General features: G+C 40.3%; 20 protein-coding genes and 1 long non-coding RNA gene across 43 annotated transcripts; 15 read left to right on the top strand and 6 right to left on the bottom strand.

Moving 5' to 3' along the window:
* The first annotated feature begins 13,289 nt into the window (after positions 1–13,289).
* On the top strand, positions 13,290–64,060 carry LOC126872340 (mucin-17-like). Of its 6 annotated transcripts, none has more exons than XM_050632177.1 (12): positions 13,291–13,541; positions 15,374–15,736; positions 43,813–43,966; positions 46,241–46,317; positions 49,279–52,381; positions 52,793–52,994; positions 53,295–53,408; positions 55,756–55,923; positions 56,994–57,236; positions 58,612–58,878; positions 59,151–59,465; positions 59,754–64,060. In XM_050632177.1, exons 4-12 carry the CDS (start codon positions 46,272–46,274, stop codon positions 59,805–59,807), a joined length of 4,512 nt encoding a protein of 1,503 aa, XP_050488134.1. In that variant the 5' UTR covers positions 13,291–13,541; positions 15,374–15,736; positions 43,813–43,966; positions 46,241–46,271; the 3' UTR covers positions 59,808–64,060. The 6 variants fall into 6 exon arrangements, with proteins under 6 accessions (XP_050488136.1, XP_050488134.1, XP_050488132.1 ...); XM_050632175.1 differs by having other exon boundaries at positions 43,813–43,971; XM_050632174.1 differs by lacking the exon at positions 43,813–43,966 and adding an exon at positions 13,639–13,698.
* Positions 64,061–76,828: 12,768 nt separating this feature from the next.
* On the top strand, positions 76,829–93,037 carry LOC126872342 (bumetanide-sensitive sodium-(potassium)-chloride cotransporter). The gene is made up of 19 exons (XM_050632189.1): positions 76,829–77,038; positions 82,579–82,717; positions 83,964–84,024; positions 86,026–86,281; positions 86,865–87,118; positions 87,283–87,397; positions 87,491–87,822; positions 88,116–88,347; positions 88,434–88,555; positions 88,654–88,853; positions 89,058–89,205; positions 89,431–89,672; positions 89,743–89,951; positions 90,112–90,223; positions 90,323–90,426; positions 90,794–90,908; positions 91,100–91,245; positions 91,391–91,502; positions 91,589–93,037. Exons 2-19 carry the CDS (start codon positions 82,614–82,616, stop codon positions 91,722–91,724), a joined length of 3,000 nt encoding a protein of 999 aa, XP_050488146.1. The 5' UTR covers positions 76,829–77,038; positions 82,579–82,613; the 3' UTR covers positions 91,725–93,037.
* Positions 92,940–95,160, bottom strand: LOC126872351 (ATP-dependent (S)-NAD(P)H-hydrate dehydratase). Of its 3 annotated transcripts, none has more exons than XM_050632204.1 (3): positions 94,782–95,160; positions 93,359–94,341; positions 92,940–93,200 (listed from the first exon to the last, which is right to left on the bottom strand). In XM_050632204.1, the coding sequence occupies exons 2-3, from the start codon at positions 94,297–94,299 to the stop codon at positions 93,152–93,154; spliced, it is 990 nt and encodes a 329-aa protein (XP_050488161.1). In that variant the 5' UTR covers positions 94,300–94,341; positions 94,782–95,160; the 3' UTR covers positions 92,940–93,151. The 3 variants fall into 3 exon arrangements, with proteins under 3 accessions (XP_050488161.1, XP_050488160.1, XP_050488162.1); XM_050632203.1 differs by lacking the exon at positions 94,782–95,160 and adding an exon at positions 94,436–94,775; XM_050632205.1 differs by lacking the exon at positions 94,782–95,160 and adding an exon at positions 94,574–94,775.
* A 2,461-nt stretch (positions 95,161–97,621) lies between these two features.
* Positions 97,622–105,967, top strand: LOC126872591 (cytochrome P450 6a2-like). Its single transcript, XM_050632700.1, has 11 exons — positions 97,622–97,711; positions 98,147–98,534; positions 98,986–99,508; positions 99,738–99,959; positions 100,095–100,346; positions 100,497–100,661; positions 103,023–103,367; positions 103,520–104,041; positions 104,177–104,398; positions 104,586–104,837; positions 105,253–105,967. Exons 2-11 carry the CDS (start codon positions 98,202–98,204, stop codon positions 105,420–105,422), a joined length of 3,006 nt encoding a protein of 1,001 aa, XP_050488657.1. The 5' UTR covers positions 97,622–97,711; positions 98,147–98,201; the 3' UTR covers positions 105,423–105,967.
* Positions 105,968–106,118: 151 nt separating this feature from the next.
* LOC126872350 (probable cytochrome P450 6a14) lies at positions 106,119–113,006 on the top strand. The gene is made up of 6 exons (XM_050632202.1): positions 106,119–106,997; positions 109,757–110,132; positions 110,447–110,972; positions 111,702–111,923; positions 112,127–112,378; positions 112,472–113,006. The coding sequence occupies exons 2-6, from the start codon at positions 109,803–109,805 to the stop codon at positions 112,639–112,641; spliced, it is 1,500 nt and encodes a 499-aa protein (XP_050488159.1). The 5' UTR covers positions 106,119–106,997; positions 109,757–109,802; the 3' UTR covers positions 112,642–113,006.
* A 451-nt stretch (positions 113,007–113,457) lies between these two features.
* Positions 113,458–118,410, top strand: LOC126872347 (probable cytochrome P450 6a14). Of its 2 annotated transcripts, none has more exons than XM_050632196.1 (6): positions 113,458–113,610; positions 116,164–116,511; positions 116,659–117,184; positions 117,421–117,642; positions 117,754–118,005; positions 118,134–118,410. In XM_050632196.1, the coding sequence occupies exons 2-6, from the start codon at positions 116,179–116,181 to the stop codon at positions 118,301–118,303; spliced, it is 1,503 nt and encodes a 500-aa protein (XP_050488153.1). In that variant the 5' UTR covers positions 113,458–113,610; positions 116,164–116,178; the 3' UTR covers positions 118,304–118,410. The 2 variants fall into 2 exon arrangements, with proteins under 2 accessions (XP_050488153.1, XP_050488154.1); XM_050632197.1 differs by lacking the exon at positions 113,458–113,610 and adding an exon at positions 115,914–116,055.
* Positions 118,411–119,371: 961 nt separating this feature from the next.
* Positions 119,372–127,408, top strand: LOC126872590 (uncharacterized). Its single transcript, XM_050632699.1, has 13 exons — positions 119,372–119,535; positions 119,687–119,887; positions 120,162–120,505; positions 120,728–121,256; positions 121,351–121,572; positions 121,771–122,022; positions 122,168–122,332; positions 125,060–125,083; positions 125,165–125,514; positions 125,591–126,116; positions 126,257–126,478; positions 126,576–126,827; positions 127,098–127,408. Exons 3-13 carry the CDS (start codon positions 120,173–120,175, stop codon positions 127,259–127,261), a joined length of 3,039 nt encoding a protein of 1,012 aa, XP_050488656.1. The 5' UTR covers positions 119,372–119,535; positions 119,687–119,887; positions 120,162–120,172; the 3' UTR covers positions 127,262–127,408.
* Positions 127,409–128,915: 1,507 nt separating this feature from the next.
* LOC126872349 (probable cytochrome P450 6a14) lies at positions 128,916–132,416 on the top strand. Of its 3 annotated transcripts, none has more exons than XM_050632200.1 (7): positions 128,916–129,129; positions 129,249–129,423; positions 130,094–130,439; positions 130,747–131,272; positions 131,446–131,667; positions 131,751–132,002; positions 132,092–132,416. In XM_050632200.1, the coding sequence occupies exons 3-7, from the start codon at positions 130,107–130,109 to the stop codon at positions 132,259–132,261; spliced, it is 1,503 nt and encodes a 500-aa protein (XP_050488157.1). In that variant the 5' UTR covers positions 128,916–129,129; positions 129,249–129,423; positions 130,094–130,106; the 3' UTR covers positions 132,262–132,416. The 3 variants fall into 3 exon arrangements, with proteins under 3 accessions (XP_050488157.1, XP_050488156.1, XP_050488155.1); XM_050632199.1 differs by having other exon boundaries at positions 128,917–129,129; positions 129,249–129,373; XM_050632198.1 differs by lacking the exon at positions 129,249–129,423 and having other exon boundaries at positions 128,920–129,129.
* Positions 132,417–133,442: 1,026 nt separating this feature from the next.
* Positions 133,443–142,944, top strand: LOC126872589 (uncharacterized). Its single transcript, XM_050632698.1, has 10 exons — positions 133,443–134,190; positions 134,452–134,974; positions 135,078–135,299; positions 135,376–135,627; positions 135,734–135,891; positions 138,852–139,220; positions 139,343–139,868; positions 139,984–140,205; positions 141,299–141,550; positions 141,751–142,944. The coding sequence occupies exons 1-10, from the start codon at positions 133,861–133,863 to the stop codon at positions 141,924–141,926; spliced, it is 3,030 nt and encodes a 1,009-aa protein (XP_050488655.1). The 5' UTR covers positions 133,443–133,860; the 3' UTR covers positions 141,927–142,944.
* Positions 142,945–145,882: 2,938 nt separating this feature from the next.
* Positions 145,883–152,393, top strand: LOC126872588 (uncharacterized). Its single transcript, XM_050632697.1, has 10 exons — positions 145,883–146,319; positions 146,461–146,986; positions 147,220–147,441; positions 147,615–147,866; positions 147,949–148,113; positions 149,912–150,321; positions 150,453–150,978; positions 151,079–151,300; positions 151,395–151,646; positions 151,760–152,393. The coding sequence occupies exons 1-10, from the start codon at positions 145,984–145,986 to the stop codon at positions 151,927–151,929; spliced, it is 3,081 nt and encodes a 1,026-aa protein (XP_050488654.1). The 5' UTR covers positions 145,883–145,983; the 3' UTR covers positions 151,930–152,393.
* A 154-nt stretch (positions 152,394–152,547) lies between these two features.
* On the top strand, positions 152,548–155,786 carry LOC126872352 (PI-PLC X domain-containing protein 3). Its single transcript, XM_050632206.1, has 2 exons — positions 152,548–154,440; positions 154,744–155,786. Exons 1-2 carry the CDS (start codon positions 154,296–154,298, stop codon positions 155,607–155,609), a joined length of 1,011 nt encoding a protein of 336 aa, XP_050488163.1. The 5' UTR covers positions 152,548–154,295; the 3' UTR covers positions 155,610–155,786.
* Positions 154,629–305,933, bottom strand: LOC126872341 (PAT complex subunit CCDC47-like). Of its 9 annotated transcripts, none has more exons than XR_007691952.1 (6): positions 158,727–159,016; positions 157,475–158,471; positions 157,226–157,397; positions 156,900–157,124; positions 154,933–155,192; positions 154,629–154,851 (listed from the first exon to the last, which is right to left on the bottom strand). XR_007691952.1 is itself a non-coding variant. In XM_050632180.1 (6 exons), the coding sequence occupies exons 2-6, from the start codon at positions 168,540–168,542 to the stop codon at positions 164,057–164,059; spliced, it is 3,744 nt and encodes a 1,247-aa protein (XP_050488137.1). In that variant the 5' UTR covers positions 168,543–168,579; positions 170,009–170,172; the 3' UTR covers positions 163,566–164,056. The 9 variants fall into 9 exon arrangements, 8 of the variants coding, with proteins under 8 accessions (XP_050488140.1, XP_050488141.1, XP_050488143.1 ...); XM_050632180.1 differs by lacking the exons at positions 154,629–154,851; positions 154,933–155,192; positions 156,900–157,124; ... (1 more) ...; positions 157,475–158,471; positions 158,727–159,016 and adding exons at positions 163,566–166,793; positions 167,030–167,138; positions 167,222–167,325; ... (1 more) ...; positions 168,471–168,579; positions 170,009–170,172; XM_050632181.1 differs by lacking the exons at positions 154,629–154,851; positions 154,933–155,192; positions 156,900–157,124; ... (1 more) ...; positions 157,475–158,471; positions 158,727–159,016 and adding exons at positions 163,566–166,793; positions 167,030–167,138; positions 167,222–167,325; ... (1 more) ...; positions 168,471–168,579; positions 168,961–170,002.
* LOC126872343 (kinesin-like protein KIF3B) lies at positions 160,455–163,052 on the top strand. Its single transcript, XM_050632190.1, has one exon. It carries the CDS (start codon positions 160,455–160,457, stop codon positions 162,630–162,632), a length of 2,178 nt encoding a protein of 725 aa, XP_050488147.1. The 3' UTR covers positions 162,633–163,052.
* LOC126872354 (uncharacterized) lies at positions 182,370–190,696 on the top strand. Its single transcript, XR_007691953.1, has 3 exons — positions 182,370–182,594; positions 183,338–183,912; positions 185,410–190,696. It is a non-coding gene; the product is annotated as an uncharacterized LOC126872354 (long non-coding RNA).
* Positions 189,889–233,777, bottom strand: LOC126872346 (potassium voltage-gated channel protein Shaw-like). Its single transcript, XM_050632195.1, has 5 exons — positions 233,291–233,777; positions 214,559–214,937; positions 206,246–206,440; positions 202,419–203,460; positions 189,889–201,307 (listed from the first exon to the last, which is right to left on the bottom strand). Exons 2-5 carry the CDS (start codon positions 214,883–214,885, stop codon positions 201,243–201,245), a joined length of 1,629 nt encoding a protein of 542 aa, XP_050488152.1. The 5' UTR covers positions 214,886–214,937; positions 233,291–233,777; the 3' UTR covers positions 189,889–201,242.
* On the bottom strand, positions 245,457–254,611 carry LOC126872344 (potassium voltage-gated channel protein Shaw-like). The gene is made up of 7 exons (XM_050632191.1): positions 254,328–254,611; positions 252,374–252,768; positions 250,928–251,380; positions 248,494–248,781; positions 247,663–247,872; positions 246,278–246,460; positions 245,457–245,703 (listed from the first exon to the last, which is right to left on the bottom strand). The coding sequence occupies exons 2-7, from the start codon at positions 252,668–252,670 to the stop codon at positions 245,464–245,466; spliced, it is 1,671 nt and encodes a 556-aa protein (XP_050488148.1). The 5' UTR covers positions 252,671–252,768; positions 254,328–254,611; the 3' UTR covers positions 245,457–245,463.
* Positions 259,898–318,379, top strand: LOC126872339 (uncharacterized). Of its 2 annotated transcripts, XM_050632171.1 has the most exons (18): positions 259,898–260,729; positions 273,518–273,960; positions 276,703–276,995; positions 281,208–281,593; positions 286,412–286,753; positions 288,757–288,901; positions 289,682–290,075; positions 290,320–290,704; positions 291,144–291,359; positions 291,984–292,505; positions 292,840–292,851; positions 293,350–293,643; positions 294,300–294,603; positions 296,497–296,769; positions 311,094–311,518; positions 312,124–312,309; positions 313,106–313,452; positions 313,946–318,379. In XM_050632171.1, exons 1-18 carry the CDS (start codon positions 260,562–260,564, stop codon positions 313,995–313,997), a joined length of 5,187 nt encoding a protein of 1,728 aa, XP_050488128.1. In that variant the 5' UTR covers positions 259,898–260,561; the 3' UTR covers positions 313,998–318,379. The 2 variants fall into 2 exon arrangements, with proteins under 2 accessions (XP_050488128.1, XP_050488129.1); XM_050632172.1 differs by lacking the exon at positions 292,840–292,851.
* Positions 318,380–318,514: 135 nt separating this feature from the next.
* On the top strand, positions 318,515–336,843 carry LOC126872345 (protein bowel-like). 3 transcript variants are annotated; one of them, XM_050632193.1, is made up of 5 exons: positions 318,515–326,711; positions 326,907–327,494; positions 329,283–329,550; positions 332,005–332,797; positions 332,965–336,843. In XM_050632193.1, the coding sequence occupies exons 4-5, from the start codon at positions 332,016–332,018 to the stop codon at positions 333,815–333,817; spliced, it is 1,635 nt and encodes a 544-aa protein (XP_050488150.1). In that variant the 5' UTR covers positions 318,515–326,711; positions 326,907–327,494; positions 329,283–329,550; positions 332,005–332,015; the 3' UTR covers positions 333,818–336,843. The 3 variants fall into 3 exon arrangements, with proteins under 3 accessions (XP_050488150.1, XP_050488149.1, XP_050488151.1); XM_050632192.1 differs by lacking the exons at positions 318,515–326,711; positions 326,907–327,494; positions 329,283–329,550 and adding an exon at positions 329,561–330,254; XM_050632194.1 differs by lacking the exons at positions 318,515–326,711; positions 326,907–327,494; positions 329,283–329,550 and adding an exon at positions 329,563–329,700.
* A 15,623-nt stretch (positions 336,844–352,466) lies between these two features.
* On the top strand, positions 352,467–358,143 carry LOC126872353 (protein drumstick). 2 transcript variants are annotated; one of them, XM_050632208.1, is made up of 2 exons: positions 352,467–353,062; positions 357,299–358,143. In XM_050632208.1, exons 1-2 carry the CDS (start codon positions 352,833–352,835, stop codon positions 357,372–357,374), a joined length of 306 nt encoding a protein of 101 aa, XP_050488165.1. In that variant the 5' UTR covers positions 352,467–352,832; the 3' UTR covers positions 357,375–358,143. The 2 variants fall into 2 exon arrangements, with proteins under 2 accessions (XP_050488165.1, XP_050488164.1); XM_050632207.1 differs by having other exon boundaries at positions 356,650–358,143.
* Positions 358,144–417,126: 58,983 nt separating this feature from the next.
* LOC126872587 (protein sister of odd and bowel) lies at positions 417,127–420,274 on the bottom strand. The gene is made up of 2 exons (XM_050632696.1): positions 419,289–420,274; positions 417,127–417,730 (listed from the first exon to the last, which is right to left on the bottom strand). The coding sequence occupies exons 1-2, from the start codon at positions 420,272–420,274 to the stop codon at positions 417,385–417,387; spliced, it is 1,332 nt and encodes a 443-aa protein (XP_050488653.1). The 3' UTR covers positions 417,127–417,384.
* A 42,572-nt stretch (positions 420,275–462,846) lies between these two features.
* LOC126872240 (protein odd-skipped) lies at positions 462,847–468,247 on the bottom strand. Its single transcript, XM_050631930.1, has 2 exons — positions 465,998–468,247; positions 462,847–465,261 (listed from the first exon to the last, which is right to left on the bottom strand). The coding sequence occupies exons 1-2, from the start codon at positions 466,489–466,491 to the stop codon at positions 464,907–464,909; spliced, it is 849 nt and encodes a 282-aa protein (XP_050487887.1). The 5' UTR covers positions 466,492–468,247; the 3' UTR covers positions 462,847–464,906.
* Between the last annotated feature and the right edge of the window lie 14,658 nt (positions 468,248–482,905).

Below are 482,905 nucleotides of genomic sequence, written 5' to 3'. Positions count from 1 at the left end.
CGTTTCTTTTCGATACGTACTGTCATAAATCTGCGTCCGACTTTGGTGCTTTTCCTCCGCGTATCGATCACTATCTATGATGCCACTGAAAATTTACGATGGTCGAGAAAAAAGTTCCTTTCAACGAAATTTACGATTTATGGATTTTACGAATTATTATCCATCGATTTTTTTAATGGTTGAAAGCAAACGTGCTATAGAATGCACGGTATCGATCGATGCTTCCCGAAAGCTCGACTCGTTTCCTCCTTCTTCCCATAATACCATAAATTCTATAATACCTGCGATACTATAAATTCTGGCAAATCTATGATATACCACAAATTCTCAAATAAATCCATCCAGCGGTAGCCAGTGTGCACGAAACAATGTTGCGAACAATGAAATTTTGATATTCAGCGTGTTTCTGTTATTCGTTCAAATATCGTAAGATGGAATTTGCCAGCTTTGCCAAATAAAATCTGTTTTCACGTTTGCAAACTCTTTTCTCTCTCTCTTCGGGTGTACCGTAGCTTAAAAGTTTAGTCTAATTTCATAGAATCGTTTAATACGAAATTCTAGGAAATACTAGAAAGTGTTAAGTAACGTATCTGATTGGGTTACGTGGCGATTTTCATCGCTTTCTATTCGTTCTCGTCGAAAATCGCAGTCACTCCCCATGCATTATTTATTTTTCGGCTAGATGCCAGATAGAATCCAGAGAAACTGACTCGCTCCAATAAACTCGAACCGTACGGAATGTTGGTAAAAAAAAAAGGAAGAATAAAAAAGCCCCCTAAAAAAAAAAAAAAAAAAAAAGGAGAGAAAAAAGAACGAAACTTCTGAAAACGTTTGCAAACACGAATCTGCTTTGTTACAGATATTTTTTTCTCCTGTTTCTGGCACCGTTGTACGCGTCATTGGTGAAACAAAAGCGAGAAATTATAGCGTTCTGTTCCTACGAGAATTCTCATTTTCGTTCGTTTCGCGAATCTGAAAATATGTTGACGCGTTTTTCGTAGAAATATTGCGGAATGACGTTGAAAGGATCCATACAGAAGAAAATTACAATTTATTAGATTATTACGAAATACGTTGGAGAAATGAGTAACGTAACGCAGATCGAAAGAATACGAAGCGTTCAAGCGACTGTTTCGTATGTTACGATCTAATATAATCAGCCAGGCACCTCTTACAGGAAATAGAATTACGTATTGTCCTATAACAAGACGCTTTCTCTTCGCGTTGCAACGCGTGTGCAATATTTTGCTGCATTCCGGTCTCCTTTTGCCGTGAAAAACGAAATTGTGAAAATCGACCGCGAACCACCGCCGCTTTATCTTGCAATCTGATTAATGTCAGAGGCTTGGGCAAGCGAAACGCGCGTTGGAACCATCCTATCTGCATTTTGTCCAATTTGCATATTGTCGCGCCTACAACGTGCTGCGGCTTTGTGTTAATTTATTTCATAAATGTCACACGGATAGCGGAAGGAAAACGTTGGAACAAAAACGTTGAGAAACGTGAAAATTATAACGTATAAAAGGTCGAACAATTCCGATTCACGAAATAATTTTCCTAAGAAAGCTTCAACGGGAGAAGGTAACTTTTGGGTCACAGACTTTCGGTTCTAAAAAGACGTGCACGGGTTTGGAAGTATAATATAAAGGGCGCGGCAAGCGTTCCCTTCGCAGCGTCTGATCCTTTAAACGCAAGAAGCTGACTTTTACCACAAAGAAAGCCTATTTGTTCCGTGCCAAGTAAGTACGCTGTGCCGGAAGGTTATCATAAATTGTAGACAATTTTCTTCTAGTCTGCAATCGGTTCTCTTATTACGGCCTCGGGTAACAGAAATAAACGAAGGGGAAGGAAAAAGACATGGCTGGAAAGTGAGAGCGTTGGGAGATTGGACGGAAAGAAGAAAAACAGAGGAAATCAGAGCAGATTGGGAGAAAACGGGGCGGAAGAAGAAATCGAGAACGGGGCGTTAAAGGAAAATTGTCTGTAAATTGCGCTACCATCCAGTACACGCATTTCCATAATATCGTACGCGTGTTTGTTGTAGAAAATTACTTAGATTCAGGCTGATTCATCTACCAATATTACGAAACGGTATAATTTATCTCCATCTTATTTTTACGAAAGAAGTTAAACATCAACCAAGTGAATCGGCGGCGTTGTTTCAAAATTTATTCAACGTTACGTTCTTCGTTTCATTTATGAATTCACGCGAAATAAATAAATAGGTAATTTTCTCGGTGCTACTGTTTCGACAGATCACGCGAATGAAAGTTACGTGCATACGACGTATCTGCTTGCGCTGTTCGCTGGTAACAGCGTGTTCCCTTTACACGGAATTAAGATAATATAATAGAATACAGCACGTAATAGAGGTAACGATACAACAAGCCGAAGCCGTAGCTAATAATCTGTGTTTAACGACTTCATTAGCGAATACAATGGATTGTAATTAATAACGCTAATGAAATGTTCGCAGTAATTCATTGCAATCACCGTTTGATTTCGTCTTATTATCGTGCCGCTCCAAATTAACGGCGAACACACAGATTCGTTCTCTATGGCGCAAATTGCAGTTGGAGCACACGATTCATTAAAACGCGTCATGCTGCCGTGCGGAACTTTTCCTTTCATCGGTGCAGGTATGTCGCCGCAGTTATTCACACGTAATAATCACACCGTTTGTGATTTAACACGCGCAAATACTCTAGAAATTACAGAACTAACAAAATGATCGTGTAACAGATTTTTTAACTCGCAAAGTTGTCACGATCACGTATAATCGTGCTTTCGTTCCAATGATAATCGAAATTAAAATCGACAGAGACATTTGCGGTTCGTGTTAAACCATCTCGTATTTCCACGATCGAGGGATTAAGCTAGAGATGCAAATCGATGAAGGTTGTTGACCCTTTCCGTAAGTTACGCTATTGTGTAGCGTAGACTATCCGATTAAATATTTTATTCGTAGCAAAACCGTCTGGAAAGTGCATGTGTACTGACCGATCGATGTTACCGCAGAATGTCGACGTCGCTCTCTCGAGCACGTTGTTCGCAAACATTGTAATTTCGGCGTGTCATTCGCAGAACACCGATCGATTATCGCGTTTGTTAAATTTCAGTTTTCCTATTTACTGACGGCCGTATCTCGATCATAAAACAATTAATTAATATGTACGTGATCGACGTCTCTGCGATATTTTCTTTTATCGTGAACCCACGTGGAACTTTAAAAGCACTCCGGCCGTACGACCAGCCGTAGACGATTTTATTTCGGTCAGAATGAAAAACCAGATGATACGCCCACCGTCATAAATTATGGACTTCGTGCGAGGGAAAACCACGTGTACGTTCGATCGTGACAATTTCCAGCGTTTGTGATTTATGATCGAACTTGATAACCAAACGCGAAACGCTATCCCAACTATTATAGACAGCTCGTTGTCAGTTACGATGTCATTTTTCAATTTTTTAATTTTACGAGGGGAATTTTTTAATTTTACCAGAAAAGGATACTTATATATTAAACTGATTTAAAATTATACTGAAATTCTCAGGTATTTTTCTCAACTATTTCTCACGTATAATACAAATATCCCCTTTTATCTACAAAATAGCGCTTGAACTTTTCAACTTTATCCATTCGTTACGAAGCTATCTTATCATTTGAAGTTCAAGACTATCAGTTTTTCGCTCTGTTCGCTTCATACTTTGGCCGCTTTTTTTTACAAACTTTTTCGTTTTCAACTTTCTCCTTATACGACCGGTAAAAAGATCGCGCTTTTATAATTTCCTCGAACAATTTTTTCGAATATTTTCAGTGTCCGATCCACCACACAAATCGATCATTTTCTATCATCCTCCCTTTCCAATTAAAAGTCGTATTTTGCCTGGACAACTCCTGTTCGGCGAATTCGGTATCTCGCCTAATCGATTCAATAATTTTTGAAAAATCGTTTAAGGGTAGCCCATGTAATCCCACGTTACCTTTTCCGCTCTAGTCCATTTTTGCCAACGGCATTCGACGTTGGTCTCGAGTCTTACATCCATTAACCTTATCGGCGTCGAACTCGCCGTTCGGCTTTAACCTTGTAATTCCATAATCCTATCGACTGTAACTCGATTGGAAGCGGCGGTGCCCTCGGTCCGGAATTAATCGGGACCATCGACGACGATGTTGCTCGGATCTTAAGGGTCAGTTCAGCACCGAAACAGGAAAGTAATTTACGTGCTCGCGACTCCGCGTTGCTCGACGCGCGAAACAACGTCCCCTCGCGTTTCTCGCCACCGATTGTGTCAAGGATATCCTGTTGCTTTTCAACCTTCTCTCTAATCTCGCTGCTTAGCGTCGTATGCTCGAAGCTGACACCTTGATCTCGTTCGTTCCGATCTTTGACAGCGTTAAGCGGCACGCGAATCTTTCTTCAACGCGATTACCTGCCTAGTTAATTTGCGAAAAGAGACCAATGCGTCGATTGCTACGAAGAATTATTGACGATCGATGTGAAATTTATTTTACGAGGTGCAATGAAAACAGCTGAAACGTAGAGTATATGCGCTTTGTGCTTTACGTTTCTCGGAATCGAAATAAATTTCACGTCTTTCACGAAACTCGTAATAAAAAAGTTATGGAACAGCAGCGATCTTGATCTTTGGTCAATTTTAACGTTTATATTCGTATTTACACGAATAATCAATGACTCGTTCAATTTATAGAACGAGATATACGATAGTCATAAAAGAAGCGAATACGAATAATATTTATACTTCGCGTGGATCAATAAATTTTCATCCATGCTCGTGCATACCAATGCCAGTGAATCATGCAAAATTCAACGTGCAAGCGTTAATTTTACATTATCAGAAAAACGCTTATCTATCGCGTGTGTTGATAACTTACGAGGGGCGTGCAGCTGATTACATTTACTGGGAATTCTTACTCCGACAAATTGAACCGGTTGGTCCAACTCGTTTCGGAATAAATTATGATATTCCATAAGGTATTTAAAAAGATACTCAACAAACATATTAAATTCCCTACGAGATATTAATATTCCATTTGCAATTTTATTAAGAGTAAAAATATACGGATCATTGTGTGAAATCACTCGAGATTGGTCAATTGTCGACAAAGTTCGATAAATTCTAGTTTCGTGGGGAAACCGTGGAACTACGTACATGTTCGTATTTTAACCTGATTAAAAGTTGTGGCATCAAACCGGTATTATAATCTTCCTATTTATTAGGTTAGGAGTAACGTTGTTAGAGATAATCCTCTATTTGTAAATACAGGTAATTAATTATCTTCTTCTTATCTCATTCATAGTAATAACGCCGATCCATTACGATTTTATCGTAGTTCCGCTAAATACAAGGAAAAACATCGCCTCGTGATAAATATTTCCGTAAACGACGGAGAATTATCAGAAGAATTTGATGTATTTTTCAAAGTGTAAATAGGGTTTGCTTAAATGTTTTAACAATTGTTAACGCGTCAAGCAGTAACGAATATCCTTCTTTTGTCGGTTAACACGTCGATAAAAAGAGAGCGTATCTACAGCAAACGATAAAGCCAGAAATTCATCCTTCTAACTAATGGAATTTCTTCTCGGTCACTTCATCTTCTCGGATGATTCATTTACCTTTCAGACAACTTAGGAGAGAATTATTAAGCGCAAGTTATCAGCGAATGCAAACGCTATTTTTAACACTATGAGAAGAAGTTTAGCGATCCGTTCGATTTTTCAAGATTCCTTAAATAGACGCAACCCTCTCTCGACCCTTAATTGCTAAAGTTCTGGAATAGAACTCTAGTTCTAGAATAATAAAATATTAGATTGCCCTTGGAAACTCTAAAAGCAGAACTACGTGGAAATTATTTTAATCGAGTAGATGCTGGTTTAAAGTGTCTACATGATTAAAGTTTTGCTCAAAGGGAAAGGGAAGGCAGGTGGTACTTCGGTACTTTATATCAATATTAACGCGACAAGAACTTCTCGCATAATCTCCCTTTCAATACGGTGTACCGGTCTTCGAAGATTACGATTAAATAACGAAGTGAAACCGTTAAATAGCTGAGCGAAATAATTAATGGAGCGAAACGAGTGGCGCGATAAACGGCTGCAAGGTATTGTCGAGGCTGCCAACAAAAATCCCACGGGGCTCGAAATGTATTCATCCGATAGGAAATCCGTCCAAGTTTGCAGCGAAATCGATCGAACGGATTCTTTTTCCAACGTAACGGTGGTTGCACTGTCTGACTGTGGAAGATTGGATTTACAAGATTTATCAACACGTTCTCTTCGTCGAACATCCTTCGCGAGAAAGTTGTACAGTAAAGTACGCGTCTCTATCGTAATCCCGATAACATAGCAACGCTAACAATGAACGTCAATCCTTCCGTATCATTGTACTATCGGTTATTAATCTATATATTTGTGTATTTAATTAACCTTCGACAGATTACTAATTTATCGTCTAGAGGCTTACGCATACATGTACAAACAGGTTTTTCTGGTCTTACATCGAGACTTTATACATCGAAAGCCATTCTTCTGTAAATATTAGTGGCAAACTAAACCGGCAACGAAACCCTACTTCAATAAATCGGTCAGTAGTATGTTAATGATCGTTCGTTTAGAATAATTAGGTTTGATTTACACGAATGCAGTAATCGAGAGTGATGCGGCAAATATAAGCTTGCGTGTCGTTTTGCTTGCGTGAATACGATGATTGTAAAGGATAAAGGAAATACGAGGAGCGAGCGTAGCTGAGCAAATCTGCGTTATAATAACTTGCAGTAGAATTCTAGCTTTATCGTGGATAAAGCTTTTTCCTGCAGATTCTTCTTACAAATTTAATAATCCTACTTCAAGAATAGGAAGAAAAAGAATTAAAATTTACTAGCAAGTTGGACGAACGAGGATAGTTAGGGAGACGAAGAAATGGAAATTTAAGCGGCTATCGAATAAAATTATTATAGCTGATGTATTTATGACGATCTTTTATTAATTAAAACAACAAGCAGATAGCATGTGCGGACGATTTAATGGCCTTTCAATATTATTCGGCTGAAATAATATTTTATTTTATCCTCTTGATTCAAGCAGTTGAAATAAATATCGAAATAAAAATATGTATATAAAAGTGCCGCAAAAATGAGAAAACATGCGATAAAGAACGTTATTGTCGACGGATTATGGAAAATATTCCAGTTCCAACGACTTCTTGAAATGTCGTTTTCAATGTTCAACAAATATTTATCATGGTGCTAAATTATTGTTTATTCATTTTCTGTAAATGAGCGAATAATTTATCATTGTTTTAAAAGACTAATTTTGTCAACAAGTTTCAAGGTTTATGACTCATTTGCTCGACCAGTGCTTTTAAGAAGGTTTATATAATTCAATCGAACAATCTCAAGAAAATGTCAAAGGAATTTGAAAAATATTTCCATGTAATTCCTGTGTAATACCTGTATACGTATTTATTAAAATATTCCAGTTTATTATCTATTAGCATGTACGAGAATATATTTCGTAGCACTTTTAAATCCAATTTAATTATCAACGTGCAAATTATTTGATTATTCTATTAAAGTAAAGTTAATGAATGAATTATGATAATGGGGCAACAAAGAGTCAATTTAAAGAGAGATTGCCTTCATGTACACATAATTACTCGATGAATTACATTAAAAGTGTAATATCCAAGCGTGTAAAAAACCATAATGTTCCACGATAATTGTGTATGAAAACAGCATTTTATAAATTTCTACAAGTTTATTTTATCCATCACTCTTGGTTTAACCGGAGTTAATAAATTAAGCGAATTTTGTGTTATTCGAGAAACAAAGATATTTATGAAATCGGTGGTGCGTGTCGTAACATACCGTGGAATAATTTGAAAATCCTAACGAGGATTACGACTCTATCGTTCTTAACATCGTATCTTGTATTATGCAGAATTAACTGCTATCAAACTTCACTTTACCACAAACTATGTGTAATATCTACTTCTATATCGAATAAAACCACAAAACCCGTTTCGATACGAATAGAAATCCGTTTTTTCGCTACATTGATTCGATATGTATCAAAGAAACTTCTCTGGTACGTGTATTGCAACCCGTCTGTGTAAAAAAAGAAAAAAAAAAGAAAAAATACAAAACAAAAATATCATCGCAGCGCGGTTACAATCGACACTGATATTTCGTATTTAATAACGCCAATATGACACCGTGAAAGCGTGAAATCTACTTCAGATTGCGGAGTACAGTGTGGCAATAGAGTGGTTACATAAACGGGTATTGAATAAAATCTTGAAATGCATAAATAGAAATTTCAAATGACATTGAAAGTAAGATAACGTAGATTATTTATCAGTTAAGTTTTAATAATGGTAAAAGGAAACGAGAATAAAACTTGAGATTCCATCAATCTCAAAATAACAAAATAGATAGCTATTTGAGCGTTCGTTATTTCTTCGAAGACTCGTTGTAAGTTTTGAAAGACGAAGACGAGGATTGATTATTCAAAACGACGAACTTTATCTTCTATTGGCAATCAACGGAATGTTCAGCGTATTGGATTTATAAATTGGAAATTCGTAGATTTCAATTCACCATTCACTTTTAAAGATATTCTTATTAGTTTTCGATTAAAAATATTCTCTATATAAATATAACGCTTCTCGAGTATGCATCGTTTACATTGGAAAGATCGAAAATATTTGCTCGTCTAGAATTTGTTTTTTTAAAAATAATTTTTATTACAAAAACATGCGATCGCGTTGAAAGATACTGGGTACTGTCAAAGAGCATTACCAGATACAATTTTCTGTTCATTATATTGCTTTATCTGACAGCGACTTTCATGCAAAATTGGATAACAGAACTGCTTTCCATTATTTTCCTTTCATATTCAAGAACAGCAGTATCTTATATCCACGACAATAATTTATTACGATAATGGTAAAGTTCACGGCAGACCAGACATTTCGCAAATATTAAAAAGAAACGAAAAAATATGCTTTTTTAAAAAGATATCGTTGGTAGCACAAGAATATTATACGTATTATGCTTTGGTACAGAAGCGCATATTGTTACGGCACACACGAAACGGAAAACAAAAAATGATTCTTTTACACCGGTCATTCTTATTCTTATTCTTTAATTGTCATTAAAGTTGCACGCATAGGGACGGCATTTATGCAAGTAATTCACGTTTTCAGCAACAATAAAATGCACCGGTACATAGAGAGCACCGTGGAATACGAAACAAGGGGCACAGTACAAAGCAACGTGGCTTTTGTTTCCATCGTTCGAAATTTACGTGGTGTATCATGGCCAGAGAACAGCCTACATTATAAGTTATAATACAGCCGGCTAGATCTCGTTTCATGGAACCCTTACACGTATGGAAGCCTTTTTCTCGTGCATTCACAGGGGTCTCTGGTTTGAAAACGACTTCAAGCCACTTTATGTGAATCAACGCGGAATCGTTTTTTAAGCGTCACAATGGCCACAGCCGCTTCACCGTCGTTAAACACGGTGGCTTCGCGTGAAACCATTTTTTAAGGATATTTTAAACAAACATTGTTCTTTCGAATTCATTTCTAGCTTTTAATGAAAGGCGGAATTTAACAACAGATTAATCTACTTTTAGCAGAAGAGTTGGATAAAGTTTGTTTTTCAAATAAACGCAAGGTTTTAAAAAAAAAAACCGGAAAATTGTGGAATCCAACCGATGATTCCGGTCGAGTTGCTAGTATATCGTTATAGTAGTTGTTACGTTATGGATGGAACGATAAATACGTCTGGACGGCCAATTAAGAGAAAACAAGGTAGAGACCTTAAAACATGAAAAAAAAAAGTAGAAAATACTAAAGAAAGAGAGGAAAAACATCGTATCTAAATTAGGTAAAATACACCGCGACATTCGCCCAGCAATGTTTTCCCCTGTGACGATACGCTCCGTTCCGTATACATATTTCTAGATCCTAGTTCCACGCCTGTAATTTTACGCGAGCGACATTGTGTCGTGAACTTTCGTTCACGTCAATTTTCCGCTGCGGAAAAGCAGAGTCGAGGCATGAAATATGCATCGCGACGGCAACATTTCTTTATGAGAACGTACCATCGATCTGTACGTATAAGTTCGGTTTGCACGTATGACGATGTCGTTTGTTGTGCAACAGCTACGGCATTATGAAAGCCATAGCGAACTAAGGGTCTCTTGCACAAATAAATCAATATTATCGACGAATGTTATTTCAGGAGGCTGTAATTCCATAAGAATATAGAACCTCGTAATTTTTCTTAAACTCAGCCACGCGTTTTTTAAGAAATTCCACGAGGACGAGGCAAGTTAACGCAATTCCGTTTCGTTTCCTCAATTTTTCAGCTATTTGGAGCAAATAAAAACTCGCAATAATTGTTGTCTCTAGAAGTTGGGTCTAAAGATATGAAATAATCTAGCAAACGGAATAAAAGAATTATTAGAAGCACGAAGCAACGCGTTAACAGCCAAAACATGGCTGTCGTTCTAATTTCTCTGATGTTGGCCACTCTTCGTCTAACAGCAACGAAAAATTGTACGATGTCTGAACCAATTTTTTCTTATAAAATACAGAAGAACGGCGAAAAGCAAACAACCGACTGTTTATCGTAATCAAATCAAATCGAGGCGAAGAGTGCGCGATCCATGCTGCTCGAGCTTGCAGAGAAAGGATTTTATGTAAGTTAATAAGCGCTGATTATTACGGTAATTAGTTCATTGCTACGGAAACACAATTTTCGGGCTCATCCTTCGTAACGAGGCGAATCGTGTATACCGTAGTGAACCGTGGTGCAGAGATTTTCCTGTTTCGTTAGATACACGTGCGTGCACATCCGGAAAAGCGCATCCTCCTACGTACTTTCGCGTCGAAGCACCAAACCGTGGCATAACGTCGATTCGCATCGGTAATTTGTTTCGTTCATTAACCCTTAATTCGTGATTTATCCAAATACGGATGATCGCGTAACTATTAAAATACAGCTACGATGTTCTTTCACCTATTTCGTTGTTATTCTCATTATGTGTTTTTAAGGTCATATGCACCTTGTAAGGTTACTAGCGACCGTGGTGAGAACGCTAATCGTAAGTAGGACAGAACGTATCTATAATGAGTAGTAACCAATATCTTTAAAAAATCCTTCGGAAAGTATCCTTCGGAAAATCTAGAGCTGTTATGTTGTTTCTATTTTAAGAAAATAAGTATCGACTATAGCATTTGTACAAAGAAAGAAGTAATTTCAGTTAAACAGTTTGCCTTCAATCACTGTAATTATCGAAACGATTTTTAGCTCCTAGTTATAAACATCCTCCGAGTACTCGTGACTGATAATAAAAAAAAAAAAGATTAAATATCATTAAAGGATAGTAGTACTTTCAATACCTTTAACAGGTTAAGAGAGGTAAAAAGTCATCGTTGTAATTCTATCACACCTGTAATTCTAATTTTTCCCTGTTAATAATAAATCACGGCAAGTATAGTCAACGAAAATGTTTAATTTGTTTTGCAAATTACTCGAATTGCTATTCCTTTATAGCTTGCGGGTCAGAATCAATTTCTCACTGGCAGAGGATTGCAATCTCTTTAATCAAATACAATCTATCCGATTTGCTCCAATTCGATTTAAGGACAAATCAAACGTACGTTTATATTTTTGTCGCCACTTGCAATATTTCAACGAATGATTTTGATGATCGCTCCTCGATTTTCTAGGAATATCTTTGCATTTGTATCTGATAAATTTGTCACGATATAACTTTTGGAACGGTTACAGTGTTTTTTTCCACGCTGTTCCAGAGAGTTTCTGGTTCCACTATTTTTATAACTTTGTTTGCGCTGTAATCTGTACCTGCGCCCGTCCTCTATACTCGTTTCAAAAACCTGTATGTCAAGCGCACGTGAAATATGTTCGTCGATAATTCTTTCTTCGTCGATTATTTACATTTTTCAAGGATGTAAAATAATTTCTTTTTTTCTCTCTCTGTCACCTTTGTCATCAATCATCAAAGAACGACGCGATGATAACACGGTGAATCGTACGCGTGTTTCAAAATTACACGTTAAGAGTACCGTGAGCAAAAGAAAGTTTGGTCATGAAAGAATACATTTAGTGTGTGAAAATTTATTTCCTTATAATGAAAATTGCACGACAGAGAGTGATTAAATTACGTCCGTGACGTGGCACGTAATTAATAAACGGGACGCATAAAAATATGCTTTTACTTTATTTAAGTAGCTGTCCCTAGCAGAAGGTGGGACTCATTAATTTTTTGTTGCACCTCCCTTTATCTTTTGTTACTTCTAAAAACTAATTTCCGCGATTATTTGAATTTTTCAAAAGTCAAGCAGAAAGAATGTATTATAAAATGTATATATATAATATATTTCATAATAATTAATATAGCATACATGTATATTGTGTATATTATAAGTTTGGTGATTAAACTTACCAAGAAGGCTTAAGAGAACACTCTCCAGAGATTTACTCATGCTCGCACACCAAGGCACTACACATCACACATACAGCAGCAATAGAACATTCCAGTGATTGCCGATAATTATATCGGAATCCATACGGTTCACTGTAAACTTTTAGAAAAGAATGCACTGTGGAGTTTTGGTTATCCGAGCACTGTTTAATCGAAGTTCCGTATTATTCGAGTCGCTTTGAACTTTACCATGACTCCATTTTTTCCGAAAGTAACATAAATTAATATAAGGAATACGAAAGTTTATGTAGCGAGGTATTGTCAAGGCAATCAAACGTTCAATCAATCAAATAGTTAATCAAACTTAAATACATATATAAACGACCAGAATGTTTTTTACAATTTTGTTGCACGATTTATTAACAGCCATGGATCCTTCCGTACTATTCGAGTTTTCGATTATTCGAGATATGTTCGGCCCATATCAATCGTTCGATAATTGAGACACCGCTGTAATCGATTGTATTCGAGAATTAGGAACATTTAACAAAGGAGATAAACAAGAAAGAAAAACTTTGGTAATAATCGATATGGAAGTTTCTATTTAGTATATTGGATCTTATACGGCCTATTAAATTACGATCTATTAATCGCAATATGTATACATAATTCAGAAAGTACTATTATCCTTAACAGTGGCATCACGGGCTCGCGATCGGCAAGCGACCGCTCGACGCGTCGTTGCGCATGCGCGAACGCATACCTACGCAGGAATCCGTGGCACTGATTGGTAGACGGCGCGACACTCCGAAACAGCAAGGGTACATGCACGACTCGCGTAGTCAGTCTCGCGCCGAGCGTCTTGTAGTGCGCATTGTCGAACTTTAATATCGTCCGCGCTTCGAACCAGTGAATTTGAAAACTTCCGCCAACTACGAAACCAACTACGATACTAACGTGTGCACATGACAGACGACCAGTGACGGTTCTTGCGTGGAGCAGACGAAAGTCAACAGATCGTTAATTCGTTTGCATCCAACAAGCACAGACGTTTCGAAGGTTAGCTTATTATCTGTTTTTACGAAGGAATTGTGACAAAAGCCTCATTGTGCAACCTAACCCAAATCGCGGGCATTGTTTTTTTTTCGGTCAGCAGCGTGTTGATTATCGATGTCTCGGTTTTCACGTTGCGTCGACCTCTGTCTATGGATTTCGGGTATGCGTCACGATTGTTTCTTATTATTTCAGGAATGTTTACTATGATCTTTCTCTCTCTCTGATATACCGAGAATTTTCGAAAAGTGTTTCTTTCGATTATTTCCGAATTCTTTACCGATGACGACTTTTATTCGGTTCATAGAATCGTAGAAACATTTTAAAGATGTACTTTCTTTAATTTTCATCTATTGCACTTGTTTGAGAATAGTTTGGTGGTTGCCACAAGTATATTGCCACAAGTATATTGCCATAGTATATCGGCTAGTTCAGAAACTTACTATTATGTTTACAGAAGTAACGAAGGTAGTGATGTTATGATTGCCATAGCGTAATTACCACTATATGTCAATAATAATATTGCCGTACCGATGTATGCGATAGTGTATCACAATATTGTAGTAACAAGTCATATTCTGTGTATCATGTTGTAATAGTAGTAATTATTATATATATACATAAATATCTACTGGTTACATATAATTCTTGTGCACGAAAATAAAGTAATATTACAATGATATAATAGCCTTTTTAGAACATTTTAAGTGTCGTATCGATATCGAAGTTTACATAGCAAGTTTTTAACAATTCTTTTCAATTTTCTCTTTCTAATGAAAAAAATTCTTCGCGCTATTAGTCACTATTTTCTCATCAACGAGACTTTTTCTCTTTTTTAGCTACTTATATCTGTACTTGTTAGTCTGAAATCCAACGTTTGGCTATGTACTCGAACAAGTGTATGATTAACAATCAGCCGTGCAATTCTGTTTCATTCAGTCGATAATTACGATGAATTTCGATATTTAAACCGCTTGTCCGTCGATCTGTTATCGACGTTTTCCTGCTTGTGAATCTAGGCGTAAGAGTATCGATTTCTATATGATCTCGTTCGATGAACACGCGTATCGAGGAAAGAAACGCTTGCCTCGATACCATGCTGTAGTTATCGAAGTAAGAAATTCACAGATTTAAATGATCGAGCAACAAGTTCCCTCGACAGAAAACTTTCCTCCTCGACAAGCGTTCACTCGGTAATCGCTGACTAATAATGTTGAACAAAGAAAGAAACTGCTATGACAATGGCGTGCGAAGGATATATACTATCGGTTAAGTATTCGATATCGATCACGATCGATTCTCGCCAGTCGTAAGAAATAATCGATCGATCGGATTGAAAATTTCGACCGATTAATGGTTGAGGTTGTTTGGTATATTAGAAAGGATTCGGTAAACCGATAAGCAACCTTGACCAATATCAGTATACGTAATAAACTGCTTCAGCTAATTACCAAATAGCTCTAAATGTTTCTTGGAAGCAGAATTTTTCGGTAAATAAGTAACGTTTGTTATGGTTTGTAACGATGCAAAGAAATATTTTTCTGTAAACTTTCCTGTATTTCATTGTAATTGAAAAAGTTCGCGGTTAGGTGTAATTACGTGTCAGTAAAACAGATATATCGTCTTTTTATTAACATAGTTCGTTAAAAAATATGAATGTTCTCTTGCACGATTTTCCTCGCTATAATTATTTTCTCCATAATTTTCATATTCCGCATCGGTTCACGCTTAACCTTGCGAGTATTATACCTTCTTTGTCTTCTGTAACTACGTTGGTCGTCGGTTGTGTGCCATACCGTTGAATGCAAATGAATTAAAGAGACGGGACGATTTCGTAGATCGGGAGCGGAAGAACATTAGGAGGAGAGACAACGTAAATGGCGAGAGAACGCGTCGCCATGGGTACCGTGTGTTGTGGCTCGCGGGTGTAGTGCGAACCCCGTAATCGAAGGGAAGAGACAAAACTGAGGGACAGAGATCACGTGATAGAGGAAGAAAGGCGAAAGAGTGAAAGGCACGGGAGAAAAAGAAGGAAGATATAGAACGCGTGGACAAGCGTGACCGGCCAAGACTTCGAAAGGCTACTCTCTCGTGGCCGTCACGTCGAGGAGAGGGCAGCGAGAGCCGGGCAGAGAAAGAGGGAGAATAATGCGGACTCGTTGCTTCCGCCTTCATCAGCAGCACGTTCAGATCTGCTCGTAGTAAGTACAGAAAAATCAGTATCCTTCGCGTATCTGACAATGCGTCCTTGAGGCTACCGATCTTTATGCAAATTCAAATTTTTATGACCATGATCAAACAAATGACACGACCAGACTGTAGATGGCTATTTTACAATGGCTACAAAAAGTATTAGGTCGTCCGGAAAGTTTCTTTCGTTTTGTAAGGTAATGATGGATGCACAACATTTTCCATTTTATATTATTTTATCGAATCACTTATGATTCATTTCGCTCTATCAAAATAAAGATCACAACGTTCGACGGATTAGGTTTCATGTTTGTATACAGATGCGTCGTTGTGAAAGAAGGGTCAGTGAAAGGACGACACTTTTCGGACAACCTAACACTCGCACACCATTGTACTTACTGTAATATTTTCATACAGTCAGTCTCACTAATACTCGGACGCTTTCTTAAACTATAGAATAACGTTTTCTAGAATTGCATCGAACAACGAGTCTTTTTTTGAGAAATTAGGAGAATTAATCTATCAGATGACGCGTAAAGAAACTTTGGAAACGTTGCAATTGGTCGGAATGACGAAAAATGAAATTTTATTTCTTCTAACTGCTCTTCGATCCAAATCTACTAAAGAGAAAATTGCGAAAAGTAAATTTCAACGACATTGCAAATTCCTCTCGAATACTCGATTCACAGTTTATTATACGCATGCAAACAACGTGAATACAGTATCGGTAAACAGAGTGATTTAAGTTTAAGGGTCTCGTTAGACTCGCTTCGCCGAGTTCCGACCAGGTATCTAAGAAACCGTTCGACTTGGTCTCTGTATATATCGAGTCAAAATGCTTCCTTGGACGAAATAAAAGTTAAAAAATAAAGGTGCGAACCACGAGAGCAATTAACCACAAAGTTAACCGCGAGTATCTGTGGTGAAAAGAGAACTGGATGCATGTAAATGATCCCGATATATTCAAGGATGTTTCCAGTTGGTTCTAGTCGGTCAATAGAAAGTACAATACAGGCCGTGACAATTTGCTATAAACCGTTACGACACGAGTCTTTCTATCTGCATATCTTCTTTGTGATCGATAGGTCGTATTAATGCTAGAGCTCGTAGAACTCCATAGTGTCTCAAGAGTGTCTTTTCGCATTTCATTTTTTATTTCTTTGGTACAAGTTTATACTTTAGTAGTTGGTAGTTGTAGCGTTGAAATATGCGAGGTGTTCAACTTGTAGCAGTACTTTAATCGAGAATAGTACGAAGGTACGATAGTATTCTCTGCATAATTTCTAGCGTCTTAGCCTGAGTAGTGAATTTATGTGAGCAACGAAAGAGATCAAAGTTCCCCTATATTTTTTTTTTATTTTATACACAATTCTCGATGCATTATTTTTGTTAGTCTGGGTATTCCGACGGAATTTAAAGTGAATCTGTGGCGTTGTCACGGAATAATGTCCAATTTTCAGATTTAAAGGACTGTGAAAAGGCAGCTAAAAGGCGAAGAATCCTCTTTATTGAAATTCTGTATGAAGAGAGTCGTCAAATTAACGTAATTGGATTATTTCAAGTTCATGCCTTGAATGGCGCGTTAGGAAAACGTGAAAAACGAGGCTTTATCAAAGCAGCAATTTTCTTTGATGAAACTCGACCTGCTCCGCTCGAGTGCCACGTACGAGAGGAAAAGAAAATATAAAAAGTCTTTTATAGAGTTGCTACTTCTAAAGAAGAATTTTGATTCTAAATTACTTCGTCTCTAAACGTCTCGTTTATTTAATTAATATAGGGGCACAAAATATAGAAAGAAACGTTTAAATTACTTGTAACGTCTGTATTACGACGAGCGTGTTTATTTTAATCGTACGATTTTTTTTTTAAATTAATTTACATTCTAAAAATTATTTCAAGATACTTCGAAACTCGGAATTAAAGCGATCGTTACTGGTTCTGCCACGGGCATTTCGTGAAACGTTTTGTAGCGTTTTCTCTCAGTTCGCATTCAAGGGTAATGTGATTAAGGCGATCCAGGACTTTAGCGACCTTTTAATTTTTCAAGAAATGAAACTCCCGCGAATCCTTAGGATATAATTGAAATTTTAGAGTCACAAATTTCATTATGAAACGTTAATCTGAAGGCGAGTTGGCTTAATTAAACCAGTAGCATTCTACGGATAGCGAGCCACAAGTTTCCGACACTTTGTCACGATATTTTATTCGAGAGACCTTTGTCTCATTCCATCTATTTTCGAAAAATTGTCGCAACGCGCGCGTAAAATTCTTAGTTTTATAAAACATTGCAACAAGATGACTTTACATTTGTGTCGAACTTTATTCGAATATTACGCCGATATTCGGAGGATATTCGGAGAAATGGATTTGGAATATTTGTTTCGATTCCAATCACGTGTACCTGAACTTCAATTCTCGTGCAACGAAAACATGGAATACATGGAATTATCGAAGGATCGCGTTCGTTTTGCATAGATAGTCTGTGTTCATCGTGGAGTTGCATGTGAACGATCGGACATGGATTGGCGAGCGTGTAAATGACGTTAGAAAGTTGCGAAAGAAGCAGCTGACTCATCCGCTTTTTCTCATCGTTGCGGAACGATTCCGTGGCCGTACACGTATGTATACATTATATATGCAACACTCAATGAGAAAATATAGGGGAAGTTTATCGTGTTAGCAACTGCATCGAAAGCGATAGCGTGGTCAAAAGTTTCGACCGTGTTTTAAACTCTTAGCGATCGTCGTAAACGCGGAGATTAATAGTATGGCGATTAAACGTCGTTAACATGTGATGATCTTATCGTGGGTGGGTTGTTTCAGCTAGAAGCTTTATGCAGGGTGTTGTTTCGTGATGGATTGAGTAGAAATACTTGCAAAAAAGTGCGAGCTTACGTGTGAGCGTATTACGAGCGAAGAATGAATTTATAATATTTTAATGGAATTTTAATGGAATTTTAATGGAATTAAAATATTATAAATTGCGGAGTTTCCTGAAATTTCTAGGAATATTCCTTCGAGGTTTCGATATTATACTAATGGAGATTTTGTTGGACTATATTTATTGTTAAATCATAAATAATTGGACTTGCCCCTCGCGAATAATGTAAATATTATATAATAATATAAAATATCCTTCTCCAAAATCTGCATTTACATCGATAATATTTTCGAAAAGTAGCATTATGCGAATGTTGTAACTGTTAAGTAGTTAAACGTAGATTTGCATATTTAAACCAAAGAATTTCCAGCAGAAATTTTAATATAATCCAATAGATTCGTATTTATCTTTCCGATTTTTTCTTAATATTTGTTGAATATTTCCAAGCTTTTGAAGTTCTGTATCTTCGTCATCGTCGAAATCCTTCTTCTAACCTTCGTTTATCGTTATCAGATAGAATGGTTTTATCACTGATACAAAAGTGTCAGCTGTTTAATCCATGAAATTATTCTCTCCTCGCTTTCTGCACAAATGTCGCGAAAATCGAACTCGAATAATTTACGCTTCTGTTTATTATATTATATGAATCGTATCTGATAGGCAAAAACTGTTTTTACGCCTTTTATTATCCTCGTTATAATTCCTATTACTTACTTCCTTAATTCTAAACCTAATAGCATCGTAAAATCGAATCTTTACGTTTACTTGTAACGCCTTTACGAGTGATATTAGCAGCTAAGCATTTGTCGGAATGTTTTATTAACTGGTATTGCCTGTACAAACAATCAATCGCGATAACGACAAGGAAGAAAAGGAATACCTGTTTGATAAGCTCTGTTCGATTCTGATTCATACGCACGTGGTAGCATATAAATTGCTCGATAATAAACGACATATCGAGTTAAGATAAATTATTGCACTATAAAATATAGATTGCGAACTGTAAATTACAATCCTAAATTACCCTCTCTCTCTCGTTTATAAACATTTTTGAACGTGTACCATCAAAGGTATTAATCGTTTTAATTCTATAACTATGAGGGTACGAATATGTATTATAGAATACAGATAATAATGCAGTAATATAATTTAATATTTTTTGTGTTATAAATAGCGTAGTATAGTATTTTGTATTGCTTGCAATATACTCGAATATTGTTCGTACGAGGACCATTCGAGATTTAAGTCGTAGAGATTGTCATATTAATTCTTGTCTCGGATGCTGCTCGTGGTATTCGTCGACCGGACCGAAAAGTTACGGTATCTGGATATGTGTTGGTGCATATACATAGCAGGAAAGTTAAATTTATGCAGTTACACACGGAAAGTCCCGTTTTAATCTCTGCTGATAAATATCTTCGGCTTAGTCCAGCGAATACAAGATTTTGACTCGCCAGCAACGTTTACTTCTTTCTCCTGCTTGGTCCTCTACGATCCTTCAGTATGTGTGTGCATATATTCCAGCGTATGGATCTAAAAGCAAAATGGTATTTGTAGGAAGTGCATGAAAAATGCAGTTGGTAGTTGGAATATTGGATTCCTATAATTCGTAGTTTTCGAGCAACTGTGTTTGTCATAGCGCGGATGTTTACTCATTTATCGGAAATTTAAAATTTTTATTCAGGCAAGCATAGTGCAACGTATTTTCTATTTTTTGAAAACCATGATCTTCAAGTAACATCAAGCTTTTACGTTATTTTTAGAAATACTTCTTAGCGTAGGCGCAATGACCGATTAAAGATTCATTAAGTCGATGTGTTTGAGAAAATCCTGTGGTTATAAAAGAAGCAGGGACGCGTCATTTCGAAGCAATGTATGGAATGCATTCTTCGTCGTCCTTCGCGATCCTTTTGTTCAATTTCTCTATTATATCCTAGCCATAAAATTATTCTATAACGAACATAACTACCACTGCACATTGCACCTTGTAGTAAATAAAAAGACAATTCAGAAAACTAGCGATAAACGTACAAAGTATTTTGTAGATTTGAAAAAAGTATATACATTCCACGAATCGTTCGTTTTATCGATTACCTTATCTCTATTCCATTTATTAGTTAATATCGCTTGATCGTTATTCCAATAATAACGACTCTTTTAATAGCAAACAGCATATAAATCCAAGTATCAACATCATACAATAAAATAATATTTTCCTGTTCTAATGTGATATAAACGTAGTATATTCTCAGTGGGTTTCTAGTAGCAGACTCTCCCATGCCATAATTCAACTTGTCTGGGGATAACAACAAATTAGAAAAATTACCGTCTGGCTTGTACGTGGTCTTCTTTTCTCCTCGACGATGTCCCTTCTCTTTCATTCTTTTCCCTCGCTGGTGCCGCCGGCTGGTGCGTGTTTCCGCCGTATTTTCTCTGACATACCTCTGCGTACACACGCTCCCACGTCACGCGTGACACTCTCAATGACCCACGCAACGCACGAGGCCCGTACTATCATAATGTTTCATTTCTGATCCTGTAAGTTACTCGGTTCTCTCCTGATCGTTGATTCGCCACGATAGTCGAAAGTCGTCGCATCGAACGAAACCCGTTAACCCATTAAACCGTGCAACACGCACCAGTTAACCAGTCGCTTAGATTACTTATCTCTGGAAGATAATTTTTTGAAAAGCTTCTTTACATAGGAATCCACTTTATTTCTTATTTTTAAAGAAAGATTATTTGCCAGAACTTGGAAAAGATTCCACGGTTGAAAGAAGCCTCACCTACTGGTCGTATAATTAAATATTTTGAGAACGGTCTCGCTGCTGAGCGGCAGTTAAAGATAGTCGACGCACTCTGAATCATCGTACCATTAATTCTCATGTTTTTCTTCCGTATCGCGAAGAAACACAGGTTAAAATTGTCTCTTTTCATTCTCCAGTTATTCGATTTCCTTTATCAGCCAGTGCCGTGATATCGGCACCGCTATACTTAATTTGTTTACTACATAGTAATTCGTTTCACTTAACTCCAATTAAACCTTGTACAACGTATAGATACGTCTACAAGACATCGTCGCGCACATTCTGTTCCGGTCAAACTCGATTTCGAATCTATCAAAGTTAGCAAGTGTTTCGGATTTGTACTTGATAGTAAGCACCGGACGTGTGCCACCGCAAGTCAAATGATTTAATCAATTTCAGAATTGGAATCCCCGACGAACACGACTTGCTAGTGCGAACAATCCATCGTTGTAACCGGCGAGGTTTCCCATATCTGCTCGCCGTGCCTCTAGAACCGTGGAAATCTCAATTTCACGGTGGAACTCGCACGTGTCTGATTATACAGGGTGTTTATTGCACGCGTATTCGATGAATTCTCATATCCGATTCAGGACTATGCTAATAATGATAATAACGATCACTAGTCGTATTCGCAAAAGTCTGTTCCAACAAATCTCCGCCGACAAGACAATACCAACGTCGATTTCGCAACTGATATGGTACATATACCGTGGAAAATAGCAAATTGCGGTGCGTCGAGCACATTCAAACGCGACACGATAAAATCATTGGCCCGTCCCTCCCTTTGGCCTACTCGTATCGTTTCGATGAATAGCACCATCTTGGCGGACAAAGAGCAACGGGTAGTTGCGACTTGTGTAAGAGCATTAAATGTCAGGTCAAGAGACTGGCTCGCTTGGCCGGATTACGGTTTCAGTCCTTCTACGTATACTTTATTTCACCGCAGACGCTTTAGCGCACCTAGATCTTTGCCATTCTCTGCCGTAGTGCCGTTGCTTGCGCCCAACAATTCCGTACTGTCTCCCATTTAATTGAATTCTGTAGCCGTAGACTGATACACGTCGGTATTTTCGTACAATCCAGCTTCGAAATGGTTTCAACTTCTCCGTAGAGTTTGTCAACTCGGATTGAAACGCGAGTTTCCAACCATCGAATTTGCCTTTAGCGTTTAGCAACTATACGAACGGCAAGTTTGAAGAGACGTTGAAACAATCGAAGAGTCGATTATTGTTTCCTTTGTTGCATTCGAAAATCTCCATACACATCGATACGCACTGTCGTCGATTGCTTTAGACGAGATGTCTTGACAGTCTCTGCGAGATCTCTCTCAATCTCCGAAGATCTCGTGGAAGATCTGCAGTATAATTAGTGGTAGATAATAGCAGAGTAGAAGACCAACTTTGCCAGTGTTCCGAGATTCGCTAAAATATTTCTCCGTTTTCACGGATTCGCTGTGCTTCTAATTATTCCCAGGGGAGCGCTTATTCGCGAAATCTCGTGATTACCAAGGTTCTAGAACAAACAATCGCCCGGGGATTGTCTCTTTGGTTCGCATTTAACATTGCACGGCGTTACAATAGCGCGCAAACAAACACATAACAAACCACGGCGCACCCAGCTCTGACATTTTCCATCGAACACCCGCCGTGTAATCTCGCGCGTGTATTCCTTACTGTTTCTCAGGATCGTAGGTTCCGTTGCTTAACATTTTCATCCATTAAATGTTATCCGTGCGATTTTACGACCGGCGAACACAGTTGCGCAAATAGCAGCGAAATAAAGTTATAATCTCGCGATTCCAGTGAATGAACGTGTACTACCATTGCGATTTTCATTGGTATCCGCTTCATCGTTCTATTTTTCGCTGTTTCAACGAGAAAAAAGATACGATCGGTGTGAAAAATATTTGTATAGCGCTTAACTGTATCAAAACTATCGTAGTACATAGTTTGGTAACGAAATTTTAACAAATAAAGTTTGCAAGTCTCCGGAATAACGTTCAAAAAAAGAAAAACGCGATATCTATTCCTGTCGTGGAAATATCAATAAATATCTAGCAAATGGTAAAAATATATGCGTAATAAGTATAATAAGTACAGTTACCGCTTCATTGGATAAAATGACACAGATATTTTCTAAACAGAGATTTTCTCTCTTAGATATTAGGTAAGTTTTATTAATTTTTTACACAGCATTTAGATTACCATGACAATATCAGAATTTCGAGTTTACAGACCATTGGAATCATTTTTTCATATTGTTTAAATCAGTGTCTTTCGCGTTACGTAACGTTCACAGTTTATACGACAGAGAATTAAGAATTAAGAGAACCATTATCCTCTTTATATTTAAGAGTCTATGTTCCATATATAGTATAGTCATTGTTATATCAAAAGCAATCAACGAAGTTGATTTCACCCTTCTTGCACTGGATTCACTTCCGAGAAGCGAGTCGCGATTTCTCGATACGTAATGCCCGGATGCTCGATTCATCGGTGTCTTGAAGCTTACGAGATTCAACAACGAACTGAGGTGCAAACGTCACAACGGCCATGATGATAAGATAAGACCAACCGCGTCACAAAGCTGTTCAACACGTTCGCAGCTGATAGGATTTTTATCGTATGTTAACAAGTAATTCTTTCAAATTTTCTCAATGCTAATATGAAAGCATTCTGCATTTGCAATTTTCCAATTGTCAACTCGTCGATACGCGTATCCGATTTTTCATTTGCACCAATCTCTGCTTACCTTGATACGACAAATGGAATTAGCAAGTTTGCTCAACGTGACTTTCGTTCGAACAGTCCGCTGTACTATATCCATGTTATTTCAAGGACTGTTTCATTTTCATCTTAATGGCAGGTAAAACCATAGGTAAATGTAATGACGATTCAGATTTAGAATGACAAGGATTGTTTTTTAACTGATATAAGACATCTTTCACACGTATGTGTTCAAACTTTGCAAAAACAGACGGGAGATAAAATTAATTGAAACTTTTTTTCGTATCATTCCTATATGTATTTTTTCTCTCGCGTCTATCTTTGTGATAATTTTATCGATATTATTTGATAGTAAATATCTTGAGGTCGATATCGTCAAAAAACAGCATCAAGATCGTGGAACGACATGATAAATCCATAAAAGAAATTGAAACAATTGTATACGATAATTATATATAATTACATATAATTATTCCCACAAACAGCAACACGATTATTATACAAACAACGCAGCAATACGAATGGAAATGGCTCATTATGCCAAGAATCTGGGTAAAAAGTTTATTCGAGTATTTCACTCTCTCTCTCTCTCTCTGCCTCTCTCTGTAGAATCTTTCAGAAAGGTAATTGCGAAACTGCATCGAGCTCGGGAACAATTCCAAGATCGCTTCGTTTCGCTTTCCAATCCTAATAGAGGAAATGAACGTCACTTATTAACAATAGAGTCGAGAGACGAGAGGCGTTGAAAACGAATTCGTAATCGGTGCCGGTTACTCGCAGCTGCAAATCGCGCGAAGAACGCCAACGGCTGTTCAATTGAACTCTCGCTTTGTGAGGTTCGGTCAAGTTCCGTGGCACACATTACGTGCCTTGAATCCTGTGCACGTGTCCAGGAGAAACCGGAAGCGTCTATTTTCAATCGCGCGCGTCAACCACGTCCGGCAATTCGCTGTACCAGAGGCGCACAATTCGAAAACAGACTCCATCGTCGATTTACCGTGTGAATATCTATCAGCCTTTAACGCGATCACTTGTTCTCAATTCATCGAGTGACTCGAACGACTGCTACACCTTAAATCATCGAGATAGCGTAACCAGGTCGATCGTATCTCCTTGCTTATCGGATCCATCGATCTATTTTGATGTCTACATAGTAGGTCGTGATAAAGATCAGGTTTGACTATTTCTTATATATTAGGATCTTGTTTAAAATTATCTTTGGAGGATTGACATTTTTATGAAAATTTTCCTATGTTGCTTCTAGAATAAAAGGAATACATTTTCGACGATTTATTTATTGAAATAACGAATTACTTCGATTAGTTTCTTATTTTTATTTTTGAAGCACCGTGGAGGAAATAATGTTACGTTTTATGAGGAAAAGACAAGTGGGTAGATAGTTTAAGCAACTTTGTAATTTATGGTAAACCGCCGTAAACGATTTTCTGCAAGTTTTCTTCGCCGTTTAGTCGATATTTTATGAGTCATGACATAAACTTTTTTTCATTCCCCCTTTTTTTACCCGACAAGCAATTTCTATCAAGCGTCGAATTACCTACTTTTCTTCTTGCTTCGTCCGTTTCTCAATATCCGCTACTTTTAAACGGCATAAACTCTATCGACTAGCACTGGCAAAGATTAACTGCGAGTGAGATTCGAATATTTATGCAGAAACAACCGCAAAATACACAACTGCTAAAATACTCATCGAAATTGTATAGAGGCATATTTCTATTTCGTTACGGAAGTAATTACACTTGAGTAATTTCTCGAAGAAAATTTGTAAGCGTATCTCCGAGCAAAATATTTTTGATATTCGCGATAAAGTTAATGCACTATCGATATTATTACTATCCTGTTTCGCATATAAAACGTAATTCGGATTTCGTATCAACGAAACCATAACGTATCGTATTCCATCATTTATTCAGTAGGAACATGATATCGCGTTATCCAGGTTTTCCCAATGCATCATAAAAATGACCATTGCGTAACTCGCTGTACCGCAACTTCGCTAGTTTTCGAAAAGAGGAAAAATTGAAGGAAAAAGATTATGTAAAATGAAGCGGAGTGTTCAACGATAAAATGGTGAAAATTAATCGCATGCATGTAAATAGGAAGATTAACAATTTCAACTCTGCATGATAAATTGAGCGACGATAAATGCAAATATGTAAATGACCAGAATGAAGTGGGACGATCCGTTAAAAGCTTCTCTCTACTGCGTGCGACGGATAATAAGCTGAATGAAATGGAACTATAGTTTCTTTCTATTTCGTCTAGTTATTTCATTCTATATTCTGGAACTCGGGATAATGGTAAATCCAAAATAACAGTTCAGTGTGTTCTACTGTGATTCGAACCCGGACCTTTCACTTCGTAGCTAGCTCACGCTATTACTTTGCACAATTAACCTATTTTGGCTGGAAGAATTATACTCTTCGTGACTAACTTTTGAAACCTGATTGCTTTCTACAATTCCTAGACCACCTGATATCACGGTTATTCATCCGGGAAACTTGCAATTTCGAAGTACAAAAATGAGACGCTAATACGAAAGTTTATGAAGAATATTATAAAAACTTTGACTATCAGCCATTTGCAGATTTCTATTCGCAGATAAATTATTAAACGAAACGTTTCGAATAAGGCTTTGCTAGTAACTTTTATAGTTCTAGCTCTGGATGTAATAACAATAGTAGCTACCAGCGTTAAGAGAAATTACTATATTTATATAATTCTGCGAATCGACTCGTTTACCGCGTGTAAATTTTCGAACAGAATACACGTGGTTTCAGATCGACGATATGTCTATACTTTGCAATAAAATACACGCTCTACACTCGTCTACGCGTTCATTTCGATCGATTCGTTCAACATTGGGATTAATTTTCCAAAGTCACGCAGATTGGCCGCATCATGCAGACTTTATCGCGACAACTCCGTGACTGGATATCGAATTGCCAATCGTCATTCTGTTACTTCTTACCACGATTAAACCAGATAATCGTAATAACAAATAATAACGATACTCGTGATGCAATTGTTACGATAATGTGTTGATGTTCGCGTCTAATCGATCTTCTTATCAGTCTTTCTTTCTTCAGATATAACAGAGTCATCGCGAAATCGTTATTGCGGTACGAAATGTTAAAGGCTTTTCTATTTCGCTAAGATCCTCTGTTTAATTACATAAACGTGACTTTTTTCAAGTTCTACGACGTTACGCTTTACATTTCGCAACTTTGTAAATTTCCAGTTTTTAAATTCTGAAGATTAATGTAAATAGCAACTTGGTTGTTGAACGGTTGGTCGACACATCAACTAGATACTGTGGATCATCCAGAGCCGAGAACTACGCTCTCAAGTACGATGACTGACTCAAGTTTGCATAAAAGGGGTTGATTTTTTCGATCCTTCTTATGGTGTCCCGTGGTATTTAGTTTGCGTAATATATCTCCTATTCGAGTTTTCGAGTATTTACTAGCAAGGCTGTAACGCAAAATATGATATAAATTATATTTTATCACCGTTCCATTGCTCTATCGCGTCTTATTATTTTATAATCCAATATATATAAATTATTTATTTCGTCATATAATATAATATCAATGATACGACGATATAAAGCGATTTGCTTATCTATCGATCGTATTTTCTTATTCTGCGATCAGATACTTTCTTTATTATTCAAGTAATTTGTGTCTTTATGAAGATATTATTTCGCATTATCAAACAAGTTACTGTGTGAATAGATTTTTATAGAAGGATGTAAATTTCAATGGTAAAAAAGTTGTTTGCTCACAAAAGAAGGAAGATCGTTTAAAACCATTTGAAAATTTATTGCGACACAATACGTACGACGTCGATCCATGTTTGACTATAACAACACGCTTGTCTTTTTTATCACCAACAATGTGGAAATCTTATTCCGCATTGTTAATGTGTTACGAACGACTAATGTACACATTTGTTTGACGCTGTTCTTGCAGCTGCTTGACAAGTTGCCGTATAACGCGATTCTTCGCGTTAGCTTTTAATCTGCGCAGAGATTTTTACATATTGTAACAATTGAATTGCAGCTTCCGTGTTTTCGAACGTGTCAACATCTCCAATGCTTGCATTATTCTCCTTTGGCTCGTTTTGTTAAACGCTCGTTATGTAAAGCATAAATCATTCACGATCAAACTCTGATTACGTGATAAACACGTGACGCAATCAGTTACCGAGTTCGGATAAAACTACTCTGCCACTAGGACAAAAAATTGAACGAAAGATACGAATCGTGGGCAGATACCTTACCTTTGCGCTTTTACTTTAAATTAACGCGTTTGTAAAAAAAAAAAAAAAATAAATGTAAAAATGTTAGGTTCCGTGTAGGCCGTAACTGATAAATAAAATTAAAATCCGGCAGCAAGTTAAAGCAGACACTTCGCATTGTCTACATAATGGATGTGCTGCTTCACATAATGCATGATTCATGCCTTTCAATCTTGTGTCAGTGACTGTGTAAAGAAGAAAATGAACCAATCACGTCCTAATAATATTCAAATGTCATTTTTTCATTCGTTGTATTTATCAGCATCTTTTGGCGCATGAAAAATATCAAATATAAAATATTAGTTGGAAAGTTATTGAGCAAGAGAGCTGCAGTATCCGCACGCTGTGTTCATACGGGGTTCATTTCCCCTTTGGGTCTAGTCTCTACGTTGACCTACACCGCTACTTTGTCAACTTTAAGTGGCAAAGACGTTCAAAACCCCAAAAGTACTATCCACGTTCTGAGACACGTTTGTCGATACAATAGTCACCGGGGATATAAATGCGAGTTATAAACTCTTGATCGTATAATGTATACTATATATCGATTGTATAGAGTATAGTGATATCAACTTGTGAGTTCTTCTCTTAACATAATGTCATTAATTCTCTATCCGACGTAATTACGGATGGACGCGAGCGTCACTAAATCACTTGCATCAACCCTTTCGTGACCCAACCAAATCGTTGCAAGCTGAATCGGCAGGTTACACTAGCGGTCCGATCGATTATAATTTCCACGTAATTAGCTCGTTCCGCTAATTAGCGCACCGGTCGAAAACAGTCGGAACAGTTTCTTGCCAGAGGTTAGCTGGCGCGAAACGCGCCGGCCTGTAATTAGCAAGATTTATCAGCCGTGACAAATCTGCGGGACGATTACGCGTTGCGATTAATCAGACGATTCTGGTAGCCGTGGAAATATTCGCGGAACGATTTCCACGGACTCGCGCCTCGTTACCTGGCCCTCTCCCAGACAACAATAACCACACGACCACCGTATGAATAATTCTCGGCGAGCGGATCGCGCCGTTTTGCAATTGGCCCCGCGCGACGTAATCTCACAGGCTTCTTCTGACACAATGCGTTCCCGGACCCTCGAACGGTATAACGTAACGTTTGCGAGTGTACGTGCGTTCAAGAAGGAGCGAAAGTGACGAGATTACGAATCGCGAGGGAAGAAGCCTTAGCAAAACGGCCGTGAATGATTTTCGTACGTTGGGAACGTTGGGATCGATCGAAACGTAAGAGAAGTTGGTTTCCAAGGTATAGCAGATGGCACGGTTCGCGTTTTATAGTAAGTCGATGAACAGACTGCGGAATTTTATGCCGCGAGAAGTTTGTAAGTACAAAATTGTCGAAACTGGGATATATAATTCGTTATAGTATCTAGCAGATGAGATAGATCAATCTGTATTTTATTCCCCTTCTGAATTTATGAAAGTGGCAAGTCCCGAGTAAGTCGTCTCTTAACAAAAGTACGTCTTTTGGTTCAATTGGAAATCTTTGCTCCTATCGCTTACATCGTTTACAGGTATTAGTCCAATGTGAATTTCTTGCGAATTTTCGTACCAGGGACTCGCGGTTTTCGATCGTTGGCGACTTTGACAGGGAGTGAGCAAACGGGCGGGGCAAAACGAAACGTCGTCGTTCGACGACAAACAAACTAAAACAGCGTAATAGGCGTCATTGTTCGAAAAGGCGCGACAAGGCCGTGGTTCGTCATTGGATAATTGGACAGTGACAGTTGCACCCGCGGCAGATATTCGTATTCATAGCCACACATGTTTCTCTGATGCAACGCTCTTCATGGAATAATGGCTCGAAACGATTTCGAACTGGAGCCACCAGCGCAACACTCACAACAACGCACTGCTTAGCTTTAAATAACGGGACAATTCGAAGATGAGCACGGATTTGTTCGCGGCAACGTCGATTCTGATCCGATATACATTCACAGATTGGCTTCAAATTTTATCAACTTGATCACGATAGCCGTCTTAATTGATGCAAATATTCGAGGCATCTGAAAGCGAGTGAAAAATGGACCGTTTGTTGAAACGTTTGCGTTTCCATCGATTGAAACATCCTGACGTGGGTGTCTACTTATATTTTTCGCCTGTAATTGATCTAAAATTCGTATAGAAAAAAGTTAACGCGATGTTTTCAAATATTGGGAACAAATTTTTCGTCTCGCTCGACCGGTTGACGATAAATATAGAATTTTATATTCCCTCTCCTCCGTCGACGTTTTATACGAAATTGTATATGGAGCATTTCTGCATAATCTCATGCAGCATATACTCAGCCAGTTTACATGCCCTGCGTTAGTACCTTTCTTCTTTTTGCAACCGCACTTTCTAAAGACTCTGCTGAAATAAAATGTTCGGATTTCATTTCGTACGAAGAAGTGTACTGTCTCTTAGACGTTGTTTTATAATATCGTAATAATCCTGGGCAATATATGTGATAGTAATATATGTGAATACACGAATATACGTATACGAAATTTATTTTTCTTCTTAAGCTTCTGTAGCTTCTGTAAGTCCGAAGTCTGCGTTGTTAGGCGGATAAAAATGTATACAGGGATTATCAACGACGACATCTTGCCATATTCATTCTTCGTTATTTATTATCTTACTACATTGTACATATGTATATCGTAACAAAATATTAACAAAATATATCGTAACATAAATATCGTAACAAAAGCTATCGGCCAATGAAAATGTCAAGCAATGTATTTAGGGCAGGTTTTAGAAGCGAATTTCGTCCTCGCGCCCTATTTCGTTTTAATTTCACCTGCTCGTTTGTCAACGATTCTCTTTGCGCACGATAAAGTCGATTTATTAATATTGTTGTTATTATTATCATGCAGTAGGGAAGCTTCGATGCTTCTGAGGAAAATTTGATCAGTTTGATGAGAATTTGATGGAAGTCGATGTCCTCGCTAAATGTAGGGCATCGAGTATCTGGGAAAATGCCGCTTCATTTAATTAAGAGCTTGACGCGTGTCATCTTTCTGCATTTTTAATAATTAATTTGCTTTTGTCGTTTCGTGATAACATGTTTAATGGTTAATTGCTGTGGCGCGTTTTAAACACGGGGAATTGAATTTCGTATAATGATCGCCCGGTATCGTTATTTGCTCACACGCGAATCTACCAAAGCACATAAATTAAACAGTTAATTACACTTTGCCCCGTAAATTATTGGATATTATCTGAAATCGAACGTATAATTACAATTTATAATTACAGCTTTTTGTTTTTTATTATTTAAGATAATGATTCCCTTCGCGGGATATTTCTTCTTATTATTCTATTCTTTTGTTCGTTTATTTTCTCCTTCCCCTCATTATCTTTGTTTTTAACGTCCAGTTTGATCCATCTACTCTTCCTCATATTACTTCTTCGTCTTTACCTAGTCTTCCCGTTACTTTGCATTCTTTCGTCAAATGTGCCATGTTTCTTCATTTTCTTCACAAATTTTACATATCTTTTTGTTACTCTCTTCCCAATATCTATTGCCTTCTCCGTTCATCGCAGCATCTACATGTTCCTATCGAACAACTTTTTTTCGTTCGCTTTTAGAAATTATTCCTTCCAAAAAAAAAAAAAGATTTTTAATTTTAATTGGAAAGAATTAAAACAATTTCAAACATAATTTAATAAGTGCTCTCCATCAAAGCCTCTTTTTCGAAAGACCGGTCCACTTTCCAAGCAAAAAAGGGCAAATGCTCGAGCATTAAATGGCTGCATTCACCAAGTCAAATGGACCAATCGTTTAATACATCGATAACCCTAACCAGTTCTTGCCGTTTCGGTCGATACCTTTGATTGCAATTGATACCGAGAATCGATAGAGAAAAAGTATGGAATTTTTCGTGCAATTGGAAGAGCCCACTGATGGGTAAATAGAAAGAGATCAAGTTGGACGTTTCAGCGAATAAAGCCGCCGCTACATCGGTTCTTCGGTGATGTAACTAACTGCACGATCGCCGGGCCAAACTATCGAGAAAATAGCGCGTAGTTTTCCACCATCGGGGAACGTGTTTCCAGTGAAAGGAGCAAACATAATGGAAAATCGATGGGTATTCCTTTGGTCGAACGATCGTTGCTTTTCCAGCCACTTTTCGAACTTCTTCCATGAAACAGCGTCAATTACACGCGTTCGAAAAGAGAACTTGTCGAGGAGAACTTCCCCTTCGCGTTCCAGACCGGAATAAGGGAGGTGAAATATCCTTTTTCCACGAAATATCTACGTCATCTCGTGAAAAAGGAGGTTTGAGTGATTTCTTCATTGACGTTTTTCTGCAAATATTGGAAGCTCCCTTAAATCCATATGATGTTAACGATGTTTGTTCTTATTAATCTTTTAGATAAAAAGATTAAACCAGCAAGCTTTCATCTGTCCGGTGATATTTTCCGTAAAGAAGATTTAATTTTATATAATAATTCTGCGAAAAGGAAGATGGAACGTAGAAGTATTATATAGGAATGTTAGATGGATAAGCTTTCATATCGGGTTTTAATCTTTCATTGATGTATAGTTACTACTTAGTAGTAGATGAGTGTACATTTCAATATAATAATTACACGCACTGCTAACACACATCCATTCACTGACGAGTTAGAGTAATTTATAGGCTACATTAACGATAAATCTGTAGATGCAAATTTCAATCTCTGGGGGAATTCTCAATAAATGAAAACAATTTTGTCGACGATACTGTGATACTTGAATCACATTTATAATATTATAATAGGTAATTGTATATATTCAAACTTCAAAAATTAGTTATTTAAATTCCGGTACTTAAAAGAATTTTATTTAAGAATTTTATTACAGATTGTACAGAATTTCTAAAATTCTTCAAACGTTCCTTTATGTCCCGCAATCGATAAATTCTTTTGCAATCTTACGATTCTGTCTTACTCCTTAACGTGACGTATTTCAGTTAATTTTAGACGAGTGTGAGCAAAGAAGCTTTAACATTTGAGCTGCCATAGAGAGTCGATGTATGGTCGATAAAGCCGCACTAATCGTATTAAGACAATTCGATTTAATCAAATTATAATAAACGCTTTCTCTTACATCGCGAGTACACGTTATTATAACAAGTTACATAATAGATACGCGAGGAAGAAAATCCATGCCCAAATGATGTGTATAGTCGGTTTTCCATCGCGATGACGCGACCAATTACATCACAACGAATCCATGTAACAAGAATCCATTAATCAACTATTTTTGTCGGTCGCCTAGTTCGGCTTTTATTTCGAAGCATTGTGAAGCCTGCTCTTGTAGTAACAAGGACAATCGATTACACGCGACTTAAGCTGCGATCGATCAAATCTTTTATTCCCTAATTGTACAATCATAGACGAACAAGCATTTTTTTCACGTTACGGATTTCCCATTCATCGTCCTTGAATTTTTCAAGCTGATTCATTTTCGTTTTCATCGTTGATGTACTTACGACGATGATTTAATTGCTTTTTTCTTCGCGATTTCGATCACCCGCAACTTTTCCAAAATTCTTTTCACCCGCATCACATAGTAAACTAATCTTCCTAATTTCTCAAAATCATTCGCGTCTTTCGGCCGAATTAAAAAAGAGAATTTATTCCGTCCTAAAGATCGTACAAATATTTTCCACACCCACTGCATTTGCATGCTATTTGCAGTTCGATCGTAGACCTGAACTTTGCCAAAATCGTTCGATCTATACACCGGACGAAAATTCACGTGTACGGCGAATTGTAAACGTGAAAACGGAATCAAAGTAAGGCGATCTCGAGCTCAGAGATTCCGTTGAAAGCGAGGGCCTTTAGAAGCGCTCTCACGATAATTTATATAGGAAGTGGAAGTCGGAAGTCGGAGCTGGTAGGGCTGTGCACTCGATTGCCTTCGTTTCGCTGGCCCAGTAGCTATGGTTTCCCTGAACTTTACCGCTGTTCGGCTTCTTCGCGGATCGCCCTTCACAATAACGTATTGTGCCAGCCAGTAGACCCGCAGCTCTTGCAATTTTTAAACGGTAGCCTTTGTCGATTCTTCCGGTCTGTCTCACCGGACGAGAAGGATACAGGAACGCATCAAAATTTCAGACCAATTTCTTAGCCTATTGTTTCGCGTCGTAATTGGATCGCGTCTCGAGGCTCGAGCAACCCTTTTTGTCGGCGTTCGGCTAGAATTGTGTCGCGGCAGGATTGCCTTTTCCTCTTCGAATATCATTATCTCGAGAAAGCGGACTTTCGTATGAGAAAGATGGTAGCTGCTACCGATAGTGCGGAAGCGAATAGGTCTGGAAGACGGCTGGGATAACAACTGGTAGAAATTCATCTTTCAGCAGGTTATATAACGTAATTATATACCGCTATATTTTAATATATGGCATAATTATGTGTTATTAGAGTCCTTATGGGAATAGCTAATATTTACAATAAGGAAATTTAGTCTGTTTCTTATAAATTACGTAAAAAGAATTTTTGTTAGCTTAGCAGATATTAAAACAGCAACTTTCAGCAAAGCTTGATAAAACGCTTGTTCGCGTTCATTGTAACAGAGTAACGTCGACACATCGCGCGTCTAGCAGATATTTTCGAAACGATATACGTAGGCTCGCTTCTCTTAGCGATCCATCTCTGTCGGATTTACACGACCGATCAAATATTCCAATGTCGATCTATCGGTATTATTATTTTTCAAAATAATTAACGTCGATCTATTCTTCTTCTCTTTAATTGCTTTCGATTAGCACGTAACGCTTTCCAGTTGACTAGCTATCTAATTAATATTCATCGAATTTAATACCCATCTCGCACAAAATCAATTAATTAAATTTTCATAAAGATTCCATTACCGCTTTCATCCGGTCTGTTATAATTAATATCGAATCAAGGTTTTACTCGCGCAAGATCGGTTTATTCAACTTTTGTTACGAACTCCGACACGTGAATCACGTTGATAACGCGATTATATTTATTCGGTTAAAAAACTATCATCGTCGTATCCTTCGTTTGTACGATATATATATATATACACTGTTAGAAAAAGTTAAAGGAAACTGGGACGACGTACAAAGATCCTTAACGAAATTATACGACGAAATCGAATTATCTATATGGCCATAAAATGTAACGCCATGTTACAATAATCGTATACCACGGTAAGTCATGGGAATATCCAAAACAACGCTTATGGTTTTTATCTCCGTGTAAGTAGCCCTTGGGTCAGTATCGGTATTTGAAAAAGCCGCGATAGTAAAAGACGTCGGAAAAGTTAGTGGAGCATGTAGCCGCATCCCGTATCCGGCGAAACACCATACCAGCCAACAACTGCGACTTCTGGCCTGCCACGAACACAACAATGGAACACCATTGTGGAACAGGTGGTCACGAGCCGTTGATCTTCCATCAGGCACCTTTAGCGACTAGGCTAAGGTAGCGCAAGGTGTCTTCTGAATTTACGATCTCCGATATTTTTTATCGTCTCGTTCGAGTACTCGGCTATTACCGCGACAAAGTTGTAAAAAGTTGTAAAAGAATAAACTAACCGACGATCAATGCTTTTATGACACGGACTGGGTACATAGGAAGGAGGGAAAATAACTCGGCTGGATGAGAGAAAAGAAGGAAAGTTTTCTTCCTTTTTACTCTTTATGTGCTAGGGAGGAAAAGTTCGTATTAGCAAGCTGTGCATGTAGTGTTTTACGTAACTGGATACGCGGTATTGGACACAACGAGATAACTTCGTCGGAGCAAACAGTAAAATTTCTTCCCTTTTTCTCCACATTTTTCCATTTTATAGAGGATAAAGAGTCGTTGGTTTTTACGTCCTGGGTCCGTGCAAGTACGTACTGCTGCTCCAGGCTTCCGGAGTGTTAAAGCCATGGCCATTAAGAATTTTATCTCGACGTTTTATCAGCATTGCAGGTAGCTTCAGTAGGCATAGCGTGATACAACGATGCCGATTTCTACAAGCTGATTTTTTTATGTAACACGCACGTTGTATTTGACCGAGCCAGCTACGCGATATACGAAAGATACATCGGTCGTCTTCTCCCACGTATTTCGTATTGTTATTAACAATCAAATCGTTAATGAGACGCGCGCGAGTGATTCGACGTCGATCGAAAGAATCATGGAATATCTACGAACGTCGGATGGTTTGGCGATGGCGAGGGATTAGGGCGAAAGTGTGCTGACGGAATGCAGGAAAATTTACACGGTTGCGCGAGCTTGCTCCGCGACATGCAACAATGGGCCTTTAATTATCCGCGATTCGCCTGCGCCTCTATTAGCATGCAAATTGAGGAAGTCGAGTAACGCGACTCTATACCGCGTGCAAGCAAATATAAGAGAGAGACAGACACAGAGAGAGAGAGTAGAAAGATGACGGAGCACGACAGGACGAACAGAGCAAGCTGCAACTCGAAAGAGAAGAAAACGAAGAAGGAGAGTACGAAGAAGAAAGAGGAAGTAGAGTGGAATAACGAGGAACATGAGGAAGTGGAGGAGTAACAACGGGGAAGGGAGAATCGTGGTGAGAAGAGAAGATAGCGAAAGTGAAGGTAGAAGAATGGAAGTGAAATTTTAGAGATTCGGGGAGAATGTGATACCACGCCCTTAGCACACCGTGACTCTGCGGCTAAGAATTTCACATTCACCGAGCTGTGACGTTACGGGTCACTTCACAAACCAACCCTTCCAACTATGTATACCGAGAATTTCAGTCGCTGGCTAGACAAAGCTACCTGGAAAATTAAATATGCATACGTCTATTGCATATCGACGTTCGTCAGCTATCTCTGATTTAAAATAGAAAATGAAATTGTATCATGAAATTATAATAAAATCGATTTATTATCTAAAGAACGTCGTGTAAACGTAATCGGAGTGTTACGTACCGTAGTAAAATTGTGTCTCTTATTTCGGCGCGATCCATTCGAGCAATTTATCCTGGAATATAGTAACTTCGACAGGAAACGACAGCGTTGAAGAAGAAAGTTTAAAAGGTCGGTCCGAGTGTCCGTGCCGGAGCTAAAGTTTATTCCTAAAGGTGCTTATTAGCTACTCACGTAACTAACTTTAGATTTTACATAGTTAGGTTTAAAGTTCGACTTAGAGTCAGACTCGGATCGCAATTAGATTTACGCTGGAGCATGTAGATTCGAGAGCGCGTTCCTTTCGAAGCAAATTTTCCTCCCTCGTACTCGGATTCATGGAAATGTGGAAAAGAGAAACCGACGAAGATGCCGGCCGTCTCCAGGACATTTTGCATACGTTATCGCGTGCCTGACCAAATCTAGACCTCTAGAATCGCCTTCCCAGTGACGTCGGCATTGGAAACGTAAGCTAGGCGCGACATTTGGACGCCAAAAAATGGTCGAGAGTCGGATTCCCGAGATTTCGTGCATTTTCGAGCGACGCGTCTGCTTCGTAGACGATTTATTGCGCTAGAAAAGGGGCGACCTGCGTTACAATGGTTGGAAAATACCTGCACAAGTCTGCATGACTAATGTCTATAGTGTAGCTATCGTATCTCGTCGATCACGTAACAAAGAAAACGGGAGAAAGAAGAGTTTAAATATCGGAGACATAAATATTAATGATTCGTACGTACATGAAACACTGTTACAATAAACGATAAAAAAGAAACGGGGCATGAAGCTGGAAGGTGAAAAAGAAGGAACGGAGGGGAACAAAAGATGGGGCTAAAGGTGGATAGAATGGGACAGAAAATATTTACCGCGCAAAAGGCAAAGGAGGGGCGCGTTTCTTTGAAAAAGCTGAACTTTTGGAAGATATAAAAGTTGCTTACAAAGATGAGTGAGCGGTCATAGAGGAAGCTGAAGCAACAGACGCGAATGAATAATTAAACGACGCGAGTACTTGTGAAAAACATTGAAAAACGAGACGAATAATAATAGACGTAAAAAAAAGATGTCGCGAAGATGTTATACAACGAAACTTGAATACATTGAATTAAAAATATAACGAAATACGTCTAACCGTGAATGAGATTTGCCAAGAAAAAGTAGAAAAAGAAGGAGGAGAAACGCGTGTAAAGTAATTATCACGCGAAGTGGATACTGCGAGCGATATCGACACCAGCAAGAAAGTAGAGTTCGACAAGAAAGTGGAATTATAAAAATCGCGAGAAAATAATGAAAAACAGCGAAATAAATAGAACGGGGAAAGATAAAAACGAAGGTGCAGAGAGCGAAGAAGGAAGGTCGTAAACAGAACGGAAAGAATGGCGAAACTCGAGTCGAAGGGAAAAAGATTAGCGATACAGGCGTGTAAAAGTTGAATGAGATAAGGAAAAATGTAAGGTATACAATGTTTTCGACGAGAAACCATCGATCGACGTGTCGTACATATCGACACGCCATCTTGGCTATGAATGTGCTTTGCCTCGTGCATCATGGATGCATTTCAGAGAGAGAGTACCGCGTTTCTCTCGCCTCGGAATATCCGTGACAAAATGCGATCGTTTCAGGCTATTCCATACCTGTCGATACACGGAATGAAAGAAATACGTGTTGTACGTGTTACGTTGAAACCGTGGTTCAGGCTTTTCAAGGGATTCGTCACGGGTTTGAAAAGAGCTGAAATGGCTGAGAATATTCGAATTTGTTTCTCTCTTGCTTCCTATAGTCTATGACTAAGTTTATTGTCTATTAAAACTGAATGAACAGAGTGTATCGGAGAGAGTTCTGCATATTCAAAGGAGATCGAAGTAAACCGGTTTATTAGAACGAGAAACTTTCTGCGGAAAAGTACGGATCAAAAAAATAGCATCACGGCCATTAATTCGCTGGCTGGTGCTAGAATCACGCGAGCTACTAATTTCGTTCTGATTTTATAACAATTTTTTTTACGATGGTCTTGGCGATCGTCTGGCTCCGCGTTCCGAAATTTCCGCACATCGAATCGATGATATGAAATAGAACGGCGAATAAAACAGATATCTCTGACGCGTTCGTATGGTTTGTCGAGGCAACGAAAATGCAATTGGCACGTTATTTTCCTTTTTTTTTTAAGGCGGCAGCGATGGATAAATTTAATTAAGTGAAAACGCGGGAACGTGTTCCGCAGGGAGAATAAAGCGCGATAAAATGGCCACGCACTTTACCATAAGTACTAAAAAACAAATTTATCAGCGACAAATTGGAAACGTTTCACGGCAAATAAAGCTCGCGTCGCTTTGTAACGAATTGAATTGCACTCCGTTCTACCGTGCACTTCTTTCTCGTAAACCTGTAGAGAACGAACTCGTAACTGTTGTTCATCCTTATTCGTGCTAGCGTGGTCATCGTCCGTCGTTTGTTATTTAATTGCCTTCTATTTTATCGTACACCGTTTCAGATTCGCCAAGCGTTGCGATATTCTTGAAACGTGTAACTGAAATTAATTAACATTATCTTGTACCTAGATTGCTTTATTTATGGAAATATTCGGAATTAAAAGTAAAACTATAAGATTCATTTTGAATTGATTGGATTTCATAAAAATTATTTAATCGCGCTATCAAAGTTTCACACGCAGACTATTATGAGTTTCTTCTGCGCGTTTCGAACAACGAACACCATTATTTGTAAAACATGGCAGCTGAAATTTGTTTATTCGATAAATTCTCGTGGAAGAATGATTAGAAAATAGTGGCTCAACGTTACAGTATTATCTTGTATCGCGACAGTAAGAGAGGCGTATAATTAAGTAGAGATAAAAGAGGGACGAGATGCGATCACGGTGACACGCGTTTCACGAGACCTCGTTGTACACGTTGTGATTCGTTGTTTCGAATAACTGTACTGATTTTTATACCCGTGTGCAACAATTATACCGCGACCTGATCGTTAGACGAAGTATACCTAATAATGATAATAATATTGTTGTTGATATATTCATATGGTTCGTGCATGCTATTCCTTATTTCCTTCGATAGACCATACGTTTCGCGTAGAGAATTCTTTTGTTCGTTCGCTATTAATTTCTGTGGATCGTGATCAGTATCTCGGTTAATAAGCCCCCTTGATCACATCGCGATTTAATTATCATCGTCGAATTCATTCGAAGGAACGGCGCCCTGTTTCACTTCCATCGAATTCCATTTCTGCGTGATGCGACACGATACACTCGTCAGAGTCGAATTCATATCGATCGGAAATTCTCCATTTGTTTATTATTCGATGTCTACTCAAAATGCATTCGGTTAATTTATCGGTTCGAGCTGCTGAATTTTGTGATCTGGCGATGAAATTCAGTCCGACCGTGGAAAAATTCTATTCGCCGCGTGGATATCCCGTTCGATGTAGAATGAAGAAAAACAGACACGCTGTGCGTATTACGAACAATATTTTTCGAGCTAATTGAAAACCGATATATTTCTCTCTTTTAATCACGCGAACCACTTGCTTCGTATCTGCTGCGTTGCAGTTTCACGGATATAAATAGAAACGTTTTGTATAAATGGAAAACGAATGGCTGCGAACAAATTGGGAAAAATAATTGAAAGAGAAAAATGAATGTTAAACAGACATTGCAATTCCTTGCAAAACATTTTCAACGTCGCTGTATCTTAATTCAATACGGTCACTGGTATTCCAGAATAAATAACATATAGAATTTATTAATAACAGATATCGCGTTTCGTATATAATTACCAAGCTTCTTCGTAAATAAAACGAGTTGTAAAATAAGAGAAATAAGTTTCGTTAGATTTAAAATTCGAGAGCAAGAGACACACGAAACTAGGCTCGCGTTTCTCGTAAAGATGCTGCGAAATAAATGGCACTATGGCCCAATTCTCCGACAGCGAATGGCACGCTCAGAATGCAATGGTTTTTTCTATCATCGTGAGAAGAGCAATCCAATCGGCGAGGACAAAGAGCGCGAAAGTGAAAGGGTGGAGGCGGAAAAGGCAGCTTTTAATGCGCTGCTTCTAAGTCGAGAGTTCTCACAAGCACGCCGATTGAACAGTTATCCGATACAACGACGACTGTTGTGCAACTACAGCTGGCCGAAATGAAAAAAGTTGGCCAGAAACACCGAATGCTATATCTTCGTCAAAAATATGAGTCGTGTTACAAACAAACGCACTTTCTAAACTTCCACGAAAAACGCAGTCGTTCGACTAAAATAAGAGACGATACGAGAACGTTATTTTCTCTCTAGCTTTTGTTTCTACATTTCCATAATGCGAGCAATATTTTCATTAACGATGATGCTTATCGATATATCTTTATTAATAACTATTCTCGAAGGGCTTGTAACATCCATCTACGAAGGAAAACACCGTTAAGAGGAAAATTAAAAGATACCGAATCAGAGGATACTTGCTGAGACATAAAATACGAAGAGCGTTTTTAATTTACATAATGAAGTGTTCCATATAGCGAGAAGATTTTATCTGTTAACGTAGCAAGTGTGCAACCAATGTATAATAAAAATTTAATTATGAAGATATAATATAATAACGTAATAACGTAACGAGAGTTTGAATTTCAAACGAAAACGATAAAAAGATATACCGTAGCAGGTAGCGAGTATTTTCAATGCATCGAAAGAAAAGGAATAAAAGATAATCGTGCTTTATTAGCAGTCCTGCTGCTTTCATTTCGTTTTATACCCGTATCATAAATTACTCGGGCCTGGCTTTCGTATGTTCTTCGAATGAAATGAAATGAGATGAGCATAAAATAACAAATAAATTTGGCGTCTGCGTTACTTAGGCGTAGCATAATCAACCAATTTAAGAGTGAAACGAGCGCCGAGATACACGGGTCACAAATTGTGAAATATACGTCGCGTAGCGTAATGAAGAAATGTGTCCAAATGAAAAGTGATCTTGTTTGTCAGATCAAGAAGGCAAATAAAATTCTTCGTACGAGAGAACGTCGCACGAAATGAGAGCTCGTTCCCCGGCCGGTCTAACTTGTATTAATTTAATTGACATATCTCGAGGTCGACCTCCTTTGAACGACCGTCTAAATGATTCCTACGAGGTACATTGAGGATGTAGCTTGTGTGCGTATGAATCATTCCCTGCTACAAAATATGGTAGAAAACACCAGCAACTTTTATTTTGCTGTAATTTTGGAAACGAAAGGATCCAAGGATTAACGCTATATATCTAGACACATTGAAAAGATGGAAATCTTACGAAGTTAAATCTTATAAGAACCTCTCGATGTCAGTGAAAACGTTCAAATATCAGGAATTCGTAGCATTCCTGACACTTGGTAAAACTCGATTGTCCCCACAGAGCGACAAAAGAAACGCAGAATCCAACGAAATAAGGAAAAGGGAAAAGAAAAAGAAGAGCGTGACAAATGTGGAATGACGAAACGTCGAATGGTTCACATTCCATTTAGTATCGTGTCATCAAGTATAAACGATACGGACGACGGTGCGAAAGCTTTCAACACATACACCGTATCGACGTATACACGTGCTCCCATTGCGTTCACTGTCTGTAAATGTACTCTATAATTAACCGACTCTTAATTGCATTCCATCGTGTACTCGCTGTTTAAATATTTGCATCGAGAATCATTCATTGCCCCAGGAAATGTTCAAAATCGTTTAGTTTGAAAATAATTCATATTTTAGACGATCGTTGTTCGTCTCGAGGAAAGATCTGCGTATGAAACGTCGTTTCTTCCATGTCCGAACTCGACGGGCCGATACTATTTGCTAAATTTTCTATTACCAACCAATCGCTATCCACGCTAAAGAACAAATCTACCAGAAATGAACGATTCGCGTTTGACTAGGTTCTTACGGAACGACTGAAAATTTAGTAAGATGGTAGCACAAATGAATGGAGTGACTAGGTCGAAGGAGAAACGACTTTAGTGTTTGCGAACTGGTGCGCGGTTTCAAGGGTTTATGACACGTGCATCGTTACCGAGGGTTCAAACGCCAAGACCAGCCCAGTCGTTCGTATAGTACCCAGAAATGCTGACACTCTGCGACCATAAAGCCGTTTCTAGGCCCTGACATCTGGCTCGAACAGTCTTCTGTAAAGTATCGATTAACGTTTTCCTAGAAAATAGCCTAGTTTGGCGTCCGTGTCATAAACCCTATGATCTCGATAGCCAACTTTATCTATCACAATTCAGCGGAATGTCGTGTCAGGTGCAAACTATAGGTGTAAAATATCGAGATTAAAGTACTATACCTATATTTCAAGAAACGACATTTTGCAATTGCATATGTGTATGCGTAGTCGTATTTGATGGGATATTTATTTGCGACAAAATCGTCCATAGCCTTAAGTAGCTGACGACCATCGAATGTAATTAGCTTTTTAGACTGACATCATTTTTTCTTTTAAATTCACAGTGTCCTTATTGTCGGTCGTCGTGGCATGGCTGAATTCACGAATTCTTAATTAGTAACAATCTCGTGCGTGGGAGGACAGATACGGGTCGGCGAGGGCAAAGAAACTGGATTGTTCGTGTATAGTACACGTCCACGTGTGTGCCGCTTCATTCACGTACGGTAGTATGCATGTGTCTTGTAATGTCAATTAACCGTACTTCAGGCAGGCGTTTTTCATACGACGTTACAAAAATGAAGCTGGAAATTTACGTTTACGTAGTCTTATCGCATATATCGTTCGCTTGTGATCGAAAAATTTTGCTTAATATTTACAGTAAACAGAGCAGCGTATACTGCATCCCAACGAAAATACGAGAAAGTCATCGAGCATAAAAGTCTTAGGACTAAAAGTAGGAAAATAATGAGGGGAAAAAACGAAGGAAAGTCAAAATGTCCGCGTTCAGAATTAAAACAAGCTCCGGTGTTGAGACGAGTACCTAGTGTCAAGTGCTAGAACGAACTAGGAAGAAAAAGAAAGTCAAGGCTTATGACGCGAACGGTCTTGCTGCCTTCGAAACATACGGCGAATAAATAAAATCAAACGTAGGAAGCGGACAATTTTCACGACGTTTCTCCGCATGATTCCGCATTTCCTGCCTAATCAGCGTCGCTTCGAAACTTTACCTCCGTTCGAGCTACCACGAAATACTCTCAGATCTGTTCGAGTTCAATCTCTAATCCACTAACGTTGCCAAGTATAAGCCTTTAACTAAAATTTCTTTTAGCAAGGTTTATGCGCCGGAATGTAAAGCCGAAATCGGGCGGAAACTCGTCGCACGATCGCCAGATGCTTCTATAAAACATTCCAGCTGGTTCTTCAACTGTATATAGATTAAAGCCAGCGAGGTGAATCGTGTCGCGAACCAGGTCACACGTATCCGCGTTCCTTCTCTTTTTCCTCCCACATTTCGCTCGAGCTTTATCTTCAAAGAGACAATAGATTGCCGAAGTCGTACGAACATTCTCGTCTCTGAGGTATGTTCCTAAGCTATAACTATAACTGTCATTTAACTTATCTTGTTTCGTAGAAAAGATACCGAGGCAAAGGAACAGCGCAGATTTCTTTGCACGCAAAGCGAGGCGGTTATCGTAGCACGATCAGGCAGGGATTTCGTTTTCGAGGAAATCGACTTTGAATATTTGACAAGTATACTGAGATTTTGTCAATCCAGTTTTAAACTACGTTTGAGAATAAATCGAAAACGTAGAGTAACATTTTTTCGTAAAATGCTTCATTATCGTTTTTTCTCACCTAACCGGCATCTAGCCAAGTTGAAGTATACTTGACAAATTTTCAAGCCGGACTTTTTCAGAAACGAAGCGTCGTTGAAAAATTGTATTCCATATTTTCGACTTATTTTTTTAGGTGAAATCAGTCGCTGTCCGGTTGTATTACGATTACCCCCTCGCCATGTGCAGCGCTTAAAAATGAATCTTTGCAAACGAAAATGCAGTACGAGCGTCAGAAACGATAGCGTGCAAGTAGAAAGTGACGGCGTGATCAGCCCGGAGCGGCCGCACGCGCCGTCGGTAGGAGGGTCTGGCAATCATTTGGTCAATGACAATAAGTGGCAGTGACACGGACACGACGATTTATAAATCGATAGTCGGAGGGACATCGGATTTATGTAACGAATACAACGACGTCTGGTTATTCTAATTCCGACGTCAAATTAGAGAAGGTTCGACCATAGAAGCTTTGGAACTTCAATGAACGAGACACGGTCGATGCGAAACACGAGATAAAAGTTCCGCTCGAATTTTACTTCCGACATTGCATTCCACTGCGACTATTCTCTTTTTTCCCCCGACGATTTTCATGGAAATCGTGAGGAAAATTTGCATCGCTGCTGATTTTGGGTCTGTCGAATATTTTATTTCACGCTTTATCTCGCGAATCGCTCTTATCGATCGTTACCTCTAGAGCACGCATTCGCTAGTCATTCACACGAATCTTTTTATTTCTGTAGAACGTTCGGAATTCAATTTGTTGCAGTAAGCATTCTGCGAGATTGAAATCGCGCCACTTTTGCCGGAAACCACGGAGCTACCGATACGAGAAACCACAAAGCGTTCATCTTCGTTACCATTGATTGGATAGCTATCGACTAAACTATAAACTGCGAGGCATTTTGAGCAGAAGCGAACGAAGAATTTAATCGTTCTTCGCGATATAATGTTTCCACTTGGATCGTTTACTATCATTAAGTAACATTCAGTAAAATTTCGATGTAGGATTTTAAACGCTTCTCAGCTTCTTACTCGACGCGTTATCGAAAATGAGTATGTAACGGGTAGCACGCTATCCTCTAATTGCTAGAATAAATAATACAGAAGGTAAAACGTCGTTTGCGAGTAGGTGTAAATCGAATTGTAATTTTCGTTGCAGATTCCGCGAGGAGGTCTAACGAACGGTGGAGATGACTGGAAGAAGAAGAGTGCCACTCGTGTTAAGAGTATGCACAGGTAAGGATACGTAACAAAGCTGAATCGATCGGTCGATTTGCGCAATTCATTAACCGGTAAACGCATAACGTGTACTTGCATTACGTACTTTTCCCATTACCTGCCATTTTAATATCTTTTATTTTAAGTTTTACGCTACAGTTGTCGATAGTTCTGATACCAAAAATCATCGACACGCTGTACGAAATCTAATTCGCGTGGAGTGCGATAGAATATAAGCGAACAGAAACGTACACAGACTACACAGGTAATTCATCTGTATTATCGATTTGAGATTATTATTTCTATGCGATCGAACCACAGCTAAGCACGCACGCGTTCTATCCGAAACGATTCTCCTGCAATATCAAGATTTCATTAACCTCGGTGATTTTTCTTAATCTAGCGCTTTCTACGGAGCTCCGCGAGAGCGTATCTGTCACGATTGAGAAATAAATGGTCGCGCAGCAAGGATTTCGTCATAACTTTCACGCGCGCGTAACTGCACGATCCGCGTTTCCGTTGGACCGAGAATCGAATCGCTCGAATGCATCCTGTTGCATCGCGTAAAGGCTGGCAATCGAGGGCGACTACACGAACCACGCTGCTCGGCCATCAAGTACTGTTAGAATCGCCATGCCGTGCCGGACTGCAGGCTGAAACCGTAACACTTGCCTTGACAATACGAATTTACCGTTGCGCTCGAACCAAGCCACGTCGTTCAACTTTCCTCCGGGTCTCCGGTGAGTTCATTTCGCGTTCTCAAAGATCGAAACGAACAATTTTTGGAAACGTGGCTGGCTATCAGTTACAGGAACGTTACAGGAACGTAATCACCGATTAATAAGTTGACCGCGGGATCGATGTGAAAAAGAAATAATGGCGTCGAAATCGAAAGTCTCCTATATCCGTTCATTGTGTACAAATCGAAATCGAAAGTTTCCTTTCGGCGTTTCCAGCCGAATCCGTATTATTACCGGATGATCCGTTCCGAACTGATGACTCTGCGAAGAATGCAAAACGAGAATCGAATCGGTTAAAGAATTAGAAAGCGCGTGGTTCGATGCTTACGTTAGAACGATTTTTGGACCGTTTCAAAGAACGTTCACCGACAAAGGCAACATTTCTAATTCCCAAATATTCTAGTTTCTAATTGCCAAAAGCGATTTAATCCAATCGCGAGATAACTAATTCACCAGTGTTGTACGTATAATTGGAATACAATTATCTCTGTGCGAGTAATCTCTAATTTACTTTACTTTATTCCGTCTCATTGCTTGTTAATCACCAGTTTCCAAAGCATCGAACTAGCCAACTACCGTAGAATATGCGTCAACATTTTCTAGTTTCATTGCTATTTCACACTTCATTCGTTATTCGCTCCTCTGTTAGAAGCAAGTTTCAAGCCGGAATTCGCAGAAGCGATAGAATTACTTCTACGACTGTAACTGCGCAACACTCGATCGTCTTGCTGAAAGGGATGCTGAAAGAACGTCGTCGAACACGATCGAAACCCGCGACAGAAACCTCGTAATCGTACCCGCCCATGTACACATTTTCACGTAACCTGTCCACATCGGTAGAGGTCAGGTGCGCATACTTAAATCTTCTGCATAATCCCGTGGTCTGTTTAACATTCAGAGGCACGCGAACATACACACCGCGTTGCATACACATTTTTCCATCCGCCGTAGCGTAGAATGCGCGGCAAACTACATCATAGAGGTTCATGAATCGTTTCTCGATGGCTGGCTGAGCAATTCCCGGCCAACCGGTTTTTAGATCCATTAAGAGCTTCGTCCACGCTCTCCACGGTCATTTTTATTTCAACTCACTGTGAGAACCAGTCACCGTTGTCAATATCCATCGCCTGGCTCGGCGTTTGCACGTGTTCATCGCTGATACGTCGATCGTCCGCGACACTGTTCACGGTTCACCGATTCAACGATCAGCCCCTCGTTTACTGGATTCAAGATAAAGTAGCGATTAACCCTTAACGGTCGATAATTTCATAGCAATTAACTCGACGTATACTTAACTAGAATTATCGGTTGTAGAATCCAGTCGCTTTTGAAACGGACTCGTGGCAATGCCTTCGTTTATAAAATTCTCTTCTCTTTAAAAAATAATTTATCCGTTAAACGTCTGACTGCGTGGAACGTAGAGTTTGTGTTTTTTTTCCAGCAATTTTCCAAATGTTCGTAAATCTAAAAATAAGGTAATAGCAACATCGTGAATAACTCCGAGGAAGCTAAAAATACGCATTCTCATTCTGTTCCTGATATTGTTATTAAAACATCTGGTCTTTATCGTAACAAACGGTATTTCGTTTAAGAAAGAAGATAATATAATCTACGTACAATGTTGGCGTAAATTTCGATATACCTTGCAGACACGTTCGAACCACTTAACAGAGAAACACGTTTTGTTGAAGAATACTTAGCGACGTTACTAATCGCTTAAATATGTCTGCTGCGAACATTTAAGACAGTTTAAGCGAAGGTTTACACGAAATATACGCGCAAGCTCTTATCTTCCAGTTCCATTCAGTTTGTTATTATTTTACTGTAATTCCTGTTTATCCCGTCTAATTCAACTACAGTAACCATAAGCGTGATTGTAATCACAGTCACACATGTGCGTACATATACACTGCAGCACGCTACTAGTTTGATTTACGTAATTGCTGTAGATAACACAAATATGAAAATCAAATACCACTGGCGTTGTTTAATAACAAAATAGTCCGGTTTACGAGAATATTTGGAAATCTCGATAGACGATGCAGTAGCAGAATATTTGATCTGGTGTAATTCTTTTTTTATTTTGGTATTATTTCGTCTGTAACCTCGATACCTAACGCTGTCTAAATCGATGGCTTCAATTTTAAAGCGCGATCTACATATTTTAAAGTTACAAACATTCTCGACAATTTCCGAACAATTTAAAACTGATCGTCCGGTATTAACCGATATGTTTCAGGTGTTTTCGTGCTGCTCTTCAGCACGGTCGCCGTGGACGCGACGAAAGACCCATCGTCGAGTTCGGAGAAGCTGCTCACCCCCGACGTATCGGAAACATCGATATTCGAACAGAACAAGACGATCTTAAACAAAATACCATCGAGAGACGAGTCGGAGTTTCCCTTAGCAGAGTCGAAAAACGAAGCCGTCGGACCGTACAACTCGACTAAAAGAGGTTTCGAAACGGTAGACGATAAGCTCGTAAAAGATGCCAAAACGGTGGACAAGGAGAAAGTGCCAATGCCGATCGACGAGGATACCGAGTTGCAAGGAATCAGGTCGCGCGATCAAGTCGACAGATTATCGACCGTAGATTCAGCCAACAGCGGATCCAAGCTCGAGGAAATCGTCTATGGAACTTCTGGGAAGAGTTCTAGCACGAAAACGATATCCGCGGACGCTTACAGGCTATCCGGAACCAACGGTTTGACCACGGTAACCGCGAAACCGGCGCTGGAGGAATCAAAAGTCGACGAGACGAAGAACAAAACCGGGTTCGTCGAACGCTCCAACGATACCTCGAGGCAGGAACCAAGAGAAGCTAAGAAATCGTCGGAAGATGGCTTGGAGGTGAAAGAGGAACGCGCGACAGACACGAAGGAAGAAGCGGCGAGTTCCTCGAAAGAGGCGAGCACGGATTCCGGGTTAAAATCAGAAACGTTTAACCCTGAGAACGAGTCAGCTCCGGAAAAAGTTCGTTTCCTCGGAGAGTTTCAGCAAAGGAAGAAAAAGGCGGAGGGTCCGGTGAAGAACTCGGAAGTTCCGGACTTAAAGGAGGCCGACGAGAGAAAAGAGGAGGACGTGTCCGTCTCGTTGATCAATGACACGTACGTCAACTACAGCCACCGTTCGAAAATCTCGACGGAGAAGAGCGTGGAGACCGACTCGGCTGACAAATGGACGCCTCTCGAAAACGCGACAAATTTTATCACCGAGGAGATTCCGGTGACTCACGAGTCGCGCCATCCGAAGGAGGAGGTGGAGGTCGTCGGGAACGTGACTCAGCCCGTGATCCAGCGGTTTATCGATCGACAGTCCCAAAACTCGACGTCAAAGGACGCTGGCCTTGCCAACGAATTAAATCGCACGTCGAATCGGGACAAGGACTTTTTGCGCGATTCTGCGAACGCTAACGAGACCAGTCACGAGAAACAGCAGGAAATAGAGGAAAAAAATGAGGAGAAATTGGCGCGGCTTACCACCGAAAGGACGAGCGAAGAATCTTCCACGATTCAAGGAATTTCCAGTCCGGTTCCCAGAGGAAGAACTATAGCGTTCGAGTCTGCAAGCTCGAAGAGAACGATCGTCGCGAAGAAGAACGCCACAGACAGATTCGCGGACCAGAAACCCTATCCTTACACGAAATTGCCTAAGGAGTCGCCAGTTCGTAACGCCAGTAACCAGCTGGACGTCACCACGGAAGAAGCTTCTGCTTTGGAGAACACGATCGGCAAGGGACAGTCGGAAGAAAAGTTCGTCGTAACCGAAGGTTCGGACGTGTTGGAGAATAGCATCCAGCAGTTTAAGCCGACCTATTACGAGAAAGTAAGCAACGAATCATCGACTATCTCGAGCACCGAGGTACGCCCGTCCGTTCAAATAACGACCGCGCCTTTGCTTAGATTAGAGGAAACTAGACCGACGAATCAGACCGTGGTCGAGAAATCAAGCGAACAGAAGGGCATCGACGAGAGCGGAGAAAAATCGACGAGCGCGGGAAATGACGTTTCTCGGTGGGCTGAGAGCCGCGAGACCTCTGGGATGGGGAACGTCGATGTGACTGGAAACGGGATAACGGAAGTCAGCGCGAAGCCCGAGAGTGGCGATAAACGAACCTACGAGGCCTCCTTGCAGGAGATTACGGTTCGGACAACGCCCACACCTTTAACAACGGAACCCGTCGAACCGCAAACGGACCTCGGAATGCTCTCGAACGCGGACGTGCAGACGAACGTAGCTGGTTCTCTGCTGATACGATCAACGCTCAACGCCACCGAGCTCTCCACCGAGTATCCACTGATCAAAGGGAATTTTTCCGACGAGAAGTTGCCGATATTCCCCACTACACCCACGGACACGAGCACCGTCAAAGTAGCAACGGACAGTGCCACCGTCTTGCCCACGACCACCATCGAAGAAACCTCCGTAGGGAACGTCACCGAACCACCAACTGTCTCGGACGCTAACGGAACCAACGAAATCCCTTCCGGTGTAAGTGGCACTCTCAGCCCCGAGGAAACTTTCGTACCTACCACTACCAACGTCGAGTTCGAGTTCGTTGGCCTGTCCGATTCGACCACTTTTCCCTGGCGGAACGCTACCGAGGAACCACCCAAGGGACGCGATTTGCCAAACGAAACTTCCGTCGTGCCTACGGTTAAGGATTTACTCGCAAAAAATACGCCCAACGAAGGCACCACGACAGCGAGCAACGAATCGACCACGGAGAATACGTCGTCGATCAGCGAGACCGAAATTCCTGCCACGAGTAATCCAATGACGGACCGGACGATCGTTCCTACGTCGATACCGAGCCAAACGATACAGTCCAAGGACGAGTTTACGACTCGGCCGAGTTTCGTCGACGAGGAAACCGACAGCAGCTCGACCAGCCTGGATGAAGTTGAGAAAACGATAGACGTGACGGATTCTTGGAGCACCACGAGCGAAGAGAATGTCGCGACGACCACGATTAGAACGGAACAGACGATTTCAAAGGATTCCAAGGATTCCTATTTCATGGCGAACGTTACCGAGTCCCCCGTGGAATTCACGTCGATACCGAACGTTTACACGACAGATGCCACGCGAGTGGCTACTTCCAGCCCCTTTGTCCCGATCGGTCTCGAGCCAAGGACCCCGGTTTCGAGTAGCACGAGCCCGGCAATGCCCGTTTCCGACATACCGTCGGTCACGGCGCACGACGCGACGGTGTTACCCGACCAGGAGGAGATTACGTCGCTAGTTCGAATCGACGTGGAAGGCACCTCGCTCGACGTGTGCCCACAAATGGACAAATTGAGGCACACCCTGGCGAACATTTTGACGTCCGGGATGGACAAGTGAGTGTCGCAATTTCTTCCTCCTTAGTTATTCCATAAGTAAAGAACTCTCCCACTGTCGAATAAATTTGTCAATTTTTTATTATCGCAAGGAAAAATAACGCACGAAACTGTCACGAAGCAACGAATCGAGTGCACGCGGAGTAAATAAATTTGTGGAATAGGGAGACTCGAAGCTTAGAAAGTACCTGACCTAGTCGATTTTCATCTCGATATAGAATAAATTTATTTATAAAGAAACTGGCAGTATCGTGGGTCTAAAGCAAATCTCGCGATAACCAGCGGCACGTAGCCGAGAGTTTCCGGAACCGTGCGTTGCTTTGAGGTTAATACACGTTATAATTTCCTCTCGACGTCGCTGGTATATGTTTAACGTTTAACAGATAGTATCTTCGTCGTCTCCCGTTACAGGCCGGTATCCGACAAACAAATTATTTTCCATCAAAATCCGTGTCAGGAGCCACCGAATACTACGCCATCGTCGTCCGACATGCCCATGATGACCATCTTGATTTACGTCGTCGACGAAGTTGGCAAGTTCGACAGCACTATGACGAAAATGTTGCCCAGTTTGTACGAGGATTCGCGGGACCACGTCAAGTTCCCGATTACCGTAAGTTTATCGTAATTTATAGCCATAAGAGATCTGTCGACGAAATTTTACAACGTGTATTTGCATATATATCTGTCGTTGATAATTTATACAGAGTCAAAATCTTAATATTTTCTCACAAAAACGATTCTGAGCTTTGTGATGCTATATTTGAACGCCGTAATTTTATTTCTACTTGTCTTCTTGGTCGAAAGCGAACAAAACTTGAGTTCAGTGTCGAGCATCACATTGCAGATAATTAACCGATGTCCATAATACAATTTAGTTAACGTGTTCCGCCGATTGACCCACTCTTTTCAGATACACAGATTTCTTCTGGTACAGGAAAAGGGTCCAGATTCCGGAAACGCGATAGCGGTCGTCGTGGTCTCCTCGGTTGCCTTGATTTGCCTGGTTCTTCTCACCGGTCTTCTGGTAACGATTTCTTTTTTATCAATCAATACTTTTTACTTTCGTCCAAGATAAATAAAACGCACTCTGCTTTTCATTTGAACATTCGATAATATTATATATTCGAATTCTATGGAGATATTCACGCCTTGTCGATCACGATACGGTCAAATCTCATTTGTTTCTTAAATTTTTTCTAACTCGAGATAATTAACGATAATTAACGAACAAGTGGCTTTTTTCATTTTGCTTGTTAAACACTCTCGTTCGTACCGTACGATCTGCCGTCACTTTCGGACGGATGAATATCCTGTTCACCCAAAATCAACTCATTCCTTTACATTCACGTCGAATCGATGATTATCTCGTCGATACGTTCGCGAGTCAAAGAACGCGAAACTATGTTATCATTCGTCGCACGCTTATCGGCTGGCACCACTCGCACGAAAAAGTATCATTCAAGACTAATGAAACGAGATTCCCAGTTACGCAGGTCAGCAAAGATCTATACTCTCTGAAAAAGGCCTCCTCCTGCTTGCATTAAGCTCATTTCGCATCGTGTTACGTATTCATCCGTCCATACTTGTGATTTACTTCCAGTGTACGTAACATCTAATGATAAATACATGTGCGTGTGCGTGTGAGTGTTTGCACTTTTACGTCCGTGTTCGTCCCGTTTTTTCACGCAAAGATACAGCGTTTTTTTAATTGTTTAAAAAGGTCATGTGGCAATGTACGTAGATCCGTATCGGCGAATCGGCATCAAAATTAATTTGCATCGATGCAGACGTCAGAATATCGAACAGAATTTGTTGGGAAATAAATTTCCTCGATAAATCAGTTTCTCTCCATTAATCACCTTTTCGCCCATTTCTCTCTAGTCTTTGATCTTTTGCTCTTTATAATTCCTCTGATAACGATAATAATAGCGGAGTTGGAAACATCGGACATTTTGAAACACGCGTTTCGACGTTGGTATCGATGCAAATTTCGCGAATCTTACACGTCGATGCATCCACTGCAACGCATTTCAAGTTTGAACGTGTAGACCGAACTGGATGACTATAGATACGTGAAGTTTGTTAGAAATCTTTGCCATCGAAGACAGAGATATATTCCTTTCTACAGCGAATTACATTTGTGCATCGTCTGTCAGTTAGTAGCATCGTCATTAGTATTAGAATTATGTGTACGAAAGATGGAATCACGATTTTGAGATAAATTGCAATAAATCATTTTTCACAATGAAATTATCGGGAAAGTAAAAATACAAAAAGCAATGAGAGCGTAACGAAGACGAGGATAATTTATCTTGTCTTGGCAAATAAGGCTAACTGTGCTACTTTCGTTAATAGTACAAGAAAATTGCATATCAATCTAACTCTGCCACTGATCGGTTACGATGTAACGATCGCTCAAGATCAAAGGAAGGGGAAAGAAATCGCGAAAACGCGTTTCAATTTCCTATTTAAAAGACTCGTTTCCGGTCGGGCGTGAAATTCTTTCTTAAAAAAAAAAAAAAAAAAAAAAAAAAATGGACAAAATCATTTGCGGTTCCAACCGCGAGAAAAACACGATGCACCTCGTCGTTTGTTCGCTACAAAAGACACGATGCTCGTCCTTGAATCGGCTATTAGACCGAGCAACCATCAACGCTTCATTGGTTTTCGCCTCGTGTATTTCATTCACGCGTGTTTCCATGTCGAAACTGATCGTCGGAACGTGTTTCGACAGAAGAAACACACAGCTTGCTGCACGATGTTTCAAGATTGTTTGCTTCTCATTGTGAAGAACAATGCGAATTAACATTAGAAAGGTCCATCGAGGAATCGGCAGATATTATTCCTCAGTTTTCTATGTCTCGTTCAAAATAAGGACAATTTAAAACAGCAGATTGTTCTTCTCGATGATTGTTTTTGAGATATGACAGGATTGTGTCTAATGTTAAGACGAAGCACGATCCTTGCCGATATCCTTGATGAACGTTGAAATTACGAGACTAGCGGCACTCGCCACTGCAACGAAAACGAGACTCGTTAATAAACGGAGATATTTCTTTGTTGCACTTTCTATGAATTTCCCTGGAAACTGTTTCGATGATATTCGTTCGAAGTGTGCATAATATTCGTTGGTAGAGAACAACGGCTACTGTAAACTCCGTGACCGCGAGCTTACAATCGGAGAATACAAATTTTCATATTCTAACGCTAGAAACTTGCGAGAAATTTCGAGTGCATTTCATACTGCCGCTAAAATCACCTTCTTTCGAACGCTTTGTTCCACGAGTGGTTAGTTTGCAAAATGATAGAATCATGTTTCTCAGGAAAGTTCAGAGAGCAGATGTGCTAATTCGGTGGAAAATTATTTGCAGTTTATCATGAGGAAGAGGCAAACGAGGTTTAACTATGGCGAACGATGTCGTCCCGTGTCTTTAGACGCTTACAGCCTTGACAGTGTTTCCGCTTACAACAGCGTCAGACGCAAAGGCGTGACGAGATCTTCGAAAAGAAGCTATGGGAATCCAACTTTCGAGGATTCGGTAAGTTTCATTTTTTTTTCTTTTTTTTTTTTACGATTTTTTGCTAAAGAGTGGAACGTGTTTCCTAAGAAATAGAGTACATATCGCACGAAACGGCAAACGGATAAAAATATCGATGCGAATGGTTCCGTTTAAAACGTTTTGTTTTCCTTTCATAAAAGAGCAAATACAGGAAACCAATGGTACAATTACTTACCCACGCTAAAGTGGTAAAAAACGAACTGGTTTGTTTTCTTACAACTCAACTTTCTATTAGGTAGATCAACCAGAACGAAGACAGACTTATGCTCGTGTCGTAACTCGAAATGTAGGACAGGAACAAATTGAGAATATTTTACTCGCGCGTGCTTTTTCCGCCATTTTTTTCCTTAAAAAACTTCCGGATAAATGGAATTTCATCGTTCAAAATCGTCAAAACGAAACAATTTAGTCATTTTTATCCAAGCAAAATAAATTGATTATCTAATCTTGTATCGTCTTACGCACAAAAGCATTTTGCTTTCTAACGTGTCCTGGCCAAACGTGTCTTCCTTTCTTCGTAGCATACGTTTAACACGTTCTTGTAAATAGAAATTAACTCTTCGGGTACCACGTAGAAAATTGTCTCCCCGTAGTACTTTCCCACCGAATTATCATAAAATAACGTGGCATTATTTTAGACGTTGCAATTAGAAAACTGTAAGGGAAAAGTAATGCACTGTACGTTATCCCAGGTAATCTTTGACAAACGTTTAAACCTTTCGAAGGATAAAAGTCTATGTAGTAGCGTTGTGAGAGATAAAATAAGTCTGGTCAAGCATTTAACGTTAATCGAGTTGAAGGGAGAGTGTCTCTTAAATCGTTAGTTTCCGATTACTAAATTTTCTTCCGCATATTCGTCTTTTAATGGGACGAAACGATTAAACCAACGAAGGGAATTAATTTCGCTGGAATTGACGAGGAGATGGGGCATGAAAACGAATGGTAGTTAGAAGATCCGAAAGCTCGGACGAAACTCCGCTGAACTCGGTTAACGTTGCAGTGAAATACAGGAAAATCATGTTTCTACAAAACGCGTGTCCTCGTTGCAGAGCGCCATTCCGTCTCACCCGTTGAACTTCGCGGCCCTTTCATCCTTCTGTAACGACGTTAACGCAATCAACGAGGAATTCTCCGGTATTCCACAAGTTTCAGCGAAGATAGACGAATTGCCTGCTGGGGCGGAAGTGAAGAACAGATACGCGAACGTGATACCGCTTCCGGAGACCAGAGTGCTCCTACAAAAAATCAACAACGATCCTCTTACGGAGTACATCAACGCCAGTTACGTTCGGGTAAGCTGCCTTAACACAAGTTCCGATATTACTTCGATTCCCAAGTAGATTTTAATGCTTACGATCGAAAGGGACCGATTGCCCACGAGACTCTATGGTATATCGAGTAAAGGTGAGAAGGAAATAATGTAATCTCGTTGCAACGAAACGTTTCTTTTCATTCTACTCTTACGTTTCATTCGAGCGAGTACTCGACGCGCCCGGTTCATTCATTCTCGTTCCAGCGAACAAATCATCCGCGCGATCTCGGAAAATCAGCTTAATAAAAACACTTGGTTGCGTATCTCGAGCGATCTGATCGTACGTGAGTAAGGGTTAAAGCAGCGTTTTGTCTGCGTGAGAAAAAGGATGTTGCATAATGCATTACAAAGAACACGAATGACTATTGCGTAAGCTGGAAGCACGGCAATACGCGGAAGCAGGACGAACGTCAACACCTGTTTCCATCGAACTACCAGAGCATTTAAATAAATGCACTGTACCGACAAAAGAAATGGTTAATCGTTGCTCTGAGAATAAGTAGGCGATTTTTCTAAATGTAATATTGCTAATTAAATCAATTAGTCCACTGGTTCTCGAAAGATGAAATGAAAACACAATGAGATTTCATATTGCCAGACACATGTACTCGCATACGTATGTTGTCCGCGCTCTTGCCTATGATTATTTCACCTATTGCTCATTGTGTTGCTTATTTATCATTTTCCAGAAGTTATTACTGTTACATAACAGTACAGACACTGTGTTCATCGGCTATTCCAACGTTTCACGTTTAAACAGCCGATTTCCATTTATAAGCAACTTAAAATCTCACCGTCGTCTCGTCATCCTACCCCATAACGTCCCGTTCAAAGACCGTTTACGGTCCTTCGAGAAATAACAAGCAGTTGATTAGAATTGCTTTAACCAACGGATGCAGACGATCCGACGTTTTCAACGTTTCCACTTTGCGCGTGTTGCAATTACACAGCATGCTGCCATTGACGAACATCGAACGTACCGAGGGCAACGTTCTCGGACTTGCAATTAGCGCCGGACTGTTCCTTCCCCATCGATAATATCGATCGATATCGTATCCTAGGCGCAACGCAATTATTGCGCCCGTTAATTGATTCTAACTGCGATCGATTCGCCTCGAAATAAGCGAATTCTATCCCAGAACTAATTTCAAACTAACGTTGATCAACATCTCGCTAATTAATCCCAATCCTATGTAATTATTCTGCGTTACAGTTACGAGTTTCCTTTTCAGACGAACGACGCTAAAGTAGACACGAAACGATAAAGATCGAAACGGATATAAATATTGTAATTTCTTTGTCAGCCAGCAGAGCATAACTGTTCGTTGTAACCAAGTCACGATAATGATTTTCAGGGACCGAAGAACGCAACGAAATATTACGTCGCTTGCCAAGCACCGATGGAGTCGACCGTTACCGACTTCTGGAGAATGATCTGGGAGCAACAGTGCAAAGTGATCATCATGCTGACCGATCTCGTGGAGAACGGGGTGGAAAAATGCACCGAGTACATCCCACCCTCCGAAGTTACCGACTGTCGCCGGCTATACGGTGACTTCCAAGTTACTCTGAAAAAGAGAGAAACCAAAGAGAAATATGCCATTTCCACGCTTCATTTAAACGTAAGGAACATCAAGGACCGTTACGAACTTATAAAAATTATGCTTTCCCACGTTCTTCTCCTTTTGATTTTCTTCTTACAAGATTTATGCTTTGGTCGTTGACAGTTCTCGAATGTAACGCTTTGTAGCACTTTTTCGCTCAACTATTCTAACGTAGTGTATGCACTCGTCAATCGGTGGATCCATCGTTGTCGCCAAGTCGTCCATTTAAAGATGCAACTGCTACAAGTAAAAATTAGAGGCGAAGCTAATACGAAACGTGACTTTTACAGAATTTGGAGAAGAACACGTTCCGAGAAGTGTATCATATTTGGTATCTGTGGCCGGTGAACGGGGTGCAGTCGGACGGTGCCGGGTTAATAGCTGTGCTTCTCGAGGCGAGGGCACTCCAAAGAGGTGGCCCTGGACCCATTGTGGTCCACTGTAGTCCTGGCACTGGACGTACGGGAACGTTAATAGCTCTTGACCTAGGAATTAGACAATATGAGATTACGAGGACTGTGGACGTGCCAAGGGTCGTTTACACTATCAGACGGGACCGTGCTGGAGCTGTCAAGACGAAAGAACAATACGCTTTTATTTACAAGGTAATTTGTTTTTTAAACTCCCTTGCCTGTACCTTGCCTTCGAGTTTGCTTACTCCGAGAAAATGTGTCGTTTCGTGTATTTGATCGCGCGTAAGGGATCATAAGGATACTCGATTTTTCATTAAGAAACCCTGTGACAACTGCGCGCGAAAGATATTTACGTACGATTCGTTTGTTTAATGAGATATATTTAAAAACGAATCATCTATCAAGATGATTATTCTGTACTGTTCGGAGATAGGTGGGAGGAGGTATTTTGTCAGATAAATGCGAATCTTACTTTTTCAGGCATTAAATTTGTACGCGACCAAACTTGCCGGCGGTGTGCTGGAATCTACGTGAACCGCTCGAGATTTCGAAGAAACGTCTGTTCAGACGTCGAGTCTAAGTCGTAGCAGAAAACTGCTTTATCTGTGAACGATAAACATCACCGAAGACGATAAGAAACCGCGAGATTGTACGACGTACGATATGCCAGTTTTATCTGGACAGGAAGCTAATGAAAATCGAACGGAGGAAGTTAACTTGTGATACGTGGACCATAGCGACGGTTGTATCTCGCTCGAGACCTTTGTTTCGTCCTCTCGACGTCCGACAATCTCGCCAAGAAAATTCAAAGCATTTCTTACCATCCGTTCGTCTACCCCTCTCGATCGACGTTTCGGTATTTCTTAAGAGAACGTTGCCATCAAATACTAAGTTATCAAACAGATCTACGTCAATTTGTAACGAAATTTTGCGTGGTATTTCGTCCACGTATGAAAGCAGAATTTTTCAAAGTGTGCAAACAATGATAGAACTTAATTACAAGTAGGAAATTCTTAATTCGAGTAACTCAATCGGAATGAGACGCGAAGCAATCACCGATGATCCAACGCTACCAGTCGAGTATTACTAAAATCGATATTTTATTCTAAATACGTCTTGACTGAGAAGAGGAGACAAATTGGATGGTAACGTGTTCAAGCGAAGGACGAAGAGGCGAAAATTAATTTGTGATATCCGGACCATCCGTCAACGGTATTCAACTTCGTATTTCTTAGGCCTATTCAATTTCGTAAAGCTTTTTTTACCGTGGATTTCGTCTCTTTTTGTCAATATTTTAATATACATATGTATATATATTACACGTATTGCGTACATATATTTATAAATAAGATGACGATTAGGTATAGTTGAATATTTAATGTTGATGCGTCATACTTCGTAGTCAATAGCGTTATCCCGGAATATGGCAATCGCGGAAGAATTATTTCTTACGATAAAATATTCCGCAACCGGCATTGTATGGCCAAACGAGAGTAAAAAAGGAAAACAAGCGAGAGATACCTTTCTCGGAGAATTCTGTGTGTGTATTTAGTGTCGTCTTAACGATGTAAAAAGAAATATATGTATGTATACAAAATATGTTAATTATTATTTAGTATTGCAATCGTTTACGACGTTACATTTGTAAGAATTCAGAGAAATCGCACGATCGACTTCTTCTTTTTTCTCTCTTCTTTTCCCAGCTATAGATATGTGTATACATAATATATATATATACATATATATTACCGTATTATTGTTGTTATTGTTATTGTTGTTGTTGTCATTGTACAGATACTTTGATTCGTAGCAGGTTGCTCTCTATAATTGTACATAGAAACCAACCCGAATAATACACGGAGAAATTAATTGTATCGTTAGATTCCGTTAGATTTTTCGTTCGTTTCGTACGCGGAAGTGTCGTGAATTCTCGTGGAATTACACGAGCGTGTTCGTAGTCGCACGCCATTTTTCTCAGAGACTTCGAACACGTTTCAGGAGCGCATCGAATTGTCCCATAAATTTTGTCGGTTTCGTTAAACCCTGTTAAAGTTAGCTTCTGTGAACCATCAGGCATTTTCGTTTCAGCATTTGAAAACAATCAGATGATGCGACGAACGTAAACAATCGTATTAATGATTCATTTCGACCGGTTATTTTTGACCGACGATCTTTCTCTGAGTGTGCCTTAAGAAATAGGTTCTTTCGTCAAGGATTAATTTACTTTTGCGAAACACGCGAATTATACATTTTCCGTCATCCCGTGTATCTTTTAAACCAATTTGTATGGCAATTATACATGTACAGGAGTAACTGCGGCTTTTGTTGAAATTAAATGTTTCGTCTTTTATTTGTATAGAATATCCTCTAACGTCAGCGAATTGTTAACCAAAATAATTATTTATTTCTATTCTACTTTTCCAATTTTTCGTATTAATATTATGTAAATGTACGCAATGTACCGTTTGTTATGTTTACCATCTCTCTAAACGTAAAGGCTAATAAACTTGTAAAATGATCAAATAATTTCAAGATCAAATCAAAGAGAATCAAAACCAGACGTCTATACTGGCTTTTTATTCGTTAGAAATCATCGCGAGATGAGTGTTAAATCGACAAAATTTTTGGTATAATACTATCAGTGTCATGAACCGTATGAAAGAATATTTTATACGAAAATTGCCCCCCTACTCCCCCAACCGACAGTCGAGATTGAGCGATTTCGCCAACTTGTATGAAACGTCACGTAAAGAACTGGAACGAAGAGCTGAAATTAAGCTGCGCGTGAGAAAACAAAACCAGGAATACAGGGTTATTTCGTAGCTTCTATCGAGCCCGCTATTTAAGCACATACGTATAGTACATCCATAATAACTAACTTTGTAATAGTACTGTAATATGGTAAACGAGTCGACGTATAGTCGAGGCTACAAAGTACGTAACTCATGGTACATCATCTTTCCAGAATATCATCGAACAGAGACGATAGAAATTTTTCAAATTGTAAATCTAATACGCTTCAGCGAGGAACGCGACGAACATCGAACATACACATTTATGGAATTAAACGACAATGACAATTTACACGTCTAAGAGCACAGAGATGCCCGTCAATATAAAAAAAAAAAAAAAAAATAAAAAGAAAAATTTCGTACAGTTTCGTGCGAAAGATTCGTGCCACCTTTGATTTTTAGTCGACTGTCTCCGAAGCATTCGCCTCCTCCTCTGGAAATTTCGAAGCAACGCCGCTTAATCAATTTTAGTTGTCGTCTCTGCGAAATGAAAAGCGAAATACAATTTTTTCACAGAAACAGCCTGAGCCTCTCGCACGATACTGTACGTCGGTGTAACAATGCATAAACATTTGCCATAGGATAAAAGATTAGAAACGTTCGGATTAATTACATTTAGAGGACCTTTACAAAGGATTAAGACGGTTAGGTGTCTAGAGATTAAAAATTCGACATAGTCGAAGAGAAAGTAGGAATATTAAGCGCAATGATCTCATTTGCCGATGCTTGGAACGAAGTGAATTCTCGATTGATAGTTCTTCGATGCGAGCGAAGGAGAAATTTCATGCGCCACGCCATTATTAATTACGAGAATGGTTCTTATCAAAGTTATTTCCCGCGTGAACGATGCGATTGTATTCGAGCGTTGGAAAGACGTGGGTCCCTGTTTCCTGAATAGTATTATATAATGGAGCAAAATATATATCACGTAATCGATATACGTTAGGATTTCTGTCATACTTAATGTTATAACCGCTAACTAATAACTCGCATTCGTCGTAATCGTATAGAAGACTCTGTGTGTGATATCGTTTTATGTAATATCGAATTGTGAAAGCCGAAGGAAGTGTCCACTTGAAAATTCCAACAGATTAAGATATATCCGACTTACACAAAACCAGTTAACGCGCCAAATATACATCTTATTTAATTATATCAATGGTTGGATATATCAAGGTTTCGTATCGAATTCTTCTTTACAAGTATATCGTCCACTTCTTCTTTCGATTTAACGACGACAACCTCGTTGGAAGTTTCGATTCCTGAAATTCAAAGAACTGCTTTTTAAAGTTTGCAAAGTTTACGGAAGATGGAAGGATTTTATAACGTTTAAAACGTAGTCGATCACGGTTAAAATATTTTCTTTTTCCCTCAATATCGTATATCTTATCGGTTACGAATGACGTACATATCCCCAACACACTTACCTTACGCGTTATAAGGGGATTTCGTCCAGAAATATTTTAAGCTAACTCTATTACGAATATCTCTTTGCCAAAGTTTAATCGTTACTTCAATTAATATAATATAATAGAAAAGTATTAGAGAGAGATAATATCTCGAATAAGTTAATACAGTTATTTAAGAAACTAAGTGGACAAGATTTACAGCACAATGCAATGCGTGAAACCAACGTACCAAAAAAAAAAAAAAAAAAAAAAAAGAATTTAAATGTTCGATTATAATATAAATGTTCAGTATCGATGCTATAAGAGGAATATGTATGTTTAGACCGTTTGGAGGAAGTTAGAGAAAAATGTGGCCGCGTAACGATACCTTCGAGAATGACGAATGAGCGTGTAGAATTAATAGAAAAACCAATGAAAACCGAACGTGCATGTGTCGATATAAAACTATACGTGTAATAATATCACAGAGATCGAAAGCTGATGAACGAAACACGATAAATAATGGTGTTCGGTCGCGTAGTTATCGCGACAGCTGTGTCGATTGCACCTGCATAGCTGGACCAACAAAATAAATGTAATTGTTCGACGCTCGTTTTGTTCTTTCAACTGCCTTATTTCACGTAAAAACGAAGAATCAGCGTACAATATTCGTGTACGACAGATTCTTTTCATTGCTGATACGCGTACATGAACTTACGAAACTTCGTTCGTGTACGACTTCTAAGGAAATAAAATAAATCTCACGTTCTTTTTCACGTTCGAACGAAACGCCTAACTCTAATGGGGAATTCGCGTACTATTTTCTTTTTTCTATACGATAAAAATAGACCTCTAATGAAAATTAATCTATATACAATCTCCTTTTTCGTTTACGCTACAAATATACGAACTTCCGGCGAGCTTCGTGTATATACAATTTCTAGCCAGAAAATACATTTTAAGCTTCGTGTGCCAATCACATTCTAAGGAGAAACTGATAAATAATTTCGTTTTTCTATACGATAAAAGCAGATCTATAATGAAAATCAATTCGTATACATATAAATTCCACAGATAAGATAAACCTTTCATATTTTATCCGCAATTTGGTGAAAAATCGTTGGCCTCGCCGGGTTAAAGCGGAAAATATAGAATGTTTAACGCAAGAAGAAAGATCCTCGTGTTGTAACTTTTTCCCTTCTCGCAGTACACACACCCTCCGAGTTTGCTATGCGGAACGAACAACCATGTAAGGGACTTCGAAGGGTTACGTGTCTATCGAGATTGCTGAGTACAAGATCTCACGAATTTATGGTACATCAATCGTTGTCGAGGGCGAGAAGAAAGACGTTAAAAGCACAAATAGTCAGCAAAAATGTGTAAATTACGTCGATTTCGTACACAGGGTGTTTCTAGTAAATGGGTCAGGCTACAGCGAAAGCAGCGAAAAAGCGCAGAGATAAATTCTGCGTTGTTTCGCACGCTCTATCGCGTCATCGTACTAGTTTCCTCGCAAGTTCATCGGTGCGATTGCAAAGCTCGATCGCACTGTTTCCTTTCAAATGGATGTTTTAATCCTCCGCGGGAGAAACGGTAAGACACTGGGGTCAGAAAGCGCTTAGTTTAAAAGATATTTCAATTTTAATTTCGCTAAGTTTAGCGCACGAAAGACAGGCAAACTTTTCCTTCTTTGTCAAATTTTGCAAAACTGCGACGTACGAAACGTCTTTTAAATCAATCATTTCTCGACTCGACTATCTCGAGACATTTTTGCAGAGAACGAAAAAATGCATCAGGCGGTTTATGAAAAAAAATATAGAGTTACAGTAAAAAAAAAAAAGAAAGAGCGCGTTTGCGCTTTGTAGCCGAACCGCTGCATCCGCGAAGGAAGCTGTAGAAGAAACAGTACAAATGGTTTTTCTCCAACTTCGCTTGGAACGAATTCATAGCTTGTCCCGGCTACTAGAGACGCTCTTGTATAGTTCTATCTTGTCCTAGGTAACGTAGAAATCTAGATGATGTCTCAAATCTCGGAAACAGCAGAAACGTTCTTTCGCGTATCAACTGAACTGGAAAAACAGGCGAATGTTTGCAAAAATCTCGGTGCAGTTGTTCTTTCCAAGAAGACTCGCAAAACTAACAAAAAGTCGAGCAGTAAATATACCGAAAATCCGTTAATCGATACAAGAAAGTTCGGGGCTGTAACTAGAAGTACTGTTTACAGTACGTTGAAAGCTGCGCTTTTTTACGCGTTATTTTTAACCAAAACAGACTATGCCCCAAATACGACGTTTATCAGACACCGAAAAGTATCCACAACATGAAAAAGTTAACGATTATGCCTGAAATACATTTGCAATCTATTTTTTCATAGTCGTTCTCGTTCTTCTCGATCCGATCCAAAGCTTTATCGTAGGATGAAAGAGATCACAATGGAATTCACGATTTATCGAAGTAAATGAATGCTACGTTGAAATGGAAGAACACGAAGATAGAGCAGAGTTTGGGTAAGTGCTTTGTCGGTTAATTGACCAGTCGAAGCTTTCGTTGTAGCGGATTTACTATGCAAATATTGTTTGAAGATGTTGGTACGATAAAAGTCGCTGGTACGTAAGCATTAATTATATAATACGCTATTCGTAAACACTTGCAGCTAAAAGGATGACCCTGTAGACATAAATTAACACAAAGGTATAAAATATACGTGAAATTGTTTAGAATAAGCGATTGTAAATACTTCTTACGAAACTCGTGGAAGTCTTTGAATCTGCAACCTTCGTTCTCGTCGAGACATTATTCTCGCCGTGACACAATTTTCTTGTAGTTACATAATATTCAAATTAGATATCTTAAATGTTGGGTTTACATTTGACCATGTAAACGTCGGCTGTGTTCTTTAACTTGCAACAGTTTTTTTTTTTTTAATTTAACTTTCATCGCTCATCCGTCTCCGCTACCCGCACCGATACGACGACAATTATTCTTAACGAATACGTAAAAAGAAATACGATAAGAAGTTAAGAGAATTTATGGTTCTTCCATCGTTCTACGTGTTAGTTTATTTAAGCATTCGTTGACCTTTGAATGCCAAATAGCTTATTTGAAAGTACGTAGGACTTCCACCTTTCGATAGAGAACTATCTGCGAATAAAAATCTCGCGAGATACAAGTTTAAGAAACGAGGAAATATATGTTTAATATTGCCAAATATAATTTTCTAATAATCGTATTCAAAGTTTGATTAGAGAGATTAGTAAGTTATCTCTTAGATCGTACGAATCGAATAAGTCGCGAGTAAAGCAACAGATACGATGCGACAAACGTTGGAAAAAATTATTTACGATTTGTATAATACGCTACAAAGTTAGCGAGTAACGTCAAACGAACTATCGAACGCGCTTCGCGCAATTTCATCTTCTCTGAACAATATCCAGTAAAAAGCGTTACGAAATTCTTAAATTACACGCTACTTGCACATTCGACCTTGCGATATCTTGTATCGCGAAATTATAACACGCGTGTCATTTTCAAAGAAATAAAATCGACTTCGTAATGTGAACTGGCTGAAAATCTGTCATAAACGCGGAGCAATAATCTAAATCTCTAAGCCAATACGTTGTCTGTAACAAAGCTTTTCCGCTTGAAATTTTCCTCCTACCGTCACATATAACGTAATATGTAAAATATCGCAATATCATTCGTATAACCGTTCCCATTGTAACACGTCCACGCATACGGTATATCATGGTTGAATAATACGACCGAAAATAAATGAACCGATTTAAATCTATCGTTCGAACGATCAACCAAAATTCTAATTTTCCCGCGTGTACCGTGAATACAAGTACGCTAAAGAAATTTCTTAATTCTCCTCTATATTTATTTCTCGTCTCGCCTACGACGAAAGTATCCCAAGTGCGTGTCTCTTTCCTTTCATTTCTTTCGCCATCTTTCTCGCTCTTTCCATCGTGCTATATCGACTGCCTATCGTACAACGATCAACGATGTACGATATCGTATTGTTGGCATCGTGTCGCATCGTCGTAGTGCTCCACTAGTTCCGCTTGTTATAGTCACGCGTTTGATTTATCAGAGAAGAGTCCATCGAAGTTTTATCGTAGCCGGAGCCCTCTCTTATCCAGGTGGTCTACAAGATCGTTTGCTGGATCGGACTGGCTCGAACTGGATTGGGGCTGTTGGATCTCGAGATGTCCGGGTTACTTTGCTCGGTCGTAGAAGGAAATATATACTCGCAAATTGATCCGCGCGTATTCGCGAAATAATCGTTTACGCAGAAGCTACGGCTCGGACGTCGGTTGCTGCCAATTCTTTTCATCAAATTGTAAATGTTAAACTTCTGACGCATTTTTATGCCAACCGATGCCTGTGTTTCTGCAATTATTAGTATCGTTTATACGCGCAACCATGACCCAAGCGGTATCTGCTTGTACGTTACGCGATGCAAATCTTTTTTCAGCATTCTTTAAATAGATCGAGATTCGATACTTATCCATGCGGATTACAACCCTTCGTACTACATAGCGTGAAAATTCTGCGGAAATTCTATCGAAACTGAAACGTTACTTTACGAATACCGAGCGGATAACGTAACGCGTTACTCAAAATCGGTCGATTAATTAACATCTTTACGCTAACTGTTCACTTTTCCATGAACCAAATACGTAATTCCATTTCTCGTAGTATTGAAAAAACTGATTAATTATCGATAGAAACGAAGAGGAATATGGTAACTTTAAGCATATGCCACCTACGTATTGAGAACGTTGCTTGATTCAAGTAGATTTCCAACGTTTCGGAATATTTCGCACGATATTTTGTAAAATAAATAAGAAAACTGGCAATCGTGATTGACATCTGGTACGAAAGCAAAGACGGTCGATCCTCGCGACACGTGTTATTTTATACTGACGCTTTTATAGCAAGGCAAACTCAAACTTTAATCCTTTCTTCCTCCACGGATCTTCGCAACGCTATAACGCGTCTTATGTGCTACGGGACGTCACGTTGTAACTCAGTTTTCTTCAGTTTTGCTCAAAGTGATCGTTTCTCGAGAACTATCGTTGCCAATATGGGCCAGTTTCGACTAATTCTGAAACCAGTCCCGACAGGTGAGATTTAATATCGAACCGTTTCTCAAGTGACCGCTACACTAAACATTATTTATAAACGTAGCCGAGGACTGTGTCGATGCAACGCTCGTTGCGATACGAATTTAAACTATCCGTAATATGAAAACACGAATCTATTAAACCTTCTAACAATATCGTTGAAACAGTTTCATCGTACAAAATGTGTCGAGCCGAGGCGAGAAAATGCGTTTTATTATATTTTACTGGCATCCACGACGCAGTTAAATACGGTTTCATTACGGAGCATCAAGTTCCAGATGAAACTCGAATCAGTTCTAGATCGAGTAGGTTTCTGCCAGTTCCAAATTGAGTTTAATTTAAACGCGCGTTAAGATGCTCAAAATGCGTGCCATTATCTCATCTATTTGTGAAACCGTTTGTTAAATCGATCGTATTGTCACGCGTACGAGCAAATACGTTCTTAGGTTACAACAGCCGTTTTCTTATCTCTATAAATTATCGTTTTACAAACGCTTGAACAAATTCGAGCCTGTCGATTCACACGACCGTTCTCTGTTTTCAACGTTGCTTTTCTGAAATTTTCAAAACAGATTTTCCTACCTTCTCGTAAATACGCACACGCACACATATGTACATATGTTTGTTCTATATGATAAAAGGTCCGATCGAGTAACAAATTCCGAATCGAAAATATAGAGCAACGTAATGTTACGTTTAAGGCTTCGTCTTCGAGAAAATCCCGGTTGAAGACGTTTAGTCGAGTCTAGTATACGCGTATGATAAATTTCCAAATTGTCTCTCTCGGAAACAAAGCGCCTTGCGAAATACGTTATTCCACGTTCTCGACTTATTTTCACGCGTAGTGTGACCTCCTGCCGTCTACTTTGTCCTGTCCAGTCTGGAATTATATACGTTCACGTAAAGTATATATTTTATAAACTTTCTAACTTTCTTTCGACTCGGCCGATTGATTTAAAAGTCATATCTAAAAACTTGCAAAAGCTCGTGTTTTCACGTAATCAGGATTAGCATTATAAAGAAATTATCATCTTTTGTTCGCGAATATATTCGCCTATGAAATTAGTATGTACGTACAGTGACTAAATGCACACGTTTACGAAATTAATACGTTAATTAAAGCAACAAGCGTAACGAGATATCGTAAAAATGATCGACGTTTCCACGGAAAAATTTTCCATCGAGAGGTTTTTCCCGGATATGACAAATGCCTGACTGTGATGTAGCAATACTTTCAAGCGGATCAAGACGCGCGCTGGTAAACACGACGAACGCCGCGTGTCCGTCTTTTATGAAAGAACAACCTAAACTCGCTATACCAAATTCCTTCTGCTTTATTTAGAATCCCCTCGAAAACGCATAAAACGAGCATAGCGCTTGGCCATGTGTACATAGAAACTTTAAACGCGTAACCAAGCATAAAGTTGAAGAGGCTTAAACATTTATCTGCAAGCTTGTCGCGTTGCAATCGCTCGTCGAGCGCGTCCCTCCGAACGAAAATATTTGCGACAGAAATTTCTCGTCCGATTATTATTAATTAATCTGGAATACGTATCCGCAACGAGTTCTTCCATCCACGCGATTAACACTTCTTCGACGTTGAACAAACGTTAACCGGCGATCTCGAAGCGTTTAAGTGAACCATCTCTTTTATTCGGTTTGTTTTTTCTACGCGAACAGGTCTTTGCCTTCTAATCGAACCTTCGCATTCCGACGGATTCAACGACTGTAACTACGCAAGATCGTTGAAAGAGGCAAAGAAAAGATAATAGAAGAAACTCTAGCTACCATTTAAAACGTAAGAAGGACATAGCGAAGAAAAAAGGCTAATTGCGAAACGTACGTGAAACGAAGGACGAGATCCGAATCGTTTTCTCGGCTATTGAACCGATAGAACTGTGTTCCCATCAACCAGCACCTTCGTTGGCCTCTTACAACCATAAATATTAAATTCGTAGTCAATTAAATTTATAGACTCGCATTTACATTCACGAATCCCATTTACGAAAGACGTTAACGATTTCAAAATACTACAATACTTTCCTCTGTAAATGTGTAAAAGATTAGATTAACGAGAAAGTTGTTCCATCGAAATACGAATTTCAACTTTGCCTTATTAACATTCTCTGACATAACAAAAAATAACCAGTCGTCTCGCTTTACGTATGCGTCTATCTTTTTCTGTATATTCGTCAAAGCTGTCGATTACCGTTCGTCCGATAAAATTACCACGCAGAAAAGACCCTATTCGAAGGATTTTCGAAAATGTGTCAGCTTCGACGAGAGGATTGTCCGAACTCGAAAATCTCCTCCTCTCGATATCGCCCCACCTGAAACATCTCGAATGCGAAGAACCGAAGCAAATATGGAGCGCGTCGAAGGGAAACGGACATCTATCTGTCTATCTATCGTTTCCTAAGGCACGAGCGCCAGAGAGGCAAATTTTTGGCATAGTGACCTCGCGTGCGTTATGAATCATTGACGAAACTACTCGGTGACAAAGAACGCGACCAGTGGACTTCCTATTTCCGGAGCAGCTAATTTTAATGAGCACTCGCATATCCTAAGGATTCCTCCAGCGGGCAATTTCGCGTTACTGGCAACGCGTCAAACTTCCGCATATCCGGCCTTCGCGTTACCTACCCTCCGCGCGCTTAACATTTTCCGGATATTACCACTCGGCCTGATCGAACGAGTATTTCTGGCTTGTCTACAAACGTGTGCTCATGATCTCCATTATATGACCAGGGTTGGAGGTTTCTAGGAAATTTAATCTCGATTAAATCGCGTCATCGAACAAAACTTGGACTCTAATGTCCAGATTAACCGACGACACGAGAACGAGAATGTCACTCGTAATAGACGCGGTTATTTTTGCACGCTGTTATTATTATGTCAGAGTTACTTTATCGAATAACCTGTACGAAGAAGCGGAGAGAAACAACGCTGTGTTTTATTAACATCGATTTAAAGGATAACGAATCGTTAGATAGAAACGACGATTCTACTTTATCGAGAAAGGAACAGTCGATCGTCGATATTCGTTTCATCCGATCGTTGCATAGAAATCTTGCCTGTAACGCGGAATTTCCTATATCGACGTCGACTTGCGTAACGTTAGCCTCTTTGGTCGTACGATATACATACTCTTTCGCGTTATTTACCGCATAACAAGCCAGTAATTATTATCTCGGACGAAAAGAAGGTGCGAGATCTTACGCTGTAACCTAATTGCCGTTCATGTTTCCAAGTAAACAGTGCAATGATCAAATAATTTTCCATTACGCAACCCACGATCGAGTCTGTTCGTTGTAAGTAACGTAATAGTTACCGAACGAATCCATCGGCCTGGGCGGCAATTTCTTGCATGCGCGATGTTAGCGTTAAATAATTATACTCTGAATTGCGTTACCGCGGATTAATTACGTGCAATTGCAACGATGAATAAGTTTAATGAGCGAGATCGCAACCGACCGGAGACACGCCACCAAAGATACGTATCGTCAACTCGTGAGAAACGAACATAAAGGATTAACGAGGATCGTATGACAAAGACAAAGAGGAATTGACCGGAGAACTTGTGTTAAAAAAAAAAAAAAAAAAAGAACAGTTATCGTCGAGTACGATCGAGGACAATACTTTTGACTTTCAAACGATAATGGACTAGTACGTATCAGTTTTAACCGGTAAAACAATCGACCGTTCTAACTTACGACATCTCTCGTTGTCCGGTAAATGTATTCGTGGCGACCGATGGAATCAGACAACTGGTTTTTAATTGGTGACGCGCGTAGCGACGATTGAACTCTACGAGGTTTGAAATGAGTCTACCCATTGACAAATACGATAATTTACGGCTGACTATTTGGCAGCAGTTGAATCGACGGTGATTATCAACGGATCGGTGTTCGTTTCAGGTGAATTTTCCACTTAATTTCTGTGTGAACAGATGTTGCTTCGAAACGATTTTTGTTAATTTTCTAAATGCAACGTTCTTTTAAGATAAAGACGAAACAGTTTGAATTATCGTATCGTTTATAGCAATAGAATTTCATCGGATTTTCCTTTCACTTTGCACTCGGCTAATTAAATTCGAACGCAGCACGTAGTAACGCGCAAGTAGCAATTTGTAAATATTCAAATTCGTTGAACTATAGCGACGGCGCACGGATGTTATTAAAAGTTTATGAATGAACGACGGAATAAATTAGCGACCAAACGCAACACTTGTCACTTTCTTGCGCAGACGATAGACTATAAATCTCAATTGTTTACTAAAAGGCTTAGACTGTCTTTCGTATACCCGATGTTCTTATCGTTTCTCGCATCTAACAACGATAATCTCTTTATCGATTTAGGATAATCTGTCCTATCTCATTTATGACGTACGAATTAAATAATCACGGAAGGAAGATTTGTTCAAAGAACGACATTACGTATGGCGGACTAGCATTTTTTGTAACGACGTTATTTTTACATTATTTTATACAAAAATAGCAGTGACCTGTCATAAACCATAATATTCCTCACAGCCACGTTTCCATGGCCGTCTGTTCGTCTCTCTATCCGTAATTTTTTAATGGAATTATTCCGTTCTTTCAAAAAAGATTGTAAACGTCTATGTTTATCGAAATGACTCGTGTACGTTTGTATAACCGCATTAGCTCGGATGACAAGGGGTCGGCAAAAGTTCAATAAATCGCGGCGCCGAGTAAAATTTCATCTCAACGAGTGTTTTGCTTTACCGCGATTCTATCGTCGCTTCGTCGTCGCGTGAATAATTCTTCGTACGCGACTATGTTTAATCACTCGAAGCAACGGTCTAGCATTCTCGCAATTTATTCTCATTTCTGGCAATAGTTTTAAGCAAGGCAACGAATGGAGACGTCATAAATATCGTCGTTAACGACTTAAGTGATGAAGTCACGGCTAGTATATGCGAATCGCTTTGCTAATAAAAAAAAAAAGTTACTGGCATGTGCATCTTTGTGCAGAAATCGGTTCTGACCGGAAATATTCGGTTATTTTCTTTCTGCTTCGAGCCACGCTCTAACGTTCTCGTCCATCTTCCATCGTGTTAGTTGTACGGCTGTACGTACTTGAAACGTATCGTGCGAACGCGTCTATATCGATGCTTGCACGAATTTTACTTGATCTCTGTAGCTAAAACATCCTTTACGACGGTACGTTACGTTTTCAGGAAAAAGGGAACGTGGCCAAAAGTATCAAAAATATGCCAATTAGTGGCATTCGTTCTCCGTACGCAGTTAATCGTATCCTCTGAAGTAACTGTGCGATACTTGCAAGAGGCGAGGATCGTCGTGAAACGCAACGATCGTTGAAATAAAATTCTATGTTTAACTGCAACGATCGATAGACCGTTGATTTCTTACCGTCGATTTTTATCGATTCGAACTTAATTCGTTTATAAGCGAAAACTTTGTAATACGAGTATAACAAACGTAGATGACAAATAACTGCAATTTGAAGGACCGACAGGCTGTGCAACTAAAAATCGGAAGAAGACAGAAATTTAATCAGCTAAGTGGTCGATGTGCGGTTAATTTTGATTATTTTATAGTCACGTGGTAAGATCGACGCGCATGCAATTTCCATAAAGAATTCTTTAATTCTATTAGCAACCGTTGCTGGAAGATCACCACTTTTATAGTAAAAAATCATTCGATTCTTTATTCGTTTCTTTTGTGTAAGAATATCGGAGTACGAGGAAGATGATGGCCGCCGAAGACTTCGCAAATTCTGCGTCAGGCAATCAATTTGCGTTTTATTAGTCAATGAATTTCCTAAGACGATAGACAATTGGGATTCCCATCGTTGAGAAATGAAAGCAATGAAACGGTTACATAAAAGTAGTCGTTACGTAGAATCAAAGATGAAAAAAACAGCTTATTAAGAAAATCATCGATCGAACACTACACGATTGGTTAGTTTTGACAGACTTTCTGTCTATCAGTTTCAAAGAAAACCGAGACGTTGCGTAATTGATTGGAAGAGTAACATTCCAACGTTATGGCCATGTTCGAAACGGTTAAACGGTCGTAAAATATTAAACACTAGCTTCTATACTTGAAACATTGCCCGCGGAAAATTCATTCTCGTGGAGGGCGATTTTGTCAAGAATCGTTCGACGTTCCTGAAAATTTCGCAGACGGAACCTATAGGAACCTGAGATTTAAAGAGACACCAGATATACAGAATTACATTTCATACCGACCACTTAATAAAAAATTCTTTCATTTGTAAACATACATTGGAATAAACGATAACAAAGCGTGACATACGAGACTATGTATTGTCATAGAAGAAAGTAAATCGACGCTATCAAACGATTAGCATATGAAAACAAAATAAGGCGTTATCGAACGAAAACGAATTGCATCGCTATCAGTCAGACATATCACGAAACACATTGCGATAAGTCTAGTTTAGTAGACGTTTAACGCTCCCGAAATTCGCGAGATTGCCCTCCGCTAGGCCGGATGTGTTGCCCAAACAACGGTTTCCGTTCGAGTAGCTCGAACAATTTAGAAATCTAAAGCGGGGAAACTGTGCGCCAGGATAAACTAAAAAACTCGTGGAAAGATGATCAACGATCGGTCTTCTCCCATGATAAATAATTCTATTACGTTCGTGTTTCTACTATGGTTCGATAACGTATCGCTTCAAGGTCTGCTTAGAAGCGTGGGTGTGTCTCCTGTTAAGGCGCTACGTCACAATTTGCGTTCATAATGCTCCATCCTCCGTCTAGGATGTGTAGAAATTTATCGATCGAAAGTAGAACCAGGTGTTTTATGGGTAAACATCTTTATTCGACAAATAAATTCCGTGTCCTGCTGCTTTGTATCAAAATATTGTTCAAAACGAACAGGGGATGAAAGATACGCGTTTTAGATACGTCATCCTTTCCATCGTTCGCGCCTCGAATATCATTCACGGTACACGTAGAAAACCGATAGATGTAAACTATAAAAGGTTTATTCGAAAATGTTTAAGACGTTTACTCTGTTTTAAGTTATGCCACTATCAACGCCAACACGCGATAACCTCGAAAGTTTGAAATGTCGTTTTTACGTTCAAATAACATCGTACGATATTTGAAAATGAACCTCCATAAATTTCACAAACAATATTACTTTCATCGCGTATCTCACCTACGTTCGAAACACGTATCACGAAACGATGCACGTATTTTAAACAACGCGCCGACAACAACGTGTTTATCGAACTTTCGTCTCCTGCTTCTCCGTTGATATCCAATTAATATCCAAAATTTTTTTACGCAGTCCAATCGATATATTTTATATTGCTAGTGGAGGTTTGCAGAACACAGTTTACTAGCTAGCTAATAATTTCTCTAGCATGATAATAAAATAAAATGGATAACGTTCCGCGAATACGACAACATTCGAAGCAAACAAAAACATATTCGACAACTATACTTTTATGTAATTTAATATCTTTATTAGCATAAATAAAAGATTTATTTCGCCCAATAAAGTGTTGAAACAGGTACTTTGCCCTGAATATTTTCTTTATATCTCTGTATGTAACTCTGTATATGTTTTAATTAAGCTTAAACGCATAAAAATCCGCACCTCACCGATAACTGGTCTCCTGCGTCCTAAAACGAACTTCAAATATAAAACTGACGATCTTTCTCTGACCTTAATAAATCCGAACCTACGATAGTACCGTATATAAGGAACAACCCTAGAAAAAAGGAGCGGGGTGAAAGGGTCGGATCGACGAAGACATTCGGCTCACGAAGAAGTACTTCAGTAGCACCCTCGAAAAATGTCAATCACTCCGCAATGCCCAAACAACCCTAAGCTGCCAGGGAAAAAAGAACCCTCTACGCGGTAAATCGAATCCCGACTCTCCACTTCCATCCCCTTCTGCTTTATCCTTGATCGGATGTGACACGAGCCTCGTCCTTCCTGTCTTCATCTCGAGATCCTAGGAAAGTTGGGCGACGCCGATACAACGTTACTAATTGATACGGAATCGATTTCCAGGTATCGGGTCTTTGACTCGTTCGCCAATAAACCAAGTTTCTCCTTCTTCTTTCTGCGGGCGCGTTATTCTTTCGCGCGTTTGCGAAGCCGAAGCCCCCGCGTGCGGACACGCGTATGACGTGTGTTACACAGCGTTGTGGTGGCGGTGATATACGCGCGCGCGCATACAACCGCGTGTGTATTTAAGTAGATGTGCACGCGTGTGTTTGAAAGAGTTTTATGGGGAAAGGGAAGCACGACGCATGCTTCCTTCCTTAATGTCGGCCGGCTCGAGGGATTCGAGTGTTGCACGGTGTGTTCAGTGGCTCGCGTTGGATCTCCGCTGATCGGTCTTACCGTCGCCGAGTGGATCGCGTGCGATCCGTGAATCGGTCGATCGTGTTCCCAGGCTCCCGTTTCGATTGCCAGCCTCGGCATCCCGTGAGTGACAATTCCGTTTTGCGATCCGTTTTCGAAAGGATGTCCTTTCTCTCTTTTTTTTTTTTTCTTCTCGCGTTCTGCTCTCTTTTTCTTCTTTTTCCACGCGTTTCTGCCATAGATCTTGTGCACTGTGCTTTTGCATGATCGGATAGATCGACGAGTGTGCTGTGTTCTTTTGTTCGTTTCGTAAACCGTTTGGAACGTGTACGTTCAATTTTTTCATAGTGCATGGAAGAATGGTGGAAGTTTGAACGCCGAAATGCTTCGTTTTTTTCTCTCTCGCGAATTGCGGCTTGATAGAACATCGTCGAGTGAAAAGGATATCGCAGTTTTTTTCTAATTTTGACATAATCCATCGTAGATCTAACGTTATTAAGATATTTGAGAGATACCCGATATAGTGCCTCGCAACAGGGTGAAAATTGGGTGGAAAGTATGTAAGAGATACGCGTTGTTCTTTATTCGTTTTTTGTACACGTGCAAATCTCTTATGGCTACGTGGATAGGTGTATGGTGCTTTTCTATCGCGACAGTTTGACGTAATTTATCGATAAGTAAAATGGCGTTGTTCGTCTGAGAGCGTGTCTCGAGGTTTACGTTTGAAACAAGAATCGTCTACGTAATTAGACTTTTAGAATTAATCCAAACGTGCGTAATGTCTTTTTAGGATCGTAAGAGATAAGAGGATCGTTAGAGAAAAGTTACGTTATTTTGAAAAACATAGAAAAGAAACTTACGTATGATATTTGGGTTAATGCCATTTTACAAGTTAGTTTGCGATTCCTAATAAATATTGAAATCTTTTTTACGTTGATTGATTTATCAACTCAGCCTAAATCTTATCTCTTGTTACGATCAAACGATGCTACACATTGCGTAAAGTGTAATTACTTTCACAACGAAGAGGTTTACATATTAGATGTTCATACTGTGGGACAAGGTAACTTTGTGATGCTAATTTGAGCCATTTATGTACGCGGATTGATTCTCAATAACTGTACACTGTAACAACGTGAATATGTTCTAAATGAAAGTCTTGCCTCTGTTTGTCGCGAATATTTTTAAACTCGCTATCACACGTTATTATATTTGATTTCATTTGAAATATTATAGCGAGAAGAATCGTCACGTTCGTTGAAATACAATTCTTCATTATCAAATCGTAACTCTACTTACCTTATATTCTAATTATTATTCTATAAAATTGATAATAGCAATTTATAATTAATATTCTAGTAAAAACAATGAAAATGTAATAAAATGAGCAACGCTGCTAAAACGAATATACTAGTTCATCCGAATTTACACGGGGTTAGTTCGAACAGAATCCTTATACGCCCACGCGATCAACGATACCGAAGTCGAACGAAAATTATGGCGGAAACGAAAATAGAACGATTTACCAAAGAAAAATAAGTCCATGTTACAGTGTTAATTCTTATTTCACGACGTTTCGTATACAACTTTGAAGTTGAGTTGCAGGCGTACGCACTTAAACCGAGACTCGAAACTAGTTGAGTCCACTATAAACCCTCCAACGTGTCTGTATACAATGTATACAAGGTCGTACATACATAGAGAACGTAACGTAATCAAGAATTTTTTAGCGTAAACTGTTATCTGCGTGTTGCTAAACGCAGAGTTATGCTTTCGAATAAGAAATCTCGCGAACTTTTTCCTTGCCACGGTATCCGTGAATTTTAACCCACATTTTAACTCCAGCTTCTTCAAATTTTAATTCCAGTCGTTCGTGTCTTTATGTTACCGTAATTATATCCCTTTTATATTATTACTGTTTCCACGTTCTCTTCGATTTCTTCTATACTTTTAAATTCTTATCTCTGTAACTATATTCCGATGAAATTCGAAGAATACCAGACAAATTTTAAGAATACCACGATTTTCTATCAGTTCCATCTACCCGAATCAGCCAAATTTCCGATCGGTTTTGGTTCAGACTCGCTTATTTCTATTCGACTCGATGCTTGACATTCGGAAGCCAAGAAACTCCAGCATTTGTATTCATCGAAACAAACGTCTTCGTACGTAAATTTGAAACTTGAAAATTTTGATAGATTAGAATATCGACGAAAATAATAACGCGGATAGAAGATCGAGTTTAGATATTTTTCAGTGAGAAACTTCCCGGCATTTTCACGTAGAAATATGCAGCAAACCGTAAATGATATCGTTGCTACAGCCGAAGTTTGCCTTGAATTTCTGACTTGTTAAATAATGCTTTTGAACAGTACAACGCTATTTTTATCTGTCGTGCTAGTAATCACCAACAGTTTACGAGACAAAACGATATGGTAAATTACAATTTCTTCGAGAAGACCTTGCACTCTTTTTCCAATATTATTTTCACGTATGATCGATCATATCGATGATTAATTATCGATGTTACGTCGCCGAGCTTTTCTCTTTTTCATTCTTTTTCATTCTTTTTCAAATTTCATTAAGGAGCCGATCGAATCATTAGATTGGCGCATAAGAAAACTTGTTTCTTCTAAGTTCGAATTGATCGCATCAATGTCGTCCATTAGAAATTTCCTATAAATGACACACTTATTAAAAATCCTAAAAAATAGTCATTGCACTATTATTTCGATTGATTAGATCGCATTCCTTTCCAGACGTTCGAGCTCAGCATTCCATTGTTTTGATAAGGATTGTGAAAACATCATAGAAAGGGATGATAAAGTCTCTTCGGTCAACATCATTTAACGTTACGTTATTTTCGTTCACGCTTACTGATTTTATTCGATTATTCAGTTCGACTGCTGCGAATGAATTTGAATCGATCAGTCGATGCTATCGTTCCATCAAACTTGTAACAATTATTAATATTTATGGTACAGAAGATGTACGAAGGGAAGATCGTACAAAGAAAGTGAATTACGACGCGACGATACCGATTGTTCTCGTGTTTCATTTGCAGTACAAAGAGAAGCACAATTGAAAAGTTGAAACGATAAGCAACGTCGAGTTGTCGATCGAAAAAATTTTGTAAAGTACAAAAACAATAGCGTAACAGTGTGTTGGAAGATTAATCAAATAATAATCCTTAGAGATTAGGTTTCAAGATAATTCGCTATTATCTGTTGCATTTCATAAACATTGAATTGAACTTTAATTACGTTGGAGTAGTATAGAGATATATTTTATGGAACATAAAGGAACAACGGCACTCAAATATAAATTTAACGCAACTGGCCAAAGATACATACAAATTATCCTTATTTTGAAATATGTTCTATTTCTCTATTTATATTTGACGTTCGCGTTCACGATCACGGTCATGGGCATGAGCTGTTTGGCAAAATTCTAGATACCAAGCTAGAAACCGGTAGGAAAAATGTGTCGAAAATTTATTTGCTTTGGCATCGCACCGCAACGCATCACACGATTCAAGGTAGATGTAAAAGAAGCTTACCGAATATACGGAGATACAGAAACCATATGATATCGTGCAGTTATAACTAAGCGAAGTAACAAAATTAATAGATGTTTTTAAATGGAAGATCAACTCGATATTAAGGATATAGCGTTCTTAAAAATTTCTCACGGACGAAACCTGCGTGATAAATATCTCGTATCGAGACGAGTAACTGGCACTCGATACGGTAATTCTTCCAGTATTATCCAATTCAAAAATTATCCATGGTAATTTCAAATGACTCACCGTATGCGTCATCATATTTTGAGTTCGCTATCGTAATGAATAAAAATGTGCAAATGACGCGCAAAGATATGCGTTAAAAGTTGCGATAATGTTGCTTAATTATTCGCCTGCGACACTTGCGTTTCAATATATACAACAGGCTGCATGCCGTTTCAAATAACTGAACTAATTACGGACGCTCTTTGAGCATTAACTTTTCAAAAACTCGAGTACCGTGTCGTTTGATAGCGGTTAATTATTTTCCAATGTCGATTTTACCTCGATCCTTCAGTTCGCGCGACTAACTTGCATTCGAACGTGGTAATCGATTTTCATCCCCTTGCTTCTATATCGAAAATCGCTTAAAACTTTGAATGAAGCTTGGAAATATTGAAATAAAGGAACATTGTCCTATTTATAATAATTTTTGTACGCGTTAATAAATTATTATAAAAGATTATCAGATTAGATTTTAACGATTCGACCACACCTCGTCTAAAGAGGACTTAGAAACGCGTGCTGGCGTTTATTGGCGCCAGCCTTCTGTTCTCAGGACAGTTTTCTGAAAACGTAGTGTCAATATTCTCGGTAGGGTCAGGATGAATGAAACTCGAGTTTAGCCATTCGCCAGGCGTTACGAATTCCGGGATCATGGCCAAATAGTTTCGAGAGAATTTCTCGCGACGACGCAACGACGAACGGAAGAGGCGAAGTATTTCGCGAGGGCTCGAACGCTTTCGCTCGAACTTGCAGGCAACGGATGCGGCTTTCTTCGAAAATCTATTTTTCCGTCGACCTCCGCGCACACGCGACTCCACTTTCTGCCTTTCTGACTTGACGATCTTCAAAAATACGCGAAGGCTACAAGGATGAGCGGGTAAACAGGCGGTGGAATCAGCTCGAGTATGCGCGCACCGTCCTGTTTCTGTTTTTTCATCTCTCTCATTATCTTAGGAGAGAAGTCAGCTGGCAGATTTGAATAATCGAACGAGGAAGGACGGTGAATCATGAGTTCTTCGACTCTGACTGATACGTTTTTCTGGTTGATCGATGGCGACGCCTGGAACGCGCGGAACGCTGTTCTTCGACCCTTTCACGTTTTTCTCCTTCAGAAAGATAAAAATGACCGTGATATATAACGTTGAAACGATTGTTCTTCGTTTGATATAGATACGTAGATTTTCACAGAGCTATAATCTTGCAAATTTTCGCGTTAATACTCGTCGAATGTTAAACAGGAAGTACGATAATGCCAGGATTTTCTCAAAGAGTGTTGCTAATTAGAGAATATTTTACACGGTATTCGTATTACATGAATTTGCACGTAGCGAGTCTACGCCGTAGAATAAAAGACTCGTTTGATTTTTCACGCGTCCTGGATACTCGATTGATACGTTCACGGCGGCGAGTAAGGGTTAAATTTGGCGATTCGACGAAACGCGAATTCCTTTCAAACGATTAAGTCGATTCGCTAAGTGCACGCGCTACGCGGCATTACAGGAACATTTCGATTTTACTAATTTCCTATTTCCGGGAATGATAATAAACTTATCGTCGCACGCTCACACTTTGGCACATTTATCGCGACAGTTTGCCAAATATTTTAGATTTCACAGGTGATCATATTTTCGTCACTCGAACGACACGCACTCGGTTACAATTCTACTGGCATTGTCCCAGCAATCTGACAAATCTTTTATTAGATTTCTACAGAATGTACATCAACGGCGTAAATTACGTAACGTAAAATGATCACGATCTCGGTCAATTTGTCAAACATCTTTCTCGCCTTTATCTGCGTTTATTGTGTAATACAAGTATCTCGTTGTAAAGGCTTATAATTGAAACTAAAAGCGCTTTTTCCTTATCATTGCAGATTCAACGAGACGCTGTTGATTTGTACTTAAAACTATGGATGATGAGGTGATTAGTGGAGGCCAAAATAACAAGAGATCACCAATGACCCTAAACGTTAGCGGTTTGTGGGACGTGGTGCCACGATTAGATCATTATAGGTATGTGTATGTGTATGTGTGTGTGTGGGGGGGGGGCGTGCGAAATTATACCGTAAAAATAATACCTGTATGCGTTTATTCGAAGGTTATAACATCGAATATAAAAATAAATCCTCAAAAATTCCGAAAAGATGCACAGTGACTCGTTGAAAATAACGCTACGCGTTTAGAATCGACTTTAAATTAAAGGATACAGCGCGAGCGTTCTTCGTCCGACAGACGACGATTTATTGTAATTTTACCATTATTATTGTCCCAGCGAGAAAAGCTATTTTTATGTTTCACAATAACGTGTACGTATTTTTTCTGTTTTACGTTTAAGAGATTAATGATTTTCCGATACTTTGTTGACGAAACGAAACAGTTAATTTCTCAATATCGGTCGAAGGGACGAATCTCCTACCTAATTAGCTATTTTTTGCAACGTTATTTAAAAACCCGTTTCCTCTAAACGAGGAAATAATTTGCTTTTTTTTCTTTTGGCGACACAATAAAATTACTTGGTTATACATCGATCGTTAAATTGTTTCTTTCACAGTTAATAAAAATCTCGTTCGAACAAAGATTCTATAATTGAGATTATTTCTGTAACAAATTAAAGTATGTCGTTCTTCCTATCAAATGTTCATCTTCAAAAATTAAACAATAATATGCTTTCAACAAGGTTGAAACTCTCGACGTCTATTTCAGTATCACTTACTACGTACTTGCCTCCTACGTGCTTTCCTTCTCAGTTGCGACAAATTTTTTCCCTGAGATCGATTTTCTCGCGTAGCATTTGTCCTTAATGTCTTTGAAAGTTGACAGAAAGTATACGACCACCGAGTAGTGGATATCTCGGATGTTCTGTAATTTCTTTCTGTGTAACTGCGACTATGTAACTACAGTCTTGTCACTAGAACTACAATTTGTAACTCTTATTAAATTAAATCTTAAACGCTTGCGATAAAGCAATGGATATGCTTCTGGAAATAAATCATCTCGTTTGAACTATTATTTGAACCATTGGTATTATAATAAAACGCAAGAGATAAAAGTACATTTCACATCTAACGTTACATGGAAGATCTTGTTAATTATTCCATGATTTTAGGGATACTGTTCCCAATTTCGTGAAAAATTCTCCTGCCGAACATTATCTAATTGTCCATTCCTCAAATCGTTCGACAGTTTATCCTAACTTAATTAGCCGCTGTAGGCTCACTAATACCATTACCGAAATTCACAGGCACGTTTCTGTTTGTAGATTGAGTCGTCGTGCTAAGAGGCCATCGCTGAGCACCCTGCACGAAGGAAATCTTATAAAGGTAAGATTGCCACACCCTGTAGACATTTGTCGTACTACCCCTTGTTTCTAATATCATCGAATGCATCGAAAAATATCTCGTAATCGTCGAGGTTCTCGCATCCGTGCGTTAATTATTTTTCATTCGTTGAATAGAATACGTTCGATGATAATGTGTCTCATCGATCGCGCGAGAATTCCGTGGCAAAAAAAATCTGCAGTTTCCAAAGTATTATAACGGGTAGACGGGGTCACCGTTAAACGTGAACATAAAATTCTATAAATTTGATCTCGCGACAGATTCGCCAATTTCTCCCTTTCTCTTTTACGTCATAATTATCCTTTGTGATATATTTCCATCGTGTTTGTCTCCAAGTAACGTAAAACGCTACATTATTAAATCGCATACACGTCATAGTTATTAACGACGGTTGCTTCAAATATTATAACAGAAAACGCTTTAGCGCAATGTGAATAAAGGGGATGAAATAGTATGGTCGGCTTCGTGTTTCGACATAATCGGAAATACGTAAATTTATACACGTCGGTGAAGTGTTAACAACGCGTGTAGGAATATAGGTCACGTATCCCATTTGCAAATGTGCGAATGAAACGCGCGACAGAGAAGGGATTAGAAATGCAAATGCAACAACATTCATTAGATATATATATATACGTGCAATTGTTCGTAGAAACCGAGTATTTTTCATCGATGACTCACAATCGGTTTAAAGAATCGTCGCGTTCCTTAAAAGACTCGAACAGGTGAACTATTTTCTCCGCTTCTCATTTGCATTTCCATTGTACATTTAAGATAAAATTCCTGTCGATTGCTCTCTAACGAACAGGATAAAGGTATTTTCAACACGAAAAGAGTTAATTGCCAAATATTATACGAGATACTCCAAATTCTTTGATTGACGTACTGTTTTCGAGGAAATGAAGTGAACGTTGCATAACGCGTGCATTAGAAGTGATAAAGCTAATCTCGACTCGTCTCGTCGTAGAGTCAAATAACACCCGGAGGAGCTGCCTCCCTCGGCAAGGACGATCGAACTTATAACGAGAGACGTGAGGGAGACGGTATATTAAGTTTACACAGCAGTAAATACCAGCTGCGAGAGAAATTAGAAAAGATATCAATTTTGAAATCCCCGTCGTTCTCGAAGGTCATTGTAATAGGTTCGATAATGAAACGCGACATAATGCGTTTATCCGATTATTATTTATCCATATTTTTCTTCGGTAAATTATTCACGTTAAGAGATTATCATTTTTCGGGTACAAAGATACATTCATAGACTAACAAAATTTGTCTTATTTATCTCTTTTAAATGTTATATCGAATTGTACGCAATTGTTGGTATCCTCTTCGTCCATGTAAAACTACTCTCAACTCTCTGAACTCTCTGAACTCTCGAAACAATACGAAGATCGGACTCTGTATCTCCAAATCCTCTGGCGAAAACTATCGCATACGTTGCAATCTTCAAAGATAAACAACGATCACATACGTACGGATTATCACATTGTCCATCCATCTCAATATTGCATTGCACGAACATCGCGGGCATATTATTGTGTTACTAAAGCCGAATTTACACCGTTCCTCCAAAGTGAAACGACGTAAATTCGACTTGTGTAAACAAGGTGTCAACCACGTTTATTTATTCGTAATTCTTCGAATTCGACTGCAACATTTTAGGAACATATTTTCCAAGTGTTGTATCATTGATTTATCAAAAAAGAAAAAAAATCGATTTTTCAGTCTTGTTGCACGAGAATCCCTCTTTAACTGAAGCTTCTGTGAAAGATATTAAATTTGAGAGAAATAACATGGAAGTCCTAAAATGTTCCAATTATAAATTAGTTAATTAGTTAATATTTGGAAAAATTCATCGAATTTCGTTGAATACGAAATCTCGATGAAACTATGCGCGATTAGAATTTTATAGAAAAGAACGACACCTCGTATACACCGATTTAACAGAGGGCAATAGAGAGATAAATTTGGAAATTTCAGGACCCAAATATAGAGGCTGGTCAGATCGGAGTAACTCAGCAAGGACACACGGGAATAAAACTAGGATGGATCCAGGGTGTCCTCATACCATGTCTGCTCAATATATGGGGTGTAATGCTTTTCCTGCGGCTGTCATGGGTAGTAGCACAGGCGGGCATACTGCAGAGCATCATCATAATCGGAATATCGGCAGCTGTCTGCGTCATCACAACGCTTAGCCTGAGCGCAATTAGTACTAATGGGGAAGTAAAGGGAGGTGTGTTACGGGTCCCCCGTTCTTTCTCGTCCTCTTTTTTCCTTTTTCCAAGGAGTGGTGCCATGTACTTTGTAGTCGTTACATTCGCCTCGCCAGAGTCGAACATTGACAATTGGTTTTTCCACGAAGTGGAAAGTCGTCCTTGAAAAATAACCGCGCGATATCCCAGTTGCAACGATTTGCCTATAAAAAAAATGCAAATATGTACATTATGAGAAATTTCCCACTGATAGATCTCTTTCTGTTCTAATATTTGTCTTATCCACTTTTATGGAATATCGTTTCGATCTTATTAAAACTGACAGAATTCTAATACGAGCCATCATTTTCAAACTATATGTTCAAAGAGACTGGATTTTGAATATTTCAATTAATGTCGAAATTTTTCGTATGTAACACGCTGTAAATCTTAATTCGATGATCTTCTCGTAAAAACTCTCGGGAGAAACTTCTTTCCTCCTCACGAATTTCATTTCCCCCCCCCCCCCCCCTATTTACTTCCATAGAAACGAAAGAAAATCGTATTACTAAATTTCTAAATAAATCGTTAAGTCCGATGACGTATAAGTTGAAATTTCTATAGGTGGTATATATTTCATCATATCACGGACTCTGGGAGCGGAATTTGGAGCCTCGGTAGGGATCGTTTTTGCATTTGCAAATGCAGTTTCGGCATCGATGAATACCATTGGTTTCTGCGACTCCCTGAACGATTTGTTACGAGAGCATAACATGCAAATCATTGACAATGGGGTAAACGACGTTCGAATCGTCGGAATAATCGCGTTGATCGTTATGATCATGATTTGCGCGATTGGAATGGAATGGGAGTCAAAGGTATTTATTTTATGTATTTCGATAGAAAAATTAATCGTTTTCGTGTGTCGTACAAGTCCGTGTTTTGCTCTGCTGTATATGTAAATAATTTAATGCTTCTAACTTCCAAATATTTTCTTTTTTTTTTTTTTTTTTAAGATGTTTGATAAAACGAGTTCTTTCAGGCTCAAAACTTCCTTATAGCCATCATCGTCGCAGCTATTTTCGATTTTCTGATTGGTACTATCATAGGACCTAAGAATACGACGCAAGAAGCATATGGATTTCTTGGATTTTCCTGTACGTCAAATACGATTACTTTATAGGAGTGTATTACACAAAAACCTATTTATACGCTATTATCTCTGAACGAATCGTTTCTTAAATTCTCAGCTGAAGTATTCATGAACAACCTGGGCCCGGATTATCGTTTTTCCGAGAACAGCAACCAAACGTTTTTCTCCGTGTTCGCCATTTTCTTTCCATCTGTAACGGGAATTCAAGCTGGCGCCAATATCTCCGGCGATTTAAAGGATCCAGCGAGCAGCATACCGATCGGAACACTTCTTGCGTTGCTAATCTCGATGCTGAGTTATGTCACTTTTGTCTTCTTCGCTGGTGGAGCGGCCCTAAGGGATGCCAGTGGGCTTGTCGGTGCAAATGATACGATCGTAAGCTGCATTCCGAACGTCAACTGCACTTACGGATTACACAACAGTTACTCGGTACGGAATTCCTGTGACACTATTTAAAACACATTAACATTAAAACGTTATCGAATATTAAAATCAAAACTATACGGAGAAAGAAATTACAATGAAGAAAATAAAATGAAATTAAAGCGAAAGTTGGAAAAATTGCTATCGTCTATCTATTTAAGTTACGAACTTATCACTCGGCTGACTTTAGTTTCAAGTTTCGTATTTCTTAAATAGATCGCAGGGCGAGCCGATTATTATTTTTCTAAAAACTACCAGCGAACAGATTTACAGTGTGGTTTTATATTCTTTGCTCGTAGGTGATGCAACTTATGTCGGTATGGGGTCCGTTGATCTACGCCGGCTGTTTCGCGGCAACCCTCTCTACAGCGTTGACAAACTTGCTATCGGTACCACGATTGATACAGGCGCTGGGACAAGACAGAATTTATCCCGGTTTGATTTACTTCAGCAAAAGTTACGGGAAACACGGTGAACCTTATCGTGGTTACGTGCTCACGTTCTTCGTAGCAGCGTTGTTCCTCTTGATAGGTATCGAGAAATTTGCAACTGCCGATATTAGACTTCTAGCTTTTAAATTAAAGTAGCGAAATAATACAAATCATCTCACTTTTCAGCAAACTTGAACGTGGTCGCGCCTCTAATCTCAAACTTTTATCTGGCATCGTACGCGTTAATTAATTTTTGCACCTTTCACGCGGCGCTTATTCGGCCGCTTGGATGGCGACCCACATTCAGAGTGAGTAACCAAAGTAAAAAGATATTTTAAGAGCACATCTTGAATAATCAGTGGCTATCAAACAAGGAGGGAAATTCAGTGAAGCTTCTTTTTTACAGTATTACAACACCTGGTTGTCTTTGTTCGGTTTTATTACGTGCGTGTCCATAATGTTCCTCATTGATTGGGTGACTTCGCTGGTCACGTTCGTCATCATCTTCGCATTGTATCTGATAGTGGTGTATCGGAAACCAGACGTGAATTGGGGTAGCAGTACGCAAGCACAAACCTACAAGACAGCACTTTCTATCGTTTATCGGTAAGAATATTATTATAATTCCATTATTTTTCTTAAGTTGGTCAAATTCAAATATGTACCATGTACGCGATGTTACCATTTCGTATAGACACGTTTAAAGCGCGCTATTTACCAATTTATTTTATCTGACGTCGTACTTTCTATTTTCAACTGACTCGCGATATAACATAATTCTCAAATGTATGTTCAAATTAAATGTTGCAGATTGAATTCTATCGACGAACATGTCAAAAATTATGCTCCACAAATTTTGGCACTGAGCGGAGCTCCTGGCGCCAGACCAGCGTTACTGCATCTGGCAAATCTCATCACGAAAAACCATTCGCTACTGATTTCCGGTGAAATACACCCAGTACGTGGTTTAGATAAGTGGATTTAGACACTTTAACTTTTAAACATTCCTAAAATACTGCGTTTCCGATTAGTCGCTGTAACCACATTTTTTCAACCAGTTATTTTCTGATGATATTTTTATCTTCCACTGTCATACTAGTGTCGTGAATCCTCTCGTATCGAGAATCTAAATTGGATTTTCAAACACCCAAGATTAACAAAAACGATTTTCGTCTCTTTCCAGACTCGTTTGTCGTACCGTTTACGATCGATGCGACTGAGAAACGGTTATGCATGGTTACATCAACAACGTATAAAGTCGTTCTACCATGTAGTGGAGGATTTAAGCTTCGAACGTGGTGCATCAGCTTTGATGCAAGCAACAGGTGTCGGCAAGTTGGCACCGAACGTTGTTTTAATGGGTTACAAAACACACTGGTCAACGTGTAACCACAAGGATCTGCAAGAATATTTCAATGTTCTTCAGTAAGTCAATTAGCGTTTATCACGGTGTCCGCGATAATGAGAATATAACGAAACTTTGTACCGTTTCTAGTAACGCATTCGATCAGAAGTTAGCGGTAGCGATGTTACGAATCGCGGAGGGCTTAGATTGTTCGGAAGTTGCAACCGCCAATGGGGATGACGAACATGGTGTTTTAGCGCAAAGTAGCTACGATTTGACTGGAAGCACTTTGATGCACGTGGATAGCAATTTGTCAATGTCCAGCCAAATTCCAAGGGTGCAAAGCGTGCCAACAATAGGTATCTATGAGTTCGATCGATCAGGTTATGATTAGATTCGTTAAAAAATCTCTTTTCCTTTACCTTAGCTACTTTTATCGTGATGTTTAGCAGCGTTCGAACTCCACCTGGAATTCTTCATTTGAAATTCATTATACCGATCGATATAATTTTGTTTCAGGAACGCAATTCGTGCCGGTAGACGCTCCACAAATTGTTAGAGATTCGCCTACTCACGGAAGTGCTCGTGACCATTTGAAGAACAAACGAAAACACGCGATAGAAAAATTAATGTAGGTGAAGATTAATTTCAATGAGCATCTACAGACGTTAAGCGTTACATCTGTATTTTTGGTAATTGTGTTATTTTATATTTTAAATTATCTCTACAGGGAGAAACGGCATGCGATGACACCGGTTCCTGAACGCTTAGCGATTTTCCAAAGAAAGCACAAGAATGGTACAATCGACGTGTGGTGGTTGTACGACGATGGAGGTAATTCATAAAATGTTTACAGGTGTCTACAATCAATATCACTAATCGATATATTTATCTGGTCGTATTCAATTAATCTATATTTAATTAATCTATATGATATAGATGTCTTTCTACTTCATCTAAATGATTTAATCAACAATGTACCTTTGACTTATTCCAGCAGATAACCGAATGAGATTAATATTAATTTTCGAAGAATAATCTTTCAATAATTTCAATAGTTTCGTATTAAAAACGTGTCGCTTTTGTATCCGATGCATTTAACAAAAATCTTCAATGAACCACGTTACTTATTCTAAAATATTTACTTAATTTCTCAATTAGGTGTACTCATTTTTAAGCGGTAGACATTTTTATTCAACAGGTTTGACGATTCTTCTTCCTTATATAATCAGCACACGCTCGAATTGGGAGCATTGTAAAATGCGAATTTTCGCTTTGGCCAATCACAAACAAGATATAGTGGCCCAGGAGAAGGAGTAAGTTAAATGTCCAAAAAAAGTATGATTCGATTTAGATTTTATATACTTATAAATAATCGTATAATCGAGTAGATTAAATACAAGTGATTTTTTGTTCGTATCTTCGACAAAAGAATTCCTTAATTAAAAATAGCTTTAATTGGAAATAATCCATGTGATCATCGATCATGTATATTAATAATTTACAGAATGGCCGAGATAATGGCAAAATTCAGGATAAGATATACCAGTTTGAAAATGGTAGACGACATAAGCGTTCAACCAAAGCAAGAAACGCTAGATTTCTTCGATAAACTTATATCTGACTTCCGAAAAAACGAGCCTGACAACACAGGTATTTTACCAGATTACATATACATATCTATCCTATTTGAAAAAAGATCATTTATTTATTACAAAGGAAATATATCAGTATGATCATTTCAAACGTCAATAATTATCAGGCTACTTGAAATGATAATTTCAATATCTCGTTGCAGAATGTTGTGTAACAGAAATTGAACTTCAGTCTTTAAAAGATAAGACGTACCGGCAACTCAGACTGCGAGAATTATTATTGGAGAATTCCAGTCAATCCACGTTGGTTGTAATGTAAGTGCATATTTTACTAGACGACTTACGAAATTAATAAACGAACAAACAAGCAGTTATTTACAAATGATTTTGTTAAATTGCAGGTCGTTGCCAATGCCAAGGAAAGGAGCGGTTTCAGCGCCACTGTACATGGCATGGCTGGAAGCTTTAACTAAAGATATGCCACCAACACTCTTGATACGCGGAAATCATACTTCTGTCTTAACGTTTTACTCGTAGTTCACCGACATTATTCTTAAACAATAATATAATTTTAGTATCTAGATGAATTTACGTTGAATAACATCACGAAAACGTCTACGCAATTAGCAAAGACATCTTCTGATGTGGACAGACAGTATTCGGTATATTCATGCCAAAAGTTATATAGATACTATGATTTGTTTTCGTTTTTATACAGTATTCATTAAACGTCAAGCCCGGTGGTACTTGCTGACGAGATTATTTTAACGTAGAAATGAAAGACAACAATATATGGGACTATCAATAAATAATAGCCTCATAACTTTGATACTTATAGGACTCTAGGACGCGCTAATGAAGAAATATACACTACAACTATTCTTAGAATGTATTGTACTTTGAAGCGTGGAGATGTTTTATTTAGTTAGCGATCAATGACTTTTATATGATAATACACACGATTATCTTTAACATATACTATTAATACGACATATAGTACAGTAGACAGATAAAGTAGAATTTAAATTTTCATTAAATACGATGGACTTCCTAAATACGCATTGAAGTTAATGACGTATAACTAAATAATTTAATAATAGTATGACGAACTTCATATGTTAACGTCTTTTTAACTGATCTAAATGTATAGTATTATACTTAAGCAACGAAGGACGAGATATTTCTTACTTCCCATCAGTAATATATTTTTTCATTATAGAGCTGTGTACCTACTTAAGAAAATTCTTGTTACTGAAATTCCGATTGCATAAAAAACTTATATAAATGCTTAAAGATATGATTCACTTATTTTTACAAAAGTATTTTCTATTTTAAATAATACGATAGTTAATAATACAGTACTTAATTATTATTGATCATTAATTATTATCGTTATTACTGATGCTCGAATAGGAAATATTCTTTTTGTTTTCATATAACTTTTAGTTACGTATAAACAAAGTACAGAACAAAGCTTAATTGTGAATTGTTTTAAATCACGCCTCATAGATTATTTAATTAACACTAAAATAACGTAAACAATTTTCAGTACTGAACAAGTTATTATTATACTTCATTCTTTAATATTTAAATTAATTAATTTCTAAATTAAATCAACGATTCATTTTGTAAAATTCGATAATCTTTCTGTATAAACTTGTAAATGAAAATTTTTTCACAGTAAGATATTACTGAAATGCACCATTTGTAAATATGAAGATAACTAAAAAAAGAACAATTAGTAGAAGTAAGTCTATGAAAGCTTATAAAATGTTTTATTTATTTTGTAATGCATTTAATGACATTAAAAAGATCTATCATTAGTTATAATAAATTCATTGTGATTTTTACATTCCTGAATTTATATAATTTTCCTTTCTAACGATATCACTTCATGATTTAATGATCCAAAAATATACTAAATTTTTATGTACTATAAAAAATTAAGGAATTATAGGTATAATTCAGGAATCAGTGCTTCGTGTTCGACTTCTCCCATTGAATGAAGATGTTCTATAATCAATATCAATATTATTATCAATTATTATTAACCGATCTGTACAACATATACATAAAGATTTTATATTTAAAACTTTTATAGAAAAAACAATTTTGTTTCATACAAAAATATTTTACATCAGAATTATAGTCATTTTAGCTAAGTAGCTCACTTGTTACAATGAGTTTCAAAAATTCTAGCAAAAACTGGCTGTATTTGTTCCAATATATCACATGTTAGCATTCCCCTTTGCTTTATCTTATATGCAGATGCATTACATTCTCTTACTAATCTAGATGCAGCGTAACTTGCAGCTATTGGAGGTGACAAAGCACTTTCACTACTTCCAGCGCAAATAGCCCACCACCAAAATACAGCCAATGCGCCAGATAGTAAGTCTCCTTGACCTCCGCATCTTCTTCCAGAACCTGCTAATCCACATGACACAGCTTCTGTACCTTTATGTCCATCTGCAATTACATCCTTTGCTCCTTTGTGCAAAATTACTACATTTTTGCCAAATGCATCTGCCAAATGTTTAACATCGTTAGCTTTAATCATTGGTGTAGGTTGAACATTTTTGTCCAGTACTCCTTTAACAAGACGACTGAATTCCATTGCATTAGGAGTAAGAACTACACCTGGATACTCTTTTATAATATCAGGCTTTTGGCTAATTAGAAATAATCCATCCGCGTCAATTACTAGTGGCTTTTTCATATCACGACAAATTGAAATTAATTCAACAATTGTTTTAAATATTTTATCATCTCTACCAAGACCTGGTCCGATAACGATTACATGCAAACGATCAAGCCATGGTCTTACTTGTTTAATCGCATCATATTGATCTAAAACTGGATGAACAATAGGTTCTGGGCTAAATGATTTCAAAGGAATGCTTGCGTCTTTCGCACAAAATATGTGCACTAAGTCACATCCAGTGCGAAGTGCACTCATTGCTGCATAATACGGGGCACCAGTGTATTCGATACTACCACCAAATATTCCAATTCTACCATCTTGTCCTTTATATTTGGTATTATTCAAATTTGGAATTATTTTTCTTATTCCTTTTAACATACGCTCATCAACTGACACGGATGTTGCCATAGTGGAAACTAATGGGCACTTGACTAAATTCCTGTAGGCAAACTGCAAAATACCAAGAGCCATTCCTCAATTTAATAGGTTAATCTTAATAGTTACTTTCCTCTTACAGATGATATATATAATGATTGATGCGAACCTTTCCTAACATATATATCTTATCATTTGTTGTAAAATACATATTTTTCAGCAACATTTACATATATAATAGATACAATATATATATGATAACAATGGTGTATATAAATAAATACATTAAGATAAAATACAATAATACCTGCGATGTTCTTAATATCTAATTGACAATATATACTGTTTTTTTTGTAGCAATTATTAATTGATTAGAAATGGAGCAATAATACAGAAACACAAGATATGATAAAAAGTAACGATAACCTAAAAAAGTAGATTGTTAGACTTTATTCGTATGAAACTGCGCATGTTTTTTATGTTTTTATGCCTAAAATACTGATTTAATAATTTACCTAAACACCTTTTGAGTTTGTTTTGTTACATAGAAAAAGCAGGATAAAAAAAACTGAAAATTTTTAAACAAGACAGTACGAAAGTATTAACAAGTGTACGATTGAAAACTTTAAAAAACAATTGTCACTTCGATATCGGCCATTAACTATTTGAAACATTATGAAGATTCGTATGTTCATTTATAAATAGGGATCAAAGATTTCGAGAATGAATAAAATTGATAAATTACGTCTATATATAAAATAATACACATACATATGTATATATGTAGCTATATTAGATGTTTGCCGAAAATTATTATTCCATACGAATATTTTAAGTATATTGTCTATTCGTCACTCGTTTTCCTTTAAACATTCAAATGCCTAAATCATACTTCGGCAACTTTCATTTTATAATAGATTTTAATATACAATTCCTTGAATATACCATCAATTTGTTAGCGCAGTCCCTTTTGTAAAATACAAAAATGTGTTTATTTATGATATACATACAAATAATAAATATTTTATAAGCTAACAAGATATAGTTCCTAATATTTACAATATTATGAAATTTTAGTTAATTTTATCTACAGAAAGAACGAAAAATACACATAACCTCTATTTTCATACTACAAACATAAATTGTGTTATGCAAAAAATATATATATGTATGTATATAAGGAATCATATTAATGAAACATTTGAATTCATACTGTACGATAGTAACCTTGGAACACACAATTAATACGTCACCAAATAGTAGTAGTCACTATACGAGTAGTGTATTCTAAAATTCACATGGTCTCCGTCCATTCATGGTTTTGCACTGTCAATGAATGACTCTGTTCAAATCGTTATTCGTATTTTTAAAGGTTCGAGCAATAGTAGGATAATAAGTTTATTCGAAAAAAGACTATTCTTTTGAATAAATATTTATAATGAAACTAGCTACTCTCGATTACTCTTTCCCTTTCAAACTTAATTATAATACTTCAATAATTCACACTTTGTTAATAACTATTAATGATGTTTAGATCGCAATAATTTTGAAGGAACCATTAATAACTGAATTGATTATATCAATAAGAAGAGAAAAAAGATAAGTTAACCTAAGAAGTTACTTTTAAGTCAATTTTATCTGAAAATGTCGTAATATTGGCGGAATAAGCTAAATCGTAATCTAAATTTCAATCAAAGTAAAGCTAGTCAAGTACATTGTTTATTAATAAAATTAAATTGTTAAGTACTGGTCGCTCATACGTTGTTGTTTTTTCATATGATATATCAAGGTGAAAAACTATACACTTTGAAAGAATGCATATGTTGATAATAAAGGGAGACAGTGTTGATTAGATAATATATTTTATTAAATACATGTAATAACTTTAAGAGAAAAGTTAGTTTTACATTTCTACCATCCATTTTATGCATTTAACGCTTAAGTTTCTATACATTAATTTTTAAAAACGTTGAGACGTTCTGAACTTTTAATCACTCAATAATAAAAGGAACATTAAAATCTGCGTGAAGTAAATTCCGACTAATTTAATATTATTTACTAACATCTTCTTCAATTAAGTATAATTTTAATGAGAATTAACGTGATTTTACTATTCTTGTGCAGAATCTTGCATATCATGAGCAAATGTCAAAATGTCATATTCGCTCGAACGTGCGTAGATAGACATCATAATTAAACAATTTATAGATTATATTTTATATCATATAACTCTAATCTAATATTACCAATATTATGCATTTTATGCACAAAAAGCACGTCGATATCACAGACTCTATATACATAAATAAGAAACAAGTCAGTCATACGTGAAAACTACAACTTACATGAGATAATAAAAAGATGATATGGAAATATTGATGAGGATTGTTCATATGCTTTGTTAATGAACTACGATCAGGAACGGTTTGGGTCATAAATTTTGACTGGCCTTCCATTTTCAGTTCATTGATTAAACTTTACATCGAGTAGCCCCAATACGGAGATATCTAGTATACATGTTTTTTCGTTATTTCTGCGACAGTTAGAAATAATTTACAACTGTAATTTTATTCATATCTGTTTTCGTAGGAAAATTAAATTCTACGAGCCCAAGTCCCTAGTGAGACTTTTCCCAAACTCCCGATGGCCAATCCAATCGCTCCTGACAAAGACGAGAATTAGAAATAACCCATTCTTTTATTTTTGATTAAACGAACAAGTTATTTAAGCTGTATTTGCTAAATGTAAATGTGGCTTTAGGGAATTATTAATTTATCGTGCAGGTATGAGAAAATGGGAAGTTCGAACGGGGACTGTAGAAAGAGAAAGCGTCAACGCTTAAGGATACCATTGGGATTGATTGCGACCTGCAAACGCACATAGCGATTGCCTGAGTTCCATCATCTCTGGTTCTAGAAAAAGATAGCAGTCATTTAAGGGTACCGTATATTATGCCCTCTCCCTTGCTAGCGTACAGGTTAGCAAGCTTCAACGGTTTCGCGACTGCGACGTCGAATGTACTCGGTTATTCTTTATACAATCGTCAACAAACGTCAAAGTGAAACTACCCGAATTCAACATTTCCAAATGTACAGAACATACTGTAAACGCGACTGTTTCTAACTCGTTCGATTACATTTTTAAATAAATTAGAGATAGACACACAAAAAAACCGTTCAAATCACGTATATAATTTCTATCAAATAGCATTTTTTTATCTTATCGTACGGCTTCAACAATCATATTGATTGATTTGTATATTATCTTTATCGAAGGAAGAACGATAGACATCGTCGGTGTGTTGTGACGCAATTGTATCTGATAGTTTTATTATATATGGGGAAATATATAATTTCATGTAGACAATGGTAGGAGATTAGTTCTGTTCGAATCGTCGTAGTGATTCCATTCGGCAATCCAAGAACCCAATTTTACAGTGTTCCATGTATGTACATACTTTTAGAACTTCACTCTTTGAGCTTTTGAAAGAAATTGTCGCCCTCTCCTAACTTTCTGTTCATCATTTACGTGTTTGCTGCGTAATTCAATATTGCTCTTTTTCATCCACATTTTAAGTGTCTCGTTTATTTCCTTTATACAAGGTATAATTGTTCGCGAAAAATTCGGTGAAATTATTCATAATACGTGGATGAATCTAACGATCTAGAGGGATAGAATGCCAGCTCTACAAATCTGTCATTGCTACGAATCGTCCATATTTTTGTCACACTATTAGTTAGATTGTTAGTGTTTTATATTCTTTGTAATTTTCCAAAGTGAGTGATTTTAAAGATCAGAGAACGTTTTTCACACTTTTTGGTTAGTAAAAATGAAAGTTGTAATAACGATGGTCGTAGATCACATTCTGTATCTTTTACAGTTTCTCGTCAGTGGATTTTTGATTGCTGCGAGAATTTGGCGAAAATTTAAAGAAAATGGCTGCCTTCGAAATCCTTTGCGGATTTATCGTGCTTTTCCTTGCTTTTTACTATTACCTAGTAAAGCCCTATGAGTATTGGGAGAAGCGCGGAATACCTGGACCCAAGCCACAACTGTTGTTTGGAAATTTTTTTCCCGTAATATTTGGGAGGATATCCATAGGTGATCGACTGATGTCTTTTTACAAACAATACAAACATGAGCCTGTGTTTGGATTGTTCGTACGAACGCAACGTATTCTTGCTATAAATGATCCTGATTTGATCAAGACTGTTCTTATCAAGGATTTTTCCAAATTCTCTAATCGTGGCCTTGCTGTGAACGAAGTGGTAAGTACGCGAAGGAGTAATTTTATGTAAGAATTAAATAAGTTCGAAGTAAGGTTGCACGAATAAAGTTAGCGTGAATTCAGTGAAAGTTACTATTGCACTCTGCACTCTATCTATAATTCGTATAATCGCTAATGTGTAATTTCAAGTTCATAGATAGTGTTATATACTGATATTAAACGATAAGCTTCGATATTAATCATAATATAATGTTTTGATCAATTTGTTTCATATCATAAAATTAGAAATGCACTTAACAGATACGTTTGATCATTAAGAATAGATATCGAATGTAGATATGGATATAGAATTCTAGAAATTCAATAATATATGTTACAATATGTAATATAACACAATAATATATTTAAATATATATTAATTATATATTATATATATATATTTTTTAAGTTCTATATTATTTATTTTCGATTATTCGAATTTTTCAATATAGGCAGAACCACTTTCTCAACATTTGTTTTCCTTGGAACCAGAAAGATGGCGACCACTAAGAACAAGACTATCGCCAACCTTCACATCGGGCAAGCTAAAAGACATGTTTTCTCTGATCGATGAATGTTCTAACACTCTGGAGAAATATTTGGAATCATTGATATCGACAAAAAGCTACATCGAAGTACGAGAACTGGCTGCCAGATTCACCACCGACGTAATTGGCAGTTGCGCCTTCGGAGTCGACATGAATGCCATGTCAGACGTGCAATGTAAATTCCGCGATATAGGAAGGGAATTCTTCGGTCCTGGTTTAAAGCAGACATTAAAAAACAGACTTCGTGAGAATTTGCCAACATTGTACACTCTTCTGGGTTATATACTGCCACAAGACGAAACCACTATTTTCTTCACAAACGCTGTTTTGGATATGATAAAGCACAGAAGGAAGAACAAGATCGTTAGACCGGACTTCATTAACACTCTTATGGATCTGCAGGATCACCCTGAGAAGTTGAGCATAAGTACGTGTGTATGCTTTTCGACGTTGTAGAAATTTGGTGTGATCGTTTGTCGTGAGTAATTGGTAAGAAAAGTCGAGGAAAATTAGGGAACAGTTGCGCGCAATTGGAATGGTTCGTTCCTACGCGAATCGAGACCGGTGACAAAACGTTACCGTTCAGGATGTCTTAAGAACGATTTTCTCTACTTTAAGGTGGTGATATAATGAAAATGTCGTTTCTCTCGTTTTAGAATTAACCGAGCCTTTGCTAGTTGCACAAGCATTCCTTTTCTTCGTGGCTGGTTTTGAAACTTCTTCGTCAACGATAGCCAATGCCCTTTACGAATTGGCGCAAAATCAAGATGTACAGGATAAATTACGAGCCGAGATCAAGGAACATCACGAGTTGAACGATGGGAAATGGCAATATGAAAATATTAAGAAAATGCCAATCTTGGATGCCGTGTTTAAAGGTTTGTTGGATATTTTATATATGAATGTTTACATTTCTTATAAATGCTCGTAGACTAAAATGATGCGTTAATAATAAAATAAGCTAATAGAATTGCAGAAAATTGCAAGTTTTAACAGAGGTTCTTTATCTTTAGAAACGTTAAGAAAATACCCACCGGTGACCGTCATAATGAGAAAAAATACGGAGAAGTATACCTTTGAAGATATAAAGCTCACAATTCCAAAGGACACTAGGATCTTTATTTCTGCATACGGTATCCACCGCGATCCAGAGATTTATCCGAATCCTGACGTGTTCGACATCGATCGGTTTAAGGAGGATGCAGTAGCTGCAAGGCATCCGATGCATTATCTACCTTTTGGCGATGGCCCAAGGAATTGTGTTGGTATGTAGTATCACCTTGTTAAGCAGTTGTTCGTGCGAAAGCAAATTATTTACAAATCGATAAACCTACTATATAAGGCATATTATTGAAATTGGTTATCAATTGTAAGATACTACGATATATTAATATTGTATCATGTTTTTTTCGTAGGTGCACGTTTTGCAATCTTCCAGACTAAAATTGGACTGATAAAAATCCTCCGTACTTATAAGGTTGATGTTTGTGAACGAACACAAATTCCATATATAAATGAACCACGTACGTTCACGCTAGCACCCAAACACGGACTCGATCTAAAAATTACGAAAGTTGAAAGTTAATAAAATACTTTATAACCCTTTCGATATTCAAGTTAGCTGTTGTAAACATAAGACTATATCTCTCCGATAAAATCCACGAAAATCACGCAATCTGTACGCAATAGCAATTTTCCTTCGCTTAAAGCTTCATTTTTATGATTGATTTTTAAAGAAATCAATTATGAAGAATCAGTTATTAATGGCAGTAAAATAGCGGAAAGCCAAAAGAAGATATTTAATGATATTCTCATAATTTATTTGTAATTATTATCACATTCAACGTAATATATCATTTTGTTTCCTTTGGAAATTATTACCAGGCTAGATAAACTTATTGTAAATATTTTCTAATGATGTACTAGGGGAAAAGAGGAATGTATTTTTGTTATAAGATTATTTTATGAAATAAATAATTTTTTATACGTATGTTTAATGTATTAATCGAATTAAATTAATTATTAATTTATTTCTAGTCTAACGAAGGCCATAAAGTAAAGTAAAGTAATATCAATGAAATATTAAAAGTAACATCTCACTTTTTTTCTTATATTTTACGTGGAGGAAATCCGCACGGACGCCAGGCCGCTTCTGGGGAAAGCGGCGAGGTAGTGTCGGACTCCAACCGACTAAAACATCCACGATAACCGTCCCGGCTGCGATCGAGAGAGGCCCGGGAACCGCTGTGAGCGTCGCAACGGGGTCTCCCCCGCGCGCCTAATACCACCGCTGATGGAGCGGTGTGTCACCATTGTCATACACCAGGGTCGTGCCCGGTTCCCCTACCGGACTGCTTGGCGGCCCCGAGGAGCTGAGCCGCCAAGCGCCCAAAGCCCGAACCTCACCACGGAAGCGGGGGGGGGGGGCGGGCCCAGCGCGCTTCGCCAACGCCACACGGAGTCCCAGGCGATCACCCATCTAAGTATTATCCGTGCCCGACGCTGTTTAACTTTCGTCGTGATCTGACGGGAACGAGTTTACTCAGCGTGGCCAGGGCGTTGGCAAGTAACATCTCACTACGTTCTTTTCAACGAATTTTAACTGTGAGACCGGTTTGAGAGGTGTAGGAAAAGGAGGGGAAAGGAATCTGAATCTACTAACTTGTATATAAACAGCTTTACAGTTTCACACGTATCGAATAGCGTTCGTTTCGTAATTGAATCAGTACCGAGATTTTCATCTGTTTTCCTTTCTTATTCAAAATTTGTCAACGAATATTTTCGGGAAACAATTACGATTGTTTATTGCGCGAACGTCTTTTCTCGATATATCACATCACTAAAGAATAATACTTTATAACAGACTAAACAGTCGAAGAAAAGTTGAAACTTTGGAAAATCTAAAGGAATGATGAAGTGTTATAAATCACGTTATAAGTCAGCGTTCACATCGTTTATCGTTGCTATATGAATCGTTTACAGTTTACGGACGAAGGTGAAGTTTTTAATCCACGGAAAGTTCAATTTTAGCACGTTATGATCTGTATCTTGAGTATACTTAAACGTGGCTAATTTCAGACTGGACAAGACTAAATAATCGATCGACAGGGTATCATTCTACGCATGAAAATAAGCTGAAAACGTACAATACATTTTTCTATTTAAGACTCTATTTTCAAGAAAATAGGGTTTGAACACAATTTAGTTAAGAATCGGTCTAGTACGTGTGTATGATAAATTTCATGCTATTACACGCTATTAAATTTATCATATCAAATATTAAATTACGTGCTATTCGTTCGGGTCATGCATATTTAAACGAAAAAAGAAAAGAGAGAAACAAAGACTGTGGTGAGCTCGCAGAAATGATATCATGTAAATCTAAGGAATTATTATTTGCCAACATGACTCAGTAGATCATGCGCACTGCGATTAAATGTATATCTTTTAGTAAACAAAAGACTGGAACAGTACCTACTAGATCGCTGATAGTGATACAGGAGAATTTTCAACTTCAAACTTTAAACTGTGAATGTTCGTTATTCTTCAGCCAGATTTTATTTTTTAATTAAAGTTAAGGGGAGAATTTATCTTCTTTTTTTTACATAAATAATATCGCCTTTTTGGAAATTTTTAATTAGAGGAATTACGATATTAATTAATCTGGGACTTTTTATATGTTTGTATTGAACTTTTTATAGATTTTTTCAGTTCTATCAAGTTCGATTCCATTTCAGTTTGAAAAATATTTGAGCTGTTCGTGAACTAGAACGCCCCGCGAAATCCGGTTGGTATATCAGCTGCCCGGTTTATCTGAAGTCAAAAATTTCAGTATGTATAAATTCTATTTTCTGTATATTTTATGAAGTTTGATTCCTATTTCGCGCCTCGTTAAAAGTTATTTATATTCTGTAGCAAATAACTTCTTATCAACGTATAATATACAATGTTTATCACCTTGGAAATACTGTGCGGGCTCGCATTAGCGCTCATTGTGCTCTACTGCTATTTAACGATACGTTACAATTTTTGGACGAGCCGTGGAGTACCCGGACCAAAGCCCACGCTCCTCTTCGGCAATACTATGAAGTCAATGTTTGGAAAGGAATCGCTTCCACAATTGCTAACGAGAAACTACAATGATTTTAAGAACGAACCAATGGTTGGAATATTTTTAAGAACAGTACCCGTCTTAATAGTCAAAGATCCTGATCTCATCAAAGACATCCTGATTAAAGACTTTTCCAAATTCGCGAATCGAGGATTCATAAAAAGCGAACCGGTAAGTATGCGTAAATATAAAAGAATGCGAGTAATTTAAATCGAAAGAAATAGAATCATAGAGAGAGAAACAAATGAATTTTAGTCTTGTGTAATCTATGAATCACTTTTAAGTAACCGTGACGTATCGTATCATGTTTTTAACGAACACAGGCAGTTCCATTATCTAATCACCTATTTTCCCTGGAAGCCAAGAGATGGCGACCTTTGAGGACTCAACTCTCTCCGGTGTTTACCTCTGGCAAGCTTAGAGGAACTTTTTCCTTAATTTTAGAATGTTCTAATCACCTTGAAAGTTATTTGAACACGATGATAGAGAAAGGAGATCCTATCGATGTGCGAGAACTTGCCGCCAGATTCACCACTGACGTAATCGGCAGCTGCGCCTTTGGCATCGAGATGAATTCGCTTTCGGAAAACGAGAGCGACTTCCGTCGAATCGGTAAACAAATTTTTTCTACCGATTTCTGGAAAATATTGCGTATAAGAATACGGCAGATCCTGCCACCGTTGCACGTTTTTCTCGCTCGTGTACTGCCGTATAACGAGGAAACGAAAATGATTATGGGAATCACTAGAGAGACGATCGAATACAGAGAGAAGAATAAAATCGTCAGGCCTGATTTTATGAATATACTCATGGAACTGAAAAGGCATCCTGAAAGAGTCGCCGATATTAGTTAGTACACTAGCGTAAATAATTTGCAAGAAAGCTTCGGTGCGATAAGGATATCTCTAAGAATTTATCCTTATATCGCTGCTGAGTGAAATACACGCTTCAAATATCGTAATATGTATATCTTTTCGCTTGTAGAATTGACGGACGATTTGTTAGCCGCACAAACATTTATTTTCTTCGCGGCTGGTTTCGAGACCTCATCGACTACGATCAGCAATGCTCTCTACGAATTGGCTTTGAATCATGACATTCAGGACAAATTGCGCGAAGAAATCAAACAGTTCGCGGCGAAAAATGACGGAGAGTGGAAGTACGAAACTATAAAGCAAATGCAATACTTGGACAAAGTGTTTCAAGGTAAATATTATAATCGCTTGCATCTAAGATCGAACTTGATCGTTTATTCATATGTGTAGATTAGATGCATTAGTTCAGAGTTACTGTATAGCATGATCATACTATTAATTCTCATTATTGCTGTTACCCGTTTGTCTTCTACTTCCTACATTTATATCAGTAATTATCATTCTTATTTCATATACAGAGACACTAAGGAAGTATCCAGCTTTGCCATTTTTAAGCAGAGAGTCAGTCGAAGACTATACGTTCGAAAATACGAAAGTAACAATTCCCAAAGAAACGTTGATATGGGTGCCAGTTTTTCCCATTCACAGGGACCCGGAGATTTATCCAGATCCAGAAAAATTTGACCCCGAAAGATTTTCCGAGGATGAGATGAAAGAAAGGAATCCTATGTATTATTTACCTTTTGGACATGGACCGAGAAATTGTGTCGGTACGTATTTAGCAAAATATCGATCGGTTATTTCTTGATAACTATCAAATAATTGATCGACATTGGCGATATGAAACGAAATATATCTTTAAATAATTTTATCCTTCGAACGAGGATGGGTAAAAACATATATTTCTGGAAATGAAAATTCTAAGAATTATTACGAATTGCGGAGTTTTAAACGTCGAGTATGCAAGCGGAAAGATCGTGCGATTAAGATCGAGATGTAGAAAAAAAAGTAGGTGTGACTTTAGACGAACATAACGCAAGAAATCTGCCATCGGAGAATTAGACTTAGAATTGATAGAATTACGATTAGTAAAGTTGCGTGTAGTATATATAGTATCATAATACATATATTAAAAAATACAACTAATGAACTTACTTACATCTGACATTCGATAATTTATTTCAGGTGCACGTTTTGCAGTCTACCAAACGAAAATTGGATTAATAAAAATCCTGCATAAAAACAAGGTTGGCGTTTGTTCCAAAACTCCAATTCCTTATAAATATAATCCACTTTCATTCGTTCTGACACCTACAACCGGTTTGTATTTGACGATAACCAGGGTAGAGGACTAACACAATTTTAACATTCATTTGACACAAATAAAATTTTTTATTAACGTATACTTCGGCATTTATAAAATTGTTTAATTTATAGACGTATTATTTAATGCGACGAACGTTTGTCGGAGTGTGACAAATGAAATTCAATATAATATCGAGGTGCGGTACACGTTCTGTTGAATATTGTTTTTATGTATTTTACTAGTAGTTCAAATATTTTACTCATAGAAACAAGTAGTTCATGTTTTCATTACATATATCAATATAGTCAAATTAAAACATTGTTGATGTTTATATAACTTGTTATCGTAGCGTTGCCGGTTGTCTCCGGACTGCCGAATTAAAAGGACTACCTATATCAAATAGATAGTTCTTGTATCTTCGCGTATACACGCACGGGGCTTGTAAACTCATGTAATCCTTGTTATCGGTAGTATCGGTAGTCCATCCCTTGTATATAGGAAAAAATTGTACAAAATGTTAAGTAGTTAAGAATATAACATTAAGAAAAATGGGATTGTTATTTTATTAATAAATAATACATGGAAGATAATAGATATCTAATGTTGAATTTGTTCTTTTTCGAGGCTTGCGTGACTGATTCAGATGGAATATCCTAGCTCAGCGCCGTTCAATCATTGCCCATACGGAAAGATATTAGGCTTTCTGAACATAAAGAAATCGGTGTGCAACGGTGCGTTTATGAAGTAATAATTGCGCATCTTAAGGAAGGAGAAGTTTCGGAACTGAACAATTAACTATAAGCACTAAATAACATGTATGATTCTGTAGTTTACAAGGAGGCTAAACTCCTATTACAAGCGTCCTTTCCCCGCTTCATTTTAATTAATATGTTTCTTGAATAGCACGCGACTTCGGATTTCAACTTTGTTCCCTCGTATCACCAGAATTTTTTGCCCGTCTGAAACTGTACCGACTGGCGTTGAAACTGCACTGGACTAGACGTTCCAGTTGCAAAATTGTTGCATCCGCTAACGCACGACTCAGTATACGCGGCAGAGAGCTTAATTTACTCTCAAGTGTCTTTGTTTCTAGTTTTTAAGATAAAAGATGACGGAAGCTAGATTCTCGCGAGATTGTAGTTACCGTATTACTGCTTCTTCTCTAGATGAATAAGGAAACAGTTACAGTTTAAGTGGCCTGTATAGCGTGTCGATATCTTTTTGTCACATTTTTTGTAGAGTTTTAACGTTTTAAAGCCCTAATTTGTCAATATCAATGGAGTTATCAGCTTTGGTACGAAGCGACGCGCTGATAAAAATCCAAGCATCCCAATATTTCTTTTTATAGTTTAGAACTTGTCAAGGCCATTAAATAAGCCTATAAGCTTATAGTAGAACTGCAGTGCCTCGCGAATAGCATGCAAGTACGTTTCTAATCTTCGCGACAAATAGATGCTAACAAAATCAGTGAAGAGAAACAGATTTAAAGGAAATTGCTGTATCGCAGAGTAAAAGTAATGTTTCGCATACATTAGTGTAACATTCAAAGAGACTAGAATTAATTTGCGACTGTACGAAAAAGAGGAAGGTGTTAAGGAAGAGGAAGAGGAATAACTAATTAAATGTAAGTATGATTTTTCATATTTTACTTACCTCTTATTCAATAGACTAAACTCCAAATCCCCTCTCTAAACTCTAAACTCTAAATTCCCTCAAAATGATATTTTTGTAATTGACAGTCGCCATATAGTAGAGTTTTATTTATCCGTTTTCTGTATTTTAGGCCCGAATACTCATTATCCGTATCTTAATACGCAAATCTTAATATCCGAATGTTCTATTATCGGAACATAGTTTTTTTCCAATAACAGATACCCTTTTCTGTTTATTTGTTATTTCCTTTAATCGATCGAGCGAATAATGATCGTAAGAGCTTAATATGAACCTAATAGCGTTCCAACTATCAAAAGAAAATACGACATGATTAGAGAAGTCGAAGATGATATCGATTTTGATGAACTTGAAAAATCTCAATTGTCAGTATGTTGTATGATCTTTTCTTAAACGTGTTATCGCCGCTCGGCCATAGTTTCCCAGATATTTTCAGAGTTCACTTCGATTTATATCATCTATGTACCAGAGTGAAGTGTAATAGAAACTAAATTTAATTGATGATTTTTACGAATATCTCGTAAAAGAAAGCCGAGCGACGATTACGTGTATTGGAAAGATTTGTTCAGAATGTTAACCATGATAACATATTTCAAACTCGTTCAAGAAATTTGTCTAATTACCGCAAAAAAAGACGTGCTATTAGAAAAATGACAATCGCAGACATTGTACGTAAACATAGTAAGTAAAAAGCATGATGAGAATTATGTAAATCGCGTAGATTATTCTGAGAATAGCGACGATAGAAAAGCACTTATCACATTAACGTTATAAAATGCTTCTATTGCGACAAAGATACGATGATAATGGCGTTTTTACAAAAATGGAAACTGCAAAGGAAAATTGTAACTTGTAACAAATTGTAACAACATTCGTGGCAGCTTCGATGGTTTGATATACAAAAAGAATGTAACTCCGTGCAGTTATTTTTATTAAAAGAATTACAACTTAACAGTCAAAAAGATACGGCATCCATAAATATTTCAAGAAATTGTCGATTAATTGATATTTGAATAAGTGAAATTTCATGTCAGAAAAATTATTTTATTATCTGGAAATACCACTATTCGAACAGTTTCGTTTCCGTATTAGCCGCGACAAGGAGAACCCCACTGTATGTTGGAAACTATTTGACAGAGCAACTTGAAGCTCTGTGGGCATATTCGGAAGATGAGCATAATTCTCGTCCGGAGTATCAAGTTAATATCTGCAAACTTCAATGACTCATCAACATCATACGTATTGGATATACGAGAAGAGACAAAGGGATGCTTAAGGGAGAAAGACGAATTATGCGGCAGTCGTTAACTGAGAGTCGAAGTTGCGAGGAATCGTTAATTGAGAGTCGAGTTGCGAGGAGATAATTACTTGCGAGCCGAAAGAAAGTTACCGAATTGTTACGAGTTGTAAACTATTAGTTGTGGGCTCTGAGTTGTCAATTTATTTGTCTTAGTTATATCACATTACCGTATTTAGTTCACGTTATATGACCATCGTTACCTGTTTAATCCACTGTAAATAGATCCATCTATCAATAAATTTATCATATAGGATAGAAATCATTGGAAATCCTAATTTCTAATACTTCTGAATAAATAATCCTATATCATTCATTATTATTATGATTATATATATATATGTCGGAGATGAAAGAACACCGGAGCCTTTGGAATTTTGGATAATCCCGCAACATTGTAATCTAGAGTCTACTATAGCTGTAATTAAACAATTGTAGTTATTTAATCTAATTGTAATTGTTCGCGAGTTGTGATAATGAGCTTGGGCTCGAGGCGACAGCCAGTCGTCGAACGTAGCCGCGGTCACGGGATCAACGCTTTATCTAACAAAAGTAATGGATTAATTCTATAGCTCTCCTTAAAAGAAATATTTGTGGCGGCACGCGACAGTAAACATTCCAACGGTTTGGAATGTTTCCCGTGGCTCGTCACACGCAGACCTTATTCTTCGAGCAAGATAATTGCCAGATGTCGATGCGTCTCCGCAGTACATGTTCAGCTAGCCTGAGGGCCCGTCATAAATCGTACGATTAGTTGAGTAACAGTAATTTCAGTTATTAGACTATTAGTCAGACTATTAGTTGACTAAAGTCCTTCAAACAGTCTTTGTCCCAGCTACGGGAAGATAGGAGAGACCTATTTTTTAACGAACGGCGTCTCCCACTAGCAACTTTCCCTCGAGGGCGGCTAGCATTTTTTTTAACCACCGATATGGAGATTGACCAATTAGCATCAACGCCAAATTCCCTCAGCTTCTGAACGAAGGCTATCCTCGACGAATCCGATGATCTCGTGTCCTCAGACACACCCCATCGTAGCTTTCCTCCGCAGCATCATCGCGACGGAGAGTCATTCTCTCGTGAGGTCGTATTAGCGAGTTACTTAGTGCCTGTACGCTCGGTGGATATTCCACGTTTTCGCAAAGAGTTCGATTTAGATTTTTGTGAACACGTACATCTATCATCCCGTTGACCGCGGATTCGTTATTGAACCTAAGACCAACATTACTAGTATCGCGAGTGTCCAACCGCTGCGGTTGATTGTCGAGTCGATAGTATCCATACCCGTATTAATAGACCGTACCTTCGTTATAACACGACGATGGCAAATTCCAATGAAGATTTATCGAACGCCCACAATCTTATTCCTGACCCTTCTCCGACATATATAATACATACATTTGTATGTTTTGCAGATTGCGGAACTTTGACCTCTATCGTCGAGAGATTGAATAAGTCAAAATGGCATTTGAATTTTTATGCTACGTGACAGTGGTGTTCATTGCGCTGTATTATTATTTTACGGCAAAATTCAACTTTTGGAAGGATCGTTCAGTTCGAGGTCCAAAACCTATACCAGTGTTTGGCAATGTCTTCTGGCCGATGATTGGCAAGATATCGATTGCAGAATACTTGCAGAAGCTACATAACGAATATAAAGACGAACCTATGATCGGATTATTCGTACGAAGAACGCCTCATCTTGTTATACAGGACCCTGAGATTATTAAAGATGTTCTTATTAAAGATTTTTCCAAATTCGCGAATCGCGGATTCTTGAAGCAAGAAATAGTAAGTGAACGCATGGAAACGCATGTTTATATTTCAACGTGTTAAATTGAAGTCTCTACTAACAGTAGGAATTATTATACACAGCAAGAAACTATTAGAACAGGCTAACAAACAAAATAAAAAATAAGTTGATACATCCAGCGAATGAAAGTTTATGTATCTTCATGTTCTTTTATTTAATATCTCTTTCTTAGATAGTTATTCTTTTGGTAAGCGATAAAAGATATAACAAATAACGATAAATAATATAATAAGTTCCAAATATTTCAAATATATAACATTCCGAATATAATGAATTCGTTCAATGGCTATAGGCGGAACCACTCTCTCAGCACCTCTTCTCTTTAGAAGTAGAAAGATGGAGGCCATTAAGAATGCAACTTTCCCCGGTATTTACGTCTGGCAAACTCAAAGGAATCTTCTCCCTGATTTTCGAATGTGCCAAACGTATCGAGAGCTATTTAGATATATTGATAGCGAAAGGAGAGCCCATCGAGGTGCGAGAACTTGCGGCCAGGTATACTACCGACGTAATAGGCAGCTGTGCCTTTGGGATTGAGGTGAATTCGTTGTCGGACGAGGAAAACGAATTTCGCCGAATGGGCAAAGAAATCTTTGCTACACACTGGAAGGCGATTATAAAATTCAGGATGAAGGAGTGCATGGGAGAGTTGTACGATTTACTTGGTTATATCCTTCCGCCAGACAAGGTGAACGTATTCATTGAGAGGATCACCATCGAAACGTTGAACTACAGGAAAGAGCACAACATCGTTAGGCACGATTTCATGAATACGTTGTTGGAACTTCGGAATAACCCCGAAAAAGTAAAGGATATTAGTAAGTTTTTAGCAAAGACTATTATTCGTCCTATAAATTATTGCACGTACGCCTACTGACAAAAATTAAGAAACATTACGAGCGCTTGGAAAGTGCTGTATATCTTTTATCTTCCGAAATGCATCGGATGAAGTTAAAAATAGCGTAAAGAGACAACAGACCACGTATGAAGTTGCAACATGTTATTTTTTTCCAATTATGCCCGTGTAAGATCTACGATTAATAACGAATCGGATGAACAAATCGAAACTTTGTAACAAAAGTTGAGATATACTTTGCTTCAATTACATAATTACTTGAGATAATTCTTGGGATGTTGGATAATTCTTTGGTTTGATAACTGCATACTCTCTGTGTGTCATTGATTCAATTAATCGAATACAACACGCAATTGATATTTCACGCCATGTATGTGTAATTTTTTGCATTAGCTCCCCTTCATATGTAAAGTATTCAACTTCCCAATTGACGTGTAACGTAATCCCACGAATGTTCAATTGGGTTCGAATCAGCAGATTGATTTGGTCGTTTAATTATATTAACATTTTCTTTCGAAAGAAAGGAAAGTCTTAACTAATTTAGAGGAATGTTTCGGGTCATTATCGCGTCGAAATTATCATTTTGTTGGCATTTTCTCGTTTGCAAATGGCAACACGTGGCTTTGTAAAATATCCTTATATACGAATCTATCCATAGTTTCCATTATTGTACCAGGATCATTTCTTTCAGAATTAACGGACACTTTGCTTGCTGCACAAGCATTCGTATTTTTCGCGGCAGGTTTTGAAACTTCATCGATGACGATCAGCAACGCTCTGTACGAGTTGGCTCTGAATCAAGAGATACAGAAGAAGCTACGAGAAGAAATAAAAGAATTCGATGCGAAAAATGCCGGGGATTGGAAATACGAGACTATAAAGCAGATGTCATATTTGGACAAAGTATTTAAAGGTTGAGACGTAACAGGATCGATTCCTTTAATACGCGGGAGGTTTACTACGATACGAGGGCAGAGCGAAAAGTTTCCGGAATGACAACAACAATCACAAATACCAACTATTGTACTAGCGGCGATTCCGGAGACTCACCAATCTGCTTTCGTAATTTATTCATTATATCAATACTTTTATCTTCTCCTTTTATTCCGTTTATAGAGACATTAAGGAAATATCCACCTTTGGCATTCGTATCCAGAGAAACGACGGACAATTATACTTTCTCGAACACGAAAGTATCACTACAAAAAGGCATGAGAGTCTGGATACCGGTATTTTCTATTCACAGGGATCCAAATATCTATTCAGACCCAGATAAGTTTGATCCCGAGAGATTTTCCAAGGAAGCAGTAGATGCAAGGCATCCTATGCACTATTTGCCCTTTGGTCATGGTCCAAGGAATTGTATTGGCACGTTTATAACACGATTATACTTTATTTCCATAGAATTATTATTTTATCAAATGGCATTGACATTGTCTTCTTTCATTTATTTGATTTCAGGCGCACGTTTCGCAATTTACCAAACGAAGATTGGATTAATTAAGATTCTGCAGAATTATGAGGTGCACGTTTGTGAGAAGACACCGATTCCATACGAGTTAAACCCATATGCGTTTATAATATGCCCGAAAGGAGGATTATATTTAAACATAATTAAAAGTAAAAATTAATTTACTAATTCTCGAAATAATTTTCTATCTGTATAAGAGAGCAATACAGAATGTTCATGTGTTGCATGTACCTGGTATAGAAATATGTATATGATATTCTTTCTAGCAGTTCGTTTATGTAATGTCATAGAAGTATATACGTATATAATAAGCATATATAAACAGCGAATATTATTATCTACTAATACTAATTTACTAATTCTTCAATATCCATCTGCTATTAGTATTCTTATTCACTGGCTACATCAGCAAGTGTTGCACAACAATGTTACATGTGTGTTTACTTCCACAGCAGCTTCAGCATTTTTCGCAGTGTTTAGCATTGTTTAGAATTCTTGAAGAATAAATGAAATACCTAGCTTGTACATATAGCTTTTTATATACCTTTCATTTTAATTTCTTCGGTAAAAGCTTTATCGTACAATCGTTGCTTGTAGAGTCAAAGGAATCGTATTCTTATGATCCTGACATGAAATTCTTGTCAAATAGCAGAAGAGATAAAGCGAAAAATTTTATATTCACAGTCTGTGTCTACGGAAGGAGCAAGTTAATTAGCCTTATTTAATGGTTCACTATGGGGTTTCGTGACTTCTAATTTCTACCCTATCTTCTCTCTCTCTCTTTCTCTCTAGAGCAAGTTAATTGCACGAGTTAAACTGAAGTAATTGCTTTTACAAGAATAATAATAATTTCAGTAATTACTTGTAAGTTATGTAATACACAGTAATGTACGACATACGATACACAGTAAAGATAAGTAAATATTTTGTTTGATATCAGCAGTGTAATAATTGGAAGAACTTACGTATAATCTCTGTTACTATACATTCATGTATGATTTTATTTCAATTGCGTCACGATTTAAAAGGAGACGTAAGTAATGATCGCTGGCAGTATCAGTTGACATCTTTCCACGATACACAACAAACGTAGACCCGGAACAAACATTCGTAGGATCGTGATTACTACGTAAGTAATAGCAATATGTAAAGATTTCGTATCAAGGAAGCTTCATCGCGTAAATGTGAAGAACTGTTCTAATTCAACAATTACTTTTCAACATACAAGTCAATTAATCCTACGTGATTCATCAAAAAGTTCGGAGAAAATTCTTACTTTTTATTTTATTTATTTTTAGAAACAACCTAATTTTTTTTTAAAGTTTATAATATGGAATCCGTTTACAATGTATATAATTAGTAAATTTAGACTTTCTATGACGATAATCATGTTGATTATTTTTTATTTCTAATATTACACAATTCAATTTCACTGTTACATTCATTCAAGATTGTCTCGTATCGATTGTTTGAGCTCATTGTCTAAGGGAACGAACGTAAACATTCTGTTCAATGTAATCTCAACATTTTTGTGTTATACCACGGTACAATGTCATTGCAAAATATAGTGAAATTACTATTATTTGTATACCTTGTAAAGATACATTTGTGAAAAAAGTAGCGCACTTACAGCTGGGAAAACAATAGTTGTTTACAACCAGGCTATTGTTTTGAATCGTTACACAAATATTGCTATCTCTGCAATCTTATCTGTTTACAAATGAGACATTCCATGAGCTTTGTAAATATATTTAAAGTGCATCTAAAAGATACGCATGTAATCATAAAAAATCTATCAAACCTATCTATTTAAAATTATTTATAACTAAAATAAAGATAGACAAAGAAATGGAAAATAAATGTTGTAACATTTGTTTGCTGCAAAAACATTTTACGTTTTTTGAGAGAGCTACGTATCAAAATTTTACCAAAATGAACAGAAATAACTTTTGGTTGCAACGCGTTTCCCTGGGCTTCAAAACAATGTGCATAATTATTTCTACATTTCTACAATACTCACACCAGTCTATGTACTTATTTATTTAAAATGCGGGAAAGAACGGCCATCTTCATTAGTGTTGTATTCAACGTAGCAGACAAAATAATCAATTCACATTGTGTATAATGAGATAACAGTTTTACGTGCTTTATCGATTGATGAAGTTGGTTGAGCAAAACAACTATTCATCGAGGAAATTTTTTGCGTCTGTTGAATTCGACCAATGGAACAAATACAAATAATCAAATATCAGAAACCGGCGTGAACCAAAAGAAGCAGAGAGCAGCCTTTTCTTAATTAATAGTCAGTTGTGACTTTACTGTATAGTTGTTAGAATCGTTACGTTCAATAAAGCAAAGCTATTACGTTACATTAAAGTTCACGGCTGTTCAAAGTCATTGGAGATTAGCTTCATCATTCGTTTTGACAATTTGATTACCTTAGTTTTTCTTTTCGCGATCGTTTCGATCTTGGCTGTCTTACGGATGAAATTAAAATGTATTTCCTTGTGGGGTCATGTTTATATAATAAACAAAATAAAGATAGACGAGGAAGCGAAGGTGAATATCGTAAAATATTGTATACTTGTTGCACTGCTTGTTGCTGAGAACTAGCTATCAAAGTTTTACCAAAACGAATGATTTATTTTTATCTTACGGATGAAATTAAAATGTATTTCCTTGTGGGGTCATGTTTATATAATAAATAAAATAAAGATAGACGAGGAAGCGAAGGTGAATACCGTAAAGTATTGTATACTTGCTGCACTGCTTGTTTGTATTAAATTTTAATCTCGCGTAATATGGAATAAAAGATACGTATTTTTCAAATGAATGACAATATCGATATAGAGATTTAAGAATACGTTAAAGTGGCTCTGATTATTATTTCTATATCACAATTGTTTAACATTATGGCGTATGCCCCGAAATACTTGTATCTTGTATTTAAGTCGAAATTTAGAAGGACAATTTCAGTCAACTCAATAAAGAGGTTCGCATTAGATAAATGATATCTATAAATTGATTAAAACAATTCCTCGGTGGTGTATGTCGACCTTAGAATGACCGAGAAAACAAATAAGTGTGACACATGTGGAGAAGAAACGATCGTATCAGTTGAATGTATAGCTACTTAAATTGGATGACGACTGTAACAAGAAAAGTATGCATGGAGATTGTTCTAGGGCGACGACAAAAGTAAGCATCGGTACGAACGACAGAAGGAACACGGCAGTATCGTCATAGAAATTATTGAGCTACATATTCGAGCAACTTGACAAGCAAATTGACGAAAACTCGATAAGATGATAAGAGGCTATTATTTTGTTAAACAGCGCAAATCCTTATTACAAAGAAAGAAATATCGACAAAGAAGACTGGGATTAAGTTTCAGTTTTTAAGATCTTTTCGAGTAGATATCCAATTGTTCTTCGATATGGAATAAAAATGAATAATCGATAAAAAGTTTAAATTTATTTGATTAACGCTTGCGATAAAAGAAAATTAATCGTTAGAGTCGATAATTAATCGAGGAGTCGACATATCGCAGATATCAATCTGCTAGTTATTAATTGTTAGCTTGTTTTCCTGCGTTTAGCGTGTGGCTTTAGTCATCCACTTTATAAGAAGCAGAAGTTACTGTAACCAGTCAATTCTGATCAGTGAAATTTGATTTTTACAGAAAGCGTGATACAACATGGATTATTTTCAACTTGTCTGCGCCATTGGCGTGGTGCTTTTAGCGATCTACTATTATTATACCTCAACATTTGACTACTGGAAGATTCGTGGCATACCCGGACCGCAACCTACTGTCTTCATTGGTAATTTCAAAGATATTTTACTTAGAAGAGTGTCGCTAGCCGATAAGCTGAGAGAATTTTACGATGAATATAAGAAAGAGCCAATGTTTGGAATATTCGAGGGAACGACGCCTGTCCTCGTTATTAAAGATCTGGAATTGATCAAAGACGTTCTCATCAAGGACTTTCCTCTATTCGTTAACCGAGGTTTCCGCCTGTTTCCAAAGGTACTTGAAAATTATAATTAATTTACGAATTTCTGTTTCTATGTTCGTTGATTGCCCGATACTTTTACGCCACTTGGCGCGTAAAAGGAAATATATTAATAACCACTTCTTGAAAGAAAGAAAAATTCAAAAAAAGATTTTATTCAGGCAGAACCACTGGGAGAACATCTGTTCGCTCTGGAGGAGCAAAGATGGCGACCAATGAGAGCAAAACTCTCCCCAGTATTCACGTCAGGCAAGCTGAGAGAAATGTTCCCTCTCGTAATAGAATGCTCGAAGAATCTGGAGGAATACTTAGACAGCGTGGTCGAAACGGGTAAACCAGTGGAATGTCGCGATTTGGCTGGGAAATTCACAACCGACGTAATCGGTAGTTGCGCTTTTGGAATCAACATGAACGCTCTCTCGGATGAGAACAGCGAATTTCGCGAAGTAGGCAAAAAAATGTTCACGCAGACCACGCGAATGCAAATCAGAGATATCTGTCGGCAATTTCTGCCAAACATCTATGAAATATTTGGCCATCTACTGCAAATTCCAGGAGTCGACCAATTCTTAATAGACGTGGTCAGAGACACGATAAAATACAGAAGAGAGAATAAGATAGTCAGACCAGATTTCATCAACACGCTGATGGAACTTCGAGACCATCCAGAGAAATTAGAAAATATAGGTATACAGCTTAAAATAAACCGTCTGTGACTTTCTTTAGGTGGATTACAAATATTTGTCCATTTCTGATAAATCTTAAAGTGCAGAAGAGTAAAAAGAGAGCCATGAATTTTTGCTTCGAAATTTGAATTCCGTTATCGAAAAATTTCCTCTTAGAAGAAATTTACCAATTTTAGTTGATAATAACTCTAATCGGATGAGATCATTATAAAAGGTCGGTGATATTGTCCTTTACAGAACTAACAGATTCGTTGCTCACCTCGCAAGCCTTTGTCTTTTTCGCGGCTGGGTTCGAGACTTCCTCAACGACGATATCTCACGCTCTTTACGAACTAGCGCTAAACCAACATATACAGGACAGATTACGTAAGGAAATCAGAGAGGTTTACGACAAACATCAAGGAGTTTTAACGTACGATGCAGTTAAAGAGATGAAATATCTGGACAAGTTTTTCAAAGGTGCGTTACAATGTTAAAACGAAACTTTGATTTCTGAAGAAAATTATTCGAGCAGTTGTTCCAACATTTGAAACGATGATTTACATAAATTATTTACTCTCCTCTATGTAGAGGTGCTGAGAATGTACCCGCTAATACCGTTTATAATGAGAGAGGTATCGGAAAATTACACGTTCAAAGGCACCAAGGTCAGCATAGAAAAGGGCACGAAAGTGTGGGTGCCAGCTTATGGAATCCAAAGAGACGCAGATGTCTACCCGGAACCTGAGAAATTCGATCCTGAAAGATTCAACGACGATGCTGTTGCTGCTAGACACCCTATGGCTTATTTGCCTTTTGGCGATGGTCCAAGAAATTGCATTGGTAAGTTAATAAAAATAAGCAAAAGAAAAGAAAACCTACGCTGTAAAGTATCTTTTACCTCTAAAAAAAAAAAAAAAAAAAAAAAAAAAAAAGCATGAATGACGTAGCTTCTTAATCGTTATTTTCAGGATCTCGTTTTGCACAGTATCAAAGCAGGGTTGGCATTATAGCGGTCATTCGCAATCACAAAGTCGACGTTTGTGAGAAAACTAGGATTCCCTACGAAACTGATCCCCTTTCATTTATGCTGACGTTAAAAGGAGGTGTGCATTTGAAAATAACCAAAGTAGAGAATTAATATACTAAAGAATTGTATTGTTATACGCAATAATGTACATATCTAGCTAATTTTAATCCGACCATTTATGGTGACTCTTGAAATTGATAATAAAATTACAGCATCGATTACAAGTTTGCGTTAATCAAAATACTTACTATTGGTTACTACCAATGGTAACTTGTTACTCACTCTTCTCGTTTTCTGTGGCTGGTCGGTTTGAACATTTTTCATGCCTTTAACACGTCAAAATTCTTGAACAGTTTTCTTAGAGCGAAATAGTTTCTATCATTAGATCAGCGGCAAAAGAAGACTGTTCTATTTACAGTAATTTTTTACTACTGTTACTTAATTCACAAGTAAATATATTCATTCATATAAATTAATTCATAAATCAGATAAACATTGTTTTTTATATTCGTGACACGTTACATTGTCAGAATGAGTTAGCAAAAGATTGAATCAAGGATGTTGATGATTTATATATTGATCCAATATGTATCAGTAAATTCGTGATTATATTCGCAAGCCATACGGTGACGTTACACAATGACAAATGGTTTACGTAAACGATACGAGTAAATCTTTGTCAAGGACTTCGTTGCAATCTATCAGAATGACTCTCGACAAATACTGTTTACTCGACAAATATATATATATATATATATATATATACACAGTTTCCCTACATTATTTCTATTATATCTTTAAACTGATTTTGTCACCCGTGATATTTCATATTTTTTATATGTTTTATAAATATATTTAATGGTCATACGGGTCATATTTCTATAAATCAAATAAATATTATATAATGAAATGGACTAACGCTGTGTCACTGTTTGTTATCAAATTCCTCTCAAGAAAAAACTGATGAAATAATACGATATCCAAACTACTTATTGCCATATATATACATATATATACGTATTCTCTAGATAAGCGAAGGAAAATATTCACTGTGATGAAACAAAGTTGAAACTTTTCGTGAAAACAATATCGAAAACTTGATTCGTTTCAAAATCTAAATTAGTTTCCGTTAGTCTGCCTTTTGATCCCTGCCTTCGTATAAATAGTGTGTGTTGCATGACGCCAAGCAGCAAAATACCGACAGTAGCTAAAATGACTCTGTTGCTATCGCTCAGCTGGCTCAACTTGAAGCATCATCGTTAATATCATTCAACATTCTGTGTGAGATACGGACAGACACGTTTCTTCCTACTTAGTAGAAGCTTTATTTAAAGAACAACCATGTAAGTATGACAACAATTTGAAATTTAATTTGTACATTTAAATGTCACGTATTTTTTATTCAACCGACTAATTACCTTAAGTGTTCATTTACAATTTAAAAGTAAAATTTAAATGTTCTTATCGATCAAGCAAAACTTATTGATTTTTTAGCGGCTTTCTGATATTGGTAACGTGATAAGAATAATTACGATTTTTACACTACATTGGGAGTTCGTCACAGTGCACGTAGATGATAAAAACAACACGAAGTATATTTTGTAATCTAGGTATATCACGGGAAATTATTACTTGACTAACGTTATTACATCGGAAGTACATTTTCCTCGCATATCCATAGACTATCGTTCAAAGGTATGTAAACACTTGCTTCCGCTTGACAGAGAGCAATTAAAAAAAAAAATCGACCGAAGGACTCCAGTTATTTGTTATTAGGAATTCCAGTTATTTGTTATTAATACGATCGTATGGAATACGATTACTCGAGAAAAATATTTCTGAAACACCGATCCGTCGTAATAAACTGAAGATTGATAATTTTGAAACGAAGCGTAAAACCATTTAGAAATAAGTAAAATAGAGAAACGACAGCAGTCATTGATTGTGATTTTTAATTATTGGAATTTAGTACCTTACAACATGGACTACTTTCAACTTCTCCTCGGCATTGCTGCAATACTTCTCGCGATCTATTTTTACTATAGCTCGGTTTATGACACCTGGAAGAATCGTGGCGTACCTGGACCAAAACCGTCAATATTTGTTGGCAATTTTGTGGATATTCTCCTTAAAAGACAGGCCGTAGCCACAATTGTGAAAAATTTGTACAACGAGTACAAAAGTGAACCGGTCTTTGGTATATACGAAGGAACATCGCCGATTCTTGTTATTAACGACTTAGACTTGATCAAGGATGTTCTCATCAGAGACTTCTCTTTATTCGTGGACAGAGGATTCAAAGTACTTGAAAAGGTATTTCCTTCATTGATTGCTCCGCGCAACAACATTATTGAAAACAGATTTATTCAGTTGATTTGATGTAAAAAGCATCTTGAGTTCAAAGATAAACGAGATGTTTTGGAAATAATAAAATAATCGTACAAACATTTTTCGGAAATTATTATTAGCAACAATTGCAAGACTTCCCGAAATCAAAGTGTTTGTAAATTTATCGATATATCATTTCATGCGTAGATAGAGCCATTGTCGCAGCATCTCTTCCTTTTGGAAGCCAAGAGGTGGCGACCACTGAGAGCGAAGTTATCACCAATATTCACCTCCGGTAAACTGAAAGAGATGTTCCCACTTATAACAGAGTGCGCGGGAAATTTAGAAAAATATTTAGACAACATAGTAGCAAAGGATGTGCCAGTAGTAGAGTGTCGTGATTTGGCTGCAAAATTCACGACCGACGTGATCGGGAGCTGTGCATTCGGGATCAGCATGAATGCTCTTGAAGATGAGAACAGCGAATTCCGAAGAATGGGCAAACAAATTTTCGCTCCCAATATAAAACAGACTATTCGAGAATCTTGCAGACGACTTACACCATTTCTGTTTAGTGTAGTTGGTTACTTTTTACGGATGACGGAGATAAACAACTTTTTCGTAAATCTGGTTCGTGACACAATGGAATATAGGAAGACGAATAATATAGCAAGACCAGATTTTATTTACCAGCTGATGCAACTGAAAGAACATCCGGAAAAGATGGAAAATGTTGGTGAGTAGGGAATTTGAAAGTATATCTCAAATGAAATCGCGAAAAATATATATATCACTAACAGAGTTATAACAAAAAATTGTGTGTTTTACAGAACTAACCGACTCCCTAATTGCCGCGCAAGCGTTTGTCTTTTTCATTGCTGGATTCGAAACGTCTTCGTCGACGATAGCGCATGCTCTCTATGAATTAGCACAAAATCAGGAAATACAAGATAAATTACGGCAAGAAATTAGAGATGCGTATGACAAAGATGGTGGAACTCTGACGTACGAAGGTATCAAAGGAATGAAATATTTGGACAAAGTGTTTAAAGGTGTGTGCCAAAGAATATTAAAGCACGTCTACCTAATGAAATCTGTAATGACAATTTATAACAAAATGAAAGAAACACTTGATTATTCAAAAGATAGTAAAATGATCATTTACTTATAAATGAGAGAATAGATCCGATTCTCGCGAATAAAACCTGTGCTTTATTTTTATGGAAGAAATATTTTTTGTTACTCCATAGAGACACTAAGGAAGTATCCAGTACTGACGGTATTAAACAGGCAAGCAATGGAGAATTATACGTTTAAAGGCACAAAAATCACCATACCAAAAGGAACAATAGTATGGGTACCAGTATATGGTATCCAACACGATTCAAATATTTATTCAGATCCTGAGAAATTCGATCCGGAAAGATTTAACGAGGATGCTGTTGCTGCCAGACATCCTATGAGCTATCTATCCTTTGGCGATGGCCCGCGAAACTGCATTGGTATTTAAATAAAATAAATAAAATATACTCGCAACATAGTATCTTGTACCCTTATTCTTATATAATGCTATTAGTTAATACTATGATAATTATACGATTAATTATACGATATCGGATCGATGTAATTTTTAAAAATTGCTTTCAGGTGCCCGATTCGCCAATTATCAAAGCAAGGTCGGTCTTGCAACGATTCTGCACAATCACAAAGTCGATGTTTGCGAGAAAACCAAAATTCCATACGAACCGGACAAAGAGGCATTTTTGTTATCGCTCGCCGGCGGGGTAAATTTAAAGATAACTAAAGCACAATGTTAATGTAAATAATTATTTAAATGTATTTTTTATCTAATTATACTATTACATCGTGTACCTTGCAATAACCGTAAATTAAGTTGTATTATTGTGTACAAATTCTTTAGAAACGATCGTATCAGAGAACGAAAATATTTCATTGATAACGCTTGAAACTTTTGAAACGTAGATGTAACAAAATTTCGGTGGAAGTATCATTATAGAATTCGGTTATCGTGAATTTTCATTCACACAGTATTATAAAGATAACGACAAACGGACCAACTTTGTTAGCACATAAAAACGAATCGTTATTGTAATTAAAAAATTACTCCGAATAAATTTGATACAATCGACAATTTTCCACACAATTTTCGACTGCTCGAAGATAAGAAAGTGTAAGAAAAAATAAGCCGTGTAAGCGGCGTACGAAGAAGGCGTTAACCAATTGCTACTCATCAACTGCGCCATATGGAGAGTGGGTAGAAGCAAATTTACAGTCATACTATTTCTGGCTGAAACGACTTCAGTCAGTACAGTTTGGCATTGATCGTAGATACAATCCAAACAGTTTCTTTCTTGCAGGAAGCTTTCATCTTCATATAATTACCCATCTTAACAAGTAAGTGTACAATATCTTACGGTCACATTACTGCAATACGTTGGCTATATAGCGTGTAGTTGATTATCAGTACACATGGTGCAATTGCGTAGCAGCAAAAATACGTCGAAAAGTTAAAATGTTAGATAACATATATTATAGGTTATATTCTATAGGTTAACATCATCCTTCTTGCTTTTATCATCAAACCATACACAGACTTATGCGATAGTTATTTTGTTTCAAATGAACGTAGTAATAATTTTGTTTGTTACAAGCAACGGTGTTATCTGTCGCGCTGAATTATCAGCAAACGAGATTAATTATCAGAAAATATCTGTATATAATCACACAAGCATCATTTACTTTATTTTATACTCTACGTGATGACAATTATTATCAAACGATGAGTTAGAATTTAATGGAGCGTAGTTTTATGGCAAAATCTGATTTACGTGTCATCTATAACTGAATATAATGCAAAAAGACGCAAAATGATTAATTTGTCCTTTCAGATATTAGCTACTTATAGATTGTTATTAAATCTTTATCAGTCGGTATCGGTGTTCCTAAACTTTTCTTTTCGTGGTTTATCTGCTGCAAGATATCTGCCATAACAGTATCAGTTTGGTGACAAGTCACTATAGTCACTTGACTGAAGACACCAGAAAGAGTTTCTTAGTTTATGTTTCTATGATACCTCTGTTTACGTGCGCCATTTTAATAGCGTCTGATTAAATGAACTTTAGGTAAGCTCCTATAATCCGAACTATCGCTGCGCGTTAATTCAGTTGTGTATACAATGTCTAATTATAATATGTAAATAATAGGTGCGCTCCTTGTGTGATACGCTCTCATGCGTCGCAATTAATAAAGGCTTGCAACGTTATTGCGTATTTAAAAGCAAATGTATTCTTATTGACTGAACCAAAAATCGTTAGCGATAGAGAGAAATATACAGGGTGGTTGGTAACTGGTGGTACAAGCGGAAAGAGGGTGATTCTACGCGAAAAAAGAAGTCGAAAATATAGAATAAAAAATTAAAAAAATTTTTTTTTTTTAATTTTTCTATCGAGACAACGATCTACAGTGAGATCCGTTATAACGAGACGCGATAAAGTGCACGCGTACCGAGCGAAAATTCAAAGTCGATTTTCTCGAAAACAAAGCCTCAAACGAAAAATTTTTATTCTATATTTTCGACTTATTTTTTCGCGTAGAATCACCTCCTTTCCGCTTGTACCACCAGTTACCAGCCACCCTGTATATAGATGGACTTTTATTATATAAACGACCTGGTCGTATGAACCAAATCGTCCCTCAATGGGGTTTGTATAAACAGAATCTCACTGTATGTGCAATTTTCTAATTCGTACAATTAATTTTAAAACGTGCGGATAGTGCTCTTAGTTTAACCCCTTCCTGTACTTTAGCGAGTCAGACTCGCGATGAAGATTTTGGCCCAAACATGAATATCGCGAGTCTGATTCGCGACCAGATACTTGGACCAAACGTAAACATAACAAACCGAGCTCGCGGACTGTTTTTTTTCCCGTTACGATCGTGACTGAATGTAAGTTCCTGTTTACGAGCATCAGTGTGATCTGTTTCGTCGAACTAAATGGCACGGGAAGGGGTTAATAGCAAATTACTTGTCCGAAACTCGACTAAATGCCACGAACATTCTAAAGTTATGCTATACATTTGACAAATTTTTGAAAATTTATACCATAAATATTTTTATTTCATTAAAAGTTTTATAGAGTATAAGTAGAAAAAACAACATCAAGAAAGTACGTTCCATGATTCATCGCTAGTACTAATGATCATCCGAGCGCGATCATCGTTATCTACTTCGAAGTAGTCGTTGCCATCGTGACGCGTCGTGTCGTCACTAATCGTAAGCGCCTGTCTTTCATTTTCCTATTGATAGTATTATTATGTGAACTCCACGCTGTTGCGGTTCATTTATCACAATTGTATAGAGACAACATGTTACACCATAATAATATCTCATCCTGAGCCCAAAGTGAGGTAAGTTTTTAAAAATCAAACAAAATTCATTAGTCGTATTCAGCTTGCCCGTTAACGATTTATTTATGTTTTTATCCTTCTGAATGTTCATCCTGTTACAATATCATATAGATACAAAATTTTCGACCATTAATAGTTAAGAATACGTTTTTAATTGCACACTCTATATTTAAAAACTATCCTACAAACACTGATATTTATTCGTTGAAATTAAAGAAATCTCGTTCGACATGGACTATTTTCAACTACTGTGTGGCATTTCCATACTACTTCTTGCGATCTATTATCATTACTCTTCATGCTACAACTTCTGGAAAAGTCGCAATATACCTGGACCAAAACCGATAATCTTCTTTGGCAACTTTCTGGGCGTTCTTCTTAAAAGAGAATCGATGGCCGATTGGATGAAGAGATTGTACGACCAATATAAGAATGAACCAGCTTTTGGAATATACATAGGAACATCACCACTTCTGATGCCCAACAACCTAGATATGATTAAAGATATTCTCATCAAGGACTTCTCTTTATTCGCTGACCGAGGATTTAAAATATATGATGAAAAAGTAATTAACAACTTCATTGTTTCTGCGTTACATACACTTTTCAAGTAACTAATTATTATTGCTATTTCTTGCGTAGATAGAACCAATACAGCAAAATCTCATCATGTTAGAAGCTGAAAGATGGAGGCCGTTGAGAGCTAAACTTTCGCCGGTATTCACATCCGGCAAGCTCAAAGAAATGTTCCCACTTATAGCAGAATGCGCGGAAAAGTTGGAGAAACACTTGGAAAAATTAGCACAGAAGGATGAACCAGTGGAGTGCCGTGAGTTTACTGCAAAATTCGGGATCGATTCGATCGGTAGCTGTGTTTTTGGACTAAACATGAATGCTCTCGAGGATAAGAACTCTGAATTTCTTCGAATGAGCAAACAAATTTTTGCAGTTAACGCGAAACAGATAATTCGAGATTTTTGTAGAGAATTTACACCATTCTTGTATAAAATAATTGGTTCTTACCTGCAACCAAAAGAAGTCAATGACTTTTTTGTAAATTTATTTATCGATACGGTGAAGTACAGGATGGATAATAACATAATCAGACCAGATTTTGTGCACTTGCTGATGGAACTGAAGAAACACCCGGATAGAGTTAACAATATTGGTGAGGATGAGAATACAGTTTAATATTATGCTTCGAATAAAATTATCATTATAAATATATCATATTATAAATTATCATAATAAAATTATTATTGCAATAACATAATAATGCATAGTAACGAATCTTGTTGTATTTTGCAGAACTCACAGACGCGTTGCTTGCCTCGCAAACTTTCGCATTTTTCGTCGGTGGATTCGAAACATCTTCCTCAACGATGTCACATGCTCTTTACGAGTTAGCACAAAATCTCGAAATACAAGACAAACTAAGAGAAGAAATTAGAGACGTCTACGATAAAAGTAATGGAGTTTTGACATACGCAGATATCAAAAGAATGAAATACTTGGACAAAGTACTTAAAGGTGCGTAGTAGAGGGTAAACTCGCAAAATTATTGAAATATGCAAAAAATAATTTTATTAATACGAATGGTAATATTTTCTATGCCTTTTCTCCGCAGAAACACTAAGAAAGTACCCGCCATTACCTATGCTAAACAGGCAAGCGATGGAAAATTATACGTTTAGAGACACGAACATTTCCATACCAAAAGGAACAGATATATTTATACCAATATATGCCATTCAAAATGATTCAAATGTATATCCGGATCCTGAGAAATTCGACCCTGAAAGATTTAACGAGGACGCTGTCGCCGCTAGGCATCCTATGAGTTATCTGTCTTTTGGCGATGGACCAAGAAACTGCATTGGTATGCTAATAAAATAATAAGATAAGAAAATATCAAATCTTTGGCATGTGCTTAGATCGTCGGTTTCAATCAGCATGACATTATGGAAAAGATAAATCGTCAACATCTTTTTCTCACCTTCTATCATCTTCTCCCATTTAGAAAGCATTTCTTCTATCTTTAACATATAAAATCTTCATGAGTTGGAATTTGTTCAAAATTTTCTGTAAGAAGTTTCCTTCCCAAACCTTCAAGCCAAATAAATATATAATTTTTTATAATTATTTGTAGGTGCCCGTTTCGCGCAATATCAAAGCAAAGTTGGACTTGCAACGATTCTCCGTAACCACAGAGTCGATGTCTGCGAGAAAACCAAGATACCTTTTGAAAATGACATTCATGCCTTTATATCGACGCTGAAAGGAGGAGTGTATTTGAAAATAGCTAAGGCATAAAAAAAAAAATTATTTTTATACTTATATTGTTATAATAAGTCATTATGTTATAATATATTATTTTATTTTATATTATTATATTATACTAAAAAGAATTTTAAGACACAGAAACAAGACGTCAATAAAATAAATATGACAGAAATTTGATACATTTTGTTGCGGTATTTGAAAGTGATCGGCACAGACGACTAATCGAGATCGATTAAAAGGTTAGATGGCTAACCAAAACCCTAATCGGTACATCTCTACTACTTGAACTGACATAAAAACTTGCACTAGTTGAATCCTTTATGGAGATCTTTAACTTTGACCAATTGGTTGCATTGCTGACATTCTCTCTCAGCTCTCTTAGTACATTCCTTCTTGGAAAGGATGCGACGATTACAGTGTGGAATTTCCGCCAGAACTGAGAAAATCTAACTACTTTCACCTGGTATTGACATACTCTTCTGAGCTTTTATGAATGAACACCGGATGTATCGAATTTTCAATGAGAGAATTAATATATATCCGTACTTTTTATTACGCTGATCGTTTGTCATTGTTGTCAATTTGTTACCATCGAATAACGTAAATTAAGAAAAGTCAGAGTCGAATAAGGGTTGAATAAATTGCTTTAGTAAATTGTACATGACTAGAATCCCCCATTACTAGAATCTTCGTTATTTTATACGCGTTCCATATTTGTCTCGTTGACTGTACTTTTAAGCCCATCCTATAAGTATCTTTCAAAATGACAGTTATGAAATCACTTTCTGTTTGACCGTTCTCGGAGTGACGCGATCGCGGAGAAGGCGCGTCAACGGGAGTCGCAAATTCTCGTTACGATTGGATTATCGACGCCACGAACTGATCGATCCCTTATTTCGGTTAGGGTAATAGAGGTGGTTGAATTAGTATAACACTGAGTTTAACAGGTTATAATATATATTTTATTCCAACAACTTATTTCACGGAGAGTATAAATGAACAGAGATACGTATTGTAATATCGTTTACAATAAAGTTAGAAGTGTTCGACTCTTATAGTTATTATTAAGATCACGATGTTAGTCGTAATAGGAGTGACTTGCAAATAGTGAGTTATGGTGTCGCGAGAGGTATAAATCGTAAATAAAATATGAATCGAGAAATGGGTTCAGCGATTTAGCGACTAGGCGACTAGTAGAGAGTTGTTGACTGATCAAAGGATGGAAAGTCAATGAAGTTCGGTGACGATGCCGTGCGGAGGAAAGCCAGTGAGGGGTGTGTCTAGCGCACACACCCCTCCATTTGACCATTGGATTTGTTAATGACAATTTTGGCTAGGAAAGTGAGACCAATAGTCGTTGCTTCTGATTGAATAAGAAGAAAGTTGGTGAGCAAAGAAAGGTCCCAGCCACCCCCGAGAGAAAGTTGCCAGCGGGAGATACCGAACGTGGGAAAAACCAAATTTCCGTATCTTCCCGTAGTAGAGAATAAATTTAATGAACACTCGAACTAAAAGATATTTGTTTAGTCTAAAGGACCTTAACTATGAAAATGCCAAGATTTATGCTGGATCCTTAAGCCTATTGAGGGTACACAGTAAAGGTGTGTGACATCTGGTTGTCATCTTGCCTGCAACGTGGGGCCTGATTTGTATAAAATCATCGGACGTAACATTTTCGTTATCTGCAAGTCATCATGAGTATGTCTCCGATAATCGTCAGAGTATGCGTTTAAAGATCGAAAGCGCCAGTAGATTAACATTAGTCTATTCTACATCATGTTAGGGACAACATCATTTTTCGCGACTCAGGAATATATCGTCTAGCACTAATAAGACATCTATATACATACGTACTTATGTGCGTGTGGAAAATAATGAAAAGCGATATCAGTTGATTCGTAAGTACTATATCGAACCTTATATAACGCTTTTAACTACGTTATAAACCTGCTTTTATCTGAATAAACCTACTTGTAATTCTATTGCCTTATATTGTGTATGTATATACATATTTCAGGATAATACTTCAAACAGTTTCATTCAAGTGGTGAATGTTAGTTTTATTATTCGATGCCATGCTACTCGTTTTGCAAACATAAAACGTCGAAAATTATGCAACACAACAGTGATAACGATTTCAACGTAATTATACACAGACAACACTAATCTAACAACAGAAATCTACTACATAAGTACATATACGTAATTTTACTAATTTTGAATAGCACAGCTCGTTAATAATAACACGAATAGCGTTGACATGCATATATTTCTCATTTTTTACGCGCAAAGAATATTATATCAATTATATCGATATCGCCAAAGTAGAGTAATGCAGCAGATAGCTTTACGCGTCTGATAATCTGGTTGATATGAATATTGCTTGATTCACGTCGCATTTAAATACTTTTTAAAACAACAATGTTTTAAAATACAAAAATAGAACACTTTCATACAATATGCATGTAATGATAACAGATGTATATAAGAATTTATAGTTTCAAAGTTTTCTATGTAATCATCGAATATATTCAATAACGCTGCAATTAGCATTAACAAACAAGTCAGATACTGTTCATATATTATGTATGCGTTATATTAACAACGCAAATAAGACAATATATTTCATTCATAATTCGACGTACGTTGCTCAACAAGGACATGCCCCTAAACTCGCGAAGAGGCTAAGCAGATTTGTACGCGCGTTTATTCAGAATAAAGATCATCAAAAATATCACCGTGTTCGCGTGTATCTACCAACACCGCTTTAACGATATAATTTAACCCCTCTTCTTTTATTCTACGGCGAAAAGAAATGTCCTGCAGAATTTTTATAGCACAACATTATAAATTCTTTTTCAGAAGAGAAATTATAATGAGTGGCTTTGAAATTTTGTGCGGGTTAGCCGCATTACTTCTGGCTTTCTATTATTATTCCACGTCAACCTTCGATTTTTGGAAGAGTCGTGGAGTTCAAGGACCAAAGCCTGTATTCTTATTTGGAAACACCATAGACCTGATGCTTGCAAGAATATCAATGGTGGCTTACCAGCAGAATCTTTATAAAGTATACAAAAACGAGCCGATGGTTGGGTTGTACATGAGAAGATCACCGGTTCTTATTCTAAAAGATCCGGAACTGATAAAAGATGTCATGATTAGAGATTTCTCGAAATTCGCCGATCGAGGATTTGCTGTTCATGAAAGGGTATGTTGTAAGTGACATTTGTAAGTGAAAAAATGAGCGATAAAGTTTATTAATAGCCACTAATTAAAGTTAAATTAATAGCCACTCCGTGTTCCATATCCATATTTCTTATTCGTACTTATGATTTATTAATGGTGCTATCACGAAGTAAACAAATATTTTTATCGTAAACAGAGACATAAAAATAGATCTTCCAACGAAGAAATTTCTAATCTTCTATTCTTCAGCGATAACGTTGTATTTGTCCTGTTTGCTTAAAAGAAAATATTTTGTCGGCTTTTAAACTAATATCGCGAACTGTTCACAGACAGAACCATTGTCTATGCATCTCTTCAATTTGGAACCAAAAAGATGGCGTCCGTTAAGATCGAAGCTCACTCCAATGTTCACATCCGGCAAACTGAAAGACATGTTTGGTCTCATCCTCGAATGTGCAGACCATTTCGAAAAATACTTGGATAAACTGACCGCGAAGGAAGAGCCCATAGATTTTCGCGAGGTTACAGCGAAATTCACGACCGACGTGATTGGTTCCTGCGCCTTTGGAATCGAGATGAGCTCGTTATCGGACGAAGACAGTGAGTTTCGTGAAATCGGCAGACAAATCTTCGCCTTGAACTTCGAGAACGTAATACGATTAAAACTCAGACTGTACATGCCGAAACTGTACGATTTGTTGGGTTACATCGTACCCGATAAAAGACATGCTCCGTTTTTTACCAAGCTCGTGACAGACACTATGAAGTACAGGAAAGAGCATAACATATACAGGCCTGACTTTATACATATGCTTATGGAATTGAAAGAACATCCAGAGAAATTGGGCGACATTAGTAAGTTTATAGTAACAACTTAATTTTAATGTCGCATCGCAATTTATGCTAAGAAAATACAATCACATTGTATCGTGTCGGCGAATAATAAGAAAGAAAATAACACGACTCACTTCTTAGTACAATACAATTTAATAACAATTTAATTAACACAAGTGAACGGTATTTTGCAGAATTAACGGATAGCTTATTAACTGCGCAAGCTTTCGTTTTCTTTGCTGCCGGCTTTGAAACTTCGTCGTCGGCAATGAGCAACGCTCTTTACGAACTCGCCCTAAATCAAGAAATTCAAGACAAATTACGTCAAGAGATCAGGGAACACCTTGCGAAACATAACGGAGAGTTGCAATACGAACATGTTAAAGACATGGAATACTTGGAGAAAGTGTTTAAAGGTATGCGTAGCTTTACTTCGAATAGAAGGTTAAAGCTTTACAAAGAAATATAATAAAAGATCTTTCTTAATTTATCTTCACAGAGACATTAAGGAAGTATCCACCAGGATCTCTATTGCCAAGAAGATCTACTTCCGCCTATACTTTCAAGAACACAAAAGTCAGTATACCGAAGGGTTTAATGATATGGATTCCCATATACTCGTTGCATCATGATGCTGACATTTATCCAAATCCTGACGTGTTCAATCCAGAGAACTTCAACGAAGACGCCATTGAGGCTCGTCATCCGATGACCTATTTACCATTTGGCGATGGACCAAGAAATTGCATTGGTATGTTCAATTATACGAGCGTTTCTGTTGAAGTTGTTCGTTTCTGTTTAAATTACCAATTTATTAACTTGCTTCATTTTTATTCTTAGGTGCACGTTTCGCTATTTATCAAACCAAAGTGGGTCTAATCACGATTCTTCGTAATTATAAAGTGGACGTTTGTGACAAAACCATGATTCCATACGAGTTTACTAAGACGTCGTTTCTACTGACGCCGAAGGGGGGCATATATTTGAAGTTAACGAAACTAGAAACATAATTTCAAAGCGAGACGTCCTTTAAAATGACTAATTTTAATCGTATTAACGCCGAATAACAAATTTTTCTATGCTTGTGTTGTAAAGTAAATTTTGTAGTTGTGACATGACAATTTTCGTTCTCTGCCATGCAAATATAATGGAGTGTTAACTCATATATTTTCATTTTCCCATAAATAATCGCACACGCATAAACGGTCCATATGCAACATGATATTCGGTTTCCGTCAAAATATTATTGTTCTGCGATAGCATATCTTCGTGCGCTTCACTCGGGAATTCCCCTGGAATCCCCCAAAGTTCCTCTTCGATAAAATAGGGCATCGCGGAAATTTTACGCGATACATCCCCTCCTTAAAGATATCCACCACATACGGACTATGCCTAAATATAAATATGCTGTAAATATTTTTGTGCGTTTACAATTTTTAGTATACGCATATACACATGAGGTGAATATGTGTGTCCGTGATGATTGTGGCTGGTGGCTGTGTAGATATCGCTGCTGGGGATACTGCTAATATTTACTTCCTACTTTAGGATCGTGGAAGAAAAATCGGACTTCGGTCGCCGGGATTCGATCCCGCGTTCCGAACGTTCGTAACTTAATGCGCCAATAATGATAATAATACTAATAAATATGATAATATTTCGAGGAAATTGACGCATGATGCTTAATGAATTTTACGAAGACAAGTTTTTTGCGTCATCTAGGGCGTATATAATGATGCCGTAATTAAGGTTTCACTGAAGTACAAATTCAGTCGTCGCGAGAGAATCATTACAAAGTTAAGCGGAATCACATCAATAAAGGAGGAGTACAAAAGAGATCAAAGTATTTGAATTAATAAATATAAATTCATGTATCTATGAATATCAACATACTTATAAAGTAGATGCATAGAAAGTAGAATTATTCAGTGCTTAAGTGAACAAATAAGTAAATAAATATGTTGGAATACAACGATATCAATCGCATGCAGATAAGGTGATTGATCGTACGGATTCTTCCGTTCGTTGCCCAGCGCCATCCCTACTAGCGTGCGTTCGTGAGATGCACCACGGCAGTTAGCACGTGCATGCTTTTTCAAAAAACGCCGGAAGAAACGTGAGGATATGGATGGAACATTCTAGATGGGCACGTCGAGAAGCTACTAGAAGGTTCTGTGCCACATGTAACACCGACACAGGTCACACTCATTACTCTCTAAAACTTTTCAAGGGCCATGGGTCACTAAACCAGTTAATCTGTGAATAACTAGCCAACTGTCTACATTCCAGAACGCACATTTATAATTCGTGGAACAATTGTTTAATAAATATCACATTATATTATTTCAAACACAAACATTGTGTTTTCCACAGATTATTAATCTTAATCCCAAGATTAAATTCTAACAAAATAGATAAATAAAAATTGTATAATTCTATTTTTCCAATTTTTATTGAGGCAAGTTTCTATGATATTCATAATCGAATCGACTCCGGTTTGGAAAGTGTTGAGCGAAAGGAGAATATCGACTGTACCAAATTATCATTGCACGTTTCTTTTTTCAGAAAATCATTCTTTTCGTCTGAATCAGTAACTGAAACAGAGAACCATGGTATATTATTTGATAATAATATGCGCTGTCGTTGCAGTACTTCTAGTTTATTATTATTATATATTAGTATTTAATTTCTGGAGGAAGCGCAACATCTCGGGACCAAAACCAGTATTCTTCTTTGGAAACTTTATAGACATCATGTTTTCAGGAATAGCTTTGCCACAATATATTAAAAACCTTTACGAAACCTATACAGGTAGAATGATTGGGTTATACATGAGATCGACGCCCGTACTAGTTTTAAAAGATCCGGAGTTAATCAAGGATGTTCTCATCAGAGACTTTTCGAAATTCGCTGATCGCGGATTTAATGTCCATGAAAGAGTACGTATACATACGTATAACTTATGCAACTTGTTTTTAGAACTTTTGGATACGTTTCGAGTCATTACGGCGAGCAAAGTAATATACACAATTACCTTTTAATCTTTATATAATATTTATCTATATTTATATTTATTTACAAATCACTATCCATTGTAATATATTATCATATATTATCATCATTATACTTTATATTGTTACATAAGATTATAGCTAGTCGAATAGTCAAAATTTTCAAATTGCGTTATAAACTGTTTTTAGGTCGAACCATTATCGCAGCATCTGTTCAACTTGGAAGCAAAACGATGGCGTCTATTGAGATCGAAGCTCACTGTGTACACATCTGGCAAATTGAAAAATATGTTCGATCTGATCATCGAATGCGCAAACTATTTCGAAGAATATCTGGATAAAATGGTTGCGCAGGGAGAACCTGTCGATTTTCGTGAGATAACAGCAAAATTTACAACGGACGTGATAGGATCATGTGCCTTTGGGATCAACATGGGTGCACTGTCAGACGAAGAGAGCGAATTTCGTAAAATCGGTAAACAAATTTTTGAACCATCTTTGGAGGCGATAATACGAATGAAATTCAAACTGATGATGCCGAAACTGTACGATTTGTTGGGTTACATTGTGCCGGACAGAAGACTTGCTCCGTTTCTAACCAAGGTCGTCACAGATACTATGAAATGCAGAAAAGAGAACAACGTGTATAGACCTGACTTTATACATACGCTAATGCAACTTAAGGAAGACTCAAAAAAGTTACACGATCTTGGTACGTTTAATAGCGTAGTATACAAAAAATTTGCTAAAATACATCCATTAGATATTTGTTAGATAGGTAAAATTACGAAACAATGTTAAATCGTATTTTACAGAATTAACAGACTCTTTCATAACCGCACAAGCTTACGTTTTCTTTGCCGCTGGTTTTGAAACTGGCTCGACGACAATGAGCAATGCACTTTACGAACTCGCGCTGAATCCCAAAATTCAAGAGAAGTTACGCGAAGAAATTAACGAACACTATAAGAAACACAACGGAGAGTTAAATTACGACCATATTAAAGATATGGAATACTTGGACAAAGTATTTAAAGGTATGCGTATAACTTTGCTTTGAGAAGAAAAATGAAAAATGAATAAAGTGGCATTTTTTTCAATTTATTCCTATAGAAACATTAAGGATGTATCCACCAGGAACTCTGATACCAAGAAAATCAAATTCTGAATATATCTTCCGAGATCCACAAATCAGTATACCGAAGGGTGTGATGATTTGGATTCCCGTATACGCGATTCATCGTGATCCCGAAATTTATCCGAATCCTGATGTTTTTAATCCCGAAAATTTCACTCGAGATGCCATTGATGCTCGACATCCGATGCATTATTTACCATTCGGCACTGGACCAAGAAATTGTATTGGTACGTTAGATCGATGATATTTACTCGATGACTACCAGAAGTATTAAGAGAAAAGAATGTCGACTTTGTACAAATTTCAAACACGCACATAAAACTTTTCTTTTAGGTGCACGTTTTGCTGTTTATCAAACCAAAGTGGGTATAATCACAATTCTTCGCAAGTATAAAGTGGACGTTTGCGAGAAAACTATGATCCCTTATCAATTTGACCCAAATGCATTTCTGCTAGCTCCAAAAGGAGGGATCTGTTTGAAGATAACGAAAATATAAACGTAATTCAAAATTACGATGGCTTTTTAAATTAATCTAATTAAAATTAATTAATTAGTCTAATTAAAATCGGTATCCAGTGTTTTTTCTAACAAAGCAGTTTATAATACATTATATATTAATTTATACTTTATATTTATATTTTATATTTATATTTATATTTTGTTACATTTTATTTATTTCACTTATTTATATTTTTGAACAATAAATAGGCGATACATATATCCGTAGTATAGTAATCCTTAAACCTATCACGTTTTGCATGCATCGCGATATGGCACAGGGACAAGAATGATAATGCTCTTTATCGCTCATAGTTACACGATGATGTTTCCACCGATACATGTGCTTAACTCTACAATTGCGTCGAGTCTGTTAAAAACAACCAATCGAGCCCTTGTTCCTTCCACAGGATCTTTTTCCATCTCTGCACACTTACGTGCCTTCCAACAGTATAAGGTATAACTGACTATAATTTACCATATCATCATAATTAAAATCAATGAAGAGGTTCGAATCTGACAGATTTCAAAAAAAGGAAGTTTCGAAGCTATCTCATAAGTAACGAATTTCCCTCTCTCTCTCTCTCTCTCTCCGCCTTATACAGATAAAATATTCATATTATTCATAATATAAATATTCGAAATATTATTCATAATATAAATATTCGAAATATTATTCATAATATAAATATTCGAAATATTATTTATAAACATTCTACGCGAAAAAGTAGAATTTTTTTAATTATATAATATAATTCATATTTCCAAGAGTCGTAAAATACACAGATCTGACTTTTACGTTTCTCAGATCCTCATACTCAGATCTTAGTTTTGCATTCCTCAGATTTCTCAATGTAAAAGTTTATTTTTATATTCAACTAAGTTATACATTTAATAATTTAGTTGGTGATGTATCAAATCGTTATAATTGCAACGTAATCACATATGAACACAATCGACAAAAAAATACGTTTTCCTTAATGCATATCACAGTAATGAGGATATAAGCAACAATAAGAGATTTAGCGTGCTAACGTACCGTTAGCCGCGATCATTTCCAGAAACTACCGGGAGGGAAACAAATTACGGCGGACAGCTCCAAGTCACCATGAACGATAACTGCAAGGACGGTGTAGGTATAAGACTACGAGACTTTCTACTGTAGAAGCCAGTTACATGTAAAAACGTGTTCAAGAAGCACCTTCGTAACTTTCTCCTTTACTACCGAATAACATAAATAGCAAGACCGTGTATTTATCGTAAGTTGACTTATATTTCTGCTTAGTTGTAAATTTATTATGCGATATGTCTGGCAAATAACATAAGATTTCCCTCATTCTCAAGTAATTTGTTAAATTTCCAGTTACATTTCTCTTTGGTTTACATTTATGGTTTACTTTTCGAATCATCAAGCTTAACATCTCTCATATTTAAAATTTAGGCTTAAAACTTACTCACTCAAACTCTCTTGTATTCCTCTTAAACCTCAATAACATACAAATCCAAATAGAAATATAAAATAAGAAACTCTAAGAATATAAAATGTAAGAGATATAATATAAAACTTAAATTAACGACATATAACGATTAACATATCAACGAGGAATTCATTTATCAACTTGCTTCTGTTTCACTTTCGTTTGCCAAAAAATTTGCTAATAAATATATATTTGTCGGAGATGGAAGGACAGCGGGGGTTCCCGTCCGGAATGTGGGGAAAACCCCCAATACCCTAGTCCAGACTTTGCTATAGCTGCACTTAAGTAATAACAATAAGGAATAGTTTTAATGTTCCAATCTGACTTTATGACGATGGGTTCGGGCTCGAAGTGACAACGCGTCACGGAAGGGACGTGTACCTGACAGAGGTATGAAATGATTATATGGCTCTCCTTAAAAACAAAGATTGACACGAGAAGTGGGGACAGGAGTATATAAGGACAGTTTCTTTTGCATTAAGAGAGAGTTAGTTTGTTAGTTAATCGTTGAACGAATTGCTGATTGAGTTATCGAGAAGTTACCCGAATCGAGTATTACGTTGATACTTGTCCTCCCGTGGACCGTGGATTCGTTATCGAACCTGAATTCGTTGTTACCATCATCTCGACCATCCTCTCGCCATTACTCATAGCCTCTTGTAGTGCCCACATTTGTACCGATAAATATTAGCTACATCCACGACGGTAAAGTAAGTAAAGGTTCATCGATACCATCATCGTCATAAAATCGATATTCATCAAGTTTAATCATAGGTCTTTATCGCAATCTAAATTCTACACGCAGTACTTCAAACGATTACCATTATTATCACACAAACATTATCTCCTAAAAACTAAGTACTCTAACTATAAAAGTACTTATCACCCTAACTTGTCAAGTTTTCTTTCTAGACGGCTGTAACTGCACAAGATATTTTTAGAATAATGTGATATCTATCTGCCTATTTTTAGAATAATTTTAATTACTATGTACATTACTCGATCTCACACAGAAATATTTATTACATTATTTTCAAAATTCATGACTCGTAGTAATTTTTTGTTATTTGTAAATTGTTATCGTCAAATTTAGCATCATTTGCTTAAAACATTTTCTTTTATTCTCTATAAACTAGAGAGTTAAAATGATTTAATTTGCTCGATATGATATGGGTAATACCTCAATTATTCAAACATTTTTCGCGCCTGTCGATGTTTTACTTATTCTACTATCTGTCTGATCTCATTTTCTCAAACGTAAATACTCTTCACTTCGCGCTTATCTTAAAGAGCTATTTATCTACTTGACTACGAAAAAGAAAAAGTAATTTTTCATACAAGTAAATGTTACTTATTATATTAAGTCTAATAACAGTTATCTACTTTACAAAAGTTAATACACCGTACCATACATATTCTATATAAAATAATATAATAATCGTTAGAAATCTTCAACGTAACATCGTTAAAATAGTTTGCAACTACTGATTTCAGATCATCGAGCAAAATGACGAACTATTTCGAGATTTTATGCGGCATGGCAGCACTGCTTCTTGCTCTCTACTACTATGCCACATTGACTTTTAATTTCTGGAAAAATCGCGGAGTAGTTGGACCACAACCTCTACCATTCCTTGGTAACACCAATGAACTTATGTTCGCGAGGAAATCAATGCCTCATTATCTCAAGGAAATTTACAATACCTATAAAAACGAACCAATGGTTGGTTTGTACATGAGAAGATCGCCTCTGCTTGTTGTGCAAGATGCAGAATTTATCAAGGATATTTTAATCAGAGACTTCCCCAAATTTGCGGATCGAGGATTCCATGTTTATGAAAGGGTAAGCGAAATTATAAGTTCGATTTTCAGAAATAAATCAATGTAATCCTTCGTGCAATAAACAGGTCCAATTTTAGCTCGATATACTGTATAACTTAATTTTTCAAATCAATTAATCCATAGACGGAACCGCTATCTCAAAGTATCTTGAACTTGGAATCTGAGAGATGGCGACCATTGAGAACTATGTTCACGCCGATATTCACATCCGGCAAGTTGCGAGAAATGTTTTACCTTATAATCGAGTGCTCGCAGCACTTGGAGAAGTATTTGGACAAGTGTGTGGAGAAAGGAGAGCCCATCGAATGTTGCGAAGTAATGGCAAAATTCACCACTGACGTAATTGGCACTTGCGCCTTTGGTATCGAGATGAGCGCAATGGCGGACGAAGACAGCGAATTCCGTAAAATGGGCAGGGAAGTATTCGCTGTGAATCTGGAAAACGTCATACGACAGAAGATGAAATTATTCATGCCAAAGTTGTACCATTTGCTCGGTTATGTAATACCCGATCGAAAGTTAGCACCATTCTTTACAAAAATTGTGACTGATACTATAAAGTACAGGAAGGAGAACAACATCGTTAGGCCAGACTTCATGAACATGCTGATGGAGGTAAAGAAACATCCGGAGAAGTTTGGAAACATCGGTACGTCTCACAGACATTTGATTCTATAACAATGATTCATTTGCCAAATAGATTTAAAACGGATGAAAATTTGTTAATCGATGTAAATTGATCGCGTGATCGCAATTCTTTCCAGAACTGACAGATTCGCTACTCACCGCGCAAGCATTCATATTCTTCGCAGCCGGTTTTGAAACTTCCTCTACGACTATGAGCAACGCACTTTACGAATTAGCTTTGAATCAAGACATACAAGACAAGCTTCGAGAAGAAATCAGAGAGCATTGTTGCAAGAGTAGTGAAGGGTTAAGATTCGAAGATATCAAAGGAATGCAATATTTAGAGAAAATATTCAAAGGTATCTTTAATTCTCCTTTAATTCTCACTTTATCTAATCGAATCTATTTCCAATTAATACGATATATCTAATGAACTTGATATGTCTAATTGTTACGACCGTTCGCGGAGAGACGCGGTCGCGAGGAAAACGCGTCAGCGAGAGGCGTAAATTCTCTACGATTCGGTGAATCGACGCCGCGAAGTAGTCGTTCCCCTGTTTCGGTTAAGATAACAGAGGTGGTTGAATGAATATGACACAGTATAGTAAGTTATATTTCACCGTTTATTCCACAACTTATAACGAGGATAGTTACACTGGTGCGTATGTACGAGATGAGTGAGTGACTGATCTACGGGTGTGTATACCCGCTCGAAGGATGTTGACCGTTCGAAGGATGTAAAATCAGTACTGTCTTGGGAGACGATGCTGTCTCGGAGGAGAGCTAAGGATGGGTGTGTCTAGCGCACGGGACCATCGGATTTGTTCGTGACGATTTGAGTTAGGAGAGTGAGGGAGTAGGCTTCGTCGTTAATTGGTTAGACGAAGGGTCTTAACCGCCCTCGAGAGAAAGTGGTTAGTGGGAGGAAAGTTGCAGCGTACGTGACAAAGACTAACTTTCCCTTTTTAGCCGTGGTAGACAATAGTCTTTAGAAATTCTTCCGAACCAGATGTTTGTTTTGTTTGAAGGACCTTTTCTAGGAAATCTATTAGATTTATGGAAGGTACTTGAAACTATGGAGGATACGCTGCGAATATCCGAAGACATCTGGTTGCCATATTGCCCGCAGTGTGTGGCCTGGGCTAGGTAGAGTGTTACGCGACGTAACACTAATGAATTTTTATATTTATACAAGCAACATTGATATTATTAGATGACCATAATTTGGGTACACAACACAAACGCATACAAATATGACGCGTTTTCGTCTATTAATCGAATATTACTTTTGATTTTATTAATTATATCGTTGCTATTAATACCATACATTTCTAATCTAATCTGTAATTCTTTCGACTTAAACTATATTTTTAATTCGATCGACAGCTTTGACATACTTTCGACAGTTTTTAACAAACGTACGAATTCTAATGATTTATCCTTTTTTTACAGAAACGTTGAGAATGTATCCGCCAGGAGCATTCATACCGCGGAGAACGAAATCGAGCTACACCTTCAACAATACTAAAGTTACGATACCACAGGGAACACTGGTATGGATACCAGTGTTTGCGATTCATCGTGACCCGGATATTTATCCGAACCCTGATTCATTTGATCCCGAAAAGTTCAACGAAGACGCCGTGGCTGCCCGACACCCCATGCATTATTTACCATTTGGCGATGGTCCAAGGAATTGCATTGGTATGTAAATTACATGACCATTTTTATTTTTGCATGATTTAGAAAGTTTAGAATTGATTAGGAAAAGAAAATGAAAAATATTTAATATTAAGAATCTATCGTTCCTTTCTACTTCCATCTGTAACTTGTTAAATTCACTCCTCAATGAATTACAAATGTTCACAACTATTAATCAATTTTTCGTACTGTATTATCTCTAGGTGCACGTTTCGCAAATTATGTAACCAAAGTTGGACTAATTACGATTCTTCGTAACTACAAGGTAGAAGTCTGCGATAAGACGATAATTCCCTACGAATTTGAGCCAGGTGCATTTGTGACAGCACCAAAAGGAGGAATATACCTGAAGATAACGAAAATACGAAACGAGTGCTGAAAAATTCTGTTGGATAATTTTTAAATCTGCTCAAGCAATATATATTTATGTAAATTTCGCAAAAATTTAGTTCGTATTACGGACATGTAAATGGTCGTTTCTAGTCAAAAATAATAAATATGGGTACTCTTGTTATTTAGATTACAATCATCGTTCTAATAATCTGTTTATTCGAGTAACGTATAAATTTTCATTTCTTTATTGTAAATTTAAACATCTATTTATATATCTATATTTTTTCCACTTAATTATCCATTGTTTCGCACTTAATTATAAAGTAGGATTAGGATTAAATAACTTATATCGTTATTAATGTAAATGAAAATTGTAATGTGAAAGATTTGCAAGTGCCTTCAATAAACAAAATAAGTGTTTTGCCTATTTTAGAGAATTCCTACAAATTTGAAACATGTAAATCAATAATTGATCTTGCAAATTATTTGATAAATATCGATATCTCATCCATCTCAGCTATTTCGATGATCTTTGAGCGTGTTGAAGAAATCAACATCTGAAACATGCCGATAATTGTGCATCCGTGGCAATTTATTAAAAAGTTGAGAATCAAAAATATAAAATACGAGAAGGTGGAAAACTGACTCATAGCTGCTATCGTTATTATCATTATTTAAGAGAATTATATTTACTTATTACATATTATTTAAGCGAAGATTAGGTTGACGTAAATAACGCCGATAACAAAATTGTTAATGATTGTAGTAAAAATGAACTTCTTGTTCTATGAAATTCAGTCCAATGTCCTACCACAACGAATCATCAATTCCCTTTATTGAATGACTCGCTTCTTCTTATCAACTCGCAAGATGTGTTAATTCGATACGCACACTTTCCCGTCAAAAATTTTCTATAGATAAGATCAGTGGCATGAACTCAATTGCAGAGCCTCGATATCGTTCCATTAATATTCAACTTTTTTCTCAATGTTTGTTAATAAATATTCAAATCTATGCGTTTATATAACATTGTTTCCTGATTTATGTACATACTACAGGTGTTACGACCGTTCGCGGAGAGACGCGGTCGCGAGGAAAACGCGTCAGCGAGAGGCGTAAATTCTCGCTACGATTCGGTGAATCGACGCCGCGAAGTAGTCGTTCCCCTGTTTCGGTTAAGATAACAGAGGTGATGGTATGAATATGACACAGTAGTAAGTTATATTTCACCGTTTATTCCACAACTTATAACGAGGATACTTACGCTGGTGCGTATGTACGAGATGAGTGAGTGACTGATCTACGGGTGTGTATACCCGCTCGAAGGATGTTGACCGTTCGAAGGATGTAAAATCAGTACTGTCTTGGGAGACGATGCTGTCTCGGAGGAGAGCTAAGGATGGGAGTGTCTAGCGCACGGGACCATCGGATTTGTTCGTGACGATTTGAGTTAGAAGAGTGAGGGAGTAGGCTTCGTCGTTAATTGGTTAGACGAAGGGTCTTAACCGCCCTCGAGAGAAAGTGGTTAGTGGGAGGAAAGTTGCAGCGTACGTGACAAAAACTAACTTCCCCTTTTTCGCCGTGGTAGACAATTTTTTTTTTTTTTTTATTTATTTGTTGAAATTACAATCAATTCTCGCGTTGAGAATTTTCAGTAATTTTTCTGGCGTGGCGCAGTGACATGGCTGTTTATTTACAATAAGTTAATACTTATTATAGATAGGTATAATTTATGAGTATTATAAGTAAGTGCATATGCTTAATTTGGATAATTAAATGAATCTAACGTTTAGGTCTAGCGGGTAGTGCCTCTTCAGCCTGCGAATCTGGTCCGTCGTATCGAGTAGTCCAGTGATTAGGGGGTTTCGGTGTTTGTTGATTCTTTTGCTATATCTGTCGCTATATTTTGCTATTTCCTCTTTGACGGTGGGTATCTTGAGGTCGCGGTGTATTGTTTCATTGGTTACATACCAAGGTGCGTCAATTAGGGATCTTAGCGTTTTCGATTGAAAGCGTTGGAGTATTTCAATGTTGGAGTTACTTGCTGTTCCCCATAGTTGGATTCCGTAGGTCCAGACAGGTTTTATTACGGTCTTGTAGAGGGTAATTTTATTCTGTATATTTAGTTTGGAGCGTCGGCCCGTGAGCCAATAGAGTTTTTTTAGTTTGTCCTTTAGTTGCTTCCTTTTATCTGAGATGTGTGTCTTCCACGTTAATCTCCTGTCCAGGGTCATGCCCAGGTATCGGACTGTGTCCCTGCTAGGAACTGTTGCATTGTTGATGGTGACCTGGGGGCAGGTTTGTGGTAGACAATAGCCTTTAGAAATTCTTCCGAACCAGATGTTTGTTTTGTTTGAAGGACCTTTTCTAGGAAATCTATGAAATTTATGGAAGGTCCTTAAAACTATTGAGGATACGCTGGGAGTATCCAAAGACATCTGGTTGCCATATTGCCTGCGGTACATTCCCAATAGAAGCCGGCATACCCCAAGGTAGTGTCCTCGGACCTCTACTGTACTCCATCTACACTGCCGACCTACCTATATCAAACGATATAACAATAGCGACATTTGCAGACGACACAGCGCTATTAGCTACCCACGCAGACCCGGTAATAGCCTCATCCACTCTCCAGCGAAGTCTCGACTCCATGGAAAAGTGGTTTCACAAATGGGGCTTCAAAGTCAACGAAAAGAAATCCTCACATGTAACCTTCACGCTCCGAAAACAAACCTGCCCCCAGGTCACCATCAACAATGCAACAATTCCTAGCAGGGACACAGTCCGATACCTGGGCATGACCCTGGACAGGAGATTAACGTGGAAGACACACATCTCAGATAAAAGGAAGCAACTAAAGGACAAACTAAAAAAACTCTATTGGCTCACGGGCCGACGCTCCAAACTAAATATACAGAATAAAATTACCCTCTACAAGACCGTAATAAAACCTGTCTGGACCTACGGAATCCAACTATGGGGAACAGCAAGTAACTCCAACATCGAAATACTCCAACGCTTTCAATCGAAAACGCTAAGATCCCTAATTGACGCACCTTGGTATGTAACCAATGAAACAATACACCGCGACCTCAAGATACCCACCGTCAAAGAGGAAATAGCAAAATATAGCGACAGATATAGCAAAAGAATCAACAAACACCGAAACCCCCTAATCACTGGACTACTCGATACGACGGACCAGATTCGCAGGCTGAAGAGGCACTACCCGCTAGACCTAAACGTTAGATTCATTTAATTATCCAAATTAAACGTTTGCACTTACTTATAATACTTATAAATTATACCTATCTATAATAAGTATTAACTTATTGTAAATAAACAGCCATGTCACTGCGCCACGCCAGAAAAATTACTGAAAATTCTCAACGCGAGAATTGATTGTAATTTCAACAAATAAATAAAAAAAAAAAAATTTGTAAGCGTGCAAAATTTCCATATTTTTCATGGAAAGAATTAACTTTAAGGCTTACATTAATTATATTGATTTTTTTCTATAACACCCTGTATATTTAGAAGGAAAATCACACAACGGAGCATTGACATCGTAAACGCAAGTCATTACAATTCGTTTAACGACCGTCTCTGGAGAATAGAATTGTCACTATAAACACACGAGAGACAAACATTTGTTAAAACTCGTAGAAAGATAGCTTCTATATTAACTAACAAGATAACGAGCGGAGAGATACGTGATTGTTTATAAAATTAACTTTCCATATTGAGTTCCATTTCCTTGAGTAATGAATAAATAAAACTATCGTCATGTTCGTAGAACTTTATGTAGATACAAGTCATATCAAAATATGTTGCGTGAAATGATTCAGCCTGATTAACTCTATTTACTTAACATACTCAACAGCAAGAAAACGCAAGTTCATGCTTTTTTAGTGGAAGATATGTGGACTGTAAGCATTAAGAGCTAAAAATCTAGTCTGTACACATTTGATACGAATGTTCGTGTGCCAGCATTATAAATTCCAACAGTGATGTGTTCTCGGAAGGGAATTGCACAGCAGTTCGTTTAACGACGTCAGTCTACGACGAACCTTCGTCCGAACAGAAGTGGACGGCACATCGACATGGCTGACTATTTTCAAATACTAAGTGTGATCGTCGCAGTTTTTCTTGCTGTGTATTATTACTTAACATCTACGTTCGATTTTTGGAAAGATCGTGGCGTTGTTGGTCCTCGACCTATACCAGGTTTTGGAAATATCAAAGATGTTATGCTGAGAAAAATCAGTATAGGTGACTATATAGCACGCCTGTACGAGAAATACAAAAACGAACCAATGATTGGAATATTCGTGAGAGGATCGCCTTCGCTTATTCTGTGCGATTTAGATCTCATCAAGGACGTTTTAATCAAAAACTTCTCTACGTTCGACAATCGAGGACTGAATGTTCTTGAACGGGTATGTACAATGTATACTATCGTTCAAAGGTATATGGACATTAATATTTTTTTTAACATAGTATAATTTAATTGCAAAATTCCGATACTCTTTTATCAAGATTCTACGAGATTAATCGTTTCAACTTAATCTTAATCGCAGACTGATGCATTGGCTACGAATCTCTTTAACGTAGAAGCGAGAAGATGGAGACCTTTGCGAACGAAACTCTCGCCAGTATTTACTTCCGGCAAACTAAGGGAAATGTTTCCCCTGATATTAGAGTGTGCGGAAAATTTGGAACAATGCTTGGAGAAGATTATAGAAAAAGGAGGCTTCATGGATTGCCGCGAAATAACAGCGAGATTCTCTACTGACGTTATTGGAAGCTGTGTTTTTGGTATCAACATGAACGCACTGTCAGACGAAGAGAGTGAATTTCGAAGAATAGGAAGAAAAATCTTTGATCGAAATTTGAAAACGATCCTCAGGATAACCTTTCGAGATACTTTTCCACGGTTGTATAACTTTCTTTGGTTCTTGATACCACAATCGGAAGTAAGTACATTTATTACAAAACTGGTCGCGGATACGATGAAATATAGAGAAGAAAATAACATCGTTAGGCCGGATTTTATAAACATGCTGATGGAACTGAAGAAGCACCCGGAAAAATTAGCAGATATTGGTAAGCCAATTAATTGTATCTTTAAATAGGTTTTTAATTACTCAGCCATCGTTATGCATCAATTAATGATAAATTGAGATTAGACAATTGCTTAATTACGCAAACTACTACGTTTGATATAGATAACACTGTAGCGCAGAATACTGATAAATTATTAATTAGAGTAGTACAATATAATTCATTCATTATAATATATATTTCATGTTCTATCGTAATTTTACGAAATTTTATAGAGTTAACGGACACAATTCTCGCTGCGCAAGCTTTTGTCTTCTTCGCGGCTGGATTCGAAACGTCTTCGACGACAATATCGCACGCACTTTACGAAATGGCCCTGAACCCTGATATACAAGATAAACTTCGGAGAGAAATAATAGAATTCCATGTCAAAACTAATGGAAACCTGAAATACGAACAAGTCAAAGAAATGAAATACTTGGACAAAATATTCAAGGGTACGTTGTTGTTAAACGTTTTACTAATAATTTAACTGCGAATGTTCATGCATTTAATCCCAAATTAGCGCGTGAAATCAATCACTAAATATTAAAATTACGCCATAAAAATTGTAGAAATAAAAATATCTATCCACGTATTAAAATTACGCGTATCTGCTTTTGTTAAACAGAAACGCTTAGAAAGTATTCAGCAGGAACGCTTCTAAGGCGACAAAGCAACGCTAATTATACCTTTAGTGGTACAAAGGTAACGATTCCTAAGGGTACCGGAGTATTTATTCCCGTGTATGCGATTCAAAGGGATTCCAATATCTATCCGGATCCTGAGAAATTCGATCCGGAAAGATTTAACAAAGACGCAGTAGCTGCCAGACATCCGATGTCCTATCTACCGTTTGGCGATGGACCAAGAAATTGCATTGGTAAAGCAAGGACAGATATTGAATTGAATAATTGTTCTTAATTTGTTTTGTATCCACGTAACGAATTTAATTATTGTTTCAGGAGCACGTTTTGCGATTTATCAAACTAAAATGGGACTGATAAAAATATTACACAAGTTCAAAGTTGATGTTTGCGAAAAGACAATAACTACTTATGTACATAACCCGAATTCCCTTACATTGTCTCCCAAGGGTGGAATTCACTTGAAAATAAGCAAAGTAGAAAGTTGAATTTATTACTTGAACTATTCATAGATTTCAACTTCAAACATAACGTAACATATTTTTTATTTGTTGCTTCAAGATTTTGTATTTTGCACTTTTTGACTATCCTATAATAAAAAGAATTATAAAAGCGTATTAAATCTTCTAATCATTCATCTGCGAAGAAATTGATAAAAACACTGTTTATTATTATTCTAATTATTGCTATCATATTTGTAAATACGAAGTAATATTTTTTAATAAATTCAAATAATTACTATAATTTGTAGTAAATGTGCTTCTACAAACTTATTATCTATAACAGATCTATTTCCACAATGTAATGAAATATTAAAAAAATGTTTTCTCCAAAAATCACATTATAGTACTAGAGAAATTAATGGAAATAGAAAGACTGGGCATTTCCAACTATGGAAATGTTTTTTCCCCGAGAGAATGACATTTTCTTTTTGCACGATATGCACTTAGATAAACGCTATGGAATCTGGGTTTAGTAGGAAAAATGTCGACATCCTGGAGTCTGATCTACTAACGGATTTTGTAACGCTACTGTAGGCCGCAGTTTAGCTATTATTCAAAATAAATATCTGAATTACCATTCTTTGCTTTGTAGTTGTTTATTACTACGTATTCTAGTCATTTTTAATTGCCTTGCAATAGTGTTTTATTTAATCAGTAAGTATCCAATACTGACGGCGACACCTACAGAGCTGCGCATCACTCTGCATCGATCAGATCCCTCAGTTAAATCCAGTACTCTGGGGATAATATTCTTCCTAGATAGTTAGTCGGTAGAACCGTGCAAGCGAGCATAGCCGCAGACAAAATAGATACATATTACGTTTCATTAATCGACTTATCTTTCCCGTATTAAATACTATTCAAATAAAATGCCGATCTGCTAGCTATATGTGACCTGTGTGACTGTTTTATTAGTCATTAACGTTGCGTTTATGCAACTCATTTTGATTGCGCATTCCGTTATTTCATCGAATCATGCACACTTCATTCCACTGAGAAGATTCCGCTGCGGTAGTGCCTCCGAAATAGTGTCAAACAGTGAATTTCTACGTCGTGTCAAGCGTCGTAAGCATTTTGTTTATCGCACGTTACATACAACCATTTTGTTATACAATATATGCAAAGTAATAGTATAATATATACAATGAATCACTATTATTAACTGTTCCGTGCTTCTGCTGTGCTTCTTGTCGACCTTGAAGCACAACTTCAAGTTGCTAATGATCGAGTAGTACGAGTTTGTCTACAAACGCATTCGCACGCATGATATAATAATGATATACATATGTCTATCGTTGTTTTTTAATTTTGCACGAGTTTTTATTTGATAAATCGATATAACTCCAATATCGTGTACTAAAGATATTTAAAAAAAAGATAATTTAATGATTCGTTAAAATTGTGTACTTAATTTTTACATTATAATAAATACATCACATATCAATTTTGTTAACTAACGTACGAAAAACAAACGACAACTTTAAACAAGGAATATCAATTAAAAAATTCGTGATATTATTTTCCTCGTTTCAAATAAGTTTTGATTCTATCGATACATGTCACGACAGACATAGACTTGTTCTACATCCGAACAGATTAAAAACGATAATTATTTAATACTTAAACTCATTACGAAACTAAAAATAATTTAATCTTACTCTTTTCATTCAATTATGTCTAAATTTAATTGAGAACTGATTTTCATCCCAAAATACTGGCAAATACATTGCTAACATATAATTTTTACGATTTTGAATTAACTATGGAAATATAAGTAGTAACGATATCTTGCAGAAAATTTACTTTTATGAATCATCGTTTGTCCATCAGATTAGAAGCAACGAGTAGCGCAATGGCAACCTACTTCGAAATTATTTGCGGAATTATCGCGCTACTTTTCGCGTTCTATTTCTACTTTACTTCGACTTTCGATTTTTGGAAAGTCCGAGGAGTACCTGGACCAAAGCCTGTACCAGTGTTCGGTAACATCAAAGATGTAATGTTGCTAAGGACATCGATGTGCGCGTATTTGAAGAAACTCTGGGATGAGTACAAAGACGAGCCAATGGTTGGAATATTTACAAGAAAAACGCCTATACTAATTCTTCAAGATCCGGAGCTCATAAAAGATGTCCTAATAAGAGATTTCTCTATATTTGCTGATCGAGGGATTCCTGTTCACGAAAAGGTAAATGAGCTAACTGGTAAGCCGCGAATCTTAAGCATGCCATGGCACACTGCTTCTTTAAACTATTTAATGACACACCGCGATCTTTTTACTTTTGTCGAATATCGAACCAGTTTCAAAAATGATCATAGGCGGAACCACTATCTCCACATCTCTTCAATTTGGAGTCACAGAGATGGCGTCCATTAAGAACAAGGCTCTCGCCAGTATTTACATCTGGCAAGCTCAAAGAGATGTTTCCTCTGATATTAGAATGTTCGAAACACTTGGAACAGTACCTCGATAACCTAGTAGCGAAAGGCGAGCCCATAGAATGTCGCGAATTAACAGCCAAATATACGACGGATGTAATAGGTAGCTGTGCCTTTGGTATAGAAATGAACGCGTTATCCGACGAAGATAGTGAATTTCGTCGAATGGGCAAACAAGTGTTTGCCACTTCCTTTAGGCAAATTTTGAGATTTAGACTTAGACAAATATTTCCTCACCTTTACAATTTACTCGGTTCCATAATGGCACCACTGGAAATTACTACGTTCCTCACGAAGATAATCGTTGATACGATGAAATACAGGGATGACAACAACATCGTGAGACCTGACTTTGTGAATATGCTTATGGAACTTAAGAAACATCCAGATAAATTGGAAAATATTAGTAAGTACCTTAAATTTTTCTTATTAGCAATTTTTAAGCAATTCCCACGATAGCTATCTCTGATAAGCAGTTCACGTTATCCTTTAATCGTCTTGTACAGAGCTTACGGACACTCTATTAACGGCTCAAGCGTTCGTTTTCTTCGTTGCTGGATTTGAGACTTCTTCGTCAGCTATAAGCAATGCCCTTTATGAATTAGCTTTAAACCCCGAGATACAAGATAAATTGCGGCAAGAAATTAAAGAACACTTTGAGAAAAACGACGGTGAATTGAAATATGACCAAATAAAAGATTTGACATACCTGGATCTAGTATTTCGAGGTGCGTAACTTGCGTTATCCGTTTTTTACCATAACTTTGACTCACATTCGTTTAATAACCATAAACTAATTTTTATTGCTTAAATTTATTGCAGAAACGTTAAGAAAGTACCCTGCTGGACCGCTTATACTAAGAAAGTCAGTGAGCAGTTATACTTTTAACAACACTAAAGTTTCCATACCGGAAAAGACATTCGTATGGATACCATTGTACGCGATTCATCATAACCCTGATATTTATCCAAATCCTGATGCTTTTATTCCTGAAAGATTTAACGATGACGCCGTTGCATCACGAGATTCCATGCACTATTTGCCTTTTGGTGACGGGCCAAGAAATTGTATTGGTACGTGTTTAACTATTTTATCTTATAGTTATCTTGTTTTAATGCTGCAAAGATACTACATTAATTTTAAGAAGTACTGCGATATATTCAACGACATACTTAATATATTTCAGGCGCTCGATTTGCAGTTTATCAATCCAAAGTTGGTTTGATAACAATACTTCGCAATCATAAAGTTGAAGTTTGCGAGAAAACTATGATTCCGTATGTAATTGATCCAGCTGCTTTCTTATTAGCGCCGAAAGGAGGAATATATCTAAAATTAATTAAAGTAGAAAGTTAGTACCAAATCTTATAATATTTTCGATACGTAATTTCACGATTTTGAACTAGGACTTGAACCTTTGATTAGTTTTACTTTCTTAAATTATTATATACATAAATTTAATTATAAATTATCAAAGATTACAAAAATAAAATATTACATGTATAATAATTTAAGGAAGTAAAACTAATGTAACAAATAAAAGTTCAAAATCGTGAAATACATACATATCTAAATAAATAAATACATATATATATCCCATTGTTAAATCGAAAGTACTCTGTATGAGGCGGTATCAAACTATTAATTACTAACACAAAAATTAATATCTTCCAAGTATCATAGTTCCGTTATTTATTACAAATTATTAAACTGGACAGTACACCGAACTTAAAAGAGCCCAACTTAATTATTTGTAAATGATATTATATTTTTGTAATAATTATATGTAATTAATAAAAATATAAACAGACGTTAATTAAGTACCGAGTAAATTTTCTAGTTACACAAAAACGTAATAACGATTGCAGCCGATCAAGTCATATATTATTCGCTATAAAATTCATAATTGTATCTCGCAGTGATGTAATTAGTATTTGTATATCAAATAATACTAATTGGCTAGGTGAAAGTTGTTGTACGTGGAGATTCCTTCACCCTCCTTTTACGCATGTACATTCAAGATCTATCATCTGAAATATCAATTTACAAGTAAGTAGGCCTTTTATCGTGCGCTTGCAAAACGTAAAATACTATAATTTATTTTTAAAATAAAATTAGTGGGAATATAACGTGTAATAATACTTACATTTCTGGCTTTTGAAGCATCGGTATATCCTTTCCAGAAGATAGGGAAAAGTAGAAATTGTGATTGACCTTTATCAAAATACGAAATATTGTATCAGTATTTCCATATCAATTACATATATTAAAATGAAACAATAACCGAATTAAAATTCTGTCTTAAAAGTTCATAATGTAAGATACCGGCACATCTAATTATCAAATGAGCGAAAGAATTCAAATAATTGTCAAATAATTGTGGGTAGTCACAAATTGTGAATGTGAAATTTTAAATAAATAAAAAAAAAAAAGAACAAAAAAAAAATTCGAGATACTCGAATTTTCAATAAATTCTTAAACAAACACGTATCAATTAACGAAACTAATAATAATGTAAAAACGGTAATAAAATAGCAATGGAATATTGTTTAATTAATAGATTAAATTGTGCATATTACCTGTTACACCGTATAGAAAACAAAAGTGATACATTTAACCGCTACAACTTTCAACATTTGACTAACGTTTCGTGGCATGGCGTCATCTAGCGAATATCCTATTGGTGGAAATTTCTATTGATTGAGATTTCCTATTGGTGGAGATATTTAACTTAGCAAGCGGGAAACATAGAAAATCGATCCGCCAAATTCGAATCGACAAATCCTTAGAAAAGCCAGTTGCACATATCATATTACATTGCATAAAGTTAATATTGAGTTTGAAACATAGATGTCTTAGAAAATAAGGTATCCATTCTCTAATTTCATTTGTCGAATGAAATTTATCAATGAATATTGAATATAGTATGTATAACCTGACTGTCTTACCATTTTTATGTCATATGCGACTTTATTGACTCAATATATCACAAAATTACATTAATATTGTATACCATTGCCTAGTACCACGTCCGTGATGTTATTATGCAATTGTAAATTACTCTTGTAGAGGATATATAGAATTCCATATTTCTACCATTCTGTATTTCAGAACACGTGACATGATACCATGCTCCTAGGCCAATAATTAATAATCGTTTGTAGTTTCGTAAAATAAAATACTGTTCTCGTTAAATTTCAATGAAAAATAAAATTTCACATGCACTATGTAGACTTTTGTATTAATTCTCTAAATTTTATCTTCAAAATTATTTAATATAATCGTACTATTTGTGTCAAACACCTCTTTCTAAATCGTACATATTGAAAATATTATAATAATTCATAAAAAAGAACATTCAGATTTTTTTATATAAATAAATATCATGACAGCATATCGTTAACAGTATCTTTTTTTCTAATGAACTCATTCCCGCAGTTAACTTCTCGGTTGTAGAAAAGAGGGACGCTAAATAACCGAATGACCATGAGGTTAGGTTCTATGAATCTGTACCGTCCAGTTGTGTGTCGGAAGAAGGTGCGAGGTGATTAATGCACCATCACCGTGGGAACGTTAATTTGAAAAAGCGATATAAAGCATGGAGAACATCTACTGACGAGTCATTTGACGAGTAGGTGTACGTCACCTACATCATTCCGTTCTTTCGTTATAATAATTCATCAGGAAATTTTCTACAACATCGATACTAAATATATAATAAAATGGAATATGAAATTAAAGGTGTCAGTAATTTTTCACACAGATCAAAACGAAAGAACTCCGCCGTAAACGAGGAACTAGAATACTGGATGACTCGGCTACCAGAAGCTTTGAAAAGCCTTCCCATAATACGTTTGGCGATACCCGGTAAGTTTCAAAATATTTTCTCGTCTTATGAAAATCTATATTAGAAGCTAGAAAACTAATATTTATATTTCGAAGTTTTAAAGAGATCATTTAATTTTATTAGATCCAGAAGAATTAATTAATATTAAATTTAGAATTTCTTTCGACGTACACAAAATTTTACATAAAATGAAAATTTTTAAATCACATTGTCAGTTATATATTTCGATATATTTAAAAACTAATGATGCCGTTTCATACAATTATATTGACCTCAAAATTATAAAATTAGTACATGTAATATAAATTGATAACTTCTAATAGGTTCTCATGATACGATGACTTATACCATAAATCGGCACAGTGACGTGGGACCCGACGAACCAAGATACATCAGAGCTCTTGGTCGTTATTGTTCGTTTGTTTCAAAACCTGTTATTTTTAATTGGTCCATTACACAACATGAAAGCATCAAGGATCAGCTCGATGGTGGAATTCGATATTTAGACTTACGCGTAGCGACGAAGCCAACGGATGGGAATATCTATTTTGTTCATGGCTTGTACGGATCGAAAATATATCAACCACTCCATGAAATAGCAGAATGGCTGTCTTATCACAATAACGAGATCGTAATCCTAGATTTTCAACATTTTTATTCATTCTCAGAAATGGATCATCACCATCTCGTTGAAACGATTTTCCGAATATTTCAAACAAAATTATGCCCCATAGCATCTACGTTTAATCACATCACATTACATTGGCTTAATCTGGAAAAGTACCAAGTCATCGTTATTTACAGAAACGAATATGCACAAAATTATACAAATTTATGGCCAAGTGGACTGTGGCGCACTCCATGGCCTAACACCGTTAACGTTAACGAGCTTATAAACTTCTTAGATATCGAATTGAAGACGCGACCATTACAAATCGGTTTCGTATCACAATGCCTCTTAACACCTGATATTCCTTATGTATTGAAACATCTATGCGGTACATTGCAGAGAGATTTAGTACCATCGTGTCAAAAAGCAATTCTTCCGTGGATAAATAAAAAACGACCTGGCCGTGGTGGTTTAAATATCGTTATTGCTGATTTTATATCTGATCACAATTTTTTATTTTGTAAGACAGTCATCAATACTAATAAAAAATTGTATTTCAATGTACAATATTCCGTGTGAAATATTTTGTACTCGAATGCACATATGTATATACAAATTGAATATGAAATTTACGGTTTCAATGCAATCTGTTTGTGAAAAATTATTGTAAAGATATTCTTCTATCATACATTTTCAATGGAAAATTTATTTTACTTCTAAAGAAGTATCTGTATATATAATAAATAGTATAATAGATTCATGTTTATGTTACTTTATTAAAAATTTAAATATTTCATTTTTATTCTAAACCCTGGCATAACTTCTAAAGTTTAATAACATCATAATATCAATGGCTGCAGTACGTTCCTTACTTATAATTTTTAATCTATATAAATATAATACTATGAAATAACAATGATTTGCTTGAAAAGTGTTGATGAAAAAATGTTTTAAGAATAACATTTATGACATTTAACTAATTGATTAAAAAATATTGAATAAAGTTTCACGTTTAAATGTTCAGTTCATGCACACTGAAATAGTATTTAACATCATATCATTATTATTAAATATTTACTTTCTATAAATCAATATAAATTTCATACTAATATTTTATTCTTATATCCTATATTCTTAATATTTTTGTTCCATTTTTCACTTATATTTTACTCTATTTAATTTTAACTACTTTGATTAATATATATATATATATCATTATTTAAGTAATCAAAAGAATATGCTTTAAGTATTTCAATATGATTTACGAGCAGCATATATCAATATGATTGAAAGGATACATGCGTGAAGAATTTTTTATAGTTATGGTCTACTATTATGATATAAATATTTAGTAAGAATATTTATAACATAAAAGGGTGGATTTCAACAAAAATTGTGCAATAAGTAATATTAATATCAGTTCAAAACAACAATTATATATATTGTCTCCATAATATGTTGCTGCACTTTTATCAAGTCAAAGATCTTTATAACATATTATGTTGAGTTTATGGCTTATTTGATAAGTTATAATAATTATGCGCAAAATAAATATGTAACAGTAATGAGATATATTTTCAACAGGAAAACAAGATGGAGGTATATATCACAAATAAAAAATATAAAAGTATTTTTATCTCACAGAGGTCGATTTTAAGTATGTGATATGTACTTACTATACCTCTGTGACAATTTAAAGCTATTTAATGAAATTTTGATAGTTGTAAGAAATACGTAAATATGGTTGAAATGATACAGCTTTGCTATATGAGCTAAATTAAGTAGGCAGTTCAATTGAGCAACTTATAGCTCTTCAAAAGTTTTAACAAATTCTCTATAATTAGTTTTATTTGGTCATAATGCTTTCACCTTAAGCTGCTTCATTTTAGGTGCTCGTTTTTTAGCCAGTCTTCGTTGTTCTTTCTCTTCCCACTTTCTTTGTTTATCAGGATCTTCTTCTTGTAATATACGTTCCTTTTCAGCTCTACGACGTTCTTCTCTTCGCTGTGCAGCTGCTTCAGCTCTTGCTGCATGAGTTGTTTTTAAAAATGCTTCCTCTACTCTTAATCTATTTTTATCCGCTTTGCTTTTACCCTAAAAATAGGATGAAATTTCAATGAATAAAACAACAGTTCAAATTAGAATAGTAATATAATTTTAAAAGAATACATATATATATATATATATATTCAAACCTCTTTGGATAATTTAAAACGACGTAATTTATCTAATAAATAGAAGGTTAATTGTAAAAGGAGTTTTAATTTTTCTTGACCTTCTGCATTAGTGGTACGTCCTTTAATACTTATATTTAATCCAACAAGTAAAACTCTTTTTACTTCAGGCATTGTTAGCTGAGTTGTATCTCTAAAGTGAAATTAAAGGTATGGCAACATGAAGCAAGAAAAACATTATTCTTAAAACAAAACGTATTTAATACTTACTCTTGTTGTTTTGGACCACTAAATTGATCACTAATATGTATGTAATCTATATATGGTGCAAACTTTGAAAATGCTTGTAAAACTCTTGTATCTAAAATAGCTGATGCTGCTTCAGCAATTTCAGACATTACATAAAAACCTGATGGAAGACCAAATTTTTCCCCTGGTCTCTTTTCTGGACAATAAACACTAATATCAGCCATATCACGTACTAAATGCATTGCAGTCCTTTTTGTAGCTATTGCTAATACAAAACTATCTGTTTCATCTTTTGCTAATTCTACACGTATATGGGCCTGATCATTTTGAGGCCTCACAAGCTGTGCTAGTACCGCAACCAAATCTTGCCTCTTAATTAATTTCAATTCAATTAACATGGAATCGCACCCTACTCTCCCTGAACAATACAAGCTATAATGAGACTGACTTTCTTTTACCAAACCACTTTCAGATATATCTTTGCTTGATTTTCCTGTATCTCCAACAAGAGAGAAATTATCCAACAAAAGCTGCTTATGCTCCATGAGCCACACCTCTGCTATATGGGCATTTTTAAAACGTCCTGCTACATAATTGATAAAATATACTAATAGCCCAATAATCATTAGTATCTCTAAGTAAAAGCTATCCCATCTTGCACGCAGATGAAGTGGTATTTTTGTGATCGTTAAAGTAGAAGGTTCATCACTTTTTGGCCCTGCACTTCCTCCAGCTGCATCTAATCCCTCAAATTCTTCTTCATCTTGGAAGTGATCAAATTCACTATCACCATCCACAATTAAAACATCTTCCTCGTCGAAATCTTGATTATTATTTGATTCTTTAAGGTGTTCTATATTATGATCATTGATTGTTTGAGCTGGTTTCTCTTCTTCGAAATCTTCAAACTCGGCAAATTCATTGTCTTCGGGAAGCTCTTCATGAAAATGTGCTGTGACCCATATGTTGGTTGCAACCAAGATGATGTGAACTACAACTAACCACAATTTCATTTTGTCTGAAACAGAGAAAGCAGCAAAGAGTTAGGACATTAAAACAATAAACTAAAAAAAAAAATTATGCATATAATCCTATAATTATTCTGCTTGAAACGGGTAACTTCGAGTAATCTGCTATTAAAATAATTATATAAAAGTAATTCCCAAAAATGATATTTTCAGGCTAAAATACGAAGTGCTTGAAAAAGCTTTTAGTGGAATGATTTTATGTAACAAGAATGTTTACTCCTATCAATTTAATAAATAACACTAACTTCACTGTAAATTTATATAAAACTCTTCTAACTTTTCAACATTGATTCCAGTTACTAATTAAATGTAATAATGTTTGTAATAACACTGTCACAGCACCCTTTCGAGGTGACTTGCACGCCACGAAGCTAACTACAAACTAAAACGTCATTTCCTTGATTAAAAGATCGTAGTTATAGATAAGAATAATATTTTAATTGCCTTTTAAATTATGAAATATTTACGTTTGGGAAATTTACTTAATATTTCCCAAACGTGAAATATTTGTTATACATAACGTAATAATTCTCGAATACAACAGTTATATATATATATATATGTATACATGTGCATATATATGCGACCACATTCACATATTTTAATTAAAAAAACACAAAATTATATAAAAATAGTTATTATTTTACTATCATAGTATTCTGCAGATAATATTATATCGATTAACTTTTCCAACGTCATTAAATAACTTATATCAACATTATTGTTTCCTTCAAGGTTTTAAAAAAATGAAAATGCGATTCGTCGATAAAGTAAATTTCTTTCTACAAACTTTCGTATACCAACATCGACACGACTATCTTGAGAAATATATCCAGTGATTAAACGAGAGATCGATTCAGTAAGTCCGTGGAAACGAGTGAGGGAAGTTGAGTGCGCACGCTTGATTGTAATACGTTTTTCCTGTCAAAATACGATGCGGTTGTTTCTGCGTTTTATCGCAATGCATCGTCAACCGTTCTAATGATTCGTTCGAGCATCGTGCTCTGATTAAAGGAGGAACTCAGACCAACCCACGAATTAGAAGTGTTCGAACAAGTGGAAATAAAAAGAGCGCGCGTTAGTGTAAATCCTAGAAAGCAAATAATGGATCAATACTTTGCGGATAAGGGTAACATGCGGATACGACGAAAAATCGTCGTACCTTTATAGTAACGTGTCTTGTACGTGCGTACGCTTGTTGCTTGAGAAACTTCAGAAGGTAAGTGTGTATTGTTGGAAAAATATACAGTCCCGACATTTATGTAGAACGTGTCACGCGATGTTTGGTTAAGGTGTACTACGTGTACGTACTTTCGTTTCTTTTTTTCCCGTTAAAAATAACAGAGCATCTAGTCAAAGAATGCTTCGAAAAATCAAGAAAGTTTCTCGCTAAACGTTAACAAAGTCGCGGCCGCATTCCAACGCAATTTTTACGATTTCTCTGCTTAATTCTAATTCGTAATTAAAAAGAAATCGGAATATGCGTGAATTACGAGATGCTTACGAGTATTCTCGCTCCTTGTCGTTAACGAAGAAACGGATACTTAATTTTCGTCGGCGGAATAAAACAATTGTGTTTCGATTAATCAACGACCATGCAGCGGATCCTACACACTACTCCTACACACTAAAGATCACGCAAGTACAAACAGTTACGTCAACCGGCGCCTTGTTCGTCACTTTTCCATTAACGGCAACAATTGCTAAGAAGTACACGTACAATCGTAAAATTAAACAAACGAGACGTCACGTTGCTTCCATAAAACCTTTATTAATTCATAAAACACGATATTATCCGTTTTCTTTACAAGATCAACTATCACTTTTTACGATACGGTTATTTCACAATTTCACCGATTTTGCAATGGGTCGAATGGGATTAAGTATTGATTTTGCAAAGTAGTTGCATGCGTGCTCGAGTCCAGAGTCTCACCGTTGCGTTTTTCTCAGGTGAAGTCGTATCAGCCGTCAACATGGATAAGTCGGACAACCAGCTGAAAACCTGGAAAAAGAAGAGCATGAAGACGAGCGGCTCGGCGGACGTCGTGACCCAGCGCGTCCAGGTGGTCGTGCGTTGCAGACCGATGGACGAGAAGGAGTTAGCCCGTGGTTATACGCGTGTGGTCGACGTATTCCCTTCGAGGGGAGTGGTCGAGATTCGTCATCCGCGGGACGATCCTTCCACCGACAATGTGAAAGTTTTCACGTTCGATGCGGTCTATGACTGGAATTCCAGCCAACAAGACCTCTACGAGGAAACGGTCAGGCCACTGGTATCCTCGGTTCTTGACGGTTTCAACGGTACCATCTTCGCTTACGGTCAAACCGGAACAGGCAAAACGTACACCATGGAGGGCCTGAAGAGCGATCACGAGAGACGCGGTGTAATTCCACGATCGTTCGAGCATATTTTTAATCACATAGGCAGATCAGAGAACATGCAATATCTGGTGAGAGCTAGTTACCTTGAAATATATCAGGAAGAGATTCGCGACCTTTTGCAGCCCGATCAGAGTCTCCGATTCGAGTTGAAGGAGAAACCAGACACTGGTGTATTCGTTAAAGACCTATCCACGTCGGTGTGCAAGAGCGCCGTTGAAATTCAGCAGTTGATGAACACCGGAAATCAGAATAGAACCATTGGCGCGACGAATATGAACGAACATAGTTCCAGGTCGCACGCGATATTTTTGATCACTATTGAAATGGGATCGATTGATGATAGCAGTGGGATTAGGGTCGGTCGTTTGAACCTGGTAGATCTCGCGGGCAGTGAAAGGCAAAGCAAGACTGGAGCCTCTGGCGAGAGACTCAAGGAAGCCAGTAAAATCAATTTGAGCTTATCGGCACTAGGAAATGTAATTTCGGCTCTGGTAGACGGAAAGACAACGCACGTGCCGTATAGAGATTCCAAGTTAACGCGGCTGCTGCAGGACTCTTTAGGTGGTAACTCGAAGACCATCATGGTTGCAAACATTGGGCCCGCTAGTTACAATTACGACGAGTCTTTGACAACGTTACGGTACGCGAATCGGGCGAAGAACATTAAGAACAAACCAAAAATAAACGAAGATCCGAAGGACGCGCTATTGAGACAGTATCAGGAAGAGATCGGCCGATTGAAGGAGAAGCTGGCGCAAAAGGGCACTGTGCAGAGACGAAAGAAGAAATCGAAGAGAAAGAAGGGAGACGAAGCCATGGACTCAGAGTCGGAAGCGGAAGACAGTCGGGGAGAGGATAATAAAATAGAGACGGATAAGAAATTAATTGCGGAACAATTGAAAGCTGAGAAGCAAGAGACGGAGGCACTCATAATGAGAATAAAGGATTTGGAAAGTAAGATGCTTTGCGGTGGTAAGAATATCATTGACCATACTAACGAACAACAGAGAACACTGGAACAGAAAGCCGCGGAAATTGCCGAGAGAAAGAAAAGAGAGGTCGAAATGCAACAGAAACTGGAGGACGAAGAGCTAACTATGCTAGGCGTGAAAGAAACTTATTCGAACTTGCAACAAGAAGTGGATGTGAAGTCGAGGAAGCTCAGGAAATGTTTCAATAAGTTACAAGTTCTCAAGCAGGAACTCGAAGACGTCACTAACGACTTCAACAGAGACAGAAGAGACTTAGAACAAACTCAACACGAGCTAATGAAGGAACTAAAACTAAAGTATCTTATAATCGAGAATTTCATTCCCGACGAAGAGAAGAATAAGATCCTATCGAGAATTCACCTCGACGAAGAAGAAGACGGTTGGGTAGTAAAGGAAACAGAACCATCCAGCGTAGACTTGATAAGGAGACCCACGTCGATTCCTGGTGCCCGTAGGCCAGTCTCCGAATATGCCCGAATTGCTCTAGCCATGGGAGGAGGTAGTCGTTATGCGGGTGAAAATATATTGAATCTAGACCTAGATATGCCAGCTAGAACAACGCTAGACTATCAAGGACCCGCTATCGCACCTACGATTCAAGCTGTTCTCGAAGAAGCGTTGCGAGACGAAGGAGACATTGACGTCGATGCGTCTAGTGCGAAACTTAGATCGAAACCGCGTTTACAATCCGCGAAAATACGACCTAAAAGCGTTGGAAAGATCCCTCAAATCCCAGCGCCGGTTTATCCAAAGATGAGAGGTCTCGTACCGAAGTAGACAATTTTTTAATACGTTCCGATAAAGTCTGTAAAGAAACGTGTAAATATTGTACGAACCGCATTGTGAGCTTTGATTAATATATATATATATATATGTATGTATATAATTATATGTATTAATATAATTATATATATACATATATATATATAATTATACGATTCGTTGTGATACGACACATGGTACTCTGTGTGCATCGATAGGCACGAAATAGCCGAAATCTTTGTAACTCTCTAGTCAGTGTGCACTGTGCAGCCACATGGTATTAATATATCGATTATTTCTGTGTCCAAGTCAGATTCCTATTCGTTTATGAAGACTGGAATGCGTAATTTTTGTTTGCCTTTTTTGTAGTATTTGTTAGAATAGAAATGCGAAACATAAGAAGAAATATAACTCGTTTATGTGTTTTTTTCCTTCTTTATACAATTAAACTTATGTGCTTTAATCTCACTAGTACCACTACCGAGTTTAAGGATTTTTTGTATCTTTGTAGTTTTGCGGATACATGGAGAACTTACACGCTTAAAAGTATTTACAAATGAAGATTATAGTTTACTCATTTAATCTAATGCTTTTTACAATTCTTCTTTTTTACTGTAAAATTACATATAGTTACCCTTGATATTATATATATATATATTTTTTTTTTTAAACATTAAAAGTGCTTGTAAAAATAACATCATTACTTTCGACTCCTTTGATATTTTATCACACGTATCTGAAACTGCTAAATTATAAAACGATGAACAATTGATCGAATTAAAATTAGCATAACAAAATTGTAGTATAAAGTAGTCGTTTTTTCGTTTCAAGTTCTTTTTTTCTTTACTTACTTTCGTCCCGTTGACATCGATCGTTTTTTTAAAAACACTCCATCTTTAGAAACACTCACTCCACGCCTGTACGCGATACACTTTAAGAAAGATTTCATTGTATTTTTTTTTCTTTTGTATTTAATTTTCTCGTTACCGACGAGGGCGAGATGCGCGATTATAAACGTATAAAAAACGACGGGGAAATAAATTTTTCTGCACGAAGAGAAACGACAAATGTAAATGTGAAATATATCGGGAAGTCCTGTGACAATGAAATAAGCGTATTATTAACCTTTTTTCTTTCTTGTAGAAATGATCAGGGTACTTCTGATTGGCATAGTAGTGAAAAAGTTACTCTACTAACGTAGTAGTGAAAAAGAGCGCTACATTAAAACGTATTTACATCAATTCTGTTAAATTATAAACTCAACAGGATCCTGATCATCTCTAAATCTTGATTAGGGTTCTTGAACTAGTAACATTTAAACATTCACATTAGACACTGTAATAGTGTCTAAGGTAAAAATCCCTTAACAATTGTAAATAGCTTTACAATTATGTAAAATTTCTGTATATTCTCGATTAGCCTGTAAATCGAATGTCACGTTAATAGAAACGCTGTTGTTGCACGTAATTTCCGTATGGTTGTTGTTGTTGTTGCTGTGAATAACTGGAAGAATGAGCCGTGGCCGATCCAACGTAAGCTGATGTATCGTAATTTTGTTGAGTCGGATATTGATTCGATGTCATGGACGGTCCACTGTATTGACCCTGATTCCCTAGACCACCGTATCCTTGATAATTATAACTATTGTCCATGTAACCTTGATTACCACTATAAACTTGTTGAGGATAATTTTGGAATTGTTGATTGGACATGTTTGGATAACTTAAAGAAGGTCCTTGTGGACGGGAGCAAGATTGTTGATTATTTTGAACATATTCTTGATTATAAAAACTCTGCATTGCAGCTGTTGATGTGTTAGACATTGAATCTACCGGTTTCGCCATATTTTTCTCAGAATTATCGTTTCCGAGTGGTAGATGCGATTTTGGCACGTATTTGTTTGGAAGATCACCCATTATGTTAGCTATCAGTCGCTTCGTCTCGTTTAAAATCGCATTTGGGTCGTTAGTTTTCGTTAATTCCTTTGATCTTACGGGAGAACGTGACCTCGAACGTGAGTGAGAGCGCGTCCATGATCGCGGCGAATTCGACAATGATTTCGAAAACGCTCGTGACTTTTTCTTTGCTTTTTCATTCTCACTAACATTTTTATCCGCTGCTTTATATATATCTTCAAACGTGTAATCATCATCATCATCTGACAAATCTAACTTCGTCTTTTGTTTATCGTCATTGTCATTTTTAATCTGTTGTTCTTCCTCGTCATCATTCGCGAACATATCTATCTTAGGTTTCCATTTATCTTCCTCCTCTACGAGATTTTGATTTGCCTTACGTCCGGAGAATGGAGAAATACTCCTATTCAACTTAGACGTAATCTCCACTTTTTCTGGCGTTGGAGATTTTATTTTTGGTACTGCTGACGCTACCGACGTCATGCCCAAATTAACAAACGCTCTTAACTTTTCTACTCGAACTGGGTCGGTTACTTCTAACTTCTTTAAAAAATTAATAAGTCCGTGTTGTTCCTGAGTGGTTAGGTCTTTAAAATTCTGTAAAAGCGATTTCAAGTCCGAATCCGATAAACTCTCCATTCTGGAAGTTTGGCGTTCAACTGTATCCACCGTTGTTGAAACAGTAGGTGCAGCATGCGTTGTAGTCTCAGGTAGAGTATTATTTCCACTTGATAGTCCTTTAACGAAATCTGCGGTAGTTACTGGTTTATCAGAATTTTTAGATGCCTCAGCCATTCCTACAACTGCGTTAATGAGAGTTTCTAATTCTTCTTGCGATACGTTAGATCTACCTTGAGCTACCAAAGCAGCTGCTATCTGTTGAGCTATAGCTACCTTATCTACAGTTCCGACACCAGGTACGCTAACGGGTTCGGACTTAATGGCGGGTGTAATTATTTCAACCGGCCTTTGGTAGATAGCTGTTCTAGGCATATAGCTCGTCGATCTGGCAGCTTCTAGTTCGTGTTTCTTCTTTTTCTCCTCCTCCATTTTCTTTTTGCTTTCTGTTGCCTTATGCAGCAATTGAGCAATATTTTGTATCGCGGTTTTTGTTGGCGTTATGGCCATTTTTTCTATCATTCCCGCAAATAATTGGCCTTTTAATTTTTCTTTAACTGTTTCAAACAATACACACACTTCTTCGTCATACAGTAATTCCTCGGCAGAATTAGGTTTCGCTTTTTCCGCTGCTAACGCTTTCGAAAGAAGGGATACTATCTTTGGTCCAAGAGAACCTAACTGACCCTCTAGTGCAGTAAGTAATCGCAATAAACCGACAACTTCTAAATCCTCGGTCAATACCTCGTCTGGTATAGGGCTCGGAGACTTGTCTGTTACCGGATATGGTGTCGCGTAATGTATCGGTCTGGTACGTGGTGGAATTCCCCGAGGATAATAAGTGCTTCTATACATGCTTCCTCTTCCACGTATGTATGAAGAGTAAGCGTAATCACGTTCTCTAATGTCATGACGATCATAATAATCCGTCTTTATTGTTTTCGTACCGACATACTCCACTTCGTCATCGCTCTCCACACGATGGCGACTTCTTTTAGGCGATCTGTCGCGCCTGCTCGATGGAATCCATTTTTCCGGTGGCTTATCTTCCGGCAATTCTAATCGTTTCCTGATCTCTTCCTTCCGCTGTTGCAGCTGTTCATTATGAATTTCCCGCATTCGTTTATTCCAAAACTCGATCCACTCCGGTTTAAAGTCATGTTTGCTTGGATCTTTACCTTCGGCTTGTAATTCTTTATATCGCCTATTCCAAAACTTTTTCCATTCGTCGGGATAAGATGGATGCTTTTCTGGGTTTTTCTCGTGGAACTTCAACGCGCGATCAAGAGTTTCTTCGGCACGTCTGATTTGTTCTCGATATTTGTCCCACTTATCTCGCTCCCTAAGAGGTTCTGGGGAACGCGAACGTGAACGAGTGTGAGAACGCGTACGATCTCGCGAATATCGCGATTTACTACGATATTTCCCACTTTTATCTACTGAACTGGCTTTACGATTACGAATAGGTGTTCGTGATCTCGAACGCGATGGCGATGGGCTACTTGATATGCTCGAAAGCGACGAGAGAGATTTCGTCTCGTCGGAGGGGCGTTTGGGGGACTTTTTCACGTTCTCTTCGTCTTTATCTAGGGGTTTACGAATACTTAATTTATCCCTTGTGAGAATACGGATCTTGAAACCCCTAAAAAAAGACAAAACATTAATTCAACACTTGATTTTGAGTGGCTTTATTAACGAAGGAAGGCATATGATCATATTCCATATATTTATATTGTTTCTGGATTATCATATTACTCGTCAAATTTATTTAAACGAAGAAAATGTCAAAAATTAAATATTGACAAAAACATTAAACGAATCCTGTTAAATCAAAATATTATATACACAATTCATAATCAAAGGTAAGCATTAACTTACGATTTAGTAGTATCTGACTTCGAGTCTGTTTTCTTCGGCGATGATTTTTCATTTTTCTTATCTTCACTTTTATGTTTATTGTCTTGCTTCTCATTGGCAGGTTGAGAATCTTAATACAAGATTATTGAACGATTCAATACTTGTAAATACACAAACGATGTACATTGAAGATATAGATTGTCATATACTCACCTTTCTTTGAACTACTATTACCAGTCATTTCTGCCATCTTCTCTTCAAAGTTCGTTACCCATCGCACATCGTAAACATCCATAAATGTTAATTCTGGCGTTTCCCTGCACGTAGGAAACAGCCATTGATTTAAAGGAAAAGTAAATTAAATTACGAAGATCATTAACGCGCACCTTGTTGAATCACGTTCATAAACATTCGTAAAATCACGCGAACCGATGTTCGTATAATGTTCGACCGTATAGAAAGCCGAAAATGTGGAAAGATAAATATCATGACTTACCTAAAATGATAGTCCTGATAGACCCTCTTGATGTATTGCATTTTACTCTTTTCGAATTGATTCTTGTCGACCAACTGCGGTTGTAATCTTCCAAATCGTTCTTCGATCTTCTTTGCCACTAACACAGATATTTCATTAGCTCCACGCTTATAATTAGGAGTACGCGGTAATTCCGTAATTGCTCGCGATATTGTTGGAAAATGTCTATTTAGATAAGTTATTCTGTGATTATAGCTGGTAATGTGAGCCATAACAGTGCGAGGATCACCTCGTTTATCACACAAAACACATGTATAACTGGGTTCACAAGAGTCATTGTCAACCAGTTCAAGCAGATATTCAAGACCAACAAGCGGTGAACTTCTATGTCGATCCAGACTCATCTGAATCGTAGTTGTTCTAGTTATTTGATCTTCCATGCCAGGCGGTATTGGTTCACCAGGTGCCAAGCCATCACCAATAGCCGTCGATTGAACAGGTGGGGCTGTTTTCACAATATCTGACCGTTTGGACCATAACAATACTGGGTATGGCCATTCGTTTAATTTCATTTTGTGACGACTACACATATTATGATTTAGTAATTTATGAGCTCCAAATAGAGCAATATTACAGATATGACACCATATATCACCATCTTCTGTCTCAGAATATACAGGTCTGAGAGTGCCATCTTCGGCAGTGACACTGCTCCTCATTAAACGTTTTCGATCATATTCTTCCTGTGAAATATAAACACTTTATAGAATGGGCAAATAACATATCACAGAATATAAATATATAACATTAATTTGGATATGAAAGTAGTAGAAGATTTTTTATTATAGAAACACAGATTTCCTTTGCGAATTCCGCTTTGGATTAGATATGTTGTATGTATCTAACTTTAGCAAATGTGTATTACAATATATCTAAGGTTCTAATAAATAACAATATCTTTTACAAACAATTCCTATTACGCATTACCTTTTCTTTATCTGCTTCAGATAAATGAGAGGGATTGCGTCCCTCTATATCCAGATCATCAAAGTTTTGCATGGTTAACCACGTCTATGAAAAATTGTTGCTGAGTTTTCTGAAAATATAAAAGTGCTATCATGTTTGAGAACGATAACAATGCAGCATTAGGGCTGGCATAAAAGTATAAGAATTAGTTAATTGCACTACAATTACTATAAAGTACATAAAGTTAATAGTATAGAAAAATACATTCTTGATTAATTATAAATAATAAATTGGAAACAAATATATAGTTACTCTAAAGAAAACTTGAAATTATAAAAGTAATATACATATAGTCAATGCTCGCTAATATCTGTAGAAACGATATATTCACAGAATAATAATGTTATTTTATAAGCCAACCCTGCAGCAGCAATTTCATTTAATCATTTGTGATTTATTTTTTTCAAAGTTTTTTATAATAAAGCTACAGATGTAAAAAAACTATACTTACCCATTTAATGTTGTATATACTATAATACTTAAACAATTTATATACACATATACTATTATTTAAATGTGAAGTTTCCATCGAGTAAATTTTATGTTAAATAGGTTTATTATAACTTTATATTTGAAAGCAAATAGCTTAATGCTAACTGCTTATAAGTGCTGTAAAATATTGCTGAATAGATAATTTCAGCAACAGAAAATACAACACAAATACTTAAATACATTTTAAACAAGTTCTTATAACACACTTCATAATATAATCAATTTTTATATATGTACTTACATATTTAGGCTAACAACTCTAAAAAGTAATTGGGCTCCTAAAGGAATTCATATTAAAAGAGATTTGTTTTTTTTAAATAAGAAGTAATTTATGTTATTATTATTACTATTACTACTACTTATAATTTTTTTGGAATATAGGAATCAATCCCTAGCTACTTACCGATAGTAAGGAAACCTCATATTTCCAATAATGTTTCCAGGATACACAAGTACCACAAAACATTAAACAAAGTGCACCATGTAAAGACACTAACATCACACAAAGTTAATATTTAAAATTACTTTGCGACTGATAATAAAAAGAGAAAAACATAGCCATTCAGGTTGAAATAAAATCATGTTATATATAGAATGAACACAGCTAATACGAATAAAGCTGTGAGTTTTGTTGTTAATAGGAGAATAAACGAGACTTATATAAACAATGTGTGTCTTTTTATTAAGCGGTGCTTGCTTAAACAAATTATGCTGCTAATAACATAATAGGAATAACAAAATCATGATGAAAATTTCGGAACAACCTGTAATACAGGTAACCAAAAGGCTGTTCGATCGATTTAATCCATAAAAATATAATACAGTGGTATTTTCACTCGCGTCGCTAATTTTTGGCAATCAAGCGATCATAGCCAAATGGCGAACCCTTGATTTTTAATTAATTCTCCCTTTTACACTACTATTTTTTTTTTCATTTCTTTCGACGACTTTACCCTTAAATTATAACCTCCCATAACATCGAAATAAAAAGAATAAGCTTGACTTACCGAATTACCAATGCACGATGATCATATTCAGTAATTCTGTCCGTGTAGATTTTTGCTTCTTTAATTTTGTTTTCGACAAAACCTTTCGGTAGCCATATCGAAAAAGAAATATTCAACGAGCAAAGATCTGCGCATGACTGGCCTGCATATAGAGGTCGTGTTCGGTAATTAATTGCTGGTAGAAAACTTTATTACCAACGTGAATTTTTTTCCTGTTTTTACAACACCCGATAAATATATACATTTATGCGTATGTATACCGACAAAGTCAATGATGTGTGCTTCCATTTTTAAATCAATTTGAATGAAAACCACTGTTGAATCATGCTACAAAGTACTGTTAAATATGTATATATTTAAATAAATTATACATCTGAAACGAAAATAAAATAAATAATAAATTCTATTTCTAGATGTTAATACATATAGAAAAAAGTAACATCAAAGAGGTTTCTTCTGTTCCCTTTCATTTCTTCCTTACATTTGTTTTCAATTTGAATTTCTTATCGATAGAAGCGATGTAAATTTTTATAATGCCGTTAAAATATTGTATTTCGTAGTATCGATTACGTCGTAGCAACAAATTTGTATATACGTTCATTAGACAGATATAAATATGAATGTATGATAGTATAATAAATTCGTTATTCAATTTTTCATAAAATTCTAGAAAAGATGCGAAAAATCGTATTCGAAAGCTCTACATTATTTACCGAGCTACTATGCTCGCGACAAAGTTTTCCAATATTTTAGTTGAGATATATCGGTAGATCAAAAATATCGAAAAGCTATTTGGTATGTTTGCCTTTGTAAACGGGTACTGAGAAACTATGTCACAACTTTGTGAAATTTGAATCTTTTATACTCTTTCAGTTTTCAATTTCAAAGTTGGAATTGTTTTTAATCCGAAACACGCTCGAATGCTCTTTGTAACCTTTTTCCGTCGTGTTAAGGGTGTCAATAAATAAATCTCTGCACGATATTTATCGATACAGAATCATTAGAATTTATTTGCCATTAAATACGATATTTCGATTTGCGCGCATTAAAAGGATTTTCCAAGCATCGAAACCGAGTTTCTCCAACAAAATCCGAAGGAGATTGAAAAACTTTGAGGAAACATCCTAATTAGGATGCCTTAGTTAATGGAGGGAATTAAAAATAAATTGAAAGGAAATGGTAAAACAAATTGGAAGAATATCCAGTTTCTGGAAAGACGTTAGTAATAAGTTTTATGATTTACCGGGCCGGCTGGAGAGTATCTTTCCTGATTAAAATTAGAAAAGTTTGGAAAAATGGCGCTTCGTCATTTGCTTTGCAAGTTGGAATTAATTAAAAAAATCCCGATTAAATTCATGCTAAGTATGACAGAAAAATAGGTTAAGTTAATATCAGGCTGATATTATATTCGAAGGTAGGTGAGTAATTACATCGATCTAATCGAGTTAAATCGATGAGATCCGGCGTGTTGTAGAGGATGTTCGCGATCAAAGGGATCGGTAGCGGTAAACGCGGCAATAGTAACCGTAGCAGAAGGGGTCCAACACGTGTTGCCGTACCTGAGTAGCTTGTTATAAGGCCAGTCAGTCGGTCATCGTCTTCCGCTGATGTACTTTTGAAGGTATCCTTGTTGCGAGGCGCGCGAATGCGCGCTCCCCGATGTCCAACATGATCCTCAGATGCTTCGCGATCTATTCTCTTCGACTGATTTTACTCGCAAACGTTGCGTTCGCGTCGCAACCACAGTGGAGTGTTTTGTCGTGGTTGTCATCCAGTGTTTGCACTCTGATCGTTTTTCCATCGAACACGCAACAATGGTCGTTGCTCGGCTTGAATCTCTGGCCGGGCCAAACCATCGAGAAACCTTCCGATGGATTCGATTTGAGCGGAAACCCAATCTCCAGGGGTAAGTTCTCGGAGTGCCGTTTCGTGTTTCTTTTGTGTCCGCTAAGACGTTCTCGGACCAACGCTACATCCCGTGTCTGCACCGGAATTTGTGTTTCCTCCAATCCTACGCCGCCTACGGAGCTGGTTTTTTTTTTCTTTTTTTTGGGGGGGGGGGGGAAGAGATGGCATTCTATCGTGGTGCACGGTGACGGTGCATAGTTTTCTCAAAATCACGAATAAAACGAATGAACCGGTTAACGATCGCGTCACTCGAATTTCCCTCTTTCTCTCTTTTTCTCTTTCTTTCTTTACGGATTCTCTATATTATCTTCGATATAAGCCCTTATTCACAGTTAAATTACAATAATAGCATTAAAAATTTGATTATCGAAATAGATGTAGCTTTTATTCTACTTTCTATTTATAGAGATTAAATATGTATTGGCTGGTCGCTCGAAAATTAATCCAACGACAATTAAAATACATACATACAGCGTATAATATTATCATTAAAATCAGCTTTGATATTTATAAGTAAATTAGTTATCACTTGCCCTGTAACGATTATAATCATAGCTAAAATATTCAGGGTTATTAAACGGGCAGAGAACAAATAAACGTGAAATACAACGTGTAAATTTAATATTTGAATTGAAATATTATCTCGATGCCCACACTAGTTAAATATTCACAGGGATCTTTAATCTTTAATACACGGAATATTTAGCAGAATTAAATTTCTTATCGAACAAATCAATTCGACGATACTAGCCATTACCGATTATCCCGTACATTTCGTCAAATTCTAGTTGGCAAATCCCACTACTTATGCAAATTCCTATGAGTGTATCCCGCAAAGCGTTAATTGGCAATCAGTAACGATAAGTAAGAGTAACTCGATAGTCCTTCCACCGCGGAGAAACCAAAGACCGACGAATTAATTACTGCGGTAATTGCGTGTTCATCATCGTGTGTTGATTGCTCTGACTCGGAACAAAATGCGTCTCTACTCGAATGTCGAGTCACACAATCCACGCGTAGGTGTGATACCTGTATAACGTTAATTACAATATTCATGAATTACAAATGTACCGCGGAGGAAACGTTTCTTGTTCGCGTTAAATCACCACTGTTCGTGATGAAATACTTAACGTAATACTCGAACGCTGGTTCGAAGGGGTTGTTCAAACTCTTAGTGCGCGAGAAAACGGATAAAGATATCGAAGGAAAATTTTTGGAATTGCGTTGCATCGCTTAAAATTTCAGGAAATAAAAGTAACTTTGGTCGCATTCTACGTATAAACTTCGTACAGACGTATCGTGCGACTGCTTTTCCACAGAGACAGCTGTAGCGAATGGGTTAAAAAAGCAGATCTTTCTTTCCAGCGTTCTATTTTCTTCTTCTTTCCATTCTTTCCCTATCATCGCTATACTTTCTTCAGATTGCAAGGACGAAAGAAACACGTTTCAACACTGGCGAACCAGTTTCTTTTGTACGTACCGTAAACTGGGGTAACATTGGTAGATCTTCGTAACGTTTTTCCACGAGTAATCATCACTACGAAGATTTAACCAATCGCATACTAAAGATCCCGATGATGAAGCGGGAGGCACGGTGGAATAACTTAGTCCCTTCGTATTTTACAGCTCTTCCATATTACCAAATTAACTATACAATTTCGACAAGTAACAGATTTTCTAGACCAAAAATCGATCACACTTTACTCACTAGATAACAAACCGATATCCATTTGGCCTAAACAGAACCGGCATTAAAGGATATGTCTTTCGTATAGTCGAAATAAGGAACTTGACCAAATTCTTAAATACAACTAACCTAATGTCAAAAATAATATTAAACAGTATACCGCACAGCCATACCGCCGAAAGGACTAATCATATGTTCGTAATTACTTCGTTCACTAGCATTCATTTTTCTTCTACCCTCTTGTCAAAAATACGAAAATCTCGCTGAAGGTCTGGTAGCTGACCGTGTTATTATCCCGTTATCGACAGTGTTGCTCCAGTTTGCGGTTTGCTATCTCGGTTTCGTTATCTTGCTCGACTTTTCGTTTGTAACCTCCTTGTAGTTCTGAACTTCTTTCCCACCCCGGTGCAAGAGGAGTGCCTATCGCAGGACAAACGACGACGGGGCATATGCATGAACACGTATGAGTGTCGCATTCAAGGAGGAAAGTCGAATGGACGGTGCGCGCTCGGTTTCGGCGTATGCTGCATATGTAAGTACCTCCAAGCTATAACCTGTTATTCCCGGTTCACCCAGTGTGCGAACGTTTCATAAATTCAGCGTGGTGGAAGTTTTATAGCCGGGAAATACAGGATCGGTGCGTGAACGCGTTTAAATTTCCGGGGATTTGCGCCCGTTCCCCGTGACTGCTAATTTGTTGATACGATCGTTGCTCCCCCGTGCAATTAATTTCTTTTTCTCTTCATCCCCCACGATTCGTTGCTTTTTTGTATATTATCTTCTTCTTTCTTTTTTATACACGACGTCATTTTTCAGCGCACCGTTGATACGCGTCCAGGGTACATCGTTAAATTTTAAAGTGGAGATATTTGTACGTGTCTTTCTTTTTAAGAGTTTCAAAGGACGAAAGGCCCGTCCCGTTCGTGAGAATATACGAAGTTGGGTATTCGGACGAGAGTAATTAAATCTGCGTTCAATGAAAAAATTCTCTAGGCTAAGATTTTCTAAGATTTTTCTCTAAGGTTTTCTACGGACAATGTTCATCGCGACAGCTCTTAGATTCTTACGTTAATCCGATAAAAAAATGTTAATAACGGCGTCGTATCGTGGATTTACTAGAAAAACTGACACCATTGAAACAAGCTTTTTCTCTAAACATATCTAATTCGATATTGCTTTGGTACATTTGCCATGTGTAAACCGTGGCGACTGAATTTTAATCTTGGCTACGTTTTAACATTCATAAGTCCCGTTACACGAGCGACTGAGCAACACGCGACGTAATTCTCGGTACAGATTTCGCAATACGGTTACGTGGACTTGACTCTGTACAAAAATGATATATATCCGATTTACGCCGTCTGTTTCCATCCACGTCGTGTTCTGTCAATCGTAAATTGCTCAGTCTTCGGTATGAAAGCACTTACGCGTTCCGCATACTCGTTTCGCATGAACATTTCACGGATATCGTGCACGAAACTTTACCACGCGATGCGCTCTTCTATTAACATTGATAGACCGAACTTGCTCAAAGATTTTAACCACTTTCAGGTTGGAAACTTTCCTCATGATATATAAACACGAAATGTAGCGTAATTTGCGATAAAAAAGGACAGGGAAGATGGTTTCCTCGAGGGGAACGAAATTGATAAATGCGACGCGATGTTTTCGCACGTCGTTTGACGAGATATATGATTTTAATCCTATTATTTAATACCGCTGTTGATAAAAAGGATCTGATAATTTTCACTAAATCGTTTGAATGATCGTTGTTTCACGTCAAGCGTTAAAAAAACTGGAGCGGAAAAATTGTGTTGCCGATTTGGAAGAAATTCGTTCGTTTTCTGCATAAATAACTTTACGACCTTCGAACGCGTTCAATTCAAGTTTCGCATAGAGAGCGACATTCTTAAACAATATCGCAGAAATGATACCGATCGTCTAGGTACTTGTAAGTCGCGTGTTCCAACGAAAGGTTAAATATCCCTATCTATCACTCGGTATAATGCGAGCCATGTAACTAAAGCGACATCCAATTAATTACATCGACGTCAACGGATTACTCGCTGTTTATCTCTAGATTCCCTCAACAAGTACCTCTGTAAAGGTCCTATTCCTCGGATTAATCGGGTTGCTCTCGGGTTTCCAAGGTCGTCGTCGACGATTCGGTTAGATCGTGCGGCGGTTTTAACTAACGGTATCACGGAGACAGCGTGCACGTCCGAAGGAATGATCTCGAGGAACGTGCGCCTCCGTTTCCGAGCGTGCAGAGGAAAGAAACAGGTGAAAGAGTACGCGAGAGAAACTGGAGGAACGAGAGGAACACTTGCTACGAGTTCGCGTGCCAAGGAAGAACGTACGGCACAAGTTATACAGTTATTTAATTGGTTGCCATCTCGGTCGCGCGTCCCAGATAACAAGTCGCGTTTCGTCCGATCTTTCCGCCAATTTTTTTTTCGACGATGGCCTTCGAAGGCGTCGGGCGATTACCCGTTAAGATCCTGTTGCGAGAAGGAAACTCGCGTTCTTCTCTCTTTCCCTCTTTTTCTCGTACTTTCATAGAGATTACCAGAGCTACAAACAAGTAGTTCTCGCTCGAGCTGTTCGCTCGGAACCTTGCGAGTTTTATCCCGGCGAGGAATCGGATTTTAAATTGAACCACGACGGTACCTGAATTAATCAAGACAGACACGATCGGTAAGACGAGGGAATTCTCGAATAACGCAATAGTCGTTGTACAGTGAGGTTTCGTGTTTGCAATTACTAGAAACGTGCAGGCGTGTCTTCGTATTTACGCTATACATATATCGCATATATTATTCGGTATCATTTTGATAGAATTCAGATCGATTGCTCGGCGACTCGCGTATCAAATGTGTATAGCGTTTTACGGAAGAGCGGCTGCTCGTTTAGAGGAGAACGTGATACGTGAGCAAACTCGTGAAACAAACGCCGGTACTTCTTTTATTGTGTGCACGTGCTTACTTTCAGGATAACTTGATAACTGCATAGACTCTTCTTGTTGCGTACATGATGTGTTTCGTTGACGATATTGTGTTGGATACGGAAGGAAAACCTTTTGGATACCTCGCGCCGCATCCTATGCAAACTTCGTTACACGCTCGTGATTCGGGTTAGGTTGGGGTTAGGTCAAAACACTTTGTAAATTTTTTTTTTTTTTTTCGTTCGATCATGCGACTCGGTCACTCGATTTCGAAAAGAGAATTATCTTTTTTTTTTCTACGATACCGTGATAAATTATTAGATCGTTCTTTTATTAAGAATCGTTCTTGTTTTTATATCGATATAACCGACGTCTTCGAAGCGCATTAAATGCTCGCGAGTGGTTCATATCGTCTTGTAGACCGTGATATATTGATTTTAAATCGAGCTCGACGAGGAAACTTCGGTGACCTGAAAATTTGAATGTTTTCGAAGATCGCTGTATTGTGATATCGAATAATATGGCTCGGACATTCGATAATGTAAGTCTGTTCGTGGTTTATTTTCAGTTTTAAATAGCGGAATGGTACGTTGAAGGGTATAATTATTTTCCACGGTTTCGATATTACGAAACTATATATAAATATTTTCACGATATTACAATATTTAACGATATATCCATCTAATATGATATGATCTTTGCAAAAAACAGAAATTTTGAGAAAAACAGAATATTATAGAAATACTGTAGTCGAGTCAGGAAGGCTGTCGCCCAAATGACACGCCGACCCCGAATTTCTCAAGCTTGTATAAATATTCATAAGATTCCAGCGCATTCCAAATCCTCCGTGCTCGGTCTATGAAATTTATTTTCGGTCATCGAATATATTAACGTACTTACATCAATTTCGGTCCATGAAATTCTCTCGCAATTTGAATATTTCTCTGCTGTATTACATATGGTATTTATATTTATCGAAAGTACGTTCAGATTGATCGCGTAAAGATAAAATTGCAGCCAACAGTAAAGTAAATATTTCAAAAACTTTCCTTATCATCTTATAACGGTCAAGGTACAACGAAACAGCCTGAATATTTTGAAACACTTTGGAAATCCTGTAGCTCCGACACTATGCCGTTCATTAACGATTCTACGTAAGAAACATAGCGCGACGATACGATCTTTCCATTAGATCTCGATGTTCTTCGATTTTATGTCTTTGTAAATCGACCTAACGCGAGAAAGAAATTATCCTACCGGTCGGAGAACAGTTGGTTCGGGAATCGTTGCTTTTCAACCAGTTCGGTCACTAACATCCTGACCATCGGAGTAACTGTTTTACATCGAGCGATGCATATGGAATATATTGCTTAGGAACGAGTACGTACCCTCGATCAGTTTCCGAATGCCGTGGCCTTGATTACCAGATAGGCCGTTCTTGATCTGATGTGTTTCAGAACGTATCCGCTAGAAGCGGTTTTAGATTAGAATATCATAAATTGAAAATAAAAGACTGTCGCTGCGTTATTTTAATATAACGTCTTGTTTTAGAAAATCGAACGCTTCGAAGAAACTTTGCTGTGCGTTGCAACGAAATAAACTTCGTAGTTATATAGTTTATGGTATATGAATTTTTAATCTAATTACTGACTTTCAAAGAGAATTAGTACCATTATAATTGCGAGAAATCTCTACATCCAAGCTCTCCTTTCATCCCAACAAAGTATTTCTTACAAACGTCTCTGTACAATTCAATTACGCTCTTAACTTTATCACCTCTCTTACAAGTTCCACCGATTCCACTTCTTAATTTTATCGTTAGTAATAATTCCATTGTTCTCTTATATACGTAACGTATATATAAAATATATAAGAATAGAACGACCAAAGAAGAAGCAAAAAATGAGGCAACTAATGAAATGAAAGAATACAAATAATAAAACAGGTTCAGGTTCTTAAGAGTTTAACGAGACATCGTTCGGCGACAGAGACACCGCTCCGTAAATTTTTCAAGATCGTCCACTGGTTGTTTTCCAAGAGAGAAGAAGGGCGAGAAACGTCTACGTGAAACTGGTAACCATTTCCTCGGGGTTGCAGCCAGCTGAATAGAACCACCGTGACTCCAAAACGACCGCTGAATGGCTGAATGAGAACTCATTATCGGGGCTTGGGACCGCTTACGAGACCGTCACACCGCGATTAATAATCCTCCTCCTCAAAAATAGTTTGCTGGAATTTCGAAGTTTCTTGGAATGACCCGCTGTAATTCTCGCCGAGTGGTTTTCGAACCGCGAAACTCTTCCGATGAATATCATATTCGTCGTACGGGTTAAATCTTAATTACGCGACTGCTCCATCTATCCAGAAATATTTTTTAGACATATTTATATCGAGAAATATTTTCCTCTTTGAGAATAAAGAATTTCTTTCCTACACTTTTTTCTTTCTTGTCGATATTTTTCGCAAATGCAGATAACTTCCTGAAAAATGATGAAACGCGCGAGTAAAAGGTTAATGAAAAATATTAATTTGTTTGAAATGGAAGTGGCGAGAAACGAATAATTTTTATTTTCACGTCTTTTAATTTTCCCGTTCTATTTAATAAATATTCGTTTTCTCAGTTTATTACTTATTTTTATAATCTGTATTGTATTTGTTCCACGCTACAATAATTTTCCCATGTTGGATTCTGGATTTTCATTTATTTCAATTTAACGGTGCTTAAATCGATGCAGCTCGAATATTTTCACGGTGCAAGCACATTCAGTAACATTAAAAGTCTATCGCATAAAGCTTTTTTTCTCACGCGAATGAAATTTACTATTTTACTGTATATGCTCATTTTGTAAGCCTATTGAATGTTCAATTTACAAATTCGAAGTACTGTGCAACGTAATAAATTACATTTTACAAGATTTTAAACGAATGCTTTTCTTAAATGTTCCTAAATGTACAACGTTTGACAAGATATTTAATTAAATTAATAATAAATTAGTAAATTGTATTTGTATTAATAAGAAATTAGTAAACTGGATAAGTATTATATTCCATATTTGTTTAACTCGAAATTTCACTGCTTCGCGAATTATTTACGACAGTATAATCTACCATTTGACCAAGGTTGATTAACCATTTTTACTTTTTTCAGTAGTCAGGCAGTAGGGTCAAGATATTTCGCGTTGCAGGAAGAGCAAGATTTGAACATCGCATATCTTGTACGTGTCGTTCTCGATGTACTCGAGTACGAAGAGATTGGAAAAATACCCGATACCTGTTATTCGATTTCCCGCTACAGCCATTGATCCACATACGAGTTTCGGCTACTTGCTTGGCATTAATTTATATCCTGTTTCGCACGTAAACAGGTACCGCGTATCGTACCACGCGTCGTAATTCATTCGTGTACCGTTATCACAGTTTCCCTGTTGTGGGAGTATAGTAACTGCTTTTTCCCGTTATCAAGCAGAATTCTAATGGCAATAAAAATACCAGCGTATCTGTTCGCCGTAAAAAAACACCACGTAAAAAAACACCACGAATAATTATCGATAACTAGTTACGGCAGTATCAATCTTTTACTTGTTTCTTTTTCAGGAAAATTATTTATAATATCAAAGAATAAAAAATACACCTAATTAAATCGTTAAGAATAGTACATTATCCCAAAAAATATCATTCGCGTGCCCGTTTTTATTTCCTTTGGTTCATACCGTATTATTTCCTTCAAATAAAGAGAGAACGAATTCTAAGTAAGCGGTTCAAATCGACAAATTTATTTGCTCATCGTCGTTGCCTCCGACTCTCTGCCAATTGCTGTCACCGGCGAATTCGACGATTCACCTGGCACCAAAGAGATTTAAAAATGGCACGGCAGAAGGAGAGAACGAAAGAATCGTTATCGACGCATCGTACGAGAACACGAGCTTTCTGACCGCACGAACGCACTCGAATTCGTTGTTTTCTGGCTATGTAACACACCGAAAACCCGATCAATATTTTCAAATCGATATACACAATGTACAACAGATACTTTATGCTGCACCAAGTTCTATCGTGCGCGTAGAAATAGAGCTTGGCTGTCGGTGTATATCCGCTATTTGGCCGATTCCACCTTCGTGCGATTCGCTCTCTTTCTCCAACCCTTGCTTCCTTCGTTCCCCTGTTTGTCTTTCCCCATTTGCGATTTATTCATTTCTTTCTTTTTTCCCCTGTCACAAGTCACGACAACTTGCGAGCAGAAGGTGCAGAATAATCTGACCTACGTGATCAGCCCTGGTTTCCCCAACCTCATTGACTGGCCCATGAACTGTTCAGTAGTCGTGCAGAAGATCGATAGGCAGGTCAGCCAGCTCAGGATCGATTTCGTCCATTTCAACATAGTAAGCCACGCAGCTCTTTGTCATTCTTTGCTCCACTAACGGCATATTAACCCCTGGAATACTACGCATTTACGATCTCACCCCACCATGCGCGGTTTCCTAGTGTACGCGACAACCTCTGTCTCTCTCCGCTACGCCTCGCGCACCCTTGGATATCGTTGTTGGTTCGTGTCAAAAAGCTAACCTACTGGAGTGCCAGGACACGCAGCACGACTTCCACAGGAACGGTGGCGCGTGCTACTATTGACCCATAATTGAGAACGCAAGCAAAAGTTCAATAACCCGAATATATATCTACGTTTCCCCTGTTCCAGCTAGTGTCCCTCCGTTGACATTTATGAGTGTCTCCAGGGGATCTAGACACGCTTGTAAAATTCATCTACGTTGACGTGTAAGATTACCACGTTTTAAATTAACCGGGCAACCGTCGACGGCGAGACAGGATGGAGGTCGACGGAGAGAGAGGGAGAGAGAGAGAGAGAGAGAGAGAGAGAGAGGGGGATGAATTTTTTAAAACCTCGCGTTATTTAAGGGTGAAGCTATCGTTTCGAGAGACCGTCGCTTCTTTTATGCTTTACCAGTCGAGATGCGGTATGTTTTATGCTGATGCTGATTACGGCTGTAGTATGTGTTTCCCGTGGTAATCTCGACGATGGAAACATTCTCGTGTAGCCGAAATGGGATGAGTTTTTACGTCGATTGTTAAATGATTTAGCAAGACAATGGCTCGTTTGAATAATTTTGAAATATCGAAACGCCAACTATATTTATTAGGATAGAGGTGTCACGATCACGCGATAAAATTATAATGCACATTTAAGGGAAACAACGAGTATTGTACAGAAGAATTTTACTTTGTAATTTAGATTTATAGCATGAGGGGATGTTATTTTACGGAAGCTCCCTGACAAAATGTACGATACGGAAGATTAAAATTAAGATTGCAAAGAGTATAATTGTAGGTTGGTAGTACGTGGTGGTCGCGCTATGTTCCCCGAGGGTTAATGACACCATCGTAGCTTCACCGTGTACTAGCGTAGCGGCTTGCGATTTAAACTTTACATTCTTTTCGACATAGTGTTGTAGTAATCAGTTGAAGCGAGTGCATCGCAGCATTTCCTCGTTCGTATAAAAACTTGTTAACAGAAAATCATAGGAGAAGCGATGAAATTATTAACTTTTTTTGTATTTTGAAGAAGATAAATGCGTAGTATTCCACCATTACTTTACCGTGATCGATTAACGGAAGTAGTAAAAGTCTCATTGGAATATTTCGCGTATAATTATTACGACAAACGAGATGCCTGCGAGAAACTGTATAAAACGAAACGAATTATTTAACAAGATTGGAAATACTCGGATGGAAAAATTGATCGAGGACGATTAATTTGTTTCGAATTCTTCGATCCACCGATGAAGATGGCGGACCAAAGACGGCCACGATGTACTGGTTGATTCGAGTATTCGAATAGCATGCTATACGCGTGTATGTTGATCGTCCGATAAAAATCGACCGCAATTTACTGCACGACTTGTTCATTCAAGAGACTTATCGATCGTTGTAGGGTCAACCCAACCCCAGGACTGGCGTATGTGACGAAGATATCATGGAAATCAGAAATGGCAGGAGCGTGTTTCAAATGTGCGGTTGGAACAGCGGTCAGCATCGTAAGTAAGAGTTCCTTTGTGCTTTGTGTTAAAACTTTTCATTTCGCGCTCCAATCTCGCGCTTCGATCTTCGCATTTATTTATTTCTTTCCTCGTTTTCTCGCTGAAAAGAGTTTCAGAAATATTCAAATAAGTTGTACGGTCTGTTTTATTAAGGTCAATTTTAATTAATTATTTTATGCGAGAAGAATTTATACCATTCGTTGGATATGTTACGCTATATACAGGACGTTTCACGCAACTAGGTGGAGCTATAACTTTCGTATCACTAAGTCGGCGATAGAAAAAGAATTTCACTGGAAAAATTAAATATCGTCAGGCGATCAACGTCTTTAGATTCTCTTCCATCTTTACGCATTTGTATCGGAGACTAATCGATCGGTCGAATGAAAAATCTTAATTGCTTAATGGCAGTTTGTATCAAACGCTTTCAAATTGATAAATTAAATTCGTGTAATTAATCATTGCGGGGAATTCACTACGATTAAAATCTCGCGGATATCGCATTTCCACCGAACTACGCCGGACAATCAATCTCGTCTGCAAAACTGTAGCTGTACGTACGAAAAAAGAATAGATATCGTACGCTGGAAGACGATACTTTCCATCCGATGAGTTTCCCTCGATATCGTTAGAAAGACCTGACTAAGTTTCGTTAAGGAATCGATCCATCTTCTCCGATACAAAGCTCTTTGGAAGCCAGACAATCGTTTGTAGACTCATTCTTCTTCCTTTTTGTCCAGTATACATAGACTTGGACGAGGACGATCAGTCCCTGACACTGGACTTCCGATTACCTAGCAATCTCCGATCGAGAATGTGGGAAATGAGGGTTGTCCAGTTAGATTTCGAGCAGCGTGCACCTACCGGCTGCCTCCAATACTTCCAAGGTTCTAACGGCACCTTAAAAACTTTCAACTTCTTGTCGAACGGAAGATTTCTGGCCGATCAAGACTATCTAATGTGTATTCGTCAAGAGAGAGAGATGTGCGGAATCTCTTATACACCCTGTTCGTCCGATTCCTTTCGAATCGGTCCTCCTAGGATGCTATTGACGAACAATACGAATTTGAACGGGTCGTCGATCGACGAGGGTCCTAATGCGAATTCGACTACTCGTAATACGACCGTCGCAGGATCTACGAATGGGACGGATATCGAGGGATCTGGATCGAATCCGATGGAAGAAGGTGGAACCTCTATGAACATGAGCAATACCATGGAACAGGAAGTCGGTTCGTCGAATGGAGCGGTTTATGGACAGGAACGTTGCCGAGACAGGGTGCTCATTCCCTGCGACTTCGAGGAATTTATCACGGTAATGTTTTTTAGTTTGCTTGCGAAGGGCGACTGTCGATAGGATGTTGGATTTGATTAGCTCGAGACATCTTGTACGTCGGTTCTAGGTTTTGGTAGGTCGACACCTTCGGTAGATCGTCTTGCTGACTTTTATCGTGGCTCGATTGTTTCTTTGGTTTGGCAAATCGTATATATATATAGCATAACGTGTATAGTATCCAAAGGACTCGGATACTACGGTGGATTGTACTATCGAATTTTGCAGTTTAACGATTATGGTAATGGGGGTCTGAAACGGTACTTGTTAAACTTGTTTTGCTCGGTGTTGCGAATTATCGTTTGCCTTTACGGGCGATTTGTTACTGTTTCTTGCTATTTGAAAGTTACTCGAATTTATGATATGAATAATTCACGGGAGAAGTATTAAATTGACCGAAAGTTCCGTGGTCTTTGTTCTTTGGAATGAACGACATCGATTGTTCTAACTGGAACTTGTCTTAACAATCTCAAATTTACTAGATACGAATACGAACTGATACTACAAGATATCCTACGTTTAATTGATTTTGTGATGCGCGTGATACTTTTGCTTGAATGAACGTAACAAATTTTTGCAGGTAGTTGTAAGGAAAATCATTGGACGATTAAAAAGTTTCCAACATGTTGCAAACACGAGCATGCAACTACCTTGTTAATACGAGAAGCGCGTTTTTTTAACGAATTCCATGTTCAGCTGGTCTTGTAGTTCTAAACTGTTACTATGCAACAATGAACGCTGCAAAATGTTGCTCGGAGAAATTTATTTTAGTCACGAATTATGGATCAGTTACCTAGTTAAACCTCATGAAAAAAAACTGTGGTAAAAAATGTTTGAAAGTGAAAGATTTACGATGTTTTTAATTACGTGACTGTAACTGGTACGACTGCAAATTAACTACTTTGCTATTTACAATTATACCAATTATTTTAATTATTCGCATTAGAATCTAGATTACGAAGAGAATTTTTCACGATGAGGGCAAGAGAAATAGGAAATACTGTTTTTCTTTCTTAATTTCGTTCATTTTTCACAAACACGAGCAAAGCCCTGACGGGCACAATGCGAGCTCGTGCAAACACTGCAATGCGAAAAATTACGCTTCACGTGTCTAAAAATGCGTGTGAAAAATGGGAAACGTCGTTTCGTCGTCGTAAATATTATTCACGCGTGCTTATAACGCAAGAGCCTCTAAAAAGATGCTTGAAAAAAATCATAATTTTAAGTAATTAAAAATTAACAACACATACATAGAGATTCAGAGTGTAACAAATTTTCTCCTCTATTATATTCCGCATAGAATACGTTGAACATACTAACAAAGGATGAAAGGAAAGAAAATGAACAAAATACGCTGGTAATTAAAAATGAAATTTCCATAGAGTTTCGATTAACCTTTTCTTCTTCGACCAAGTAGACATCCACGTCGTCGTACGCCAGACTCTTGCTCACGCGTTTCAACGAATTTCCCTATTGCAGCCTGGCAACAACGAGGCCGGAATTTGCAACCTTGAACACTGCGGCAACTCTCTGTGCGATCGAAACGAGCTGGACGAAGAAGGTAACTGCCGCGTGGAGACCTGGGCAACGCCCTTTCGTATTAGGGTGGCTTTCGGTCCTGGACAGGACACGGGAACCACTCTCGAGGACAATATTGGCATGTGTCTCGTGTACGAGCAACTACCCTGCGTTGTCTGAATGGCCTTGGACCGAGAAACGAGTGGAGACGTATGGGGTATGACACAAGTTGAGAATTCACGTGGTATCCAAAGGTTAATATTTGAAGAGGACGATTTGATGTTTGCTATATCTAGCTAAGCCGGTCAGAATTTCCTACGAAATTAAATTTTTTAATTTAGAAAGGGAGAAACGTGTTTCATAATTCGTACGTTTATACGCATCGCGAAAAGAAAACGTCGCAAGCCGCTGAAATTAAAGTAGATACCTTCCGCTGTGAGCAAAAATATAAGAGGATCAAAAGATTCGTGGGCCGACTACTCCAATTATAAACCCAAATATCTAGCAGCTTGTCGCAGAAATGGCCAATTAAGATTCTGAGACTCCATCCAGCGTTCTTCATCCACCGTCATCCTGGTTTCCTCGCTTTTCGACGAAGATATCCTACGGGGACAGCGGTCGTTTTAACCCTCTATAACGCCGTAGGTAACTTGGGATATCTATATTCATCGGACCGTGTTTTGAAAATGTTATTTCGTCCGCTGCAACCTTCGTCTATCGCAAGCATATCAAGCTCTGATTATAATATTTCATCCGGTTATAGAGGATTAAAGAGAACCATAGACAGAAATGTACATCGTTTCAGAATGATCGAGAGACACTGATATCAAAGAGTTAAATAGTCTTTATTTACAAACGAACTAGCTTAAATCGCAAACGCAGCGCACAACTCTCGATACAATAATAGATATATAATTCGCTTTTTCATTTTTTCAATTTGTTTTCATTTTCACCTCTATTCTCTCTCTCTCTCTCTCTCTCTCTCTCTCGCTCTCGCTCTTTTTCTCTTTCGCTCTCTCTCTTTCACTCTCTCGATCACGCGTCACGATCGTCGGCCACATCACGCCACAGTCCAAATCGCAAACGCAACTTGAGTCTACCCTCCCTCGAGTCCGTTTCTTCGCGGAAATACCCCCATTTGTATTACGTCGTTCTCAAGTAATTTATTATTTCATCGATCCTCGTGTTTCTAAACGCCGGCAGAGAAATGCGTTTCCACCCTCTTGGAACTGGGAAGTTGGAAGTGGCCGACGATGATCACGGGAATCGCAGCGATAACGATAATGATATTACAAGAATAAATTATAATGCTATTAAATACAATAATGAAGGTGACGTCACGCCGGAATTTCGAAAGAAACGATGCTCCGACCAGAACACGGCGTGACGTTACGAGCTCCTCATCATCGTCGTGTATCTATGTATGTTCCTCGATTTAGTCCTCTATCACCTTTTTTCATCGTCTCCGTTCTTTCCTTTTCTTCTTCTTTTTTTTTTTGTTCTTTTTCTTTAAATGTATATAACCGTAATGATAAGTAATAATAATAACGAGATTAGCAATAATCGTGATCGAACGACGATGACTTCCGGTGTCCGGTAGACAAAAACTGTATTCCGGAGGCCGGAGGTCGTCGACGTCGTCTGGCGTGTGTAAGAAAAGTCGTACCACTATCTACAAAGTCAAAAAGACCGATAAAACGTGTAAAAGGGCGGTGGTCAACGAACGTGTGTGCATATGTAGGTCTGTGCGTGTGAGTATGATTTAGATATGTGTGTGTATGCGTGTGTGTTTGTGTATGCTTCTTTGTACAGAGTCCTTGGATACAGCACATGTCGCTCCCCTGATACCGTACTGTGCTAACTCGTAGTAAGGTTTTCCTGTACATTTCTTTCTCCTTTTTCCCCTCTCCCCTTTTTTTCTTCCATCCTTTCTTTTTTCCCTTTCCTTTATTATATCATGGGTTACTCTTATCGGGAACTTGGATCGATCCTTCGAAGTCTGGCTTAATGAAACAAAAAGAAAAAAAGCTCTCCCGTCACTTTCTACTTGTTTATTTATTTATTTATTTATTTATTTAGTTTTTCTTTGAGAGAGTAAGTACTTGAGTTATTTTAAAGCGTCATGATATGTATACTATTTAGAAGAATCGGCGAATTGTTTCTTGTTACGATGTGCTATCTTTATCTTCGTTTTATTCTAGTTTATCCGTCGTGATATTTCGTGCTTTCTGTACTTCCATTTCGTGGATTATCCTTTCTGATATCGATTCATGGAGGTAGAGGGATTGAATCGCTTTGTCGTAGTTGCAACTATAAACTTTGATCAGTGAGCTGATTTTTTAATTTTGCTTCGTTCAATGGATGTTTCGTGTCTTTTTTTTTTTTTTTGTTTCCGTTTTTCAAATTATCCTTCGAGATATCGATTTAATACGATGATAATTGAATCGTTTTGCGCTTTGAACGACCAACTCTTCGGTATACTGATTCGTAATCTTTCGAAGTTACATTACAGGCTCGTTCGATGGATGTTTATCTTCCATTAAATTTGTTTAAACATCGTATACGTTCGATACTGCGATTGATTCGTTGAATAGCTACTCGAAGTGTGATGTGTTTGTTCAATAAATGTTCGCCGTTTGGTATGTTTATTAAACGAACGTTTGCCTTGTAATCGTATTTGTTTTCTAGTTCTTTGGTCTCTGTTATATTTATCGAATAGGCTTCGCTTGAATTTGTTTACTATCCATATTTAGTTGTACGACTGGATGCACGTATGCGTGTTCAGTGTTTATATCATACATTTCTGTTTATTCGTTCAGTGATTTTAATAAAGTGTAACCTTTTTGAGAAATAGATGTAGTAGATTTAAGCGTCCGATATTTATGTGCTTATTACTCATTTGACACAATGTTCTGTTGTTTTATGGCTACAGCGACTTTTTAATGTCGAGACTGCGAATAAGAGAACGAACATTAGGTAACAGAAAAATATAACTTTTTGGGGACATTTCAGATATCGTCTTTTACGTTTAACTACGAAAATAGCATGATCTTCCTCTTTCGCGCAACGAGATATTTTATCCGGCGAACATTACTTCGGAGTACTGTGTAGACAGATTATGCATGAAATCTTGAGATTATTATCGTTTGGTTTGAATCCTTCCAAAGAAAATATGAAAAGTGAAGAACAAACCAAATTCGTTAAGACGATTAAATGCATGAGAAGTTAGCAATTTAATTAGAAGAATTTGCAAGTTTCAAGATGATTTTTAAAACATTTGATATTTTTTCACGACAAACCTTTGCTTACATTATTATACGCGAATCGTGATCAAGTACACATCGACGAGTGAAAATGTTTCGATATTAACTTTTTATTTACGACACATCGATCGATCTGATATTCAGAACTTTTATGCCCTTTCAGCCATATTATGTATTACGTATTACGCTTGATTTAAAATAAAATAAAATAAAAACACCATGCACGAGAATGTAACAAAACCAGGTTTTATTCTAAATGTAACGCCGTTATTCTACTCGAATTTTCTTTTATCATCGATATCATGATATTTCTTAAAATTCCATAAAAACTATAACTATTCTCTTAAAACTTTATCTTTAACATCTTAAATTTTCATTCTTTACGAGTATTTCTGTTCAACATTCAACGTTAAATAAATTTGAATAATAACCGTAACTGTAGCGTATTACAGAAATAATTTATTTCTGTGTCCTGAATTCTGCTTTTTACACAATGCATATATTACAATACAAATATTTTGTTAACAGTTGGTACTTATCGCGTTAGAAAATGAAATAATAAGAGCTGTTTCTAAGACTGAATTGATTAAATATGCCAGTATATATACATATATACCGTGATAAATCAACCGGCTCGGTATTTCATGCTGGTAACGCGTTTTAATTGCAAACTCAAATAATGGTTCACTTTGTAACAATTTCGTACCATTAAATATCAGTTAAATCGAGATACTTATTATATGGCTTTCAAATATTTAATTTGCGTTGGACGAGAAGTCGAGAGGTAATTTCAAATTCATAAACTTTTATACAAAAGTAGTACCACGCTAGCGGCAAATTGATACTCGTCTCTGCGTGAAATTCTGTCGCTGGACGATCATTTTTTTCTTTCCATCTGTAGTTTCTTCTTCGATACATTTTCTCGCTTTTCAATATTCTTTGAACAATTTTGCTCTGACAATTAGTAACGGTGTTAAAGAGAAAAACGTCAATTCGCCTGGAAAATCTTCCTCGCCAACGCGTACCGTCGCTGTGATTCACTATTAATATCAGGCAACAGCGGTTTGCACGGATACATATATACGTTCGCAGAGATACCTTTTATTTTCTTTCTGCACATCCGCAAACGCGTACAATTCCTTTCATTTTGTTCTTCTTTTTTTTTTTTTCGTCGACCTTTTCCCTCTTTTTCTACGTATTTTCTTTCACGCTCTTCCATTGCTTCCGTCATTCTGTTCTTCGTTTGCACGCGGCACATTTTGAAGCACTTTTTCTTTGGATAATACCTGGACACTAGTCGACTATCAAAAAAAAGTTTAACTCAAGTTGCGTTTCCTTTTAACGGGCTTGAATAAACGCGTACCAGGTTAAATACTGGAACGAATGACAACGCGAACCGGTTTCTTTTCCGTCAATGTAGCGATGACTGGACATTTCACGATGAACAGGATCTCGTTATAGCTTTTTTGTTTCACTTTTAGAATCGTTTCGATGCGTGCCATCTCTTTATCATATCATTACCTTTTATCAAGACCGAATAGAGATCAGCGTTTTTGGAACTGTAAGAAATTTACCGTTTAATTGCAATTATTAAAGATTGGTTTTATCGTTCGCTTCAATGGGAGCTTCATCTACTAACAAGATAAAATTAACAATCTAAAATTATTTTTCCATGATCCTGTCGCGCAGCTCCAACTTCCATTGTCTACTTTTGTTTGCTCCAAACTCCGATGTTCCCGTTTCTCGTTAACACAGCCCAAACTCTAGTTTTCCACTTGCGTAACTCAACGTAACTCAAATTTTTATGTTCCACTTCCCATTAAAACAATCTATAGTTTCACCTCCAACTTTCTGTTAATCCAGTTCAAACTTCTATTTTCCACTGCTCTTTAATCCAACCAAAACTTCCATTTTCCACTGCTCTTTAATCCAACCAAAACTTCCATTTTCCACTTCTCTTTAATCCAAACTCCAACTTCCCATTCCTCTTTAACGAAGCCCAAACTTCTATCTTTCTCTTCTCCTTAACCCAGCCGAGGCTCATAATTTCCATTTCTCTCGAAACCTGTTTCTCAAACTCCTGCCTTTCATTTCTCCCTAACCAACCCCATATCCTCGGCTAATAACACAAGGGTTAAGATTCTCTCTCTCGTGCCGTCACCGTACGCTTTGTTTCTCCGATTTCCTCGTTCAGAAATCTATCAATTACACCCGACTCGATAGCAACCGATTGAAATCCTGTCGCGGCGTCGAACCTGCTTTCCGATCCTCGATCGGATTTATTCGCCGTCAACGGAACAATGTATCGGATTCGCGAAGACTCGTTTGCGCGAAGAGAACGTCAGCCTATATTCTATGGCTTTTGTGTTCCTCGAGGGGCGTGTAAGGAGAGAGATAAGATCGGGAATACTTTGCGGATTGTCGTACACGTTGTCCGGGCGACAGGTCACGTATCGTTTTATATCTGTTCGCGGCGAATCGAGTGGCCAACGCGTAATCCACGCACGTAGGACTCGTAAAGGGATCGGATAGATAGAGGTTTCAGATAAGATTGATCACCGGTGATTCGTGTCACACGGCTGAAAGATTTCTTTTGCGGTTCGTGTATCACGTTCGAGCAGCAGTAATTTACCGTTGCAGATTCTCTGTTGTTCCACTTGTTAGATTCGTGGCTCGGCTGTGACTAGAACAGTTCCTACTAACTTTTTAGTTTAGTTAGTTTTTAGAGAACAATTTTGTTCCGTCAAAAATATCGACAGTTACACGCTATACTTAGTGTTAATGGTAGTAGGCCTCGCTTGCAAATTTTTATACGTATATTTAAGTTGACGATCTGATTTAGAAAGAAATTATATGAATTTCACGTTCTTCGATCGAGGTATCATTTTTTGAACAAAAATTGCGTCGTTCATCGAACGAAGCGTATCATTTTTACGACGAACGATAGCTTTTTAATTTATAGGCCTTGTACTTATACACCGTATTTTGCAGCAGACAGTTTGCAACGATTAAAAGGAAGGTGTAAGAAATTTATCACACACCTTGTCTTCCGCGGTAACTTAAACTCACCTCGAAACTTGAAATCGTCGTTTCATGTGCATTGAACTAACGAAGAAAATTCTATTCGAGTGACTTACGGTTCGACTAATTCGAATCGTGTTTTCACCTGCTGATTTAAGAACACTCCCAGCATTGCTAACAACCCACTGCTAAATTATCGATATTCGATTAAACCAGTTCGCGGTATCTAGAATTAAAAGTATCTACTGAAAAGCAGACGTTCAATGGCGACGTGCTTTAAAGAAGATCGAACCGTCGTACTCATAAAAATACAAATTTAATCAATAATTTCGCATGATGTTTCGCGATAACTGTTCTGTTATGTTAAACGATATTTATTAATGTATTACTAAATATTTAGCGTACGGTTCAAGCGGAAATTTACGTAAATTTACGTAAAAGTAAAATATAATTAATTTTACCCTTAGGTGACTTTTCATTTTTCCACTGCACTATATCCTCTATTTTACCTCAACTTCAAAAAACGCTACATCCGGGTAGGTCACGGTATCTTCTTACTCCTCTGGCATTTAATTTTCGCCACTAATTAATTAACGTCGGATCAACGAGTGGAAAATTCCGGACAAATCGCGTAGAAACGGTTCCTGAAGTGAATCGAGCCTGAATTTAATCACGTTTTCGGTTCATGGGGCAGATTTAAAAAATTGTTACTCGTACGATGGAATTCTGCCCGTTTCTAGACACGTTGTTGATTATGCAGTTGCCGATGATGTACGATTGAATATCCGCGAAATTTTTAGCGTCACCGATTCGTATCACAGTGGGAGCTCGATAATCGAATTTTCATCGTTTCGTATTAAAAATTAGAATTTATTTCTTTCTTTCTAAAGTTAGTAGTACCGTAGGATTACTTTCTTTTTGTGTTCCATACCACTTAATAAATGTTCCTTCCTGTTTACGAGATTAGTATTTTAATATTTTTAATATTAATTTTATTTGAACATTTTAATATTTTGTATTTGAGATTAATATTTGGTTCTGGCAGTAGTACCTAGTAGCAAAGTGATATTATTTTCTCGATTAGGTATTCGCATATAACTTTGAGACATCGTACAATATTTTCTTTGTTGGATATTTGATAAATAATTATTTCGTTTCGTTCTAATCATTCTTACGAATGTCGAATAAATCGAAGCAGAAATTCACTCGAAAGTTTCGTTTCCCGTTTCGTTCTTGTCACGCTACATTTAACTTCAACCATTAACGCGTATATATCGACCACTATAGTATCTCCTCTGAACGATAAACCCGTTATTTATTAAAATTCGTTATTGTTTAAAAAGTCATTATTCATAAAATCACGTCCATATTCTATTGCCTAGATTTTCAATTTCTCAATACTCGCAGATATCGCAGTTATTCTTCATCTTCCACTTTCCTCCCTTTTCTGGCTTTTCGCCAACCATTTTCAACCCCCTTCTAAATTACGGCACTACCATAAAACTGTCCAGGAGTGCCAACAAAAACAAAACTCCCAACTCTCTGCTCGATTTCTCCTCCCCGACAACTTCACCTTCGATTCACCCGAAACTCGATTCACATTCAGTTTCTCCAACCAAACCTCGCTGATCGCATCAGAATCAGCTCGAACGATTCGCTAGCGGGCAAATATTCGACTTCCTTTGATCTTTCACGCGTCTTTGCGCATGAAAGTCGCTCCCCGACGTTCGCAAACATGTTTTTCCAAATACGTTTCTCTGGTTCGCGATTTTCTGTTCGTCTGGTTCGTCGATGACCTACGAGTCTCGTATAAATCCTGGAAACACCTGGTCCTGTCCACGAAGGAGTCAAAGTGCGCCTTATTATTGGTCGCTTGATATGCTTGCCACGTTCTCCACTTGGCCCTGTCAGTCCCCCATCCCCCGCTTATATCGCCGTTTCAACTCTTTTCCTCTCTCTCTCTCCTTTCTCTCTCGCGTGCAAACACGTGTACACACAATCGTAAATACGAATGGTGCTTTCCTACACTTTCGTCTTCCGTAGTTTAGACGACAGTGTAATTTTTCTTTAAACGCAATTTGAGGATCAGACGGATCGTACAGCGTGGGGTTGTACAGGGGGTGGTTCGATTGGTCCCGGCGGTATTCAGGGTGCGTATCGTGTGCGTGTCACGTACGGATACGTTTCATATATGCGTACGGTCATGTACGTGAATATACATGCTGCTGGTATCTCTGGAAAAACGAGTGTTCGATCTCCCGTGTCCAACTTCTGTTTTCTCTAAGTGAACCTGGTCATGTGTTCTTGTCGTGTTGTATTTTTTGTTCGTGTTTGTTTTCTCGTTTATTTTTTCTCCCCCTATTTTTCCCTGATTGTATTTCTTTATCCTTTTTCGTTCTTTCAGTCGTTTTGCTTCTGCATCTTTACTCGGGCAAGTTCACAACTATTTGTCCAAACACTTGCACCGCGACGTACACGTCGCAGGCGTGCGGAAGGTTTTCTTCGAGGAAGATGAGAAACGCGACGCGAGGATACTTGGATCAATGCTGCTTTAGGTGTTCTGTGTTTTATCCCTTGCTTCTTTTATTCCCTTCCTTCTCCCTTTTTTTTTCTTTTCTTTTTTCGTAGTAATTGAATGTGTCGTTCTGAAGATAACAATGCTTTGAAATTTAGCGACGGAAGTTTCGTATACAATGTTCGTTCGAAGCATTGAAAACTAGAAAACTCTTTCTTCTCGTTTTCAATTTTGAATAGGTGGCTTGTAAATCACTTTTGCTCTGCTGGATTCAACATTTTCTACGTTTCTTTGGTGGCTTTCGAGACTGGTATTTTTTGCATTTTTTTCTTTTTTCTCTTTCGTTTAAACGTTACATCTAAATGAGTAAACGGGCACGTTATCGTGGAAAGAATGTACAACGAGCGATATCATTCTAGCAAGTAAAAAAATGTCTTTTGCCAAGCATACATATTATAGCGATGTGCGCATGATAATGAAATGACACGATTATCCACTATATTTTAACAAAGCATACGTTGATCAAGTACCGTCTTAAACTGCTTTTATATTAAAAATGTAATAAATATTACGGGCACGGGCTACAAAAATGGATGAGAAATGCCCATCTCTTGCAGTGTCTACAAACCAATATCGACGTAGGAATAGAAAACGTTAGAAAGGAAAAATTCGGCAAAATCGAAGAAACTGTATTTGTTCGAGAAAACAGAAAATATAATTCTAAAAATATATAATCGTATTGCCTGACAATCGTATTATACGTTTGTTAATTTCGATTGGAAACCGATAACAGCTAAGGGGCCAAGATCTTAGTTCTCCTTTCTGTTCGTCGACATTGATCCATATGTAGACAAGAAGCGGACATTCGTCGTCTATTTTCATCCCCTTTGCCTTTCGATTCGTCCCTTCATTTTCGTTTAGAATCACCCTGTATTACGTGTATCATACAATACGGTTTGTATTGTCTCGCTGTAATTTTTTCAGCATGGTTAAGTATTTACGAACTGTCGGTGAATATTTGCGTTTTGTACGTGTACAGCTATGTGTCACAGGTGGACGAGCGTGTGTCTATGCATGTGTGGGGGTGTACTTGTGCGATAAGTGCGTCGAAATTGTCGAGTCTCGACTGCAATTCGACTTTATCGTTCCTCGAACGCGCCTCGAACGCTGCAACACGATGTTTTCGTCGTTCTTCCAGGGAACCTCTGTCGCCAGTGATATCGTCTCGCGTTAATACACGTCGGATGGCTTAGTTTTATTCATCGGTGCAACCGGCATACCCTTTCGTTCTCCCTTGAGAGTTCGACAATTGTTCTTTACGAATTATTCTAATTAACTTTACGTTCATTTAACGTTCTTATTTCGTTTCTATCGATTACGTTTTTAGAAAACCGTTGATTTAATAACCGTTTTTACGAGTAAATTATTGTCACATGTATACATATATTGCTTAGAAAATTATTTTTAACAACATCGCGACCAGATTATCGTATCCCTAAGTCGCTTCTTTACATGTTGACGTATTTCCATTGGATTTCGTGTATACTTTCTTCTTGTTTTCTTGTTAGCTTGGTGCGTAATGTTTGTTAACGTTTCTTGCTTTTCTGGTTTTTCGTATCTAGGATCGTGTGTTTGTCGAAAATGAAATTATTATAAAAATTCATATTATTTGGTCAAAGTACGGAACGGAGAATCGTTACGTTAAAAGTTGAGTCGATAGGCGCGTTAAAGGTAGGAATTTTATATATATATCATTTTTGTATTCGATCGTGGTATACGATATCACAGTAAATGAAAGAAAGACGTGAAAATATCATAAAACACATGTAGAATTATCGAAAGTAATTAAAAAACGGTATCGAATTATTACATTTGAGCAACGTTTCCATCCAAAGCCTTTTATTAATCCTAAAATTATGAGAGCTAAACGTCCATCAAGAATGAAAACGTTATCGTGAAACATCAGAATTTCTTTTTACATTTCTTAGCTTTTTATCTTTTTACCCGTTACGACGATTTTTTTTTTTTTATATAAAAGGCATACGTAACGTATATACGTGAATACAGTAGCTTGATGGACGGCACTGAGTCGATTGTACAAATTTCTCTGTATTAACGACGAAATAAAGTCTACGCTGTAGACCGATAATTTTGAGAAATCAACGATATTCCGTGTCCAAGAGAGAAGTTAATTTCGAATGTTCTTATAGAAATTAGTATACCGTTACATTGTATATCGTACTTAAGTCAATTTTTGAGCATGTTACATTGTTCAGTTCCATTTTATTTATCAACGTTCAAATATTCATTCGAAGTACTGTAAATATTCCAAAACCTTAAAGTAACAGTTTTACGATTAGAACGTTACGTTATGAAAACATTGTAAAGAATATAATTTATTTTATCTCGACGATTCTTTAGAGTTTTAGTTTCCTTCGATTAATTTAAAGTGCATACGACTCGTCCAACTTCTTTGCTCACAATTTTTTCTCTTTTTCTTTTATAAAATAGTCAGCTCTTTTTTTTTTTTTTTTTTTTAAACGTGTCAGAAGTAGACACGAAGTTCGAGGGAAGGTTTGTCGTACGTAACGCGGAAACGACATCACTGGTTTCAGAAAGAACACTGCTCCTAAAGATAATAATATCGTGTCGATATGACGATTCGCAACTTTACAGCTTCTTAAGCGTTAAACGACGAAGGCTGCTTTCTCTCTATTCGATCCAAAGTAAACGCGTAAGAATATATCCGAAATATATATAACTAGAAGAAAAGATACTTCGAACTGGCATTGATCCCATATTTTGTAAAAATCTGAATTTAAATTTTATCTGTCGTAGCGAGCAAGTATATACGTATCGTCAAAGAACAGAGAAGAAACGAAGAATCGTTTACGCAGAAAACAGCCGAAAATAGAAACAAAGGAGTATAGAACAGCCTGTGTGGTTTTCGTATTTGGATCGCGATTGATCCGAATATTTACACGTACTTGGACGTATATGAGTGTTCAGTTTCGAGGCTTGTACATCAAAGATCCCTCGTCCTCGAGTTGCTCGAATTTTATCAGCATTTCATCTCCGAAAAGATACTTTTATATTATTACATACGCTATATTAATACCGTAGTAGTTTTATAATCGTTTCTTGTTAATCTTACGTTTTAAGGAAAATCCGGAGAAATGTTCAACTTTTCGTTGCATCGTCGTTTTCTCGTTATTAACGAACTTACTTCAACATTAACGGCACGCAGTATATGCACGAAGCGTATATACAAAAAAGCTTGGCCATCGAAGTCTCGATAGGAAATAAATTTTATTCGTTTAACCTGTTCGGTTCGCCACTCATCCGCCGAGACCGCGAACAAGCGTAGCGAATTTTATTGCAATTGACTTTAATCGACGCTCGGCCTTTACTTGCTTCGTTTCCGATCGGTGCTATACACTTAGCGTCAAGCGAGTACCACCAGACTTTTATTAGCTTTCTCAGCGTTCGAACGTTTTACGCATTTAGTTTGGAAAATTATGCATCGCTAGTTAACGCAGCCTTGTTAAATTATTACAAGAGTTACAAGCAAATATTCGCGATTATCCGATTAATCTTCAAACCAATTGAGAGGATCAGATGGCAATCGAGGCAAATGGCAGCCCATTAAATATTTTACTCGCTACGTTACACTTTACTAGGGGTAAAATTATGGTATATCAAAATTTGTTAACAATCAACGTTTTATGCGACACGTGTGTACATTTGGTCCTCTCAATTAGGGCATCAACTAATATCCACTTTGACGCTCGGATTTTACCAGCTACTAACAATAAGTATTGTAAGATGAGTATTTTCTTTCGATTAATTATCGATCGATGATTGTTAACGGTGATGTTATTAGGATGGCGGGAAATAAATATGTTGTGCTTTTCGTGCAGCGAAAGGCAGAAGAACACCGAAATTTCTCCAAGGATTTTCCACATTGAGGTTTTGTTCGCTATCTCGTTTCGTTCCTTATATCGTTTGGAAAGGAAAGTTTCCAGATGAAAGGTGGAAATGAGAAACGCAAATTGTTCACTCATCGATATTTAAAGCGGCAATCTCGAGAAATTAAGAGCGGCCTTTTATTCGCTTTCGACGACGGTTCATAGATGGAAAGTCGAATCCGTTTAAGGGGAGGAGGGATCTTCTTGGTACGACGTCGAATCCTGACAAAAATTCCTACGAACGTTCCGTACGCAAATATTTAAACTCCTCGAGACGCCGCCAGTCTCATTACGCGGCTCCTACAGCATTTACCAGATACTTTCAGGAATTTTTGGCAGCGAAGCTGTGCTCTCCGGTTTATAAATTATTCGACTTTGACCAACACGAGGCTTTCACTCGGCTTCCACTTGACAATCGACGAATATTCCTCGTCGTTTCAAACGAGTTCTTGCGCCAGTGTTGGGCTTCGATTATTTCGGATAACATATAAAATGAATTTAGTCAACGTCTTTTGCATTCGTCGTTCTAAATCTTCGAATAAAAGAAATAACGTTGCTCCGTCGAAAAGAATATTTATAGCGCGTAAAGACGAATACAAAACTTCTTTGCGAAATGACCGAAAACGCTTGGATAGCTTCGATAACTTGGAACAAAGCGAATAATATACAAGTAGCGGGTTTTCTTTTCCTTTTCATTCTAGTAACGAACATTGGTTCACCCAACACTGCCCTGCGCATTCATCCCGTGTACACCTTTTGCCCTCCTTTCTCTTATTTTTACCTCATTCGCTTTCTCCGCTTCCTTTTCCTTGCTTCTCCCCACTCTCCTTTCTATCTTTCTTTCATCTCAATCTCATTCAAACATTTAGCAGAATCAACGCGCGATCTTTGCTGATCCAGGCGCGTTCTCGGTGTTTTCCGAATGATACGAGCGAATGATCCGTGTTTACTAGAATGGAGGGAGGTGAAGACGTTGTGGCGAGAATAAAGAACGGACAGGAGAAATTGGAGAGGAGAGGAGAGATCGGTCGCTCGAGCAAACGATCGAAGAAAGTGAAAAAGATACATTAGCTGAATTGATGTATCGCGAGAAGTCCCTGAATAACGTTAGATCGGTGCGGGTAAAATGTCGGATGTTTGGTGCGCGCACGCGCTCCAACCTCGTTTATTAAGGCGCTCCGCTGTCTTCTTATTTGGTCGTGAAGTTTTTCTCCTCTTCTTTTCTCGCCTCCCTCGCTTCTTTTCCTCGTTTTTGTTGCTTTCTGAAAGGTTAGCAGGTTGGTGCGGACGTGATTTAATTAAAAGCTCCAATTAATTGCTGCCTCTAGCAGCTTTTGATTTAAAACGTGACTCCACTTCCTGTGGCCAAGCTGCTCACTGTTTTTCGCGTTCGGCTTTAAGGCTTTGGAACGCCCTTCATTATCACTTTCCACGCAAGTACTTCGTTCTTGGCAATTTCACGAGCATTTCGATCTTACGATTCGAAAACCGTACGCTGCTTGTTTTTACGTCAAACGTAATTAGTAACGATTCGTAATTGAAACGTAAGATTGCACATGCTGTAGGTAAAACGTTAATTCGGCTGATACGTTCCTTATCGAAGATGCATAGAAGCCAAATTAGTCAATTTTGTCGCGGTCAATTTTCGTTTGAAAAGTCAAGCAATAATTATATATTCTCGGGGTACAATTAAGTTATTTTCAGATAGTATAGTTAGCCAGTTTACTCTTCAGGGTGGCTCATTTGTTAGTGGTATCCGTGCTACGTTAATGCGATATAGTTCGTGAAATATTTGTTACAAAATTGAAACGTATAATGTTTGTATAATTTCATGTAACATCCACGCGTTTGTGTTTTAACCACGATACGTATTACGCATACTAAACAGATCGTTAACGTTTCATAAATTTCACTTAGTAGAAATAAAATAGGGCGAAATGAAATTTACCATCTTCTAATTCGGTTGTATTATATCGACAAAGTTCTCGTTTTCTTCTCTTCCATCGTGTATTATATAATGCGTGTCTACGTTTATGAAAACACAGAAATTTTTTACTTATCTAGTCGTTTCGAGCTTCGTACGAACTTACAAAGCTTCTGAAGAAGAAGAAAACAAGCAGCTTGGTATATTTGCCAGAAATATTCTCTTCTACCCGACGACTGTTCGTTCCTCAAGAAAATATCTCTGGAAATTTCAAAAATTCCTCTTTCCAACGCATTAGTCAAACATATTCTCTCGTGCTGTACACGTTTTAAGTTATATATATATATATTTATTATATATATAATTAAAGGTAAAGTAGTATAAAAATATATAAATAAAATATGTATTTAAATATATCGTAATAAATTATAAATTACATACTATAAATATAACGCGATAAATATACTTGTTTTACACGAATATGTCTATAAATTTATAAAGTTGAAAAGTTATAAAGATAAATTACGTCAAATACATCTCCTATCATAAACATCAGCAAAAAATTCACCAGACCTCAAGCTCTAATAAAACTCGAATAAAGAAGAACAGGACACTTCCAGTTTTACATTCTCCTGCTAACCTTTCGAGCGCAACCCTCGTTCACCGAATTTCGAGAGATTTATCATCCATTAAGATCCCAATGATCGCCTGTAAGCCACCAACAAGCCAGAATTTCACAGCCAAAATTTCTCCCAACCCCTGCTACACACGTATGCTCGTACATACGTACGTATACGTGTGCTGGAACGAACAGAAACGAAAAGAAGCCAGGACAGCTGTAATAATCCACGCATGGTCGCAGTGAAAGGCGTCGCAAGTGGTTGCGGTAAAAATCCGACGTTTCACCCGCAGCGATCTAATATTCCCTTATAGACCATGCAATCTTGATACCCGTCTTGAGCTCGTTCCTCCGGCAATCTTTCCCCTCCGTCCCCGGCTCTCTTTCTCTCCCTCACCGTTTTTCCCGTTCGGCTCGGTAGGTCGTCCCGACGCCCCGGTTGAGTGCGCCTCGGCAGTGGTGGAGAGTGGCGTTGGTTTCAGCTTTAACCCAAACCTCCGGCTGTCTTGGTCCCGTTGGTCCGCAGGTTAGAGTTCCTCCGGTCCTCCTCTGGAACCCACCGTACAAGAAGAACAGGAAAACAAAGACACTACAGACCTTCCCGCTCGGGCGACAATTACAGCTAAAATTGTCTTGCGTCTTGGCCAAGACCACTGTTTAACCCTTCGCTTTTTTCCCCTTTTTCTACCTTTATTCTTTCTTTCCTTCTTTTCGCGTTCCCTTTGTACACCAGCAGCAGCCTTTGTGCATGATAATTGCTGGACATACACGCGGCTTCTTCCTAGAAACACTCGGCTCAACGGAGTAAGAAATGTAGGTTTGGCGAACGCTGCGAGTGCACCTGTGATGCGGTTTAAGACTCGTTTCAGGTGCTTGGGAAAGATCGTAGGTAGTTTGGAGAAGGTGTGTCGGTGGCTTTTACTGGAGGTTTTGCGGGCCGTACGAAGGAGAACGTTGTTTTCATGTACGTAGATACGTATAGGATTGCGTGCAGATAAGCTAAATATATGTACGTATAGAAATAAACGTGTCTGTGGAAAGGAACTGTTAAAACTTTTAACGACTTTGTCTGTACCTATATATTTTGTAAAACCACTGACAAGAAACCACTATCGTAGTATCTTTCTACGCTCTGTGTTCCGTAGTATTCTTCGTTCTAAACGCGAAACGGTATATATGCAAAAGAAAGGATAGAAAAATTGTTGATCAACGAAGAGTAGGTAAACTTGCATCTATATCGGAATGCTACTCGTCGCTCGAACCTACGATGTCATTTTCCTCCCATAAAAACGCGAGTGGGCGATGGAAAACGTTACGATAGTGCCTTTGAAATCCGTCAATAGTCGACTAGTACAATAGCGTTGTTGCATTCGTCGTATTGGATTGTCGCGGGGATTCTGTTTTTACGAAGATAGGATATCTTACTCTACGCTGGCAAGCACTTGTCGCCTTTTATGCCATTACTACGTTTTCATAGATTTGTATTAGTAACTAACCAGTACTCCTAATAATACGATAAGAAATCCGTACATTTTATCTTGACAACGAAATATAGTGGACAGTGGAAACGGAGTAAAATACGTTTCTACGCGGACTTACGCGAAAACGACAAACCTAATCCTCGAGAAACACGTGTCGCGATCAAGCATGGAGAACTTACCTGTTTTCGTGGCGAACGAAACATCCTTTGGATGATTGGTCTTGATAGCGTTCATCCGTCTGTTCTGAGGTCCCATGCCGCCAGTGCAGCCGACCCCGGGCGTCTGTCCAAGGCCAGGGGCTAGAGCACCGGATCCCGATGTAGGTCCACCCGACTGCATGTGCTGTTGGGTGCATCCCGGTGGCCCCATAGTGCCTGCAACCCCGGCCGCTCCCAACGGCGCACCCAGAGTCCGTACTCTCGGCTGTTCGACCGGAATTACACGGCGTCTCTTCTTCGGTAGCTTGGCTCGCGCCTGCGTGTGACTGTAATACATCGCAAAGTTGCTGACGATCACGGGCACCGGCAGGGCGATCGTGAGGACACCGGCAAGGGCGCACAGCGCGCCGACGAACATCCCTATGTAGGTTTTCGGCACCATGTCCCCGTAACCGACGGTGGTCATCGTGACCAGAGCCCACCACAATCCCAATGGTATGCTCTTGAAATCATTCTTCGGATTGTACTGGGTACGTTCCGCGTAATAGACCAAACTGGCGAAGATCACGATGCCAAGGACCAAGAAGAAGACCAACAAGGTCAATTCTTTGGCGGATGCGCGGAACGTCTGGATGAGGATCTTCAGGCCGGACGAATGACGGGTTAGCTTGAACAGTCTCATGATACGTATGATGCTCAAGAACTCGAGTATATCGGCGTTCTCCAGATGCGAGGCGAAACGCTGTAGCCCCAGGTCGATGTAGAAACTGACGGTAGCTACCATGTCGATCACGTTGACCGAGCTCTTGATGAACACGCACCGGTTCGGGCTCGCGGTAATCCGTATTAGAAACTCGAGAGTAAACCAGGCGTTGCACACGCACTCGATGTAGAAAAAGAAGTCGTGAGCGTTCGTATGCGTTTTATCCACCGCCCAGGAGCTGCCGTTCCCCGTGTTCACCGATCGGTTCACGATCACCGGCACGCGCATGTCCGGATGCGTCTTCAGGCAGAACGACAAGATCGAGATGCAGATGAACAGGACCGAGACTATGCTGATCACCTGTGGAGCATTTCGAATAATTTGATTAGAGGTGGATTGATCGTCAGGTTCGAGTTTGCATTGTGTTAGAGAATTGCTCGAGACATTTATCATCGTATCAAAATTTCTTCTCGTAGACGATCGTAACAAACGCATCATCCATATCATACTACGATCAAAGATATAATTGAAAATACCCACTTCTCTAGGGTATTCCAAACAGAACCCTAAAACTAAACGCAAACACTTCCAACAAATTGATCGGCGATAAAAGGATAAAGAAACGAAGAGTCGAGGACGTGATTCGAATCCCTGCTATCACTCGCGAAGAAGATATCAACGCATGACTAAAGTTTCAGAATTGCTTTTCATTATGAGCGTCAGAACGTGGACAATGTTAGACGAAAATCTGAATAGGCCATAAAATGTCTGGAGGGATCACGTCGAATCATGAAACTGAGATTATCGCGGGGATCGCCTAGAGGAGTACTAACGCACGACTAACTTTTATAGAAAATCCTGTTACCGTGGTTCCACCGTGTTTTGTTCTTTGTAACGACGTTAAAAGTTACGCGCTGTTGCGTGATCAGTACGTTCTTACCTCTACGATCGATTTTCTTCGGCAACAGCTTTTAACGTCGCTACGAAACAAGTAGTTACGCTAACCTTCGATACGAACGAGAATTTACGTCGATGACTCTTTTTTGAATGTGGCCGATATTAACGGAGGCTATAGACGATCCATTCTGTCACGCAGCGATTTAACGCGTTGGTGATACACGAACATTAGAGTTATTCTACAAAATGTCTGAAAATTTGACTGGTTAATCATAATTAAACGAAAAAAAAGACAATCTATACTCGTGTTAAATAAAATTCCTATCGGAGATAATAACAAGCTGGATAAATTATCGCACGATTCATTTTATGCTACCTTTGTGTTTCTTTGTACGACGTAATGCTACGTATTGTGATCTAAAATAATCACCGTGTTCCTGAGAAACGAACTGAGAAAGGTATTGTAATAATTTCACGTCAACTTCACGTGGACAGGATAATAGAATTGGAGGCGAAAGACGATAATAGTTGAAAGGGATCGTACAGAGAACACAGGTAAGACGAGATGAAACGAAAATAAAGCCGGGAGAAAAGTAATATGAAAAGTAAATTCCAACTACCAATTCCTGGATGTACTTTAATCGCTTCTTTGCCGTTGAGTTAGTTCCTCTTTTTATCATAAATAATTTCGATAACCGACGGAGCGAGAGATATCCTTGAGAATATCCTGCGACGATGACGCGCACTAGAAAGATCGTGAATTATTATTAACTTTGATTAAAAGTTTTACGGTTATAGAATTTCAGCACAACGTACAAATTCACAATTTTTCTACAGCCAATTGTCATTTCGCCGCTCGATTTAATTACTTGTCTTTATTAACAACGAACGAACAAAGATCAAGGATGCCTTTAGCCGAAACGGAAAACGTTTATTGAGATCTTTCTTTTCCATTCCGTGAATACTATCTGGTCTTACAATTGCGAAGCCGGAATCCAACCTGTACAGAAATTTTATTCCTTTTGGATCATGAATCGCGTATTGGAAACCCGATAGAAGTTTATTATCGTGTACAACTTTTTCATTGAACGTAAACCTGTTTACAGCGGAGTTCTGTCGTTTTGACAGCAGCGTACGACAGTTGAAAGTTTTCAGTTTGATCCACTTCTTCGTTTTCTCGCTCTTTGTCATAAACAGCAACAGGGGGAAAATAAATGAAAAGCTGTTTTTACGATGGAACTTTCAGAAGACGTAACAATGTGCCACTGCTTTATTAACCACGTTTAGCTACTTGAGCGTTTCACGAGAATTAAGATACGTGTTTCTTCGTAGTAGTTCTCTTATTCCTAGTTTTATAAATCGCCTGTGAATATTTAAACAGATTTTATTACGATTTTTATTTAACACGAATGACATATAGCGTAGACATTTGTGCAAAAAGACGTTTCATTATAATAAAGCAACAATTTTTATACAAAATATAACGGAGTCGACTGTTTAATACATGATAGAAGATAATGGCTAGCTTCTGCTATAAATTTTAACCTTATTTATAGTTCGTTGTTGTGTATATTTTACGAACTACGTTTCTTGGTTAACCACGAGCGAAGTATGTTTAAACTTCTTACCCCGAAGTTTCTGTCAAACAAGTTGCCGTCAAACTTTTGACAGCTACCTAACATAATAACAGGACCTGACAAAACCAGTTCCTTTTTCCTTTTCTTCGTGTATTTATATACTAAAACTCGCGCTTAATAACAAATCTTCGTTTCAATCTGAAATTCGATAACAAATAAAATATTTAAATCCTATTTGTTCGTTGAAACGAGAACAAGATCGAAACGGGTGTATAAACTAGAACACCGTAACACGGTTAGCCCTTAACTGCAAGCTTTAACACCTTTTTCGATGGCACCGAACGCTTTTAATGTAACATTTAATCAATTAATTGCTTTCACTTGGAAATTTAAAGCTACATTGAAAACGCATTGATTACTATCTCTACGTTATGTATCGATGTTATTAAAATTACGTATTATTCGAAATATCGATATACCGTACGTTTACACATTGCAACATGTTTATCTAATACGATTAAAGTCGTTAAAGTTTAATTCCAGCGCTAACTAAAATTCTGTTCCAATCGGTGTAGTTCTATCGTATTGTCCATCTTGTCTAGAGAAAACAAATGTATACACATGAAAAATATACAAAATATACAAAATATACAAAATACAAGTATACGAACCTTGGCTGCCAGCGAGGAATAGGGTTCGTCGAACAGCGACCACATCTGGGGCTTGAGCTTTTGCCACCACGTGAGAGTGCCCTCGTAATATGCCTCCTCGAAACCGAACTTCCTTGCCAGTTCCTCGTCGGTCGGCTTCTCGGTATCGAGGTCCAACCTGTCGAGGACTGTCAGCGTTTCCTGCGTGTCCCGATGCTAGAAGAGCGGGTCGGGGTGGAAGAGAGGAAGGATGCAACAACGATCGTTATTCGTACCTGCGAAACTCTCTCGTTCTCTCGAAGGTGCGTATTTTTTTTTTTTTTTTTTTTTTTTTGTTCGTGCTTTTCCTCGGGACACACATAAAAAAGCGCGTGCAAAGCGTACGTGAATGTCCACATATCGAAAGAAGAAAGTCATTCCAAATTTCAGCTACGACTAAATTCTAGCTGGTTTCGAAACTCACGATCACACCGTATGTTACATCTCGTTATTTCTAATTTACGTTATTCCTGTTGCTATTACGTTCTCGTCCGTAATTCGTATTATGCGTGGCTGGAAAGTTGCTGCTACACGTTTCGAATACCGAAACGTGTAATTGGAAATACTAATAGGTGAACGGTTATCGGAGAGGAAGCGACAGGAGAAAGAATGCCGCACAGTCAGAAATAAGGTTTGCAGCCCAGAACTTAAATCGACTACGGCATTATTGTTCTATCTGGCATAGACGTGTCTCGACTGTTCCAAACAATACATCCAAACAATCTATTTGTAGATATACGACAAGTTTGGCCAATGGCGAAAATACGTGTGCCCTATTTTTCACGTCACGTCACGTCACGTCACGGACGGTAGTCCCATTCCAGTGGAAACCAATCAGGCCGACGTTCCTTTCGCTAGCGAAGTTTCCAGCCACGGAATATGCATGTATCTCATGGCGGTGAAAAGGACCGACGAAAGCATCGTGGTCTCGAGTTACCCCACGTGGCGCATTTGTTCTGGCTGCCACGTGAAATTGCCGGTTTCATAGGGTAAATGACACTGCGCTCTGACTTCTCGCGGCTCTCCGAGTATTCTTCGGCACGCTTCCAACCAACCCACCGGTTTCCTGGATTCCTTTGTGCGAAGGAGTCCCTGGACGATTTCGCGTAGCTCTGAATCATCGTGTTATTATACGGCCGTGTGTTTCTTTATTGGGCGGCGACGACTCGAGGGACGAACTCGACACTCGGAGACAATGGAGAGATGATTCTTATAAAGTATCGTTTGTTCGAGCTTTCGCTTTCTTATTGCTAATTTGATGCCCCGCTTTTGTTCGCCAACAGATTGGGGGAGTACAGATCGTTTCGCGGAATTGGTTGTATATAACGTGCAGGATTTTGCCGAAAGAAAACGAGAGAATTATGACCGAGATTGTGTTTGAATGAATATACGAGGCTTTTATTAGATTTATCATTGACCTTTTCGGTGCTGGGTACTCTAGGCACGATCCTATCAACGACGATATTCGTTACGATCGTTGATACAGGATAAGACTGTGGATGTTTCTGCGAATTCATACGCGTTTTACCCTCTTTCGGACCAACGATGCTTTCTCCTCGAGCAGACCCTAATGAAACAAGATCGCTTCGAAACCAGCATCGTCTTTACAGGCATTATACAGCATTCGCTCTCACATCGAAGTCACTTGCGTTTCGTCTAATTCCTAGAAATTCACGATACCGTATTTTATTGCTGATAAAATGAAATATCTCTTTGCTCTATAAAGGATGAATACGTCAATCTATAAACTGCTCTTTTGTTCCGGTATTTCTTTTTAATTCGATTCTCATTTGATGCGATGACGATGACGATCCAACCTTAATAGAGCAACTAGCCTGCGACTATAGTAAATTCTTCCAGAAATTGGACGTATAACAAATGCAAGTAACAATGCGCGATCGAAGCACGAGAATTAAAGTCGTCCAATTCCCTTGCTTCGAATTTCCATACGCAAACATTCATTGTAGCTCACAACTAGCAGCACATTTGAATGATAGGAGGAGGATTTCCCAAGGGGACACATGATTTCATCAGTTTCCTCTTTCACCTGGCGGATCATCGGTCCACGCTCCTATTACCGGCTGATAAACAAACTGTCAAAACGGGTCGTCCCCTAATCAGAATCTTTTTTAATTACGAAATTCGAAATTAATAGAGACGAATGAATTCCAGTCAGGCTGCTTTTAACTCTTGCAAATGTGAATGCTACCGATTCTTAATTTAAACAGAAACGAAGATAAGGGACAAGTAAAGAATTACGCTCGAAAGATCGACGATCCGACCTCGGTCAACGTGTTAAGGATTGCCCGGATCGACGCAAAATACTCGAAGCTGCCAAGTTTACGCGTGTGATCGCATCGAAGCGCGAACTTTCACGCTCATCCATCGTTTAGCATACAGGCGTCGTATTAGCAAAAATTTCCTGTGCGAGCAAACTCGGAAGCTGCTATCCTTTGTTACACCGTCACGAAGAAGCTTTTTGTCATTTTATTACGAGTATTTCGCGTTGATTATGGGAATCCTTCGCAATTCGATAAATCAAGGGACGAGATTAACTTGGACCAGGCAAATAGAGTTGCACGAGCCATGTTTCACCGCATCGTTCAATGAACTCGCCCATTGGGATTCGCACCTTCGTCTCATGATTAATCCTAATCACCGGGAAATTCGATGCCGCTTTTTTCGGCCGGCCTCGTTTCGTCGGGTTCCAACGGGAATTCGATTATAATCGCTGCTCGTTTGCACGCCGCGGTTATCGACGAGATTGTTTACGTTAATTGAGCGGAACCGATCGACGTTCTAATCGGAACCGACCTCGCCTGTCTTTTTTTCGAATCGTCCAGTCAACGACTTTGGCGATAGATTCGAGTGATCTTGTGTTATTTATGTTAGTTATATTTGCGAGCATTCGAAACTAACGGTCTACTCTTTGAATATGAATTAAATTGCTTGCTTTACGAACGTAGATTTCTTGGCTATCTTTATTCGATTTCATAGTTTCGAGGGTGGACGACATTGGAAATTTTACTCGTTTAAAAGTTCAGAGATTGTAGCTTTTACCGATCCTAATTTTTGCTTTGAGATTTACCGTACGATACTGTACTAAACAATTTCAATTAAACTTTGGTTAATCTGACACGTACATCTGTTTGTATAATTCTTTATATATTAATTTGAAACACCGTGCACGAAAAAGCCAATAATTTGCCGGTTGTTATACTTGTTTTTGCGTCAAAACGGCTTTGCGGCTTCGCGAATTTGAACTGTTCCCTGCAGCGGAAGCGCGTTGGCGGCTAATTCCATCGTAACGAAAGGATTAAACTTCTGGATTAAATTCATTAATTCTAACAACTTCTTCCGATATTCTGATACTCGTTTAAAATTCGAAACGTTTTAATGTAAAAGTAATCTAAAAAACTGTAGCAGGAATTTCTTCGTGGAAACAGAAGACGCAACGCAAAAGCTTCTTATTTACAATAGCTCCGTGGATTCGTTCTATGGCCTTAATCGAGCACGAAGATCGATAAATTCGTTTCACAGTTTCCTATTAAATTTTCCATAATTCACGTTTCATTTCTGTTCTCGGCTTTACGAGTTACGACCGTATCGGATTACTGCTTGGCAACAAAGAAATTATCGTCTGAACGGATATTATTCGGTCTTCATCGGTATTTACGCGCCTCTTTCGCGGATCACTAGAAATTTCTGAATTAATTGGGAAATCTCACGGGCACCGGATGTTTACACCGCAAAACTGAAATCAATCGGCCAAGAAGATTTCATATTCTAACCATGGAATGGTTAAACGTTCAATCGTTTCTCAAATATTGATATCATAAATTATGATAAGAACAGATTCAATGGATGATAACAGCTCGTAAGATGCAAACTCTACGACAGCTTTTCGTACATGCAGAGCAACCCGAGGCAAGTAGGGAGAAAACACCGGATAACGGAATAATCGAATTGGCAAACACGGACGTGCAATTCCAGGAATATTTCTGAGGTACCATTACTACTTTGAAGCTAATTGGACGCTGATTGACAATTTGGATAATGTACAATGTACGAGAGACTCGTGGAATGGTATGCTACGATTGTGGCGAGCAGCATTTGAATATTACTGCAGGCTTGTCGTTACTGGATTTTGGCGAATGCGATATATCAGAACCGGAAACCGTGAAGGACGTATATACACGACCCCGATTAGAAGACGATATAGGGTACGCGATCGTGCAGTTAATCGACTAGAAACGCCCCTGTCGACATCGAAAATCCCTTTAGACGATCATTAAAATTGCCCACGACGTGTTCGTAAATTTTCGAACTCTGTTCTATCGCTTTTATACTCGCGATAGTCGCGAATTTTCACGTCGCAGAAAAGGACCTTATTGGACTACTTATGTAGTTACGTATTTTTGTATTTCATGTTAAAAAAATAATTAAATTAAAAAAATTAAAAAAATTAAAAAAATTAAAAAAATTAATTAAACAAATTTTTTTTATCAAAACTTTCTTTTCTCTATGGCTCCGAAGAATACAACTCTTTAAGCGCAAATATGTTAAAGAAAACGTGTCAGCGATTACATGGTAGTACAGCCTCGCTGGATTGTGGTGTTCGTTAACGATTGATTTTAACGTTGATTAATAATCTAACATTTATCGTATGTAACTTATTTTTGATTAATTTCTAGAATTATTATCAACTCATAGGCTGCTACACGTCCACTGATATCAGGCATTTTGCACGCGTGTCTTTGAAACGTCGCAACAGCCAGCTAAGAAGATCAGTTAGGTTTTTAAATATTTACGAAACAATGGAAAACTACGAGTAATTCGCCAGAGTTACACAGCATTCTTCGCTAAATTATCTTCTCGGATCTAATCTCGAGATTCACCGAATCTTGCCCCCGCAGCGCAATAGATCTACGGAACGCGTTTCAAATTTTCACAGAGACTCCCGCGATATTCTTCCGTTTCCCATAAAAATCCTTTCTCTTGGTCTCTTCTGCGCGATAATTTAATAGGTAACAATACAAAAATGGCTACACGTTTCCGTTATACGATCAGCTTGCTTACGAACGACGAATTTGCAAGTTTTCTACTGTAAAATTTAAAAACAATTCTTGGCAAAGCTAATGTTTCGCTCTTTCAGAGTACCCTAACTGATATTTGAAATTTAGACATTGTTAGTAAGTTTTAGATCGGGTCACGGTTCTAATATCTCTCCAAAACTTGATATTTGTACTTGTACTTTCATCAGAAATCGCGAAATAATGGAAACTGTTCCCGAGGATTGTCAATATTGTACGAACATTAACGACGCTTACGTTTCGACAACCATTTACAAATGAATTCCATTACTCTAATTAAATAATAAATTTATCCGGCGCACACATAAAGGTAACACTGTTTACGTACGTGTCGTATTACGAATGATGAGATTTTATCGTACTCGTAGCGACTCACAGATAATATCTTAATCTTCTATTGTCACGACAGCTGCATGTGCACACTCGTACTATAATGTGGTTGCCATGATTTATGGCCATGTGTGATGAAAATAATAATGTGCATATTATACGAATTATGTTTACTACTGTTGTTTTAACTACTTTATTTAAAAAACCACTATTTTAAGACACTATCTGAACGTGAGAATTTTATTCACAGATACCTGTTCGAATCAGTAGCTTTTTCAATATTTCAATAATTGGAAGACTCTATAAAAACAAAAAAAGGATACATGTGCATCTTTTTCCAGAAATGAAATACATACGCTAACAGCCAAAAGTTTACACTTATTTGTAGTAATTACTCCACATATAAATTACTGCTTCCAATTTTTCTATCGATAGTGTAATATCAACTCCTAACGTCCGATTCTTTCTCCCTTTGTTAACATTTATTTGCCTCGTTGCCCTGATACCTTCGAGAAACCTTCCACTCCATTATTTCGAAAAAAAGATCTACTGCCCGTGAAACAAATAGCCATATAAATTCCAGTGAAATATTCAGTGCCTCGGAAAAATCGCACCTTGTTACTTTATTTATATCCACCGTCACAAATCAATGGCGTTTAATCAAACCCCAAAGATGTCCTTTGCCCTGCGTTCTATAGGCGCCTTCACATAAATCTCTCGTTTCCCCTCATCTTTTTCTCCCGATACCCAACGACCAACACGGGTCGAATATGGTCAAAGCTGCAAATGGTCACCGTTTGGTCCAGACGTCGTAAATGGGTCAAGATGGATAATCTCACGGGATAAGGTTTGGAGACACTCAATGAACGAAGTCGAGGAGAAAGTAAGTTACTTCATAATATAAATCGAAAGTGAAACGAAGGGTGAGAGGCAAGAAAAAGAGGAACGACGACGAAACGGTTTCATTCAGAGAGGAAGAGAATAAATTTGTAATACTTCGGTCCATCGGTGAAGAAGTAAGATTCGCGAAGTTCAATGGTATGAAAACGAAAAAGAATATTTCCGATTTGCTGCAATTATGATAATCGAGTTACTATTCTTTGGAAACTTGCCCGACTGCTTACTTTTACGTTTCTCCTACTTTTTTCGCAAAAAAAAAAGAATGAAAGAAGAGAGAGAGAGAGAGGGAGGGAGGAAAAAATAGTACGACTTACGAAAAAGTAAAGCGATACGATAAATTCAATTTTGTTTCACAGTCGCATCGTATAATACAATTAATTACGTTTTGCCATGAGTCTGATATCGGTGTCACACGTTAATAGCGAGACGAAGGAAACAAAATGCAATTTATTCGATCGGTCCGTTTCATTTCCATACAACGATCGGTACGCATCGGTATTTCGTAGACCGGAAGAACGAAATTTCAACAGATTTTTCCTAGCTTTCGATTTTCTTTCGTACTTGCATCTTACGAATGTGCACGACAATGGATGCATCAATTCGCTCGCCTCGTACACGGTGTGCTAGTTTCCGCGAATCGATAATTGTGCGTGTACCGTAGAATTTAAAACGGAGAAAGGAACGAGAAGAATGTAAAAAACATGTAAGCGGGTCGAATCCATGTTAAATCTATCGTTTGGTAACATATTACAACGTTTCTGAGTAGATTAATTTCTGAATAATTTCCAAGGATGATTTTAAAATAATATTATTTGGTATTTTGTCTGGCTCGTAAAATTGTCGGAATGTTAAAGCGAACGAATTTCATCAGCAAATTAATACGATTGTCACTGATATTCGTAAAATCGATAGATATACACTGGTGAAATTGTGGAACAACGAATGGTGAAAAAATTTACAAATGGGACATCGCGATTTCATCGATGGAAATGATTCTTTTTTCATTATAAAAGTAGGAATTGTTCGATTCGACTGTCTCGTTGTTTTGCTGAATCAGTTGACCGAAATAACGACCACAGAGAGGAATAATTCATTATTTTATCTGTGTACGCGATTTTTCGCCTCCTTCAAAATTGTTAAGGGTATTAAATTAAATTCATCCGACAAATGGCGAATATTTAGAATCGTGTAAACGAAAATTTACACGATCGTGGTTCTGTGTCTAATTCTCGATTAAACGAGCGATAATACGATAAAACGAATAGGATACACGTCGATTATATTATACAAATTGCATTATACGAGCGGTGATTTTCTATGTACTGGTGTATGTACACTATTAATTAACGAACGATAGTATTATTAATGATTAAATAAAATCGATGACACTTGTGTCACATCGTTTGCGTAGTGCAATGCTTCGTATTTGCGATTATAGATCTAGATTGAATATAAAACGATATTATAAACAGACGTAACAAACACATTCCCATTATGTCGTAAAAAAATCAGTATTTACTAGTGTGATTGCGGATGCAGATTAAGCGATACGATCATATTTCTATACTATCTCCTATGTTTAAGCACGTGGACAAGGAATAATATTTATAGTCAAACGATAATTACATGTGCTTTTAAATTACTTAATTCTATCGAGAATAATCTAACCACAACAAATCAAGTCACTCGATATCAACGTAGAGTCAAATTTACGTAAACTCAAAAAACTTCTAATCGACGAGTAGAACTGTATCTAACGTAATCTAACAATTCCCAATTTTAACTCCGTAGATACGCTGACTCTTCGACAACGACGACGATACGTCTTAAACTCGAACGCGTATTTGAAAAATCGCGATCTCTCGTCCCTTAATCTTGCACCCGCGATCGATAAAACCGCATCTACGAATAGCTAAGTGAACACGACAAAGAAAACTGAAAGCTGGATAGATGTGCGCCGATGCTTATATACCTGGGTATATGTCATCCAACAACATGGTTCCACCTGATTGGAGTCGAGTCCCCAGAAGTCGAGTTCCTCCTCGAACAACGGTCCGCACACATCGGTCGGATAGTGGAGCTTCCCTGTGCGATAGTAATTGAGCACTTGGGCGAAGACCCCCGGATGCCTGTCGAAGAAGTATTCGTTGAGGATCGGGTCGTAGTTACCGAGAGCCTCGGTCAACTTTGACAGCCTGGTCGCGGGGATCTTCTTCAGGGTCGCCTTGTACGTCTCGTGCCGGATACCGCCCACGTTCAGGATCACGCGGTTTTCCGAATCCGTGTTCAGGATACTCATTTTGATCGCGGCTCTGCTATCGCCGGTTCCGACTCAGAGAAACCCACACGGCCTGCAATGAGAAATGAAAACACGATGATGGCGACACGTTGACGTTGATGGAACTGTTGTCGGTGCTAAGAGGGTGGAATATTCAGCCACGAGCCTGGAATTCCTCGCGTCACGCAATAGGGCGCCAGTTTGCGGGTTCCCATGGCTTATCGATTCACGTCTGTCAAGAGACCATAAGTCTGTGACAGCCTGGCAAAGTCCATCCCTCATAGTCGTCTTTGCTTTCCTTCGCCTTTCACCGAACCGTATAAACTAGTTCAATTCCGATCGTAAGTTGTACAGGAACGTAATTATCTATATCGTTAAACTACCGTAATAAGAAAAAAAGAAAATAGTCTTTGAAAGAATTCCCCTCATTAAGTTGTTCAATCGCTGAAGCGGACTTACAAGATAAGCATCCGTCGTTGACTAACGCAAGAGGACAAGCAAGATCTCTCCAATCTAAGACTGTTTGCCGGTAGCCTCAAAATCTTTTACCTATCGAGTTATGTACATCCTTGAACATATATATCTTGTCTCTCGAGAGCCCTTCAGCGTTTCTTTCAATTCCATTCCCCTTTCGTTTATATAGGCTTGCGTCTATCTGCTACCTTACAGTCAGTTATTCAGATCTTTGATACTGTTCGATGTCCGACAACTTGATGGATCTTTGTTTGCATTTTTAACATATTGACAATAGAAGGAATTTCATATTTCGTGTACCGTTGTTTGTTTTAACGTGATACCATAGCGGAGAACTAAAATAGTTCAAGTACCGCTTGCTATGATATTTCATAAGATTGAGTATTATTATTTCTTAGACAAATGAAAAGATCTTCTACTTCGCATTTCGTTCCATCTATTTTGACACTAGAAACGATCCGCTGTCAAACGGCGAACGTCATTTCACTCTGATTACAAGAGTCGAAAGGAATTCAATGAAAGAACTATCTGTTTTCGATGCACTCGATCAAATACTAAAATGATAGAAACGTTGCTGACATTCCCCATTTTCACTGGAAACGAATCCAGAAGGCACTTGTGTAAGGTTCGATGTCCCCATTCTCCGTGTAAGCCGATTTCCGCGTGAATCGTTGCCAAGAGTCATCGAAATGGCACAATCGAATGCCACTTGCGATGACGATGCCTAATCCAAGAGATTGGAATCGTGATTCTATCGCAAGAAGCTGGTGAGCTAGGGAATTTTGTTGAATTTAAACGTCCTAGGTTATCGTTTTACCTTATTTCCGATGTTATTGCGTAAACTTCAGTTTTAAAAAATTCTAAATTTTACTGCATATTTTTCACTATCGGAAAAAGCTTATAGTCGGTAATACACGGTAAGAGCGTATGCTATATGCAAAAATAAGTCGTGAAAAGAGGAAGGATCTTTCTTCCTGCAGTCTTCGTACTCGAAAAAATCGAGTTTGAAAAATCTGCAATTAACGCTCTTCCCATGGAACGCGTTTATGTCTCGATTTTTTCGAAAACGAAGTCTTAAACGGAACAAATCTTCTTCTACATTTTTACAAGTATTTTTACACGTAGAGTAGATGTTCTCACGTAATTCGTTTCAAAATATTTAAGTTACTAATTGTTGTAGAGTCATCCCAAACTGGTTAAAAGTTTGAACAATATCTTTTATTCGATTAGAAGCTCGTAGACGTTTTTGAAGATAAGAATGTGTATTTTCACGTTGGTATTCTTTTGTTAATTAAGTATTTTAATTAGAGTTTCGAAAATTACTTCCTTCGACTGCTACTTACTACTTGTCAATAATGAACGACGTATGACAAACTTCCAAGAGCTTCTAAAAGACAACTGTGTGAAAGACAAGTTCTAAATGCAACTGTTGGGTAATTTGAGACGTATACAGGATGCATTAGCATTTTAATATAAATATCTAATTTCTAAATTGTATTTAGGAGGAACGATATTTCATACGCATCAACTTAATATACAAGATTTTATCTACTGTACGCACAAGATGAAATAATTTGTAGCTGCAATCTTCTATACGACCTTTCCTCCGAGATAGCCGTGGTATTTCCACGAAAATAACTATCATTTTTCATTCATGCGTTTCAAGAGAAGTTCAACCTGCTATGAAAAGCGCTATTACAAGAATTGCCTATAGACACACGCCACCTTCGTTATGTCAAGATACACAAGCTCAGCCTTTTCGACGGCCCTTTAAAAAGAACGAAGGCGAGCAAATTTCTCTTTTGATTTTCAATTTTCCCACGCGAACCACGTTTCTCGAAACGCTTCTCGCCAAAACGCTTGAAAAAGGAAATAAGAAAATCGTACGCGTTCGGCAAATCTACGATCGTCACAAATGGATAGAACCAGCAAAACTCTCTATCGAGTACCGCGGTATTCCGACAAACGGAACTTTGCATTTGTCCCATGCTCGATTCGTACCGTTACGATATCGAACAGCAGCGTTTCTCTGTTAAATGGAAACTTTACGACACCACCAGAGAATCAACGGCAAGTCCGTACTTTTTGTCAGTTGATTTGATTTACAGGGATATCGGTCATCGATTACGCGCAATTTAATCTTCGACCCTTTGTCGAAAACTCTTCGTTGTTTCACAGAGCCGACGAGGGTCAAGCTTTTTTCCATAGGAGGTGAATCGTAACGGGCCACGATCGACGATCGCGACGAGATTCCAACGAATTTGTCACCATTTTTCGTTACTTGCGAAACGTCAAAGATATTTTCTCTTTGACAGAAAGTACTCCTCTTTTCACGATGAACGAGAGGCAAGTCTTTTCACACGGAGTATAGTCGTCTTGTACGACGCGATTGCTATGAATTTCTGATCATTTTTCGCGACGTTACGCCGTGCCTTGTCGATTCTAAAGGTGTTTAATGCGTGGAAAATGAAGATTCCGTCTGTCCCTTTTTTTCTTTCACTGTCTGGCTACACTTCAACCGGAATATCGATATTTCTCCTCGAATGGAACGTCGCGAAGGTAGATGATTCCGTCGAAAAGCCAGCAATATGGCAAAATTGCGGACATTCTCCAAGCTGTGAGTTTCATTTTAGTAATAGTCGATTCTTTACGAATGCTCCAGATTTTCTACATTTTATTTGTATCTAACGTCTTTTATTCTTTTTTTATTCCAATAGACCATAGATTGTAGGTAAACGGATATACAGGGTGGTCCGTAATTGGTGGTACAATCGAATATGGAGTGATTCTACGAGAGAAAATAAGCCGAAAATATGGAATAAAATCTTCTCAAACATTTTACTCTGTATTTTCGCCTAATCTTTTCTCACAGAATCAATCTGTACCCAATTGTGCCATCGGTTACGAACCACCTGGTGTATACATATTTTTTAAGTCTTATTGATAGTTTGCCGCAGATAGAAGCGGTGAAGAGTATCTATTTCAAAGTACATAGTATACTTCATCGTATTTCAATGGGAAATTCATCCAAAGGTAAAACTTTCTTAGTTGAGTTTCTGGTTTCGGTTGAGAAAGAAGAGGAGGATTACAAAACATGTTGGTGTTTGGAGAAATATCTGTGATGCAGCGTTCAGCGTTAAAGTATACTTAAATGAATCGAATTCGTCTAATATTTATATTCACCTAATATAATATTTTTAGAATCGTATTTATTCCAGTATTTATCACTTTATCGAGAGACAAAATCCAATAAAATCCCTCTGCAAGTTGGCCGTTTCGATTCTTTTAATTTCATAGTTTTACGACTCGTGTAACGTGTTCTTATATTCCTCCGTGACACGTCGAATTTCCCGGAAGTTTTACGGCTCGCGAATATTTTCTAATTATACGCTTTCGTGACTTCGTCATTGACGTGTGCATATTTAACAATTGCGCTTAACTGGGACAAGCTAAAAATACAAACTTTTTATTCCTGCATCGTGTCCAAATCCTCATCTTCAAATGCACGTTACCTCTGTCTAATTTAGCACAAAAATGAGTGCAACTTGGCTGATAGCCATAGCAAAAGCGAAATGGCTATGTTCGATAGGTATCGCCGAAACTTGCATAGGAAAAGCAACAACGGGAATAAATGGGTAGAAGCTGAAACTAAGCTACGTAATCAATTTAAATATTTTATGTACAATTTTCAACGTTAACGCGAGAGGTAAAATTATCAAAACTCGTTAAAGAAAACGATACGATCGTTCTTTTATTCGATGATTTTAAACGATCATCGAACGTATTACTGACAAACGTCACGATGGAAAATCAAATGCTTTCCGAAATTATCGAAGTATTGATGTTTCGCACGGACTGTGAAACCTTCGAACTATTGTGACATTATTTGGTTTGTTAATTCTAACGCGTGACAAATGGATTGATCGATGATGAAGGAGAGAATGTGCTTCAGAGCTCGTGACGTTTACCAACGACGTGATGAAGCTTCGATATAACCAATTCTGTATTTGGTTCGGTGTTTTGGATTTCCCCAATTTTTATCTTTCGCTCTTACGTTTGACACGAACGTTGACGAATAAATTGTTGAACGTGAAATATACCGTACAAGAAATTACATCGTATTTCGGCGATTTTACAATAAATTAATATACGAATTGAATTTTCCGATCTTAAGAGCCCCCATTTTTTCCCCAATCCAGCGAATTCCATTGCTACTAATGTTTCGTGGTAGGAAGAGATCTCCGAGGGAGTATCAAGGTTGCTGGAATCTCCGCCGATAGCGAATTACTGTCACAGACTTGATAATACGTGACAGGATCTCTGGGAGGTTTCCATGAAACCGTATCAAAGGAGCTATTGAAGTGACATTCCAATTCCGTTCAACCGTGATTAATGTATTAACTGTCGACCGATCCGATATACGATTTCTTAAATACGTACACCTGTAGAAAAATTTTTGTAAAGAATACGATAAGAAAATGAAATGTCATTGGAACGTATTCTAATAAATACATAGATCAAATTATTAAACTCTCCAAGTTGCATATTTTTCTTCTTTCGCAAAAAGCAATTCGAAAAGCACCGTGTGTTACTTTAGTTCGCAGTTTTTCATCCTTCGGCCATGTCTAGGTCGCATCAAAAGCAATTTCCGATAGCAGCCAAAAAGCGAATCGCGTAACTCAAATTCGTTAAATGATCTTTACTTTTTCTCCGCTCTCCTCTGAACTTTCGTTAGGGAAAAAGGAAAGGCCTCGCTTTAATCCAATTCCGTGCGAAACGAAGTGACGCGACGTCTGTACGTTGATTCGTTTGAAATATTTCACATCGAAAGTTGTCGCGTCGGCGTTCATTTTTATCTCAATTCGATTCCGTCGTTTCATCGAATTAAAGTTAATTGAAGTACTGTTGGGCGCAAACGATACAACCTACGGCCGTGGTAAAAGTTCGACTTTGATCCTCCAGTACGGAGCTTCTTAAACTCTGGCTTGCGTAACAGAATTAGCGGATCGTGAAAATTTGTGCATCTGCCGCAACGAACTACACCAGCGAAATGAAAAATGTCGATCATCTGTTACTAAAGGATCATGAAGAATTCAGCGAGTTATCAGTCGAGATAGATATGAAATAAGAGCTTTTTAAAAGATCGGTTAAATGGATTTTTACTCCGAATTAGTACAAAATTTCCAGTAATTTCTACAATGGTCCTAGACACACTTGTAACGTATTGTACTACGTATTTATCGCAAAACGACGTCTTTATCATTCAAGATTGTATAATCATGATACAATATTAATTCTGAGAAACGCGTTATATCAAATATTCAGTCGAGATTGAATTCTTTTGCAAACTAAACGATCATATTTATCTCGTCGATACGCTTTGTTCTAGTAAGTGGTAAATAAGCGATAGAATAGTAAATATAACAAAGAATTGTTTGAAATCAAACTTCTTCGATTAATTACCGATCTACGTATATAACTGGGGTCACCAATGGAGAAGGTTTAAGAAACGTTGCTCCAGTAATGCGAAATCAATTCCGTTCTACGAGTATTTCTTTCTTCTCGTTGTAAAAGGACCTCTGATTTTGTAAATAGCGCGAATAACGACATTCGTGCGGTTCGTACCACGTCGTGCTCGCTCGAGAGAAGCAATTACGGAACCAGGTATTCGCAGTTCCGAGCTTTCGAGCCTCGAATCGATCCTTTATTTGAACAACTAACTAGGAATTGATTAAGCATCTTGTATCGTCTCGGTGAGCATGTGTCGTACAGTTACACGTAATTGGAGTCTCCAAGAACATATTATATGGGATAAAACGATCGAAGGATGAATAAAAGGTGGATGGATCGAGCGAAAATGCATTTTGAGTGAAATTCTAATTAATGCTGCGGCGGTCTTCATTTATGTTGAATCGACAACCTTCGCATAAAGGCTATTATTTTCGCTGTCTTTTAGTAATAATAGTAACAATATAATTAAATTAACGTAGCGATAAATATTTTTTATTACCAGCAAACATCTAGTCGGCTTTCGTGCTCTAACTATATGAAAGTAATCACTGCGAGTTTGTACCTTAATGCAGACGGAATTTCCGTATTTTCCAACTGGCTTGGAAAATGCCTGAAAAGCAGCTCACGACACGACGTGTTCTTCAGGCAGCAACTTTGAGAGGGCTTTCATGTCTCCTCTTAAAGGAGTCGCACATACATCGTAACCAACAGAAAAGCACCCTGAGGCTATTTTTCTCGTACACCGTAAGATTGTTAAAAAATCTTCCGGTTCGGATAAACTTGGTTTAAACGCTGTTAATGCTATATTCCCGGACATTTTAAACTTTCAATAGAACGGTACAGCGATGTGTGCGTTTTTAATTAACCTTTGCCCGCGATTCGTCAGAGACGGAATTCGTGGTTATTGCCAACGTTTTATGTCGCTACCATCAGTGGTGGAACAACGAGAATTTTTTACAAACTGTTTCGTGCATTGCGAACGATAATCCTGTTTACATGGAATTTTTTTACGGCATTGAAAATCTTTGTTACGTTGTTCGTAAAAGTCGAATTTAGTACAAAGGCAGCCCAATTATTACATCTCGCCATTTTCATTGACGTCACATCGTAAACAGTATAAACGACGGTAAATGGGTAGGTCGAAAAATTATCTTGGATTCGATCCAAACTTCTACCTTTCGTTTATATTTTTCATTATCTTCTGCGGTTCTCTGCCACATGTAAACGACCTCGTAAATCAATATGACCACCGGCTTCTGCGGTTCTCAGTTCAGCGCGTAGTTTAAATCGTAAGAAACTTTAGATATCGTGGGCATACAGAATTAGCTGGCTGTAATGGAATTTCGTGCTCGTATCGTGCAAAATAGTTAACAGTTTAAAAGCAACGTTGCAGATATAAAAGGCACAACACGTAAAATCCAAATGTTCTAATGGCGGACGTAATTCTAAAATTTAACTATTGCAATTGAAATACCTTAATCGCTGATAGAGGTTAATCGTTGCTTCAAATATTCTATGATACTAAATATATAACACTTACGTTCCTTCGAAACCGATCGAACGAGATAACATAATATAAATTGCCCTCATTCGCAAACAAAAGCTCGCAGGAAACATTAGGAACTTCTTATCGAATGAAACATCGACAAAGGTACAGTCCAAACTTTTAATCTCCATAATGTAATAATAAACGTCTGAATATTTTCTTCTTTCGAAATCCACTCTTCGCAATCGTTGTAAACGTTGACGAGAAGAAAAGAGCAAATTGCTTATAAACGTCTAACGAGCGGTTTACCTCGAGCGCTTGATACTTTCCTCTTGAACGAGAAGCCATTCAACGGGTTTGTTATTTATTCGATCGTTTTATTCGTCCAGCCCTGGGAAACTCGTAGGGCGCCCCCGCGTTGTACTGGGTATCAAATATTCTTAAAATATTACAATTTCAAATGTCGCCGCGCAGCCGTAGCTAACACGGTTGAAAGTCAATTCGCGAGTCTATCCAGAAATTTTCGTGGGCTGGTCGAGTCTCTCTTGAAATATTCACCGCTTCCTCGAGCATGAAACTCGATGTACGCGATCTGAACTCCAACACGTTTAACCCGTACATTGAACCTATTTTCTGCTTAAACGCTTATCTATCTCATTACCGTAATCCGCAATTATCAGATTACCTAGTAGATTTACAATTCGAGATTCCAGTAGCTCTTGCCGCGCTTTAATCACGGCCCCCTTTCCCGGGCGCAGTGCCCACTTTGAAGCAACTGCGGATTTATAGGTTAACGTGCGGCTCTCAACTTTAAAGGAAGCCGCTAGAATTTTTACATTCTTTTCTTTCTCTGTTTGTTTTTCTTCCGTGCCTGTGTACATCTACGTGTAAAGTAAAGAGTACACGAAATACGGGGAGAGAGAGAGAGAGAGAGGGAGAGAGAGGGAGAGAGAGAGGGAGAGAGAGAGAGAGACGACGGATAATGATCGAACGAGGTATAAATAGAGAACGGGAGAAATACTGCTCCGTGGATGGTCGTTAAATTCCAGATAAGGGAAAACTAGACTCAAAGGCTGTGCTGTCCATTACGATAACCCACAAATGATAAGCAAATATTAGTAGAAGGTTTTCGCTGTTTCTAGTTTGTACCATTGGGCAATTCTGATACATAGCGTAGTCCAATTAACGCAATAATATGAAAATGTGAAAATTACTACTCGGTTCCTATCCCATAAATACCAAGGAATTCTAACTTCTTCGCATTCCCGTATGAAATAAATTGATCGTACAAAGTATCCGTCGAGTCATTAATTACGATTAAAACTTTATTCGTCGAGCAATATTTTTGAAATAAATATGTTGCGTAATATTCTCGCAAGCTTCTAGAATAAATATCGAATGAACGAAAGAAATATTCGCGTTATTTAAAATACGAATTCGAGAAATATTAATCCGCCCCAATTTCCCCCTATATATTAAACATTGATACGTCATCGATTATAAAAATGATAAAACTACAGCCAAATTATAAATAGTCATTGAGGGTAAATTACTGAATACGAATCGATTGAAATGAAATATCGAATGCGACTCGGACCGCGAAGGGCTAATAATTAACTAGGCTTTGGTCGTCGCCTGTTCAATAGCAATTGCCTTGTTATAATCTAGCTTGTAGAATCATCGACCTGAACACGTGAGTCACAGCGCTCGGAAGTGGTTACAGACTGCTGAGATACCGTTAATTGCCGCAAAACTCGCATTGTAAATTAACTGCCTGGTGGCTCACATTTTCAGGGTGGATTTAACAAGCAGCGATCCCTAAGTGTAACGCTGACTTCTTGATGAGCCTCTGTATAGCGACGAAACTCGAAGAACCAAACTACGAGGGCAGACAGTTAATATTAGGTCGGTGTATACGAGTAAAATAGAATATGAAAATGTTAAGTAAGTGAACGATGCACGTAACTTGCAGTATGTTTATACATCATTGATCGTGAAACAAAACCCGTATATTTTCAAAATATGTACGTACCACTTGATTAATGTTTCTAGAATAGAGTTGGAAAATTTAAACGTGGAAGAAAGCGAAATCGATGTCTGACTAATGATTGACCTGTTTCACTTACGCTGACCAACCACGCTGTAAGACGAGTTATATTAGAATTTCATATTTACGAAGTATCAAACGAGTGGAATTATCATAAATAGAATATCCCAGAGACCCAATGCTCTTAACTTCGTCAATTTCTACAAAATGACACTAGGAAATCTTATTCCTGTACTCGTTAAAACTTTCAACTCCTGAAATGGAGCATCAAATTTCCGCACCTTCTTTACAACTTCAAACCGCCTTCCTGTCGTAAGAAGAGTGCCGGCGTTAATCCAAACTGTACACAAAATTTCCTTCAATTACGCGGATCGATAACGGAATATTAATGATCCTGAAAAACGACCGTCACTTTGGAACGTAATGGTTGAACCTATTGACAAATGGAAAGCCGCAAATTTTAAAGGTATTTAAATTATCCCTTCGAATCTGGGACACCGACTTTTTAAATGTAAATTTAAAAACTCTCGTCCCTCCGCGGAGGAACCATTGTGGCGTCTTCTCTGGATTTATCCAAACTACGCAAACGATATCTTCTTTTATTCTTCCCTCCCATGGAAAGCAACTTCGCTACATCGAAATCGCATACAAATATGACTGTGCTGGATCCGAATATATCATACAGCCGTAAGAACAAATACAAATTCTTTTTATCCGCGGCGGAGTGGTCGTGTTTTTTGTTTTTAAATTCTTTGTCGAAATATGTCTCCTGCGTTTTATAAAGCGTGATAATACTTTTCACCGAATTCTACTCAATCCTTCCATCGTTTCTCTTTTTAACTCGTTGACAAGATACAATTAGTCTGTACATCGCAGATGTTGCTTTCATGGTTAGTGAGAAACAATTTTTATCACGCGTTCGCTTTGAATTAACGCGAAAGAAGAAAATAGAAAAACCAACGGGGGAGGGTGGTTTCTGGCAATTCGAAAAACACAAAGATGCGAAGAAAATTTAAGAGCGGTATAAATCTAAAATTCTAGTCTCCCGAATGTTTCTACGAAATAAAGGTAATAACGTAAAGAGACGTAAATTTTCTAGACCTTCGGTATTCGATTTATCTAATGTCCTTACGAAGAAAGAATTAATATTCAAATTTTAAAAGACTGGCATATGACAGTGGTATATAACAAATATAACAGTGGTCGAAATGATGATAAAAAATAATCTACAAGTGGTTCTAACCTCAGCCAATGTGCTGCTCGAGTGGGTCGCAGACTACTTTGTTCCCGGTCAACGTTCGCCACGAACCACCTGCCAACGTGACTTCGTGCCTGCCTTCCGCAGAATCGTAAAGTCGACGATCGAGTTTTACTTTTAGAGTGAAATACCGGATTCCCGGAAAGCTGCCTCGACCCTTTTCCTCGATAAAAATAAAGGCGAAGGGAAATTCCTTGCTCCTCGACAAGCGAAGGAAATATACAGCGGATATCTATAACGATAGGTTATCATCTCGATATTCTCCTTTTCATAATGTGACATATAAAAGATGCCAATGGAAATCCTGCGCTGAAAGTGCAATATCGTAACATCGTACGAAGGTTTATTTTCACAAATAACTCGACAAAGATCAACTTTAATACCTGAGATTTAAATAGATCCAAGCAGATCGCGTATTTTAATATGAGGTGATCGTCAATGAAGGTGCCCACAAGAAATACTCTTGATTTTCAACAATAACGTTTATTAAACTCTTAACAATTAACAACAAATAACGATTAACCACGATTAACGGTTAATAACGATTAATAACAAGTAACGATTAACACTGAACTCTCAACAGACGACAACCCGTTTCTCTAATTCTGTTGACTTCGCTTAACCTTTCGCACTTCGCAGCTCGGGACAGAATGAATCTTTTGGTTCAAAACCAAACAGATTCTTTCCTTTGTTGCCCCTCGATACCCCCACTACGCGCACGTTTATCAGAAGTCCGGGACTGTTGCCGCGTATGCATTCTACCGAATATTCGGCGAAAGAACCGTAAGGATATCGATGGTACATTAGGCCTGTCGGACTTACGCTTTAAAGGTACAGCGCTTTGTGTCGCGAAGCCGTTGGAAATTTCCGTGATCGAGTGCCACAAATATTTCGTATTTGACAAATATACAGCAACGAGTAACTAACTAGATAATTAACATTAGAATTTTCGTATCGGTCGCCCCTCAAAACTAACTAGCTAACGCAGCGATCTCCGATTAATCTAAAATTCCTGTTCACGAGATGTCCAATCTGCTACCCTACCGTGTTCATAAAACAGAGCTCGAACTTCCTAGATCGAAACTCGTTGAAACGTACTGCAACCTATCGCGAATGACGATCGAGCGTGTTCGATAGAAGATAGACGAGGGAAATCTAGACGATGGCGTGCACGTGTCATGTACGATCGCCAAAGCTGGTCCGCTTTGGCCGAGGTTCGATCGACGAGGTGGCCGGAAAACGCGGCCGGCTCGACGGCGGTGGCGCGATCGAATTCTAGGTCGGTTCTCTATTTGTGTCATCATCGTGCCAGATTTTCACGTGTGCGTACACGAACACACACGCGACCGACTGCGCATATAGCGTGGATTGTATGTAGGACAGTATTTGTCAACCGGGTCGTATTTCCTCGAAATGGATACAACGTAATGGGAGATACCAGTGACCTAGAGTTGTACACAAGACTTCCCAAAATTATTACTAGGGAGACACGGCATGGTCGCCACCCTGTTACCTACTGACCTTGGCTATTGCACGCGAGGCAACGTGCCGTCTAGGACCCGAAGGACCACCCAGTCCTAATTGACTGGGAGTTTCCTGAATGAGATCGGTTGTTGGAATGTTCTGAGTCAGACTGACTAATGCGTCCCCTGATCGAGACTACTGAAATTGATCTTTATTAGCCGATCGACCGAGACCCTCCATTTGTTGTACGAATCGGACGATCGTGATAAATCGAGCGACCGACTGTATCTCCTAACCGTTGAACAGAACTCGATCTTCTACCGATGCCAATCTCGAATTGATTCTTTGTGCTCTTTCATTTAGCAAGCTGCTTTTTAAATAAAGATTCCTACGCTCTGATACGCAGTTTTGAAAAATCCTCCTATATTCTGCTGACTTACGGATTTGTATCAGAGATGTGTACACGTATATCACCTGACACACAGTCTACCATGGACTCGTGATAGTTGAACCATTATCGAGTTTTCAAACGGTTAAAAATTTTAGGCTAGAATGGTTTATAGACGTCGCTTCTCGTTGTCATCGGATTAGAGACGCAACAGCGATTCACGCGAAATCCTGTCATAAATCCAAGCGTCGAAAACCTAACAAAACGTAGCTCACACGCCGATTATCGTTTACACGATTGGTTGTGGTAATGCAACTGTGACGATCCTTTTATACTCGCTAACAGCAGGATAAATCCTTTCTAATCATTCTGTTCGTACAAATACATTCCTTTCGTCTTATCTTTACCGTGTCTAAATATAATTTTTTAGGAAAAAGTGATTCCCCTCTAAATGCTGTTTCGTTTAGCGGGAAAAAAAGAGAGGAAATTGAAAAAGTGATTTTCATAAAAATTGTCTTTCATAGTTATTGTAGTAATATTTCTCAAGGAAGCATCGAGAAAAGATCGTAATGTTTATGAGAAACGAGATCACGCTACAGCCATATTTTCTTAGATATCACGAGCGTCGATTGGCTTTTTTGGACGAAAACGTAAATCTTCGATTGCATCACGCTGCACGATAGTTCGCGCGGCAGCTTGAAAAATGATGATCGATAATGGCGACGAGGAAAGGAATTATAATAGCGATCCGCCACGAGGATTACAGGCGACCGCAAACTGTGAAGAAGCGAACAGATTGATGATGATAGCAGTTACCTATGTCACAGCGTATTGTGACGAATCGCGTGTTTGCGATAAAAGAAACGCACGATAACGGATTCTATTGTGTAAGCGCGAAATAACGAGAAGTGACCATGGTCATAGGATTTGTAATCAGTTTACTTCCCGCTTGCGATCCAACGTACAATACCGCACTTTTTAACGAATTAACATGTTTCCTGTTATAACGACGGGTTCATGACGATTTTTACTGATCGCAGCTCAGTGGAAATGAACAACGAAATGTAAATTTGCATATTTGACCAAAAATATTGATGCATGTTCCTCGATAACTGACATTTTCAGTGGAAAGTAATTGCTAAATAAGTTAAAGTTGATTTCGTATTGCACTTCAATTTGGTCGACTTGTTTAATTCGCTGAGTGTTGTTTCCACTTCTCGCGCAAAAACATTTTTCTGTCGACTGCTGCAGGGCATTCGAACGGAATGGCAGATAGTGAATTTTCTATATAATAATTGAATTGAAACTGGAATATTTGACCACGATAGTATTTCTTATGGCAATTTACCCTAATTTTCTATACATTTCATCGAAATATTTGTTTGTCGTCTCATTATATAAATTATCTATGAAGATGAACATGATTATTTCGTATTCAATGCTGCGTAGCTTTAAAACCAGAGAGTATGGTCGGCACAAATACAAACTTAGCAAATCTTTATCAAGTTCATTTAAATCAAACTTCGTTTTAACCAGCTTTGAATTAAAAGACATCTTGCCATCTCAATTAAGTAAACTCTTTATAACCCTTAAAAGAAGCTCGAGATAGTAATTTGCTAAACGAGTCAATTATTCTACTAATTTCGTGTTTATAGTATTTCTTCGGACAATTTCCTTCTCTTAAGCCAGATTTCTTCGATAAATTTACTTTAAAGGGGATATAAATCTCAATTACATTTTAATTGATTCGTAGAATGGCCGATTGCCCTTAAATAAGAAATATCTTCGAATCTACACAGAAAAATCCAGCGTTCTTCTAAAGTAGAGATACTTTTACCAAATAATTTCCAATAATTTTACCTACCGAATAATTTCCCTAATAAAGTCATTTGATATTTTCTTCTTTTATATTGACGGCTTTAGAATCGCATCGACGTCGAAGGTTATTAACGACTATTGACTGAATTAACGCTCGAAAGGACGAGCGACGCGGCGAAGGACTACGCATGTGTCCATTAGAATCCCAACGTACACTCATGTATATTTCATCAGGTGCCTTTTTGTATTTTTAAAATAGCGAAAAGAGACGAAAGTAAAAGATGACGCACTTAGATGGAAGAGAACTAACGATAAAATTGGGGGTCGAGTGAGATACTCTTTATCATTCTGCTTTCAGCAATTTAACTCGTATCGCGTCTTTTTTTTAAACGTCGGACACATATGCGAAGTCGGTGGTCGATGAAAAATCCGAGCCTGAGAAATCGCTGGCAAAAATATTGCCACGACGAATGTGTATGGTACGAAGGTTGGAAAGCGCGCACATCTGTGTAATTAGCGCAATAAATGGCTCTAAGCGATGATATATTACCTGCGAAATTCGCATGGCGCCGGGCCAAGGCTAGAATAACATCACATACGAATAAATTAACAAAAAGGGAAACGTTTAATGCCGAGGAAGAGTGACGCGACCACGTTGAACCGTTGAATAATTACATGTTAATTCGGCCCTAAACGCGTTCGACCCGTGAAAAATAATTTTTCTGAAAATTCTGTCTCGTGTTAGCCGATAAAAAATTCCGAGGGTCGCGAACATAGGTAGATAAACGAAAGACGTACGGCTCTTCGGAAACTGAAAAATTCTGGCTATTAGAATAGGGCGAATAAACGTTTTAGAGGATAAACGGAAATTGTAGGATTATGCAAGTACTTAGCGCATAGAATTAAAAAATAGGTGGTATAAGAACATTTTTCGCAGAGCAGAATATTCCTTGCTATATTGGACTCGTAATATCAGGATTTCTGAATACGTTTTCTCTTCTTACTGTAATTTGTATGAAACCCATGAATGAAACCATGTATGAAACCCATTGTATGAAAACCATGTTTAAATTAAATTTTTAAAGAACAAAGTATACGATATATTGGTTAGAAAATTGGGTTATGCGATAGTAAATAGCACGCGTTATTATACTTGGAAATCTATCGTACCGATATCGTATATGGAGATTAATTGAAAATCTGATTAACGCACGTAATTACCATTACCTGATCCCCGATGGAAATTAGGGAAACTATTGTTGTTAATGTAAATCATCCCTGCAACGTTGTTACAGCGTTGATAAATTTGATTTACGAAGCCCTTAGTACGTACAGTACATCATGGAAGAAAAAATTCAGAACACGATATAAATTGTAAATATCGAATTTCGAAACAACGAGCGCGGCAAACTCGACAAAGTCACGAGATCAACGACATAAAACATCAATCATAAAATAAAACCTATCTCGAGCCACAACGGAACGATCATCAATTCAGAAAATGGAAAGCCAGCGACACAACAATGATCGGTGACCGCGTTATTAATAGTCCCGAATCAGAAATTGCAGGTTAGCGGAACTATCCAGCCGAGGTGACCGCGAGATTCCGGAACTTACGATATATCCGTGACCGCAGCCGCCGAGAATTCCCACCCCTCATCCCATAACGATCGCCGAAATCACGCTGCCAACTACGTACGTAGCATCGATCACCAAAATCACGACGCGTCGACTCCTCGTTATATCCGTATTACTCTTCGTCGTTAACCAGCGCGCAAATCAACCACTCTTCGTCGCAACGATCCAAAGGCGGGGGTGTATACATTTGACATGGTTCGGGAAGAGGTTATTGACCACGCAACATGATAGTCAGAGGAGGCGCGTATGCAAAGACAAGGCGCGTGCTGTCACGAGCGGAACGAGGCGGTTCTACGAGCTCGTACTAGCTGGTTTACAAGTCAGCCTGAGCGGCGGCAGTAGCGGGCGGCCTCTTGTCGCGTGGAATCGATAGTCTGCGTGCACGAAACGCCGATAAGCGCTCGGTACGCCCAACGACATTGCCATCGCGATTCCTTCTTTCGATCGTCCATGTTGAAGCATCAGGAAAAGGCTTGGAACTTGGTCGAGGAGAAGATCGAAGGTGGAAAAAGAAAGGAGGTTATCCTGCGGTGAGAGGGGCAGACGAAGAAAAACAAGCGAAGAGTAAAGTTTCGTTCGGATCAATCAACTTACCTGAATGCGAGTCGGGTGGATTCAAGTGGATACTTAAAGGAAAATGTATATATAAAATCTAAGAAAGCGATTATATTTGTACGCACGTTTGTTGTATTATGATTGCGGGACGCTATTGAAAAGTGGCGTAAATGTATTCCTGCCAGAAACGAGATACGAGTTCAGTATGTATACAAATGTTTTTATTTTTTCGACTACGTATTATGTGTTTTGCTATTTGGAAGCGTATCGTCTTACAGATTTTACGTCTCATATTACGCCACTACCTGTATCGGTTGTAAACATAAGAAAGATTTTGTGTACAGGGAGGGTCGAACACGAAGTTCAGAAAAACAGTCGGCTCGGTTTAGGTAACCGATATCAACAAGCACGAAAGTGGAAATAACTTCTTACCTAACATCTGTTGTTTCGTTCGAATCAAGGAATACACATAGTTGAAAGAACTTCGACCTAGCTCGAAAGTCGAAAGAATATCTCGAGCGAAGAAAAACGATAAATTCGCATTGGTAAAGCGTTTCAGATTTCTTGAACGTGAACTGCTCGAAGCTTAATGAAAACGTGTGCCAAGTAAATAACAGATTTTTATTAGCGAGGAAGTTTAGGTGAGATTTAAGTTAGAGCAGTTTAAGTCGAGTAAATAACGTCAGCAAAGAGGCGTGAATTGGATTAGGGTTACGATATTTCAAATCGCGTAAGTAACAGATCCGCGCTAGTAAAAAGATATAAGGTGAACCTTTACGTGCTAGGTAAATCATAGCTTGCAATTTATCACAATTCAAGTCGATCGAATTCAGGTAACTCGACTAACTAATTCGAGCTAGGCTTAACCTGTCGAAGCTGCAACGAAATCGAACCAACGCAACCAGCGGAGAGGGTGGTGCGGGTCAGCCGACGGCGATCGAGCGAGAAAACGAGAAACTAGCGAATCCGATAAATCAATGAGCGAAAATACTCGTACACGAGCACCGGAAGAAGGTGGATACGACGACGCCGGTGGCGAGGAAAGTTAGGGGCACTAGTCGAGGCGGGTGCATCGAACCAGCGCTTTGCGCGAAGATTGATAAGGGTAGAAGCGATTAAGACCGAGAGAATGATCGACTCGCGGAATTCCGCTCCCTTTCTGTCCCTCTATCCTCTCTTCCTACTCTTGGAGAGTCTTAAAGGCACGTTTCAACGGATTTTCCGCTTGATGGAGCAAAAGAAAGCAACGAAAAGAGGTGATATTAAAAATAGTCCGTCCCTGATCGAACAATCCTACCACCTACTTTTCAGTACGTTTATTGTAGGAATGTAGATCGAGTAGACGCTAGGAAATAGGGAAATATGCACACGCGAGAACGAGACGCAACAATGGTACGGAGTAACGCGAGATACAATGGTCTCGCGATACGAGAAAATTCTCGTTAAATTTCCTTCGCAGAGTCTGCCTCATATAGATAATAGCGAACGAAATCAGAGGAGAACGAAAACGAGAACGCGACCAAGACACATACTCGAAACACGGATGAAATGCGTACATTACGGGTGGTGTAGCTGAAGCACTCGAGAAACTGTCGGCCGCGATTGCTTGGCAAAGTAATCGGCCGACAAAACACGGGCAATATAATTAGTCGCTGTGGCGAACTACGTTCGCTCCGGTGGTTGAGGTTACGCTGGCCTAGAGAGTCCCTCGAGGCGAGGATCCACTTAGGATAACTCCGCGAGCGATCCAGCCACCAAGGGTGAAAGGTAAAGGGAAATCTACTTACCCACGGTCGCGCTCTCTTCATGTCTCGGGACTACTTCACAGCATCTCAACGACACTATTCCGCTTCTGTATCTTCCATGTCGATGGTAGCGAGTGACGATGGCGCTGGTCGAAGTACACCGTTGACTCGCACAATGGACACTAGCTCTTTCGCTTCGACCTATCACTCGACGAAGCCGGGTCCACCGTCGCTTTCTCTCTTGCTCTCTTTTTCTCTCTCTCTCTCTCTCTCTCTCTCTTCCTTCGTCTAACTCCTCTACTCACAGATACAGCATACGCTTCTTCACCACCGAGTCGTCGTTCCTTTTATCTGGACTTTCCAGTGGAAACTCGGTTACCGGTTGATTCTCACCGTGCCACCACCCGACACGAGCGAAAGGTCATCGTTACTCGTTCGTGTCGCGACTTGTCCCGTGACGATATCAGGACGAATTCTCCGGTTATCTCGACTCGTGCGCGGACAGAACTAACCTCGAACCGAGCCGCCGTTTCTGTCTTCCAACGGATACTGCGAAGCGGGCGGGGTGGGGGTGTAGACAGGGCGCAGTGGTGGGACGAGTGGCGCGCGCAAAGCCCCGAGTGCGTATGCGTTGGGGTAGTCACTACAACCGCTACTATCTTCGTCATGACTACGACTAAAGACGATGGGCATGACCACGACCACGACCACGATAAAAAACTGCATGTTAAACACGAACGGGGACGTGGATGTTTCGGGTTCTGCGAGAGCACCGATTTTTTGGGAGTTTACGTTCGTGATGTCCCTTTGTTTCTGCCTTTCTCGCTCTATACGGTATATCTATAGCCGTGGATGCCGCGGAACGATACAGGCTGCGGGGCATTCGTCCGGGTTCCGTGAGATCTTTTTCAGCCGTGGTTACGCGAACCTGCTTCTGCCCAACTTGCTTCTCTGCCTAGCTTTTCCATCAGCGTACCTACGTGTGTACATACACGTATATGTATACGTGTGAATGTTTCGTTTGTTTCGAGGGAATTAGGGTTTCAACGATTTCAAGGGATGCTTCGGTTCTAGAAACCGGGCGGTTGTTGCGTGGAGAAACGCGAGCTTCTTTGTTACGGATTTTACTCTTTTACTATTTCTTTTACTATTTACCCTTTCATATTTAGTCTGAATCGTTGTCTAAAGGTAAAAGCGGTTCGAAGTAGTTACTGAGAGACTAACGTTTGTCGATATATCCATCGACATCGATCTTTCGTAAATTCGTGCAGTCGTCGATGAGTTAAGGATCAACAGACAACTGTTTGCTTGAACCCTTTAAGAAACAAAGGAGTTCAGTATTTTAATTGCGTCCTTTGTAGTTCTATCGTGGTATCTACCTACAGCAGAAAATGGATAATAGTATTGTTTTCTGAAATTAAAAAGTAAAAACAAAAGAACAAATCGAGTTATTCGCTTGAAACTTCTTGTAACGCTTTATGCTTTATATTTCAGCAATAACATTTTTATAGAAATGCTTACGAACATTTTTCTCGCATTCTTTCTCAAAATTATAAAATACCGAGGAGTAAAATATGAATGACGAACGTGGTTTATTAGGTGTAGAAATGAATTCTCTCCGATTTTTCTGGAAAATGGAAAGGGCTCGTTTCCACAGTTAATAGATATCGTATTCGATTTTCTACATATTTTTATTAATTTACGATTTTTTAAATTTTGCTAAAAAGGTCCAATTTTCTAAAGAAGATGGAACAGTTGGAAACACGTCCACTGTATTGATATCTTTCATTAACTTGACCTTTACGATACGCTTCTTATGAGATCTCCGTTTTGTTGTTGATCCTTTTCCATGTTTCGATCGTTTCTACGAAGAGTATGAAGGTTCGTAAGGAAATATGGGAATTTCATAATAACAGGACGCCAACATCAGCAAGTAAATGTGTAGAAAGACCATACGAATGAAAAGACCGATATTATTTTTGCGCTGCGGACGTGTATTTTTGAAATTCTTTTCATAACTGTCTTTGTTATTTTTTCCAGTTCTATTTCAATATTCAATTATATTCTTAAAAATTCTAATTAAATTAATTAACACGTACTTCGTTTGCTTCCCTTTATTCATTCATTCATTCATTTCTGTGCGTTAATTACATAATTAATGTGTGCATTAATACATAATTAACGATATTTATGTCTTGCATTACCTCTGTGATAGTATTCTTCTTGTACCACTTATACCTATAATGTTTCTTCTAATAAGCTATTAAAATCTTTTGTCTACCCTTCCAAATCTAAAATCAGTCGACAATACGCGTGTGTTTCCATATTTTCTCCCATTATTTGGGTCGTTATTTCATCCCTATCTGACTTGTCTCACCTTTCCTTCATTTTTTCTCGCTTTTTCCCATCCCAACCCTTCTCTCTTTCAACGAGGCGTCAACGTCTTAAAGGGGCTGCTACCAGTAACGCTTGCTCGATGACGAGGGCGACAACGATCGATTCACGAGGCTCTTTTCGTATCAGGTCCAGAAAGACGGGAAACGTGCTTGCGAAATAAAGCTTCTGTACTTATTGCTAGCCACGTTTCTGCCACTAAGAATGCAAAGGAAATAATGACATCTTACGGATGCAACGGATTATTTTATCGTTGTCCGATGAAATTAATTAGAGAATCTTCGATTTTGCGTTTAAGAAAAGAAATTGATAATTCATATTATTCTAACTTGATCGATAATTTCTATTTAATATATATCGATAATTTTCCTTGCAATTTATCTTAAAGCTAAAGTTTTCAACGAATTGCAAAACACGTTTTGATTACATAGATTCGCGTAACACTTGTCTCTATATATTATGAAACGGACTAAGAGAATAAGGTGAATGATTTCATGAAAATTTATTGCGCTTTTTCGAATTGATCAGTGATAGAATAGGCGTGCTGTGCCTTATGGCTTGAGGCCAGCAGGGGTTCGGAACCCAAGAAGGTTCAGATTGAATTTAGGACATCCCAAAAGTGATTTGGCATGGAAGACATGGAATGAATCCCTATTGCAGCTAATACATTTACGACAGTAAGAATCCGATAAAAGTGGTATAATTTTATTAAGGATGTTCCTGCGTCTATGGGAAGGAAATTCTTACCAAACTCTAAGACTTTATGCAATTATCGAATTGAATTTATTAAATCGCGAAAAAGAACGAAATCTGTAGATTTTTCTTTAATTCAACCAAAGCCTATGAGATAGAACCACAAATGTGGTTAATTGTTTCATAAGACGGAAAGTAGTTTCAATAGTTAATTTCATACGGGAACGATCTCCGTAAACTAGGTTTTAAGTTTCTTCTACGAGGATTTGGCGCTTCATACGGTTTCTATGGTAGTGCACAGAGAACTTGAGTCGTATTCAAATAGCTTCGATTATGTTCTAGGAAAGGAGATTACCTTATACTCCAAATACAATAACGGTTTAGACGATATAATCGAACTCATTTTACGCGAGATTCTCGTATTAATCGTTCTGCAAATTTAGCTCCGGCAATTCGAATAATTATTCGTACAATTATAGTAGTTTAAAAGTATATTTATACAGCCTAGACAATTTACATCATACAAGCGCTGTAGGATAGGAAAAGCAAACGAATCCTTTTCTCAGTCTCCAGTTGAGTTCGAATGCGGTTCAGTCTACCGTCTTATTACGCCCACGTCAGGTTACTTTCCTTAATTTGATGTTACCGCCGGAGTTCTGGAAGCTGTGCTTTTAGCACTGTTATGGTACTTCCAAGTAAAATCCTTGCAAAAAAAAAAAAAAAAAAAAAAATTAACCGTAGTCCCTTCGTACGTCGTCAAATTTAATTTAGTTTCTACGTAGAGGAATAAATATGTTGTAACAGGCTTATGGGAATCGAAAGTTTGTTGGGAAAAAAGAAAAGATCCTCCCCTCAAAGGGGTTAGTTAGCACAGTTAGCACAGTTAGCACTGTGTAGGAAAATTACAAATAAATACTCGTTGCTCAAATAATTTGGAAATTGCGACGAAGAGACGATAGTAAGACTTGAAAATGATTACGCATTACGAAAATTATGAGTATACTTAAAAGCTGTATCTCATACGGTTAAATTGAATATGTTTGCATTCCGTTGCTAACCATCGCATGTGTATTGACATACTCGATGCGTGTTAACGCATTGTAATGACAGATTCATGCTAGCATTACGTGATACGTGCTAAATTCAGAACTTCATTCATCGCTCTGGATATTTCATTTTGTTTATGTAAACTGTTCAATGTTCCAATGGCAAATGAAATGCTGTTATTCAGCGAAAGTAGATGGAAAGGAGAAAAAGACAATTATACAAGCCATAAATTAAATTATCTCTCTTTGTTTACAAAATTTCCTAGTAGTTGACAGACGTAATAACGAGCGTACATCGTTTAAGAGAAAGGTACATGATTCAACTCGAAAGAATGTCAATTATCGCCATTATTGAATTTTATTGAATAAAATTATTACTCGATCATAATGCTACGATTGGAAAACAGTGGTTAAACGTCACAAATATTGAATTAATTTAGAGTGTCCTGTTACTGTAGAAGAGCCACTTTTGGCTTCACATATGGCGCCAAATTGCCAAACCACAATTCTGAAGCAGTACATATACGTACACACATTACGTTAGGGTATCGTGACAAGCAATATGCTTCTGTTCTACTTCAGCGAGGATATTGCCCGCGGGTGTTACCGTATCGTAAGATAGAATCGATATCAATGAACAATTATATTATTTAGAGCGACATACGCGTTTGCACAACGCAATCTCATAAATTATTTTCTAGACTTTGTTACATCGATTTTTATACTTCGTTAGCCTTACGTTCGTAACATAAAAGCTAACGAATCAGCCATCGGCCCTAATGGACGTATTCAAAGAAAAGATTTATTCAGAAAATTTGCCATATTTTTCTTTATGTGACAATTTCTGCTATACAGGCAATTATTGCCTCTGTATTTTAGAATTTTGCTTTACGTAAGCACATATCGATATCTAAGTTAATTTTTCCTATTATTAGTATAGTACATATCTTCTTCCACTTGATTCATTACGAATTCTAGTTGCGGTAAAGTCGTATCACAGCACCGTTCCATGTTCTCCAGAGAAACCAATTTTGTTCGATAGTGTTAGTCGTGAGACGCCATAAAGGAACAGCGATAAGTCGACCGGTCTCGAACTTTTGTTCGGTCGCGTATTTCCAAACAAACATTACCATGCTATATTGAAGTCACTGAACTGCGATGAACTAACCCGAAGTCGCTGAATACCGAGCAAGCAAGCGCATAAAAATTCGCAACTTGGCTGATCGAATACGTCGACGTTCTACTTGGTTTACTATGATTCGATTCGAAACCTCGTGGATACGGGCTTGTACGTAACAATCTAGCGGAACATCGATATTCTGTCGAAGCAACGTTCGGATTTCAAATCAATTTTTTCCGAAGTTTCCCTACCTCGATCCTGTCACGCTAATAACAAACCAACGAGACAAATTAAAAAATGTATACGTTAAACGAACATAGTATTTAAATACACGTAAAATGTCCACCGTATGAAAGTATATCTCGATGAACGCAACTTGTCCGTAAATTACGTCCGATTGTTAGAATTTCATCCCCAATTCGAAGTTACGCTTTATTCCTGGTACCCTCGAATCAGCTCGCGAGCAATACCGAACCCATAGCAACTGCCCGGTGTATCAGCGATTCATGTGCTCTGACGAGTTGGCCAGAATATGTATGGAAATCGTCTGAACTCGTCGATAAGTCAACCGTCGGATCTGTGCCGCGGTTATAGACGATTACGAGTAACCAGCCGACAATCTACGACGCGGGGTGCAACGTTTAATCGATTACAAGCCGAAACGGAACGTCGACCATCGATCCTCCTATGTGAAAAATTTCTCTTCTATCGCAATTGTACCTGTATTTTCTAATGACGAATAGAGCGAATGGAACTGCTAACGTTATAGTCTTGATAAACATCTATTGCTCTAGTCGAGTATTTGTCAATTTATGAACCTTTCTTTACGAACGATGATACCAAATAAACGCTACAAAATACGTGGCAAATGCACGCGCATTCTTTAAAAACAACAAATATCTCCAAAACTATGTTTAAGGTTCTGCAATATTCTTTCTCTTTTTATTCGTCGACCTCGTTGCGTTTTAACAATTCGTTTAATGGTTGTACGTGATTCAGTATTACTTATTGCCTACAAATATGCACGATGATTTATAGGAAACGAGTAATTACAATCGTTTCTCGTGTCTGTTCATAGATACTTTGAAATTGCAGCTCTTGTTAAATCGATATTTTCTGACGGAAACGAGCGACAGTTAGTTTGCCCCCGTCTCTGTACACATGCGACGTCCCTATCGTGATAGAACGATGATCAGACTCGTGAATGTCACATAAAATTTCATCCGACCCACTTAGAGAACCCCTTGAACGAAAAAAAAAACGCAGCTCCTGCAATTTTTATCTCTGCAAGTAATATCTTGCCTGGAAAGTTAATTAAAAATTCATCATTTATTCGAACAGGTATGTTTCATTTCGCATGTTTCACAATGGGCTTCCTCCAAGCCTTTTAAACATACAAATTGTCACTCACGGCGACGAGAAAATGGATTCTCGTTCGTTCGATGTTGAATAATTGACATTCAGGGAAGAACATGTTTCTCGGCTACGAGGAATCGTCTACTTAAAGTATTCAAACCCTTCGCCTCCATTTTCCCCTTCGAATTTAATTAATGTTGCGAAAGAAGACGAAGAAATAAATTTTCTTTCTTAATCCATAACTGAAATTATCTTGGAATATCGCGAGGAAAAATGTATAAAAGATATATTCGGAGAAGGGAGGAGTATTATTAACGTACCGCGTATTTAACGCCATTCTTTTTATCAAATAAATTAAAATTTAAGATACATACAGTAGTCCTTCTGGTAGCTGGTTTATTTTAAATTAAAATACATGTATCTACAATTATTTAGAGCCTCATATATGTTGCACGGAACAGTTTAATGCACTGTCCATTCTATGAAGTGCGAAGTAAAAATTTGAAGCGAGAGGAGAAGTATGGAGAAGTACATTTTTCATCTGTTTTCAATTTGTAGTTAAATAAATAAGTTTAATCGATGACATCCGCAAATTGAAGCAGTGAAAAATCACTGTAGAGAGAAATAATATTCATAAAAATGATAGAACGATGACACGTTACTCGTTTAAGACAGATCGTTATTCATTTAAGACAAGTAACCTGCTGGTCATTAGTGTGTTACTTTATCATCGTAAAATATAAGTTATCGATGATCGTAAAACGTAATTTCATGAAGTTCCTATCTGTTATTTTACAGATCCATTAATCTGAACTTTTCCAAGGAACAGCATTTAATAATCAACACTTAATAAACATTTAATAAGCAACACATTTCCATGAAACGAATACAAACAAAATATACAGAAGAGTATACAACGAATATAATTATTAGCTACAGGTAAACATTAATAACGTGTGGTTTCTGATGGCATAACAACGACAAGACAATAATAATTTACCTGTACTAATAAATTAAAACATATTCCGAATTATTAAATTATCCTGCCTTGACACGATTTTGTAAATTATGATTTTATAAAAACACGATTGTGTCGCGTACAGAAGACGATTTGTTAGGAGACGAAGTTTTCGAGGTATGCACGAAACAAAATCTTAAGCAGTGAAGCTGTCGTTTCCTTTGTGTGGCCAGGAGAGAAAGGAAGAAAAGAAGGTGAATTTCAATGAATAATGCACTTTTAGCTCCTTACTCTTCTCTTATCCTTGCGTCCATACAGTGTCTCCCTGTGAACGACAAAAGGTGCAAAAGGAACAATCGAAAGTTTGAGAATTATGACGCTAAGCAGCAAGAAAATAACAGAGGATAATATGGCGTGAAAACGAAAATTGGGAGAAAATTAAAAAAAAAGTTTAATCAATTGCAAGAGTTTATTTTATCAAATTTAATTTCAAATTAAATTTAATTAAAGACGGTTAAAGAAAAAGTGTCAAGATAAACGTTCGGAAAATAGCCCTTGAATTATAAAATTTCTAGACATATCTTTAGATCTTACATCTTCTTCTACTTCTATTTATTTGCGCTTTGAACAGCTTCCGGTTACATCTCCATTTACCATATTTTATCTTATCTTGTATATCATCCTCGCCACAAAATCTATCTTTCCACCCTTGTAATCTCACTAAGTTAAAATTAAAACCAAAAGTGAAAATTATACTTTTTGAACTTCGAGAGACAGATGCGAAGTATTCTACGTCCTTTAGTTTGCTTTCGCGAGAAAGCGAATGCATTTTGGGAAAAGAGGTCGGTGGAATCTTCTCTGCGAGGCTAACTTAGTAATTTGGAAGATGACAAGAGAAGGGAGAAGAGGCTGACAGATGAGAAAAATATCGCGGAAGAATCCATTATTTCGTGCTTTCTAAGTAGCGAGAGACCGAGATAGCTTCCATACATTGCAATTTGAATGACTCAAAATAATTTGTAATATCAATGATGAATTCTTAAAGAATCGTATCGTTGTATGTCGTAAGAATAAATTTTCCTATCACCTTAAAAATTAATAAAAAGCACTCTGCGTCTTCTGATTTCAAAAGAAACTTAATCAGCCTATGAGAAAGCGCGGCGTATCGTAATAGAGTATAATAAATCAGCGAACGTCAACAATCCATTATCGTCCGCGTTCTTTACACAACAATCAGCTACGAATTAACCTCCGGCAATCCTCCTGCCAGATTCACCGTGGCGTGGAAGCCCTCGATCCCCGGACTATTCTTAGCAGCATTAAAAAAGGACAGAGCGATCGAGTTTCCCAGGTGCTCATAACGTATGAATCTCGAAGGGTAAAAGATCAAGAAAACAAAACGACGATATGGAGAATAGAGAAGGATGGTTACGGCAGATCTAACGTCGTGCTTCTGAAAGAAAAATCGAAACGGAGGGTAGATCACCGCGATTCCGTCTTTGGCCCTCCACTCTGCTCCCTTGTTCCCGTAATTCATCTGGACACGGTGACAGACACGCGACGAAAAGGTAAGCCGGTCTTAGAAAAAGCCAGACGTCTACGGGGGAAGTTCTGGTCAGCCGCAGGGTCCGTGATGGGACGCGGAACCGGCGAATGGAGAGCGGAAAAGAAGAAAATAACCGAGACATAAGGAGCGAGGCTAGAAGCGATACGTGTGCACGTCGGGGGTAGAGAAAGCTACGTTTACTCGCGCATCACGTTAGAAGAGGTTCAAAGGTATACCCGGGGGGCCTATGACGGTGGCTAAAGGGCGAAGAGAGGGATGGCGTTCTCTCTGCCTCCTCTACCCCCGAGCAAACTGCCCTACCCGGTCGATGCCTTACGCTTGCGCCTTGATACCCGCCGCCGCCCCCTCTTCGCGTCAACCTTCCTTCGCCCTCTGTGAATCTCCCCGCGTTTGAATCGGTGATTAAAGTTTCACCTCGCTTCCGTTCTTCGTTTTCTGCCCTTTTCCCTTTTTCCTCGTTTTTCTCTTTTCTTCTATGTACTTCTTTTCAGCCCTTTTTTCCTTTCTTTCGTCGTTTTTGTTCCTTCCGCCGTCCCTGTTTTCCTTTGCGGCCAGATGATAGGGAAACTCTGCCGCCACACAGGAAGTGCCTCTCATTGACGGAAAGGGCACCGTGAACTGTACTCGATTCGCGCTATCGGGCTTGCTTCAGCTACAAATGTTCGCTTTTCTCACAAAGAACTTTCAGCGTTTGTAATTAAGATACAACGCCCCTTCTTTAATTTCGTAAACATTTCGTTGTTCAAACATTCTTTGTTTCGAGATAATTTTACTTTTTACGTTGCTACAGGGGACGTTCCTGTACTTTCTTCGCTCTGTTTTATACGAATTACGTTATAGAATACATACGAGTACATTTCCATACGAATCAGGCATATCATTTTCTTATTTTCGGTGATCCCTAGTTTTCAACGTATTTGAATTGCTCCTTTTCGACAAATTTATAATTAGTCTTTCGTTGAACGTTGAAACACTTTTTATTTATAATAGGTGGAGTTTCCAGGATTTAGAACATTCTCGGTTTCATGCTACGTTGCGTGCTTATCGCTAGCGTTACTCGCCGTTTTCTTACTTCTTCATAGAAAAAATTCCTTGACCCTACGTTTTTGCTTCCCTTTTTCCCTTTATTCCGTCATTTGCATTCATCTCACAAACGGCGAAGATTTCTTTTGCTTTATAATCAATGAGCAGGTTCTAGCATGTGGCCAACGGAATACTTTATTAATATTTACACGCAAGATCAGCTTGGAAAAGGATGTGTTCACGAGGAAGTGGTTTCACATATCGTTTAATTTAATTTATAAAAGAGATACAATTTCTAGAAGTATTTTTATTTGCAAAGCAACTTTTAAAAGAAGAGATAGCATAAATATTCAAAAGATGTTTCTACCTGCTCCCTACTAATCCTTTCCTTTTCTAGTATAATCAAGTTACCCTTTTTTAAAGTCTTCATATCCTTTCAGCACTCACTGACTTCGTCGTTTAAATATTCAGAAGGAAGAAACAGCGACACGTTCGCAAAAACTCCACAACCGCGCCTCTCCAGGCATAAATAAAGCATCTCACGGATTAAATATACGCATATACATAGGTATTTACGTACGTCCATATCGTCCGCCGAACGAGAATTAACTCGCCACATCAACAAAGTTGTACCAGACGTGATGCACGTTAAGCCAACGAAACGAGAAAAATTATAAATATTCTGTTCTATACGCACGAAGTTCTTCTTTAATCACACAGTTGATTATACAATTTAATGTAGAATTTTAGAGACTCGGTTTAATTAATTCCGTTTAATTGCAATGTGCCAGAAGATGGAGGCTTAAGAGGAACGATTAGTTGCCAGATTTATTGTTTTTATTCCAAGAGTTTACGACCAATAAAACGAAATGTCCGAAGAAGTTTATTTATAATCTCTATAAAATTTATATACGATACAATGTGTAATGTTTACAGTTTTTTACTTTGATTTAGAATTATAAAATGATAAACAAGTAATTTGGAGGACCAGAAACAAAGTGGCATGAGAGCTCGCGTATTCGGACGTCAATTTACTTTGTACAAATTTACTTTGCGTAATAGTTTTGCACGAAACATCATACATAGATGCATTGCTTTAACTTGTTACGCCGTGTACAGTGATTTACATGTGTATTAATCAATGTGAATTTTTTATACTACGCACGATCAAAATGATCGATAGATTTCTAGTCTCAAGATATTTTCTCTTATCATTGTCCAAATTCGTTCTGCGATAAATTGGCCACATCTGTATACTCAAACGAGGCTTAATCGGAGTTTTAATCAAGATTCATCAAATAAATTCTATGTTCGAGCCAAGGACCTTATAAAACGAAAACTTTCTACGCGGATTCCATCCCCTATTGCATCACAGTCTCAATCAGACGATTTAATAAAATTTACGATTCAACGATAAAAACTACGACGGAAAAGTAGAAGTATTTTCCATAAATTTTAAAGATCGCATAGACACTCGTACAAGGGCGTATACACCGTCGAGAAGATTTCCCAGTAAGAAAGAAACGAATCCAGAGAATCAAGTTTTACACGTGCACCGCTGTAATCCGAGTAAAATACGAGTCGCGCTATTGAATCGAGTATCATTGTGGAGAAGAGAAAGAAACTTTTATTCCGAAGGGAAGATAATTTCAGGCGAAATGGATTAAGATTTCCAGCATTGTCGCATAAACAGTGACGCGTAGCCAGGCGTCGCGTCGTCGCGTCGAACTAAATGAATTTTACCTCGAGGATTTCGCGCCGACGTTCACTGCTTATTCATTACGCGCCTTTTCTCACCTATTTCCATTTTTATTCCAACGCGATTGATCAATCACCAATTCGGTAAATAGGTCGGTTATTCGAAGATGTGACTGTGCCATCTTTAGATTCGCGAATCTGTCACTTTAGTCAAACGGTTCTAATTCTGACGAGGTTTTCTGATGAGATCATTGATTCTACGCGAATAATCTGATTTACGAGACAGCGTGTCACTCGTATTTAATAGGAAAATAAATAGAGGAGAGTAATTAAATCGAATTTATTTATGCGCATTAACTGTTACATCGTTTCCAACGTGTCTGGCACAATGATGTAAGTATGAGGTATATCTTTGGAGGTTCCTGTAAACCAACTTGCCTTTTTGCCCTCCTCCCTTTGATACGTATCATACGTAGCCCCATCAACTGCTGTGCCATTTTTCACGGGATTGGTGGTGGCAAGGTGAGGAGAATCCACTCTGTCAGAATTTATGGTTCCCGTGACGGTGGATTCTTGCGGCAAATTTATCACGATATTAGGCTGTGTAAGAGGAAATACCAACAAAAAAGCATGAACAAGTTGCTTTGAAAGTGTAATTAGTACACACATTGTTATTAATATATTTGTGTTCAATGTAGGCGGTCTTTACACGGTACTCTTGCATTTTGCATTTTGTTTCCTTTGCGAAACACACTCAGACAGTTCCTAGCGAGGGCTGCTTTCAGCATCTGGCTGGTTTCTCATAAATTGTAAAAGGAAACCTCCTTTTCCCTCACCGGAACGTCTAATGCGTTAAAATCTTGTTGCAGCTTTATTTATTAACTGCACGGCATATGAATCGTGTCGGAACGGGGTTTGTATTACCTCGTTGCACCTTTACGAGCATTCAGGTTCCTCAATATGCAAATCAAATGGACGCGAACGTAGAGTGTCTCGTTATTCATTAACGACAGTTCTCCGGTGCATCGAGGATTATGTAATTCAATTTTATACAGTAATTAAGGCAGCCGGTATTCTTTTAATTGGTCTATCGTTTATAAAATTTACCGATTTACTGGTTACTGACAGAACGACATCACTGCACACCTCAAATTATCAACGCATAGCACATTACCTGCAGATTGAAAACATTTTCCAACCCTATGGTTGCTGGTCTCCGTCTCAGTGACCTGGACGAGTTATTGGAAATAAGTTGAGATTGAATATCGTTGGCATCTTGGTAACTCAAACATCTCGATCGTCTTGGCACTTCCGCTGGTAGCACTCTTCGCCTTTGTTTCGGTAACTTGCTTCGAGCCTGTAACAATTTTTACGTTATTTCATTAATTTTTGCAATTTTTGCTTTATTTTTGCTCTAAATTCGTCAAAAGAGATTCTATCAAGATCGACGACCCAACACGACTGTGATCTCTTCTTGTTAGAATTACTTTGCAAATTATTTCAATGAGACTCATGTTCGTTTCGTCGATACGTTCTTCCTCCTTCGTGTTTTCATTACTCTCCCGCCAGTATCCTCGAATATGCTTCGTCGAAATGAAAAGATGTACGAAGCGGCCGAAATAAAGGTCGTGCAATCTCGAAACGTTTAATTTTCACGATGTTTTCCGCAGAACTTTCCGAATGCTCGCCCTCACGGACGAAACTTTCGAGTTTCCTTAAACTCGCGGGTTTTCAAGTAGCGAATGCTGGCCTAATCTTGACAGAGATAAAACGTTTAATACGGAACTTCTTAGACAGGTAACGGTACGATGTATAGACTCGCGAGTTCGCCAACATCGAACTTAAAATATTCCGTTGTCGATTAATTGAATGGCGGCGTCAATGCGGTGTATATCGAGTGCGCGTATCCGCGTTGCTCTAATGGCGGCATAAAAAATTGACACCGGGGCGAAACTTCTTCGCCGGATAGAAAGTTTCAAATTGGCTAGCGAAAAGTGCAAAAGTTTGCATGTTGCTAGGCTGAATGGACTCCCGCTTCCGTGTTCTCGGTGAACGCGTTATTCAGGAACTGGTCCCCGAGCCAAGGCAAGTTAATCCGGTGAAAAAAGGAAAATCTTCGCGCGTTACCTTCGCGTCAACTTCCTGTCTCGTTGAAAGAAACTGTGTCTGACACGAGGTTTATTAAATATTATATATGACTTGGGCAAAAGTTACTCAGACTTAAAGCAAAAGAATTTTATGCTTGGGGCACGAATTTGTACAAAATAAGGGATTTAATTAACATTAATTTAATGAAATTTGATTCGTAGCTTCAGGTTTTAAGTAGCTTAATTTGAGTAATCTTCAACGTGAGAATATTAAAAGAGGAAAAGTTTAGGAAGAGCGATGTCTCGCGTTGTGTCAGTGAGTACTGGTGAGCCTTCCATATATTTATTTTATTTTCCCATCCCATTTTTCTATCTGTCCTGAAATAGCGCAGTATAAATTCGTGCATATATATGTATAACGTATTCCAAAGGAGAAAGAAGAGATCTAAGCTTTTGAAAATGTGCTACGAACCTGCGTATGGGAATAAAACATGGAGAAGTTGCTGACGATAACAGGAACTGGAAGAGCGATAGCTAGAACGCCCGCAATAGCGCACAATCCCCCGATGAACATTCCGGGAAAGGTTTTTGGTGTCATATCGCCGTAACCAACTGTCGTCATGGTCACCAAGGCCCACCAGAGACCGTGCGGTATGCTGTCGAAGTCGTTATGCGGGTTTTCCTATCAGTCAAACGAGATGTATGAACGATCGTTTTAAGGTTTGTGCTTTCGAATAGGAACATTTAGGTTTCAAAAGGAAGAAAGGACCGCTTCTAAACATGAAGATATTGTTCCGTATATTCGCGAAACGATAATGCATCGTATTTGGCATTTGACAGTAAAGTAACGAGTTACTACAAGTACAATATACATCGGTATGTTGCTGTTACTGTCAAAGATAAATGAAAAATAATGCCTGTATGGAGAACCCAACGAGAACTTGTTCTATATTCGCTCGAATTCCTACAAAACTATATCCCACGAACAAAGATTTACACGCGGTCTTAATCCTCTTCTCAAATTAACTTGTTCAAAGAAGTAATCAAGGAATTCGAACTGAAACGTTTGCACGTAGTGAAAGTTTCAATATCGATCGTGCTCGGAGATCAAAGCTTCTCCCGAGCGAAACTTGTTCGTAGTACTTTAATATTTTAACTCCTTTTCCAATTATTACGTTCCGATCGTCCAACTTACACAACCTGGAAATCTTGCACCTGGTATACTCTCGGAAAGCAAGTGTAAGCACTTTTCGAGAAGTGCACTTTCGAGATGCCAATTCTCCTTTTTGTCCAATCAACTTACTTGAAGACGTTCTGCGTAGAAGATGAGACTGGCGAAGACGACGATGCCTAGAACGAGGAAGAATACCAGCAACGCCAATTCCTTGGCTGACGCCTTGAACGTATGGATCAGAATCCTAAGTCCTGGGGAGTGTCTCGTCAGCTTGAAGAGCCGCAGGACTCGAGCTATCGACAGAATCTCGAGATACAGGCTGGACTTGGTAAGGAACTCCGTGTAAAAGCTCAACGTAGCGGTTAAGTCTATCGCGTTCACTGGTGACACGGCGAATCTCTTGAAGCTTGGGCTTACCTGTAATTAAGTCGATCAATGAATCAGATCTTATATGTCAGATCGTGCTACAACATTGAAAATTTTGTTAATTTCTATCTCGATGCCAATCAAATAAATAGACACGAGTTTCCTTCTATTCGAAAATTTGCTTCTTCCAACGATCAGATAGATTCCGAGGGCTCCACTGTAGATTGTAAATGAGAATTCAATAATTGCGCTATTGATCACTGCGGAGCGTATGGTTTATGCAGGATTTCGCGTAGAAGTGAAAAATCCTCGGTACTTTGTCCACATCGTTGGTATTTTTCGCACGTTCCCAACCGTTCCTCGCCGAAAAAAATCAATACACGAAATCCGTATTCCGGCTTTCAAACATCACGCGAAATATAAATTACACGGAATGATCTTTCACGAGTCGCGTGCAACGTCATTAAATCTCCTTCTAATATTCGTTTTGATTTTTAAAAGCAACGACTTGCTCCGCTGGAAGCTATTACTCTGCGACTAATCAAGGTCTAGATGAAATTATGATGTGACAGTTTAAAAGCAAACGTGACATTTCATTTTAGTTCTTGGTAGAAATAAATGCTTTTTAAATTTCGTGGCAGTGGATGTTATTCGGCGTACGGTGAAACCGGGCAGGTTATAATTTCCTTGAATTTATACGTGTTTCAACGTGTTGGAAAGTACAGTAGTAAATACAGATAGCCAATAAATCAAATAGTACTTTTATAATGTTTTATATACGAGCAAAAACGAGTCCTGGATAAAGGGATAATTAACGAATGATTTGTTACGTTGTTTAGTTGGAAGCAGTAAATCATTTCTAGTCTGGGATTTTTGCTGATTTACTTCCATAAAAATCTGAAACATCGTTGTATCTATTAAGACACGGAGAAACAAAATCAGGAAGTCAGAGATCCAACTGGTTTTTCCGGTATTGATATATCTTGAAAAAAAAAGTACAATTGTAAGCTTAACATAACACGTATTCGAGACAGTCGTTAAGTTAATTGAACGTCGATCTAAAACTTCTCAAATATCGATTACAAGTTTTCGCGATCGATTACACGTTCTTCGACCGTAATATCATGCCTTGTGTTGTTTCTAACAATAATTCTTTTCTCGCAAGTGTTTTCTTTCGCCGTTAATTCGTTATTTGCGGCAATTCACATTTAAGGCGGTTTATCAAGAAATAGTCGAGGTCGTCTGGTACGTTAATTTATCTGTGTTAGCAAGCTAACCCGAACTAGCTTGCACCGAATTGAATTTGTTTACCGCACGTAGCACGCGCAAAAACGTGCTTTGTTCTAATGTTGTACCATTGTGTTTCACTGGTGAACCACTTTTGCTCCTGTCACTCACGTGCACTTGAAAGGGACGTAATTACATCGCGGGGTTACTTCGTTATTCACTCCTTCTTAGCTTATATAAAATGCAATAACAATGAAAGGTTGTACGATAATTACACTAAACAACCACGTTTTATTTGGATATTCTACGTCCTTTAAACACAACTCGAAACTGTTAAAAACTGTCTATCAAAATTTTTAACGGAAATATTTTAATTCCAATTTCCTCGTTTCAAGTACGGTTTTGTGTAATTGCATCTCATATGATATAAACATGCATGAAACTAGGGCAATTAATTGATTTTAACGAGGCGTAGAGCTTCACGTGCAAAATACTGCATTAATGATAATTTTATGTCATTTAATGTATATGGTGTCGTAGCAAGATATGTAATATAATTAACCAAATGGTTCTCTGTAAAGCGTTCGATATTTGCTGATAAATGTAATAAAATGCCCACAGCACACCTTTATAATTACAACATTTTTTCTCGCTTTTCACTTGTAGATTACGTTGCAGTTTAGTTGGAAATAATCCTCTACGTTATACGTTATACACATACGTGTGTATGATCGTGTATAGAATGATTGATTGCTCGATCTTTACCTTTTCGCCTCCTGCGGCACATTTAATCATTCGATAAATATTTATTAAAAAAAACTGCATAAAATAAGAGAGAAAACGTTATCTATTGATTGTCGATGAAATGAAATTCCAAGGGTTTAACTGGAGGAAAGAGGTATAGCTTCGAGCTGTCGAATACCATAATTACCCAGCTATCGTAACAACGATAGGACAATTTTCTACGTACCAAGCAGCGAAGAGTAATCTCCAAAGTAAACCAAGCGTTGCACGTATGTTCAAGGTAAAAGAGCACCGGATAAGAATCGACGTGATCCACGTATCCGCTGGATTCGAAATGCAGCGATTCATCGTTCCGTTGATTGTTTCTCGATTGTTTCGTCATCGTGTGACTCTTGAGGCAGAAGCAGAGAACCGAAAGGCAGATGAAAAGTATCGACATACAGGCTATGCACTTGGCCGCGGTAGAGGAATACGGCTCGTCGAACAGAGCCCAGATCCTTGGCCGTAGTTTTTGCCATTTTGTCAAGGTCCCTCTGTTGTATTCCTCCTCGTAACCGAAAAGTCGCGCGATCTCCTCGTCGCTTAATTTCTCACCCTCTATGTCCAGCTTGTCGAGAATTGCCAGCGTTGCTTGGGTGTCCCTGTGCACGCTGTAGGTGCTCCAACAACACGGTTCCACCTGAAATGTATGCGTAATTGGAAATTATACGCGTCGGCGATGATTAGAACTTGGCTAATTGCAGATCATGTAACTATAATAGATAGAGATCGTATTCCAGCTACATATCGAATAATTTCTTGGTCGTGATAAATTTTTGTGTTATCGCTGAGAGATTATCAATTATAATATAACGCTGCCTTAATTAGCGTGAGCGGATTTTCGCGAGATCCTCCAGGAGAAAAAAGGATCAGACGAAGACGAAAAGGTTAATTGATATTGATTACGTCATTAATTAACCAAGAAAGCGCAACGAACGAATAGAAGACCCAGTTTCTACCGTTATCTGTGTTTCACGTTTGCTACACAATTATATTTTACGAATGGTAAATTAGACGATACAAACAGCGTAGAAGAGCTGTGTATTTCGTTTTTCAAGAAATAAAAATACTCGATAGAGCACGTTAGACAAATAATCGATAATTTGGAAACAAATTTGTCGTGTGTCTGGCAATTGGCCGCAACTTAAGCGTATAATCGATCAGAACCCAAAATCAAACGCTGGATGTTTGTGCAATAGAAACTGTCGTCGGACAAACGTTTCTAACCCGGTGACTCGATAGCAGGCCCGTGATTTCTGCGTTTTGAAAGAGACATTTCCTGCGATATCAAAGCATATTTGTGTCCGCGCTGCTAGTCTGGAAAATGAACAGGCAACCAATGTTAATTATGCAGAATCGTTAAACGTTATGAAATAATGCAGTTGCGTTTCGAATCGAATAAACGGTCGGAATAAACGACCGAATGAACGTTCAAATCTTTTGATCGTGGTATTCGTGTCTCGTTAGAATTTTAGTTTTAGAGTAAATGTTCAAACAAATATAGCGAGTCACCTATTCTTGTTTCTGTTATCTGCTGACTTCTTTTTCCTGATTCAGCGTAACCAGAGTAATCACGTAGGATTTTACATAAAACGAAGTCGTTTCGCGGTTGAAATAAAAGGTAATTGCAAACCTGATTAGAGTCCAGTCCCCAGAAGTCGAGTTCCTCCTCGAAAAGCGGACCACAAACGTCTGTCGGGTAATGAAGCTTTCCGGTACGATAGTAATTCAACACCTGGGCAAAAACGCCCGGATGGCGATCGTAAAAGTATTCGTTCAAAATAGGATCGTAATTGATCAGAGCTTCCGTTAAACGTGACAACCTAGTAGCTGGTATTTTCTTCAGAGTAGACTTGTAGGTTTCGTGTCGTACACCGCCGACGTTCAGGATCACCCGGTCGTTCCATCTGCCGTCATCTAGCTTTCTCATCCTTCTGGATTTCCACGGTTCGCATGGTAGAAGGAAAAGCTCGAATGATAACTCAGGCTTCCGGACGGCATTGATATCAGACGCCGAAATGGTAAGAGCTATCAAATAAAAATTTATCGTATTGGTAAAGGAAATAGCTGGACAATTTTCGTTTTTCTTTCCTCTTTTCTATCTTTTTGTTCTTTCTTTTTGTCTTTATTTTCTCACTGCTATGTATACAGTTGCGGTGGAATTTGTGGACGCAAAGAGACGTTATGTAATACAAATTGAATAGAAACGAATTTTACGTAATAAGATACTTTCCTAAAAGGAAGTGAATTTTACATAATCTTGATAATGTATATTTTGTCTGAGATACAAGATGAGGTTTTATCTTCCTTTTTCGATGTGATGTAATGTAATACTGTTTCACTACTGTTACGTAGTGGTTCTTTTGTCAAGGAAATTGTGAAAGAAGCTTGTTTACGGAAAAATTAAATTAAGGTAGCTGATATAGGATAAGAAATAGCGATGGAATAGACTTCCAATGCAATTTTTTAAGGTATGACTTTTGGGATATCGGCACAAATAGGTTCGTCCGTAAAAATGATCCAACGTAAAATTCAATTTGACGCAAGTGTACGTAATAAATTTCAAAGATGCTTTCTCTTACAAAGTCTCGCTAAAATGTTAACAAAATTTGCCGATATTCCCTCAGTTTATGGTACATAATATTACGACGTAAGAAACGTGGTTATTTCGTCTATCAATACTATTAACCATATGAAGCTGATACTTTGCAAACAATCGATAAATTTTGCAAATACTTCATTCTTTGCTTTGCACACTGTGCAAACACACACCGGACACATATACAAAACGCAATGTACGCATCTACCTGTACATCGAAGAAGATGGCATAGACGTATGCATATTTTCGTATTTTATTGCTTGTTAGCAGACGTAGGATCAATATTTTCATATTCCTATAGAAGTCGAGGATGTTGGCAAGGCAATCAATATGTACTTTGCGTTATTAAATTTACGACGATGAGAAGGGGTAGGTTTTCAAATGCAGCGTCGCGCAATTACGCTCGCCATGACCACTGATTACTCGACATCTAGTTTTCTATTATATATAATCTACGCGAAAGAAGACCGAAGTGAGTATTACAACACCCTTGGGAAGGATTGGCCGTCGGGAAAAACTGATTGGAAAATAGGTTGGAAATAAGAACCGTTCCAGGGGGAAATACGAGCCGCCCGTCAACTGTGCAATTTGAACGAAGCCACGTTCAGTCAAACGTAAAATCCGTACATCTTCTTAATGGTTTTTCTGTAGACTCGAAGGAATTTTAATTTTGACTTTTCCTTTCAGTATTTTGTAACTGAATTTTGTAATTGTATGTTAATGATGCGAGTTTATAGTATGCTGTGTTACAGTATAGCGTTAGTTAGCTTTTAGGAAATTCGATGCGCTTTCCATGCGGTGTCAAAAATATATCGGGACTTAAACACACACGATCACCACACTTTATACTCGATCAGATCTTTCGATAATAGGTATCTAGTAAAATTATCGTTTCCACGCATTAAGCACAAACACACAAGCATTATGGCAAATATACAATGCTCTCACTGAATTTATTTTAATAAAAGATAAAATAATAATCCTCACCAATTATATACTACGCATCCGTTAATCATATTTTTATAACGATTTAAATAATACGAACAATCTAATATCCTATATCAATCTACAGTCTATAAGAGAGATCAAAAAATTATTCACACTTGAAGTTTTTTTACAACTGAAAGTCACATAGGATCAGAACGATCCACTGGCGGAGAAAACGTCGATCGTTTCACCGCAGTCGATCGAAGAACTCGAGTTTCACGCAGAAGAATAACCCACGAAGCAAACGCGATTTCTCGTTCTATAAATTCGACACTGTTTATTTGCGTGGCCAGTCGCGAACCTTCAAGTTCCATCGACACGTGAACCGACGAGACTGTTCCATTTTAGAAACGAACTGAAAAATATTTATTTTCAAAATGTCGTTCATTCGTGTGAAAATCAACTAAGTGATAACCATTAAATTCTTCGGTATGTCGAATGTAAACGTATTTGATCTAGTTCGATATATTATACGATTAATGTGTAAATTGTATTCATAAGGGTGTACGCTTTTATGGAGTGACGATAAGCAGAGTTTTACAAGAAGGAGATGAAAGAGCAAGATAGAAACCATGAAAGGTGTAATATAAACTAATGAAAGATCAAAGTGTTCTGTGGTATACAGTAGTCTACTAGTATTTCAGTGCTGTCTCCGTAATTTATTTTTCGTAAGACACATCTTATGTAACTGAGTTTAAGGATTTACGAAACTCTAATATAACATATATATTGTATAAATATCATATCACACATATATATATATATATATATATATATATATATATATATATATATATTATATAACTAATTTTAGTAATTTATTAGTAGTTTTAGTAATAGTAAATATATACTCTAGATTTTATCTTCCAGTTATCACTGGTTTTACAATTTTTACCATATACCACTGCATAAGTATTTCGAATTTCGCGCGAGAATTTGATTGGAAGCGGCGCTGTTGCGCGCCGACCAATCAGGAATCAACTAAGCGATGCTACGTCGCGGGACTTCATTCTACAGTCGAAAATTGTGGCGTCGATATGTACCTCTCCGCTTCAACCGCGTCACCTTAACTACGTCGTATTTCCACCGCTATCCTGTTCCTATTATACGCTACTATTAGGTTAGTTTAATTAATACGCATTTGTTTAACAATTTATTCGACATTATTGTACCGAAACTCATTAGTTTTTCGAACTTTTGTTGGTTCACTTTTTGTCGATCGACCGTTCGATTCGCTTATTGTCTCATTTTAATGTAACCGGTTTTAATTTTACAGATTTATGTCAAATATTTGGTTCTCTCTTGCACAGATAGCTGTTTGATCACTAAAACGAATTCGAAAGAACAGAAATTTATGGACGCCATGATAATTAATGGATAATTCGATGGCTGTCAAGCGGATTTGGTGTTCGATTCGCTGTAGTAAATGCAGAAGAAGTATGTATACGTTTATATTGTTTCTTTGTTGAACCATGCGTAATAAGCATTTGATGTACAATTGTTATATGTCACGGAGATCAGTAATTCGTATTAAATAATTGATTTGACATACAGATCGAGTAGTTCAGCGAAACAGATTCTTAATAGATTCTTAAATTTTTGCTTGTAATATCGAAGTATCTTTTTTTTTGTACCTTACTCATATTTTAAAGGAAAATTTAGTTTTAGTTTTAACTATTACTAATGCTGTATTATAACAATGCTTTATTGCAATGGTTTTAATTCAAACTCGTCTGTAATTCAAATCACTACACTCCCTCTGCGGTTGAATATGATTCCTATGTTGTCCATAGCAAATCGCAGAGGGCGTAAGAAGCACGTCGAATTTTTTCCAAGTCGGTATTTCAGAACGTGACACACAAAGCGTTATTTAATGTCACCACTGATGTGTCACGTTTATTCTATCGTTAACATTAAGAGATACATACGTTGAGCGACATCTGTTATCAACCGTAGTTTTAAATCACGAAACGTCTGACCTCTATGCAGAAGACCCTGCACTACAAAAAGATTATCGGAGATCGTGAGATCGCTACTAACAACTGGACCAAAACAACGAAACGAGACGATGCATCTTCCGATGTCAAGAACAATTGTGAACACACGCGACCGGGTTGTTTACTCGCAGGCGCACAAAAACTAGGGTAGAATATGGCCTGTCGGTTCGTTGAACGCTATGTATCACGCAAGCGAAAGCGCGATTCGGAAAAACGGATTGTTGAGAGAAATACAGCCATTACACGATTAAAAGTTATGGTCTTTGCGACGATGTCAATATCAATGACTAACTCGTTGCTCCACGATCTTTTTGGTAAGTTTGTAAATCTCCATTTGATTAATAAATTCACGAAGGCTTGATAATTAGAATCGGGCACACGCGATGAGTTTTTACTGTCAGTAAAGAGCATCGAAGAGCTATCAAGAGCATTTAGATGCCAAATTTTAGATCGTCTAATCTAACGGTTCGTATTGAATTTAATTTATCAGGATTTTGATTATAGTTATTTTGTAAAAATAGTAAAATAGTTTCTTTTTTTGATAGGCTTAGTACGCAGTCGTTTTTCGCGTGGGCGTCGTTGCCTCCGGATGCTGGATGACGTAAAACGCGATCCTTTCTTCTTCTTCGTTTTTTCCTCTTTTCTCTTTTTTTCTCCCCCTTCGCTCGTAATATCTTTCGACTGATACGGTTTTTTTTCCAGATTGGCAATCCGTCAGCTCGTAGGCGGCCCGTGATATGTACCTACTGTACTTTTTGTGGGGAAACGATGACGTTGATACGTTGTCGTTAGCGAGAAACTTTCCTTTCTTTGATGCAAGCCGAATCAATCGCGACGAACGATCGTTGTGTAGGTATATGTAGGTTTTGACACAAGTTGCCTTTACTCTTTCTTTGTCGTTCGTCGGATATTTGGAAAGGTTTCGTTTGGAGAATAGTAGTAGAAGAGAATTATTGTATAGATTTTTATGGGACGGCGGATGTTCGCTAGTCAAATGGTTTTTGCACTTCTGGCTCGTGTTTGTTGGGTCTATCAGATATTATTGTCGCGTATAGTCCACGATAGCGCATCTTTTCTCTACTTTTTCTCTATTTTGATATGCGCAATTTGTCAATATAGACATTAGATGAATCGAAAGATTTATCATTTTCTTCCAGACAATTTTTATTCCATAGATTTCATTTATTATCACTGTGAATGTTATCTATAATAATACTGTATCCAATAAAATCATGATATTATGGATCTTCTGTTCCGCCTTCAAAATTTTGAGATTGTTAATTTGTCCCGCATATTTGAGTCTATATAATATGCATACCATGAAAGTGTATGTGTTATCTTGAATGCAAAACAGCGCGAACGTGTTAAGAAGCATACTATACTTGTTGGGGCAATCAATATCTCGTATAATTCCTTCATCAATCGGATTCTCGTTAATTTCACATTCCCCAAGAAAGTACCCGTTCCAATATTCCCTAATTACCCTATTACACATTGGAAACAGTCAACTAGGAAATAAGGATGGAATTAATTGTAATATTTGTACTCTGGAATCGAAATCAATTCGGATATAGAAGTTTCGCTTCATTACTTCGTATCACAATTCTTCGTTCTATTTTCTGTATTCTTTATATCTATTTTCTATAGAATGTAGCTCAATTCTTATGAAAATATTACCTGAAATGTTTAAAACACGTTGAAATTTAATACTCGATTTCCTTGATATCAGAAAAATGTCACTTGCATCCTGGTCACTTTGGTTGTAGTTGTCCCATGTCTCAGAATATCTAGAAAGCGTTCGAACCTATCTCGTCTAACTCCGAAATTATTTAAAAATATTGTTTCTACCTTATCCTCTTTGCTCGCGATGCGTTTAAAACTTTTCAATCGGGTTGAAATCTATGCACAGTATAGTTGATCTCGCGAATGCTTATTCCGAGAAAGTTCGCGTTCACGATAATTGCAGCGTGTACTCGAAGCATGATATCGACTCGCGCTCCATTTGCACCCTCTGTTAGATCAAGATGCTAGATGAGGCTTAAATACGCTCGGAACTTGCGAACCTTAGACTTTTCCCCCGAGCTTCTATCACTAACTGAAGACAACGAAAATGTTAGCAGCGTAAACGATTCGGGGTGTGTGAGCGCGAAAGAAAGGCAAACAGGCAATCGGAGAAGCCCGTGCTCGACTTCCACCCCTGTGAATCCGTCGGCGGGTAACGGCCATCGCGATACCCTGTCTCAATTTCTTCCATGCAACCACTGCCATCTCCGTCATCCATTCATCCCTTCCCTAATTCTGATACTCTCCCCTGGACGAACGTGGCGTTCACCCTCGCCGCGACGATCAGTCTTCAAGCTTTTATCTCTCTCTCTCTCTCTCTCTCTCTCTTTCGGTCTTTTCCGTTTCCTTTTCATCCCACGACCTTCGTCGAGAAGGAAGAAGCAACGAGTCGCCACGGGGTAAAATTCATCGTTATACAGTGGAATATTTGAGAGAATCGACCTGTCCGTACATATAGTTATACAAAAGTTCTAGCGCATCCGCGATAGTGATCTCACAATGATTACCAATCATACTTTTGGGAAATATCTCCGCGTGACGTCGTTTAGAAATGAATTTTCAGATATTTCCTTCGCGTTTATTATACTTCACATATTTGTTGTTGGAATCTCTCGTCCGTTTTAATATTTACGCGGTTTAACGTTCGATCGTATTAAATTTCCCATCTTCTGAAAATATTTTGATTAGGAAAAATTGATACAGGTGAAGGGATACGCGGAAGTTAGATAAGGAAATATCTGAAAACCTAATATGTATATTATATAAAAGAACGCGTATAGAAGCAAGTAATATTGAAAAAAAGTGGCAATAGCAAGGGGGCGATAGTGAATGATGAATAAAAATATAGCAACTTCATAGGTTAATGTTTTATTCATTTGTTTGAAGCAAAGGTAAATATGTACTTGATCAATTCTTTCTTATACGTACTTCAACGCTTTGTATATTTTTGTTCTATTTTTCAGCACGTTTTTATCGACTTTTTCGATATCTATACTATAATTCCGATAAAGTAATAATAATTTGGTTGAAACTGGATGTGAAGGTGGATAAAATTTTAAACAAGGGAAACAATTTCCAAACTGATCGTGAGTCTCGCGTAACTCCGCACATGCCGTCACGTGTAATTGTACAATTTCCTTCTCAATCAATTCTTCGCACCCATATTCGAAAACCTATAAATTCTGACATCCGTTTAACCAGCAAACTCCTACGCTCTCTTCATCTCCACAAATTGCAAAAATGAGCAGTGCAAAAGTACACTCTACGAAGAAGCCAATAAGGAAAACGAACGACAGCTAGTTGCGATTCTTTCGTATGTTTCTTAAACTTAAGAAATTTGAAGATATAGGAGCTGCGGCAGGCTTGAGAACTTCACCTTCCAGTTAACGTAAGTTGGAACGGAAGAAGTTAGGAAAGAAGAAGTTCAAGAAGTCCATCTGCAACAGAGAAGAAAGCTTCGTGTCGGCCCGTAAAAATTACAAACGTTTACGTACATAGATTAAAAGATTCTGCCGCTAAAGTAGTTGAATCTTCACGATATTCAGCAGGCCGAAACAAGCGGTGTAAAAGCGTAAACAAAAGATTAGACACGTCTACACGGGGATGGCCATCTTTCGTCACACAACGGAATTATTGATAACATTCACGCATCATTCATTAAACGAGGGAATGAAATTGTCTCCGGCCGACGTTACAGCCCGCCCCCGAACTCGCCACCGCTCGCGGTGAGACCTCTCTCGTCGACGGAGAATCTAGCCTAGTTTCGTGAACGTACCATGTTGGCGCTAGCGTCGGGCAAGGAGGCCGGGGTAGGTCGGCAAAACGAGACGATGTACGTTCGAGGGAGGGAACGGACCGTGGTGATAGTCGACGAGGACGCTGGGTGGTGAGTGCCACCGTTACGGGTCCTCCTCGGGTCCAACCGTCAGGACCAGGGACAATTTCTCGGTTCTCCTTCTGTTTGACACGCGTTTTGCCACCGTGAAACGGGGAAAACAACAAGAGAGAAAGGACAGATCGATAGAACCGGCGGTAGCGGCGGCCAGTGTGCTTTTGCTTGCTCGCCTCTGCTTAGCCCTCGGTGCGTGCGTGCTTGCCTGCCTGCTTTCCTTTTCCTTGCGTGGATTTCGTTCCGTGGGCCAGCGAGGACCAAGCACACGGGGTGCGGCCAACGATGGTGAAAGCCCCGACCATGGGTCCCTCCGCCGGTCCCCAGGGGATCAGGAAGATTCACCCTGGCCCCGAAATCGCGATGAATCCGAGGAATCTGCCGACCGCGAACATCACTACACCTCCCAGCATCCGAACAGATGGCAAGACCACCTCAATATATCATTCTCAGGTATATTAACGTTTTGCGATTCCTTTCCTTGTTTTCTTTTTTTTTTTTTTTCTGACAGGATGCTTTTGATAATGTTCCGCGAACTGTTGAGCTGAACGATGTGCTGCTCGATTCGTTTGGTTTATTTGATTCTTGTTTCGATATCGATGTAAGTTAGGTTCTTTGATCGAAGCTTGTTTCGATCGTTTTCTGCTGTATCGCGACAGGAAGACAATTTGACCGAGTGTGGTGAATGGGTCGGGATTGCGACGGCAATTTCCCTTCGCGCTGAGAATCGTATCCCCGCCAATGCGTCTAGTGCGAATCTCCCTTTTTGTCGACTCAAATTTTCGGCTTTTTTCAATCGCGTTTCCAGCTGAGCTTGAACGCTGTTTTTCGTGGTCGTTGATTAAGAACAAATTGAGTTTCAAAGGAGAGTCGATCGTGTCGAATGTTTGTCTCCCTTTTCTCGGGTTTAATTACTGTCACGTTTCGATCTATAGAAGATTGTACGATATAATCCTTTAAGATCTATTTCCGTAGATTTACTTTTATCGTTGATTGGTGAATTGCGCGACTTAATGATTGCCAAGTTTACGAAAGTAAAGATTTTAAAGAACGATGCTTTTACTCCATTTATTCATTTACTTTCTTTACCTTTTATTTCTATTACTTTCATTCTTATCTTTTGCCGTATAGAATCGGTCTCTCTGTATAATCTTTTATTTCCTTTTTAGATTATTCGATCAGTAATTGTGAGTTTCAATTTATTGAACGATGAATATTTAAATTACACGCGTAATGATGGTTAACAGTCGATCGATTGTCACCCTCTTTTTTGCTTTGTCCTTTCTCTCACTGCGGTTAATGAACCAGGAGAGTTATTTTTGACAAATATTTGTCATAATTCTGCGATTATTAGGACAGTATCAGAACTTTTTTCGTGTTTGTCTCGTTCAATTTTTCATGTTTACGTGTTTAATCAGTGTCGACTCTGGTTACGTCGTCATTAACTACGATGCTTTATTGCGGAGATAATTAGATCAGTCGAAGCCTATTAAGTAGCGAGCGTCTTTCAAACAGAGTAACAGCTGCCAGATGTTGTTTGAATCTTCAAAATTTCCCTCTAGAACTCAGCCAACTTTCATATATCTGGTGCTTTTCCGGATAACATTTTTAACTGTTTTCTAATTATCAAAATTTGCGGAATTTGACTTTCCTTTATTTGATTTATACGCATAATAATAATAATTTTATATATACTTATATTGATATAAAAAAGATAAAAGTGGAATTAATTATTTTTTTATTAATTTAATATTTAATTCTAATAATTGTATTAGCTTTCCTATCGATGAATTACTCTGATTACATACACAATAATTTTTGAAAATTACAGGAAAATATCCTTTTTCAAAAAACTGTCACGCTATGCGTTTTGACCGAAATTTACGTACCTACCGATAAAAATTCAAACTGCTAAAAATTTATCTCTTCGTTGCGATCAAACCCCATTTTTCGTATCGAAAATCCCTTTCCTTCTTTTTTTTTCCTTTTGTATTGCCCGATTCGATTTTTTAAACTTTCTGTGCTACTTCGAGTCCTATTTAACGCATCTTCGATATTTTTTCATCCGGCTGAATCTTTCAAACGTCCATTCAATTTCTTGCTCGGTGTCGAGCGTTGTAGCGCGATTTCGAAATTGCTCGATCTGAATTTCTCCGGAGCATTGCCTCCGCCGACCCTATTCCTTTATTTCTTGCAGAATCTCGTTTGATCTTTACAGCGACAACTCCTACCTCGTCGCTCTTCATTTCACACCTTTGTCGTCGTAACGTTTGCAATTCAATGATCGCCAGAGGCTTTCGATGTCGCAAATAAATTATTGTTAAATTCAGCGAAGAGATATTAGGTCGGGCCGGCGGGCTGTTCGAAAAACGTGCGGGCGGATTCATGAATGAATGGATGCCGCGATCCTTTCTAAGAAACTCGTAATCTTTTAAATCCATTGATTTATTCGACCTCTCGTTTTATACTCTTATTTCATTTTTTCTTCTTCTTCTTTTCATCGATGTAATTCAATATTATTGCCATCAAGCGGATCATAAACGAGCCAGTTTGCGCTTCTCTCGATGTTGCAATTTCCGCTTCGCAATTCACTCATCGATGACTATTAATCTGATTAATTCCTTGTATTTCCTTCTTTCGATCGATGTTGAAAATGCGAACGAACGTTGAGCGGAATTCGAAATGAGCGAGAAAGATAAAAAATTTTGTTAGATTGCCACGAAACGAGAATGCAACAATGATCTTTATTACGAGAAGAATTGAACTTGACGGTATGCAAATGTAATTTGTGCAAAATAAATTAAACGTTCGAGAGAATTACGGTAAAACAGGGTTAGCCATTTAAGATATTTAAATTATCGTCGTAATAGAATTTTAGGAAATTTAATTCCATTATGTTCTCTGTCAAATAGAATACAGCGTCGAAGATAATAAAATACCAGGGAATTAATTAAATCATACTTTAAATATTCAACGCGTGGATTTCATTATAAAATCTTTAGTGAAAATGCAAGACAAGTTGAATAGCTTTCGACTCGTCCCACAACTAAACGAATAAGTTTTTAAAGAAACTAAACTTTCGCTATGATACATTTTCTTGTCCATGATAAGATCGAAAGATAGTACGGTGTAACAGTGTAACTTTAGGCAAATTTTAAATTGCGAATTAATCGCGTCATTTAAATATCCATCCACGTGTAATCAGGTCAATTACACGTAGATCAGGTAATTTATTCTTTCAAGTTACACTGTTTACGCTGTTATTTTATTTATAAATCTTTCGTACACCATAGATAAAAGTAATTTCGAGGACTACGGAACAACAAGCTTACGATAGCTTATCGTTATCATATTACGATAAATGTATGCATTTATGCAACAGTTATATAAATATTAGTACAGAACTGTACGGTTATTTCTAATTACTAACCATTTACTATTACTATTACTATTACTATTACTACTATTTACTACTACTACTATTACTATTTACTATTTACTATTACTACTATTTACTACTACTACTATTACTATTTACTATTTACTATTTACTATTGCTATTGCTATTGCTATTGCTATTGCTATTGCTATTGCTATTGCTATTGCTATTGCTATTGCTATTGCTATTGCTATTGCTATTGCTATTACTATTACTATTACTACTATTTACTACTACTACTACTATTTACTATTTACTATTTACTATTACTATTACTATTTACTATTACTAACTCGTTTCTGTAGCAATTAGACGGAAAGGAAAAATAGAATAAGATCGTACGTATATTTATTAGCCTTTATTCTCGAGAAGATCGATTTTCCGAATACGTGAAATACATGTGCTTGACTAAAATTCGGTTCAATGAATATCACTGGAAATATCTATTATGTTTCGACCTAATACCGTACGCATGTAGATGTAGCTACGTGTCACTAAAAATATTGTTCCCCTTGGTAAAAATACCGAGAGCCCCTTATAATTAGGGGAAGTATTATCCAAGCGCGCACAAAGAGTTGGAAATTCAAATTACGATAATAGCGTACTCGATACGCGTTCTTGATTCTCATCGATAATATTGTTAATGACCTCAAACTCTTGATGAATGTTATTTAGACTTTGAACGAATAAATAATCATCTATAGAGACCGTCATAGTACATCTTACTTATAGCAAAGGAACCTTCGAAGATAAATTTCATTAAAGATAATGAATCACAAACAAGATGCTTTATGTACCTGGCTTTTACGTTCACGAGGAACGACCTGTTTTCTGTCTGTATCACTTGCAAGTGGTCTATACATTAAACCGTGCATTCTCAAGATCAAGAGTGGAAATATTTATCCAGAAAGTTCATAACGCTGTCCAGACATTTTCAGCTGCAAGCTATCTCGATAACCAGAGTTCTGCTATACTACAATATATACACAGAGGCTGGAGAGTGTGAGAAACGATTAATTTCTCTCAGTTACTGTAACTACATACGCGATATTAGCTATCGAGAGCGTAAACGGTTTTGCTCTGTGCGATTAATTTTCCTAATTAATTTCTCACGATACTTTACTTAACTTTATCCTTCTTCTTTTTCGAACAGTTTTCTTTGACCATAATTATCAGTAGAACGTTTTACATTTGTTAAACGTTAAATTTACCTGGTCGAAATGCTCAACCAATTCCAATTCGTCGTTAAATTACTTCGATTGCTATAGTCGTGTATCCTTTTATGCATTTAACATTTTCGATAAACAACGAAGCTTACTTCGATTATTTCCAAGAAAATCCAATAATATTGGATTTTTGATATCCGCAGGCTGTTTCTCGAAACCATTTCGACGTTCAATTGTGGAAAAAAATGTGAAATTTCGTTCAGCGTGCTGAAATTGTGGAAGCAGCTTAATGAAAACCGATGTGTGTGTGTGTATAAACGAATTCGGATTTCATTCGACAGCAGTTGAATTTATTCTGTTTTCTTTCTATATGTACAACACATAAAACTATCAATTCTACGTGTTTATCAACGATAAATTTGGTGTAACGTTTTAGGAGATTTTTCGAATTCGGAAGAAAGTGGCGGAATATACGTAGCTTCTAAAACTATTGCAAAATACAAAAGGATAAAATCGAAAATTTCGCGAAAAATTTATTTTTCAGTTTGAATCGCGCTTGGGGCATAGAGAAAATCATCTATTACCATTTAATTAAGATATATCCTGGTCGTAATGAGTCCTTCGAGCGACTTTCCAACAGATTCAAACGCGTTAAAAACCTCCGGTAAGTATTAATTGCAAGCAGGAATCTCGCAGTAGAGACGAGTCAAACCCGGTAGAGGATTGTTCGTTAATAAGGTCTGTGCGACCTCGATCGATAATTATCGCTGGAAATTCGATAAACAATGATACCGCGTAATTCACAAGGAATCTCTGGAAAGGCAGCCTTAAGGCGAGCCAACCATTGAAAGTGTCATAAAAGGCCTAGAAAGCGTAAGAACTCGAGTTAGCTTAAAGCCTTTAATTAATCGTGATTACTGCTCGAGGAGTTCTCGTTTCTTCTTTTCACCCCTGCCATCTGCCTTCGCCCACCTACTCTCTCTCTCTTTTCTCCTCCTCTTCCTTCTTTCTCTTTTTTCCCCCTTCCTTTCTCTTTGCCCACTCACCCCCCAACGAATAGGAAAGTGCATGACCTCAAATCGAAACTCGCAACTCATCCTCGTGTCATCCTCTCGTCTTTCGAATAAGTGCACGGTACGCCTCAATGATGCACTCGAAGACTCGTTTCCCGCCGATCGAATGTGGGTCAGTTTTATCGAGAGCGAGCGGCAGACGAACGTACGATAAAGTGTATGTGTTTGTGTGTGTGTGTGTGTGAGAGAGAGAGAGAGAGGTCTGTTCCATTTTCTCATCGAGGGTTCCTTTTTGTTGATCTTTTCACGCTCGAATTCCAATAAATGGAATTACGCGGCGAGGAATTTTCAGCATCTTCCGCGGATTAGAAAATTTCTCCGCCGCGAGATTATGCTCGGTATGGTTATAGAGAACATCGTTTATCGATGATATCTTCAGCGGCCGGATTTCAATAAAACGGTGTCGCTATCCGGGAACAGAATTTATCATCGATTCACTAATGAAACATCAGCAATGACTTTGCGTCGATTCCCGCCATCATTCTATGTAGTTGGAATTAGAAGAGTCGAAGATTTCTGCGATTTATTTATCGATGCTTTTAAAACGACCGAGCATACATGCAAGCGGTCGAATCTGTTTATTCGTAAATTTTGCATAACAACGTTGTGCAGCGTAATTTCTCTAGCTGGGAAAATATTTATGCAGATTGAAATTGTCATGTCCTTTCTCACAGGTGAAATATTTTATAAAAGGCAAAGATTTACTGCGTCACATAACAGCACGTTGCTTTACTGTCACGAGGGGAAGTATATGTTCGCAAGATGTCGCGTGTTCTCGAGGACCATATGCGACGGGCACTCGTAACTTTTAAAATGTCCATTTATATAAACAGTTTTCCTCGCTTGACAACCTTCGTCGCGTAACTGCAAATCTAGAGTTTTGCGTGTATTTTTCTTCTGGACAGTTAAAAGATCGGGGAAACGTACGAAGAGAAATGTAGACATTTTTATCGCACTGTCTTCGGTCTTGTGAAAATCTGATATTATATGTATAGACAGACAGATGCAGCACAGCGTAAAATCATAATCGGCTGCATTAGTCTAATTCTTAAATGCTTCTTTAACGAAGTTTTCCGTCTCAGCTACGAAAAGAGCATCAAACTCGGGGAATACATTGAAACGAACTTATCACGTTTCTCTCGAACAATCTTCAAGCACAACCCTATTTATATTTCGTTATTTAATTAAAGGCAGTGAAATTTTAACACGCTGTGTATCGCATGGAAGCGTATAAGCGAGTGAAATATATTAAAAATAAGATTTCCAAAGATTTAAAAAATTCTGAATGAAAAATTCGTCTGGGAGATATGCGAAAGTAGCGTTCAGCGCGATATTGTTTTATTTCATTCTGAACTTTTCGACGAAAAAATGGGTCCCGTGATTTAGAAATCACGCGTGCCATATATTATCTATTGCAAAATGCGGCGCGTTTGTCGATAAAGAATTTCTTTGGTGTGCACGTAAGAACCTCACATCGCATTATCGATCTTCGTTAGGGAACATTTTTGTTCACCTTTTTGTGGTATAACAACAAAGAGAATTATTGGAGTAGAAGCACGGCGTCTGGTCTTTGTGAAACAAAAGCAAAGGAACGATTTTAAAGAGAATAATAAGTCCGTACGCTGTTTCCAACGAATGGAAACGACAAAAGCGATTTTGCCATTTTCGATTCTTAAACCAGTATCATATCCTTCCCTTCAAGGCGAAATAAGGACGGTTTTTCCCAGAAAGTAATTAACTGTACATGATTTTACAGTCGAAACGATAGTAACTTTTTCACCGGAAAACATTTTACGCCCGCACCACGAAATTTGTTTCGTTGTATTTCGAGAGATACTAGAGATATTATGACGCGCTGGTAACAAACGCACCTAAAATCGATTAACAATTCATTTACTTAAGACAACAGCATTTAGGATAATTACCGTGGAACCGTGCCAATTATTATGCAGAGAATAGAAGCTTAATAATTTATTCTTGCATAATCTTGTCTCAGCTAATTTCAACCATTTAAGATGTATTGTAAATTATATTGTTGCAATTAGTTAAAGAGTCGATCAAAAGACGATTTTCAAGCGAAGATATAACGTGCCATGCTTTTGTATTTTCCACGAACTTACCAAATCTTTACGTATAAAAAGAGGACTACAAAATTGAAAATAAGTCAAAGAACCGCAACAGTGTTAAATCCGAATGTATTTACCAGCAGACCAGTAGGTCCATTTTCGCGCCATCATTTTTCCCTCCTTATACTCCGCTATTTTCGAAAACCAAATTCTCTTTGAACGTTAATTTCATTCGATAATCGCTCGATAATTCGCGTATTAATCGCGCGGAATCTCCAGCTGGATGCATTATCAGCGTACGTCACCGGAAGGTGTGAATTTTTCACGCACCTAAAAACAGGCCAGGTTTCTGCAACGCGGGACCATTATCATCGCATGGTCGTTTGCCCGGAATATCGCGATCGTTATTTCGCGCGATATCGGTGCGCAGTTTTCACGGGTGTCGAAAATGAAAGATCGAGGCGTTGGTGTAATTGGAACGAACATGACCACTCGTATGTCCCACCCACCAAAGCAGAAACTCTTAATTAGTCCCTAACGATCAATTATCGTTTTTTCGACGCGTCTCGCGCGAAATGAAAATGTCCTGCGGAACGTGGCTGTCCGTGCGTACGCAATGGCATCGTATTGCAGCTGTGAAATACACATCGACATATACAGTATCTCGATTTTAATTTCCTGCATCGTGCCCTGGCTGTGTGGCTGTTTGTGTCATTTAGTTGTCGTTCCTCGATGTTCGTTGACGCAAGCGGATAACGTTGTCTCTGGTTTTAGAGTAGCTACACGGTATCTGAAAACTGAAATTTATGATAAATAGCCGATATCGTTTGTTCAGGAAAAATATTTATCGTTTATTTCCAATGATTATTTCACAGCTCGATATCTTTCGTTAAATCGAACGAATTAATCCGTGAGAAAGTTCGACAGCCTTTAGCTGCGTATTAATTCGTCGTATATCCTTTCCAACAATCTCGTTTCTCTTCATCTGACGAGCGCACGAGATAGTAAAGGAGCGCGGATTAAGAATTAACGCGAAGCTTCAATTTTGCATCGTATACTCGTAACATCTTCAGCTAAGGGGCCGCGCCGTCCTCATCTTCGTTGCCTCTTTTCTCTGTGCATTTTCGAGAAAATTGAATCCCGACACGGCGAACGTCATTGACTGAAAACGAACTTCTAGATCTCTCGTTCCGATTCTGTTAAAAGTCGTGCACCTAAACTACCATCAGAGATGACGTTCAACGCCAATTTCGCTCGAAGCAATTTCATTACACATTTTCAAAGGCATTGAAATGCAATTTTTACGAATTACGTATAATCTTTTCCCCTGAATTAATTACTCGCAAATCGTTCAAGTAACACATATCCCAAGTACAAATACCGCTTTGCCTCGATAATTTCTTTTTCGAAAATTTGTTCGCCATTATTAGTACCAACCAGTTAATACGTGCGAAGTTCGTAAATGCAAAACAGTCTGCTGTCGTATTTAGCTCATTATGATCAGTTGCCCTATCGGAAATCGACAACAGAGACGGTATTAGACTTGCGTAATTTCTCTTGCCTTACTGTCGTCGCTTTTGTACCCTTTCTTGCACGGAATGTTCGGTACATACGAGCTGCATAATGTCGTGTTTCTTACAACAAAACGTTCTAAATTTACGTTTGCTGGGGAACCGGGGAATGCGGGAACCGGGAGTTTTGGTCAAAGTTGAGTCAACGGTAAAGTATCGTTCTACGGACGCTGTACATCATTTTAGTATATACAAGTTGTAGATATTTCGTAGAGAGGCGACTTAATGTTAAACGCAAGAAACGCGTTAGACGCTTGAATCTTATAGAACAGCGTAGCTGAAAAACCGTTTTATCTCGAAATGCATTGAATGTACTTTTGGACTCTTATCGGTTACCATTCGACTTTACAAAAATTTGTATCCACGTTATAACATAAAACTTGTCGATTCGCTTCTCCCTTGCGATTCCTTAATTTTCATAAACTTTGCTCAAAATTTTATTGTTTCCAGGAACTCTAACTTCTTCATTCGATATAGAAGTTTCTTATCGGTCACCGTCCTCCTCGGTTCCTCCACTTCTGCCTTCTCCCGTTTCTCATTCGCTTTTTTTTCGCGCATTCTCATCCCGAGCTTCTTAAATGCACTTTCCGAAATGCCCTATTCCCCCGCAACCTTCCGAACTCTCAAACAATCCTAATGCCATTCGATAAGCACGAATCGTTGCTAGTTGCAAATTAAAGAAATTTGGAAAATGTCAGTTCAATTTGTACGCGAAGTTTAGACGTGAGAAAATGTCAAAGATCGATTGTCGAAGTTCGGAAGAATTTTGTCTAAGATCTATCCGATCAAAGTAAAATCGCGAAGATTTCTTAAGTTGGGTTACAAAAAAAAAAAAAAAAATATTTTCTAAATGAAAGGTGTGCGATAGAAAACGAGGAAGAATATCGAGCTTATAATTCTTCTTTACAATTTAGTATCAAAACAAAGATGACGAAACTTACAAAACGACCTAATAAAATGACCATCTGCCCCGAGGTATCCTGTGTGTAGCCGTGTTCGTACATGCACCGATATTGAACGTGATAAGCAACGTTCTTTCGGCCCGCAATAATGGGACCTTTGTGACATTTGAACAAAGAGACTTTGAAGACGCTCGCGGCGAAGCGAATTTCCTTCGATCGACCATAAGCGGATACTGGAAAACCGCTGAGAAAATCCATTTTATCGCCCTACGTAGCCATTTTCGTGGTACGCCAACGCTCGCTATTTCTGTTTGGTGATTTTGTCCCGGCCGTTTAGCGTGGCAACGTTCGAGCAAAATGGAATCCATTGCATCGAATTTCGTCGTTCGAGTGGCAATCAACTTGTTAACCTTTGATCAATCGGTCCCTGGTAAACGCTACTGTTAATCTCGTTCCGTGTTTGCAATTTGCGTTAATCTTGCGGAATCTGGCCAATGGTATGGGAAATTGATCTTTAGTGATGGAGAATTGGTTGGTTTGTAAGTTTGCACGACGCTTGGCTTCCCGTGAAGTTCGTTAAAGGTAAAATGTTACGTGTGTGTTACTGATTTACGATATACAGGGTGTTTGTTTTAAAACAAAAGTAGAGCTAATTTTACTCGTATAATTGTATCTGCAATTTATTTTATTTAACTTTAAACTCGCTACGTTTTTAGATATTCGTAATATCGGTGAACACGAGACATCAATTTTTGTGTTTATAATTTGCTGCTATAATTAGCTTAAGTCGCGGCTAATTCTTCTCGTATTTTTATTAAAATAATGAATTCGTAAAAGGAACGATAGCAACCGTCTACTTGTTTAAACTTTCCTAACCGTTATTACTTTTTCTCCCGTCATTTCACCGAGTTACGGGTAAGCTTCGAGCTAGCAACTCTTTCAGCACAGTTTAGATCGCTTCGCGTTTTGTATTATTAAACGCAAGCTTCGGAGGTATTGGCTACGTTCTGAACGAGTTTCCAACACCGTATTTGTTCCAATCTTTGTACTTGGTAAAATTATGCTTGAAACATTTTGCAAATACATTATGCTTATACACAGAAACAAGGAAATGTCGAAGAATAGGTATTTTTATTACGTAGAATGTTTCTCAAAGTAGTACGTAAAGTACGATCGGTTTAAATTTCAAAGGATATTGGCGTGAAATAGAAAGTTCGAGGTAAAATAATATAGCAATAATACAATAATAAGATAAAACAATGGAATGAGAACTATGCAAAATCTCTATAACTCTTTTATCAAACTTTTCCATACAATTTCCATACCGAGTTTCACTCGGGCCACCTTCAACGTTTGCAGTGGTGTAGGTACTCTATTAGCCGACCCGCATCGTGCCCGTTTCGCAATTTAATCAGCCGTTGAAAATACAGAGAGATCGAGAGAGAGAGAGAGAGAGAGTGAGTGAGGTTACATGGTGCGTTCGGGTCGACACGCTAACGATATAAATGTCCTATTCGAATGGCCACTGGTACGTCGACGCATCGGCCGTTTGAAACACGCGCTCGGTCCTTTTAAGTCGTACGCTCTCTGTATCAATATTCCATGTGACGCTAATAGCGTTACAGTTTCTGTTCCACGCATGGTATCGATCTATCCGGAAAATCGATAGAACGCTCAGATGAGACGAATTGGGACAGACGCGTTAACGCGCGCAATAGAAGAACGTTCTCCTCTTCTTTTCCGTTTTTGCTCCTTTCCATTTTCCACGAGAACGATTAAAAATTAACGAGTATCGGCGCTCGCTCGAGATACGTGGGATGATAGCGATTAGCTTGGAATTCGATAATGACGTTAGAACGTGAAAAAAGATATCGGCGTACGGTAAAGGCGTAAGAGTGTGAAACCTACGAGTGCAACACTGAAAGCACCAGCGGCCATACAGAGCATATAGTTTGATTTAAGGAAATCAAAATGAAATCGACGTACGATATAGAGCGGCAAACAAACTTTCATGTAGAAATCAATCTCTATGTTATTTGCAACGCTGTCGATTCGAATTGAAATAAAATCACGACGCAACTGCAAGGCGGAATTTTGCGAAGCCAATTATAAATTGACGAGTATCGGTGATCTATCGAATATCGGCATGTGCAGGCTTCCGGAAGCTCGACGCGATATCGTGAATTTCATCGAGAGATGAGAAGCGCAAACAGGTAGAACGCATTCCGAATGAGAAACGAAATTTCTCCTGCCAAAAAAATATCTCTCTTTTTACACGAAGAGAAGAACCGTAATTGGTGGTTAACTGGGATGTTTTATCGATTTGACAAATTAACAGGATTCGCAATTCGCGATGGCGTAAATGGGGCTCATAAATCTGGACGAGCAATACTGCCGAGGTGTCAGTTGAATATCGATATTGTCAGTTGTTAATTGATCTCTGTTTTAATGACTGAAATCGGATCCCAATGAAATGGAAAGAGGGACGTTTAACGTTTTTTTGTTTGTGTTCTTTTTCGATCACTTCTTGAAATTGCTTTTATCGAAGCTTGTTATTCGAAGGATATCACGTTCGCGTCGGCATCCTACGTAGAGATATGCAGCACGACCGCTAATCCTTTAACGCTCGTCTACGACAGTCGCAAGATGTAGCTATTTTACTCGTCGATGGCTAGTTTCTTATCTACCAAAAAAGTATAAACGCGTGGACGAGTACGTAAGGATCGATATTTAAATACAGCGACTATAAAGAGTACATAGTAAGTAAAGTAACGTTACGTTTATCGTGAAACGTACGACTCGACAAAGGAACGTTTCGTTGAAAAATAAGCCCACGTGCAAATACTCTTTGTAGCCATTGTAATTGAACAGACGCACCATATGCGTCGACAGCGTCAAACGCGTTAAACTAGCGCTACAGTATCGAATTAACCTTAGTTCGAATCGTGGTCCGACACTTTGAATCGAAGCCGGTATCCTCCATCGATTTTCCACTAATCAAAGCGAACGTTGTGTGGGTGACAGGTGGACGTCTCGACCCAGGTGGATCTACACGGTGGTTTCGGGGCGCCTGCTGGCAGCATCAGCATCGACTGGGATCGCAGGGCGACCCCGCTTTATTCACGCGAGGACATTAAAGAGCAGTATTGCATAACCAGCCGGCAATTGGACGCGGTGGAGAAATCGGGTGGTGGGTTCTTCGGATGCCTGTCGACCAGGGGCCCGTCACCTTGCGCCTCCGCGAGGACCTCGATTCTCTCCGCCTGCGTGAGAAGCGTGCCCAGCGATGAGAACCTCTGCGACGCCCCTTACCCCCGACGATCCCTGCAGATTATGTACCGTCAACCTTATCCGACCTACTCGAGGGGTTTGTCTCGTTACGATTTCGAGGACGAGGCCGACTGGATCGAGAGTTCCTACTTCCGGCGCAGACCCAGGTCCTTCTGCACCGTCCCCGATCCAAAAAGGTGAGTTTCTAAACATTTGATATTCGCGGACGAGATATTTCAGGATGCAATTTCGGTTCGCGCGATATTACGGCTGAGATACATCGTGGTACGATGTCGTTCATATTACGTTTTATACGGATGAGACGATGGTGTCGAACAGAAGAAAATTGAAAATCAAGAACCGGTGGAAAATGAGATCTGGAGAGATTTTAGCATAATCGTGTTTTACAAGAATAATGAATTTGTCACTTACATGTTTTTCGATTCTCGTAAGCACTATGCGCGTCAGAGCTTGAATTATCGCTACTATCGATCTTGATACACCTCTGATTCGATAACGAAACGATGTCTAAATGCAAGTTACACGCTTCGGTTTATCTGTATCGCTTTTTGTCGGAATACCTTCGTTAATTTTCATTTGCGCTGGACATTTTATAAAAAGAACGAAACCCGGTACGAGCCATCCGGAATGCAAACCAGGAAAATATAAATAAAAATATAAAAAAATAGATATCTCTTGCGTGGCAATCGTAAACCGTTGTTCGTACAAAATCTTCGGAGCATCTACTCGTGTACTTGTGATAAATTCCGACAAAAGCAAGAGGAGGAGAAAGAACGTGTCCGTCGTGTCGTAACTCGTTGATATCGAGTCGTACGACGAAATTTAACATCGATGATATTCTCAGGGCGTAAAAGAGGTTTACCACACCGATGAAATATCTCATCGTTCACGGTGCCGTGATTCGTCGGCGTAAATATTCGGAAGTGGCACCGAGAGAAATTAACCACTCGGAATCTGCGCATAAAATACACGGAGACTCCGATAGAATCTTAAGAAGATGTTTGGAAGTTCGTAACGAGCCTTCTAACGCGACACTTTCACGAAACCTCGTTACCAACGAGGTTATTGTTGCAAGGGAAAGGCAAGTGATTACCGGTTTGATGGCGTGTTCAAGGGGTTTGGTTTATTTCTGATTGCTGCCGCGTACAGAGAGCAGCCTTCGCCGGCGTTGCTTCAAGGCCGTCACCGATCGATGAAAAATTATGTTCCCTGATGTACACGCTACCGTATTTAGACTTTAGTTACGCGTCGATGCGAAGATAAGCGGAAATAAATGTGGACACGTGACTCCGATCGATTTTAGAAATTATTACGGAACTTAATGGCAGGGAAACGTATCGACGCGTTATAGTTAGCATTCGCAGAAAGTGCACGCCTGTTTTTTCTTCGATAATTGGAGCTATCGTTAGAACGCGTGCCACTCGAAATCGTGGATCGTGTATGGCTCGTGCACGATGGTGCTCCATCTCATTTTGATTGACAACTCGATCGCTGGACTTAAAATCCTCCAACTTCGATACACGAAGCGTGCTCGCAAATACCTTTGGTTCGCAACAAATGATAGATAGCGTTGAAATACTGTGACAGCGTATCGAAGAAAGTTGCCAGTAAATTTGAATATCACTCGACACCGTGAAAGCGATATATAACATGTCAGATAAAATTACACGGTTCTCAGAAGAACAGGGAATAAGTGGAAACGAGATTTATTTTATTAAAATCCGAGCGAAAAGAAGAACGGAGCAAGATTACTACGCATCCTTGAGATCATCATGCTGCAGTCTAAATGCAATTTATTTAGGTCGTTGTTGCAGTGTCGCAGAAGCAACGTTGGCGTCACCCACTTTTCCCCCAAGATAATACCTGTCACACGCGAGGATCGGCTTCTGGCCGACACAATGGAAATGAGAATGTAACCAGCGTGCGTGGCAATATCTCCGTGGCATGGCGTTCTCCCTCGCGTGTTAAATAAAAAGCTTGATGTCCCCGGGCAGAAATAAATGTCTATCGACTAACCGGTTAATTAAGCCTTGTATCCACGGCAAGGAAGTTCTGCCCGTGCTAACGGCGTGCTTTTATCCTAATGTCATCCGGTGGAAAAAGCGCGACGTGCTTTCTTTAGATCGTTAGCGCCCCATCCTTTGTCTCGCGATTATGAAACGTTCTTCCGCGACACCTGTTGGATCATCGTACGCGCGTGTGTAATGTCATTTGCTGCTGCTTTTAGTTTTGTTACAAGACGAGGCATCCCCCTAATTCGTATAATTGGGAAAAAATATCGCGTTGTGTTTGACGACGACTCTTTGTAAAGATCGCGAACAAATAACACGAAACTAATCTGATTATGTTTCGGTTATGGATTCGTTCGTTTTATCACGGACTCGCGCTTTACTTCGCTCACACCCCGACGTAAATTCGGTTTCGTTATTACAATGCAAACCTCGAATGGTATTTCTGTGTTCCATTGCAACAGCGTTCTATACACTAACCAAACTATTACGTAATATACTTTTCTGTCATTTCGAATAATCGGATACATTTCGCTCTTCCCTTTATCGTTTAATTACGAAATTTCTGATTTTCTGTATTCTTTTATGTATCCTATCATTTTATTCAAATGAATCGAACAATCCGTTCGATTGTAGACGAGAATCGTATACATCGTAGTATACATTTGCAATAATGTGAATAAAATTTCTACGTGAATGCGGTTTTACGTAGATTCGGGCAATAAATAAACAACGCGCGCTTTTACGAATATGAAACTTTTGAATATTCGGAATCGGAACAATTATCAAAAAAAAAAAAAAAAAAAAAAAAGGAAGAAAAGACGATACAAAAATATGGGAATATTTATAATACGCGAATAATTTTATTTCGTTAGAGAAGCGAACTTCTGAAAGTATTCTCCGTTATAGGTACACATGGCTTCCAGAGGACGAAGAATCGACGAAATTGGAGGGTCCTCGACCTGTATTGCCCCCAGCACCCCCGCCACCCACCACGCAAGTACCAAAAACGAAGCACGTGAGTTTCGCGAGATCGCACACTCTTACGTCGTTTGACGTTCCAAGGAGCAGAAGCCCTCCGAGGCCGCAAAACCAGGAACGCCTTATAGATTCGCAGCCAACGATACAGAACGCAATGCTTCCTTCGGCCTTACCCTTGATGCACCCGTATGCCGCCAACGAGACCCGAGTTATCGTCCTTGGTGAGTCCCTTTTCCCTCATGCAAATACAGCAATTAACGCTGTGGCCTGCAGTAATTGCGCGTAACGTAACTCGCTATGCGCGTATTTACCGTACGTAAAATTAATTAATCAAAGTAATATAATTTGTCCAATAGTACAAGATCAGGATGCGCTATTTTTTATGCGATAGAACAATTTTAGATTGGAAAATTTGATGGTAGTTGAAATTTTCGGAAGAGCGCTTCCATGCCCAAACACTCGTTATAAACTTTCGTTTATTCCATTTCGAACTTTTAATTGAAATAATTCGAGCGTTTGGTAATTGTGATTGAAATAAACCAAAACTAGGATCGAGTGGCTTGTCATGGGATGGTATAAAAGATGATTTATCGTATAATACGCAGCATTCGGTGCTATAAAAATGTCTCATTGAAAATTCTCGTACTTTTTACAAGTCTCGGCACAGCACCTTGGAGGTCAATTTTCACGCTTTCATACTTTTTTACGGCTTACTCGCATCTCGCTTTTCTCGCGAACTGTGCAAGCTTGATGGTCCTTCAGAAGCACATACACGTTTACCCCATGTAACGAAATAGGCACTACGATGTAACTTAAAGCTAAGGCTGTAGATTGGAACAATAGCACCCTTTAGAGAAAACGTTTCCATAGGATGCGGCTTGTTTGAAATCTTTCTACCCTGAAATCAAGCGCATCTGGACCATCGAGCGAAAAGTTCTATGAAATTTAGAACTCGTATAATTAAGGAAGCAGAATTAATAATAATAGTTGTCCGTAGCTGAAATTTTCGAGGAAGAGTTTAATAAAGCTCTTCCTCCTTCTCTTTGATATGAAATTTAATTATTAATTAACGCCTCTGCATCTGGATCAAAAATCTCCATTTTATATTCGATACTTATTATATTATACGCATATTTATATATTATTACCGATATTAATATCATATTTGAGTACAACTAAAGTGTCCAATTTCCAATAAAATGTAATATTTAGTTAATATGTCCATGTACGAGACAATATATGTCTATTATTTCATTGCTAATAAATGCACTTTATGAAAATATTGATGTATTGCGTAGCGTGCTAGCATAAATGCACAAGGATAGTTTAACAAACTAATTTTCTGTTATTGAATAACGTTATTAACTCGTGTTGAAGCTTTATATACATATATATATATATATATTTTCCCATCATTCATTAATTTTGAATCTAAATTAATTATGAAATTAATTAAACGATGAAATTTCATTCTATATCGCTTCTCCGTTTCGCAAGTAGCAGCACGAAACTCTTCTTCTCGTTTATTCTCTGGCTTCGCCATAATTCAGAATAAAACTGACACGTAGAACTTTGAGTCTTCAATATTGTAAAGGTTTTTAAGAATGGAGGAGCTTGCCTTTCGTTTATTAATGATTATGAGAAACCCAATGTAGGATAACGTTTTGTTCTCGAACGAACGGAAATTCTCGTGTTGGAACGGAAATCTTGAGAAAGTCGGACACCTTGATGACACTTCACCAATCATTCGTGATTAAGAAACAGCTTATCAAAGTGAAATAGTTCTATTGTTCTAGCACGAACTGCGATATAAAGCAGTGAAAGCCGTGGAAAATAGGTGTCGTAAAATTATATTCTCTACGTAATAATGTCGCGGAGAGAAAAATAATATTTCGCATACATCGTCATTAACAACGAAGAGACAATGCTACGTTTTTATCCTCTCGGAACAAAAAATCGTAAAACGATATGGAAATTCTGCGATGGAAGAAGTTAACAGGGAGGTGTTGCTCTCTTTCCTACAGTAATGCAATATAGTTACACACATACTGCATGTTGAGGACATGATCGGAACTACGAGAGGTACGAGAGAATACCGTAAATTCAATTTTTCTCCTATAAAACGACGAATAAAAAAAGATGGACGTGAACGGGGTATCTACAAATAGGCGATCATCCATATTTTAGCCTGTATTACGGGAAATAGATTGAGTTTATTTCTCAGCCGACTGTTATATATTTCCATCGTGTACTCTAATGATCGGGAATTGAATTTTTGAAGGGGAAGCTTTATTCGATATTACCGTGAAGATGTTCCGATAAAATTTCTAAGATTTGATATCCGTAATAAATATCTACTTCGGAACATACGCATAAGAGAGATCGTGCGAAATTTGGATCAAGATTAAACAAGCAAATTCTTAGTTATTTAACGATAGAGATTTAAATTATTTGATAATTAAATAGTAAAAGTTGATAGTTCGATGGTAGAATAATTAAGAAAAAAATCATTTATTTATTCAAATGAAACAGTTTATAATTATTTTAATATAACATTTAACCGGATAAATTAGGCAATCGTTTTGAAAATATTTTGTTGCGATAATAGCCAAACCTACTTCGCAATCAATCCCTTATCCTCAATCAAAATATTCGAATAACAGGGTAAACTGGAGGACCTTGAAACTCTTATGAGGTATTAACTTGTTGCCCTCGATCCGGCTGTTAGTCCAATATTAGCCAACAAATTGCCAATATAGTCGGTCGAATGAGACTCGATATTGAACTCTCGTAGGAAATGATAACGGCTTCGAGTAGTCTCGTCGCATTGACATTAGATTCGATTCGTGAGCTACACGGAGCCAAGATAGGTGAAAGCGTTAATTTCGCTTCCTCGATTAATTCCTAATGAACGTCCAATTACAGCGTTCATGTAAATTATATTACTAGGGTAATTTCCACGACGAAGGATATCCGTTTCTTATTCGTCTCCGCGTGACGACTTTCGCAAGAATATGTTACGTCTGGGAACGAGATACGCGAAGCACGTTGAAATTGCTTGATTTGTAATCTGAACGACGCGACCCAGTGTCCTTATATTATGTTAATTTACTTACTGACTCTCGAAGGAAAAAAGAACGATATTAAAAATATGCAGGGTATTTTTGCTCGATTATCTCTATTTATTCTCCACCGACCGATTAAAAAATCGACTAGTTTAATTAAATAATGTTTGAACATTTAATGAACATGGAAAATGAAATATTCCATGAAAATTCCGTTACGTGTTACTGGCAAAATTATTTTGTGATTTCCATTCAACTTCTCGTTAATATCCGCCACTATACGATCTCCCATTCCAATTAATTAAATGATATCGCTTCTTGCATTTTATGCTCGAATTTAAAATAACGAAATAAGTAATAGACATAATTATCGAAAGCACGTAATCCTCTTCTACGCTTAATAGATGAATTATTACACCTATCTCGGATGTAGCACGAGTTTCTCGTCCTCCATAACAAAGGTGCATTGAAACTAAACTCTACCAAAAACATTTACAATTCCCCAAACCACATCTGAAACAACAAGCAGACCATATCTTTCGAACAACATCTCCAGACCAGTCTCTCTTCGGGCTGACAAAAACGTAGTAGCAGCAAAGTCGAACGGAGCTAAAGAAATTTACCTTCTGTGCCAAAGCTCTTTTCCAGCAACGCCACCTTTCTTTCTGTCGCGTCTACCACCTCCCGTTCACGTCCCTTGCTTCTCGTTATTCCTTCCACCCTCTTCCACTTTTCTTTCTCCCTTCGCTCCTCCAGAGACCGTCAAGACCGAACCGTCTTTTCCGTGGACTGGAGCACTCGTTAGCCTTCGATTTCGCCGATTTAAGGTTGATTTATATTCATCGTACCCGACATGGAACGGTTCGGTATCGCTGCTCACAGTAGCATTATTCCGACACAGACGCTAGTATCCATGTTACATATACATCGGCATTCGATCAGTCAGTCAAGAGAAGGCGATTCGTAAAAGCATATAATATCGAATGAAAATGTTTTCTCATTTAAGTACTGTGCAGTCTCGTTTTTTCGAGTCCTGTTTAACCAACGTTCTGCATTATCTGAATTATCCGTGCTTTGAACTTTACCATAGCTTTATCTTTTCCCAATTTTTAATACGAAGACTACGAAAGTGTAAATAACGAGGTGTTAAAAAAGCAGTTAATCATGACGAATTAAATCTAAATACGATAGAATATTGCGGAATATTATACCATGAAAATGTTTTCTATGATTTGATCGTACGATTTCCGTATTATCCGAGAGAGGTCCGGACTACATCACGTCGGATAATCGACCTTTCACTGTGTATATCTATATACGTGTCTGTGCGGATAATACAAATGACCTTAAGTTTGAATTTCGCTTCAGAGAAGCCACCGAAGCGCGGTACGATGAAAACCCAGGCGACCCAGACGGAGATTCCAGCCGTGTTCCGGGGTCGAGTCCCCGTTACCCTCAGCCCCAGGACGATACACCGGGTGAAGATGGTCTCGCAAGGGGCGCAAACGAACGGTCTGTTCAACGGTAGGAAGCTGACAAAGAGCTACTCGGAGGCTGGTCAACTGGGTACACCGTTGGGCGGAGGTCAGGCTGGTGCAAACGGAAAGGATGAAACGGAGCACCACGAGCCTCTTCACAGAACGCAGAGCGAGGAACCGCCGAGGTCACCCTTTCTCGTCGATACGCCACCCCCTCAGGGACTCGGAGAAGAGCCATTGACCAACGGGGATATCTCCGAACCTATCATGAGCCATGTGAGTCTTTGGCAACGTTGTTGCGATGTGGTTTCGTTTGAGAAATTGTTCAGATTGAATTTTGAGAACGGAAAAAGATAGTTTAAAGCCGTGAAGATACAAAGATTATCTATATAAAACGGTAAGCGGCAATGTTTGGCGATGATTATTCAATAATATTTCTGTCGTCGTTTAGACGAGTTTAATTTAAATAAGAAATTTAATTCTTATTAGCAATTGAAATACAATTTTAATTTGTATTTTATTATCTAATAGGTAAATAAAATTTTGTCCAACATTTGTAAACGGTGAGCGGGAAAACAAGCGATGGTAATGCCATTATCCATTCCAAATGCGAGTTTTGTCACTTGTAGCTTACCATATTCTGTATCTTCACGGCCTGATAGTGTTTCAGAAAGCACAACGTCAATCTTAAACTTTTATAATTCACGACGCGATTAATTGCAAATAAGTAAGTTAAGAGCCGAAACTCGCTCTCTACTCTAACTTTGTCCCTCGTTTTGTATCAACAGCTAATACGATACGTTTCTCTTTAGGGAGAAGTGCGCAATAGTAATTTCATATCATAGCAGTGAAGGAAATATGCAGTTGGAATAATGCAGCATTCGGATAATGGAAGATTCGAATAGTAGCACATTTGGATAATAGACGTGGAATAATAGAGATCCTATTGTAGTCACAACGATGCAATTGAATTTGTGAAATATAAGGGTTCGTTGCTCGATCGACTCTAAACCTAAGACTTACGTTATCAGTTCTAGGAAAATTAACTACTTTTCTATCCAATCTCATAAAGGAATCTACAAATTTTCTTTTCCTGTATCACAACTTCATAAAAGCGAGCAGTGTCCAAACTGCAGTTCCTGACTTTAAACGATTCGCTAGAATTTGTAACCAAGGTACTCCTGATTTTAATAAATAAACTTTGAGAGTGGGAATGTCCGAAGAGGGCGATACACTCGTGGTCAGCCACTTTACGAATGGCATACGAACGTTGACGTACGCGTCAACTCATTTGCGTTTATTACTGCACATCAGCTGCAGAGATTTCTAAGGAGAATTTTTACTATGTACGTTCGACGATAAATTTTTATTGCTTCTATATTTATACGCTTGTGGACTTTCAAGAATATCACGATGATTTTCATGTTGTCTTTGAGGCCAATTTGATAATTTTAAATAGAGAACAAGTTTATAATTCACGTAACACGAGTAGAACCAGAGAGATATTAGATATAACTAGGTTTAACTGTTCATTATTATTTGTATTATTCATCGCACAAATTATTTATTTATCACGTAGCTTAACCAACGCACCGCAGAATTTAATAGTAGTATAATTATAGTCAGGAAATGGAAATTATTCATTCGCGAAATGAATTATTAGTTTTAACTTGATAATTTAGTACGTGTATCGAGCCGTGAATCTAATATCGACCTTCTTCTAAATGAGAAATGGAGTGACAGCCCGATACATTATAAGTTTTAATGGTTACCATGGAATTTGCTTGGTCTTTTAAACCGGCGAATCCCACAGGAGATTTCGTCATACGTGAATTCTGGTAATTCTCGAGGCGGAAGGGAGAAAGAGGATTTAAAGGGTCGTGGAAAAATGTGGAACGTTAAAGGGTGCCTTAAGTACATCGAATTTGTCCGCGATATACGACAGACATTGATCGCGATAAAAAAAAAGAAAAATTGAGTGAAATGTCGCTATCGACTAAAATATAATTATCACCCTTCAAATTGTTCTTTCTATTGATGCAATTCGTTGTATTATTTCCGCTTGTCACTTTGTTTGTCGTCACGGTTATACATTCTCTTTGTTCTTTGTTAATTCTGGAATATTTTTCAGTGTAATTTCATTTTTCCTTTTTTTTGCAGGGACCTAAATGAAAAACTGGTAAAAGAGTTAGTCGAGGTATTGTTTTTTGGAAATTTTCAAAAATTAGTAACGTGAAATTTTGGCGATTAATCGGTGTCACGGTTAATCCCGCTTTGAATTCTATTGATTGGATAGGTCATCATGATTCGATAAACCAGTTAAATGCTCGCAGCGCGTCAGCACAATGTGGCCTAAGCTTCGGCGAGAAACAGATGTGACGCGGGCTTGTAACGCAGGATGTACTGTATAACTCGATCGTCCTGGTTATTTCCTCCGCCTACTGTATAACTTAATTTCTCTCGACTATTTCTTTGTTCGTTAGTCGAAACTTTGCTCGCAGAACTTTGCAATCTGATTTATAGCGTTGCGTTTTAAACTCGGATAACGATCTGATATTTCTCTACAGTTCTTAGATTAAACGCATTACAAGCTATACTCCATGTTCGTTTACAAGTAACTATTTTCTTTCAAAGATCTTTTTTATGGTTGCACTTACTGCGTTACGGTACTTTGCGCAGCTCTTTGCAGCCTGCCTCGTGAATATTTCACAAACGAATAACGTGCGAAATATTAGGTCGTGCCACGGTACGGTTTTTTAAACAGAACTCGCGATTTAACGGAAGAGATACGAAGCTTTTATAAGCTCGTGCGATGTCTCGTAAAAGTTAATTGATGTAGCAAGAGAGACGAGAAAAGAGAGAAGAAAAAAAAATGGTACTTCGAGAGATAATCATCGCAACATTCGAAGCATTTTATTTTCGCAATACGTATTTCCTAACTTCGACGATAAAAATAACTCGTTTAGATATTTTCTTCGCGCGTCTTTATAAAAGCTAGCGGACGCTTTTCTCGACGTATCAAAATACATGGGAAGTTTGCTTGAAAATCGCTTCGAGTTACATAGAAAAAAAGGAAAACTTTCCCTTAAACGTGACGTCTAAACCAACAGCCCGGGAAAAGTACACTCGCAAGGCGTCCTACGATCTTTTCTTTACAGATATAACCACGACAAAGAGGACACAGGATCCTCGATCCGCCTCTGTGGCAAATTGAATTTTTCTCGAGCAACGACTTTCGTCCTGTGTTGCGCCACTTGTCCTCGTGGATTGATCGATGCTCGACAGGCAAAGTGCCCGACAGGAAATTCCTTTGATAGCGAAGCAATCATACAGGCAGCTGTTGACTAGATTCGCGTTGGAATATTGCCGGTACACTCTGTGTGCGCTATTCGACTCGAATCGCATTGATTCTGCTACTTGGAGAGCAGCAGAATCGGTTGAAAGGACTCGGCCTCGGCTCGTGATGCTCGAATCGCTGTAGGGTACTACTTGACGCCACTCTCGATTCAGAGAGAGCGAAGATATTACAGATTCCAATTTCGAACGGTGGTTAGGCAACCGGTTCGAAAATCTGCCGAATTATTCGCCGATCCTGCTTGCTTCTGTGTAGCATCAAACGTCTCTCTCGGCGACGTTCCATCCGATTCAATTTCACGTATGAAATCTCACCGCTGTGATAGTAGCGAGACTAGATATCGATTAGGCGGCCAACGATTCGGTTTTCCGGCCGGTCTCCTACGTAACCTGACCATCCTCGAGTATACCGATTTACGTGTATCCAGCTTTTTCACCGAGTTTAAGCTCACATTTCGAACAGTGTAAATCGTATAGGATTCGCGTGCGAGGCTACACTAAAGTTACCCGAGCCGTTCGAAAGCCGTGACGATTGAAAAAGAGAGAAACCCGTTCGATTTTATCGTAATATTCGAGAATAACATGGAAACTGCAAGCGAATAAAAACAATTAATAAAATAACGTTAGCAATTTTGCCACACGTTATTATACATCCTTCGTTGCGAATTCAACGAAATTATATCTAACTATCAACGATTTATCGACTGCAATCAATGACGAATTTATGCACGAGAACCTGCAGTGTGCGTGTGCACCATAAATTCTTCAATTACGAGAGAATTATGTATCCCACAGCGTGCCACAGCAAAACGTATAATCACGTACTTCGATAGAGTTTTACGTTATTTTACGATTATCATAGTAAAATTTGATTCTGTACAAATGTTCCATTTGTCATGTGGAATTTTCGTGCAACATATACCAGATAAATGTTTAACGTCTATGCAATCATTGCCTTCGTAGTTGGACCAAATTTTGCGTAACGTTTAATTTGCACTGCAATTGTTTTCAATTTGCTATTCGGATAAAAATCGCTGATTAGCGGGCCATCCCGTTCACGCATGCGAACGAATAAAAATTGCAATTAACGCGTTAGATAAAGTAGCACGGGATTAACTAATTTATTTTCGAGGCTTTTCCCGCATAAATCATCCGAATAGTTTCTGTGGACAGGCGTTTACGCTATATTAATCAGAAGGTCGGGCAAGGATCAAATTTTAACGCTATTTATAGTAGATTATAATGAATTATAATGGTAGTGTGATCGAATTACCGTCTGATTAATAAAATAAACGTTGTGAAAGAGCGAAAGCTTGTCAGTGGAGTGTAATTAAAGAACACACAACGTCGTTACGGATATTAACTTATTGATCGATGTTTCATCGTTTTATGACATTATACGTTTCGAACCGTTTCACCACCAATGCGTGCGCGTCCTCCAGTTTGTTCGTTATTTCGTGTTTCGTCGCTCTTTGACGATATGATTTTAATTAATATACTGGCATGGACAGACTCGCCGGAAGAAGGTACACGATCTAATTATTTTCGACGTGTCGTGCGTCATAAGGCTGACAATACGTTTATGAACGTTTTACTGGCTCGAGTTTGATAAAAAAAAAAAAAAAAAAAAAAAAAAAAAAAAAAAAAAAAAAAAAACAATAAAAGTTCCAGGACGACCGAATAGAATCCACGTTAATCACTCTCTTGGTAAAATGTCATGTTCTCTCTTTCGTTTTACAGTCCTTGAGTCATCGAAGATCCGTCGATTTGGACGACCAGGAGATCCTAATAGACTTTAAGCCGGCGCCTGTCTCGCCGGACGCTCGCGCCCTTCTCAATCGTATGTCCCAGACGACACGAAGGTTCCTGCCCTTACAGAAGACTCTTTCAGACGGTGAAATTCGCGTGGAGAGACGCGAGCTGATCGGCGAAGCCGGCGAGCCAAGTTACCCTCATACGTGCAGGAGGAATCATCAGGACTCGTGGGGCAGGACCGTCAGAGCAACCGTCCAATTCTCCTCGACGCCCGAGGATCTGTCCCTGCTCAGGGTCGCTTCGCCCCAAGAGGATCATCCCGAAGAGGTAAGTATCCTCTCGATTCTTCTATTTCTTATATTCGGTTGACATTAAGTCGTAATGCACGGAATTCCCGATGGTCTCGGCTGAAATAAATATGGTTTTGCTTCTCATGCAGATAAATTTACGTCGCACGGTATTCCAAGTACTATCGCTATCGAAATGCAATGTCTCCGATAGTAGTTTGAGAAAGCTGGATAGAGCCACGTTAAAGAATTGTTATCAACGATCGCGTATCGAACGCAATTCTTTCAATATTCTTTCGTCTACCGTTGCATGGAAGCACAACGCAGTATGGAACACCGAGATAACTGCTACAGAAGCATTTTGAATCTCCGAGCCAGTGCAATTTCTATTCCTGCTACGTCGAAATCTTCCAATCTCTCTATTTATCGAATTTTTCGCATGACCTCCTTGAAACCGACGCGTAATACCACATTATCCTACTATCAATTTGCTCGGGCTATTTTTGTTTCAAAAATTAGTCCTCCAAACGTAAAAATTGTAATTTTATATTACCCACGTCTAATTTCGAAGCAGGATACTGAAACTCGAGTCAAGAGGACAAATATTCGATTCTCGATAGGAAGACATTAGCGAAGTCAACGAGGAGGCGAAAAGTTCGACGAACTCCAAGTCCAACTAAATTTCAATACCGAAAGCTTGAATTTTTCTGATCCCTTTCCTCGGAGCTAAATCGAAGTTTAAAGTTAATAACGTGTGCAGTGCATCCTGAATTTAAGCACTTTCGAAACTTTTCTCCGCCTTAATTGCTTGAATTTAAAAAAAATTTTCGCCTGGATAATGATCGTCTACTCGGCTCTACCTCTTCGTTTGAATAATTCATTTGCTTCTCGATTTTTTTTTTTTTTTTTTAGCCACCCTTGATCCACTTTATTAAAAAAGCTTTTTATTAGAAAATTGAGATCGTTGTTCCTTTGTTATCCTAATTAATTAGTTCCCTTTTTTCCTATCAACAAACGTCGGTCGGGCGTAAATTTTCGAAACCATTAAGGAAACTTTGCCGATTATCTAAAACTAAACCGAAGCTCTTAAAATTTATCCAACTGCAATTGCAGTCTATGAAACGAGACTGTCGTTTTTGTTCTTTGCTATCGAGGTAAACGTACTTCTTCTCGAGGAATATTTTACTCGCTAACTTCACGTAACACTCTTTAATCCTCGGTTATATTTCTAAGGGTAAATTTTCGTAATATTTCCACTGAATGTATCTTTTTCCTTCGTTGAAAGATCGTAGAACTAATTAAAAGTTCTTTAAGAATTCGCTGCTTTGTGCAAGGTGCTTGAATTCTATCTAATCGATCACGGTTCAACAAGCCCGGAGAAAAGTTATTTTAATTGAACGAAACGGTAACTTTTTTCCCATTCGAACATATACAGCCACTTTTTAAAGCGAAGATAAAAAGTCTGATCGCCTCCTTAGAAATAATAGCAAGATCTCGATTACTTCTCGACGATCTTGTCGATTTTAACACCCACAGTCTTACGATTGGGTATACGTTATCGCGCGTGACACCGATGATATTCGTCTTAACGAAGATCGGTATTAATTTTTCCAAAAATATCTACATATTAAAAAAAAAAAAAACGCTTCAATTTCCTTCAAAAAATAACGAAACACTTTCTGTCAACGCGGCATGTAAAGCTCTTGAAAAATATCATATTTATTCGGTCCTCGACAGTTTCGATCATCCTGACGTCAAAAATTCTAGCAAATTTCCCAGTTTGGACGCCGGAGGGCTACTCAGGCTCCCATCATCGACCTTACTCAAAGACTTTAAAGCTTGGAAACTCGAAGAGACTAGAAATCGATAGTCGTCGAACGAACTTGTATTTTTCTCCTGTTTGCCAGAGTCGGAATAGTGGAAAAGAATAAAAAAATGGGAATGTCGGGGTTCAGTGGAAAAACCACTTCACGTAGCGTCACCGTGATGTTCTTTCTCGATATGTACATCGCACGTACAAATGTACGACGCATATTATTTTAGGAATTTCATGAAAATCTTATCCGGCGAGGGCTGTTCCGTAAGAGAAGCGTGTCATTGGAGGATGGCGTGCAAGGCTTGGCGTCGGATGATTTTATGCTACCGAGGTCGCTTCCCACGTCTCCCACTTCGCCGACTGCAGTATCAGGTACGAAATGTGATCTATGTTTTTATTATGTATGCACTCGCGAGGAGTTTCGAAGAAATTGCACCGTGTGACGTTTGCAAACGAAAATTCTTTGAATTATGTAACATATTTTGAAAATTCTATGACTGTTGAAGTAAAATCTGTATGAAAGGAACGAACCAGAACAATATCGTAATAGACCGAGTGTAATAGACTGACTTATAAAAATGTGCGAAGGATCAGGAATGCGAAAATGCAAATTTTTGATCGGATGTACGGATAGATCGACTTCAACCCCATATCTACCTACTCCTGCGTAGTTTATTCTCTTCGTCTGTTCGTTGTTTGGGGAGATTTTCCAAAAATTAAGTCGCTCTTTCTGCCTTTACGCTCGTGTTACCTTCGACCAATTTCAAGCTATGAGTTTTACGTACCTACGTTCGAAAGCCGTCGAATTTTTCAAGCAATTTGCAGTGTGAGAGGTAGCCAGTTGGAATATCGGGTTTAAGATGAAAGTATGGGTCAGCGAGTTGGCTGGCAGAACAAATCGTGCAGCAAATAAAGGATACAAATCCTGATGCAACAGTGCCTTTGATCGATTTTATTTCTTCTTAAAATATTCAGACCCGATTTCTTCGAAATCTTATTAAATGGTCGTATTCGATGAATTTTAAAACGATCGAAGTAATGAAAATTTATTACACACTTCACGTTAATAAACTCGGACTAAGTAACATTTTCAATCGAAACTTGTATCTTCTTGTACTCACGATTGACACTTGATTACGCTTAAAATTGCAGCGCCACGAAGGACTTTACAGAGTCCCAAGGACTACGTGTCGCCGACACGGCCACTACGTCAAAGCAGCTTTTGCCCGCTACTCTTCGGCCCTGGAACTAGTATCACCGGCATGCTCACATCTCCGTTCGCATCGAGCGATTCGTTAACGAACGACGTCACGAGGGACCACAGCGACGGAATTTGGAACGAGTCACAGGCGACGGTTCTGCAGGCTGACTCGTTGGCTCTTTTGACACCGTCCTCGAGGAGAAGGCACCTTCTGCTTCTCCAGCACCAGCAACGTTCCTCGATGGATACCGAAGCGTTGGATATCGAAGAGACGATGGAGTCACGTCCATCGAGTCCGAGGATACGCCTGGAACCGACGACACCTATTCAACCCTTGACACCAAGGTAACGTATCGTAGATCTTATTTTTCAACGTATTTCGAATCATTGAATTTCATAGAAATCAAAGGCGTAATTTTCGTTTCAACTATAATACAAAACATCGAAACAAGCCACAAAGAGCATTCTATCCCGGCGCCAAGTAAAAGCACGAGATCACCCGCAGCACCTCATCGTTCGATCTCTTCACCCATCGAACGTCGGCCCGTGCTAGAGACACCTCGTGTAAAATTTGAAGCGATTTTTAAAGGCAATTACTTCTCAGCGTCGAATCATCCGTGACGTTGCCGTTGAACGGCAGACCGAGAAGCGGATTCCGTCGTCCGAGTCCCGGTCCGCCGTTGTCGCAGCCACAATCGCAATCGTCGAGCGAATTCGGCCTGAGCCTCACCAGAACGGACTCGGGCGGTCGAACCAACACAGACCTGTCCGAAACCTCGACCACCGAGGACTATGTCACTGCCAACACCTCCACCGAGACTGGGACCACTACAGGCACTTCCGCAACGACCAGTTCCTGGTCGAAGCCCCCGCAAACATCGAGCGCCGCGGCCTCGGCCTCGGCGACAGCCACTGCCGCGGAAGGAAGCTCTTTCGAGAGCGCCAGCTCGATTTATAGCCTAGCCCGCAGCGAGGTAAGCTTCGCCATTCTTTCTCTCGACGACCTTTTGTTGAGAAGTTCGAGAAGAAGTTGAACAGACGACTAGCCGGAAGTCTGCTTCGTACCCTATTTCTTCTCAATCGCTGTCACGACTTATTGCTGCTATTTCCATGCCCGATTTGATTGCACCGAGAACAGTCAGTTTTCGACAATCTCTCCACAACTTTTGTATTAATTTCTTTGCATTTATATCCATCTGCGTTGTTTGCATTTCTACATGGAAATAGAACATTCGTTTCAATGGCCAGAAGCTCGTTAGGGAAATTCGAATTCGTATAATTTTCTTTTTTTTTTTTTTTGTTGTTTTTATCTACGAAATAAGTGTTTGAGTAGGTACCTAGCGAAGAAATCGTAGGACGAGGTATTAAGTACCGCGGAATGCGAAATTGAAATTCCGTGGTGTGTCGCGTCAGGCCGTCGTTGAAGAGCCATGCAGCCCACCACCGATATTGGAGGAGACGGAAAGTCCATTCGGATTGGAGGTACCCCCGTCACCAGCTAGGTCCACGAGCAGCAGTAGTTCGGGCAGTTACGACCTGAAAGATGCGATGACAGATCCAGGTCAGGAACTCGAGCAGCAGACGGCACCGCCGAGCGGACACACCTCGGAGACGGAACTGGATCGTGACGTAAGAACATAATCAAGCTAATTCCTATCGATCTGTCGATCGTGTCTCGCCTTACGACTCGCAAATTTTTATTCTCGTCCGACCGGAGAACGTGATAGTTCTACAAGAGAAAACCTGATATTCCTGGATATTCTTGCCTAAAATAACTAGATACAGGGGCGTCTTATAAATCCTATATAAGTAATGAGAATTTTTGCTATTTCCTTTTGTCGAAGGGAGTATTAGAGAGTCGTCAAGGATTTAGTAATTCCGAACTTCGTTAATGGCGTCCAATTAGTCTCGCTCCAGTTAAGGTACGATCTCTGGAAGATTAAATGCGAATCTCAGCTGGGATCGTATCGTATACCATTTCGATTTTACACGGTCTTGGTTCCGTACCTGGTGATAATGTAATCGATCGTTCGAACATATTTTACGCACTGGATTTCTTTTTTCCTATTTGGATACAAATAATCGAATCCATACGTTGCTCCGTTACATTTTACACGTTTCGTACGTCATATTGCTTGCTTCAATGGTTAAACGAATAAATCGCTGGTAAGATCAATAATTACCATTCATCTAAGATACCCAATTAGGGATTAAAACATCGATTACGCTCCTTTCATTACCACTCGCTTCCAGGAAGGTCACCGCTCCTCTTCCGGTGGCTACGCCGAGTCTCCGCCAGATTTACGCGGCTGGACCGAAGAAGAGCGTCGCAGACGAAGGAAAACCTTCACCCTCGACTTCCTTGCAAGCTCATCGGGCATTGAACGCAGCGCAGAATTGTACGGAGACAACGTCGACGTTAGCCCGACGCCGAGTCATCGTCATAGGCCGAGAGGAAAATCAACGAGCGCCAGAAGTCCACACAAGAACAACAGAAAGCGCGAAACTGTGCAGCAAACGGTTCAGGTGCAGCAGTCGCAGCAACAACAGATTACCAGGAGCCCTCAGAAAGAGGATTGGCGCGTGGAACAAGCTGAGGATGGCGGCCATGTTCCTACTTCGGACGATTCTAGCTGCAGTCATCACTATCATATGCATCATCATCATCATCATCATATGCATCGCGAGAGCGCTGATGGAAGGCACAGGAGGACGAGGGAGAGTCCCAGGAGGAAGACCGCTGGCTACGTTTCTGTTAGGAGAAGGAGCAACGAGGTAAGCCATTGTTGGAGAAACGTTAGTCGAAGAGAAGGAAAAAATTTGAGAGACGCATATTCTATTATTTTTAAAGCAGCAATCAGACGTCACGTTGACCGATTTTTCTCGACTGAATACGAAAAATATACTATCGGAAAATTCTAATTTGCATGTGAAAAATATTAGATTACGTCGGATATGTGTATTTTCAAATTCATATATGCGCAGTGGGAAATTTCGAGGACATTACTACGAATATAATTCTGCGAGAGAGAATAATTCTATTTCTACTTATTTTACATAAACTTAGTTTGTTGAAATTATCTGCTAAAAATTATCTTTTGGCTACCAGTGGATTTTTAGCGTAAGACATTTCACTCTTTTACGTATTAAAAAATTAGTGCTGAATGTTATATGTGAACTTTGATATAATCACTTTCCACGTTATCCAAGTTCCTGCACAGTGTTACCTTTTGGTTCTTTATTATCGTACGTAACTCGCATATAAAACGTAAAATAATCCTTGTAAAAAAAGTTCCCTTCTACGGGTATTGGATACTGGAAGTTTCGTCCTTCGTGTCCCTTCCTAAGTTGCACGATAAAACGTTTAAAAAATGCTAATCCTTATATGTCGTAAAGTTTTACGAGATGTATTCCATAGAAAAATAATTTCAGAAATTGAGATAACGTCGAGCAGCACTCGCTCGAGAGTTAAAACCGAAACCTCCAATCCAAACGCAAGTTTTAATATTCCATGCACACGTGTTTTGACAAGTCTCGTAACTGAAAACACCGCGAAACCAACCTGTAATATTGGCATAGTGAAACTACTTTCTACTCCATTTCCATCGTTTCCATTTAGGACAAGAACGCTGCCATAACAGGCAGCCTTCCACGAAGAAGATCGCGCGCAGCGGACGACATAATGTGTTCGAGGCTGAGTCCGGGTCGTTATCAACGCAGTCCAGGACACAACGGACAACGGGCGATGATCGTTGAGTCGCAGAGCCCAGAGGCTAGATTAAGGGCTCTTTCAGCGGAATCGTTGAGATCCGTGAGCCCAGGGAGCGACAGCGTCTTCTACAGCGAGGGCGCGGATCAGTGCTTGACCGCCAGCGCCCTCGACGCTCCCCATTGTCACCATTGTGGAAGAGAGGTAAATTATTCACCGTGTTTAGTAAAGTTCCTCCTATGAAAGGAAGGAAGTTCGAAGGCATGATACGATAGGGGCGATAGAACATTTGTAGGAGGTTTCAAACGATATTCTTCCTTCTTTTGTTAGTTGATGGTGGATTTGAAGGTACTTTTTTTAGTATATTTAACTATAAATAGACGAAGCCTGTAGTGTATAGCGTAGTTTAGTCGTTGCTTGAGTCTTGAATTTCTTCCTTTCTTCCTACTCGTTTCTAACGAACCAGCCCTTAACCTGTTAACTTGCTCTCTCAGGCGTAATTAAACATATACGAAAATTAATCATCTCTATGCAGATCTGTTTTAATTTTCACGAAACATAATAATACAGTAACGCTGAAATGACCAAACTTTGAATTTGGATTGGCGGTTCTGGCGTTGAAAGACAAAGAATCTTTGATTTTCTCACTCCGAGTTAACAGGTCAGAGAATCACAAATTCGCTGAAATATCAGCTTTAGCTTAAATTCGACTTAGTTCGATTAAAAATTAACCTCCAGCAAACTATCAAAAAAAAAAAAAAAAAAAAAAAAAACAATCTCGAATCGATCTGTCTCTCTATCTGTCGGTCTATCTACCTCTTTTCTCTATCGTGCGTGCCGTCGTGTTGCTCCACCTCGAGGTCTCGGAAGAGATCGTTCGACCGCCGGCAGGTTTCGCGGACTCCCCGGAAGGACACAGGTCCTCCACGCCGAAGCACGTACCCGGCCATCGGCTGTACAAGAAGTTCGACAAAAGGTATCGATCGGAGGATCGAGGAGACAGAAGGCACCGTCGCAGCAGCGCTGGTAGATCGGACGTCCGGGCGAAATCGGAAGAAAGGGTGGCCTCGAGACGAGGAAGCAGAGGATCTATCGACGATACCGCCGCTGGCAGAAAAAGGCTTCACGCGAGGAGCACCGACGTCAGTTTGGAGATACTTACCGGTTAGTACGATGTACAGAATTGACGATTGCAAAGAATGTCTATCGTACAGCATGAGTCGCGTAACCTGTCCGTCTTGAATCGCTTCTAAATTATTCGGTGAACAGAAAGTTCGTTTCATTTTTCGTAACGAGATGGATCTAGCTCTTCTCCGACTAACCGACCATTATCGATTAGTTAACGATCGACTGTAGAGCGCAAAACAAGCATTTTTACGTAACAAGTACTTGATATTTATTGGCCTGACACGAATGGCGGAAGGACGTCGAAAGGAATGGTCACATTGTGATCCAAAAGGACGCACGTAAAGGAGAAAACGCATCCTTTGGTTTAGCCGTAAAAATGGAACGAACTTTCCATTCATGCCGACATGTGGTCTACCAAAAGATACTTTACATAGCAATTGCACGGTGTTTCGTTTGCGAGATATCTAGGCTAGCTTGAACACCTATCTTTGTGTGTTAAAATTTATAAGAGGAATGAATTTTCTCGTAAATGATACTTCGTAATATTTATCTTGCACAAGCAATCCTCTTCTTCTTTGTTTTGTCGTGGCTTCTAGAGCATCCTGTGCGTATCTGGCTTATCTTTTGGAGTATACTCTCGAAGTATCGTAAAGCATTGGTGGTGTAGGAGATAAAGGGGTAGATTCTAAGAAAAGATAGCCTGGATCTAGGATTGTATGAAGTTTAGGGTTTCGCCAATATATCGCGCTATGAGAGTAATGGGAAAGAAGTCGAAGGCGAGGCAACGATTTCAAAACTTACCACCTCTGAGAAAGATTTTACGACTTGTACTCTGGTTGGTTGTTACATTTCGATTATTTCTATTTGTAAAAATATCTTTGATTCGAATAAGACGAAAAAGTTTTTTAAATTGTAAAACCAAATGTGATAACGAGCAGTTTACATTTTCGTACAACTAAATTTCCCATAAATACATAAACATCCATATTTAGATTGTAACAATCGGCAAAAATTGCTACGTTGACTCTGATTATTACGTATTTACGTATGTTTTATTAAAATATTCCCTTGACGGTGTCGTAAAAAAGCGTGTGAAAAAGTTCCGATGTGAGAACTCTATTAACTGCTCCCACATCTACTGGGGAACGCGTTATACGGGTAAATGGACGTAGCGAGTATTTGCGAAACGAGCATAATAAAAGCAGACAGGTAACGCGCTTGTAAAAAGTTACGTAATGAAACGCGATTTAAAACAAAAATTTAGCGAACACAGCGCTCATTAATTAAAAAAGTTCGCCCCGATTCTCTCGTACCGTATATCTTCCTTGAAGGTGATTAGTTGTTCCGCTGTTTGTCAAGATCCAATAAATTTCACCAAGATCCGAAGGAATAAAGTGTTAATTTTCTTAATAGGTCTGTTTTATTCGCCTAATTTTACCATTACGTAATAATGGAATATAATACATTTTATAAGGTAGAATTCAAAAACAGGAGATTAACAAAATTGAATTTAAAATTACGAAGGATAGTCGCACGTAGCTGCGCGATTGTTAAATTTCATACGATTATAGAAAATTCCAGGCTATTCTAAATACAGTATTAAAGATAACGACAAGAAAAATTAGATTCTCCAACGCTTAATAAAAGTATAAGCTTCGTATTATGAACAACATAATTGAATTCATAATTTCTTTATCGTTACACTTGAAATATTCGAGTTAGATCTTCTGGAAGAAGTTGTTTTACGACGATCTTATCGTCCTTTTTCCCCTTCGTCCCTCGAATATTTGCCAGAAAGAGTAATTCTATTCCATATCCATCGAGGAAAGTATCATCTCTGGTAAAAAAGAAAGGACGATGTTCTCGTTCGAAATTTATTGTGTCCGCAGTTTTCTGTCTAAAAGTTGTTGTTCTTGCGTCTAATATCAGGTCGGGAGGACGAAGACACGTACGTGGAACCGTACACGAGCAGCGAATGGATTTACATCGGCGATCTCGAGGAGAGTCACGTGTGGAAAAGGCCAGACAGCAGAGACGGCGACGACGAAGTTGCGGAAAGTGTCGCTAAAGAGAGAAGGGGCTCTCAGGAATCGACGGAGAGCGAAAGAAACTTTAGGAAAAAGTACCAGGCGACGACGCAGAGGATAGTACACCGAAAGATAAGCGGGGAAATGTATAAAAGGATACAGACCAAGTGTTTCGGTGAGTTGTTGGACTGCGTTTTCTTATTATTTCGCCTTCAACGGAATAGCCGAACTTCTTTTATTAAGTGTTGCGAAGAAATTCCCTGCTTCTGGTTTCGTACTTTGCAGCACATAGTAGCAAATGCATGGGAATTATTGGCAAATGTTTACTCGGTCACAATGAAGTTAAGTTACATCATGTGGTGTCTTCGTGTCTATAAATTTCCTGTATTTATTAATATCATTCTGTAATCAATCTGCTGAATAGAATGCCCTCGATTTGCACGGAATCTGACTCCTCGGACTATGTGGATAAATTTCAACATAAAGGTTATTCTTCTAAATATACAGGAATATTTAAAATGAAGGTTTTAATCAAGGCTAAAATCGATCGATTTATAACGCAGCTTGCTCGTTGCTGCTTGTTTATAGAGATCTGCAGTGTAATTTCAACGATATATATATACATATACATAGATTATAAAAGTAAATATCAAACTTTAGGTTCTGTTATTTTACCTGCGATCCAAATATTTCAACGGTAGGAATACAATACGGAGAGGAAATAAATTGTCAGAAAGATAATAATATGGAGATTAGTTTTGACAGCCGTTTATAACTACTCGTCGAAGCTACTTACGAACGACGAGCAACCTTTCCATAATCAATTTTAATCCTGACGAGCGTTAAAAGCGCTAAAGACTTGGTTTTTAAAATAAATCTGATGCTGGTTCAGCGATATGTCGATTACTCCAAAATAAGAATCATCGTTTTAAATAAATTCCACTTAACGCACTATATTTAACGGTGACGTTCGCAATTGGTCTCGAGAGTAGTTTACACAAAACTGATTGCTCTTTACTCGGAATTGTGCTTGTTCCTCAACGACGATTAAAACGATGGCTGTTACATTTTGATAGGAAAATATTTGCCACCGCTCGTCATTGGTAACCTATGGTTTGTATGGAATATCGATAAAGAGACACGAAGTTTCTAATGAAACGAGCGAATAATTGTTGGCGAGTTCAAAATTCCCCGCGACACCTATGATAGATCTAACGTTATGTTTGCGTAAATATTTGCCAAATTCATCTTACAATGCACAACACCTTAACGCTGTCACTAAATTTATGCCCTCGGTCGTGGACATTCCGAGGATCATTTACCATCCTCCAAAGATGTTACATGTTATACATACGTTATATGCCGAGTGTAGACACGCTCCTCGAGATAGTTATGACAGAAAAGAGAAATTATACACGATACGTCACACGAATAAATCGAAATTTTTCGCGTAATAGGAGACTGGAGACGATGCATGGGTACACGAATATACCGGAGGTAGATTTACGGTGAACTTTGTGCTCGTGTTTGCATCGTTCTATGACACAATGCATGTAATATATATTTAAAGTGTTACAAGTAAATTATCTCTTTCATCCACAAAGAAACATTCTTTCGTACGGAAGAGTTTCCTTCAACTATTTTGGTATGATACAGAGAATTTAGACAATGTGACAGACCTATAAAGAATTAAGTATGTAACGCACGGCAAAAACAATTGCTGCATACTTTCGAAATTCATAAGGTAAACTATGTATAAGTATGCGAAATACGAAGAGAGACGAAGGTAAAGTGGGATGTTCGAAGGGGGAACTAATATAGAAGCGTCAGGTACGGATATAGGGTAATTTTTGCGATTGGAAGGAATGCAATTGAAATTTCAAGTATTCCTATTTTCCTAGTTTCCTAGTTTCCTAGTTTGACACCGGCGTGGAAAGATTGGTTTTGAGAAAAATGACCTTTGGTTTTAGTATTTAACGAGCAGGCATCGATTTCACATACGCACGTTCGATGTCAATGATAATCTTCAGTTTCAATGCAGACACAGCCTTCTTACTTAATGTACCTACAGATAAACTATTTTCGTCTTACCTGGCAGCAATGTCTCGGTTTAAGCAAAAGTTGCAGATGCACCCTCTTGACATAACACGGCAAATTTGTATTCGAGTGTATTATTTCTGTTGGAAAGCAATTTAAATTACATCTTCGAACGTTATATTTAAATCTAGACACTTGACAGAGACCAAGCATGCAGGCAGTTGAAATTAAAATTTTTACGCAAGTTAATGGAAATGAGATCGAACGTCTGATGGGAAACAGATGGTGAAAATGGACACCGAAGTAAGCTTCGTGTAACATCGAAATAATTGAAATTTTAGCATTTTACAATTTCTAAAAAGATCAATACTGAAAATTTCGTAAATGAAATTGTTCCATTAGGTCCATCGATCTGATATTAGAATAAAAATTAGATTAGCAGTAAACTCGTATGAAACTAGCAAGTACTCTTAAGTGAAAAGAGCGTATTCGCCAAATTTCGCTTAAAATCGAGTCATTGTAGCCGGGTAGCACAAAAATAATTTGTCCATTGAATAAGAAAGCCGTATTTCCATCGAGACTGGAGGATGTAACGGTGTATATTTCGGATGTATGCAAAGTCGATGCCTGGATGTTAAATACTAAAAGCCATTTTTCTCGGAAACACCTCCTGACGTAGAATCAAATAGGCCTATTTGAATTAACACGGCAAAGTAGACGTCGCTTAGATCTATCCAAAGCGTACAAAATGTATACGTCGAAATGTAGAAATTCCATTGACGACAGAGATAGAGTGCGAGCAAAAGAGGGAGAGGTTACTGTAACTAAAATTTACTTCGCTATGAGGCAACGCATCGCTGAAGAATGCCCTGGTACAGAAGGAGATCAGACAAAGAAATCGTTGCCATATCGAACGCCGGGACGTGGGTGGAAGAGAGAAAGTGAACGGTAGCAGATGGCTTTCGTGGATGTGGAAGAGTGGAAAATGTGCTGAAAATGGAGGGCGGAAAAGAGACGACCGAGAGAGAGCGAGAGGGAAGATAGAGGAGAAAAAAGAGGGAATCGTTCTTCCCGTTTCTTTAAATAAGCACCGCGTAATACTCTGGCTAAATATAATCGAAACGGCGTAGCTTGAGAGAAGGACGCCGAGCGTCGTCGGCTGCTACGACGCTTCCACGATGCTTGTGCGTCAGCTAGGCACATGTGACGAATAGGTCGTTACTTGATTAGAATAGGCGAATCCTCGAATACAACCGCTTCCCTGGTTCTAGCCATTGTCAGAATATTATAACGACCTCTATTAAACTTAGTGGAAAATGAATTTCATTTGATAATTTACGATTATAGAGTTGCGGATAAATCGTATCAGGCTGTACTATATTTAGGCATTCGCAGTATTTCGAGAACGGATAAATATTGTTCGGTGTTACGATTGCCCGGTTAACTAGGATTTCAAGCTGTAAATTTTGATATACAGAGTGTCGATGCTTTATTTCTCATCGTCCCTTTCTCTTCGTAAGTGGTTTCATAAGAAAAGTCGTATACGCGTAAAGCGAACGCGTTAAACTGCGTCTTTGTCACAATATTCTAACAATTACGTGGAAATATAACTATACAGGATATATTAGTTGGCAAGAGTATGAATGAAAACAGCAGATTGTTGACAGTACGTATATCCATGTTTGAAGTTAGCAATGCATTCTGAACGTTTATTCGTAGGTCAGCATCGTTGTTTACTCTGCAAATATTTGGAATAACTAACGACTTTCGGATAATTGCCGATTCGTTTCTTTGTCCGATTACACGATGCAAGGTCGAAGAATTACATTATTTAAGCATACCTTAGGCTTGTTTCGTTCTGAAGTTTTTAGAGTGCTCTTGCAAGCGATTTTCACGAGTAATTATGTATACACGCCGGTATGTACTACAAGTGCCAGTAATGGCAAATATTCCAGACGTTATACTCTCCGCTTCCATAATAGGACGTTGTTAAATATTCTCTTAGATGATTCTCACGAAGGAAATACCAGTAAAGGAGTTGCACAGAAGAAACTCTGTCACATTAGGTAGTAGGTTATCATCAAAGACGATATCACAAATCGCTACGAAACGTATCCATGGAAGAAAATCGATACCAAAAAAATACGCGAATGTCTCGTATATCCGAAAGCAAAATTAGTTGTCGAACAAACTTGAAAAATAATTTTATCCTAGTAAAGTAGCGTTATTCCAGATATTCCGAAAACATCCAAGTGTGGTTGCTGCACGCTTCCTCCAGTCGGTCGAAAGAACGACTCCCCTCGTCGATCTCACTCCTCCATTCTTCTATAGTTCCATTTCGAGACAACAATCGAAAACCGCATCGAGATCCCCTTCCCCGGTCCTCGTCTCGCTAGAACACACCGGAAGCATCGATCGGGTATCATCGAGATACAATTTCGAGCGCGCTGAGAGGAAGAGAAAGAAAGAGGGAGAGGGAGGAGTTGATTCTATACGTGGAAGCTTGATTCGCGGCCGTCTGAATATTCCCGCCGAAGTTAAACCGAAGTGGAGTGAGGCGCGAAGGAGAGAGGAAGAAAGAGAGAGAGAGGAAGGCAGGGAGGGTGGCGTGGAAGAAGCTTTTGGCTGGCAGTCAGTGGGTCAGGGCGGCGAGTCGCATTCCACGAGCTGGCCGAAGGCATCCTCTTCGGAAGAACAGAGCTTTCCTCTGCGTCTGACGCGTTCCGCGACGCGTGTGCATCCTGCTTTCGTATCTCGTTCGTGGACAAATCGAGGCGTGGACTTAACGCGACATTTTACGGTAGAAAAAGAAAGGACGGCGACCGCGTGGAAAAGACGGTGTACGGTGTACACCGGAAGTCCTCCGCTTCTTCGTCGTGTCACAATCCATGATCGAAACCGTATCGTTGAAGCATTCGAGAGTGATAGGGAACGAGGAGGCGAATAGACGATAGCGCGGTGATTTTTCGATCGCCGGGCAACCCGGTGGACACGTTGTTCACCGAAGAGTACGCCGGAAGTTCGAATAGGCTACGAGAAAGTCGCGTAGCACTTGGAACGCGTCACGTGGCCGGACACGCATCAACACGCGAGATGGTGTGCGATTGCGCGGCCTCCGAATGTTCCACGGAGCTTGGAGAGGACGCGTCCTTGAAGAGGGCCTTGGAGGAGCTGCTGAAGTGCATGCTCAGAGTTTGGTGCACGGAGGGTCGAGCCCTTACGAGGCTCGGCGCGGACGTCCATGGTAAATTAATTATTCTATTCGACGCTTTTATTCGAAGAGACAAAATCTCGCACAAAGATCACGTTTCTTCCGATACAGAAAGTTATCGATTCCTCCGTGAATTATTTCGTCCCACTTGCCTGTATCTAGAGGAATTCGATTTCTGTTCGCCCTTTCCCCATTGTATTCCCAGTTACATGACATTTTCCAATATTTAATATTTATTCAGCGAAAAATTGAACCGGTTGAATGGAATAACAGATAACGTTGCCAGTGGTTTTAATTAAACGGGAAGAAACATTTACAGTTTAACAAGTTCCAAATAACGTGCAAATTTTTGTTCCTTTTCGTACATCCACTAAAAAAAAAAAAAGAAAAAAAAGAATGGAGAAAAAAGATACATTGGAAAAAGAGACATTACAAAAGGTAAATATTTTTCCATTTTACACGCAATAATTTACTCGTGTACAACGTTTTTTCAAAAATCATATTCTATTTCATCGCAATAGAGAAATTCGAGATCGATGCTCGTAAGTATCGTAAACAAAGATTCGATCTCATACAAATAGAAAAATACAAAAAAGCTTTTAACTCTGGAAAGAACGGCGAATTGGCTATCGTAGTTTGCAAAGTGAAATTTCATTAATTTCTTTATCGGCGATCGATTCTGCATTGTGCGTGATATGTGCTTGTAAATATTGAACGGCTCGCTTTCACGGACCGAGACAGGCTGAATCAAAAACCGGAGAAGTTTCCTAAGTGAATAATTAAATTGGTACCCTCCCGAATGTTTGCCAGGTCAAAAGGAAATCCTCCGTGGCGTCAAAGTTTATGTTATGAAACGTATCCCAAAGCGGTTCACTTTTCTACTCTTTGGCTTCGAAACTTGTACGTATAACGCTACTGGTTCGCCTTCCAAATTCCCTGGTGAAGCCGTTTTTGCAAAGACTTTTACGGAGAACCATAAATTTTCTTTAAAACTGGGTTTCCTTCTTTCAAAATTGTTTTCCAAAGTTTTCTAATAAATTCTTTTACCGTAAGAAAAGAACTAAACTAATCGTATCCGAATTTAAATGTGGCGTCGTTCTTTATCGTGTAATCCGAGATTAGAAATGGAGATCATTTTCAATATTCTGTCGCACGAGATTGATATCCAACTGAAATTATTTTTCAACGATCTTTGAACATAATTTTCTTCTTCGTTCGTTAGAGCTTTTTATTTTAATGTTGTTTCAATGCGCTAGTTAGCATAGCTTAAACGCGACTCATACAGCGGCACAGAGGTTTTCGATAACACGTGTAATGAAAACGTGAACAGCGATTATGCAACGACCATTAATCGCTGTTTTATCGAGTTGTTAATACGTAAATACGATTATTCCGCCTGATTAAAATTATCGAATGAACATTTTTCCACAGAACTCGTTTTACTACACTTCTCCTCTAGAAAATTTAAGTAATCACTTCATATTCATCCGCAATATTCTTTAGTCATTTGTTCGAACTTACGAAATAATTTGTTTTCATAACGATTGAATAATTCGATTAAATAATTGATCGAATACGATTCGTTTGTAAGGAGAATGTAAAAAAATATGAAAACCAATATTCTTTTCAGGCAATAAAAATTTCTATCCCCTTCGCCATCATTTTCGTAAAATTCGATCCTCGAATCTTTGGTCGAAAGAAGTCACGGTCATCACCGATAATTATTCTCTGCCTGACCCTGATGCAACGGCTCGAAAATATCCACATTGAAAATCAAGATACGATTTTCGTCTTGTAACCGATTTATCGAAGCCGCTACGACATCGAACAAGGTGGCCATTAGTTTGCTTGTTTCGTCCAAATTCGTCCGTGGCGTGTACTAATCTAATGACAATAAAATTAAATTTCCACATCAAAGGTGATTACGGCTTACCTGTAGTTAGTTTACTGTGTACGATCTTACGAACACGACCCGCATAATTAACTATTGATAGTAGCAGCTAATTTCCTCAAGTGCATCGGAACGATGTGTTTTGAACGATGTGTGTTGTACGGAATCTTCACGTTCTTACTCTGAAAGGAGATTTACACCGATAATGGGTGTCCTTCTAGTTTCACAAAATGACATTAGAAATGACACTACGAAGATAATTTTGAAGAATTCGGTATAACGCGAGAGCTGATGAAACATCGAAAATATAGTAACGCCATGCGGCGAGTAGTACAAAGTAGCAACTACCAGGTACCGGAACAATGCCAATTCCGATATTCAGAAATTTATAGAGAAACGCGATTGTCGTAGGGACAATAAAATCGGAAGTGTGCCAAGTCGATGGCACGGCATGGTTTGGTTGTCATTAATCGAACAATACGTGCCACTGTCAATCGTGCCTTTATCGCGATCAGGGTCATGAAACTAAAGACGTGCTTGCAGAATGGCTTTATCTCTAAAAAAAAAAATCGATTTTTTGGATTCTTTACGTACTCATTTTCTACGTTAGAAATTTCCAAAGAAAATTGATACATCTTTATGTAGATGGATATTTCGATTAGTTTGTCTTCGTTCTCTCTAATTACGTTCGCTTCTGCTTAAAACAACATCGTTTGTACATCGTTTTCGCTAGCAGCGTCAGTTAACGAATTTGTCGATTATACACACAGATGTATATTTCTACAGAAGAAATTAATCAAAGTAGGTGTAACTTGAGATTTCGGAAGGAAGCCTAAATCTTTTCACGCCACGTCATGTATAATACTTGGCGAATATCGTCTGTGACTGTAACTGTAATACGGTAATATTGCGTCTGCTGGCGACAACCTATCATAAAAGAAATGAATTTCGCGCTGCCTCGAAGCCACCGTGGTTCCATTGAATCGCTTCAGCAATCCACCAACAAACTCACCACCAATTTCCAATTCGTACCTCTCGAATACAATAGCGCCCTTAGTAAATGGCATCCTACGAATTCGTATTTTCACTTTAGTCGAAGCGAGCGAAAGCGAGACAAGCGAGATATTTACCTACCCCTGAGCGTGTCGTTCACGCTCCCTATTAAAATCCATAACAACGTCGGCTCTCCCCCCTGTGAGACGCAACAACCTTGGAATGCTTGTGCATGTCGCACGTGCGAGAATTTCCGCCATCAGGAAAAAGACGACAAAGCGATCTTCGCTATTTCTGACACACCAGCTGCGAAAGGGGTTGGGCGGGAGTTGCGTGTGCCATCTTTATCGCAGAAATAAAAGGAAGCCCTCCGTCTCACCGTCTCTCATCGACGGTGCAACGATGATGAGACAAAAAGGCTATAAGCTCGAGCACTATCGATTACGTTCGACGCCTGATGACGCAAGGACTTGATTATTTTTATGGCATGATGTGTTTCTTGATAATCTCGTCTCGACCTGTTTTCCTTCGACCTGGATTTCGACATTTTCGACCATGCTTCGACGCGTTTCGATCGTTTACCTGTTGTTGCGTTATCTTTCCCTCTCGCTTTCTCTTGATTTACACAGCTGTACATATACACCTTAACTCTTTCGAACGCGAATTTTTGTACCACTTCTATTCCGCCATTCCTATCCCACCATATTTCATTTACGAGCATTATATCGCGACAATACGAATCGTCGTTCGAAATATGCAATTAACGCTAAACGCAATCTCAACGTTAATTAATTGCACCAAAGTAAAAATAACAACGAAGCACCGCTGGTTGTTGTTTCATCGTAACACAAAGGGGAGAATTTAGTAACTGCATTTTAGAATTAAGTAGAGCAAGAAATATTAATTTCTAAAGCTCACGATGGAATGTAACGCGTGCCGGAATTACCATATTACATTTCTGTTTACGAGGAAGTTCGTGTCTGCGTGTATCGTGCATTTTAAAATTAAACCGCGACGAAAAATAGGTGGAAATTATCGTGGAATTAAATCGTTTCGTTCGTAAAATTGCCTCTGTCGTTGTTAGAAGTAATATGAAAATCGAAATGTGCAAACGTTAATGAACAACATGCTAATTAAAACGAATGCGTATCGAGTTCCCTTTGCTCCACTAATTTAATTGATCGCGTCTCTTCGTAAGTGTTTGTAAGCAATTACTTACATCCATGGAACATTTGATGAAGATATTGTCTGACGAAGCCGTGATGGGTACTCGATAATCGATTTCGCGTAAGACGAGCTCTTGCAGTTTAAGGGCAAGTTTAATTATTGGAGAATTCGAATGCGCTCTACGCCAAGCTAATCCAACTATTGCGAAATAATATCAACAACGATTGCTATTACACGGAAAGATAAAAGATTAGGAACTGTGAACATTTTTTGAAATATTCCATTTTTTGACTTCCTTTTTAGTAAGATGACCGTTCAAACGTGGCGATTCCCAAGCGAAAATTCATATTTTTCGCACTCTATCTCAACTTCTACTGATTTAATTGTGCCGCGAACGAGCTTCTTTTAAAAGGGTTGATTCGCATTTCCAGTTAGAACAAAACAACGGTATAGCAACAGCGTGTCGCACGCGTTTCTGTTTACACGCACGCTACTTGTTAAGCGTTCGCGTAATCGTGAACTGAATTGAGATCGAACGGTAGACGAAATTAAAATAAGACAGAATCTGTGCGTCGCCCACGAGTGCAACGTCCTACAAAAATAATTGCTTGCGTCATCGTATCACCGACGTGGCGAACGTTCGAAGAGACTATAGCTTCTATCGTACTACGTATCACTAACAACTTTCATTTTCGTATTAACCAAGTCACGTGCACTTCCCTCTTGCTCCGTCACACGAACATCGAGCGACGTAAACTTCAGAAAACATTGACATTGTATCTTTACGAAAAAGAGCATCGTACAGTGCATACGAGCGTTCTACTTCTTCAAAATTCCGAGCTTTACAAAGCAATTTAATTCTCGCGTAGTAAACTTATCAAGAAAAAGACGAAACTTTGTTGCTTTTAGAACGTAACGTTCTACATTTGATACTATTAAACATTTTACGTCGCGTGAATTAATGTTTATTTCGTCCCTTCAAACAAGATATCTCGTATGGCTGCTTTCAATATTTGTAACCGAATATATATCGTTTCACGTAGAAACGAAAGAAATTTCTGTTGATTTATATAGACATCTCCTACGTTCGGTACCATTTATCCAATTCGTATCTCTGAATGGAACGGTTCGCAAACTGAATTCTACCACGACTCTTTACGATGCTATGGCGTTCGTGCGACTATTCGAACGAGGCATATTAAGCGTGTGTTTTCCGATATTTATAAGCGAATATCGTTTCATACGAAAGGAAAAGAAACGGAATTTTCTTTCAGAAATGTAATATATAATGTAAGAGTTTCAGTTACGTATTTTTAACTTCGCTTCGCGTTACGTCATTTCTTGTTTTACAATTTTTAGATATAACTTTGCAAATATTAATGCCGAGAAAAAACGTACAAAACAAATACTGAACTAAAAATGCATTTATTTATGTAGCTACGACGACGTGGACCGTCCCGCTTTCATTTTATTTTTACCCAGTATTCCTTTCTATTTATGCGCCTGCTTTGGGACGTGCATAGTGCTCTCCTCTCTCTCTCTCTCTCTCTCTCTCTCTCTCTCTTCAAATCTGCAAGATAAACGTCGCGAGTTGCGGAAATTTTTTATCTATGAGAACGAAAACGATTGAAACGTTTGCGATTCTATGCTCATTCGTTGCTTTTTCACAAAAGTATCCGTCGTGTTTTTGTTAGGAAAATTTTTTCAATATTGGTCGCACGCGTTCCTTGGCAAGAATACAAATCCTGTAAAATATACTATTATAATTAATGTTAATGCGAAAAATATCGTTGTGCTATTCAAATATCGTTCATACGGAAAGCGAATCGGAATTTCTCGCAGATATAGGGAAAATGTAGCGATGCGTGTTCACAGAACAGTCACGTCAACATGTAAATTCATGAACAAATGGAATCGTGTACGCGTGTAAATTCGAATTTCATGTCACTTTTTCGCAGGAAATTGGAAACAATTAATTGGGCAGCGAGACCGACATTAATTTAATACGACTAATTAGCAATTTCAAATATACCGATGAGATTTCTCAATTATATGAAATGCCTAGAAATGAGCCGCAGGATCGGTAGAAATGGAAGAGCGATTGAATAAATGAATAATCCGACGCAAACGATAACCTAAATAGATATAAGATTCTGAAATATTCTTCGATAAATAATCGCGAAATGCAAATAATAAATGAGCATGGATATTTCGAGATTCCTGTTCGTTAGAACCATAAATTCGATTTTAAGAGACGAATAACGTATAATCGCTGAATATTTTCATGAAATGTATAATTAACAGTGACGCTTTTAAATCTTAAAAATACCACGTTTATGTTCCATCAATTTTATAATTAAAGAAACGTTATTTCAGCTCTGGATATACGCGTTATCAATGTGTTTATAACGAAAAAGCTGCAGTTCGCGAAATAACCAATTGGCGAAGTAGCTATAAATAGAAATATATTTTTTCCGCTATCCGCACTAAAAATTAATATTATCCATGGCGCCGTAACTTTTATTCCAAATTTTAAAGAATCGACCAACATCGGAATCAGCCGTGCGTAATTATCAGAGAATACTTGGATACTTAATGAGGCTGCAGTGCCAGCAGAAAATTAAAGTTCTTTTTCAAAAAGCACGATTCATATTCAGAATCTTGCTAAAATTATCTCTCTCTCTCTCTCTCTCTCTCTCTTTCTCTCTTTTTTCAACCATCTGAATATAATTACTGTCTTACTCATAATTTAAAGATTAAAGGGCCTGCAGAAAGACTCGCTAAGCTAAAAATAAGCAAATGTGCGGATACGTTTACATCTTTAATGTACGTGTAGTTAGAATTTTATTTATAGAGACATTTTATATTCAATACAAGAAGCATCGTAAAGTAGAATTCTCGGGTTTCCAGGGTTAATGCGTATCGCACGATTCGAGATAATGTACAAAAGCCATCCCGTTTGATGAATACGTAACAGTACGGAATAGGAAACGATACTCGCATAGCTATGGAAACAAGGTTGAGGAATTGGAGCAACCCTTAATCCTCACTGAAATCTCCTCGTATAAATTTCCACCGCGGGGGATGATTTATTGCGTGACTGCGCGTTCCCAAAGTATCCATGAAATTGTAGTTGACAGTTCGAACGAAGTAAATCGTTGGTTATCTCGCTCGAAGCGTAATCGCAAATAAAAATATCCGGCTAAGAAAGCATCGAAAACGAGGCAATGAGAAGAGAAGCTTATCGACGATGACAATGCTCTTTCTTCCTACGGGCCGATTCCACGTTTCTTCGTCGCGTGCTTCCTAATTCACGACGATGTTTAAGAGGAACAAAAACGGTTCTGTAATTCTTTCTGATGCGTTTAGGATCATCGGCGATTTTCCGGTTAACAAAAACTGCAACTAGAAAAAACGGCGCAATTAGAAAGAGGAATTTCCTCGTCTCCTCGATATTTATCATTGTTGCGAATTCTCGACTAAAGAGCAACCGGTCAGGTCAAACCGATCGGTCGATATCGCGTACCTCGAATGAATTAACGTTCAAGGTGGAGGAGGTTTAATAGATCGAGTGTTAGAGTAATGGAGCACTGTATTTCCACTTGTATAAACGTAAAGTGCGATGTTATGAACACGGCGGTGGTAAGATCTCGTTGGCAGTGAAGTATTTCATCCGCACGGTACGATGTCCGTCGATGAACTATCCTCCTACGCTGCTGATTCTCCCTACCAGCCGTTGGGTTTCCTGTGTTCATCGTGCCCTTCCGGCTGGACTTTTCCCGGGGGTTTTTACCTGACCTCGGAGTCGTTAGGTTTACAGCTCGGGGAGGACATGTAATTCGGATTTTCCCAAGGGAATGTGCCTGCCCGTGCCATAAACGAACGGCCACTCAAACTTCCGAACAATTATTATTTATTATAAAACAGCCTAATATTACCCAAGTAAATATTTCCTTCTCGTAACCCGAGTCGCAATAAATTCTAGAGATTGCACGATTTATCATTAACAACGGCGTTATATTTCCCGTTATTGCGAAAGACGAACAGCTTCGTCATTTTGGCAGTAGTAACACTTGCAAGATAATTTATTCGGAACCGTCTGTTGTACTCTCGGATTTCCGCCCATAATCGATCACGCGCAATCGATATTGCGTGCTTCGATGCTTGATAAATAAGATGGATGATACCAAACTAGAAACGTATCGTGTATCGCGCGGTGCAAGTTCGTGATAAATACGGAACTAACCATTCCACCGAACCGTGTCGTCGATTTAAGCTAAAAATAAAATACTGTGTAATCTATGCAACCGGAATATGAAACGACGATTTGCGTACAATTCTATGACTTTCTCTGTATTCGTATGTGCTATTTGTTCACGGTTTCGAAGCGTGAAAGAGCAAACGGCAACCGAACTTCGAGTATCATTACTATTCGTCGGTTTTGCTGTTTGCTAAACCTGTTTACATAGGAAAACGCCGGTAGATTGATAGTATTTGAACCGATGATAGCTCCTTTCAACGGTATAATAACGTTAACGTCGATCAATGAGAAAAATATTTGCCTCCGAAACACATTAATCACTTAAATTAATAGCCATGCAAGACTTATACCGGCTGCCGTTCAACTGACGGTAAAAGCCGAAAGGAGGTGAATCTGCGCGGAAAAATAGGTCGAAAACGTAGACTGACGTTTTTTTCTTTTTTCTTTTTTTTTTTTTTCGTGCAGAGCTTCATTTTCCAGGGTTGTAAAGTCTCGAATCACATTTCCCTCGCAGCAGTGATTAACGTAATCTCCATAGGATTTATCCGCTCGCGATTTCTACCACGCATTCCTTTCAGCCATTCCCCTGACAGGATACAAACTATCCAAAAACGTTCGAATCTGCTCAACGCCTCTATCGAATCCTTGCTCGCTAAAATAGATCCGAACCGACTGTAATACCCGGAATTCTATCCTCCTAATACGCTCAATTCCGCTCCTACCGATATTCGCTATCCATCATCCGCAGGATCCATATCAATTCCTGCTCGTACTGCATTATCACGCGGCAAATCCGCTGTGATCGCGGCTCCTGAAATCTCGGATTTCGGATCTTGGATCGTGGGATTTCGCGCGAACGACTTCGCGTTTACCGCTCGATGAGGCTCGAATAGGACTGCCGCAGACGCCAAATAACGAAGGCGGTGGTGATGGTTACAGAAAGCGACAAAAGGGTGGTGGTGAAACGAGAAGCCGGAGGTGAGTTCGGTTTCCGTATTCACGGCTCGAAACCCGTGGTCGTCTCAGCTATCGAGCCCGACACGCCCGCGGAGAGCTCTGGCCTGGAAGTTGGCGACATTATAATGGCGGTGAACGGAAAGAACGTGATGGACGCGACGCATTCGGAAGTCGTGAGGCTCGCGCATTCTGGCACCGACGTCCTTGAACTCGAAGTGGCGAGAACGTGCAACGTACTGGCACCGCGGGTGGCCAGACCTGGTACCAAGGAAGGAAGCGACGAGGCGCCGCTCTGCACCGGATACCTATGGAGGAAATCCGCGACCTCGACCAACACGGACAAGTGGGTGCGAAGATGGTTCGCCCTGCGCCGCGACAACTGCCTCTATTATTACAAGACTGACGCGGTTAGTACGAATATCCCCTCTTCTCTTTCCCTTCTCAATGCCCATTCTTCGTAGAATGGAAAACTGTGTCGATTAGCGCGCGCAAATCTATAGGATGTAGTTTCGAAGAAAAAAAAGACATGAAATTGTATTTTCAAATACTTAGACGCGATAAGATACGATTAATACGCAAGGATAAAATTAATATCAGCGTATTCTCTATTCTCAAATGTCGAAGCTTATTTTACAGCGTCGGTCTTAATCGTTTGGTGTACGAAGTTGGTTTTACTCGCTTAATACAACTCGCGTAATTTGACATAAAATATAGAGAATATCTAACACGATCGGGTACTTTGTATTCGGAGAAAATTGGCAGAGCAAGTAACGCTGCTGTAAAATAAACAAAGTTAGAAAGTTCAGTCATCCAAGCTATGCACAAAGGTTCCGAACTTTGCATGCTCGTCGTTAGTTTAAAGAGATGTCATCCAGCCACGCCTGGCGTCCCCTCGAAACCTATTTAACCGGCATTCCTTTCGGTTAATCGAGGCCATCGACGCGACGAGTGTTTGCACGGGATCGTTTTGTTGGAAAAATGGTACACCAGTGGACCATTTCGTTTCCCGTAGGATTCACAGCCAGTGGGGGCGGTGATGCTGATAAAGTACGACGTGGAGCAAACGCCCGAGCTGAGGTTACACAGCTTCGCGATCAAAAAACAGGGCGCACCGACGCTTCGGCTCGCGGCGGACACCGAGGAAGCTGCCGCTCGATGGACGACGGTCATCAAGGAAGCGATCGAAAGAAACGACCAGGTAAATGTTACGAGTCGCTCGCCAAGTTACTCTCGACGTCTATTTCCGGATCATGCTCGAAGAGTAAACGAAGTTTACATTGTGTACGAGTACCTCACGCGAACATTCGGATCTTCTTGGTCAGAATGCGATTTAATCTTTAATTGGTGCGGTAACCGACACGCGTATATAATGTATTTCCTTCTACGCGGTCTTTCGCTTGCGATGGTATATTCGGAAATAAAAGAAAATTAAATCAAAAATTTCGAAAAGAATATTTTCGTTACATTCGTCCAACAGAAAGAAAGATGGATGCTACAAGTTGAACAATTAACAGCATATGCTGTATGTATGTATCTTTGGAGATACTCTTGCATCGTTATCTAGGTAAAAGAAGCTTCAAAAACTTTGCGAAACGATGGAAGTCCGCGTTCTCGTAAGTTGAAGAAAATGAGATTCGCTTTAAATTCTGCAAGTTCGGCTATACGCCTGCTGGAGTTTCTTGAATAGTTGGATTAGACGCTGCAAGTGTCTGGCAGCGCTCTGGAGAATCGTACAGTTCTACTAATATGCCTTATTGCGCACCTACCTTAATAGTCTTTGCACTTGTACGAGATTTATCGTGAAACGCGAATGTACGAAGTAATTAGTTCAACTTGGAAAACGCGTCACAAAAGTAACTAAATTTTTTCGTGAGAAGTTACTCGAGGTGATAGAAGAGAAATGGAAGCCCTGAGAAGATAATAGAAAATCGCTAAAGACGGAAATTCTCCGTTTTTCCTGTATATCCTATAGATTCCCGTTGACGTTTTTACAGGTTGACACCTGGTTGGAATCGTCGCTGAGAATGCGTGAAATAGCAGCATGCGCCATTCACAGACCAGATTGCTTCGGATACCTGAGCAAGCAGCAAGAACACGCCAGAAAAACGTCGTCACCAACCGGTTGGTCCAGGCGATATTGCGTACTAAAGGACGCTGCATTGTATTTCTACGACGACGCTAATGCGGAGAAGGCGTTCGGTGTCGCCTGCCTGCATGGGTTCAGGGTGCATAGCAGCGCGCCCACTTCCGGTGGCAGGAAACACGCGTTCGAGCTGCAACCACCGGACCCCACGCAGAGAAGTTACATCTTCGCCACCGAATCAGAAATGGACAAGAAACGGTAACCTGTTTAGTCCCCTTTATCGATTCTATCATATTCTTTCAAACGATTGTTTCGTTAAGTCGAAGAATTTGCTGTACGCAATTTATGCCGGCGATTATGAAAGTGGCCTGCGTCATATATTTTCGTTTCGAGATATCATTGGCGTTTGACGCATGAACTGAATTCTGTTTAACGGCGCATCAACCGACTCGATCCAATGGTTCGATCTCTGTTACTTTGCAAACATGGTTTTGGATTATTGTAACGTGAACAGGCGGCTGAAATTCTTTCCGCTTTCATCCGCTTCACTTTTATAATCACCGGCACGTTTGTGCTAAATTATTTACAAGGAGACGTGCCACATCGATGTCGATGGTCTTGAATTATGGTGTCAAGATCGCGTATTTATTAACATTTGAAAATAATTATCTAATCTCCTTCGTAATCAATGAGAATCGATTTGGAGTTAGAACGAATTTTATGTCAAAGAGGCAACTACGTTTATTTACAGGTGGCTCGCGGCGCTCGAATATTCGATCGATCGATGGATAAAGATTGGTTGACAAAGGCCGACCTACCGTACAAAGAAGCAAAGAAGTCGAAGCAGCGAAGATCCTCTGAGATGTCCTTCGCCTCTTCCTGTTTCCGGTTCCTAACGAACATTGTCGAAAATCACAAATTCATCTATCACCGTCGCCATTATCGTCTCGATTCTCGTTCGCAAATTCATCGCGTGGATCATGTCGCAAATACTCTTCAAATTCGCGATTCTCCAGAAATTTCATTAGCGTTATTTACTATCGCTTAAAAGGCTTCGTATCTCTCTCTCTTTCTCTCTCTCTCTCTCTCTCTCGCTCGCTCCATTTTTCGAAATCATCGATGAAGATCCATCGATTTGTTTTCACTAGTTCAGTCGATTAATTAACTAGGATTAACGATAATATTCTTTGAAATCTGCCATATTTTTTGCTATTAGAGATATTACCATCTAATTGCAAATTTTTTCAAACGTAAGCCAATGTCTAATTGCTGTTTAATCGCTAACTGTCGAACAATATCAGATTACGCGAAACTTTGTCAAGAATTCATTGTCAGGCGCCTCTTGACGATTTCAATTTTCTACAAACGTTCTGTAAGTTATCCGTTATCTTATAAATTTCAGTGATACTACTCCGAGTTTTGCCACACTCTTCTAGCTGTTTGTGCTATTTCTGATTCTCACGAATTTCGTCGATCTCGTTGTTTCCAACTGATACCGATGCTCGATTCACTTCGCCAGTTTCTTAGTGTCATAAACACCATTTTGTAATAATTGCTGATTGTCAGTGGCAGTGTATTTATCGAAAGTTAACATAGCGCAATCGATACTTGAAACACTGTTTCTCAAGGTGTTACAATTAAAATAATTAATATTACGCTAGTTGTTTTATTCGAGCTGTAAAGGATGTTTGCGTTGTACGATCCGTATACCGTTCAAAGTGATCGAAAGAATCGTCAGTTCAAACGAGTTTGATTAATCGTTAAAGTGTTCAGTAACAAAAGAATCTCGATCGAATAGATTTTTTTCGTTCCTGAAAAAGAATCGTAAATTGTTAATTAATTGAACAGTATATTTCTAGAGTCATGTTAAATGTATATAAACACGAAGTTTCTCTTTAAGTAACATATGTAAGCTATAAGATACAATTAGATTTCATTTCTTTAGACATTTATATTATATTTCTGATAGATGTTTATTTAAAAGTAAAAAAGAAGCAACAACTCACTTTCAATGTCATTAAGATAATTAAGATGATCTAGCGTAGTTCCTGCAACTAGTATCACGAACGATCATGAAACGAATAAAACAAATCTGTTTCGGAATCCCTTTCATTTTCCTACAATATACGACGCACAATTTTTACCGTTTGTATAATCGTTACTTTTTCAATAATAACTCACTAAGAATATATCAAAGACTTGAAAAATATCGCAAGAAAGTTAGAGAACAGTAGCTCTTATCGTGCAAAAATGGTGAATAAGGCTTGAGAAATACTGTTTCAAGTAAATAGTCCCGGTATCGAGTCAGACAAATTTTCACGCAGTGAAACTCCATTTATTCGAATCGCTAGTGGATATTCAAGTCGATTCGTTGAAATTGCTATTTGGACAAACTGCGGAAGCATAATATACGAATGAAAGGGAGCAAAAAATATTATATGAAATTTAGAGTAAACGCTTCGTTACACAGTTGTGAACAAATATTGAATGAAACATATAACAATGGATTTTGTAATACAGAATATGAAAGGTCGGTCGTATTTATTAAAAACGCTTAAAAGAATTAATTTTCCATTTCGGAATATGGTAGTGATACGGAATTTACTATCATCGATGTGTTCCGATAAATGGAGTTCTGCCGTAAGTACTCGTAATCTTCGTGATTCAGGACTCGTGCTCGTGATTTAGCAGATTTTTGTATTGTTAAAATCAGCTTTTGGATTCCGTTTTTATATATACAAACGTTGCATACTTTACCGATACACAGGAATTGAAATCACACACGATAAGCATGGAACACTTGCAGAAAAAGAACAGGACATGCAAAGAAACGAAAGAATCGTTTATTCACCGATTGTGTCTTGTATTAATTAGAACGATTCCAACCGATTTTTCTCTTACAGAATTAGAATTCGATTTTTAGCTTTTAAGAGGGTTTAAACTGTCGTCCACCGCGTTACACACGAATTTCCATTGAGAACTGCTCACGAAAGCTCGAACAACATAGAATCGAAACATCCTCGCGAGAAAATATACCCAATGTCCAGCATTGACCAGCAAACACTTGGACGTTGTTGTAACGTTTATTAAACGCAACATACGCTACCACGACGAACGATAACGAAAGACAGCTGGAAATATGTACAGAATCAGTTTGTTCCGTCGTTCGAGCTGTACTTGTTTTATAAATTTAAGTAAGCATATTTATGTCTACAGACTCGAGCGAAAAATATCGTTTAACGCGTAAGAATTGTGAAATGTTAGCAGCATTCGTCGATCACAGTCAGATAAATAAGATGCAATTGAACGAATGAAATTTTTATTCGCAATGGATAAAACCTTCGTTCGAGCGATAATCGTTTGCTCGCGTGACTGGTCGAAAAGAGTCACTCGAATAATTATCGGCATTATAAGAATCATAAAGTTGCGAGAGTAATATCAAAGGCTTACTTATCCGACTGATCTTCAAACGTACCAAGAGGTCAAAAAAAAAAAAAAGAAAAAAATGGCAAGGAAAAAATCAAAAGTGTGACGTCGCAAAAGTTTTCCATAAGCGAGGAAAACTTGTTGGCCGAGTGAATGCTTTCTTGCGCGTGCTTGTTGCGTGAGCATACGAACGATTCGACAACTAACATCGCACGCCCTCGTGCGTACATGAAATTGCCGCCATCGCATCGCTATTCTTACCGCTAATATTTTTATCGATATCGAGAAACCACGCGAATCGTGAACACAAACGGAGGAGCAAAGAATGATTTCTTTCGAAACAGCGAAGAGCGAAAAATAATTTCGAGCAACGAGAACGAAGAGTATTTCGAACGAAGAAACGAAGAACGATCGAGTTGATCGCGACAGAAATCGATAATAGTGGGCTTCGAGGGCTGGAGAACGGAAGAGGAACAAGGAGGAACGAAGGACAAGTCGAAGAGTCGTGATTCGTAAGGCGAGAGAAGCCAGCAAAAATTGAACGACAGACCGCTCAAAAAATGCACAGATAATAAAATAGGAGGTTTAATACAATTGTAGAATGAAGTGCGTCAATTATTTACCTGTCACCCTTCGAGCTGGTTTGAAGGACGTTGGTTTTATCGCTGTTTAGATGATGCAGTGTTTTTTTCATGGTAGGAGAATCCTCTTACCGCCGAGAAAGCCGGACAGCGGTCGCTTTGCTTGACCAGTGGACAATCTTTCGTTGGTGTATGGCCAAATAATTTCCAGAAACATTCGCTACCGTACCACGTTTGTTGTTTCACTTTTGGATTCACGTTTCAATTACGTTCGTACTTGACAATGAGTTGGTAAGTTATTCGTGTAGAATTTTTACGTTTTTTCTGGTCTACTGAAAGAATGGTTGACTTTAGGTATATTCCGTCGGTAGAGGTGTACTGTTTGGGTTGTTAGTAGATGTATGTGTCTATAATTGATTGGAGTATGAATAAATATGACGACAATTACGATGTCTTCATCGTTGACGAAGTAATTGTAGAGTATATTCCGTACGTGATTTGATTAAATGTTGAATGATATTAGAGAATGAGTCATGTAATTGGAACTGGTTGTGAAAGAAGAAGAAGAAGAAACAAGGCTTAGAACTTTCGATTTATTAAACTTGACAGATTTTTTTTAGCGGATGGAAGCTTCGGGATTTTGTTACTTCGGCGTATTCGAACAGTGAGTAATTTTACAAAGTTGCTTGATCCGTATAGTACGAATATATCCAAATATATGATTCACTCTGTATATTAGAGAACTCTATGCAAAGTAAAAAGAAAAAGCGCACAAATTCAAATTTGTCAATTTATCGAAGAAACATACGATATCGGTTAAGGTCTAGAAAATTCGCAAATACGTGAAAAAAAATAAAGATATTAGCGATTACGTGATAATATATCTTGCGTAAAAGATAGCATTTCTTCGTTTCTATCAAAATCAAATCACAACATTTTTTGATTCTAAGTTAACTGATTCGTTTGTCGACATTTTTTAAGCTTTAAGAATAAGAATTTTTATAAAGCGTGTGACGAAAGAAAAGATTGCGTAATATTATTGTAATAAAGTAGAATCAGTGTGATTGTAAAAGTACAAAGGGTCAAATGTAACCGTGTCCGTCTTTCTAGTGCCAAAACTAAAATTAATTAATTGAACCAACCGAGATTGTAATAAATGTCGTTGAGAGAAAATTATATATACGCATTTCTTCATTACATTTATAATACAATAGCGTTTAATAATAACGCCACGTTTCTATCTCTATATTTATTAACAATTCCAATTAGACATTTTTCAAAATTCTCATTATAAAAAAGATCAGAATCTAAAGGAATATTTTCAACATCTTTTTTGCATACTTTCTCTGATAAATTAAATTGCTTTTATCCTTAAATAAAAATAAAACAGTTTCGACTCAAATGTCAAAGATACTTCGGCATTAGGTTTTCAGATAAAATAAATACGTAAATACTTCGTAGAAATAAAATCAATCATACGCATATTATCCGATAAATTGCTTTCAGACGCCATGTCGTGGCGAGATTCGAAAGCTGTAAGAACTTTCTACCTGGACGGTCGCTAAGATTGGTCAATTGATGTTACGAAAACGCAAAGTAGATTTCCTTTAAGCAAAATGTTTAAAACACGCGCTCCTTCTCGTCGATAATGTTTTATCTATTAACGTTCTGTCTTCGTGTATTTCAAAATAGCTTTGTACAAACATACCCGTATCTTTTTCTTTTACGATATTATGTTTGATAAAGATGCTATATAAAAATAATAATCACGAAAGTAACATGTATTTCTATAATTTTTATGCAGTCATTAACGAAGAGAAAATTAATCTTTGTTTCAATGGAAAAAGGCGCTCGGCAAGTGGCAAAGAAATTTTTCAAACAGTGAAATATTTAAAAACCGATAATCGACGGCGGAATTTTTTTTAATACAAAGTAGTACGTGTAGTATCAGCTTTATTTTCCTGTCCACTCGCTAACTATCTGTCGGTAGATATAAATCACCTGTACAAATACCTCGATTATATCTTAATTGATTAACACAGTCTAGCTGGAATATTCACCCATTATGTATTACATATTTTTCCTTTTAATTTAAATGACTTGTCCTATTTTCTATAAAATGCGTTTCTAAATGAACTACGTGTCATCGTATATTACACTATACTATAAGACCCTATCGTTCACCTTTCTATCAATTTTATCGGTAGTACAAACGAAGGAACGATAGCTTAAATTGGAAACGGAACAAAAAGTATATTTTCCCTCGAATATAGAATACAACAAAAAGCTCTACCAGTAAAATAACAAATAAACGTTAAAGAGGTATAGGATAAATTTAATTCTAATTCAATGCGATTCTGCAATGTCAATGGTAGTTTTTCGCAGCTACGTTCCCATGGTTTCGAATTGATAATAATTACGTAGCCGCTATTTCCAAGTATTCGTGAAACTAACTCCCAATATCGAGACGTATAATTTCGCAATAGAATTCGAAAGGCTTCAAAGATTATTAGTTGGTTTTCGAACTCCAAGCGTAATCCTATACCGATACGTTACGCTATACCCATGATATTACCTATTAATTCCTATAAATGGTAATTATTGTTAAATTATTGACGTTCACGCCGTATAATTTACATTAATTTTAGATTTGAGACTTTCGCCGCGTTTATCGCTTTAGAACGAGGGAATGCCTAATAATGTCTATACCACGACTATCAAAGGGTAATTGCAATGTGCTAGCCTTCTACGCAGATAAGTAACCGCCGGAAAAGTCCTAAGGATACCGAGGCACTATACGCGCTATAATTTTTGTACAACTTTTTAAGCGACCAGTGATACAAAGAGCATCGCCACATGGAGAATAGAATGTTAATTAATGATGCATGTGCAATTGAAAACGAAGTATTCGAGTAGTTTGTCAATGATTTTGTACGCTGTTTGCTCTTTTTAGTAAATCATCGTTTGACCGTTAAGACTGCGTTGACTTTAGAACTTTACGTTGAAGAATTTACACATATTTCCGCGTCTCGCACTTTCTATTCCTCGTTTTATTTTCTAAATCTTACGTTCCCTGCCTCGTATCTAATACCTACAATTCGATACTGATATCTCACACCCAATATTCCCTACCCCTTATCATTGCTCCATTCCTCGCAATCAGCACCCTTTATCCTGTGTCTCGCATCTCGTCACTTCCACGTCCTAGTTCAATAATCCCACGCTCTAAACTAATGAAATAAAATGGTTCAAAGGTATCTGTATGACCCTATAGACTTAAAAGAATTTCTAAAAATTATTCGCAATGTTTGCAACACGGTGATCCAAATCGGTATATAGGTCGTACAAAGGATCGGTAGATAAGGTAAGTTTATAGGTAAGTTAAGGTAAGTTAAGAACAAGAACAAATAAAGTTCTCGGGAAAAATTTCAGGCTTCGGATCAGGAAAATATAACCGGCAAATAGATGACGCAGGAAAATCCTGCGTGAAACAATTCCCCTGTTACGACACATTCTCGAGAATATGTTTAGCACGAATTTCTCGGCAACCGGCGGGAATTTTTCGTTCAAAATCAGGGATTTGTATGGGGAGAATGTAACGTGTAAGTTGGTGGTATGCGAGATCCTTTGGTGAAACGGCTCTTCCGATACGACGTTGTTTCGATAAATTTATCGGCATATAGACTGGATGTAAAACGAATTTGAGTTTGCCGAGGGCCCGGTACACGGTTTATCCGCGGTTGAACCGGTGGTATCCGTTTGATAGCAGATAGCAGGCCGAACGACGCTGGTATGTTCTCATTACGCGTCGTGTAGGTATGCGGCGACCAGTTCGTGTTCTCCATGCTTCGAGATCCGTGCGCGGTGCGAGACCACGTTTCCTCTCCTTCTGCTGACGCGCGGTCTTTCTTCATCGTCTCCTTCTTGCCCTCTTTATCCTTTTCTACGGTGCTCCTTGGATCAGGATTCAGGCTTCGTTCACACTGACCACGTGGTTGGTCGGGTATGAGTTACAGATTCGATCTTCCAGCGTTACATTTTTCCCTATCCTTGATCCACGCTTTCGTTTTTCACGAAACTCGAGATATTCCTAGTAGCTTATGCTCCCGGTGGAACCATTTTTCTGTCATTCGTTCGAACATTCGTTTGTCCCCGACCAGTGTGGAAATCTCATTCGATTTCTTTCTTCTGTTCGTCCCTTCCCGCCCCCCCCTTCTCTCGACGAGTTTGTTCCTTTTGCATAAGTTATTTGCCGGTTTTCTTCGTCTCATTTGAAGCTTCTTCGGAACGATAAAGAGAAGACGGGAGCGAAAAGCAACCGTGACGTCCGAATTTTTGGAAAGATGCGACTACGGAGGTCCTCGACCCTGGCATTTCTGCCGGCTTATTTTTAATTCGTTCCCGGTCGAGTTTGTCCTTTTGAGATTCCTTTAACAGGCACGTATTTATCTTAAAGTTTCGCGAGAAGTCTCTCGCTCCTCTTTTTAATCTTCCCGCTTCCTTTTAGTTTTGCGAGGCCATCCGTTTCTTCCTCCGGTTCCCGTGTCGCGTTCTTTTCTTTTCTCTCGGGTTCCATTGAGAGAAACTGCGGATCCGCAGAACGCTTATAGCGTTATTTTACCATTCTATGACCGTCCCAGAATTCTCCTCTTCCTCTTAGTTACACCGTTTTATATCTCCTATTTTCCTTTACCTTGTTCGTTTCAGCGTTCTCTCGATTAATGTACGTTATAGTGGCATTTGCGATCTTTTCGTTCGGTGAATTATCGCTGTTACGTTATATCGTTCTTTCGAATTTTGCATCGTTAGGTACCTTCTTAAGAAGAACAATGATTATTATTGCTACACTGTTTGCTTCCCATTTTATACATTGAATCTTAATTATCCCTATCCGTTGCTTTTCAGTATTTTTCTTCCTATTTTATAACCCGAAACGAATATACACCCAGCAACAACACACGCCTTAATCATGGTCAAAGGAATATTAATTTCCACTCTGCTGGGTATACACTTCACCACGGTTTTTCGTTTCCCTTGAAGTTTATTTGGACTAAAATATAAGTACGTTCGCAAACCAATCATTACTATACTGCTTAAATTTTACGATATTACTTCCTTAATTACGTCGCCGTCATCTTTTTGTTGCCTACAGTGCGTCTTTAATCTTCATCTTGTTCCCCAATCTTCGTCATCTTCTTGAACGCTCCTCGAATGGAAATACCAAGGCAAAAAGTATGCATATACTTTAGGGAGACTTCGTTTGGCAGGGATGCGTTTTTACTCTTTGTACAGTTTCTTCCTGCTCCGTTTCTCTATCCTTCTTCTCCTGGCAATTCCTTCTTAGCTGTCGTGTTTTTCTATCATTTCTGCGCGATACGACTAAAGCTTCGTTCATAATATATTTCTCGCAATATCGGATATTAACTCTCTCGACGAAAGAAGAAGCATCAGCGACGCAAAACCATTTTCCATCATTTTTTTTAATTAAACTCGCTGCTGTCCGATTATTCGCAAGAACGTAATAAGCCGTTTATTCCGTACCACGTACCATGGCGCATCGATCACAGACACCGTAATTAAAGCTGTCTACGAGTAACATAACTCTATCTGATCGCGCATCAAAACTCCATACATTAACGATAACACCGTACCTGCAGTTTCATACATAATGACTCGCGATTATCGTTTCACGCTCGTATTTCCATTTATTCATCGAGCGGATGCAATTTCTACGCAACTGGGGCGGAAATAGGGGCAGTTACTCGACTAGAATCGATTCGCATCTGAAAATTTGCGAACAAGCACGCGTTACGCATGGGGCGCGTGCACATCGAGCGCGCTAGTCGCAAATGAAGCGGTACCGTAAGCAGACGCTCGCCGGCAACACACGCACCGCGTGCAATGTGAACGCCCTCGCCTGTAACCACCGACTTTTGTTCGCGTTCGATGCATCAAAATTCGACGCATGGTATTCCGTGTTTTAAGGTAGATCCACACGCGACATTGTTACCTCCCTCCGAATACGATACCGTGCAAAAGTGTTTAAGCTTCGTTTCGATATCGGCACTGTACAGAATGCGACCGAACGATACGAACAAGTGGATACAGGGCGATTCTTTATGGAAAAATAAGAGGAAGAATAACGTTAGTATAATGTTTCATTTTTGAGAAAATCGAGTTTGAAAATCTGTTTTCAAGCATACTCGAACGTGTATAATTCTGGAGTGGACGCCAGCAAAAATAAACGGCAGAACGTTGTTCTACGTGCGAGAAAATGTCGAAAATGTGGAATAAAATTTGTTCGGAGAACGCTTTGCCTCCGAGGAAAATAAACTTGAAAATTCGTCACACACTCGTACCAGGCTGATCTTTGACTTTAATGGAAAAACTTTTCTCTCTAGCATCTTTTGCAGGTATTCGCCATTTACGAGAAAAACGCTGGGTACCAGAGATCACTGAACACCCTGTATACGTATTTTTTAACACCACTCGATGAACAGAGATACAGAAGTTACATTTAGTTTTCAGATCGTCAACGTTTCTTAGGAGTACAATTTTGTTAATTATTCGCAGATGTAGCACTTTCTAACTTTTATCGACGCTATAAGACCTCCAAATTGAAACGAATCTTTTCTAGAGTTACTGAACGAGATCCGTAACAGGTAACGGTTTAATAAACCGTGAACAAAGGAAATTCGTCCATAACTTCGACGAAAGCTTTGACAGGACCGATTCGACGCGGATTTCCTCTCCATGTTTCCCTTAAATTCTTCAATTAGATCAAATTCGATGAAATCTTGGTAGAAATTCAGCCAACAGAGTTGGACTGCTCGTCGTTTCTCTTCCTCTTGGAAGCAAGGAGTCGCTCGCCCAGTCTTCTTCCAACTTCCAGCACGGTGGTGATCTTGATAACTTCCCGGCGTGGATGTGATGGTGGTGGTGGCGATGGTGGTTGGTGGTGGTGGTGAGATAGCGTCGGTGGTAGTGGCTGCATGTGGTCGGGGGCGGAAAGAGGAGAGGGAACTAGTTCAGTGAACAAAACGACGGGAGAGGCAGTTGCACGCTGTAGCAACGCCTCGCGTGCTGTCGCTTTGCCTAAAAGCTTGTACGGATCGAGTCCTCTGACCCCCCGAAACCTACCATTCGCGTTTTAATCGGTGCGTGGCTTTCTCGCACTCTCCGATGACTTACGATGTGCGAAGCGGAGCCAAAAATTCTTCTCGTACGATTTTAACGAGAATTTGGTGCAACTTCGTCTTGTCTTTTACACCGCGTTCTATGATTTTGCACGCGGTAACAGTAGATTGTTTCGTTCCTCGGGAAGAGAGTATCGAGGTTTAGACTATTGGTTTAAAAATTATTATAAAACTCTTCCAACTGTTATACTTCGGTCTAGAATCGAGGAGACAGGGATTTAGCGCGTAAAGTACAAACGAATATATCGCCACTGAAACCATTGAGCTGTTAAACGTTTAAATGCAAATTTAAATTCTAATACGAAACTGTTCTGTAACTTTATCGTTAGCGTCGATCCTCGTTCTCACACGTGAGATCACGTACAACGTTGTATTTTGCATCTGAGTACCGCGAGCCACTCCGATATTTAAATGTAAAATACCTGTCGTCGGAGACCCATTTTTTTTCTCACGTAAAGGAACCATGTTGACCTTCTCCCTAGCATCTGAGCCTTTTAGGGAAAAGGCTCGTCACCGCATACCGTTACCGTAGCCTCCTCCAGTAATTCGTCAATGTTTCGTCACCAAACCCTTTAGCGTTTTGCATTTACAACTCATTACTCTTCGCGTAAATCGTTTAAATTTGTAAGAAATCTAATAACAATGATCTTTAACGTATTTTTAGAAAGAATATATCGATAGATCATTTTTTAAATAAATTTCATCGACTTAAATTATTCGAACGATTCTTTTAGCAAGAAACTGATCTTCTAAAGATTACTGTAAAAAGATCAGAGACAATTTACGCCGTTAATTACCATATATCCTGCCATGCTTGCTTAATCAGATTTTAATTCGATCTCGGGCTACCTCGCGAGTACAAAAGCAATGGAGTATGCGAAGAAAAAACTTGTCAAAAGCGTCCATGGAGGTTCTTTGTCGGTACATTGAGCGATATAGAAGGCCAGTAAAAAGATCGACTACATTATCTCTCCGAGATGCTGCATAAAAACGTTCCTCCGCAGCTGATTCGTCCACATTGGCAGGTACCTGCAGCGTTTACACGACGCTACACCCGACAGCGTGTCGCCGGCTCGTGAATACAAATGCACCTGCAGGTAGACGTTGACCTACGCACAATAGCGCACGAAAGACGGAAAAATTCATAGCCGCTTACGGTGAAAAGTAGCCACGATCGATGATCGACGACAGCTTCTGCCTCGATCGTCTTTTTCGACGAGCTTGGATCCGATGCTCGATGTTTATTCGTTACGCGTGAGGTTAAGCTCTCAAACGTCGACTTTGATTCTCCCGAACTACCGCATCAACGATTCCTTTTTACTTAGGAGGTTTATCTCTGTCTAAAGAAATACGAGCAAATTTTTTCTGCATTGATTTTTATTATTGGAAATTCTTTCGTATTTAATAAAAAGCGAATTCGAACGAGTCGTTCCTTCTATTCCGACTGGAAAGAACATCGATCGAACGATAGCAGTGGCGATGAGAAATCGGTTTTTATGGACGACAGTACGTTTTCTCGTGACGCGGAACAGAAATTCACGGGACATTAAAATAGTCGATGAACGTCGATGGATCATCAATGGGAGGTTTGTTCCGGCGTTGCTGCGGAGAAAACGATCTGAGAAGGCCGATATTCGAGAAATTCGTCTTAATATTCGTGCCAGGAGGTCGTCTCGATCGCCGATCTATCGATCGACCGTTCGAACCTCGTCTATCAGCCACCGGCGAATGCTCGCGTTCGCCAGCCGATTTCGTGACCGATTTTTACCAAAGAGTAGAAAGCAAGGTGAATAGGGAACCCCAATAATAGCCAGAATACGAACCGTATCGAGTTGACCGCTGCATAAATAACGCTGAAACCGTGTCCGATTGGAAATTCTCCTTGCGTAACAAGTAAAATGAATATTTTAACCGGATAATCTTGGACATTACGGACATTTAGCGAGATTGCAGTAGCTGTGTCGCTATTCGATGAATATATCGACCAGTACCTCTGCTTTTTCGCTAGAAACGTCTTATTTTAAGCGATACTACTCGTTCCGATATACCGCTTCGTTTCTCTTTCCAGATTATTTCGTCGAAACGTACAGAAAGTAAAATGTAGCAGCTACGTCGGCAGTGTTACATACGTAAACAATGGAATAGACGCGACACGTGCATCGGTAGCAGCGAACGCGTAAACTATATTCCACCTCCTATTGCCGTAAAAATCGTCTCTGGCGGAAGGACACAGCCAGGAAGCGTTCGGTTGCGAAGCGACTGGACTCGGAAGGAATCCGGAGCAGTTGCTCGTGGCCACCGCGAGGAGACGAAGGTAAGCCAAACCGAAACGGAGAAACGGGTCTCGGCTCGGTCCGACGAACGCGCGAATCTCCGCAGTTTTTCGTAATTCCAATAGCTGGATTGCTGCGAGTTCGACGTTGCTCCGCGAGGAAGCGTGGCGTGGCGATCGTGGCGCGAGCAAATCCCTCTGGATCGCACGGACGAACAATTACGCCGGTTGTTCTAGGCAAGTGGAGCGAAATCCACGATCCATGAACTAGAACCAGCCTCGTTCTTCCGAGACACTCGATTGGATCGGTTCGCCGGTGTAAAACCGGCTGGGCGTCGGCGGCGGCGGCTGCTGCCAGCAGAAAAGAGACGGAAAGAAAGAAAAAGAACCGCGTGCTCTGCCCACGAGGGAGAGGGATGGACTGGATGTCGACTGGCCCGGGAAGAAGAAGCAAGAGAAGAGAAGAAGTAAGGAGAAAGATCGAGGCTCGATCTCTCTGAGTGCCTCTGGCCGCTGGTCTCTCCCCTTCCCGCCCACCATCGACCGATCTCCTTCTTCAGTGCCGGCGCCGTACGAGTTTCCTACAGGTGGACTTACAACCTGCCCCACGATTTTTTACCTTCCGTTACCCGTTCGCCCGAACTTCGCCTTTCGAACGTGACGCGATCTACCTTCATCTTTGTTTCTAGTAAATAATGCTTCGACCGGCTGTTACCTCCTCCTGGAATTCGACTTTCCTCTTATGTACAGGTGCTTGAGATCTAAGACGAACAAGGAGTCTTCGAGTTGTTGCACGGTCCATTGACTTTCGGAAGGATCGATCAGGTATGTAAATGCACGTAAATGAACGGGTTCTTTTGGCAAATTGGTAATAGTCCGGTGGCGAAGATGCGACGCGTTTGCGCGCTGCATTTCGAAGGAGGATTCGAGATGGATGTTTATACCGGCTCTGTAGATAGAGAATATAAGATTCGAAGGAGATGGATATGTTTATCGATCAGGGGGGCACCGAACCTTGGTATTACGCACCTGTTCCTCATACCATGTCTCTACCTAAACCTCCTGCGTTCAACCTGCGCGGCACCGCGTCGTAGGCACTGGTAGATAGGATACCCGTGGATCTCCCTCCCTCGTTCCTGGTCCCCTTTGCTCTGCGTCTCCGTTAGCGATGGCTTTGACGCGGAATGGAGTTTTTCAGTTGGAGCAAACGTTGCTGGAACGTCGATCGTACCCATACGGGGTAGAAAATAAGGGTAGAAAGGCTTGATCTTGCAACGACCGGAGAAATGTTTGCGTCGACCTCGAGGTTGACTGATCGAAGAACGAGTGAATGAATTTGTAATAGGAAAGTATATTGAAATAATTAATGGTATAAGTACGAGTATAACGCATAAGTTTACGCCGATTCAGATCCTTACTCTCTTGTGTCTAGTGTTACTAGACAATGGAACGATAGGGGGTACGTTCGTATATTTATAGCAAAAGGACATTACCAAAATAAGTCGAGTTGTAGCTTTGGCTAGAGGCTACAGGGAACGTAAATAGAAATCTGTTTATTAATTCTCTCGTACCTAGACCTTGTAACCCAAAACATAACGTAGTAGTAGCAAGTAAATACGGTAGTAGTAATAGTAGTTCCAGGTCATGGATACATATAAATAAATAAAGCTGTATAGTTCGATAGTTTGGAACATCGTATCGGTACGTATAGCTATGTATGAACGATCGTCCGTGGGATTTCCAGCGCTGCAAGAAGAATTATTTCATAGGGTGTCCTCGGACGATCAATAATATCGTCGATGTTTCAAGGGTCTGGACGGAGGTGCGGCTTATCGATAAATATTCGCAATATCGTATCGACGATATATACCGACCCTTCTAGTCGAGAATCTTGAAATACTGACGGTATATATCGGTATAGTTTAAGGGAAGCCTCAAATCGTTTATCAAACGGAGACGTGCCTCCTCAATCCGTCGAATGTCTATGGAGCAACTGAACGAGTAACACGGAAGAACGTTCGCGTGAAAAATTACCTTTAAATACGTTTCCTCTATCGTTGAATAGCCAGCAATCTAATCTCAAAGTCATTTCATGAATTTTACATCGCGCTTCAAATAGATATTATCTATCTCGCATTATAGCTTCGAAATAGCGCAAACCTTACGGGCGGTTACATATTCGACAATTTAGTCAATCGTTATCTTCGATGTTCCCTTTGGTTATCTGATTTTATCGTAACGCATTAACGATGTCTCGTTGCAGCGAGCCGTAAGCGTTAATACGACCACTGTTGTCTCGTTTCTTCGATCTCCCGTTAAACTTCTACGTCTCTCCGACTCTTATTTGCATGTATAATTTAAATTTTCATGCAAATTAAATTCGATCCGTACATAGACTATGCAAATAGATTCTCGCGTGTCCATGCACGTTGCAGTAAAATTACTCCCGTATTTCTGCCGCCGCGCTTCCTTCTCGTTTGAATTAATCCGAACGTTAACGTCACCCCGAACACGCTACGATTGCCGAAACTTTCTGACTTCCATATCGAATTAAAATTACGCTCAATTCCACGATACGATTAACCTGTTTGACCCATTATCGTGTACGTACAGGTGGACAAAAATTTTCTTCGAATAAACAAAGTTCTCGGCGCTCGTTCCCTACGCGGCAGCTGGGCAATTGTTCGAGCAGGATGCTGAACGCGGAAGGGTCTCGGTCCCATTGCTAGGGCCTGCTCCAGGTTCTGCTGCGTCTCGGTTGGACTCCCATTGGCCGGTTCCATCGGACTCTGTCGCACCGTCGTCGGCCAGAAGCGAGGCAGTCGGAGCACAGCATCCAGCAGCAGCGCTACTAGCGGCAGCCGAACGGAAAGACTCCCAGGCAAGTCGTGGTCTGTTACCTGTGTGTCCGCGTGCGTGTGGACCATGCGTGTGCCTCGGCTGCGTGGGTGTGCGCCGAGGTAGCCTACCTGGCGGCGTCCAACACGCAGTAAACCGCGCGCTCCTTCGTGTCTACGATCGAGAAACGTAGGTACGGTGCTACGTCCGCGACGATTACGCGGTTTTCTTCCTTTTCCTTACGTTCCTTTTTTTTCCTCTCTCTCTCTCTCTCTTTCTCTCTCCTTCTCTCTCTCTCTCTCTCTCTCTTTGTCCATCTATCTATCTCCCTCTCCGATCGCGACTTCGCGGTGATCCAAGCTTCCGGAAGAGGAGAAGCGATCCACGATCGAGCGGTATCGAGGAGGTTGGAGGAGGTGCGCGGCGAGTGTGCGAGTTTCGTGGCCGAAATCGTGTGCCCCTACCAACTTGATTGTACGATTCACAGTGTGTCGCTAGTGCGGATCCGTGTATGTGTGCTTACGTGGGTGCTCGCGGATGGTTTCACGATAAAGCAGCCGAGGAACGAACAGCAGAATCGTTGGTGGCAGCGACTCGATGTAGCCGATCCTGGTATCGCGACGAATGCTCCCGCCAGCGATCGCTGCACAGGATCACACGTCTCGGGCGGAGATGCGACGGTGGACCGATATCGGCGGAGAGTAAACGCGAGATCGAGAAGCGTTCTCGACGGCCGACGTTTCCCTGGTGAGCCCCTTTCTAGGATCGTACAGGCGTCGAACATTTAGATCGATACGGAGGTAAAGAGGGAACAAGGTGGTTCGCGCTCGTTGCGTTCTTCTGGGCATTGGCGATTCCAACATGGCCGCTAGGACTAGCCGTGACCGCTGGGTCCGCGGAAGCCATGTTGGCAGGTGTGCTCGGCTCGAGATAACCAGTTCACGTTCGTGGAACGCACGCGGCTGGCAAAACGGGAGCGGGTTCCACGCATTATCGCACAATTGTCTGGGAAACGCGATACGCGATAAAGTCGTGTTCTTTTGATTCATTAGACGAGCAATTAGTCATGGCTTTAGGTCGAAACCGCGCTTCGTTTCACGCTGTTAAATAGCGTTGTTCGTTGAATTTATCGCGAACGAGACCCGCGTTGCTCGGGGGATTCCGCTTTTCTTATCGCTCGATCGCTTTATTCGCGTAGAATCGTGAGTAAGGTCCGATGGAAGAACGCTTTTCGAACAGAGATGTTTAAATAGAGTTTAGTTCGTAGGACGATAGTAAGAGAATTTCTTCGCCGTACGGAACGTATCGTATAAAGGATCTTGTTAATTAACGATCGATTACGATAATGGAGCAAAATATCACGAGGAAACGATATCTCTCGGACTGTGAATTCAATTCGTATCGATGTTTAATGGAAGTCACAGACGAATAGCAAGATGGCGGATATGTTTAACGTGGTTTACACTTAACCTTGTCACGTGGATTCCTCGGCTTAATTTCAAAAGATCGATTATCCATGATGATTTTCGCACAAGTCGCTAATGTATTCGGCGTTCGTAGATTCGTTCTCGTCGATCCGCTCTTCCTTCTTTTTTTTTTTTTTTTTTTATCGCGCGATAAACTACAAATCATAGGAAGTTCGGAGAAACAAACGTTACGAACGTAGCCAAAGTCCTTGAATCGCATTTCCATGGCATTTCGTAATCGGAGTATACGTTACCATTTTGCAACGGTGTGAAAGTCGCTTTACAACTTCTTGCTTCCAAGTAGTAGTATTGTTTATCTAGAATTTTTTTCTTTTCTCAGAAGTCTAAATCATTTGTTTCGGGGTAAATGCCGTACATGGTAAAAGTTTTATCTTATCACGAAGGTAGAGCGGAAGCGAAAATATATGGTTTTATCGGTTGTCGTGAAAGGTAGCGTTACATATATTCCCCGATTTTATTATTTTAATTCGGTTCGGCTTTTCCAACGAATAAAAATAAATAATAGCTGAGAAGTGTCGTCTTTAGGAACAAGTATCCAGTAATTTAATACCAATGAAACGTTTACGCGTCGATCGTCGATTAAATCTTCCCTCTAAACGAAAGTTATCCGAACAAACGTATCGTTTCTCGCTTGCATCTACCCAGTCTCTCGATTTATAACAACACCGTCGCGGTACGAAAAATATATGCGTCGTAACGATTTACATCGGAAAGAATATTTTACCCAAAACTCGAACAATAACTTTAACGTAAGAAAAATCACGCGATGAAGAACTTATCCGAACGGTGGAACTCGCATTTGTAAATTACGTTTTCTATTTCCACTACTTCCACACATCCTATATTTCCAGTCATCGGGTATCTTTTTCACGCGGAGCTGAAATTCAGCCCAATTCGCGTGTAAATTCCCCTTGTACCCTCCGAGGAAACCTATACGATACGATATCTTTTGTACGATTACCGACAACAAGAGGGGCATCGATCAGCAGCGAGGTTGATTGAAATTGCAGGTGTCATCGGTATGCCGACGGACATCGTGGCGTCGTCGGCCTCGGCCTCGGCTACGGTCTCGGAGGAGACGAGCAGAGGTCGGGACCTGGGCCTTGGGCCGTCACCAAGGACGGCACCGACTTCAACGGGCGCATCGTCCTCAGGATCAGCGGCACAGTCGACTTCCAGGGGCTTCGACCCGTCTAGCGCCCTGGCTGCCTATCATCACCATCGACACGGCTTGGTAGCCGGCTTGGGTCACCATCATCACCGCGAATCGTCCGCGTTCGTGCCCGTGGTGCCTTCGAGGCTGCACTTGGCGCCCTATCCGGCCGACCTGCACCCTCACTTAACCGGGCCACCACCTTCCTCGTCGAACGCGTCGAATCCGGATCACGAGGTCGGCGCGGAGTCGTCCGTCGCGAGAAAATCCTCGTCCAGTTACGAGATTATGGCTATGATGGCGGACAAGAGGAAGGAATTAGCCGCGAGGGCTCTTCTGCTTCCTCCGCCGCCTCTTCTCGAACCACCGCCCGGTTACCCGGTATTCGCAGGTCCCTTCCCGGGTGGTTCGGCGGCGCTCTATCCGCCTGGTGGGCCCTTGGCGCATCAACATTTGGATAGGAGGCTCCTAAGGGCGCCGGGAAGGGCGTCCAGGCCTAAGAAACAGTTTATCTGTAAATTCTGTAATCGACAGTTTACAAAGTCGTACAATTTGTTGATTCACGAACGGACGCACACGGACGAGCGGCCGTACTCGTGCGATATCTGCGGCAAAGCGTTCAGGAGGCAGGATCACCTTCGAGATCATAGGTAATTTCGTTTTTTATTATCAAATCTGTGAAATTGTGCGAAGGCGAGAATTCGATTCGACGTCACGAACCAGGCTACGCTGGGAACTGCAACGCCTCTGCTATCTCGCAGTTGCACGAATGCGTCGTTATCAGACCAAACTAAACCCGGCCCTATGTACATTGCAGGTATATTCACAGCAAGGAGAAGCCGTTCAAGTGCGGCGAGTGCGGCAAAGGTTTCTGCCAAAGCCGTACCCTAGCCGTGCACAAAATCCTTCACATGGAAGAATCTCCTCACAAATGCCCGGTCTGCGCTCGAAGCTTCAACCAACGCAGCAACCTGAAAACCCACCTCCTCACTCACACGGATCACAAACCTTACGAGTGTACCTCGTGCGGCAAGGTGTTTCGCAGAAACTGCGACCTGAGGAGGCACGCGTTGACGCACGCGGTAGGCGACGTGCCTCCCGAAGCGTTGGAGGAGGCTCTCAGGGACGACGACAGCCCGGAAGAGGACTGCCAGGATGCCGGCTCGTCGTCGTCCGCGTCCACGACCAACTCCTCCTTGCCAGCTTCCGCGACGAACGCTTCCTATCCCTCTCAGAGCTCGTCCGGACCGCCGCAACCGCCTCCAGCGCCAGCTTCCTCGTCCACCCTTCCACAGAGACCTCATCTCCAGATCAGAAGAGACCTGCTTCCGGCCGTAAAGCCGTCCTCCACGGTAACCAGCAGCGCAACTGGCGGACACTCTGTCACACAGAATCCTCCTGGTGCGCTCCCACCCCCACCGCCATTGATTCTGACCTCGTACAGACGAAGAATCGGATCACCCGGACCGTCGAGGGTGCTGCTGGAGCTGCAGGAACGCGAGAGGGAACGAGAACGAGAGATGGAACAGAGTAGAGAAAGAGAACGCGACAGAGAACGAGAGGAAGAGGTGTCACGACCACCCAGGGCACCCACCCCTCAGCCGCCACCTCCACCCAGACCCGCCCCAGCCAGGCAGGGGTTCACTATAGCGGATATAATGCGTCGGTAGAAGGGACAATGTCGCAACGGAGAATACCAAATGATCGTCTGCTGTGAAATTGGATTTCGAAGAAGGGGACTAATTGGTGCAAACGAATGGAATCGTCGTGGACGTCGTTCGGATATGATCCGAGTGATGGGGTATTTTGTAAGCGATACATTTGTATCTGGATGGTAGAGAGTACGGGGGAAGAGGATGTTGCGTGTTAGGACTTTTACATGGGTGGTCCAAGTGGCGTAGGCTCGTACCTCGATAATTTAATTTCGTTTCGGGTGATCGCGGTGATTTTATCACGATACATGGAGCGAGTATATTCCGTGGAATGTTCCGACAGATATCAGGTTACTATTTTAACGTTTCTTACGCGTGGATTTCCACCGATGCTGCTTGATACGGAAACTAGACGGGAATAGGCGTTTTTTTTCTAGGAAGACGGAAAAACGTCGTCCTTGAAAAAATGCTACGAGACTTTCCTTACGAGCGAGCTTACGTCAATTCGAATTCCCAGCCTTTGTGTAGTATAAAAGAATGAAACATGCCAAATGACGAAGATCGTTTTACAACGGTGGAAATATCGTCACGACGATCGAATGGTATTGTTTTTTCGATTTGATCGACAATTGCAAAACCATTGCTACAGACTGTGGTATTTTTTAGTTCATTAAACGAACAATGTATAAATTGTATAATCTTTTTCTATTACAAAATTAAATGGACATTGTATTACTTTAATTGTTAAACGTTAAATGTTAAGTATTCGATATCTTTTTCTTAGGAGAAAGATTAGTTCGTAGATAATATAATAATAATTAGACGCAACGTTAATTATATATTACTGTTACGAAGAGCGTTTATAAAAAGAGCATTTATAATTGTTGTACATATGAAAATATTAGAAAAAGATTGGAAATTTATCGAGTGATTGATCTTTAATTCAACGATGAACTATAAAGAAATTGCAAAGAAACTGTTTTATACGAATCTTCAATCGCTGTAGAAAAATGGCAATATCTGTTTTTCGATACATGATCGAAAAGCGACTATAACGAATCGTGGCAATATTTTTACCGTTCTTCGATACGATTTTATGTCGCGTTGGCAATTGAAAGAAGTTTTTATCCGTAGTTATATACGTATATGGCTGTATTTTTATATTCGATAAGGGTGGAGAATAGGAAGAAACAAAGAAACCTTAAGAAAAGTACAACGTGGAGAGGTTGGAAGCGTTAACATTGACAAAATTTTATCATATTGGTGCATTGAGAGGACGTTTGTACATACAATTACGAAGTCTAGTTAATCTTGCAACGACTAATCGTATTTTATACGCTGCGAATGTAAATTTCGTACTTTTTCTATCGGTCATTACGGATGAATATTCTGCCGACTATTCGCCGAGTCGTAGAAAAATTTATTCAACCGATATCGACGTTTCTTACGATTACGATATCGATTTTCAACGACAAAGAATGTGCCTTATTTTGTATCGTACAAAGGACGATGAGATGCGACGGAGTAGTCGAGAATTCTTTCGGTCTTCCTCGGTACGTTTTTCGAAAAATCTCCACAACTTTTTCCATCGACGTTCCATCCGCATATTTATCCATATTTCGGTAACGTTGGGAAATTTTCTAGAAGAAGAAAAATTCAAAATCGACGATAGTACGAGCCTTCGAGTACACCCGTTCAGAAAAAAGAAGCGACGTTCTCATGACTTCCATGATACTCGCCGACTCCGCGAAGAACAGAAAGGAAGAAAAAGAAAAAGAACTTGAAAGATTCTCGATAAAGGAGATGCCGTAAACGAAGATCGAAACGGGAGGATTGTAAAACGCCTTCATTGTCTGCAACGACTCAAGGAGGGGATAATGCAAATTTTTCGGCCACAGGAAGAACCTGTGCCACCGTTGCCACAGGTGACAGGTGCAATAGGGTGTCGAAGCTACTTGGTTTAGGTGGTACCTGCTCTCTTCTAAAAATATTCCTGACCCTAGACCGTCCCCCCCCCCCTTTTTTTCTCCTATTCTACCGGCGGAGAGCATCATTAAGGGTCCTTTTGTGACCGAGGATGCACCGTCTAACCGCAACGATGATCTCCCCTTCGGTTTTACTACTGGTCGAAACGCGTTTCTCTTCTAGAAGAAACGTCTGTGGAATTTATTCGTCGAGCTCGCTTCTTCCTTCGGCGTTTAACGCTGTCCGTTGTTCAACTCTTCGAGTCGAACGGTATTTCACCGAGAACAATGCCATCTTTGCAGTTTTTAACTTGCCACTTGTTTATCGAGCGGATGAAAATTGTGCGATAGAACGGGAACGACACTGATTTGAACTTTGCAATGGATAGTGTACCTTTTTTTTTTTTTTTTTAAGAAGTTGTTCGTTTTAATTATTAGGTGGACGAATTTGAAAGAAGATGGCGTTAAAAATATTTCTTTGAAAAGATTCGGATTATTTATCCTACGAAAAAGCCTGAAAATGTTTCGACATTTACTTGACGATACTTTCGCCGTATTGTACGATCGTTGAGAATCGTTGAAAATCTGAAGAAGCAGCTCGTCGAGAAGTGGAAGACAATTATATAAACCGTACGAAACGAAATATCTTTACGAGAACGAAATGAAAGCCATTATACAACGTTGTAATTTTTATCTCGAAGTACACGTTAAAGTAGGAATGAAATTCCTAGGCCTATGTGTATAAGCGCGAAAGTGATGGGAAAGGAAAGAATGCGTTTGTGTATGAGTGTGCGAGAGAAAGCGAGAGGGAGAAAGTGCGAAACAAAAGAATTAAAATATTTTGTACTATTTTTTAATATACCTACTGTATAGTGATATATGGAAATGTACAATGTACTATGTACAACGAGCTCTGTTCCGCCGAATGAACTAGAAATTCGCGGATGGTTTAAGTCTCTTGTTATTTTCTATGTTATTAATTTACGCCATGCACGAGCATCTATATTTTTAGATTTATACGAGAGTTAAGTAAGTTTGTAAATTATATTAAGAAAAACGAAATAAAAGATATTAAAAACATTCGCTCGCATATCCTTCTTCGCGGTATTTCAGAATCTTCTGAATTTAAACGACGTAAGAAAGACGATTGATAGATAGGTGAACGAGTAAATATTCCACGGAAAAACGGTATTCTATACTGTAATTTTTATCGACGTTGCCGATTATACACGCGCTTGTAAAGATTAAATGCGTATTTTGAAAATAATAGAATAACAACAACTATTACCGTTGATCCATTCATGACCGACTGAAGATATTTTACCGACTGTTAGTAAATTTTATCGAGGAGAATAAACTGGACCTAATTCAAAAACTTTATTACCATCGATCAGTTTTTGATCAACCGAAGCTACTTGACCGACTGCTGGTACACCTTATGCGATCTTTTATTAAAAAAGAAACATTAATTACACAGGCCTACCATAGAGAAGATATAACAGATAAGTTGCTATACTTTAGCAACTTGAGTGATTACAGAAAATATATCGAAACCTTTGATCTTTCGCGCGATCGGTATTTCACTAGAAGACGATAAGTAAGTCTACCCTGTTCCTCGTCTCTTCTTTAATCCCTAACATCTTGCGCGTAGATAATACAAAGAAAGCTCCTTTTATCGAATGTAGGTTATGCAACGTACGCTCGCCTTACCGACCGTAGTCCATCTTGATATACCTCATTTGTTTCTCTTACCTTCGGTGTACCGTACGTCTAAAAATTCGTGCGTCTAACATAAATGCGGTAAGCCATAAAAGTATGATCTCCCAACTCCAACCCAAAATACGATACAAGATGCATACGTGTCACGCTTCTAAGAAATTCTATCTGAACTCTTTCGAAAGAAGGACTTAAATTCTCTCGGAGAAGCAAATACAGCTGTACGCAGCGGAAGCGGGAATATCTACGTCTTCGCGTTACTCGTACGCGTCGCTCGACGACGCAAGAATCAACGACGAACAAAGCATAGAAATATACCGTGAAAATTCGAAACGAAGGAAAAACCGAAGAGTATACGAGAAGGAAACGAAACTTTCATCCGTGCGTTTCACGAGAAATCATGTTGGATCGCGAAAGCTGCGTCGTTGTAAATCTACGTAACTTCTACGAGACTGTCTAACCACTCTGATAATTCTAGCACCAATGGCTGGAAAAAATGATGCAGCTCGATTAAGAAATGGTTAAAACCGCGCTCGATAGCGATGACCGTGCGCGCGTAGCAAAAAGCATACGTCGAGACGAAGCTTGGCAAACGCAACTCGGTTTTACGAGCGGTCGGCTTTATAGCGCGCGAGGTCACTAAAAATCGACAAACAATCTATTCTGTGCGTCGGCACGTCGTTCTACGGCGCGTGATAAGTCTTGCATCGTTGCCCGGGTCTGTAGATTCCCCTCTTTCTCTCTCTCTTCCTTTCTCTCTCTCTCTCTCTCGCTTTCTTTTTCTTGCCCCGTGACACATGGCGGTGAGTTCCTGTGAAAATTTCGGCATCGCTCAAAAGCTGAAGTCAAACATGGGCGTGTTTCACGAGGTGTCTCGGTAAATCCGGTAAAGCGGCGAAGGCAAATCCCTCTTCTGTCAGCGGCGCGCGCGACGAGCTAAATGCACGGCAATATACACTACCGTCCGCACGTCTCGCGCCGCGCGTTTTATGGTTCGCGGCGAAGATTGAACGGCTCGTTCCCGAAACGCCGTAAACCCACATCTGAAACCTGGGGATGGAGATTACACGGGGTGCGAGTACTCGATCGCCTCTCTCAATGTGTATCTTTGTTCTCGGGCCTTGCGTAACGCAATTTTTCCATCGAACGGCAAGTTTCGCTTACAGACGTAGATCAAAGTGATTTTCGTTGACGCGAAAGAAATTTTTCTACGTCCTCCGTTTCCGAGAACCAAGACGTTTTTTAAGTTTTGAGAAAAGCAAAAAAGCAGTCATCGCGGCAAGCGACGTTTAACGTTCTCGTTGCCGCGATATTACGACGAGCGATACTTTTGAAACTGCGAAGGGGACGAAGAAACGCGTATTTAGCTGCAAACGTAAGGATAATTTTGCAAATATCAGATTGATCGACGATACGACGAATCGTAAAATTGCTTTTACGTAACAAACGATGTTAGAACTAGCGCATAATGTCCACGCGATTCGCTGGTATTCACGCTGCGCGTCGTAAAGAACGTAAAAGTCGCAGTATCTGGCATTCCAGCATCCAATAAACGCTCTGTCGCAGAGCGTGCGGAAGAATCTCACGCGACAAGTTTCATTATGTCACGTAGGACTCGCGTACCGTGGCTGGTCGGCGAATCATCGAACGCGCGGTCGTGTTCTCGCGGAAACCAGATTTACCTCGCGGAGCAAGTCACGAAGAAACCGCGTTTGCCGAGAGATCGATGCGCGGTCAAATATCGAAACGCAAACGCAGCGTCTAGCGTCTGCGGGAAAGTGACACGCCAACGGGAAACATCGCCGGACGCCGAAGGTAAACAACATTGTCAAACCTTTGGTTTTTCTCGCACGACAGCCATCGTCTCTGGAACGATGCGAGTCGTTTGGTAAATCGATTTTAGTTTCTAATAAGAAGAATTAGAATTTATGCAACATACATCGACGAGCGATCGTGTTTCGACGAATATTTCGGTCAGCGAAAATAAAAGTCGAGAGACGCGTAGCCGAGTTATAAACTTGGACGATATCTTGGCGACCTGACAAAAGTATTCCTTCGATCGGCAAACAAAAGACACACCTGGGCTTCTTATCTGTCTTCGAAGCGCTTCGGGGAAATTTGCATGGTGAAATCTCCGTTGGAAAAGTCACAAGACGCGCACGCTTGCCTTTACGCTCCTACGCGTTCCAATTCACAGTCAATTACGGTCATAGGTATTACAATGTGACTGGCATGGACAAATTAAACGTTGAATAGCATCGATTCGAATTATTCGTACGATAGAGAGACGACGTATGGAACGCGAAGAATAATCGCTGCATCGCGTCCCCTTTATCGTTATCGAAATTCGAACGAAGGATGACAGGCTCGCGGAACGATCGAATTGCGGAATAAAATCGGTGAACGAGACGAGGGTGGAGGAGGATCGTAGGTGAAAGCGGTGCTCTATGGAGCGCCACGGTGGTCGCAATAACCTTAGTTCCCTCGTACGTTCGCGGCCGTAGCATTATAACGTGTGCACGTCGCATACTTACGTGGCCAGCACAAGGTGCGGCTTTGGTCCACGATTCTTCTTGGGTTCGCCCTATGCCCATTATGCGAGCGAACTGTTCGTGGTACCTTTCCGTAGGCTCTCGATTAAGCGTCGTTCACAGCGATGTAAATCGAGTTCTTCGCGACCGATCGAGAAATTTTACGCCCCGGAAATATTTCCCTATCGTTTGCGAGACGTATCAGCGTACGATGTCTTGGGATGGATATTTCGATATTCGGGAATAATTTAATTCGACGATTTCTGCATAACGGCTAAACGATCGATAGAGATCGTGCGCAAAATACGAACGAAGAAGCTCGAGCCTGGAAAAATAGTAGAGCAACGAGTCCGAGTTACGCGGATATTACAACTGAAAGATAAAGAAACTAACATTTATCTAGCGTTAGTAATATAGTTTAATTGAAAACGTGTGTACGGCAGAGGTAAAAATTACTTTTGAGAACTTTTAATAGAGTCTCGATAAAACACGCAACACGATTCAACTGTTGCGTTCTATTTTGATTATCAGCGAGCATTTTGAAACTAATCTCTTTATCTAAGTTGTTAACGAGTGCAACTGATAACGATGGACAATAAAGTGCCGCAATTATGGAATTGTACTTTGTTAACGTCCGACGGTGGAGTAAAAATACAAAGTACATAATCTGTGAGTGTGTGTGTGTGTGTGCGCGCGCGCGCGCGTGTGTGGAAGAACGACGTTACTGATATTGGTAAAACACAGAATTCTATGAACGGAGCTTCTTTATTTCGCCGATCTATTTCTAAATAGATTTAGGATGAAATTTCCACTTTGCGTGCGCTGGAACTCGTAAAGGTTTCGACGATTTATATTTCTTACTCTGAACTATTTGAAATTTCCAATTTTCGACACTTTGCAAAACCACGTGTCTTCGTTTTTACGCAACAAGTTAAAGTACAAATTGGCATGTAAAAGATCGTATTCTGAATCTCGTTGCGTCTCGCGTAAATTGCTATTTGATTTTACGCAAAATAGTGGAATAACAAAAATTGACAAACGCATAAATTTATACTTTTATAATAAGTTTACGTTATGTGCGTGTACTGTTGCGAAGAATATGGCGAATCGCTTAGACGAAGATCGAGTACGATACGCAAAGTGGTCGAGAGTCCGAAGAACATGATAATTTTCAGTGTTACGACTCAACTAACAATTTCTCTCTTTAACTCGAAAACGACTAAAATGTCGCTTGCTTCGAACCAAAATCCGGTACCACCATCCGGATAGTTCCGAATGCCTCGTATAAATAATCACAAGTTCTCTCGTTTCTTTTGAAAAAATAATAAGAATACGAATACGAAAGCATCGACCATGAGCCTAATCCATCCACTGTTCGTTATCAATCGCGAGCAGAGTGGCGCGTACGCGCGTACAAATGGATCGCGCGAGTTTTCCACCGAGAAATCGCATGGCGGTAAAAAGGATTCACGCGATTGCGAAACGACCAATTGTGAAAGAACCATTAGGCAGACGAAGCAGAGACGTATGCATACAGACGCGTTGCCATTGGGTGCGTCTGCGTATCTGCGACTCGCGACTTCGCGCCGACCCAACAACGCGACTGGAGCTTTGATGTAGCCGCCATTCTGAGAGACACTTATTATCGTCGTGTCTGACAACGTTTTCAGACATATCGGGCTGCTTCGCGGACTGGGTGGCCTAAAAAATCCTCCGCTGGTCGATCCCTTCTTCGTTCACGACGATCGAGATCGATGCTTTTCGAAGGATTTTACTTAAAAAAATTACTCGTCCGATCACTGTTAGTACATTGCCAGGCAGTTGCTAGGATACGTAATATCAATTCCTTGCTTAATCATCTTTCGACTGTTCGATCTTCGAATAGGCGGATATAGAAAGATCGAAGCCAACGAAGACTCTCTGCAATAGATGGAAACTTAACGAGCGACATCGAACTGTGAAATCGAAACTGAAGAGAAGCGACGTTTCATCGGGTGGACATCGACTCGATACGATCCAATTTAAGTCTCGAAGAAATTCACAGGGGCGAAGCGATTTCGAAAGCATCGAAAACTTCTTCTCGGAGAAAGTCCTATCGAGATCTCGTCTCTTTGCATAGAAATTCACACGTGGCTGTCGAACGATTCGACTTTGGACGCGAGCGATATCATTAAGCAATAGCGAGTAATATCGGGGAAGATTAATTGGGCTTAGTCTGTAATCATACGCTAAACTGAAGTGCACGCTCTGATTATATATTATCACTAACATCTACATCCGTGGAGGGCCGAAAAAAAAAAAAGGTTTGGGGCGCGTAGCAGCCAGCCCCAGACCCTCGTCGATGCTGAAGCTCGGGACCTACCTGCTAATTCGACGTGGACCTGTCTCGATCGTTCCTCGTTATCTCTGCCCACGGGCGAAGGTGATGGCGTTCACGGTATCGTGTGGCTAGGACCTAATCTATCGGCCTACGGGACCCGTAGGTCGAAAACGAGCCGTGGTATGTACCACGTAGTACCTTTTTCCCTTGGTGCCAGAAGAACGTGACAATATTTGTCGCGGACCGGGCCGATAGCGAGGACGCGCGCTATTTGCCCTGGTAACATTCCCCATGGGATGCCGTCTGTTTGCCCGGCCTTTGTTTCCGCCAGTTTCCGTTTCCTGCGCCAACACGGCGGTCTCTCTGTGATCTATCCCCGCTTACCGAATACGCGTTACTCCGAAACGTTCATCGATCTCGATATTCCGTTTCTTTTTGTCCCAAGTCGACAATTGTTACGACAACGCGATGCAATACGAGACAATATGCTTCCAGAGGTAACATTAGCTGCTGTCTTACTTTCTTACTACGCTACGTGTTAGATACCGTCAGTTTTCAGTATCTTTCTTCCATACTGTCGTTACGACATGCGTCTACCATCGTGCAATTCAACTAATACACGAAGAAAGTTTATATTTACCTCCAGCTGGAATTATTTATGAAATATATTTATTGTTATTCATTCGACGATTCTATTAGCCTTTAGCGGAGTTAATAAATGGCACGAATAATCAGATAGAGACGTTCAAATCGAACCACTAAGCGGGATTCATTTAGTTTGGCAGCAGCAAGTAGATTTACTCGGTCTATCGTACCGAGGATTACCATGTACATAAATTAAGCGCAAAAGTCTAGTAACAGGAGAAATATTCCTTCGAAAGCGATAATACGAAGGTCCTGATACGATAAAATATTTGTCTCCTCTTATATCTTTACGCCGTACATCGCGAATGCTCGTTCTACTTACGCTTGGTCCGATCAGCGGCCTATTCCACTGTCCATTGAAACCAGGTAAAGTTCATGTATAACCCAGCCTAAGTCGTCTAGTTGATTTTAACTTTACGTAACGCGCGTCATCCCGCCGCTAATGACACACAAGTCGTACGCCGTCTTTCTAAATTTCTCATTACGTAATGTACAAGGGATCACCGTTGCGCAAACAAGCGAAAAGATTCGAACAAACAGCGTCCGACGATCATGGAAATTATTCGTTATTCGTATCGCTTTCCTCTGGCAGAAATCATTAACGCGTTGCTTCAAATTCCTTGTTGTTAATATATGTTTTACTTTCTCTAACTACATTTGTGTTTCTAGGCTAATTTATTGCAACGTGTTATTAAACCCATTTTACGTTAGTTCGCGGTTGTCGCGGAAGAATATACGATACGACACGATTCGAAAGGAGAGAAACTTATTAAGTCGAAAAATGTAAGATCTTAAAGGTAGACGATAGCTTTGCCAAGTTTTGTTACTGATATTGAGGTTAGATCGCGGATACTTATCAAGCTTACGAAGCTTTTAAAACTCTTTACAGGATTGCGATTAATCGCAGGACAGTTCAGGTTAAATAAAAGGTTAAAGGTCAAATAAAAATCAGATTACTTGATATATATCGATTTTACATATAGGGTCAATTTTTCAGTTTCTCCGGATACTTCTTTGAACTCGGCACAGGAAACCAAAAGCCCAAGACGTTATCTTCGTGATCGATGTTTGCATAGTTTTCGGTAATACGTCCTCCGTAAACATCCTTATCACAGGTTTGTCGCCTGTCAATCTTGTCGACCAACGCATTCTTCTCGTTTCATTCTTTTATCTGAACGTGTTTTCGTTCTATGGGAATTTAAAAGATTTATTACTTCCCTTCGTTACGACCAGGATTTTATTAACAAGTTCCGTTTTACCCTTCGGTCTGTTAAAGTTTTATCGACCGGTTCTATCTCGGTTCTGCTAACTTTTCGTAACTCATACGGTCGTTAATTAACAAGCAATGGCAAGATATATTTCGGTCAACTTCGTTCGCCATCTCCTCGTAAGTATACGCTTGGGAAGAGAATTTTTCGATTTAAGCACCATTCATTTAATCGTTAGATTAATTGCAAAGGAAACAGATCTATTCGGGAAAGCTGTCTGCGACTGCTCTTAGTCTATGTTGAGTCGAATTTTTCAATTTTGTTGCTGAAATATTCCTACGATATATCTACAGCTTGACTCGCAATATCGGGCATTTTGCTCGACAACAAATTTTACAAAGATCCACGTAAATTAGCAGTCTGTGTGAGAACGATTACAATTGCAGAATTTGTTATCTAAGAGTGCCCTCCGACAATCGATAACATTTTCAATATTTCATGGTTCTCGGCATCTTTGTACAATATCGACGATATAATGTCGACGATACGTATCGATCCTAGAACTCGTACGATGCAATTTGCGATTTAATACTTGCAAACTTAAGGAAATTTTCAAATGAGAGAAATGAAAAGAGATTGGCAATTGGAATGACAGGCGATAACGGGCAAAAATCAATTCACCCGCGCTTTATCTATTTTCTAACATACCCTGCTCGATCTTCAAAGGAATTCGGTATAGGATTCGAATGTCTCAAATTTCTCGAGGGATCCGTCTCGACGGAATTAATGACCATCGCGCGAACAACAGTGGCCGAAGCGATCGCCTTCGTCACCGTTTTTCATTAAGGCTGTAGCCCAGTGGCTGTCATAAATTCCCATAAATTTCTAGCTGTGTCAGCATCGGAATTGCTGTCATCGATTTCCACGCGTATCTGCGAGGGAAATCTCGAAGAAACCTAATCCTTTGCTCGCGGATGCCGGTTTTCATTTTGCTTCCCTAAATATTCCTATCGAAGAGATCAGACGCGGCGAAGAAGTTGGGTCGGACAGAGCCCTTGGAAACGTCTTTTCCCCGTCATCGTTGTCGTCTTCATCTTCGGCTAGATCGGTCCGGACCGGCGTGGAGACGCTGCCCGGTGGCTACAATCGGATTCCAAGCGGTACGTCGGCGTTCTCTTTGTTGCCGATCGCTCACTGGTCTTCTTCGGTCGCTCCTTCTTCCACGCGATCCGCCAGCCTTTCCCGTGGAATTTTTCCACCACTCGATCATCCTGGTGGCTCGCGAAGGAGGCGATAGCCCATTGAATCGTCCAATGAAGCGATACCGCGAGATCTCGCTGGGCGGTACCCTGTACGCTGGCGATGGCTCTCCGGGTCCGCAGTGGGCCGTAGTGGGGTCCGACGGGGACCGACAGGACCCACGCTGGCCGCCGGCTGGTGGGGGGATTGACATCGACTACTGTGCATTTCCCACGTGCCCTGGGAACCCCCGCGGCATCGCGTCAGCCCCCGCTCTTCGTTCTTGCACGCTCCTTCCACCTCCGCTTCCTCCCACACCTTCGTCAGCGTCACTCTTTCTGGCCTCGAGAGAGGCCTCGATAGAGACAAAGAGATCACCGCTGCCGCGGATCCTCTTCCAGGAACCGATTCCAGCTGATCCGCTTTTTCGCGTGGGCGAGCAGATTGACACACGACGCGAACTCGTTTTGGCCGCTGTTCGACGACAAAGGCGACAGGTCCAAAGCTGTGACACGTACACCGGCGTACTGCCTTTTGACGTTTCACGCCGCGTTCCAGACGAATTTGCTTAGCTTCTAAGGCTAGATTCTTTTTGCCGAAACGGCAAACAAATTTTCGCGGTTGGAGACGAAAATCAGAGAGATCGGTAAATGAGTAATAGTCGCGGTGACTCGGCCAGCACCGCTACCTCCTTTGTACTCTGGCCTAGCTACCGCCCCCGCGGGGGGCAGGCATGCAGAGAGAGGGCGAAAACGAAAGAACTCTTGGCCGGTATTCTTCGAAGAGTGGGAAGACCGTTTCGAAAAGGGTCTATCGCGTGGGCGAAGAGGGATGCTCTCTGATTCAACGGTTACGAGGGCGGTCCTATCGGACCCCGGTGGAAGGGATCGTGGAAGAGAGGGAGCAACTTGAGGAACAGTTGGAGCAAGGGGAGGGCGGATGACCACTATCCCAGGAGCTCAGGAAGCCGCGTCATCGAAGGATTTGTGAATAACCACGCTGCTATTCGGCGACTGGTCAGACAAGGACACCAGAAGGAAAGAGAGACAAGTTCCGAGGATAAGAAACGCGTCTTCCTCTTCGTTTAGCCCTCTCTTCCTTTTCCTTCTTCTGCTCCCGTTCCTCCTCCGCGATCCTTCGATCCTTACCTCCTCTTCTACGTTTCTCTTCACTACCACCACTACTATTACTACTACTACTACTACTACTACTACTACTACTACTACTACTACTACTCCTACTACTACTACTACTACTTTTATAGTCCTACTACTACTAGTAGTGGCAACGTTGTTCAAGGAAGGAAGATCCTGAAGCGTTTCTGGTAGAATCAAGAGAGGCTCACACGAACGAAACGACACAACTGGTGGGCATCGGTGAGTTGGTTCGGTAGGGAGGTGTCTCCCGGTCCTCCAACCAGAAGAAGCGAGACGACGACGACGAAGGAGACCTTTGGCGGTTACACACGGCATCCTACCGTCTTCTGGTGTGCCTACCTATTCGGGCTACCAGCGAACCGAGCAGGCAAACGGAGCTTCAGTCGACGCCGCGCACCCAAACGGTCCAGACCTGTCAGCCCGGAAGACAGCATCCCGACACACGTTCGATAGAGAATCCAATAGAGAATCTCAACGTCTCCAACCAGTTTTCAAGGATTCTCTTCCCTTTCTTTCTCACACTCCCTCGTTCCCCTACGCGGATAACAAACGCACGCATATTCGCTGACCAGTTCCAAAGAAATTTCAAAGGGACGTTTATTTGACCAGAAGTCCGGCAAACATCGCGTCCTCAGAGGGAACTACGAAGCGTGTGCTTTCTACTTCGACCGGTAAGTGCGTCTTTCGTCACTTTTTTTCTTAGTCACGGCCTCCTCTTGCTCGTGACAGTTTGCTCTCGCGCGATACGATGAAAATTCACCGATGACACCTTTCCATCTTCGTTGTTTACATTATTTACCGTAATAGTTTGATACTGTTTGGTCTTTTTACAGAATATCTTTTATCCTACAGGCCCTAAAATTGGAATATTTTTAACTATCCGTAATTCCCTTTCTCGTATAATTTGTTTCGATTTTCATTCTTATCGAATTAATATTCGTGACTGTTGGTTCGCGCTTCATTGCACTTGGAAACGCGCGGGCGGGAAAAGGTGTGGTCCACATTCGTTGATGTCTCTCGAGTCTTCGTAGTGACTGGCCCAAAACCGGTAGCGTGCCACAGGGCGGTACACGGTAGCTGGTTCATTTTGATTGGCTACCAGGCTACGCGGTACCGAATCTTTTATTCGTCGAACGCTCTCAAACCAGTGCCATTGGTGTAATAGCTTTTTTTTTATGTTTGGAGAAACGTGATTGATTCGAAACGTAACCACTAGTGGCTCAGGTTCGAATTCGTTGTCCCGCGTACTCTGATTGAACGAATTATAATATCCGGACGATAGTCTTAATCCAGTATATACCCTTGACATTTTCCAAATACTTAATTTCTCGATCCTTCATCGATGGAAATCTCGTAATCAACCCTTTCTCTCAAAGTTTTTATCGAAAATTTCTATCAACGGTAGGAATCCTGACATTCACATCTCGCATTCTTTCGATCGTTCACCCTCGCAAACATTCTCAACCCCTTGATCAAACTATATCCAACTAACTCGATAACGAGCCAACAACTTTCAAAGCTAAGTCGCTGAGTACGATCCGGTTGACCGCAAAAGGGTCGACCCTTCGATCGATCCAACGTCCCAAAAGCTTCGCCATCGATCGTCTTGGCATTTCCCTTCCTATTGGATGCCAGGGAAGAACTGTAATAAGGAATCGCCCTTCCAAGACGAACAAGCCCTTGCACGTTGAGCCCGCGCTACTTTCCAGTACCAGGGTACCACGTCGATCCAGAGGAGGAGGGTGTGGTTCCGCTTGGTGGATTTCTCTGGAGGTTCGGTAGCGACTGGCCGAAAACCGGTAGTCGGCGGTAGGGCGGTGCACAGTAGCAGCTTCTCTTTGGTTGGCTACCGACGAACGAACGAAGGCTACTGCTCCCTTCTTTATTCCTCTATACATACGAGAACGGGTGCACGCACGTCGAGGCGAGCTTCTTGGTTGGCTCCACTCCGTCCTCTCTTTGATTGGCTGCCTCTTCATCCGTGCCCTCCGTCCTTTTGCTCGCGAGGGACCGAGCGTAAACGCGGGAACCTCTTGTCTTCGTCGACAGTCGCGAGGCAATCCCTTTCCCTTCCGAAAGAACGCTTCTGTCGGAGGAATGAGATCACCAGAGCCGAGGACAACCCTCCAGCACGTTGCCAGTTCCTTGGGGGTGGAATATTTAACGTTGACCCTTGGACGAGGGGTTAATCGGTATGAATCTTCGTAACTGGAATATCGCAGCTGCGATTGACAATCCAGTTGCTCTTGTAAGGTCAATGACTCATTACGAAAGCGACGTGAAAAATTCCGCGCCATTAGCGCAGCTTGACCTAATTGGAGTTTTAAGCGGATTGGGTGCTTCTGTCGGTCAATGGGAAATACTTGCAGGGTTTGTGCCGGTATTAAGAGGGGTTAAGCAGCGATTATGGTTATCAGAGTCGATTGAAACGACTGTCTTCCGAGATAGATGTAGGACGAATAGGATTTGAACGAGTTCTCAGAATAGTCTCTGACTGTGAGACGATGGCGAGAGATTGGATCGTGAGAGAGCATGGTTAAACGGTGGCATTGTTTCTAAACAGCGTAGTATTTAGTGGAAAAGTCGGCCATTCCATACGATCTAACACTGCATACTTTGAAATCTCCGCGATAGACTCGTGGCTACCTAAGAAGCGTAATTTTCCCGCCGAAAAGAAGCAGTCGCATATCCATGCGAATCACGACCACGTTTCCACGACCGATCCGAAACGATAACTTTCGGCGGATGACAAGTACGCTTTAACTTTCGTGGGACGTGCCCGTGTTCACGAGTGAAACACGCGTTAGCATCGGTGTTCTTAGAACGCGACAGCCTGATCGAATTGCAGCACGCGTGTCTAACAGGATTAAGAAATCTCAGTTGCCCGGTTTAACGCTATGATTTTATTCTCCTCACAGCCCCCTAAACAACTCCATTATTCCTTACGATGAATCGAAATCGTATTTTACGATGACAGTGTCGTGACCGCGCGAAGGACCCCGTCCATGAAAGCTATACCGGTATTCTTAACCTTCGAGCGTACACGCTTGATATTTTCCAATTTAGAGAAACAGCCAGTGGAAAAAACGTGCAAGATCGGACGGAATAAGAATAAATGGCATTTCGCTCACTTTTCTTACGTATTTCTCAAGGTAAACGAAGATCGTCTGTCGATAACGTAAAATTCACCTCTATATGGCTACATAATTTGCGTGGGTATGTTCATTCGCAGATACCTCCGACGTACTACGCGATCATAACTGCGGGCTTCCATATACATCCTATTATCATACATTATCATACATTAGCTTTGACCTCTTGATTACGACAGGCGTATGGACGAACTTGACTATTGACACGAGCTTCGACATTGTGCCTGATGATTGCTTCTGGTAAAATTAATATCGAGTAACGTGATAGAAATTTCTAGAGATTTCAAAATAAGAATCTTCGTTTTACGATAGATATTGGAAGAATTCGGAAGGAAGGTAGAAAAAAGAAAATCGGTATAATTGTTTCAATTCGGAAGATCAACGTTAAAAGAACCCGCTAGTGCAAGAAAAATTTGTGTTGCTCCGAATGTTAGAAGTTAAGGTGAATACCGTAGAATTTCAGAATGATAATCTAGCAGCGACGATAGAAAAGGACGAACGAGGTAGACTATACAGAAAAATCGAGAACGAACTATCGATGGGACTATTCTACTTAACGAGATCCTCTTCGATCGAGACTGCCATTCTACTCCATTATTTTCAATCGAACTTCAAAATTCGTTTAAAATATACTAAAGTATAACGCAATTGCATTTATAGCCGGTGAACCGACGATCAACCCCTTGCTATATAACACCGATGTCAAACCAAAAATAGGTGGCGTAAATAATAGTAAATTCCAAGAATAAACTTTCCCCTTTTCGATTCAGAATCGCGTAAATTTCACGTCATACCCATGAATCAGCGATGTTACGAATTGGCGATAAGCCGGGCGTAAAATACGTTTGATTCAAACTCCAAATGGCAGAGAAATATTCAGAGATATCGTAAGAGAGAAACGTCGAGGCATATCTGAGCTAAGGGCGACATTTTTGTGAGAATAATTGGAATTCTTCGCCTACACGCAATCTCGAATAGACGAATCACGGATGCGTGCTCCGATCTGGCGGTTCGCCTGAAACGAAACGGAGAGGCGGAAAGCAAAAAGCGGGTAGAGCAGATTCGTGCGTAACACGCAGCTCCGATTAGGCCCCACCGCCGTTAGGCAGCCTAACCAACCGGGATACGCCCAGCCACGCTTATTACTCATTCGGACACGCCACTTTATTCGAGCGTGCGCCGTGTGCTTACCTTGTGCTACCAGTAGCACCGGACGTGGCTCCTGCACAATGGCCGCGGCGGACCCCGCGATCAGACCCCGGGGGCCTTTTTTATTGCTGCCTCTCCACTCCGCGGGACCTCTCTTTTCGACGACTCGCCGAGCAATAAGCTTCCTCCGGCGTTGCGTTCGTTTTTAACTTGCTTCGTTACTTCCGAACACCCCTTCTTCCACTCCTCTGTAACTAGTCGGACAGCAGACGTCGAAGAGCGAAGGACCCGATGGACAGCCCGCATCGCTGACAGTCTCGCCGTTTCTAGCGATAAAGCTATTTGGAAACCGCAGTTTGTACAACAGGATTGATTTGATTATACGATTCGTAAGTTTTAAGACCAGTTTCTACGGGATGAAACGTTCAGAAACATAGTACTTCTTTCTCAAGTTTTCACGCAAAAGGATTCGCGTTTCTACGTGTCAATCTTTCGTGCAAAAAGCTGTTAGCGTTCTAAGAATAGCACGTCGAGGATAGTGGTGTTTCTGTCTTGTTCGTTCGAAAGTCGACACATCTTTACGTTCATTTCCCTTCGTTTAATTCTTCGACCATCTTCGTATTCAGTCTACAGGCAAAATTACGATTTTCATGGATCAACGAGATCGAATCTTGTCCAAGGAGATAGCACCGTGTGCTTCATTAATCCCATACTAGTAAGTTTCTCGATTGCTTCGAGACTCATCTCGGAGACTGTACAAGTAATCATTTACTATCACTACTTGTTCGAGGTAACTTTCTAAGCACGATTCCAAGCAAAACTGCGTATCTCGGTAAAGCGCGATTCTTTCAAGATGCACCTTCGAGTACCTTCGAGCAACCTCTTCTTAACGTTCTTCGTGGAAAATACCCATGTGCCTGTCGAATCATACAGCGTTACTACTGCGAAATCGACGGCGCGTCGATCGCTTGCATCACAGCTAAACTCGTCGAATCGCACCACATCACCGATATAATTTGGCGTGTTCGTATATCTAATGATGCAATACCACCAACGCATTCGGTGGACCAATCTCCATCTTACGAATTTTTTACTTCCGTCGATCTTTCGCTGCCATTGTGTTGCACGATCAGCAACATCAAAATTCCGTAAATTGGAATCACGTAAAAATGCGAAATCTTCATTGGAAATATCTCTCGTTCGAGTATACGTCCGTTAGAAATCATCGGTTGCATAGAAGAATCTGCTACGCAATCGTTACGACTATTTCGCATTTCTATGAGAAATCCTCAAACCTCGATACAAAAGAGCGATGCGATTGCGATTTCGCAGCGGTGACGACGTGCGTCTGCGCATTGCCAACGGTGGGATCGCACGCTCGTCTGCGTGGTACTATTAAAAATACGATCTTTCCGAGCCGCAAAGCGTCACCGTTTTAAAATCGCAACGACGTCGCGTCGCTTGTCCCCGCCGGGTTTTAGGTACCATTCCGGTACCTAATCGTTGCCATGCAGCGCGGATCGAGCGGTCGCGTCTCCGGGAATCGATCCGAAAATCATTGCTCCTTTATTTCCCGCAGGTAGAGAGAGCTAGGAGAGAAAAAGAAGGAGAACGAAAAAAAGAAGAGAGAGAGAGAGAGAGCGTGTTCCCGCGAGGAGGTACAGGCCGAGTGATCTCACTCGCAGGAGTTAGCCGGTCGGGACTAGGTTTGCGCAGGAGGAGAAGAGCGACACCGAGAGAGCATCGTGAGAGAGGGACCAAAAGGAGAGAGGAAGCTCGGTGAAAGAGAGAAAACGTGCCCCTTGTCGGGACAAGAGGGACAGAGACGCCGTTATAGGCTTGTAACCTGGTGGAGGGAGTGACTCGAGGCGTTAGCAGGACCGCGAGAGAGGAGGTAGAGGGAAAGGAGACAGAGAGTCGACCAAGAGAAGGAGCGGTGGGAATTTATAAGGATGTTCGCGATAATGCCGATGGAGACAGAGGGGCACGGCAGGGAGTTCGGCCGCCGGCAGAAGATGCGCGCCAAGTGCACGGTAGAGTTCGTCTGCAAGTACTGCCAGCGGCGCTTCACGAAGCCCTACAACCTCATGATCCACGAGCGCAGCCATAAGGACGACGTGACCTTCACCTGTGAGGTCTGCGGAAAGTCCTTCAAGCGACAGGATAACCTCAAGCAACACAGGTACATTTCGCCCGGAATATTCTTTTAAATATCTATGTACGTGCATACGTCTGTTATATGCCTCTATTATATATCCGTGTATATGTAGATACATATATAGAGACACGTATATACGTACATATGAACATTTTTTTTATCGAGTCTGTTCTAATTCGCCGCTCGGCGACGGGACTAATTCCGTGGTTGATTTTCGCGCTGACCAGACGTCCATCAGACCCAGGATCGCTATTTTTCGTCTCTGTACGGGTTAACAGTGCAGTAGTCTTTCTTATACTTTGTTTTCTGCTCTTTTTCTTCTTTTTCTTATGTTTTTTTTTTTTTGTTCGTTCGGTCCCGTGGTGATGTGGTTGATCGTGGATTGCCGTGTCGCGATAGCAAGTTGCATCGAGTGATGATTATGAATGAACTAGTGCGAGCTGAAAAGGTCGCGCACCGTGCCCGTGACACTGACAGACTCGACGAGCTCGTGGGCCATTTCGAGGAGAGATTGTGGTGAAGTTCGACGTGATCCTGGTGTCTGAAGACGAATTTCGTTGACGTGTTTCTCGACGTCTGGTGTCGATCGCGCGGTCACTTTCTCGGAGCTGGTCCCGAAAAACCGATCGCTACGGCTCGTTCGAAGATTGACAGTAGCTGAAAGACGTGTCTGTGCTCGATTCGTGTTCCGTCGCGAATGTTCTTGAACGTGAAGTGCGGTAACGTAAAGTTCGAACAGTGATAAATCGATATCTTTCGTGTCGGGCGTACTCGAATCGATGTTCTCGAATACCTTGATAAAATTCCGGCCAGAAAATGTTGAAATTTGTGTTTTAACATGAAAAATCGATATCTTTTTCGCGATGTTTGCGCCGATAGCCGTATAGCAGTGTTCGCGTTAAAAAATTTTTGTGGAAATATGACAAAGAGATAAGCGGAGTGATTTAACAAATATTTTCCGATTCCTTTCGTTAAACTGTTCGTCGTTTCGATGGTTTCTAACGCTAAAGTATTAACCTCGATACGTTGCAAAATTCAAGTGTCATGTGAAAGAAAAATTAACAGGCATAATCGTTTTTCGAAAATTTATCAGAAGAATCTTCGCGTTTCCGACAACTATAAACGTAGGTTCGGTGATAAAATTGTGATCTGAAGGAAAAGTTAAAACTCGCGAAAAAAAACTCAGCTACAGAAGTTGACGTTTCTGCCGAATCGTCTTAGCATAGTCAAACATTGTTATTCGTCGAATATTTTCTTTAAATACAGTCGTTAAATTCTTCTCGTACATTTGTTTCAAAATGTAAAACAAAAATCACGTTTCGGTAATAAAAGCAAGGCAATATTACCGAAGGAACTTTTTAAACGAAACATAAATTGCATTTCCACAAAGAAATAACGAATAAATTCAACGTTATAACGTTTCGAAGCGAGTCGTTTCCCGAAATTTCGATGGTAGTTCCGTTCCATTCGATTCTCAGTCCCGTTTAGTTGGTAAAATACGACGAAAGTGCATTCGTTCGAAACCTATCGATTTAAAACGAACTAGCCGCGCATATTGTGTATTGACCCAAGCGAGCAAGAACATAGGGACCACTTCGAAAACCGGTCGGGTCACCAGTAGGACCTTTTGTAAGACGAAAAAGTATAATCCAACGAAGACAGTACTTCATTTAGTGATTCATCCTGCTGGATGATTTCCCATCGACGATTCGTCAATCCTTTTCCTTTCCCATCATGACGGAACCATCGTCGTTTCAATGCGAAATCGCGTCGAGAAACTCGGTTGAGAATAATCGTCGTCGAACGAAGCACAGACACGTTCGTTCAAAATAAAAATATATTTTTCGTATTCGATAAAACGAGAAATATGATTAAGAATTTGACGTTTGAAACTTTCGCCGCACTTTCCATGCGAAAAGGTTTACCTCGTGAAATTTCGTAGTCCCGTTCTATGCGAATTTTTAAAAGTACGGTAAAATATCGAATATGGATAATTTTATGCAATATCCTGTGAAATAACAAAGTTTTTTCTATTTCAAGACGTATTATAACGTGTTTCGACGAGTGACGAGATATTTCGAGATAAATTTTGTTCGTCAATTAGATTTACGTGTTCTGGCACAACGAATTTCATTGTTTTAGCAAATATTCGCGAAAATAGCTAGCTTTTTACGATAAAACGTGAGAATTGAAAAGCGAAAGTTCGCTCGCTCCAGCCGGACGTAACTTCGCGACCCGTCGGTCGTCGACAATCGGCAATCAAATATGAATTGGCTATGAAACGTCAAACGAATATAAAATACACCCCTAATAATCGTAATTTTTTGCACACTGACAGCCAAATATTTCCGCCAATGCAAATTTCCATAAAATTTTGTATCGTTGATACGAAAAGCGGAAACTTCTTCGTTTATGAAATCGCACTTTCCATTTCAAGAAATATATACTTCGCGTGTTGTTAGATAACATTTTTCATTTTAGTTCCATCCTATAAACAATAAACAATTATATTTCTTGCAATTTCTCTAATTGCAAAGAAAATAAACGATTTTGTTAATACGAAGAAGAAAAGAATTTGAAATTTAAAATCGCTGGGAATTTTTAATCAAGTCCCCAAAATTACATGATTTACGTACAACTTTAATTTGACTGAAATTACCAGTATTTCAAGCAATTCTGAGAGACGAAACTTCTGTTATTCTTCTTGTTCGATATTAAACGTAGTAATTCGAATGCTCGAGCTAGCATAAAATGCATGATATATAAAGGTATAATTTAAACGAAAAAGTTACTGCTTTTACGGAAATACCATGGAGTTAATAAAAACGTCGATATCTCCGGCGGTTGACATCGCTTCATTAAAAACGAAATTTACTTATCAGGAACGAGAATGATTTGGCGTATCGTGTACCGGTCTCGCAACTTCGTAAATCACTTAACAATTAGTAGCAACCTCCGCTCTAACATAATGCAAAACTCTAAAAATTAATAGCTGGAGAAGGAACACAATGTATATAAAGGTATATGAAGAAAAGGATACATAAAATATTGTTCTAAAATATTTAAGAAGAGATATTTGGCATTCGTGCACGAAATAGTGAAAGGACGAAGAGCAGAGAAATCAACTTTTTAGAAAATCAGTTTGTATTAGAAAATCATTGATTGCTCGATTGATTTTGAACACAACGAGAAGAGAATACTTTTTTGATAATTCGGCTAATTGTCTTTGGATCTGAATTTCGTCGACGATCGAGCGAACCGGGTCATTTTCACGCGTGACCTTTTCGCGGCATATTGGCCTTGCGTAGTGGTAACGTGTCACCTTCACCGTGGTAATTTCGCGTAGGAAAACGAAGAAGGTAGAGAGGGAATCCGCGTAGATCCGCGAAGTTCACGTCCTTCCTCCCATGACGCCGTCTTGGCACTTTGAAGATCAGTCTGACCCATAAATCAGTCTGAAATAATGCTGCCTCCGCATGGAACGTGCGAGCCAGCGAGCGTGCGCACGCACGTTCGAACGAGCGAGCGATAAAATAAATCTTCGATACTGGTGGATACTAATGGATACCTTGTATGTAACGGCGGTGGTCTTGTTTTCTGTTCTGTTGTAGATGTGGGTGGCGGTGAGCGGGAGCTCTGAACCTCCTGCACCTTGACACACACACAATGTACACGCAACAACAACAATATCAACATGATCAACAAAAAGAAATTCTAACAACTCAACAACAGCCCATAACAACAAAAAGTTGCAATCCACGTTCTTCTCTATCGTTTGACATTTATATATACTTAAATAGTCTTCCCCTCTTGTTTCTATTATCTTTTTATTTCTTTTTTATCGTACTCGTCACTCAAAATTTGCCGCGTTATGTCCCTGTCGCAATCGCGAGAACAACGCACGATCATCCATTCCGTGCATTGCTACCGCCACCACGAGATAAAGAAAAAAGAACAAGGAAGGATATAACACACCCAGCATGCTATAAAAGATCTACACTTCTATCAACGCTATCCACCTTTTTCGATATTCTTCCGCTGTTTCCGCTACGATCGACGATCCACGATCGCATTTATCGCCTTCTAATTTCTACTGATACTAACACGAGCGCGCACAACAGCCCCCCTCGCTAATCGCGAAGCGGCGGAATTTGATTTGCTAATTAGGAGAAGAAAAAAAGTGAGGGAGAGGGAGAGGAAGCAGACAACTTCTTGAAGAGAATTTTCCTCATCTTCCGATTTCGACCATCTTTGTTCCAGGAGCATACACTCTGTTCCCTACAAGGGCTCCAACGGCTACTCAAATGGCTATTCGAATGGCTACTCTAGGTACTAGAAGCCATCCGGCCAACTAATATCCTAAATCTTCTCCCGTAGAGACGCGTTTCTCTCTGTTTCTGATTAGGCTAGTTTCATGCCGCCTGGTCGTGGTTCAACAAATATTTTTTGGAATTTCGACGAAGCCTGTACGTATGTACATAAACGTACGACGATGGAATTTTCTACATACGAGCGTGCAAATGAAATGTAGAAACGGAATAACGTGTCGGCCGTTCTGTTCAGAAAGAATTAGTTTCTAGATAGTAATTTTAAATGACGATCGAACACAGGAACGTCTCTTCAATTGGAAATCTTGCTTTACATCGAGTCGATCGTGAATTATGTTGAATTATTCTTCTTCCAGTTCTATTCAAAAATTAAGAAACGAAAGAAAAATCAGTAGAAAGAACGAGATCTGAACTCGGTAAATGTTCAGACACCATGCGTTGGAAAGAAATGAAAGGAGAACGAGCGTGACACGAAAAACGATAGAAAAAAAGCTCTCGACAACGATCCAACGATGAAAATAAAAATCCACGTCGAAATTCCGAGAATCTTTTGACCCGATCACGCGTCCATTCTTCTCGTTGTCCGTCTGTCGGTATTCCGAGTCGATCGATTAATTAATCAACTCGAAAAGACGCAGCGCGTCAGCCTACTGAGTCGCAAGGGAAACAGTTCCGTAATTACTGATCGTCTCCTCGCCTGTCTTACGAACCTCGCTTCTCGCTCCTTCATTCCGCTTCTCCGATTATTCTTTTTTTTTTTTTATTTTTTTTATTTTTTTATTTTTTTCGCTTCTGCCACTTTCCCGTATTCCGAGCCTAGACACCTAGACGCCAGCCACAGCAAGTCATCGAGACTTTTCATCGCGACAAAAGACATGGAGAGACAGAAACAAAACAAGAAGAATCACGTCAATGGTGTCAACCGTGTTAGAATTTCATCGGCACGAGGCTCCCGAGGATTCCATGCAAAATCAAATTAATCGAATCGTTGAATTCACACCAAGACGAGAGCTGGAGGTTAGAATACCGAAGATCTGATCACGACACGTTTCACATTCGTTAAACGGATCTCTATGATCTTTCGAGAGTATTTCAAGCATTCCTCGATCGAAATTTCTCGACAATTCGAAGAACGTGCGAGATAACAAACGAAATCGTTCTACTTGAACGTGTTTAACGAATGTCCGCCGATGAAGGATAGTCAGGAGTTGCATAAGATCGTGGAAAGGCAGACAGGGAAATCTAACTTCGTTATCAGCGACACGTTCGAAGAACACGAAGTATATGCCCAACCAGTTTTCGTTATCTCGAAAAATCTACTCGCCCGTGGTTCCTGCTTTCTCCCGACCGAGCTAAGTAACATCTTAATCATGGAAAGCAAAGCCGCCGTAATTCAGTTCGAGCATCCATGGGAACAGAGCAACGAGGCCAAGGTCGTACGAAGAAAATCATCGCACGCTTTCGTCCGTAAGATCGAAATTTCATCGCTTGCCATTCTCGCCTTACCAAATTCGAAACTTTCGATCGGAAACTATTAAAGGAACTGTAACACGCACGAGAATCTTTGGAAAGGTGGTCAGAAATAAATTAAAAGATCAGATTGATTAATCGCACGAAAGAAATGCCCGTCGAGGGCCACGAATCCGGCGAACAAAGCATCGAAAAATTTGAATTTCAATATCAAAGGGGTCTCGGAATCGCCGATTGGGATTCACGTTGGCCCGGAAGCGGCTAATTTGAATTGGAAGATCCGCTCGTTTCACGAGCAGGTGGCAACAAGCGGAGAAAAAAGGAAGGCTCCGTGTCAACAGTGTTACACGAGGACCTCGGGCTAGAGTTCCAAATTAGGCCGCGTAATAACCCGCTTCAAAGATGCTGCTGAGGACCGGATGCTACCGTGGGACCACGCCCAAGCCTGGAGCGACGCGTTCTTCGCCCGACATCAACATCTGGCCATCAGGATCACAGCCGAGTCGTCTCGAGGGCTCGGTTCCGCGTGATTCAACGCGATCCAACGGGAAGAATCGAATCAAGATATCTCGGTGGTCCCATAGCGTACCAAGGCGAACCGAAATCGCGAGCGAAGCAACGTCTAGCCGGAGACGCGACCAGACGACCTTGGAAATGTGAAACAAGGCGAGTCCGCTGACGCAGATAGCAGTCAGCTGGAATCGGTTTCCAGTGGATGAACCGTCGACTCTGCAAGTGTCTCTTCGATTTCGCGCGGATACGAAACCTCGGCCGTTCGATCGAGAACGGCGTGATCGATTGCTATCGAGCGTTTCCTAGACTGGACGGCCGTTGGCGCGACCGTATCGTTCTTTCGTCTTCGTAACCTTTCTCGTGGCTTCGTTGCTGAACATCGGCGTTGGGAAAAGCGTTGGGAGAAAACGGAAACCGGTCAGGCACGTTCGAATCCATTGAAGATGTCATTGGTAATTTTTGGTCTCAAGGTCTTATTCTTGGCTTTCTACTGCAAGGATATTTTTCTATTAATTTCAAGATTAGTTTTCGACGAAGATCGTGTGCTTGTCGAATGGACGAAAAAGAAATATCAAAGGTACAAAATTCAGGACAATCATCAGTCATCTTACAATGTATTTAACCAGACCGCCATAGACGAAGAAACAACTATTTCTTTTTTCCGTCACCGGACGTTCGATCAAAATATAATTACTTTGCGTAAAATTTAAATTTCATACTTCCCTGAAAGGATGATGTATTACACGCGACTCGAGCTGCACAGCTGCCTTTTACTTTTTTTTCTCTTTCTTCTTAGGGATACATTCTGACACGGTCGCGTGTCGGTCGCGATCGACAAATTTCCGGGACTAGTTTTAACGCGTCCACATTCTAAATTAAACACTTACACACGGCGTGGATGAGAAGTAAAAATAATTATTTGAACGACTCCGACTTTCGTAAGCTGCGACGTCTCGAGGGTGCTCGAGATGGATCGATCGGTCAATTGTTCGTCAGCGTCGAAAGTCTGCGGCGATCACATCGACAGAAAGCTATAAAAAACTTGACTCGATCCCTTGAGATATCGAAATTGTATTAAATTCGACTGTCATCCTCTCGGGAGACCTGTTTCTCCGGAACGGAACGGAAGTTAGGGAAAGAAAAGGAACGAAGTTGGAAAAAAAAGGAAAGAAAGCAAAGTCGCGCTTTGTATATACCTTGAAAATGACAATTTATCGCTATATTTTCTAATATTGTATCGTATTACGAACAACGCGATTATCACGTGCGTATTATTATTATTATTATTATTATTATTATTATTATTATTATTATTATTATATAATTATTAATTATTGGACGAACGTTATGGAAGAAAACTAAAAAAATGAATAGTCGTTAGTCAATGCGCATCGTAGCCAATCGATAGGCCTCTCGATCCCCGTAGAAGCTGTATTCACGTTTTTACCGATTAATAGAAGTGATAATAATGTTATTATTATATTTTATATTATATATTATTATATATTATATTATAATTATTATAATTATATATTGTAACGTGTATCTATATCTATATTCCTGTATCGCTAGCTTTACAAGTGAACCGAGGCGCACGGTCAGCCCGGTGACAATGTGAAAAACAGACAGAACGTATGTGTGCGTGAAAGAGTGTGAGAAAACGTATGAGAGCTAGAGAGAGAGAGCGAGAGGTGATTCTGTTGCTTTTCTCTCGAAGAGAGATAAGACGACACGAGTATGCGTGACACCTCTCCGTGTGCTTTCGGGGAATCGCATTGTACTTGTGGGCACGTCCCACCCTACCGGCCTACCAATAAATTTTGCCAAGTCGTAAAACGCTGTTCCGCACTTTTTTCTTCTTTTTTCTCTCTTTTTTTTTGCCTTTATTTCCTTCTTCTCCTTCTTCTTCTTCTTCTTCTTCTGTGCGGGCCGCGCGAGCGCGAGCGAGCACATTTTCACGAAATCCGCCGTCCCATCGTTTTTTCCATGGCCGACGAGTCCAGCCGATGAAAGTTATCGGATGACCATGTTCATCCCGATGCCTCGCATCTCTGCTCGAACCGAGGCTGATTTGTTGTCCGTTTAATTGAATTATTTTAATGGGCCCCTCAGGGTCTTTTGATGGACGACTTCGACCCAGCAGCCTCCACCTCCGCTTCCTTTCTTTCTCTCTTCCGTTTCGATCTGTTCGAGGGTTTTGACGGTGATCTATGCATCGCTACGCAGCCCAGGTCGCGTTTCTTTCTTGCTGGGACGAGTCGAATAGGAAGGATTTTGCGAAGGTGTACAACACTCTGACGGATCGTAGGTAGGTAGGTCTCGACTATCTACAACTTCTCTTTGTTTCAAGGAAGAGAAATTATAGCTGACTACAACTTCGTGCTTTGGTTGTTTAGTTCTAGCGCTACGACGTTGTAACGACGAAATTCAATGTCGGAGATAAATAAAACTATATTGATAAAACACCGAATCAAAGTACGATAGTAATAAGAAAAAAAGAAGGAAAAGATAAAAATAAGGTCTATAATAGCGAAGTGAAAAGCAGGAAAGACAGGACGATGCTTTCAACGTCAGAACCTCGCACAATTTAGCCAAGGAAGCTGTTCGAAATCACGGGGCAACGACGATAATGTTCGAACAGTGAAATATCAACACGTCGGGACGGGCGATTTAAATGGAAACGCAGGGTCATTTAAAGTCGTCTCTGATTGTCCCGTTCTCGAGATCGTGGTATATTTAAAACGAGTTTCTGATGAGTCGTAGCCAGGCATCGCTTCGGAATGGTCGTCACGCGAATCGTAACAAGCGAGAAGAAACGAACGAGGCGAGAAAAGGAGAAAAGGATAAGCAGAGTATTCGTGATCGAGACAGGCCTCCCGCAGGCGTGAAATAGCCGAGTGTTTGCACGAAATTATCATTCCTGTCACAATACGTCGTCCGTAGAGAAACAGTACGTCTTGACTCAATTAGCTTTACCGGATTCGAAAAAGAGACGTATCAGCGACCGGAAGAGGCTCTTGGGCGGGCGAACGGTTAGAGGGGGCAGGAGGGATCGGCAAACATTGAAACATTAGCTATGCTCCGCTCGAATACGTTTCTGCCTTTTTAAACGTATTTCTTCCTGGTACACGTTTCACGATGAGTTTCTTAAGCACATTTTTACAGCTTCGTTTTTACCTCGTTTTTACCTCGTTTTTACCTCGGTTTTACCTCGTTTTAAACGCGTATAGTCGTTAAATTTACCTCGAACAACGTGATACTTTATACCGGCGATATGGAATTTTGCGCATTAAAACGTACAACACCTGGGAGATCTATCGGAAGGACGACAATGTACTCGTATATCCTGCAGTTATCGATCGATCGAGGAAGAAGGAGAGGTAGGTGCATTCAACAGGATATGTACACGGTATCATTTAATATTCGATTTTTTCACAATGCCTGCGACCTTGTACGAAACACATCGGAGATCCATTGAACAGGCAGCGTGATAAAATTCGAATCAGATGGTCGTAAAGTATGAAATACGTGTAAAACGTATCGCTTTCACTTGGTCAGCGAGACTTTGATTTTTCTATAGAACGTCCGTGGTTCGTGCAGAATTTTGCGATTGTGCAACAGGCTTTAAGCCTGATCGGAGAGGCGCACGGCGCGGGCGTACAAGATTGCAGACGGTGCATCCTGTTCGCTTTATGCTTCTGCTGGAAGCTGCTCTCACCTCCTGGGGCAAAAGTCGTGAGCTGAATGTCACGGTGATTGAATACGACCCGTTGATGCGCGCTTTCCGAGACGAGCGTTACACGCCTCTCCACCTCCGCGTCCATCTCCGTGTCTCCCGTCTTACCTGGATTTAGGAATATTTTTACAATGTCTACAGCCCCATTTTTGTCCAGGTTTCCTCTTTTACCTCCACGTAACATGCGCCTCTGAATAATTTATCAGCCGAAACATTACTGCTAAGTATCCTCTTCCTCCTCCTCTTCCATCTTCGAGGCACCGAGTCCGTGTTTTACGACCACTTTACGGCCACTTTGTACTTTTGCCTCGCGATCGGTGATCCACGCTCTGCCCGAGGTAAATACGCGAACCGTTTCTTCCAACGAAATTGAATTAAACGTCGAACGATTCCCTAAAGGCGTTTAGGTTTCCGGTTAGGAAGCAACGTTTAAATGGCGTTGGTTATCTAGATACCGAATGTTAGAAAATACAGGAACCGTTCAAAAATCGTTGACACCAGAACCAACGAGAATACTAATTTTCCATTCCAAAAACTAAATGAAGCGCACAACGCGTTAGACACGTGGAACGGCGGATTAGGCAGATTTATCGGCATCCCCTTAACCTCGAACGATTGGCACACGATGGCCAGCGTTAATTCGACTCGCGTAAGTCCGTTGCCATGGCACGAGAGCGTTTCCACATACTTAAGAACAAGTTATGAGCATGTGCGAAGTGGTAAGGTAGCGGGCAGAAGCTTCCCATGCAGCTCTCACCTCCGCGGGCGGAAAGTGAACTTCGCGTTGCAGCCGACGTGACCGCGATCCGTTTTGGGGGGAAAGGTCGGTGAAAAACGACTCGACGATCGCTACTATAATAGCACCAATGCCACGAGCCGCTTTCACTCCGCCAGAGACGCAGTTTCTTCGAACGCGGAAACGTTAGTGCGACGCGGCTGACCTTGCGTGCTCGAAGTTCGCAAGGTTCGTCGTTCAGGCCTCGTAAATTGATTATCGACTCACTGTGTCCACTTTGGAGAACGATCGTTACTTCTTTCTTTGAGTTGCAAATATCGTGACTCTCTTTGAAATGCACCTGTACCAACACGAACATATTCCGAGTTTTGCATTTGAAACCTTTGGTAAGTGAGATACGAACGCATTAGTACGGCGGAACTTTCTAATGGAAAATTTGAGGGGAAATGGAAAGAAATTATTACGTCTTTATCCCTATCGCGAGATAGTCGAAAGTGAACGATTTTCTCTCGTACAGAAGCAAAGTTATTCGACCATTGGAACAGCGTGTGCCACGAATCTAGCTCGAATAATCAAAGTTTTATCGGTATCGAGAACGCGAGCACTACGATATCTCCCATTTGTTTCTGAATGATCTCTTCCGCGATCACGATTTGTCAGAAACGAAACCGAACGAGACTACGATGCCAGAAATCCGAGTAATCCGAGAAATAGCTCGTCAATCCCTTCATCGAACATAACCACCGCGTTTACTCGGTAATCGTAGGTCGTTAACAGCAAAAACGAACAGGTCTACGCCGACTCGGAACAGCAGGTATTAATGGAATACGGTAGGTCGTAGTTTCACGCAATCGGGGCTACCCGTGTAACGCTTGGTTATTAAATATAAACGTCAAGACAGCAGGGCATCAATATTGCAGGGGAATCAGCTAAGAGAGGAAAAGAGAGAGAAAGGAAAAGAAAGAGAGACGAGTTACGTGAGAAAGCGAGCGTCGTTTTGTAGTAGCAAAAGGTGAACGCTTAACTGCTCTAAAGGTTATTACTACAGTACCATCGTCGCGTCAAAGAAACGGTGAGAGGGAAGAAGGACGGAAAGAAAAGCAGCACTGTAGTTTCTGTTTGTCTTGACCGCACGCGAGGGTTGCGGCTAATCATATTACGTGTCCAAGATCCTATCGATTTGAAAATCGTCCGACACGATCAATGCCGCTCGATATAATTGCCTCGTATCCAACGATTACGCGATGTACTTCGTTAATTACTTTATTAAGCCAGGAGTATAGATTATCGCGGATAAAACAGGATTGTGGGAATTGCATAGATTACTTAGAGGTAAGAGAATGGATATCGTGACTTATTCTGTCGGAGATTTGTATTACGCGTTATAAATGTATTAATTAACACGTTTCCTTGTGGATCCGTTAGCGAATATTTCGATATGGACGGCATATATTTTTAATGAAATTAAACGTTCACCAGATGGGCTAATCAAAAACGGCGATTAGTAACACCTACACCGAACCTTTCTCCGAGTATCTGTAACAACGCGTAAGCTCTCGCTAGCACGTAGCGCGTATATTAATCAACGAAAATCGAAATAAACGACAACGCCAACAGCCGTTTTCTGCGTAGAATCGTTCGTCCGGTACGCATTTCATGTGCCATCAAATTGAACGATAGCTCGAATGCCACAGTCGAGGGTGCAACGAACTCGGATTTTCAACTTCTAGAAAGACATAACTTTTGAAACGTGATGGTATTCAGGGGAGAACGAACGAACGAACGAACCGAGGGCCAAGGAAAAAAAATCCAAATAGGATTATAGAAAGGGAGAAGAAAGAGAGAGGCAACCGTGGGTGTGGATACCGTCTTAAATAGTGCCAGAAGGCAGAGTACTTAAAGGTTACTACCGCATCATCGTCACGTCAAACTAACAGGGAGATTAATACCCCATAGTTGAACGCCAGTTACATTGCCCGTTACACCACGGCTGTGTTATTAATAATCACAATTGATGTGAACCGTATTATTAATGATCGCAATGATAATAGTGCAACGTATGACACGCGATCAATTATCAATTACAATTATGGTTATACGGATTCAAACTGCCTTATTGTGATCAACAACAGGAATACTTTCCTTTGAAATTTTATTAATCGCGATTAAATTAGCCTTATACGTGAAACGATATGTAATATAATCGCGGAACGTTGTACACGAACGTGACCGCTTGTGTATATACGAATGGAATGAAATATAATTATGGAAAGTAATAGTTGTCGTCTCGATACAGCTGTTTGATCGATGGTTGATTTCTATAATATCGATTACGATGAAGGGTAATTAATATTCTTGAATAAAAGCCATTTATGACAGAGTCACTTAGCGAAGGATTCATACACGTATGGGTAAAAGTACGATACGTTATGTCGTATATTGTATATTAATGTTGTGTTGTATATTAAAATCGAGCGATCAACTGATTTTCTTTCATATTAGATATAATTGTTTTAAACATAACGTTTTGACTTTTCTCCGTTTCTCGTTCAATCCTAGAACTCGATCCGTTCGATCGTAAAACACTTTACAAGTTTTTACGTTTTCTTTTACCTCGATACCTTACGATAAATAACGAGAAGAAAATTACAAGTGTAATAATTCGCTACTGACATCAGAACGGTATTATTTATAATTGTTAATTATCTAAGTAAACGTACGTTTCGCGAAATTGCTTTCGTGACTAATTACAGAGCCCCTTTTACGAAAGCAGCGGCAATATTTTCCATCCACGCCGCGTGGAATTGTAAAAATGACCGCAACTCTTGCAGCAACGTTTGCGTTTGTGATTAATTCCCGCCTGAGCCACCTATTAATAACGAAACAGGTGATTGTATACACAAATACAGAAACTGGTAGCTCTACCTTGACGAACGAATTAATTATTCGATCTATGAAATTAATCGCCACAACTACCAAGTGTAAAAAACTGATCCGTGATTAAAGGAGCATGGGAAAGGTAACGAGTTAAGGGGAAATTAATGAAATATTATTTATTTACCGGTCGCATGTATTCTACGCGCTGATTCTTGTTCTCAACAAATGGCTAGTTACGGCGATAGAAAATTGAATCTAATTAATCAGGATAACCTAAATAATAGGATTTACTTACGCCAACTGTTTCAAATAAAAGTGAAATCTTTATATCCTCGACTATAATATCAGAAAAAGCAAACGCTTAATTAACTAGATATTACATTTCTTAACCTATTGCATCCGAGAACCAATCAACATTATCACGGACAAGCTGTGTACCACAGTATCCGTTTGCGGCTGTGAAAGTTATTTAATTAAATCCTTCATTTGCATGAACCGATTACAATAGAAATCGAGCCTGACAGCGTGAACGCAACAGTAAAATATCTCTTTTTCCTCGTGCAGGTGTTCTGCATCTGTTAAGCAATCGCGGAAAGCGTTCCTTGTCAATTAGACAGACCATAATATCAGTATTTCTCGTTAGAAGTCTACGGAGTTAATTCGCGTGAGAACGTACTATTAATAATGAGTCTGGTAGCTGCGCCTCGTTAAGTGGAGTTAATAGCTAAATCAACCTGCAAATCAAGAAACGATCCGAACGGTCGAAAGGTAACTGAAAACAGAACTAGCTGGATATGGATGCTGTAGGAATCGCTTTGGACGCCAACATGCAGGAAGAAACGTGTAAAGGTTACGGTTGCATAGTTAATTAATTTAGGCAACGTTTCGTCCACTGTTGCAATGGCAATTGTCACTCAGATAATAGCCTCGTCACGAACTTTCAATGAAGATATCGCGTTCCTCGATATTATACTGCACGGCATTCGCTCGAAATGAAAACGACTTGTAGTAAAATATTTTGTTTCTGCTTGCGTACAAGTTTTCCTATGTAACGATTCTGTGTACGTACATTGCACGCAGATAACTTTTTAAAGCAATTTAAGAGATAGGAATAAATCCAGATTTATGTGACTAGTCGACACGAACTATTATTTTGGAAAGTAAACACCAGTGGGCGAAAGTGAAAGCGAAGTTTTGATGGCTTGTGCTGAAAGAATGCGAAAAATTCCCTCCTACTAACAGCATCCACTGCATGTACCCATAATCCTAATCTGCGTGAGAACAGGCCATTAAGAAGAAACACGGTAGTCTTATTTTACCAGACAAAATTAATGGTTGAATTAACCTGTAAGTCACGAATAAACATACGCGTAAAAATGGCAAATATGCGATATTTAATTAAATCTTGTTCATTAATTTACGATTATGACGTCTTGCTGTTGACAAGAATTATAATATAGGTACGTGTAAGTCAGCATTATGGAAATATCAAATTCTTTTTTATATTTATTATTAAAAAATGTCCTATGAGCCAGCTGCGTTATCTTTCCAAGATCAAATTTAACAAATCCTCCTAAGCGTAATCAAATCTTATTATTTCCTTTCTTATTACAACCACGGGCAAATTTCTCTCGAACCGAGTATCCTTCCTCTTGTCGCATCCACCCAACTACCCAATAAACCTAGAAATCCATAAACGAAGAAGATCCAGGTCGATGAATGAGAAAGGAAGGAATGGAAGAGCCGTGGGTGCGGATATCAGGTCGAAGAGTAGCAGAAGGAGAAGTAACCTAAAGGTTACTACCGCATCATCGCCACGTCAAACTACCAGCTAGATTAGTCCCCCTTGGGCGAACACGAGGTATGTTTTGCTCGACCGCGTCTCCGTCTCTGTCAGGCTTGCTCTCGGTACACGACGTAGTAACTGACTACATCGCCAGCCGGTAGGTTGGTAGGTAGGTAGGTCGGTTGGTCGCTCGGTAAGTATATTAAACGATCCAGTCCCCCCCGCCTGCCCCCCTTCTGCAAGTCTCTTTCTCGATCTCTGGCCTCTCTTTCTCCCTCGGTGCACCGCGAGTCGCCGCTTCTAGGATCTGTGGGAGCGCCTTTCACCTAATTGTTGGCACAATATGTGAAGACCGAGCCACCACGGTTCCCATCGACTTCTGGAGATGATTCCCCGGCTCGTGGCGCCTGGGTTAGGTTTACCGCAGAGGTCGATCATAGAAAACCGGCGATATCGCAAGATTTTTTTCAGGCTGATACGAGCATCGTGCTAATTAAGGGAGACAGGCGTAGGGAGCTGTTGGGAAGATAGACGATCCGACTGGAAAGCGCGAGACTCGTCAGCTCTTACGGTGATACGTAGAAGCGTTCTTGATACAAGCGAGTGGATGAAACGTATACCGCCGACTAAAGCGTAAAGTTTGTGCCAAAGGGATCGAAATGAAAAAAGTTTGAACCGCGTTATAAAATTTCTATGAAAAATTCGTTCTCTCTCGTTCGAAATAATGAAATCACGAAGCAAAGAAAAAGAGTTGGAGTTAAAAATCGTTTAATGATACAGAGGGTACAGATCTTGATAGAATTCAAGTATGAATGCACTCTAATGTTAATTTAATTATTATCTCGATATGTAATTTCCTGCTATCAATCAAACGCGGTGAACAGAACGAAGCAAACGGCACAGAGAATTTGCAAAATCTTTTAACTACATAGTAAAGTGCACGCGTGAAAAATCTATATTATTCAAACAGCATAACTCGGTAATAAATTAAACCGAATCGGTATAGAGAGTAAAAAGGAATTAAACGGATTAAAAAATTGACTATAATTAATAATTGTGAGCTATCAATTTATCCAGCTGCCAAGAACGAACAGCATTTGAGATTTGTACGATTCTACGTTCCAGGTTTTCTCCACCTTCGCGTTGTTGGTACATCGTTTCGTGATACTGTTTCAAACACACGCTATAATCACTGTATCCGTACCTATGCTGCGTTGTAAACGTTACTCTATGATGCAGTTAAAATTACATAGTATAGTATTGCAGCACGCATACGTAATTGCGTTCCACTTACTTCTTTTTCCCTAAGGAAGAAGATCTTTCGTAAAAATTACAAGCTCGTCGATAACCACGTCCAATCGCCTGCATTCTGCCACTCGCATCGTTTCTCGTTTCAACTTCTCAATTCATAAACCTCACGCGCCGCCGTTAAGCATCGTCACCTCGGAATGGAACGAAGCGGACGGGAAACACATATGCGAGGTGAGCATCGAGAAGACTGTCTCGCGAGGAGTCCAGCGGCTCTTCCGCCGTCTTCCTTCGACGATTCGCCACGATCTATAAATTACGAGACAAGAGCCACCTCCGCCGACGCGAGCGGGCCCTCGTTGTGACTCACCAGTCACAACTCGCACGGGACGACGAGAGAGTGAAAGAGCTACGAAGAGGAACGGACATTGTGTCCGCGGACGGAGGCCAGGGAAGAAAAGAAGGAGACAAAGCCAAAGGACGAACGTAGAGAATGCGAGACGAGGAACGAAGGGACGAACGAAGAGAGGGAAGAGACATCGAGAGTTGAAAGACGCAGAATGAGGAGAAGAGGCTAGAAAGGGAGGAAGAAAGAGGAGCAAAGACGCTGGCTGCCGGTCCGAGCTTTAACAATAACGATTATTTACGCCCGCGGAACATTGACGTTGACGTTTAACGTCCCTCTCCTACCGTGAAAGCAACGCTTGTCCGATCGGTACGACCTACGGTTCACCGAGGAATTATTGCCGCTTTTAGAGAAATTAATTCTACGTGCTGGATCGGAACCTTCTTACGACTCCGCTTCGTTGGCAATAATTCAGCAATGACTTTATAGTTGCGAGCTCGTAATTGAAATTCTGGGAGGTGCAGCGTCCATTTAATGCGCGAGAGCCGGCCGAGGGTGATTTACGCGTCGTCCCGCGGAAAATTGCACCGGAATCCGGTGACGAGACACGCGAGATGCTCGAACGATGCCTACGGTTTGAACAGCTACAATTATGGAACGATTGGGCTTCGCGTTTGCCGTTGACGCAGCTCGTTGCGTTGTTTTCACGTTGTAGTTGCTTTACGGACTGTTTCGTTCGGAGTGGAACTTTGCTATCGACTGTATCGCGCATTAGCGAGAGTGTTAATCCTTTTAGAGCGGACCGTTTTTTATGTCATACCGCAAACTGGGTGAACAGTGACCAGTATGAGATTTTATACTATTAACGAGATTTTTGTGAATTTTATTTTCGCTGGTAATTACTACTTACAAATATATGCAACGATATACCGATATACGAGGATATGCCGATTGCGCAATCGCAGGTATTTTATATCGGCAGATCGAGGAGTGGCGATCATTTAATTCTTGTCATTGAACGTTCGATAATTATAGGTATGTGCCGCGTGTAACAATATTTATTGCAATATTTCGAGGAATATTAATTTAAAGACACAACACCTTATTCTCTCACGCACCGAGGAAAATAATAATCGGAGATCTCGCGACATTATTTCGAATCAGAGATATGCAAAATAAAGAAGGATAAAATATTAACCATATTGCAGACAATTTAAATAATTTATCGATATAATCTAGCTGAAAAATGCAAGATATTCGAATGGGACCTTTCATACGTTATCTTTCAGTGCAATTTTATTGTACCTTGTAAACCTTTCCTGATACCTATTAGTTAGAAAACGCAGCAATCGCCTCGACATCCGCTGCTTCTTAAGAATTTAATCGCCAGAAGGTAAAGTAGCTTCAGCCTGTCGGCCATAGCCGTTAATTACATTTACGAAATCAATCGGGACGCAGTTGTAATCTCCGTCTAGATATGGTTGTTGCTACCAAGCAGTGAATGACCGTGATGTTTTATGCAAATTATAGCCGCGGAAACGCGAGCCAAACCGGGCCAGCAGATTTCTCGACTCACGTTTCTCCGTAAACATATTACACGAGTCCTTTCGCAGCCTATTCTCTATCTTTCACCTTCTCGTCCTTTCTCTCTGTCAACCCGCCCACGCTGATAACTTGGGAATGTTTGAAGCGAATCGAACCTGGTCTCTTCAAGAGTGATCGTTGCGCTCTCGAATGTCGGAGCGAACGTATCCGCGATATTGGCTAATTTATTCACATTCTAAAAGCTTTTGCATGCATTGATATTTTTTCAAAATTCCTTCACACAGACGTCTGCGCGAAATCGTTTAGTACGTACATTTCAGAATTCTGGTTTGATAGATTTTATTTTTAAATAGCGTGCGCAAAGCTTCGTAATAGCCCAAACGAATAACTAACTAATAGCCTAAAACTATATAAAATAAAACTTTTCAATTGATAAAATAGCAACTAAGTTTTCCGAGATTTGAAACGTAGTTAAAAATGGAGCTATTGGAATTTAAGACTACTCCTGTAAAGAACGAAAATTTTGGTTTACGTCGTGCAAGCTATGGTCTTCGATCATAGAAAGCGTCTGTCAAAAATGCGAAAGATCACCAAAAATACCAAATCGATTTACGAGTCACAGTTTCTAGGGATTAATCGATCTCCACCCCTGGCACGAGGTGTCTTCAACGAGGCATCTTGTGGTTCGAAGAACGCAAACGATTCAGCGGCAAGGCGGCCCAGATGCAGCGTTATCGAGGGACGTGATCTAGCCTCGTCATCGGGGAATGTGGGAGTGTCGCAAAGGGATCATCCGCGTCTCTGAGCGGAGAAAAAGATCGGTGACAGCCGGTCGACGTGGAGGTGTCACGAAGGGGCGTGGAGGTTCGTCACACGCTGCCTGTCGCTCGATCCCTGGTTCTGCTTCCACTCGATCTTCCCCTCTTTTCTCGTTATTCGATGCTGCACGGGAGGTAATTCAATTATCATATCGAGAGATTAGCTCGAAAGAGGTGGACACGCGTCGTTCATCGTGCTCGAGCACTTCGGTGACACGATGCCGATAAGAGGTGGAATTTATCGGGGGACCGAATTTTAGAAATTTCGTGGAAACGTTAAGAGTCTGAGTTGTAGAAATTGTTCCTGAAAGTCGAAGATTTTCTCGATTGTTCGACGTGGAAAAACAGAGACCGAAGAGTTTCTAAAGTGTGATTTTCCTCGTTTTGGAATTCTCATTCTTCGGTACTTGTGTCGTTTTTCTAACAAACTATATTTTCGCAACCTTTTTCATCGAGGAAGCCGATTTATTACCAAACCGCCTCGGTACCAGAAACAACCAAGAAGATACATTGCCCGAACGTAAAATCCGCCAAGCTACCCCTTCGAATTGGGAAACGAACGCCTCCGAAATGGTTCGCTGCGTCCTAGCGGATCAAATCCGTGGCGCATCAACGTCATCGACAGGAACATGAAACAAAAGGGAAGAAATAGTAGAAGAAAAACACTTGGTAGGTATGACTCAGAGGTATTTGAGTTTCCAGTCGAGTGTTTCGGCGCGATCGTTCTCGTTTCGAGCGTCGTCCCGGCTCCAGCTACGGTTTTGTGGCTGCTCATTGGCCCCCGTGGGGGTACCGGGCCAACCGCGTCCCATTATCCCATGCTAATTCCCTGGCTACGGCTGTCATTGCCTCGAGGCGAGGACTGACAAGTAACACCTCTTGGCTCGTGTTCCTCTCGACCGTAGGAGTGTCTCCTCTCTTGCTTGCCCCTCCAGCTCGACCTTTTTCCCTCCAGTCATTGGTCCTCACCTGGAATCCTCTCTTTTTAACTCGTTCCCTTCGTCTCTATTTCTCCTAGCCGATCTGATCGACCGGCTCGTTTCTACGTCTGTCTCACGACTCATCTTCCCTTCTCTCTTCCTCCCAGAGTTCCGTCTTTGTCCCGTTCCTCGTCCTGTTCCTCTGTCTCTGCCAGGAGAGAGTCCTCCCGTGGGCATCATCCTCGCGGAGTGTACACTCCCGCCGAGACCGAAAATCAACTCGTCATGCTCGCTTCATTTTCTGGCCGATGTAAAACAGCCATTTGTTAGGTCGTGTCAAGCATCGCAAGAACGTCCGCGGGGTGTCCCGCTCCTTGGACGGCCACGAATGGCATATCGATTGGCGATTCATGCGATCGACGCCTGATAATAAATATCCGAGAGCGAGAGTGGTGTAACATTCGAAAGTCCTTTCGGGTCTGGATCCCACCTCGAGCTTACTCCCGGTGTTGTTAATAGTTCTCGACGAGGGTTTTAGTCGGTACCCTCTCCGCTGACCTTGGCTTATGCGGAGAAATCGGTCGAAGCAGAATGATATTTCGAGATATTCGGCAGTGTGTCGATTTGTCTATTGGGTTTTTAGAAACCTTCTACGATCACCGAATTAGTAGTTGGTAAAGACAGATCAATTTCGATCAGGTCTCTACTCGTTGAACGAGTGATACGAAACTTGCACGAATTCGAGACTCAAACGTAGCAGGTTTATTTCACTAATCGACAAAGAAATCGACTATACTTGGTTAATAACGTCAACAATTACTGACCTACGTTCTCCACGAGAGTATCGGATACAAAGATACGTGTTTCGTTAACGAAGTGATCTCGAGTCATTTACGAAATCGCCAGCTGAGAATGATCATAAAACAGCAGTAAGCCTCGAATATAGACGTAAAATTTGATCAACCATCGAGTGCGATCCGGGAAAGGTTTAAGGCGGTTAAGGGGTAAGCGCAAACGCGTTTGTTGCGTGAAATTTCACGATGTGGCCAGAACAGATCGGTGTCGCGCCGCTTAGTCGTTCGTTGGCCTCGTGGACGCTCGTTACGCCGCGGCGCTGTCTCGTAAATAACTGCCTTATATTCTCGCTCTCCTCTCTTCGGCTCTCTGTCCCCGAACAACCGTATTCATTCGCTGTTATTGCCGTTTAGAGGCTGTTGCTGCTTTTATGAAACACTCGAAAAATCGTGGTAACTGTGGCCACGCCGCTACTATTATCTCTGGCAGGAGAATGGCGATAATCGACCAACGGAAATGACCAATTAAACCTTCCGGATCTTTCGAACGTTGGGTACCTGTGGGTACCACCTGGTGACTGCGTGGTCTGGAATTGGATTCTTGAAGCGGATGATGAAAATATATCGATCGAATGCTACGGTAGAAGTTCGTGTACACCGAAATCAAACGCACGATGAGAGCTGTGACGAGAGGTATCTTGACAATCAATCCAAATCCAACCAATCCAGCAACCACAAAATAAATAATACCTGCATCTCGCTCAAGAAGAAAAATTTCGACATCACCGCTAAAGATATCCGAAACGATTTGAAAAAAAAGCCGAAAAATAACCTGCACTACACGGACACGATCGAGAACCGACCAGAACAGAAACATGTTCGAAAAGATAGGTCCCGAATATAATTCCCGTCAGTCATGAATGTTCCCCAGATTCAAATGCGAATCCTTGATGCACGCTTCTAGATTACGAAGGATGGAGAAACGCCAGTCCGTCCCGGGGATCTACTTTGTTAACCATGAAGAACACGGAACAGGAACGTTTTGGTATGCGGCGCATCGCTGTCTTTACACCGGCTTGAACTAAATTTATGTGGCACCGGGAGCCGAGGGTGTGTATTTGAATCCGGGATGAGACACATCCATATTTTTTTCTTTACGACCACGCGTTGGACCGTGCATGGAACTGCATGCCGGATGTAGCACGCGAACCGACACTTTTGCAACGCGACATGGACGCGACCTCCGGCATCGGGCCCGCAACGTTTCTCTTTTTCTCTTTCCTTTTTCTTCCTTTTCTTTCCTCCCCGTACACTTGACTCTTTTTATTCTTTCTTTTCATCGCGGTCCGTTTGCCGCGTGATTCCGAACGTGTTGCAAGCCTACGTCTTTTAACGCGTCCTCTCCAGTATTCTTTTCGAACGTTGTTCTTAACTCTGCTGTCACCGACACGCGGCCTTGAAGCGTCTCGAATTATGGACTGAAATTGCAGAGTAAAATTGACACTAGGAACGCGCTTCGCAGCTTCTTTGGACCTTGCCGCGGTCGCCGCGTTGATTCATCGGGGATGATGTAACGCGACTCGTTTCGGATATGCGCGCTTCTCGTTAGAGATATGAATGAACGAGGAAGAAGATACTTGTGAGAGAAATTACGAAAGCGACAATTTAGTAGATGGTACGACGATTAAGTAGCAGGAATTTTAATTATTCTAATTCTCCAAATTAATTTCCATTCCGTTGTCCAATAATCCTGCCCTCTCAGTTTTATCCGGGAAGCGATTGCTTTCACAAAAGAATGATCGAAACGATCCATTGTAATACCTCACTCCCAAAACCACTCCTTTTGTCGCCACGTACTTCCTTCAGAGGCGTTGACAGCACTGTCATCGAGCTTAAAGCATCCTCTTGTGTTCGTTTTGGCGCATGCTAGGATATATACGACTGGCTGTCGCAATCTTTCGCTAAATTCGGGAACGCTCTCGGGACTCCTCAGGGCCGAGGAATCTCGACCTTCTTGGCGAACGTTTAAATCGATCCTCCCCCTGGGAAACGAGGGCCTCGGGCCCGCTCGAATCTCGTTACCGAGCTCAGCGGGACTCCGATTACCATTTCTCGGACAAATCGTCGCCTTCGTGCCGCGTATCGCGAGATCCTTGCCGAGAAACCGCTTTCGAACGACTATAAATGCCGGTTGGCCTGTCCGAGCAACCGCATCCGGGGAAATTCCTCCTCGCGGATCTTCTAAGCAAGCACGATCGGTTTTACTGGCTTCGTCTCGAGAGTTTAGAGGCTGGCTGTCTCTTCTGACTCACTCTGCTCATTAGCATGTGAGTCGGTAATAAATGCCGCTGAAGGAAATTAATAGACCGGTTGATTCGCTTGGAACTCCTCTCCTCTCCGCTTGATTGAGACGCGATTTTGACGAGAATGGAAGAGCATGTGTATTTTGTGGACTGAATTAGGAATTAGAGAAGCCAACTTGTAACTTTTCTCATCGTATTTACGTCCCTTTCCGTTAAAGCGAACAGTCTTGCAGTTTTTTCAACACCTCGGTTACGAGACATTGCTATAATTATAAAATATTATCGAACAAGAGCCGATCTCGCCCGAAAATAAAATTCTGGGCAAAATTACTCGATTAATCAAACAATAGACTTCTCTGAAATTCCACAGCGAATAAACGTACACGAAGGAATTGTATATCTTCGCGCTTTCTAAAATTTGTATAAAAGTAGATAGAATAAATGATGTAGCTCTAATTCCTTCAACGATTACGTTAACCTAACGACGCGCGATTGTGTTGTATAAATTCGACCACGATAATAGGGTTAATTCTACACGATGTCCACGACGACTCTAATCGTAAGAAGCAATGGTCAATGAAGAGGGATCGTCGAATCGACGTGCACGTGAGCGCGAGTAAGCGCACGGCCGAAGGTAGAGAGAAGGTAGGTAGGATGTAGGTCGTATATCAATCGGTTTATCTACTTGTCGACGCGTGTGGCCGACGGCACGTTATGTCGCGGTCGACAAGGAGAGCCAACAAGAGCTGGAACAAGGGAAAGAGACGGAACGGACCTCCGCCTCTCTCTGCGTCCTTCTTTCCAGCCCTGTCTTCTCTTCCCTTCTTATTTTCTTCGCTTAACTTGCGGAGACACCGAGAAAAGCAAGTTTCAAGCCACGGTGAAAGAAGGAGGAAAAAGAGGGAGACCAGTGTTCACTAATGTTCTTCCGTTGTTCCCTTTTCTCTTTATTGGATGGATTCCTCACCTTCGAGTTTAGTTGTCTAGTCGTATTAGAGAACAAACAATGAAACAGGATATTCGTATACGGTATATTTTATTGCATTAAAAATTGCTGAAAATGCTTCTTACTCTGTGAAATACACGATTCTGGCATTCGTATTAAATTTCTGTGTGAAGTAATCAAATTCATCGCATCGTGCAATATCCTGTTTCACTGCGTGTTCTCCATTATCCAATGCAATAGACATAAGTAAACATAAGTAGGCAACGTAAGTTAGGTATTTGCTAAGAAAATATTTAATGCCAATCTTTTAGAATATGAAACTTTTTATGAAAAATTGTTATTCCTCGTTCCCGTGATTATACGCACCAGTTATGGAAGACCCTGGACCAATTAAACGCTAATCCTTTTCTCTAAATATTTCTTACTATTTCCTAAAGCACGATTTGCTCTATATTCCATGTACATGATGTTCGAAAAATTCAATCACTGAACTCGCGCTCCTTTACATCACTCTACAAAATGATACTCTCTGTTTCACGTCGTATTAAATCTTCCTTCCATACCATAAGAATGCTCTACCTTCATAAATCACGACTGATTACCCTGTCTTCGTCTGTCCAGATGCAAGGAAACAAGTTTCTTATTAATTACCCTCCGCATCGAAACTTTCTTGACGCTATCCTGTCGCTAATTGAACAGGGCCTTAACCCTTTCCTAACTACCACGGTTTCGTCTACCACGTTTTCCTCGAATCTGCCGACCTGTTTCCCAGTTTTATGGTTTCTCTCACAGTCGTAAAACTATTTGCGGCTCTACACCGCGATAATAACTCACCGACCATCGCGTTTCTCAATTAGGTAACGCGCGATGGCCGCTGGCTAACGTAATTTCGAATAAATCAGGCCCCACTTTTGCCACTCGTCTCCTTCTACGGATCACAGTGAATCCCTGTAAACCTATGCTGTTTACTTATTTATTGTCTCCTATGTTTTCAGAAAAGAGCTGACAAGATAAATACAATAGCTATTCAATTTTTATCGATGTCACATTTGAATACTGAGAACCGCTGGTTTTCGCGATGATCCTAACGCGACTTCTTGTCATTCTTGTTACATATGTACATTCTCATTAAATACATAATTCTTCTTTAGTTACATTGCTAAGTAAATTTTTTGAAAAATTTTTCATTGATTTAAGATAAAATTCAAATAATGTCAAAAAAATTAATGAAACGAGTAAATGAACGATGGAATTGATGGCTGATGAAAATGAATTCCACTATGAATTAAGATTAATTTCGACGACGACTATTATTAAAAACATCGCCAACATGTATGAGCACATATTAATATTTAAAGTACGAAATAAGTATCTACATATTTTGGTTAAACTAAAATATAAATAAAAATATGCACATCAACAAATACTTTGTATATCAGGTTTTTTCAACATTTTCTACTATCATCGGTATCCAGAACTATTGACAAGTTAATAAAATTATAAAAAATAATCAGAAGGAAGTTTTCTAATCAATTTAAGAAAATCTTATACAGGTTGGAAATTAAACAACCTGACGATAGAGAACTTCTCGAGCAATAAACTGATTCCGCAGGCGAATTCTTTCGTACGTTTTACCAGATACAGGAGTAATAATAACAAATAAAGAACAAATGCACCACAAATATTTTTTCATTCATAACCTCTCAATGAAATTAAGTCTTGTTAAAAGTAAACCAGTGTCTGGATACATTTGAACAGTAGTGTACATACATATAATAGATGTATAAAATTTACCTCCATTAGCACTCTCCGTTTTGAAATTCCATTTCTTGTCAAAGAGATCGAAAAGAACGAACGAAGCAGACCGGTTGAACGCAGCATCTACACATTCACACACTCGCATTCGATAGATCGATCGCCATCGTATTCAACGCGAGAATAACGATTCGTTTACGTTTTTTTCGATGGTTTCCGCCGGTCGATCGCGGGAAGCCAAATGTATATTTTATTCGGTTTCTTCAGCCACTTTCTCCGATCGGTCCGGGAATCGTCGTGTTTGAGTTGAAAGACGAGGACATTCGAGGCATAGAGGCAGCGTACACACGGCAGCGTCAGCGATTCATAATTTACCGTCGATGCTGCCCTCTCGCGTGGTCGTTTGCCTCTAATTTATGTGTTTTTAAAGACGCGCCCCTCGCGGCTCCTACAAGGATTCAATTTTCGACGGATTCCGCTCGCCTCCTATCTCCCTACCAACGCGATAATCGTGTTCCGGGCCATTTACACAGCTCACAATGTTATTTCAATCGCGAACACTCCCATCCGCGTAAACGCGTCGAACGTGCATTTTGCTCGAACAGATACATTCAATGCGCATGCGCAATCCCGCGCGTATGCAGTGCCACAATTTGTCAGGTTAATTAGTGCGAATTTATCAAGTGAAGTGCATATTTATCAAGTGAAAAATGTGGAAGCTGGCACGTTTGGAGTAAGCGGAGAACATTTGGGGAAATTGGAAAACGACTCTGGTGAGTTAATATTTATCGTTCGAGTATAATTTAAGACGTAAACGTTCCCTTACAAGTCTTGGGATAATTTCGATATTTGCTCTAATTTTTGAGAGAATTAGGTTATCACTGGCAACTATTATGAAGCGTCGTTTGATACTTTATACGTGTATATACTTTATGCAACAAAAATCTTACATATTTGTACCTTCTAATATATCTTATAATAATGAATCAATTGCTTATAATGAGAGATATTTTGTGAATGAAGTTACGAAGATTGTGTAACGTAAATATGTCAAATATGTTTGGTTATGTTTACCTAACTCAATGAAGAATTATCAGTGTTACGATACTTTGAAGCGTAAGTGTCTTAGAAATCGGATTCGTTTTAAAAAGGAAAGAAAGAAATTGCGAATCAGTTGTAATCGCGTGGAAAAAGAAATCACCTATCAATTATAATTTGCAAAACATATTTCATCGATTATTAATACATGGAAGGTTAAAGCTATTACGTGCATACATCAATAAATCTGCAGCAACCTTGAATTTGAATAAATTATTGCACGTGTATTTGCATAGCAAGGTAGACCGCTGATCGGTCGTCCCTTGAACACCTGGTGCATATCCATTGACGTACATCGCATGCAAATATCGTTCGAAACACCAAAACAATACACGTCCACGCCCGGTATTTGCTGATGGCAATTTTGATCGAATAAAATTGCGCTAGCAATACATACTGGCATCGATTAAATCAGCACGTGCACACACACCAAAATTTGTTGAAGAATTTTAATTGCATCGTCAAATTTCGGTACAAATCTTCTATTTTGTAAACAATCCCTGCATTTCTCGCTATTACATTCTCTTCTCAAAGTAATTGATAATCATCTTCGTATATTCACTTTGTGAATTGTTATTATGAAAGCTAGTAGATTTTACACATCCGAGCTTATAGGTTATGCATTAATTTTTTTTATTCTATTGAACTTCTTTATCTATTGAAATTTGCAAAAAACTGTTTCGTATAATGAAAATATAACTTTTTACGTATATTATCTCCTTTAAAATAGCAATACTTAGCAATTTCGATATAGAATTGTATCCAATAATACTATTTGTATCATTATACGTAAAATTATTGTACGTAGAGATGTTATATGTATGATGAAGTGTCTCTGAAAGAATGTGCTCTGCAAAATTTTAATCAGATACACTAGAAGACTGCGCACCTTCGATTACCTCTTCATCGGTCATCCGTGATCCCTCCATTTTGTGAGAAGGTCGATCAACGGGAACGAGCTCGTTACGTCACAACGGAGGCAGGGACTTTGATCGCCATAAATACCGAAAAAGTCTCTATATATCCCCGTGGATAATTATCTGCGGCGATTCCCTTTCTCGCGGGTGCCCTGGCGCCTATTAAAAGTTCGTTTTCCTGGACATGGTACGAGGGCGGCATAGCCACCGGTGCCCCTTAATTAAGAGGACCCCGTGTTATACTGGAATTTCCTCCGAAACAGTCCAACTTAAGCGGTATTTAATAACGTAACAATTATATGGTAGGCACTAGACTTTCGAAACTGCGTGGCCCAGTCGAGGCCTCGCCGGTCCTATCTTCACCCTTCTACTTTCTTCTCCGCCTCTCTTCGTCCGTCCCTGGAACCTATTCGCCTGTCTACACAGTCATTCGAGGAAAAATCGAAGCTCTAGAGAGGTGTGTTTAGTCGCATATGAACGAGCGGCTGTTGAGTAGTTTAGAAACACAACAATAATTGTTTGTTTGTTTCAATAATCAATTTTTTTGTGGAATATTATAATATTCTTTTAAAAAATAACTGTATAATTTAAAAGACATTTTATCTATCATTCTGTCAAATTTGACGTATGGTCGTCTTCGTATGTTGGAGTTTTGTTGCACCATTTACACAAGACTCGTTTCTTGCCACGAAATGTTCCATTACATAGAAGAAGAAAGTGGGTCGCAAGATCGAATTTTAGGAATCTTTGAACACGTATATAATTGCTCGTCGATCGTTCTATCCTAGATCAAAGGCCATAAACACGTAGGCCGTAGAAGGCGGCGTATAACGAGGATGATGTTCCAAGGATCTCCCAAAAAGTATCCCGTTCGAGCTTCCATCTAGCACAAAGAGATACATTGTGCACAGTTGGTCCCACGCGGCTTTCCGCCTTTTATCTGCTCGTGTCGTTTTTGATTTTATGTCTTTTCGAAGGATGTAATTATACGATTCCGGCGATTCTCCCAAGTGTGATTAACCCATTCCTACTCGACTTCAGACGGTTCTAGACAAGCAGTTTTCGTTTAAGTTGTTGGTTTTTTGTTGTGCACCTCTTAGATGACTAAAGCATAAAACTTGTATCAAGGGGATCAAGATAAAAAAATGTAGGAATAGGTGCTTATACAACGCAACGGAGAAACAAGCTTGTAAGACTTCCGAAGAATGCATCGTTGTAAACCACTGGCCATGAAAAATGACAAATTTCATAGCATTCTGGTAGTTCTGGCGTTAGCTTCGTATCAAACCACGTTATTCTAAAGGTAAAACCTTCGAAATGCAGTCTTCGTCTCTCACAAGGATAAATTTAGTAACTGGCCGCATGGGTATCATTAAATAGCCCATTTCTATTCCCCCTGACTTCTCCAATTCAAGTCTCCAATCACGAAAAGTACCAAACCAAGCGTATCAATCCATCATCGAACAAAAATTCCAGCAGAACTCCTCGTTCTCATCTTCGCCTCTCTTCTAACCTCTCCACCGCCCCCCCCCCCTACGCACACCTCCAGAAATGCTTCCAGCAACAAAACCGCTAATCAGAAGAGCAGGATCCAAAAGCCGTTTTAAATTCAATCGAGACAATTCCTCGAAAGTATACGCTTGGAACCATCAGGAAGTCATTTGTCACCCTTCATCATCCTTCCACGCTACCTCCGCGACCTATCTCGTCGCTGTCGTCGTTCGGCTACCCGCTGTATCGAGGAAACTCAAGGGGACAGAAAGAGGAAGGGCTGAACACGCAGGGATCAATTTTCGAAATTATCGTCGGGTCTCTGCGAACGCGTATATAATTGGCCATTGATCGGTCCCGCCCAGTCCCCCGGTCGTAAACGCGAGAGCCTCCGTTTTCGAGAGCTGGAGAACCGTGCCGGCACAGACCCATTTCGGGACCTCTCTTGCCATGGTTCCCGAAAAATATTCGATCCAACTATTCCAGCGGAACAATTTACAACGCAACACAATATAACACCTAACGACCGTACTCGGACCGCGGGCTAGCCAATTAAAAATCGAAACGGCCAATTACCCGACGATTGCGACCGGTTACGACTACCCCCGAAAACCGCGAAGCTGTGTTTTGCTTGTCTTCTTCTATTATTTCGTAGCCTGTTCTCTTTTCCAACAACTTCTGTTGGGTATCTTCGGGGAGGATGACGAGGATGGAAAATTGACGTATCTTCGAAAAGATCGTCTGTCTTCGACGTTGACGAATTAAGGCGGTTGTCATGTTGGAACGTGTTGAATCGATTTGCTAGACGATGACTTAGATTTTCCTAGATTCTTTTTAGGAATTCAAAGTATCATTTTGGGAATTGTCTTAAATTCTTGGGTTATTCTGCAAATAATGTGAATTTTTTAGAGCCGCATCACTTATATACGTACCGATGTAGTAGCAGATTTGAATTTTTATTATCGTTGTAGAGTTGCTTGAAAAGATAATAGATAATAGATGAATCAAGGGCTGTTTCATCGGGTATTCTTCAAATTTCAAAGACAGTTCCAAATACAAGAATTGTATTAATCTGAAACTGATCGAACAAGGATGCGTACCTTGTTCCTCTCGGTGGTGGAGAACAGCGTTTCAAGCAACGCTGTGGAACGTGTGAAAGTACCTCGCGAACTTATGCGACGGAATGAATGTTTCGTCGGTGGAGGGCCCGAGGCGAGGAGAGTTCTGTACGGTGGAAATGTGGTTACTGCAGACCGGTGGAATCGTTTGGGAGTACCTGGTTTTTAGAGACGTTGCTCCCGTCGGGTCGTAAACACAGGGCGCCGGATTACGAGCAGGCCCCGGCCCATTTTTCGAGAACGATACGCCTCGCTCCGCGGAAGCTGTCCGAAGATTCTTGATGGGAAGACAGCTTACCCTTTCGCTGCTCCATTTTCTATCCTTCTGTTCTTACTTGAATATTTTCTACATACTGTAACGTAGGATCCGTAGCAGAACGTTACGAGAGGGAACGAGTAACAAAAATATTAAAAAGTATTAAAATAAAAAAGATGTTAATCCGAAGAGAAGCAACAGATTTGCGAATCTTGCCTCGACAATCGAAAAATTGCTAGATACGAAACTGGATCCGCGACACTTTCGTGGTAGCGGGCGAAATATCGTGAACAGAAAGACCGACAGGCCTATCATTCACGATACGTTGATCGTTCGATTGGTTCAACGAAAAAACTCCGCGAAGGATTTCTCGAGAAGAAGGCAGTAGAACGAACGAGCGGCATGATGCCTCCATAAATCCCACGTAATCCTCTCTTGATTTCAGGGCCTTGATTCGCGCGATATATTGCGTCGAATTCCGATTAGCTGTCCGTCGAAATTGCCTTCAATTTAGCAATTAACGAGGGGGAGGAGGGCTAATGGGAGGGTAGCTAGACACATCGGGTCGTTTGAGTGACAGCTCTGACCTCTCCCACAAGTTCTACGCGCCTCGAACTCACCCCGAGTCGACAATCCAGTTCACTCACACGACCCAGCCGGTATTCATTGAAATCGAACCGGCTTCTATCTCGAATCACGAGTCTTTCTCGTACGATTATACAACCGATGCGAAAATTAGCAGATGTTCGCATGGACGTTGCGTGGAATCTTCCTCTTTGATCCTTTATGTCTCCAGTGCTTTAAAATATCATTTTCCGTTAGAATTTCCCTGTTTGACACATTCCATTAAAACGAGATGAAACTTCTTCTTTCCTTTTCGACTCCCTCAATGGGAAACGACAACGCTAAAGGACACCACCCATCGAGGGTACGCTGGAACGACGCGAACGAATCGTAGTCGAGCGACAGTTTTTCGCAGCTGTGGTAAGCTTCCTGTGTTTTTCCGCTTTTTGATCGCGACAGAAAAGACCACCGTAGATACAGAGAAGGCACGGAAAGCCGCAAATTGTCCCGTAACAGCGACACAAAGTGACTAGTAGCCTCTTGAACGCACAATAGCGACAAAAGGCGAGGTAGTCGAGGATTATCGTTTCCCAAAATAGAAAGGAAGAGGAGAGGTTAGTGAATAAAAAAAGCAAAGGGAAGAAGAAGAAGAAAAGGGTCTCTTTTTCACGCTGGATAGGCGCAGATCGGCACGAGAGTCTCGTAGACAGGTAGATAGCTAGGTAGCTGATACTTGGTGCAACAATAGCCTCTCGAGGATCTCTGCAGTCCTCGTTTCAAGAATTCGAAGACTCGAGAGCGGTAAATAGGCGAGCATAATTCAGGTAGGACACGGATACTTGACCGCGGTGTTGACTTATTGGACCATTCGTAGCGACGAACTAACGAAACAGCTATGGGAAGAATCGCCTCGATGTACCTGGTTCACAATTCCCTTGATTTGCATGATTCATTAATTAGATTCTGTCACGCTTGTCTTAACAGAGGCTTGAAATGTCAGGCGGCTTCGTAAGTCGGCCAATCGATTCGTTCTGTTGGCCAAGCCCTCCCGATCGAAGCTGTGCAAATTTTGGTATGCGTGTCAGTTGGATTTAATGAGTAGAATTAATGTAATTAATTAACAGCTCGTCACCGGAACTTTGCAGCAATTAGGTCATCCGAAATTGTTGCGTAACGCTACGTGTTACCATGTTCATAGTTCGAAAATCTTTCATCCATTCGTAATTTGTGAAATACTTCCAAAGCAAGGAACGATTGTTTCTGAATTTACCCTTATTTGTTTAAAAATCGACTTATTCTCCTTCTTATTCTATCTGTTATAAGTAGAAAATACTGTGTATAAAGTGATTCGTCGCACGGTCAAATCACTCTGATGTTTCCCGTGAAAAGCTTCTCGTAAAACAGGAAGCTACTACAAATCGATAAAAGTCAGACACTGTTTGTCACCGAAGAACATGGAAACATCACAGCTCCTGCCTTTCGTCTTCCATTTTCTGAGATGAATAATGATCTACAGCTTATCTCGAGTGTCGCGCGACAGACGTCAAAATGACCTGTAGTTCTCCACGAAAATTGCTACGAGATAAGATAGCTACGAGTCTTTAACGTATACCTGTGGCTGTTTGTATTACCATTTTTTTCTTACTAGTCTAGCAGTTGAAAATAAATAATTTATTTAAGGGGGTGAATCACCCTTGGATTGACAAAATTTTCCTTTTCTTCACTTGCTCCGGCCATTATTTGCCTGGAGGCTTCTACCGCGTCAAAGGTAAATCTCGTAAAAAGGACAACGCGAATGGTGGTCTTCGAGGAGGCGACACTTTGCCCAGCTACCGTGCGGTTTATCCACAGGGGGTCCATCGTCTCGCCCTCCCGTTTCGTAGCCACCTTTGATCGCCAGTTTTTCGGAAGAATTCCAGCACAAAAGGTCGTTAATATTAACCACGTTCGAAGGCTATACGCCGTGTCTGACTACCAGCGTCCGTGACAAATTTCTAAAATCGCATTCGGTCTGTGAATAGGGTCAAGGAGCGCACCATAGACGTTCTAACAGGCCGATGGTAATAGAAATTTAATGTGCCGCCGATTCGGGGTTTACGCGGGTCGTGTAGGTTAAGGTTTCTGGGGTTTTCAAACAGGTTGGGACTTGTCTTTAAGTCGTCGTAAGATTTGTCATGCCAAGTAATGGCGTGACTTTGATTTACAAAAGTGCACTACGCAGAGCGGAGATTAGAAAGAGATCTCCATACGATAGTACAGTCAACGAAACAAAGAATTTTCACATCGATAAAAATTCCAATTTATTCGCGAAAGTTTAACATCTTACGCGAAACGGTTTACAGTCGGCGAAACGACGAAGAATTCTTACGTCGAAGCAACTACGGTTAAAGTAGATACATCGCACATCTGCAAGCTCGATCAGGCACAGACACGGCCAGTTGGACACCAATCGTTATTTAACAAGCATCTCATTACCCTGTCGAAAAAAAGTTTCACGAATAGTGTGGCGTCGCGAATTCAGCTGTGACAAGGACCCTACTCTCGCACAATGTGAAATTAAGCTACGTAATCCCCGGACGTACGCTGGAACGACGACATAGGGGCTTCCTCGTGAATTTCCAAAGCGGCATCGACGTCGCGTCGCCACCCCGTCAAACCGACTCGTATTCTTGGTGGCGTGGCTAAAGTCGCCGCTGAAGGAGGACGGGGAGGAAGCGAGGTAGAAGGATCGCGCCGGTCGAAAGGAACAAATGAAGGGACGGTGGATGAAGAAATAAAGAGAGGAGACGAGTGGCGAGGAGATAAAGGACGAGAAAATCGAGGATGAGAAAGAGAGAGAGAAAGAGATTGGAAAGAGGGAGAAGAAGAGCGAGGCGGTGGTGGATGGAGTGTCTCGATTCGACGGCGCTTCAAAGGCGGCCGAAGAAATAAAAACTCAGCTCTCGCGGTCCTGTTGGCAGAAAAAGGAAAGGGAAGCCCGCCTCCAGGGAGACTGCGGGTGAACCCCCCTCGTGGACACGCCGCCATAATAGGCGGCGTCTTTACGATTAGCATTGTGAGTCTCTCGATGAATGTGATTGTTGTCTAAGCGGGGCCCTGTCGTCCCGTATACCGGTGTAGCCAACAGAGATGGGGGCGCATAGGGACCCACAAGGATCTCGTGCTGAGCCCACAATGCGCGCAGCTATGCCAAGCACGCGTCCCTTGTGTTGCGTGAGCGTGCGCCCGCGCGCGCGACCTGCGTGCCTATATTTATAATGCATTATTTACAACTACAAGGGCTCGGTATTCCTCTTGCTTTCCTCCTTTCGCCCGCCGACATCGCCGCTCTGTCCTTCGCTCGAAAATCATCCTGTCGGCTCACACCGTGTCTCGATTTCTCTCTTTTTTCTTTGGTATTTTATCACTTCGTCTATCCTGTTTTATTAGCATTGACATTAACTTTTCTTTATTAACATTGTTCTGAAAATCACTGGCCTCGAAAGAAATTAAGACACATCTGAGTTAAACATAAGCGATAAACGCGCATTTCTATAGCTGTCAGACATCTTCGAGCATTACGTGTTCTCCAATGATATTTCTTTACAGTACGACCTAGCACCCCTTTGTCTCTCCGTGTTTCTCAAGCCCTTATCCCTCCCTAAGAGCGACGTATGTTGACCCGTGCCAGGCATTGTCCTTTCATCCAGCCCTTTCCTCTTCCCTTCTCTTCGCCCCAACCCGATCCCCGTCACGGCACACGTGCCCGATTTACCATGGTACACCTCGCCATCTTGCGCATCCCAGGTCGATTCCCCTGGGTGCAGTTCCACCACGATTTCTGTTAAGGACTCGAGCCGATTGAGACAACGAACGTAGCTTCTCTCGGTGATCGATCGATCTTGGGGAAATGTTATCTCGCGACCGATCCAACCACTGACACCTTTCTGCTCTTTCAAGAGAGAGAGAGAGAGAGAGAGAGAGAGAGAGTCCGCGGGCACGAGAAAGCTTGGAAAATATTGTATTACCTGCGGACCGGCCGTCTGTTGGCTGTAGATCGCCACTGATAACGGTAATAGGCTTTTAAAATGTTTATACTCGCCGGGACTTCCGTCGGTGTATCGCCAATAACGAACGACTCTTCGTTCCCGATACCGTAGCAGATCCGATTTGTGTTCGAGGCGAATAGATTAGGTGAAAGGTGAGAGTCAACCATGGAAATTGAAAGGTCGACTGATTGGAATTGAAAATGGTTGATGGATCGACATCGTTCTGTGAACTATTTCGTTGCTTTTTAGAGACTACGCCAAATAGGGTAAAGTGCCATAGACTTATACGTGGTGTTACTTGAACCAGGTCAATCTAAGTAATTTGCTTCCCCAAATTCGACTATGACTATTTTATTATCACTATATATAGTAGCAAAGTATTTGAAACCGTGTCATTAATGTGATTCTTAGTGGATCTACGATACACGATAATACCTTATACTTTCGTTATTGCGTTAAAGACTAACGGTGACTTATGGTATACGACTAGTTTGATTATTTTACCAGTATTATTATTTTGTAATATTAATATTGCGTCCAATGGCATCGTCTTTTAACGGTTGAGTTTCTACGAATATATATAAGTCCGGGACATTAAGTATCCTAATACAAAACGATATTTAAAGAGCGGTAAAACTCTGCGTGAAATCGTCGGGCACGTTAATTACGCAAACGTCTCATCCGTGTTTCACAATATTTTTTCCTGGTCATCATCTCTGTTTTCACGGCGAAATAACAGGAAACCGACGTGGCACAAAGTGGATACGTTACTACGGCGTTTCGTCGTATTTCTATTTGGTATGCACAGTTCATCGAAAAAGGAAAGCCACTAAATTCCGCTGGTTCTGTCGTTTATAAACGAATGTACGGGCATGAAAACCGACACTCAGCCACGCTCGTAACATCTCCTCTGTAAGCTTAAACTTCCTCGCCGGCACGACTTCCACGTGTCGAAAGTGTATTGTGTCCAACGATATCGGTACCTTCCCGCATCAGCCTCTATTTCCGGCTAGAAGATTACCGGTATTTTTTACCGAACTTTGTAACCTTGAAATAACGTTAAAGTTTAAAAGAATTCAAAAGATGGGCAGAATATAAAATGAGACAAAATTACGTGATAACGAACAGAAAGAAACACAACTTTGTTGTAAAAATATGGTAAAAATATAGAATATTCGACGTATATTTAACAATTTTACGATACAATTATAGATAATAGATGACAGTATTTGCCGAGGGAACGCTAATTTATGCGATGTTCTCTATTTCTTGACGCGTAACTGTAATCACCTCCATTCGTATAATGTGTCGCTAAATTTAATGAAACTCGAATATGAACATCGGCTTATCCATAACTCTAATCGAAACGCAACACCTGAGTAGATCAACAACTGGTGAATATAACACCCTCTGAAGAGGAAGTCCGCTGGCGGCAGCGACTTCCGCGTGTGGTCGATCGGCCGGACAGAGCACGTACACCTTGAAAGGGGAAATAAATAAGTTCGTAGACATTTTACGGTTAATTATCGCCACGCAGAGCCAACAGTTTCACGTGACTGACCGACCAGACAGACACGAGAATGCACGTGAACGAGGGAAGGAGAGAAAAGTGGAGGAACTTCAGAGTGGGTGGCCGTCGCCTCAGATCCTAATCTTCTGGTTTACGGGGTCTTGTCCTTCCTTCCTTCGCTCTGCCGACCTTACCACGTATGCATCCCTCGCGACCCTCTCACTTTCCTTTTCCATTCTCGTCGCGAACAACCCCTATCGCCTCGTTTAACCTTTGCACATTGCAATTAATTTCTCCGACTATTCCTGAGAAATATTCATCTCGCAGTTAGAGAAAATGACCATCTTAGAAACGCGTTAAAATTTCAATGCCATCTTTAATTCACTGGAATATCTAAAAAAAATTGCATTCTGCTCTTGAGAAATTTTATTCCGCAGCGATGACGCGTTGCGAATAATTTTTTATTTTCTGGTCATTTTTATTTCCTTTGTATTAAAACAAGATGTAGGTGCATACATGGAAAGTTCCATAAGCGCATTACACTTTCATGTAATAAAGATGACAGTAAATTAAACGAGAGATCAGATAGTACGAGAAAAGGTTTGTTCACAAGTTTCGCGTACAATGTGTCGCGCCGCTACTCTGCTGTAATTAAAGTCGGTGACAGGTGGTAGGCGAGGCACTGATAGATGCGAGTGACGCGGTTAAGTATCAATTAATTGACAGAGCCAGAGATAAATTGATTTATGGATGTTTCGCAGTTGTAACTTGTAACGCGTTCATTGTTCGTTCTCCCCATCGTTGATCACGATTCCATTGTCTTATAATTTACGCGAATTAGAAACAGGACAAGTGAGAAGAAGATGAAAGCGGACGGATGGTGTTACACGAGTTACTGCACCAGTTACGATTTCTAATTGAACGCGCGAAACGTTTTATCGCCGTCGTTGCTACATATCATTCTCACGGATCTCTATAATTCATTCTCTACGACCGATGAATTATTCTTTCGTTCGTACCCTCAGCTATCTTTTAACGAACAAGTTTCAACGTACGTAAATACGTACATATCCATTGTAAAATGAAATTACAACTTGTTCGTTAAAAGAGAGCTGAGGGTACGAACTAAACGTGGCCGAGAATATAGGTACAGTGTAATAGCGTGGGTTCGAAATGAGTTAAATCAAAAGGTCGAGTCTTAAGTAAGTCTTTGCTACCTGTAACCACCAAAATGAGCTCGAAGATCAGCTTCACCGAGAAGCTGTCGCTTGTTGCGATTGAGAAGCTGACGACCGCCGGTACGGCGTGGAACAAGAACCGAAAGGGGCAACTATTTCGGTCGAAGAAGAAAGGCAGCAATTTTCGAGGTGGTCCTGGCGTAAGGATTGGGAAACGTCGGGTCGAACGCGTCCACCTTTCTTCTCGTTCACCTTCACCGCGATGTGTGCATCGCCTTTTCTTCTCTCCGTTGCGTTGGTATCCCGCGTGTATAGAGACGAACAGAAGAGAGACCGTCCGTTACGTGCGTGGTGCTCCGCAGAAGAAAGTAAAGAGAAGGAAAAAGAAGAAAAAAAGACGTAAGAAAAGGAACAAAAAAGAAAAAGAAAGGAAGAAAAGGGAAGCGGGAAGGGAGGACCCAGTACATCGTTGGAGGATATTTGCGCCGAAAGCGGCATGAGCAGCAGATTGACGGGCGACCACCCGGGCCAGAATGAGTCTTGCGTGGTCCTCGAACGGCGACAAGCTTCTTTCTCCTCTCGTTCTTTCCTCGCCCTCGCGATTTCGTCCCTGTCGCGCCTCATTGTCCAGCAGAAATGCGTCCGAACCATCGACCGGCTTAACGACGTCCGTTCGCGTCTTCGGTAGGTCTCGTTTCCGAGCAAACGGCTCTTTTATGCGTCTACTCTCGTCCTACACGCTGGTTCGCGGTAGTTCCACCACATTTTCCTTCGAGAAAACTACCGGGCAATGGCGACAGTACCACCAGCATTTACGCGATCTATTTTATGCAGACGCATATGAACCGTTCAAAGGCGAAAGTGATCTACTTTTCTAAAAATTTCAAAATTTCCCAATTTATTAATTTCAACGTCGAACAAACCTGGATAGTCACTGGAAAACGAATAAGCCTCTCGAGAATTATTATCTCGCCTGGACGTTTAGTCCGTTTATATTTATATTCGAAAATGATCTCGTCGATAATTATCAGCCTCCTTATGAACTAGATCGATTATCGCGATTCACAAAAGATCAGCAGGTGTCGTTACTTATAAATGGGCGTGCACGTTCACCGTGGAGGGAACTAGATCGTGGCAGCGTGATCTCTGGTCGAATCGTAAAGCAGGAAATTTATCATCGTGATAAAAGTCGAGAATTTATCATCGTCTCGGTGTTTAAATTTTTTATTACGATCTTAGTTGCCGTTAAGAGCCATAAAGCTGTTTTATACCGCGGCCTTTTATCCCGTTTCCCGTGGTGGACTCCGCGACCGGTCACCGAGGTAGCCTTTCACGCCGCGTGGGAGGGGTGCATCTTTAAAATGTGGTTTCAACCCCTTCGCGTGGCCAATTTAAATTCCTTATCGCGAGGCTTAATTGCCGCGCCTGAGGACTCGTAAACTTGTACTACACCATGTGAATCCTCCTCTCGTTCGCTTCGCTTCGTACACCCCGCTTTCTTTCTTGTTTTCGCGAAATTCTTTGGTCGAAGATAGCTTGGAGAACGTGTTTCGCGTTTATCGTTGTACCAGAGGCATTCGCACATTTTTCGAATTTATCGTGTACTATGCGTGGCTTTACGGGGCTCGAATGGCTTCTCGTCCGCGTTGTTCCAGCTAGTTTACTACCTTCCAGACGCATTCGACGAATTCTTACCACCACAATGTTCTACTTGTTACGTTAATGATTAGTTTTTATGGATTAATTGTAGCCGTATATTTCTTAATCCTTCGACTATTTCGCAACGACGGTTCTTCCCACGTAATGCATTTCATGGGCTATGGAATTTCTTCCAAGCGTGAATTTTTCCAAAGTTGTTTTTAAATCGCCGAAACTTGGAATTGCGTTGCGTTACCTACGCATTTATGGAATAACATACGAAGACGAACGAAACTATCATGTTCGTAGTAATAAATAATTGATAAATATTATAAAAGATTAATAAATGCATGTTCGTGGCAAATTCTCTCGCGATTCTCTCGAAAGCGGCTGATCTCGATTCGTCGTCGTAATACGAGCATCACATCCGAGCCATCTATCCGGATTTATTCCTCGCGAGATGCATTCGCCGTTAGCGAAGCGAGAAAAAGAGAGAGCGAGGAACCAGTTCGTCAAATTTTCGTGCCGATCGGGTGCACAACAATAAAACGTCAAAGACGACGCATGGGACCACCGTTCTGGCTGCTCCCTTCTCGTCTCTCCCTCTCGTCCTTAGGATCGCGTTCTCTTTTCAGACGCTTCACCAACCACGCGTAATTTCTTTCCGCGAACGAGAAACACGCGAAAGTAGAAACGTTTCGTGCGATGAAAATTTCGCGATTTTAAAAGGGACAATCCGCGTAGTATCGAACGAAATTCTATTTGGTTATTCTACGTTTCGCTACGAAAACCTTCTGCGTAGAACCCAAAACCGATCTTCCAACACACCTACCAAATTTATCTTCCCTCTTTTCTCTCGCCAGCCATTACAGCATCCAAGAAGGCAAACAAGCGATATAAAAATAAAAATAAAAACAAAAACGAGCCTCTCCACGCTCAATAAACCCGAAACAACCATTGATATCTCGAGTACCCGCGTATAATCGTTGCTCGAGGTTGCTCGATGCGAGATATCCATGAGAGCGCCGAAAATCCAGGCGAGATCCAGAAAGCACAGTCTCGTGTCCGCTCTCGTCTGCCGGTCGTCGCACGTGTGGTCCCACCGGCGTAGATCTAGTCTCTTGTCACGGATACGCGTTCCTCTTCGTTCCACCGTCCTGGTACGTCGTCGGCTGTCTCTGTTCCGACCGTGTTATCTCGTATTCTTCCGATGTTCCTACCCCGTGTTTCGTCCTGACGCTCGGGTTAGCTTCGAGAAATCGCGTGGGCAGGTAATCGAGTAGGCCCCTCGCGAGAATTTAAGATCGTCGTATCCAGGTTCTTGCGCTTAGCCTCTCCGCCACGTTGTCGCGAGATTAAGCGGCTCTCGGATCTCGTCCTCTCGCGCTCCACCGGCATGGTAGACGTCCACGCCTGGATCCTCCGCCTCCCATGAATCCGTCTTTCGCACCATCCTCAGGGAGGAAGCTGGCCAACCTTTCGATCGTTCGCTTGTTTCCAGTCACCATGCAGATAAGCAAGTTATTAGGTGTTGGAGAAGGTTCTTCGATAGTTGTCCTTCTTTTCTTCTTTTTGTCTTTGTATCTTTGCCTATTAACATGGCGCGTATGGTAATTTGTTTCCTAATACGGCTACTCGAGATTACAAGCTCCTTGAACAAAATGTACTTTTTGCTTTTTGATTCTTGGCGTCTGCTTCTTCGTGTATGTTTATCGAACGGTTTCTCCTTTTATCGCTTTCTCTCGTCTTTTATATTTATTTTTATTTAATTGATCGAACCTTACACCGGTGGGCATAATATTTGACCCGTTTGTTGCTAAAATGGTCGAAATGGTAAAAAAGTCGAAAAAGTTGATCGTTTACTGGACAACGAGGGATAAATTAGAAATTCCGTAAGAGGTCGAGTGGGCGATTCTCGCGTGTTCTGCCATTCACCGACAAATTAACGAAGATATACATACTTACACGAATTTTGCACAAAACAGGATGAAGATTACGTTTTCGAGATGCGATGTTAAACCAAATAAACGAGAAGTTTACACCACTTTTGCATTAAACGGCTCATTTAATGGATAAAACAAATCTCTTTTCGGATCATGTCCCTTCAATAGCGTGTATAAAAAGACGAATCGTCATAAATATCCAAACAGATCCAACTAGACATTCTCTCACAAATGCAGCCATTTATCGAAAAGCATGCAATCCGAATATCACCGACATGTCGAACAGCAAAAGTTTTTCCTCGAGCGTCACTCTCGATCTTCGGATACATTCCTCGACTTGCTTACCGTTATCTCGATCGAGCTGACAAAACGTCAGCGAGTTCCCTTCTTGACCGGTTGCAAAAAGCACCGTTTGACGAGGGTGACACCAGAGAATATCGGGCTCGATCGAGTATACATAATACGCGTCTCGTATCGACCTTTCTCTCTTCTTCCATCGTTCTATCCCTCTCGCCCTCTTTCTTTTCGATTCTCTCGACGGTGTATGGTCTCCGGTCTTTCCCCGTGCGTTGGGATCACCCGATGGCAGAGAGGGAAAAAAAAAGAGCGGACAGGGAAAAAAAGGGAGGGCCACGATCGTCGTTGGTGCGCTCCTTCCACGAGGATTACAGGTTTGCGGAGAGATCAAGATCTGAGTTTTTGGTGCTGATCGGATGGACGGATGGACGAGAACAGACCGGACGGTTCCCACACGCCGCTTAATTGATCGATTCGAAAATCTTGGTGATCACTTGGAGGATCTGCTCGAGCATTTACCATAGATCGTGTCCGGATCTTCATCCTGCCGATCTTTACCCCTCGCCCGAATTCTCAGGAGTATAATATTAGGCTAATCCGAAAGTTCCGTCTCTCGATTTCACACGTATATTTCTAATTATATTTAGAAATGTTCGCAAATCGCGTTACGACAGTTTGAAGTCTCTGCGCGTCCCATTGGAAGCATGGAATTTTGCTAAAAAATCGATTCTACCGTCTTAGAACACGTTTTGGTAAAAAATTGAATCGAACTAGCGGATGTCGCTGTTGATATCGATAGATTTGATTTCGAGCCAACGACAAAGCTACCTGGTGATATAGTACAGATTCAATTGGGAAGATGATAGACGATGAAAGGAAAAATTAAACGGAAGGAGCGTGAAAGGGGGTCGGTCGAACGACCGGCCGAATATTTCCTAAGATTATGACGTCAGGCTGCCAGTTAGCCGAGGCTTAACGGTGTAATCCGTCGTAATGCTCGCCGGAAACCTCTCTTCTCATCCCTCCTTCGAATGGCCGACGTTACGTGTCCGTGGATACGAATGTTTCTATGCGCGCGGTTGGGGGTGGTGGCTGTTGAAGTCGCGAGTGATAGATCGCGTCAACGAACAGGCAGCTGTTAGATCGAGACACCCTCTCTGCGAAGTGGAGGAATTAATCGTACACCGTGTAAATTAGTTCACCGTGTAAATTATTTCGGGTTTTATTCTCTCCCTATGTAGAATAATGGCTACGTTCTTTGCACTAAAGAGTAATACTACGCTCAGAATTAAAACCAATGATTCGTCTCTACGATAGGCTCCCTTCAGCCGATTCCAAACGTCGAAATAAAAAATTAGAAAAACAATGTCGACAATAGGAAAATTCACCGATGAAAAGTGAAAAGTTTTTGTCATCGAACAAGGAGGAGACGATCAATGGATTTATCGAGTTTTAACGGGACAACGCGTGGCGCTTTTCCTCTTTTTTTTCTTTTTTTTTTTTTGAAGCAGGGTTCTCGATCTGGTGGCACTCGATCGTTAATAATCGCCTTTCTTACGGCATTGTAAACGCTGCGGCCGGACACGATCAAACGAGCGGATAATCGAATTCGGGAAGTGTACACGAGCGCCACGCACAAAAGAATGGCCTCCACGATCCGTGAATGATGATCGTAAATGGAAAGTTTGGCGGAAGATGCTCGAGACCCGGCTGGTTAAGCCGGGAACTCGATAAATTCTAAATCTTTTGTCGGCGCTAACGACCGGGCGACAGTTAAATGCTCAGCTGGAAAAATATTAGCGATAAATTTCTGTTCGTTGATTTACCGTCGTCGTTTCTAGCTGGCTGAATCGCGGGTTACGCGCCCCCAGTGTCCTCTTCGGAAACATTATCTCGATTATACCGTTATTCCTTCGTAAGCGAGAGTCCTTCGAAAGGTACTTTTATTAATATCGCGGAAGCTCTGCGCACGGCTCATAAATGCATCAAAATCGTAGAAAGTAGGATCGTTTAATATTAGAAAATACCTTCAGCGTAAGCCAAAGACGCAAAAATAATTTCGTAATTCCCATCGTGCGTAAATTAACTTTGAAGACTACAAGCCGACGTACGAAAAAGATTAAAAAACCGAAAATTAAGAGAAAAACCTCGGCAGAAATAAAGCGCAAGAACTGCGAACACGAGGGCCAGCTGGAAACAAGAATAAGAAGACGATGCGCAAGAAGAAGACACTAAAGACGACAACGACGACGACGACGACGACGAAGAAGAAGCAGAAGAAGAAGAAGCAGAAGAAGAAGAAGAAGAAGAAGAAGAGGAAGTAGGCAAAAGACGAGAGATTCGAGCAGAAGGATTTTCGCGTGGGTGTCGCTCGGTGGGCGTCGCGTCTGCCTCGTCGAGAGTGCGGCTGACCTCTGACCTCCTGCTCGAGCACCTCCACTCCTTACAGCTTGGTTCGGGCTCTCCTATGCGAGGCTTCTCTCGCATGCAGATGTTAACTCGCGTACACACGGCCAGGGAATCCAGTGCGGGCCAGCGAGACAGAGGAAACGAGAAAAGGATAAGAGGAGGAAAAGAGAGGAAGACAGGCACCGCACCGAGGGAGAATCACGCGTGCAATTATCCTACGCGTGCGTGGGCGACCCCTTTCCACCTCCACCCCTCCTGTCCCGCCAGCTTCATCACCTTTTGCCCCCTTCGTCTACCTTCTAGGCCTCTCTTTCGATCCTCGTCCTCGTCTCGCACTCTATTTTCCGCTATCCTCCTCGTGCCTGACCGCTTGAAAACGTTCCGGTGCACGGACGAGCACTCGTTGCATAATCAGATTTTTCTCCGTTCGACGCTGTGACCCTCGACCTCCCGCTTTCAACGTTGCAGGGGCGAGTGTGTGAATCTTTCCTCCCCCCGGTAGTTGGCGCGGATTTTTGGCCGACCGACCGATCGACCGAGGCGCCTAGGCTCGAATAGCGGGAATAGGCTTTCGAGCGACCGCGCGCCACCAGCCATTTTGCCGGGATTTTATCTTAATGGCGAATTGTTCCGCGCCAGGATACGTGGCTCGCGAACACGCTGCTGTAATCTGTTCCGCAACAGCATCGCTCGAACGGGGATGCTTGATGTAGGTTGGCTAGCTCGTTCGCGGTATGTGCAAGACTGACGTTTGGGATGAGGTAACGAGCGTCGTGAAATGGAAATTTGAATGATTAAGTTGGCTGCTTTATTTGTCTGGCTACGCTAGGGTAAGTGGGTGATACCGTGTGGGCTGCACGGAAATTTTATCGTTGTTTTAACGCTAGAACTGTTCGTTTACTTATACGCTAAAAATACTATAAATAATGATATCATACCCACGCACACGTACGTTTGCAAACGATATTTATCACGTTAAAATCAGGATTCGCCACACTAGTTTAAATTTCATTGAATTCTTTTTCGCGAACATCGTCCAGCGCAAAAAAAAACTTTGCATGATGTCAAAGCGCCCGAGCGTGAAACGCCCAAGTCGTCGCACACACCTCACGCAACCTCAGAATCTAAAATTCCCGTTGAAAATTTGCACTTGACGATTATTCGAAAAGATGTTCTCTATCTCACGTTCTCTGGCGCAACAGCGATCCGCGTGTTACGTTATCCGGCGAAGCGTGCGATTTCTAATTCGTAAGAAAACGGGTCAACCGACTGGTTCGTTACAAGCTGATATCTAGAAACACTATTTTGCCCATTCCCGGCTCACACGCGGCGATATATACGCGAGATAATAACGGGTGTCTCGAAGGAGTTGCAGCACCGGTTGGTTGGCGACACCGGCGACAAACTCGCATCGCCGGAGGCGTCTTCGTGGTATCGTCTTCGTGCTCCTCGAGGTGGGACAGGACGCGCCGTCCCCCCGTAATTAACGTCTTGCCGCACCCACGTACCTACGTGAATTCGCCTGTGTAACACATCGCATACAATCGTATCCTTTCAGGTATCTACACGAGGCCAATACGTATCGCCACCTGAAATTACCGACATTGTCGGCGCGCCGTGGAAAACCTGCCGAATCGCGTCCCAAGATTTTTGCTTCTTCTCGTTTCGATCGCGTTACTTTCACTCGCGAATTTTTGCAAATGGAATATCACGGCACTCGACTCTCGCTGTGCCGACATCGACGCATCAGCTAAAAGATCGAGTAATTTTATTTCATTGAGAAACCGCGTCGAATTTCCGACCCACTAAAAGAGCTCGATTTCGTTTACACGTATCTCCGTGCGCAATTTCTCACGGTACTCGCCGTGCGATCAGTCGTCCGCTCGAAATCGCACATAACGCGAAGGAAGATCGCATTCCTGGCCGCCTTAGACTATAGGAAAGAATCCCAAAAAAGAATCGGAGGTGTCAAGACGAATTGGATACACGAGTGGAAGCATGCGAGAGCCTTCGCCGGGTCAATTAACCGAGTCGTGAGATATATTAGCCACCCTGCGGTCCCCGTTCGCCTTTCGTGCATCTCGACACTTTATTTACGAGGGGATGCCCTCCGTCTAACGGAGAGGAAGACGCTCGACACCCCTGCAATCTCGCCTGGCGGATCTCCACGCTTCCGGAAGCTGTCCGTATCCCATGGGTACCGACACCGCGTACCCTTGGACGGTCCTGCGAGTCGCCTGAGAGAGGATCCGTGTTCTCAAGGTGATAGGATCCCTACCAGAACGAGACTTTGTGCCAAATTGTCGTCAGATATCGATCTACCAGGCGACATGCTCCAGTTTAACGTCTGCCTGGCCAAGCATCCAGCTAATTTCCCAGAGAACTAAATGTTTTCAGTCGTGTACGCGATGGTAGCCTCGAGGATAATATATCGAGGGACGAATGATCGAGCGAGACTTTGTTGGAGGTCGGCCGATGGGTTCGATCCTTTCGACGAACCATGCGACTCGTCCGTTTGGAGATGTTTAAGGTTAATTCAGTCGATAACGGTCGAGCGAACGCAAACGATGTTCCGATCGAAAGAAATTCGACGGACTCGCAATAGCCTTAAAAGCTAACATAAATTATTCTAGCACTTGTAAAATCTCTCGCTAGAAAGCTCGTCCCTTGTCACGCATTTGCTTCGTTACCATTTCCAATCTTTAACGACATCGTACGTATCCGTCAAGCAGTGAAAGTTGCCACTCGCTCGTGAGACCTTCCAATGATCGAAGCTTCCATTCCGCAAGCGCGATTCGACGTTCAGCGGCAGGCGATAAGATCCGGAAAGGCAGGCTGGTTCCTGGCGGTGTTGTTGCCAGCTCGTGCCTCGAAGCTGCTCCTTAAGAAGGGTGAGAAGTGTCACCAGGTTTTATGTCGCGGTTGCGGCGCGGCGGAGAGGAGGAAAAACGTCGAATGGGTGGAAAAAAGAGGCGAAAAGAAGGAAAGGGAGAAGAGGGAAGGGCGCGACAGTCACGTAGAACGAACGAGGAAGCGAATAGCGAATGGTGGAAAAGGGACGACGGAAGAAGACAGACGATGGAGACGGAAAGTGGGAGATCTCTGAATGGAGATAGGAGCCACGAGGATCGACGGAGCTTTTGGCTGTCGCGCGAAGGTTTCGTGAGAGTAATTTGTCGTGCGACCACCTCCGGGAATGTTTAAATGAATTGCTCGGGGTGGGCCCTACCACGAGTCTTCGGGGACTTTTATCGGCGCGACATCTTGTATGGGAATGCGGGCCCAACAGGAATAACAGGCGAACCGAAACCCGCGCTAGAGGAACGAAGAGGAACGATCCTCTCTCCCTTTCTCTATCTGGCCACGCGGGGATGAGGTTGGAGTCGACTTACCTCCCAGTTGGTTTATTGCTCAATCCGCGCTCACGGCTAATGGATTCGTCTTCGCCGGCCCCGATGCATGCTACGTACCTTAGACACGCATTGACCACCACCTGCACGCGCGTCGATGTCCCTCTGGAAATGTCTTCCCTTCTTACCGATCTCTTCTTCTCCTTTGCACCATCTCTGCGCTCCGATCCGACGTTGAACGCGACCGAGCCGACCCTCGATTTACGAGCCTCCCCAAGCGACCGAGGACGTTCACGCTCCACGCGCAGATCTCTAGAAATTGTTTCCTCTTTTCAGCACGGTTGCCTCGGTACGTTGAATTTACTCTCTAACGGATATCAAATGGATCGAACGGGGCAACCGAGAAAGCATCGATTTTCACTTAGAAATGTATCGATTTCACTCTATCGAAGATACTCGGACCAAGGATCGGATCTACCGATTAGGCGATAGCAGCACGATATTCTGCCGATCGATTTGTACACGGATAGTTGATACAGATTTAGAAGAATGCTAGCGAAGAGATAAGCGGAAATCAATTTTCCCTTCGCTCCATCCGTTCTACCACCTCCAACAAATTACAACTTCGTTAAAGGGCCCTGCCCAGCCCTGTTCCATTCGCAATAATCCACGCGCGTAACTATCGACACCTCGGCGAAAAGTGTTCGCGGAACGCAGTTTATGTACGATGATAAATTTCGCGTAAAACTCGTCTCGTTATCCGCACGTGGCAGAAATATTAACCACGCGAACCGCTTGTTTACGACATTAAGGGAATGCAATCGCGCGGTAATTTCTTCGGTTTTAATAAGCGTCTAAAAATTATAGAATGGTTAAAATTAAAGTAGATCGATCTTCGGGTTGATCGGTAGTCGAGCGTTATGTTAAATTAAATTTAAAAAAAAGCGTTATCTAGATTGTAATTTAAAAATATCGCGGGCTTTCTCTTCTGACATAGTCGCGAATGAGAACTGAATTACCCGAAGGAATAATCAAATGCAGAAATTATATAGAAACGTTTTATTTGACAAGGCGACCCAAAGTATTAATAAATTTCATTTAAAATTACGAATTTACGACCGGTGTATCGGAGTGATCGATAAGAAACGACTTTTTTCAATCTTTATCTTCGGATTACGAAATTCTCAGGTAATACGGTCTGAAAAATAATGCACTTCGAAGTTCGTAATGTAATAAAAAGAAATACTAATAATTCTCTCGGCGAGTCACGTATTCCACTCGTCGTATCGATAAGATGCGATAACAAGTGGCTTTCTCGAATGTCCACTTTCGGCGTACAAGTGTACAGCGCTCCTTGATGATACGAAACATCGTTGGCTTCTTGGAAATAAAAAATAATCCACTTTCTACCAGCCAGTATCGCTTACATCGATAATCGATAAGCTGACATTTTTTTAACCTTTAGTTCTTTGAAGTAGTCGAGTTTCCTATTAAAAAATTACTACTTACAATTGACAAATCCATACAGGTTTCGTGATATTACTATCGTACGAAGATTACGGAAGAAGAACACGCTGAAATCACTTTCCTGTGAAAAAACAGGAAACGTAACTTATCGCCTTCTCACCCTGATATCACGGAGAATTACATCGACTAATTAAAAGATCGAGTGCCTGGAACAGCACACCAACGACGAACGTTTAAACAGAAATTTCTCTCGAGTGTCTCGCCCGAATGCCGGACATCGATAAACTTCTATCTCATCGCGTTCAATTTCCGGATAATCAACAGCAAGCCGATTAAATCCGTCGGAAAGCGCGAACGTTACGAATCATCGGCCCGATAAAAGACGGCTGTCCTGCCGGTTACAATGGTCGGTGGAGCTGCTCGTACCTACCTGTACGTGTTACCCGTACGCAGTAAAGTTTATCTCGCGAGTGTCCGCCACCGACCACCATGGCTCTTACCTGCGGTTCCATACCTGGCCGTGTTTATACGCGCCTAACAGCCGGGACAGTTGGAACAAGACTGGGAGAAATAGAGAGTGGACAGACGGAAACGAAGATAGGGTACCACACCTTCGGGCAGTTGATTTCTCTTGGCGATTCGCACGAGTCAAGCGACCAATGATTTAGCCGATTTTACTACGGCTTGGTGCAGTCTTCCTCAAAGGAACGGAACGGTATTAGTCTACGAATCGTCCGCTTTAGTAAACCGTGTCATTTTACGATCGATCAGCACCGGTAGCTGTCTTCGAGAGGTACGTTACGTTCGCCTGTCGAGAAATTCGAGACAATCCGATGGTTTCCACGCGATTTTTCGTAGCGATCGTTTTAAAGTAACGATCCTTGCGCCTGGACTGGCTTCGGTGTGGGAGTTCCGAATGATTTTGCCAAAACACGATCGTATTGGTATCTCCTTGGAATTGGAGGTTCTACGTAGGGACACTGTTTTTTCAGTCTCGGCGTGGGCCGAATGGGTTTGAGGTCAGCAAGATCTTTTTAACCGAATTTGAAGCTGAATCGTAGAACAGTTTTATACGCTGGTCTGTTCGTGGGTTAGCTTTATTTCTCGGATAATTTATTGTAAAAGGTAATCGGAGAACGCCATTCGCGTGCTTCTCTGAGTCACGTGTTCGCGTCATTTCTTAAAACACGCCTTATCGGTAAAGTCAGCATTGCGATAACGGAAGTAAGCGCTCCGAATAAGTTCTTTATCGATAACGGATAACGATCTGCACGTGCTTGGCCAAGTCACACGCGTTCGCACACTTCGCCTAAGCCAAACCAAAGACCTGGCCCACAAAAGGAACGGTCAATATTTGCCACCAACCTTTCACAAACAACAACCTTTCTCCCTCGCCACGGTCTCTCGTTTCGCCTCTCGAATCACGAGAAACAACGAGCCAAACGGACCAACACACTTCGCTCCGGCAAGCCCATAATCCAGCAAACAAGCGATCTCCATCATACCGGTAACCACTCTGAAGCGCGGTTTCTACGCGAGGACACCCAACGCAGCGCAAAACGGTCCGTTCGGATGGTGGCTGAATGAACAGAAGAAGGAAGATATCGAACCGGTTCGTAACTAAAATAGAGGATGAATTTCTTCTTGGTTTCCCTTTTTTCTCGGCCGTGCTAGCGGCGCATAACGGCGGTGGTACGTTGGTCGTGCGGTGTTGTGACGACGCGACCGGTACCTATATGGTAATAATGTGACATGGTTGTCGGTCGCGCGTCGTCGGCTCGCACCAGGAGGCCTTATCTTACGGTGAACGGGGCCCCCATCCACGGGCCCCCTGTGAAGCCTATACGGAGAGGGCCTCGGGTCTGGCACGCGGCACACCCCCGTATGCACGCCACTCTGCTCCACGGGATTCCATCGGGACTCCTCGTCCTTTTCTACCTTGCCGCGGGAGCCGATTCTCCTCCTCGATCTTCTTGCTGCAGTCTCGGTCCCGGTCACCAGGCCCACCGAAATCACCGTCCATCGAGCTGATTTCATTATGAATGCTTCTTTATCGTGTTGTCGGTATTGTTGTTAATAGGAGATCCTTGCGGTCTCGCGGTCTGTTCCGGAGGAATTTATGGCCGAGGAATTTGTACGCCCGTGGACACTCGCCGTCTGGAATTCGAAATCGTCTATTCCACGTTTATTTTTAACTCGTCTCGCTTTTGATATCGAATTTGGTAGTTTTCTTAATCGTTCGAGGGGACGGAATAATTTTATTCTCTCACGATAATTAGTATATTTTCTTATAATTAGTTTCGACTTTCTCTTTCTTTTTTTCCCCCTATGAACGATTTGCCAGCAAAACCGTCCCTTGACGGAAGAAGAAGAAGTATCTTCTCTTCTTCCTATCTTCTTCCGCTTTCCCATCGCGTTACTCTTCTTTTTCCTTGCCGTTCTAGCAAGCAAAACGAGTAAACAGCAGTTGGCACGCACATGATTTCACCTATACATCTCGGCTCGTAGCCAGTAGATCAAGGTGGCCCGAGAAAGGCGACGAGATCTCTCTCCTCTCGTACACCCACGAGACGAACCAAGAGCTCGCCATTAAGGGACACGGATATTTCATCTGCGCAGTCATCGCATATTTCGATTTCTTCCCTGTCATCCGGCCGGCTCGTACGGGTTACTTCAAAGGAGCTGCCTTCGAGCCCGTACAATATACCTATGTACCATGTCCCTCCTCCTCCTCCTTCTTGCTCTTCCTCTTCTTCGTGGTGTTCCCCATCGGTTCGTCGTTTCTCTTCGTCCCGGTGCGGTGTTTCGATGATTTTCTAGCGGACCGCGGACAAAGGTGAAACATCGATCGATATTTTCTGGAGTACACGGACGAACATCGTGATTAATTCAAGAATGTTCCGTCCGCTGTTTTCACATGCATATTTAAGCCAATGATTGGCCATTGTTTGTTCCGTTTATACTACGCGAGGAATTGCTTCGTAAGAAGGGCGAGCCTGCGTGTATCCGTGTCAACTTATTTTTCAAGTTTCTAAGGTCTTTTAGTTGCGTTTGTTTCGCACGAAATCCGCGATCGAATCGTTCGGAATACGATACTGTGCGAAAACGGTGCAACGACACGTAAATACTCGTACGAAAAAGAAGCAACTGGTAAAATATTAATATAATTGTGTTGTTACGCCGCTTCGATATGCAAAACGTGTCAAACCGTATATCGTCGAGAGAACCCGTGTGAAGATCGTGGGAGAAGAAGAGAAACATCTCGCTGTAATCGTTCCCCGAAAATACTGGTGTCAAGAACGACTCACGGATCGACTTAAGAACCTCCTGAAACCCGATGCCTCTTCTCTCTTCATTTCTTTCCTACGACATTGTCCTCCCTTCAGATTCCGAAACGCATCACGATTAAATCCGCCGTGGAATTTTAAAGTAGACACCTACGTCGAAAAGCGGAAAGTGTGAACACGATGGAGAGACAGCCGGTGGGCGCAACTCGGTTATTAATTATTAGTCGCTTCACCGTTTCAGACTTTTCTACCTCGTACGCGTGTGAGACTAACACCTGTTGTCGCGCTTTATGGCATAATCGTCGAGCCTTCCTTCAAACGGAACGGAAATTTACGATCCTGGCTCTCTTCTACAGTTGAAGTATTATTAGCGAAGTTTTACATTCGCTGGTTAAAGCATAACGATAACAACTTTAGTAATACTCGGCTGTCAGAGTTTTCTTTAACGCAACTACCATTGGCGATCGATCTTAGAAAGCTGACTAAATCTTTCTATTGTACTTAACGTTCGCTCTCGACTTTGCTAAAAAAAAGATGAAAAATGTTGGAAACTTCGAGTGGTCTTAATCGATCTGCAAACTTCCTCCAACGTGCGATCTTTCGAAAAGCGAAACTTCCCCTACGATCGATCGATCCTCTTCGTTCATCCGACATCGATTCGCGTGCTTCTTCTGGTCTTGAAGATGCTGGACGCATGAAATGGCCAACGCTGTCGGATGTCCCTATTTTATTTTTCTCCGAGCTACTCGTGAACGGCGCTAACGTGCCATAAAAAGCGAACGATCAACGAACAGGAAACGGGGGTGGACGAAGAAGGAGAAGAAACTCGTATCGGCAGAGGGACGATGAGGGAAGAAGCTCTAAAAGAGGAAAAAGAAGAAGAAGAAGAAGAAGAAGAAGAAGTTGTCTCTTTAGGAAGAAAAGACGGCAAGCATTTGCTCGAAGCCTTTTTTCTCTGTCTCGAGCTCGATTCAGGGGAGGATTAGCAGAATTAATAAACGTAAACCTTTTAAGCTAACGCCGTCGCGGCGCCGATAAATTCTTATTTATATTATAATCGAGCTACGAGAGGAGACCACGAGCCACTATTATGGATGTTTCGCCGCGTCGTCACTTCGTAAACCTGTTGAATAAATTCCAACGTGACGCTTCGTCGTTCTAACCTCGAACTTACTCGTTAGAATGCACCATGGTCTGCTCGTGTACACCTCGCTGCGTGAAAGAAAGAAGAAAGGAGACGTTGGACATTAAGGGGTATGTCCTCGTAAAGACGAACGCGATGGCTCGTGCGTCCGTTGATAGGAGAACTTGGATGCTCTGGGTTTTACGGTTATTGAGCCTGATTCGGTCTACGTGGAAAAATGAACGCGACGAGTCCGCGTTTCTGGCGTTTACGAGAAATTTCAGATTTCGAGGTTAGAAGGTTGGATTTGTTGTTACAGCTCCACACCGCACGAACTACAGTGTCACCCGAAACTTTCCACATTTTTTATTCCCGTAGTAAAACGTAGATAAATAGGCGAAGATTCAACGAGAAGATTAAACGAGACAAATTATTTCCAAAGATAGAAGCGTAGGACTGCGAAAATGTTTAGCCAAGAGCTCGCCTGCTCTCGGTTATACCACTGATAACACAGCGTGTATAAGAAATTCATATTATTCCGTATAAACGCACGATGCATACAAAGTACGAAGCGTATAATCAAGACCGATAATAAGAATGGAAATTGTAGTAATGGAAACTGAATCACGGAAATCAACTGCCTCCTACGTCGGATCCTATCGTAATTATCAAAGAATCCCAACGTTTCAAATCACATATCTTAACCGAACTTAAATATCCATTCACGAAAGCCTGATAAAATAACAAGCCTTCCCATAACCTATCTATAATACGTGTTCCAACACCTCGAACAAACAGGGACAGGCCAAACGAAGCACACGGGTCCACTAACCGCGCTCCAACTAGAATATCTTGGGAAATTTGACTAGAAACCAACAGGATTCCTCCACGCATTCACGGATTCGGTAATACGGCGTCGCCGATAACCTTATCGACAGGAACAGGTCTAAAGGGATCCAGTAGTGTCCTGAAATCGACAGAGGGGCCCTCCTCGGTGCAGGATGCGCGTGTTTCAATTAATAAGGCCACGAATACGTACGTATACCTGACCAGGCGGATAGAGGACTCCGAGATGAATCAGCCAGTGTAAATTATCGAGGCACGTTATCTTGGACGTTGGTATTGGGTGTTCAGGTACCTGTTCTGGCCCGAAGCATTCACACGTAAAATTACGTTATCTGCTGGTTTCCATGGGAGGCGAGGAGAGATACGTCCCGGAGAGCAGTACTCGGATACAGGTAGATAGATCGTCGTACGACTACGTAGAGGAGGCGCGCGTAAAACGATCGAGAGAACCGGCAGGATCGCATAAACTGTGGAGATTTAAGCGGCTCAGGCCCTCTCCCGGACGAGGAAACCATCTTCCAGGCCGACCACCATGGCTACGCTCTTAGCCTCGCCGGTTCCGCCGTTCTATGCCGAACAATGTTTCACTGGAAAGGTGAGCTAAATGTCAGGCCGCCGCGAGCCTAAGGCTTTTAGGCGAGAAGATATTGAAAATGAAATCGCGAAAATACCATTTCAATTACTCCGGCTGGCTGGGGTTGCTTTATTGGCAGCGGATACGGGCGCGCGAACGCTGACAGGTAAATGGGGTGAGAGGGATGGAACCGATAGCGGGAGTCTTCGGTGTTGGCAAGCTTTCCTTGCTTGCGTGCGACGAAGAGACAAAATTGCGTTTCCTTACCCAACCTTTCCTGAATCGCGATTTATGACAGTCAAATATTCGATAAGGAACAACCTTAACGTTGCGGTGACAAACATTCGCAAAGACTTTCGGATAATTTCAAGACGCCGAAAAGTATCAACTTACGATTAGCTGTTTATTCAAAACGATGAGTACTCGTTTATATGTATCGTGTTAGGCTGTGTAGAAGATGAATAATTACAGATATACGAAGTATTGGAAAAATAGAAGGTAGACGATAGAAAATGAAAGATAGTGTCAGAAAAATAACATCTTCCAATGGAAATGAGATGCTCGACCGAGATCGACAGAGTTTTCTCGCAATTTTTGCTTATTACTTCGTAATTTATCCGAGAAAAAGTCAAAGTATACATCTGATAAGTCGCAGTTTGCTTCGAACTATCATTAACGTTATTTGCATTGCTTGCATTAAAGATAACAAACAAGCTGTAATATCCGATCGAGATCGAAGATTTAGAGGCCCCGAGGTCTTTGAAATGAAGAAACCGTCTTAACCGTGAGAATGCTCTTAGCTCGTTTATCTATTTTTAATAATATTCTAAAAGGTGAGGCAAATGTCGTGACTAAATCTAATAGAATACATAAAATACGAATTGTGAAATAAATTATCATCAAAGTGACGACATTTCGAAGCGTGAAAAAAAAAAATGGTGAAATCGTGATATATCGCTCCATCAATGTGTCATACGAATGCAACGTTAAGTTAAAGCGAGAGAAACAAGTTCTTTTCAACTTTGCCAATACCAGAAATTGATTTTCGATTCGTGATTCCTTAAATTTACGAACCTTCTTCGATTCTTCTACATCAAAAACACGGGCAATGTTTCAGGCAACTGAGTTTTAACAATTATAAATTCCCATTCTATACTTAATAAACTACGCGGAAACTGTAATTTATTGCAAGATTAATGTATCCTTAATGTCGCTTCGGTGATAAACACATCTCGCTGAATGAAAGTGCAACAAAATCTACTGTGTCTACTAAAACGCAATAAATTTTTGATCGGTCGAATTTTTGCAACTTTTCAGCAATGTGTATCAAGTTTCCAAAGGTCTTACACGATCCTTTCGAACAGTGTTGATAACTTTTCTGAATGGACAATCGTTCGTTGCCGGTCGAACCTCTTGAAGTGAGTTTATGCACAGGACGAACCGCTTGTCACGGTGAATATATTCACTGCACTGACTTAAGAGGTTAACTATGTCCGACGATATTTCAATAGGAGGCGAAGCAAATATCATGTTCCAGCCCAATCTGGCGAGGGGGCAGCGAGAGAATAAACTGTAAAAGGTGTAAATCAATGAAGTAATGTAACGAGTAAAGACGGAGGGATATATTGGTAACGTAATAAGTAGTCGGATCGTATGTACGTCGGCAACGGGCTTTAAGGCTCGCCTCACACGACCGGTATTCTCGTAATTTCAATGCTTTTGTGTGTTATGAAAAGAAATTCCTTCTACCATGAAATTTCTACGACCAGTATTCGTTAAGATTACCTATGGTACTTGTACTTTCTTCCTTCGGTAACGCGATAAAAGAACGATCGAGTTTAGAAGAAATTTACTGGAATAAAAAAAAAATAGCTTCGAGAGTTCGCTAAGACGCGTCGATTCCTACGGAATAAACCTATATCACGCTATAATATAGAAATCGTGCAAGGACTGACAGCGTACGACCAAAACGAACAAATGAACTGTATGAATCGAGCTTAAAGGGAAGTAGAATGGTTTACACGCGAATAAATGAAATAATAAAATAGCGAAACATAGTTAACCGAGGGTATACGTCGGTAATATAATAAGTAGTCGGATTGTGTACGCGCAACTATGGAAGGAAAGAGGAAAACGGTCGAAGAAGCCTCTCCAGATATCTACGGTCATTCCGTATCAATGTTACACCAGTCTTCGTTACCTTAAAGACGTAATATCGTAGTAACATGCAAGTATATTTTCCTTAAATACATCCCTTTTCAAGGATCCTTACGTTCGGTATACTTGAAATCGTGGTTACTCGTGAAATTTGAAACTGCAGCGAGTACAACGAGTGCCGCGAAGTACAAGCGCCTACTCGGCGCTTTCTACCTTCGTTTAGCCTTAAAAGTTTCTTTTCTGCGACGTACCAGAGTTGCCACGAAGGGCCTTCGTTTCGTAGATTTGACAAATTTAGCGAATAGAGCAAATAGTCTCGTTGGAATCGAAACTTCTAATTTGAAATTGAATAAAATCGAATAGACGTTTCTTTGTAGTATTCGGTCATTGAATTACGCGGCAGAAGACAAACAGAGTGCCATCGTGCCGCGAGACTGTAGAGAGGTTAAATGGCAAACTGCCATAACTCTTCAAATTGCCCTCACAGTACATACTTACAGAAACTAATACGCGTGTTTCGTTTGAGTTACTATCCCGCTGTTCTTCACAGTTCGTACGTTTCTCGTTTACCTCCCATCCCGTTGTTAACTTGGTCATTTAGCGCGTAAGAAAAGGTGAAACGGGCAACAACGGCGAAAAGGAAACAAAGAGGAGGCTGAAACAACTAGTGGAAACCAGGAATGGTACCGCGTGCCCTTTACTGCCTTGTCCGTAGCTCAATGTCAATATACGACGGAGAACAAAAATAATCTTACGATAGAAACGTGAAAATAGAACGAACTATATTTGTAAAAAGTAGATAACGAGATTCTTTCGCGTTCGATGAGCTTCCCACATTTAGTTTTCGTATCTTCTTGACCACCCACGCCAGTTTCTTCGACAGAATTATCTTACTCGTTAGAATTATCAACATCCTTTTTGTCATCGCTATAGATTTCCTCTTTCGATGCTTGAAAAGGTACGCTGGACCTTCGACGGAATCGATTTTCCTCAGTCTCTTCTCACCTACCCTTTTACACGGTAAAATAAAATAATTCTTGCCCGAAGGGTTTGACAACTAACGTCATACGCAAATGCAGTAACGCGACGTCTAATTTTATGCTTCGATTCGTCGCACTTGCAGCGAGTGCGGCGAAAAGGGAGGGCAAAGGGAAGCAGAGACCGACCGCAGGTTGTAACGTTTCGCGAGAGATCGCTTATGCGACCGACCATGATGCCCCTCGACGTAGTTCCTGAATATCCTTTAGACAATGATGATGATGATGGTCGCGCGTTCCTGGCTATACTTGCGGCTGCCCGCAAGAAGAAGACTCTCGAAGAAAAGGAACGAGGAAGTCCACGCGAAGAACGTGTCCTATCCGCCGTAAATAAAGTCCACGATTTCGTTTTCTTCGGCTCTTGCGTTTATGGTTTCGCGACAACCATTTTAAAACACGTCAGTCCTCTCCCTGTACACGGACGAAAAATTATCCATGCTATTAAACGATAATTATTTTTTGGAACTGTAAATGATTTCTCGCGCACTGGACGTAAAGCGCGATGAAATTTTCTTAGCACGAAAAGCAGATTATTCGAGAGGCGTCGATCGTCGATTTACCGACAGTCGTTCTTTTTATGATTAGGATTTTTTCTGCGGACAGGTGGGTCGTTTCGTAAATCACCCCTAGGAAATCACCGCCGAAAAGAGTGAGACAATAGAAAAAGTTAGGATACGAGTGTGAAAAAAGAGAAGAGAGACAAAGAAGCTTCGCGGCAGGAGGATCAAAGGGAAATAGCGATGAAAGACTAAGAGAGGGCGGGATGAACGAAGGAAAAGGAAAAGCGGCATAAGGTGGAGGAGGGTACGTATTCGCGTGGAATACGTGGGCGAGTGCGAGGCTGTGTCGCGCGAGTCACCGCTCGGTTGCCCAGGGCGTCCCGTCGTCCGTCATCCTGTCCGCCCGTCCGTATTTCGTGGTCTGGCACGCTGGCGAACGAGCGTACGCACACGCGTGCACGGTGCACACGCGTGCACGGTGCACACGCTCCATGCCGTTCCGCCAATCACGAGTGGACGCGAGCCGAGCCGCGCGATTTTTGTTCATTCAAAGTGTCACATCAGGGCAAAGGCGTATTGTAATTTACTCGCGCGTTCTTTTCGTTGTCGCTAAATCACCCACCCATTACCAACTCCTTTTAATTGCTCGCGAAAGATTCGCGCCAAGTTACGAGAGAAGTTCACGATTATCGATTCGACACTTCTGAGATTTTGAAAGGACGTAGAGCACGTCTAATGGAGACGAAGGAAATATATTTAACTTAAGCGTAATTTAAGCAAAATTGTTAAAATCCTGAAGAGTCATTATCTCCTTAGAAAGTTGCTTCTTTCGATTACTGACCAATGATAGCATCGATATTAACAAGCTTCCTATCGCGAAGTACTTGTTAGTCGATACCGTGCCAGTAGATCCGGATTTTCAGCTACTAAATAAATTGCAAGGCGAAGGCGATTAAATCTGACAATCCGATACCAAATTTGGTCCCGTTTATTGATCATCGAAATATAAATAAAACAAAGACTGTCGAAACTGAGAACGACCGGGGCCACTCGCGCGTTTTAGCTGTTAAATGATACGCGCCTGCGAAATTGCGGGTGGCCACCTTCTGCGTGTGCATCCACCGATCGTATATCGGCAAGTACAACTTCGTTCAGCCGGCTATGAAGACGTTATACCGGGTACCTCGTGCACAAGAGCATGTACGGCTTGTTATTTATTTATTTATCCGTAGAATGACGCGTAAAACGAAAACGGTACGAGTTATAATCGTTCGACGGCTTTATGAATTCGTTCGCGTAATATTAAAGGCGTCTCGGTGTTTGTATATACGTGTAATTGCGCGTACTTATCTCGCGTGATTTGAGGTAGCCGTTACCCAAATCGGTACACAGCTTTAAGAGCGTTCGGAACACGATAATCGAGTACAAACTAGCCATACGATAAATTATTTTATGAATACGTTAACATCGTGTGTACCCTATAGGATACGCGCAGAATCCGCAAAACGGCCTTCGATTCGCATACGACCGCGTCCTGTCCGCGCGATGATAATTTCGCAAACGATCCAGGAAAGATAAATTCACGAGACTTTCGCGGCACCGGTTTAATTGGCCACCGATTCCAGCTGAATGTGTCGTGGGACCGCGGCGAAGTAGCGAACTGAAAATAATGCGAATGACGTCCGGGAACAAGGCGCTCGTGAAAATATTATTTGACGACCGCGTATGCGTATCTCACTTGGTTTCTCCTTTCTGATCTCTCCTTTTCGATTATGAGCGTTCATTTCGTACGTAACGCGTACTGTGATTTGTCAAAGAATCGCTTTGTTCTTTTTTCATTTATGCTTAATCTCCTAAATTGTTGGTTGAAATATTTCGCGAGCTTTCCTTTTTCGGAAAGTTAATTTTTTAATTCCACCTTCCACTCTAGTAGTAAAAAGTAAAAGTTTCGAAATAAATTCTTTCGCCGACAGTATTCGATCTACGAAAGAATATGTTTACAGGCGAGTTCTAAACGAGCGATCATAAGGATGCAACGGTTGAAATAATTAAATAACACGTGTGTTACAACACTTTGTCGTTATTATCTGTCAAATATCTGTTAAACAACGACCAATTCGACATTATCTTGGCGGAGGTAAGACAAGAAAGAGCGAAGAATATTATGCACCCAGATGAAACAAAGCAGCTCGGATATAGCGTTCGAGTGAACTTTGATATATGATGAGCAGCACATATTTTAAGCATTGAAACATGAAAATAATTACAGCATCGACACACGGCTATCATTTCTCGCAATCTGATATCTAAAGTTCAAATCGGTGCCTCAATAGAAATTACTCATGCAGGCATCCGATGGAAAGGTTTAATCAAGAAGTGGAAAGATTCGTACATATCGACGAGAATTATGCTGAAGCGATTAACATATTAATAGATATACGTTTTTTTTAATTGCCGCGATTTCCATCCAACAACGCGGACTAGAAATTTTCATACAATGTGCAATTTTGTTCGAGTCTTAACGGTTGCGTTGAAATTTGCATATTACATCGAGTTGAATAAGTGTTTCGAGTAAAGTTTAACGATTCGTCCGCTAATTTCTCAACTCTGTGAGAAGTCATTGTGAAATTCATTTTAAAATGTTCGCTGCTTCTCATAAAATTCTGAAACAGCGCAACAAAGAATATAAGTCAATGATCGGTCACATTAGCAAATTCAAGAGTAACGAAGGATCGCATCCGGTTCGTCGCAGGATCACGTTGCGGGTCAAACGGCCTAGCAGTTACAAAACGATAGTGACACCGGTATCGCCAAGAAAGAGTAACCCAATCGTCTTTTCTTCGAGGCACGCGTGTAAACGTATCCATACGCGAGGAACGAAGGAAACTTAGCTGAAAGTGAAGGAAGGAGCGAACGATGGTAAAGAAGGAAAAAGACGACGAGGAAGACAAGGAGGATGAGGAGGAAAAAGAAATTCCGTAGGGACGAAGTGTAGGTCCGACCAGACGTGTTATCGACGCTCTGCCAACCCCTTAAATCAGCGAAGGTAGGTGAGCGAAGGGGGTGAAACAGAAGAAGAAAAAGAAGACGAAGAAGAGGAGGCGGAGGGCAGATCCACCTTTCCTTTTCTCTGATCCCTCGATGTTCTTTCTTTTTCTTTTTTCTTTTTCTTTTTTTTTTTTCTCTCCCAAGTTCGTGACGAAGAGAGGACATGCGCATGCAGATCACGTTGGTTGTAGCCAAGTGATAGCGTATCTGTGGGCGGCGCGTGCGTGTGGTCCTTCTATGTCCCCTTTAACTCCCATCCTTACCTTCGTTTCTTCCACCATGCTCGAGGGAACTCTCCGGCCCGTTTCAAGTCTCTTCTGCCGTCTCTCTTGCTCTTTCCCTTTTCACCTTATACCTGGATCCTACCGGTTTATACCTCTCTTCGCTTTTAAACGAGGAAATGACAGACTTAATACGCGATTTAATACGTATCTACCTGACGATACGCTTTTCGCGCCGTGCCAGAGATCAGCATTTTCGACGATGGTTTTATTTCCTCTCTTCTTTTCGTTCGATAACTTTTAACGACGCCGATAACCATCAAATACGCTTCAGCGAAACCCGCGTACAAATTTCAAAGAAAACAAAATTGCTAAAAGCCGAAGCAATTAAAACGAGCGAAAACGTTGGCCAATCGACGGGTGCCAATCGTATCCTCCTGAAATATTGTTAATTAAAATCCGAAGCCTGCGACAAACCAATAACGAAATCAAAATCATCGGGAAACAGTGCAACTCGTGTCGTAAATATCGAATGGTATCTGGATTATATCCCGGCGAATTAATTTCGCCGCACTAGCTGTCAAGAAATTATGTAAATTCGCTTTACAAGGCTGAGACACGAGGTTTCACTCTTCCCTTCCTTTCCTTTCCTCTCTTCTCTGCCCTTTCTTTCTTTTTTATTTCTGATCCGGATCGGAATTCCTCGAGTTTCCAGGTTCGAGAACGAACTCCTAGTCGAGCAGCCTGTTGGAAGAAGTGGAAGTCGACCGGTCGTACGAGATTCTCCTTATCGACGCGAGCTGTCCCGTGTTCGGCCCGTTCCCGGGCCCGAAATAGCGTATTCGGACCCACCTCGTGCCTTTCCAGCACCTACCTTCGAAAAAGAAACGTAACCCTAGACGTATCGCGGTGTCATGTCCCGCGCACCTGGCGGCCTCGTTCTTTGTAACACGATACACGCGTTTCTTCTTCTTGTTCTTCTTCTTCGTCGTCGTTCTCTCTGCTGCTGTTCTTTCTTCTTCGTCCTTTTCTTCTTCTACTTCTACTTTAACTTCTTCTACTTCGTTGCTGTTGCCTTGTGCTTATTCTACTGTAGATAGACGCTGCTTTTTACTTAAATGTATTATGCACGAAGTAACGCAGTATATTACGAAGTAAACGCAGTTGATGATATCTTCTAAGATATTTCTCATCGCTCTGATAAACCAGACTGATAAACGAGAGTGATCTTAAAGAAATCTTGGAAATTAATTTTCATTTTCGCGGGGAAAGGAACTGACCAAAAACATCAACGACAACGAGAGTTTAAAAAATAATATAATAAAAGTTTATTTTACACGTACAAACGAAACACAACGTGGGCACGTAGGTACACAGTGTGAAAGAAATACGAGGCGATCCTTTTGTATGTCCTACTCCGGCTACCTATACATACGTATAATACGTCATAATTACAGATCTAACGATCATGAATCCGTGAATAACATCCTGATATGCAATTATAATTATACCCTATGTATTAACAACTACGAAATACATACGCAGCTAAAAACACACTAAAAATCAAGGACGGAAGGTCCGCTTAACTCGCACGAGTCTCCGTTATCTAATTCTCTCGTCTCGAATAACTCCCAATATTAACCAATCCACTCTTGAACCATATTAGATCACGATCGATATATCGATATATATAAAAAGTAATGTCACCGATGTACCAAGTCACGGTAGAACTCCATTTATCTGAACCTGTCGGGATGCAGGTAGTTCACATAATAGGAGTTTGCCGATTCTCCCTACTATTTATAAGATTTTTCGTTTATATAATAGAAATGAACATCGGGACAAATATCGATGTAGGCGAGCGATCCTTTATAGAGAGCGATAACAAAATAAAAAATAGGCCTGCTCGGTGTATATTTCGCTGTATAGTTCGATATTTTATCGGAACGCTCGCGCGACAAAACTGGTTCGTCCGCATCGAATCTAAAAGAATTTAATCGGCAGGAGATCATTTAGTCGAGCACTAGCTGAAATTTCGTTCCAATAAATAGAGTTCCACTGTACGTATGAACCGTCCGAATGACCAGCCTGAAAATTTTTCTCGAGTCCGTACGTGAATAAATTTTCCTAGTACAATGCCAGACTTGCCGCGATCGGTGGACGGAACACTAGGACGTTTCCTGTAGCACCACGGCCCCGGTGCCGGGCACAGGTATCCCCGGCGGCGGCGGTGACGTCGATACACCCAAATTGTGAGTCAACGAGTGCCTCCTGAGGTCGCAGTTCCTGCGGAACACCTTGCCGCAGGATGCACAATGGTAAGGTTTGATGTCCGTGTGCGTGAGAAGGTGGGTCTTCAGGTTGCTCCTCTGGTTGAAACTTCTGGCGCATACGGGACACTTATGGGGCGATTCCTCCATGTGTAGAATCTTGTGCACCGCGAGGGTCCTGCTTTGGCAGAATCCCTTGCCGCATTCCGCGCATTTGAACGGTTTTTCCTTGCTGTGGATGTACCTGGAACGAGTGAAAGATCGTTTTTTCTCTTGATTCAAATGCGCGCGCGATGATGCCGATGACAGATGTTCAGATGGAGAGGTTGGAATGGTCAGTAATGGGATTAGAGGGATTAGGGGGATTAATGATTGTTGGAGCGGCCGAGCGTGAAAATTTTCGTTTGGCTTTCCGAGATGAACGAGTGTTCGGGTGAAAGTGGTTTATCATTGGCTTAGGTTAGGTTAGACTGAAGTTTGGGAGTGCATATATACTGGTGAGAGGATGTTTGAGTTGTTAGAGACATAGGAAATGGGTGGTAACGTGTGTGTGCGCGTGTGTGTTTGTGTGGGTGTGTGTCAACTAGGATTATAAGTATACAGTAAGCATTTAGTGACACGAATAAGGATGTTTAAATATTACTATACGTGTCTGAGGCAAAGTATCCACATAAATAACAATGCGAATAAAAATATACCCCAATCTAAGCGAACGGAAATTAATTTCATCTTCCTCGGACAATCGTCAAAATGCTTTCAATTTTTCATTTCGATAAATCACCAAACGTTTCGTCGTCTCTCCCATAAAGCGATAAAAGGAACAGCGTACAATATACGTTAGTTAAAAAAACAGATAACACGAAGAGCATACGCCACGACTATTTTTAAGCTCAATGCTCGAGTCCAATTAACGGGAATTGCGAATGTATCGTGTCGTCGTGATTAATGATCAAGATACAAAAAGCCCGATAAATTGTCACGAATTGATCAACGTAATTAATACACCGTAGCTGTATTCTGATCGCCGTCGTAATTACATGTTGGACCGTATCATTTCGTCGTATTTAGACGGCACACGAACATTGCAATCAATTTGAACAGGCTCGTGTGCTCGCTCGCGCGTGCGCTCGAACACCTCACGGGGAAGAAAGCCCGTTTCACGAGGTGCCATGATTGGTATAACTACTTTTGCCGTGCACACTTCCCTCGGCTCATCAGCATATATAATGGCAGCTTTATCTTGCGCGTCTCTTCCGCGAAGAGATCCCCCTTCGAGCTAATTTTTTAATAACTTCAACCGGCATCTTTGAACGCAGGTAAATTGAGTTCAATTATCGTCAATTCCAGTTCGTAATGATTTGGTGTCGAAGCTTTTCGATCGATAAGAATTTGCGTACTTTTTTGCGAGAAGTTTGGTAAAATCAAAAGTATAAAACGTTAAGACGCGCAAGAGGATCGATAAAATCTCGATCAATGGCTAAAAGTTTCAAGATCTTTGATATCGCTAATAAACATTTAGATTAGGAAGAAACTCGGCTTCGAAAAATCCAAAGGACGAATCAAATTCCTGTTAGAAAGATATCCCAACAGAGAGCTATAAACTTTCGATCAACGACTAACTGGAAAAACCTGAAAAAACAAGCGATAAAACGTTCAGAATTCCAGGAAATCTTGATCCACGATTTTAATAAATTCTAAGTAAATTCGCAACGCTTTCACAGTATCCGAATCGTGTAAAATAATCTACGGAACCACAACGTGCATCCATAAACCGATTCACGACGTGCCATTCTCCAGCTTACCTATGATCCCTCAGGTGATCCTGCCGTCGGAAAGCCTTTCCACAAATATCGCACGAGTACGGCCGCTCGTCGGTGTGCGTTCTTTCGTGTATCAGCAGATTGTAGCTTTTCGTGAACTGTCGGCTGCAAAACTTGCAGATGAATTGCTTCTTGGGCCTGGACGCCCTGCACGTCCGCGGTATGCTCGACTCGGCGGAAGTGGACGTGGCTTGAAGCGGCGACGACGAGGACAAAGACGAGGACAGCGACGAAGAAGAGGACGAGGAACAGGCGGACGACGAGGCCGGGGACGTGAACGAAGAAGCGGCTATCTGCGACAAGGACGACGACTGCGGTATCGTCGTCGTAGAACTCGAACTCGCGCGATTTCCTTCCGATATCCGTCGCAACAACGCCTCGTGATTACCGGAGGACGTCGCCACGGAAGTGTCTCTCAACAACACTTGCTGCTCCTCCAACAGAGCCAAATCGTCGTCGGGATCTGCGATAAAATCCAACCGTGCCTCTTCCTCGTCGTCCGGGGATTGCAACAGCCTCTCGGCAGCTAGCTGATCGTTCTTCGACGGTATCGTCGAAGTCAGCGCCGTCTCTAGACCGGTATTGACCGGTGAACACCTCTGATTGGCAAGCCCCGAAGTGGACGACTGACTAACAGCCGGTGCGGTGCTGCTGGCGTGAAGACGATGAAGAGTCAAGTAGGTCTCCAATGCCTGGAGATTGAGCGCCGCGGCGGCGGCATGTCCAGGTGGAAGCAGAGCGACTCTCTGGAGGGCAGCGAGTAGCGCTCCTTGAAGTCCAAGAGCCACGCTCTGCAACGTGAAATTCGGTAATCCAGCCTCTGTGACACTGGCGACGTCTCGAAGCTCGGTGCTGGTGGACGTGGTCGCCGACGTGGAGGAGGAGGAGGAAGAGGAGGAGGACGACGACGGGACCATTACGATTCCCCGGTCCTGCTCCTGGTCCTGCTGTTGTTGTTGCTGTTGCATCCTCCCCCGTCGCTAGAATCGTCACGGGTCTGGCTGAGGGATTGCCGACGTGTTGCCTGCACCATTGGCGAGAGTAACCTATCGATCCGACGGTTTTCGTTGATGACGAGATCGATGAATCGGATTGGATCGTTGGTTCACTGACCGATCGAACGGGTCCCAGCGTGGATTGCGGACCTCATGCTCGGCAATTTCGCGGCTCGATGGCGAGTAATCGTCCAGGAACGCGACAAGGTGGACGAACGTGGAAACGGTAAAGAGGAAAGACGCGCGCGATGCTGGCGGTGCGAAGGCGCCCCGACGACTGCTCCTGCCTCTCGCTGCTGGGCACTGCTCGTGGAGACACCTGGTGGCAGGTATCCGAGGCGAGTTGGGACCGTCCGCGAGAAACGGGCCCTGGATTCAGGAGAGAGAGCCACAGCTGGCCCGCAATTGCTCGCCGTTTCGGCGTAAACGGCGTCGTTCGTAATCTCGCGTGCACGCGCGACTGCGTGCGCGCGCGTCAGCTATCCGCTGTCGCCGTCGTTACGATATCGTTTCTGTCTCGATGGGAATTACGAGGACGATGCGCTACTAAGAGTCGCGCATCAGACCCTCGTACATGGAAGATTTTTGTGCGACGGTCGACCAGCAAATCCCCCGCGGTTTTATAGCGGTCTAAAACCGTAAAAACGCGAAATAAATTCACGGAATTGTAACGTACGCGTAATTTGTCGCGAATCCGATGATTTTGCGGGTGTTTCGGCTCGTGCATCGCGATTATTTCTTTATTAAGAGCAGATTTTTCATTGGAATTTTGCAACGTCAGCCTGATCGCTAACGCACACGCTACTCTTTCAGATTTTCGCGAGCATAGATTTGTAGCGGCTCGCGAGTCAGGATAATTCAAATCCTGTTGTTGTTTTGCCTCGGAGTATCAACACCGTTAGATTACAAGTATCGTAAGGATCAATTAACTCCGTGCAAAACAATGTCGCCGCTACATACGACCTTCAAACGCAGTCGAATTCCAATTTTCCGGCTGTCCTCCGACCAGTATAAATAAACAGACGCAATCACGTGCGAGAGTTCATCGAACAGAGTCGAAGAATAATAACGTGTAAACAGTTATCGAAGTGATCTACAAAGTTTCCCCTTGAGTATTTATCGGGTATTTATTTCGCAATTTATTTTTGCACCAGCGACTCGCAATTCGTCTGTAATTTATTTATTTATTTGAAAATATATTTCGCTTTCGTTATTTCGCTCAACCAAATAAAGACTAATCCTCCACAGATTTTATTCAATTTGTGAGCCGTTAGAGGTCGATGTTTAAATTAATTTCTGCCTAGCAATGTATCGATAAATCTCTGCGCTTCTGTGTCCATGGCTATCGTTAAAACGTCGCGAATTAAGAATTACGAGGTACTTACGTAACATACCGTAAACCGTGAAAGTAACGAACAGCAAATTCTGTCATGGCGTGTGTCACCAGTCACGATATGTACACGTCTGGTAATAAACAATGTAAATACGACGTTGCTTGTTCGTTCGCGAGCTATTCGCACGTTCAACAGTCCGAATACGCGGATACACTGTCAGGTTGATAGAAATGCTCGCAGGGCGAATTGGTGAAACGCTAAACGATACTCCACGACACCGAGAAATTAATTATTTACTTGCTCGTAAAGTACTTGAAGCGATGCAGCTTATTTCCTATCCGCAAATTTTCACGTCTTGCTTACATTTTGTTTACCACTGGGAAATGCGAATTGGAAAATATCTTAATTAGGATCGGAAGTAACACGTCTTCTCTTGATTAGAACCGTTAAATCGAGTCGTAGAATCGACACCGTTGATTTGAATATTGTAATATTAGATATGCTAATGAGATTTCTGGACGAGTACAAGAAAAGTTAAAATTTATTGTAATTATTTTTATCGGATGCATACGTTTGAATAATTGAGTGAAAATGACAGAGGTTTGAGAGAACTCTGGCTGGACATTCCTTTAAATTTATACTCTCTGTGGATGAAGTTGACGCATCTAGGAAATAAAATTACGTAATACGAGATAATTCAATTTTGTAGAAGAATCATTAGTGTCAAGGATTAATCATCTCCATATATCTTACAAATAGTTAATATCAGTAGTAGGAATTATTTAAATATTACCTTACGATATTTATTATTATCTTAAAATTGTCGTTCGAATTTTTGACCGGATGTGCAAGAATATTTGTCTTGAGAACAAGAAACGTTCAACCTTTTCTATTCTATCTTTCTATTCGTTCTACTTTTAAACATTTTTCGGCAGTAAGACGCGCAACACGGTTTATGCCTCGTTTCTTCCGTCATCGTTTGTTTTTCTAACATCTGAGAGTCGACGGCCTCGTTCAGCAATTTCCAACAGCGCTGCGCCACCGGCGCCGATGCTCTGACCAGATCGCTAAACTCGGAACAGCCGTTGTTCTTCGACAGGCCATCGGCTTATCACAGCGACCAACGGCGAGCGGCGATTGTTTACGTTTCCGCCTCCACCGTTGACTTTTTGTATCTTAGCCGTTCAAACGATTCCAAAGAATTCAAGTGAAAGAAGAACGCGCAGAGGTACAAATCGGCATCGAATAGTAGGCAAAAATTAGAAGAAGCGTTATCGAGCGCGCGTATCGTCGCACAAGTCGCTTCCGTCTCCGCGCTCGACTCACCGCTGCTGTTCGTACGACGTTCCGCGCTCGGTTCGTGTGCGCTTCATCACGGTTCAATCTGCGTCAAGTACGTGTTCGTGCTTGATCCCAACTCATAGCAGCTCTCTCGGTTTACCTCAATCGTAAGACTAAGTTACGTTATCGTCCTCTTTGTTAAGCCTTGTTTAAATAAAGTTTAACATTGTCGCAGTACGCGTTGTGATTATTCTTCGTTTAGTCTAAACTCTTCTCTCGACGTATCGTTGGTAGCCCGACGATACGCTCCGAACAGTTTGCATTTTATATTATCTTGGACGAAAAAGTACACGTTAATTAACGGTAGAGAGTCTTAGAACAAGTGCCTATCGCATAATCCGCATCCGAAAAACAAAGCATAGATTTTTGTTAGGAATAAAATTCTAGAAGACGTAAGAGTTGAATCGGCATACCTGTTCCTTGATTACCGTTATCTTGATTTATCGTTCTATAGATCACTATGCGATGAGTTGCAAACTTGTATATGATTTTATATACCGATGAGACCAATAGCAATACTTCACTTAACGTAACAAGCGAATTTTAACTATCTATGCCTACCATATCTTCCTCAACTTTATTACTTATGAAGTCGTGTGAACGTTGCTCGTAACCATGCTAGAGTTTTCTTCAAACTATCGCTATACCAGTTAGTCAATCATAATCAGTTGCCTAGAATACAAACTTTCAAAGACTTCGCAGTTACTTTTGCATTAATTTCTAACGTATAATTCTACTGGCATCGTTTAATTAGGAAACAAGGATTTCCAATAGAGACAAAATTTCTGTTAATTTTGCTACTTATATCGTTTGACAGGATACGTAAGGATGCCGTGAGACGATCGACGATGATGAACACGGTTTATCGATAAATATCGAGGGTGTTGTATCGACGATACATATCGATCCTTCTAGTCGAGCAGCTTGAGATATTGACTCTTTACGATCTACTACCCCTTTACGATCTCGCGTCTCGAACGGAACGAGGCATTTTCCACGATGGAAAGAGGGAAGCGTGGACGGGCGTTGGGAGGGGCTGTGTGCCGCCGCGTTTCGACTCGGCTGCAAAGCCGCAACAATTTACGACGGCAATTAATGCGCGCGAGTAAACCGTGTATAGCGCCTATAGTTAGCTGCCTCTTCTTCGGCGTGGCGCGGCGGCCAGGTAAACGAGCAAGAAAGACGGACACGTTCCTTGCACGCGCTGTACACGGCGAGAAGAACAGAGTGCCAAAGAAGCGCGCCAACCTCGATAGAAGCGGAGAAGACAGCAACAACGACGAACACCGAGAAGAAGGAGACGAAGAAGAGGAAGAAGGAAAAGCAGAACGAGCGCGAAGGAAGCAGAAGACGACGACGAGGAAGAAAGTGGCGGGAAAGGGATCGGTAGAAAAGACGAAGAGAGCTCGAGGAAAGAGAAGACCGGGTTCGAGAGAAAGGGAGAGGAAGTGAGGCGAACCAAGGCAGACTAAATAATATTATAGGTGGTGTTCTCACGGTCCCGGGACGCCCGCGGGCCAACTCGTCACCCCCTCCGTCCCCTTCCACGTCTTCTTATTCTCCTCTCCTCACGGCCCACCTCGGACCCTACCTCTTACTCCCCCGCGCGTGAGTTTCGCCCACGCTGCAGCCCCACGAAGTCGTTGGGCCCCATGGATGGGAGAAAGAGAAGCCGAACGACCGGCAACGAGCATGGACGACAACGGACGAAGGGTCAGAGTTCAGCTCGCGCTCGCTGACCGTCACCGTGGACGCTTTTCTTTCTCTTTTCACAGGAGAGAAAGAGAGAGAGAGACACCCGTCTTCTTCCTTTCCTCTTCTCTCCTCTCCGACGTTCCCTCCGCCTTAACCTACCTTCGCATCTCGGGACCTCATCGTTCGTTCTTCTGCCTTCTTTCGTCTTTCTGCTTCTTCTTCCTGTCCGTCGATTCGCCTCCTCTCCGACATCTTCTCCTCTTTTCTCTCCGAGACACCGTTTTCTTTGGCGTACACACGCGTGTTTCCGATATTTTCGCGGGCATCCGGCCGAGCGTCTGTTAATTAAGTTGCTGGACGATGGAATCGAGCGACCCACCGCGGTCTGCGTGATTGAAAGAAAACCGTTTCGTCGAGGACCAGATGGATAAACGGTCGGAGAGAGTGTGAATGAAACGTTTTTTTTTTTTCTTTGTCTGTACAGACCGCAGCGTGTAGAAAGGATAGCAACGTTTAAGGCCTTTTGCATATAAATCCTATATTATATCGTGTAAGATTGTAACGCGATCTCACTCGTTGCTCTCGCGAAGACGATAAGAGGCAAACTGAAATTTCTGACGATTGCAAGTCAGATTTCTTTTAAGAAATAAGAAGGAGATGCGATGAGTTTTCTGCTTCTTTTTCGTTGTCGCCTGTCCGAATAAAATCGAGTTTAATTCTCGCTGCAATTTACTTCATCTTCGCCGCATACGCTTAACAGCCAAGCGCGGGTTAAGTCTAGCGGGTGTATGCTAATTCGAACCGCTGTAAAGAAGATTTATTGGGTAGCCGGCTACGAGTCGATTGCTTGTTTCTGGCGTGACGTTTTACGCGATAGTTGCAACATTGTTTGCTTCGAGTAAATAAATTAAGCGGACGATGAAAATTGGCGAACTTTCATTGAAACTCTCATTGAGTTAATGAATCTCCGATTCATATATCGAGTTATATATCGCATATCGTACAAATACTAAGAAACGAATCGTTAGGCGAAAAGTCTGATGTAATCTATAGGCGTATTTTGCAAATCCCGATTTCACGAAAAGCGCACGCTGACCGTCTACACATTACGATGAAAAAAGAACGATTGCGGATTAATCCGTTCGACCGGTTTCATTTATCATTCTTGATCCCCGTTCACCGTGTTTACACGTGCTTCGCGCCGCGGAAGAGGCTAATTCGGCGGTGTTAGAACGATCGAAAGAAAAGGGGGTCTACATAGGCTCGTAAAACGATCACTGGCCATTGCACGTGAGAATCGTCGGAACGATGTCGAACGCCGCGAGATACAACGTGTATCAAAATCGCTCGGGACGATCTTTCCACCTCGCCAGTGGTAAATGTTTTCGATGTGTGGTACGAGAAGCCGCGCGCGAGTCCAGCCACGAGAACACATTCGAGCTCCTTTCAATTTGCTCTTGTTTCCTGAATGTGGTGAAGCGCAGAGGGAGGCCGCGACTTCCCGCCGCGTAGATAATTAGATCGCTACCAACCACCACCTCCACTTTCACGCATCTTCACCTCCGCGGTCGCGTACCGCTCGCCGTTTCTTCTTTCGTTCGTTCGTGTACTGCCGCTTGTTCCTGCCTTCTCGTCCGTCGGCTTCTTTCTCTTCCGTCAGCTCGCCAGCCGCGAGTAGAACGCTCCTTCGCGGCATGATGTCGATAGATCCTCGCGAAGCCGGCATCCATCCAAGGGATCATCGTGCCTGATTTTCAATTCAGTGGCATTTGTTTTATCAGAGATTTGTCGCTAATTTTTGCTATTTACCGCGACATTATTTCGAAATGACTCGAATTCCGTAGAACTTGGTATGCGAAGGACAAAAGCGTAACTTTGCTCTTCTCTGAGAACAAATCCACCGTTCTCGCACAACAGTCGCCTCTGCAAAACCTCTCTCCTATTTCCTCACACTGGATCGATTACCCAGCCTCGAAGCCTAGAATTCTCTCAACCGACAAAGGTGAAATCAGCCGCGCTTAAGACGATGAAGACAGAAGAGAACCTGGATCCCGGCTAACTACCGAACTGTACCCCGTCTGAAACCAAGAGATCGATTCGTCCAATTACCTTAAACAATCCTCGGGACGATTCGATCGGCAGGTCCAGGGTCTGGGAGCGTTGGTTCGCGGGATCGTTGAGCTGCAGCCACGGTTCCGGTAATCTCCGAATGTAAATTTCAGGCCACGTCGCGAAATCGGTATACTCGATGAACGAGACAACGAATTTATCGTGTTCGCGACACTGGATCATTAGTCGTGAGCCGTCTGATTAATGACTTGGCCACGCCTCTTTATGGAGGCAGCTCTTGATAAGATTAATGCGTCACCGAGCGGCGCGCATCCTCGTGGTTCCGCGCGCCAGCGTGTGTCGCCGAGTCAGCTTTTGTAAATCTATTACCGCGACGACGTGAAAACCGACGCGCCGATTAAACCGCGCTCCTTACCGATGTTATTCCATTTTTTAAATTAATGCCCCGCTTGTCGTCGGCTCGCCCGCTGATTTATACGCGGCATTCCGCCGTCTTTCCTCCTGCCGGACCCTGGTGTTCACTACCACGGCACAGAGAGAAAAAATCGCTCTGATAGATCAACGAACCCTGCTTCCACGGGAATACCGCGTGATCCAGCTGATACGGATCGTGTAATCGGATCTATGGGCTCCAGGTACGTCTACTGCCTTTCGTTAACCCCTCGATGCCTTGTTATACAGGGTGTTTTCGAAATACTCTATTAAAACCTCTATATGTGTCCCCAACACAGTATTTGTTTATTTATTTGGTTAATTACTATCGCAAGAATGATTATTCGAGCGATCGTGGAAAGTTCGACCATCTGCTTGAGAAATATTTAACGCATTACCGCGACATTGTCGAGGGCAGTATTTAAAATTTAGGGCGTTATCGTTTAAATCAATTTCGTTAGAAAAATCACCTGTTTATAAGCACGCGTTAATGTTTTAAGTATCGAACTATATCGCAGGGTGCCATAACGAAAAATTATGGTTTTACCTCAAAGAATTACGCACACGGTCTTTGCGGTCTTTAAAATAATTTATGGGGCAATCTCGTCCCTGTAATCGCGAAGTACTCGCAAGTATCACCTTCAACTCGAAACTTTATTACCGTCGCAAAACTAACTCGTGCCCCGTGAGTTAGTATACGCTTACTTTTCATTTAAGACAGAATATTAGCGCAACATAGTCTCGAGGATGATTTAAGAAGTACATATACTTCTGTATATTCATCTTCTCCTCCTGCGAATATTTAAACGTTAACGGCTTAGAATAGCTGGTTGACCAATCATCTCTTCATCGCGAATTATTCGCTTCGCTAATAGCGGTCATTTTCTGCCATTATTATTTCTCATTACGTAGTCTCCTTTTCTTTTATTCCGAAGCTCAGCTACGTAGAGCTTTGTACGCTCGTTTGTACAGAACGTTGAAGAAAATTAGTTTAACGTATCGCTTCTTGGCATTGATAGCGGCCAAAATTAAGAAATTGTGATTGACAGGACGAGTATTGTACAAACTTGCAGAATTCAAGACGGATAGAAGACTTTGTCACTTACAATTAGATCTGTCTATTAATTTTGTCACGACAGATACGTACAACGAATAGTATTTATACAGTTTTGCGAAACCTCGTTTGCATTAGACGTTAACGTAGGATTAAATGACGTTACAATGGTCTAGTTGTGAAATTTAACATTCTCGAGTTTGAGGCGTTTTCTAATTATGAGAAACACTCCTCCTAACATTACCCTGCCAACCGATCCACCCTTGTCTTCACATCTCTCTCTCTCTTTCTCTCTAGACACACAACGAATAATCTTGAAAGGTACAAACAGAAGACATCTCGTAACAGATCAATGCGTCATCTCGTAAATCGATCATCCGCGACACACGTCCACCTAATCTCGTTCTAATCGAAAGAAAAATCTCTCGATTCGAAAATACCTAGAGGATACTATGCACGTAACGCGCAACGCAGTTCTACGCCGTAACAAATACTCGGAAGACGGATAGAAGACAGCAGCCATAATAAAAGGGTACCGATGATCCCAGGTGGCGTCACCCATGTTTTTCAGGGCAACACGGCCCCTACTGTTTCCTAGGCGACTGGTTAAAGTGCTCCCTGTCGCGAGCCCTCTGCGTTGCGCTTGCCTTCGAACCGGGCCAATGAAATAAATGTGATACTTTCAGCACTGCCGCCTTGCTTTCGAGTCCGTCTCGCTTCCCTGGATATAAATAACGCATAACTCCACCCTCGAGCCTGCGTTCCCCTGCGGACCAGAGACTAGTCCAAAGGTGGCTGTCTAGAAGCGTTTTTATCCGGAACCGCTTGTTAAATAGAACGAGACGGGAGAACGAGGGAAGGACAAACGAAGGCAGAAAAATCCTTGGAGGATGCCACGTATCACCAGGAGGCAAAGCGTGATTCCATTAGTCAGGACCTCACCACCGAGGATCACCGATTTAAAGCACCGTTTACACGCCTCGACTACTTTACCTGCATCCGTAGCGGTTCGCTGTTGCTTTCTGCTTTTGAAATTGATACCGCGCTCGCGAGGTTCCTTGAATTCTGCGTCTCCATGAAGTTTGGAACGATGGGACGAAATTACGAAGAACGAAACGTTTCGTTTAAGAATACGAGAATAAGAAGATAACGAAGGAACGACCGAGGCTATCGAGATCGTAACCGTGTAACTTTGCGATAAGCGAATCGCTTGGTAGTAACTCGATCCTAACGTTACATCGCAACGGATGAAATAGCAATTACTGGCAGTGATCGATCGTGCAAAACAGCCCTAATCGTCGTTCCGATAAAACCACAATTCCATGGGTGAAAACCACTTCTTCGCAGAAACATTCGAAACTTGGTAGCTTATCTACGAGTATCTATCTCCCCAAAAATTTCGCCGGATGCTGCCGAGTCGTAACTCACTCGAGCTCCTGTCTCGCAACGTAGGCGACACGCTCAGCCATCGCCTAAAATATTTCCCTAAGAAAATAGAAAGCTGAAGCAGGGAGAATACAAGGGGGAACGAAGGAGGGAAAAGGTAGCAGGTTGGTTTCTAAACGGGCAAGCCGAATCGCGCACACGGATTAACGGTGTATCGCGACATAGAGAGCGTGGCGAGGAAGCCGCGCCGGTGGAAGGACGCATCAACAGGCGTTGACCGCATGCGGTGTAAACTCGCCTTCAGGGGACCTGGAGTTACCCTCGAAACCCCTGGCAGGGGGTCCGTACACCGGCTTCTCCTTCCTCTTTTTTAAAAGTAAGGATGCCTGTCACCGATAGTGATTTGTTGAGTGTATTTGCATTTTAGATTTAGGCTGCCGCGCCTGCTGCTCTCCCTCACCCTCGCCGCCTCCTTTTATTTTTCGCCTCTCCTTCTTTAACCTTCCATCTCGTCTTCCTGCTCATTTCACCATCACCACCACCATTCGTGTCCATGCATCTACGATTTCGCTCGACCTTCCTCGTCCGACTCCCATCGCCTTCGATTTCTCGTTTCTAGTCACTCAAAGATCACGTTGTAAGGGATGGTGCACGGGGGTGAGACGCGTGGTGCAGCGAACACAGAGGGAAGGTTCGTTGGTTCTGGAATGACATTAGTCATATAACATCCCCCGACTGTCAGCCGTGGAGACTTGTTTATGCACGTTTAAAGAATGATTAGGCGACGGACTCGCGGCGGGGGGGTCACCCTCCTATCCTTCTCCCTCTTTCGTCCCCTTTTGCGTTTCCTCTCGTTTTCTTTGTTTCTTTTTTCTTTCTTTACACTTTCACTCGTGATTGCTGCTTAGATATTTCCCTGCGCTGCTCGTTTGCGATCTGCCGCCACGATCGACTCGTGATTCCGAGAACACTTCTTCTTCTTTCTGTTGCGACGAGGAAAACACGCGATGGGAAAAATAGCGACGTAGGTGGACTATTTTTCGTAGGTGGTACGAAGGATGCCATTGAAATAAATAGATCATTTTTGTTTACATTAAACGGTTTAAAACGCTAGTATCAGGCTTATGGCATTGTAAGATGAAATACAAAAATGTTCGAAATACACGTAATATGTGAAGATATCTAGAATATTTGTGGCGATTCCTAGATTACACGACGTTATGGAGGGTTAACGAGCCACTAGAATATTCAGCATCATCATCCCAATTAGCACGGTCGCATGAGATAACACGTAACAAGCTACTAAAGGAGAAAGCAAACACACTGTTAAACACTCTGAAACACTTCAACCGTGGAAGACGTTGACACTTCATAAAATGGAGTAGGCAAACCTCGTCGAACGTCTAAATAATCCATTGACACTCGGCGTTTTCTCGTTGTCTCGTAACGGTGCAAGAAGCACGATCTTGTAATCTCGAGCCACCGCTGGTCTCGACAAAGACCTCTTTTCTTCTCTTCCACTTTACGTGGTATATTTGACCGCTGGGAGGATCCAGTTAGCAGTGCCTTTTACTACGTAACCTGCCTTTATTATTATTAATTTTGGGCTTTTTGCGGCAAACTGGTAGTTACTCCTCGGTTTACTGCTGTGAGAAAACTCGGTGAACTGAAAATTGGTCAGTGCTGTATCAACGCGACTCTCGTCCCTGCTTTGCATTATTCTTACTTTTTATTTTTTTTTTTAAGTCACTCACCGTGCGAAACACCAGAGTCAGTCGTAAAACGCTAGGACTGCATAGTCTGACGCGATCTAACGCAATATGTGTTCTATTAACATTTTCCAGAAAATGCTGCTAAAATGGCAGGATAATCGGCCGAATGGGAGTGGAGAAGAGAAGAAAGGGATCGAAGGCGGTCTGGAAGAAGAAAGAGCAACAGAAGAAGCGGAGGGCGACGAAGAAAAAGAGTTCGATTCGTCGTGCATTCCGTCGGCGTAGCCTTTGAATGACAGATCGATAATTGATCATTATTATCGTATGACTGGGCTCTATTGTCGAGGTATTTCTGCGTCCACTCCTCCATCTCCTTTCGGGCCTTTAGCGTGGACCCTTTCGGAGACTTTCAGCGCCGCACCCTGCTTCGGGTACCGCCTGCGGGGTCAAAGGTCGCTCGTGTTACTTGAACACCCGCCGCGAGTGTCGCGCATTCCAGCCCAAAATCGTACTTGTCTATGCGTCGCCGAATGTGGACCATTATTCTTGGACTGGGAGCAGCAACTTCGATAGCCAACGACTAAATCCAATTAATGGCCTTTATCGAACACATAGACCGTAATAGTTTGCAAAGATGTCGCGATTCGAATAAGTTAGAGACAATTACTACTGCGAAATACAAAGTATTAAATTATTCCGCCGAATTTTTATTTATACGCACCTTTCGTGTTCAAACTCAAACTCGAGAAATAGAAGCAAGCTTATACTTTTCTATTTGGACTCTTTGAACGGCGTGTCATAGTCAAGAAGCAACGAAAAACGACTAACAACGGCTAAAGAAACTTCGAGAAATGGAAAATCTCGCGATCTACCAAGGAAAAAGACAAGGAGCGAAACAGGATAGATCGCGAGCAACGCGAATTGGGAAAGAGAACGGAGCAGGTTGGAAAGAGGACTATTGGCTTGTTTATGATGGTTCGTGGTGGACTTCCCGGAATGCTCGGCCCGTGTAAAGCGGACCTAACCAAGCGACGGATCCGGGCACGACCCCGCGCGCGCGCGCGAGGGCCAGCTCTCGCTCGATCTCTCTGAGCCAGGAACATCGAAACGCAGGACGTATTGCTCTGTCACCCACGGGCCGGCGATCTATTAGTTATGAATATTGTTGCCCACGGCGGTACATGACCGGCTCGGCCGCGTGGTGTTCTCCCAAAATATGTACGGAGGCTCGCATACTGGACGTCCTTTCCCCCTTTGCACGCGGCCATATTCATTCCGAAATGTCACGTAAACCATAGACGAACTCTCGAGCCCGTGTTCCAAGGATGCGTCTAGCAAGGGCAACGAATCCATCAGCGATCCGATAGACGGATGCGAAAGAAGGCTCGTTCGTTTCTGCTCGCTGATTTTAGAGCAAGGAACGTCGAATTCGTCCGAGATTGAAAGATGATGGAATTCTGGCTAGTCGATGGTAAGTAGACGACGCTTCTTTCGCGTAATTTAAAACAATGATTAGAACGAAGTAGGATTTAGAACGGGGAATACCCAGCGAACGAATTGGAACTTTTATCTTTCGTCGGTTCTTTCGATGGAGATTGCTTCTTTTGTAGGGACGGTGGGAGGAATTAGCAGAAGGTAACGCGTTTAAATTGTTTCATCGTGTAATCTTTAAGCAAAAGGCAGAAAGATCACGACAGAATCGTTGTAACGAAAGAAATATTTAAAGGTGGACGAAATTGACTACCCATTTTGATAATTTTCAGTTTCCTCTATTTATCCTCCGTCACCCACGGAACAGCGAACTATTAATTATGAATATTATTGCCTATGGCGCTACATGACTGGCGACCGCATGGTGTTCTGCCAGAAATATGAAGACAGGATCCTTTATGCTATCCCTGTCCCATACACGTAAACACATTTGTTCCAAAATATCGAACGTGTACTCGTTTTTATCAAAAGGATACTTTTATCGAAAAATAATCGTGCACGGAAAGAAATAAAGAATTAATACTAAGTCGTTCGACGATTAATTTCCGCTTCTTATGACGTGACATTCAAAATTAATATTCTTTCGGGGGAATATGCAAGATAGTAAGACGATTATTCGAGATTTAGGCGAAAAAGGAGGAAGAGAGAAGTTAACGCTGTCCCTTAAGGGTGGTGATCGTGACAACCGCAACCCTGCGAGTTGTTAAACACAACCGCAGTGCTTAGATTTATCGCTTTCGTGGTTGCTAAAGCGTAACGTTGCATTAGTTTGATCTGTGTGGCTAAAAAGAATGGTGGCCGCTGATGATAGCTATGAAAAAAGGTAAATTATTGAGTCTTAAACAACGACGTTCCTTTTTTTTTTATACCGCACGATTTTTTTTATACCGTTCTTACATACTTAGGAATACGAAGATACGTAAATTACAACGTTGACAAGAAGAATAGGAATTATTTCAATATCTTTATCGTACTTCTCACCAAACTAAAATAATTTATCGTTATTTTTATAAACGAAACGATAAACGAGATGATATTTTGAATATTAACTATCGAACCAATGCTACAAAATACTACGATACTTCAATCCGAAGATCGTACGCTATGGATCGTAAAACTATAAGAATTTATATTATACTATATCTCACGGTAATCAAACTTACACGAGAGAAAACGAACAGCACCGTGATAGAAGAAGAAGCACGAATGTTGCAACATAGCCGAACACTATCATTCAGAACATGGGAATGCGGATAATAGAGGTTCTACCGTACTATTCGAAGAAATTCCGATCACCTATCGATATTTCGGCAGGGCGTGGAGACGAGCAACTCACGGGTAGCAGGAGGTTAGAGGTCAGGGCAAAGGGCTATTTCGGGGGTCACAGGTACCAGCGAGTCGGTAATTTAACCGGCCGTCAAGATCGTAAACGGCACGCCGGAATTTGTCCTCAAGGGAATTTCGATTCAACTCGTGGTAGCACTATGACGAACTGCGTTAGAAAAGAAATCGAATTTTTCAATTATCGTTGTTAATTACAACGTTCGAATAAGTAGAAGATTCTATAAGCTCGAAGATATCTGTGTCTGTCGTGGAAAGCTCAGCGTACAGAAAGAAAGAATAGCGATAATACGGAAAAATGAGATTTTTACAAATAAATAAATATCAACGGAACGTTAGTTGGAAATAATAAATTCAAAATCTGAATGTCAAGCCTAAGCGATAAAACATAAAGGATGTATATGTAAAATACCTACTTCCTGCGTAATAAAAGCGAAACAAGCAGGAATTATTCCAGCAATCTACTCACCCGGAATAATAGCGAATCGACTGAACGATCGCAGTAAAACTCGCACATAAAGCCGTTCCAAGCGATTCCAGCCACCCCCGCAGTCAGCCTCCCCCGAGGTTGAATCCGCCAGGGCCGGCAGATGATCGATCCTCTTTCGTGTCACCGGTGCTCGTCAGACAGCGGAACGAAAACGAAGAAGAAGGAGGTGGAGTAACGCGGACTGCGCGTAGTGGGAGGATAAAGAAAAAGAATATACGCCGCGTTGGCGGCGTCGGAGGACCCTGAAGAATCGGTAGAGAGACGGCACTGGAGGTGGATGAAGGAGTAGACGAAGGAGAAGAAGAAGAAGACGACGACGAAGCGGAGGAGGAGGAGGTGGAGGAGGAGCGGTGAGCGCGGGTCGCCATTAAGCGGACCCCCTGCCGCGTGGCCCGCGGCAACCCTTCACAAAAAACTGTAATTGGAAATACTTTTCCTCCTTTTTTCCTGAAATAATTTATGAATCTTCCACCGGTCAGCCAGCGAGGGCTGTGGCTGCTTCCAGACTCGGTTCCCTCGTTCCTCCGGGACTCGACGACCACGAGGAACCGTTCGGGGAACGTTTTGGTCAAGGAAATATCACGAGTTCTCTGTCTCTCTCTTTCTCATCTTCCTCCGCCTCTTCTCTACTTCACCCACCCACCCCTTGTCGCTGATGTTCGTTGAAACGAACGGCAGGCTTTTTAACCCGGTGCGAGAACCTTCTTCTCTGGTGGAGATCGTGACGGAACTGTGAAAGCCACGTCTCTCTCTCTTACCTCTAAACACCGATCCGCCTGTACTTAATTACGTTTCATCCAAGGCCTGTTTCACCACGATAGCGAGCTATTTCAAATCATCGATATCGAACGATACGCCGTTCACAGCCATTCGCTTCGATCTTATCTCTTGCAAGGAATAAATCCAGGAAAATGTGTCCACGATCTTTCTCCGTCGATCCGTTTCGGTCGTCTTACGAAGAGAACGAGCACAGGCTCTTGCGAGAATTGCCCGTAGGGATGCTCGACTATAGTCGTTTCAGATCATCGAACACCGTTCGAACCTCTCTCTTCGACTTTGTCTCTTCTCGAAAGAAAAAGGAAGCAGAATGAGAAAAAATGTGCGTAGTTTTCTACCGGAGGCTCGTTTCGCCTCATCGCGAGAAGAACGAGCATAATTCGGACGAGACTCGATCGAAAGAAGCAAAGAGAGCGCTAGACTACACCTATCGAAACCGTCACGAACGGTCGAAGTAGAAGAGAGGCAAAGAAAGGGGGAGGAGGTGAATGTGGCCTCCTGTTATTTCGTTACCAGGGACACCCTGCTGCGCGAGGGTGGAGGTGAACCCTCTTTAGAGTATTACGAGGATCTTTACGGCAGCCTTCGGATGCCGTTATCAATTTGGGTGATTCTCAGGATTTATAATGAAGACGCAATGCAGCTCGTCCATCCTTCCCTGTCCCGCTGCCCCTTCGACCACCGTGCGTTAGGGGAGGTTCGAAGAGATTCTCGTCATCGCGAGGCTCGGATCGGCCAATCGGCCAGCCAACCTCCGGTTTCGTGTTAGTAATTACACCGGCTCGCCACCCAGGATGCGGGATATCAGATTTAGCGAAGACAATGTCGATAATGCGAGGATAATGAGCAGAATAGCAGGAGAGCGGAGTACAAATTCGCTTGAACCAGCTTCCTCCTCCCTGTACCCTGATTACGGTGGTTTAGAATAACAGTTGGCCATTTAACGACAGCGAAGTGCTTGCCACGTGTCGTGCATTTCACGGAATTTTCTATGTTTAATTTTCAAATAATTTTTCGTTAACCTTTTCATCTACTTCGGACGTTATTTTCTTATGCATCGCTTAACGACTAGCCGACGACTTGGTATCGATTCGGCAGTTTCAGCGTATACGAATCATCAGCTTTTTACTACCGAATAATATTTTACGTTCACGATGCTCGATGTTATCTCCTCTATTTTCATTACTTGCACGTATAACGTCACTCCTATTCCTTCCTCTAACCTGTACTTTCGAGCCATTCGATTCTCCATTTCCCACTCCCATGCTCGCTCTCCACCACGCTCTAATCTTCCGCCATCCTCCACACCCACGCCTCGTTTACTCGAATCCTACTCAAGCCTTCAATCAACCTTTCTTCATTCACCCATCAGTCTTCAACGTCACCGCAATTTCTCTCGCAACCGAATCTTCGTAGACGAGCTTCACGCAACTCGGTAGTTTTCGACTCGAGTTAGTTCATTAGCGACCAGATTTCACCGAAACGGTTCTGGTCGAAGCACTGCCTTTCACTAGTTCGATAATGAGCATGCAAGAAAAGCCGGGAGACGTGGCTTCACGATCGTCCCCGTTACACCGAATGAAAGAGGCCGTGGACGTAGTCCCCGCGGGAATGAGACACGACAGGTCGTCGGACGACCCTACGCCACGACCTCTATGCATCTAAATTGGCTGCGCCCCCATTCGTCATGCAGCGGCTCGCTTCCCCCGTTGATCGCTCGCACACTTCGTGGGAAGTGCTGCTCGATCGTCCGAGCTTTTTTGCATCTTTCTTCGAGTCGTATACCTTGGCTGTTTCGAACGGTACACCCTGGGATCGTCGCGGTGTCTTCCTTCGGTGAGGCGACCGTTTCTCCGCAACACGACGCACGATGGTTTACACGGAAAGAGAAGACAGTTTTGTAAGTTCGTTACGTTCCACGATCAGATAAAAGGGATGCCGTAATCGTTAAAAGTTTTCTTTTGACAAAGCCAGTGATGGGAGCAAAAATACGATTAGAGTCCTCCTACAAAGATCGTGGCTGGAAACAAAAATTGAACTTCTACGGAACGTTCGATCGACGTTAGTACAAGCGGTTACGTCGATTTCCGCTAACCGATACAAACGTTGGCATTAATTCCCTATCATTGTCCATAATCACCAGAATCTCGCGTCCTCCGCCAACCTAACCCTCAACGCAACGTCACCCCAAAAAGAACCAACCACTAACCCTACGCGCAACTGTCAATCTTTCCCTTGTCTTCTCATTTCGACTTCCTAGACACGGTTTATCTGCGAGGGGTATTGTGTTACGCAGGACCTAAGACAAGGTGTTCCATTCCTGGCCGGGCTGACAAAAGGCAGCACCGGTACAACAAAGAGGCGCGCGGTTGATCGAAGAGGAGGAAGACCGCGTGAACGAACGCGACGATCACGACGAGACCGTAGAAGAAAAGAAAAGAAGAAAAAAAGAAAAAAGAAAAAAGGGCAATCTTCTTGCTCTCCGTTCCTCTCTCACTTTTTCCTCCTGCGTGCCTTTTTCCTTTCTCGATCCCTCTTTTCCTCGCGTCGCGGCGCGCGTAAGAACCTTTTCCCTTTCCTCTCCTACGAAATGTCACTTATTAATTCTTCCATTCTCTCGGAGGCAGCAAAATGAATAGCGGGAGCTGACTGAAGCCCAGGACCCCGCCCCCCGGAGGAATCGGCCGCTGGCGGAATTCTTTCGGTGAGAAAAGACAGAAGGTGGACAGGAACGAGACGTATCCCGCAGGACAGCCGGTGGAAAGGTCAAAGGATCCACCGGCTACCTGAGTACCCGCTCGCAGCATCGGCTAAAGGATGGAGAGTATACACTGTCGCGCTTCTTCTCCTTCTGGCTGCGTCTGCGCCTCTTTTCAGAGGCCCACTACGACGATTAATAACGTTTTTTCCTCTTTTTCTTCCATCCTCTACCAGCTTTTTCTCTTTGTTCTTCGTCTTCTTTTCTCCTTTCTGGAAAGGGGTGAACCCGACCGAATCAGCGGGTGAAACACGAGGAAGCTGCCGTTTAAGGAAAACCACAAATTTCAGGGCTACAGGCCAGGCGTGCCTGTATACTACTGCACACGCTCGCGCCAGCAAAGCCGGAGAGAATGTTCTTTCTTTCGATGTGTCGTGCGGCGTATACGACGGCGGAGGAGGACCGTTCGAGGACCCCCGCTGATTACCTTTGAAGAAGCCCTCGACTTGGTACTCATCGTCTCTCGGATGCGCCTTCTAACGTTTGATATATGGATTTTCGCGAGCTGACGTCATAGGAAGCTGAAACCCGTAAATATCGTACGGCTGATGTATTCCCGCCGACCACTTTTCTTTTGCTGCGTACTATTCTCGTTAGTAAGGTTATATCGTTGCTAAGTCATACGATATCGCTCGTGAGATAATTCAGTCGAAAGCAGAATGCCGGTAGAAACGTTACTCACGGAGGAATGACTTATGGCTACCGATTTTACTACCATCCTTGCAACGATTTACCATCGTATTTTGTTTTCGTCTATCGTTAAAAACTTTTTCGCTGAAATCAAATTCGCCGAACAGTTTGATTTCTCTAGTCGCGTCGCTCCTCTGATTATTAGCAATTCAAGTCGCAGGATAGCGAGAGACGAATATTTTTTTTTAACTTGGGTTACTTCAGCGAGTACCGAAAGAGTTAATTTTCATAATCAAACACGATCAATCAAGTTGATCATTTGCCCCATGCCCTTGCCATCGACGTCGATCACCTCATCAACAACCAAACCTCGGCAAGCAACAAACACCACAAAAACTACCATTCAACCCTTCTTTTACGGACGACGCTCGAAACTCGTATCGGCACTAAATCGCACGGCGAGAGCCTCTAAATCTCCATAAACAAATTTTCTCGCGCACTTTCGCCACAAAGGAGCCACGCAAACGGTGACGCTCATTCTGGCCGAGCACAAACGGCCACAAAGATTTACGATATTATTCATTACTTATTTCGAGAAAGAATGGAGAAGAAATAGGAGGAGGTTCGAGGGAGACGAAGGGTGGTGGGGGCAGAACAGGTCGAAATATATCTCTTTCGCCACTTTGGACGCGAGCCGGCGCAGCCGAGTAGCAGCGAGCATAATCGAGAAGCAGGTAGTCGTATATCGGACCTGGATGAGTAATATCGCGGCCCTCGTGCTGATCGTGTCCGTGGAAAGACGCGTGCAATACAGAGAAAGAGGAGGCCAAAGGGGCGGAAGGGGATAGCCGGAGGGGCGAGGGTGTCGCGATATCCCGCTGAGCGCTGATGGAGCTCTGGGTCCTAGGGGTCCCGGGTGCACGATTTCGGTAATTAGCTTTTTCGTTCAGTGCCAATTACGCAGCGACTGATTTACATAAAGCAGATCCGTCGGACTATCGCTTGTTCGACAGAGGCCAGCCGACTAATGAAGGCAACTTTCCCCGCTGCCATTGCGCTCGTTGTCGGAAGCAACGCTATTACGGAACACGCGTACCTATATATTTACTAGACTTCTCGATGTCTTCTCTTGATGACGTTCTCGTGGTCATTAGGGGTCATTAGGGATTTCGAATCGAACGGCTTCGATATATTCCTCTAGACAAGCTAACCCCGTGATTCTACGTATCTGATATATAAATCAAATTTATCCGCTCGGTCTTCGCAAAATCTCAAAACGAATTCTACGGCAACACGACGCTTACTCTACGCACTTACCATGCAAGTACCGGCAACGTTCAACGGATCTATGATTTCTCTGGATTTATGGACCGTCTAACCCCGTCCACCCCCGCGTCTTTCAAAGAAAACTGAACCGAACGAACGGCAACAGCGTTGCTGCGAGGGAACGCGGCACGATATTTCATTTCAGGTACATTAAAAGCGTTTCGATAGCAGACATCGGGTTTCCGTGGAACACGGACCCGATGGCTGTCGATTTCGTGGGGCAAATAGTTAGCAGAAAAGAAGGTTGCCACCGGGTCGCCAGGGACGACGGTGCCCCGCTGCGTAAAATTGTCTTTTGCCTTCCGCTGACCGCGACTCGCCTCGAACCCGAACCGTGTAATTATTCGAACGCTCGTAACTTATATCCATGTCACACGGCTAGCCAGATAGCCGTGGAGAAATCGAAGATAGCGGATCGCCGTTCTTTCCTTCCTTTGGGACAGAAATTATTTAGCACCTGACTCTCACACGCCGCGTCGACCACCCTCCATTTTCTTCTTTTGTTTCCTCCGCTTTGCGACCAAGATACCCCCATCGCTGCCCTTTCTACAGCCAAGCAGAATGGCGAAAAGAAAGCATAACGTTTTAAGATCATTAAAAAAAGAAAGACGAGAGCTTTGACAAGTTCGCTTTTTCATACACGCTTACGGTAACTACGAACGGTATTTGCTCGTATCCTTAGTTCCGAACGAAACGCTCTTTTATCAGATCAGTTCGTTTCAAAATCACACGCAATTTAATACACTCGAATCTCGATGAATTAGTAGCGTGTTAGCAGTTGCAAGAAATACTACGATGTGCAAACATCTTTCGTAGCCATCGTATATCAAATGTAAATTCATGTAATCGAAATAAAAGTATCAGATACTCGAACATTCCTACGAAAATTGCACGAAAAAGCGAATTAAAATGCACGTTATCCGCGTTAATTCTCAACCGGTTAATGACTTGCAGACGGCGCGTCGTAAACTCGAGATTTTTACAGGACACGAAAAGTCTACGTTCGCGGGACCATGGTCGAGGCATAATTACAGAATCGTGAATGAATGGCGCGCGTTCTACGCCAGATTCGCAAGATCATTACGGATCTTGTAAGACACCTTCATCGAGGTTCGCAGGGATCGGGACAGCCTGTTGAAGCTTCAGCCGGACTTTTCACGCGCCGTTCCTCCGACCAGGCATAAACACCTCTCGTTGGCGTTGACAGCCTCTCCTTACGGCGAAACCGTCCGTATCAATGTCCGTGATGTTCCATACAGAAATCCGCGAATTTCCCACGTGTAATCTCCCGCGACGCGTAATCTCTACGACCGAAACGAAATGGAAATCTCTTCGGCGTTACGACGAGCCACGAATCGATCGTGGTACTACTTGTTAGTCGAAATTAATTCGTTCGTGAAATTTATGGATTCCCCTGGAATTTAGTCGCGTCTCCAGCAGCGAACTGGATGGTACAAGGCAGTGTTTATGATTCGTTGAACCGTGGACACGTCTGTCGGTCGTTCCTTCCTTTATTCTTTCTCTTTTTAACGAGGTTTTTACGGAAGATGAGAAATGGGCATTACGTAATATTAACCAGAGAAAGAGATTGTGAGTGTAGCTTAGGTAGACTGGTAGACGATATAATCGAAGATTTTTAGAGGTTACGTCTTCGTAAAACATAGCCTGTGAAATAGCTCGAGCTTCGTTTTTTATCGTAGCAAGGGGAAAGCAGAGAGTATTTGATATTTAATAATTACTCGTGGTCCTTCGATAGTCGGAAATATTTTAGACCCGAAGGATTTAATAATTTAGTGAGAATTACTTTTAAAAACCACTTTCCACTTGGCATAAAAAACTTAAAGCATCGTTATTCTTAGACAACGATCTCGAACCTCTTCTCCCTGTCGGTACTCACAAACAGGACTGTCGTCGTAAAGGATGCAACGACGTGCTAAAACGCAACACATTCAAATCAGTTTAAATTTCAAGCTCGAACGAGCCGGAATTAATGCATTCCCAGGCCCATCAGGAATCGCCAACGGACACTCAGGACCATTACTCGGCCACGGGACACCTTGATGGAGCTTCACAAGCAGCTGAAAACTTCCACGTCCAGAGCTTTGAAGCAGCGGTACACCAGAAACACCTCTGGCTGGCGTCGGCCCGAAGAAAAGGTAATTACCGCTGAATTCCCGAGCTCTTCTAGGCTAGATGAGGCCATCAATGCACAGCAGGGAATCGCGACACCCTCGTCTGCCTTTCTGCCTCGTGAGGGTAGCGAGGAACCCATATTACTCATCCATATTTCGCTCTCGCTCTCCCTCCCGCCACGATGTCCCCTCCTTTATTCGTGCCTCGTTGGTTTAAGGCCAATGGACACCGATTGTGCGGCTATCCTGATGACGTTTCGATTTTCGAACCCATCCGACCTTCCTTCCTCGAGATTATTCATCTCGCGCGATTTTTCATTCCATAGGGGTTCGACCTGTCTTCGAATAACTTTTATTATACAATCCTAACTATCGTACAGCGGCAGCGGATTTTTAAACGAACATTTTGGACAATACGTTACACGTTATACGCGTTCTTCTATGCTTGGGTTTCGCATAGACGCGAATGCATTCGCGGTGAAGTAATCGCTCGATTACACGACGAATCGCAAACGAAAGCAGCTTCGAAGAGTAGAAATCGCGTTGGGCGCAGATCGGTTTGTTAAACAAGTCCATCGTGAATTAGCCTTTATATATCTGTAGCGGTCCTTATGGGTGCCCACAACGGAGAGGGAGACTGAGTGCCGTCCTAATTCTTCTGCCGTCACGCGCTTTTATGATACCGACATAAAATTTGGATTCCAACGCGAGACACGAGCAGGATCGCGGAGGATGATCGCCTCCTTAATTATATCGGCGGACCCCTTCCTCGATATCGCTCGTAATTCAGCGAAACATCGTTCGGCGATTTACGGAGATCTCCTGCTGGACGATCTGTCCTTCCTTCTTCTTGTCTCGGCTCGTTCGTTTTTCGTCAAAATTCCGTGGATTTAAAACGAGCCCGCCAGCAGATGCTTATGGTAATTTGAATCGTATTAATCGCGGCTGTCCCTCTCCCACGCGATAACGCTCTACTATTTTTAATATCTTCTAGCGCGTAATTGCTCGACGATTTCTCATCGATCTACATCGATCTATTTTGCGAATTTGAAAATCTTGAAAATGTATTATCCTGCGTACAAGATGTTTCATCTTTCACGGATACGATACGATTTTCCTAAGTACGTTCGTCTTCGCTTTCAGACATCTTCTTTCCTCCTTACTCATCTTCTGTTCACCCTTTATCAACCCCTGCCAATAAGGCAATCGGCATACAAAAGGGTGCCAGAATGGAAAGGGCAGAACGAGATAAGAAAAGGAAGAGGGAGGAGCGGTTTCGTATCCACGGAGGTTATCGGGCTTCAAAGAGACAATTAATGTGCCGGGGATACAATGGCGGATGAATGGCCCATTGTCAGGGCCGTACGAGCAACGAGTGTCTCTGCAGCGTCTTTTCTTTTTGGTCTCGCCGACGTGCACAAAGATGCTCCGTTTGGATTCAAGGGCGAGCAAGAAGGAGGAACAAGCAGCGTATCTATTGGCCAGAAACCATTCGACGAGTGACTTCGACTTATACAAGTCGATGAATACAAGGTAGGTGAAATACCTGTATTATGGTTAATATACTCCATCGATATACCTGCGACTGTCAGTTTAAAAGAATCGTTGTTAAAAACGCGTAAAACAGTATCCAAAGGTATCGAACATTTTCTACCGATGTACGTGTTTTAACTTTGCCTCGAATAACGCGCGCGTCTCGATCGACAAGTATCGTTACACCGTTGCAGCCTCGGCGGAGCTCGTTCGTTCCGCCGTCTCTAAAAGAGCATTCTGAAAGCAAGCACATCCGCGTCTGAAGGAAAGGGGCAATTATAAATACAAAGAACGGCCACGGCTTAATGCACCGAAAGTACTCAAAGGGTTAACATTCCATTCTTTCCCCCCTTTTTATTTCTTTTCTCCGTTGTACATATTTACAGGGACTTATCCCTCGGAATAATAAATGTTTGATCCCTCTCTACCGCCCAGCCAGCTCGAGATGCCCGCCCAAGCGGCCGTCACAATTAAACAGAGAAAGAAAAAGAACGGGCCGAGTGAAAAGGAAAAAGCGAGGGAGAGACAGGACGAGGACGACGACGACGACGACGACGACGACGAGACCACGACAACGACGAGTCGAGGAGAGAGCACGTGTCCTCGACAACGCGAGTAATTCGTTTCGTTCCATTTCGAATATGCCTGCACGGGCCTAAAGAGAAAATGATAGACAGGGAGAGAGGTATCGTCCGGTGCACCCTGAGACGTCGGACAAGAGAAGTGTCTCGAGAATGAATGGCCCCCCTAAATGAGCGGTCATACGCGGTCGTGACTCGAAAACGACGGACAAAGGATAACGCGTTACCGTTTCGTGCTTGGATTTTCTCGTAACCGTACGAAAAGTTATTAGGTTCGCTGATATTCCTATGAAATTTACTCTATTCGTAACACCTCGAATACGTATATTTTTCTGAAATCCTTGAACGACCATCCGTTGGTAACGTTTTCCTTGGTACCAACTCCACCGCAACGATAACGTTCATAGAGTTTCCGAAAGAGCGCGCGGAAGAATCCGTCTTAAATCTGCGAAATAGACGTGGAAGCACGTTTGTAAAAAAAAAAAAAAAGAAGAAACCAGCCTACTTTGCAACGACTGCAGTTCTCCCAGGCAAGTTGTCAGGGCTCTAAACCCACCAGAGCCGGTCGTTCGAAAATTAAATTTCTCCTCTTCTTTCACGCGGCCCATTCCCAATTACGTGCACGACAAAAATATAAATTCCCGCGTATTTCACATCGATATCCGGAGCTCCTTTCTTGGGTCTCCTTGCCTCGAGACGCATCTAATAATTGGCTTCGTTGAAAACCGCACTCCGCGACGAATCCTTTGCCTCCTCCCTCCTCCTACGTGGTCTCTCTTATCCTTTCTCCTCGTTCAACGCGCGAACCAAGCAACGGAGACTATACCTTCCTTCCTTGGCCTTCGTTCATCTTCTTCTCTTTCTCTCTCGATCTGTGGCCGTCCTCGAGGATCCAGGCCGCTCCTTCCCGGTCCATTGAGCCGGCCACGTGGGAACTCAAGGGGATATTTTTACGTTTCGCCATTCATGTGGTCCACTATAACAGATTGTTTCTCGGAAAGGGTGACTCGGGGGCGGGGGGCTCCCCTTTCGTAACATAGCCCTGTATCTATCCAGCAAGCAGCTAATGACGCGGTGAGAGCGTGGAGAATGATCGTAAAAGGCCGAGAATTGGTTCGTTTTGTCTCCACGCTGTCTCAGTTCCTTCTCCTTTTCCTTCCTTCCTTTCTCCCCCTCCCCTCTTCGCCCCCTATTTTCTTTTTTCTCCTTATATTTTATATATATATATATATATCTCTTCCTTCTCCTACTCCTCTTTCTCTTCTTGTTTTATGTACCGTTCTTTCATCGATGTTGGCCCGCGCGCGCCATCTGCGCCAGTGACGATCTATTCGCAGTCATCAAAGAGACCAAGCCGACCAACGATTCCGATCGCCTGGCCATCCTTTTGAACGGCGTGTGTTTAGCCTCTCATTGTCATGATGATGGGGAATTAGCTGGAATTTTATGGACGCGCCAGGCGCGTGTCCACGAGGCGGAATAGGGAATAACACACAGCTGTGGTTAATGTATTCCGTTAATTCGATAGAGAGCCGACATCGAGGGCATTGGTTTCCGCGTCGGACCAAAGAGAGAAAGAGAGAGAGAGAGAGAGAGAGAGAGAGAGACTGCTCACGTTCTTTGTCGAGCGATCGCTTTGCGTTTGATTAGAGAATGTCGTCTATTTGCCTTGGAATAATGCCGGAGCGAGCTGCGTGGGTCTCGTCGAGTTTCAGATTCGCTCGAACGTTTAGAAATAAAAGGAGCTTTGTGAGATAGTAGGTTGATAAATGGAAAATGATGGAATAAAAGTTATTCGAGTGTGAATGGTGCGTAGCTCCGTTTCAAAGATAACGCTACGAATGGAAATTGTAAAGGTTCTATGAGTTATGGGGTTATTTGAAAAATATACAACTACAGAGTTATTCGAAACGTTACGCTATAGTTGACGTTTTACGGATAAATGGTCAAACTGTAATTTAGAGACGCGACGCGTATTCAGACGTGTATTCAACGCTCGAATCTAACGGAAAAAACATCAATGTCAACTTTCCAAGTTCGATTCAACCAACGAAAGGCATCAAAGTTTCCAATGTAAAGCGGAGCGGGAAGCGCGTGAAACCGCGACGGGCGAGGAAGGCGGCGCTGAGGACGGTGTTCACGGTGGCGATCGCGGAGTCACGAAAATAATGATTGATCGAGCAATTAAATTCCGTTGTCGTACGGCAGGCGGGGGCAGGATCTCGCGGTCGGTGAAGGTTCAGCCGGTGTGCCCGAGGTCGGCGGGGGCCGATGCAGCCGTGTAGCACGCCGCAGGGTGCCGTTCGGCCACAATTGCTGGTAATGAGCCAGCCTAAGGCCTTCTGACGGGCCTCGTACGCCCCCTTGCCTATGAATTCGCATTCTCACGTCCATCTCCAGGGGCCACGATGACAACAGAAATCGACCAACACGCGGTCGAGCCACGGCTCTTCCCGAGATGTGGTTCCAAGGAATTCCGCTTGATTTCGAAGAACTTACAGCGACGCGACGCGACGGCACCGCGTGATTGACCTTTACGAACCAACCACTTCGCCGCGTCGCTGCCGCCATTCCAAACCGTTCTCCGCGTTCTTTCGGGCTCCTTTTGCTGCCTTCTAACGTAACGAGGCTGAAGAATATCCTCGGATTATACCACGGTTGCAGTCTCGAGTAGATATCGATGACTAACAAGGGAACGTCCCCAAACCGGCAAATTCCAAAAATTCCTGACGCTGCAAATACGTAGAGAATTCATTTATGTACAGGGGTTTCTTTTTATCGTCTAAATTCGCTCTAAGCAGATGAAATTGGTCGCCGAAAATCCGATTAATTTTCGAGTATTACTTTTTGCGTTATAATTCACTGTAACGACGTCTTTCTTACCAGATGATAGTTCTAATTTAAAAAAGTAACTTTTGTCTGAAAACTGTCTTTCCATCTCTTACAGTTCTCGGATTGCAAGCGCAATTGTATCGATTTCCCCAAAGTTATGCCCGTAATTTTTTAATCGTAGATACATAAAGAATCTTCCCTCGTACAAATAAATTTGGTACGTTGTATAAGCGCGAATTGGTAGGATTTGGGAAAAGATCGTAGCGTTTGAGCGACTGCAGTGAATTAGTTGATCTATTGCGCAATGAAACGCGTGGATTCCTCTTCGAAAGTTTAATCGTAATCTTCCTAGGGTTTTCCAAGTTACAGTAAGATCAAATAAATATCATTCGATGCCGTTTAGATATCTAACGTCTGAAACATTTTCCCGTATTTTCGTCGATTTTTACGTCGATGCAATAGCGTGGCAAAGGCAACTCTGCGAAAACAACTCACGAAAGTAGCAAACAGCGAAACTTTGAAAGTGCGATCCCTACCACCTCGAGGAGCAACAAGAAATCAAGGCGCACCAGTGGTCGCGACCATTTCACCAAGCCGCAGACACATACAACCGCGACTTTGGTCTACGTGGCGACGCCGTGGCCTTCCCCATTCCGAGCCCGTTGGCGCGAGGGCAGCGTGGGTGTATCGACGGAGACAAGATGAACGTTAGAACACGAACGCGACGTCCTCTCGTTCGGCAACGTTCGACCGGTAATGCATGGGTTTTGTGTCGCGGCGGGCGGCACACTTTGTAACGACCGCGGCCTTTTGACTCGATTAATCTTCGACGTATGTATGTACACGCGCTACATATATTCAGGGAAATATCGCCGCGCACGGTATCCGGCGTGCGTGTGTGTGCGTGTACGCGCGCGTGCACGCCGCGGCGCGGTGCTGGGACCGGCGATACATTCGGAAATAGTGTCGTGCTGCGCGGATGGGAGCCGTCCGAGTCGGCCTGCCGCTAAGCGCCGTGAAAATATTGCCCCCTGCTCGACCTGTATCCGCACCCCTTTACCACGTTCTACCGGCGAGGAACGAGGTGACGCGGTCGCCAGGTTCTCTTTCTTCCGCAAGAATCGACTTCGCGAAACGTGACGCCGTTTCGCTCGTGGTCCAATGAGAGTTCGAACGTCACTCGGGAAAACTTGTAGTTTTCGCTTCAAGACTTCGCGAATCCGTCGATCGTTGACGTTTTCCGTTACCTCTACCTCGTCTATCTTCTATTCTCGTATGCGGAAGGGGACGTGAGGGGCGAAAACGATTAAATTAATTTGCAGAGGTGGTGCAAAACGCGTACGATTTGAGTCTTCGGATTCGGAAAACTTAGCGAATTTGTGTTTGGTAAGTTAAGATAGCGCATCCTTTTTAGCTGAACCAAGGAAATTGCACGGATCCATTGTTGTACATAGCGCGACAACTAAAATCCATAAAAGTGCTAAGAAAGTGTTTATCTGAAAAAAGGCCGTAGAAAATAACAAGATCGTTGAAAGGTCTGGACAATTCCTCGTTACGTTGCGTCACTGCCGTTACAAATTGAATGCTCGAAGAACGAGCACGCCGTAACCAATCGATAATAACGTAGCCATCTAATTACCCAAACAATGGTACCAAACGAAGACTCGATAATTCGAAATCTAAACCATCGACGCGTTTCATCGATCGGCCTCCAATTGCGCTTTCACTGTTGCACGCTAGTTTCTACCCCACGCTCTACCAATTAGCGGACAAGAGGAGCCGCGCAACAAAGGCGATTTCACGAAGATTGCATGCCATTAGCCGCGTCGAAGGCGGCTTTCAACGGAACCTTCACCTACTTGCAACGAGAACAAATGTATCCATCGCTCTGGTGGATCCCTCCCATATTAGATCAATTATTCACTGTAATCGTTCGATACTACCGGCCGAAAGAAAAGAAGAAAAAGAGAAGTAAAAGGAAGGAAGGAAGGAAGGAGGAAAGAAGAAGCGTCAGGATCGTTGCAGCTCCCGGGGTGAAATCGCCGATTGGTACGCAGACGTGACGGTTGCGTGAAAAATGGCGCGCGAACGGAGCCTAAGGGTGGCAAATGAGGCGCGCGCGAATCCAACGTTCGTTAATGCTCGCCTCTTACCATAATCTAATATCCGTTGATATATGGGGTGAGCCGATGGGGCGCCGTGGGCCGCGCAAAGGTCGTAACACCGGGGGTCGGCCGTGGATATTTACAATTTTAATCATCGTCTCTGCGTGGGACTCGTTCGACCACTCGCGATTTCTCCTTCTTCGAATCCACCTTCTATCGGACAGTTTTCATTTCGCATGACGGATCACGTGTCGGAGTGGTCATCGAGAACCACGTGGGCCCTCCGTGTTCGATCGTGTCGAAGGCAGAAGTCGATTCGTACGCTCGATAGTTTCGGGGCTGAAGCGTTCCCAACCGTACTTTCCAACGATACCGACGAATATCGCTTTTGGGAATGAAGAATCGCTAATTGTACATTCTATCGACTCGGGCGAAATCTGTTTTCTACGAACACTACGACTTGCTTTCACAAATGTGAAGCTTTTCTACTCCATTAAATCTCGAATCGAAAGAGAGCTATTACGAAGCAACATTCGAAGATCGATTGGTTCTGAAAAATTGCCACGACATTAGATCACGTAATTCTCGGAGTTCCAAATAATAAGAGAAAGAAATTGAGAACGTAACGTCACACACATCATAGGTGGAAAAGAACTTTTCATCTTTTTCATCCTTTCACCTGTTTTCCTTAAATATCTGTAGCTGATGCCCGCCTACCTTTTATCCGGTACCTTCTAGCACCCTTCTGTGTGCCATTCTTTGCACCGGATCCCTTTCACCCCAAGGGACGCGAGCTACCCCGGTAACGCCTCCTTCGTTATTCGTTGACAAAGAACCACAGATAGCGACTCTCGAGGCGGTAGCTTTGACCACCTGTTGTCCCTTTTGTGACGTTTCTTGCACCCTATGCTTCTCGACAAGGGTTGCTTTTGCCAGCGTTGCTTTCTACTGTATTATTGCGTAGATAAAATGGCAGCGTTCAGAAAAAACGTAACAGAAAAAGCACTAGAGTACGCTTCGATACACTCGGTACCATTTTACCATTGCATCCGTCTAGCGTCAAACTTTAAACACGAACGAATACTCGATATACGGGAAGGTTTTATATACGTTGCTCGATTTTCTCACAGAAAATTACACGTTTAATCGATCGTCTGTCTAGAAAGATTCAACGTTCGCTGAATCTACAGCTCGCGCGTGTAGCACCGGTGGTCGAATAGAGTAGCGACAACACGTGGGTATACGTAATTAAACGGGGAGAGGCCCGATAACTTGACGTGGCGCCGGTTTAACGCGTTAATTATCTCGTTCTTGCGAGTACAGTCCGGTTAATGAGGCTTTCGCTTGTAACTTGCCTCCTACGTGCCCAGCACGCGCGCTCATCCCGGCGAAATTGCTTTTATCGTTCGTTTATCCGGTTTTACGGTGCACAGCACCGCTCTCCGCAATTATTTACGGTCCTATAAATTCGAGATGGACGCTTCGCAGTTTTCCCAGGTCTGCCGTAAAAGATTTTGTCGCGAAAGCGTTCGCTTCATTTCGTCCATTAGAGAGAAGGGATAGGACGAAGTCAACTAGCGCTTTCGATCAGAAGTCGTTTGAATTTTCTGAAACTTCTGTTCCCCTGCGAAGATATTCTTTTTGATTTTATATTGGGATCATTCTGAATAATTTAAAGAGATACGTAACGTTCAACGATGCGAACTTACTTTGTTTTATCAGGGAACTGGTATCTTTATTCCGCGAGAAGATTGTCAGACGTTGGCTGCATCTTCGTCTTCCACCTTGTCTACGGTTCTGGCCTCCGCGTATCAACGTGTTCGATGAACCGAGACCCAAGTTCGCACATAATTCAATCTACGTCTCAATCGCAGCTCATCCTTGAAAGCTGCAGGACAAACAGCATTGTAAAATATATCTGTAAAATACGCGTGAGAGCTGCCTGCTGCACGGTATAGTAGCAATTTACCAAGAAAAGCAATCATCGTGACGTCTTGTTGCGTAAAACCAGACAAAGTGGACGATAAATCATATTTTCTTCCTTTGCTTTCGTTTCCTTTTTCACTCCCTTTTCGCGTTTGTCGCGCGTTTCATATAGAATTACTTTTATTTTACGAAGAATTATTTAACAAGAATTATATATTTCGAGTTTAACGATCAAAAATCGTAGAATTGAAAATAATTTACGCAACAAGTGGCAAAGATAAGTAGCTATCTTCCAATCTATCCTAAAAAATATCACAGACATTTTTCTTCGAGCAATATTTGGTCGAAAGATCCTAATTATTTATTCGTCAATGATAATTTATTTTCACGGACATTCTATTAACGTGCAAAATATCGTCACACGAGTCGCTTGACTCGAGACGATCGATGTTTCACCGCTTTAATTGATCCGATAATATTACGACGTGCCGTTATCGCAAGTGCCATCAATTACAAGATGCTCGCGACAGTTTGCATGGCGAAACTCTCGATTTACGTGCACGGGTTTCATACAAGACAGGGAAAAAGTAGGCGAAGCAATCGACAAGTAACTCGACCCGCAAGCCGATTACCAGCTTGTTCTACAGACGATCGTTCGATTCGCTCGAGCAGATCTACAACAACGTCCTTCTAGATCGCTAACAAGAAACGCTTCTCGTTTGATCGATCGTTGATTTTCGTCGAACGACTGCTTTACGAAACGGTCTACATACCTCGGACGAGACGCGCTGATAAACGCTAAGATCGACTATCGGTAGAATTATTTTGCTAATTTTTCCTAATTTTATGGTCGTTCAAACAGCCATATCTTTGAATTTCCAACGGCGAGAGAAACTGGAAAAAGGTTTCGAGAACCGTCTTCTTCGAACTAAGAACGTTCGCCAGAGAAAGAGTGAAAAACGCAAAGTTTCCCAGGGGCGGGACGCCTCGCCAGGTCTCGGCGCGGGATCCGCGCGCGTTGCCTCATTAATCCCGGCTGGGAATTGGTCTCGCAGAGAGAAGTAAGCCGGACAATTATTCAAGCGGATTTTTCGAGCGGTCCGCGGCGGGTTTGGTTGGCCTTCGGCCGGCCCTGGGCCGAAGCAACCGCGGCTCGCGCGTACACTCTGCGATGCAGCACCATAAAGTCTTGTTGTTTTTCGTGGCAGGCCGAGCCGACGGGGGAGGCTACGCGGCGCCTGGGGGCCCTCCCACGAGGAGGAGTGACCTCGGTTGCAGGCTTTCGCTCTTGGGAATATCTGCGAGCGTCTTCTTTGGCGGCGCGGGTGCGCTCGCCACGATCAGGACCCCCACACAGCCCTCTTAGCTCGCCACTCGCTCTACCTTGCTTGCTTCGCCGCTTTTTACGCTTCGTAGGAAAATAACACCGTTGCTTTTGCACGCTTTTGCGCGCTTTTGCGCGTTGTCAAATTTTATGCAACCTACGATACGAAGGATGGAAGCAAGAAAGCGTAGATAGATGAAAGATAAATTTGGCGTGACGCGATAAATTACGTGAGAACCGATACGCGGTAGCTGCAGATCTTTTCCCACTGTGCTCTCTTCGTTTGACTATGAAAATGAAACGCAGGTCCTTACGATAGGGGTGAGAAATAGGAGTTAGCGACGATTACCGGGCAGAAAGGATTCGCGTAATTTGCCGGCGGTGATGCGCGGTAAACTGGAAATTATACCGGTGTAATTAAAATGGACATTGCGCTAGAATGAGCAAACACACGTTTCTATCATATTTCCCACTGTCGGAAGTGGTAATGATACTCGCACGGTAAAGTGTTTCGGTAAACGCATTGAAATTATAAGCTGACTAAATGATCTACGTTCCACTTTACATTCCACCATAGGGTAGGTTAATGATAAATAATCCGGGATTTTTATACGGTAGTGTGCATATTATACGCTGCTCCGAACAGTTAGATCATTTGCTCAAATGACCACGTGTTTCGTGGAGAACGCGATACAAATTATGGAAACGATTTAGTTCGCCCTGAAGTATATTATTAAGTAGTAAATTCTAAATGCCACGGATTCTTGCTCTCGTAAACTTTCTAACCGTCTGTAGAACGAACGTGGTTGTTTCTTCGACTGAACCTAGCTCGCTTCCACTCGACACAACGAAATTGCTCCACTTTCTGCATTGTTAATCGCAACGTTCGTAAATTTTACCATCAACCTATCATTAGTGAAGATTCAATTACACGCGTAATACTGTTTTACTATCAATCGAATAGATACAACGTTGCTTGAGATTTAAATGCAACGTTCTATATCGAAGACTCGTCAAGTTATATTCGAAAGATAAAGTTAACTCGTTCTCAGACGTATAACGTAAATCCATTGTAGCATTCGCTTTTTACCTTTCGGTCTAAACTTTCGCGATTAACTATTTCCATTGACTCGTACTACTTGTAAACACGAGCGAATACTCGCAAAACGTTTTATTCTTCTTAATTCCCTTAAACGAAAACGTAAAATAGAGATAAAATTCTGTTTAAACGAAGTTCTCCAAAACCTTGAACGATTAATCAAATACGAATATTCATTTCGCTGAAATTACCAAAACTTAGAAATTACAAAACGTTCATCGTGGTGCGTCTCTGAAATTTCTACGAGAAATTACGAATCGATCGCTCTGATCGTTTTAATAGTTTCAACGTTGAGTCTTGAAGTCTCGCTCGTTACTTGGAACCGATAAAAGTGGAAGCGCCCAGAGGATAGTCGGCGTGGAAAGTTGCGCGAACAGGTTCGTTTGTTCCGATTCACCGTCATTAAGTAAGTTCTTTCGCGGCAACCGGAGCATCAATTCCCGCGGCAATTTGAAGTAGGCCGGCGAATCCATTAGGCGAAGTTCTCGGAGGTGAAAGGGGCGTTAAACGGTGCGACGTCGTCGAGGGATCGTATCTTCGCGTTAACGACACGGCTTCTTCTTCCACCGAAACGGAAGGTGGTTGCAACGCGGCACGGCAATCTCCTTCGATTCGCGTTCCGTTGACATTTCCGTGAAATTCACCAACGAAACCGGAATAATTTCTAAAATTCGCAACCATCCTCGATTCTTGATCGCAGTCTGATCGATCTAAATGCGAGACTAGCAACTTTATACCCTGTGAGTTCTTATCGCTTGTGCGAATCGACGCTCGGCAAATGAGCGAGTTAACGTCCCTAACAACGTAAAATTCTCTGCCTATCCGATACGCCATCGAACGAAAAGTTCGATCCACATCCCCGAAGGTCCGTACGGAGGAGGACGGTCTCCGACGTGGAACATTCAATTCGCCGAAATTCCCGCGGGCTCGTCCCAACGGGACGCGGGCTCGTTCCGCGAGGAACGTGTACGTCTATATCGCGTCGAGGCAGCGTGTCTAACCGTGCACGAGTCTGCATGTGCGAGGGAGTCGAGTCGTCGGTCAGTCGAGCCGGTAATGGGAGGTCAGAGGTCAGCGCGCCGCCAACGCTAGCGAGGAGGAAGGAAGGACGAAGGAGAGACCTGTGTGGAACGGCAGAGAAGAGAGATCGAGGGGGTGTAGGAGGCCCGAGAACCTCTGGCTCGTTGGCCACGCCGCTAAGGGGAAGGGGATGGCGTGGCATTCTACCGAGGGCCACGTATATACATACACTATACTATACCATGCATATACGTACATAGGTATACCTATAAGTACGCGTCTACCGGGTTCTGTAAGTGTATGCATACACTTGAAGCCGTATATAATGTTGTATAAGCATCGAGAGCTGGCCTTCCATCCGCGGTCCACAGAGTAGAGGGGATGAGAGAAGCGAAACCGAGGGCTGTGGTGCGATATGCCTCTCGAAACCGTGGGAACGCACGTGGCCCCACGCGCCTAACTAACCCCCTTTGCCTGCGCCACGACTCGCGGCCAGCCTTCTTCTTTTTCCCTTATCTTCCACTTTGCCCTCGTCCTCTTTCCGCTCTCTCGCTCGCCTCCGTTCGAGACTTTTCTTCCCTGCCTCCATCGGATATTCCTCGTCCTCTTCCCACTCTATGTAGCACACACTCCAGATTCCAGAAATTATTAGGCTTTCGCATCGAATTGCCGCCGGTTTCGTCCAGCTTAATTTGCTTTTAATTTGCTTTTTGCCTCGCAGGTTAATCCAGCGGATACTTTGCAGGAACCACCATGTCGTCCACTTTACGCCAAAACCATGAGTATCCAAAATTTCGTTCGTACACCCGTTACATCTGGAAATTAGCTTTTCTATCCCGAACTCGCAAAATCTCTTCTTCTTCAAATTTTCAAAATTTCATCTTCCCTACGCCCTCGCGCGTTTTATGCTCATTAAACTATCATCCGCGTTCTTCTTCAACTTCCACGCACCGATCTCTCGCTGAATTCCTCGGTTGTTTTAACTTTACTTATAATTTATCACTGTACTTTTCCCTCTTAAATACGTTAGCGCTCTCCTTAGACATTATTCTCTTTCCACACTCACAAATTACCCATCCTTCTTTATTTTTCGCTTACGTTGAACACACTTTGTTCTCGTTGCATCTCTCGTCCTCTCTACCCTGTTACTTTCACCGAGTTTTCAAGTTCTTTCTAAATTTCCTTCGGTAGATAATGTCCGTCACGATATTTCGTGATCTTCGGTCCGTTTGCAATCCTCGTTTCTTAAACTTCTTAGTGCTAGATTTCATCCTCGGTATTCTTATTCTCTTCTATTTACTTTGTTGCTCCAGTTAGTTCATCGCCATAATCCGTCTCTTCTCCCACAGTATGCGCCAGTATCTCTCGCCCCTTCTTCATCTTCCTTTGCTAGCCATAAATTTCGTAAATGCGCAATTTACATAGTAAACTAACAATAAAAAATGTATTTCACTGCCACGATCGTGGCCGCAACGATTAAACTAAGAATTATTCTGAAACTCGTCGTATTTTTTCGTCCCCTCCCGCAGAGAATTCGTATGCTTTTCCATTAAAAAAAATCATCTCTCTTTCGACGTTTACGTTATTTATCACGTTTCGACTGCTCGATTCCTCGACGATCTAACCCTAAGCGATCTCTGTCGCGATATTTCGCGATCCTCGGATCCATTAACGATCCCGTTTCCCTAGATCGGCTGTAGGTTAGTTCCTCGCAATATCCTCGCGACTCTTCTTGCCTCCTCTTTTTCGAATACCACCCATCACCGTCTCCACCTCCCGACGTGGTCTTTGCCGCTTTGTCTCGCTCGCGCTCATCTCGCCGCTTCCTCGTCTGCTTCCCCTACCCGATGTGTACAGCGACGCCGTGGTCCATCCTCCAGCGACCGCTTCCACCTCTCCGTGGCGGCCACCGCCTCCTCCACCTCCATCGGCTTCCCCTTTTCTTTCTTCCAGGCACCGAATCGCGGTCTCGCGGTTTTCAGCCCTTTCATTACCGGAATTTCTCCGTCTGTCCGACCCCGTGCCCCTTCCGACCAGTCTCATTTCCATCGTTTACGAAATTCACTCGATTCTAAGATTCGCACAGCCCAACATTACAAACAAGTAAGTACAGCGCGCGTTTTAATTACAACGTTATCTTGGTATCTTCTCTCTTTCATTTATCTCTTCGATTCGTCGTTTAACCCTTTAATATCCATAGTTCAAATTGGAATACAGTATGAAATATTTTATAAATTTCTGTGTCTATCGGTGCAACAACTTGAACGAGATGATACCGATATATCGATATGCGTATAATGCTCGAAAGCATTTACGAGTCTCAATTGGAGAGAAGCGCCGTGAAAATTGCTAGAGATAAATTGGATAATTTGAGGAAAATTAAGGGCATCTCATCAAATTTTTAATTCTAGAACCGACTTAAACTCTCATAGTTCGTTGTTGAGAACTTGCGAGAATTACCTTAATTAAATGTACGATATTTCGGAGATACTAGGTAAATATAATCGAAAAGTAACGTTTCACGAAGTAATGTAAATCAACGTCCATTTCAATTAAAAGCTTAGCCGGTAAATCGTCTGTCTTGTTGGATTCTAAGCCAGCGCGTTATATCGTCCGCAAGAACGAAAAGTACCGAGCCGACAGGATTGAAATTACGCGTCGGCGGATGCAGTGGTTCAAAACGGTCCCTTTCTGGCTCGCGCCGCCGGAGAGTACTTTGAAAATTGATTATCGCTCGACCTGTAATGATCCATTACGCGGATTCGAGGCGAGTTCGAGCGGATGCTCAACTGCAAACTGACAATCACTGTCTTAGCCCACGGTGAATTATGAGCCGATAATCCACGGTTGCCGCGCGGAATTTACGCGCGTTTATCCTACACCGGAGTTTTTTCATCCTATGCATCCGCGCGATCCAGGTGAGAAAAGCTGAGTCGCAAAAGTGAGAATCATCCTACGAACAGAAGTACGTTACGAAGATGTATAATACAGATTTTTATTTTTATATAAACTAAATACAAAAAAGAAAGTAAGCGTTCAAGAACGATGTCTCTTTCTCTATTCAATGTTCTAATAATTATTCGTGACGATAAAATTAGTATCTCGTTTATATGGTACGAATATTTCTTTAAACTTTTTGACACTTTTTAAAGGTTAAAGAATATAAAACTTGGTCGGAAGAGTTGACTCGTTGCAAACAATAAATCTAACGATATACTTCACGACTCATAATTACGGTAAGTAACTGCACGATCGATGAGGCATTAAAATCTTTGCACGAAACCTACAAATCTTACGATTGTTTGAAAATATATACCTAGCAAGTACTTCGCCTGCATACTTTGAAAGCAAAGCCTAAAATTTCGCCGCAATTTTATCTTACAAAATCGCTATAGAATTTATGTTCACAAATTGGAAGGAAATCTTCCTCTTAGTAAGCGGACCTTCAGATGGCAGCATCGGGCGGATAAAACCTTCCTCAAACATCGAAGAACCCGTATTCGAGGACACGAATGCATCGGAGAAGAGCGAATCTGCATTCGAGTGTGACACAGGCGACGTGAAGCAACTACTCGTTACGGTGCGCCCCGTCGGTAACTCGAGAGCTCAACGATATCGACTGTAGCTTATTAGGAAAACAAACTAGTCCTTTCCCAGGGGGAAAACTAAAAATTTAACAATTCGCTAACTTTTCGAATAATTTTGGCTATCGAATTTCTCGGGAACTAACGCCCAACTTTAGTCCGGGAACTTTAGGCTCAAAATTTGGGATTTCATACGCGAAATGCCTGCATCGAAGGGTACAATTTTTAAGAGCGAAATTATCGAAAACTAGAAGCAAGATTCGAGCAGAGGGCGTGAAAAGTGAGATAAGTATTCATCGTGTGATCTAATACGCCACGTTCGAAGCGTTACATTTGCAAAATAGAACATTGTCTCTGGGATACCTGATATAGGATGAAAGATGCGAGATATAAGACTTAGAAAATGAGATAAGATATAGGATTTGAGACGAGTGATCCAAACAACGACATGTATTTCTTTCCTGGAAGAAATGTCAACGTGCGGAAAGAACGGATACAAGACTTCCCTCTTTCGTCTCGTATATCTTATTTCGATCTCCTATGTGGCTAACGAAGAGAGAAGAACAAAGAGAGCAGGGTAGGAACGAAATGAGGTGAGCTGGCGCCTGGCTAGGTCGCGAATTAGCGGCGTTTAAAAGGGAGGACCCAAAGCTTCCTTCTCCTCCTTCTGCTGTTTTTTTCTTTTTCGCGTATTCATTCTCTTCCGCGCCCCAACCCATCGGCCGGCGTCTCGAGTTTAAACTATACTACTAACTAATAGCAGGCCTAGAGTGTGTTTCTACAACGTGGGCACACTGTACGCCGCTACCCAGCCAGTTTACCTAATCGTCGGCCAGCAAAAAAGAGAGGTTGCGCACCGCCCTAACCACAGGCCATGAGCCCGCGGGCACCAGTTCCTCTCGCCTTCCTGAATGCGCGCGTTCCGTCTTCCCGAAATGTCGGGGCCACCTTCCTTTTCCTGAAATTTATTATTACGCGTTTAATCGTTCGTGCGAATAAAGGCCGCGCAGTCACACGGTGCTCGTCAACGGACGCATCGTCTTAAGGGACCGTCGCGTTTAGATTTATCTCGTGATTCTTCGGTTTTTCGTTTGAGATCCAGGATCGACGGACATTTTTCGTAGAAAACGAAACGTAACGGGAAAGCGACAAAGTCGGACAGATTCGATCCCTGATTACGATTCTTCAAACGCCGAAGCATCGACTAGTCGAACCGAAATCGCGTTTACGGACAACGCGTAGAGGTGACCGGTGACTCCTGGAATTCTGCGAGATCGCCTGTGGGACTTTGGAGGTCGCGAGGGCCCTATGACCCTTAGATAAGGCTCACGCCCTAATAAGAGGGTACACGAAAGGAAACGGTGAGGGAACCGTGGCCAGCTTCTCTTCTTCTTCGTCTCCCTGTTGGCCGCAAATCGTAGCTCGGGGCTTCGCCCGGACCCAGCGAGATCTAATCCGCCCGAGAGATCTGTGGTTAACGTTTTAAGGCACCGAGGGTGGACCCCAGGGGCCCTCACGACATTCCACCGTGCTAACTCCCACAATTGCGAGCTCGCTATAAAACCGCTACCCCGAAATCGTCGTCCAGTGCCGCCCCCTTTGCTAACGTTTCGTTGCTAGACCGACCATTCACCCTCGAGTCGCAAGTCCATCTATTGGAGGAAGGTATAACGACCTCGACAAGGTATCGTAGATAATTTCGGTAAAATATAATATTTCGTTTAATAAGTTATTCGTTAAACAAAGAACGAAATTTCCGTGGGAATCGTATATATCTTCTTAGTTTTATCGAATATTCTTTTCGACTAGTAGCGTCGATTTGGCAGAGAACATTTTTTTTTAGTGGATAGTTGGAAGTCGAATCGACCCGTTCTATTTTCTAAGAATTTCGAAATTCCAAGTGTCGCTTAATTTGCCTATTTAACTTAAAAAACCGCAAAAGATAAACGTACGACTTACGAGACAGCTTATCGACAGACTAATATCGTTACATAGTTGGTAGATCATTGCGCGGAAGATCCAAGGTCAATACTCCCGGTTCGTCCCTTTTCTCCACTTAAGAAGAAACGAAACGTTTCTTCGCTTTTTAGGGTGATTTTAGCGTTGCGGTTAGGAAGTCGCTGGAAACTCTTGTTTCATGGCGTGCGCAATTCCGAAGAAAGCAACTCCCAGTGGAGACAACGAGGGCAGACAATGTTGCCGTTAATGAAAGAGAAAAATGACACTGGGATCGAAATTTCGGGCTATTTGGAAGTAGCAAGCGTTTTTATCCTGGAATTCGAGGATTGTGGGAACCACCGAAGCTGCTCTAATTTCGGAAGCATCGGTCGGTTTAATCGCTTGAAATACCGCGATTTCTTCTTATGCACTTGAAACGAGTATGTCGCGTCTTGATAACATTAGAAGAAAAACCGGATCGACGTCTTTCAATAAACTTTGCAACGCTTTTTACGTTAGTTAATAATATTTCATACACATTTCGTACATAGCGTAGTTATAAATGCAATCGATTGTACATATGTCGAGTAGAAATTAAGTCGTGCAAGATCGTTCGAGATACGCGACATTCACGGTGTTGTTAAAAAGTGACTTCAAAAAACTTTTCGCAGATAAATAACAGCGACGATGAATTTATCAGATACCGGTGGACGGGTCGTCTCGGCGATTGCCGCTAATATCGTTATGCATACAAAGTCGTGTCTAAATCGACTGATCGCAGGAAGCGATAAACACCGTTGCAGATCAGTAGGCGTTCCTCAAGTTGAATCGCAATCTGTCGCGTGATACACGTGTATGATAAAGTCACAACTTCGCCCAGAGCGTATCTCTGGTACTTATCAATTATTTGGAACTAACAGAGGCTCGAACTTCGCTTCTCAAATTTGGTAATTTACCCCCGCCCCCCGAACCGATCCAAAAATCTTCGAAGTCTTTGTGGAAATTTTTTACGTTTAAAAGAGTTTCGTTGTTGTTAAAATAATTTAGATATCGTTACTTGTAAAATATTGCCATTTAAGGGATAAGAACTACGCGAATAGCAATTTGTAACTTTTCTATAAATCGTATCGCAATGTTAGGAAATTTCGCCTGACGTTCGGCCCAATCAGACAAATTGCTTCGTTCTATCGCTCTCGTCAAAAACTAAATACCCAGGAATCGAGAGTTTTGGAGGCGTTTCCAAATCAGGGGACTGTCCTCGATTAGAAAAAACGATTAGTCTTCTCCGTGGGACAAGTGACGGTGGACTTGCCGCGATACCGAGAACCGTAATGCTGTGATTATTGTAATTAAATGGCCCCCGAAGGCATCGGTAAAGGATACGAAAAGAACCTCTTCCATCCATCTCGCATCCTTTCTCTTCCATCAAATACATAGTATTTCTGTCCTCCTTCCTTCCAGCCTCTTCTCTCTTTGCTTCGGCTACCTGCATCCTGATGTATCTCTTCTGTATCCTTTCTTTCATTCGAACCTTATCGAGGATTTCGACAAGGTTGCAATTATCCTTCACACTCTGCTCGATGATCGTGGATAGACAAATCGTCATGATTGCGAAATTGCGGGGAAAAAGCAACGATATTTGTCGATGGCGGTGCAGTTTTCGTAAGATCTCTACCTTGAGAAGGAGAAAACCGAGATTAAGTTTCTTATAACGCAAGCATATTTTCTTTCTATTTTTACCTTTATTCCCCAAGAACGCGGTCCCTCGATTTATATAAGCCGTAAATGCGCCCTCCCGATTGTATCTATTATACGTCCCTGGAAGAAGGAAATTGATACCGAAAATATTAATTAATCCGGTCGGAAAAGAGAAGACCGATCGCACACAATGACTCAAAGTTATCGCGATGATCGAGAAACATGTATGTAGGTCAGTTGGCACTGTTTACTCGATTTTTCATTAGGTATACTTTACCGTCCCGGAGGGGTGCGAGAATTAATTAAAGTTAAACAAGGCTAACTGCCAAGCAAGCAGGTTAACTGCCGACAGTTGTCGGGAAAACGTGATATTTCGACAAGTGGAGAATGTGCGAAGGTCGACAAAGTACACAGTGAGTGGTGAAAAGAGGTCGCGACAGGGGACGTGTCGTTCCTCCTTCTTTCGCTAAATTCTCGGCCAGAACATTGAAAAAGCGTATGGTGGCGCACACACGATTGCCATTTTATTATAACTATGGAAAGAATTTGAAAACGTTCGCGTTTTCCAAAAATTGTTACATTAATCTCTAAATGTAAATTATACGACGATAAACGAATTATCTTATTCTTTGTGACAGAGTAATATTCTATATCTACATCTATATTCTGTCATAATATATAGCATATAGTGACTTAACTTTATTACTTCGAATTATTTTTCAAGTATACGCGGTACAATCAAACTTTTTCTGCAGAAATTGCTCGGTATCGATAATGTACGGGTTCCGAATAAAATAGTATTTTGTAGAACGTGTACTCGAGAAAATGATAAAGCGATACGATTCGTTCTTTACATACAAATACGCTATTACGTGCTTCGTTCGTGCGAGGCACATACAACTTTAGCGAATCAACGATTCGTATCGACAACGCTCGATTAAAGGAATGTATCAGTTGACTTTTGTACAAATTAAAATCCATATTTATCGATTAAATATATCATAGTGTATAAAATATGTAAGATATACAGCTTAAAAAATCCGCTTAAAAAGATATAAAAGAAAAAACAGAACGCAACGGAATAACAGGTAATCAAAATATCAGGTTGTCATTTTCTTCCAATTGATCTCTATTTTCAATCGATAACAATAATATTTAAATATACATTAGAATAGACTAGGGCGACAGTATCCTATTTATTTTTTGGTATAACTACGCGTTAGCACGCTCATCCATTCGCAATATCCGAACGTTTCGATTACCGAAATCGGAACACCGACAGTATCGTTACGCATTGAGGAGAAGGGAAGATACACAAAAAACCAATTGGCAAAAATACAACTACGAAAGAAATTTCAACGAGAATAATAATCGACTCTCTTTCTCTCTCTCTACAGCTTTTCGCGTTGGAGTTACTTCGAGTACCACCATTCGCAGATATAATCTTGTATTTTATCGCGAATCCTTAATTAAAAGAGTACTTCAAACACTTCCGCTATTCTCGCAATTTCCTTAAAAAACACCTCAAAGACACCTACGAAAATCTCCGGTATATCTTGCGCAAAGTGTAACTCGTTCGCTTGCGCCGTACAAAGTCGTGGGCAGATTTGAAAAACCAAAAATCTCTGCTGCAACCCTCGCGCGAGTTTATTTACAACGGTCTTAAATTAATGGTAACGCGTTGGAATCACCGGCGAGGGAGCTTTCCAGCCATTAGGTAAGAGGCCCGAAGGAATACGTATCGCGACAACCGTGTCGCGATCGTGTCAGGTATATAAACTATACGTGTACGTAGAAGACGTGGGTGGTCCAGAGGGCGAGAAGCGGGACGGACGTCTTTTTCTTTCCTAGATTAAACGAGAGAAAGGCGAAGAAGCAGACACGCAGGTGAAGAGGGGGGAACAATCTTTGGGACTATTTACAGGGCAATGGTGAGAAGAAAGGTGGCGCGCAGGCAACTACCGGGATGTGTCCCTTTCGGTTTATCTGATCGAGAATTCCTAATTTTAGGAGAGAAAAATACGGGCGGTGACGCAGAGGGTATACAGACAGATCAGGAAACTCGATTTACGTCTGGATAGAGGAAGAACACCTTGCGGCTTCCTGGGACAGATTCTTGTCTGCCCTTGCAGTAACCAATTACTTTGACGCCTCCAGAGAGATATACCACCGACGCCTCCTTATTCACGACCTGAAAACACACGTACGTTTCACTGATCGTTCCAACGGTTAGGATTTCCCTTTCTCCGAGCTGGCTTGTCGCGTGTGATTTATTTTTCGATCTCGTTTAATCATAATTTCATCGTTTCGATGCTTCTGGAAAACATCGGTATTAAAACGTATAGAAACGTGCACTTAATTTGTCGAGTGTTCGATCGATCTTTGGTTAAATGTAAAATTTGTATAATCGTAAAAGGTAGAAACAAAGATAGAATCTACCAGAGATACTACCTATTCTTAACGCAATTACATGCTGTTAAAGCCACAAAGGAGAAGTTACACGTTTTCCAAATACTCCTCATCGTAAACAATAAATAAGTAAAAGAAGTACAAACTATGTCTAATCACGATACATACGCCTTCGAGCAATTAGCTACTATTTTACAGTTAAATATAGGTACACCCTTATTTACAAATAACAGGAGAAAGAAAGACAAGGATAAGCTTCAGCCGTTCTTTCCCCTTCGCAACACACACGAAATGTAATCGAATAACTTAAGCGCAGAAACTATATTTACAACGTGACGTACAAATACATTTGTAACGAACGTGTTTCGACCGGGAATCGCGATCGATCCTGGCGAAAATATGTAATTTAGCCTTCTTGCAATGAATTATTTTCGGTGTCGCGATACTTGCGATAGTCGAAATTATGTTTCAGTAATAATAGGGAAATTTTATGCCGAAGTCCGAACGAAACACGTTGTACATTTCGTGAAAGAAACAGATCGGCGGTAAAAAAAAAAAAACATAAGAGGAATCGAAAAGCAGATAGTTTAACGCCTCATAATATCTTCTATACTAAAGCCTAATTTCGGAACGGTGGTGCTGGTCCTTTGAATCGGGACCAGGCTGGTCACCCTTTCCGCCATTTGTCTAACGGTCGCGGAAGCGTCGATCTTCGATTCCGATGCGACCGGAGCTTCCACTCTCAAATCTTGCGGCACGTCCGTGTGCGTGAGAAGATGCGTTTTCAGGTTGCTTCTTTGGTTGAAGCTTCTCGCGCAAACTGGACATTTGTGCGGCGATTCCTCCATGTGCAGGATCTTGTGAACAGCCAGAGTCCTGCTCTGACAAAATCCTTTTCCGCATTCGCTGCACTTGAAGGGTTTCTCCTTGCTATGGATATATCTGAAAAAGAAAAACAACTCGTTTTTCTATTATCCTGTCGCTTTCTTCCATTTTCTTTCTCTCTTAGAGAAAAGCGACGCGGCTATTGACAGGGCCGAGTCTTAGTCGAATATCGCAGTGACCAAACCCTAATTACGATTGTTATTGAGATTCGCTGATCGATTACGATCGAGTTCGTTTGAAGCGTTCCGCTTCGAGATAAGCTTGTCGGGAACTGATAAGTGTTACAGCTATACTTGGCAGATGTTCTTGCGTCAAGGTCCGTAGAAAAACGATACTCGAAGTTTGGGCTATTCCGATTGGAGGATCAGCGCGAAAAGACGAGGAGAAGCTAATTGTTCGTGATGTAGAAAAATTCTACGATACCGTCATCGGTATTTGTATATGTTTCTCTGCCGTATTGCAAGATGCCGCGCTAACGTCGCTATACGCATCGATGCAGAAACGAATTTGCCGGAGCGAGGTAACGAAACGCTACTGTACGTAGCTGGGAATAAAAATTTATACGAGGTATTAATTACACAGCGACAACTAAATTTTATTGAAAATGTGCATGTATTTCATACTTCGTACAATCTTACGTAACAAATATCATTGTACATCCAATTCGTACACTGAAAATCCACCTCGTATTTTCAAATTCAACGGGACAAAAGATTCACTTGCAACGAACGCCACCATACCAAGTTATTCTTAATACGGTAGTTGTGAAAAATCGCGTTTGCGGCAAACTCACCGATGATCTCTCAGATGATCCTGCCTGCGAAAGGCTTTCCCACAGATGTCACAAGAGTACGGTCTCTCGTCCGTGTGAGTTCTCTCGTGAATCAGCAGATTGTAGCTCTTGGTAAACTGTCTGTTGCAGAATTTGCAGATAAACTGCTTCTTCGGTCTTTGACCGGGCAACCTTCTCGCAAGGAACGAAGCGGGAGGCGGTACCGGAAGCGCTGGATGTACGCCCTGATGACCTTGTTGGTGATAAGAATGGGGAGACGTAGTCTGCGGGCAACAACCCCTGACAGCCAGTAGCGCGGCACCTCTCAGCCAATTATCGAGAAACGCTGCCTGGTAACTCTGTCCCGTCGAATGTTGTTGTCCGAATCGTGCGCTCAGTTGCTGAGACCTGATCCACCTGGGCGACGTGATTTGCAACTGTTGCTGCTGGTGCATCGGTCTGTCCAACGTGGGCGGTGTATGCGGCGGTGTCAACGGTTCCATCTTGGTTTCCATCGTTCAACGAAACTCACGAAAACAATCGGTCATACACAGAAAACAACAATCCTTCCCCCTCGAACTGTCTGTTAAACGTCGATCACGCTAGTTCCTCCGTACGATATCGATGTCTTTTACATCGATTTCGGTGCCCGAAAGTTCTTGTAACATATCCAACGAACGTGCGGCCTGCGGTACGCGTTTCTTCACGATGTTCTGTACTGTTACTTCGCTACAAAAAAAAGGAAGACAACGTTAGCTCGAGAGTCGACGCGATACTAAATGCCAACAGACAGTCGTCGAGGTTCCAGTTCAGGATCGGTGGTTACCTGGCGCCAAGGAGACACGGTGGCTCCTCCTACCGTACTCCGAACGTTGGATACGCCGGTTGGCGGCTCGACTTCCACAGGGGCGGAGCTTCCGGGTCAGGGTGACCCCTCCGGGCGTCGCGACGCCAGTCCAGTCGTACTCCTAACGTCCCGCGTCACTCACACACCGAAGACAACTACACGGCATCACGCCGCCACCGGGCGTCCGGTTCGCGCTGCCGCTTTTACACTCCCCGTAGGGGGATGCGCGCACCCGCGGCACCCGCGATAATCACAGCGACTTTAATTGATCGTTAACGTGGTTAAACCTACGGAACGAACGCAGATATACGCGTACAGATCGTTCTTTTTACGCTTTTGTCCCTCGTGGATGGCCGATCGCGCTGGTTATTTCATTTAAATGAAACATTCGCAAAATGGCTATTCAAGTAGCGTCGTCGGTTCGCTAAGAATTCTTCGGCCAATCTGTTTGTAATATATCACGCGTCTCTCGCACTCTTGCCGTCTTTTTCTCCATAATCGAAGTAAGATAATCGAAATAAGATAATCGAAAACCTGCAAGCCGCGTTTCCAAATCTTAACTGTTAGTCGTCGCGTGTGTCGTTTATTCCCCTTTCGACCACAACTCGTGCCATTCTTCGATCTCTCGCTATTCTTGGCAATATCGGTCTTCCATTCGCCATTGCGTCATTAATTCCAGATATTTTGCATGCCAATGTTAACCGAATACTAGAAAAGAGGAAGTATTTCTGCCAACTGTCGACAACCAATACAATTTCTCGCACGTTCAAGAGTTTTAAACAATAACAAACAAGGATCTGCGATTCGTTCGAGAATATTCGAGAAATTCTGGTTGGATTAACGGTGGAATGTGTCACGTGTGGTTGTGACATCTGGATAATATCGGCCGTAAAAGAGCTAAGATAAGAAGAAGGTGATTACCGATTTCGCTATAAATTTAAATAGACGATCCTAAAAATGAACGCGCCTGACGCGTTTTAAATTTCATTTTATTCGCTAATATATTTACGGTTCAAAAGCATCTAACTGGATATTTATTTTACAGAAAATCACGTTTCAATATGTGTCCAAATACCGTTACAAATTTTTAAACGCGTTGGTCAATATTTTGCGAACGCTAACGCGCAGTTCATTCGTTACAACAATTCATCGGAACGGAATACAACGCGCGGAGTCAAAATTCTGCGAAAACTCGTACGAGAGATGCGCTTTGCGACGAAAAAATCTGTGCACGTGATTGAAAACGAAATCCCATTGTCAAGCATTTGTAATTTTCCATGTATTCGTATGCAGCTACTTGTTTTACGGTTTACACCCTCCCTTTGGTTTTGCATATTTTTTTTAACCGATTTATCCTAAAATTTCCGAAACAAGATCGCAGATCTGCAATAATACCTTTATAAAAATGGAATATATTTCGTACAAAATTAAAAGAGGCAATTTTTTTTTTTTTTTACCAAGAGAATAATTCTACAGCGTATATATGCAACGTGAACGATCATCTTTTGCAAACGCATAGTCTCTTCCTTTCTTTTTTTTTCTTCCTCGATCGTTCATCGGTATCTACGATCAATTCCTCGGGGAAATTTATACATATAATTAATGCTGATAATATTCTTGTATATTAGCTTTCCGAATTATATCGTTACTTTTCCGAATTATTTTGAACCGTGTGTTCGCACGATCGTCGTCGCGAAATCCTAAATATCTTTGCAAATTTGCCAATATAATATTGGCCGAAGAAGAAACAAAAGTCGACATTCAGCACCGCCTGAAGTTCTCGTAGGCGGTACGCTATTATCGATAAGAATACGTGGTAAATCGGCCTTATCGATTTATGACGGTACAGACAGCATGACACCGACGTACAAATACGTTGACGACGCATTCACGGGATTAGAACGAATCTCTTGACACTCATCCACGGTGCTGGCGCATCTACCAATCCTTTCAGATCCATCCCCTTTGTACCTACCGACGCGATCGTGCAACAGAACCGTCGATATGACTCAAAAGTTAGCGAATTTCTCGTAATCTAGTTGTCCTTATCGGTCAAAGTTAATTTTTTATTTAACTCGAAGGAGAAAGCTCGTCGTTCGTTCTACGAATCGTGACTCTGTCGATCTTATCGACGAAACGTTTTACGCGCTTCGATCTGTACGTAACTTGTGTAACGTAGAAGTTCGCGTTTCTTTGTCTTTACCTTTTTTTCTTTTTTTTTTTTTTTGTAATTAGATTGCAATTTCAGTCTTTCTTTATTTCTCTGCCACTTGGATACCTCGTTTAACATTTCAACCCCTCGACTTGGCTCGAAAAGGCTGCACGTATCGCGAAGCAACCACCTGCAGCCTAGCGTACAAAACGTTTTTCCACGGATGCAGGACGCAAGATCTAGAATCTAGGCGGTGCATCGCCCAAAGGGAACAGCGGTGAAGAGGGGAGGGCGAGGGGGAAAGGTGGACAAAGAACACTTGGAAACTTACCTCTCGTATAATTCCGCAAAATGTTTAGCATACAAAGACAAATATAATGGTCCCCGAGATGAGGTTGCGACGAGATCACGGGCCTCAGGCGGGGATGGTTAATTCAGTTTCAAGCTCCATCAGCCAGACACATCCCACTCCCTGCCTCTGCATCCCCGTTGCCGACCTCTCGTCATCCCCTGAACGTCTTTGTACGTCGCCGTCGTTACTCTTTCTCTCTTCTATTACGCGCCTTCTCGTTCCTCGTTGTTAAGTCTACTGATATGTAAATATAAACCTCTTCATTTGACGTTTCACTCGCGTTTGTTTAATAATTACGACAGACGCTCGCTATTACGTTACGGCCGTGATAGAATTTAAATCGTAGTCGTACGATAATCTCGAATACCGTTACAAATTTCGCTCTAACATGGTTGCCAATATTTGTATCTATCCTATCGTTAAATAATCTCTGTTGAATCGATTCACGCGCTCTCCCCCCTGTCGTTGCTTTCAGATTTGAAAAGTTAGCTTTATTATATCGAAACTTTCGTTTTCCATCTCGGTCGAGCGCAGTCTTTATTCCTGCCTCTGCCTTCTTCAGAAGGAAGATAACGTTAAGCAATGGTTCCGATAGTGATAAACAGTTCCGAGCAATCGCAATGTTTGCTCGTATAATCGGAGGTAGACACGCGATGTTGCAAATTTTTATTTATAGTACGATGCATAAGAAGATCAAATACGCTTAATTGTCGGCTTATATTCTTCTACTACGTAACGAGTATCAAGCCACACGTTCGTTGGAATCGAACAGACTGCGTGACTCCACAGGCACGCGGCTCTTCTACTTTATCTGCTTCTTCTTCGCAGCTTCTTTCGAGGCTGAACAACGCTCGAGCCACTCCAATATCAACGCCAAGGGATGACAGACTGTTTGTGACATAACTTTCCAAACTAATCACCATCCAGCCACTAGAGGAAAAAGTTTATCTGGAAACGATACGTATAAGCAACAGGATGGCCTTCTATCGTGCCACGATTTTTTCAACGAACAGAGCGCGGTAATTTTGCTCCTAACTAATGGAAGATCGTCGTCGATATATACACCAAAGCTTGGAAAATACTCGACGATTGATTCATATGCGATCAACGATTATTTAAAAGCGCATGATATCGAACGAAGATCTAACGATTGTTATTTCCATAGAAAACTATAGTATACTGAAATATCGATATATTTATAGCGTTTGTAGCCCCGATCGATGCGATGTTGCGGTTAAACACGAAGAGAAACGATACAGTAGGAAAAGGAAAGACTTTTCTAAAGAAGCTTCAAAACTATAGGAAAGCTTTCGAACAATCGTAGTTAGCGATTATCTCGAACGTTATATAATAATACTTATACAATTACTATCTGTCACTATGTGCAGTAATTTATAAGATTGCGTAATAATTAAAAGTATCTTATCTACTGAAAGTTTCAAGTGGTCTCGAGTAACAGGAACAAGGAGCATTTTTGAGTTCCTTATTTTTCAAGTTCCCAACAACACAGATGTCCCCCACCGTAGGAATCAAGTTACGAGTGAAACACGAAGAAAAGGGTCCCCGTGCGTTCTCTTTGAATGCAGTCTGCTTGTCCGCAGATTTCTTTCTGCTGACGACGATCCCTGCTCTGCTCTTACTAATTAAACGAGGATTGCCTCGTAATTTATTTGGACCACACGTATGCTGTACGATGCCAAGGACCTGTCAACTTTCGCGCGACCTTAGCCCTTGACGAAATCCCTTTCGAATTTTCTCGACTGACATTCCAAAACTTTCCCACCAGTCCATCTCTATATTATTCCAGCTTCGACCCAGCTGTGTTTCAAAGTCACTGGAAAATCTCCGGCAGGATAAAACTCAAGCCCTTATTAAACTCTCTTAATCGCCTTCAGGGAGCTTTCGACTGTACGTTTGATCTCTGGTAAATCCCTGTTGGAACCAGTAAGTGCTTGTCGTGAATAGATTGGCACCGTTTCGCACAAACGGGGAATTCCTGCCAACGAGTATAGTCGAAAGAAATGTTTACCTGTAAAATATTGGATATTGTTTTAGCAGCAAAGTTTCCATGAAAATCAACGTGGCTCGCCACGCAAAATCAAATTTGTCTAGGTCGCCCCGGAAATCCTTCCAAGTCATTTTCCTCTCTCTTCTCTTTTCAGGTCGTACGTTTTCTTCTTCGTTTCCTCCTCTCTTCCCCGTAGCCCTCTTTCGTATCTTTTCTCTTCCTCTTCATAGCCTCCTTTGTCCCTTCCATTTTTTTTTTCTGTTTCTTTCTTATGTTATCTGGTGAGATTCTTGGATACTTTAAACTCTACCGTTGATTTCGAGGTGATTGGCAGCAACCGAATTCGCAACACGAATCGATGAGAACTCGTCGCTACCCAATCGGATCGGGACACCGAACGTTGTATAATTTTATTGCTAGGTGCGGAGGTGAAAAATTGAGTATAGAGACACCCTTTTTTTTTTTTTTGCCATTTTTCAAGAAAAGAAGCTTCTGGGTTTCCGAGTCGAAATTCTTGTTCAGGTAGCTTCGGGAAGCGAGGACACTGTCTCAGGTTTCAGCTAGCCTCTTCATCCGTATTTAACGGGAAACGTCATTAAGGGGCATTTCTCCTTGGAGAAATTTTATGCACTTAAAGATAGCAATTCATGGCATAATATTGCACTACGCTGTGCAATAAACTAAGAGTTGGCAGCAACGGAATGTAAAAGTAATTAATATTATACTCCTCTTGTTCGAGTAATTTCATTAAGATACTTGGCCTTCCATTTCTACTTTGTACGATACTTATAAAAATAATACGCATAAGTACGTATACCATTGTTTGTGGATTATGGACTACCTTCCGTTTTCCCTAAAAGTTATCTCACGAAATCTTCTTCTACCTTCAAATCCTTGTATGTTAATCGCCTATGGTTCCCGTTGGAAATATTTTGTTTTCCAAGTTCGAAGGATTCCTTTTTTTAATCGATGGATCGAGCAACTGAAAGGCGTCCTTTAGTTAATCCATTTAATTTTGGTAAATTTGGTAATCGATTTTAATTGAAATCCAATAGCAGAGTAGGTGATACTGCTGATAAGCGAATGAAATAAAATTTAAGATACATGCAACAACTTCTGTGCCGCGTGATGTTATCGGAAGTTAACTTACTGTAGCTACATTTCTAGAGAAATAATTATCGTAATTCTGATCTATATACCTACGTACCTTATATGCCGTTAAAATTGAATTAACACATATTTATTGGCCACTGAACTTTGCGATTTGAAGATAAAGAAGGGAATAAAGCGATTATCTTCCTCGCAGAAATGCAGCAAATTCTTGTCATAAATGTCCCTTCTTTATCTAGGAATTACAAACACGCGTATGGAAATTAAAGCAACTTGGGATTGGGAAACGTATTAGTCGATTTAAGTGTTTAGCCTCATTCATAAAGTTGATATGAATAGAACGGTTTAATTCTCTGCAGTTATGATTGCCCTCTATTATTTGCTTGACATTATTATCATATATTATCAGCATAACATTATGCAAATTAAATGTTATTTCGAACACTTATATTTGACGATTAATTGGCTATGGTTAAAGCGTCAATAGATGCATAATCCTTCGTTCGCATCGTTACTTTTAAAATAAAATCAACGAGCAGCCGATCGTTTCGACAAAAGCCACCACTTCAACTGTTCGAAAGATGCCAAACACGGAAAGAGGCTACGCGTCGAACTCGTTGGCAGATACGCACGACACGGGGTAATAATTTTTCCGGAATTTCACACGACACCCAAGAAGCTGTCAGAGTGTATTCTCCTCTCGCCAAGCGCCTTCTCTCCTTCGTTTCTCTTTCAAAACGTTTACTGGCGATATCGTCTGCTTAGTCTCAATGGCAGAACAGACGCCCACTGCTTCTGCTCTTCTCGGCTAGGGTGTCATATCGATATGCCTCGTTCCGATAATGTCTGTGTGGCCACATCGTTGGATGTTACGAATGTAACAGCCACGATCGTGACAACGTGCAAGTGTCGCTCTGGAGAGATTTTGTATCTACTCGGAGGGCAGCTTTTATATTTCGTGGGGGCTGCGCGCTCGAGGATTCTCCTTCGATGAGACTTCGATGTTCGCCGGAGGAGCGATCTGTCCTTCTTCTTCTTCTTCTTCTTCTTTCTCTTCTCCCTTGTGTTGATTTTAAGATGTTGCATCGATCGAAAATACGAGGTGTTGGCAGCGAAATCGCGTGCGCGATTTTTTAAGCACTTTCGTCAACGTAACGGGACAACCGGTATAGTTCATGGAATAAAGCAGAGAAAACGTTAAAGGAAAAAAGAAGAAAAGAAAAAGAAAGGGACTAAGAGGAACAAACAAAGGAATAAAGAACGATTAAATAGGCAGACAATGCGATTGATGTTGCTCGGTAGTAATTCTGGGGCGATAATTGGATTATCGGTATAATAAAATAGATAATCTATATTTAGATATATAAATAAAGAAAGCTTGTTATAGGAAGATATTTGTAACATGGTAGGCTGAAGCACCTGAAATCAAAATAGTATCGCGCGATATCTATAAACGTTCAAGACAGTGCTTCCAACCTTCGCTAAATTTTTACAAGATCGTAGAAATCGATGTTTTCACAAGATAATCGTTGCTTATCGAACACTAACGTTTCTTCAGAGCAACATATACTTCGTGGAAATTTCTATTCTTTTATAAAAAAATCGTCCTTATTTCCTTTGAACTAGAAGCGATTCTCTCGAGTTGCGGTATTTATCTTTTTTTTTACGACAGTCGCCGATATAAACTTTATTTTTCGAAGCCCTCTACTATTTCCAGATAAACCTTATGTCATGCTACTCTCTCCCTATTTATCAAGATTTGCAATTTCGAGATAAAAACCGATCCTCGCGATTCTTATCGCCACTGTATCAACCACAAAACCTAATCCTACTGTTAAGGAAATAATCGCCTACTGTTTAGGTAACGAAGAAGAGAATAAACCAACGTAAAAGAGAACGATATACCTAACGTGACCTGAACTCCGATCCTTTATACGGCTATACGTAGACATCTAGGACCTTGGCACCTACGAGTGGCGCCTGAATCACCTACATTTTACTTTCTCCCGCGTAATCGATCAATTGCTCGCAAAAACGCAAAGTTATCGCGGACGTAAGCTATAGCGCTACTAAATTTGTAATTTGTCTCCTGTGTGGTGAAAAAAGTCACAGAACGCAGCGAACAAACAAGAAGAAGGGTCGAGGTATTAAGGAATTCTTCAAGATTTCCACTACGAATCGTCCCTCCTTTCTCATCCTTTTCGAAAGTAACCGAAGCTGAAGCTTTCGCTTGTCATTTACGAAGACGTCTATGTCTACTCACGAGCGGGCGATAAATTAAAGCCCCTTGAGCGTTTCACGCCAAGATTAATTAAGGGAGTTTGTTTTTCTTGGGAAGGATAGCGCGCCTGCGACACTGTGGACGAATTGGATCGTTTGTGTGTCGAGTGGCGAAAGTTTATTTCCACGGAATTACGTCTTACACCCTGCACGCTTCTCCTCGCGCGTCTTCAAAGTCCTCCGATCTTTCCTGTTCTTTTTCCTTTCTTTTCTCCGTGCCGATTCTTCCTCTTCCCGATAAACGATTCTAAACGGCAGCCTCTATTCGATTCAGGCACCACGCCCTCCTCGGGCTCCTCGTCATTATATTCGATATCGGTATCGATATCGGGTGACTCTGTTTATCGCGCCTTATCGCGTCCATGCTCTTTCGCCGATCGTGCATCCGTGCTACCGTGTTGATATCAGTTTTACTCGAACGATTTTTCTCTTCTTAGAAAATGCCAACTACCGACCGCGACATTGCTGCCTCGCTTATCATCGTCAAACATCGCGACACGATCTTCGAGTTCCTGCGACAAGCTTTTAGTCAATTTACATTAGGAAAAGGAGTTGGAAAGATTCGCGAGAACACGATCCACGTAAACTCTTCGGCATCCCGTCCGATCGTCGTCCTATGCAACCTGCCAGGCGTTCGCGTCGTCGGCGATTTCGGAAAGATCGCGAGACGGAAGAATCGTCGCGAAAGCTGCGGCGGGGAAGGCGAGGTCTAAGGTAAGCGAGGCATTGGCGGCGTGGCACGACGTACGACACCTAGCCGGTGTGTTTCACGATTTTATGCCGGACGTAGTTGAAACGAAGGCACATCAAAGGTGCCGCTATCGGCGCAAAGCCGTTTTATGCTCGCGTGTCATTTCTTTATGTGTGCGCCGTGTACACCGCTGTGTATACGTACCGCTTCCTCACGCACGTGCACGGACACACGCGCGTACCGGTCGACCCGCCTCTGCTTCGAACTGTCCGTGATATATTGTGCCGGCAGATATTGGATCGTATAAATTCCAGCGCGTTTCCAGCGGGGGTGCAACCGGAGAGAGAAGTTCGAGGCCGAGCAATACGTTCGCATATGGGCCGGTTCTTTGCAACCTAACGTCCAAACCCTTCTTTCCGTTCGAGAAATCCCCGTTTCTCTTCGCGCATGTTAATACAAATATGAGATAGCGATACGATAGCGTGCTGTGGCAGCGAGTAGGCCCGAAAACGGCGCGATTCTGAAAATACGTCCGCAAATATCGGATAAAATCCTTTTATACGAGGAAACTTGGTTTATTCGAGGAAAGTGATTCGAGACGCTCGCTCGAATCTCGTTAATAAAACTGAAGATAATGCATAAAACAGTAAGAGCAGATGAAAATTGCGTGCTTTCAAAAGATAATGAATTAGAAGTATGGGCGAAACAAGTGGCGTCCATGTGATTGCCTGTGATGGAAATTCTCTACAAAAACCGAACGCGTTATCGCCTAAATCCAGAGCCGTTCGAATGAAATTTTCGATAAAGCGAACTTTCGTTCTTTATTCGCGATGACTGTGTTAAAATATCGACAAGAAAATTACAGCGAAAAACGCGTCCAAGTTATTTTATTATCAGAAAGGTAATAAAATAAACAATTATACGACCAATCGTTATCAAACGCTTAAAGATCATCTTCACGCGAATTACCAAGATCAGATATTTCGTCCAATCGTTGCTTTCTTCGATAATTCGCCTGAAACTTTCGTTAACTGTAACGGCCTCTAAAATAAGACGGAGAAGAATCGTGCTAACGAAGATATTCCTCGCGGAAACTCTTCATCGGTTTCTTAGCTTTCACCTGACGTACGATTTTATAAGTAATTTTCTAAGTATTATTCGTTTTAATTCAGGCAATTTTATCGCAAGTTTCTCGCAACGAGACGAATAAGATTTTCTTAACCGACCTCTCGCCCGTTTTTAAACGCGAAGGACATATTGGCATCGTGGCGACGATAAATCTAGGTTCTACTACGAGGCAATGACATATACAAGGAGTTCGATAAAAGCAAGAACGACAGGCGTGCCTGTTTGCACGTTTTTCCTGTAGTACAAAGTTACAAAACAACGAAGACCGATCGACTATCTCGCTGATCGAATTAGCTCGTGGTTGGTTCAACAAAAAAGAAAGATAAAAGAGGCCTAGAATGTGATAAGGAAACAACATAAAATGATTTATCTTTGTTGCAACATTTAGAGAGGCTGAAAGTATAAATTAAAATATTTTCTTCCGACGAGAAATAATTCCTTGCGGAAGGGACGATAATTTTCGTGCGAATTTTATTGATCGTCCTATCGGATCGATAATCGAATATCGTTAAACCATCGAAATGTCGCGTGAATAAATGTTTCGTGTAATAAATTTCCATTTTGACGAAACATTTCGAAAGGCTTTTAAACGATAAAATCTACCAACTGTCAGACATCTGGAACTACAATTTGTTCAATTACCGATTGCACTAACGATTTCCTAATTTTCGTTTATCTTTTAATACAACTAACTTATTATTGTTCACCGTATCGTATATTTGCGACGTTCATCGACCGTTTCGTCGTATGAATATAAAATTCCGATACGAGAAACCGACGGAATGATCTTTGCGCGTAAATGCAAAGATCTCAGCCAACGTTCAATTTGTGTCGCATCACGAGGATCTATGCTTTCGCTGCGGACGAATTTCTTCATGGCAGCAAGATACAACAAGACTAAAATAAATATTACAAGGTAATCCACCTTGAGAAAGGACCGGAAGCAACTTCTTCGTTCAATCGTCGTTATCATCGTCTCCTCCTCGCTCCTTCTTCCAGACAGTTCGACGACGCATTAAGATGACTAATTTTTTATTAGTTTATTGCAGAAATTTATATCTCGGTAGAAATATCTACGTGTTCATCCGCGCACGCACACACACACGTTCGACCTGCACAAATAGAAAACCGGTCACCTCGAGTATCGAGGGAATCTTATCGCTGTGCAAAGCGAAGAGGACCACGATGTAGCGGAGTCGTCGTTCGGCACTTTGATGTGGGTGTACACGCCGCGATATTGCGGTAACACGGATTCCTGGAACTGTTTCAACGAAAAAGAGGTCCGACGATCCTTTATTTCCTTAGATAACCGGTAATCGGCTCTGTCGACACCGATGACGTCATAGCTCCCGTTTTGTCCACGATTTCGACTAGATACCGTCTACTTGTATAGTCCATCGGCTTCTTAAAGAATTCACCAAAATACTCGCCATACTTTTCCATCTGTTCCTCTTCAAATAAATAAGAGATCTTTTCACCTTTTGGAGCTTTCTTTCAGGTACAACCATTTTGAAGGATCTTCGAAATTACTTTCGTTCGATTTATTACACTCTTCTACTCAAAGATTTATAAATTCAGTAAAAATCTCTCTGTATTTCTCTTTGTCGCTAGATTCAAGTAGTTATCTAAATTAAGTAATATTCACTTATTTATAACACTTACTTATACATTATACTTATCTATAATAAGTATTAACTTATTATAAATAATCAGCCATGTCGCTGCGCCACGCCAGAAAAATTACTGAAAATTCTCAACGCGAGAATTGATTGTAATTTTAAGAAATAAAGAAAAAAAATTTAAAAAAAATTTCTCTTTATTTAGCTTACTATATTTTGTTTGTTTGTCCGTTTGGATGGAATTTTTGGCGAACGAAACTCCACTCGTTTTCCGAGCTTCTTAAAAAGCTGAGATTTCGAACATACGCGCATTTCCGTCGGCTATACGATGTAATTTCAAAGAATCGACCATTAATTTTATTGGGAATAATTGTCGTCCGATTAGCCGAGGTGAGGTCCGAGAAACAACTTTTCATCCCACAATCGGGTTCGCTGTATTCGTCTTTGGATGACAATTAAAGACTAAAAAGTTACGAATATTATACAGGGTGGTTGATAACCGGTGGTACAGGCGGAAAGGGGGTGATTCTACGCGAAAAAAAGTCGAAAATATAGAATAAAAATTTTTCGTTCGAGGCTTTGTTTTCGAGAAAATCGACTTTGAATTTTCGCTCGGTACGCGTGCGGTACGTTATAACGGATCTCGCTGTAGATCGTTGTCTCGATGGAAAAATTAAAAAAAAAAATTTTTATTCTATATTTTCGACTTCTTTTTTCGCGTAGAATCATCCCCTTTCCGCTTGTACCACCAGTTACCAACCACCCTGTATATAAACTAAAAGAATTAGAAAAGAATGATTTTTATTCGAAGATGTACTAAGTACAGAAATATATTTTTCTTTAATAAGAACCAATTCGAAAAATTTCTCTACTTTATATATTTGATTATCAATATCTCTGTTTATGTCGTTTTGCTAGTTTTATTTTACACTTTTACTTTGTTACTAGCTTAATCTCGTTACCGGTAGTAATATTTTGAAGTATTTATAATGTCATAATTCGACGATATAAGTGGACGAGTTCGTTTGAAACGGCACGCAGTAGTTTTTTTATCAGTATTTCTCCAGAAAAAGTAGCCCAGCGATCGCTTGGATGTGTTAAAAGCTTTATGTCCGCCATTAACCGAAATGTTGCTTCTGAATAATGTCTGCGTTCAGTTATTCAACGATTTCGACGAGAATTTAATGACTGAATCGAGTCCTCTCATCGGTAGAATCTGTTGAATCTCATGACGCGCTGCTTGTGGATACGAGAAAGATAATTTCAATGTTACTGTCGTACACGTAACGATGAATTCGAGTCGGTGTAGATCCGTACACGTAGAAATAAACGAAATCATTGTATAAATATAATGCTAAATTCTTCAAACTAATGAAAAGGTTTTACAGAATACTATATTTACGGTTGCAGTACCGTTCCAGTATTTAGTTTATTTTCATATCCTAACTGCTCTCGTCGAAAGAAGACCAAAGAGAAAACACTCCGCTGACCTCACTAAAAAAATAAAATAGTAAAACCCGAAGATGGTATCCCGCTGGGGACAGTCATCCACGTGTTATATGGCAATTAAGCTAGAAAGTTTACCAAATAGCCAGCTGGGTAAATTGTAAAGTACAAATTAAATAATAATAATAATGAAAAAAAATCCTAACAAGTCAATGTAAATGACAAAGAAATCTCGACAAAAGGCTACTTAAATTTTCACCGAAGAGTTAACTAGATCCTTCGGGAATACCGAGGCTCGAACAATGGACACACCGATACAACTGGTTTCGAAAGACCTTTTTTTTTTTTAACAGAACATATCTCGAATTCGACGATAGAACGAAAGCTACCGCAGTAAAATAAAAGGTTAAAAACATATGTGTGGTTGTTGCATGTCGCGTTGTATCTGGATCGTGTCACTCGACGGTGCGGTAAAATACGAAGAAGAAGAGACTGTCGAACGCACGGTGGCCGCATCGTGGTATTTTTTAAATTGTTAAACAGCGAGACTCGATCGTTGCCTGCATCTTCTTTGAAAATTCGGTAACAGATACAATATAAGAGTTAACAACCACTAAAACCCTAGCCAATTACTTGACACGACGAATCAGATCCGCGGTCTAAAAAGACAATACCCTTTAGATTTAAGCATTAGATTCGACTAGAATCAAACATACTATAAACTCTTACAGTACCGCGCCAAAATAATTGACTTATAATTCTCAATGAGAATCGATGGTAAAAAGTCTACCAAATAAAAAAAAAAAAAAAATCCTTGAATTCCAACAGATTCTCGTCCCGAAAAACACGACACGCCTCGTCGTTAAAGAATATCAGTGAAATTCGGCCAAAACGATTCGATTGAAACATTTGAAACGAACATTTGAACATGGCATACGCAGCTGTTACCTTCCCAGGTTGCAAGACCTTGAGGAACTACTGCAATGGTCAAAGAAGCCACCCGCCGGCAACCGTTTTAATGAATATAAGTAATTTCGCAAACAGGAATTATGCCATCGTAAACGGTCTACAACGACCTCGTAAATATGAAAGTTTCTGGCACCGAGCTACTCTTTGCCCTTTTCCGTCGTATTAGCCACTCTTTCTTTGGGTCGTTGCTGTTTACTGCAACGATCCCTGGCCGAAGAAGTCGAGAAGAAACGAGGCAAGATGTCAAGAGCGCGACGAGAAAGAAGAGAAACGGCAGAGGGGAAAAGGCGGGGGTACTAGAACATAAAGAAACAGAAATGGGTATCTCCGGCCCTATTATAGGGCCCATAAAACACCTTCCTAGGCGCGTGGCTCCAAGGACGAAGTGGCAGACTTCCCTGCTTTTATTTTCCTCTCCTTTCGTTGTCGAGAGGTCGTGTGCTGCGCTCGAAATGTAAGTAGCCTCGAAAAGACGTGTCAAATATTTCTTTGTTTTATGACGGAAAGAAAATCGTAAAGGTCGTGAAAGCTTTTTTGAGCTGGGAATTTGAATTTTGAATTTTTTGTATGTATAGTAATCGTATAGTATATGTAGTAAGCGAATTTTTAGCAATTATCGAGGAAAAAGATTCGAATGGTTTCCTTTTAGGAAGAACTTGAGCAAAAGTCGATTACGATAGAATCTGGACAATTCGTGAATCGTTAAATATTGCACGGTACAGGGAACAAATGGATCACGGAATATCCGGCCATTCTTGCCGTTTTCTGTAAAGGATTCACGGCACGCGAACAGCACAGATACTCGGAGGGATGACATCGTCCGTCCAAGGATCTCGAGAATAATTGCTGCCGTCCCTGAATTCAGGGACACGGTCGCGTGGCGTTGACGAATTTCTTTAGTGCCTTCGTAATACCTATCCAACGGTGTCCTTCTAAAGATTCACCGATTCGATCCTACTGTCATCTCCAAGCCAGAGAACAACTACCGTGCAGCTTAGGCAAAAACTTGTGCCTCTACCAAATATTTTATGATTTGAAAATCACTTCGGCAAATGACGTTTATCGTGCGATCTGAGAACATTTTTTCTTTTATTCGTTCGACGAGATCGAACGATTCCGATCGATTCCACGAGAGAATTCGGTCTAAGAACGTTATTGATTCTGTCGTTGCACGAAAATCAAGACAAGGAGATCGTGTGGGAATCAAGAAGATTCAAGAAGTCGTTTAGACTCAAAACTTTATCCTATTCTCGAGAATCTACAGCCTCTCACAGCCGTGAGAGGAACATTTGCAAGAAATACGTACAAAGTGTAGACAAAATAGCGATCAAACTTGAAAAAAAGACGCGTCATCGAAAGTCAAAAAGCTTATCGCGAATCTTTATCAGAAGAAGAAATTGAACTTTTGATTGGCACGAGCGAGAGCGTAACGCCGGAATATAGATTACCGAAGCTTCGGTTTTGTCGCTGGTGCGCGCATGGCCAAATACACAAATAAGATATATACACGTGAAAATTCCAGAAGACTATCGCGTAGCTGCACAAGGGAAAAAGCACAAAGCTGGGAGACGAGAACGAGAAGAGAAAGAGGAAAGAGAAAAGACAGGAGAGAAAAGAAAGAGAGGAGAGGCAGAGGTATACCGGATTCTCTGATCTCAGCGATTCCATCATCAACGACTCGGGGCCTAGGATGGCAGATAAAAGGCAATTGAATTTAAATCATGAATACGAACGAACCGAGCGAGTAGGAGAGCAACGCGAAGAGGAGAGAGTTTCGGATAGAAGAGGAGAGACTACGTAAGCCCCGACGGCAATCTGGTGGTAGCTTTGTGACGGTAATGGCTTCAACCCCTGGCCTCCAACCCCCGAGGCTTACACCCCTTCTCGTTTACCGGTGAACACGCGACCTACACGCGCACAACTCTCGTCAAAGTCGATTTACCTACGCGTCCAAGCTGTTGGCGGAGCCTCGACCTTTCCAGCCAGTAGGAAAATTCCGATCCCGGTGGTCCTGCCTTTGATTTACTCTCCAACACACCAATGTTTCCGGATACTCGTCGAATGCAACGAAAACAAGAATATTCGAAAATCGAGTACGGGGTAATTGCACTCGAACGAACGTAGATTTGATCCTTTTCAGGATAATCTACAGTTTCTACGGGTTTCATATGGGCATTTTAACGTCAGAGCTGTTTCTCGCGATTGACACAGTATTATTATCCAAATTCCGCGAGATATTCTAATAAATTCTCAATTATCGGTAAACGAAATGCTGACAATATAACAAAGAGATATAATTTTCAGCCGTGTACAGTAATGATACTCGT

This window comes from Bombus huntii, chromosome 13, assembly GCF_024542735.1.
Source record: "Bombus huntii isolate Logan2020A chromosome 13, iyBomHunt1.1, whole genome shotgun sequence".
NCBI classification, from domain to species: Eukaryota; Metazoa; Arthropoda; class Insecta; order Hymenoptera; family Apidae; genus Bombus; species Bombus huntii.
This window is presented reverse-complemented; position numbering and strand designations above follow the sequence as displayed.

Coding starts and splice junctions, on each gene's coding strand:
- LOC126872340 (XM_050632173.1), top strand. CDS start 46,272: ATGACTGGAAGAAGAAGAGTGCCACTCGTGTTAAGAGTATGCACAG. Junction 46,318..49,278: donor CGTGTTAAGAGTATGCACAG/GTAAGGATACGT, acceptor GATATGTTTCAG/GTGTTTTCGTGCTGCTCTTC. Junction 52,382..52,792: donor TTGACGTCCGGGATGGACAA/GTGAGTGTCGCA, acceptor CTCCCGTTACAG/GCCGGTATCCGACAAACAAA.
- LOC126872342 (XM_050632189.1), top strand. CDS start 82,614: ATGGATGATGAGGTGATTAGTGGAGGCCAAAATAACAAGAGATCACCA. Junction 88,348..88,433: donor AGCGTTGTTCCTCTTGATAG/GTATCGAGAAAT, acceptor CTCACTTTTCAG/CAAACTTGAACGTGGTCGCG. Junction 91,246..91,390: donor AAACGAGCCTGACAACACAG/GTATTTTACCAG, acceptor ATCTCGTTGCAG/AATGTTGTGTAACAGAAATT.
- LOC126872351 (XM_050632203.1), bottom strand. CDS start 94,492: ATGTTGCTGAAAAATATGTATTTTACAACAAATGATAAGATATATATG. Junction 94,342..94,435: donor AGATATATATGTTAGGAAAG/GTTCGCATCAAT, acceptor GGTATTTTGCAG/TTTGCCTACAGGAATTTAGT. Junction 93,201..93,358: donor TTTGAAACTCATTGTAACAA/GTGAGCTACTTA, acceptor TATTGATTATAG/AACATCTTCATTCAATGGGA.
- LOC126872591 (XM_050632700.1), top strand. CDS start 98,202: ATGGCTGCCTTCGAAATCCTTTGCGGATTTATCGTGCTTTTCCTTGCT. Junction 104,042..104,176: donor TGAAAGAGTCGCCGATATTA/GTTAGTACACTA, acceptor TTTCGCTTGTAG/AATTGACGGACGATTTGTTA. Junction 104,838..105,252: donor TGGACCGAGAAATTGTGTCG/GTACGTATTTAG, acceptor AATTTATTTCAG/GTGCACGTTTTGCAGTCTAC.
- LOC126872350 (XM_050632202.1), top strand. CDS start 109,803: ATGGCATTTGAATTTTTATGCTACGTGACAGTGGTGTTCATTGCGCTG. Junction 110,133..110,446: donor GATTCTTGAAGCAAGAAATA/GTAAGTGAACGC, acceptor CAATGGCTATAG/GCGGAACCACTCTCTCAGCA. Junction 110,973..111,701: donor CGAAAAAGTAAAGGATATTA/GTAAGTTTTTAG, acceptor CATTTCTTTCAG/AATTAACGGACACTTTGCTT.
- LOC126872347 (XM_050632196.1), top strand. CDS start 116,179: ATGGATTATTTTCAACTTGTCTGCGCCATTGGCGTGGTGCTTTTAGCG. Junction 116,512..116,658: donor GTTTCCGCCTGTTTCCAAAG/GTACTTGAAAAT, acceptor GATTTTATTCAG/GCAGAACCACTGGGAGAACA. Junction 117,643..117,753: donor TCTGGACAAGTTTTTCAAAG/GTGCGTTACAAT, acceptor TCCTCTATGTAG/AGGTGCTGAGAATGTACCCG.
- LOC126872590 (XM_050632699.1), top strand. CDS start 120,173: ATGGACTACTTTCAACTTCTCCTCGGCATTGCTGCAATACTTCTCGCG. Junction 125,084..125,164: donor AAAATTTTCGACCATTAATA/GTTAAGAATACG, acceptor TTGAAATTAAAG/AAATCTCGTTCGACATGGAC. Junction 126,117..126,256: donor GGATAGAGTTAACAATATTG/GTGAGGATGAGA, acceptor TGTATTTTGCAG/AACTCACAGACGCGTTGCTT.
- LOC126872349 (XM_050632200.1), top strand. CDS start 130,107: ATGAGTGGCTTTGAAATTTTGTGCGGGTTAGCCGCATTACTTCTGGCT. Junction 131,668..131,750: donor CTTGGAGAAAGTGTTTAAAG/GTATGCGTAGCT, acceptor TTATCTTCACAG/AGACATTAAGGAAGTATCCA. Junction 132,003..132,091: donor TGGACCAAGAAATTGCATTG/GTATGTTCAATT, acceptor TTTTATTCTTAG/GTGCACGTTTCGCTATTTAT.
- LOC126872589 (XM_050632698.1), top strand. CDS start 133,861: ATGGTATATTATTTGATAATAATATGCGCTGTCGTTGCAGTACTTCTA. Junction 134,975..135,077: donor AAAAAAGTTACACGATCTTG/GTACGTTTAATA, acceptor CGTATTTTACAG/AATTAACAGACTCTTTCATA. Junction 135,892..138,851: donor TCTGTTTGAAGATAACGAAA/ATATAAACGTAA, acceptor TCGTTAAAATAG/TTTGCAACTACTGATTTCAG.
- LOC126872588 (XM_050632697.1), top strand. CDS start 145,984: ATGGCTGACTATTTTCAAATACTAAGTGTGATCGTCGCAGTTTTTCTT. Junction 147,867..147,948: donor TGGACCAAGAAATTGCATTG/GTAAAGCAAGGA, acceptor TTATTGTTTCAG/GAGCACGTTTTGCGATTTAT. Junction 150,979..151,078: donor AGATAAATTGGAAAATATTA/GTAAGTACCTTA, acceptor CGTCTTGTACAG/AGCTTACGGACACTCTATTA.
- LOC126872352 (XM_050632206.1), top strand. CDS start 154,296: ATGGAATATGAAATTAAAGGTGTCAGTAATTTTTCACACAGATCAAAA. Junction 154,441..154,743: donor AATACGTTTGGCGATACCCG/GTAAGTTTCAAA, acceptor AACTTCTAATAG/GTTCTCATGATACGATGACT.
- LOC126872343 (XM_050632190.1), top strand. CDS start 160,455: ATGGATAAGTCGGACAACCAGCTGAAAACCTGGAAAAAGAAGAGCATG.
- LOC126872341 (XM_050632180.1), bottom strand. CDS start 168,542: ATGCAAAACTTTGATGATCTGGATATAGAGGGACGCAATCCCTCTCAT. Junction 168,227..168,470: donor CTGAAGCAGATAAAGAAAAG/GTAATGCGTAAT, acceptor TATATTTCACAG/GAAGAATATGATCGAAAACG. Junction 166,794..167,029: donor AAGTCAGATACTACTAAATC/GTAAGTTAATGC, acceptor GTCTTTTTTTAG/GGGTTTCAAGATCCGTATTC.
- LOC126872346 (XM_050632195.1), bottom strand. CDS start 214,885: ATGAGTATCCTGAACACGGATTCGGAAAACCGCGTGATCCTGAACGTG. Junction 206,441..214,558: donor GTTGGATGACATATACCCAG/GTATATAAGCAT, acceptor CCGCTCTTCTAG/CATCGGGACACGCAGGAAAC. Junction 203,461..206,245: donor ATTCCTCGCTGGCAGCCAAG/GTTCGTATACTT, acceptor AATGCTCCACAG/GTGATCAGCATAGTCTCGGT.
- LOC126872344 (XM_050632191.1), bottom strand. CDS start 252,670: ATGAGAAAGCTAGATGACGGCAGATGGAACGACCGGGTGATCCTGAAC. Junction 247,873..248,493: donor TCTACGCAGAACGTCTTCAA/GTAAGTTGATTG, acceptor TTTGACTGATAG/GAAAACCCGCATAACGACTT. Junction 246,461..247,662: donor TGTTTTATTCCCATACGCAG/GTTCGTAGCACA, acceptor AAATTGTTACAG/GCTCGAAGCAAGTTACCGAA.
- LOC126872339 (XM_050632171.1), top strand. CDS start 260,562: ATGGTGAAAGCCCCGACCATGGGTCCCTCCGCCGGTCCCCAGGGGATC. Junction 288,902..289,681: donor TTCGCCGACTGCAGTATCAG/GTACGAAATGTG, acceptor TTAAAATTGCAG/CGCCACGAAGGACTTTACAG. Junction 312,310..313,105: donor CGATCGAAAGAAACGACCAG/GTAAATGTTACG, acceptor ACGTTTTTACAG/GTTGACACCTGGTTGGAATC.
- LOC126872345 (XM_050632193.1), top strand. CDS start 332,016: ATGCCGACGGACATCGTGGCGTCGTCGGCCTCGGCCTCGGCTACGGTC. Junction 332,798..332,964: donor GATCACCTTCGAGATCATAG/GTAATTTCGTTT, acceptor TGTACATTGCAG/GTATATTCACAGCAAGGAGA.
- LOC126872353 (XM_050632208.1), top strand. CDS start 352,833: ATGTTCGCGATAATGCCGATGGAGACAGAGGGGCACGGCAGGGAGTTC. Junction 353,063..357,298: donor GATAACCTCAAGCAACACAG/GTACATTTCGCC, acceptor TCTTTGTTCCAG/GAGCATACACTCTGTTCCCT.
- LOC126872587 (XM_050632696.1), bottom strand. CDS start 420,274: ATGCAACAGCAACAACAACAGCAGGACCAGGAGCAGGACCGGGGAATC. Junction 417,731..419,288: donor GATCACCTGAGGGATCATAG/GTAAGCTGGAGA, acceptor CACTCGTTCCAG/GTACATCCACAGCAAGGAAA.
- LOC126872240 (XM_050631930.1), bottom strand. CDS start 466,491: ATGGAAACCAAGATGGAACCGTTGACACCGCCGCATACACCGCCCACG. Junction 465,262..465,997: donor GATCATCTGAGAGATCATCG/GTGAGTTTGCCG, acceptor TTTCTTTTTCAG/ATATATCCATAGCAAGGAGA.